Source organism: Balaenoptera acutorostrata, chromosome 5 (genome assembly GCF_949987535.1).
Source record: "Balaenoptera acutorostrata chromosome 5, mBalAcu1.1, whole genome shotgun sequence".
NCBI lineage: Eukaryota > Metazoa > Chordata > Mammalia > Artiodactyla > Balaenopteridae > Balaenoptera > Balaenoptera acutorostrata.
This window is the reverse complement of record NC_080068.1, coordinates 54,708,562-55,285,277: the sequence shown is the minus strand read 5'-3', so window position 1 is coordinate 55,285,277 and position 576,716 is coordinate 54,708,562. Positions and strand designations below refer to the sequence as shown.

The following is a 576,716-nucleotide window of genomic DNA, read 5'->3' as shown; positions in this document are numbered from 1 at the left end:
ATAAAGCTTTTATTTTGGGCCCCTGAGACAATTAATCCATCAATTACACAATCAATCAACTTTTCCCCCTGATGTACCTTAATGATTTTTGAGCTTCATAATGACCAGAATACTACCAGATGTACTCTGAGAGAATAATTCTACAGTATATTTTTATTATTTGTTTGGCTTTGTTTTTCAGAGCTTTTAAGAATGTGTCATAGGAAAAATGATGCTTAAAAATATAACTATATGCACATATAATCGAATATTCAGTGAAAATTTTTTCCCTAGGATCATTTCAAGATTCAGATTGTTCAGCCAACACACTCAGTTGATGGGCAGAGATGAGTGTCCACAAACTAGACTGCACAAGGGTGCATGGAGTTGCTTTCCCACAACTCAAGCTATCATGTACTTCAAATATATTGTCAGTTTTGAGCCAACTGAGAGCAAAATACCTGGACACCTCTCTTCTCTGCTCAGGTCTTTGATATACCATGTGTGGATTTTTTGAAGTTGTTTGTGACCACTCATCATGGACTGAAACAACTTAGTAGAATGTTGTTAAAACTAGGATTTATATTATGTGATAATTTTTCTTTAAACTGTATCTAGCAGGGTGATACTTTTGCTTTCCTTATGTTTGAGATATACCAAGAAATTAAATTTAAAACATATGATCTAGTTTTAAAAATTAATATCTCAAATACAAGTCTGCAGAAATCTACAAAATCCTGTAACCACTATTTAAAAATACCAAGTTACTCAAATCCAAATAAGTGTCCATTTCAAAGTAGTAACTTATGAAAGCCAAAAACTTACTCATTAAAACTTCTATAGCATAAATTCTTTCTGAATAATTTTTTGCCATTTACAAATCAAAAGTGAAAACTAATTTCATCATTCTACATTTGAATGTTATAAGCCTACCGATAATAATACTGAGTCCAAAATAATATTAGGCAAAATTCCTAAAACGCTACAGTAGTATTACGGTACTAATCATATACAAGCCTTGGGACACTTTCCAAATAGTAGCATTAAAAAGGAATGCTGATCAGCCATTGTGCTTACTTTCAGGAATAACCATAAGGATGAAACCACTGTACTTGATCTTGGGCCTTTTGGCTCTTGTAACATGTTTCTCGGTAAGTCTCATTACTCACATATTCACATTTTTCTCACAACTATTACATCAGATTTCCTTTTGCATTAACGATATCACCTTTCCTTATATATTAGTAGCTAGCAATCATTGTTGAAGCACATTTCTAGTGTTTTAATTTACTTTTAAATTTAAAAGTTAATTTAATTTCAATATTTGGAAAGCTTAGATCTGTAATGTCAGACTGCTTTATGCAGACATGTACAAATGTGGGTCCCCATACTTTAGCAATTTCACAACTAAGCAAAACAAACTGATTGCAAGTTTTTGATCCAATATAATATACTTAAAGACATTATTTGAATATCTTTGATATTTAATTTTGTTGTTTAATTTTACTGGGACTCTGTTTCCTCATCTATAAAATGAGATAGTTAAAATAGAACAGTTATGGTCAACATAGTGTTCAGGGATCATCTATGTCAGAGTAAACTGACTCACTTATTAAAAATATACTATATTTTCCATGCTTCATCCCAGAATGAATAAGAGTGCCTGAGAGGAGGACCTGGGGATATGCATTTTGCCAAGGACTCAGGAGAAGCTATGCATGTGACTTTTGAGAAACTATAAACATTTATATTAACATATCTTGTAGAAAGGACCATAGAGGCTACTAAATATTTTAAATTGCAAAGGATAAAAAACCCACAAGTTTTGGGTTTTTTAAGTAATGAAATGATAATCAATCTCAAAGTAGGGATAGATGAATTCCAATGTTGGGAAGAGGAGATTAATTCCAGAGTAATTTCTACCAAAGATCTATAAAATCTTTTATACCAATTGGAAAGAGAAAACTTTTTTTCAGAAGGTTAGGACTTTCACAAAACAGGCAACATAAAATTATATCATTCTGAAACATCAAATAATGCTTCTTCCACCTACTCTCAGACACTTGAATAAAACCAGGCCATTCAATAGGTCATTCAGGGAGTCCGACCTTGGCCTACGTGCATATTAGTGCATTATATTATTAAGTGTTTTATAGATATGACATAATTTTTGATAAGCCAATTAAACATATAGACATATTTAAAAGTACATATCATATCTTACTATCCTAATCTTAAAGCTGATTTTCAATACATTTATGTCCTCAGAATATGAGAAATACATTTTCTTGATTTAATGGATCAGACTTTATCTACATAATGATTTTTTTTTTGCAAAATAAATTTGAGAATTCCAATAATATAAGCAGTTTAGCATAAGCAGTTTAAACAGAAATAAGCCTTTCCTCAGCTTAATTATATGAGACTCATGATCATTAATAACTACTGAATGTTAGAAATGTAACGGGTAGAATATCCTTCACATATGGGCAAGGTGAGTAGTAATATTCAGCATGAAATCTTTTGAATGTTCATTCTGTTACACATAATTTTACATAATGCAAAATAATTTACAGACATTATCTCATTTAATCCTCAAAGAAAGACAAATGTTTACTATTAATCCTATTAAAATATAAATAAATTTAGGTCCAAAGTATCCATTAGGTGGATTTGTCCTAAACCAAATAATGCAGGAGATCAGTTCCAATTATAGCCCAGTGAGAGGGTAGTTTTTCCTACTGACATAGTAGTTTCATCATTTTTACCAAGCTCACTACCTTTGCCCAGTTGTGGAAAAACAGCTAATCACTGTGATTGGGTTAAGAGATTAGGAAAAGAACATACATTTACTATGAAGATTTTTCTTTAGGCATAACTTTTAGATCAATATCAGGATATCCTTAGCAGGCAAGGGTACTTTTACCTAATTGTGTCAACAATGAAAATGATGTGAAATATTTTCCCCTCACTAAGGATTTATTTCCTTGCCAATTAAAAATCAAATTCTAAACTTTTCAAACACCCTGACTAGCTTTTGGCTTGTCAGCCCGTGGGTCAAATGTCCTGCAAAATCCAGTAAACTATCGCTAGCTATAGAGGGCCAACAACAAGAGTACTGGTTTAGAGGAGAGCCTTGGCATTTTACTGCTTCATTGGTACTACCAATAATACTGGCATGTTGGAGCAAGAAGCCAGGTTGAAGAGTGAATAGAAATTAAGAAGTGCGGTTAGCAAACCTACACTACCCTTTCAGAGAGATTTGCTATAAGGAAAAGAAGTGAAGAGACTGATAACAACAAGGGAAAGCATGGTTGAAAGTGGACCTTTTTTAAAGAGGTAAATTGAACATAAGGGTTAGTTGTTTACTGAGGAAAACAAGTCAGTTGAAAGGCACATATGAAGGACAGGAAGGAAAAAGGAAAACTGACAGAGCCCTGAGATGTTACTTGTAAAGGAAAAGGAAATATCTCAATATCAGTGACTTTATGGTTGTCTGGCCACTAAATTATATAGTTCATTTCTAATTGCTTGCATCATTTTGGAGAAGTAGGAGGAAAATCATCTTGGAATGGGGGATGGAGGCTCAGGAAGAGGCAGAGAGTTTTAATAAAATTGGCATTCACTTTGAAAATCACAGACCACTAGGGAATGTGAAAAACAAACCTCAAATACTTGAAAGGATTGCAGGGCAGCACTGAAGAACCATAATTTGTGATGGCACAGTGTTTTTGCCATCTGCCAGCACTATTCAAGAACTTGTGATAAGGAATCAAGGAGACAGACAATTTAAGGTAATTCTAAAGTTAGGAAAGGCAAATGTCAGACAAACCAATAGGTGAAGGGCCTGAGGAGAGCAAGAGGAAATGCACTTGTGTGTCCTATAGGAACCCTCAGTAGAGGAGGACTTGTGCTTTCTCACCCTAGAGCATTCCCATATTTTCCCTCCACTTGCATGCCGTTTCCCCATTTCATATTATTTAAGCCTCTTTACAAAGGCTGCCTTCTCCGTGAGACAATTATTAATCTTTCCTCTAATGAAATCTAATCAATCTAAATCTCTAATATATTTGTTTCCTGCACTATTTTTCAGCTATTTATTTTTTAAGTTGTGTTTCCAAAAATTACAACCTCCATACCGGGTGTTAAAATAACAAATGAGTAGCAGGTAACATTTCTTGATCACTATACCTGAGCCAAGCACGGCCCAAGCACATGACAGACAATATTTCACAAGCCACACAATGGCCCTAGGAGGTGAGTACTTTTAGGAACGTCATTTTCCAGATGAGGAAAGAGAGTCTCCAAAATGATTCCACACCCACACAATCTCTAAGTAACAGACGCAGAATTCAAACCTGGGCAGGAAACTCCAAGAGACTAGCTTTCCGCCTCCCTTCAGGCCATTTTTGTACCACCTTGTATTGTAGCTACTTGGTCTATAGACTCAACAAAAGGCAGGAGTGTGTCCCTACAGCTCCTACGTTAACGTAGAGCACAAAGTAGCCACTCAATAATGTGCTTCACACATTATTAGTGTTCAAAGCCTGGAACAATCCTAAACTCTTGAGCGAGATATAGAGACATTTTCCCCATTTGGAATTACTGCAAGGACACGTTTTACTCTAAGCAAACACTATGATTTGACCCGCAATCTTTCTTCTTTTCCGTTCAATATTACCTCAGCTTTCATTGAGAAATTAGGCATTCAGAAGGCAAAAGAGAAACTCCACCTTTTCTCTGACAGAGACTTTGAGAAATGTAATAGTTTTCTATTGCTGCATAACAAATTACAACAAACTAGTAGCTTAAAAACGCATTTATGATCTTGCCGTTTCTTTGGTCAGACTCTGGCCTTGGCTCAGTTGGATTCTTGCTCAGGGTTTCAGAAGTTTCCAAAGGTGTTGACAGGACTGTGTTCCACTCTGGAGCCCAGGGTCATCTTTCAAGCTTGCATGGTTGTTGGAAGAATTCAGTCCCTTGTTTAGTAGGACTGAGGCCCTCACTTTCTTGCTGGTTATGAACGGGGACCACTCCCAGCTCTTACCGCCCATCTACCATTTACTCCCCAAGTCATCCTCTCCTTGCATGGCACTTTGCTTCAAAGTCAACAGAAGACATTCAAGTCTGTCTGATTTCTTCTGTCTCTGACCTGTTTAACCTATTTTAAAAGGGTTCACCCAATAAGTCAGGCCAGCCTGGGCCAGCAGGGAGCAGGAATCTTGGAAGCCACCTAAGAATTCTGCCTACCACAGAAAATATAATTCTTATGCTTGACACTGAAATATCTAATTTAAAACTGTTTACTTCTTTTTTTTTCCACAGTCTGGTGAGAGTAACAGAGGCCCCAGGCGACCATATCAACTAGGACCACTGCTGCTTCCTCCTCCTCCACCATTCTTTCTTTCTGTCCCAGGACTTGTTCGACCCCCTCCTCCACCCTATGGCCCAGGGAGAATTCCACCACACCCTCATTTTCCTGCTTTCTGCTCAGGTTATCCAAATCCAACTTTCCGACCAAGACCTTACCCACCTGGACCTCCACAGCTCCCTAGATACCCTCCATTTTACCCTCGCTTCCTTCCACCTCTACCCCCAATACAAACAACTACAACAAAGGACTCCCCTACAAACACAATAGAACCCACAACCACCGAAACAGACTCCATTACAAACACAACAGACCCCATCATCAACAACACGGACTCCATTACAAACACAACAGAACCCATTACCAACAACACGGACTCCATTACAAACAAAACAGAACCCATTACCAACAACACAGACTCCATTACAAACACAACAGACTCCATTACCACCAAAACAGACTCCGTTACAAACACAACAGACCCCATTACCACCAACACGGGCACCATTACAAACACAACAGACCCCCTTACCACCAAAACGAACTCCACCAACCCCACAACTACATCTTCTAGTACCCAAAATTCAATTATTTGGCGACTTTTGGATAAATTTATTTCCTTTTTTGGATGATGAAGAGCTATTCCAAAAGCTCTGAGCTTTGGGAAGAAATAACCTTAGAAAGAAAGTGTAAAGGAAAAAACACAAACATTATGCCAACAAAGTGAAAATAAAGAATTGAGCAATGATATGAAACCTCCAGTGTCCTCATGAGAGCCACCAGTTTGTCCCCACTTATGCCACCCATTTGAAGATTAGTGCTGCCAGAAACCTGGCCTTAAACCATGAAGCCAAGGAGGGAATTAGGAAAAAATACAATGAGATACCTGGACTTGCATCTTAGGGTGATAAAGCTGGAAGAGTAGGCAACAGGATGCCTTCTTGGGTATCAAAACCCATCATACAGTTGCAAAACACAAAATAGCACGTTAATAGATACTAAAATTAAATAATCTTAGCTCTTAGAGCCTTTTACATGATCTGTTCATTCCAGAACAGAGACACCTTCCTAGCAAATCTAAATATCTAAATGAGGTACATGCAAAGCACAAATCTTGGAATTTCATATGAAAAATCATTTTCCAACCAAAGTAGGACATGATAAATGATGATGGTTTCAGACATCAATCATAAACGGAGGTTGGCTGAGACTTCCAAGTATCCATTGCTTCCTATCATTAGGTAAGATTTTAATCAAAAGTATTATGAGCATTTTGGAAATGGCCTCATTATATTGTGAGAGCTCTATCTTTCACAGATTTTTTTCACTGTTGAAGTATAGAACTGCATTTTCTTTCAGGACATTTAACTACCCACATTGCAACCAAACACTTATGAATCAAAACTTATCAAAGATACCTGAAGTAAACCTAAATTTGTTTCTTTGGGTTTAATGCTATCTTTATTCCATAAATATTTTTTGAGAATCTGCCTTGAATAGGGACTGTTCTAGCAATTGAGCAATCAGTAATAATGAAGGCAAAGTCACTGCCTTAATGGAGCTTACATTCTAATATGACAAGAAAAAAGTAGGCACATGTAAATGTAATTTAAGAAGAAGCACTCTGAAAAAGAAAAAGAAGGGCAAGGAGATTAAAAATGGTGGTGGTTGGCTTTTTATTTGGGAGAGTCTCTGATGAAGTAATATTTAAGCAAAGACTTGAAGAATGTTCAGAAATAAAGTATTGATATTAAAAGATCTGGTAAAAGAACATTCAAGGCAGAAGGAATCAAACATGGAAAGGCCAGAAGCAGCAATGAATTCTGTAGGCAGCACAACCAGAGGATGTTAACGTGGCTCAGCCTCAGTAAGAAAGGAGAGAATACCAAGAAGGCAGACGGACCACATCATAAAGGACCTAGGATTTGAATTTCACACTAAATGTATGGGAGGTCCCTGGAGCTTTAAATAGGGAAATAAAGTTATCTGATTGGCCTTTTCAAAACTTCATGTCTGTGGCTGCTCTATGAAATCAATACTGCTTGGGCAATACAAAGTAGAGGCCATTTCAAAACTTCTGATGAGAGAGGTGGTAGCTTAGACTAGGGTGGGATCAATGGAGATGGGGAGAAGGGGTCAGATATAGAAATGCCTGAAAAATATCCAAAAGTATTTGATGAATGTTAGATGTGGGTTTTAAAGAAAAAACAATCTAGAAATAAGTCTGATATTTTGGACCCAAGTAAGTGTGTGAAAAATGATGTCATTTAGTGACAGGGAAGACTGGAGAGGAATCAGGGTTTAAAGAGTTGGAATATACTAAGTTCTGAATTGGAAATATTAAGTTTCAGGTCTCTGTTTAACTTCTGTATTATTTTTTTATTAGTGCCATAACATATCACCACAAGCTAAGCATCTTGAAACAGGGCAAATGCATTATCTCACAGTTCTACATATCAGAAGTCCACACAATGGCCTGGTTCAGATAGTTCGTCTGCTTAGAGTCACACAAGACTGAGATCAAGGCATCAGTAAGGCTACATTCCTTTTTGGAGGCTCTGTGGAGAATGTGTTTCAAGGCTCAGTCATCTCTCCTACCCATCTCTTTTGCCTGACTCTTCTTCTGCTACATCCTCTGACTCCACCCAGAGAAATTTATCTACTTTGAGGAGCTCAAGTGAGTAGAGTGGGCCTACCAAAATGATCCAGGATAATTCCCCTTTTGAAAGACCTATAGCATAATAATATATTTGGAATGTTCCTTTACAATACTACCGAGATTCAAGTTTGATTAAATAACCAGGGGATGAAAATCATGAAGGGTGGATGCTTAGAAACTTGCCTAATACAACTTCTAGGTAAAGAATCTGAGCAGGCAGGATATATGCAAGAACAGCACAAGTGGGAGGATTGAGTTTAACCAGGATCCCAGTTTTGCCAGGAGGAAAAGACAGAAAGCTCAATGGGAAGAGGAGCTACTCAAGGAATGGGAGTTGTATGTGAGCTAATCCATATCACAAAGGCTCGTGCAAGTTTACAAATTGACATAGAAATAACTCAGACTGGGCTAAGTACACTTTAACTTCATATAATTATCAAACATCTAAACAAGCAAGGAAACTGATGTGCTTGAAATGAGATCAAGAAAATGTGGTGCGAGTGAGTGAGTGGAGTGGCTCCTTGGTACTTCCCTTTTTCCTCCTGCGGGCACAGCCAAATTTGGAGGGTCTCAGCAGCCAGTGTAGACTGAAGAATCCACCCCATTACAGAACCCAGAACTGACCTTTGAACCTTTTAAACAGGGGAGGGGTGCATCACACTGAAAGATCCACTATATTGCCTTTTAAGGAATTTCGTGCTGAGCCAGTAGTGTGTTTTGCATATTTTTTTTAGTGTGCCATCAAGTTTAACCGAGGTTACTGAGCATAGACAGGGTCTATGACAGTATACAAGGAAAGACTACAGGAATGAACTATATAATCTAACAGAGATAACAAAAAAAGATATAAGGACTTGAGCATAATATGCCTTATTGCCTTTCATCTTCAATTCCCAATAATTTATATGCAACTTCTTACATATCAGAGGAGAAAAAAACTAAAAACTATATTTCCAAGACATGGCTAGTATTCTGAATGTGACTGCATTCAATCCAGCAGGATACATTAACATGGGAATTAGAAGGCAGAAATAGGGCAGAAGCCATCTTCTTGCTGCTTTGGCTACCAGCAAGCAAGATCAGACAGATATGTTTGAAGCATCACTACTGCCACATGTATGTGAGGCAATTCTGGCTGCAGTGGAGCGGCAGAAGCAGATTTGTACTTTCTGAATCACAACTCTGACCATCCAACCCTAGACCAAGAGACAGTGGAAGTCCCCTAACTTCCATTTCTTCAACACTTCTTTCTAATGCTTTATAAGCACATAGTCATCTCTGTGGACCCCCTTTCTACTTGAAAGAAGTCCTTCTTTCCTTGAATAGAATCTTGGCCAGGATCAAAGAAGAATGGGAAACAAGGAATAGGTGATAGGGTCAATAGGTAGCAGACCACTGTCTAGATTATATAGAATCAGCCCCTTCTACAATTTTAATAGAGTATTTGATCTATTATAAGCAAATCTCCCTTTGTCTTGGGTTCTCTCTTGAATCATAAACTAACCAAAGCTGGCGATTTCCTCATGACAGCATACACACATCCTTTCCAGTAAAAAATACTCTTTATCCCACTCTCTGTAAACCTCCAGGAAATTTTGCCTGATGCCGTCAGTCACAGCAGACTACTGCCTTCATTAAATAATTCCTCCTCTAAAAGTCATAGATCACCTCCATTTCCTCATAAAAGTCATAAGCCAACCACTAGAACATGCATCCATCTTTGTAAGTGAGTTTTAGACCTTGCTCCATTTTTTCTCCCTAATCTGCCCTGTCCCATTCTGCACCATGTTAGTCTCCCCGTTTTCTTGCCAGTTGATTCCTAGTTTCCTAGGTTCTGACCACATCACTTTCCATGGCCCACCAACATTACTTAAGCCATTCCCTAGAAAACCATTCCTTTAGATATTAATTTCCTCCATCTCAAATCTGGTACTCTAGAACGCTCTTCTTTGGTCGAGTTTTCTGTCTTCTAAATTGCACTTTCTCTCCCTTTATTAAATATCCTCTCAATCTCACTAGGCTCCTTAGGTCCTCCTAATTTCTCAGTATATGATGACCATTTAGAATTCGCTTGTTTCCATTTTCTACGTAGTTTCTAATATTGAAAATTAACATATAGTTATACATGATACTCAGTAAATATTTTCAAGCTAACAATTGACTACAACATTTAATAACAATAACCACAATGAGTATTGTAAACCTATTATATGCTTGAAAATTAGTATGCAAAATACAGATACTGAAAAGTAAACCAGTATACCTAGATAGTAGAAAGATAGATAGATGAGAGAGAGAGAGAGAGAGAGAGAGATGATAGGCAGATAGATAGATAGATAGATAGATAGATAGAGATAAATAGAAAGATAGACACAGATTATATATATATCAACTGTTCTACAAAAATGTATTCGTATTTTCCGTCTTCAGATGAGGCTCAGAAAAGTAAAATAATCTGGCTAAGAACAAGCATCTCACTGGCAGAGCCAGGATTCAACTCAAGCAGATCCAACTCCACATCTATATTCTGTACATAATGCTAACCATTTCTAACATTCCCATTTTCATTTTTATGTTGTGAGCAACTCCCACTGTCTACTTTCTCTGTTCCCACTCTTAGGTCAGTTAACACTGCTGAGAGAGATCACCAATCTATGTTGTCTGGACAGACACATTCCTGCTGTTTACTGCAACAAGTCCATTTTATCTACTTCCTCTCCTCTGGATGGTGAGCAACCCAAGAGCAAGTAGAGATCACTCATCTTTATCAATATGCAAACTCAAATCTCAAGTGTCTTGTCAATGAAAATAAAATTGCACCAGATAAAATTACAATATAAAGAAGACACCATGTATACACCTATTCCTTTTATCCCAGCTGAGTACACAGGACCTTGCTAAATCTGTTCACAAAGATGAAAAATGAACTCACCTTGGTTGCTGACAGGTAATCCTGATTTCATTTACTGACGGTACTGTGGTGTAATGTTCACTTCATAATGGCAGCCTTCTAAGGGTGCCCTTCCACATGGGTTATGCTCTACTGTGATGTCATCCATCACTGTCAATTACAAACAATATGGATGTAGCAATACCAAGATTCATGAACCTTCAGAATAGCTCCCATGTGCCCAATGATCCCAAGGTGCCATTGAAGAATCATATGAATAGTGGGCTTAAGAAACCCATGAATATCCAGAAATTCCTGCATGAATAGAAATCAAAGGGTTAATTAGGAGAATGTTTATCCTAAAGTGTCATTTCAAGGGAATGTAAAATTTCATGGGCAACTACTAAAGTGAGAAGAGAAGTTTGTCAAAGTAATACAGATTATAGCAGGAACCCTAGGGCATCAGAGGAAAATCCATTTCCCTATTCTTTCCCTCCTCTGAATGCACACCTAGACTACATTTCCCAACCTTCCTTGCATTTAGTTTTGGCCATGTGTCTGAATTTCAGCCAATGAATGAGAACAGAAATGGATAAAGTCACTTCTAAAACACAGCCATAAATCCTTCCTGTGTGTTCCTTCACGATTTCCCCTTCCTGCTGTTGAAACGATGATCCCGAGGGAAACCTTTAAAATCACATGTTGAAGATAACAGAGCTGCCATCATCCTTGTTCTCTAAATGGCTGCCTGGAAACAAGCCTCCCCAGTTTTAACCCTGAAAACCTATGATGTCAATAAGACATTGTATAAGCAAGAAATTAAGTTCTGTTGTTCTGAGCCATTATGGTTTCAGTATATTCCTGCAGCCTTGCCTCCTCTAACAAAGAAATTGTTATCCTATTTTGAAGTCGGGTACTATACTGACAGAGGAAAGTGAGGGGGCAGTAGCCATGGTTTAGCAATCAAATGGTGCGTAGTGAGGACATAGAATAGGATGAAAAGAATGAGAGCATATTATGCAGTGAAAAGTTAAATAAAACTGAAACTTGCAATAACTTGAAAGACAAGCCATCCATGTGCCCACTGAGCCTGTAACTCTAGGGCAGTGGTTGGAAAAAGCTAGTATTTCCTTTGCCATCTCCTTTGCAATATTTATATGAGTGTCAGGTCATTTATACTTTAAATATGTTTTTCTTATATTTTGTAGTTTTTTATAATCTTTTCTAAGTAGGTTGTAAGTTCCTAGATAGGTAGGTATGCAAATAGATTCTGAAATACATGTATATAAATATTATTTTCTGAATCCTCTTAGGTGTTTTGTAGATAATCATAACTTAACATATAATAATGATTTTATTACTTTCTGCATACTACAGCAGATTATGATGGGGTCTCACCTTTTAGCTTATACCAGGGAGTATATTCTCCATCCAGTATAGGTAGGATTTTTGATGAAACATAATTGCATGAGATAGTCTAGGATAAGATGTAATGAGATGAAATGGAATGGAATGGAACAGAGTGCATTGCACTTCATAACTCCTTGTTCTGTTACATATGTGCAAATGTATGCAAACTGGGCCACTATTGTTCAATGTATTTCTTACTGCTGTGCACAATTTAATTTTTTAAATAGTGATTTAGCATATCAGAAAGAATGTTACTTTAATATTCTGCCTTTAACTCTGTGCTGAATAAAGAGGGGAAGGATAAACAAAGAGAGTTGATAGATAGCGAGAAAGCAAAAAGATCAGTGGACTGGTGTTCTAAGTGAGATGCAAGTGGGAACAGCTTGAAAGCTTGGAAGAGCGTGGTTGTGGCCCTCCCCCACCAAGTGAGATATCTGAATGAATTATTTAGATGTGGAATGTATTAGGGTAATAGCAACCCAAAGTCTGACCATGGCAATGAATAGCTGAAGTGGAGAAGAAAAAGGTCATTGGAGATGAGGTCAGAGGTGAGAGGACACTGGATGTATGGGACACCCAGTTGAATATTTAAGTCACCCAGGATAACTTTAGCCATGTTACCATGTCACTGACAAAAGAAATGAGAAAGAGTGACTGCAAAGAGCAAAAAGTCAGTGTACACAACTGAATGGAATTAACTTCAAAGGAACATGTGTAACATAAGAAGCTAAAGGAAAAATATTTTCCAAATATGATTTTTAGCTTTGATTGTCAGCCTTCTGGCTATGAGGGAGTAACAAGAGAGATCATATTTATAGGTTAGATGTTGCCATAGTTTAGGCCAGCCCTAATATACGCACAAAAATATCTCACTCGCCTGAGCCACCAGAACACCCAGCCACAGCACTTTAACTACATCAAATTCCCCTGAAATCAGTACAGTCTTAAGACTTTTCTGAACTTTTCTGTGCACATTCAGACTTCTATCTCATGACCATGCACATCCCAGGTTCAGAATGACTGGGACATAGGAAGCTGTGCCGAAAATTCACCAAATCCCCACCAGGTTATTGCCAAGTATGCTATTTTTTATACCTTCTAAGTGAATGCTAAGTAAGCTTGATACTTGATATTTTGTCTTGTGAGTTTGAACTTCATCCTCAACCCAAGACCACTGCTGCTAGTAGAGCAGAGTGGTTGTTACAGCCGTTTAGTCACTCATCAGTCATAGTCCTGTCAGGAGACACAAACAACACCAGTTATTTTTCATAGAGAGAATTTAACACCAATATCATTAACTGAACATTATGAATTGTTAACTGGGTAACTGTACAGGCAAAATGAGAAGACCAAGGTACCAAGCAGATAGTGACTTCAGAAAGAAGCCAACACTCCTAGGGCCAAGGGAAGAAAGGTTAAGTTTGGAATTATTAAAACTTAGAATCTTGCAGGAAGGGTCCCGCAGTATGAAATGCAAACCTATGAAAAAGCAGAACTTCTCGGCTGGTGCTGGTCTCTCTGAGTTTAGAGGAAGAGTGCTTTTAATCAAAGACCTGCTTCAGTATGGCAGGGTGCTGGAAGGTTGTTCCTGGCCTCTTTGAGATGATTTTCCTGAGGCAGTTTCTGCAAGTGTTGGGGAAACTGTTAACTGTATTTAATAGCTGACCAAGGTTCTTTACAGCATCTAAATCCTCATCAGTCCTACATATTCTTGGTGATATAGTTTCTCCTTAAATTTACTATTGGACATGGATATATTAAGCAGTGCCCAAGAGAATCCTTTGGATTCCATAGGGCTCTCTGTTCCTATTTTTAGCAGCAACCCAATATTCCCCTTAGTAATCACAATCAATCACCCTGGTCAGTAGGGGAATCCCCTTATTTGCCTTTGTTCAGTGGCATGAAGAGACCAAAATTCCCTGGTAGACGCATTGCTCCTTTGAGAACCAAGACCTCCAAACCAGCATGGCTCAAAGTAGCTGAGACAGGAAGCAAAAACTCAGTGTGTAGGCTATTCAGTATAATGATTAGAGGAGCCACTACTCATTCTACCTTGATCCTTGTTCTCTTGAATTCAGCACACGAGAAAGAAAGACAAATATGTTGGTCACTGATTTAAGCATATATACATTCTCTAAAATAGGACCCCATCTTTGGAGGGTATGTAATCTCAATAGGCATCATAAAGTCTTGAGTAGACCATTCCACTGTCCTGTTAGGCTACCTGCTCCTATGCAAAGGAATCTGCAGTCCAAAGAGTGAATTTCATGTGCATGAGCTCATTCCACACTCTTTCACTGTGGAATGAGTTTCTTTCTTTTATTTTTTTTACACTTTTTTGTTTTTTCTAATTGAAGTATAGCTAATTTACAAAGTGTGTTAGTTTCTGGTGTACAGCAAAGTGATTCAGTTATACATATTTTTTCATATTCTTTTTCACTATAGTTTATTACAAGATATTAAAGATAGTTCCCTGTGCTATACAGTAGGACCTTGTTGTTTACCAATTTTATATATTGTAGTTTGAATCTGCTAAACCCAAACTCCTAATTTATCCCTCCTCTTCCCCCTTTGGTAACCATAAGTTTGTTTTCTGTGTCTGTGAGTCTATTTCTGTTTGTAAATAAGTTCATTTGTATCATATTCTATATTCCACATATAAGTGATATCACATGATATTTGTCTTTCTCTGTCTTACTTCACTTAGTATGATAATCTCTAGGTCCACCTATGTTGCTGCAAATGGTATTATTTCATTCTTTTTTATGGCTGAGTAGTATTCCATTTTATATATATATCTTCTTTATCCATTCATCTGTTGATAGACATTTAGGCTGCTTCCATGTCTTGGCTATTGTAAATAGTGCTGCAATGAACATTGGGTTGCATGTACCATTTCAAATTAGAGTTTTCTCTGGATATATGCTCATGAGTGGGATTGCTGGATCATATGGCAACTCTATTTTTAGTTTTTTAAGGAACGACTATACTATTTTCCATAGTGGCTGCACTAATTTACATTCCCACCAACAGTGTAGGAGGGTTCCCTTTTCTCCACACCCTCTCCAGCATTTATTATTTGTAGACTTTTTAATGATGGCCATTCTGATTGGCATGAGGTAGCACCTCATTGTAGTTCTGATTTGCATTTCTCCAATAATTAGCAATGTTGAGCATCTTTTCATGTGCCTATTGGCTATCTGTATGTCTTCTTTGGAAAAATGTTTATTAAGGTCTTCTTCCCTCTTTTTGATTGGGTTGTTTGTTTTTTTTATTTTTGAGTTGTATGAGCTGTTTGTATATTTTGGAAATTAAGCCCTTGTTGGTCGCATAATTTGCAAATATTTTCTCCCAGTCCATAGCTTGCCTTTTCATTTTGTTTAAGGTTTCCCTTGCTGTACAAAAGCTTGTAAGTTTGATCAGGGTCCCATTTGTTTAATTTTGCTTTTATTTCTACTGCCTTGGGAGACTGACCTACGAAAACATTGCTACAATTTATGTCCGAGAATGTTTTGCCTATGTTCTAGGAGTTTTATGGTGTCATGTCTTATATTTAAGTCTTTAAGCCATTTTGAGTTTATTTTTTTTGTATGGTGTGAGGGAGTGTTCTAACTTCATTGATTTACATGAAGCAGTCAGCTTTCCCAACACCACTTACTGAAGAGACGGTCTTTGCTCCATTGTATATTCTTGCCTCCTTTGTCAAAGTTAATTGACCATAGGTCTGTGAATTTATTTCTGGGCTCTCTATTCTGTTCCATTTATCCATAGGTCTGTTTTTGTACCAGTAACACACTGCTTTGATTACTGTGGCTTTGAAGTATTATCTGAAGTCTGGGAGGGTTATGCCTCCAGCTTTGTTCTTTTGCCTCAGGATTGCTGTGGCAATCCTGGGTCTTTTATGGGTCCATATAAATTTTAGGATTGTTTGTTCTAGTTCTGTGAAAATGTCATGGGTAATTTGATAGCATTAAATCTGTATACTGCTTTGGGTAGTATGGCCATTTTAGCAATATTAATTCTTACAATCCAAGAGCATTGGATATCTTTCCATTTCTTTAAATCATCTTCAATTTTTTATCAATGTTTTATAATTTTCAGTCCATAAGTCTTTCGCCTTCTTGATCAGGTTTATTCTTAAGTATTTTTTTGATTCGATTTTAAAAGGAATTGTTTCTTTACTTTCCCTTTCTGATATTTCATTGTTAGTGTAAAGAAATGCAACAGATTTCTGTATGTTAATCATGTATCTTGCTACCTTGCTGAATTCATTTATCAGTTATAGTAGTTTTTGTGTGGAGTCTTTAGGGTTTTCTATATATGGTATCATGTCATCTGCATATAATGACAATTTTGCCTCTTCCCTTCCAATTTGGATACATTTTCTTTCTTCTTCTTGCCTGATTGCTGTGACTAGGATTTCCAACACTATGTTGAATAGAAGTGGTGAGGATGGGCATCCTTGTCTTATTCCAGATTTTAGTTGGAAAGCTTTCAGCTTTTCACCATTGAGTATTATGTTGGTTGTGGGTTTGTCCTAAATAGCTTTTATTATGTTGAGATATATTCCCTCTATACCCACTTTGGTAAGAGTTTTTATCATGAATGGATATTGAATTTTGTCAAATGCTTTTTCTGCAACTATTGAGATGATCATGTGGTTTTTGGCTTTTCTTTTGTTGGTGTGGTGTATCACATTGATCTGCATATGTTGAACCATCCTTGTGACCCTGGGATGAATCCAACTTGATTGTAGTGTATGATCTTTTAAATGTGTTGTTGAATTTGATTGGCTAATATTTTGTTGAGAATTTTTGCATCTATATTCATCAAAGATATTGGTCTGTAATTTTCATTTTTGGTAGTATCTTTGGTTTCGTTATCAGGGTGATGGTGGCTTCATAGAATGACTTTGGGAGTATTCTCTCCTCTTCAGTCTCTTGGAAGAATTTGAGAAGGATCAGTATAAGTTCTTCTTTGTATGTTTGACAGCATTCCCCAGTGAAGCCATCCATTCCTGGAATTTTGTTTGCAGGGAGTTATTTTTATTACAAATTCTATTTCACTTCTAGTGACTGGTCTATTTAGATTACCTATTTCTTCTTGATTCAGTTTTGGTGGGCTGTATCTTTCTAGAAACTTGTCCATTTCATCTAGGCTGTCCAATTTCTTGGCATATAATTGTTCATAATATTCTTTTTGTTGTTGTTGTTGTATTTCTGTGGTATTGGTTGTTATTTCTCCTCTTTCACTTCTTATTTTGTTTACTTGGGTCCTCTCTCTTTTCTTCTTGGTGAGCCTGGCCAGAAGTTTGTTGATTTTATTTACCATTTCAAAAAACAAGCTCTTGGTTTTATTGATTTTTTTCTATTGTTTTTCAATCTCTATTTTATTTATTTCCTCTCTGATTTTTATTATTTCCTTCCTTCTGCTGACTTTAGGTTTTGTTTGTTCTCCTTTTTCTAATTCTTTTAGATGGTAGGTTAGGTTGTTTATTTGAGATTTTTCTTGCTTTTTGAGGAAGGCCTGTATTGCTATGAACTTCCCTCTTAGGACTGCTTTTGTTGCATTCCATCGATCTTGTATGGTTGTGTTTTCATTGCCATTTATCTCAAGATATTTTTAACTTTCCTCTTTGATTTCATCATTGACCCATTGGTTTTGTAGTAGTATGTTATTTAGTCTCCATGTAATCATTTTTTATTGTTTCTCTTTCTGTGGTTGATCTCTAGTATCATGCTGTTGTGGTCAGAAAAGATGCTTGAAATAATTTCTAACCTCTTAAATTTGTTGAGGCTTGTTTTACATCCTAGTATGTGGTCTAGCCTAAAGAATGTTTCATGTCCACTTGAAAAGAATGTGTATTCTGGATTTTTTTGGATATAATGTCTTGAAAATATGAACTAAGTCTAAGTGTTCTATTGCATCATTTAGGATCTCTGTTGCTTTATTGATTTTCTGTCTGGAAGATCTGTCCATTGATGTCAGTGGGATGTTAAAATCTCCTAATACTATTGTATTCCTCTCAATTTCTCTTTATGTCTGTTAGTATTTGTTTTACGTATTTAGGTGCTCCTATTTTGGGTGCATATATGTTAATGAGTATAATATTCTCTTTTTGTATTGATCATTTTATCATTATATAGTGTCCTTCTTTATCTTTCTTTACCTTTGTTTTAAAGTCTATTTTGTCTGATATGAGTATTGCTATCCCCACTTTCTTGTCATTTCCGTCTGCATGAAATATCTTTTTCCATCCCCTCACTTTCAATCTATGTGTATCCTTCACCCTAAAGTGGGTCTCTTGTAGGCAGCATATTGTAGCTTTTTGTTTTATTATCCAATCTGCCACTCTATGTCTTTTGATTGGAGCATTTTGTCCACTGACAGTGAAATGAGTTTCTTCATCAGAAGGATGTTACGGTAGATTACCATTAGAGAATACAGCATTTTGTAAGTCCATAGATTGTGTTATAGGAGAAGTATTATGGATAGAAAGACAAATCCATATCCAGAGTATGTGTCTATTCCAGTGCAGACAAATCTCTTTCCCCTCTATGATGGGTGGGGCACAGTTTAATCAGCCGACTTCAGGTTTCCAGGAGATGTTTCTCAAAAAGGCACTGATTATTGTAAAAGGAATGGATTTTCTTCAAAACTGAAGGTCTCACTGCAGTTCTTCTACCATTACTTGCCATAGGATACATACCATTATCCCCATTTACCACAAACACTTTATCATCAGCTCTGCCAAGTCTTAAGAGGCCCACGCTGAAAAGCAGCTAGTACTGTGCCCTGGATGTGCTGCAGAGCCTCCTGCTCCTTTGATCCCTACTCAAAACTGGCAACTCGAGGGGTTACTCAGTAAATTGAGAGAAGGGTAGCTCACTCAAATGTGGTATATGTTGTCTCCAAAATCCAAAAAGCCCCACTAAGCATTATGGCAGAAAACACAGGATGAATTTTTAAAGTGCTAAAAGTAACTAGAAACTTAGGATTCTACATCCAGTAAAAATATCTTTCAAAAATGAAACAAAATAAAGAGATTTTCAGACAATAAAAACCTGAATGTATCACCAGTTGACTCACAATAAAAGAAATTCTAAAGAGAGATATTCAGGCAGAAGGAATATGATCTCAGATGGAAATATGAAGTACAGGAAGAAATAAGAAATTGAAAGATAATCATGTGGGTCAGCTAAATAAATAATGACTATTTTTAAAATATCATTGATGTCTTCTGCAGTTAATATATATGTAGAACTAGAATTCATTATAATAATAGCATAAAAGTTGAAAGTTAGTAAATTGAATTAAATTGCTGTAAGGGTCTCACACTGCTTGGGAAGTAATAACAGTACTAACTTAAGATAGATTTTAATAAACCAAGGAGGCATGTTTTAATCTCTAGGATAATCACTAAAATAATAATAAAAGAATGTATTGCTAACAAACGAATAGAAGGGAAATGAAGAACAACTTAGCTAATAAATCTTAAAGAAGACAAAAAAAGAAAGACATAACACACAGGAGACATAAAAAACAAGTAGTAAAATGATAAATTTAAACACAAAGACATCAGTACTTAACATTTAATGTAAGCAAATAGATTATCTAATTAAAAGACAAAGATTGTCAGACCTAATTTTTAAAAATTATATATTGTCTATAAGAGATTCTCTTTAAACATGATGACACTGAATGAATGGGGGGGAGAATGGAAAAAAGTATATCATGCAAAAAGCACTATTCAAAAGGAAGCTGGTGTAGCTATACTAATAGCAGACAAATAGATTTAAAGACAAGTATTACTAGAGTTAAGAAAGCAGATTTCCTAATACAAAAGGATGAATTCAACCCTAAGTTAACCATTTTAAAGTTGTTTTAAAACATAGCCTCTAAATATATAATGCAAGAACTGACAGAACTAAAGGGAAAAAAGGGCTATTATAACAGGGGAGCAAGCATAAATCACTGACTTTTACTGTGCTAGATACAGATTTCTTTAGAAAAAATTTTAATCTGTCAAATAATTTTATTCACTAACAACAGTCTCCCCCTGCAATTTGAATTTCCTGTGACAAAAGACAATTGCTGGGCTTCCCTGGTGGCGCAGTGGTTGAGAATCTGCCTGCCGATGCAGGGGACACGGGTTCGAGCCCTGGTCTGGGAAGATCCCACATGCCGCGGAGCGACTGGGCCCGTGAGCCACAACTGCTGAGCCTGCGCGTCCGGAGCCTGTGCTCCGCAACAAGAGAGGCCACGATAGTGAGAGGCCCGCGCACCGCGATGAAGAGTGGCCCCCGCTCGCCACAACTAGAGAAAGCCCTAGCACAGAAAAACGAAGACCCAACGCAGCCATAAATAAATAAATAAATAAAATTTTAAAAAAAGACAATTGCTACTTTAGGTACTGTTCTAGAAAGCAGCAAGTCAAGATCTTTTAAGATCAGGTTTTAATTAAAATTTCACTTGAGTAAGAGTTTTTGTTTTGAAAAGAAATGTGCTTCCGCTTGCTTCGGACACTAATCCTTTGTTCGCTACAACCCATGCAGAAATTGTTTCAGTTTCGACAATGTTCATCCTAAATCCTTCATAGCCAATGTTCCATTACAACTAGAAATAAACATTGTATTTAAAACACTTGACTGAAAATATATCTCGGCATCAAAACAATTTATAGAACCAAGGAGAAACAAAAGTTATCTTTTTCACAAAGTGAGTATGTGACAAGAGAAGGTAACAATTCATGAAGTATTCAGCATTAAGTTAGAAGATTTGCTGGCTCCTATAAATGTATAGCAACAGAATTGTGTCAAAAATAATTAGCAAACTAATACATTGTGCATGAGTTCTAGTTGTCAGGTACATGAAATCATTAGCAAAGATGTGATAAGGCAAAGAAACCTTGGTAGTTTTAAGATCAATTTTGACTCAATTCCCCCATCACCACCAAAAGCTTTTAAATCACCTTTAAAAATTAAATATGCATTACCCCTCAATTACTGGAGACTCATCATACCAGGGTGTTTTAAACCTTGAATGAAGTAAGGAATAAAATACTATTGAAAGACTAACGTTTACTAATCACATGGGCCAGATTTTTATATGTCCAATTTTACTTAATCATAAGAACAAATTCTATAAAGCAGATTAGTACTATCTTATTTTGTAGATGACAGTGGTGAGACACAAGTGATTAGGTAGCTGGCCATACAATACACAACTAAATACAGGAGGGGACTTGGGATTTCAATCAGGCTACCTGACTTTATCCACACACACCACTAAACTATTGTATAACAAAAGGTTTTCACATTTTTCTGATTGCAACTTAATGACAATTTACACAGTAACCCAAAATATGTCCACCTATATAATCATAAAATGTTTCTTGAAAAAATACTTACAAGTAATGCAATCTGATATTTTCTTCTCTATTCTGCCCTATCCATTCTTTAAATTCTGTTTCCCACTCTCTAAATTGATATCACAGATTATAATGGGTTGCATCCACACTTCAATAAGTGCTGCTATTTTTTAAAAGTATGTTAATTAGTTAGGTAGCTGAAAATCGATTGGATTTGGGAAACAAAATAGCACAGTGGAAAAAATTTAACCTCTGAAATGTGTCAAAAGGTCAATTCCTATCTTAAAATATTCATACAAACTTGAACAAGTTACTTGACTTCCCCATGATTTGTTTTCTAATCAGTAATCTGGCAGTAATAACATAAATTGCAAGGGATTATTGTGAGGATTAAATGCTCTAATCCACATGAAATGATTAGCACACAGTCCAGGATGTGGCAAAGACCCAACAAATCATAGCTATTAGAGAGTAAAGTATAATGCCTTCTAGCATAGGACAATTTTTTCTCAACTGAATAAATGTTATCTCATATGGATAAATCAATCTCTCAGTACCTGGATTCATCTTAAACATAAAATTGTCTGATTTACTATATCCATTTGCCATAAATTAAAAACAGATTATGTAATTTTCCCATACCTACCATCTTTGCTAGGCTAGTGTATATAGTATCCATTCACATTGTTCAGATAATGGTGATAATACCATTATCTGAACAATGTGAACCCAATATATCTTGGAGTATTTTCTTACTCTTTAAGTAATCCAGCTATTCATTAGCTACAGGCAAATGTATTAAGCAATTTCCATATGTTTAATATTTTAAGTAGCTCAAATGCCTGTTTGCAGTACCTATAAATAGAATTACACATCTAGGAAAGAAATATAAAATTAAGATTACTGAAAAAGAATATATATATATATATATCTGAATCACTTTGCTGTACACCTGAAACTAACACAACATTGTAAATCAACTATACTTCAATAAATAAACTTTTTAAAAAGAGAAATTACACTGTTTCCTAATTCTCCATCTCTCACCACAAGATCTGTCCTCTTACTTCCAAAATTGAGACAACATATTTATTTCAGCTGCCTTCTTCTCCCATTCTTCAAAATCCTGCTTCCCAAATAAGTCAACTCTTACTGTATATATGTCAGTTCTGATACATATATCTAGACATGTGCAAACTCCAGAATCCACACCATTTTAAAGCAGTGATTCTCAAACAAGTTTTCACTTTGTAATAATTTCAAGGGAGTTTTAAAAATACTTTTGCGTGTCTTCCTGCTCCGTAGATTCAGATAAATTGGTCTAGGATAAGGTCTGAGAATTGAGAATTTTTTTAAAGCTCCCTGGGTAATTTTAATGTGCAGTCAAGTTTGAAAACCACTGTAGTAGAGCATTCAGCATGCTTCCCCAAGGCCTGCTAAGCAGTGATTGGATCACAGTTCTATGGATGAAGCTGCTAAACTGGCAACTGCAACTGTCATTTCTTTGTTTAGGTAAAGAAAATCAACACAGAAGATTACCTATCCTCAAGCTTTCTCTTAATGCCAATAGAAATTCACAGAGAGGTATATAAGAAGAGAGATTTTTCTGTGGAAGTTCTTTATCTTCTTGAGTTTTCAAATTGTGGCTATCTACACTGAGTATCTGACAAAAGTAAGATTAAACAACAGTTTGGTTGTTCCAAAGAAGAATCTCCTGCCAAGGTAAGTACTTACAAACATAGATATAAAGATTTTGACTTTGGAATTCTAACTTTTGCTCATATTCTCAATCATATCATTTTCATGGTGTGATATATACACACAGGAATATTATATATACAGGAATATTATTCAACCTTAAAAAGGAAGGAAATACTGTCATTTGCAACAACATGGATGAACCTAGGGGGCATTATGCTACATGAAATAAACAAAAAAGAAAAAGACACTGCATGCTATCACTTATATGTGAAATTAAAAAAGAAAGAAACAAACTAACAAAAACAAAGCCAAACCCATAGAAACAGAGAGTAGAAACAGGGGTAGGGGGTGGGGAGTGAAATGGGGAGAGGTTAGTAAATGGAACAAACTTTTAGTTATAAGATAAAGTCTGAGGATCTAATGTATAACACAATGACTATAGTTGATAACACTGATAGAAATTTGCTGAGAGTAGTAGTGAATGCTCTCACTAAAAAAATGTAAATAGGTGAGGTGATGGGTGCATTAGTTAACTCAATGAGGAGAATCCTTTCACAATATATACATACATCAAATAATAATGCTATATGCCTTATGATTTTGTCAATCACACCTCAATAAAGCTTTAAAAAATTTAAATAGTCATGCTACCTAAAAAACTCACATGTATTTTAAGAAAAAAATATTGTCAGTGGTAAAGCTCACCAAGTCTTTAAAATTTCTGAAAGAGTGTATAAAGAAGAACATTCATGTTGACTGGTTGCACAATTTACATCCAATTTCACAATCTACTGACTCTTTTCTGCTGATATATTTTAATGGTCTCTAAAGTTAATCATGAATAGGAGAGTCTTAAACACAAAGATAGATTTACATTTCTGGTGTTTTTGTTTGAGCTGAATTTTTAATGTATTTTTAAACTGCCTTTTAAGAGAACATATTAGAAAAGTTCATTTTAAGGTGGTGACCTCACGAACATACAACTGCAGAATCCGTGGATCTCTCTTCCTATGTCATTTTCAAGGCCAGTACAGATGACGGACACCACATTGACCCCAAGGCAATCTGTCATCACAGTGGTGATTTAACTTTGCCTTCCCAGAACACAGGTTGCTATGTAGTAGTGATAAATTGCTGAAAACTGTAATCAAATTAAGGACAAAACCTCTTTTTCCTAATTCAGATACTGATGGACAATAATTGGCTTTTGGGAATCACTTGGGAAAAAATATCAAGGCAATAATACCTTATAGTGTTTTTAAAGGAAAGATACACATTACACAAATCTTTTCTCTTTGGATAAATCTAACAGAGGGACTACTTTTTTGTTTTTAAAAAATAATTACACTAAGAATTTATTTTTTACAATAGCCCAGTCACATTGACACTATCCAGGTCATGAATCTACAGAAATCTATAAGTTTTTACTAACATCAAATGTACACCCAAATAAGTTATGTCTCTCCAAAGTAGTCACCACTGGAGGCAATAAGGGTTTTCCAAAAATAGTTTTATTTTCAAAATGTATTTGAACAATTATCTGGGAATTACCTTTCATTAAATATAACAAGTCCCATCATTTTGTTATAAAATATCACAAACAATGATATTGCTGTGCATATATGCTGCTTCCTTTCCCCAAAATGTTAAGCACATCTTTGAAAGGCTGTAGTGTTATTTCTTTGTGTACTGCTATTTTTTTCTTTGAAAGGCTGTAGGGCTAGGACATAACATGTACTAGAATCCTTTCTAAATTTTTATTTTGAATTTTAAAAATAATAACATTGATCAGTTTGACTAACCATGGACAATCATTGGCTTGCTTTCAGGGGCAGCATTAAAGAATGAAAAGCTTAACTTTCATCTTCAGCCTGTTGCCTCTTGCACATTTTGCGGTAAGTTCCCCCAGTCTTAAATATTATTGATATATTACTTACTAATTATAACTTCAAATAAAATTCTGATACCTATGATGTCATTCTTCTTTATATAACAATGTAGTGTCAAAATGTCCATCATTATAGATGTGTTCTTATTTTCCTTTTTCTTTCTCTTTTACATATGATTACCCATCTAGGCACTGGTCATGGGCTTGAAGGAACAGCGGGCAGGTAGAATCTGGGAAAGCTATGTCTTATCTGGAAATATCTCTTCCCTTTTTTTCTTTTTCAAAAGAACTACAATCAAGTTGTTAAAAACATATATTACTGTAAGCTTACTAAGTGTTTTAAGGCTATAGGACATAGGAAAACAGAAAGTGGAGGCTTCAAGACAAATTTTCTAAAATTTATAAATGCATTGTAAAGACTTTAAAGTTAGAAAGTCTTTCTAATGTCTAAAAACACATTGGTTAGGGCTAAAATGTTTCTATTAATTGACTGGGTAGTAAAGTTCTACTTACTCTTTACTTTTCACTTAAAAAATAACACAAGAAGAAAGGTCATTCACTCAAGAAACACTTATGTTAATTCAAACTTCTGAAAAATATTTGGTTAGGCTGTATAGAAGAGATAAAATATATATAATGCAAAGAAACAAGTGATAAATTCCATAGCCATAAGCATCAATAGAGTAATATGAACCCCAGAGAAAGAATAGTTGTGCTGAGCCCAGTGCTGGATGGTACAAAGAGTACCAATGTTGAATTCAAAATTGGGGTCCTAATAGGTCAGGTTCTCATTTCTTATACTTACCTGAGATAATGTATACTATTTAGGAACCAGTCTACACTACACAATGAACAAATATATGTCAATAGGATCTAACAATAATACAAGGAGACAAAGTAGAACTATTATTCTGGTACATTTAATGATATTTATATAAATATTCTTGGACAAGTGGTTTATTTTCACGGAGCTCAGATTCTCATCTACAATATGAATTCGAACAATGTTTTAGTTATCTGTATCAGAAACACCTGATCCAACTATTAAAAATGTATATTTATAGACCCCGTCCCAGGCCTGAGAATTAAAAAAGAACATCTGGCCTTGAGGCCTGGGAATCTGCAATCCAGGGGATTCTTATGCATGCTGAAGTTTGAGACTACTCAAATAGATTTTCCAGAAATTAACTTCTCATGCTATTCTGTTATAGTTACTTGAGGTATATAAAGAGAGCTTTTAAGGTAAATTTAGCTGAAATCAATACATAAAATTAAAAAGTCTTAAGTCAATGATTATAATTAATTATCAAATTTATCATGTTAGAATAAACTCCTTTTTTTGAAGCATTCCCCCGAACATTGTAACAAATGTGACTTCTCTGGCCACATTAATAAACTTTAGTTCATACTTTCCAAAAATGTTAAAAACCCAAACCCTAAGCTTGGGAAAGTTGGATACGATTAAATATAACTTAGTTTACTAGAGCACTTTTCAGAGATAATGCTAAAAAGAGAAAATGCTGTCTTTGTTCCCCTTCCTACAACTTTCTGTTTCATACTGAGAATAAGCAACTTCTGAGGAACCTTATACAAAGCATCAACATTGAAGAGTCTTACGAATTAATGGTGCATTTTTACTCAAGAAGTCTGAATTGTGAAACTAATGCAACTTAAAACAAATCCTTTGTAGTTTAAAAGATTATAGAATCCCAGCTCTGAGATTTCAATCTGCATTTACAAAGTCCCATAGCTTTTCAAACTCAAAATGATAAAAACTTAATTGATTCATTTCCCTCTTGGCAACTTTATCTTCATTAATGACAGTGACCATGACTTAAGAACATGAGAGTCTACATCCATTCATTCAAAAACATTTACTGAGAGCCTAGAAGGTGCCGGAACTGGAGATAGAAGGATGAACAAAATAGAGACATTGTTTTTTGTTTGGGGTTTTTTTGGGGGGAGAGGGGGGAGCTAAACAATTACTGTACAATATGGTAAGTGATAAGTATTATAATAAAAGTGCTAAAGCAACAAAAAGAGTAAGGACACCTAACTTACCTCCTCCTCAGCCCCACAAAGGTGTTGGACACTGATTGAGATGCTGGAGATAGAAAGCTGAGGAAGATACCATCTCTTTCTTCAACAACAATAAAACAGCTAGTGATATTTTTAAAAAGAGAGAAAAATATCAAAACAAATAGTTACTATCACTATTGAGAAAAAAGTGATGAAGTTTGTTTGGGCTCCAGTGAAAGTTTCACAAAAGTAAAAATTTGGTTGATTATATATTGTATAAAGACACTTGTTATATAATTTTTTTAATTTTCAAATTAAATTGAGGGGGTGTGAAGCTACTTAAACATTTTGAAGGAAGGCAATGAGCTTCCCAGGTGGATGGACATTAGGGAGGGAGTGAAGCATTCTCAGCTAGAATTGCCTGTACAAAGGCACAGGGGCAAGAAACAGCTCCTTATGTTGATAGTTCTATGTGGTCTGTTCAGTCAAAGCAAGCAATAGTTCTATATGGTCAAGGCAAGGATGAAGAAGGGAATGGCAAGAGGTGAGGTTACATGGTGTTACAGGCTTTCTTGTTGGTTACAAAGAACACAAGAAAAGGGAAGTCAACACAAGAATAAATGTAAATTAGAACTGCAACAACAAACTCAGGCAGCCCTCAGAACCAGTCCCACTTCTCATGGCATACCTGCTTATCTCTGCACTGTTCTCTCTCTCAGGAGACTTACTCTCTTCACTCATAGTTTCTGTGTTCTCACAGCTTAGTTTACATGTGGCTCTTATTAATACCCCAGCCTCTATCTGACTCATTTTATCTTCATAATATTCATATTTTAGTTCCCACTTCACTAGGAAATCTTAGTATTTTCTATTTCAAGTTATAAAGAAAGAAAGAATTTTGTAAACCTGGTTTATTTTTCCTCATCTGCCCACAAGTCAAAGGATCCTGAATAGAAAGTTCTTTGGAAGCTCTTTGGTCAATAATCCAGAAATAATTCAAATAAATGTAGCCAGAGAGAAATCAGTCATGTGCAAAGAAAAATAACATGGCTTTGGATCCTTCTGAAATGACTTAGATTTTTTTTTAATTGAAGTATACAATACTGTTAGTTTCAGGTGTACAGCAAAGTGATTCAGTTATACACATATTCTTTTCAGACTCTTTTCTAGTATAAGTTATTACAAGATATTAAATATAACTTCCTGTGCTATACAGTAAATCCTTGTTGTTTATGTATTTTATATATAGTGGTGTGTATCTATTAATCTCATACTCCCAATTTATCCCTCCCCCGCCCTTCCCTTTTGGTAACCATAAGTTTGTTTTCTATGTCTGTGAGTCTGTTTCTGTTTTGTAAATAAGTTCTTTTGTATTATTTTTTAGATTCCACATATAAGTCATATCATACAGTATTTGTCTTTCTCTGTCTGACTTACTTCACTCAGTAAGATAATCTCTAGATCCATCCATGTTGCTGCAAATGGCAATATTTTATTCTTTTTATGGCTGAATAATATTCCATTGTATGTATATATATATATATATATATATATATATATATACACTATGTCTTCTTTATCCATTCATCTGTTGATGTACACTTAGGTTGCTCCCATGTCCTGGCTAATGTAAATAGTGCTGCAATGAATGTTGGGGTACACGTATCTTTTCAAATTAGAGTTTTCCTCTTTTCTGGATATATGCCCAGGAGTGGGATTTCTGGATCATTTCTGGTAACTCTATTTTTAGTTTTTTAAGGAACCTCCATTCTGTTCTTCATAGTGGCTGCACCAATTTACATTCCCACCAATGATGTAGGAAGGTTCCCTTTTCTCCACACCCTCTCCACATTTATTATTTGTAGAGTTTTTGACGATGGCCATCCTGATCAGTGTGAGGTGATACCTCATAGTTTTGATCTGCATTTCTCTAATAATTAGCTATGTTGAGCATCTTTTCATGTGCCTATTGGTCATCTGTATGTCTTCTTTAGAGAAATGTCTATTTAGGCCCTCTGCCCATTTTTTGATTGGGTTGTTTGTTTGAAATGACTTAGAATTTTTGTCATCACTAATCTGTGTAAAAGAGATTCAGTTGTGTTTTGGGAATAGAAACCAGGATAAATAGGAAATAGATATTAAGAAGTAGGAACAGAAAATCTAGTCTAGCCTTCCCCAACATCTGGCTAGGAATGGAACAGGATAGGCTTGTAATGCTAGCTACAGAGGTATACCAGGTTGAGAATGGGATTCTTTAATATATGAGATGTAAACTGATATTATAGACTGAGAGAATACAGCCAGGGATTAAAAAGAGGTTGAAGTGAAAAGTGAAAGGTGATAATTGAAAGAAAAAAGGCCCTGGAGAGGGAGAGAAGATAGGTACAGAATGCAGGTAAAGAGGTTGGTTATAAACAGGAAGAGAAAACAGCTGGATATAGGTGAGTTTTATAGGTATGTGGGCAGGAAAGCAAACTTCTCCATGTGAAAGCCTCAGTTTTGTGAAACAGAAAGCAAGATCATCTTCTCTTGGGGGTGGGAGTGAAGAGGGGTAGAAAAGAGGTGTAGATGCTGAGAAGACAGCCTTTTTGGGAAAATGGGGGAGAATGGATTAGCACTGCTCGAGTGCCAGATGAGGGTGGATGTTATAAATCTATAATATTTGGGAATTTGTGGCATTCTCTAGCAATGTTCACCACCCTGGCAGTAGAAATAGAGAAGATAGTTTGTATAGAGTTGATCCAGAAGTTTGATGTTTCCTAGGGCAATATGGCAAAAAGACACAGAAGCAAGTAATTGAAAGTTACAAGAGAGTGACCAGTGTCTTGCATCTTCCTGAAACTTCTGTTTCAGACAAACTGGTCTTCTGACTGTCCCTAAACTAGGACTTCTATTTCCTGACCCTATTCATTTGCTTACAAAATTCTTTTAATTTGTATTTCTCTTCCTCATTTCAACCCTATTATTTAAGCTTCACTTCAAACGTTATCTTTTCTACAAGGCAATCCTTAATTCTCTCTTTCACCAAAATTAAACTTTGCCTCAAAATTGCTATTGCATCAGAATTTTTTGCACTATTTATCAATTATTTCTTGACCTGCTATCAGATCCACAAGCCAGTATGCTTGGTATTCATAGAGTACAAAATAGCTCACATTAATATTGAGTCCGCACCATACGTCATCACGTCTAAGCACTTTCCACAGATTATATATAATCATATCACTATATAAGACAGTAACTATTTCTAGAACCATTTTAGAAATGAAGAAGCAGAAGCAGAGACACTATAGGCACCTCAGCTAGCATGCAACAGAAGGAATATCTCTAGCAATCACACTCCAGTGTCTTTGTCTTAACCAACACACTATACAACTTCCCACATACTTTTTACTGTATTGTCTTGCATTGTAGTTTGGAAGGTTATAGTTCCTACTAGATTTCAGACTCCTGTAAGGAAGGGTTCAGGTCTTAAATTTGTTTCCTTTAGCCCCTAAAAATGTGTGTTGCCTATAAAAAGATCTCAATAAATAGTTACACAATTAATTAATGGCTCAGAGCCTGGAATCTCACTGATTCCTTGGAATGTGGAGTAATAAAGATTTTTCCAGGTAGTTCCACTGGAGTATTTCCCTACATCTGAAGCTACTTCCAAAGATAGTCTCTTTTATTAGGCAATCAAAGTGATCTGGCCTCCTCTGAAACTTGTAGGTCAGAGGGTAAAGTTTTTGTTCGTTTCCGTTTTGTTTTTTGCATTTATCGCTATTCTAGGTTTCATCAAGTGCCCAGACTTCGAGAAGAGAAGAGAAATTCTCTATTCCTTCTTTTACCTGACTTATTTTCTCAGTGAAATATATGATTGTATGATTTTTTTAAGTACATATATTAATGTTTGAACTTTAAATGCTAAAATTTAGAAATCTTTTTGCTTTTTGTTTGGTTTTTATCTCCACAGTCCAGTGAGAGTCAAAGCGTTCCCAGGGGACCATATCTACCCCAACAGCTACAACCATCTGCTGTACCCTACAAGCCAAGAAGAGTTTTACCACCACTTCCTCCTGCCAATGGCCCAGGACTTATTCCACCACCTCCTCATCTTGATTCACGAGGGTGCATGCTACATCCTCCTCCTCTTGGTAGAAAATGGCAAGTTGCACCACCTCCTCCTCACAGGAATGGTCGCCTGCCTCCACATCCTCCTCCTGTCAGGAAAGGGCGCCTTCCACCTCCTCCTGCTCCTGGTACAAAAAGGCGACTTCACTCTCCTCCTCCTCCTGGCACAAAAAGGCGACTTCACTCTCCTCCTCCTCCTGGCACAAAAGGGCGCCTTCCGCCCCCTCCACCTCCTGGAACAAAAGGGCGCCATCCATCCCCTCCTGCTCCTGGTACAAAAGGGCGCCATCCCCCTCGTCCTCCTGGCACAAAAGGGAACCTTCGACACCCTTTTCTTCCTGGAACAAAAGGGCGCCTTCCGCCCCTCTCTCCTCCTAGCACAAAAGGGCGCATTCCACCCCCTCCACCTCCTGGAACAAAAGGGCGCCATCTGTCCCCTCTTGCTCCTGGCATAAAAGGGCACCTTCTGCTTCCTCTTCCTCTTCCTGGCACAAAAGGGTACATTCTACCCCCTCCTTCTCCTGGCACAAAAGGGCGCCATCCATCCCCTCTTGCTCCTAGCACAAAAGGGTGCCTTCCACCTTCTACTAAAACAACCACAACTACACCTACTATTACTAACAGTACAAAACCCTCCACCATCACAGGAGAATCCACCACTTCCACAGAACCCACCACCACAATAGCAACCATCACTTCTACAGATCCCACCACTGTGGCAATCACCATCACTTCCACTGAACCCATAAAAACAGCAACTACCACCACTTCCACAGAACCTACCAAAATAGCAACAATGATCACTTATACAGAATCTGCCACCACAGCAACTATCACCACTTTTACTGAACCTACTACCACAACACCAACCATAACCACTACCACAGAACCCTACAGCACCTCTACAGAATCCATGACAGAAGCTATCATTACATCCACAGAACCCATCACAATAGAAACCACCACTATTTCCACCAAGTCCAACACCACAGCAAGCACCACTACTTCCACAGAATCCTCCACCACAACAACCATCACTCCTACAGAACCTGCCACAACAGCAACCAACACTGCTTCCACTGAACCCACCACCACAGCAACCACTACCACTTCAAATGAACCTACCACCACAACAGGAAACAACACAACTTCCACAGAATCCACCACAGCCGCCATCATTATTTCCACAGAACCCAACAAAATAGCAACCACCACTACTCCCACTGACCCCACTACCACAGCAACCACAACCACTTCTACAGAACACACTATTACAGCTACCACCACAACATCCACAGAATTCCTCACCACAGCAACCATAACCACTACTACAGAACACACAACCACTACCACTACTACAGAACACACAACCACTACCACTTCTACAGAACATACCACCACAGCAACCACCAACACATCTACAGAATCTACCACCATAGCAGCCACCACAAGTTCAACTGAACCTACCACCACAATAGCAACCACAATTACTTCCACAGAACCATATACCACTCTCACAGAATCCTCTACAGCAAGTGTCATTACTTCCATGGAGCCCACTACAACAGAAACCACCACAACAGTAAGCATCACTTCCACAGAGCCTACCACCACAGCAACTACCACCACTTCAACTGAAACTACTGCCACAACAGGAAACACCACAACTTCCAAGGAACTTGCCACCACAGCAATAATCATCACTTCTTCAGAAGCCACCACCACAGCAACCACTGCTACTTCTGCAGAACTGACCATCACAGCAACCACCACAGCTTCAACTAAACCTACACCAACACCAGCAACCATCACTTCCACAAAGCCCACCACCAAAGCAACCACTGCTGCTTCCACTGAACCTACCACCACAACAGCAACCATCACCACTTCCACTGAAGCCTATACAACTTCCACAGAATCCACCACAGCCACCATTATTATTTCCACAGAACCCACCACAATAACAACCACCACCACTTTCACAGAGCCCACCACCATCGTAACCACCACTACTTCCACAAAATCACCCACCACAGCAACCATAATCACTACTACAGAACCTAGCACATTATCAACAACAAGAACTTCCACAGGACCCACAACCAAAGCAACAATCAACACCTCTGCAGAATCTACCACCACAACTTCTGTAGAACCCACAACCAAAGCAACAATCAACACCTCTGCAGAACCCACCACCACACCCACCACCACAACTTCTGTAGAACCCACAACCAAAACAACAATCAACACCTCTGCAGAACCCACCACCATAACAGCAATCATCACTTCCATAGAGCCCACAAGCAACCACCACTACAGCAGCAACCACTACTTCCTCAGAACCCCCAACACAGCGACCATCATCACAATTACAAAACCCACCACAAGAGCAACCATCACAGCTTCTACTGAAACCCTCACCACAGCAACCCACACCACTTCCACAGAATCAACCACCAGAACAGCAACCATTATCACTTCCACAGAACCCTATACCACTTCCACAGAACCCTATACCACTTCCACAGAATCTACCACAGCAACCACCATTACTTGCACAGAGCCCACCACTACAGGAACCACCACTACTTCTGCAGAATCCCACACCACAGGAACAATCATCACTACTACAAAACCCACCACCAAAGCAATCACCACCACTTCAACTGAACCTACCACCACAACAGCAGCCACTACAACTTTGACAGAACCCACCATCACATCAGCACCCATCAGTTCCACAGCACCCACTGCTACAGCAACCATCACTACTTTACCAGAATTACCAACCATAGCAACCAGCATCACTACTAAAGAACCAACCACAACAGCAATCACCACTCCTTCCACTGAACCCACCACCACAGCAACCACCACCACCAGAATAGCAGCCATTACTATTTCTGCAGAACCCTATACCACTTCCATAGAATCTATCACAGCAACCACCATTACTTCCACAGATTTCACCACTACAGCAACCACCACAACTTCTAATGAAGTCTCCACCACCACAGCAACCACCACCAATTCCACTGAACCTACCACCACAACAGCAGCCATCACCACTTCCACAGAACCCACCACAACAGCAACCACCACTACTTCCACAGAGATCCCCATCACAGCAAAAATCATCACTTCTACTGAACCAGCCACAATCACAACTACAAGTATTTCCACAGAACCCATCACCACAACAGCAACCATCACTTCCACAGAGCCCACCCCTACTGTAACCATCACCTCTTCCACAGTATTCCCCAACACAGCAACCATTATCACTACTACAGAACCCACCACCACAGCAATGACCACTGTTTCCACTGAACACATCACCACAGCAACCATCACCACTTCAACTGAACCTCCCACAACAGGAACCACAACTTCCACAGAAACCACCACCAGAGCAACAATCATCAATTCTACAGAATCCACCACCACAGCAACCACAACCACTCTAACTGAACCCACCACCACAGCAACCACCACAACTTCTAATAAAGCCACCAACACCACAACAACCACCACCAATTCCAGTGATCCTACCACCACAACAGCAACTATCACCACTTCCAATGAACCCTATACTACTTCCACAGAATCCACCACAATAGCACCCACCACCACTTCTACAGAAACCCTCACCACACCAACAATCATCACTCCTACAATTTCTACCATCACAGCAACCACCACTACTTCCACAGAGATCCCCATCACAGCAAAAATCATCACTTCTACTGAACCAGCTACAATCACAACTACCAGTATTTCCACAGAACCCATCACCACAACAGCAACCATCACTTCCACAGAGGCCACCCCTACTGTAACCATCACCTCTTCCACAGTATTCCCCAACACAGCAACCATTATCACTACTACAGAACCCACCACCACAGCGACGACCACTGTTTCCACTGAACACATCACCACAGCAACCATCACCACTTCACCTGAACCTCCCACCACAACAGGAACCACCACAACTTCCACAGACCCAATCACAAGAGAAAGAATCACCACTTCTAAAAAATCTACCACCACAGCAACCACCGTTACTTCAACTGAACTTACCACCACAATAGCAACCACTACTACTTTCACGGAACCCACCATTGCATCAGCATTCATCAGTTCCACAGCATCCACTGCTACAGCAACCATCACTACTACAGAACCCACCAGAACAGCAATCACCACCCCTTCCACTAAATCCACCAACACAGCAACCACAACCACTTCTATAAAATCCACCACCAGAACAGCAACCACCACCACTTCCACAGAGCCTTATACCACCTCCACAGAACCCTATACCACTTCCACAGAGTCTATCACAGCAATCACCACTACTTCCACAGAGCCCACCACTACAGCAACCACCACTGTTTCTGAAGAATCCCACACCACAGCAACAATCATCACTACTACTGAACTCACCACCAAAGTAATTGTCACCACTTCAACTGAACATACCACCACAACTGGAGCTACTGCAACTTCCACAGAACCCACCACTAGAGCAAAAATCATCAGTTCTACAGAACCCACCACTACACCAACCATGACCACTCTAACTGAACCCACCACCACAGCAACCACCACAGCTTCTAGTGAAGCCACCACCACCATAGCCACCACCACCAATTCCACTGAACTAACAACCACAACTTCCACAGAAATCACCACAGCAACAATCATCACTTCTATGGAATCTACCACCACAGAACCCACCACCACTTCCTCAGAATCCTATACCACTTCCACAGAACCCACCAAAACAGCAACAATCACTTCCACAGAGCCCACCAACCCAACAACCACAACTACTTCAACAGACCCTACAATCACAACAGCAACCATCATTTTCCACAGAGCCCACCAACACAGCAACCATTATCATTACTACAGAACCCTCCACCAAAGAAACCACCATCCCTTTGACTGTACCTACCAACTCAAAAGAAACCACTACAAGTTCTACTGAAACTACTGCCACAGCTACAATCACCACTTCTAAAGAACCCACCACAACACCAACCACCACCACTTCAACTGGACCTACCACCACAACAGCCACCATCACCACTTCCACTGAACCCTATACCACTTCCACAGAATCCACCACAATAGCAAACAAAATCACTTCTACAGAGCCCACCACTACAGCAACTACCACTACTTCCACAGAATCCCCCACCACATCAACCATCATCAGTACTACAGAATCCACCACATTAGCAACCACCACCACTTCCACTGATCTCACCACCACAGGAATCACTACCTCTTTAACTGAATCTACCACCACAACAGGAACCACCACAACTTCCATAGAACCCAACGCCACAGCAACAATCAACACTTCTGCAGAATCCATCACCACAGGAACCACCACTTCCATTGAACCCACCCCCAGAGCAACTATGACCACTTCCATAGAACCCACCACCAGGACAGCCACAATTACCACTTCCACAGAACCTTATACAACTTCTACATAATCTACTACAGCAACCATCATTACTTCGACAGAGCCAACTACCACAGCAACCACCACAACTTTTACCAAAGCCACCACCACCACAGCAACCACCACCAATTCAACTGAACCTACCACACAACAGCAACCATCACCGCAGAAACCTATCCCACTTCCACAAAACCCACCACCACAACAGCAGTCATCACTTCCACAGAGCCGACCACTACAATATCCATCACTACTTCCACAGCATTCCCCACCACAGCAACCCTCATCACTACTACAGAAACTGCCACAACAGCAACCACCACTGCTTCCACTGAACATATCACCACAGCAGCCATCATCGCTTCAACCGAAACTACCACAACAGGAACCACCACAACTTCCAGAGATACCACCACCACAGCAACAATCATTACTTCTACAGAATCTACCACCACAACAACCACCACCACTTTTCTAGGCTCCACCACCACAGAAATCACCACCACTGCAACTGAACATACCACCACAAAAGGAACAACCACTACTTTCACAAATATCACCACCACAGGTAAACTTATCACTTCTATAGAATCCACAACCACAGCACCCACCACCACTTCCACTGAACTCTATATCACTTCCATAGCATCCACCACAGCAACCATATTTACTTCCACAGAACCCACCACAATAGCAACCACCACAACTTCCACATCACCCACCACTACAATGGCAACCATCACTGCCACAGAGCCCAACAATATGGCAACCAGCACCACTTCAACTGAACCTACACCCACAACAGCAACCATCATTTCCACAGATTCCACCACAACAGCAACCACCACTACTTTTACAGAGACCCCTCAACAGAAAAAATCATCACTTCTACAGAATCCACCACCACACCAACCACCACCATTTTAACTGAACCTACTGCCAAAACAGCAACCATCATCACTTCCATAGAAGCCTGTACCACTTCCACAGAATTCACCCAATAGCAACCACCACCAATTCCACCACCACAACAGCATCCATCACTACCATAGATTCCACCACCACAGCAACCACTACACTTCCACAGAGACCCACCACAGTAACAATATTAACTTCTACAGAACCTGCCACAATAGCAACCACCATTATTTCCACAGAATCAATCACCACAACAGCAACGATCACTTCTACAGAACCTGCCACTACAGTAACCATCACTACTTCCACAGAATTCCCCAAATCAGCAACCATCATCACTACTACAGAACCCACCACAACAGCAATCACCCCTGCTCCCACTGAACACATCACCACAGCAACCATCACCACTTCAAATGAACTTCCTACCACAACAGCAACCAACAGCAATCACCACTTCCACAGAACCTTATACCACTTCCAGAGAATTCATCACAAAAAACATCATTACTTCCACAGAACCCACCACACTAGTAACCAACATTTCCACAGAACCCACCACCACAACATCAACCATCACTTCCACAGAGTCCACCATTATAGCAACCACTACTACTTCCACAGAATTCCACACTACAGCAAACATCATCACTTCCACGGAGCCCACCAACACAGCAGCATCATCACTTCTACAGAATCCACCTCCACAGCAACCACCACTACTTCCACAGAATTCCCAACCACAGCAATTACCAACACTAGTACAGAACCCACCACAACAGCAGTCACCACTGCTTCCACTGTATCCACCACCAGAGCAACCACCACTACTTCCACAGAACCCATCACCACAATGGTAACCATTAACACTTCCAGAGAACCCTATACGACATCCACAGAATCCACCACAGTAACCATATTTACTTCCACAGAGCCCACCACTACAGCAATTACCACCACTTCATCTGAACCTACCACCACAACAGGAACCATCAGTACTTCCACTGAACCCTATATCACTTCCACAGGATCCACCACAATAGCAACCACCACCTCTGATCCCACCACCACAACAGTAACCATCACTTCCACAGAGTCCACCACCATATAACCAACACTACATCCACAAAATCCTCCACCACATCAACCATCATCACTACTATAGAACCCACCACAGCAGCAACCATCACAGATTTCACCAATCTCACCTCCACAGCAATCATCACTACTTCAACTGAACTTCCCACCACAACAGGAACCACCACAACTTCCACAGAACAAACCGCAAGAGCAACAATCATCACTTCCACCACCATAGCAACCACCTTTACTTCAGATGAACTTACCACCACAACAGGAACCATTACTACTTTCACAGAACCCATGATCACATCTGCACCCATCAGTTCCACAGCACCCAGTGCTACAGCAACCATCGCTACTACAGAACCCACCAAAACAGCAATCACCACCCCATCCACTGAACCCACCAACACAGCAACCACAACCACTTCTATAAAATCCACCACCAGAACAGCAACCACCACCACTTCCACAGAGCCCTACACCACCTCCACAGAATCTATCACAGCAACCACCATTACTTCCACAGAGACCACCACTACAGCAACTACCACCACTTCATCTGAACCTACCACCACAACAGGAACCATCAGCACTTCCACAGAACCCTATACCACTTCCACAGAATCCACCACAACAGCAACCACCACTACTTCCACAGAGATTCCCACCACAGCTACAATCATCACTTCTACTGAACCAGCCTCATTCACAACCATCACTATTTCCACAGAACCCATCACCACAACAGAAACCATCACAGAAACCACCACTACAGCAACCACCACTACTTCCACAGAATTCCCCACCACAGCAATTATCATCACTTCCACAGAGCCCACCACCACAGCAGCAATCATCACTTCTACAGAATCCATCTCCACAGCAACTGCCACTGTTTCCACAGAATTCCCCACCACAGCACTTCCACAGAGCCCACCACCACAGCAGCAATCATCACTTCTACAGAATCCATCTCCACAGCAACTGCCACTGTTTCCACAGAATTCCCCACCACAGCAATTATCAACACTAGTACAGAACCCATCACAACAGCAATCGCCACCAGAATTTTCACAGACTCCACTACCACAACAACCACTCCCAGCATTTTCACAGAACCCACTATCACAACAACCACTCCCAGCATTTTCACAGAACCCACTATCACAACAGAAGCCACCACCTCTTCAAGAGTACCTACCTTTTCAGCAAAAGAGCCCACCACCACAACATCAGCAGCAGCTACCTCCACAATTCCTACCACAGCTACTAGTCAAATTATAACCAGCCCTCCCTCCACCATATTGCCCAGTACAACTATCCATGTTACAACTCCCAAACTACATCCACCTGTATAAATTTTAAGAGTTTTGGGGATAAATTCCTTTCCTTTTTTGTTTGAAGATGTGAGAAATGATTTTCCAAACTGCTCTGAGCTCTTAGGTGAAAGGAACCTCAATTATTTCAATGGAACCAACTCTTCTAACCAGATCACCAAACAAATAAAGTATTTGAGCAATGATATGCACCTAATGCTGTCATGATGACTATCGCCTTTCCTATTTTTATCACCTACCAACAGATGATAAAATCAGTTTCCCAGAAGGAAACAGACACCCTTTATGAGAAAAAAGGCATTTAATAAAAGATCTACTTAAAGAGAACAGACAAGATTAAATGAACCAGCTAGGGGTGGTTGAGGCATACAAAGTTTAGCCACAGTGGAGCTTGTAGTGTGCCTCAGCTTGATGGGGCAAAGGAGCAAATGACAATACCAGAGTCTGAATGAGAGTTGGGACTGTGCATGAAAGGCCACCCAATGGAATCTGTTGCTGTGAAGGGATGTAACTACAGCCCACAGAAGGAAGAGAGCAGTATAGTACCCCTACCTCTTTCCTTCTCCTATTTCTTTCATCAGTAGACTCCAACCAAAATCTGACAGACAAGGGATTCCAGGTGACAGAGTTTGTGTGGTTGTCCTCCCAGCATAGAGAGCTAAGCAGAAAAGGGTGAACTGCTCATTAGGAATTATCAGCACATAGTAGCCTGGTTCAGCACCTTGAAGCCAAATAAGTAGGTACGGTAAAATATGAGTTCCTGACTTCCTGCATAGAAAGGGGAAGAGATAGCAGTAAGATAAATTATAAAATTATATCAACTTTTTATTGCCTTTCTCCTGGAAATGCACCTATCTATAGGGACAACTAGGTAGTAAAACTATAAGCAAGTTACAACATAAAATTTTAAAAAGAAATATAAAATAATAAAATTTAAATAGAAATAATACATATATAAATATATCAATATAAATATATTTTTAAAATTTTAATATGTTCTCTTGAGCACAGAAGCACAAGCACTGAATATAAAACATGAAACAATATTCTAATAAACTGATCATTTTACTTCCCCTCAAAATATCTCTCAAATTATGTAATCATTTTTTATAATGATAGTATCATTGATTTTTGGTGTGAAAGTCCATTCTATCTATTCTAGCAAATCTAAATGTCTAAATGGAGATGTGTGGCAGAATTTTATTTATTTTAATAAAATAGAATTAAAATGAAATTTGATTATAGCAGGAAATTACTTTTCAGAGGTATATCAGGTATATTGCTGTCATTTCAAAATTGTACGTGTTTCTGAAAAATAAATTAAAAATTGTTTTAAACAAAAGATTACACCAACTCTTTATGGAATGTATAAAAATTCTGGGAGCATATGTATTTGTATCTATGTGTATTTGGCCTTTTAAGAATAGCTCTGAACTCCTACTTTATGGCACTACTACTACCAGATTTCCCCAAGCTCCTCATCAGTTGTCCTTACCATAATCTGGCTTCTAAACTTATATGCTGCTTAAGCATTACACGAATTTTCCAGCATGAGGGGTCATCAGCATCTCTGCAATGTCAGCTCTCTGCTGCCTCACCTGCTCCTGCTAGTAACAACTGGACAGATTCATGCCAACTCCAGTTTAATCCTCAATTTGACCTTCGTTTGGTAAATAAATACTATTAGGCACTTTATTGTGCAAGCATAGTCAAAAACGTTTCCTTGGAGGTTCCTTAAAAAACTAAAAATAGAATTACCATAAGACCCAGCAATCCCAATACTGGGCATATACCCAGAGAAAACCATAATTCAAAAACACACATGCATCCCAATGTTCATTGCAGCACTATTTACAATAGTCAGGTCATGGAAGCAACCTAAATGTCCATCGACAGACAAATGGATAAAGAAGATGTGGTAAATATATACAATGGAATATTACTCAGCCATAAAAAGGAACGAAATTGGGTCATTTGTAGAGACATGGATGGACCTAGAGGCTTTCATACAGAGTGAAGTAAGTCAGAAAGAGAGAAATATATCATGTATTAATGCATATATGTGGAATCTAGAAAAATGGCACAGATGAACTGGTTTGCAAGGCAGAAATACAGACACAGATGTAGAGAACAAACGTATGGACACCAAGGGGGGAAAGCAGTGGGGGGTGGGGGTGGTGGTGTGATCAGTTGGGAGATTGGGATTGACATGTATACACTAATATGTTTAAAATAGATAACTAATAAGAACCTGCTGTATTAAAAAATAAATAAATAAAATAAAATTCAAAAAACATAAAACGTTTCCTACCATCAAGGAGCTTTTTATCCCTTTGTGTTTCGGCATCCATTATCTCATGTCTCCACAAAGTTTTTAATGGGGGCAATCTGCAATCTCTGCCATGAGCCCTATTTCAGTTGCCAGGCTAGGCTGGCCACCTGGAGGGCAAGTTTTAATAGGGAAGAATACTCTCCTCTCTCCCATGAGCCCTTGGTAAAATAAATTTGCTGGTCACATAACACTGACACTCCAATGGAATATAAGGGCTCATTAGTTTTGAAAGTCTGCCATTAACTTCATTTCACATTCAGCATACGCTTTCTCCCAATCTTCTGTTTCCCATATCCCTGTTAGGAACAACTTCCAGCCAAGACTTAGAGGCCTCCCCACACCTGTTTCCTGTCACTCATGCTTCCTGAGCTACCCCTCATGTTCTGCAAGTTGCACACTATACAGTTTTAGGAGGAGGGCTGTTGCCCACCAGCTGCACCATAGCCAGTAGGTCTGCCCACTTCCCCACAGACAGTTGATCTTCTATTTAATATACCAGACACTTTCACCATGCCATCTGAAGTTCTTGTTCTATTAGAAGAAAATTTCCCTAGATCCTGGGATTTCCTTTCTAATACTGAAATGAATGAACCAGGTTTCTCCCTAAAGATAGAACTCCCTTCTCAAATCATGACTATTTATGCCTTCTAAAACTGACTAAATTATAAGCCTCCCAGAAGTCTTGAAATGTTGCATACATCTTTATCTCTATTTAAAAGAAAAGAAAAAGTCATTCTTACTTTCCAAATTTCTCTTTAAGCACAAGGGAGAATACATACCCATCAGACACCACTGCCATTATAACTGAGCCCACAGCTTCTGGGAAAAAGGCCATATCATAATCATAAAAGGTGACTGAGAAAGGCTTATTGATTTTTTCAGAATTTCCAACCACTTCAGGGCATCATCAGATGTCATATGTGTGCATGTGTCATGCATCGTATGCACTTGGCTGGGCAAGGAGAGGGTGAGATAGGGATAGCCTTGGTTCCTGGGACAGAACGTTCTGTCAAATGAAATAGCTGAGCTGCATTGGCTGTGCTACAGTGGCCTGACACAGTGGGTTTGACACACAACTCAACAGTCACCATGATACAAAGTTGTGGTTGGAAAGCAAAAAATACTTCACATAAGATGCTTCATGCAATTCAATGTCCTTCACCTCAGCAAATGTCTACCATGTGCCAGGCACTGTGTTTGGTGTTTGAGTTTCAGCAAAGTACAGGGTTGCTGTTTTCACAGAGCTTGCTATTTGGCTGAGAAGACAAACATTAAACAAATTATTGCAAATGTTTTATGAAAGCAGAGAGTTGTGTGATCAAATACGAAGGAAACAACCCCTTTTAGGTGAAATTCCCTAAGCTACCGATGGCCCAGAACAGGAAATAAATTACTTAAGCAATTTTTAATATCAAGTTCCAAAGTACAAAACATTACAGATCACCCAGAAAACTCTGTTCAAAAATCTAAAATAGGGCTCCCTGGGCTAAAATCAAGGTGTCAGAGGGCTGTGTTCTTCTTGGAAGTTCTAGGCGAGCATCCATTCCTTGCCTTTTCCAGCTTCAAGGGGCAACCTCAGTTCTAAGGCTTGTGGTCTCTTCCTCCATCTTCAAAGTGCATTAGTCCAACCTCTGTTTCCATTGTCACATCTCCTTCTCTGTCTCTGCCTCCCTCTTTCACACTTAATGCTTGTGATTACATTGGGTCCATCTGAATAATTCAGGCTAATCTGCTTATAATAAGGTCAGATGATTAGCAACCTTAATTTCATCTTCCATCTTAATTCCCCCTCACCACATAACACAGATATTCACAGGTTTAAGGCATTAGGATGTGGACATCTGGGGGTGTATTATTCTGCCTGAACAAATGGTTAGATGACAGGGATGCTGCTAAACATGTACAGTGCACAAGATAGTTCCCACAAACGTCAGTAGTGCTGGAGTTGAAAAACCCTGAGCTGAGCAGAAGCAAGAACTACAATCCTGCAGCCTGTGGAACAAAAACCACATTCACAGGAACACAGACAAGATGAAAAGGCAGAGGGCTACGTACCAGATGAAGGAGCAAGATAAAACCCCAGAAAAACAACTAAATGAAATGGAGATAGGCAATCTTCCAGAAAAAGAATTCAGAATAATGATACTGAAGATGATCCAGGACCTTGGAAAAAGAATGGAGGCAAAGATCGAGAATATGCAAGAAATGTTTAACAAAGATCTAGAAGAATTAAAGAACAAACAAACAGAGATGAACAATACAATAACTGAAATGAAAAATACAGTAGAAGGAATCAATAGCAGAATAAGTGAGGAGAAGAACGGATAAGTGACCCGGAAGACAGAATGCTGGAATTCACTGCCACAGAAGAGAATAAAGAAAACAAAATGTTGTGCTCTGGGAAAACATTAAAAGCAACAACATTCGAATTATAGGGGTCCCAGAAGGAGAAGAGAGAGAGAAAGGACCAGAAAAAATATTTGAAGAGATTACAGTCGAAAACTTCCCTAACATGGGAAAGGAAATAGCCATCCAAGTCCAGGAAGCGCAGAGAGTCCCATACAGGATAAACCCAAGGAGAAACACGCCGAGACACATAGTAATCAAATTGGCAAAAATTAAAGACAAAGAAAAATTATTGAAAGCAGCAAGGGAAAAATGACAAATAACATACAAGGGAACTCCCATAAGGTTAACAGCTGATTTCTCAGCAGAAACTCTGCAAGCCAGAAGGGAGTGGCATGATATACTTAAAGTGATGAAAGGGAAGAACCTACAACCAAGATTATTCTACCCAGCAAGGATCTCATTCAGATGAGATGGAGAAATCAAAACTTTACAGACAAGCAAAAGCTAAGAGAATTCATCACCACCAAACCAGCTCTACAACAAATGCTAAAGGAACTTCTCTAAGTGGGAAACACAAGAGAGGGAAAGGACCTACAAAAACAAACCCAAAACAATTAAGAAAATGGTAATAGGAACATACATATCGATAATTACCTTAAACGTGAATGGATTAAATGCTCCAACCAAAAGACACAGGCTCTCTGAATGGATACAAAAACAAGACCCATACATATGCTGTCTACAAGAGACCCACTTCAGACCTAGGGACACATACAGACTGAAAGTGAGGGGATGGAAAAAGATATTCCATGCAAATGGAAAGCAAAAGAAAGCTGGAGTAGCAATACTCATATCAGATAAAATAGAATTTAAAATAAAGAATGTTACAAGAGACAAGGAAGGACACTACATAATGATCAAGGGATCAATCCAAGAGGAAGATATAACAATTATAAATATATATGCACCCAACATAGGAGCACCTCAATACATAAGGCAACTGCTAACAACTATAAAAGAGGAAATCGACAGTAACACAATAATAGTGGGGGCTTTAACACCTCACTTACACCAATGGACAGATCATCCAAACAGAAAATTAATAAGGAAACAGAAGCTTTAAATGACACAATAGACCAGATAGATTTAATTGATATTTATAGGACATTCCAACCAAAAACAGCAGAATACACTTGCTTCTCAAGTGCTCACGGAACATTCTCCAGGATAGATCACATCTTGGGTCACAAATCAAGCCTCAGTAAATTTAAGAAAATTGAAATCATATCAAGCATCTTTTCTGACCACAATGCTATGAGATTAGAAATCAATTACAGAGAAAAAAACGTAAAAAACACAAACACATGGAGGTTAAACAGCACGTTACTAAACAGCCAAGAGATCACTGAAGAAATCAAAGAGGAAATCAAAAAATACCTAGAGACAAATGACAATGAAAACACGATGATCCAAAACCTATGGGATGCAGCAAAAGCAGTTCTAAGAGGGAAGTTTATAGCTATACAAGCCTACCTCAAGAAACAAGAAAAATCTCAAATAAACAATCTAAACTTACACCTAAAGGAACTAGAGAAAGAAGAACAAACAAAACCCAAAGTTAGCAGAAGGAAAGAAATCAAAAAGATCAGAGCAGAAATAAATGAAATAGAAACAAAGAAAACAATAGCAAAGATCAATAAAACTAAAAGCTGGTTCTTTGAGAAGATAAACAAAATTGATAAACCATTAGCCAGACTGATCAAGAAAAAGAGGGAGAGGACTCAAATCAATAAAATTAGAAATGAAAAAGGAGAAGTTACAACAGACACCGCAGAAATACAAAGCATCCTAAGAGACTACTACAAGCAACTTTATGCCAATAAAATGGACAACCTGGAAGAAATGGACAAATTCTTAGAAAGGTATAACCTTCCAAAACTGAACCAGGAAGAAACAGACCAATCACAAGCAATGAAATTGAAACTGTGATTAAAAATCTTCCAACAAACAAAAGTCCAGGACCAGATGGCTTCACAGGTGAATTCTATCAAACATTTAGAGAAGAGCTAACACCCATCCTTCTCAAACTCTTCCAAAAAATTGCAGAGGAAGAAAAACTCCCAAACTCATTCTACAAGGCCACCATCTCCCTGATACCAAAACCAGACAAAGATACCACAGAAAAAGAAGACAAAAAATAGAGACAAGAAAACTAGAGACCAATATCACTGATGAATATAGATACAAAAATCCTCAACAAAATACTAGCAAACAGAATCCAACAACACATTAGAAGGATCATACACCATGATCAAGTGGGGTTTATCCCAGGAATGAAAGGATTCTTCAATATACGCAAATAAATCAATGTGATACACCATATTAACAAACTGAAGGACAAAAACCATATGATCATCTCAATAGATGCAGAAAAAGCTTTTGACAAAATTCAACACCCATTTATGATAAAATCTCTCCAGAAAGTGGGCATAGGGGGAAGCTACCTCACCATAATAAAGGCCATATATGACAAACCCACAGCAAACATCATTCTCAATGGTGTAAAACTGAAAGCATTTCCTCTAAGATCAGGAATGAGACAAGGATGTCCACTCTCACCACTATTATTCAACATAGTTTTGGAAGTCCTAGCCACGGCAATCAGAGAAGAAAAAGAAATAAAAGGAATACAAATTGGAAAAGAAGAAGTAAAACTGTCACTGTTTGCAGAGGACATGATACTATTCATAGAGAATCCTAAAGATGCCACCAGAAAACTACTAGAGCTAATCAATGAATTTGGCAAAGTAGCAGGATACAAAATTAATGCACAGAAATCTTGCATTCCTATATACTAATGATGAAAAATCTGAAAGAGAAATTAAGGAAACACTCCCATTTACCACTGCAACAAAAAGAAAAACATACCTAGGAATAAACCTACCTAGGGAGAAAAAAGACCTGTATTCAGAAAACTACAAGACACTGATGAAAGAAATTAAAGATGATACCAACAGATGGAGAGATATACCATGTTCTTGGATTGGAAGAATCAATATTGTGAAAATGACTATATTACCCAAAGCAATCTACAGATTCAGTGCAATCCCTATCAAATTACCAATGGCATTTTTTACAGAACTAGAACAAAAAATCTTAAAATTTGTATGGAGACACAAAAGGCCCCGAATAGCCAAAGCAGTCTTGAGGGAAAAAAACGGAGCTGGAGGAATGAGGCTCCCTGACTTCAGACTATACTACAAAGCTACAGTAATCAAGACAATATGGTACTGGCACAAAAACAGAAACATAGATCAATGGAACAGGATAGAAAGCCCAGAGATAAACCCATGCACCTATGGTCAACTAATTTATGACAAAGGAGGCAAGGATATTCAATGGAGAAATGACAGTCTCTTCAATAAGTGGTGCTGGGAAAACTGGACAGCTACATGTAAAAGAATGAAATTAGAACACTCTCTAACACCATACACAAAAATAAACTCAAAATGGATTAGAGACCCAAATATAAGACCGGGCACTATAAAACTCTTAGAGGAAAACGTAGGAAGAACACTCTTTGACATAAATCACAGCAAGATCTTTTTTGATCCACCTCCTAGAGTAATGGAAATAAAAACAAAAATTAAAAAATGGGACCTAATGAAACTTCAAAGCTTTTGCACAGCAAAGGAAACCATAAACAAGACAAAAAGACAACCCTCATAATGGTAGAAAATATTTGCAAATGAACCATGGGACAAAGGATTAGTCTCCAAAATATATAAACAGCTCATGCAATTCAATATTAAAAAAACAAACAACCCAATCCAAAAATGGGCAGAAGATCTAAATAGACATTTCTCCCAAGAAGACATACAGATGGCCAAGAAGCACATGAAAAGCTGCTCAACATCACTAATTATTAGAGAAATGCAAATCAAAACTACAATGAGGTATCACCTCACACCTGTTAAAATGGACATCATCAGAAAATGTACAAATAACAAATGCTGGAGAGGGTGTGGAGAAAAGGGAATCCTCTTGCACTGTTGGTGGGAATGTAAATTGATACAGCCACTATGGAGGACAGTATGGAGGTTCCTTAAAGAATTAAAAATAGAACTACCATATGACCCAGCAATCCCACTACTGGGCATATACCCAGAGAAAACCATAATTCAAAACGACACATGCACCCCAATGTTCACTGCAGCACTATTTACAATAGCTAGGACATGGAAGCAACCTAAATGCCCATCGACAGACGAATGGATAAAGAAGTTGTGGCACATATATACAATGGAATATTACTCAGCCATAAAAAGGAACAAAACTGGGTCATTTGTAGAGATGTGGATGCACCTAGAGTCTGTCATACAGAGTGAAGTAAGTCAGAAAGAGAAAAACAAATATCGTATATTAATGCATATATGTGGAACCTAGAAAAATGGTATAGATGAACCAGTTTGCAGGGCAGAAATTGAGACACAGACGTATAGAACAAACGTATGGACACCAAGGGGGGAAGCAGAGGGGGGTGGGGGTGGTGGTGTGATGAATTGGGAGATTGGGATTGACATGTATACACTGATGTGTATAAAATGGACGACTAATAAGAATAAATAAATAAACATTAAAAAAAAAAAGATAGAGAAACCCTGATCTAAGTTGACAGATGAGTTATGCTGGGAAGGTTACAGCTACAAGGGAGCAAAGGGAACCCCACTGCTGGGGAGCTAGCAATCTTTTCTATGTTGATCTGGGCTCTGGTCACCAAGTGTCTGCATAGGTAACATGTGTAAACATTTAAGATGTAACATGTGTAAAGGTTAAGATGTGCATAGTTTACTGAAAGTATGTTATACCTCCTTAAAAAGGCCAACAATTTTTAAAGTAGCTGTTAATCTTACAGTTTTAAGATACTAGAAGAAACAACAAAAGCAGTTGGAAGCACTTGCCTCTGGAGAGCAGGACTGGGATGTGAAAGGGTGGAACAGGGAGTTTTCTTCCCTTACAGTCTCAGTTGGCCTATAAAAATTAATAACTAAAAAATGACAAAATGGGAGAAAAAAGCTCTGTCTGCATCATTTAGCCTTGGAAATCTGAGAGCCTCACTTAACAGAGACAACTCGGTGCCACTGAACTGAACTAGGATGAACATATGAGACAGAGAAGATCTATATAAGCTACCACCGGCACAATCTGTTTTATTTAACATGTGCATGGTACTGCCAAACAGTAAGAACTTTATAAATATTAACTTATTTAATCCTTAAAACTATTATTATCCCCTATTATACAGCCTAAAAGTATCAGAGCCAGGATTTGAACCCAGGCAGTCACATGTTTTATCTAAACTTTTGGTAGACCATAAACTTATGGATATTAAAACTATGAAATGCCCACTTTCTATATTATTGATCCTGGACAAAATAATAAAGTCAAATGTCTCACATTTACTCATACTTAAACACTCTCTCTCTCTCTGAATCTCTCAAAGCTCCCAGAAATAGCCATGAGACAAATAAGACCAGTTTATCGTAATTTGTTTTTTTCATTGTTAAAGATAATGACAGTAGTAGTCACACTTATAAATCTTTAGTGCTTGGTTACATACAATGTAGTCTACCCCTAATGATAGATAAATGGTGAATGACCTCAGATTCCAATACTGTTACTAAGGGCATATCCAGTTTTTTTGTGGGACTGGAATCTTATACTATTTGGGTGGTCCTCTTAAGGAAAATAATACAAAATTCTAAATTCTAAATCATGCACAAGATTAAATATTTATTTAGAAAAATATAAGAAATATCAACAAATTAAAAATTTTTTAAAACTGACAAAGTCCCCCAAAAACATTTTAATAATCAACCACCTAAGAGATATCTATAGTCTTGTTAAGCTGCATTTTTTGTATATTCTTTGATTACCACTTCCAATGAAGTGATTTAATGAGATGCTTCTTACAGAAATTATCATTTTCTGTAAGAAGCAAAATATAATAATTTAGCTTTCCTTTAGCATGGATGATTAAAATATCTTTTTATTATTGATAGTTTAGAAATGTCATTTATGCTTTACCACTCATTATTGGCAATAGCATGTAAATTTTTTAAATCATTGACAAATATTGGGATATTTTGCCAAGTTTCTTTCATACGTGAGCTGTAAGAGTTCAGAGTATTGCAAGTTTTCTTATAAAAGTGACTTATCGGGGCTTCCCTGGTGGCGCAGTGGTTGAGAATCTGCCTGCCAATGCAGGGGACACGGGTTTGAGCCCTGGTCTGGGAAGATCCCACATGCCGCAGAGCAACTAGGCCCGTGAGCCACAACTACTGAGCCTGCGCGTCTGGAGCCTGTGCTCTGCAATAAGAGAGGCCACGATAGTGAGAGGCCTGCACACCGCGATGAAGAGTGGACCCCGCTTGCCACAACTAGAGAAAGCCCTTGCACAGAAACAAAGACCCAACACAGCCAAAAATAAATAAATTAATTTTTTTTTTAAAAAGTGACTTATCTTAAACACCTTTTGAAATCATGGCAGTTTATTGATGATATCCTCAATTATAGTGATATATTATGAGTTTTATAATATTTTTGACAATGTTAGCATTTCCTGGATATGCACAAAACATGTTGCTCAAAATATAGATGTACTCACTGTTTGAATAGCTTGATTCATGTACTACAAAAACAGAAAATCTGAATATTATATTTCATAATATTCCTGAGATAGATATAAAATAGATAGATGATAGATAAATGAGAGAGTTTATCATTATACATGCTGCATAATCAAGGCAAGCATTTCCATTTTGACTAGGCACCAACGAGAACTAAATCTTCTGTTCACGATTTTGCATACCTAATGAGTGAAGAATTTTGCACAGACAGCCTCTGTGCATTTCAAACTGTGTTTCTCTTTCTCTGTCCATTTTTCTTTTGGTGCAAGGTACTTCAAGATATGTTCTTACTCTGATATGACCTTTGGCCCTGCACATTCATATCACAATGCCAGGTAAGCTAGCTCAGTGAGTAACAGAATTATTTCTAGAAGCCACTCTTACACCAGGAAGGCTAGTAATAACTTAACTATACCTAAAAGTGACTGTGACCCACATAAATACATCCTATTATTTCCAAACTAAATATATTCCCATCTCAACTTCCCCATAACCTGTTCTCCAAAATGCCTGTAACATCCTCTCCAATGCCATCAGACACAAAAGGAAGTGAGACAGAAGAGAAATTAAAGAGAAAAAGACATTAGTCTTAACCAATCATGGTTAAATATTTTATGTCTATAAATATTGCAAAAGTATAAGACCATATGACCACATTGATAGGTATTCTCCTGTAAGAAAGAGGCTGGCTCCATTTTTGATGTTTGACCATTTAAATCCCCAACCTCTTCCTTATCTACTCCATAACCAGACAACTAAGACAAGAAATCCAGTGTGTATGCCATGTTTTTTTGGTGCCTGAGGGCAATTTGAGCTTCACAAACTGCAAACCCACTGTGAACTCTTGCCCAGACCCACCTCTAACTGCCATAAAGGCCCAACTCACTCTCTCTGTTTCCCTCAAGCCATCTGGACCAGCTTTCACATGCACTGATCTCCCCAGAAAGTCCATGTTAAATGTCAGTGAAATTTGCATAAAATCAGAGATATCACTAATCCTGAGGTCATTTTTCAGCATGTTAAACTTTAAGCATCCAGTTTGATGGACTTGTAGTGACGATACCTAATGCTTTTTAAACATGCGTACCCACTGCATTGACCAGGACAGCAGGATACTTGGGTTCCCAGGCAAACATGGACATCAAGGTCATAGGGAGAGGCTACCTGCAGACATATTCTTCCCTGTCTGTGATACATCTCTCCAGCACTACCCTGCTTTGGCCTATGATGCTGAACTTCTACTTCTCTCTTTCATGAAATGGATGTTTGGTACTCTTGACATTAATTTGCAAATCTGACTCTGCTCCTTTGCATTTCTGGATTTTTCTGATCAACTTTGTTCTTGTCATCTGGTTACTATTATTGCAAATTTGATCTCTATGTGCTGAATCCTAGTCTCCATCTTTCTAACCCCAGTTTGTCACCTGATCCAAACCAATTTTGATCTTTACCTCATGATTCAGTTTGTTGGGGTTTTTTTAATTTTAATTTTGTGTTGCATCTATTGATTGATTGATTTCTATGATTCACCATGCCAGCACATGAAGGGCAGCATAACAGGGAAGACTAAGAGACAAGGTAAAGGGAATCCAAAATATGGCACAAACCTATGCAATAAGTTGAGGCCAAGAGATCAGGGAGTCTAGCTGGATCACAATTGCTTCCTATTCATTCAAGAAAAAATGTTTGATTCTTTTTTTAAGAAATAATTAGAGGTCAAGACATCATCCATCAGATTCATTTCACTGGGGAAGCTCTATGGTATTGAAGGGTTCCATATACAGAAAAGCCATACATTGAATTCCTAGCTGAGCTACACATCTTAAAACTATCTTACAACTGTGGGTGCTGCTTACAGGAGTGACTAGAAGAAAAATATGGGCATGTAGGAAAGTCACCCTCACTATGGGGAGACCACATTAAATGCTAGACCACAATCACTCCCATCTTCCAAATACTGTTTTGAAGTAAAGAGCACACAGACATCTGATAGACAGCTAAGCTTGATTGTCTGAGATTTAAACCTCATCAATATTTTTCAAGGTTGCAAATAAACCACAAAACATCTTCGTGAAAATAAGAAACTACTGCCCCTTCTACCAATCTAACACAACCCTACACAAGAGTTCACACAAGAGTAGGGAGAAAGCTGGATTTCAACTCTCACTTATCCCTATATCTAGGCACCTTTGATCAGTGAACAACTTATACAACCATATTTGGCAGACTTGATATTGTCAATAATGACCAGATAATGACTACGGTCATCTCAACTCTTATGTTATTAGTTTTGGACATCACAGACTAAAATTGATGGAGAGAGCAGACATACTTAGGCTCTCCCTTTGTCTCTGAGTCTTCTGGTGAAGAGGAAATGTATCTCTTGTACACATACTAATGTAATTGCCTGATCCATAGTTGAGACCACTGATGTCAGGTACTCTTCTCTGCTTCTCCCAAGCCCCAGTCTTGGACTCTCAGAGGTCTGGAGACTAATCTCCATTATTCAGCCACCATAAACAACACCTGAAAGGATATGCAGTGAAAGATGAAACACTTAGGTCCTTCTCCAAAATACTTAGAGATTAATCCAAAGTCTAGAAAAAACACATTGAATACTCCAACAGAGTAAATATGTTGAAAAGGTGCAAGAAGTAGAGAGCAACCTGAAGGGCTTTCTATCCGTCGGCTGTAAAAAAAGCAAGTTGCTGCCTCAGAGCACAACAAAGGCTTCAGCTCTCATCCTAACAAGATGTTTTCTGCTAAAACAGGAAACTGCTTCAACTGAGCGACAATATTTTATGAGCCTTGAAGATCAGTGTACAAAAGTCCTGCCAAAAGAAACCACTAAACCATTTCAAATGTCATGTCCCAACGAATAAAGCTTTCGAGAATGCAAAGAAAAAAAGTCAAATTCATCCTTAAAAACATGGCAATTCAGAGATTCTCACTTCTCATGGACACAGGTGATGTCAACTGTCTGCTAGGTTAATTGAAAGAGAAGGAATTAAAATATCAAATGAGCCTTTTAAGTTTCCCTAACCTTCTGATGCACTCTCTTCAGGATATTAATCTGGAGACAGAATCAACTTCATGGATTTTTTTTAATCCCAGAAAATTCTATTGTTATCCCAACATAAAACTTCTCATCTCCCTATATCACCAAGCAATTAGATTATTATAATCTTCTTTTTATTTTAACTAATAGAATTTTAACTAATAGATAATGTCTTAAGATGTATAAAAGATAATTCCAAATCAATTTGCTAACTTTACAAAGTTTCTATACCCAGGTTTTGGTAAACCGTACCGTTCTCTTGGAAGAAAAAGAAAACCTTTCATGCAGACACTCTTCCCTAGATTGGGAAACAAATCTAAGACACATGGTACCAGTGCCAAAAACAAAATACAATAAAGGAAAACAGAGGTAACTAGTGTTTAGTCCTAATTAAACAGAGTATAAGTTCATACAAAAGAGAGGAAGAGGAACTAGAAGAACTACCCTGGAGATGGATGGCTTCACAGGGCATGAATCTGGGAAGCTTAACCTATAAGGACAGGTAGCCAGACACACCTACATATTAGTGTGAAAGAGACAAGCATTTAGGAGAAAAGCATTCAAAACCTCATGGGGACATTACTTATTAAGAAACCCTGCATTTATTTGTATTAGTTTCCTAGAGCTGTCCTAAAAAAATGCTTCACACACTACGTGGCTTAAAACAACAAAAAATGTATAGCCTCACAGTTCTGGAGGCTAGAAGTTCAAAAATCAAGGTGTGGGCAGGGCCATGCTCCCTCTGAAACCTGTAGGGGAAGGATCTTTGCTTGCCTCTCCCAGTTCCTGGTAACTCCAGCCATCCCTTGGCTTGTGGCAGCATAATTCCAGTCTCTGCCTGCCTTCACATAACTTTCTCCCTGTGTCTGTATATGGCCATCTTCTTATAACGACACCAGTCATAATAGGTCCTACTACAGTATGACCTCAGTCTTAACTGATTACGTTTGCAAATAAAACCACACTCTGAGTTACTGAGGGTTAGGACTTCAACATATCTTTTAGGGGGCATAATTTAAGCCACAACATCCTTTAACATGCATCTCTTGTCATCTTTTCCTAAAATTATAATGTCAAATAATGCTTGCTGCTGATCACATGTATCAACTACCTGTCCTAATGTAAAAGTTTGCATTTAGCTAATTGACTAATAATCTGGAATTAATAAATATTAACATTATTAAAACGAGGCAAATCTGTATTCTACACTAACAAATTTCATAAGTATAACACCAGAGTTTATAGGCTCCAGAACACAGAAACTGCCCAAATTAAAGTTACGGGCGCCTTTTTTTTTTGGTAACTATAAAGTTCTCATAAAAATAGCAAAGGAAATATCACACTGGATCTTTCACATCCCTAGAAGGTAATATTAAGAAGCTTGGATTACAAACCATGAATGGCTACATGCAAGTGAAAAGAAAAGAGAGGAACACAACAAAACAACAAAGTATAACAGAGGACTAAATTGTGGGATACTAAACAATAATCAAAGCTCAGAAAAATGAGAAAGAGAAAAAAATCTACAATGCCGATAGTCCCATCAAGGATGGCTTCATAAAGGAATAGAATTTGAGGAGCCTTGTTTTGATGGATAAGTAGCCAAATGTTACATGAGAAGCAGGATTAAAGAGAAAAGTGACAGAGCCCCAAGAGTAAAGTGAATGATATGCATAAAAATTATGAATAATTCCTATTTAATTTGTACATCTTATATTCTAAGCATTCCTTTACATATTTTTGAAATACAGGAAGGTAGAATGTGACCAAGTCAATAGTGCCTGAAGTTATAGTTTCCATTTCTAAAATAAATTATATTTTCTATAAAATATAATAAAATCAGGTTCAGAAAGCAGATATTAAGTGCCTGATTTACACAATATTCTATGCTGTAAGCTATGGCCAATACAAAGAAGATCAAGACATCAAACATGTCTCTAACTAAGTAGGCAAGTCAGACAGACATACACATTACCATAATAAAAGGCATACTAAGGTAGGTGCAAAATAAGACAGTGCAATGGAATCTATAGAACAAACAAATAAAATAGGCTCCTACCACTAATATTGTATAATATCACTGTCACAGCTTCAATCTTTTCATTATTCTTTTCCGATTTGCACATTAAATCTTGGATAAAATGGGCATGATTATAAAGGGCATTTTTTTTTATTAATATCATTAGACATTTTTAAGAAGTATGGAAACCTCAGTGCTTTGGGACCCCAGTGGCACATATGTTACCAAAACCTCCAGAAAACTTAACTCAGGCACTTAGAAAAACCTGGCATGGTGAATCACAACACAACCATTCCTCTGGAAAGACAAAGGACAACTGTCAAATGCAGTAAATGACAACCATCTATTCTCTTGTTTAAGCAGAAGCTTTCAATCCAGTCATGACCTCTTCCAGCATAATATTTGCTCTCTCTAAAAAGAACGGAATAGGGAAAATCGCAGGTTATAAAAACAATTGTGGCCCTGGTTCTTCTTACGTGTGTCCTTCGTCTTCACTTTTTCTTGCTTTGTGAAGATGCTCAGACACAGTAACGGACAAGATTCCATTTAACTAGTAATTTAACTACATCAGGAAAGAAGATGCCGCAAGGGTAGGTGCAGGTAATTTTCTAAATTTTTGAAAAGAGACAGACTCGGTTCTTTAAACTTTGAATTTTTCAGTTAATGGAAATTTTTTCAGGCACTCTGATATAATGAACTTCTGATATGCTTTCAATGAAAGTGCAGTCAGTGATGCTATTCTTATATATTTGTAAAATACGTGATAGGAAATATGATAAAGAAAAGTATTCATTAAGCGCCATTTAAAAGAGCCAGGTCCATCTAATAGGCATTTCTAGACTTCCCTTCTGAACTTTCAGGTCAAATAACATTTACTCACTTGACCACAGGTTTAAATTAATTGAATGTCTTAACATAATGGCTGAATATTGTAGTTATTTCTATTCAGAAATGTAACTGCAGCATCTATTTCTTACAGTATAGTTAAGAGTAAAAATTTTTAAAAGCAACTGTATGATTCCCTCTTATTCCATTATTCTAGTTCTGCAGTTTAATTAATTTCCCAGATAAGGGCATAAAATTAACAAAAATAAGACCGTATTAGAGAAGAGCTGTTCCAAAAAGAAAAGCTTTCTTCTCTTTCTTGTGGAATTTTTGGAGAAAAACACATTATTTTTAGATTTTCCACAATAGCATAACAGATAAAAACAGGAGCTTTTGAGTCAGAGAGTCAGGTTTTCAAATCCCAGATTTGTCACTCACTGGCTTTGAGACCATGAACAAGTTGCTAAAAATTTTTCTTCATTTTTCTATTGGTAAAATAAGGATAATTTAATCTACTCCTTAGAGTTGCTGTTGGAATTGAGTGAGAAATGTAAATAACACATAGCCCATTCCTTGGAGCAGCTCAGTAAATGGTAGCTACTTAGTAAATGGTAGACCTGTTTTCTATACTGAAGACTGAGCTTATGACATACTGAACTTTACTGGTCAGAAATCATCATCATTTCTCAATCCTTTCTAACTCTCACATTTTATGACTTCATAAAATGGATTTTCAATACACTGAATTATCTAACTAACTCTTGGTACTATACATTGTAGAGAGCAGTTGTAACATGAACAATACAAAATTCACTAAATCCATATAATATTTATATTCAATGTTGAAATATAGTTTGTAGCACTATTTGAATAATGATGAATATTCTGAAAATTCAAAATGGTTCAATATTACTATTTTCTCTTCTACATACATAATCATTTTTAAAATTTTAAATTATAAAACAGGTTATTTTCCAAGAATGCAAATGTGCTATTGTATTATATGTAAGATGTATTCAAATGAAAATATACTGTCTTGGCGTTTATATTTTGCCTCCTTACAAGATTTCAAATGATTTCTTTATTACTTTTAATAATTTCTTCTATAAGAAATAGTTGTGTTGATAATAAAATAATTGTGTATGTAGTTGCTGTGTAAACAACAAAGAATGAGATTTTTGTTCTTTCAGGATAGGGATAAGATGGGAAGGATGAAAGGGCTCTACTTGACCATGGGCCTCTTGGTGTTCATGAGCTGCTTCTTGGTAAGCACCACCGAGTCCGTCTGCTTTCATTTATGGTTTTAAGACATTAGTATGCAACTTAAAGTCATTAATATGTAATTTGAATTTTTTTTATATGTACCAAGCAGTTATTTTTTTCTATTTGAAGGGTGGAACAAACCACTGTAAAAACCATTCATTCAACAACAAACAATTATTGAGTGACTACCAAGTACCATATACTATTCTAGACACTAGGATAGAGTAATAAGCAAAATAAACAATAAATAAATATATGTTTGATATGTTAGTGGTGATAAGTGCTAATGAGAAAAAATTTAAGCAAGGAAGGATGACATACACGGGGATCAACTTAAATTTTTTGATAGGATAGACATGGAATACCTCCAAAACATTGACTTTTAAGGAAATAACTGGAGGAGATGAGGGTGCTAAATGTGAGGCTCCTGGGAGGTAGAATGTTCCAGGGAGAGGGAACAACATGAGCAAAAGCACCAAGGTGAGAGTGTGCCTGGCACTTTTCAGGGACAGCAGGAGGCCAGTATGCTGGAGTTGAGTGAATGAGAGGAAATTAGTATGAGATGATGTCAGAAAGGTAATTGAAGCTAGATTATATAATGCCTTAGAAGTGATAGTAAAAACTTTAACTTCTTCTCAGTGAAGTGAGCAATGATTGGAAGGTTTTGAGTGAAGGAATGACATGATTTAATTCATGTTTTAAACACACTAGATGCTGTGTTGAGAATAACCAGTGTTTTGTATTGTTCTGACTTGTGTTTTAAACATGCTAGTTATTGGGTTGAGAATTAACTGTAGAAGGATATGATTACAACTGGAAGACTAGCTAAGCCGTTACTGTAGAAATTAAGTGAAAGGTGGTGGTGGCTTAAAACAGTGATAGCAGTGGATGTTTAGAAGTCATCAAATCCTGGATATATTTTGAAGTGGAGCCAACAGAATGGATTGGATGGGGGGATATGAGAGAGAGAGGTCAAATTTAACTCCAAAGTTTTATTCTGAAAAACTAGAGGGTAGAAGTTGCCATCAACTGAGATGGGAAAGGCTGCATGTGGAGAAGTTTTGGAGGAGATCAGAAGTCTAGCTTGGGATGTGATAAGTATGAAATTGTTATTAGACAATTGACGTATAGATTTCAAGGAGACAGTTGAATGGAAGATTCTGAGTTCAGAGGAGAAATCTGAGAGGAAATTATAAATTTGAGTGGCATGAGAATGAATGAGGTCACCAAGGAAGTGAGTGTAGATAGAGAAGGGAGCACCCCAGAATGAACCACAGGGTCCTCCAAAATGGTGACATCAGGGAGAAATAAAGACCCAGCAAAGGAGACAGACTGAGAAGGAATAGATAGGGAAGTATGAAGAAATCTAGGAGATGATTTGTATCCATGAAGCCAACTTAAAAAGGACTGGGGGAGGGTTTCCAAACAGGAGAGGGTGATCAGCTGTGTCAAATATTGCTAACAGGTCAAGGAAAATGAGGACTAACAATTGGATACCTTGACAATAATGAAATAGTGGTGATAAAAGATTGACTGGAGTGAGTAAGTGATTTTAAGAGAGAATGGAAGGAGTGGATTTGGAGTGAGAATAAATAACTTTCCAAGGCAGCAAAGAACGGATAATAGCTGGTGGGAAAAGTGAGTCAAGAGGTATATTTTATGCTGATAGAAACATTCTTGAAGGAGCAAAATACTGATGCAGAAGGATTGCTGGAGCAATGTTCTTGAGTAGGAGATAAAGGGTAGGATCTAGAGCACAAGTGGGTGGATTAGCTTTATATAAGAGCAGATATATATCTATGATAAGTGGGGAGATGGAGTAGGTGGTGCAGATGCTGCCAGGTGGGTAGATGTTGTGGTGGGAATTTGAAGAAGCTCTCTTCTGATTCCTCCAATTTTCTCAGGAAAGGAGAAAGCAAGGTTATCTAACAGCTGAGAGTCAGGATTGGAAGGAGTTTGGGGGATTCTAAGAGAGAAGACAGGGTAAGAATTAATTATGCAGAAAATTGGAGGAGTGAGGGCAATAGGCATTTGTGATTGTCTGGCAGAATTGAGTGCCCACCTAGGGAGTGCTTGGATGAAAAGAAGACGTCCAGAGTCTGAGCCCTGGGGCACTCCACCATGCACAGACACTGAGACTTTTGGTTTCAGTTTTCATATTGGGAGGTTTCTTATCTGGGGAGTAAATTTTTTGTATTTTATCTCTGGTTAAATACTTTAATACTGATGTTCAGTTTGTAAGCCCTATTAGTTTTTGCTCTGTGTGTTTTTCTCTGGTGTTCTGAAAAAGTATTGAAGACCTTAATATGCAACTTTTTATGTACATTTATCTCAACTGCATATCATAGAAGCTGCTATTGAGTGATATCAAGGCCTTAGGTCAAAAAATAGAGATACTATTTATGCTAAAGAATACAAATAAATATTATCTACCATTGCAAAGCATCATGAAAGGGTGCTGAGGATTTGGGCAGGAGTTGAGGTTGAGAAAAATTTTGAAGCAGAAGGCAAGAGAGGGTAGGGATGTGTTGAGGGGGTATGTAGAATGTATCACACCAAAAAAGCAATCCTTTTAACAATCAACAAGGACGGAGGCAAGAGACTACTGCTTTAGGGAAATGACGACAGCCATAGAGTATTAAGCACAACTTTTCCAGCGAAAAATACACAAAATATATGTAAATGGTATCACAAAGGGAAGCATTCATGTAAGCACTCTTTTAGTCAGACAGTGTGCTGCAGGGGTTCAGATAAAAATATGACTTGTTAACAAGGATAGGGTTTTGAATTTAACTTTGAGAAAGGAAACCATTATAGCAAAGAAGGAATATCATGTGAGTTCCATTTTAAAAAGACTACTCAGAGCAACTATATGGAGAATATTTTTAGATTTGGATTCCATTTCTTTGATGGTATAAAACTATTGATATGTATATTCCTTATTTCAATTAAGTTTTATTTTCCTAGAAATTCATTCGTTTATCTAAATTTTCAAAGTAATTGACATTAAATTTTTTATAACATACTTTTATTATCTTTTCAATGCTTAATATATTTGTAGTGATGTTTCTTTTTTTTTCCTTTTAATATTAGCTATTTGTGTCTTCTTTTTCTTCCTTATTCTTACCACAGATCTGTTGAATCTATGTCTCTTCAAGTAACTATCTTTTAGCTATCTGGATCTTTTCTATTGTATTTTTGGTTTCCATGTCATTAATTTTGCTCTTGAAACTTTATCTTCTTTTTTTTGTATTTATTTTGGTATTTTTTCTAACAAGAAGAAATGATAGTTGTTAATTTTAGACTTTTTCCCTTTTATCAAAAAGTATTAAGACTATAAAATTCCTGGAATCCTTATACACTGTTGGCGGGAACGTAAATTAGAACAGCCACTATGGAAAATAGTATGGAGGTTCCTCAAAAAATGAAAAATAGAACTGCCATATGATCCAGCAATTCTACTCCTGGCTAGATATTCAGAAAAAATTAAAACACTAATTAAAAAAGATACATGTTACAGATGAACTTATTTGCAAAGCAGAAATAGAGACACAGATGTACAGGACAAACTTATGGATACCAAGGGGGGAAAGGGGGGTGGGGTGAATTGGGAGATTGGGATTGACATGTATACACTACTATGTGCAAAATAGATAACTAATGAGAACCTACTGTATAGCACAGGGAACTCTACTCAGTGCTCTGTGGTGACCTAAATGGGAAGAAAATCTAAAAAAGAAGGGATATATGTATATGTATAACTGATTCACTTGCTGTACAGCAGAAACTAATACAACATTGTAAAGCAACTATACTCCAATAAAAATTTTTGAAAAAAAAAAGATACATGCACCCCAATGCTCATAGCAGCACTATTTACAATAGCCAAGACATGGAAGCCACCCAAGTACCCATCAACAGATGACTAGATTAAGAAGATGTGGTGTGTGTGTGTCTGTCTGTGTGTGTGTGTGTGTGTGTATACACAACGGAGTATTACTCAGCCATTAGAAAGAATGAAATACTGCCATTTGCAGCAATGTGGATGGACCTAGAAAATATTATGCTTAGTGAAATAAGTCAAACAGAGAAAGACAAATATGATATCACTTACATGTGGAATCTAAAAAATAATACAAATGAATGTTATACAAAACAGAAACGGACTCACAGATATAGAAAACAAACTTGTATTTACCAAAGGGGAGACAAAAAGGAGGAGGGACAAATTAGGAGTATGGGACTAAAAGATTCAAACTACTGTATATAAAATAGATAAGCAACAAAGATATACTGTATAGCAAAAGGAATTATATCCATTATCTTATAATAATGTATAATAGAATATAATCTGCTAAAATACTGAATCACTATGCTATATATCTGAAACTAACATAATATTGTAAACTAACTATACCTCAATTTTTTAAAAGACTATAAAATTCTCTCTAAGCACTTCTTCAGCTGTATCCCATAAATTTATTTCTAAAAGCTTTCTAATTTTCAATAAAATTTATTCTGGGCACATTGGTTATTTTTAAATGTACTTCCTAATTTTCAAACATATGAGCTATTTCCAGGTTTTACTTATTTATTTATTTATAATAACATTGCATTGTGGTCAGGGACCATAGACTAAACAATTCATATCCTTTGAACTTTGTTAAAGATTTGTTTTGGGGCTCAGATTATGGTCAATCTTTATAAATGTCTGTGTATGTTTGAAAAAATATGTCTTCTGCAGATGCAGTTTTAATTGTGCTTTAAAGTACATTCTGATATTTATGTAGCTACATGAGCTTTCTTTTGGATAGAATTTACCTGGCATAACTTTTTCCACTCTTTCAACTTTCATTATTTGTATATCTTTATGCTTTAGATGAGACTTTCATAAAGAACATATGATTAATTTTATTTTATCCAGACTGACAATCATTGCTTTTAAAGTAGAGCCTTTGATCCATTTTCATTTACTGTAATAGATACATTTGGAATAATATCTACCATCTTGTTTCTTTTTCTTCCCCTCCCTACCATATTTTGCACTGAGTATTTTTTCTTATTCTATTTCTTCTCCTCCCCTAGTTTGGCAGAAATATATGATGGGTTTTTTTTATGATTACCTAGTAATTACTACACACTTAACTTATTAAAGCCTAAAGGCATTCAGTATCTTTTCCCAGTTTCCTTAAAATGTAATTGACATAGAGCACTGTGTAAGTTTATGATGTACAGCATAATAACTTGACTTACACGTATTGTAAAGTGATGACCACAAAAAGTTTAGTTAACATCCATCATCTCATATAGATACAAAGGAAAGAAGAAAAAAAGTGTTTTCCTTGTAATGAGAACTCTTAGGATTACTCTCTTAACAACTTTCAAATATACCACGTAGAAGTGTTTCCTATAGCCATCATGTTGTACATTACATCCTCAGTACTTATTTATCCTATAACTGGAAGTTTGTACCTTCCAATTTCCTCACTCCCTACCCCTCACTCCCTACCCCTCACCTCTGATCTCTTTTTCTATGCGTTTGAGGGTTTTTGGTTGTTTTAGTTTTGGTTTTGGTTTGATTCCACATATAAGCAAGATCATACAGTATTTGTCTTTCTCTGTCTGACTTACTCAGCATAATGCCCTCAAGGTCCATCCATGTTGTCACAAATGGCAGGATTTTCTCATTTTTATGGCTAAATAATATTCTATAGATATACCACACTTCTTTATTCATTCGGCTGTTGATGGACACAGGTTGTTTATATGTCTTGGTAATTGCAAACAATGCTGCAGTGAACATCACGGTGCATCTTCACTCTGTGACATAGTGTTTTCATTTCCTTCAGATATATTCTCATAAGCGGATCTGCTAGATCATATGGTAGTTTTTTTTAATGTTTTGAGGAACTACCATACTGTTTTTGTTAGTGGCTGCATCAATTTACAATCCACCAAGTGATTTAGTATCTCTACCCTCCTCTGGACAAAAAAAAAAGTCGTAGGACAATTTAACTCCCTTCAATGGCCTCCCAACTCATGTCATTGTTTTCATTTTGATTCTCTCCTTAACTTTCCTTTTTAAACACCACAAGAAATTATTATTTTTGCTGCACACAGTCAATGTTTGATTAGGCTTACCATGTGTTCACCACTTTCTTTGCCCAATATCATCATTAGGCATAGAATTCCATGATGAAACCTTTCTCTTAGCACATTGATGATGATATAATCTCACCATCTTTCAATTTCTAGTGTTGTTAATGGAAATAACAAATAAAAATTCATCTTCATTTTTAAGGGAATATCTTTTGTGATTTTCAGGCTACTGTTGGTTTCCATTTTGGTTTTTGGCATTCTACAGTTGCACTGCAATGTGATAATGAAAGATTTCATTTTATTTGTTTATTTGGTAAATAAAAACCTTTTTTAAAATTTTTTTTTAATTAATTACTTTATTTATTTATTTTTGGCTGTGTTGGGTCTTTGTCTCCGCGCGAGGGCTTCCCCCAGTTACAGCAAGCTGGGACCACTCTTCATCACGGTGCGCGGGCCTCTCACTATCACGGCCTCTCTTGTTGCAGAGCACAAGCTCCAGGTGCGCAGGCTCAGTAGTTGTGGCCCATGGGGCCAGCCGCTCCGCGGCATATGGGATCCTCCCAGACCAGGGCTCGAACCCACGTCCCCGGCATCAGCAGGCAGACCCCCAACCACTGTGCCACCAGAGAAGCCCAATAAAAACCTTTTAAAAGGTTTTTTAAAATCTAAGGGTCTTTTAGCAGTTCTATAAAATTGCTAGCCATTATCTTTCAAATAATAACTCTATCACATTCACTTTCGTTTTCTTTTGGGATTCTAAAAAAGACATGTTAGCCTAGTCCTTGTGGCTCCATCTTCTGCATATTTTAAGAGTTTTTATATCTTCCATTTATTTTCTCCTACGTTGCATTCTGGATAACTTCTTCATATTTATCTTTCATTCTCTCTCGAGTTGCCTCTAAATCTGAAGTTAAATACATCTACTGAGTTTTTTAGTTCAATTAGTGTCTTTTTCATTTCTAGAAGATAATATGCTCCTTTTAAAATTGACTTTGTTGTTCTCATGGTGCTTTGTGCCTACACATATTTTCAGGATTTTATATCTTTAAATTTTTTGTCTGGTAATTCCATTATCTGAAGTCCTTTGAAGGTCTAATTAAGGTATTCATTGTTTCTGCTGATTCTCCTTGATGTGGCCTGTTTATATGCGAGGTCAGTTTGGGGGGTTTTTGTCTGTGTGTTTTTAATTTGCATTTTGCCAGTTACAAGCAAGTGAAATTAATCTTTTCATGTGTCTTTTGTCTTATTCTTCTCAACTGATTTTTGACTGTTTATATGCTTTATTTTTTTCCTTAGATATCTGTTGAACTTTTTTATATGTTGCATGTTGTAATGTTTTCTACCAGCTTGCCACTTATTCTCTGACTTTGTGGTGTCTTTTGTCTTTGGAAATGTTATTTTGATATAACCAAATTTATCAATTTTTACTTGTATTTTCTTGTGGTATTTTTTTAAAGAATATCTACCTTGCTCTAAGGTCACAGAGACATTTTTCTGTTTTTCTTGTAATATAGTCATACACTTTTCAGTTTTGTTGTTTTTGCTTTTATATATTGGCCTTTGGTCCATCTGGAACACATTTCTGTGAACCTTTTTTTTTTAATTGAATGAAAGATTCTTTAAGCTCTATAGCATTTTACAATTTTCAGAAGTTTCACACACATGATTTCATATAATCCCATAATAACCCTTTTTCTCCCCTAAACCTGTATTGCTCCTCCCCTCTTCCCTCTTCCCAGTGGTAACCACTAGTTAGTTCTCAGTTATTTTTGACGACGAGCTTGTTCTTTGAAGCCTGGAATGAAGATGAGTTCCTCCAGAAAGGGAATTTACATTTGCCTGTTAGGTATCTGGACAAATTGCTACTCTAAAATCACTCTAAATTCTTACCTCAAAGTTTCTTGGACCATACATGATGTGAATTAAGGCTACAAAACCACAAGAGTGGCAGCTTGTTTTCCAAATTCTCAGCAATAATATCCCCTTCTTCACTCAGCACCAAGTTTCCAGTTAGCTGATGCTTTTTCTGTCCTTTTTTTAGACTAGGTCCATTCTGATACAATAAAGACTTTTGATTTACTTGCTCTGTATGTTGTTTTAGTAATTCTCTTGTTTTGAAAGCCATTGGTTCACATCTCTGCCTGTTAGAAATCCTACACGTATTTTTGATACAATAGACACTTCTTGATCCTTCTTGCCAAGAGTGACTTCTAATTGTCATATCATAATATGTTTTATGTCAGGTCAGGATAATCTTCCCTTTTATGTTCATCATTAAAAATAATGTTGTTGTTCCTACTTTTTTTTTTCCAAAATATCAAGTGTTTTATTTTCTGTGAAATATTTGCTTATTTTCTCAGTCAAAAATAGTTATTTTTCTACTCATCTTACTTCTCAGCCTTTTGTTCACTATATTTGTCCTTTATTTCCATAATCTCCCTTTCTCACTACACTAATAAGTATCTCCCACAATATACAAATATGAATAAGGGAGACACCAGAACCTGAAGGTATCCATGCCCTAGTGATGAAAAAGTTACGGTAATACTGATTTTGCTCCAATGTGTCCACTAAAAGATAGTTATATTCAAAGGAAATTCTAGGGACACAAAGAATAGGCACCAAAACAAGTGATCTCTCTAGCATTTCACATATTTACCCTTATTCACTATTTTGTCATCTCGCCTTGGACCAAGCATTGCCACATCTGCAAAGGCTTGAAAAATGGTTTAGAATTGACAGAATGTAATATAGAAAAAAATTAATAATGGTAGCCAGCTTTTGTGGAGCTCTTACTATGTGCCTACTATATACTAACTAACTACATTTTTATTTCACTTAACCTTCACAGGAACCTTAAAAACATATACCATTACTGTAATTCCACAATTTATATATTATGCTCTGAACTATGGATTAGTTAAAAAGAAAAGTGTCCCAAGGTTACACAACTTGTCAGTGGCAAAACCACAATGCTAAGCCAGATGCATTTGGTGCCAAAGTCTGTGCTTTTAAATATTAACATCTATAGTACTATCTCCCAGTAATAAATAGTTCTCTATTTAAGTTGTTCAAAGTCAACTTAAGAAGCATATAAGAAACATCATAAACTGAAATCAGTTTGTTTAAAAAGGAACTTAACGTTGACTACAAATCACTTTAGTCACTAGTCAATAGTGAGTCAATAGTGTGGGCAGCTGTTCAAACAAATGAGGTTAACTGAGCCTGTGCTAACAGGGCAGCTGAGGGCTACACTGACCTGAACATACCCACCTCGCAAGGTTGTCATGATAGAGGGTGAATTAGTAATACAACATGCTCAGAAATGATCCTGGAACACAATAAGCACTCATGAAACATTAGCATCAATATAAAAATAGAATAATAATAAAATCCAGGAACATATTAACAGAGAACACTGAAAAAACTGAAAATGTTCAGTAGAAAAAATTCAAACAGGTGAATGATTTTAAAACATTTTCATCTGGCAAAGGAATGGTAAGGAAACAAGTGACATTTAGAGTGAAGCACAGAAGTTTTAAGGTGGCTCTGATGTGAACTATCAAATATCAGTTCAATCAATGAATATTTTCATGGTCCTTTTTTATGAAAGATATTATAAATGACAAGTAGACAAAGTAATGCATAATTTCTGGCAAGGAATTAAATTTTAGTGGAGTAAAATAATATTGTATGCAAATAAATAACTATGTATCCATACAAAATAGAATAGATGTCACTCCCAAATTAGAAATCACTTTTGGCAAGAAGGATCAGGAAATGTCTATAGTATCAAAGGATGTGTAGGATTTCTGACAGTCAGAGATGCAAACCCATGGCTTTCAAACCCAGAGAATTACTAAAGCAACATACAGAGCTAGTAAAGCATATCCAAAATGAAGCATACAAAATGCAGAATTTAAAGTTCAAATTATAGACTTGGATCAAATCATAAAGAGATAGAAATGATCAATTCTGGACTCTAAGAAAATTCAAAATAATTAATTCAACAAAAGCAAATTGTTGAATTGGAGAATGGGAGTATTTTACAGCAAAACCGCAAAGATTAGAGGAAGTTTTTGTGAAGATCAATTACTAAGTTGTCTGGAGGATATGCCTAGGAGGATTAAAGAAGAAGTAGTGGGAAAATGTTATATGGAAAGGTATTGTACAATAGAGTCTGTTTCTCTTTATATTTCCTCTTTATATAAATATAAATATACTATTTTATAAACATGTAAAATATATCATATGATTTATTAAAATGTTATATATTTTAAATTTTCTATTTATATTTTATGTATTAGAAACATATAAAGATAAAATAATATGTTTATATTTATATATTCTCCAGTAAGCATATATTGCACACCTAAAATGTACAAGTCTCTTAGTTAAAGGCTCTGAATATAATTTTGTCTTAGTCCTCTATGAGTCGGAAGTATTGCTGACTAATACAGAACTTGGAGCTTCACATTCTCCTCCACTGCATCAGTCATGGGTAGAAGACATGGCAGGCTCTGTGACTCTGTGCTAGTAGCCACAATGTGACATTTGGAGGGTCCTCTTGAAACAAAGCTCTACTCCCAATACAGTAGTTGTCTCAGAGAAAAGAGTTTTTCCTATCATCTAATAATAATAGAGTTTTACCAATGTATAGGAAAGCTTACTCACTCAAGATTTTGAATTCATGAAATCTTAAATGAGAGGTTATTTAAGCTAAGTACTTTTCCTTTCTCTTCCTGTAGACAAGTATGACACAAGAGAGACAAAACCGGCTGAAAAACAGACTACATGTGAATCCATCTGCACAAGCATCAGATTCACTTCAGCGTGTACCTTCCTTGGGGAAAAGCGGTTGGATTCCCACATAGCTAAATCCATCTGCTCAGCAAAGATCTGGAGGCTCTCAAGCCTGTTTAAATCACACTGGTCCCAAGAGATCTCCAAAGATAAAATCTAGTTAAAGCTCTGCTGTAGAACAAAGTGGTCAACATCCCTCAAATTATCTGAATTTACCAGTTAAACCAAGATCTAGAACTACCAACTCTGATGCAGGTAAACCTGCTCAAAAGTTAATTAAAAGTAATAAACCTCTCACAGGTATCTACATTCATCCAAAATTAGATCAACCCAAATTTCCCTCATCTCAAAAAATACGTTAAGCCCAAAACTAAGCTAAACCTAATTCAGAAATACCTAGCCAACCAATAACTCAGTCAAAAACATCTGAGCAAAATCAAAGTAAGCGTACAGAATTACAGCATGTTATAAAGAGAAATTACCTAAGTGGGACTAAAAACTATCAAATTAGCCAATCAAAAACTGGTCAAAAATCTGCACCTCAAAAAAGCCACCAACTCCAAAATAATATGAATATAACAGCTCATGAAAGATCTAGCAATACCAAATCTTATCTAGTCAAAACTCCTAGAACTTTACCAAGGATATCTAAATCTCTTTCCTTCCAGTGTAAATATTCAGCAGAACCCACATCTGGGAAAGATATCAGCAGTCTCAACTGGTAAAAAAATATATAGTCAAAGTCAAACTAGGCAACAAATATTAGGTTCACAGAAAACATCTAGTAAACCAAAACTTCCAAAAAATTATAAAGCAACATCCCAGTAGTCAAATAAAAATCTCTTTACAAAAGCAAACTAGCCAGAGACAATACAATTTCAATAATTCTCAAACAAAACAAACTCCATTTTCAAAGCCTAAGACAAAATCTAGTGGACAAAACAAACCTAAAGAGACAAAACAACAAACAAGTAAGCTGAGACCTAAAAAAATCTAGGCCTAGAAATCAACTTGGTGAATCAAAACCTAATCAGATATCTCTTCCACAGAAAAAGAGCCACCAACCCAAAAATAATACAAAATTAACAGCTTACAAAAAAAATCTAGCACATTCAAATCGCATACAGGCAAAATATCTAAAAAATATCAAAGAAATCTAAATCTCCCACAAGAACTATTTTTCAACAAAACTGAAGCCAAATCAAAGTATTTTCATCTTCAAATGGTCTCCAACAAGCAAATCCACAGATATTAGATTAGCAAAAAATATCCAGCCAACCAAAACTTCATAAGAATACAGTTATTAAACAACAACCACATCAAGTAAAAAATCCTATAAGAGGAGGATTAACCAAGATGGCGGAGTAGAAGGACGTGCTCTCACTCCCTCTTGCGAGAGCACCAGAATCACAACTGGCTGCTGGACAATCATTGACAGGAAGACCCTGGACTTCACCAAGGAGGATACCCCACGTCCAAGGACAGAGGAGAAGCCACAGTGAGACGGTAGGAGGGGCGCAATCAGAGTAAAATCAAATCCCATAACTGCTGGGTGGGTGACTCACAGACTGGAGAACACTTATACCACAGAAGTCCACCCACGGGAGTGAAGGTTTTGAGCCCCACGTCAGGCTTCCCAACCTGGGGGTCCGGCAACGGGAGGAGGAATTCCTAGAGAATCAGACTTTGAAGTCTAGTGGGAATTGATTGCAGGACTGTGACAGGACTGGGGGAAACAGAGACCCCACTCTTGGAGGGCACACACAAAGTAATGTGGGCATCGGGACCCAGGGGAAGGAGCAGTGACCCTGGGGGAGACTGAACCAGACGTACCTGCTGGTGTTGGGGGGTGTCCTGCAGAGGCAAGTGGTGGCTCTGTTTCACCGTGGGGATAAGGATACTGGCAGCAGAGGTCCTGGGAAGTTCTCCTTGGCGTGAGCCCTCCCAGAGTCTGCCATTAACCCCACCAAAGAGCACGGGTAGGCTCCAGTGTCAGGTTGCCTCAGGCAAAACAACGCAACAGGGAGGGAACCCAGCCCCACCCATCAACAGTCCAGTGGATTAAGGTTTTACTGAGCTCTGACCGCCACAGCAACAGTCAGCTCTACCCACCACCAGAGCCTCCCATCAAGCCTCTTAGATAGCCTCAACCACCAGAGGGCAGACAACAGAAGCAAGAAAAACTAAAATCCTGCAGCCTGTGGACCAAAAACCACAGTTACAGAAAGACAGAGAAGAGGAAAAGGCAGAGGGCTGTGTACCAGATGAAGGAACAAGAAAAAACCCCAGAAAAACAACTAAATGAAGTGGAGATAGGCAACCTTCCAGAAAAAGAATTCAGAATAATGATAATGAAGATGATCCAGGACCTCGGAATAAGAATGGAGGCAAAGATTGAGAAGATGCAAGAAATGATTAACAAAGACCTAGAAGAATTAAAGAACAAACAAACAGAGATGACCAATACAATAACTGAAATGAAAACTACACAAGAAGGAATCAATAGCAGAATAACTGAGGCAGAAGAACGGATAAGTGACCTGGAAGACAGAATGGTGGAATTCACTGCTGCGGAAGAGACTAAAGAAAAAAGAATGAAAAGAAATGAAGACAGCCTAAGAGACCTCTGGGACAACATTAAACGCAACAACATTCGCATTATAGGGGTCCCAGAAGGAGAAGAGAGAGAGAAAGGACCAGAGAAAATATCTGAAGAGATTACAGTCGAAAACTTCCCTAACATGGGAAAGGAAATAGCCACCCAAGTCCAGGAAGCGCAGAGAGTCCCATACAGAATAAACCCAAGGAGAAACACGCCGAGACACATAGTAATCAAAGTGGCAAAAATTAAAGACAAAGAAATATTACTGAAAGCAGCAAGGGAAAAATGACAAATAACATACAAGGGAACTCCCATAAGGTTAACAGCTGATTTCTCAGCAGAAACTCTGCAAGCCAGAAGGGAGTGGCATGATATACTTAAAGTGATGAAAGGGAAGAACTTACAACCAAGATTACTATACCCAGCAAGGATCTCATTTAGATTTGATGGAGAAATCAAAACCTTTACAGACAAGCAAAAGCTAAGAGAATTCAGCACCACCAAACCAGCGCTACAACAAATGCTAAAGGAACTTCTCTAAGTGGGAAACACAAGAGAAGAAAAGGACCTACAAAAACAAACCCAAAACAATTAAGAAAATGGTCATAGGAACATACATATCGATAATTACCTTAAACGTGAATGGATTAAATGCCCCAACCAAAAGACATAGACTGGCTGAATGGATACAAAAACAAGACCCATATATATGCTGTCTACAAGAGACCCACTTCAGACCTAGGGACACATACAGACTGAAAGTGAGGGGATGGAAAAAGATATTCCACGCAAATGGAAATCAAAAGAAAGCTGGAGTAGCTATAGTCATATCAGATAAAATAGACTTTAAAATAAAGAATGTTACAAGAGACAAGGAAGGACACTACATAATGTTCAAGGGATCAATCCAAGAAGAAGATATAACAATTATAAATATATATGCACCCAACATAGGAGCACCTCAATACATAAGGCAACTGCTAACAGCTATAAAAGAGGAAATCGACAGTAACACAATAATAGTGGGGGACTTTAACACCTCACTTACACCAATGGACAGATCATCCAAAATGAAAATAAATAAGGAAACAGAAGCTTTAAATGACACAATAGACCAGATAGATTTAATTGATATATATAGGACATTCCATCCAAAAACGGCAGATTACACGTTCTTCTCAAGTGCGCACGGAACATTCTCCAGGATAGATCACATCTTGGGTCACAAATCAAGCCTCAGTAAATTTAAGAAAATTGAAATCATATCAAGCATCTTTTCTGACCACAACGCTATGAGATTAGAAATGAATTACAGGGAAAAAAACGTAAAAAAGACAAACACATGGAGGCTAAACAATACATTACTAAATAACCAAGAGATCACTGAAGAAATCAAACAGGAAATAAAAAAATACCTAGAGACAAATGACAATGAAAACACGACGACCCAAAACCTATGGGATGCAGCAAAAGCAGTTCTAAGAGGGAAGTTTATAGCTATACAAGCCTACCTAAAGAAACAAGAAAAATCTCAAGTAAACAATCTAACCTTACACCTAAAGAAACTAGAGAAAGAAGAACAAACAAAACCCAAAGTTAGCAGAAGGAAAGAAATCATAAAGATCAGAGCAGAAATAAATGAAATAGAAACAAAGAAAACAATAGCAAAGATCAATAAAACTAAAAGTTGGTTCTTTGAGAAGATAAACAAAATTGATAAGCCATTAGCCAGACTCATCAAGAAAAAGAGGGACAGGACTCAAATCAATAAAATCAGAAATGAAAAAGGAGAAATTACAACAGACACCGCAGAAATACAAAACATCCTAAGAGACTACTACAAGCAACTTTATGCCAATAAAATGGACAACCTGGAAGAAATGGACAAATTCTTAGAAAGGTATAACCTTCCAAGACTGAATCAGGAAGAAACAGAAAATATGAACAGACCAATCACAAGTAATGAACTTGAAACTGTGATTAAAAATCTTCCAACAAACAAAAGTCTAGGACCAGATGGCTTCACAGGTGAATTCTATCAAACATTTAGAGAAGAGCTAACACCCATACTTCTCAAACTCTTCCAAAAAATTGCAGAGGAAGGAACTCTCCCAAACTCATTCTATGAGGCCACCATCACCCTGATACCAAAACCAGACAAAGACACTACAAAAAAAGAAAATTACAGACCAATATCACTGATGAATATAGATGCAAAAATCCTCAACAAAATACTAGCAAACAGAATCCAACAACACATTAAAAGGATCATACACCACAATCAAGTGGGATTTATCCCAGGGATGCAAGGATTCTTCAATATACGCAAATCAATCAATGTGATACACCATATTAACAAATTGAAGAAGAAAAACCATATGATCATCTCAATAGATGCAGAAAAAGCTTTTGACAAAATTCAACACCCATTTATGATAAAAACTCTCCAGAAAGTGGGCATAGAGGGAACCTACCTCAACATAATAAAGGCCATATATGACAAACCCACAGCAAACATCATTCTCAATGGTGAAAAACTGAAAGCATTTCCTCTAAGATCAGGAACGAGACAAGGATGTCCACTCTCACCACTATTATTCAACATAGTTCTGGAAGTCCTAGCCACGGCAATCAGAGAAGAAAAAGAAATAAAAGGAATCCAAATCGGAAAAGAAGAAGTAAAACTGTCACTGTTTGCGGATGACATGATACTATACATAGAGAATCCTAAAACTGCCACCAGAAAACTGCTAGAGCTAATTAATGAATATGGTAAAGTTGCAGGTTACAAAATTAATGCACAGAAATCTCTTGCATTCCTATACACTAATGATGAAAAATCTGAAAGAGAAATTATGGAAACACTCCCATTTACCATTGCAACAAAAAGAATAAAATACCTAGGAATAAACCTACCTAGGGAGACAAAAGACCTGTATGCAGAAAACTATAAGACACTGATGAAAGAAATTAAAGATGATACCAACAGATGGAGAGATATACCATGTTCTTGGATTGGAAGAATCAACATTGTGAAAATGAGTATACTACCCAAAGCAATCTACAGATTCAATGCAATCCCTATCAAATTACCAATGGCATTTTTTACGGAGCTAGAATAAATCATCTTAAAATTTGTATGGAGACACAAAAGACCCCGAATAGCCAAAGCAGTCTTGAGGCAAAAAAATGGAGCTGGAGGAATCAGACTCCCTGACTTCAGACTATACTACAAAGCTACAGTAATCAAGACAATATGGTACTGGCACAAAAACAGAAACGTAGATCAATGGAATAAGATAGAAAGCCCAGAGATTAACCCACGCACCTATGGTCAACTAATCTATGACAAAGGAGGCAAAGATATACAATGGAGAAAAGACAGTCTCTTCAATAAGTGGTGCTGGGAAAACTGGACAGCTACATGTAAAAGAATGAAATTAGAATACTCCCTAACACCATACACAAAAATAAACTCAAAATGGATTAGAGACCTAAATATAAGACTGGACACTATAAAACTCTTAGAGGAAAACATAGGAAGAACACTCTTTGACATAAATCACAGCAAGATCTTTTTTGATCCACCTCCTAGAGTAATGGAAATAAAAACAAAAATAAACAAATGGGACCTAATGAAACTTCAAAGCTTTTGCACAGCAAAGGAAACCATAAACAAGACCAAAAGACAACCCTCAGAATGGGAGAAAATATTTGCAAATGAATCAACGGACAAAGGATTAATCTCCAAAATATATAAACAGCTCATTCAGCTCAATATCAAAGAAACAAACACCCCAATCCAAAAATGGGCAGAAGACCTAAATAGACATTTCTCCAAAGAAGACATACAGACGGCCACGAAGCACATGAAAAGATGCTCAACATCACTAATTATTAGAGAAATGCAAATCAAAACTACAATGAGGTATCACCTCACTCCTGTTAGAATGGGCATCATCAGAAAATCTACAAACAACAAATGCTGGAGAGGGTGTGGAGAAAAGGGAACCCTCTTGCACTGTTGGTGGGAATGTAAATTGATACAGCCACTATGGAGAACAATAGGGAGGTTCCTTAAAAAACTAAAAATAGAATTACCATATGACCCAGCAATCCCACTACTGGGCATATACCCAGAGAAAACCGTAATTCAAAAAGACACATGCACCCGAATGTTCATTGCAGCACTATTTACAATAGCCAGGTCATGGAAGCAACCTAAATGCCCATCAACAGACGAATGGATAAAGAAGTTGTGGTACATATATACAATGGAATATTACTCAGCCATAAAAAGGAACGAAATTGAGTCATTTGTTGAGACGTGGATGGATCTAGAGACTGTCATACAGAGTGAAGTAAGTCAGAAAGAGAATAACAAATATCGTATATTAATGCATGTATGTGGGACCTAGAAAAATGGTACAGATGAGCCAGTTTGCAGGGCAGAAGTTGAGACACAGATGTAGAGAATGGACATATGGACACCAAGGGGGGAAAACGGCGGTGAGGTGGGGATGGTGGTGTGCTGAATTGGGCGATTGGGATTGACATGTATACACTGATGTGTATAAAACTGATGCCTAATAAGAACCTGCAGTATAAAAAAACAAACAAAACAACTAATACTAAACTTTCATTGGGTTATTTGTATGGAAATATGTTAATATAAATGTTTCAGACATTACATGAAATTTCTAAAAATCTTATATTTGTATTTGTATGGAAATATGTATGGAAATATGTTAATATAAATGTTTCAGACATTACATGAAATTTCTAAAAATCTTATATTTGTATTTGTATGGAAATATGTATGGAAATATGTTAATATAAATGTTTCAGACATTACAGGAAACTTCTAAAAATCTTATATGTTCTGGTATAATGTTATAAGTAATAATCCTAGTTATTACTTTAAAATGTATATCTCAGAAATAACTAATTTTCTTGTCAACTGCATTATTATGAACTTTCATCAAATCTTTAACCGTGGTCATTTTTAAGTCTTTTGTCATTTATAGACAGTTCTGGGTGTACTCTGATGATTTTGCAAATATGTTCCTATAAAAGGGTTTCATCTTCAAGAAATTCATGGAAAAGACTCTGACAAGTACAGGTTTCTGGTAACTGACTGTACTGCTGAACTGAATGAATAAGCATTTTCAGAACTCTAATGAAAAACTGATGAACTCATAAAAGTGCTAACAAAAGATCAAGATGAAAAAAAAAAATTAATTACATGGGACTGAGTGAACTGATGAGGATGAGTATAATTTTTGTGACTTTCTGTCTGAATTAAAATAAAAAAAATAAAAAAATAAAAAAAATAAAAATCCCACAAGGACTCAGAGGCAAAGAATATACAAATCAATTTTCACTGCAAAGTAAAGGAGCTGTTACAGTGGAGGATTACTGGACTGAATGTCAATATTATGACATAGTATGAGTGTGTTTCATGTTTGGTAATTGCAATCATTGTTGCTTTTGTTGTGGTCATCCATGTACAATGCTTGGTGTCAGTCTATTTATCTCTTGTAAAAATAAAATACAGTGTGTGTGTGTGTGTGTGTGGAAAAAAGAAAAAAAAAAAAGAATAATGCCAACCAAAAAAAAAAAAAAAAAAGAATTCGCATGTGAGGGGCTAAACGAGATTATGTGAACACGTGTGTGCACACTCACGTATGTGTTCGCGTGTGTATGGGAGAGGGCACACCGTGGCTTCAGTGCCATTAAAAAAGCACATGAAGTGGTAAAAAAAAAAAAAAAAAAAAAAAAATCCTATAAGAAAGCAAAATGACCAGAGAAAGAATTATTTCAACACTACTGAAATAAAAAAGACTAGACACTCTAAACCACAAACAAAAGCAAATGGACAAAAGAGGTTAGTGATAGCCAAGTATGGGCCTCATTCATATGGTCAACGAAATACTCATCAAAGATCTCCTGCACCAGAGAGTAGCCATCAAATTCAAAGGCCCAGGAATTCAGCAGCTTACCAAAAACCTAAAATGACCAAATCTCACCAAAGTAAAACTGTTAAAAATTTAACAAGGAAATTGCAGTCTCATTCCACTACCAATGTTCAGCAGAATCCAAAACAGTCCAAGACACCTACATCTTCAACTGGTAAAATAAACAGTAAATGCCAACCTAAACCACAAAAAATAGCTGATCAAGCAAAACTTCATAAAAATACAACCATCAGGCACCAATCCAGTCAAACAAAAACTCCAGGACAAAAGCAAACTGACCGGAGAAAACATTATTTCAATTTTACTGAAATAAAACAAACTACAATCTCAAAACCTAAGCCTCTGACAAATAAAAACAACAGAAGTAAACAGGTAAAGCAGAAAACTGGTCAATATAAACCTGACCCAACTGGGCCTATATATCACCAACCTGGGCAAACCAAGCCTGGTCAAAAAAAATCACACACAAAACGTCAACCATCTCCCAAATCACATGAATTCAACAACTCCTCCCAAAATTACTGAAACCAAATCTCAACAAGAAAAAACTGATAAAAAAATTTCCAAGAAAACCTAAACTTCCCTTTATAACCAAAGTTCAACAAAACCCAAAAAGACCCAATCCACCTGCAATTTCAGTTGGTAAAAGAAATGAGTCAGCGTCAAACTAAGTGAGAAGCATTAGATTCACATAAAACATATATTTCACCAAAACCTCAAATAACAAATCAGTCAAACAAAAAATCCTTACACACACACACACAAATTAACCAAAGAAAAAATCATCTATGTGCTACTCAACAATCTGGAAAGTCAAAACCTGTTGCAAACAGACCAAACAGCAAAAAAAAAGTGAAAAACAAATCTGGTCAACAGGGACTTGTGAGTAGACATCATCCATCTGGCCAACTAAGGCCTCTTAAAAGATCTCCCGTGCGACAAAATCTCCACCAACTCCCTAATCATTGGAATTCATCAGCTCTTAAAAAACCTAGAATTATCAAATATCAGCCAGGCAAAGCCACTAAAAAGTTAGCAAGGAAACTTAACCTTACTCTGGCACCAAATTTCAACAGAACCCAAAAGTACCCAAACCACCTTTGATTCCAAACGGTCCAAGAAAAGGTCATAGTCAAACCAAGCCACAACCAGAAGGTCCAAAGGAAATATCTGGCCAAGCAAAACCTCATAAAAATCCAGCCATAAAGCAACAAACAAGTCAAGCAAAGGTGGGTTCAAATACTCCCAAATATCATCAGACTAGGCCCTCAGGGCATCATTTGAATAAACCAATAAGAAAACACTCTGGTCAAAGAAGACCTAAGACAAAAGCAATCATGCCACAAAAAAGCAAAAAAACAAGGAATCCACCCTGTTATTGGAGACCTCCCCGACCAGGCCCTCAGTATCATCTCCCTGGCCAACCAATACCTGGACCAAAGGTGCTTTCACTCTGGCATCCTGCTGTACAAAAACAATTTCCTAAACCAATTTATCTCCATCCATATAAACCCATTCAGCACGCTGGCTCACACAAACATTGTGGAAGTCAACCAGGTAAAAAGCACCCACTTCACCCACACAGACCTTGTCGAAAGCCAGCACTGAAACCTAAACCTGGCTTTCAGCATCACTGTTCAGGCTTACTTCTTCCCACACAACCTGGGAAGGTGCCAACAAATCTTAACCCAACAACCTCTAAAACTAACCTCAGGACCAATTTTAGTGACCACCAAAGCTTCTACAACCATTCAATCTGTAGCAACTAGCAGAAAGCCCACCACAAACTCGGTGGCCTCTATCACCAAATCTTTCCCAACTTCTAATCTTATAGCTACAGTCAAAAAATCCACTGCTTCTACCAAACCTGTAGTTAATACTCCCAAATCCTCCACAACTGCCAAAGCAGTGGCTCCTCCCACCAAATCCTCTACCGCTAATATATCTGCCATCATTATCACTCCATCTGCCACCACAACCAAGGCTACGACCTCCACCACCAAATCCACCACCAACTCTAAGCCTGCTACCATCACAACCAAACCCACCATAATTTTAAAACCTGTGATTCCTACTACAAAACTGACCACCTCCCAAGCCTGAAGCACTAACCACCAAGCTTACTACTACTGTTATTACTGTAGGTGACACCAATTTATCTGCCACTACACTGCTCAAACCAATCGAAATTCCTAATTTCTCTTCCACCAGCCCTAAGCCTACAAAATTTGTCCAAATGACCAAATCTGTGGCAGAAACCACTAAATCCCTTCCTACTACCATCAAAGTCACTGAATCTACCAGCTCAGTATTCATCTCCACGAAAACAACTCCTGCTTCTAATTTTTCAACAATTGTGACAAAAACTACATCTCCTATCACCACAGAATCAGCTTCTCAGTCTACATTAACCAACACTACACTGGCTGCTACCACTGCACCAACTGCCAATACAGTCACACAGTCTTCAGTCACCGCTACAACTCTGGCTGGAAGTACCTTAAGAGCTGTGGATACTACAAAGATGCCAGCCACAACCACAGTTTCTCTCTCTACAGCACCACCAAGGAACACATCTGCTGCCACGACAGCTGCCCCTACCACATCTCCCAGCATTACTCCGACCCCCCTCATCACAAAGCCAGTAGGTCTCACCACCACATCTGTTGCTTCAACCGCTCTTGCTCCCTCTTCCTCTTCTCCTTCAGCTTCTTCTACCTCCATCACCAAATCTTCTCTCTCTACCATGTCTGCTGCCACCAGTACCACAGCCACTGCTGTGGACACTACAGCTCCCTTGACCACAGCATGGACTTTCACCAGCACCCTTGCTGCTACCACATCTATCTCTACAACATATGCACCGTTGACCAGCTCTACATCTATGACTTTAGAGGTTGGTAACACTACCCCCGCCACTGCAGCCACAGCTGCCATGAGAACTACTCCTTCTGCATCTACAACCACAGAAGCAGCCACCACAGATGCTCAGTCCACCACACCTGCTGCCCTAAGTGACAACCACAGTGATCATTCCTGAAACCACCGCAAATCTTATTTCCACCACTACCTCTGTCCCTGTTGTACTGCATTTGACTACCAGACGGATGGTATAGCTTCTCCCAATGACACAACGGGCACAACCCTGGTCACTACAGATGGCACAACAACATCTTACTCCGGCACATTTGATGACACGACACTTGATTAGCATCCTGACACTACTGACGTCACCTCTATTGCTTCCTATACATCACCTGCCACCACTCAACCCTCCACCTCCGAAGATGCTCCCTCTGCCACATCTGCTGCCACACAGCTGTTCCTGCCACTCTGTCCACAATCACCCCTGCTTCTACTCTCACCACCATGACACCATGCCTGCCCCAACCACATCCACTCCTTCCAGCACCATTCAAACTGCCACCTCCACAGCAGTGGTTCCGAATTCAGCCCCTGCCACTGCTACCTCTGATGGCACTAGTTAGTCAGCTTTGTCTGCCTCACTTGAAGCAGCAGAATTGTAGTTTTTCTTGCTTCTGCTCTCTGCCCTCTGGTGGATGAGGCTATCTAAGAGGCTTGTGCAAGCCTCCTGATGCGAGGGACTGGTGGTGGGTAGAGCTGGGTGTTGCTGTGGTGGACAGAGCTCAGTAAAACTTATATCCACTTGTCTGCTGATGGGTGGGGTTGAGTTCCCTCCCTGTTGGTTTTTTGGCCTGAGGCAACCCAGCACTAGAGCCTATATGGCTCTTTGATGGGGCTAATGGGGACTCTGGGAGGGCTCACGCCAAGGAGTCCTTCCCCGAACTTCTGCTGCCAGTGTCTTGTCCCCATGGTGAGCCACAGCCACCCCCCGCCTCTGCAGGATACCCTCCAACACTAGCAGGTAGGTCTGGTTCAGTCTCCTATGCAGTCACTGCTCCTTCCCCTGGGTCCTGATGCACACACTACTTTGTGTGTGCCCTCCAAGAGTGGAGTCTGTTCCCCCCAGTCCTGTTGAAGTCCTGCAATCAAATCCTGCTAGCCTTCAAAGTCTGATTCTCTAGGAATTCCTCCTCCCATTGCTGAAACCCCAGGTTGGGAAGCCTGACGTGGGGCTCAGAACCTTCATTCCAGTGGGTGGGCTTCTGTGGTATAAGTGTTCTCCGGTTTGTGAGTCACCCACCCAGTGGTTATGGGATTTGATTTTGTTGTGATTGCGCCCCTCCTACCATCTCATTGTGGCTTCTCCTTTGTCTTTGGATATGGGGTATCTTTTTTGGGGAGTTCCAGTGTCTTCCTGTCAATGATTGTTCAGCAGTTAGTTGTGATTCCGGTGCTCTCACAAGAGGGAGTGAGTGCCCTTCTTTCTACTCCACCATCTTGAACCAATCTGGATATTGTTGTTTTGATTAAAGTTTTTTTGGATATTGTTCTGTTTCTACTAGATATTGTTATTTTATTTTATTTTATTTTATCTTATTTCATTTTATTTTATGTGGATATTGTTATTTTAAAACCTAGTTAGTTACCAAATGAGTTTTAGCTATACTTTATAACCATGAATTGGTTCAAAGAAATGTAATATTTTTTATTCTGCTGCCTATCTCATGGAAAGTTAGTAGTTTGTTGCCAGATCCAAAGAAAGCAAACTCTGCCTCACCCGTGAGTTTTACTGAGCTTTATTTTAGTCCATGATTTATAGTTGGTGTAAAATTTGGGTCTGGACTTGGTTAGTTAAAATACAATTGCAATATTACCATGTGTTGAGTTGATTTTTGCCATATCCTGTATTGTTATGTAAAATGCTAAGTCTAATCAAGTCAAAATGGATTAAAAACCTAAATGTAAGGCTGGAAACTATAAAACTCTTAGAGGAAAACATAGGAAGAACACTCTTTGACATAAACCACAGCACGATCTTTTTCAATCCACCTACTAGAGTAATGAAAATAAAAACAAAAATAAACAAATGGGACCTAATGAAACTTAAAAGCTTTTGCACAGCAAAGGAAACCATGAACAAAATGAACAGACAACCCTCAGAATGGGAGAAAATATTTGCAGACAAAGCAACCAAAAAGGAATTAATCTCCAAAATATACAAACAGCTCATAAGCTCAATATCAAAAAACAAATAACCTAATCAAAAAATGGGCAGAAGATCTAAATAGACATTTCTCCAAAGAAGATATACAAAAGGCCAAGAGGTACATGAAAGATATTCAACACCACTAGTCATTAGGAAAATGTAAATCAAAACCACAATGAGATATCAACTCACACCTGTTAGAATTACCATCATCAGAAAGACAAGGGATAAAAAATGCTCGTGTGGATGTAGAGAAAAGGGAACCTTTGTGCACTGTTGCTGGGATTGTAAATTGGTACAGCCACTATGGAAAACAGTATGGAGGATTCTCAAAAAGATGAAAATAAAACCTCCACGTGATCCACAATTTCACTTCTGGGAATATATCCAAAGGAAATGAAAACACTAATTGGAAAAGATATCTGTACTGCCACGTTCATAGCGGCACTATTTACAACAGCCAAGACATGGAAACAACCGAAGTGCCCATCAATGGATAAAGAAGTTGTGGTATATATACACAATGAAATGATATTTAGCCATAACAAATCAGGAAATCCTACCATTTGCATTTGCAGCAATATGGCTGGACTTGAAGACATTATATTAAGTGAAATAAGGCAGAGAGAGAAAGACAAATACCGTATAATCTCACTTACATGTGGAATCTTAAACAACAACACCAAAAAAAACTCAGTAAAAGAGATCAGACTTGTGGTTACCAGAGGCAAAGGGTAGGGGGAAGAGGAATTGGAGGAAGGTGATCAAAAGGTACAAACTTACAGTTATAAGATATATAAGTACTATGGTGTAATGTACAACCTGATAACTATAGCTAACACTGCTGTGTGATATATAGGAAAGTTGTTAAGAGAGTTAAATCCTAAGTGTTCTCTTTACTAGGAAACAGTTTTCCCTTTTTTTCTTTTTTGCTTTTTTTTTCTTTTTATTCTATCTATATGAGACTATGGATGTTAGCTGAACCTATTGTGGTAATCATTTCACAATGTATGCAAATCAAACCATCATGTTATATGCCTTAAACTTATACAGTGATGTATGTCAATTATATCTCAATAAAACTGGAAAGAAAAAAAGGAAGTTGTTTAGGATATTATTACATGAAAAAATATAAGTTTAAAAATAATATGTGTACTCTAATCTTACACTTTGATAGAATATTGATAATAATAAATGTTATCAAAGAATTTAGAAATATGTAAGAAGACATATCAAATTGTTAAAAATTATCCTGAGAATAAGTGAAAACATTTATGGAGGATTTTAACTTTCTACAACATTATATACTTCTCTAAAACTAGATTACTTTAAAAATATTTACTATAAGCATATGCTATCTCTGTGATCAGAAAAATTAATAATAAAAATGGATTTCAAAATAAAATTATCTAAAGGCTATTCTATTTTTCTAATCCACCTATGGTCAAAAGAAGTCATACATAGACTCATAAAAGCCAGGTTCCAAGTTAAGCTTCAGTTTTCCCAGAAAACCTGTTTAGCCTTCTACTTTCAATTTTATCTCTCCCATGTAATTTTCTAAAGGATAATAAGTTCATAGTTGAAGTTCAATAGAATGCATTTCCCTACCTTTGACAAATGCCACTTCTTTGAGAAGAAATTAAGAAATCTGTTAGCTGACAGAGCCATCCTCAGATAAGGGAAAGAATAAAAGCTTCTATCCTTGAACCATAATCTTAGAAGCCCTAGATTCTCTTACACTTTTTGTCTATCCTGAGCACTAAGCAAGGTTCTATGTACTGTGAATTATCAGTAGGTATATTGGATGGTGATAAGGAAAATTATTATGATTAAAATCAGAAAGAAAACCTGTTTTGCTATTTCACCCTTTTACTGGATAAGCTCCTCAGCTACTCAATGGACTTCTCATCTACAACTTCTGGATACACCTGGAAATTAATCCTTGTTTTGGTTCAATAGCAAGTAACTTTAAAAATATACTTGGACTAGGCTGTGGTGGTCTGAGAAGGATAATGAATGGATAAATGAGAAGTTACCTTATTACTGAGGGACTATGTATTATATTTTAGCAGTCATATTGAGTACTGTATAATTCAGAGTATGATGGGCTGTACTTGGTCTAGGTAAAGTGGTCTCCAACAGTTATCTATGTTAGCTACATGGAGGACAATTTAACATTATGTATATGTGTGATCAGAAAAATTAATCTAGAGAGATAGGATCTAGAGAGATAGGATTAAGCTTCCAGAAGGTTTATATGATTCTCACTCACCAGTATACAATCATCTGCACATTTTGCCCCTGTAATGAAGCTCTAGATGGTGACCAAAAAAGCCTTAACATTCCAGTCAGCTTAACCAACATTTAGACAGGTTTCTTCCTAACTACAGGCCCTTCATTTTACTTGGAGCATTTACTTTAGAAAACTTAAAATTACCAATTTTTTTTCTGCCACTTGGAAAAAGTAGATAAATCATCTTGCGGCCTCTTGCCAGTTTTACAACCCAGGGAATATCTTTCTCTAGGACCAGAGAATCATCCCTTTGAAAAGTAACCATCAAGAAAGAGAGTGTCCCTATCTCCCAGTCTCTGTGGGAAGGTAGGAGCCACCTACCTAACTACCTAAAGAGTCTAACTACCTGATGCCAACTGACAAATACAGATGGCCTAACCATATGGACCACCCTCCACCCTCCCATGCACTCCAGTACTTTTCCAGTAGCTCACCCTTATAAACCCTCCACCCTTGGTTTCAGTGGAGTTGAGTTCAATCTTTCTCCCCATTGTAATAGTCTTGAATAAAGTCTTCCCTGCCTATTTAACTCTGTCCAGCACAACCTTTCTTTGACAGTGGCCAGGAAGTTATATCTTTCTTAGAGAAAGTTGCTGCTCTCTCTGCTGACTGTCCTGATTGTGCTGACTTCCTCCTATAAGAAAGTAATGCTCATTTATACAATGCCTGTGTTTGGTCTTTCTGTCAATCCATACCACATGACACTTGTCAGTATTATCTTTAGGAAAATGGAATGCAGAAAAGTCAACATTCAGGAAAGGTCTAGATGTTTAAATCAATCTATATATCCTATGTGATACACAAAAAACAGCTATGATATGAGCTTAAAAACTTAAAATGTGATTTATTGAAAATATGAAACTTTCAAGCTTTCAAAGCAAAGAGCAATCTATAGTTGAAAATCTCTAAACAAGTCAAGAATCCTAAGATAATGTTTGAATAACCTATCCTTGTATTTTTTCAGTAAGTTGTCTGGTTTGGCCTTTCAAGGCTGTCCACTACTGGGATTGAAAATGATAGAGTAATAGGTTTAAAAATAATAAAGTAAATTGCTAATCAAAGGATTTCAGAAATTTTAATTTGGAGTCAGAAACCATCAAAATATCGGTAAAAAGATGACCAAATTGTATCTTTAAAAGCTATTGCTCTTCAGCATCCTTTGTATTTATAAATAGGCTGACCGATATCATTTTTGTTTCAGTTTTTTTAAAGAATTTTGTTTCTGACCATTGACAAGAAGGGAACAGTTGTTCGTGGCTTTAGAAAAACTGTTCAACGTCAATCTTACAGCCTGGCCTTAACAGCTGCACCCTCTGGTGGCAGCCTTCCTGAAGTGCAGATTCTGGTGGTGTGTGCTTGGTTTTGCTTGTTTGCTTGTTTGCACACTTGCTTTGTTACTTTATTTTTTTGTCGGGAGGGGAGGGGAACTGGGTCTCTTTAAAAGGTACAATCTAAAAATCCAAAACTCCGGAATTTAGAAGTGACAGCAAATGGCACACTGCAACATGTTTTAAGTAGCAGTGATGCAGGATGTAATTTAATCTCACTTTTCAACTTGTTAACTGTATTACTTATATATAATAGCCCATACAAAGAATATAGAAGAGTATGGATATGGCAAAAGAGTGTGGATATCATCAGCAACAGGCTTCAACAAAATGAAGAGACATTATCCAGACTTAGTTTCTGAAGATCAACTACATTAGAAGCAAGGTTCTCTTCTCCAAAGTGAAAGCATCGGGTCGCAGATCCCTATCTTCCAAGACAAACAGATCAGCCCAGGAGCTACCTAGAGGTAAACAGTCCTTTACCTTACTAGGCTGACCAAGGGACTACGCTGAACAAGAACAGTAAGAAGCATCCTCATGTAGCTTCCCTGAACAAACGCCACAACTTTGTCAGATAATTTCTAAAACAACCTTCAAAGAACACTTGGATATTTTACTGTTTTCCTTCTTGTTTTCCCCTTTATGTCAGTGTTGGGCATATATTAGGAACAGAACTCATTAATGATCTATTAACTTTATTTCTCCACTGAGTTACAAATGTAGAAGGGGAAAGATATGCTACTTTTAAGCCTGGCTGCAGTTTGAGTTTTAGAGGGAGTAGCATTCCTTTTAAAGATAAAACTGCTCCATCTTTTAACAATTTTTTTGAATATGCAAAGATAGAATTGAGGGCTACAATGGCAGGATGTAAGCAAAGAGAGGACAAAATAGCTCTGCATATTAATATGTCAAAAACATCTGAATATTCTGCTATTAGATTGAAAGAGACAGAGGGTAGGATCCCAGAGTTGGGTTATCTAAACTGTTCCCTGTAACCCTTCTAATCTGTGGATATTCTCTAGTGAATATTTGAGCCCCAGGCAATAGGAGAGTCCCCAGGAAAACTGACCCTCAGTGACGCTGAGATCCATATCCCACACATGGTTAGAAAACACACACCTCTGATCAAGAAGTAGAGAACCAGCAGTGATGGCGGATGGAGAGAGAGAAGCCCCTCACCTTTTATGAAGAAGCGACCTATTATTGCTTAAAGCCAGAAGCAAAGGGACTCAATGAACATGTCTTTCCCACAGACACCATCTGCTGTCAGTTTAAGCCCTGGCTCTCAGACTCCAAAGTGAAAATAAATATTAAGTATCTACTACCCAGCATATTGCTAGATGTTCACAGCCATACAAACCTTCAATTCTATAAGATGAAGACAAAAATGCCTATTTTATAAATGAAAATTTAAGACTAGCAATATTCTTTAATTTACCTAGGGATACCCAGCCAGTAAATAACAAAGACAGGATTCAAATGCAAATATCTGATTCTAGCATAAGTGCACTTTCCACTATAACAAATTGTGTCATTCATTTGTTTAATAAATATTTATCAAATGCTTATTGTGTGCTGGGCAGCAAGATGGCCATGGAAAAGACAATGTCCTCACTTCCATGAAACTTGCATTCTAGTCACTAAATAGCACATAAACAAGGTCATTGGAAGTGGTGGTTAGTACTGTAAAGGAAGTAAGCAGGGAGATGTGATGAAAAGTGATGGGGAGCAAGCACTTCCTTGGGTGCTAGAGTGTTCCGGAAAAGGCCTCTCTGAAAATAAGATATTTAAGCCAAGTCTTAAAGATGGAAAAGGAACCAGCCAGGCAAACATCTAGGGGCCCAAAATTTCAGACAGATAGAAAAGCAAAGGCAAAGGCTCTGACATGTTTGTGGAGAACAGAAAGGAGTCCAAAATGGCAAGAACACAGTGAACTACAGGAAGACTGGTACCAGATGAGGTTAACAGAAACTAAATTATTTTAAGTTTTTTTTTAATTTAAGAAACAACAAAATTTTTAAAGCCTTTGTAGACCATAATAATGAGTTTATATTTTACTCAAAATTCAATGAAAAGCCACTAAGGATGCAAATAAGGCAGGACATTATCTGAATGACATTTTAAATAGTGACTGGATGGAAAGTGAACAGTAGGCGAATAAGAGTGGAAGCAGGGGATTAGTGAAAAAGTCATCACAGCCATCCGTGCACAGGTAATGATACCCAGGACCAGGAGGCAAGGGTAAGAGCCAAGAGATTAGTTTGGAGGTTACTGCAGCGATTCATGCTAGAGGTCATGGTGTCTTAGACTACTAGATCAGTGGTTCTTAACTGGGTACAATATTGCCCCCCCAGGAGACATTTAGCAACATCTCGAGACTTTTTTTGTCAAAACTGGAGGGACAGTAATGACATCTAGTGAGTAGAGGCCTAGGATGCTGCTAGACATCCTACAATGCACAAGCTTGTCTCCCTGAAAACAAAAGAAATACCTGGTCCATAATGTCAATGGTACCAAGGTTGAAAAACCCAGTACTAGATGAGATTTGGGGGAAAAAACAGATTTGGAGAAAATTTGAGAGGTTTGGGATATATCAATATTTTAGAAGTAGTACCGACAGGACACGCCAAAGAGGATTAAAGTATAAACCTTCAGTGTTTGACCTGGATAACTGGGTCGCAGTGGTGCCAATTACCAAGATAGTGAAGACTTGAGGAAAAATGAGACTGAGAGGAGAATGGAGTTGAATTAAGTATTCAGTTTGAAGCACATTACGTTCAAGATGACTACTGTCCAGATAGAGATCTCAAGTAGTTCATTTGATATAGAGGTATGAACTCATAGGAAAAATCTAGGCAAAAATATAAATATGAGAGTTATAAGCATTTGAATTTTATTTCAAGACATGGAATTGAGTGAGATCATACAGGGAGAGAGGTGGGAGAAGAGATGAAAAGGGAAGGGAAGAGAATGAATGAGAAGGCAAGGGAAGAAAGCTCAGGTCTACACCTTGAAGCACTCTCACTTTTCTTTTTTTTTCTTTTTTTACTTTTTAATTAATTTTTATTGGAGTATAGTTGATTTACAATGTTGTGTTAATTTCTGCTGTACAGCAAAGTAAATCAGTTATACATATACATACATCCACTCTTTTTTAGATTCTTTTCCCATATAGGTCATTACAGAGTATTGAGTAGAGTTCCCTGTGCTATACAGTAGGTCCTTATTAGTTATCTATTTTATATATAGTAGTGTGTATATGTCAATCACAATCTCCCAATTTATCCCTCCTCCCGCCTTTCCCCCTTGGTAACCATAAGTCTGTTTTCTGCATCTGTGACTCCATTTCTGTTTTGTAAATAGGTTCATTTGTACCATTTTTTTAGATTCCACATATAAGTGATCTCGTATGGTATTTGCCTTTCTCTATCTGACTTACTTCACTCAGTATGACACTCTCTAGGTCCATCCATGTTGCTGCAAATGGCATTATTTCATTCTTTTTTATGGCTGAGCAACAGTCCATTGTATATATGTACCACATCTTCTTTACCCATTCCTCCGTCGATGGACATTTAGGCTGCTTCCATGTCCTGCTATTGTAAATAGTGAGGTACTCTCACTTTTCTAAAGATAATTCAGAAAACTAGAAAGAACAATCAGGGAGGTAACAGCAAAACCAGGAGAGTGGTATCATGGAAGCCCAGAGGAAAAAGGAAAGTATTTCAAGAAAGAGGCAGTGGTTAATAGTAGAAACGCCACCAAAAGGCAGAACAGAATGAAGACCAAATAGTGTCCCTTATCTCTGGCAACTTGAAGGTAATTAGCAGTTTTAATGGAGTCATGGGAATGGAAGCAGCTGTGAAATGAGTAAATAGGAGGTGAAGAAACAGAGAGAGAAAATGCAAACAATTCCTATTTATGGAATTGGAGTCAAAAAAATAAGCCAGCTGCTGGATGAAGCTGTAGAGTCAAGAGAGTTCTGTTCTATGTTTCTTAATGTGGGTCATGTTGGTATGCTGATAGAAACGATCCAAGAAAAAAAGATAGGAAGATAACTGAAAAAGTGAAGTACTTAAGAAAGTAACAAAGAATGGGATCCAGAACAAATGTAGAGGAGTTGTCCGTTTGTAGGAGTAAGGATACTTCTTCCATCGTAACAAGAAAGAGATGAGTCCACGTACAAGTAGGCTGAGAAGAAAAGAGAGTTCCCCTATAATGTCTTTTATTTCCTCCATGTTGTTTCAGTTAACGAAGGAGAAGTAATCAGCTGGAAGGATTAGGGGGAGGAAGAGACCTGAGGAAGGATAATCCCAGGTGAGGATCCCTAGCTAGGTCCATACTTGCCCTGAAGTTTTGACTATCCTCAACACCATGGCTAAGTGTCCATAATAATGAAGGCATCCCACTGAAAACACAACCATCTGAACCACACCGCTGTAACCAAGAGGCTGAGAGCTACCGGAAATGATCACACAGCAGAACAACTGGAATTACTAGAAATGCTTGCCCCAGACCACTAGTCTCTAGTCAGCATGCTCACTCACACTCCCAAGTGTTGTCGAACCCAAGTCCGTGCGCTTGACGCACAGTGAGTCCAAACAAACAGAAAAGTCCAAGTGTGGAGCAGAGAAAGGTTTATTAGTCGGAGGCACCAACCCAGAAGATGGGAAACGGAGGCTTGTCTCAAATCCACCTTGCTGGCTGGCCAAGGGCTCAAGGGTTTTAAAGGCACAAAGGGTAAAGAGGAGGGTGTTCTTTGTTATTTTAGCTTCCTGATAAGACCTCAGTTGCAGACTTCCTGACACCGCTTTTTGACTCGATGTATCATTAGTGATCATGATTGATCTATGTGTTCCTGTAAAGTAAACTAGTAAATCATGGTCTTATGATCCCTTAACTTCTTTCTAGGAGAGAGCAAAGGCAATGATTGAGGCACTTTATAATTTATTTAGAGCCTTCATGATGGTTCAGGAGGTTCAGTTCTTAATTGACTCTCCCTGTGTCATCAATTTTAAGTCTGCTTGGGGCCAGTTGATTGAAGCCACAGGACATTATCTCAACAGTGTGGGGTCATAAATCAAGGCATTAGTTTAACATAACAATCATGGAAAAAAATATGTTGAGCTTGCTTTTCCTTTGTTTCTGTGTTCCCTCACTTTCCTAGTTAGTAACTTTGAATCTGCTCTTTGGAACTCAGGGAAGGTCTAGGAGACTAAAGCCTTTTTCTATAAACAAGAAACAGGGGACACAGAAAGGCTTTTGTATCTCGGAGGGTACAAAAGGATTATGTTTCAAAAGGATTATGTTACATATTCTCTAGCCTATAATTTCCATCTCTCTCCCTTCTCCCTCAGCTCTTAGTAAATGAACTTGCCTAATATTTTACAGAGCAAACAGCAGTCATCAGATTGATTCCTTCAATTTATTGCTAACACATCTACAAATGATGCATCTGTTCCCATCTTCTTTGTCTTTATTCCTGTTACAATGGCCCAGTAAAAGATCAATCCCTCCATTTGTGCTCTAGATACAAAAACACCCTGCCTTCCCAGGGCCTCTATTCCTTTATTTCTTCACCAATTCACAGCTGAAGTCTTCAAAAGGCTGAGTTGTCTACAGACATCCCATCATCCTGTGTCCACGTCTTTACCTCTCACCCTGCTCTGATTCACCTTTCACCCCTGGACACGATTTCCTCAGTTCACCAATGACTTACTTGCTGGTAATTTAAATGGACTTATTTCAGTCATTATTGTACTTGACCTCTTAGCAATTAGTGATCACTTTGATCACTTTGCCGTTCTTGAAAAACTCTCTTACTTTGCCTTGTGTAAAACCACCCTCTCCAAGTTTTTCTCCTGTGCTGCTGCTCCTTCTCAATCTCTTGTACTGACTTCTCCACCTCCATCCACACTTCAAGATGTTGGCCTTGGGCATGATTGAATCTTGGGCCTTGTCTAGTCTCATATTAAATCAGAGATAGCAAATTGGCAAACTTCCAGCTCAATCCTCACTGTCTGAAAAATAGTAAATACCCAATAGACATTTGTTTGAATAATTAATTAGTTATAAGACTAGAACTCAATTGGGCTTAGGGTAAGGGGATGAGGACACAGTGTGGAACTAGCCATTAAAGCAAGCCCCAAGACAAGAAATTCCTCCCCACCCCACATCAACAGGTTCTCATAACAGTTAACACAAACTACCTAGACCAGACAATTGACAATTGTCCAACAAGAGACACTTAAGGACATTCTTTACATCTGTTGATTTTAAAACACAGCTAGGAAGTTGTTTGGAGTACTTGGCCTGGGGTGTACAATCAAGAAAATCATACAGGTAAATTATGGAGCCAAATGAGAGCTAGCTTAGAACTCCCAGTAAAATGAGGGTCAAATAAATACACTATTACCAGTTTACCCACTTGTTTCTTTTCTAAGATTCAGTGATAGTTTATTATGCTTACCCTTGTCTCTGATCAATTTCATGACAGTCAGCAAAGGAAAGGTAGAACCAAGCAAAGAGCATAGTCCAATTCACATGCTTTCAGGCCAAATTCATCTCTATAAAACTCTGATCAAATTCAACTTCTTCCAAAACCAGCTGATGAGCAAAAAATTGTCCCAACCGAAACTTATCCAGAAATAGCTGTTCAGACAAGACTTGGCTCTATACAAATTCACTGGAGACTAGCTAATCAACAAAGAAGTTTACCATCCAAAATTCATCCCCAAACAAATGTTTATTTAAGATCTAGTTCTATACAAACTCATTTCAAATCAACTTGTCAGAAAAAAGCTTCCTATTCCAAGGCTCATCCAAAGGCAGCTGTTTAGCCAGGACCTAGCTCTATACAAATTCATCCAAGACAAGTTGATCTGCAAAGAATTCTCTCATCCAAAGAAGCTATTCAGCAAGGAGCTACTTCAAACAAACTCACCTAAAACAAGCCAGTACTCATCCAAAAGCAGCTGCCTCTAAACAAACTCTCCAAAAACTAACATCAGAAAAGCATTTCCCTGTCCATAGCTGGTCCAAAAAAAGCTGTTCAGCTGAGACCTGGATGTACACAAAACTATTCAAGAATAACTAATAAGAAAAGAACCAACCCATCTAAAATGCATCCAAAAACAGCTATTTAATTAGGTGTTGTCTTTCCATACAGTCATCCAAGAGCAGCTATTAGGCAAAGAATTGTCCCGGCCAGAGCTCTTCTTAAAACAGCTATTCAGTCAGGAGCTTGCTCTCCAGAACTCAAATAAAACCCCATAGTCAATCAAACCCTGAGCTATCAAAGTATTTTCCAAAATCTGCTATTTATAAAAAACTTTAAACGCCACCTCAAAAAATACCTAACCACACCAAACTTCATCCAAATCCACAAAAGACCTGGACAAACTCAATCTCATCAAAAAGAAATTTTTCCTCCCCTGCTCCTCTATCAAAACCCACATCCAGATCTAATATTTTCATCTGCAAGCTCTCACCCTCAAACACAAACTGGTACTATAACTTTCACTGCCCCTGCTACCACTGCTTCTAAAGCAACTTCTACCACCACCACCACATCTACAACTAAGCTCTAACCATAATCCCCACACTAACATCAGCTATAACTATAAAACAAACCACCCCATCCAAAACAGCCCCAAAGCTGGTACCTATAACAATTACTTTGAAACAAAAAGATTTCCCTATGGTAGCACCTAATCTTAAACTGGTTCTTTGTCTAACTTTGAAACACAGAATCTCCTGTGGCACCACAGAATCAAATACTGACCTTCCATTTCCCTTTGAAACTACATATTTTCCTGATACTCCTACAAACCTGAAAGTAACTACCCAATGGGCAGTATTGTTTTGACTCTGAAACTATGTAAATTCCCAACACCATTCCACAACCTTATTATCTAAACCATCATACCACCATCCAAACACTGAAATCATGAATTAATCCTTATACTAGTACCGCATCTCTCATTTCTCCCCTCAGCAGCCTCATTTGTGACCATTTGCAGGACATTCTTTCTCATTCTGAAAAATCATCTACAACAAAGCCTGTTTTTTTTTAATCCATAAGAGTGTACTTTTAATGGTGAGTTGAAATTTTCCCACATAAACAGAGTACAATGTTACCACAACGTGTTGAGCTCAACCCTGATGAATGTGGAAATTTGATATAATGTATCCAGTATTTCTAATGACATTACATACTGAACTTTATCACCTATGACCAATGGCCAACCCACTCTCCCAAGAAGTCTGGACATATTTTCCCGATACCCAATCTGAAAAAAACTTCAAGAGATTAGTAATAAACCTATATAGTTTTTTCTATTTAGTAGAATTTTAGATATACTTAATTCAGTGGCTGTCCTTCTGACATTCATCAAACCACTCCATAGAAAAGTGGCTCTACAGAAGGTTTTCAAGCATATACCCTAATTTCCTCTGGGTAGTATGAACTGGTCAACAATTTTAAAGAATTTTGTAAATTTACAAAGTGATAACTCAATTCAACTCATATTTATTGCTCTACCACATGCAAGATACTTTGCTGGGTTGTACAAAGAATACAAAATGAACAAGACACAAGATCTTCCTTTAAATCTAATATATCAAAATAAGAACACAAATAACAATAGCATCAGCCAAAGTAGAATAAAATAAATAAGAAATTCATTAGTTAAAATAGAGTTTCAGGGAAGGAAAAGAAAGCCTCACTCCAAATTAGGGGAAGAAAGACAATGACAATTGTAGCATAAAGAAGGATCTTTAAGAATGAGTAGAACACTGACAGCCAGAGATGAAATGGGAGACTCCAGGCAGAGGGAATATCATGAACAAATTTAGAGAAACAAGATAAAAATCCACTAAGGCTCTTTTCTGACCTCCAGTGCATACTTCCATTTCACCTGCACATTATACAGTGATTGATACTTGCTATATTTCCCATAAGAATGTAAGCAGGTATTCTGTCTTATTCACTTTTGTACCCTAGCATCTAGTACAATGCCTGGGCTAGCACAATTTAGGTTTATGTTTAATAGGTGTTGTTGGAATTATTATGCACCAGGGAATGTTGACTGCAGTTTCCAACTATTAATTTACTTAATTATTCAATCACGCTATCACAATACCACAATAATAAATAGCAATCGTGTGTCTCAAATCCTTTTAATACTGTGATTGAATGATCAAGTGGTAGAAGGAGAAAAAGAGGTTTCCAGTCTACTTTATCTTTTCATTGCCAAACAGGTCCTCTTAGACTGGGATTCACAAAGAGTGCCTTGGGTCTGGGTAATTCCTATCTTCCCACATCCATTGGGTGTAATGGAGTTGGGAAGAGGGTACATTACTTGGCTTGAGAAATCCTAGAAAGTTCAGGGATCGCACAAAAGAGGTTTCACCAGGATTCTTCTAAACCAGAGACTCTTAACCTAGGTCTTCACAGTTAGGCTCTCAGGAGATCCATGAAACACATGTGTTGTCTGATACACATTGTGTTCATGGGCATATGTGCATTTTTTCTGAGGAGATGGTGGATAGATTCAATCAGATTCTCAAAAGATTCCATAAACCAAAGAAACTTAAAACTAAAACCAATAAGAAACACCAAGAAATGTCTAGACCTACAGGGCTAGATGTCACCTGTAGTTCACAAAACACTTTAATGAATCCTGATATCATAAGTTATTTAAGAAATATAAATTACCTCACTGTTTTTGCTGATGTCTCTCAGTTTTGGAATGATTGAGGAATTTTTCCCTTTTATAGTACATATTTCTTGACACACACCTCCATAATTAAATTATTGCAAGTTATCAGCTTTCAAACTTAAAATTCCTTGTCTAAGAAATTACTCACCCTTCTTAATTTCCCTTGTTTATTTTGGCCAAAGTCTACTGACTGCTCATTTTCCAAGCTAGGGTGTGTCCCATTCTAGCTTGGGGCTGGAAACACGTCTGCAACAGGCATTTGATGCACTGTCAGTTCCCTGAATCACCTGATGTCCAGACAGTCACACAGTGATTCAATTCAAATGAGCTATTCATTAGCACCATACTCTAGATTGGGAATAGAACCTGTCTCCTCACCTAAACCAAGGAAAAACAGTGGCATAAAATTCAACTCTGCCTCTTCCAAAAAAGAAAAAATATATATATTTAAGGAAGCCCCTCCCCCTACACATTCACTGAAAATAATGCCCAGGGGAGAGGGGATTCCCCAGTGTGGTGGGCTCCCCCCCACGCAATGAGGCTTGACTATTTAATGTTCCCCCACAAGATGTAAGCTCTTTAAGGGCAAGGATTTTTGCCCCTTCCATTCACTGTTTTATTCCCAGGAACTGAAACAATGCTAGCAGAACATAGAGTGAATATATGCTAAATGATGGGTTGGAAGAATGAATTGACTGAGTAAAAGAATGAATGAATATGTCTATGAAAGCCTGTGAGAACATAAAGTTGCTTCCCTTCCACATACTTCAGCTCTTATGTTTCATTGTTCCTCTTAATCTCACCCTCTTTACCACGCTATTCTCTGTCCCATCAATCATATATATCCTTCAAATCCACTTAAAGTCCCATCTCTTCTCTGAACTCCACCTTGCTCCAACTCCCTATAGTATATACCTCTACCATTTATCCATCAACATGCAGTGACTATCTGCTGCTCTACAAAGATATTAACATAGAAGACACTAAAGAAATATAAGACGAGGCCCCAGGAACTTTCCATCTAGTTCAAGAGAAACATACAATTAGGAAATAATGAAGGAGCTGTGTGAGACAATGTCTGATCAAGAGCCAAAATAAATAATAGAAGCAAACAGTCAAAAATACTACAGGTGATTAAAATTAGGTATCTCTCCAACCCTATCTTTCACTGCTAGCCTCACCTCATTTTGTTGCAGGGATAAGCAACAATAACATCTCTCCTTCATATGTAAACACTTGTTCTGCTCTCCTTGCATTCTTAATGAATGGATTCTTTTTATTCTTCAAAACCTAGTTCAAAGGTCACCTCCTCTACTGGGCTTCTCTGCTCTCTGTCCCCAACAAAATTAACCAAGCTCCCCTTCGTACCTGTGAATACTCCTAGGATTACATTTACCAAGCACATACGGGTTAACCTTTGTGTTTCCCCCATTCTTACCAGACAGTAACAAAAGTTGATTGTGTAATGAATAGTTACAGAAAAGGTTTTGGGAACAACTCATCGTCTCAGACAGACATTCTGTATCCTAAAACTAGCCAAATCTAAGATGGCCTTCCATGGGACTTCCCCTAGTGGTGCAATGGTTAAGACTCCACCCTTCCACTGCAGGGGGCACAGGTTCGATCCCTGTTCAGCACAGCATGGTCAACAAAAAATAGGAACTAAGATGGCCTTCCTTGTGAAATCCTGGCATGACACAGATTTATCTTTGATTGGACTCAAAATTTGTTGAACAGACCCCACCTCCCTCCATATATAAATCGTTAAAGAAGAGGCATATCTCAAAAACTCCAGGGGAAGCCTGGGGCCCTGAAAACCTATGGTGAGCACCTCATTGTTCTTTCTGTGAAAGAAACCCCAGTGGATCCCTGCATTTTGCTTAGCTTACAGTAGATTTTTCCCTGTTTAAAATAAGGTACACCATTCAACTTTTCTGGAAGGAAATTTGGCCATACTTATTGAAATTTAAAACATACATATCCTTTACTACAGTACTTCTAGGAATAATACCTACAGAAATACTCCCACATGTGTGAAAAAATTTTATAAGGATGTTCATTGTACCACTTTTATAATTACAAACTAAAATGGGAATGGATTAAATTTCCATCAAAAGGAAATGTAATAAAATGTAGTCATTAAATACATGAAATAAATCTGTACTGACATATATGGTCATCCATTATTTCTTAAGTAAAAAAGTAAATTGCAGAGCAATAAACATAATAGGTCTTATTTTTTAACATACACAGTTATATTTTGATGTTTGATTTATCATGTATACATGATAAAATAGGGACGTCTGGGAAGTCATTTGGGAAGGAGATGGAGGTGAAGAAGGATTGTAATTTTTCCTTGTCTGCACTTTTTTTTAATTACACAAGGTATATCTTCCTGAAATACCCTCTAGTCAAATGGTAGGCATTGGGTAATATGATGTCTGCAGCTAATAACTCACCTAATGAAGTGCTGGGAAATGAAAGAAACCAAATGATTTCACAGACAGCTAAGTCCTGATTGGTCCCTCAGTTGCCAGCCTCCTGAAGTCAAGTTTAAATTCCTCCTACAAACTCACAGCTCATCAAAGGGTAAAATTTTTCATCATAGAAACTAGAGAAATCAACTGGACTTTGCATATTGTCTCACCTGTACATTTTGCCTAGTGAAGAGAAAGGTAGCAGAAATGACCATGTTTCAAATAGAGCATTCTTTTTTTTCAAGTACCATCTTGTCTCAAAAAGAAAAAAATAGAGTGAAAGAATAACACTATTTTGTTGTTTCAGGTAGTCATTTGAACATGAAGACTACGATTCTACTGTTTTGTCTTCTAGGATCAACTCTGTCATTACCAGTAAATGCAAAATGTATATTTTATGAACCAACCAGCCTTAGCTGCACCTCTCTCTTTCCTTGCCCTCTGCTAAAACTGCTCCGTGACCCATTCCTTTAGTTTCCTGTTTTTATTTTCCAAGTTGAAAGATGATAAACTAATGAAGTATTAGTGCATATTTCAATGTACTTATATTGTTAAAATGCATCCAATTTATCGTGGATTGAGTGGATTAATTTTATAATAAATTAATTTTTATTATTATTTTGATTTATTTTTGAATAAATTATTGATTATTTGATTTATTTTGAATTATAAATTAATTTTTATTATTTTTGGCAGAGAAATAGGGTAGAAATTAGGAGAAAAAGGAATGCTTTAGATTATGTCTGCTCAAAGTGGATTGGGCTTCCCTGGTGGCGCAGTGGTTGAGAATCTGCCTGCCAAACAATGCAGGGCACACGGGTTCGAGTCCTGGTCTGGGAAGATCCCACATGCCACGGAGCAACTGGGCCCGTGAGCCACAATTACTGAGCCTGCGCGTCTGGAGCCTGTGCTCCTCAACAAGAGAGGCCGCGATAGTGAGAGGCCCGCGCATCGCGATGAAGAGTGGCCCCCACTTGCCACAACTAGAGAAAGCCCTCGCACAGAAACGAAGACCCAACACAGCCATAAATAAAATAAATAAATAAAATTTGAAAAAAGAAAATGCTCCCTATTAAAAAAAAAAAAAAAAAAAAAAAGAGGGAAAGCAATATTTAAAAAAAAAAAAAAAAAGTGGATAATTATTCTACTTCCAAAAAGAAGTTAAGATTTTCTTGCCAACTAATTATTTTCTCATGACCAAAGATATAAATTAAAACATTCTGATTTTTCTAATTGGAAGCACAAAACATCTAGATTGTATAAACTCTAAAAGGTCTACCAAACCGTGCAATAGTAAGGGAATATTAGAAAGCAGTCAATATTTTTTACTTAGAACATTTCATCACAAAACATGTTCATATATAACAGTTTTTTGAACAAAAAAGAGCACTAGTATTCAAACATGTATTCCAACTGTCCTTCAATATTTTATAGACATAATATGGGTGGTTTGGGTCTCTAAGTGAATTTCCCTTTTTTTGAGATGCCTCAGTGTGGCCAACAAGAAAAAAATTTTAAATATTTACTATGAATTAGCAGAACAAAAAGAAACCATTCTCAGTTAGGCCTCAAGCTCACTTAACACTTCCTTACTCATCTATACAATCAGCAAATATTTATTGAAAACTCTCTGTATACCATATATTGTGCTAGTTGCTGAAGATACAATGGCAAGAAAAAAAGGCATGATCCTTCATGGTGTTTACAAGGGCTATAGATACTAAAAAATATTTTTAATGTTAAATTATAAATTATAACCATGATTAGTTCTATGAAGGACCTGAACAGGGTGATCTTGGGGGGGAGGGGATGGAACAAAACATGAATAACGAACCTCCTTCTTATTTCACTGCAAATATACATTTGTCCTTTAAAGAAGTTGTCTACAAAAATGTGATGTTTAAACAAGGTAAATTAGGAAGTTAAATTCTTTGTAAAACATGGATTTTGCGCTTCGCCGAACAAGTTTGCCAAAAGGTTCTTCTAAATAAGGTGTCTCTAGTGAATTTAAATTACTATAAAATTTGTAAAGACTCAAGACAAATAAAACTCTCCTGGAGCACAGTTATCATTCAAAGTGGACTGAGGAGTACTGTGCAGGTTAATGCAGATTGGGAGCGCAGTTAGAAACAGTGGTGCAGGGAATGTGGGAAGTAACATTAAAGTGTCTGTTAGGTATAGTATTGGTATTTATCAAATAAAACTCAGGACACATAGACAAGGTTTTTAAAAATTATTTGTACATGAATTTATTGAATTATCATAAAGGTATATAAAATGAATCGATTTGCAAATGCGAACACTTAAAGCAGCCTAGCAATTGTTTTCAGTAAATCAGAAGTTTGGGAATAGGGTACGCACTGGAGATGGGACAGGTTGCATACTCAGAAGAGTAGTCAGGCTAGGCCTCAAAAAGAAGGTGAGCTCGAGCAGCAGCATGAAGCCGGTGAGGAAGTGAGCCAATGACGGGGGGAAAAGTATTCCAGACAGAGGGAACAGGTGGAGGTGAGGCTCTGAGGCAAGAATCAGCCTTGAGTGTCCCAGAGACAGCAAGGAGCCTAAATAGCAGTAGGAGAGTGAACAAGAGAAAATGAGGTAGGATGGAAGGTCAGAGAGGCACTGGGGGCCCAGGGCCTGAGGGCATTTTAGGCCATTGTATTGTCCCTGGCTGAAAACAGAAGTCAAGGCAAAGATTGAACAAAGACGTGAACACACCAGACTGTTGTTTTCAAAGGATCCCTCTGACTGCCATGCTGACAGTGGATCGTAGTGGATGAAAACACATTTGCAGAATTTATACTTACATAATCTTAAGGCTTAAAGGGACCCCTACGGACAGATAGTGCCAATCTTACCTCTTACAACTGAGAGAAAAGACCAAAGTGAAATCAAGAGTCGGTAGCTCCAGGATATATCCAAGCGACCCAAGGGTTAATGCAGTGCTGGGAGCCCCCAGCACACTGCCCTTGGGGATGCAGCCAGGAGCAAATGCCAACCAGAGTCAACCTGGCCAGAGAGCTTCCACCTGAATGCAGATGGAGTACAAAGAAAAACAAATAGAAGGATTCATTTCTTCAAGGACTAAAAGCACTTGCAGGGATCCTAGTACAGGCTCTGCAACTCAAAATATCACCTTGGCAGGTGACACTGCTTCTCACTTCCCTCATCTATAAAACAATACGACTAGATCATATGGATTCAAGGAGATTTTTACCCCTAAAATTCAGTTATTCTTAATACACTAGGAAAATACCTTGGCCAGGAAGGGGACAGAATTTCCATTACAGGAAGTGCCTTGTCAGGCACGAGGTAAAATTAGGAAGCTTGGTGAAAATGCAGTAGAAATCATGGCAGCTTACCTTCAAGCTTTGGGAAAAAGCAAATGTGTATAGTGCTAAGGTGTGGACTATATATTTCATGTCCTGGAAAAGGAGGAAAGCACTTTCAGAAAAGAAATGGGAACCTAGGAACTACCACCAGAAATCCATGTGCCCTACCTCACTCTCTGTCCCTCCCCACAGCACACCTCCTGGTCTGGCGCTTTTCCACTCCACAATTCCATCTCCTGTCATGCACAAAATGTTCCACGGAGTTAAAACTGCTCCAAAACACACAGAGGCTAAAGACAGATGTTTTTGCATTTGGGTCAACTTGTTACCTCCTGGAAATAAATGGATACAAAACCTCAAACACATCCCTGCTTCTGCAAAAAATTTGGTATCACAGATGCAGCTCAACCCTGCTTTGGTACTTCCTCCAACAAAGCTGGTTCCAGATCAGGCAACACTGCTAAACCAACAACAGCCAAATCAGGTAAGAGTCCTACAATGGGGAACATTTAGAGACCAGCAAAGGAAACATGTTAAGACTAGTGGATTTAAAATCAAGATTCATCCAAAGTCTCATGACTGAGCAACAGAGAGAAAAGCTTTATTTGGGGGAAAATAAAAACAAGAAACATACTTTTTTTCAAAACTTTGAGCAGGAAAAGCAACACATCTTCATTCTTTTTCCTTTTGTCTGAATAATAATTTGGTTTAGCAACCAAATCTAGTAAACTCTGAAAAGCAATAGCTACACCTATTGAAAAAGCTTGGTCATCTATGCCCTTAAAGTACTGTGACTTAATCATGTATGGTATTTGCCAGAACTAGCAGGGATTAAGAAGTAATCTATAAAAATAATTGCAGATTTCCTCGTGGTTTTCTTAAATTTCATTGTTGCTGATGAGCTGTGTTACTGTAAAATCTGTCTTTGAAACATATTTAAGTACATTTGAAAACTGCATGGTCTCCTGGCTACCCACCCCCTCTTCCCACCCTTCCTCTGTTCAAAAGGACCTCTCTTTACCTACGTCTAGACTTTGTGAAATAGTACAATAATACCAGTCTAAAGTTCTCTTTTTGGTCTATGGACATTATAGAATACTCATGTCAGTAGCCAACCTCCCTCCTTAAGGAACTAGAAGCTTTGGGGACCTTCTTTGAAAAATAATACAAAGTTAGATATGTAAAATTAGTTATTAAAGTGAATAATTTATAATGAGATAAGAAATAAGAGTAAATTACACATTTTAAAGCTGATAAATACCTTAAACTTGACACATTGCTAGGGTGCCTCCAAGGGCCACAGAAGGGGGCAATGCTAGTGAGAGGCCCTGAAGCTTTACCTTCGTGGTAAATCCACCTGTGACTGGAGTATAGGTTACTTGAGGATATCCTCCACTGACAGCATTGTAAAACCAGACAACCTCTTGTCTCACACATCAATTTCAATGCCCTGCAGGTTTTCCCTTCTTTAAGTCTAATTCCATTGACACAGATGCTCACACTGGGGTCAGACCTGGTAAGTACTGGTAAGTACTCTTTTTTATCATTTTAATATCCATTGTTAAATAAAAATAATACCTAATGTGGAGGATATGTGTGTGTGTGTATCCACAGATGTACCCACGCACACATATTCATTGTAGTGACAGAGAAAAGTCAAAGAGAGTTGAATGCTATTCAATACATCATTAGAAAATTTTCTTAGCAAGAGAATCTCTAAAGGAATTAATCTAATTCTTAAGTCTTTACTTCTTTAGTTCTTCTCACCTCCTCTCCGAGCTCCCCTCCCCATTACTCTGACACATCTTCCTCACGGCCCGTACAACATCCACATACCCACACAAACACTATGACTGGTATCATCGCCCAAAAAACAAGAGCAAACAAGAAGGAGTAGAAAGATCTACATTCTTTTCATAGAATATCTGTATAGTTTAATCTGTTGGGGGGATAAAATAATGTTTCTTTCCTGCTTAAAATGGATTTTTTCCACTGGTCAGATTTAAATATAGTACTAGACCATATTCAGACTAGATACTTTATTCTGACACTCACAATTTTCATGGGGATACCTATGAAGGAACTCAGTTCTTCATAAGAAAGTCATCAGAAAAATTCCAGGAACCCTTGCTGTTACAGCCAAAAAGGGAAGGCAAATATAGAATCACTTAAGTAATCCTCAGGAGAATGGGTTAAATGCCAAAGAAAAACTTAATATGAGAAAATTAGTCCTGGACTTGATGGTTGTACTAGTAGACTAAACAAGTCTTTGAACTTCATTCTATATCTAATTCCAAATGCAATGTAGTGTACTATATATTTGCATAGCAAATCCTCCCTTTTACATTTAGTAAATACGAATTCGGGTCCTGGATGTTCGAACTGAAACAACACAATGAAAATCTTCCTCGTTGCCCTACAGCTAAATCCTGTTGCAGGGATGGCGCCTGGTACCCAGACCCTCCCACTGACCCTGGGGGGATTGAAGGTACAGCAGCAGCTGCAACCACAAGTGAGTTCAAAGACCTACTAAGGTTAACAATAGGGAGCATTTTCCCTCAGGTGAAAGCCTAAAGGGGAGGAAAGAATATTTTCAAGGTTCTTTAAAGTTCTACCCTGGTAATTTGCAGAGGGATGTCCTACTAAACTTAAAGCAGTCTTTGGCAATTTGGTTCTTGCTGAAATCCCATGAGAACACACCCAGAAAACAACATGCTGCCCCATAACCTGTCTAGAATACATTTGTAATAGGTAACAGGAAATGTGAAGAGCTGGGGAAGCTCGAGAAGTAAAGAATAAACGGGGGGATTGAGAGGTATCAGGATTCTTCTCCAGCTTGCTCTGTTTCTATTGAAGACCTTCTGGGTGACCAAAATCATTCCAAAGAAAAAATAAGAGATAGATAAAGTTTATTTCCAGCAAATCTAATCTCATCCTTTTTGTGTGCTTTTTTCATGCCTCCTCTCGAGTCCCCAAGGATTCTCTAGTTCCTTCTTTCCTGCCATCATTATTTGCTTTCAGGAAAACCCCCAAAAAACCCCCTCACATGAAGATATAAATGACATACTTAGGACATCACCTCTTTCAGAAGTGTTTGCATTTTAACTGCAAAGCCCAAATTTTGTCTTCTTGGAAATTCTCTAAATAGTTTAATGACTCTGGAGAAAAATACAATGATCCCTTTATGACTAAATTGGTTATTGTTAACTAATTCTCCCTAACACATGACCTCAGCCCCTATCATTCCCACATAATGGTCTAATTTTTTGTAGAAGCTTTCTTGATTATTACATACATAGTATATGTATACATACTATAGAGAATTTAGAAAACACAGATAAGCAAAAAGAAAAAATAAAATTCACCCATAAGCCTATCAGCCAGAATTAAACACTGTCAGCATTCTAGATTATGTCCTTCCACTCTTTTTTCTATGCATATAAGTATACTTTTTAAAGACAATATGTTCTTACTATATTTGATGTTCTATAATCTATTTTTTTCACTTAATACATTTTGAATAGTCTTTCCTATATTTTGAATATTCACTTATAACATTGTGAATCGAGATAGCCTCAACCACCAGAGGGCAGACAACAGAAGCAAGAAAAACTACAATCCTGCAGCCTGTGGACCAAAAACCACAGTTACAGAAAGACAGAGAAGATGAAAAGGCAGAGGGCTATGTACCAGATGAAGGAACAAGAAAAAACCCCAGAAAAACAACTAAATGAAGTGGAGATAGGCAACCTTCCAGAAAAAGAATTCAGAATAATGATAGTGAAGATGATCCAGGACCTCGGAATAAGAATGGAGGCAAAGATTGAGAAGATGCAAGAAATGATTAACAAAGACCTAGAAGAATTAAAGAACAAACAAACAGAGATGACCAATACAATAACTGAAATGAAAACTACACTAGAAGGAATCAATAGCAGAATAACTGAGGCAGAAGAACGGATAAGTGACCTGGAAGACAGAATGGTGGAATTCACTGCTGCGGAACAGACTAAAGAAAAAAGAATGAAAAGAAATGAAGACAGCCTAAGAGACCTCTGGGACAACATTAAACGCAACAACATTCGCATTATAGGGGTCCCAGAAGGAGAAGAGAGAGAGAAAGGACCAGAGAAAATATTTGAAGAGATTATAGTCGAAAACTTACCTAACATGGGAAAGGAAATAGCCACCCAAGTCCAGGAAGCGCAGAGAGTCCCATACAGAATAAACCCAAGGAGAAACACGCCGAGACACATAGTAATCAAAGTGGCAAAAATTAAAGACAAAGAAAAATTACTGAAAGCAGCAAGGGAAAAACGACAAATAACATACAAGGGAACTCCCATAAGGTTAACAGCTGATTTCTCAGCAGAAACTCTGCAAGCCAGAAGGGAGTGGCATGATATACTTAAAGTGATGAAAGGGAAGAACCTACAACCAAGATTACTCTACCCAGCAAGGATCTCATTTAGATTTGATGGAGAAATCAAAAGCTTTACAGACAAGCAAAAGCTAAGAGAATTCAGCACCACCAAACCAGCTCTACAACAAATGCTAAAGGAACTTCTCTAAGTGGGAAACACAAGAGAAGAAAAGGACCTACAAAAACAAACCCAAAACAATTAAGAAAATGGTCATAGGAACATACATATCGATAATTACCTTAAACGTGAATGGATTAAATGCCCCAACCAAAAGACATAGACTGGCTGAATGGATACAAAAACAAGACCCATATATATGCTGTCTACAAGAGACCCACTTCAGACCTAGGGACACATACAGACTGAAAGTGAGGGGATGGAAAAAGATATTCCATGCAAATGGAAATCAAAAGAAAGCTGGAGTAGCTATAGTCATATCAGATAAAATAGACTTTAAAATAAAGAATGTTACAAGAGACAAGGAAGGACACTACATAATGATCCAGGGATCAATCCAAGAAGAAGATATAACAATTATAAATATATATGCACCCAACATAGGAGCACCTCAATACATAAGGCAACTGCTAACAGCTATAAAAGAGGAAATCGACAGTAACACAATCATAGTGGGGGACTTTAACACCTCACTTACACCAATGGACAGATCATCCAAAATGAAAATAAATAAGGAAACAGAAGCTTTAAATGACACAATAGACCAGATAGATTTAATTGATATATATAGGACATTCCATCCAAAAACGGCAGATTACACGTTCTTCTCAAGTGCGCATGGAACATTCTCCAGGATAGATCACATCTTGGGTCACAAATCAAGCCTCAGTAAATTTAAGAAAATTGAAATCATATCAAGCATCTTTTCTGACCACAACGCTATGAGATTAGAAATGAATTACAGGGAAAAAAACGTAAAAAAGACAAACACATGGAGGCTAAACAATACGTTACTAAATAACCAAGAGATCACTGAAGAAATCAAACAGGAAATTAAAAAATACCTAGAGACAAATGACAATGAAAACACGACGACCCAAAACCTATGGGACGCAGCAAAAGCGGTTCTAAGAGGGAAGTTTATAGCTATACAAGCCTACCTAAAGAAACAAGAAAAATCTCAAGTAAACAATCTAACCTTACACCTAAAGAAACTAGAGAAAGAAGAACAAACAAAACCCAAAGTTAGCAGAAGGAAAGAAATCATAAAGATCAGAGCAGAAATAAATGAAATAGAAACAAAGAAAACAATAGCAAAGATCAATAAAACTAAAAGTTGGTTCTTTGAGAAGATAAACAAAATTGATAAGCCATTAGCCAGACTCATCAAGAAAAAGAGGGAGAGGACTCAAATCAATAAAATCAGAAATGAAAAAGGAGAAGTTACAACAGACACCGCAGAAATACAAAACATCCTAAGAGACTACTACAAGCAACTTTATGCCAATAAAATGGACAACCTGGAAGAAATGGACAAATTCTTAGAAAGGTATAACCTTCCAAGACTGAATCAGGAAGAAACAGAAAATATGAACAGACCAATCACAAGTAATGAAATTGAAACTGTGATTAAAAATCTTCCAACAAACAAAAGTCCAGGACCAGATGGCTTCACAGGTGAATTCTATCAAACATTTAGAGAAGAGCTAACACCCATTCTTCTCAAACTCTTCCAAAAAATTGCAGAGGAAGGAACACTCCCAAACTCATTCTATGAGGCCACCATCACCCTGATCCCAAAACCAGACAAAGACACTACAAAAAAAGAAAATTACAGACTAATATCACTGATGAATATAGATGCAAAAATCCTCAGCAAAATACTAGCAAACAGAATCCAACAACACATTAAAAGGATCATACACCACGATCAAGTGGGATTTATCCCAGGGATGCAAGGATTCTTCAATATACGCAAATCAATCAATGTGATACACCATATTAACAAATTGAAGAAAAACCATATGATCATCTCAATAGATGCAGAAAAAGCTTTTGACAAAATTCAACACCCATTTATGATAAAAACTCTCCAGAAAGTGGGCATAGAGGGAACCTACCTCAACATAATAAAGGCCATATATGACAAACCCACAGCAAACATCATTCTCAATGGTGAAAAACTGAAAGCATTTCCTCTAAGATCAGGAACGAGACAAGGATGTCCACTCTCACCACTATTATTCAACATAGTTCTGGAAGTCCTAGCCACGGCAATCAGAGAAGAAAAAGAAATAAAAGGAATCCAAATCGGAAAAGAAGAAGTAAAACTGTCACTGTTTGCGGATGACATGATACTATACATAGAGAATCCTAAAACTGCCACCAGAAAACTGCTAGAGCTAATTAATGAATATGGTAAAGTTGCAGGTTACAAAATTAATGCACAGAAATCTCTTGCATTCCTATACACTAATGATGAAAAATCTGAAAGAGAAATTATGGAAACACTCCCATTTACCATTGCAACAAAAAGAATAAAATACCTAGGAATAAACCTACCTAGGGAGACAAAAGACCTGTATGCAGAAAACTATAAGACACTGATGAAAGAAATTAAAGATGATACCAACAGATGGAGAGATATACCATGTTCTTGGATTGGAAGAATCAACATTGTGAAAATGAGTATACTACCCAAAGTAATCTACAGATTCAATGCAATCCCTATCAAATTACCAATGGCATTTTTTACGGAACTAGAACAAATCATCTTAAAATTTGTATGGAGACACAAAAGACCCCGAATAGCCAAAGCAGTCTTGAGGCAAAAAAATGGAGCTGGAGGAATCAGACTCCCTGACTTCAGACTATACTACAAAGCTACAGTAATCAAGACAATATGGTACTGGCACAAAAACAGAAACATAGATCAATGGAACAAGATAGAAAGCCCAGAGATTAACCCACGCACCTATGGTCAACTAATCTATGACAAAGGAGGCAAAGATATACAATGGAGAAAAGACAGTCTCTTCAATAAGTGGTGCTGGGAAAACTGGACAGCTACATGTAAAAGAATGAAATTAGAATACTCCCTAACACCATACACAAAAATAAACTCAAAATGGATTAGAGACCTAAATGTAAGACTGGACACTATAAAACTCTTAGAGGAAAACATAGGAAGAACACTCTTTGACATAAATCACAGCAAGATCTTTTTTGATCCACCTCCTAGAGTAATGGAAATAAACACAAAAATAAACAAGTGGGACCTAATGAAACTTCAAAGCTTTTGCACAGCAAAGGAAACCATAAACAAGACCAAAAGACAACCCTCAGAATGGGAGAAAATATTTGCAAATGAATCAACGGACAAAGGATTAATCTCCAAAATATATAAACAGCTCATTCAGCTCAATATCAAAGAAACAAACACCTCAATCCAAAAATGGGCAGAAGACCTAAATCGACATTTCTCCAAAGAAGACATACAGACGGCCACGAAGCACATGAAAAGATGCTCAACATCACTAATTATTAGAGAAATGCAAATCAAAACTACAATGAGGTATCACCTCACTCCTGTTAGAATGGGCATCATCAGAAAATCTACAAACAACAAATGCTGGAGAGGGTGTGGAGAAAAGGGAACCCTCTTGCACTGTTGGTGGGAATGTAAATTGATACAGCCACTATGGAGAACAATAGGGAGGTTCCTTAAAAAACTAAAAATAGAATTACCATATGACCCAGCAATCCCACTACTGGGCATATACCCAGAGAAAACCATAATTCAAAAAGACACATGCACCCGAATGTTCATTGCAGCACTATTTACAATAGCCAGGTCATGGAAGCAACCTAAATGCCCATCAACAGACGAATGGATAAAGAAGTTGTGGTACATATATACAATGGAATATTACTCAGCCATAAAAAGGAACGAAATTGAGTCATTTGTTGAGACGTGGATGGATCTAGAGACTGTCATACAGAGTGAAGTAAGTCAGAAAGAGAAAAACAAATATCGTATATTAATGCATGTATGTGGAACCTAGAAAAATGGTACAGATGAGCCAGTTTGCAGGGCAGAAGTTGAGACGCAGATGTAGAGAATGGACATATGGACACCAAGGGGGGAAAACGGCGGTGAGGTGGGGATGGTGGTGTGCTGAATTGGGCGATTGGGATTGACATGTATACACTGATGTGTATAAAACTGATGCCTAATAAGAACCTGCAGTATAAAAAAACAAACAAAACAACTAATACTAAACTTTCATTGGGTTATTTGTATGGAAATATGTTAATATAAATGTTTCAGACATTACATGAAATTTCTAAAAATCTTATATTTGTATTTGTATGGAAATATGTATGGAAATATGTTAATATAAATGTTTCAGACATTACATGAAATTTCTAAAAATCTTATATTTGTATTTGTATGGAAATATGTATGGAAATATGTTAATATAAATGTTTCAGACATTACAGGAAACTTCTAAAAATCTTATATGTTCTGGTATAATGTTATAAGTAATAATCCTAGTTATTACTTTAAAATGTATATCTCAGAAATAACTAATTTTCTTGTCAACTGCATTATTATGAACTTTCATCAAATCTTTAACCGTGGTCATTTTTAAGTCTTTTGTCATTTACAGACAGTTCTGGGTGTACTCTGATGATTTTGCAAATATGTTCCTATAAAAGGGTTTCATCTTCAAGAAATTCATGGAAAAGACTCTGACAAGTACAGGTTTCTGGTAACTGACTGTACTGCTGAACTGAATGAATAAGCATTTTCAGAACTCTAATGAAAAACTGATGAACTCATAAAAGTGCTAACAAAAGATCAAGATAAAAAAAAATTAATTACATGGGACTGAGTGAACTGATGAGGATGAGTATAATTTTTGTGACTTTCTGTCTGAATTAAAAAAAAAAAAATCCCACAAGGACTCAGAGGCAAAGAATATACAAATCAATTTTCACTGCAAAGTAAAGGAGCTGTTACAGTGGAGGATTACTGGACTGAATGTCAATATTATGACATAGTATGAGTGTGTTTCATGTTTGGTAATTGCAATCACTGTTGCTTTTGTTGTGGTCATCCATGTACAATGCTTGGTGTCAGTCTATTTATCTCTTGTAAAAATAAAATACAGTGTGTGTGTGTGGAAAAAAAAATTAAAAAAATAAAAAATTAAAAAAAAAAAAAAACATTGCGAATCACTTATAACATTGTTTTTAATGATTGCTAGTATTCCATCATATTGCAAAAATTTGGGTTTTTTCCAAAATTTTTGCTTGTATAAACAATTCTACAGTGACCATCCTTTGACTAAGTCTTTGACCATTTCAGTGATTATTTATTTAAGACCAGTTCTTAGGAATAGAATTTGTGGGTCCAAAGATATTCAAAACTGTAAGACTTTTAATACACATTCCCAAATAATGAAGCATGACTATACCCTAACCATCTTCCTACCACTATGGACACATCCAACTTATAGTAGCAAGCTTATATTAATTAGTAATTATAATCAAAGCTGAGTTTAATTGACAAAATTATTTTAAGCTGCTCAATTTAATTTCTGTATCATATGCAACTAATACTTTTTTCTTTGCCTTTTGTCCAAAATAACAACACAAGAAACTCTATACTGCTTCATTTATTCATATTTGTAAAAATCTGTAACATAACTAATTTTTACATTTCTTTTTTTAATATTGATGTGTATACTTGTCTATCAGTCATTACTTATTTCTTACAGATATATCAGAGCCTTCACTCAAAGTATTTGCTGCTTATTTATATCTTAATAATAAAAGTGATCCTCAGAAAAAGACTAGAGAGAGTAGCAAATAAAATGAGAATCTCTTTACTACATGACCCTGGTGTAATCTATCTGCCAATTGCCCAGTTTCGGTTTCAATTGCTGGCCTGCTCTAACCTGGAAGTCAGGCTTAGTACATCTTCATATCCACCAAACAATATATCCACTGGAGTCAAAGGCATAAGTGGGCACTGTAGATGTTACTAAAGATTCAGTAGAGACGGTTCGACATTGCACGCTCCCCAACATGCAATAATATAAATCAATCCTCGTTCTCTGTGGGGATTCTTCGATGTCTCTAGGCTATGCCACCACCAAGAGTCCCCATACATGCCTTCTCCTGCTCAGCCCCAGTCCCTCCGACCCTGTCTCTCCCTATGCAGAGGACCTTACGTCCCTGCCAGAAACCTGGGCAGCTGCCCACAGCGTTCATTTATCTAAGCCAGGCCAGAGTGGCTAAGAGTGAACTCTAGAACCCCAAAACTTCTGGTCAAATCCCAGCTCTCCACTTACTACCTACATGGGCAAGTTACCTAACCCTCTGTGACTCACTTTCTTTGTCATATAGAATAGAGATTAATGAGAATCTACCACTAGACCTGTTAGGATTAAATGAGTAAATCTACGTAAAACATTTAGAACAGTGCCTATACATGGTACTCATTCAATATGTGTTAGCTATTATTATTTCAAACAATTTCTCTACCAAAAACTAACACTTTTTCTCCTTGTTACATTGGTGCTACATTACTTAATTCTTACGATACATTTTTTACTTAGACATCTGTGGTTTCCTTTTGTATCTTTCTGTTCCTTCCAATTTGCCTTTAAAGAAGAAGTTTCAATTTTGTTTTCTCCCAAATCCTGTGTCGCTTCCCTTCAATCCACTTTTCCACTTGCCACCCTGAAGATGAGTTGCTTTTGGTCAGTAGCCAGGGATCTGACAGAGAGTAAGGCTTTTTCTTAAATGTGTGTACTTTTTACCTTTTGGCATTATGGGTGTTACTGTACAAACTTCTTGAGAAATAATAAAGTTAAGAGTCTTTTTATAAAACTTTCAAATCTTTTAGGTCTGGCATATTAAAAGTCCCATTTTGATAACTTTTGTGACACTCTATGAGTTTCTACAGAAATAAAAATAAACCTTAAAACCCTAGTTCTTTCTGACAAACCCTATGGTTAGTTCTTAGAATGCTAGAGCACACCAACTCCTCACCCAGATCTTTCCAACTACAAATTCATAACATTTACGTAGTTATCAGTGACCAGTGTGGTATTTCTCACTTAGCTTTAAGAACTCTGTTAGGATGAGCGTTGTTGAACAATATCAACCAAAATTTCCTTCCAGTGTTCTGCTTTAATAGCAAAATATCCAGGCAACCATTATGAGACTAAGTACACATGCGTCAAGAAATCTTGATATTTTAAAATATCCGTTACATGTTTTCATGTATCTTCTGAGATGCCATATAAAAGAAACACATGGATTTTATCAACATGATTGCTTGGAATAATTTTAAGTTTGGGGATAGCCTGAGATCAAAGTTATTTTTTGTTCATCCAATTTACTAACTTCTACCTTTTAAATGTGCTGCTTTGGACTGGTTTCTAAATCTCTGGGTCTAATCTTCTTTTTACAAACTGGATGAGTTCCAATTCCCATCCTGCTCTATGAGTCCATATATATGATCATAGATGATACATTAAACAAATATCTATTCAGTAAATATTGTATACTTTTTAAAAGTCTCAATATTTATATCATCTACCAGAACTTACCTTTTAATATATATTTTCCTATGTCTTTCACTCTTTTTTCAGGTGTTACCAGTTATTGTAGCACACCTTGGAGCCCAGGTAAGATTATTTTGTAATATGATTTTTATTTTAAATCATCTTAGTGTGAAATATTTCATCCTATCTCAATTCACCATATAGTTGCCAAGTTTCCTATTTACTTTGCACTGTATGGACACTGATAATAACAAGAATAATTATTGAGCACTTACTATGTGCCAGGCACTGTTCTAGTACTTTTTATTTATTATGTACTATCTCATCTAATCTTCAAAACAAACTTTTATAGACAATATTTTTATTTCTAATGTGAAGATGAGTAACTGGCAATACTTACAGTTATTTATTTACAATCACACAGTTAGTAAATGTCACAGATGAAGCAACCAGTCAATTCTTTAAACCACACCGTTAAGAAAATATTAAATTAATGGGCTGATCTAATAATTAATGATTTGGGGTATTTTTATCTCAAATTTATTTATTAACTATATACCTTTTCCCTAAAAATGACACACTTTCCTCTCTCTCTATTTTCCTTTGTGAAAGGTAATTCTTGAGATCACTGATAAAATTACCAACACCCAAGATCAAATATGAACATCAGATGGCAGCTTTTACTTCTAAAAGCAGAATCAAGTATAAAATTCATATTAACTCTTAATTCCACATATGGGAACACATTCCAAGAAAATAATCTGAAATACAGCAAAGGTTTATTTACAAATAAATTCATCAAAATAACTTTATAGTAGAGAAGAATATTAGGTGCAACCTACATTTAAACAAAAGGAAAATTATTATGTAAACTGTACAACATAAAAGCAAATACTTTGTGACCATTCAAAATTATATTTATTAAAATTTGTTGGTAATGTGGTTAAATGATTGCTGCGTAGTATTAAAAGAAAAGGTAAGACACAAATTGTAAAAATTACATGACTTCTAGTATGTAAGAAAGAAATGTTTGAAAAACATCTGCAAGAAAAAATATCAGATTCTGCATGATGGGATTATAATTTTTTTTATTGCTTTCTGCATCTTCCAAGTCTCCCCTCACGTGTATCTATTACCTAATTATAGAAAATATGTAACTTGTGAAATGCAGAAGACCTCCCATCGCTCAAATAATAAACGTTAGTAGTTCAATGTCATGTGCTGACTTGAGTTTTGTGATACAAATCACAAAGGCAGTTTAAATTATTGTTGAAAATAAACACATATCTCTTTATAATATTTATAACTTTTACGTTAAGTTATTATATATATATATATATATATATATATATATATACACCTTGCCTCAAATATATTAAAAATCTGTCTAATAACTTGTGTTATTTTCCTTTTAGGGTGCTATCCTAAGCTCAGATGAATTGGTAAAAAAAAGAACATTAATTACTAGTGTTTCAAATTCCTTTCACTGCTACCACAATGCTGCTTTCTATCCTCATATAGTCACTTTTGACCACAACCCCTAAATCTGGTGCATCCTATCATAAACTGAACACTTTTATAGGTCCTCGCATTAGGCTATCTTTCGTCTAGCTGGGGGTTTCATCATCCTTCTCCAGCTACTTGTCCCCGTTAATTTGACTTAGCTTTTGTTTTCCACATATTGATGTCAGATTCAGTTCTATCCAGAAAGCCAATGCATATTTTAAAACTTTGTATTGATTAAAATGTAGGACTGTAAGTTACTGAAATGCATGCAGATTTAGAATAATATACATATTGATATTTAGTGCAGGAAGGATTAATTTTTTGACATAGGTGTTTAATGTTTATAGAAAAAGTTATTATTTTTCTAGCATCTTATGGCGATGAATGAACTCTTCTCTATACATATGAATAACTAGAGGGCTGAACCTAAATAAAACTCATAGTACCATTACTAGGCATTTCTATGCATTTCCCCATAAGTCATTTTCAGAGAAACATTATTTGAATTAATATGGTATCTAAACATGACACTGAAGTAAAGAGTTGAGGCAATATCTGGGAAGACAGTTTTTTAAACCTTTCTATTATGAAAGAGGTAGAGATTTGCTAGACTGTCCATAAATAAAATCAAGTAATGGGGCTGTTTTGCCAACACTGATACATGAACACCCATATCTACCAGTTACTGACCCGATTCTATAAAACAGGCACCTTAGTAGATTTTTTTACATGTGTTGCCTTTAATCCTCACCAGATTACAAAGTAGAGTTTTTTAACCCAACTTTATATAAAAAGAAACTGAGGCTCGGAAAGCTTAAGCAAATTAGGTCCAAAGGTCAAAAAAAAAAAAAGTAAATCCAGATTGAAAACCATTTTTCTATCCACTATACCAGTGGATAGAAAAATGGTTTTGTTTTTATTTTTTTGGCGAAACAGTAACAGCTATATTTTTTATGTAACTAACACACACACACACACACGTTTTATGAACCAATATTTACCCTTACTATATAGAGTGCACTGGTAATTTATAGTCTATTATATTTGTCTTATTTTTTAATGATGGGTACCACTCACCTTCTTTATTTTATTTATTTATTTGTTTGTTTGTTTATTTATTTATTTATTTATTTAGCTGCATTGGGTCTTCGTCGCCGCACGGGCTTTCTCTAGTTACGGCGAGTGGGGGCTACTCTTCATTGCGGTGCACAGGCTTCTCATTGCGGTGGCTTCTCTTGTTGCAGAGCATGGGCTCTAGGCACACGGGCTTCAGTAGTTGTGGCACGTGGGCTCAGTAGTTGTGGCTTGCAGACTCTAGAGCGCAAGCTCTGTATTTGTGGTGCACGGGCTTAGTTTCTCCGCGGCATATGGGATCTTCCTGGACCAGAGCTTGAACCTGTGTCCCCTGCATTGGCAGGCAGGTTCTTAACCACTTTGCCACCAGGGAAGCCACCTTCTTTATTTCAAATGTATGAAAGTCCCAACTCCCAATTTGAAAATTTCTGTACTCTATTCCTATCTCTCATTCAGCATAAGTCTAATTCTGGTTTCAATACCTCATAAATCTAAGACACTGTTTTCCAAATATCAGTCCTGGACCATCAAACCAGGACAACTTGGAGCTCTGGTTAAAAATGCATATTTCTGCCTTCCAGATGGTGCTTATGCAAACTAACAATTGAGATCCACACTCAAAGAAACGGACCTGTATCTTAATTTTGAGTTCTCAACGCTTTTTATTCTATGAGAATGCTGTCAGAACTGGGAGGTCCCAGAGAACTGGTTCTTTCCTGAACTCTCTCCAAAACCAGCTGATTTCAAATTATTACTTCTTAGGAAGAACTTTTCACAGTAATTTATTCCCAGGGAAAAAACAACAACAATTGTAAGTAGCAACAACATTCATTACCAGTGTGCAAATTATTGACTGTCCAAAAGAGAGAAGATCCACTGAGTAACCTCAAGGAATACACCAGTGGCTGAACTGCCAAAAGAAATGTTTCTGACTGAATATTCCAATGCCTTTGAAAAATACATCAAAAGAAACTTGAAGGGGTGAAAACCATGAGATAAGAATTGATTAATCTACTTGAACTAATTTTTCCATTAATTTTTAGTCTCTTAAATTACTCTAAAAAAAAATATGGGCAAAGGAGAGACTATGATTTAGGTCAATAACAGAAATGCAGCCCCCTGTAATTGTATGGCTTTTCTGCCTTAGTTCTACCTCCAGATACACCTGATATGAACAAATGATGCATTATTCCTCTTCCTGTGACTGGCTTGATTCTGGCTTTCCCTTTCTGAGCACAGTAAGGAATCCCAGTAATGAAACCAGCATCAGGCTTGGCTTGGGAAAGGGAGGCATTTCCTCTGAGGAACGTTCAATCTTTACTGTTTTTTCTGACTCTACCCTCTCCATCTGTAAATCCTACCCAAACTTGCTGCCCCCAAAGAAGAAAAAGCTGGTTGACCAGCTTTTAAATGTGTTCCTTTGACTTTGTTTTCTATTTCCTTCTCTCATTCCAGCCAGCGACCCCCCAAATCTTAACAGAATTTATCTTCCTTCCCTTGTTTCCCGGAGCCATCCTGCCCACCAGTCAGGCTACTCCAGATGTCCAGAATGGAATCCTTCCTGCAGGACAAGCAGGAGCAAATCCTGCCATCCAGGGAACCCCAGAGGGCCCCTTCCCAACTACCAGTGGCACAGATGACGACTTTGCAGAGACCACCCCTGCAGGCATCCAAAGGGGCACACACACCACTGAGGAAACCACCACAGGGTCACCAAAAGGTAAGTTCTCCAAGCCAGGAAAGTGCCCCAGGGCCGTGAAAGTCATCTGAAGAGTGAGAGAGGAGTTCTTTGTCTTGCCTTGACAAATACAGGTCCCAATAATATCAGGGAGCCCCCTTACTCACTCACATTTGATTCCAGCAATGTGAGGGAGTATTTTTACTGGGCTACCAACCCTACTGAATCTATCCAGAAAGAAGACATTTAATTGCTGGCATAATTTACTTTCCATGTTAGGTCGGAGCTGGAAATATTTGGAAACAGACAGTGTTCTCCATTTCCTATCCACCCCCCACACCCTTCAAACACACACAGGACACAGTTAATCAATCAAGATACTCTTTTCCACTCACTAAGCATGGATGAGCTTCAGAACCTTCTTCCTAACATAAGGAAGGTTCTGAGGCTTCAGAAGGTTTCAAGCTGCCACTAGCAATAGACTAGAGTTAGCGCAGTACATGAACCCATGTGCCACTCCCCTCAGATGGGACTTAAGAAATGGTGCAAAAATCAGCTCTTCTAGCATTAACAGACAGAGATAATCGTTTAACCTGTGAGGATGTCCAGACCCACATGTTCCAAATATCCAAATGGACAAAAGAATGATTTGCTATTGATACTCTTGCTCCAAAAAAAGAAATTTTGATCTCAAGTAAAAAATGTTTAAATTCAATATGCCTTTACCTACATTTAAAAAGTGTCTTTTTTTCTTCCAGGAATTTAGTAAGCTGTCTCAAATTTTTTCAACTAAGCCACCTCAAGTGTGGTGATACATAAGAATCTTTTTCATTGATCATATTATGGAATAGACAGAGACATACCGGAGAGCAACAGAAGAAATTAATTCTTAGTTTACTTAAAACATTTTTCTTCAAATTTCAGAAGATATACACTTCCTGGGGAATACTGACTTCTGAAAAAGAATACTAATTAAATGGATAAATTTATCTTTAAAATATAACATTATGCCACCTTGGACCCAGAAGATATGTATATTAAAATGTATTTTGAAACTGACTCTTTTTCTTCTTTGGGGGTGAAAGAAAGTTGGACAATTTCAGAAACTCCATTACCTCAGGATACTTAGATGATACTCTTGGTCTAGACTTTCTTTGGAAGCAGACAATGTTGCAGTCATGGGAGTGGACATCCAGCTGTGTAAGAAGAGTTCTAATTTCCTCACAACCACCTTATGACCCACTCTATCCCATAAGAGCCACAAATTTAATTTTCCATATGCAAATTAAAAGCAAATTACATGTGCATCTAAAATATGCAGTGGAAGTCAAGAATTATAATTCATATTGTCTGTCCTCAAGTTGCTTATACACAGAGCTAGTGATTATGGCATGTAATCTTTAATTTGGTATGTCTGAGTAGAAATGAAATTGATAAAATACCTGCTAAAGAGCTCGAGGAATCACATTCCCTGACTTCGGACTATACTACAAAGCTACAGTAATCAAAACAGCATGGTACTGGCACAAAAACATACATACAGATCAATGGAACAGGATAGAAAGCCCAGAAATCAACCCATGAACCTATGGTCAATTAATCTATGACAAAAGAGGCAAGAATATACAATGGAGAAAGACAAGCCCTTCAATAAGTGGTGCTGGGAAAACTGGACAGCTACATGTAAAATAATGAAACTAGAACATTATCTAACACCATATACAACAATAAACACAAAATGGATGGATTAAAGACCTAAATGTAAGACCGGATACTATAAAACTCTTAGAGGAAAACATAGGCAGAACACTCTTTGAAATAAATTGCAGCAATATCTTTTTGGATCCACCTCCTAGAATAATGAAAATAAAAACAAAAATAAACAAATGAGACCTAATTAAACTTAAAAGCTTTTGTACAAAGGAAACCATAAACAAAACGAAAAGAAAACCCACAGAATGAGAGAAAATATTTGCAAATGAAGCAACCCACAAGGGGTTAATCTCCAAAATATTCAAACATCTCATGCAACTCTATATCAAAAAAACAAACAACCCAATCAAAAAAATGGGCAAAAGATCTAAATAGACATTTGTCCAAAGAAGACATGCAGATGGCCAAAAAGCACATGAAAAGATGCTCAACATTGTTAATTATTAGAGAAATGCAAATCAAAACTATAATGAGGTGTCACCTCACACTGGTCAGAATGGCCATCATCAAAAAGTCTACAAACAATAAACGCTGGAGAGGGTGTGGAGAAAAGGGAACCCTCCTACACTGTTGGTGGGAGGTGAATTGGTACAACCACTATAGAGGACAGTATGGAGGTTCCTTAAAAATCTAAAAATAGAACTACCATATGATACAGCAATCCCACTCCTGGGCATATATCCAGAGAAAACCATAATCTGAAAAGATACATGTACCCCAACATTCATTGCAGCACTATTTACAATAGCCAAGACATGGAAACAACCCAAATGTACATCGACAGATGAATGGATAAAGAAGATGTGGTATATATATACAATGGAATACTACTCAGCCATAAAAAAATGAAATAATGCTATTTGCAGAAACATGGATGGACCTAGAGATTATCATATGAAGTGAAGTAAGTCAGAGAAAGACAAATATCATAAGATATCACCTATATGTGCAATCTTAAAAAATGATACAAATGAACTTATTTACAAAACAGAAATAGACTCATAGACAGAATACAAACTTATGGTTAACAAAGGGGATAATGGGGCGGTAGATAAATTAGGAGTGTGGAATTAATATATATACACTACTGTATGTAAAATAAACAACAAGGACCTGCAATATAGCACAGGGAACTATACTCAATATCTTGTAATAACCTATAATGGAAAAGAATCTGAAAAAGAATATATATATACACACATATATATATAACTGAATCACTTTTATACACATGAAACTAACACAACATTGCAAATTAATTATACTTCAATTTAAATAAATAAATAAATAAAAATTTTAAAAGTATCCACTAAAGGTGAGACTCTTGCTCTGCACACCTAAAAGGTAGAATTTAGTCTCATTTAAATTTATAACCCAGACCACTGCAGCTCATTCAGAGTGGGAGGGAGTGGGAGGGATTACTATAAACTACAGTAGAGGTCCCACATAGGAAAGATATGAATAGGTTTAATAACATTCCTCATTATATTTGAGTCAGCCCCATCAGTATGGAAAAAACCTAAATATACACCCACAAAATATATTCCATGTTATGTTTTTCAGGTGGTTAAAATTTTACTAGTGGTTAAAGATTTATTAGCCACAGTGTTTCAGATTTGCAGAGCTGAATAACATATTATGAATTGTTAAGGTTTTTATAGCCAAACAAGAGTAAATTAGGATTTAATTTTCCAAAAGTACTTTGCCATTAATGTCATGTGATACTAATTGAAAGTGCTAATCAAAAGACTTCCTAGGTAACCCTCTATCAAAAAACATTCTCTCTGAGCCTCATTTTTCTTATCTGCAAAATGGGGGCAAAAACCTGTTATAGATACCCCACAAGGTTAACAAGATGATCAAAATAGGTAATACATGAAAGTGCTCTGTAAACTCCAAACCACTGTAGAAATTCATTTTGTTTACTTTCAATATCCTTCAAACCAATTAAAATTACCTGTCCTTCCAGCCCCACATCTTCTACCTGGTCTTCCTCAATATACTTTAATTATTAGTGTAGGTATATAATTGCCAGCTAAACCTTCAAGGTCAGGTGTCTTCCTGGGTATGCTACACTTGGGGGAACCTGAAAACTTCCCAAGGCTAAAGGCAAACAGATGGATTTAAGGGCTCAGTTTCCACACTTACATCCCACATATGGACTTTCCTAAGATAGATCTGCCTGAGAGCATGTACTACTTTTCTTCCTCTCCTTTCATAGTCACTCTTTTCTCACATTACAGAAGAAAGACCTATGTCTCATCTATCACTGATCTCACTGTGGAAAAGTGCTATGTCATAGAAAACCTCCAGGACACAAAACAAAGAATTTCAAATACTGGAGCTGGTGTTGAGAATGACAATGGCCTTTTACAACTCAGGTAGTTTCTTGTTCTTAGCTTTCGATGAAATTAAATGAGGACCTACTGGAACAGGAATTTGATCATTGAAAACATTTTTGATGGTAGAAATTAAAACTACAAAATATTAAATGTTTAGTTATTAATTCATTTTAAAATATCAATAACACATAAATTACATGTCAATACAAATAGCATCCTTTTTAAATTAAAAATAACTTTTTTAATTTGATGAGAACGCTCAATTTAATTAACAAAATTTAGTGAGAAGAATGGTTTTATCTTTGAACTCTCATGTCTGACTTAATAAAAGATGTTAGGATTCTCTTATCTGCTTCTGCATTCAATCTTCATCTGTCACAATATCATATATGTAGCTGCTGGAAAATTCTACTGTATATTCTTCATAGAATGAGAATGACAAAGGAAAATGAAATTTTTATATTATTATAAAAATAGTTTTATCTCACTGACCTATCAAAAGAATCTCAGGGACTCCTAAGAATCCTCACCAAATTTTGAGAATAACTTTGAATGATGTTGCATTCATTTTTTTTTTTTCATATTTTTTAATCCTCTCCCTGGTTATATATTGAAAATAGCATAGTGATCTACCACATGTGTGTGACTTTACACACAGACATTCTCATTGCTTATTGTACTGCTAGTCTGTGCCCTACACACACAGTAACTCTGATAAAATCAAATTTATTCAATTCCCACCAAAAAAGAAAAAAGCTATAGTAAATGTATAATTGTATGTGCTGCAATATCAAATATATTCCTGGCAGAAGACATCTTCCCTTTAAAGGAGGCATCAGTGAAAACTGAAACCTCTGCTTCCAATTTTACGGTCTGATTGGTAGAATTTTACACAGACTAGTTTCTGGCTTCAAACATTACAGACCTTTTTTCTCTTTCATTACTCATACTTCTGCTGCCAAGCACCACAAGACAAGTTCATGTGGCAATGCCAACTTTTGCCTTTCACTTTGGTGTCACAATACTTGTTACATTGAGACAGTAGGGGGTAGGAGTATTCCTGAAGCCATTTCTAAAGTGGCAACTTATTCACAAGCCACATACATATAGCCCACTAAACCCAAATACAATATCTCCCCAATTCAACCCTCCTGAGGCAGATCTCGAAAATGCCTGTGATAACCCCAATGCCATTGACACAACGTATGATGAAAGAAAAGTCAACGTGGAGAGAAACAGATGTCTTCACTGGTTGTGATTAAAATATCTTACATTTTCAAGAGCTACAAACATAAGACCCCACAAACACATACTCTCAGGGCCCCGGAAGGAGCCTGTGTGAGTGAAAGTCGCTGCAGCTTAAACTTTATTGGCTTTATAATTAATCTGTCTCCACCTCAACACTTTTACCCAGTTGTATTTGCCCTTTCTTCCTCTGTATTTTGTGTTATTTTTGCAATAATCCTATTTATGTCCTTATTAGAAAGCAAAAAGTTCATAATAACACCTCCTATGTTCTAGGTGACAAGTTCTGCTTGGAGTACAAAGCAAAGGGAAAAAATATATACTGAGAGCATTCTATGTAAGAAGTGCAAAATATTTTTGGAAAATTGAACTCTAACTTACTCTTGGTAAGGTAATGGATACCAAAGTCTAGAGAGAAATGCCGTCCAATAGAAATACAATATGAATCACATATGTAATTTAAAATTTTCTAGTAGCCACAGGAAAAGGTAAAAAGAAGTAGGTGAAGTTAATTTTAATAATATATTTTATTTAACCCAATATATATATAATAGTATACCCTGACATACATATAATACAAAAAATTAATGATCTTGGGGCTTCCCTGGTGGTGCAGAGGTTAAGAATCCACCTGCTAATGCAAGGGACATGGGTTCAAGCCCTGGTCCGGGAAGATCTCACATGCTGCGGAGCAACTAAGCCCGTGAGCCACAACTACTGAGCCCGCATGCTACAACGACTGAAGCCTGCATGCCTAGAGCCTGTGCTCTGCAACAAGAGAAGCCACAGCAATGAGAAGCCCACGCACCACAACAATGAGTAGCCCCCGCTCGCCACAACTAGAGAAAGCCCGCACACAGCGACGAAGACCCAATGCAGCCAAAAATAAATAAATTAATTAATTAATTATCTTTCTTTTTTCTTTTTTGGTTACTAAATCTTTGGAACTAGATGTGTGTTTCAATTTGCATCTCAATTTAAACTGCTAGCCACATTTCAAGTGCTTAATAGCCACATTTGGCTAGTGGCTACCATACTAGACAGTGCATGTCTAAATATAATGGAAGAGCCACAGAGTTAAAAGTAACACCCTTATTTTAGCAACAGGAAAATCTAAAGCTTGGTATAAGTAACATTTCCAAGGTCACTCAGGAGCTAGCATTTGGTGGAGATGGGGTTTGAACGTGGGTTTGCATAACAAGTTATAAAGTTGAAAGAAACTTTTCTAAATTACCAAAAATAAAAATCAAATTTAATCAATAGTGTTAGAGAAAAGACCAGATCATAAAATGATAATATAAAATCATTGTCAGATGAAGAGAAAGAAAAGAATCTAGGTATTGACCTTTCACCTTTCACAAAAATTAACTCAAAATAGCTCATAGACCTAAATGTAAAATGTAAAAATAAAGATCCCTAGAATATACAAAAAGAATATCTACATGACCTTAGATTTGGAGATGACTCTTTAGATACAATATCAAAAGTACTCTCCATGAAAGAAAAAATGGCAAGTTAGACTTTCATTAAAGTTAAATTTTTCTGCTCTGCCAAAGATAGGGGTACGAGAATAAAAGGAAAGCCATAGACTGGGAGAAAATCTTAGCAAAACATGTATCTGATAAAGGACTGGTATCCAAAACATACAAAGAATTCATAAAATTCAACAATAAGATAAAAAGCAACCCAATTTTTTTGAATGGGCAAGAAATCTGAACAGACACTAAAAAAAACACCATACAGATGGCACTTATTTGGAATATGGGAAAAAATCCTCAACATCATATGTCAGCATGAAATTGCAAATTCAAAAACAATGAGATACAACTGAATACCTATTAGAAAGGTTAAAATTCACACACCAGTAAAACCAAATGCTGGTAAGGATGTGGAGCAACGGGAGCTCTCATCCATTGCTGGTAGAAATGCAAAATGGTACAGCTACTTTGGAAGACAGTTTGGCAGTTTCTTACGAAACTTAAAATACTCTTAGCCACGTAATCCAGCATTGCACTCCTTAGTATTTACCCAAATGAGCTGAAAACTTACGTTCACACAAGAATCTGCATAAAAATGTTTATAGCAACTTTACTTATAATCGCCAAACTTGGAAGCAAACAAGATGTCTTTCAATAGCTGAATGGATAAACAAACTGTGGTACAACATACAGTGGAATATTATTCTGCTATCAAGCCACAGAAAGTCATAAAGTAATCTTAAATGCATATTACTAAGCAAAAGAAGCCAATCTGCTAGATACACACTGTATGATTCCAGCTGGATGACATTTTGGAAAAGGCAAAACTGTGGAGACAGTAAAATGACCAGTGGCTGCCAGAGTTTTGGGAGAAGGGAGGGATGGAAGGTGAAGCACAGAGGATTTTTAGGGCAATGAAACTATTGTGTATGATACTGAGATGGTAGGTACACATCATTACACATTTGTAAAACCCACATAATATACAACATAAAGAGTGAACCCTAATGTAAACTATGGGATTTAGTTAATAAAAATGTGTCATTATTGGATCATCAATTGTGACAAATGTACCACACTAATGCAAGCTGTTAACAATAAGATTAACTGTGTGGGAGACGAAAAGGGGATAAAAGGGAACTCTCTGTACTTTCTGCTCAATTTTTCTGTAAACCTAAAACTGATTTTCTTAAGTCTATTAATTTTTTAAAATATACCCCAAAAATTACTGGTTACTATTTTAAAATATTAGCCCACAATGTTTGCAAATTGATATGGTTTGCTAGAAATGCTGATTAAGAGATAGAAAATATCACCCCCTAGTGGCTCTGAGAAAGAAAAACTACAAGTGTAATGAACAAGCTAGAGTCAAAGAAAAAGCAGCAATAGCCCCTTTTGGGGGACAAGGTACTTCTAAAAACAAATTAAGTCTCAAATATGAGAGCCATACATAAATCCAAGTAAGAACTCAAGTATTCAGGAGGAAGGGTGATGAAGGACAACATTTAAGGAAAATCAGAGAGTGTATGAGCAAAGTATCAATATATAAGTGACTGATGCCTTACAATACCATGGGAGTGACTTGGAAAGAAGGAAACCAAATTCTATAACTCCTTCAACTGTCTAAGTATCCCTTGGGTAAGAAGGCCTCTGCAGGCTAGGAAACAAAGTCACACTAAAGTGCCGTAAAAATGCAGGTCCATCCTCGCAGTAAAATATTGGCAGACCTGACTGGCAGACGTAAGATATAAGATCTAAGATGTAAGAAGCCACATTCAAGGAACTCAAGGGGACTAAGCAAACACAAGTTGAACTTTTAATTATTAATATAATTAAAACTTTAAATTTGTTAAACTAAAACAGGTAACCATATACCCAATACGAAATGCGTTATGAAAGATTTTAGACCAACAAATAGGACAGATAATTGCAACAATTATTCACTTCAGAATAAAATTTAAAAGAACAGCTAATTTGAATTAAACTTCCTTTAAACTGCAAGAAGACATTACATATAAGAACATCTCAACAAGTATTGTACTTATGTCCCTTATAGAATCTATCAAATATTTTTAGTACCCAAAGATCCTGTCACTTTATTTCAGTGTCCCTATGTAACTGAGAATATAATTGAGAAGTCATGGACTAGAAATCACAGAAGGAAGCTAGCACATATGAGATCACTTTCTGTGCAGATAAACACACTGCCCTCCCACTACCATTCCAGGTGGATTCCACTGGTGTTGTGGACAGATTCATGTTGCAGGTTGCATCCTCAATATTTTGAATTCAACCTCCTGGATGTCAATATATATTGCTAAGGATGTTTACTTTCACCCTACATTCTAACCTTTGGACCTATGAATTCATGAGTTCTTTTTCCAACTGTATCTAACATGCTGTTAAACCTATTCATTGGTTCTCTTAATTTTGTTTATTGACATTTTCAGTTCCAGAATTTATATTTGGCTCTTTTTGAAATCGGCTACACCGTATTATATAGTTTCCTGTTGCCTGTCAAAGTTTTCAAGGCTTGCTTTTATCTCTTTGAATATAGTCTTAGTTTTTTCAAAGCAAGGTATACTTCTAATTATCTTGATTCCCCATCCGTTGCTTCCTATTTTCTATTTTTCTTCTCATTCTTCCCATAGGATCTTGCCTCCTATTGAATCAGGTTATCTTTGATAATATGTAGAACTTTGTTGCTAAAAATTTTTGTAGAAACAATTAGTGCCAGAGAGTATTTTTTTTGTTTCTGCCAGGAGCCCAGGGAAATAACAACCTGGATCATCCTAATCCAGTTTTAGAGTTTGAGATTTTTCTGGGCCCTCCAAATAACAGAAAGGCAGGCAGCAGTCCCTCGAGGGCTGACTTACTTCTGTTTCACCCCTACTGGTTCCTAATCAACCGCAGGTGTAACTTTCCAGGGCTCCCACCTTTGGTGGGCCCTGGACTCTGACTGCTGTCCCTTCAGGCTGGCCAGACTATTAAACAAACTTTTCTAGATCAGCAACTAGAATCAGTGCAAAAATGGCCCTAAATGCTGGACTCTCCTCTCTAGATTTCCATCCCCTCCTGGATCTCAGCCTAGTAATTCCACACTATCTGATTAACTCTTTGATGGTTTTAAAATTTTTGTGTATCATTCAGTTTTTACTTGTCTTGAGCAGGCAGAATCAGTCCAAATGACTTTATCGTTACTGAAACCAGGATTCCATTTCTGATCTTTTCTCCTAACCCATTCTACAGTATCTCTAGCAGGGGGAAGATCTATGAACAATCAAAAGGTGTATGATGCTCAAGGAAGTGGCCGGTCCCAATACCTGATGTGGATACTCACCCCCGAAACTAAGCGTGTGGATACTCACCCCCGAAACTAAGCGTGTGGATACTCACCCCCGAAACTAAGAGTGTGGATACACACCCCCGAAACTAGGAGTGTGGATACTCACCCCCGAAACTAAGAGTGTGGATACTCACCCCCGAAACTAAGAGTGTGGATACTCACCCCCGAAACTAGGAGTGTGGATACTCACCCCCGAAACTAAGAATGTGGATACTCACCCCCGAAACTAAGAGTGTGGATACTCACCCCCGAAACTAAGAGTGTGGATACTCACCCCCGAAACTAGGAGTGTGGATACTCACCCCCGAAACTAAGAATGTGGATACTCACCCCCGAAACTAAGAGTGTGGATACTCACCCCCGAAACTAAGAGTGTGGATACTCACCCCCGAAACTAAGAGTGTGGATACTCACCCCCGAAACTAAGAGTGTGGATACTCACCCCCGAAACTAGGAGTGTGGATACTCACTCCCGAAACTAAGAATGTGGATACTCACCCCTGTTCTCAACTGGGGCTTGGTTGCTGATTCTGTTAATTTAGGAACAACACCACATGGTGCCTCATGTCACCATATATCAAATAAGAAGTGATAATTCATTAAAAATACAATACATCTGGAATTCTCAAAAATTAAATGTTAATGGTCCCCTTTTGTCACGAATAAAGAAAAACTGAACAAGACTCTGATATGGAGGGTGCGTGAGTATATTTCTATATGTGTATGCTAGACTCCAAAATATTACACAAGTTATTCTGCTTGCTTTGAATATGTATACGTTTCCATTTAAAAAGTAAAACACATTTTTATACCACGACTATAAAAATATCCACTATTTTTGGAGCTGGTACAATTTATCAAATAATGAGACTTTCAGCCAGTCACCAGCTGATTATTATGACTTTGCTTTTTAAAGTAGAAGCAGATAGAAAAAATTTTTAATGCAGAAAATTATAAGAAAGAAAATTAGTCACTCAAATCCCACCATTCATATGTTACTAACCTTCACCCTTTGATAAATACTTTCTAGTCACGTTTTTCTGTGCATATTTTATGTATTTTTTTCAGAGTTGAGTTTATTCTGCAGTAATATATACTGTTATGTAACATGCTTTTTCCACTTAACTCTATACCATAAGTATTTTCTCCTGTCATTATTTTGCTTAAACAATTTTAATGTCTAAATTGTGTTCTACTTTATCGATTAACCATAATTTATACAACCTAATTCCCTAAATTTTTAAAGGGATTTTTGTACAGTAAGAAATCTTTAATGATCTCTGTCAATCTGTCTGCGTGAGAAGTGACGTTGGAACTTCCTATCACTGGAAGCCTCTTTTCTCCTACCTGAAAATTTGTATCAATGAGATGATTTAGTATATTACCCTTCATCCCTCCCCATCACTGTGACATGCCTACCAAGGGTAACAGGGGAGGGGGAGGCATTTGGTAGAGAAGAAAGGTAAGTAAAGGAAGGGAAGAGAGTGATTTTAGGGATAATACCAAATGCAAGACCGGCTAAGAGGTGGTCCATCTTGGCAGTGTGGAAGGTCTGACCGGCTGGTAGATGCTCCACCCATGGGACGAGACCCCCTCATGAGCCCCATCCAGTGGGGAATCAACTTGCTCTGGAAACCTGGGACAAGAAAGAGTGGGGCCCTAGAATAAACGAATCTAAAGGCCATGGAAAAGATATAAGTTCAAGGGAAGATTTGTTTTTTCTCCTACAAAGTATAAAGCAACATAGAAGCATAAACTCTGCTTCTATATTTCTATGAGAGATGAAGGGTCTCTTGTCTGTGAATAAGTGGTGAGGATGACTGAACCCTTGGGCCCCGTGGAGTTGTGTGGGTTGAAGGACTTGTCTCTGACCTGAAAGACTGTTTTGTACATTCCTGTGGGTGTTGTGTGTGTTTGATCAGCTGAGGTAAGACTGCTTAATAACGCAGTGTCTCTCCTCATTGTCCTCCACTCCAAGGGATGTAGTTGCGGGGTTACAGAGAGGGAAAACCCATGTACGATAATACCTGTAGACGTATTTTTTTTTTTTTTACCTATCAATAACTACTTTATTTTTTTTTAATCCGTCATCGATTTTATACACATCAGTGTATACATGTCAATCCCAATCGCCCAATTCAGCACACCACCATCCCCACCCCACCACGGTTTTCCCCCCTTGGTGTCCATACGTTTGTTCTCTACATCTGTGTCTCAACTTCTGCCCTGCAAACCAGTTCATCTGTACCATTTTTCTAGGTTCCACATACATGTGTTAATATACGATATTTGTTTTTCTCTTTCTGACTTACTTCACTCTGTATGACAGTCTCTAGATCCATCCAAGACGTATTTTTTTTTAATCTCTGTTCAAATCAGACTTTGTGTCAGCAAGCTTCTCATAGTTAATTGTCAAACATTTAACCCCTCCACGCCCCGTCTGCCCTACACACTGTAATTGTAGTCTGATGGGCTTTTCAAAGGAATGTCTCCCCAGCAATTGCATTGCTGTACCAGTGCAATTTCCAGAAACTTGCTTAGGGAAGCTTGCGCACCATGCCAAGCAAGTGGCTACTGGAAGAGTCTGCTGAAAGTTATGAGCTTACATTCTCATATCTGATCAAATCTCAGTCTCTGAAGCACTATAATAAAATGCACATTTAAATTTTTTTTAGCCTTCACAAATTATTCTAAGTGCTTTAAAGAAGCCAAATAGGAGGCATACTGTAGGGTCGATAGTACACACAACCTACTCAAAAATGAAATCATCTTCCTTATGTTCCTCTTTTTGCACCCTCTATTTTTGTTAGTAGTCCCACCACATGCCACATCACCAAAGTTTAGAATCATCATAACCCTTCATGCTTCCCTCTTCTCCTGCCCATCACATCCAATCAGATGCCAATCCTCTCCATGTCTGCTTCAACCCCCTTATAAAATTGTAAAAAAGATTAAATGAGATTATATGTTTAGAAAATACTTGGCAAATTCTTTGGCACATTTTAAGAATGCAATAAAGGCTGGGTGTTATTATTATTATTATTATTATTAATTACATTATAAGTATTACTCTGTTTTCTGACCTGTAAGGACAAGAGAATTTGACTTTCCACTTTCACTTTCAGAGAGTGTAGGAAAGTTTCAGGGAGGTAGAAAAGAGTACCAACCAATAACTGTGTCCTTCGAACATAATGAATATCTCAGAGCCTATATTTTGAAATCACCAAACAAGGCTGCTGATAATAACTACCCTGCCTCATAGGGTTGGTGAAGATAAAGTGAAATATAAATTTAAAACTCCTTTGTAAAATATAAAGTAACATATAAACATATACTGTTATTTCCATCTTCTTTTTTAATTACAAAGTGAAAATAAGCAGGCTGGGATACATGATGACCAAGATGAAACTTTATTGATTGTGAAGAGAAGTTTCAGAAGTGCCTATGATTCTGTATAATATGTAATGTTCATCTCACAGGAGCAATGCTTTGCAGACCCTCTGACAGTGAAGAAGTGGCTCTATACAGCCAATACTTCTGTATTCTGGAATGAAATGGTCACTCTTTACAAAAGGAAAACCTGGGCTTCCCTGGTGGCGCAGTGGTTGAGAATCTGCCTGCCAATGCAGGGGACACGGGTTCGAGCCCTGGTCTGGGAGGAACCCACATGCCGCGGAGCAGCTGGGCCCGTGAGTCACAATTACTGAGCCTGCGCGTCTGGAGCCTGTGCTCCGCAACAGGAGAGGCCGCGATGGTGAGAGGCCCATGCACCGCGATGAGGAGTGGCCCCTGCTTGCCGCAACTAGAGAAAGCCCTCGCAAAGAGGCGAAGACCCAACACAGCACAAAATTAATTAATTAATTAATTAATTAAAAAAAAAAAAGAATCTTGTGGGTGATCTTAGAATTCTGTCTATTTTGCCCGTTTGTCCAACTAAAAAAAATAAATAAATTAAAAAAATAAAAGGAAAACCTAATTACATTTATATTTTTTTATTTCTTCTTTTTCTTGAAAATGGTTAAGATTGCAGTCCTATGTTGAGGGCTGAATCAAGATGAAGAGGCACAGACTTTTTCCTTGATAGTATAAAAAGTTTTTTATGTTTTAACTTCTTATTTGGAAATAATCTTAAACTTATAAAAGCATTGCAAAGATAGTACAGTGAACTTCCATATACTCTTCAACCAACTTCCCACAATGTTAACATCTCACATAATTATGGTTTAATTATCAAAACTAAGAAATTTACATTAGCACAATATTATTAACTAACCTACAGACTTTAAGTGGGTTTCACCAGTTTTTCCTCTACTATTCTTTTTGTGTTCCAGGATGTAATTCATGGTCCCACACTTCATTTAGTTGCCATGTTTCCTTAGCCACTTCCAATTGGTGACAACCCCTCAGTCTCTCCTTGTCTTTAATGACCCTGACATTTTTGAAGAGTACTGGTTAGGTGTTTTGTAGACTATCCCAATCGGAATTTTTCCAATGTTTTCTCATAATTAGATTGAGGTTATAAATTTTGAGGAAGCATTCCACAGAGGTGATGTGCCCTTCCTCAGGGGATAAATGGTATCATTTATGTCTTATGTGATGTTGAAGTGATATCTGCTACGTTTTTCCACTATAAATTTACTATGTTTCTCTTTGGACTAAATAAATATTTGGGAGAGATAATTTTTGGCTATGCAAATATTCTGTTTCTCCTTAAAATTTTGACCACTAATTTTAGCATTCATCTGTGGATCTTGCCTGCAGCAATGATTACTGTGGCATTCTGATGGTAATTTACTATTTCCCTCATTCTTTCTACACTTACTAGTTGGATTTCTTATGTAAGGAAAAGTTGTCCCCCTCCTCCCCCAAATAAATTTTATTTGATTTGTCACCAATAACAATCACTGTTCAACTCTTCACATGATTTATGATCCAAATGTCCTGACTACCTTACAGAGTCATCATGGGAATTGAATGAGATGGAACACATACAGGGTAAGCATTCAATGGATGTGAGTTCCATTCCTTCCACTACCCATTTTCTAATGTCTAGATGAGCCCAATATCTGAGCCATACAGTTAGTACTCAGTCAACCATAATCAACAAAATTTTTATCATTAGATAACTTTGCACACATGTGACCACACCAAATAGATTGTAAGGGCCAAATATGAGCAAACAGATTTCCTTATGGCCACAGAGACTCATAGCACTAGTACACTGCATTATATAGGGACAGTCAGAAAATGTACTGAATGAATGAATGAATGAATGAATGGGTATTTCATAAATGCCAAGAAAAAAGATATAAATGCTAAGAGCCCTAAATAAGGATCACTTTAAATATTATTCCTTTGTTCAAAACATTCTCCCCTATCTCTCTTTTGTGTCATTTGCTTCTAGACAGATTTAAACTTCAGTGTCAATAGATCTCTATTTCATAGTTCATTCATGTTCCTTTTTAAACCCATTAGGTTTTTCAAATATTCAAAACGTCTCAGAAAATAGCCCTAATTTTAAAACAGGCAAAGGATGGAAACAGACAATACTAAAAGAGCCAAAAATGGAAGTTTAATTTCAAAAGTTGAACCACTGCAAGTTCAAATAAAAATATATTGTTTTTGTCTTATCAAATTAAGGTATTTTACATCAGCTGTTCTCAAACTTTAATGTGTGTTCAAACCACCAGAGGATCTTGTTAAAACTTAGATCCTGATTCAATAGGGCAAAGAAAGGCCCAGAGGGATACTGCATTTCTCATAATCTCTGAGCAATGCCAATGTTGCTGAGCCTGAGGACCACACTTTGACCACTCAAACTGTAAACATAATGATCGGTGCTGGTGAAAACAGCTGTGCGCTGTATATAACCTTCTGATATAAATCAGTACAACATTTTGGAAAGTACTTTGGCTATGTAACTTAGAGCAGTGTTTGCAAGTCCTGGCTGTACATTAAAATTTCCTGGCAAACTTTACAAAATATCTATGCCCAGATTCCATTCCAGAACAATTAAATCAAAATCTCTGGGAGTGGGGACTAATAGTGAGTATTTTCAATCAAAGGAAAATGAAAATTTTATTGAATAGATAAAATCGTGATTATATAGATAATTAATGAAATATTATGTGTTAAAAATATAATGTCGGAAAATGCTTACAATATAATGCCAATTTTTTTCAGCTTTATTAAGGTGTAGTTGACAAATAAAATTATAAGATATTTAAAGTGTATGTTGTAATGATTTTGTAGACATAAACATTGTGAAATAATTCCCCCATCCAGGCAAGCCTGCCATAGGAGCTTCTTTCTGCGTGCATTCACAGGTGGCAGGGCACTGCCTACATGAGCTCCAGGGGCGGAAGTGAGCTGCAGCTGCCATCTTGGACCCCAGAGGTGGACACAGACCACTACTGCTGTCGCTGCTGCCACCAAGGATACTGTGAGCAAGTGCAGATCATTGCCCCCACCTTCCTGGGAGCCTGCACAGCCTGCCACTGCAGAAGGTCCCGTGATCCAGGGCCAACTGCCGGTCTCTGCCGCCACAGACACTTCGCACATGTCCCAGTTGTGGCCGCTTTATCCCTCCCTGGCCTGAGCAAGTAAGTGTGCCCCAATCAGCCACTGCCTTTGCCCCCTCTCACCCGGGTGGGGAACAGACGCCTGAGGGTGGCCCACATTCAGAGATGGGGCCAAAACAAAAGCTGAGCTACAGGGGCTGTGGAACTAAGGAAGAGGAACGGAAGTCTCTCCATGCAGCTGCACAAGCTGCAGATTAAATCCCAGCAATCAGCTTGGTAAACCTGTGTCTGTGGAATGCATGAATCCCACAACTGAGACTGGTCTAGCTTCAGCAGCTATAGACTTTGGGGGCAAGACAACAAGGGAGTTGGGCCAGGTCAGCGTCGGAGCTGCCCCACAGCGCCCAGAGCGGGTCCAGAGGCCTACCTAGAGGCATTGGAGGGCCTCCTGGGGAGGCGGGGGCTGGCTGTGGCTCACAACGGGGGCAAAGACACTGACAGCTAAGGCCCTGGGAAAATATTATTATTACTATTTTTTGTTTCATTTTGTTCCATTGTTTTTTATTTTCTTCTCTTTTTTAAATTTTTTAATATATTTTTTTTCTAGTTTTACTTTACTTTTTTGTTTTCTTTTTCTTGTTTTTGTTTTTTTTTTGTTTTGTTTTTATCTTTTTTATCATTATTGTGTGTTTGTTTCATGTTTTCTTTTTGCTTGTTTTAGTTTGCTTTCTGCTTTTGTTTTTCTTTGTTTTGTTTTTATTGTTTGTTTTCATTTGGGGTTCTTTTGTTTGTTTGGTTGTTCTCTTGGTTTTTTTCCTCTGTTTTTTTTCTTTGTGTCTCTTTCTTTGTCTTTGTTTGGCTTTGCTTTTACCACTTGTCTTGGGTTTGTCTGTTTTCTTTTCTTTTTGTTGTTGTTGCTGTTTGTTTGCTTTTGTTTTTGCTATTTGTCTTGGGTTTTGTTTGTTTGTTTTCTTTTCCTTTTTGTTTTTTTTTTTTCACTATGCCATGAGGCTTGCAGGGTCTTGGTTCCCAGGCCAGGGGTCAGGCCTGAGCCTCCAGGATAAGAGTGCTGAGTCCAAGATGCTGGACCACCAGAGAATTCCTGGCCCCTGGAGACTATTAATCAGTGTGAGCTCGCCCAGATGTCTCCATCTCAATAGCAAGACCAGGCTCCACCCAACTGCCTGCAGGTTCCAGAACTGAACGCCTCATGCTAAACAACTAGCAAGACAGGAACACAGCCCCACCCATCAGCAGACAGCCTGCCTAAGGTCACACTAAGCTAACAGACACCCCAAAACACACCACCTGATGTTGCCCTACCCATCAGAGGGACAAGACTCAGCTCCACCCACCAGAGTGCAGGCACCAGTCCCTCCCACCAGGAAGTCTACACAAGCCCCTGGACCAACCTCACCCACCAGGGCACCAGGAGCAGATACCAGAAGCAAGAGGAACTACAACCCTGCAGCCTGCAGAAAGGAGACCTCAAACACAGTAAGTTAGACAAAATGAGATGACAGAGAAATATGTGCAGACAAAGAAGCAAGCTAAAAACCCACAAGACCAAATAAATGAAGTGGAAATAGGCAATCTATCTGAAAAAGAATTCAGAGTAATGATAGTAAAGATGATCCAAAATCTCAGAAATAGAATGGAGGCACAGATCGAGAAAATACAAGAAATGTTTAACAAGGACCTAGAAGAACTAAAGAACAAACAAACAGTGATGAACAACACAATAACTGAAATGAAAATTACACTAGAAGGAATCAATAGCAGAATAACTGAGGCAAAAGAGCGAATAAGGGAGCTGGAAGATAGAAGGTGAAAATAAGTGCCACGGGGCAGAATAAAGAAAAAGAATGAAAAGAATTGAGGACACTCTCAGAGACCTCTGGAACAACATTAAATGCACCAACATTCGAATTATAGGGGTCCCAGAAGAAAAAGAGAAAAGGAAAGGGTCTGAAAAAATACTTGAAAAGATTACAGTCAAAAACTTCCCTAATATGGGAAAGGAAATAGTCAATCAAATCCAGGAAGCACAGAGAGCTACACCCAAGGAGAAACACGCTGAGACACATATTAATCAAACCAACAAAAATTAAACACAAAGAAAAAATATTAAAAGCAGCAAGGGAAAAACAACAAATAAAATACCAGGGAATCCCCATAAGGTTATCAGCTGATCTTTCAGCAGAAACTCTGCAGGCCAGAAGGGAGTGCCAGAATATATTTAAAGTGATGAAAGGGAAAAACTTACAACCAAGATTACTCTGCCCACCGAAGATCTCTTTCAGATTTGACGGAGAAATCAAAAGCTTCACAGACAAGCGAAAGCTAAGAGAATTCAGCACCCCCAGACCAGTTTTGCAGCAAATGCTAAAAGAACTTCTCTAGGCAGGAAGCACAAGAGAAGAAAAAGACCTACCAGAACAAACCCAAAACAGTTAAGAAAATGGTAATAGGAACATACATATCGATAATTACTTTAAATGTAAATGGATTAAATGCTCCAACCAAAAGACGTAGACTGGCTGAATGGATACAAAAACAAGACCCATACATATGCTGTCTAAAAGAGACCCACTTCAGACCTAGGGACACATACAGACTGAAAGTCAGGGGATGGAAAAAGATATTCCATGCAAATGGAAATCAAAAGAAAGCTGGAGTAGTAATTCTATATCAGACAAAATAGACTTTAAAATAAAGACTATTACAAGAGACAAAGAAGGACACTACATAATGATCAAGGGATCAACCCAAGAAGAAGATATAACAATTGTAAATATTTATGCACCCAACATAGGAGCACCTCAATACATAAGGCAAATGCTGACAGCCATAAAAGGGGAAATCAACAGTAACACAATCAGAGTAGCAGACTTTAACACCCCATTTTCACTAATGGATAGATCATCCAAAATGAAAATAAATAAGGAAACACAAGCTTTAAATGATACATTAAACAAGATGGACTTCACTGACATTTATAGGACATTCCACCCAAAAACAGCAGAATACACTTACTTCTTAAGTGCACATGGAACATTCTCCAGGATAGATCACATCTTGGGTCACAAATCAAGCTTTGGTAAATTTAAGAAAATTGAAATTGTATCAAGCATCTTTTCCAACCACAATGCTATGAGATTAGAAATAAATTACAGGGAAAAAAACCTGTAAAAACTCAAACACATGGAGGAAAAACAGTATGCTACTAAATAACAAAGAGATCATGGAAGAAATCAAAGAGGAAATCAAAAAATACCTAGAAACAAATGACAACAAAAATACAACAACCCAAAACCTATGGGATGCAGCAAAAGCAGTTTTAAGCGGGAAGTTTATAGCAATACAATCCTACCTCAAGAAACAAGAAAAATCTCAAATAAACAACCTAACCTTACACCTAAAGCAATTAGAGAAAGAAGAACAAAACAACCCCAAAGTTAGCAGAAGGAAAGAAATCATAAAGATCAGTGCAGAAATAAATGAAATAGAAATGAAGAAAACAATAGCAAAGATCAATGAAACTAAAAGCTAGTTCTTTGAGAAGATATACAATATTGATAAACTTTTAGCCAGACCCATCAAGAAAAAAAGGGAGAGGACTCAAATCAATAAAATTAGAAATGAAAAAGGAGAGGTTACAACTGACACCATAGAAATACAAAGGATCATTAGAGACTACTGCAAGCAAACTATATGCCAATAAAATGGACAACCTGGAAGAAATGGACAAATTCTTAGAAAGGTTCAACCTTCCAAGACTGAACTAGGGAGAAATAGAAAATATGAACAGACCAATCACATGTAATGAAATTGAAACTGTGATTTAAAATCTTCCATCAAACAAAAGTCCAGGACCAGAAGGCTTCATAGGCAAATTCTATCAAATATTTAGAGAAGAGCTAACACCTATCTTTCTCAAACTCTTCCCAAAAATTGCAGAGAGAGGAATACTCCCAAGCTCATTCTACAAGGCCAGCATCACCCTGATACCAAAACCATACAAAGATATCACAAATAAAGAAAATTACAGGCCAATATCACTGATGATCATAGATGAAAAATACTCAGCAAAATACTAGCAAATGGAATCCAACAACATTTATCCCAGGGATGCAAGGATTCTTCAATATACACAAGTCAATCAATGTGATACACCATATTAACAAATTGAAGAATAAAAACCATATGATCATCTCAATAGATGCAGAAAAAGCTTTTGACAAAATTCAACACTGATTTATGATAAAAACTCTCCAGAAAGTGGGCATAGAGGGAAACAACCTCAACATAATAAGGTCATAATGATAAACCCACAGCAAACATCATTCTCAATGGTGAAAAACTGAAAGCATTTCCTCTAAGATCAGGAACAAGACAAGGATGTCCACTCACACCACTATTATTCAACATAGTTTTGGAAGTAGCCATGGCAATCAGAGAAGAAAAAGAAATTAAAGGAATACAAATTGGAAAAGAAGAAGTAAAACTGTCACTGTTTGCAGATGACATGATACTATACAGAGAAAATGTTAAAGATGCCACCAGAAAACTACTAGAGCTAATCAATGAATTTGGTAAAGTTGAAGGATACAAAATTAATGCAGAGAAATCTCTTGCATTCCTATACATTAACAATGAAAGATCAGAAAGAGAAATTAAAGAAACAATCCCATTTACCACTGCAACAAAAAGAATAAAATACCTAGGAATAAACCTATGTAAAGAAGCAAAACACCTGTACTTAGAAAACTATAAGATACTGATGAAAGAAATCAAAGATGACACAAACAGATGGAGAGATATACCATGTTCTTGGATTGGAAGAATCAATATTGTGAAAATGACTATGCTACCCAAAGCAACCAACAGATTCAATGCAATCCCTATCAAATTACCAATGGCATTTTTCACAGAATTCGAACAAAAAGTTTACAATTTGTATGGAAACACAAAAGACCCCAAATAGCCAAAGCAATCTTGAAAAAGAAAAATGGAGCCAGAGGAATCAGGCTCCCTGACTTCAGACTATACTACAAAGCTACAGTAATCAAGACAGTATGGCACTGGCACAGAAACAGAAATATAGATCAATGGTACAGGATAGAAAGCCCAGAGATAAACCCACATACCTATGGTCACCTAATCTATGACAAAGGAGGCAAGAGTATACAGTGGAGAAAAGACAGTCTCTTCAATAAGTGGTGCTGGGAAAACTGGACAGCTACATGTAAAAGAATGAAATTAGAACACCCCCTAACACCATACACAAAAATAAACTCAAAATGGATTAAAGACCTAAATGTAAGACTGGACACTACAAAACTCTTAGAGGAAAACATAGGAAGAACACTCTGACATAAACCACAGCAAGATCTTTTTTGACCCACCTCCTACAGTAATGAAAATAAAAACAAAAATAAACAAATGGAAACTAATGAAACTTAAAAGCTTTTGCACAGCAAAGGAAACCATAAACAAGATGGAAAAAATCCTCAGGATAAGAGAAAATATTTGCAAATGAAGCAACTGACAAAGGATTAATCTCCAAAATACACAAACAGCTCATGCAGCTCAATATCAAAAAAACAAACAACCCAATCCAAAAATGGGCAGAAGACCTAAACAGACATTTCTCCAAAGAAGACATACAGATGGCCCACAAACACATGAAAAGATGCTCAACATCACTAATCATTAGAGAAATGCAAATCAAAAGTACAATGAGATATCACCTCACACCAGTCAGAATGGCCACCATCAAAAAATCTATAAACTGTAAATGCTGGAGAGGGTGTGGAGGAAAGGGAACCCTCCTGCACTGTTGGTGGGAATGTAAATTGATACAGCCACTATGGAGAACAGTATGGAGATTCCTTAAAAAACTAAAAATAAAACTACCATATGACCCAGCAATCCCACTACTGGGAATGTACCCAGAGAAAACCATAATTCAAAAAGACACATGCACCCCAATGTTCATTGCAGCACTATTTATAAGAGTCAGGACATGGAAGCAACCTAAATGTCCATCAACAGAGGAATGGATAAAGAAGATGTGGTACATATATACAACGGAATATTACTCAGTCATAAAAGGAACAAAATTGGGTCATTTGTAAAGATGTGGATGGACCTAGAGACTATCATACAGAGTGAAGTAAGTCAGAAAGAAAAAACAAATATCGTATATTAATGCATATATGTGGACTCTAGAAAAATGGTACAGATGAACCTGTTTGCAAGGCAGAAGTAGAGACACAGATGTAGAGAAGAAACGTATGGACACCAAAGGGGGAAGCAGGGAGTGGGATGAATTGGGAGATTGGGATTGACATACATACACTACTATGTATAAAGTAGATAACTAATGAGAACCTACTGTATAGCACAGGGAACTCTACCCAATGCTCTGTGGTGACCTAAATGGGAAGGAAATCCAAAAATTAAGAGATATATGTATACGTATAGCTGATTCACTTTGCTGTACGGCAGAAACTAACACAACGTTGTAAAGCAACTATACTCCAATAAAAAAATTTTAAAAAAAGATTCCCTCATCCAGTTAATTAACACATCCTATCTTTTTCTTTTTCTTTTGTGAGAATATTTAAGTTCTACTCTCTTAGCAAATTTCAGTTATACAATACAGTCTTATCAACTATAGTCATCACTGATGACTATACATTAGATCCTGAGACCTTATTCATCTTATAGCTGAAAGTTTGTACCCTTTTACCAGCCTCTCCCTATTTCCCCCACCAGCACCCAGTCCCTGGCAACCACTTTTCTGCTCAATGAATTTGACATTTTTTTTAGATTCCACATATAAGTGATACCATGCAGTATTTGTCTTTCTCTGTCTAACTTAGCATAATGCCCTCAAGGGCCATCCATGTTGTCACAAATGACAGGATTTCCTTCTTTCTCATGGTTTAATAAGATTTCATCACACAATAATGCATGTGTGTGTATATATATAAATAAATTTATACATATATATACATGTATGTATATATACATCTTCTTTATCCATCCTTCCATTGATGGATAATATAATGTTAAATTTAAAAATAATGCAAACTGTATGTACAGTATAATTTTAATTATTAATTGATTCAACAGTTTATTTAGTGCCTGTATGTACCAGGCAGTATTCTAATAGTTGCTTGGAATAATTTAGTAAGTAATACAAAGATCCCTTTCCTTGAGGGGCTTACATTCTATATATTAGGTATCTGAAACAAAAGTAGATACAGCCAAACATGAGTCAAAGTTAGTTCTGGGCAATCTCTATTTTCATCTTTAAGCATTTTGGTAGTTCCATGTTTCAAAATCATATAAAAATAGATATTTTCCTCAAATATATTATCCACATGGTATCAAGATGAGTTAACACTCCAAAAGTAATCTTTTCTTGAAAGATTTAAATTAAGCCCTCTTGGCAATTTCAACTTTATCTGTTTCCTTTTTTGACAGTTGCTTTTCTATGGCTAGAAATTTCCTCCTTTCCCCACTTTGTTCTCTAATCCTGAGGTGGATCTTGGACTCCCTCTGCTGGCCAGACAGCATAAACAGACGAAGACCAAATTGAGGAAAAACCTGGAAAATCACAAAGCACAGCAACTATCCTACACACTTGTCCCTCATTCGTTCAATCAAAAGACACTTACTGAACACCTATTATGTGCTAGACATCATCCTAGGTGCTGGAAATACAAAAGAAATAAGATATAATCCCTGTCCTTGAAATTGTCCTATACTTTTCTCCAGGAAATTACCAAGTCCCAGAAGATTCCTTGGGCCTAGGACTCAAGACAAAACGTCCACTCTGCCTAGAAAGGATGATTGGTATGTATTCATGCTGGGCTATGAAAATAACATGTTTCTGTGAAAATCAGGGGCACCTTTCTACAATACTCTCTGGAAGATACTAAAATATTTAAGCTTCAAATTTCCCTAGACTAAGACAGCATAAAGTAAGAGACCTAGAAACACGGGAGAGGGCTTCCCTGGTGGCGCAGTGGTTGGGAGTCTGCCTGCTAATGCAGGGGACACGGGTTCGAGCCCTGGTCTGGGAAGATCCCACATGCCGCGGAGCGGCTGGGCCCGTGAGCCACAATTACTGAGCCTGCGCATCTGGAGCCTGTGCTCCGCAACAAGAGAGGCCGCGATAGTGAGAGGCCCGCGCGCCGTGATGAAGAGTGGCCCCCGCTTGCCACAACTAGAGAAAGCCCTCGCACAGAAACGAAGACCCAACACAGCCAAAAATAAATAAAATAAATAAATTAAAAAAAAAAAAAAAAAAAAGAAACACGGGAGAAAAGTGACCCAAAACCATGAGCAGTCTGGGGTAAAAATGTGGTCAGCTGCCCCAAGAAAAGTCAGGTATGTTCTTGATCCTTTCCTAACTTAAGACATGATTTCAAGATTGGAATCATTGCAAGACTATAAAATTCCATGAAACGAAAATTCTAGAGATGCTCTATTCTTACCCCCTTCTTTTTTTTTTTTTTTTGTTTTTATTTTGGCTGCACTGCACAGCATGTGGGATCATAGTTCCCTAACCAGGGATTGAACCCGTGCCCCTAGCATTGGAAGCACAGAGTCTTAACCTCTGGACCAGCAGGGAAGTTCCTTACCCCCTTCATTACATAACAAGTAATTACCTATTTGATGTGGTAAACAGACATGATATTCCAGGAATGACATCCCTTAAATAAACATTCCCTATAATTGATGTTTTAACCACAAATGGCCATGACAGACAATTGGGATTTGGACTCTGCTTAAACATCTACTAGTGAGTCAATACAACTTGCAAGCTCACTGTTTTTTTACCCAAGGGGTTTGATCCTTTTGAGCTATGACAGTATAAAAATTACATGAAACATGAAAAACTAAAGAAGTGTGAATTTCAGAGTAAGTTAAGCCATTAGAACATTCCAGTAACTTCTCAAGACTTTGAATAAACTCTGCAGGCTTTGATTTAAAAGTCTCTACCAGTTGGCTCTACTGAACAGAAGGCGTCCTCACTCTCCTTCAAATCCACTATATTGCATTAGTTTTGCAGCAACTGAACTTAGCCTAAGCCTTTTTCACTGCTGTATAGCAACAGAACCTTGTAATGGAGATAGGACAAACCTTTGGGGGTATTCTGACAATTTTTGCAGGCATTTTTTGCTGTCACAATGATGAAAGCTGCTATTGATGTGCAGTGGCAAAGGCCAGTGCTGCTAAATGCTCTGCAATACATGGGGAAGTGCCAAATGAGAAAGATTTGGTTCACATCTTGCATGCCTTTCAAATGCCCCATCAGACTTTCATGGAGTTAAATAAAACAATTTGCTTATCCAAACCTAGGATCCAACTCTTTTTGAATGTTAATATACACAGAATATTTTAGGCCTGCACCTTCCTTTTAATCATGGAAACAGTATGCTTTGTTTTTGCTCAAACTTTTCGGAGAGTTGTTAACCATTGTGGAAAATCAAGTCCCTAAAGGCAAGCACCATTCATGGCATTTGAGCCAATGATCCACAGTGGTACCATCTATATTTATAGCTGCTGCTTGCCAATATTTTACAGTGGAGATTTTAGACACCATTAATGTTAATTGAGATACATGAAGTGCAAAGAGCTTACCACGTTTTATTAATAATTCTATCATTTTACTTTGGGGCATAATGGTTTCTTATTATGTATGTTATAAAAATTACAACTTGAAATTTCTTGAAATTGCCCATTGTTCTTCAATCTAACTTTCTTTTCAACCTTATAGACCCCAGAGATCTGCCACAAAATTTCTCTATTGTCCCTTGATTTACTATTTATTTTCTCAGTAGGTCTCTAATTCCCCGTTGACTATCAAAGTATATGGTCTCCGTGGTCCCTTTGTATATTCAAGACAGAATGTGTACCTCAACATGTGGTTTTAAAATAGAATTTGTTTACTGAACTATTCTGTCTCATCTCTGTCCCATGAAACACAAGAAATTATTTTGACACACACTTGTAAATAAGGTACAGCTCATTTGCAAGAAGATCACACTTCCTCATTTTCTCACTTCAACAGTCTGTAAGTAGTCTTGACATGTTATCCCTACTGCAGTTACGGTTATTTCCCACTTTCTCTTATCATATATAGACAGGTCTAGTCTGTCATTACTTATCCTAACACTAGTTTTTATTCTAGTGTCTACTGTACCTCTGCTCTTTCATTTTCCTCTACTTCTTATTCAGCATGGCTTTTAATTTTACTTCTAAATTCTTAGTCATTACAAGTAGGTACAAACATCTGACTACCTCATTTTGGCTTCTTGTGTAGTCGTGCTCACGTGTTATATATTGGAATGCACACTGCTTATTATACTTTTCCTTCTCCTTTAAATTGCAGTAAGGATATTATATGTATATTTAATGTAATTTAGTTTTTAAATTACGTTTGCATGTAGGTTACAGAGTGAATTTAATTTCAGGAAAGGAAATATTTATGTAAAAAGAGGACTTCAGGTCTGAGGAGAAGAAAAAATGTACACTATTTGCCACCTCTACCCTCAGACACCTTGTCCCTCCTCTCCGCCCTGTGGTTCTATCTGCTCTTCAAGGCTCATTCAGAGAGCTTTGCAATTAGATTTTCGAAACTGCTCCTGCCTTTGAAGGTCTCTTCTTTGAAATCCTATGACTCTCTTTACTATCAGTAGTTGAAATTTAGTCTCCTACTGACTTGAACTACCACTGCTGATCTTAAGTGTGTGTGCATTATTGCCTCCCCAACTGAAATGCAAGCTTCTGGAAAGCAGAATTATTTGCCAGGCTATATCCTCTATCACTATACTTTGCACAAAGATAGAACTCAGTAAATTCTGGCTGAGTAAATGAACCAACTTCTAAATTTTATATGATAGCATAGTTCTTGGCACATCCCTCTTGTCAGACCAAACTTTAATTAGTTCTATGTACGTCTGATTCTCTCACAAACTGTTAGAGAGGAAAGGGACCATGATTATTCAGCCTTGTAATCTCAGCGTCAGAGCCCACTGCCTAGTTCATAGAAATCACCCAGTGGGTGTTAACAAATGACCAGATGGATGCATTTAATTAAATCCATGAGGAGGAGTCTGATTAACTACAGATTATGTGGAAGCAATTTAATAGGAATTAATGTAATTAAAAGTCACTGCAGGGGCTTCCCTGGTGGCGCAGTGGTTGAGAATCTGCCTGCTAATGCAGGGGACACGGGTTCGAGCCCTGGTCTGGGAAGATCCCACATGCCGCGGAGCAACTAGACCCGTGGGCCACAACTACTGAGCCTGCGCGTCTGGAGCCTGTGCTCCGCAACAGGAGAGGCCGCGAGAGTGAGAGGCCCGCGCACCGCGATGAAGAGTGGCCCTCGCTTGCCGCAACTAGAGAAAGCCCTCGCACAGAAACGAAGACCCAAAATAGCAATCAATCAATCAATAAATAAATCTTAAAAAAAAAAAAGTCACTGCAGCAGAGAAAATCCTGAAAAGGAGGTTCCCAGAGTTTTACCTTCACATTCACATTACCATTTTGTTGTGACTTTCTGTCTCATTTTCAATCCTCTCCCCTGCAGAAACTTTCTCACAAGGTAATTCTTTGAAAGAGATCTGAAAGAAAATAGAGGTTAAAAAAAAGATGAGGTCCAGTGGAGCCCTTGCATGGCAGGCGGCATGGGTTTGATCACTGGTCAGAGAACTAAGATTCCATAAGCTGCGTGGCACGGCCCAAAAAGAAAAAAAATGAAACCCGTCTCGAGGTTAGAAAGCCTTTATCCTCCTTGAAAACTGGGAGGAATTCTATTTTGTAGACTTCTTGTAAGACTAAATTTTGTAGACTTAGAAATAATTCTAAATGTCTAACCAAGTATAGTCTAGTTCACTTTACCATCTGTGCATCACCACAGAATCAGCATGTCCTATATTTTAAATGTATCAAATGTATCATTTTATCTTAATAATAAAAGAATTCACATTATTGTCGATCTTTTGAAAAGACAGATATTTTCAAATTTTAAATCATCCAGTTTGCTAACAAAAATGATCACTGTTTCTGTGTATTTCTTTCCAGCCTTTTCCCTATGCATCTATGTGTCTACAATTTTACAGAATTAGGATCATATAATGGAAACACATGTCTTTTCCAATTTTTAAATTACAGCAATGTTAAAAAAAAATGAAGCCTATAGCAGGGGTCTTTTCAATGTCAGGACTCCTTTACCCTCTAAAAAATTATTGAAGACCCCAAAGGGCTTTGTGGTTTAAATTAGAATTTTTTAACATTTGTTTATTAACTATTTTGAAATAACAATAACAAACCAATTAAATGTTAACATAAATAAAAATTTTATATGAAAAATCACTACATTTCTCAAAACAAAAATTTTAGAAAGAAATAATGACATTGTTTTTACATAGTTGTAAATCCCTTTAATGTCTGACTTCAGAGAAGATAGGGAGATTCTCCTATCTATTTCTGCATTCCCTCTGTTATATCATCCATCATGTAGCCTATGGAAAACTCCACGGTGCACTTGTGAGAGAAGAGAATGAGAGTGAAAAGGGAGGATAAGAGAAGCAAGAAAAACTACAATCCTGCAGCCTGTGGACCAAAAACCACAGTTACAGAAAGACAGAGAAGATGAAAAGGCAGAGGGCTATGTACCAGATGAAGGAACAAGAAAAAAACCCAGAAAAACAACTAAATGAAGTGGAGATAGGCAACCTTCCAGAAAAAGAATTCAGAATAATGATAGTGAAGATGATCCAGGACCTCAGAATAAGAATGGAGGCAAAGATTGAGAAGATGCAAGAAATGATTAACAAAGACCTAGAAGAATTAAAGAACAAACAAACAGAGATGACCAATACAATAACTCAAATGAAAACTACACTAGAAGGATTCAATAGCAGAATAACTGAGGCAGAAGAACGGATAAGTGACCTGGAAGACAGAATGGTGGAATTCACTGCTGCGGAACAGACTAAAGAAAAAAGAATGAAAAGAAATGAAGACAGCCTAAGAGACCTCTGGGACAACATTAAACGCAACAACATTCGCATTATAGGGGTCCCAGAAGGAGAAGAGAGAGAGAAAGGACCAGAGAAAATATTTGAAGAGATTATAGTCGAAAACTTCCCTAACATGGGAAAGGAAATAGCCACCCAAGTCCAGGAAGTGCAGAGAGTCCCATACAGAATAAACCCAAGGAGAAACACACCGAGACACATAGTAATCAAAGTGGCAAAAATTAAAGACAAAGAAAAATTATTGAAAGCAGCAAGGGAAAATCGACAAATAACATACAAGGGAACTCCCATAAGGTTAACAGCTGATTTCTCAGCAGAAACTCTGCAAGCCAGAAGGGAGTGGCATGATATAATTAAAGTAATGAAAGGGAAGAACCTACAACCAAGATTACTCTACCCAGCAAGGATCTCATTTAGATTTGATGGAGAAATCAAAAGCTTTACAGACAAGCAAAAGCTAAGAGAATTCAGCACCACCAAACCAGCTCTACAACAAATGCTAAAGGAACTTCTCTAAGTGAGAAACACAAGAGAAGAAAAGGACCTACAAAAACAAACCCAAAACAATTAAGAAAATGGTCATAGGAACATACATATCGATAATTACCTTAAACGTGAATGGATTAAATGCCCCAACCAAAAGACATAGACTGGCAGAATGGGTACAAAAACAAGACCCATATATATGCTGTCTACAAGAGACCCACTTTAGACCTAGGGACACATACAGACTGAAAGTGAGGGGATGGAAAAAGATATTCCATGCAAATGGAAATCAAAAGAAAGCTGGAGTAGCTATACTCATATCAGATAAAATAGACTTTAAAATAAAGAATGTTACAAGAGACAAGGAAGGACACTACATAATGATCCAGGGATCAATCCAAGAAGAAGATATAACGACTATAAATATATATGCACCCAACATAGGAGCACCTCAATACATAAGGCAACTGCTAACAGCTATAAAAGAGGAAATCGACAGTAACACAATCATAGTGGGGGACTTTAACACCTCACTTACACCAATGGACAGATCATCCAAAATGAAAATAAATAAGGAAACAGAAGCTTTAAATGACACAATAGACCAGATAGATTTAATTGATATATATAGGACATTCCATCCAAAAACAGCAGATTACACGTTCTTCTCAAGTGCGCACGGAACATTCTCCAGGATAGATCACATCTTGGGTCACAAATCAAGCCTCAGTAAATTTAAGAAAATTGAAATCATATCAAGCATCTTTTCTGACCACAACGCTATGAGATTAGAAATGAATTACAGGGAAAAAAACGTAAAAAAGACAAACACATGGAGGCTAAACAATACGTTACTAAATAACCAAGAGATCACTGAAGAAATCAAAGAGGAAATAAAAAAAATACCTAGAGACAAATGACAATGAAAACACAACGACCCAAAACCTATGGGATGCAGCAAAAGCAGTTCTAAGAGGGAAGTTTATAGCTATACAAGCCTACCTAAAGAAACAAGAAAAATCTCAAGTAAACAATCTAACCTTACACCTAAAGAAACTAGAGAAAGAAGAACAAACAAAACCCAAAGTTAGCAGAAGGAAAGAAATCATAAAGATCAGAGCAGAAATAAATGAAATAGAAACAAAGAAAACAATAGCAAAGATCAATAAAACTAAAAGTTGGTTCTTTGAGAAGATAAACAAAATTGATAAGCCATTAGCCAGACTCATCAAGAAAAAGAGGGAGAGGACTCAAATCAATAAAATCAGAAAAAAAAAAAAAAAAAGGGGGGCGGATAACATCTTAGAACTATTATCTTAAAAAGTTTTGAATTCAGGACGCCCAAAAGGATCTTGGGACCCCTGGGTATCCCCAGACCATACTCTGAGAATGTGTAGTCCTGTGGACTGGATGTGGATGAGAACATGTTAATGGGCCTCTCCCTTCAGCACAGATTCTGCTCCACGTACTCCAGAAACTCCACATTGGCCATACTATTCCTGGAAGACCCTAGAATGCCAGCCTTGGCTCAGTCACATCACAGTCTTGGGGGATGATAATTTGCACATGGACCACTGCACCTCTGGCCTCTCCACCACGATGGCACAGTGAATGACCAGAGTAGAGTCTCAGCTAGGCAAGGGCTTGTGACTGGAAGTATCAAAGAAAGTCATATATTATTTTTTACAATAAAAATTAAAATAAAGTATTATCATTTTGAAAAATATTAACAATTCTTCAGCTAGATATTTTAAAAAATTAAATAAATTAGAAAAAGGCAAGTCACAGGGACTTCCCTGGTGGCACAGTGGTTAAGAATCCACCTGCCAATGCAGGGGACACAGGCTCGAGCCCTGGTCCAGGAAGATCCCACAATCTGTGGAGCAACTAAGCCTGTGTGCCACAACTACTGAGCCCACATGTCACAACTACTGAAGTCCACATGCCTAGAGCCCATGCTCCGCAACAAGAGAAGCCACTGCAATGAGAAGCACATGCACCACAACGAAGAGTAGCCCCCGCTCGCCACAACTAGAGAAAGCCTGTGCACAGCGACAAAGACCCAATGCAGCCAAAAATGAATAAGTAAATTTATTAAAAAAAGAAAAAGGCAAGCCACAAACACCGGTAGTGTCTGGCCAACGTCACCTACTGAAGGAGCGCTTCCCAGTGAATCTTCAAAATTACAATTTGTAAGGCCATCTCTAATGGGAAAGATGCAGGAGGTTGTGGCTAAGCAACTCCATGTATTCCAGGTCTAGTGACAAATCCACCCTTTCATTAGCTATATGTGCCAGACTAACTTAGTCTTCTGCCAGCTAACCTTATGTTCACAAAAAATTATGTGATTATGATTTAGCTTTTGATATAGGTCTTTCTATGGGGCAACAGTAAAGTGATCATGAATAGTCTGACCAGAGAGAGCTCTGCTGCTTGTTATAAATTAATAAAATAGTCTGGTTTTAACTTTTTTTAATATTACCATTGTGTCAAGAAGCTTATACTGAACAGGCCAAGAAAGGTATCTGACAGTCATAAGCCCTTCTGGGAGCTTCAAAATGCCTGCCAGACCCACTTCCCCTTCTAAAATTTCCTTAGTCATGCTTCATAACTTTCACCATACCTCCCTGGACACAACTTACTGGACTAGGGATGGGTACTTTTTCTGGCCAACTGTCTATGAGTTGCCCTGACTCAAAAGTCCTGCCCAGTTCAGAGCTCCCATATGGAATAGTGACTAGTTAAATCAGTCATGTCCTCTCTCTTAGGACATTTAAACTAGAGACTTAGGAAGAGGCAGTTAGTAAACCTAGTTAGCTGGATCAGGAAAAGCAGCACAGAGAACAGCTATGTTTCTGTAAGATGCCACAGCTACCAGAAGAGAAAGCTGCAGTGCCTACTGAGTTGGGAAGCTGCTGGATACCAGAGCAATTACAAGGTATTGGATGACATCCCATCTCCATGAGGCCTGAAAATACATCTGTTCCTATTTTGCTTTCATTAAGTAAGAAGCACATTTTGTTCTTACAACTTATAACAGTGTAAGTCCCATTACGTCATAAGCTGAATGAGAAAGTGGAAAGTCAATTTAGCCAAAGTCATCCTGCATGCTGCAGTGAGGCTTAGAGCAGGCTTCAAAAGCCAAAATGCCTACCCAGGCAAGGCAGGTAACATACAGGAGTGAAGACAGATAGATGTAAGGGAAGTAAGGAGGGATGCTTGCCCTGTTAAACGGAACAATTGCACCTTAACATTGGTCATAGTTACCATTCAGAATGACAGTATGATAGAACTTAAGCCTTAAATGGCATAATGCATGTTCAATGCTTACTGTATGTCCAGCACATTGCAAGACCTCATTAATATTCATTATTATTGTCTTATATCATTTACAATCATCATTAACAGTTACATATCTATAAGAATCATCTGGAGAAATGAAACTGCTTGGCAAATTTACATTTTCTAATTCCTTAATATATATTTATCTCACAAAAATTTTTTGATCATACTCTTCAAAATGCTTCTCCAGTTTTACCGGTCTCTTAAATGGAAACTGTAAAATTTAAGGTACGCTGACTCTACTGGTTTACTTTCTGTTGATTCATTTCTTTGGTTTTTGGAGGAAAGATAGTCCACTGTTTCTTGCTTTTTTCTAGCCTATATTTTCCCTGGTAATTACCTCCATAGACACCTTTCAGACATTGCCTATCAGGCAGAAATGTGAATTGAAAATAATGTGATTTTTTTCCAAGTTGGTTTAGGCCTTCAATCAGAGACTGCCAGTTCTGCCCAGCTCTTCCAAAACAAATCAGTAAGTTTTCTTGCCTTTGAAGGATTGGTACAAATGACGAAATTTAGCTAAGAAATGAATAAGGAGATACTATCTAGAAAAGCAGCATGGTGACACAACATACACACTTGCAGAGCACTTACACCATAACTTACAATTCCAGGGTTTAGGTAGAAGATTGTCTTTTTGTTTTGTTTTGTTTTAATGTACGAGATCCCATAACCAAAATGAGAGTAATTGAGTCAAATGTGTCTTGACTTCCTTCTGTTTTAACAACTACTATGAATTAATATTGTGAAATAATATTATGAATTAATATATAACATATTCAAAGCACTTCAAAGTCTCAAAGTAAATAATGCTGATTAATATAATCCATTCAGATTCAGTTTCCTACTTAAGGACAGTGTGATATAGGGTAAACAGCATGTATGTAAACAGCTCATACAACTCAGTATCAAAAAAACAAACAACTCAATTAAAAAATAGGCAGAAGATCTGAATAGATATTTTCCCAAAGACATACAAATGGCTAACAGGCACATGAAAAGATGCTCAACATCTCTAATTATCAGAGAAATGCAAATCAAAACTACAATGAGATATCACCTCATACCTGTCAGAATGGCTATCATCAAAAAGCCTACAAATAACAAATGTTGGAGAGGATCTGGAAAAACGGTGACCCTTGTACAATTTTGGTGGGAATATAAATTAGTACAACCACTATGTAAAACAGTATGCAGGTTCCTCAAAAAACTAAAATAGAGCTATCATATGATTCAGCAATTCCACTGCTGTGTATATATCTGGAAAAAAATGAAAACACTAATTCGAAAAGATATATGCACCCTGATATTCACAGAGGTACTATTTACAATAGCCAAGATATGGAAGCAACCAAAGTGCCCAACAACAAATGAATGGATAAAGAAGATATAATATATATATATACAGTAGAATATTACTGAGCCATAAAAAAGAATAAAATTCTGCCATTTGCAGCAATGTGGCTGGACCTAGAGAATATTATGCTTAGCAAAATAAGTCAGACAGAGAAAGACAAATACTGTAGGATATCACTTATATGTGGAATCTCAAAAATAATACAAATGAATGTATATGCAAAACAGAAACAGATTCACAGACAGAGAACACAAGCTAGTGGTTACCAAAGGGGAAAGGGAAGGGCAAGAGCAAATTAGGAGTATGGTATTAAGAGATACGAACTACTATGTATAAAATAGATAAGCAGCAAGGATATATTGTACAGAACAAAGAACTATAACCATTATCTTGTAATAACTTTTAATGGAGTATAATCTATAAAAATACTGAATAACAATACTGAACACCTGAAACTAACATAATATTGTAAATCAAATATACAAGCAAACAAAAACAAAAAAAACCCCAGCAATGTACAGATCTTGGAGTGACACTGACCTGAATTCAAATTCTGATATGCTTATCAGATATATATTTTTGACAAGTTCCTTAACCTCTCAAAGCCTGTATTATCATCTCTAAAGATGGGGACAATAAGGCTTCTTTATAAAGCTTATAAGAGGATTTCATGAAATAACACAGAAAAAGTGTCCATTGTCTATTATTTAGCAGACATTTAATAAATGTTACTTTCTTATTTCTATCCCATCTTCCCCCCGCACAACATGAAGATCAATCCAATTTCACGTATATCTCAGAAAATATGAGATGACTTGAATGTCCTTAGACACGATACAGAAGGTTAAGGATCTTGCCTCTTACACCTTGAGTAAGGACAGATCTGTGCTGCCCCTTCATTTCAGGTAGATCTGTCTGGAGTGGCCAGAGTGAAAGATATTAGTTTATTTATTCACTCAGTCATTTATTCAACAAATACTGAACCCTGTAAGGTTGAGCTACACGTCTACAGTGGAAGAGCTGTGGACTTTGGACCCAGACTAAACTGGAAATTTGATTCTACTATTTACCTGCATGGCCTTGAGCAAATAGTGAAAGCTCCTTGATGCTCATTTCCATATCTAAACAGTAGGGCTCATAATAATACCTGCCTCCGGGGGTTCTTATGAGGAATAAATGTAATAATATAGGGAAAATACCAGGAATAGAGTAAACGTAGACCCTAACAGATAGCATTCACTTTCCCCCCTATTCTATGCTAGATTTTATTATATCCTGGAAAGCACAGAGCTACCACTCAAGAGATAAACACATCTTGCTCCTTTAAAGAGCAAATACATGTGCTTCATCATGTGTACTTCCTCTATTATTTTTGCTTACAGTTTTGTACCTCTCTGCACTTCTGTGTTTCAGCCAGAAATGCTGAGACAACAGTAGGAAAGTGACAGGATCTTCCTCTTGCCTGAATGAGAAATCCTGGCTGCTTTCTGGGAGAAGTTGTTCTTACATTTGCAGTCCAGTTGGTTTAGAGTCCTATATTTTTACATCAACCCAACATTACCTTCCTCTATCTAAAATTCAGTAAAATCCTCCAAACTCTTCATCCCTGGGACTCTCATGGTCAGGATTTTTTTTTTTTAATGATGTGTCATTAAATGTGACACTGTGAAATGCAGTGTCTCAGAGTCACAATAAGATTCCTCAGTCATTACTGTAATCCATGTCTCTCTAGAAATGATTGAAATTTACTTCTCAATGATAAAATTAAATTTGAAAGAAATAATCATGTGAAACATGTCTTCATACACACTGTATAACTGATAATGCTCCATTTGTGAGGGTTATCAGAGAATGAGCTATTCCACGTATGTGAATTTCAGATAAATGAAGTTTACAGTTGACCCACTCCTATTTCACTCGCCCCAGCTTACTTAAAATGAGTTCTAGAAAGCAGAGAAGGAAATGGAGAAATATGCAGAAGCAGCAAAAGTCCATATGAATTCAGAGCAGTGTAGATAGCCTGACTAAAGAAGAATAGGAAGAAGAAGCCACATCTCAGCCCAAGGCAGAAAATGCTGCCAGAGCCCCTCTCCTCCTCTCTATCCTGAGACAATGCAACACTATGGCCTATGGTCATTGGCAGGAGAGGTAGAACTACAGATGGCAAGCTGCAGAGGCCTGGAAAGACAAGCTTTGAAATTAGAAGTATCTTGAGTTGAAATTTTGTGTGGCTTTTTACTCTAGTTATTGACCTAAAACTGAAAGATTTGAAAGAATTTGGTTTTAGGGGTCTTTGGGGCTTATTGAGAGCTTTGGGAGCACCTATAGGCCTTTGGAATGTGTCAAGAAGGGTCTCAGGAAAAAAAAGGGGGGGGGAATTCATTAATGGGGCTTTCTCTAGGTTCCAGTTTTAAAAGAAAGGGAAGAAAAAAGGGTCTTTACACTGTCTTCTGGTTTGTTAAGCCCGCTGTCCAGGGAAGGAAAGGAGATCATAATTCGAGACTACCAGAGCTGTGTATATCTATCAGAATTCACTGTGCTCACCCTAGAAACTGATAAGGGTAAGGAATTCCAACACATTTCATCATTTTGCAGGCAAACTCTATAATTTACCTCTCTGCTTCCTAGACTAAAAGATAAAAACATAATGTAACCTGATTTTAATGACACGATGATCATTTAAAACTCCCATTTCTATTTTAAGAGGGGCTTCTAAGGCAATGAGAAACATGAGATTCTGTATCAAGCATCCTCAGCGTGTCTGACTTTTATGTTTTTGTTTTGTTTGTTTTTCTTTGTTCTTAGTCTCAGCTATTATTTCTGGTGACTATGTGTTTCTAAATTTAGAAGTATTTCTCCTTCCTTTCTTATTTTCTTACGATCTGAAAATAATAAAATGATATTTATTTGAACTATAACTCAAATAAGAACAAAAAAGGAACTAAGAAAAATCTCTTATAAGCACATGGGCTTTAGGGTTATGTGCTCTCTGTTTTGGTGGCTTTGAAGAGAATTTTTTGTTTACTTCTGAGTTCTTGAACATGTTCCAAATAGCTACATTTAAAGATAAATAACCCTTGAATTAAATGCACTAGATAAATATTATGCCACCCTTGCTGATTCCTTTCATTCTCTCACCCCTACATATACTCTAGCAGTAAATCCTACCAGATTTACCTTGAAAAATATCCAGAGTCCAGCCACTTCAACTGTTACTATTGTAGCCCAAGCTGCCATCATCTCTCACCTGGATTATTGCAATCTCTCCTAACCTATACTATGCTTCTGCCTTTGGCTCCCTTCAGGCTACGGAACCCAGCCAGAATGGTCCTATAAAGATGTTATCAGAACATGTTCTTCCTCTGTTCTAACCCCAATGATTTCCTTCTTCACTCAGAGTAAAAGCCAAAGTCTTTACCATGAACTATGAGATCCTCCATGATTTCACCTTCTACGATTTTTTCTCATTCAATCCTTTCCAACCAAACCTAGCCTCCATTACTGGTTTTTAAACACCAATAGAACCATCTCTCTGTGCACTGGCTATTTCTTCTGCCTGGAATACGCTTTTCCCAAATAACCATATGGCCTTCTCCCTCACTTCTTTCCCAGATGACATCTTTACACTGAAACCTTCCATGGCCACCGTACCTAAAATTTCAACACATACCCTCAACAATTCCTATGCTTCTTTCCTACTTAATGTTTTCCCCTTGGCACTTATCATACTACATATTTAACCTACTTACCGTGTTTACTGACAGTTTCCCCCACTAATAGGTGAGCCCTCTGAGGGTTTTTTGTCTGTTTTGTTCTCTTTCAAATCTCAATGCCTAGAACAATGCCTGGTACACATTAGATGCTCAGCTGTTAAATGGGTAAGGGAGCAATTTTAACCTCTCATTTAAGTTGCAATAAAATTCAATCATCCAATTAATAATTATTCCTTTTTAATATTCAGCTCCTTTCCATTGAGGAATTTTTAATCTTTTGCTGCAATTTGACTCCAGTGTCAGAAAGATCTGGGTTGAATTCAGAGTGCTACTTACTAGTTGTGTGACTTGGGGCAAATTACTTAAACTGACTCAACTCAGTTTCTAATCTATAAAACATTAACAGTAATAATAGTACTTGCCTGATGAAGTTATTGTACAGAGGAAATTAAATATATGGCCAGGATCTAGAACATAGAAAAGACTTAGCAAATATAATCTATTATTTTCATACACTTCGAATTTTTTTTAATGTATGTATCCAAATATCAGATTTTTACATTATGGGGACCAAAAAAATTCAAAAGCTGAGATAAAATTTTCTTTTTCATGATACCATACTTTGGTTATAAGTAACTTACAAAAGAAGAGAAACTAATTTCTTCACTGTCTTAGGCATTTGTTACCATATTCATCTTCCAAAAAGAAAAACTAAGGTTCAGTATGTGGCATCATGATCACATCACATCCTACTAATTGGATACATTTTTCACTAGATTCCCTAGTATCATTTAACCTCAACCTTTTCTTTCACCATCATGCAACCAGTTCTTTTCTTTTCATAAGTCATTCCTTCAATATGGAAGCGTCTTTCACCTTATCTTCTATATTCTTTATCTGCAATCCTGGTTTTAAAACTCACTTTCTGCAAAAATGTTTCTATGATTAAGCCTCTCCCATTCTAATAACCTCTTTATTTGACATCCCTTTAGCACTTGTGCTAAATCTATAATAATTTGCATTAACTTCATGTTTTCAGTGTACCAGACACTGTTCTAAGTACCTTAGACACTATTTTGTTTACTCTATGTAGATTTCTTTATTTATACTCTTTTACAGATGAAGTAACTGAGGCATAGAATGCTGAAGTAACTTGCCCAAGACACACAGCTAGAAAGTCATGAATCTCTATCCCAACCCAACCACACTAACCCCAAAGCCCACATTCTTATCAGCTAAGCACTTTGTGTCCTATCTTCTTCAACATGATAAGATTTTTCATAATAAGGCTCACGTCAGCTCATGTATCAATGTCATGTAGGGTTTCTTCACCTAGACTGTAACACTTTTGAAGAAAAGGAGCTTGAGTGTCTTTCTTTACCATCATTAAATTTAATATGTAGTCTGTTCATAGTGAGCCTTTAATAAATGCTCTTTAACAAACTCAGCAGTTAAGTAACTAGCACAAGACATGCTTCCTGCCTTGCTTTCCAATTATCTACGCAAGAGGCTTCTCCTGGGCAGGGTAAAAACAAACACCATTTCTACTGTAAAACTAACTTTATGTCATCATGTAGGGTCAATGTGTGTAGACATGAAGTCATTCTGTATTGGTTTGTGGTCAACTCTCTCATTCTTCCAAAAGTCCTTCTGAAGTGGGCTTATAATGGGTATCAACTGGCAGATAATAATCCAGAAGAGATACAAATGAATCACCATTTTTAACATACAAAGCAAGTGGGTGTGTTACTTGGCAATCTACCAAGAACTACTGTACCCATTACACATATCTCTGTCACAAATTCCTTTGTTTGTAAAGAACTAATGACAAATTTGTTCATCATCAGTTTCCAAGTATGTGACTTTGGAATCCACCATGCAAAGAAAGGAAAGTGGGGCAGAAAATGAGCTCAACCTGACTCCAATAAGTATATATGAAGCATACTATGTGAGAAATTACTATGAAAATAAAGTCTTTACATGGAAGGCATTTTAACATATATTTTTTAAATGTCTATCAAAAAGTTTACATCAAACATGGCAAGAGATTAATTTGTATGTTATATAAAAGTTTCATAATATATGCTCAGCGATATATATATAAAACACACACAAATCGATAAGAATATCAATTTCCTTGTGGCTAATAAGCAAATACATGAACAATTTACAGAAAGTAGAAGTATAGTTAGAAAATAAATACAGGAGGAAAATATTTCACCTTGATAATGATCAAAGAAATATAAATCAAAACCCCAAGTTATCATCACAAGAAAAAAAATACATTGTAACCATGTATGGTGACAGATGTTAACTAGACTTATTGCAGGGATTATTTCACAATATAAACATATATTGAATCACTATATTGTACACCTGAAACTAGTATAAAGTTATGTGTCAATTATACCTCAAAAAAAATGATGAAATATTGCTTTATGCCTATTAAGTTATGGGAAAAAATTAATTAGATGAACAAATTCTTGCAAGTGAACTGGTATACATAAATTATTGATAACATATAAACTTGGATAATTCAACAATACTTAACAAGAGACATAAAAGAATGCATACTTTTAACTAGGAATCCTATTCTGGTAAATTATACTAAGAAAATAATTAAAATATAAATTTTTAAAATATTTACTAATTAAAATATTTATGGTGAAAAATTAGAAACAATCAAAAGTCAAAAAGTAGGAGTCTTGGGGCTTCCCTGGTGGCAGAGTGGTTAAGAATCCGCCTGCCAATGCAGAGGACACGGGTTCGAGCCCTGGTCCGGGAAGATCCCACATGCCGCAGAGCAACTAAGCCCGATGCCTCAACTACTGAAGTCCATGCACCTAGAGCCCGTGCTCCGCAACAAGAGAAGCCACCACAATGAGAAGCCCGCGCACCGCAAAGAAGAGTAGCCCCGGCTCACCGCAACTAGAGAAAGCCCGCGTGTAGCAACGAAGACCCAACGCAGCCAAAAATTAAAAAATAAATAAATACATTAAAAAAAAAAAAGTAGGAGTCTTAAGCACCAATTTGAGAAGCTATTACCCAAGCAACTTAAAATACAGTATTTATCCCTATACCTACATATTAATATAGAGCATAAAGCCCAATACAAAATTATACTTATACTACAATCATAACTATGATAAATATGAATTTAACATGAATAAGTATTGTAAGAGAAAAAAATAAAAACAGTTGGTAAGGTAGTAAAATCCTGCCTAATTTGTTTCTCTTTTTTATTTATACAATCATTATCATAATCACCTTATTTTTCTGGTTATTGTTCTTAATTATGAAACAAACAGAATCCAACAAAAATACTCTTTTCTCATATTTTCTGCAGTTTCCAAAGCAACTTTGACTATTAGCAAGCAAAAATAAGTCAAATTTGACTCCTATGCTGTAGAACTATATGGTAATAATGTATCAATAGATTTCACAAAAATTTATTATCCAAATTTTGTAAGAATTAAAAATCGGTTATAAACATTAGCCTAAACCAGCATGACAATGAGCCTTATAAAACACTAAGCACCAGCAATCAATATGGGTGGCCTAGCAGTCAGGAGCATGGTCTTTGGAGATTGACTCCAGTTATGCTACTTATTAACTCTGAAGGACGTAGTACCTTTTCTAAAGCCCAGTTTTCACAGTACTTATCTCATGAGGTGATTCATGAAGATGATTTAAGATAAGGAATATAAAGCACAGTGTCTAGTGCATGGTAAGTGGTGGTTGATAAAAATAAGCTATTAATATAATAATTTTTTATTTTTTTAACTTTTTATTTTACATTGGAGCATAGTTGATTAACAATGTTGTGTTAGTTTGGGGTGTACAGCAAAGTGATTCAGTTATACATATACATGTACCTATTCTTTTTCAAATTCTTTTCCCATTTATGTTGCTATATAATATTGAGCAGAATTCCCTGTGCTATACAGTAGGTCCTTGTCGGCCATCCAGTCTACATATAGCAGTGTGTACATGTAAAATAAGTTATGAATATTATATACTGTAGACTTTAGTATAAGATCCATGAACGCTTTATTATTGCTTTTATTATTCAACATACAAAATCAGCTTTAAAAATTGGCCTTCCCTGACGTGATAATACCCTCTGCCCTTGTTTCCTTCCACTAAAGCCTAATGCCTGACACTCCATCAGATTCTTTCCCTGGAACACTTAATACTTGTCAGTTCACTCAGTCACCAGCTATTGACTGAGCATCTTGTCAAAGCTTATCCTTCTTTCAAGGCTCAGCATGAATCTATTCTCCTCATACCTGACCCCAAAGTCCCAAAGTATTTCTCCAACCTCAAAAATTTTATAGCAATCTTCTACAGCAGAGTTTCCCAACCTCACCACTGTTGACATTTGGGGCTTGATAATTTTTTTTGGTCAGGCGGAGGGGCCTATGCTGTGCATTGTAGGATATTTAGCAGCATCTCTGGCCTCTACTCACTAGATGCCAATAGCAAATCCCTCCTTCCCCATTCCCTGCTACAAATTGTGACAACCAAAAATATCCCCTGACCCCCTAGACATTTCCCTGAGGGGTAAAATCATCCCTGATTGAGAATCACTGTTCTGTAGCATTCTTATTTTAGCAGTTAATCCATGTGGGGCTATGCTTTTTGATATTATGTGTGCTTTTTAACTAAATTATTATTGGTTTGTTATATGTTTTATTAACTATTTTTGTGTATCTCTCTTCTTTGATTAAATAGCTGATAAATTCCTTACAGACAGGTGTATTGTGTTGTACTTCTCTGTATTTGAAATGACTGGTCCATGTCATCTGCCATGGATGATTGATTCATTTTGGCATAGTGCATAAGAAGCAAGTGTCCACATTCTGGTTCCACCACTTATTTGATTGTCACTTCGGGCAATTCATCTCTCTATAGATCAGTTTCATCATGTATAGAAAGGGGAGAATAGAACCTTCTTCATAAAGTTCTTATGAGAATTAAATAAATTAATACGTGTAAAACTCTAAAATAATGCCTTCTCATGGTAAATACTATCCAAATATTACCTATTATAATGTGCATAGAACCAAAAGATGCAACATAGTAGAATGGATGATTTCTGTTCTCACAGGAATGTTTTATATGGTTGAAAAGACATGAAAACCATACCCAAAATTTAGAGGATCACATGCAAAGTAAAATGTGAAGTGTCTACAACAAACAAAGTGTCACCATGTAGTGTACGAACAACTGACAAGTGACTGACAATTATCTGGAATTCAGGGAAGAGAAAATCACAGAGAAATGGAATGGTGGGGGAAGGAGTCACAGAAGAGGTAAAATTTGAGTAGAACTTTAATAACAAGTTGTGAAGAGATGAGAAAAGAGTCTCGGCAGAGAGGAAGTTTCATCCAAAACCCAGGAAGAGAAAAACCAGGGCATAACTGGAGAGAATGACTAAATAATTCTGGCTAGAGCAGAAGGTTGAAAGGACAATGTGTAAAAACAAAGCAAAAATCAAAGTTCATATTTTGTCACATGGAATCAACATAGAAAATCATTTCTATACATTTTAGTTAGTTGTTACAGTTCCCACTGGTGGCTGGAACAGCCACACCAAGGCCCACAGTTCAATATGAAGCATATTTTCAGCATATATGTTTCTTTACTTCGAGAAGAATAACTCATGGTCATTGAACATTTTCTTCATATCAGAGAGCATGCTGAGCACTATATTCTATTTTAGTATTCTGTTCAGTATTCTATTTAAATTAAATGAAATTAATGCTGTCCTATGGTAGACCACACTTCACAGATGAAATTACTATATGAAAATATTATATATATTCAAGTTGAGTAGCTCACCCAATGTCGCATGATCAATGTGACAGAGGGGATTTAAACAGCTGTGCTCTCAGCTACTATAATTACTAACATCGTCCACAGGGTCTTCTTTCTCTAGATTTTTCTTTATAACTTTTTCTGTGGCATGTGTCCCCTCAGGTGTTCAGATTTTCTGTTATTCTGAGGTTTTTTATTTTTGCTGGACACGGAGTTTTTTAAATTGGGACTCTGGTTGTTCTTTGTATAGGTACAGTCTTGACCAACATTACATACTTTCCATCAGCTGCAGTTACTTCCTTAACACCTATAATCACTATCAGAAATGCATTCATATACTCATAATAATTTCCAGATTTTTTGTAATTAAAACATTTTCCATAGCATATATTAGGAATATTTACTAACTTTCCCAGTAACATAAGCCAAAAATAAAAAACTGTACTGGATACAAAATGAGACTAACTTCAACTGATTACAACAACATTATTATTATACCCATGTGTCTCACATAAAGTGGGAGATATGATTGGAAGGTGAATTAAAATGTTAATTTGTCTAGTTACAGAGGGTGGATTTTACATTATAGCCTTAGGGATCCTTAAAAAGTTTTTGAGTGGGGCAGTGAAATGCTGAAACCAATATTTTAGGAAGATAAATTTGGTGTTGGTATGCAGGAAACTGAAGGAAAAAGAAACTAATGGGCAAACATCTAGAAGACAATAACCCCAGGACTGAGTATGAACGACGTTTAAAAAAGGTAAAAGCAACATTACTTATCATGTATTGGATATTTGGCTTAAGAGTAAGGCAGAACATGTGAGTGCTACCAAAATTATGATCATGCTCATAAACCATAAAAGACATGTACACACACACACCCATTTCCCTGTTTAGCTGTCAACTAGGAAGCTTAATCCCATAGATTCAGCATCAACTTCCATGCAGATTAAATGCCTTCCATCAAGTCCCTCCTCTACATCCTTGGAGCTCATGGACCTAACCACCAAAACTCCTCCTATAACACACGGACACACACAATGTCTTCGTGGTCACATGTTTCCTGTAGTTTCTCCTACACAAGGACAATCAACCTATTTATTGAGCACCCACTGTATGGCAGCTGTTGTATCTTGATCGTTTCACCAAATCTTCAAAACAAGCCTATGGTAGGTAGTAAATGATTATTCTTATATTACAGAGGAAGAAAGTGGAGCTCAGAGAGATTAAGGGACTTGATCAAGCACCACAGCTGGAGTAAAGAGAGTGAGAGAGAGAAGAGAGACCAAAAATAATACTTTTCATTTCAATAACATTTTGTTATTTACAAAACATATTCACAATCTTTATTTCTTTGCCCCCTAAAATAATTCTCTTATCAATGGGAAATGGAGTTTTTCAGGGACAGCTTCTTAGATAACGTTACTTGAAGTTGTTAGGCCTAACTTAGGTATGAAGAAATCTTTCTCCTAAAATACCAGCTTCCTCAATGTTCCCTGTAATTTGCAAGATCTCTACTTCCCTAAGGAGGATACTTACTCATCCCTTCTCAAGAAACTAATCTTAAATGCTTATCCCTACCACGCCTGAAATCATACCTTTGGAAAGACAAAGAGGGGCAGAGAAATAACAAAAGCAGCTAAAGTTCAATCCATATCTAAGACATTCTTATTTGTTCACAGAGAAAACTCCATTCATGCTGATGTTGGCCTTTTAAGTGACATGAATATGACTTAGTAACCTGGCTCGATACTAAATGCCTGAAAATGGTTCTATCTAAAGAGTGAACTGAGAGTAGTGCCCGTGGACTCGATTGGTTCATGGAGAATGTCCTGATTTATGTCCCCCTCCCCCCAAAGAATATGCACTAAAAGTTTACCTGAGGTGATTATTTCAGAGGGTCCAACTGAAATTTCTTGCAAAAGTTTGGCTATCTCTAGTCTATAATCTTCAGATACGAAAATATCTAGGAAATTCTGAGGAAAAAATCATAACATATTCATTATCCATCTAATATTTTCATCCTCTCTTCTAAGCCCAGAAAGTTATTTTAGTGTTTCCTTCTAGATTGTGTGTATGTTGGGAGAAGGGAGGAGAGTTACTTTTACCACAACAAACATGAAAGTGAAAATCCTGAGAATACTAGCACTGGGTCACTAACTTTACCTGAAGATAAAAACCTGCACAAAACAGATAAGGGTTTATTTTGCCCCTATTTTACATATATTCCCCCCCCACCCCGGCTCACCAAAACCATTGTCTTTAGAGTTTATGTTCATTATTCCTTCAGTGTCTTCTCTGCAATCGAGTTCTCTGAATAAATACAGGGGTTGAGTTACAATTAAAAATAATGAGACTCTACTGGGCCAATGTCCTTGCATGAAATAAAAGGGTGTGGGCTAATTGCAGGAGCAGAGTTGTTGTGTTTTTTTCCCCCCATTTAGCTTCACTTTGATTGGTGGATTGGCACTTTAAATAAAGGTTTCAGGTCTTCCCTGAATGAGGGATACAGAGTGAGTCCCAGGCACAGTCCAGAAAAAAATTTTAATCTTCTTTTCTTAGAACTATCTTGGTTGGCATCACCAGGCCCTGAGAGCACAGTGCATGCCAGCATTGAAGGTAAAATGTGATTTTATGATTTCCATGTGATTCCTGTAAGTTCTTTTTTCCTATCTCCAGGCAGCTTTTATAAAGAGGATTTATCTTCATTTGTCACCAGAAGCTGAATAATAGCTTATTGTGAACCATTATTAGCGTGTTCCAGAGGAGACCTGCCTAATACCCTTTCAGCTAAGGAAAAAAAGACTTACCTATAGACTTTTTTTACTATTTGTGATTTTTAGTGACAGTACCTAATTTGGAAAAGTATTAGAAGTTGAGCAAATCTCTTGACTAGTCAGATTTCTGTTCATGTGAGAGTAAAGTGCCTTCTGGACTTATAGAATAAACTAAAGAGATAATTCATTTTAGAAAGAGGAAAACTCAATTTTGAGACATATTTTCCACTAATATCAAAGGAAATTAAAATATTTAGTTAATTTTTATTTTTAAAAGATAATTATTGGCATGGTTTCCTGGCTAACCTAAACATAGAATGGTATACCCTTTATATCTGCACATAAAGGTTTGTTATGAAATGACTGTTGGTTGTATTACATTTAAAATGCATTTCAAAATTTATTCTGGAGGGAAACAAAGTAAAAAATCCTGTGAATCATACTTAATAGACCAACATTTCACATAGTGGAAGGGATTTTTTTAATTCATAATTTATTTTATGAAATGAAATTAAATATTCATGGAAGTGTTCCCACATGTTCATTTAGGTGGTAGCTCCATAAAAAAAAAAAAAGTACTTAGAAATTTTTTAATTGCTTGTCAATTCATTCCAAAAACTAATAAATAAAAATCAGTTGTTTGGCAACATTTATCTGTTTTGGTTTTGTTTTGTTTTGTTTTGAACCTAGTCGTTTTGGAAGAGCAAAGAGCTCATGGATACAGTGTGTGTGTGTGAAAAAAAAAAAAACATAAAAAAATAAAATAAAATAAATAAATAAATAAATAGTAGGTTCTCATTAGTTAAAAAAAAAAAAAAAGAGCTCATGGAAATATTGTCTTTTAGCCATCCTGAAATAAAAATTCATCCGATTTGATTCGCCAATCCAACTCTGTTTCAGATCCCACTTTTCAAAATGAAGGACATGATACTGATCCTGTGCCTCCTGAAAATGAGTTCTGCAGTGCCGGTAAGTCAGTCTTCTAGAGGGTACCCTAGTAGAGACATTGCCAGGCACCAAACAACACTGAAGGAAATGGCTGAGTGTCCGTAATTGGACTCATTGGGATTAATCCAGTGGTATCCTCCTACTGAGTCAAAAGTCAGGTGCCCAGATGTCAGCCCTTATAATCCAAAAGCAGTAAGCCAAATATAAAATTTTCTTATTCAAAAAGATATTTTAAATATTCCAAAGACAACTTCTACATCTTATTCCATTCACTCAAAGTTAAAAGATGTATGTGGTCTCCAACAATGTCACAGCACAAATTTATTATCAATTACCTGCTACCATTATGAAATCGAAATGGAAAGAGGAAATTTCTCCAAAAAAGTAAAGTACGTTTTCTTCTTCATTTTTAAAAGAACAGCATTAGCCAAATTACTATGGTTACAAAACTGAGCTAAGTAATTCCATTTGAAGCTAGTAATTAACCAACAAATTTGCCTTATAGGGAGATACTATGTGACTAAGCACTGAAGTTTCTTAAATTTAAACACGCTATGCAATGGGCTACTTGTATGTTACAGTCCTGCACCTGGTACATTCTATGATATATTGAGATGATTTCATATGAATACAATCCTTTGAGCACTGAACTACCCCAGCCAATATCATGTGATTCTGTTTACATGAAGACATTATTCAGCTGCTTCATGCATTTGACCGAGCACCTGCAGTGTATCCAGCAATGTGCTGGCATCGGAGATGTGAAATTAAATGTGACGTGGTCTCTTGTCTTGAGGAGCTCACAGGTGGCCTTAAATGAGCTTTAAATGTTTAAGTTCCTTGAGACAAAGGAGTAGCCATTTGAGCTTCTTAAAGTTAAAACATTTTGAAAAAGGGGGATGAAAACTGACTACTAGGATGAAAACCTCCATTCTACAGATAAAAAGAGTTTCTTTTACATTACTCAACATGAATTTTAAATGAAAGAAAAATTAAAGCTGCCACCTTAGCTTACCTTTGTATGATACTGACATTGGGGTCACCTCAGCCATCCACCATCAGTCTAACACCTTAACACTCTTGGAACTTACAATGGTCCACACCTGTGTCAGTCATGTCCACCCTGAGCAAGAGGACAATGGCTTAAGATTGCCAACTGCCAAATCAGATGTTCTCCTCCTTTTACTTCCTCCTGGGAAAGATATCCTCTGTCTATCTACATTCATGTAAATATTGCTCATTAATTCAGGACTTGGATCAAATAGAAGCAAAGTATACTTTGTCCTGTAGTTGAATCTATCCCAGTTACCTTATTTTTGTACTGGCTAATAGGAGGAAAGAAGGCTCTACTCTCACATCCCCTCAAATTCCAAACAATTTTCTCACCACACACATACACATATCACTCTTTTAGTCTACAAAGGTAACCTCCTTCTCTACTTGGAGTATTTGCTACACATTTATAACTCCTTCCCTTCTATCCACTTGCAAAACTGAATTATTTGAAGAAATTTGCACCATGACCCAGAAGGTGGGATTTTACCTGTATAAAAATGTAGGACGTGGAGGCAAATAACATATGCTCAGAAAAATATTCCTGAACTTCCTCACAAAGGAAAAATAATCCCAATACATTTCATGGAGACTCCAAAAATACCTGTGGTTTAAATGAAGGAAGTAAGGCATTAAAACCCCTTGACTCTAGATGTAAGAATATCCAAAGAACCAAAACCCCTCAAAATCCAATTTACTCTAATTGTTACTCTTCTCTTCCATTCTCTGGTTTTTTTCCCCACTTGTATTCATGCATATTAATAAGGATTGGCTTAGAAAGGAAAATATCTTACAGTTTAAAAACCTAGCTGTAAATATAGCTATATTTTTTAACAACTTTTAAATGAACACAATAAGTATAATAGTACTTGGTACTAGAATACCTTTTATTTCAGAAAAAATGCCTTTGATATGATCCCAAAAATATAAACACAGATCAACAGGTTTATACATAAAATAATCTTTCACAATAAAAATAAAAACAAAAAAAGAAGAAAAAAAAATTTTAAATAATAATCTTTCACTAAAGATGATGGAGGATTTGTTGAAGCCCTTTGAATCGGAGGCAAGTTAGGTTTTACACATGGTTTTGCCGAATGCCGTGATCCCACACCACATTCCACAAACCAGGTATGTAGATTTGTCAAACACACAAGAAAACTGAGTTTGAGTTTGTTCCCTTTGCTTTTCTATGTGATAATATCTAAGTTGAGTTATTAGTTTTCTATTTTGTTTCTTTTACTTCTCATCTGTTTTCAACGTAACTTTCAAACTAAGTCAAATTTTGCTTTTAAAGCAATATAGCATTAAGATGTAGATAAAGGGTAGATGATTCATGTGGGAGCAAAATTATTAAATATTAGGAATTCCCTGGCGGTCCAGTGGTTAGGATTCCATGCTTTCACTGCCAAGGGCCTGGCTTCAGTCCCTGGTCAGGGAACTAGGATCCCACAAGCCGTGCGGTGCAGCCAAAAAAAAAAATTTTTAATATTATGTTAATACTCCAAACAATTTAAGTTCTTCTTCATTCTACCCAAAAGCTCAAGTCATTTGGGTAATAAACCAATATTAGCTGGCCCTTATGTATACGTGTGGCTTTCTATTTTCAGTGTGTAAGGAAGTTTCTCATCAAAGAAAATTCAAAATTATTCTTATTTCCATTTAGGTGTTTCCTCAGCAACCTGGGACACCAGGCATGGCTAGTTTGAGCCTTGAGGTATGTATTGTCAGAGTATTTACATATAATCTTTACATTGGTATGTTCTTGATAAGAGAGAAATACATGGGATGTTTCTCAGTTTTCCTGGCCAGAAGTCAGTGGCTGTCCTCCTGCTCAGTTCTAGAGAAGTTTGTGACATTTATTAGAGCCCCATCTTATAATTTTACTGCAATTTTAAATTTTCAGTTGTTTTGGTCTTTAGAACATCATCTGTGTGTGATCAAAGCAATACTAATATTTAACACCTAATACATATTATATATACATTAATTGAAACACATTATTCTGAAGTCACAAATGGCTTATACTTAGTTCCTTCTCTGTATAGCATATGATAAAGTTCCCATGAGGAAAGTTTATCTTACAAAATGTAATTGTTTATGAGGACTGTAAATAGCATTAACACTGTACTATAGTGCCTCCTGCAGAGCCTCTGTCTGTCTTATTGCAGTTCTTATACCTAACATATACTCTGTCTAGAAAACCCCAGCGAAATAGAAATGTTTCAGATATCAGTAAAAAATATAAACAGTTATGAATAGAAAAATATTTATGAGATTACAAATTTTTTACAAGGTCTTGCAAAATTTATTTATATCATGACAGTCTGAGGGCAATCGATACTTTGTGCTAGAAGCTTATTTCACAATGAAGCTAATTTCACTGAGTTTTTTTTTTTTTTTCTTACTTTCTAGCTTAAACTCAACTCAAAGCACTCTAAACCTCTTCCCAGGAAAAATGAAATTGACTTTCACTTGAATTGGCAGCATTCGTGACCATCTATCTAGATACTTACCATTTTCCCCAGTGTTTTTTATATTTATTATTTTGAGAACTTTTATTTGGGAAGAAGGTAGGGTTGTTTTGTTTTAATTTGTTTGGTTTGTTTGCCTGTTTTTTCAAATTCCTCTTCGGGCTGGATTTGTAAAAGGCAAAGTAAGTTAAAAGGGGGAAAAAAGAGTCAATGAGACAATGTCCTCGTGATTATATTTATATTTCAATTCAGTGAGCTATTTTCCCATGTTTCAATATGACCTCCACTTAAATGATATTTTTTCTTTTAATTAATGATGAAAAGCAAGCTCACTATTTTAATAGCAGCGATAACAACAATGGCAGAACCACATTTAACATTTCCACTTTTTAGTGATGATTTGTGTCTCTTATTTTATTCAAATTGACCCACCCCAAACTTTGTACTAATACTACCATATGTTGAAAATCAATTGTGTCATAAACAAAAAGAACATATGTGACAAACACTAACCCACTTTTTTTTTTCTTGATAGACAATGAGACAGTTGGGAAGTTTGCAGGGATTAAACATGCTTTCTCAGGTAACCTTATTTTCAAATAATTCTTATTGCAAATATTCATGGTGTTGGTGGTAGTGATATTAGCAACAGCACTGTAATTCATAAAATTTGTTTGTGAATAAACAATATCCTAAATACTGAAAAAGCAAATGAGTAATTGAGATAACCTAAAACAAAATAAATACCTAGGACGGGATGGTAGGAGAAAATAAAAATAATGTTGAATTTTCTTCAGTAAGAAAACAATTCTTTTTTGTATTATTAATTTTATTATACAGCCCAAAATACGAATGCTTAAAAAAGCAAAATCTCAAAGCAGTTTATGGGAATATGTCAGACTGGCTCAGAATAAAAAGCAAGTCTATTGGAAGACTTAACCTAGCCACATTAAATTAACCAATAACACTCTTACTTTTGCTATTTCTACACTTACTGTGGATTTTTTAGAAAATGTAAACCAAGTTTAAGAAAACACTGAAATATAAGCATACTTTTTTTCTCCATGTCTTTAGTATTCAAGATTTGGCTTTGGGAAGTAATTTAATTCTTTGTGGATGCATGGTCTCCTCCCACCACATTCCTCTTTCCCATGGAGGAGACCAAGGGAACATGAAACTCAACAGGTAAGTTAATTGCATCAATGTGTCTGAAACTTCAAGCTTTAAAATATTCCCCTGCTTGCCTTCTCTAAGTTGTCATATAGTAACCACAGACAGGTAACAGTAATGAATAAAAAATTTTCCAAATAACAATAAATCAAAACCTATAACTGTTTTTAGTACTTAGGAAAATTTAAAATAAAATGGTCCAAATTTTCAACCCATTTGTATATTTACTTCAAATAAGAAGATATGGCTTCTAAAATATAGAGACCTATGTTAAAGATATGAACAATAACAATAAATAAACTAGCTTGAAAATGAAAGCAGGCTATATCCTGGAAAATTCTGACTTTAGTCAAGATTCCTTAAATAATTACTAAAAGACACATTTTAAATGATGCCAAACATTCCTAGTTAAAACATCATAAACCCTAAGCAATTAATAAATACATCAATCAGTCAATCATTATTTACTAGATGCCTAACAAATACATAAACCAAACAGTAGATTGGAAATGAAAGTAAAGGCGTTTAAGAATGACTCCAAAGCTTACAAAATTTCACATCTGATTAGGGGATAAGACAAGACAACATATTACAAGGTGCTATGTCGTGAGGTATAAGTAATGAATGAGGTACAAGTAATGAAAGCCCAGGAGTTTAGAGATGAGCAATGGTTGAAGAGATGAAGCACAGCCAGATTGTTGTGAGACTTCTTTTTTGTTTGTTTTTTGTTTTGTTTTGTTTTAACATCTTTATTGGAGTATAATTGCTTTACAATGGTGTGTTAGTTTCTGCTTTATAACAAAGTGAATCAGCTATACATATACATATATCCCCATATCTCCTCCCTCTTGCGTCTCTCTCCCATCCTCCCTATCCCACCCCTCTAGGTGTGAGACTTCTAAGCCACTTTGAGGAGCTTGCAAACAATTTAAAAATAATAGGGAGCTGTTCACAACAGGTAATTTCAAAGAGGAGCAACAAAACATGGTTGTTTTAACAGGAACTTTTGATTCCAGATGGTTTTCCATAACAAGCAGCATTACTCACCAAGCCACATTTAGTGGGACAGTAAATTATGTTAATGGTGATTCTCTCTCCACTTGATTGTTTCCACAATGAACTCATGATGTAAGAATTTGATTGGTATTTTATTTAATTACCCTTTCTCCTTTCATTAACTCAAAAAATATATTATCTAACCTGTGCCAGTCACTTATTAGGACCTATGTTAAGTCCTGGGGCTATAAAGATAAATAAGACATATTATTCTCTGTCAGCTGACCAAGGGACAAAGCTTTATCACGAGTAATTGTAATCCAGTGAGAAAGTGTTAAAATAGAGATACAGAGAGGCAGCTGTGGGAACCCAGAGGACGAAACGGCTCAGTCTACCCAGAAGTTCATATAGCTTTCCATCTTCACGCGCAGTGGTAGCCCCAAAGGAAGTAGGGGAGGTAAACACCTACCAGACTGCCCCCAAAAACATTGACTTTAAGTGAATCAATGCTTCCTATGGAACACATCTTCAAGACAAGTCTCCTAGACTCTATTCCAAGTAGAAAGTTCCCCAAGCCCTTTTGCTTTGTCAGACACCACAGTTCAGTGAGCCATCGCTTCCTGACGCTCCTTTCAAATTTCTCTGCAGTATGAATATTCTTTGCCTGTGCATCCCCCACCTCTCCCATCGCAGCCATCCCTGCAGCCTCCACAGCCAGGACAGAAACCTTTCCTCCAGCCCAGCGTTGTAACCTCCGTCCCGAACACAGTCCAGAAGGGAATACCTCAGCCTCCGATTTACCCGGGGCATCCGCCCTTGCAGCAATCAGGGGGGCCAATGATTCAACAACAGGTGGTACCATCAGAAAAGCCACCGAAGACCGAGGTAATTCCCTTCTCTGAAGTCAGATCTGGATCGTCCATTAACTTAGTGAAAGAAAACCGATTTGCAGAGCACATTTAAATAATCAGAGCTTTGGGCATAATGCACAAAAATACAAATATGTTTTCAAGCAATTGACATATCTGGGAGTAGAATATAAATATCCATTCCTGCCCTTTGCCATCTGAGATGGGGCATGGATTCTAAAAGATCCTGTTCCTGTAAAATTGGTTTCTTAGTTACAAAAGATGAAAGCTTTCAGGGGAAATAGGACAGCCCAGAGAAGTCCAGCCTTCTTATCATCAGGCTCTTTTTTCAGTGTTGGAAGGACTGAGAAGAGTGATTGATCCCTCAGCATTGCAAATAGTATTTTTGCATTATTATTTCTCTATCTGGTAATCGAGAAGACAATCAAGCAAAAGTATCATGTAATAATATCGAGAAAAGAGCAATGGACAGAAAAGGAAGGTATCATGTAACTAGTATGCTGCAGGCATTTAACATCCCCACATATCATCCTGACTCCAATCCTATAAAGATAGATATTATCATCCTTTTTTAAAAAGACAGATTTTAAGAGGTTATAAAATTTTCCCAGTATTACACAAAAATTAAGTGGCACAGCCAGCATTCAAACCAATCTGGCATGCTCTGATTCCAAAATTCATTACTTTCTATTCTGCAAAACAAAGCAAACTCATGACAGACATGCCCCATCTCCCCTCTGTGCACTTGAGTCATGTCAGTAAAGGGCAACTGTAATCTCTTTGGTTGTACCCTCGGAGACAAAATGAAAGTAAAAACAAGGAAATTCATTCTAGATTGTTTTATCATAATCGTAAATAAGATAAGAACGTTTTAAGTTCACTTCGTCTATTCTAATTGTTCAGTAATTTTAATATTTATCTGTAATGCAGTTGCCAGGAATGGATTTTGCTGATCCACAAGATCCATCGGTAAGTACAAATCTCAGTAAGACACTTTCTTGGGAAATACATCTCTATACTTCAAGAAAGGAGAGTAAAAAATTTTAATTGCCCCATTTATCCATAAATATGAAATATAACTGGTTCCTTTGTTTGCTTAAGTATTAAATACTTGTTTATCATAGTAATCCATCTGAACATATGTTTCATATAACTCCTAGAAATGGCCATAATGGGAGGTTTGCCTGTGTTATAGCAAATATGAATTGTTTATTCTCTTTCTACCACTTAAAGATGTTTCCAATAGCCCGTTTGATATCTCAGGGACCAATGCCACAAAATAAACCACCTCCAGTAAGTTTTTTTAATACCACTTCTCTGTGATTTACTTAAAAGTTTTTCTCTTGGGAAATGCATTTTGTGATGATTATTGTATTTATATTTAGCTTTATCCAGGAATATTTTACATGTCCTACGGAGCGAATCAATTGGTAAGTCTTTATCCTATAAAAAGTATCATTTTAATTAAATGTTATCTTAAGAGATAATATTATAAAATCCAGGCCTCAAACAATAGATTCCATATTCTCTGAATGCCTAAGTCAGCAACTGAAATGGCAAGGAGGCACACTTCCTATTTGGATAATTCTGGCCAGGCATACAAACACACACACACACACACACACACACACACACACACACAGTGGCATTAAAGAAAAGGTAAATTTTCTATCTTAATTATCCAAATTGGCTACATTTATTTAATAATAACTCATCTCTCCACTTTACCCTGCCTCTGGACACAGCATTAATATTAAGGTTTAAGGAAAGACTAAATGACTTTTAACTTTGTCTTGAGTAGTTACAAAGATAATAGGAGTCAGCTGGCTCATAATATGATGCTGTGTTTCTTTTTGAACAGAACGCTTCTGCCAGACTTGGCATCATGAGCTCAGAAGAAATGGCTGTGAGTAATGTCTTCAAAGTCTTCTTAAAATAGTGGCCAAGGGAGAACAGTCACAGATGACTGGCTGCAAGAGGTGTTGGCCCTGAATGTAGCTGAATATACAGCATGGGACTCAAGTTGTTCCACTCCAAAACCAAAAGCTTGATTCTGAAGCAGCATGCAAAGATTTCATCACATTTCCCATATAGTCATTTCTGAGTGATGACCATTCTTGCACATAGGATTTTGCCCCATTTCTTGAATATGAGAACAGGAGAAACCTCTCTTGAAAAGCCACCATTATTGAACAGCAAACGCTTTAAACCAAAAAAGATACACTTGGTTCATGAAGTTCCCGTTACTTCTCAGACCACTTAACCCCTCAAAACAACAAATTCAACAAAATAGCAAATCATTTAGACCTCAAAATTGAGAGATCAAAAAGAAAAAAAAATTGGAGATTAACCAAGATGGCGGAGTAGAAGGACGTGCTCTCACTCCCTCTTGCGAGAGCACCAGAATCACAACTGGCTGCTGGACAATCATTGACAGGAAGACCCTGGACTTCACCAAGGAGGACACCCCACGTCCAAGGACAGAGGAGAAGCCACAGTGAGACGGTAGGAGGGGCGCAATCAGAGTAAAATCAAATCCCATAACTGCTGGGTGGGTGACTCACAGACTGGAGAACACTTATACCACAGAGTCCACGCACTGGTAAAGGTTCTGAGCCCCACGTCAGGCTTCCCAACCTGGGGGTCCAGCAACAGGAGGAGGAATTCCTAGAGAATCAGACTTTGAAGTCTAGTGGGAATTGATTGCAGGACTGTGACAGGACTGGGGGAAACAGAGACCCCACTCTTGGAGGGCACACACAAAGTAATGTGTGCATCGGGACCCAGGGGAAGGAGCAGTGACCCTGGGGGAGACTGAACCAGACGTACCTGCTGGTGTTGGGGGGTCTCCTGCAGAGGCGAGTGGTGGCTCTGTTTCACCGTGGGGATAAGGACACTGGCAGCAGAGGTCCTGGGAAGTTCTCCTTGGCGTGAGCCCTCCCAGAGTCTGCCATTAACCCCACCAAAGAGCACGGGTAGGCTCCAGTGTTGGGTTGCCTCAGGCAAAACAACCAACAGGGAGGGAACCCAGCCCCACCCATCAACAGTGAAGTTGATTAAGGTTTTACTGGGCTCTGATCGCCACAGCAACAGGGAGGGAACCCAGCCCCACCCATCAACAGTCAAGTGGATTAAGGTTTTACTGAGCTCTGACCACCACAGCAACAGTCAGCTCTACCCACCACCAGAGCCTCCCATCAAGCCTCTTAGATAGCCTCAACCACCAGAGGGCAGACAACAGAAGCAAGAAAAACTACAATCCTGCAGCCTGTGGACCAAAAACCACAGTTACAGAAAGACAGAGAAGATGAAAAGGCAGAGGGCTGTGTACCAGATGAAGGAACAAGAAAAAACCCCAGAAAAACAACTAAATGAAGTGGAGATAGGCAACCTTCCAGAAAAAGAATTCAGAATAATGATAATGAAGATGATCCAGGACCTCGGAATAAGAATGGAGGCAAAGATTGAGAAGATGCAAGAAATGATTAACAAAGACCTAGAAGAATTAAAGAACAAACAAACAGAGATGACCAATACAATAACTGAAATGAAAACTACACTAGAAGGAATCAATAGCAGAATAACTGAGGCAGAAGAACGGATAAGTGACCTGGAAGACAGAATGGTGGAATTCACTGCTGCGGAACAGACTAAAGAAAAAAGAATGAAAAGAAATGAAGACAGCCTAAGAGACCTCTGGGACAACATTAAACGCAACAACATTCGCATTATAGGGGTCCCAGAAGGAGAAGAGAGAGAGAAAGGACCAGAGAAAATATTTGAAGAGATTATAATCGAAAACTTCCCTAACATGGGAAAGGAAATAGCCACCCAAGTCCAGGAAGCGCAGAGAGTCCCATACAGAATAAACCCAAGGAGAAACACGCCGAGACACATAGTAATCAAAGTGGCAAAAATTAAAGACAAAGAAAAATTATTGAAAGCAGCAAGGGAAAAACGACAAATAACATACAAGGGAACCCCCATAAGGTTAACAGCTGATTTCTCAGCAGAAACTCTGCAAGCCAGAAGGGAGTGGCATGAAATACTTAAAGTGATGAAAGGGAAGAACCTACAACCAAGATTACTCTACCCAGCAAGGATCTCATTTAGATTTGATGGAGAAATCAAAAGCTTTACAGACAAGCAAAAGCTAAGAGAATTCAGCACCACCAAACCAGCTCTACAACAAATGCTAAAGGAACTTCTCTAAGTGAGAAACACAAGAGAAGAAAAGGACCTACAAAAACAAACCCAAAACAATTAAGAAAATGGTCATAGGAACATACATATCAATAATTACCTTAAACGTGAATGGATTAAATGCCCCAACCAAAAGACATAGACTGGCTGAATGGATACAAAAACAAGACCCATATATATGCTGTCTACAAGAGACCCACTTCAGACCTAGGGACACATACAGACTGAAAGTGAGGGGATGGAAAAAGATATTCCATGCAAATGGAAATCAAAAGAAAGCTGGAGTAGCTATACTCATATCAGATAAAATAGACTTTAAAATAAAGAATGTTACAAGAGACAAGGAAGGACACTACATAATGATCCAGGGATCAATCCAAGAAGAAGATATAACAATTATAAATATATATGCACCCAACATAGGAGCACCTCAATACATAAGGCAACTGCTAACAGCTATAAAAGAGGAAATCGACAGTAACACAATCATAGTGGGGGACTTTAACACCTCACTTACACCAATGGACAGATCATCCAAAATGAAAATAAATAAGGAAACACAAGCTTTAAGTGACACAATAGACCAGATAGATTTAATTGATATATATAGGACATTCCATCCAAGAACGGCAGATTACACGTTCTTCTCAAGTGCACACGGAACATTCTCCAGGATAGATCACATCTTGGGTCACAAATCAAGCCTCAGTAAATTTAAGAAAATTGAAATCATATCAAGCATCTTTTCTGACCACAACGCTATGAGATTAGAAATGAATTACAGGGAAAAAAACGTAAAAAAGACAAACACATGGAGGCTAAACAATACGTTACTAAATAACCAAGAGATCACTGAAGGAATCAAACAGGAAATAAAAAAATACCTAGAGACAAATGACAATGAAAACACGACGACCCAAAACCTATGGGATGCAGCAAAAGCAGTTCTAAGAGGGAAGTTTATAGCTATACAAGCCTACCTAAAGAAACAAGAAAAATCTCAAGTAAACAATCTAACTTTACACCTAAAGAAACTAGAGAAAGAAGAACAAACAAAACCCAAAGTTAGCAGAAGGAAATAAATCATAAAGATCAGAGCAGAAATAAATGAAATAGAAACAAAGAAAACAATAGCAAAGATCAATAAAACTAAAAGTTGGTTCTTTGAGAAGATAAACAAAATTGATAAGCCATTAGCCAGACTCATCAAGAAAAAGAGGGAGAGGACTCAAATCAATAAAATCAGAAATGAAAAAGGAGAAGTTACAACAGACACCGCAGAAATACAAAACATCCTAAGAGACTACTACAAGCAACTTTATGCCAATAAAATGGACAACCTGGAAGAAATGGACAAATTCTTAGAAAGGTATAACCTTCCAAGACTGAATCAGGAAGAAACAGAAAATATCAACAGACCAATCACAAGTAATGAAATTGAAACTGTGATTAAAAATCTTCCCACAAACAAAAGTCCAGGACCAGATGGCTTCACAGGTGAATTCTATCAAACATTTAGAGAAGAGCTAACACCCATCCTTCTCAAACTCTTCCAAAAAATTGCAGAGGAAGGAACTCTCCCAAACTCATTCTATGAGGCCACAATCACCCTGATACCAAAACCAGACAAAGACACTACAAAAAAAGAAAATTACAGACCAATATCACTGATGAATATAGATGCAAAAATCCTCAACAAAATACTAGCAAACAGAATCCAACAACACATTAAAAGGATCATACACCACGATCAAGTGGGATTTATCCCAGGGATGCAAGGATTCTTCAATATACGCAAATCAATCAATGTGATACACCATATTAACAAATTGAAGAAGAAAAACCATATGATCATCTCAATAGATGCAGAAAAAGCTTTTGACAAAATTCAACACCCATTTATGATAAAAACTCTCCAGAAAGTGGGCATAGAGGGAACCTACCTCAACATAATAAAGGCCATATATGACAAACCCACAGCAAACATCATTCTCAATGGTGAAAAACTGAAAGCATTTCCTCTAAGATCAGGAACGAGACAAGGATGTCCACTCTCACCACTATTATTCAACATAGTTTTGGAAGTCCTAGCCACGGCAATCAGAGAAGAAAAAGAAGTAAAAGGAATACAAATTGGAAAAGAAGAAGTAAAACTGTCACTGTTTGCGGATGACATGATACTATACATAGAGAATCCTAAAACTGCCACCAGAAAACTGCTAGAGCTAATTAATGAATATGGTAAAGTTGCAGGTTACAAAATTAATGCACAGAAATCTCTTGCATTCCTATACACTAATGATGAAAAATCTGAAAGAGAAATTATGGAAACACTCCCATTTACCATTGCAACAAAAAGAATAAAATACCTAGGAATAAACCTACCTAGGGAGACAAAAGACCTGTATGCAGAAAACTATAAGACACTGATGAAAGAAATTAAAGATGATACCAACAGATGGAGAGATATACCATGTTCTTGGATTGGAAGAATCAACATGGTGAAAATGAGTATACTACCCAAAGCAATCTACAGATTCAATGCAATCCCTATCAAATTACCAATGGCATTTTTTACGGAGCTAGAACAAATCATCTTAAAATTTGTATGGAGACACAAAAGACCCCGAATAGCCAAAACAGTCTTGAGGCAAAAAAATGGAGCTGGAGGAATCAGACTCCCTGACTTCAGACTATACTACAAAGCTACAGTAATCAAGACAATATGGTACTGGCACAAAAACAGAAACATAGATCAATGGAACAAGATAGAAAGCCCAGAGATTAACCCACGCACCTATGGTCAACTAATCTATGACAAAGGAGGCAAAGATATACAATGGAGAAAAGACAGTCTCTTCAATAAGTGGTGCTGGGAAAACTGGACAGCCACATGTAAAAGAATGAAATTAGAATACTCCCTAACACCATACACAAAAATAAACTCAAAATGGATTAGAGACCTAAATATAAGACTGGACACTATAAAACTCTTAGAGGAAAACATAGGAAGAACACTCTTTGACATAAATCACAGCAACATCTTTTTCGATCCACCTCCTAGAGTAATGGAAATAAAAACAAAAATAAACAAGTGGGACCTAATGAAACTTCAAAGCTTTTGCACAGCAAAGGAAACCATAAACAAGACGAAAAGACAACCCTCAGAATGGGAGAAAATATTTGCAAATGAATCAACGGACAAAGGATTAATCTCCAAAATATATAAACAGCTCATTCAGCTCAATATCAAAGAAACAAACACCCCAATCCAAAAATGGGCAGAAGACCTAAATAGACATTTCTCCAAAGAAGACATACAGACGGCCACGAAGCACATGAAAAGATGCTCAACATCACTAATTATTAGAGAAATGCAAATCAAAACTACAATGAGGTATCACCTCACTCCTGTTAGAATGGGCATCATCAGAAAATCTACAAACAACAAATGCTGGAGAGGGTGTGGAGAAAAGGGAACCCTCTTGCACTGTTGGTGGGAATGTAAATTGATACAGCCACTATGGAGAACAATATGGAGGTTCCTTAAAAAACTAAAAATAGAATTACCATATGACCCAGCAATCCCACTACTGGGCATATACCCAGAGAAAACCGTAATTCAAAAAGACACGTGCACCCGAATGTTCATTGCAGCACTATTTACAATAGCCAGGTCATGGAAGCAACCTAAATGCCCATCAACAGACGAATGGATAAAGAAGTTGTGGTACATATATACGATGGAATATTATTCAGCCATAAAAAGGAACGAAATTGAGTCATTTGTTGAGAAGTGGATGGATCTAGAGACTGTCATACAGAGTGAAGTAAGTCAGAAAGAGAAAAACAAATATCGTATGTTAATGCATGTATGTGGAACGTAGAAAAATGGTACAGATGAGCCAGTTTGCAGGGCAGAAGTTGAGACACAGATGTAGAGAATGGACATATGGACACCAAGGGGGGAAAACTGCGATGAGGTGGGGATGGTGATGTGCTGAATTGGGCGATTGGGATTGACATGTATACACTGATGTGTATAAAACTGATGCCTAATAAGAACCTGCAGTATAAAAAAACAAACAAAACAACTAATACTAAACTTTCATTGGGTTATTTGTATGGAAATATGTTAATATAAATGTTTCAGACATTACATGAAATTTCTAAAAATCTTATATTTGTATTTGTATGGAAATATGTATGGAAATATGTTAATATAAATGTTTCAGACAGTACATGAAATTTCTAAAAATCTTGTATTTGTATGGAAATATGTATGGAAATATGTTAATATAAATGTTTCAGACATTACATGAAATTTCTAAAAATCTTATATTTGTATTTGTATGGAAATATGTATGGAAATATGTTAATATAAATGTTTCAGACATTACATGAAATTTCTAAAAATCTTATATTTGTATTTGTATGGAAATATGTATGGAAATATGTTAATATAAATGTTTCAGACATTACATGAAATTTCTAAAAATCTTATATTTGTATTTGTATGGAAATATATATGGAAATATGTTAATATAAATGTTTCAGACATTACAGGAAACGTCTAAAAATCTTATATGTTCTGGTATAATGTTATAAGTAATAATCCTAGTTATTACTTTAAAATGTATATCTCAGAAATAACTAATTTTCTTGTCAACTGCATTATTATGAACTTTCATCAAATCTTTAACCATGGTCATTTTTAAGTCTTTTGTCATTTACAGACAGTTCTGGGTGTACTCTGATGATTTTGCAAATATGTTCCTATAAAAGAGTTTCATCTTCAAGAAATTCATGGAAAAGACTCTGACAAGTACAGGTTTCTGGTAACTGACTGTACTGCTGAACTGAATGAATAAGCATTTTCAGAACTCTAATGAAAAACTGATGAACTCATAAAACTGCTAACAAAAGATCAAGATGAAAAAAAAGAAATTAATTACATGGGACTGAGTGAACTGATGAGGATGAGTATAATTTTTGTGACTTTCTGTCTGAATTAAAAAAAAAAAATCCCACAAGGACTCAGAGGAAAAGAATATACAAATCAATTTTCACTGCAAAGTAAAGGAGCTGTTACAGTGGAGGATTACTGGACTGAATGTCAATATTATGACATAGTATAAGTGTGTTTCATGTTTGGTAATTGCAATCATTGTTGCTTTTGTTGTGGTCATCCATGTACAATGCTTGGTGTCAGTCTATCTATCTCTTGTAAAAATAAAATACAGTGTGTGTGTGTGGAAAAAAAAACAAAAACAAAAAAAAAAAAAAAGAAAAAAAATTAACCAAGTTTAAAATTTGATTATTGTAAAATTCAAAGTACATTAACAATGTAAGTCAAGTGTATTCTTATTCTCTTATCATTATCTATGCATATTACAACTTTAAAATTTGAGATCAATAGACTCACACAATTGGACTTTTTTCCCTCAGAAATTTCTACGTTACATCTGTTAGAGCACAAAGCAAAACAAAGTAAAACCGTACTGAATTAACAAATCATTATCAACTACGGATCCTATCGAGTTAATAAATGCATGTAAACATGCCATCACTGAAAGAAAACTTGAATCTCAACATTATTGAGTGCCTTCTGTGAGTGAGACACATAAAAAGATCCTATGGAGGCAAGATAAATAAGATAAGATTCCTGACTATAGCTTATGAAAAACACAATAAATATAACCAAAAAATTGAAGATAGAATTTAAAATGAGGAAATGAGAATACAGATATGAAAGTTACAAAGCCCTGCACACTTGCTGTAAGAAGCCCAAGATTTGGTCCTGAAATTTTTCGCAACAAAGGAAAAAAGGACACATGGTCAGTTCTAGAATTTTAACTGTCCACAGGAAGAAAATATTTCTGTTTCTCCAGAGGGAGGGAGGGAGGGAAGAAGGAAGGAAGGAGAGAAGGAAGGAAGGAAAAAATTTTAAAGCAAAAGAAAAAAATATTACATGGGGCTTCATTCATTTTGAGGGATACTGAGAAATGATACTGACAATGTCCTCCAAAACTCTGCTCAACAAACTCAGGAATGCATCAGATTTTGTTTGTCTTATGATGGTATTGCCCTTTCCAACTGCTTATTGTTTTCTTAAAATGAAATTCAAACTACCTTTTGCCTGTAGACTTGGTTCTGCCCTACTTCGCTACTTCTTTCCCTCTTACCCTTCCGCAGGCATTCAAAGGGTCTTCATCTCCCTTTCAAAGAAGTGAGCGTCCCCACCCAGAAAAGTACAGAAGACAATTTAGTGAGAAATGTGCTTACACAAAGCTGTCAGCCAATTCTCTGTTCCTTATCAGTTTTTTATGGTTTCTCAGTGAATCTGACTGGTATAATGGCATCGTATAGTTAATAATACGTGATAAATGGTTTTTTCCAGGGAGGAAGAGGAGGCCCCATGGCCTATGGAGCCATGTTCCCGGGATTTGGAGGCACGAGGCCCAGCCTTGGAGGGATGCCCCCCAATCCAGCCATGGGCGGGGACTTTACTCTGGAATTTGACTCCCCAGTCGCTGGAACCAAAGGCCCGGAGAAGGGAGAAGGAGGTGCACAAGACCCCCCTGTGCCAGAGGCCAACCCAGCCGATCCAGAAAACCCAGCTCTCCTTTCAGAGCTAGCACCTGGTGCCCTCGGAGGGCTTCTTGCTAATTCTAAAGGCAATATCCCCAACCTAGCAAGAGGCCCTGCAGGGCAGAACAGGGGACCCCTCAGGGTCCCCCCAGCAGCCGCAGACCCACTGATGACCCCTGGATTAGCTGATGTTTATGAGACCTACGGTGCTGATGAGACCACAACTCTGGGTCTCCGGGAAGAAACCACCGTGGATTCCACAGTGACCCCTGACAGTCAGCACACATCGATGGCAGGAAACAAGGCCCAGCAGCCCCAGATTAAGCATGATTCACGGCATTTCCAAGAGCCCTGAGAGTCTTGAGATATCGGCTACTTTCTGTATGCACAAGCTCCCCAGCTTTGTCCCAATAGTCTATCTTTTTGCGAAAACACTTATTACCCTCTGCAGCAAAGGCATTAAAAGTGTTAAGCACATATTAATAAATATAAGTGGCTAGAAATAGTGTAGGTCCCCTTCTTGCTTTCATTCTCTTATTGAAATAAAATGTGTCGCCTGTCTCTGTGATTTAGAAATACTATTAATAACATCAGAGCAAGCCTAAGGGTCTCTGCATTTGAAAATCACCATTTCTTAGCTGTCTTGACATTACAGAATTTCTCTTACTAGCATGACACTGTTATATCCAGGAAATGTGACACTGCTTTGGAAATTTTTCTCTAAGTAAAGGCACATATTCTTAGAATTATAAGTTACTTCATTTAAATGTTATTAAATGGGGATTGGTGGACAATCCCTGACTGGTATTACTGGGTTTGGTATACTGGATTTAAAATTCTCATTTGTAGAGTATTTTATTTAATCTAGTAAAAGCATCTAGCTTATTTTAAATAAAAAAATTTTTCTCACTGAAACTATCAGAAATTATACGCTTATTATTTACATATATTTAAACGATTAAGAAAAGCATACTCATCCCCTGTATTTGCTACTCTTTAACCCATTTTATTCAACTCATTTTTCTTTCCTGGGAAGTTTATTGAGTATCTACCAATGTCCTAGGCACTGTGCTAGGGAGCAGTGACACAGCCCCTTCCCTCAGAGCTTTCAATAGGGATGATTGACAAGCAGACGAGCAACCACAGTAATAACAAAAACAGCCACTCTAGGCCAAGCCCAAGTACTTTACATGTATTATCTCACAACAACACTGCAAAATAGATACTCCCAAACCTGCAAACATGTGAAAGTGCTATAACAAGGCCAAGTACAGGGTATTCTGGAACCACAGAGGAGATTAGGGGCATCTCCAGCCTAAGGTTAGGAGCATAGGAGGGGATGGGAGGGATCACACAAGTTTTCTCAGAACAGTATCAAAAGCATCTGTAGAATGAGGCCTCCAAGAGGAAGAAGCACAAGAAGAGTTATGTGGGCACCATGTAAGAATTAGCTCATTTCTGTGAAATATACTATAAAAGGATAACCAGAAAATGATCATTACTTGTCACCAAAGCTAGGTATGTATCAGTCAGGGCTATTTGCCTAAATTAAGAGGTTCCAAGGCCAGATCTGAAAATTAGCCTCATCCCCAAAAAGTAGCCTCCTCCCCCATTCTCTCCACTTCCTCCCAAGTTGCCCAGCCCAGGTCTTAGGCTCCGTAGAGCTCAGATTCCCCTCCATGCCCTGTGGAGATTTTGGAGATGCAGCCAAGGAAAAGAGCCCTGAGATGCCTCCTGACCTGGGATACTTCAGGAGCCTTAACAGGACCTTGCAGCCACCTCCTATTTTCTCTCTCTCTCCAGGCAGAGCTCTGCTCACCCCCACTCCATGGGCTGGAGCAGAAGGAGGATGCAGGAGATTCAAATTCAGTTTTTGTCCCATAGTGGCTCTGGCAAAGGTGCAAGGGTAACAGAATGACTGCCATGGTAGCCAGCAGATGCCCACTGAGACCCACCTTAGCACTCCAGACAGTCTCCTAAAAAAGCAATACGGGGACTTCCCTGGCAGTCCAGTAGTTAGGACTTCGCCTTCCAATGCAAGGAGTGCGGGTTTGATCCCTGGTCGAGGAGCTAAGATCCCACATGCCTCGGGGCCAAAAACAAAACCTAAAACAGAAGCAGTATTGTAACAAATTCAATAAAGACTTTAAAAATGGTCCACATCAAAAAAAAAAAAAAAAGCAGTATGGTAAAAGACATAGAGATATGGGTTCGAACCTTGACATCACATCTAATCATCTATGAGTCTTTGGAAGTAAGACTTAATCTCTCTGCTCCTGTGTTTTCATTTCCATAATGGAGCTACAACCCAACTCACCTCACAAGGTTGTTGTGAGAACTAAATGAGATAAAGTATACAGATAAAATTGCTAAATCATAGTAGTTTCCTTCTTTTCCTACTGATCATTTTCATAAGGAGAACCAAGCAAAACAGCAGCAGTAACAGTGGAGAAATGGAATTTTCCCATTATCTGATGAAATTGTGCTTTTCCATTCACACTTCCACACACTACCCTTTTCATCCTTCTTTGTAATTCAGAGCGTACATTTATGAGCTCACATACGCTGGTTTCTCTGAAGAATGTTGTCCTATAAAGGGCTCAAAGTTGGTCTCTGCTATTGGCAGGCTGGGCACTTAATTGTGTTAATAGTTAGATCAACTTTGACAAGGTGGGATACCAAGTTGTTGATACCCTGCCACCATAGCCACTTCAAACACCAGTCCATGAGCAAACACCAAGGTGGCCAGGGAAAGAGGCTAAATGTCGCCCACAGGAGAAGCCATCTTAATTATTGAGAATTTCTTCTACTATGGCTTCCCTCTACCAGAAATTTACATGAGAAATGAATATTTTCCTACTGTATCCCATCCTGAAGCCTCTATTTAAATAGCCTGCCTTCTAGACTGCCTTATTAGTAATCTTCCAATCTTGTTCTTTCCAAGTCCTTGACCAGCTGACCAATCTGGTGTTGCCCCTGAGTTTGTATAGATCTATATCTCAGGCCATTTGTCCTTCCACACAAAATAGACAAACTAAAATTCTGCCCACTCAGTGGGGTTGTGGTGCATTAACTGTGCACTTCCAGCTGATACCTGAGTACAGAAATCCATGAACCACACACACACTCTTTCCTCTCCATTAATTGATCAGAAATAAGGTAGTCATATAATTGATTCTCCAAACTAGGATACTTTGATAATGAAAAGTGGTGTCATGAATGATGAATGAACGTCAGACAACAGGTGTAAACCAGTACGACCTAGGGCAAACCTGGACATCTGGTTATTCTAGTCATATGGAACTCCCCGTGAAGCCAAATGTGTGGATTGAGGGAAAGCCATCAAAGTTATAAAGAGGAACCTGAGCCTGTTGCTTAGGCAAGTTACTTGATGCCTCCAGACCTGCTAAAGCCTGATCATTTTCACTTACAATGGAATGCTGCTGTTTATACTATTTTATGGTTCAGTGGATCATAAATCACCTAGTTCAAGATGGGTAACTCAAATAGCATAATCACTTGGCATCCCAAAATCAGCATATTGTGTCTATTAGGGTCCAGTAGCAAGATAAGAACTTCTTTTCACAAGGAGAACCCTAAGGTTCCGTGCTCTTATTCTCCTGTCAGGACTTGTCAGAGGTCCACAGATACTTCCATAATGCCAAAGTGACAGGGAAGCTTATGCTACAACATGTACCCCTCTCTTGACCTAAGTCCCACTCAAAACTGGCAGCCTTTCAAGTTATACACTAGGTGGTATATGTTGTCTTCAGAACACAAAGAAATCCAAAAGCATTGTGCTTCTCTCTTCTTGTAGGGTGGTGCAAGCTGCTGCAACTTGCCTTTCACTTTAGTTATCTTGACATGCCCCAGACTACTAGACCTCTAGAAATGTCAGGAGCCCCATAAACTTTTGCAGTATTTATCTTCCACCCTCTGGCTTGCTACTTCATGCTAATCAAAACCTGTTGCATTGTGCCTTCAATGTAATGGATTGGCATGATTTCCTGTGGGATTTGAAGATGATCAAGGACCCTCAGGACTATCTTATGACAAATTGCAAGAGAGGTGACACAGTCCTGGGGCAAAACAGTTTAAGTTTGTATTGTCCCTGCCCTTTAAAAGCAAACTGCTGGGCTTCCCTGGTGGCGCAGTGGTTGAGAATCTGCCTGCCAATGCAGGGGACACGGGTTCGAGCCCTGGTCTGGGAAGATCCCACATGCTGCGGACCAACTAGGCCCGTGAGCCACAATTACTGAGCCTGCGCGTCTGGAGCCTGTGCTCTGCAACAAGAGAGGCCGCGATAGTGAGAGGCCCGCGCACCGTGATGAAGAGTGGCCCCCACTTGCCACAACCAGAGAAAGCCCTCGCATAGAAATGAAGACCCAACACAGCCAAAAATAAATAAATAAATAAAATAAAATAAAAAAAAAAGCAAACTTCTTCTGATTTTTCTTACTGAATGGAATAGGAAGAAAGCATCTGTCAGATCAATAACTACATACGAAGTGCCATGGACTATACTGATTTGTTCCAATAAAGCTACCACATCTAGAACTATAGCTACCACTGGCATCACCACCTGATTGATTTTGCAATAATCCACTGTGTCCCCATGACCCATATAGCATTTGCATCAGCCAAACAAGTGAGTTAAGTGGGGATGGTAGGTCATCTCCCAAGCCTTCAGTGGTGACACTAATCTCTGTAGTTCCCCCTATAGGTTTTACCATCTTGTTGAGGGATTAAAGAAAGGAATACAGTTCTAGGAGCTTCCTTCCACTTGGCCCTTCCTACCATTATAGCTTTCATTCCACTGGGGTAGGAATCAATGTGGAATGCTGCCAATTGTTAGGCATATCTATTCTGACTATATATTCTGGGACTGAGGATATAACCACGAGATAGAGTCATTGGGCCACAGTTAGATGGATGTGGACCAAGATTCCATCACTCATCTGACTTCTATAAGCTTTAATTGGTAAACTATGAGGATTTTCAGGTTCATAACCACTATCTAATAACCTCCAGAAAGTTTGGGTATTTCTCTTCCCTCACTCCACCCTACACAGTCACCACAGTAAACTGCTTCAAGTCTTTCCAGAGAAGACCTAAGGAAACTTCCATAATATACATATGTGGTCTTTCTCACAGGGACGTCATCTCCCCTCAGCTAAGGGGCTCTAGGTCTGAGAACTAGATAAGAGACTGTGAATTCCACTGTGGTGACTTGAGTTAGGTTCGGTGAACCTAGAACCTTTTTTTTTTTTAACATCTTTATTGGAGTATAATTGTTTTACAGTGGTGTGTTATTTCTGCTGTATAACAAAGTGAATCAGCTATACGTATACATATACCCCTATATCCCTTCCCTCTTGCATCTCCCTCCCACCCTCCCTATCCCACCCCTCTAGGTGGTCACAAAGCACCGAGCTGATCTCCCTGTGCCATGTGGCTGCTTCCCACTAGCTATCTATTTTACATTTGGTAGTGTATATATGTCCATGCCACTCTCTCACTTCAACCCAGCTTACCCTTCCCCCTCCCCGTGTCCTCAAGTCCATTCTCTACGTCTGCGTCTTTATTTCTGTCCTGCCCCTAGTGAACCTAGAATCTTTTTATCTTTTTATGTCAAGCAGCACCTTAACAGGATGTCCATCTACTGTTTTCTAGAGACCATGATCTACTAGTCATCACCACAGATCCCTGTAGGTCAAAGCACCCTGACTACCATTCCATCTGGTGGCTTATTGTATCCTCCTTGTCTCTGAGAGATAAGCATCACCACCTGGCCTCTATTATTTCAGAATTCTATGTTTCCCGTTGATATTCCAAAGCAGCAGCCCCCATCATCTTATCTGACCTACAGAGGATAAAACCACAGAGCTCTTCATAATGCCTTAGTCAAGGAACTAGGCCGTTCTGGGAGGAGAAGGGTTGGGAGTGAATCTGGAATGGTAAACATAATAGATCCATTATGCCAATGTGTCTCAACTGTCACGCCTGCCATCAGTGTAAAGGCAATAATTTTGAAGTAGTACATAAATAACCATACTTTACTTACATCAAGTGATGATGGTTTTCCATTTACAGATGTAAAAATGAGGTTCCTTTTAAACTAAATTTTATTTTTTTTTAAGTGTTAAAATTTTTCAAATTAAGTAAACAGTACAGATTAGGGTAGGATATGGCAACAATCACAAAGGCAGTAGTACATAAATGACTACGTATATGAATAAAGTTTGGGAAAACACTAACATAATTCAATCTTCTCATTTATGGGTGAGGAGTCTAATGCCCAGAAAAATAATGTCTTTTTTCAAATTCTACTTGCCGTTAATAGCTGAAAAATGCAGGCCTTCAGATTTCCCATTCAGCGCTCTCACACAGACCCTCCACAGCAGTCAAGCATCCACTTGAGAATCAAATGAAAGCTATGAATCATCTTTCCTAGTATTCATAAAATTCTGCCTACAATTTCAGTGATTACTCAGACAACCTAAAGTCTAATCATTCAAATACCTACCAGTATATGGTATTGTACGACTTGAGGCAAATATTCAAACTGACCCTGACTCACAGTCCGAATTTTTCAGAACTTGAAAATACTCTCTTCAGGAAAACAAGTCTCCAACTCATGACAGCTTTGAATTCCTAGGCGCGTTCCGCTTCCATCCAAATCTGCAGCTCGCACTGAAAGGTCGGCTCGTATGGGCTGCATGTGACTATCAGTCAAAGGACATCAACACAAAGGCTGGGCTGCATTTTGCAAAGAGGGGCACCAAACCCAAAGTTTAGACAGTTCCTTTCTTCCATAAACACTAGAGACTAGGGGGAAAGTAGGAGTACCGGCAACCACACTCTGCAGAAGCCAGACGCTAGAAACAGAACTCCCAGCTTTGAGAAATGATCATTATGAAGCTGTTTGTCAGCATACCTTTTGCTGATGCCTTCAGCTCTCTGCCTGCACTTTCATCTTTCACAGGGCTCAGCACCTTTCTGCCCAGAAACCCTCACATAACCACCTGTTTGATAATGACTTAAAGATAAGCTATGTGAGCACAGCGAAGGAAATGACTGTGGGTTTTCCCGAGTGGATGGGGATTACATTCTAATTTATTCACAACCTAGAAATGTGGAGGTGTTATTTAAAGACGTGTTTAGAAAAACTGACATAAAATGGTCAATCCTGGAGTCATGTGTCTAGCACAGGTTGGACATCATTTCAATACGACTGTCTAGGGCTATGCTACTCCATGAAGCAAGGAAGGCTAAGTCCCAGATGATGGAAGCTACAGCATTACTACAGGGCACAACCTTGGGAAAAAAATGGAAGATAGAAAGTCAGAAATCCTGAGACTGTCCCTCTGTCTTGGATCTCTGAGACTTCCTTTTATACCCATCCCATGCCCAAATATGCCAAGTCAGCTACATTCAAGCCAAGTTTATGAAAGGTGTGGGTGTTGAAAACATAGATTTTGTCTCCTTTTTTGCAGTTTTAGAAATGTTAGTGCCAAGCACATACTTTTGTGAAAGATCCCATGCTGGTGCTGAGGGTGGTTACCTATCCCAGTCTCCTGGAAAGCACATTTGTCCAACAGAGACCCAAGTGAACACCATGCACTAAGCACTATTTCAGGCATTGAAAAAAACAGCAGTAAACAGAAAACCAAATCTGTGATACAATGTTAAATAATGATAAGCCCTGTGTAGAAACTAAAACAGAATGAGGGAAGAAAGAGGAAGAAGATACTACAGGGTGGTTAGGGAGAGGTCACTGAGGAGGTGACATTTGAATGTGATGATTTCCAAATTGAAAGGTCCTTAGAGAATCTTTAAGGTACCTTAAAATTTTTTAAAATAAAACACTGAATGCCAAAAAAGTTAAATAACTTGCTCAAAATTACACAGAGAAGAACGTGGGACCCACAACTGGAAGCCAGTCTGACCAAGGTATTTCCAGTCTGTTTTCTGTGCTACCTTCTACCACTTCTAAAGCACCTTCTGAGTCTTGGTGTTACACAGGCGGAAGGAAACCTGTGAATTAACCCTGACTCCATGCCTGGATTTCATTAGACAGCAGTACAGCACAGTAGTTTAAATACCAATTCTGCCCTTCCTGGTTTGTGACCCCATTCCTTCATCATTCTGTGCCATGGCTTCCTTATGTGAAAGCAAAACATGCAAGGTTAAGAAAGGTAATAAAACTCAACATGTTTGTTAAGGACTTACAATAGTGACTTGCATATTAAGAGCTCCATAAATGCTAGCAATTACTGTGCTTTTTAGAACTACTGATGTATATAATATCGCCTATCATTACAATTGCAATGAATTAATTATTTGTGTAATGTTTGTTTAAAATCTGGCTCCCCTGCTATAGCCCATAAGCTCTGTGACAGCAGGGATATTTGTCTTGTTTACCTCAGTGTCTCTAGATGCTAGAATGGTACCTGACTCAGAATATGTGCCTGATAAATATTTACTGAATGACTTAATGAATTAAAAATGCATAATTGCCATAGATTTTGGAAAAGAAAGCAAAGCTGGTGAGAATTTTGCCAGTAAAAACTGCCGTTGCACATTTAGACTTAATGAGTCTCTAATTTAGACTCACTATTTGTTGCCACGAGAGAGGGCTTTAAGTAGGCAATAGCCTAACTCATTTTGTATAAGCAGCTACATGTACATGGTCCCCTACTTTATACTGTCCATAATTACTTATCATAAGAGCCAAGTTCAGTTAAGCTTCTGCGATTGTACTTAATTCATTCAGCCAACACATTTTGAGCACCTACTAGACCCTGGTACTGTGCTGGCCACTAGAGACACAATGATACCAAGATGAGTAGGTAACTCAGATGCTGTGGTAAATGCTGCTGCTTAGATAAGGACTCAACAAACAGAAAACTTGACTCTGCTGGGAGAGAAGGGTGGAGTTTCGCAGAAGAGGGTATTTTGGGGTTGGCTCTGAAAAGATAGAGTTTTTTAAGTGGAAGAAGTAAAGAGGGAATTCTAGGCTCAGAAAACCACAAGTGCAGATGGACAAATATTTAGAAAGCTCTGGAGAGTCTAGGGAGGGGAAATAATATGGCAAGAGTGTCATGATGTCAGGAAATATTCTTTAGTGTTAGGTTACGAAAAACAAGAGGAGGCAGATGGTGACTTGCATGCCCAGCTAAGGAGTGTACATTTTGTTCTGTAGCTCTCAGAGAAGAGTGACACAGGACCAAACTGGTCTGGGTGAAATTCACCTTGATAGTAGTGAAGTGGGTTGGAGGGTGTCTTTGAATGGGGGATGGTTGGAGGCATGAATCCAGTTAGGACTGTCTCTGTCCTCTGAGTCTTTTTTCCTGTCTGTCTTTTTTGTCTCCCCGACCTGTGTGTGTGTGTGTGTGTGTGTGTGTGTGTGTGTGTGTGTGTGTGTCTCCCTCTCTCGCACCCTCTGGCTCTCTGCTCTCTCTCACTCTCTCTCTCTCTCTCTGGCTGACTGCCTCTCCCATTATCGTTATTTGATGTACTTAGTCTCAAACCTGGAGTGTGGTATCAACTGCTAAGAACTGCTCAAAATAAAATATCGTGTGGTGAAATGGACATTAAATTGAAAGTCAGTGCCACCAACATTGACCCTAACCAGGAGTGGAACCCTAAAAAAATCAATTAATCTCTCTAGACCATCATCTCCCCCCAACCTTATATGCACAATGAAGTGGTCGAATTACCAGATTTTATTTAATTCCACAAATATTTACTGAGTGCTTACTATTGTTCAAGGTGCTAGGGATTCAGTAATGGACGAAACAGATAAAATTCCCTGCCTTTATTGCAGAAGACGAAGACAGACAAAAGCTTTGTTAGGAAAATATACGTTAATTGATGATGAGTGAAATCGAGAAAAATAAAGCAGGAGAGGGGATTAGTGAGGATGATAGGGCTACAGTTTTACCTCACTGAGAAGGTAAAATTTGAGTGAAGACCTAAAGGAGGCAGGGGAGTAAGCCGCATAGACTCTGGGTAAAAGCATTCTAAGCAAAAGGCATAGCAAAGATCCTGAGGTACAAGCATACCCGGTATGATCAAGACAAAGTAACAAGGCCAGTGTGGCCTGAGCAGAGGAAGGACACAAAGTAGGAGGAGAAGGACATCAGAGAGTTGGGATCAGACACATAGGGCCTTGTGGCTATTTAAAGCCTGTCTTTAACACAGGCTGAGATGAGGACTCATTGGAGGAAGGTCATGATCTGACATATATTTAATGTATCACTCTGGCTGCTAATTTGAGAATAAACTGAGAAGGAGCAAGAAGCAGAGGGATCACTAAGGTGGTAAGATTGGACCACAGTGGGTGGAAGAGGTGTAAAATGGTCTGATTCTGGATCTATTCTGTAGGTAGGGCTGACGGGATTTTCCGAGGAATGGGAGAAGAGTCAAAGATTATCCCAAGGTTTTAGGTCTGTGAAACTAGGACAAGGACACCATCCCTTTAGATAATCCTAAAGTCTCTTCTACCTCTGAGATTTGATGATTTGGAGAAACTTTTCCTCTTCCTTCATAGTGGAATCTTCCACTATTTCAGAAACCAGTTCTTAAAAAACTGAACATATATGATATCTCTTTTATATTATTTTCTCTCTTCAGGAAGCTTTTCCAATGCAGGAAAATCTATGAAAATCTATTTCATTGTTTAAAAAAAAAAATGAAAGAAAAATATCCTTTTGTTTAAAAACCCAATCTTTTCCAGTTGCTTATCTCTTTTTTTTTTAACATCTTTATTGGAGTATAATTGCTTTACAATGTTCTTTTAGTTTCTGCTGTATAACAAAGTGAATCAGCTATATGTGTACATATATCCCCATATCCCCTCCTTCATGCGTCTCACTCCCACCCTCCTTATCCCACCCCTCTAGGTGGTCACAAAGCACCGAGCTGATCTCTCTATGCTATGCAGCTGCTTCCCACTAGCTATCTATTTTACATTTGGTAGTGTATATATGTCCATGCCACTCTCTCACTTCGTCCCAGCTTACCCTTCTCCCTCCCCGTGTCCTCAAGTCCATTCTCTATGTCTGCGTCTTTATTCCTGTCCTGGCCCTAGGTTCTTCAGAACCTTTTTTTTTTTTTTTAGATTCCATGTATATGTGTTAGCATACGGTATTTGTTTTCTCTTTCTGACTTACTTCACTCTGTATGACAGACTCTAGGTCCATCCACCTCACTACAAATAACTCAATTTTGTTTCTTTTTATGGCTGAGTAATATTCCAACGTACATATGTGCCGCATCTTCTTTATCCATTCATCTGTCGATGGACACTTAGGTTGCTTCCATGTCCTGGCTACTGTAAATAGAGCTGCAGTGAACATTGTGGTACATGACTCTTTTTGAATTATGGTTTTCTCAGGGTATATGCCCAGGAGTGGGATTGCTGGGTCGTATGGTAGCTCTATTTTTAGTTTTTTAAGGAACCTCCATACTGTTCTCCATAGTGGCTGTATCAATTTACATTCCCACCAACAGTGCAAGAGGTTTCCCTTTTCTCCACAACCTCTCCAGCATTTATTCTTTGTAGATTTTTTTTAGGGTGGCCATTCTGACTGGTGCGAGGTGATACCTCATTGTAGTTTTGATTTGCATTTCTCTAATGATTAGTGATGTTCACCATTCTTTCATGTGTTTGTTGGCAAACTGTATATCTTCTTTGGAGAAATGTCTATTTAGCTCTTCTGCCCATTTTTGGATTGGCTTGTTTGTTTTTTTGATATTGAGCTCTATGAGCTGCTTGTAAATTTTGGAGATTAATCCTTTGTCAGTTGCTTCATTTGCAAATATTTTTGCCCGTTCTGAGGGTCACCTTTTCATCTTATTTATGGTTTGCTTTGCTGTGCAAAAGCTTTTAAGTTTCATAAGGTCCCATTTGTTTATTTTTGTTTTTATTTCCATTTCTCTAGGAGGTGGGTCAAACAGGATCTTGCTGTGATTTATGTCATAGAGTGTTCTGCCTATGTTTTCCTCTAAGAGTTTTACAGTGTCTGGTCTTACATTTAGGTCTTAAATCCATTTTGAGTTTATTTTTGTGTATGGTGTTAGAGAGTGTTCTAATTTCATTCTTTTACATGTAGCTGTCCAGTTTTCCCAGCACCACTTATTGAACAGGCTGTCTTTTCTCCATTGTATATTCTTGCCTCCTTTATCAAAAATAAGGTGACCATATGTGCGTGGTTTATCTCTGGGCTTTCTATCCTGTTCCATTGATCTATATTTCTGTTTTTGTGCCAGTAACATACTGTCTTGATTACTGTAGCTTTGTAGTATAGTCTGAGGTCAGGGAGCCTGATTCCTCCAGCTCCATTTTTCTTTCTCAAGATTGCTCTGGCTATTCAGGGTATTTTATGTTTCCATACAAATTGTGAAATTTTTTGTTCTAGTTCTGTGAAAAATGCCAGTGGTAGTTTGATGGAGACTGCATTGAATCTGTAGATTGCTTTGAGTAGTATAGTCATTTTCACAATGTTGATTCTTCCAATCCAAGAACATGGTATATCTCTCCAACTGTTTGTATTATCTTTAATTTCTTTCATCATTGTCTTATACTTTTCTGCATACAGGTCTTTTGTCTCCTTCGGTAGGCTTATTCCTAGGTATTTTATTCTTTTTGTTGCAGTGGTAAATGGGAGTGTTTCCTTAATTTCTCTATCAGATTTTTCATCATTAGTGTATAGGAATGCAAGAGATTTCTGTGCATTAATTTTGTATCCTGCTACTTCAGCAAATTCATTGATTAGCTCTAGTAGTTTTCTGGTAGCATCTTTAGGATTCTCTATGTATAGATTCATGTCATCTGCAAACAGTGACAGCTTTACTTCTTCTTTTCCAATTTAGATTCCTTTTATTTCTTTTTGTTCTCTGATTGTTGTGGCTAAAACTTCCAAAACTATGTTGAATAATAGTGGTGAGAGTGGACAACCTCGTCTTGTTCCTGATCTTAGAGGAAATGGTTTCAGATTTTCACCATTGAGAATGATGTTGGCTGTGGGTTTGTCACATACGGCCTTTATTATGTTGAGGTAAGTTCCCTCTATGTCTTCTTTCTGGAGGGGTTTTATCATAAATGGGTGTTGAATTTTGTCGAAAGCTTTTTCTGCATCTATTGAGATTATCATATGGTTTTCCTCCTTCAGTTTGTTAATATGGTTTAACACATTTATTGATTTGCATATATTGAAGAATCTTTGCATTCCTGGGATATACCCCCACTTGATCATGGTGTATGATCCTTTTAATGTGCTCTTGGATTCTGTTTGCTAGTATTTTGTTGAGGATTTTTGCATCTATGTTCACCAGTGATATTGGCCTGTAGTTTTCTTTCTTTGGGACATCTTTGTCTGGTTTTGGTATCAGGGTGATGGTGGCCTTGTAGAATGAGTTTGGAAGTGTTCCTCCCTCTGCTGTATTTTGGAAGAGTTTGAGAAGGATAGGTGTTAACTCTTCTCTAAATGTTTGATAGAATTCGCCTGTGAAGGCATCTGGTCCTGGGCTTTTGTTTGTTGGAAGATTTTTAATCACAGTCTCAATTTCAGTGCTTGTGATTGGTCTGTTTATATTTTCTATTTCTTCCTGGTTCAGTCTCGGAAGGTTGTGCATTTCTAAGAATCTGTCCATTTCTTCCAGGTTGTCCATTTCATTGGCATATAGTTGCTTGTAGTAATCTCTCATGATCCTTTGTATTTCTGCAGTGTCAGTTGTTACTTCTCCTTTTTCATTTCTAATTCTGTTGATTTGAGTCTTCTCCCTTTTTTTCTTGATGAACCTGGCTAATGGTTTATCAATTTTGTTTATCTTCTCAAAGAACCAGCTTTTAGTTTTATTGACCTTTCCAATCGTTTCCTTCATTTCTTTTTCATTTATTTCTGCACTGATCTTTATGATTGCTTTCCTTCTGTTAACTTTGGGGTTTTTTTGTTCTTCTTTCTCTAATTTCTCTAGGTGTAAGGTTAGGTTGTTTATTTAAGATGTTTCTTGTTTCTTGAGGTAGGATTGTATTGCTATAAACTTCCCTCTTAGAACTGCTTTTCCTGCATCCCATAGGTTTGGGGTCGTCATGTTTTCATTGTCATTTGTTTCTAGGTATTTTTTGATTTCCTCTTTGATTTCTTCAGTGATCGCTTGGTCATTTTGTAGTGTATTTTTTAGCCTCCATGTGTTTGTATTTTTTACAGATTTTTTCCTGTAATTGATATCTAGTCTCATGGCGTTGTAGTGGGAAAAGATACTTGATACGATTTCAATTTTCTTAAATTTACCAAGGCTTGATTTGTGACCCAAGATATGATCTATCCTGGAGAATGTTCCATGAGCACTTCAGAAGAAAGTGTATTCTGTTGTTTTGGGATGGAATGTCCTATAAATATTAATGAAGTCCATCTTGTTTAATGTATCATTTAAAGCTTGTGTTTCCTTATTTTTTTCCACTTTGGATGATATGTCCATTGGTGAAAGTGGGGTGTTACAGTCCCCTACTACGATTGTGCTACTGTCGATTTCTCCTTTTATGGCTGTTAGCATTTGCCTTATGTATTGAGGTGCTCCTATGTTGGGTGTATAAATATTTCCAATTGTTGTATCTTCTTCTTGGATTGATCCCTTGATCATTATGTAGTATCCTTCTTTGTCTCTTGCAATAGTCTTTATTTTAAAGTCTATTTTGTCTGATATGAGAATTGCTACTCCAGCTTTCTTTTGATTTCCATTTGCATGGAATATCTTTTTCCATCCCCTGACTTTCAGTCTGTATGTGTCCCTAGGTCTGAAGTGGGTCTCTTGTAGACAGCACATATATGGGTCTTGTTTTTGTATCCATTCAGCCAGTGTATGTCTTTTAGTTGGAGCATTTAATCCATTTACATTTAAGGTAGTTATTGATGTGTATGTTCCTATTACCATTTTCTTAATTGTTTTGGGTTTGTTATTGTAGGCCTTTTCCTTCTCTTGTGTTTCCTGCCTAGAGAAGTTCCTTTAGCATTTGTTGTAAAACTGGTTTGGTGGTGCTGAATTCTCTTAGCTTTTGCTTGTCTGTAAAAGTTTTTTGTTTTTTTTTTTTAACATCTTTATTGGAGTATAATTGCTTTGCAATGGTGTGTCAGTTTCTGCGTTATAACAAAGTGAATCAGTTATACATATACATATGTTCCCATATCTCTTCCCTCTTGCATCTCCCTCCCTCCCACCCTCCATATCCCACCCCTCTCGGTGGTCACAAAGCACCAAGCTGATCTCCCTGTGCTACGCGGTTGCTTCCCACTAGCTATCTATTTTACGTTTGGTAATGTATATATGTCCATGCCACTCTCTTACTTTGTCACAGCTAACCCTTTCCCCTCCCCATATCCTCAAGTCCATTCTCTAGTAGGTCTGTGTCTTTATTCCCATCTTGCCACTAATTTCTCCGTTGAATCTGAATGAGATCCCTGCTGGGTAGAGTAATCTTGGTTGTAGGTTTTACCCTTTTATCCCTTTAAATATGTCCTGCCACTCCCTTTTGACTTGCAAAGTTTCTGCTGAAAGATCAGCTGTTAACCTTATGGGGATTCCCTTGTATGTTATTTGTTGTTTTTCCCTTGCTGCTTTTAATATTTTTTCTTTGTATTTAATTTTTGATAGTTTTATTAATATGTGTCTTGGCATGTTTCTCCTTGGATTTATCCTGTATGGGACTCTCTGTGCTTCCTGGACTTGATTGACTATTTCCTTTCCCATATTAGGGAAGTTTTCAACTATAATCTCTTCAAATATTTTCTCAGTCCCTTTCTTTTTCTCTTCTTCTTCAAGGACCCCTATAATTCAAATGTTGGTGCGTTTAATGCTGTCCCAGAAGTCTCTGAGACTGTTCTCAATTCTTTTCATTATGTTTTATCTGCTCTGTGGTAGTTATTTCCACTGTTTTATCTTCCAGGTCACTTATCTATTCTTCTGCCTCAGTTATTCTGCTATTGATTCCTTCTAGAGAATTTTTAATTTCATTTATTGTGTTGTTCATCAGTTTGTTTGCCCTTTAGTTCTTCTAGGTCCCTGTTAAACGTTTCTTGTATTTTCTCCATTCTATTTCCAAGATTTTGGATCATCTTTACTATCATTACTCTGAATTCTTTTTCAGGTAGACTGCCTATTTCCTCTTCATTTGTTAGGTCTGGTGGGGTTTTACCTTGCTCCTTCACCTGCTGTGTGTTTCTCTGTCTTCTCATTTTGCTTCACTTACTGTGTTTGGGGTCTCCTTTTCACAGGCTGCAGGTTCATAATTCCCATTGTTTTTGGTGTCTGCCCTCAGTGGGTAAGGTTGGTTCAGTGGGTTGTGTAGGCTTCCTGGTGGAGGGGACTGGTGCCTGTGTTCTGGTGGGTGTGGCTGGATCTTGTCTTTCTGGTGGGCAGGACTGTGTCTGGTGGTGTGTTTTGGAGTGTCTGTGAACTTATTATGATTTTAGGTAGCCTCTGTGCTAATGGATGGGGTTGTGTTTCTGTCTTGCTGGTTGTTTGGCATGGGGTGTCCAGCACTGGAACTTGCTGGTTGTTGAGTGGAGCTGGGTCTTAGTGTTGAGATGGAGATCTCTGGGAGACCTTTTGCCGTTTGATATTACGTGGAGTCAGGAGGTCTCTGGTGGACCAATGTCCTGAACTCGGCTCTTCCACCTCAGAGGCACAGGCCTGACACCCGGTCGGAGCACCAAGACCCTGTCAGCCACACGGCTATTCCTTCCTCCTGTTTTCTGATGACCATTATCTTCAAAGGCTCTCCAGAACTCTGCAAATGTAGAAACTTCAGGAAAGGTAGGAAGGAAACATAGCCAATTTGTTTATTACCTCTGGATGCAGGGTTACTGGTATTGTGATTGTGAAAAGCACACAGTGCTAACGACAGATTCTCTTTCTCCTCTGAAACTCCAGAAGAATAGAGATGCCGTCCTGAGGTCAAAAGACTGCTGGTCGGACAGCAATATTTCCCACCGCGTGCGCAAACCAAGCCAGAGGACAGCAACAGCAGCAACACACTGGGCTTATTCTAGGGCTTTCGGCTCAGCTTCCGGCTAGAGGAAAAGCTGCTACTGCCGCTGCCACAGCTGCGCTGGGTCCGCCACTCCAGTTGCTTATCTTTTGAACACTAAAGTATGCTGGGTTCCTACATTTCTTATATAGATGGCAAATACTAAATTGCTGGTGAGCCCTGAATGATCTTGTCATCAAAGGAAAGCAGAAGAACCAAGACGGACCCCCGGCCAGAAATAGAGGGAAACTGCCTGGGGGCAATGTTGACTTACTAATGCTGATGGCTCCAGTCAGCTGGTCCCCCTTGTGCTGACGTTTGCCTAGCCCTGTGATGATGGTACTGTGGCAACTGGAAAGTGGAGGCAACAGACATTGGTGCAAACTAATGCTCTGTGTAGCCTCAGCTTACGTTTGTTACTTAATCACCCCAAGTTTCTGTTTCTACCAGTATTAAATATCTACCATTCAGAGTTACAAGGAAAAGCCCACATACCTGAAGTACACAACTCTAACCCTACATCTCAGGCTGAACAAATGGGTGGTAGCACCTCGGAATCCATGTTCACATTGGTCTAGCATCCCGCAGGTGGGTTTGTGAGACCCCCTCCCTGTGAACAGATGGGTGAATGTTGGTGGTGGCAGGTGGGAAAGGAACCCATACAACACAAAAGCCATAAACAGAAGACTGCATCCCATGTATTTGGGCCTGTTGAGGAAGAAGAGCTTGAAATATGTGCATCATTTCAGTGTGGATGTGTCAGCGTAGATGCTAGCATTTCTGAAAAAAGTGATTAGATGATGTCTGGTAAGAAATGACGTGATAGACTCAACAAGCTTCAACTTACACAATTATCTAGTCTGCTCTAACTGTTTATTTAAAAATTGATTCATCTTGCCCAGTATGCACTACACTCCAAATACTGAGACACAGCCTCTTGTTTTCAAGAGAAGCAAGACTTTTTTTTTTACTTTTCATGCAATTGGACTTTAAAAAAATCATAATTCATGTTATTATTTGGAATTGAAATTTCACAAACCCATTTCATATAAGTTCACATCCCACTTCATTTTTACAAAGAAGTCCTTGTAGAAACTTGGTTCTAGTATCCTGACACCTCTGATAAAAACATACATACCATGTATGTCTACCCTATTTACACGGAAATAGTTAACTGCAGGCAGACGTGGGTTCAAATCTCCATTCTACCACTTAGGCTTCAGCAAGTTATTTAACTTCATTAAGACTCCATTTTTTCAACAGTAAAATAAATCATCTAAAGCACTTAGCCCAGTGCCCAGCATGCAGTAAATGAAGTTATTGTTATATATTTCAAGGTGCTATTACTGTAAAAGAATGATAATTAGGCAGGGTTTATTACTGTCACTATTTTATTTTATTAATTAAATTTTTTATATCTGTCTCTTCTCAAAAACTATTTTAGACAGTTCACAGCAAGAAACAGTAAAATGGGGGGGAGATAAATTAGGAGTTTTGGATTAATATATACACACTACTATATACAAAACAGGTAAACAACAAGGACCTACTATATAGCACAGGGAACTGAGCATGCTCAATGTCTTGTAATAACCTATAATGGAAAAGAATCTGAAAAAGAATATACATGTGTGTGTGTATGTGTGTGTGTATATATATATATATATATATATATATATATATATATATGTATGTATAACTGAATCACTTTGCTGTACACTTGAAACTAACATGACATTGTAAATTATACTTCAATTAAAAAGTGCAAGAAAAAGAAAAAAACTCAAAGAAAAAAGAAATAGTAATAAGGTTAGTAATATTAGAAGGTAGACACAAGCAAAAAGGAAGTTCACAGGCTCAACATAGGGTCAGAGGTTGAGTCCATTGCCTACAGTTGGTTAAGCCTGCTGCCTCTTTCCACTCCCATGGCCCTTCCATCACGCTTCTCCTAAATTCAAATGGCATTGGAATAACCATGGGCATTTTCAGAAGCTGAGATGTGGAGACATTTAGCCTGGGTTTAGTGTGATATATTTATGTGATCCACAGTAAACTTCTATGTATAGTTAAAATATAGCTAGCCATCCTCATGTGGGAATGGCTTCCAAGAATATTCCTACTTCCCATGCCTAATTCTCAATACCTACTCATTCTACACCTGACCTGAAGGTGCAGGACCAGAGATCATACTGTGAAACAAATATGTCTTGAAAGCTGGCACTGGAAACATGTGAGTAGAGGAGGAGAAATAGGGCTTCAAACATATAGATGCTATGATAGAGGTCAGGTAGTTAGTAAAAATATTAAGTTGTTTTTCGAGATTTTATATTGTTTGTACTATTTGTCACCTCTTAAATATCTGAAATTTGTTGCAATTTCTTTTATCTAAACAAATTTTTTTCTTACCTAAATTTTGTGTTGGTTTTCTTAAAGGAAAAGCCCCCAAAATTATACTAGCTAAGGCCTCATATAACCTGGATCCACTGTTAATTAAGCATCATATTTAGCTTAGCTAGTAACGAGAGTGGTAGGAAAACACAGAATGTTACATACTTCTTATTATGTCAAAGCAGGAAATAAATCACATGATAGTTGTAAGAAAAGTGATTAGAATTCCTACAATAAGATGTAGAAGGGAAAGGCACTGGTCTGGATACCCCACTAGCAATGTGACTCCAGAAAAATAAGTTATTAGATGTCAAGGACAGCAAGGTTTTTCCTGAAATAAAATTCTAGAAGAAATTTCCTCTGTAGAGTTTTATATAATGCATTTTAAGTGACATAGTACAGCTTTCAACAATATTTTATGGAAAAGTCCTTCTCTAAGCTTGAGATTCTGTTTGACTAGCCCTGCTGACCTCTTCTAGCCTCATCTTTCACCACTCTCAGCCATGGAGTTCTTTTGCAGCCATTCTAGACTTTTCTAAGTTGTTAGAATTCACCTTGTTCATTCTTCCTCCAGACTTCACCAATGCTAGTCTCTGCCTTGAACACTTTTCTATGTTCTTCTGGTTACCTTCCACTCAGACATCAGGTTATAGCTTATATCTCACTTCCTCTGAGACACCTTCCATAAAATCCCTCCTACGTATCCCTCCAATGTCAGTATTACACCTGACATTGCAAGGTCTAGATCCACTATTGGATAAATAGCTCCATGATGGCACAGACTCTGTCCGTGGTGTTTACCCTAGTAACACCACTCACTTGCACTGTTTCCAGCACCTGCTGGGTGCTTAATAAGAGCAGATTTCCTATATCTATCTCTCATTTGTGAGCTTTAGTAAATACGCCTTAGTGGAAGTGATTCTTTAAAGGAGCTAAGCTAATCTAAAGGTATGGGCTACAGATGGTGTGACTCAAGTCACACCAGAGACAGAAAGTGGTTGCATAGCTCTATTCCCAAAACCATTTCTCTCAACCAGGCATTTCAGCAGAACTGAACTGCAAATATTTTAAGGTTCTCTTAGATTGAAAGTCCAGACTACTAGTATTCTACTCTGCTGATAAAAGACAATATCATAAGCTTTAGAAAACAAATAGGGAGATTCTTGTTAAGGAAACTGAAAGGCAGTGAAGTCTAAGGAAATTCCCAATGTCCCAGGGTTGGTGAGTGATCAATTAATCTAGAAACTAGGTATTCTGACTCCCTGTGATTTTTCCCCACATTTTACACCAAGATACCCAAATAGGGACAATGGTAGTCATTGTTAAGAAAAAAAAGCTAAATAAGCTGTGTCTTAATGTCACTGCTTCAATTCAGGCCAAGACAACATGGAGTAGAGGACAGAACAGGGACCCTGGGGTCAGACTGTCTGGCTTTAGCCACTTACTGGCTATGTAACTAAACAAGCTACTTAATCTTTCTATGTGTTTCCTTATAGTAAAATGTATATAATAATAGAACCTATCTCATAGGCTTGTGGTGAGGAATGGTGAGAATTAAACCATGAAAATTGCTTAGAGCAGCACCCAATGCATATAATAAATGGTCAAGATATATAAGATATTATTTCCATGATGAGATGACATCACAACCAGCTCCCATGAAGTATAAGTAGAAAAATGCTTAAGTCACATGAAACACTTACTATGTATGAGTCAGGCACTATTCTAAGTATACATTACTCAGTATTTTGAAACTCAAGGCCTGTGTTCTTAACTATTGGGTTACATTTTCTTCTCAGACTGAAGAGAGAAGATGGAGAACAAAGTAATCTTCTTAGATTCTGAGTCATTTTTAAGCTGATCTTCAGTACATATAAACACTACCTCTGAGGGTGGCCCAAATAAATAACCACCTGCCAGCAGTAACTCACTGGCATCACAGAGGAACTTTTGTATTTGTAGATCAAAAGCTAGACTTAAACTGAATAAATCTGATAAACTTTATGATCCAGTTTTTTTTTCTATATTCTATTTATGAAGATGTTTGTTTACTCCTTGGAGATTTTTTTGTTTGCTTTCTGTGTTTTTGTTCTTTTTTTCATCAATAAGCACAAAGAGGTGAAACAGCCTTAAAAATTTTTAAGAAATGTGTCAGTGGTCAGTAACAAAGCAGCTATTGAGCAAGCTCTAATCATAATCACAGGTAACATTTATATATCTATTTATGGCATTTATTTAAGCTATGTACTAAGAACTTTAAATAAATTATTAAATTCTCAACACACTAATGAAGGAAATACTATTATTATCCCCCACTTTACAAACAAGGAAACTGAGACTTAAATACTTTAAGTCACTTGACTAAGGTTTTAAAACAATTAAGTCATAGATACCAGAATTCAAACCCACTACTGAGTTCTGCCTCAGAAAATTTCCTATCCCAACAGCTTATGCAGGATGGGTGGGCACCTCAGTTGGGGATTTGCATGAAGAGGCTGCTCAGGAAATGTCTGTGGAATAAACATTATTAACCACTTAACCTGTGAAAGATTAAACTACACGTTCTCTTCCTTATGAAAGAAGGTTGTTCATTTTAGGGCCTGAAGATATGCTATAGGAATAGTTCCAGAGAGAAATCAAGATTGTGGATGCTTGGATACTATTTGGCCACCAATAGTGGATTCCTAAGACACTACTTTATTTCAAGTATCCCAAGTTCAGCAATCCTGCAGTGTGGAAGCGTTCTACTAATAATAATCCACAGAACTTCAGCGTGACAGTCATGTGCTTAGAAGATCTATTTGCTCTGAGAATCATGACTGCCTTTATTGCTCGTAGGTCCTTAATTATGAAGTATAATGTGGAACCACAAAAGTACCTTAATGTATTGATCAGTCATACACTGATCATCATTCAGTGCCTGCTAGGTGCCAGGCACTTTACACACGTTATTTAAATTACTTCCTAGAAGAAACTTATTACCCCCATTTTACTGAACAGGAAATTAAACAGTTGGCTAATTTGTGGAAGGTTTAAACTCAGGTCTGGCAACTCCAAAGCTCAGCCTCTTTCCACCATAGAAATCAAGATTTTTCTGCTCCCAGTGGCTTAAAATCTAGGGCAACAAGAGGATCTTAGGAGAGTGGGGAGGTCACAGACCCTTCGAGGATATAGGTTCTCCTTCAGGGGAAAAAATGGCATCCACACACAAATTCTTACATACAATGGCATAGGTTTACAGAGACCGAATAAGAAGTCTTGTTTTATGGACAAAAAGGGAAAAGGGAAACAGAGAAAAAGAGAGAGAGAGAGAAATTCTAAAAATTTAAAAAGCCAAATAATAAACATATTCAAAAACAGTTGTAATCGTTTGGAAGGAAAAAGTATTTATAGAATAAGTAAAGATAATTGGAGTAAAGGAGGAAAAGTCACAAAGGACTAATTTCAAAATATTCTATGGAGTTAAGCACTTCTTTAGTGTTTTTAAAGAAAAAAAGGTGCTTGGTTGTTTTCTCAATCTGATCCACCACTACTAAGAGTTCACCCATTCAATAGCTTAGCTGGTTTTTTTTTTTTTTTAATATTTATTTATTCATTTTGGCTGCTCAGGGTCTTAGTTGCAACACACGGGATCTTCGTCGTGGCAGGCGGGATCTTTAGTTGCAGCATGCGAACTCTTAGGTGCGGCATGCATGCAGGATCTAGTTCCCCGACCAGGAATCGAACCCAGGCGCCCTGCATTGAGAGTGTGGAGTCTTACCTACTGGACCACCAGGGAAGTCCCTTAGCTGGGTTTTTAAAACATGGATTATTTCATGACCACTAACCAGCCTTATGGCAGGCGGAACAAGGGTAAACAGAGAAGCGATCAAGTGAGGTTTAGTAGCAACTCCCAATAACCTATATGGCTAAGGCTGATAAAACTCTAGCCTCTATATGAAGGGTACAGGCAGAAACCAGGGTCATCCAGCATCACGATTCCCATTTCATCTTCGTGAATACACTGTTCCCTCGGTGTCCCATCACTTACAAACAAATATCAGCATACACACAGTATTGTAATTCCTACTCAGTTTCTACAAAATCAGATAAAGACAGTCAGACACTTGGAGCAGATATAACTTTGCACACTTTCTTGGACACATACAGACTTAAAAGATATTTAGAGATTAATTTAAAGTCATCTGGAGGAAAGGGAACACTCTTGCACTGTTGGTGGGAATGTAAATTGATACAGCCACTATGGAAAACCGTATGGAGGTTCCTTAAAAAACTACAAATAGAACTACCATATGACCCAGCAATCCCACTACTGGGCATATACCCTGAGAAAACCATAGTTCAAAAAGAGTCATGTACCAAAATGTTCATTGCAGCTCTATTTACAATAGCCAGGACATGGAAGCAACCTAAGTGTCCATCATCGGATGAATGGATAAAGAAGATGTGGCACATATATACAATGGAATATTACTCAGCCATAAAAAGAAATGAAATGGAGGTATTTGTAATGAGGTGGATGGAGTTAGAGTCTGTCATACAGAGTGAAGTAAGTCAGAAAGAGAAAAACAAATACAGTATGCTAACACATATATATGGAATCTAAGGAAAAAAAAAAAAAAAAGGCCATGAAGAACCTAGTGGCAAGATGGGAATAAAGACACAGACCTACTAGAGAATGGACTTGAGGATATGGGGAGGGGGAGGGGTGAGATGTGACAGGGTGAGAGAGTGTCATGGACATATATACACTACCAAATGTAAAATAGATAGCTAGTGGGAAGCAGCCGCATAGCACAGGGAGATCAACTCGGTGCTTTGTGACCACCTAGAGGGGTGGGATAGGGAGGGTGGGAGGGAGGGAGATGCAAGAGGGAAGAGATATGGGAACATATGTATATGTATAACTGATTCACTTTGTTATAAAGCAGAAACTAACACACCATTGTAAAGCAATTATACTTCAATAAAGATGTTTAAAAAATAATAATAATAAATAAAGTCATCTATTCCGGTGCAATTTTATTCTTTGTGGTACTAAATTCAGGGAGTTTGAGGGCTAAAAAATGCAGTGTTATTTGGCCCAAGAGGAAGGACACGGCACCTCTCATGCCTTGGAAGAACAGCACCTTGTACAACCCCTGGGTGAACTGATGTGCACAGTCACACAAAGTAGGAACCATCTTTTGGCATCAAATTCAAAAATTCTTACTATTTAAATGCCAACATTAAAATAAGCAAATATCACCACTACAAATGGAGCCAAAGGGAACAGGAGAATCTAAGTTCAGCAAAGATAACAAAGCTTGCTCTTGTCAATGAAAAGTATAATTGTCCTATTTATTTATTTAGCAGTGAAGTCTTTATTACGGAGTCAGATTTCTAAAAACATCCACAACTTAATTCCTTCAGCGAATTTCTCAACTCCGATTTTCATGAGGTTGTATTATCATGAATAGCTAGAGTTCATTTGTCATTTTGCCTTTCTCTTCTACAACTCTGAATCCCCAGTAACTAACCTATATTGACTTCAAGAAGAGTACTATGTCCTGGTAACCTTATGTAATATGAATCAAATCAAGTCACTGAGTTGAATGTTGACATAACATTCCAGTTAATTTTAATTATATATTAAATATATACTAACTAAACATATTAAACTAAATACATATTTTGGCCTGCCTTTTGATCATGGTCAATGCTTCATGACAATAGCATATGGTTAATATTCATTCACCTTTGTTCCCTAAATATCTTTGCATAAACAATGTTTCTATACTTAAAAAACCCCAAATTCATCAAGGAAAGCATCTTCTAAATCTTACTGCTGTAAGCTCATTTTCCTGGACTGTTATTATACATAACAAAAGACTTGATTTGACAGCTCCTATAATAACATATTATAAAGTTTACACTGGATGTGTTTTTTTACCTTAAACTCTTGTGATGGCAAAACCATTTTTCTCAAAGCTGATTGGTTGTGCAGGTCTACAACAGTGCTTAAATGTGACCCAAGCTTTCTGACAAGGAGGAGTCTTTTTATTTTAAGCCTTTTTGGTACAGAACATGACATCTTCATGAAGAATTTTTGTTTTATCATTAAGAAATAAATGTGTCTAGCTTCTTGAGATCTCCCTGGCTATAGCAACTTGTAGTCATTTCCACTGTAGACCATTAAGAATATATTTCAAAGACAAGCTAGCAAAGTTCAAGTAAAAGTTATTTTTTATATGTTGGAGCTTCTAAGTGGCATTGGGTGAGTATTAGAGATTTTCAACATAATTAATATAGTTCCAAATAATGAACTTAATTCATAGATGTTGGTTGACTTCCTGATTGCATTCTTTGATGTTTGTTGATAATCAATTTTTGCACAGTAATCTTCTGATAAAACTTTAAACTTCTTGGTTTAGTTGGTGTATTTATTTTTCTTATAAGCTTTCTTCCAAACGAATTAGATCTCATTTAACACTGGGCTTTTGTACACATCCCCATTGAGCATTCAAGTTTTGTCAACATTGCACTAAAAGTATCTCAAAATACAGTGCCTGGGTCATTTTCTCTCTGATTTAGCTTTCACCCTACTCTTAAAGCAATAGAAGATTAAGCTTGAAGAGAGTTTGAAGACTCTCTAATAAAGGTAGAGCTGAAGCTTTGCTCTTAGTTTCTTCATTTATTTGTTTCACTTCTATATTTGAGTTTCTTCTCATGCAAAATCTATACTTTTCTTAAAGGCTTATGAAAATTTTGGTGAAAAAATGTTGCTGCTGCAGTACAGGCATGAAGCCTCTTCTCCTAAGCTAGATAACTTGGTGAGTATTTTCATTTATTTTTCCTAATACAAACAGATCACGTATCGAACTAAATATTGTCAGAAGTACACCTGAGAGGATAAAACACTATTTAAATATGTCAGAAGAAAAAAGAGCATCTGAGTCCACAGATGGAATGTTAGAACTAAGAACTTACATAGTCATTGTATTCCATAACAATCATTATAATTAAAAAAAAAAAACAGCTAAGCATAGACTTTTATCCAGTCATGAATTTTTAGAGATGGAAGGAATCTTAAAGTCATCCAACATAATATATTAATTTTATAAAAGAGAAAAAGAGTGACATTTTATATTCGCAAAACAAAAGACCACATCTTCCTATATGAGTGTGTAGCATTATCAAGAATCTCAGTGACTGCTACTATAGAAATTAAATGGATGATTAAGCAAGATAGAAATTAAACATACAAAGGTTCCCCCAAAATCTCAGGCCATAATCTTAGAAAGTAGATTTAGGAAAGCATTCACCAGTATTCTCCTTATTAACTTCCTTGTGTTGTGGTAGCCTATACTAAGCACACTAGTTTCAGTTATTTTTAATTCTCTACAATGCTATGATTCTGAAAATCTTTAATTGGTAGGAAAGGCATTTACATATTACTGCTTCCTTTGTTTAATTACACTCTCTCAATTTCTCTGATATATAAAAGGTAACTCATTAAACCTACAGTTTAAGAAAATGATGAAGTGTCCTCTAGTTATATTGCTTCTGTGGAAAGCAAGTAGAAGGGTGAGCATTGGCTCAAATCACTACTAGGTGCATTTCATGCCCAGAAAATGAAAGAAGAAACAAAAGGAATGAGCAAATACTGGTGTCTATATCCTGGTTACTGGCTAGGAATTGTCTTGCATCTGATAAACCATGAAAATATATCATTCTGATTAAAACCTTTATTTTTGTCTATTATATATGCAAGTGGAAGAGTTTTCTTAAGGGGTTACCCAAGTAAATGCTTTAGAAGAAACCTTGTTCAAAGATGTAAATACAAGTATTAATTATACAAGCCTTGCATAATTAACTAGAGTGGGATAAATAAAATCCATGAAAACAATCTCCAAACTTCATATATGTCTATAGTTTCTATCTTTTCCTCTATGTTTAATCAAAGTGTCTAACAAAGAGATAAATTTATAGTTTTTCTTATTTTTTCCCATTTCTTTTACCAGACCTTGAGCAGAAGTGATTTGTAAAAAGATTAAATAATAACAATAACAATAATAATAACAGAACAACAATAGCGGAAAGAAGAAAAGCATAGATTCTAAAATATTCCAGTGTATATAACAAGCCTTTTTATAATGGAATGTAGTCTATAGCACCTTAGAAAGTAGCTCAAAGTACTGATTTTGGATTGTCCCATCACTGGGACTGAGATTATCCTGAACAGTGAATATAGTTAGACACTACTATGACTTTCTAAACCAGCCTAGCAACTAGAAATTCAAAATCACCAACATTCATATTTTTCAAGATAAACTCCTAATTTCTAATTTTCACATTCCAGTGCTATGAGCCATCTTTTCAAGCATCAATGTTTTCTGTCTCTCTCTCTCTTTCTCTCTCTCTCTCCCTCTCTTACTTTTATCTTTCCTTTTTAACTGACCCTTTTGGCAGCTTAGAACAGTACCAGGTAATAACTATCTAATAGTTTCTTAATGTAAAATAAACATGGCAGCAGAGGTCCCTTTCACTGTGTGTATCAGTGTTCTCCTTGACAGGCAGGTGGGCTAGTGCCTGGATAAGCACCAAGTGCCCCCAGCAGAATTATTTCACAGTTCAAAAATAAAATCCAGTTTTGTATTCCAGGTACCAAGTGGAAAAATGAAGATTCTCCTCATCTTTCTAGGTCTGCTTGGTTATTCCATTGCTATGCCAGTGAGTATTAAAAAAATTTAGGACTTTTCTTTATGTTCTATTGTTGCATAGCTTGGGGACAATTCCTGGGCTTATTTCAATTGATGTTCTGAATTTGTCACAAATATTCTCTCACTTCCAGTTGCAAATGCCCCGAATGTCTGGATTTAGCAGTAAAAGTGAGGAGGTATGTATGTTCAGTCTCAGGAGAGACATTTTCCAGAGCCCTGTCCTGAGAGTTCATTTAAAAAGAATATTAGGGAGTTCCCTGGTTGCCTAGTGGTTAGGATTCTGGGCTTTTAATGCCAGGCCCAGATTCAGTCCCTAGTCAGGGAACTGAGATTCCGCAAGCTGCAAGGTGCCGCCAAAAAATAAAAAATAAAAAGGAGAATACTGGAAAACTTTCTGATATATAAAATTTCTTATGAAAGAGGCAGAGAGACTCTACCTCTTAAACTCTCAAATCATAGTGCCATAGAAGGTTTTTAAATTTCATTACTTATTTTAAATTCATGCATAACTAGTAAAAGATATTATGACTGTTATATCTAAAAATCAGAAACTTATTTCTTGTGATTTTATTGAATAAAAAATTTTCACTTTGTGCCACATAAATGGATTCCTTTTGTCACAGATGATGCGCTATGGTCACTTCAACTTTATGAACTCCCCACCTGTAAGTTCCGCTTTATATTATTTCTAATGATTTCTTGTTTATATACAGATAGTTATAAGGTTTGTCTTAGCTAATAAAGACACCAATCATTATTCACATGTTTTAATTAACCATTATAAGAGTTTCAAGGAAAAAAAATTATTTCACCTATCCCCTTACACCAAGTTTTCTTCTTATTCATTAATATTGTACTTTCATGTAGATAAAAAGCATTTATTAATTATACTGCTTCTTTATATCTGAGAGAAATTTGTTCTGGGAAAAGACTACACAAGATATATTTACAAATAATGAGAACAAAAAAATAGCATAAGTAAATACTGGGAGGAGGATAAAGTTTTATTTGGATTATCTTGAAAGATAACACTAAAATTATGAAATAAGTTTTTGTCTAATTTTTAAAATTTAGCTTATACTTCCCACTATGTGCTAACTCTTAGAACTAACTAATAATGAACATATTATCAGTTGAATCTTCTGGCATAATTTTTCTGAAAAAATTGTATGACAGTACAATAATACTATATGTTATTTTTGACTTTTGTAACGTGATCATGAGACCCACTGGGGGGAAATATCAAGGACTTCATCAATTTTCCCTTAATCTTTTTCATTCAAGTCATTCTCTTTTAAAGCCCCTCACCTAAAATCATCATCGTCAATTTTCTCATCTTTATCTTTTGATAGGCCCAACTTTTCAAACTCTCATTCTCAGTTTTAGCAACCTTGCCAGTGATTTGAAATTTTTACCAACTTAATTGTCATGAAATCCTACATCTTAATGCAAGATTTGCAATTTCACCTTCCATCAATCCACATGGCATTTGCACGGTATTGTGTGTGTATATCCATAGACAGTGAGAGACTGATGAATGAAGCCTGGAGACAGAGACTGGTGTTAAGTCAGAGAGGGAATGTTTGAATGGGAACTACTGTTGTAAGAGGTCAATTCATACATTAGCATTTTCAGATTATAACTACTTTTGCTTCCCTGCCAACCTTGTAATTGTGGAGATTTTCATAATGAAAACGGAATTAATGAGGATTCACCTGCAATCGAGAAGCATAGGCCCCATATAAGGATATTTACACACATAAAACTTTTACTTTTTTTTTTTTTAACACTCTCACTTCCTTTGTCTTCTTTTTGCTCTTTCTCCTCTTCATCCAGCCTGTAACAAGTCACAGGAATTTTGAACCTGATATCAACTCCTCTGTAACTTGACTTGTACACTTCTTACCTGAGTCAGGGCTCCAGAGTTAGAAAATTATAAGCTGAATTCTTTAACTGAAATTTCTCACCTAATTCTGCCTTTTGCTTTGTTTCATTGGTTTTCTGAAAGACTGAAATTCATTTCTGTAAGAAAACATGTACAGAAATGCTAGCTAGGGGGGTGAGAGGGAGGTCCAAGAGGGAGGGGATATACGTACACATATAGCTGATTCACTTCGTTGTACAGTGGAAACTAACAAAACATTGTAAAGCAACTATACTCCAATTAAAAAAAAATAACAAAAATAAAAAGTATAAGAGAGCATTAAAAAAAAAAAAGCTAGCTAAAGAGCTTGAAGCTTCCATTGTTGACTTAAGCTTCATAGGCTTTTTAAGATCCTGGACTGAGTTTTAGAGACTGACAGAAGAGGGCGGGGAGAGCTGGCATACCAGCCCTCATGTGATTTTACTGTTACTTACTGCCCTTGCAGATGGCACACCTGGGTCCCTTGTATGGAAATGGTATGCAGCTCCCTCAGCTCTTCCTGCCGTACCAGATGCCCATGTGGCCTCAGCCACCACCCAACAAGAAGCGCCCACAGAAACCCTCATCTCCCTCAGCACCCAAACACCAGAGCAAGACTGATCAAGCCCCAGAGACCCAGAAACCCAACCACCCTCAACTAAAGCAGCCCCTACCGGAGCATCCTTTAAAGCGGTCATCACCCACCCCAACTCAGCCCCAAGAGGAAACCCAGACACCTCAGGTGAGGCTTGCCCAGCAAAATTCCAAACCAGAGTCATAAATGGCCTCAGAGGGCTTGGGAGGGCCATGCCATCCTCACAAACACACTTCCTCCAATGCTCCTCAACACGGATACCGCTATGTACAAAACAGCATCATTAGTTTGGACACTTTCTTCCAAGGTGATGCTGTCACCACCTATCCAAAACTGCCTGGCGAGTCTATTCTAGCCTTCATTTAATGAAAAATTACCCAAATACTCTTGAGAAGCTCCTTTTAAAATACAGAGGCAACAGGGTATAAACATGAGCACCAATAGAAAAGTCAGGGCATAGAGATTCAAATTCTACCCCGGCCCTTATTAGTTGTATGATCTTGAGCAAGTCACTTTGCCTTTCTAGGCTCCAGGTTCATCATGAGTAAATGGAATGTTCTCTAAGTCCCTTCCAGATCTACACTTCGATGATCTAAAATATTGCTCTGAAAGTTAACACTGCTTCCAGGACTTCAGCATAGCATAAATGTAGTCCTGACTTAAAGCAAGAAGATAGGCAGATGGTTTCTCAAGATCTCATCCATCATGGAGCTTCTAAAATGTTGTCTTAAGTCGATTAGCCTTCATTATCAGACCTATTATAGCTGTAGAGAATACAAATTTGAATGAAAAGACACTCCTGGCTTTGAATCCTGGCTTCAATCATTTACCAGCTCTGAGATTTGGGGCAAGTGACTTAATTTCTCTGAACCTCAGAATCTTAAGTGAAAGGAGAATAATAATAGCACATATCTTCTACGGTTATGTGAGGATTAAATGAGCTTACTAGTATAAAATTCTCAGCACATTACCTAGAACATAAGTGCTCAATAATACTAATTGTTATTATTATTATTATCATCTCTACCCTTAAAAAATTCACAGTTTAATGCAAAGGAAGATGTAGACTTCCAAGTTCCAAATAATTGTCTTTAGTAAGTTTGTTTCATTTTTCATTTACTCTTCTCATTTCCACATCACTCTGATTCCTTTGTTCTTTCTAGGCATTCCCACCATTCGGCAATGGGCTATATCCCTATCAACAGCCACCGTGGCATGTTCCACATGTGAGTTCCTTTCCTTTAAACTAGAATTGAAAAATAATATTAGCATGTTGTATCTCAAACTAATTTGAGTTCATACATTCTAAATGGAATGCCATATGCCAATCAGTAGAGAATATGAAACAAAATAATCACATCAGTAATCATGTAGGAAAAAAAGAATTTTTTAAATGGATTTTTTACTCAAATTGGTGAAATGAACACAGCCTAAATCATCCAACACTACTACTAACTTAGATAATGAATTAATTTCAAAAGGTTGTGCTCCTTCACTACTATTCCTCACCCAAGAGATGAGAAAACACAAAGATTATCCTCATTTAATGTAATGGGGAAATTGGGACAAAATGGAGTTTGAAAACCATGATTAGACTAAGATCTTTCCATAATATCTTATTATTTCTAGACAAAGATATTTCATTGTAAAGAATCTTGCAAATAATAATTATAGGAATCCTTTAAAGGTTAAAATCATTAAAATAAAACATAATGTTGAAATTGCATGACAAGCATTTAAAATATGAATCACAAAATAAACTAATTGAGCTAAAGAAATATTAATGGTCAGTTGCAGTTAAACTAACAAAAACAACAACAATAAATATCTGATGACTCTTCATTTAGCTATGGCATTGGTTTTTCTTGTCTACAATTCTATAACCAAGAAGGCTTCTTATAACCAAGGAACAATTCATTTCAAGCAGTAAAAGTTTCTTATTTCTTTTTCCTTATAAGAGTGACATCCTTTTTACTGGCAATACTGAACTAAGAAAATGAAGGCAGTACCAGGTGAAGATTTAAGAAGGAGATGAACATGATTCTCTTGCTGAAATATCTATTAATCTCATCTATGTAGAACTTCTGTGGGAGCTGAATTGCTTTTTGAAACCCTCCCACTATGCTTTTCTCAACCCTCCCATGAGCAGAAACCCAACCTCCTAGTTTGATTAAGAAAATAAACCTTGGTTTTGACTATAAAAATATTATAGTAATAATCCAGGAAGGATTGTCAGTTTGTCACCTTAAATGTAAACATTCAAAAAATAACATCATTATTTAATCTCAATTATTAGATATTCTAATATAGATGTTTGGATTCTAATAGCACTCAAATCTCTCTCTCTCTCTCTCTCTCTCTCTCTCTCTGTGTGTGTGTGTGTGTGTGTGTGTGTGTGTGCGCGTGCGCGCACGCATGTGTGTATTGGTGATGGGGCAGGACGACTGCCAGGAGATGCAGCCACACATGGTATTTTGCATAAGATAACCTGGGATCCAGCTGAAGGCTCTGTATTTACCAGAATTCACTGATGGTTATGTCATAATTATTAATAGCTAGATTTTAAGAGCTAATGACTCAGAAGCTAAAAGCCACCAACACTGCTAACGCTGACTTGAACTATTTTTTAAAATCTTGAGTTTTACAATCAAATGGCAGCATAGAAAGTGGTTTTCTCTGTGTTCATTGTGTCTTTCACCTTTCAGAGGGTACCATCAGGTTATGGACGTCCACCAGTCAGCAATGAAGAAGGTGGGGTAAGCACAAGCAAAGCTACGTTCCTCATTAGGAATTACAATCTGAAAGTCTCTGCTTTTTTTTATCCCTATCTAATAAGAAAGTTAAATTCCAACACATGAACCTGTAGCTCAAGCACCCGTGATTTTTAAAAAGTGAAACAAACCAAGCAAGTAATCTAAAATAAAATAAATGTGATATATCATTTCTCCTCTATATGTATAGAAATCAACCTCTCTCTCTCTCTCTCTCTCAGAAGACTAACTTACTAACCTTTGCTCAAGGTTGATGCTGGACTCTAAACAGTGATGGAACAACTAGTCAACAGGAATGAAGTAAATCTATCTCAGAATGTTATCCCCAGAAGGGAATTAAGTAATCATCTAATGACCTCATTGTACAAATAAATTGAAGCCAAGAGAAGCTAAATTACTATTCAGTTTTACCTACTGAGTTAGAGGATAAACTGGACCCAGAATCCAAGTGTTCTGATATCCTATCCAATGGCTTTTTTAGTACACCACACTCGGAGAGGGGCCAAATGCAGTGATACACTATTTAAATATTCCAGCAATGTGTCATCAAAAAAAGCCATTGTAGTGATTGTGGCACAGTACCCCACCCCTGGAGTGTACTTCCTCTTTTTCCCTAAATATGTGATATGTCCTCAGTGAAATGTGGAAACCTGATAGTTCTAGGGGGAGGGGCTGAGGGGCGGGTAGTTAAAATAATGACATCGAAAATTCCTATTCAGTAATGGCATAAGGTGCTTTCAGATATATCATTGTGAAATAATCCCAAATGATTATTCAGATAAATGTATGCAACCTGGAAATGGGCACTTCATTTTTTTTTTAAATTTTCATTGTGGGGGCTTCCCTGGTGGCGCAGTGGTTAAGAATCCGCCTGCCAATGCAGGGGACACGGGTTCGAGCCCTGGTCCGGGAAGATCCCACATGCCGCAGAGCAACTAAGCTCGTGCGCCACAGCTACTGAGCCTGCGCTCTAGAGCCTGTGAGCCACAACTACTGAGCCCAAGTGCCACAACTACTGAAGCCCATGCGCCTAGAGCCTGTGCTCCACAATAAGAGAAGCCACCGCAATGAGAAGCCTGCGCACCGCAATGAAGAGTAGCCCCCGCTCGCCGCAACTAGAGAAAGCCCGCACACAGCAACGAAGACCCAACACAGCCAAAAATAAATAAATAAAATAAATAAATTTATTTAAAAAAAAAAAATTTTCATTGTGGTATATATAGTTAGTTTACAATGTTGTGTTAGTTTCAGGTGTAGAGCAAAGTGAATCTGTTATATATATGCATATATCCACTCTTTTTTAGGTTCTTTTCCCATGTAGGCCATTACAGAGTATTGAGTAGAGTTCCCTGTGCTATACAGTATGTCTTTATTAGTTATCTGTTTTATATATAGTAGTATGTATATGTCAATCCCAGTCTTCCAATTTATCCCTCCTTCCCCTTACCCCCTGGTAACCATAAGTTTATTTTCTACATCTGTGACTCTATTTCTGTTTTGTAGATAAGTTCATTTGTACCCTTTTTTTTAGATTCCACATATAAGCGGTATCACATGATATTTGTCTTTCTCTGTCTGACTGACTTCACTCGGTATGACAATCTCTAGGTCCATCCATGTTGCTGCAAATGGCATTATTTCATTCTTTTGGACATTTAGGTTGCTTCCATGTCCTGGCTATTGTAAATATGGGCACTTCAAATTTTTACAAACATTTCATGAGAGAGTGAAAGAGGATGACCCAGGCAATTAGCATAGGTATTAACAAATCTGCATTCCACCTCTCGGGGACACTGCCTGATTTCCTGCATGCTGTCCGAGACATATCCTCACCCATCCGTCTCTTCATCTCTATCCACAAGTAGAGATAAAAATACTTTTTCTTTAGATTGTATTTTTTTAAAAGAAAAACTAAATGACCTAAATGCCACATGTGTGTCTAACAAACATACTAACTGACACTGCTCATGATGATTGCATCATTCATTAAACAAACATTTATTAAGCACTTCCCACTGTGCTAGGTACTGGGGAAAACAAAGATGAGAAGAATGTGTTCACTCAAAAACTTCACATGGGAAAGTCAAGTGGGAGAATCCCAGAAAAATAAGCAACTGAAATTCAGTGGGATAACTGTTAAAGCAGAAGCCTATACTGCTGTGGACACCTGAGGGTAGAGCCTAATTCTGCCCAAGAAAACCAGGACAGAGAAGGGAGCATTCAAGCTGAGTCCTGAAGATGAATCAAGTTCTCCAGGAGGGATAAATGTATAGGCAAAGAGAAAGTTCAATCTGAAGAAGCCATGTGCAAAGGCACCGAAACATAGAGTACTCAGAGAACTAAAAGTAGTTGTTTTTTAATTATTATTTATTATAGTTAAGAACAATTAGCATGAGATCTACCCTCCCAACAAATTCTGAAGTATACAATACAATATTGTTGCCTATAGGTACAATGTTCTACAGCAGATCTTATTCATCTTGCTTAACTGAACCGTTAAGCCCGTTGATTAGCAACTCCCCATTTCCCCCTCCCCCTAGCCCCTGGCAATCACCGTTCTATTCTTTGATCCTATGAATTTGACTGTTTTAGATACCTCATAAAATGGAATCATGCAGCATTCATCTTTCTGTGACTGGCTTACTTCACTTACCAAAATGTCCTCAAGGTTCATCTATGTTGGTGCATATTGCAGAGTTTCCTTCTTTTTTAAGGTCATTGTGAATAATGCTGCAAGTAGTGTGATTTACAACCGCATAAAGTACAAGGGGGAGGAAGTGAGGCTGGATATAATTGTTATGGGCCAGATGATTATTTAAAAAAATAATAATTATTATTATTATCTTTATTAATATTATATATTATTATTATCAGGCACTTAGTAAGTACCAGGCACTGAGCTTTATATATGTTACCTCACTTGATCCTCATGATAACCTATGAGGTAGATATTATTTTATTATCTCCATTTTACAAATGAATAAACTGAGGTTAGCCCAGAGTCATACTACTAGTACGGGTGGAATAGGGATTTTCACCCATATTTGTCTAGAGCTCCACTCTTTGGCACCATGCTTTGTATGTTACGCTCTGGGTTTAGAGTTTGTCCTGTAAGGTAAGGGCAACCTTACTTAATATTTAAGGAGGAAAGTGACAGAACTTTCCCACACACCCACCCCCAACCTCCACTACTCTGATGGCAATGGAGAGGCAGGATTATAGGAAAGTAAAATTATATCCAGAGTAACCAGTAAGAAAACTGTTGCAACAGTTCAGGGGTATTGGGGATAAAGGAGGAGGGGACAAAGATGAAAGTTTAGATTTTATAAGATTTGGTCATTAATTATCTGGGGGAAATAAAGGAGAGAGTGGAAACTTGGGAAACTGGGTAGATAGTGGTGAATTCTGCTTAGATACAGAATATTAGAGAATGAGGTTTTGGGTAAAGTGAGTCCAGTCTGGGTACATTCAATTGGAGATACTCATAAACTCTTTAGTGTAGCAGTCTTGCTGTCTCAACCTCAGGAGAGAATCATGTGCCAGAGTTATGGCTTTAGGAGTCACTGGCATGTATCTGTATTGAAAGAACTGGACTGCAATAGATTGATCAAAGCAGGTGTGCAAAATGAGAACAAAAGAATAAGGTGGATAGAGGATGGAATCCTAAAAAAAAAAAAAACAAAAAGAACTTAGATTTAGAATCCAGACCTAGGAAGAGAAAACTGAAAAGTAATGGTCAGATAGTAAGAGTACCAGAGGAAGAAGGGTCATGGAAACCAAGGAGGAATCAAATTTCAAGAAAGAAAGCATAGCCAACAGTGATTTAAAAATTATGTGGCCAATAAGATTTTTACTATCACTTTTAAAAATTCCAAGCAGCACCATGGTGGGAAACAAAGAGTAATTATCAATTTTCATCTTCTTCCCTACAGAATCCTTACTTTGGATATTTTGGATATCATGGATTTGGGGGCTGTCCTCCTTATTATTCAGAAGAGATGTTTGAACAAGATTTTGAAAAACCAAAAGAAAAAGATCCTCCTAAAACAGAGAGTCCAGCCACCGATCCTTCGGCTAATTCAACAGTTCCTGAAACTAATTCTACCCACTCAAATGCACCCAATCCCAGAGGGAGTCAGGGTGGAAATGACACCAGCCCAACAGGAAACAGTGTCCAGGGGTCTAACACTGTGAGCAATCCTACAGCTCAAAACAGCCCTGCAGTAAATGTTTCAGGCCAGGGAGGTCCAAGAAGTCAAACCCCACGGGGACCAAGTCAGACAAATATTCATGAAAATTATCCAAATCCTAACATCCAAAGTTTTCCTGCAGGAAGACAATGGCGACCTACTGGCACCGTTACGGGGCACAGACGTAATGGGCCTTTTTACTGAAATCAACAAATTCAAAGGGGTCCCTGGTGGAACTCCTTTGCTTTGGAAGGCAAACAAGCAGTTCGTCTAGGATATCCAATATATCGCAGAGCTTATGCTTCCACTGCAAGAGGCAATTCTCCCAATTATGCAGGAAATCCAACAAACTTCAGAAGAAAGCCTGAAGGGCCAAATAAACACCCTGTGGGAACTAGTGTTGCCCCTCTGGGTCCCAAACATGGTACTGTTGGCCACAATGAAAACATCCAAAATCCAAGAGAGAAGCCAGTAAGTCAAAAAGAAAGAATAGTCATTCCTACAAGGGATCCAAATGGCCCCTGGAGAAACTCTCAAGACTATGGACTTAATAAATGAAACTGTAAACTGCCTCACCCTGAGCATAACATGCTAGTCCCAAATTTTAATTCTATTGGTCAACGTGAAAACTCTTATTACCTGAGAGGAGATTCCAGAAGAGCTCCAAATTCTAATGGACAAACCCAAAGCCAGAATTTGCCCAAAGGGATTATTTTAGAGCCAAGAAGAATTCCATATGAATCAGAAATAAATCAGCCAGAATTAAAGCACAGTATATATCAGCCTGTGTACCCTGAGGGATTCCCTTCCCCTGGAAGGGAACATTTTCCTGCTGGAAGAAATACTTGGAACCAACAAGAAATCTCTCCACCTTTTAAGGAAGATCCTGGAAGGCATGAAGAACACTTACCTCATCCTTCCCATGGCTCTGGAGGACGTGTTACTACTATAACCCCTATGATCCCAGGGAAAACTCACCATACCTTAGAAGTAATACATGGGCTGAAAGAGATGACTCTCCCAATACAATGAGGCAACCTGAAAATCCACACTATCCCATGAATACTCCAGACCCAAAAAAGACAATCCCTTATAATGAAGAAGACCCAATAGATCCAACTGGAGATGAATCTTTCCCAGGACAAAGTAGATGGGGTGTGGCGGAGTCAAGCTTTAAAGGAGACCCAACAGTTAGGCACTATGAAAGCGAGCAATATACCTCAAATCAACCAAAGGAATACCTTCCCTATTCCTTAGATAATCCATCAAAACCCAGGGAGGATTTCCCTTATGGTGAATTTTACCCCTGGAGCCCAGATGAGAATTTCCCATCATATAATACAGCTCCCACTGAACCACGACCAGTGGAGAGCAGGGGCTATTATGCTAATAATGCCGTTGGACAAGAAGAAAGCACTATGTTTCCTTCTTGGAACTCCTGGGACCACAGGATTCAAGCCCAAGAGCAGAAAGAAAGAAGGCCATATTTTAACAGAAATTTCTGGGATCAGCCAACAAATTTACACAGAGCCCCTGCTAGTTCACCATACCAGAAGGAGAACAAGCCTTATTCCAGTAACTCCCCAGCTGGGCTTCAGAAAAATCCAATATGGCATGAAGGTGAGAATTTGAATTATGGCATGCAGATCACTAGGTTAAATTCACCAGAGAGAGAACACCTAGCTTTCCCAGACTTAATTCCTCCAAGTTACCCAGCAGGTCAAAACGGAGCACATTTATTTCACCTAAGCCAGAGAGGCCCTTGCTGTGCTGGTGGCTCCACAGGGCCCAGGGACAATCCACTTGCTCTACAAGACTACACTCCATCTTTTGGTCTTGCACCAGGGGAGAACCAAGACACCAGCCCTGTGTATACAGAAGACAGTCATACTAAGCATGCAAGACATACTATCTCCCCGACAAGCATCCTACCTGGCCAAAGAAACAGCTCAGAAAAAAGACTGCCTGGAGAAAGTCAAAACCCAAGTCCTTTCAGAGATGACGTGTCCCTCTGAAGAGGAACACACTATGTTCTATAAATCACTTGGGCCAAAGGGGAATTATGCCCTTTCCCGAAACCAGTTCCCTTCAATCAAAGAATACACCTTGCCTCAAAAGTGATCTTGGAGGAGAAGGAAACATTTTGGAACAAATATTTGAAGGCAACCCTCTCAATGAAAGAACTGTTGATCTTACTCCTGAGCAGCTTGTTACTGGTATACCTGATGAAGGTCCCAAGCCAGAAGGAATTCCAAGTGAAGTGCAAGGAAATGAGGGTGAAAGGCAGCAGAGAGCAACTAGCATCCTACAGTTACCATGTTTTGGCTCCAAATTAACAAAGCATCACACCTCCAGCACTGGAACTCCATCTAGCTTTGGAAGGCAAGGCTCATTTGATGGGGATCCAATTATGCCTACTGAAATTCCTAACTCATTGGCTGAGTTAGCTACCAGGGCACAGTTTCAGAATATAAATGTAGACCCACTTAATGCAGATGAACACACTCTATTTGATTCTCTTCAAGTAGGGACCAATCCACAGGACCAGGTGCAAGACTGCTTACTACTTCAGGCCTAGGAATTACCTCAATCAAGCATTCTTTGGGGAAGGAAAATACCTGCTAGTCTACAGTGGTTTCCAGACATTCTTCCCCCAAGACTTGATAAGTATCTCACCCTCTTGGCGATCCTTAAGTTTTTCCCCATTCCAGCAATAGGAGGTTGGGGCTCTGGGAGTTGCTAGATCCAGTATTGTCACCAATTAGCACAGACTTAAAAAAAAAAAACAAAGCAGGAAGGCTATGACCACCATTGCCTTGAAACTTGGAAGCCACTTGCCTGGATTAGTTTCCCCGTTGCTTGCCGATTCTTCCTTTTTCTCTCAAGGTTCCATACCTGCAAAATTGTCTGGTTTTGCAGGACAGAAAAGCAGATGACCTTTCCATTTTATGTATGGAGATCTATATACATCAATATGACCCTAATGCACTGTACTTTTTTTTTTTCTCGTGTTGGTCTTTGTCAGGTTTTTTTTTTTTCCTGGTTAATATTCTCTTTTGGAATTTTTTCTTCTACTACCTCTTTCTTTACATTTATCATTTCCTTTTTTATCTTCCTTCCTTCTTTTCTTTCTTTCAATCATTCTATGTTTAGTTTTCTATTTTTTCCTTCCTCATCTTTCTCTCTCTCTCTATCACTTCTTATATAATAAGCTATCTTTAACCATCACTAGTCTTTACATCTACTTTCTCCATATGTCTTCCTCTCTTTTCACCTTTCTGTTCTGTCTCCCAATGTATCACTTGTCAATCAATCTCTTTCTCTGACTCCTTTCTTCCCTTCCATTTATCTTTTTTCCCTGCTATACCATTTGGATATCTTAAGACTGCCCATCTCACTCCCTCTTTGTATTTACTCTAAATTCTATCCCAATTTTTCTCTTGGCCCAGCCTAACCATCATTGTAGAATGTATTTTGGAAATAGTAGACACTATTACCTACTTTTATTTTTAATTTTCTTATGGCCTTTACCAGGTAGACACAGCTCAGCCAGAGGAACACATTCAAGAAGAAGAATGGGGGAAGAGAGAATATTTACCCAGAACTAGTAGCCTGGAGACAAGACTTGGGAAGGTGGAGAGGGAAGGACTCCCCCTCTTCGACTGAGCATCAGATAAAAAGAGTAGGACTTGCCATACCCCATCACCAACTCATAATCTGCAGGATCTAGAGAATATATTGGGGGTAACACTATCCTAATCAAATAAGAGAAACACTCAGTGGTTAATTTCTTTAGTAGCCCAGTATAAGTGATTCTACTGGTGTATGCTACTACTAACATATAGACTTATTCTTCATGCCCTGGTAGAATTATTCACAGACACACTTCCTTTGTATCTTGATTAAATAGTGTAAATTATTTTGTAAAGTAGATATTTCTATGTTGCCTTGCTTAGAATACATCTAGGTATTTTGTTTTGTTTTTACTAATGGTACTTCGGCCTACTCTCTGTATATTCCTTCCTAGAGAGGAAGAATTCTCTGAATTACCTAGAAAGTTACCTTTTAGCTCTTAGGAATTTATTAGGAGAAAATTTCCTAGGACAGATTTCACAAGAAGATCTCAGACATCTGAGAAAATATGTTGAAAACTTCCTGAGGAAAGGATTCTTGTCCTTTGAGTCTTCTCAAGTTTCTGGCACAGTGTCTTGCACATAGTAGATAGCTTATAAATATTTATTGACTGACTGGTTTTAAAACAGCTTTTGAAGCTCCCACAAAAATAGCGCAGTGTGCTTGTCCTGTGGGTAAACCATCTGGGATGCTGAACGAGCCACCACACTCTGTAGCTTTACATATTCAACAACATTTGCATTGTAGAATCTCAGGGTAAGAAGGGATCTTAGAGGTAGATTACCTAGGCCAATCCACTAGTTGATTAAATCCACCACCGCCACCACCAGATTTTAATCACACACTGAAAAATTATTAACTTATTCTATATAAAACTGTCTCTTAAGAATTATCCTCATCAAAATAAAACTACATTGTTATGTTTCATTACTATTTTCCAAATGATTTTTTAAATCTAGATATGAATACTTTCACTGTAAAATACTCATTCACTTCAATATTTCATCAAAATGCATGGATCATATATTTCTTTTGGCAGATATGTCAATGGATCTTCATCTACGAGGCACCACAGTTTTAATTTATCATCTGAGACCTCTGTAATGTAAAATGTAAAAGCACAGGGGGACAAAAATATCTACTGAATTTGAGAATATAGAGTGAAAAAAAGGGGGGAGGAGACATCCCTGTAGAAAACGACTCTTCGTCTTACCACCATAGGTATCCTTCCATAAACCTGGATTCCAGGGCTAAGTTCCTTACAATAAAAAACTTATTCTGCGTGCCCTTGCTAAGTTATTCATTAAGCTTTTAAAGTCAGCTCTAAGATGAAGGTGCATACAGTGGGGATGGCAGGCCCTGAAAGTGATCCCCTCTTGTCTCTAGTGCCCATCCCACCACCATGGCCCTATTTCTATGATGAGTTCCTATGTTTAGTGGTCATCACCTGCTGATTCTAAAATGGCTGGATATATCCTGGTGATGACTCCAGTTGATAAGTTAAAGAAGAAGAAAATAATATCTGAGGATGACAAACAAAGGAAATAATCCAGCAAAGCTAACACACACTTGCCTTATAAGCTTTTCTGTCTCACAGCCTATAACAGATTTCTCTTAAGGGTGGTTGGGCATTGATCCAGTTAGCTGGAGGAAGTCCTGTATTTTTTCACTTTGAGCAAGAAGCAAAATAGGATGATGAAATATAGGGTCCAACCACCTCTGAAAACTCAGCCTAGTAGCCGTTATCACAGAGATTCTTCCCTGGCTTTTTGGATCCCCTGAACATGATTTATTTTAGTCACTCATATCAGAGTCTTACATTTATATATCTTTAAAGAAAATTCACAAGATATGCCATGTGAGTTACTTTTATCATTTGTTTTGACATGACTCTGCCCTCACTTAACCTAGTCTCCTTTGGTCGTGACCTGAAGGACCCTAAAGAAGATTCATCTTGCCTTCAGGAAACCAAACTTTATTTCTAAAAGCCAAAAAGGGAACCAGAAATGTAGGACTTGAAGTCAACAGCTCTGTCCTTCCTTCACAAAACCTCAAAGGTTTCACTGTGACTCAGACCAAGTACGCAACTAAAACTCAGAAGAAAACTGCACTTGATAGGAAAGAGGTAATCACCGTTTCATAATGGGTTATAGCTACTGGTTTTGTCCACCTGTTCTTCCATGCCTCTGCACCTCATCCCTAGCCAATAACATCAGCCACTGGATCTTTTTCTCTCCCTTTGAATTCATAGCCAATAAACAGGATTCAGCTGGTAACAAACAGAACACCATGCTGAAAGAGCAGAATTTTTCAAATAAAGGAGCAAAGAGGAAACTAAGCTGTAATTCAACACAGATGTAACTGTGAAATAGATGAAGCTGCCCTCAATGCCCCATCACCTTCCCAGTCAAGGTCCTCTGCTATCACAGTGCCCCATTTCATCTCCCTGAGGACACAGCACCCGCACCCTCCATTTCTGTGCTTCATCAAAATGGGACAGTAATTTCCTCTGTACTTATCCAAATAACCATGCCTCATTCTTCTCTGCACTGTATACAGCAGGTATTTGCTATGGTTAAACTGGCAAAAATACTCCTTCTCAAGTGTTGGTTAATATGTAGTCCTCCCAGATCATCCACCATGCCCTTAAAGAGTGAGTCTAATCACGGCATGCTACATCAGAGTCTCTCGAGCATTAACGTGCACATGAATCTTATTAAAATGCAGGTTTTGATTCTGTGATCTGGAGTGGGGCCTGTAATTCTGTATAATGAACATGCTCCCAGATGATGCTGAATCAGCCAGTTGGTAGATCAAAGTTGGAATGGTGAAATGCTAGGCTATTTCCTGTAAGTAAGGGGTAACTGCACACTCACCAGAGAAGGAACAGAAAGGTCTCGACCACTGAAAAAACTGAATATCACCAATTTGAGGGGATTTATATAAATGAAGCATGTAAGTGACAGGTTCGATACAGAACACAAAGAAAGAGGGGCAGGCCAATCCTGTCTCTATTCCTACATGTATGTTATGCTTCCTCCTGTCTCTTTGCCTGGCTCATGTAGTTCTAGAAAGTTCTACTTCCACCCATAAAGGCCCTATTCCGTTAATATCTCCTCCAAGATTACCCTAGCCCTAAGCTCCCCAGCTTCCTTGAAGGCTCACAGCACATCATTCTTTATATTTAATCACTCACTGTCTTATATCATGTGCTGATTTTTTCCTGTGTTAGTTCTACCTGTAGAAGAGGGAAGAAAACTCCTAAAAAGGGAGGCTCAGTTCTTATTCATCTCATGTAACTATCACTCACAGTAACTGGCATTGTGCTGAGGACAGAGTAGATGCTAAATAAATGTCACTTTTTCTTTAAATACATTTTGTAAATGGATAGAAATTTAGAATTTCCCAAATTTTAATATAATTGATTAAAAATAAAAATTAATAACAATTAATATTTTTCTAGTTACCAAAATACATACTCATTGTAGAATATTTGGCAAGTAATAAAAAGTACAAGGTAAACAAATATAAATAACACATAATCCCACTAGCCAATGTTAATACTTTGGTCTATTGTCTCTTTTATGTGCATAAGGGAGGGAGGGTCTTGAAGTAATTATTTTATGAAATAGCCTACATTTCCCTCTTCATGTTATATAAGCAATTTCCATATAATTAAAAATACTTAAAGCTTCATGTTTATTGTCTGTAAAATATTCTCAAGTATACACTATATTATCATTCCCTTCAATGACGGACTTAAAGTCTCTTATGAATTTTCACTATAATAAATAATGTTGTGATAAATATCTTTATTTCTCTTTGTCCATACTTCTGATTACTTCCTCAGAAGTGGAATTACTGGGGGAAATGGTCTGAAAAATGTATTTTAGACAGGATAACACTGAATGAGATCACTGGCTTTGGAGCCTCACAGTCTGGATCCAATTATCAGTTCTCCATATACTATTTGTCAAGCCTTAATAAGATTACTTTATCTCTTTGCATCTTAGTTTCATGATTTGTAAAATGAAGACAATGATTATTTCACAGGACACTTATCAGGACTAAATGAAACGTGTTAAAATGCATATGCATTGTATTTCATAAATCAACCACTAGGTGGAGATGGAGGTTTATAATTCTAAAGTCGTGGTTCTAAAGCAATTCCCAGGCAGCAGCAGCACCGGGGAATTTTTTGAGACCTGCAATTTCTCCTGTGGCATCCCAGAACTACTTAATCAGCATCTCTGAGGGTGGGGCTCAGCAATCTGTTTCAATAAGTCCTCCAGGTGAGTCTCACACACATTAAAGTCTGAGAATCACTGATCTAGTACGTTTTCACATTTTTCTCTGATTTGTTGCCTGAGCAAAGAGAAGAGCCAAAAGACAACACACAACATCAACTGTAATTTACAGAAGGTTACTGAAAGCTATAAAAGCTGTGTTAAGTGATATACATACATTATGGCATGTATGCTTATTTTTATAAGATAGTTATTTCATGAGATATTTTATGAGATAGTTATTTTTACTCATTTTTCAACCTTACATTGAATAAACTTGCCCTTGGTGACTTGTCATTTAGTCTCTAAGTAGAGTATTCCAAGCTAGGCCATGGATTTAACCACTATATTACACTGCCACCCCAAAGCCTGTCTTAGTATCTTTGCCCCACTCAATCATCATTGGTTGGGAACAGCCCATGGACCTCACACAAACACAAAGACAAAGGAGAGGTTCCCTTCACAGCTGCTTCATCTGCACTGACTCCTCATGTATCCCTGCTAAACTGTCCACTTAGATGTATGAATGAAACTAACAGGAAGGCTTTAATCACTCTTCAGTAACTCATTTAAGAGTCACCAGCTACTCTGGATGTATACTGAATGAGTTAATGCTTAATAAAGCACTTAGACTAACACCTAGCACTTAGTATAAGGGCTAAATTGTTATCAATATGATAATTCTAGAGTTTAACTGAACTTCTGAAAGAAGGAAGACCTGCAGGACTTTAAGTTTGCAGTCCTCTTCCAGCTGGCATTTAATGAGGCAATAATACTGGCATAGGGCTCTCTCCTACAAGAATCTGCAACATGGTACCAAAAACTTTTTTATTGGGTATGCAGAGAAACTAAGGCAAAGATGGGAATACAGTAGAGGAGCCTCTTCAGAAACAGTCTCCCCCTAAAAGTTCTCATCACAAGGGAAAAAAAATTTGTACCTATATGAGGTGATGGATGTTAACTAAACTTATTGTGGTAACAATTTCACGATAGATAAGTATGTGAAGTCATTCTGCTGTACACCTTAAAACTTATACAAAGTTGTATGTCAGTTATATCTCAATAAAACTGGGGGAGAAGTCTCCCATAAATTCTCAGAACACTTCGAAACCTATTTATTTGCTTTACGTGATTCTGCCAAGTGACTGTGATTGTGCATATGTCTTGTTTCCTCAACTAAGCTGTACTCATATTCATTCATTCAACAACTATTTATTGAGCTCCTCTATGTGCCAGACACCCTTCCCAGTGCTGGGGATACATCAATGGGCAAAATAAAAACGGCTGTGCTTGTGGTGCTTATGCATTGTTGGAGGAGACACCATAAACATAATATATAAGTAAAATGATATAGTCTGCTAGAGAGTGATAAGCACATGGGGGTGGAATAAACCAAGATAGGGAACAGGATTTGCAATTTTTTTTTAAGTAGTCAGGGTGAGCTTCATGGTGAAAATTGTTACCGAACTGAACTGGGGTCCAACTGAGCAGAGGTCTAGGAAGTGAGTGGCACTATCTTGAGGGCACTTATCACAGATCAATCACCAAAAATCTAGCAGAGTTCCTCGCATGTGGTAAATATTCAATAACTGTTTACTGATTAAATAAAGTTCAAATTCTTGGCTAAAACCACATACCAGATTGAAGATTGGTCAAGAATGATTTGTCTTTAGCATGTCAAAACTATGATTTCTACTGAAGCACCAGAGTGTCGGAGCCTTATCCCTAAAAAAAAAAAAAAAAACACTGAATAATCAGTATGAACACAGTGGAAGTTATTAAAAATGACTATTACCATTTGAAAAAAAAAGAAAACAGAACAATGTTTCTTCAAGAAACTGATTTTACTAATCAGCCTCTCATTATTTTAAATGCAGGGTCAGCATTTACTTTCCACAGTAGTCTTAGGTATGTATGCCAATTGGCCTTGACTTTCTGCCATAAAGAAGTTTTATGTGCCATGAGAAACACTATATTTGTCAGGATGGACTTGGCCTTTTTATTTAATTTTAGGTATAAAAAGACAAAGCTACCTCAAATATTACAGGTTTGAATTCAGTGATTGATGCATAATTATACTTACAAACTGTTCCTCAGTAATAAATGATATTTTTATTTATTTGTTTGTTTATTTCTTTATTTATTTTTGGCTGCACTGGGTCTTCGTTGCTGTGACGGGCTTTCTCTGGTTGCGGCACGTGGGCTTGTCACTGCAGTGGCTTCTCTTGTCGCGGGGCAGGGCTCTAGGTGCACGGGCTTCAGGAGTTGTGGCATGTGGGCTCAGTAGTTATGGCTCACGGGCTCTAGAGCGCAGGCTCAGGAGTTGTGGCGCACAGGCTTAGTTGCTACGCGGAATGTGGGATCTTCCCAGACCAGGGCATGAACCTGTGTCCCCTGCATTGGCAGGCAGATTCTTAACCACTGCACCACCAGGGAAGTCCCATAAATGATATTTTAACTTACATACAGCAAAGTTAACACAAGCAAACTTTTTTCCAGTAAATTATTTCACACAGGTATATGCTTATGAATCTATTTAATTGTTCAAACTGTGCTGGAGAATACATATTTTGGAATACATAATTTGTTAGATTCAGTTATAACAGAGGTGATTTCTAATGGGAATTTCTCACACTATCCTGATTATCAAAAAAATTTTATTAAAAAAATCCATATCATTTGCTCCAGATCTGTTATATCAAAATATATTTTTCAATTATACACTTAATTATGTCACTTTCAGCTAATTGGTTTCATAAATATTAGAGATCCCATTTTAAATTATTTTATGAATATTTCCAAAACATGTTTTCCAATTATTATTTTTCTAATGAAGACAAACAATTGACCTATATTTACATATAAATTTTCTCTGCACAGTGATACTTTTTTTAAAGAGAATAGTATAGAATGTGCAAAAGCTCAGGCTCTCCAGGGCAAAGCCAAAAAAAAAAAAAAAGGCAAAATTTAATTATGTCTCCTGATTTTTACTCTTTTGAGTTTTATTTTCTCCCCTTGTCTATTTTTTTAAATGCTAGAAATTTACCTTAAAAAATAACAATGCTACTATTTCAGTTATTTGCCCGGGGGCAGGGGGGTGGGGAGGAGTGGGGTAGTTAGTTTTATATTATCCAAAAAAAAAAATCATGGTTTCAAATTCATTGGTAGTAAATATATTAACTACCTGGAATCAAAATGGAGAGCCTTTCAAGATAAGGAGTTGTGCAGTCAGCAATGACTTAAATTAGTCAGGATAGCAGGAATCCGGGGTCAAAGCTGTTTCCACTATTTTGGTCTTACCACCATAGGTAAGTGGGACCCTGTTTGTATAGCACTTGTTTCTGTCATAAGTGTAACAAGTCTCAATGTCTTCATCACAGATATTGCTCTGGGTGGCAGTAACTACTTGATTATCCAGCTCCACTTCTGTAAGATCACATTTTTTACAGCTGAAAAACAAATATATGCATTAGACAACCCCTATCAAATGTTGTCTCAGAATCTGAGTAACTATACACTTCTATCCAAAATCAATTAGTTCTGACAAAGGGTGACTCCTTTCAGACTTCAACGTCTCTATAATACAGAATTATTTACGTAATTTTTCAACCTTCAGTTGAAAGTAAGCAATATAATTAATAATATGATAATATGATTGTGAGGTACTAGGAGTAAATGAGTTATTTATAGTAACAAAGAAGGGTTTGTTCTTTAATTTTTTATGTTGGATTCTATAGCTTCCAAAGAAACACCTCCATGTTAATGTGTCTGAATTACTGAACTATAAAGACAAATTGGTCCTTTGTACTAATGGCAATAATTTCATCTTTAGAATAAATTTACAGCTAACTTTTATCTGTGATAAAGTTTTATGAATTTATGATACCTAATGATTAACATAGGAATGAATGTATTCAAAAGTTCAAATTATATTGGTAAATGTTTATACCCCAATTTGTTTTCAAAAACATTCTTACTAACAATTTAATTAAAAGTTATTGACTTCAATATCTGTATAAGTATGAAGGAAAATCTCTTACAGGTCGGACAAATGGTACACAAATTTGGTTCTCAGGGGTGAGGTAGGATCAGAGATATTCTCCCTGCTGTTCAGAGGAACACTAAAAAAAAAGAAAGAAAGAAAACAAAGAAGAATAATGAAATTAGCAGATATTGCTATTTTTGGTAATAGGTATAATGCTAGGACAGTACTTACTATTTCATTCGGACATTTAGCACCCTATAAACACTCTTTAGTAATACTATTACTCAGATTTCACAGTAATTGTTACATTTTAAACACTGTCATTCAAAATAAACCTCACAACAACTCCTCTGTCAACTATCTTTGATTACTTGGCAAATCCCTGCTTTTCCTTTAAAAATAAGCTCAAGTTTTACCTTCTCTCTGATTTTTACCTTGATCCCATCCCCACCCCTCAATAAACTCCTTCCTCTGTAGTCTCATTAAAGTTTCTTATATCTTATTATAACAAATGCCATATTACAGTTGTTTACCTACACAGTAGTTGCTTCTAGATTCTATAAATTCCTTGAAGCAAAAACGTTTACACATTCCCAGTGCCTTGCTACATGTGTGGCATGTAGAATATGTTCAATATTTATGGAATGAATGGACAGATATTAATATCTACATTTTAGAAATGCAGTAATTATAAATCAAAGAGGTTGGTGACCTACCCAAGGTCACACAGCTACTAAGTAGTAAAGCTGGAACTGGAATCCAGACCTCTTGATTTGGAGATGTTCCATGAAAAATTACACATCAACTAGTTCAGGTGATTTCATTAAATTTTACATTTTTTCATCTATGTCACCACTCCTCATCATATGCATATCTCCCTACCAAAAAATACAAAAAAAACCAACAAAACAAAAAAACTCATGTTTCCTAACTCAGTATTTAGCAATATTATCCACATAGATATCCAAGCCAAAAACTTGGATATCACCCTCAGTCTTCCCTCTCTGTCATGACCTATATCTAATCCATCTCACAGTTCAATTGATTCTGATTCTTTGCATCTGTGAACTCCAGCTACTTGATCAGGACACCACCATTTCTCTCCTAGTTTGCAGCAATACCCTCCTTCAGTCTTGACCTCTCCAATATACTAGCCACATTATTGTCAAAACAGTCTTTTTAAAATACAAGCCTAATTTCCTTCTCTGCTTAAAACCTACACTGTCTCCCCCTAGAAAAGAGGGTATCATTAAGATGGCATAGAAGACACTACGTGAAATACCTCTAACTCTCCAGCCTTATCTCTCACCACACCACCCTGTTTATAACATGTGCCAGCTGTAAACAGCTGCTTGCAATTGCACAAACTTACCACGATTTTCTCATCTCCAAGTCTTAACAATGACAAAAACAATAACAGTTCTAACATTTACTAAGCACTTACAGTGTGCCTGGTACCTATGATAAACATGCTAACATGATGATCTCATATAATCCTCACAGCAACCCTGTTTCCTTTTCCTGGCATGAGCTGCTTCACCTATCAACCCTGCCGTTCCCCCCCACACACTTACCTAGCTAACTCCAGTTCAGTCAGCTAACAGCCATCATCCACTTCTACCACTTACTCCAAATACCCTCTCCCGCCTCCCCCTGCCACTCTCCCACCTCCCCCAAGGACTGGACTGGGTGCCCCCGCTTCGTGCTCCTATAACATCCTATGCCTACTCTTGTCATAGCATTTACAATACTGTATTGAAACTGCCTTTTCAATTATTTAAAGTTCCCTACTAGACTGTAAATTCTCTGATGGCATGGACTGTGTTTTATATACATTATTTTATCCCCAGCTCCAATCCTCAGTGGCTTTCAGAAGCACTCAATAAGTGTTTGCCAAATTAATGAATGAATGATCAACTCTTTATTACATTGTAAAATCTCTAGTAGTATTAAAAAATGCTTTAAATAATGAGAAAAATAAGGGAATAAACATGTATGAGTGTTTCACCATGGGCCAAACACTGTTCTAGGTGCTTTTATACATTACTATATTTAATCCTCACAACCTTATGAAGTACATGTGTATATAAACATACCTATATAATTATTCCTTTTTTTCAGTTTAGGAAACAGGCTCAAATTAGTTAAGTAACTTGCCCAAAGTCACATCATTAGTAAGTGATGGAGTTGGGAGTAATGCCATAATGACACAGCAATGATAATAAAACTTCCAGAAATAAGATTAGGGAAGCATCAATACACATCAGGGAAGTGGCATAAGTAACTGAATTGCCTGATTTTAATAAATAACATGTCATAAAAAGAATCATGGAATAGAAGAAGAAGATAAATTAGAGAATCCTGGTGTGCCATTTTAAATCTGTCCCCTGGAGATTTAAACATAAGCTAGACACTCCTCTTCAACAAGGTTCAGGGGCCAGAGTCATGGGTGCCATCCCCTCAAGTTACACGCTTCTCCAATTGTTCCACCCTTAACAGGGAGCTATGTGGTACAGACTCTGTGGTCAGAGAAAATCTGCTAGAGGAAGAGATGTCCAAGCTAAGACATGCAGGGTGAGGAGTTAACCAGGCTAAGAGGGGTGGGAGAAAGAGTTCTTCAAGCAGAGGAACTAGGTTATGCAAAAACGGAAGACGAAGAGAGCACTGTGAGTGTGAGGAAATAAAGGTACTGCAACGTACTGGCTTTTCAAACATGAGGTGAAAAAAATAGTGGCAATGGAAGAGCTTGAGAGTTTTGCCGAGCGTTATAGGTTAGGCTGAGACGTTCGTAATTTATCCTAGTAACAACGTTACGGGAACCAGCAAAGGGATTTTAAGAAGGATAGTGACATAATGATAACTGGCACATAGGTTAGGTGAATAAGTAACAGCAAATATGTTTTGAAAATGTGCCAGGAACTACACAGTCTTTAAAAGGAATAGATCTTCTCAATTTATCTTTATAATAACCCTATGAGATACATATTATTTTCCTATTAGTAAAGATGAGAAAGTTGAAGTTTAGATTGGTTAAGTAACTAGCATACCAGAGCACATAGCTATTTAGTGACAGCCAGAACTCGAAACAAATTCTTAAGCATATTATACTTCTCCCATTGATTAAATGGGATCGAGTGCTATGTTCTGTTTCAATAAGAGGTGTTTGATTTGGGGGGAGGCTATTCAAGGTAGAAGTAGTTCACAAGGAAGACATTAATGACTAGATCCAATAGGAATCTCAGCTCTTGAGTATTATTAGCATTTTTGCTGTCGAATAAGACTTTATGACAGACTATGTGTGAAATGAAATAAATATCTGAAGTCCAATATACAAGTGTAGACGAAATTAATTTAGTCAATTTGATTAGTCTACCTTACTTTTATGGAGACCGGCAGTTGAGTACAAAGTGAAATACTCTGTGGTCCATATATGGTACAAAACAAGCCTTTTAATGTTATCTCAAGTTTCACTTTGAACTGATCAAGGGCAACTAAAAGTTCTGATTCAAATTGAAATAACTCCGTATAAACAGGGCATGTTGATGACTAGATGCGACCTTCAGTTATTATTTGATCTAGCTGACTGGTTTTAGGTTGCCTGGAAACCTTTGTTCCTGCTCCCAACTTCTACATTAATTGGCTCAAGCCCATTAAGCAGATTCAACTAATGTAAGGTGCTACACACCAAAAAGAGGAGCAAAGATATAGGTATCACTTGCAAACAATTGCTAGTATCAGAAAGTATCTCTGCTCACAATATGAAAAAATGAAACATGAAATACCACATACATAATTCTGATGTTTCTCTCCACAATGTCTTGACTAGGATCTTCAGCAGAAGGGATGATCCTGGAAGTAATCCGGGCACACTTACACTTGTTGTCAACAAGAACAGTCCTTTCATCTTCATCTTGGGCTTGAAAGATAACACATATTAAGAAGAAAGGTAAACGAAAGTCTATTTTTATACTTTCTATAGAGTTACTTTATGCCCCTCCCCCCAGCAGAAAACTTAAGTTTTATGGTTGATCAGTTTCGGCTTTCTCCATTTGTTCTTTTTCCTAATCTAAAATAGCTAAGTGGAATCTCACAGCGTAGTGAAGGAAATCCAAATGAACTCCAAAAGGAATTTTCTCTCCTTCCCTTAGATCAGTCCATGGTCTTTCTAACCTGACTGAAAGAATTCTGGTTTTAATCTAAAGCCATTAATAGAGGCACAACCCTCTGAATGATGTGGCTTTGTAAAAATCAGTGCCAAATGCCAAAATGAGAAAGAAAACAAAAATCTAAACTGGATTTCTCTCAGACCAGAGCAATTTATTCAAAAGTGAACAAAAAGTAACATTAGCCTTTATAATAAACCCAGTTTGAAGTGTCACGTCCTTCCTGAACTCCCAGTTATACTTTCTTTTTTCCTTAGATTGCATTAGAACTAAGAACATGCATATTTTCCCAAAGATAACCTTACTTTGTAAGACTTTAAATATTCTCCACTAAAAGTTTCCTAAACTTAATTATATTCTTCTTTTTCATAATAACATTCAGGTTATCATAGTATAATGATTTAATACAATAAAATAATAAGTGCTGTATTTATTAATATTTCTTATAAGAATTATTTTTAAAGATACAATATATATAGACATAAAGTGCTATAAATTTGCTAAGACAATTTAGAATATATTGTGAGGAACAAGTTCTATTTAATATAATATGCATGTGTACAGAAAAAAATAATAAGTGAATACACAGATGACTATTAAAGCCTTAACTCTGAATGTCAACATTTATTGTCTAATCTGAATATTATACACAGATGACTATTAAAGCCTTAACTCTGAATGTCAACATTTATTGTCTAATCTGAATATTAGACAATGAGGTCTAGTAAGTGCTGCAAAGAATTAACAAAGAAAATTTCTTATTATCTGGACTTAGATCAGTTAACAGATACCTGAAGAGTTAATAATAAATAGCTTTACTGGTGACTAGGAGACTAATAATCCCATTAATAAATATAGGGAACACAGAAAAAAAAAGCAAGCTTGGAAAGGAAAATAGTGAATTAAGTTCCAGAATATATAAAAAAAGTTTTACATTTTTTTATTCTGAAATGATTTTAGTCTTACAGAAAATTTACAAAAATAGTACAGAAAGTTCTCATATATCCTTCACCTAATTTCCCCTAATATTTATAACTTATATAACCATAGTACAGTTATCAAAATGAGGAAAGTAACACTGATACAATACTATAAACTAAACTACAGACCTAATTCAGATTTGACCAGTTTTTCCACTATTCTTTTCCTGTCCAAGGATCCAATCTGGGATCCCACATTTGATTTAGTTGTTGTGTCTCCTTAGTATATACGTATGTACTCTAATCTGTGACAGTTCCTCAGTCTTTCCTTGTCTTGTAAAAATTTTTAATAAAAAAAGAGAAGATGCTTCTAATATATGTAGTGGGGGGAAAACAGTGTCATTTCATCTCTCTTAAAATGCATAAGAACCTGAGTAAAAAAAACATTGTTTTTTCTTTAAAAAGTTGAAAAATTATTGTAAAAAATTAAAACAATGCAAAAGACATAAATAAAAAGTGACAATCCACTCCCCCCAAAAAATAAATAGCTTTATTTAATAGTGTTAATTAAACAATAATAATGATGTTAAATATCTTTTTTATTCCTATAATTTTAGCTAAGTGACCTTTAAAATTTCCTTCCATCAAGCCTCAATTAAAAAAACAAAGACTTAGCACACAAATTCAAGTTATAAAGGTTAAATGATAAGGATAGATATAATTGTAACTGGAAATCTAATTATTCTGGTGACGATCCCAGAGCAGAAAGGAGCTAACTGCAGTATTTCAGTCTTAATTATAACAGTCATTACAAAAACATTTTAAGACCATTGTTATTGTACTTATAATTGTTTTGAAATACTTTATAATGCATTATTATGCCATTATTCATAAGTTCTTAATAAATCTTCTGATAAAAGTCTATATGGTATTGGAGAAAAATCATTACGAAGCAATTTAAGACAATGATATAATTCTTCTTAATTTTTTGAAGAGTAAGATGACTTAAATGGTGTCCTTTCCCTCCTCCTGTATTCACGACTCTTAAATGTTTTCTCTCAATAAAATAGAAATGAGCATGTAATGCCTGACCAAAAAATACAGATTGAGTCAAGTAGTGACTTGACCATTAAGTCCTAAATAGAAAATATCTGTATTTTAGTTATGACATATATTATATTTTCTTGCCAGAAACCTAGGAAAAAACCATCATTACTGTTACTATATAAAAATACTAGGTAGCCTAATATACCTACCAGAAAAATGTACAAATACTTTCAATTCACCAAGACTTATAAGACTCTAACATTCTGTTTCATCGACAAGCAGTATTTTTCCTAATAAACCTGTTATTGTAGACTATGCCTTACTTTATTCCAAGAGCACCTGAAAGATAGTAGGTGCTCAATAAATATTTGTTAAATTTAATTCAATTCAAACGAATTAGAAAATAGACTTAATATATATTAGATATGAACATAATGAGTTTACTAAAAGGTGATTCTCTTATACAGGAAGAATAGGATAGTAGTTAGGAGTGTGGACTATAGTGTCTGATGGCCTGGGTTCTACCTACCACATGCTTGTTGTATGACCTTAGGTAAGTTACTTCATCTCTCTAAATTTCAATGGGCTCAACTATATGTCAGAAACAATAATAGTACCTACCCTCAAATGGTTATTGTGAGAATTAAATGGAATAGTATATGTAAAGCAGTTAGCATAATGCCTAGAATATAGTATGTACTCAATAAATTATAGCTCTTTTATACATATGTAGCTATATATATGTTTCACATATGTTTATAGGTATATAAATATGTTATAAACATATGTATTTATATATACGTATAGGTACATATACATGGTTTACTACTAATATCTTTATGTTTTAAATATTATTAGAAATTCATTATTCTTAATGCTAAATTAGTATAAACTATATGTAAAATCACTGTTCTTAATTACATCATACTCTGTCTTGAAATAAGAATGAGATCAAAAAAAAAAAAGAATAAACTCAGTAAGTCTTAGAACAAACCAGCCAAATTATATCACTTCTAATTCATATGCCCTTCTAGATGAAAATTATTAAACACTGTACTTCTATATTCAGAAAATAATCCATTTTCTATAATAGTTTGAAAAGTTAATAAACAAAATAACTGAAGTTCAGCCATCAAGTTATAGGAAACGTGTACAACATTAAACATTGTTAAAGGGTCATAATAAATCTGTAGGCTCAGATCCAGGAACGTTGTTAGAACGTATTAATACCAAGCTCTCTGGGGAAATAAAATCCCAATGTACTCTATATTGTATTTATAATAATTATTACTTCATTTCTCCAGAATATAAATTTGAGACACTCAAGGAGAAGATTACTGATTTTCAAGATTCAATATGGGTATTCGTGTAAGTATAGCTATCTGTACTTATCCAGAAATATCTACTTTCTTATTCTCTAGGTTGTAGTAGGCAAACAAATAAGAGAAGAGAAAAAAGAATAAAAAGAATTACAATGAGTCTTGTCCATGTAAATATCACTGCTCATACAAAGATTAAGACATGCTAGAAAAAAGTAGCCAGCTAGCTGTCCAACCAAAACACAAATATAAATGTTTAAATCTGAAGAACAGATCTGTGTTCTCTTTTTCCTTTTATCTGGGTTCATTCTCAAAATACCACATACCTGTCACAAGAACAGCCATAACAAAAATGGCCAGGACTCCCCAGAAAAGCAAATAGTTCTTCATCTTGACTTTCTTTTGAAAAACTGGAGCTAAAAAGTCAGGGTTAAGGTGTGTGATCTATAAGGAGTGTGCAAATGATGGTGCTTCTGCTTTCTTAAAATAACACTCCAGGCAGCTAACAAACTAAAAACAATCACAACTGCGGTTGAAGTCTGAAATTTAAATACTGCACTGGAAAGAAATTATGGCTCAGATTTACGTATTTTCTTCCAAAATATCCCCCAAAGCCATGTTTTGGTACAATCACTTTTTATTTTACATTTATTCTATATAATTAAATCAGAAGACTAATAATAATTTCAAGGCAGTAGTCCATTAAGAATGTTTAAATGGGGATTCTCAACGTTATTACCTAGATAATAAAGTTTTCAAGTCAAACATGATATGATATTTGTTGTGCCTGGAACAATAAATGAAGGAGAGAGAAGAAGGAGGAAAGAATTAAAGCCCTTTAAGGTTCCAATTGCATTTTATGTCAACTTTTTCTTCTAGTCCTTCATTAACCAAGTTACCAGGTTTAACATACAGATTATAGATTATATATATAATATATACATATTCTCATTATTTTCAGTTATTTTTTAAGTTCAAATGTGGAACTGTAATTAGAAACAGGTGGATGCTAGATGTTATCAGTTGCCATGTTTCAATTTGATAGTATTAAAGCAGACCCTGTATTTGCTCACCCAGTTACACCTTTCAGAATTGTAAATCCATGAAATGATGCGTGTTTGAGATGCCTCAACAGAAAACTGAATCACCACAGTATTGCTTTTAAATTTTTTTCATTAATTAGTGTAAAAAACAAACAAACAAAAAAAACCCCTGAGCTTTTGGATAGGGCATCCCCCTACCTCCTACCCCAACACGCTAGAATGTCTCTTAGGCAGGGTTGGCTACAATTATACAACATCAAATCTATGTTACTTTTGGTTCTCAGTTCTCTAATTTTTTAAGGATCTCCTAGAATTTTGAGAGTTACTAAAGAAATACTTCAGGACTATAAGTAGGCAAGTGGATTTCACAGCTGGCAGTAAAAAATGGCAGAATGAAAGCTGTTAAAGACTAGCACATAATTGTACTCCTTCAGTCAACACGTACTGAACGTCTAGCAAGGACAAAGTGCCAGGCACTAGAACACACAATATTATTGCACTGTCAAACTTTGCTCTCATTGTAATTTCTACTTTCATAGGACTTAGAAACTATTTGAGGTTAAGAAAAATATACTGGATTCACATGAATAATTATATCTTATAGAAAAAGAAACATCTGAAAGCTCATTATTTTAGTGTGTGGTCAGGATGTCAAAACAAATATCAACCACTTAAGATCTAAATAACTGATTTATTATATCACTCCAAAAAAAAGAGTAATTAGAAGTTAGTTGGATACATTTTTTAAGCCATTATTTCCTTGAAAATAAACTCAGGGGTTGACTGCCTCCCCAACAAGCAAGTTGGATAAATCCTGGAGACAAATTAAAGCCTCCCCTGAAACTTATTTTTTATAAAAGCCAAGACTGACATATAATTACTAACCTAAAGAAAAGCTCTATATTTGATTTCTATTCTTTCAACCTTATAGTTTTGTAATTCTATTATGTAAACCATGCATCTAAAATAAATTATTTTAATAAAAATAGTGTGGACAGTGCCAAGTGGCACTTTTGCTACCAGAAGAGAGTTACCTATACATGCAATATAGGATCAGGACAAGTGTTTTGTCAAGTGTGGTCCTGGGATCATCCTCCCTAGAGTATTAGTCAAAATATAGATTTCCTGGCTACACCCTATCAGAATTTCTAGAGATGTGACCTTGAAATACGTATTTTTAAAAAGTCTTCCAGTTGATTGATGTACACTAAAATTTGAAAATTGGTACACTATAAGCCTGTGGGGAGGGGGCATAACTAGCAGCATTAACTATGGAAGAGCCAGAAGCTAATAAAGGTAATTTTTTTAAACAAATGGGCTAACATTGGAAATCACTTAGCTGAGGCTTATATTCACTTCTATTTATGTTTTATAGGTGAATTGTTTCATAATCTTTTTAGTAGGTCTGGTTTAATTTTTAAACCACTTCATCTCTGATTTTGTTCTTCCTACTAAAAAATGTATCCATTCAAGTGAGTTAAATAATTGGGAGCTTAGCCCCATGTTCTAAATTCTTCACCAAAAATGGTTTATTTTTCCACATTTAAACATATGATTCTTACAGTAAGAGTTTCAGTGGTAGACTCATTTGGATGAAAGAGATCTTAAGGTAATTCAGTCTCACCTTCTTTATTCCCACTCAAGTTTTGTTTCAATTTCCTACACAGCAGACAGCCTGAGTTCAGAAAACCATCTGAAATAGGTCGATGCTTCACTTCCTCTGTACATAGCTTATTATATTTAGGATACTCAAATCATGACAAAGACTTGATTCTCTTGAGACACAGACAATACACTCTCCTTGTTTTCTTCCTATCTGACTGATGACTCCTGTTCAGTATCTTGCTGAGTTTTCCTCTGAATATTAAGGTTGATCCTCAGCCTTCTCTCTTCTCTCATCCTCTCCCTAACTGATTTTATCTGATCCCATGGCTTTGAATATAGGACATGCTGTGACTTTCAGATCTATAACTGTAGACTTTACCTTGCCCATTGAGCTGCAAACTCCTGTATCCAACTCTCTATCTGATACCTTCACATGGCTATCTAACAGGTATATAAAACTTAACCAGGCAAAACAGTACTCTCGATGACCAAGCCACCCTCACACTTCCATTCCAATCTCTTTTCATCTTTAGTCTTCCTCATCTCGGTAAATGGTACCTCCATCTATCTGGTTGCTCAAGGCAAAATCCTCTTCTTTGATCCCTTTCTGTTCTTCTCCCTCATATTCAATTTACTACCATGTCTTGTTGGTTTTATTTCCAAAATATATCCCAAATTTATGATTCTCTCCATTTTCACTGCCACCCTAGTCCAAGCCTCTGTCTTCTTTCCTAGACTACTATAATAGCCTCAGTAATAAAAAGTGATTTTTTCCTTTGCCCCAGCATTGGCAACTAGGACTCACAGATGACAAACAAGAATGGCTAAGTACCCTAAATTCTAAAGAGAGTTGGATACTTCCTCCAAGACTTAACAAGAAGCAACAGAACTCAGCTTATTACCATCACCACCCTACCACTTCCAGATTCAATCCTCTAGTCTTTAGAGAACTTTGGAGGGAAAAGGGGAATGCTATCACAGAAGCTGTTGGCCTTTTGGAAATAGCACTGTTTGTGGTAAGAGACTTTCCCCCTTTTACTTTTGAGAGGGGGCAGGACAAGGTGTTCTTTTCTCCCCAAAGTTACATGAGGGAGAGAATCAAGAAAATAAAGAGATCAAGAACCCTGCAAGAAGGGGATATTGAGAAACAATATACATAATAGTTAATATTGGGCTGGCCAAAAAGTTCGTCCGGGTTTTTCTGTACGATGAAAAACCCGAACGAACTTTTTGGCCAACCGGATAGAAAGGATTCTGAGTCTGACTGCTTGGGTTTATCACCCAATCCACCACTTACTAATTGTGAGACACTAGGCAAACCTTGGTCAAATCATTTAACTTCTATGTTTCAATTCCCCTCTCTATAAAATGGGGATAATAACAATACATAATACATATTTCATAGGACTGTTGTGAGGCTTAACATGTATTACTACATATAAAGAAGTTAAAACAGATCTTGGCATGTGGTAAGTGCTAAATAGGTACCAGTGATTATTATCATCATCATAACAATTATCACCAACATTATGCTGGTCACTCCTTGTTGAGCTGCAGAAAATGCAAACCCAACTTGGGGCTATCAGTTGCAATGAGGCTTAAGGAAAACATTCCTGGGAGAGCTTCACATATCCCCTTGGGTTGCAGGCATGTAGAAACATAGAAACTGATATGGGCTCCTGCTATATGACCCTTATAAGGTATGAATGAAAATATCCAACAAATCTGTATTAGTAATCAGAACAGTAGGATACTGGCATGAAAACAGACACATAGACCAATGGAACAGAATCGAGAACCCCAAAATAAATCCACACATATATGGTCAACTAATATTTCACAAGAGAGACAATAATACTCAGTGGAGAAAGGACAGTCTCTTCTGGATATTCACATGCAAAATAATGAAACTGGACCTCTACCTTACACCACTCACAAAAATTAATTTGAAATGGATTAAGGACTTAAACATAAGACCTAAAACCATAAAACTCTTAGAAGAAAACATATGGGAAAAAACTCCTTGTAATTGGTCTTGACAATAATTTTTGGATATGACACCAAAAGCACTAGCAAAAAAAGAAAAAAAATCAACAACTGAGACTACATCAAACTAAAAAGGTTCTGCACAGCAAAAGAAACAGTTAGCAAAATGAAAATGCAACTTATGGAATGGGAGGAAATATTCGTAAACCACATATCTGATAAAAGATTAATATATAAAATAAATAAGGAACTCATACAACTAAATAGCAAAAAAAAAATCTGATTTTATAATGGGCAGAGGATTTGAATAGACATTTCTCCGAAGAAGGCATATAAATCACCAACAAGTACATGAAAAGGTACTCAACATCACTAATCATCTGGGAAACGCAAATCAAAACCACAATGAGATATAACATCATACTTGTTGAAATGGCTTATCAAAAAGACAAAAGACAACAAATACTGGTGAGGATGTGGAGAAAAGGGAACCCTGTTGTACTGTACATGGGAATGTAAATTGATACAGTGGCTATGGAAAACAATATGAAGATTTTCAAATAATTAAAAATAGAACTACCCTACAATCCAGTAAGCCCACTTCTGGGTATATATCCGAAGGAAACTGAATCACTATCTCAAAGAGATATCTACACACCCATGTTCATTGCAGCATTATTCACAATAGCCAAGACGTGGAAATAACCTAAGTGTCCACATACAGACAAATAGATAAAGAAAATGTGATATATATATTAAACTTACACACCATTATATGCCAATTATTTCTAAATAAAGCCAAAAGGAAGAAAAAGAATATAACCAAAGTTTTTCTGACTTGGAGGGGGAGGCAGAGGACACTTGGGAAAAGTGTTAGCTTTATTTGTAATAGCACAAAACTGGAAGCAACCTAAATGTCTATTAAAAAAACTGGATAAACAAATTGTGGCATATCCATTACTCAGCAATAAAAGTGAATGAACCGTTGCTATACACAACAACGTGGATGAATCTCAAAATAATTGTTCTGTGTGAAAGTAGCCAGAAAAAATATCAAAAAGAGTACATGCTGTATGATTCCATATATTTTGTATATTTAAAATATTTAAATATATTATAAAATATATAATCATACATTTTAAAATATTTTAAAATATATTTTAATGTATGATTATATTTGTATTAAATTTTATATTAAATGTTACATATAAAATATGTAATGTTTTAATATAAATAATTCTAGAAAATGCAAACAAATCTATAGTGATAGAAAGTAGATCAGTGATTGCCTGGGAAGGTAGGGACAGGGAATAAAGGGAGGGAGAGTAGGATTACAAGGGTGCATGAGGAAACTCTTAGGGAGGATGGATATGTTCACTATCTTGATGTAGTTATGAATTCAGGAGTACACATATAAGTCAAAATTTATCATATTGTATGGTTAAATGTGTACAGTTCATTGTATACCAATTATATCTCAATAAAGCTGTTAAAAAATTCACATCTTCAGAATTCATTTTTTAAGTATGATGTTAGGTTTTCCTTGAATGTCCTTTATCAAGTTTAGGAGGTTCCCTTCTGTTCCTAGTTTGCTGAGAGTTTTTTTTTTAATCAGTAATGGATATTGTATTTTTTCAAATGCTTTTTCTCTGTCTACTGGATGACCATATGATTTTCCTTTTTTAGTTTGTTAATATGGTAAATTACATTGATTTTAAATGTTAAACTAACCTTGCATTCCTGGGATAAACCTCACTTAATCATGATGTACTATCTTTCTTATAAATTGATAGATTCAACTTACTAAAATTTTGCTTAGAATTTCTCCTTATATGCTCATAACGGATATTGGTTTGAAATGTTCTTTTCTTGTAATGTCTTTGCCTGGTTTTATTAGGATAATGCTGGCCCAATAGAGTAAGTTTAGAAGTATTTCCTCCTCCCCAATTTTCTGGAAGAGTGTAGAATTAGTACTATTTTTTTCTTTAAATGTTTGGCAGATTTCACCAGTGAAGCCATGGCCTAGAAATTCTTTCAAGGAAGCAAGCTGGGGCAATTGCAGAGATCTCCTCATCTGTTTTCTGTTTCTCAGAGATCACTGTTGCCTAACGTCCAATGTCTTAAAAATCATTATTTCATAGATTTTGTCAGTTGTTCCAGGCGGGAGGGTAAATCTGGTCTCTATCATTCCATCTTGTTTGAATTAGATGCCAGAGGCTTGAAATTAACAAAAAGCAACACTACAACATTTTTCAATAAATACTACTTAAGATTACAGTATCTCTTTTTTGGCAGCTATGTTACACTGTTGGCTTCTATTTGGCTTCTATCAGTTATACAGTCAACTAAAATTCTCTTTTAAAAAATAAGATGAGATATAAGTTTTTAGACTGAACTAGAGTTTTTTTTAATAAACTACTTTTTACAACAGGTTCACAACAAATAAACTAGACATTTAATAATGGAAAATTACCAAAATTATTGAATCTTCTTAAAACCTTGTCAAGGTAAGGCAAAGAAAAATTTAATTATGGTAATTGGAAGCAATGATTGGGAGGAAAAAATGGTTTCATGTTTATAACTCATTAAACTATTTTCTGCTCTAAACTCTTCTCTACATCCAGTCTTACCCCTATAACTCATTGTCCACTCAGCAGTGATCTTTTCAAAAGGTAAATGAGATCATATCTGACTTAAAACCCTCTACTGGCTTCTCATTACACTTAGAATAAATTCAAACTCATTATCTTGCTTGATTTCCCACAACTCTCCCTTTCATTCATCATTCTCCAGCTACTTCTGTGCAGGGCCTTTGTACTTTGTAGTCCCTCTGCATGAAACACTTTCCATATCCTTGCATGGTTGGCCCCTCATCATCATTCAAGTCTCAAGTCAAATGTCATTGCCTCAGAGAGAATTTCTCTGATTGCTAATCATCCTAACTACCAGTCACTGTCACATTACTCTATTTTATTTTCCTCATAGTATTTATCATTGTTCAAATATCTTATTTAGTTTACTTAGTATCTGTCTCCTCCTCATTAGAATAAAAGCTCCTTGAGAATTGCATTGTCTTGTTGCTCACTTCTGTTTCCAAGAAAAAAGCACAGGACTGCCTAAAATATATTAATTGAATAAAGGATGAATGGAGAACATCTTCACAACGTGTTGAAAACTGTGTCTAATTTTAAGTCCTCTAATACTATCAATCTCTTTTTTGGACAGGTTCCATAGTGTCAATGTCACTTTTTAAACTGTAATGTCCAGATGTGTATACAACTGTCCAAGTGTTATTTGACCAAGTACAAAACACAGCAGGAATATAACATTTTTCAATAAATGATACTTAAGATTATAGTATCTCTTTTTTGACAACTGTGTTACTCTATTGGCTTCTATTACTTGTCAGTCAACTAAAATCTTCTTTCAAAAAATAAGTGTTTCTAGTCTTTTCTCTTGTCCGCCATCCTATGTGCGTTTGGATTTGCTCCTCGCCATGTCTTCTCACAAGACTTTCAGTATCAAGAGATTCCTGGCCAAGAAACAAAAGCAGAATTGTCCCATTCCCCAGTGGATTTGAATGAAAACTAGTAATAAAATCAGGTACAACTCCAAGAGAAGACATTGGAGAAGAACCAAGCTGGGTCTATGAGGAGCCTCACATATGAAGTGGTACACATTTATGCTATCAAGGTCAACTGTATCTTACCGCATCAGAACATCGTTAGTGTCTGGAACAGCTGCCTGTGTTTGATGCTCTCTCCTCTTTTCTTGATCTTTCCTCACCACTGCTCACGGTGTAGCTCAGTAATAACTATGTGAACCTTTTGTTGGAAAAAAAAAAATAAGTGTTTCTATAAAGTAATAACTTCCTCACATTTAATACTTGAACAGTTGGGATTTGGGTATGAGATTTAGCATTGGTCCCTAAGTTTTCTCTTACTAAACTCAGACCAACATTACAACCTATTAGAGTCTTTTTGAGTCCAGATTTTGAAACCTAGCACATTAGTTATTTCTCTTAGCTCCACAGCATCTACAAACTTAATATACCTGCCATCAGAATCCTCATTTAAGTCACTAATAAAAATGTACAGTGGCATAGTGCTGAAGATAGACTTCTATGGCATATGTCTAAAGTCCCACCTCCAAGCTAACAACAATTCATTAATAAGCACATTTTGGGTATAGCAGTTCATTTCAAGTTAACCCATACTATCAAGTTAATACCATACTATCACACAGACCGTAATTCTCCATTTCATCCATAAGGAGAGCATGAATACTTATCATAAGTAATCAATCTCTCCTTAGCCTCTATCTTTAATATCATGTGATTTCTCTCCTTGAAAGTCTTCCATAATATAAAAGGATCCTTGATATCCTGGCATTTTGCCAGTTAAACACTTAAAAGGATGATATTTTTTAATAACCTTCTTGGCTTTAAATCCAAGAAATAGCTGAACACTCTTGATTTTCCTTCTAATGGATTAAATTCTGCATTTAGTGTAACAATTCATTGCTCCAATTTGCCCTTGAACTTTATACGAAAAACAGGTTTTGGTAATAAATAGTATTGCCCAAATCAGCTCCAAAAAATAACTTCTAAAATATGTTACAGAGTCATCAGAAACAAAGCCTTTACACCTTCTCTCTATATACTATATATCTACTTTCTATACCTTTGAGACACTAGACAATACAAAAGTAATTATTGAATTAACATAGGAAAATAAACTGAGGGAAGATCATATTAGCACTGGAGGAAAGATCCAAGAATCATTAACTGCAAAAATGATCTCCAAGAGAAGTGAAGCAAGATAAAGCATTCAAAAGTGGAAAATTCTGGGGACTTCCCTGGTGGTCCAGTGGTAAAGCATCCACCTTCCAACGCAGGGGATGCGGGTTCCATCCCTGGTCAGGGAACTAAGATCCCACGTGCCGTGGGGCATCTAAGCCCGCACCTCACAGCTACTGAGCTCCCACTCCTCAACGAGAGAGCCCGCATGCCTCAACAAAGATCCCGCGTGCTGCAACCAGACGCAGCCAAAAAAAAAAGTGGAAAATTCTTTGTGTATTTATAAATAGTATAATAAATATATAATTGCTACCAATTTAATTTTAAACATCCTAGAAGCCCCAAAACATCCTATAGTCATTCAAAGTTCCACAAATCCATTGTACGTAAAGTTACTCACAAAGATTAAAGAGGGAGTTTTTCTGTGACAAATGCAAGCTAAAGCCCTTGATCTACTGGTAATCTATTTCTCCCCTGGAAGGGGAGATCCTTCCTGGCTGGGTTGCTCTGGACTTCCCAAAACACCTGTAGAACACTCTCCTTCCAATTCCACAAAAGCAAATGTAACTTATTGAGAATCATTATCAAAAAAATTTTAAAGATATGTTTAATAATGGTAAGAAGTAAACAAGCAATTACAATTGGATTTGTAATGCTTTATTTCTTGAATCAAGTAGTAGTATATGGGTGTTTGTTATATTATCCTTTACAACTTATATATTCATAATAAATTAAAGATAATTGAGTCAGTATCAAAGAAAGACCAATTAGCACTCCAAACAGTGCATGCCTATCCCTTCCCTTTCAGAATCTTAACCCTGGATCTATTTTGTAGATTAAGAATTAAATGATGGCCTCACATTTTGCATATTATTACAGGTTAAGCAAATGCTTAGACTTAAGGGCAGAATTAAGTTGATATAGAACACATGTTAACCTTTGAAGTAGTTATGTAATATTCCATAATGTCGATATACTATGGTTTGTCACAAAGTCTCTACTACCCCATTTGGAGTTATTTCATTTACTATTATAGGCATACGTCGGAGATATTGCAGGTTTGGTCCCAGACCACTGCAATAAAGTGAATATTGCAATAAAGTGAGTCATATGAATGTTTTGGTTTCCCAGTGCATATAAAAGTTATGTTTATACTATACTTTAGTCTATTTAGTGTGCAATAACATTATGTCTTAAAAAAAAAGTACTAACCTTAATTTAAAAGTACTTTAGGGACTTCCTGGTGGTCCAGCGGTTAAGATGAGCATGGGTTCGATCCCTGGTCAGGGAACTAAGATCCCACATGCCATGTGGTGCAGCCAAAAAAAATTTTCTTTAAAAAGGACTTTATGCTAAAAAAAAAAATACTAACCATCATTTGAGCCTTCAGCAAGTTGTAATTTTGCTGGTGGAGAGTTTGAAATAGTCAAAGAATTATCAAAATGTGACACAAAGACATAAAATGAGCAAACGTTGTTGGCACCAATAGACTTGCTCAAATGCAGGTTACCACAAACCTTTAATTTGTAGAAAACACAATAAAGCAAAGTGTAATAAAACAAGGTATGCCTATATATCAAAAATTACTTTTCAAAAAACGTATGTTGCCAACCTAATATGTATTTAATATGTTGTATCCTTGGTGCTAAGATACAGCTGACCATGACTAACCTGTCCCTGCCTTCCCAGAGATTATACTCTAGTGGAGAAGACAGATGAGAAAAATAAATAAAACAATCACAGTTTGCAATAAATGTAATGAAGCAGATAAACAAAGTACAGTCGGCCCTCCACATCTACAGGTTCCACATCCGCAATCCGCAGACCCATTTTATATAAATTTTATATAAATCCCATTTTTTATAAGGGACTTGAGCATCCACAGATTTTGGTATCCCCAGGGGGTCCTGGGGTCCTGGGGTAGGGTTGATGTAGCCTACTTTAGAAGACACATACTCTGGAAAGGGCTCTCTGAAGAGGTAACATCTAAGCTGAAACAGGAGCAAGTGTGAAGAAGCCTGAACTAGCTTTCTATGCTGCTATAACAAATTATCATAAATTGAGTGGCTTAAAACAACACAAATGAATTATCTCACAGTTCTGTAAGTCAGAAGTCTGGGTAAGCTAATTCCTCTACTCTGATTTCACAATGTGGAAACCTAGGTGTCAGCCAGTCTGAGTCTTAACTTAGCTTGAGGCTCTGGTAGAGAATCTACTGCCAAGTTCATTCAAGTTGTTGGTTGAATTCAGTCCCTTGCACTTTTAAAGCTGAGGTCCCCATTCCCTTGCCTGCTCTCAGCTGAAGTTTGTTCTCAGCTTCTAGATGCTGACAACCCTCCCTGACTAGTGGCCCCCTTGATCTTCAAAGTTAGCAACAGTGGTTCAAGTCCTTCTCATGCTTCAAATGTCTCTAACCTGGGCTTTTGCCATAGCTCTCCTGCTTCCAGCTAGGGAAAGTTCTCTGCTTTTAGGGGCTCATGTGATTCCATTGGGCCCAGCCAGATAATTGAGGATAATCTCCCCATTGTAAGGCCCATACCTTTAATCACATTTGAAAGTCTCTTTTGCTATGTAATGGGGTAACAGATTCCAGGTGCTAGGGACTAGGGCATGAACATTTTTGAGGGGACATTATTCTGCCTTCCACAGACTCAGGCAAACACTATCCCAAGAAGAAAGGAAACAGCAAGTACAAGGCCTAAGATAGGAAAGAGCTTGGCCTGCCCAGGACAATAGCAAAAAACAAACAAATAAAAGGACCCTGGAGCTACAGCAAAATGATGAAGGGGAAAACCATAGTAATGACACCATGCACTCCTTTATATTGATAAGAGTAACTTCTTTTCCCGTTTAAATTGTACAAGTTTAGAATCTATTTTGAATTTTTGAATCAATCTTAGTCATTCTAAAGCTAACAGCAGAGCATTAAGCTTCCTAACTTCTAGTCTCTTTCACTTCCCACAAAACCAAAAGTCATCAATAGTATTTTTTTCACATCTGTATGGAGAAATTTCTTCTAACTGACATTTTTTAACCCTAAACATTTTGGTTCTTGCATACAGAATTTCTTCAAGTATTGATCTGCCTCCAATCACGGCATATGTAAAATGTATATTTAGATATCAGGAGGCAAAAACTAAATTTAAAAAGAATTCAAACTATGAGAAAGAAACTTCATCCTCAAGTCTTTTAAAAATTAAAACAAACAAAAAACTGAATTATCTTTCTTTCCCAATGGCTTTCCACATAGACTTTCAGGGTAGTGTTCTGTGGTTAAATGTTTATAAGGAGAATTGCACCTGTGTTGTAGTCTGTTTTTAAATAAACTTGCACCTGCAGTGGCTTTTCACAGAATTGCTATTTGGGATACTACATATTAGTCATTTGACCATTATACAGAGCTCTTCCCTCTCACCACACTACTTTCTGGGCTGGTCCTAATTTACAAACAGCCTATCTCCAAAAATTCATTTGAAAAACAACGGTTTAGATTTCATGATAATTTTTGAGACAAAATAATAAACAAAGTTTCCAGGAAACCCCTCAAACAACAATATACTCCTTCCAATCCATTAACTCCAGTGGTCTGGTCCCTTGCTGCTTTAAGGAAATTCTAATTTATTTTCAAGGGAGGCCTCTGCTCTAGTCAAATATGTCTGCTTTCCTTTTCCTATATATGATTTGCTAACTCCTGTTTCAGAATCTTTTTTACTCTGTTATTTCCTCACCATAAATTTCGTTTTTCTTCCTGCCAATCTTTATCAAAACTCCTAAAATTTTTTAAACTAATTTTAGTAAGTCTTCCCTGCTTCATGTCATCCCATTCTGTTCACTCCATTACTCTGTTTCTTCATTGCTAATAAATTCATCTTATATCTCTTTATATCATTTTACACAAGTTGGCATATTACTTTCAATTTTTATCACTCTTCTTCATATGTGTACAATTTATCTCAGAGTAAATTAACACTTTCTAGGGACTTCCCTTGTGGCGCAGTGGTTAAGACTCTGTGCTCCCAAGGCAGGGAATCCGGGTTCAATCCCTAGTCAGGGAACTAGATCCCATATGCATGCTGCAACTAAGGAGCCCACGTGCCGTAAGTAAGGAGCCAGCAAGCCGCAACTAAGACCCAGTGCAACCAAATAAATAAATAAATATATTTTAAAAATAAAATAAAATAAAATAAAAAATAAATTAACACTTTCTAATAAAAACAAAAATAAACAAATGGGACCTGATGAAACTTAAAAGCTTTTGCACAGCAAAGGAAACCATAAAGGAGATGAAAAGACAACCCTCAGAATGGGAGAAAATATTTGCAAATGAAGCAACTGGCAACAGATTAATCTCCAAAATTTACAAGCAGCTCATGCAGCTCAATATCAAAAAAAGCAAACAACCCAATCCAAAAATGGGCAGAAGACCTAAATAGACATTTCTCCAAAGAAGATATACAGATTGCCAACAAACACATGAAAGGATGCTCAACATCACTAATCACTAGAGAAATGGAAATCAAAACTACAATGAGGTATCACCTCACACCGGTCAGAATGGCCATCATCAAAATATCTACAAACAACAAATGCTGGAGAGGGTGGGGAGAAAAGGGAACCCTCTTGCACTGCTGGTGGGAATGTAAATTGATAACAGCCACTATGGAGAACAGTATGGAGGTTCCTTTAAAAACTAAAAAATAGAACTACCATATGACCCAGCAATCCCACTCCTGGCATATACCCTGAGAAAACCATAATTCAAAAAGAGTCATGTACCAAAGAAGACATACAGATGGTCAAGAAGCACATGGAAAGCTGCTCAACATCACTAATTATTAGAGAAATGGAAATCAAAACTACAATGAGGTATCACCTCACACCAGTTAGAATGGGCATCATCAGAAAATCTACAAACAACAAATGCTGGAGAGGGTGTGGAGAAAAGGGAACCCTCTTGCACTGTTGGTGGGAATGTCAATTGACACAGCCACTATGGAGAACAGTATGGAGGTTCCTTAAAAAACTAAAAATAGAATTACCATATGACCCAGCAATCCCACTACTGGGCATATACCCAGTGAAAACAATAATTCAAAAAGACACATGCACCCCAATGTTCACTGCAGCACTATTTACAATAGCCAGGACGTGGAAGCAACCTAAATGTCCATCGACAGACAAACGGATAAAGAAGTTGTGGTACATATATACAATGGAATATTACTCAGCCATAAAAAGGAACGAAATTGGGTCATTTGTAGAGATGTGGATGGATCTAGAGACTGTCATACAGAGTGAAGTCAGTCAGAAAGAGAAAAACAAATATCGTATATTAACGCATATATGTGGAACCTAGAAAAATGGTACAGATGAACCGGTTTGCAGGGCAGAAATTGAGACACAGATGAAGAGAACATATAGACACCAAGGGGGGAAAGTGGCAGGAGGGGGGTCAGGGGGGGATTGTGTGATGAATTGGGAGATTGGGATTGACATATATACATTAATATGTATAAAATGGATAACTAATAAGAACCTGCTGTATAAAAAAATAAATAAAATAAAATTCAAAAAAATATTTAAAAAAAAAAGTGTCATGTACCACAATGTTCATTGCAGCACTATTTACAATAGCCAGGGCATGCAAGCAACCTAAGTGTCCACTGACAGATGAATGGATAAAGAAGATGTGGCACATATATATACAATGGAATATTACTCAGCCATAAAAAGAAAGAAACGAAATTGAGTTATTTGTAGTGAGGTGGATGGACCTAGAGTCTGTCATACAGAGTGAAGTAAGTCAGAAAGAGAAAAACAAATACCATATGCTGACACATATACATGGAATCTAAAAATAAAATAGTTCTGATGAACCTAGGGGCAGGACAGGAATAAAGACGCAGACGTAGAGAATGGACTTGGGAATAGGAGAGGGGGAAGGGTAAGCAGGGAAGAAGTGAGAGAGTGGCATGGACATATATACACTACCAAATGTAAAATAGATAGCTAGTGGGAAGCAGCCACATAGCGCAGGGAGATCAGCTCTGTGCTTTGTGACCACCTAGAGGGGTGGGATAGGGAGGGTGGGAGGGAGACACAAGAGGGAGGGGATATGGGGATATATGTATACGTATAGCTGATTCACTTTGTTATACAGCAGAAACTAACACACACTGTAAAGCAATTATACTCCAATAAAGATGCTTAAAAAAAAGTAAAATTAAATAAACACTTTCTAGATGCAGAGAGGGGTTCATAAAGAGCAGTAGCAATTGGCACCCCATTAAAAGGATATAAGGAAGTACCAAAAGGGAGTTATAAAGATTCAGTCAGGAAAATGGTTAAGAAAATAAAATTTTTCTTGTTCCTCTTTTACTCAGTTTTTACATCATATGTAAGTGCCATACTAAGTCTGTTTTCCCCAATAACAAGGAGAAAGCATAAATCCATGGTGAGGAATATCCAGTCAAAGAAATTTTTTTAAATATCTGATGCATTCTTTCAAGACTATTATATAATTCTTTTGAATTTCTCTCCGAGTTTCAAATAAGTTGCTTTGGCCCCAAATATGTGCAATAATTGATTATTCCCGGCTAACTTTTTTATAGCACCAATGTTTATTACAGCACCAATAGGAAATTAATATAGCTATCTTTTTGGCTCATAATTTCCTCATATAATTGGAGGCAACCACATATTTTTATTTAAAAAATTTTTAAATAAATTTTAAATTTATTTCCTCTTTATGATACTGAAATAATGTTGCCATTATAGCAAATGTGTATATGTGGTCTGCAAGACCAATCCTGCTTACCTGGCCCTTAATTCAAATGATCATTCATTCATTTTTTCTTTCTCTCAACAAGTATTTATTGGCATCAACTCTATGTGGCAGGGATTCAAGTGAACAAAATAGGTAAGACCCTTGATCAAATGGGTTTACATGATGACAAGTACAAAGTGCGATAGGAGCACAGATGTTGGGAGAGAGGTAGGCAGGGTCAAGGAAAGGTTCCCAGAGGAAGTAATATCTACGCTGAGATTGAAAGATGAGTAGAAGTCGGGCAAAAATGGGAGGACTATGATCTAGGAATAAGTAAAATATTGACAATTTGGAGTTGAGAGAAAACATGACTATTGAAGGAAATGAAAGTTCAGTACGGCAGTGTGAGTCCAGAGACCATATATTTCATATGTTTCAACACAATTACCCTTAAGCACCTAGTACAGTGCTGTGTGCTGTGCAAAATTAAAATAGTACATGGATGTAAACTTAGCATTATTATATGATATGATTGTAGAGTAATGATTTTATATAGATAACTATATTATACTTGATTATTAAATATCTTCATTCAATTCAGCTCTTTAGCAACAAGAAACAAATTTTCAAATATAACATCACAATATTATCAGTGATTTATACTTATATGAAAGGAAACAAGTAATGTGTTCACTGTTACTTTAAATATTGCATAATAGAACATTAATTGTATAGTTAGTAATCACAATGTGAAGTAATGCTCTGATACGGCAATCAGTGTAAACAAAAATAAGTTGAAACAAATAAAGTAATTTACAGTGAGTAAACAATTTTACCAAAATCATAGAAGAAGAAAAAAAAAAACAGAATAAACCTGCCCAAAAATAATCAATGAAGGAACAATAGATCAATCTCTGAATGATATCCTCTAATTATACTTTATGACTATATTTGCCTGTACTCTGAACAAATCTACTCAATTCATGCTTTCCCAGGCCCTAAAATAAAACTGGAGAGATGCAATATGGCTGATGCCTCCTGATTATCCTATTTTTCTGCCATTATATTGGTTGAAATTGATACCATATCTCTGAGTAATCTTAGTCTATAAATCTGAGGGTTCAAGTTTTTTCAATACGTATTGAAACAGAAATGCATATGTCTCTGGACATAAAGTTTTTCATTGTGATAAAATGTAGACTAAGAGACAGTATAATAAAATAGTTTTTAAAAAATAACTTCAGATTGAGACAGACTTGGGTTTAACAAGCAGTTATATAACCTCAGGCAAATTACTTCACATCCCTGAGCCTCATCTGTGAAGAGGATAATAATGGCACCCTTATCATAGATATATTGTGAGAATTAAATAAGATAATATACTTAAGACACCTACCAGAGTGCCTGATACGTAATTAGTATCTTCCCAAATATTCAATGTTATTGACAACAGCAAGTGGAGAAAGCCCAGACAGGGACTAAAACTTTTGAACATGATAAAAATGTGAGTTGAGCACACATGAAAGCTTTATTCAGATGTTTATTTTGTAATTGTTGTTTTTAGTAATTTTTCATGGCTTAGTTTTACAGGGTAAGTTTAGAGGTCTTAAACTTGAATAGGTTTAAAATTACATACTTAATTGCATATAGCTCATTTATTAATCCAAATCTTTTAAATTTCACACTTGATGATAGTCTTATAACTGTAGTGGCAGGCAGGTAGTATATCCCTTCTGTTCGACTAACTCATGCACACTAGCTACTTACGTAAAAACAACTCCAAACCATATTTTGTTTTCTAGTTAAATAGCAAATATAGTCTCATGCTCCAACTAAATGTGGAAGACACCCAAATCTCTTGCTCTAGTTCATATTCTCCCCCCAAGCTTCAGGACCATATATCCTACTGTCTAGAAGAGATTAGACACTTAAACCCCTTCACAGACACCTCAAGTGCACCATGTCCAAAACTTATTTTCCTGTTTCCTGACCCCTGCTAACCTCTTTCCTCCTGAGTTTTCTTAGTGGAGGGTACCATCATCCACTCAGTTGTCCAAGAAAACCTGTGAGTCACTTTAACTCCTCACCTCCTCATCCTTAATCAGACACTGAGTCCTATAATACCATCTCTTAAATAGCTGTTAATCTGTGTACTTTTTTATATTTTTATTCCCAGTGCCCTAGTTTAGACACTAAAATTCTTCACCTAGATGACTGTAACAGCCTCACACTAACTTCCTCTCTATAATCTTACCTCTTCCCATCAATCCTCTAATCTTGTCCTGTTTAAAACCCTCCAATGGTTCCCCTTTGCTCCTAGCATAAAGTCTAAGTTATCTCTTAATATCAAAAATAGATATAGATCAATGTCACATTTTCAGACTCATTAAATTCTTAAATTATTTTTACTAACTTCTAATACCTTATTGAAATTTAAGAGAACTCAATTTAACTCTCATTATTTGATTAGCTATTTATCGGTACTTACTATGTAACTGTATCAGATATTATAAAGGTTACAGAGATGAATGGTGATATATCTGGCAGAAAATATAAAACAAGTATATAAAGTCTCAACACAACGGAGAAAATGTTTTAAAATCCCAAAATAGGACCTACATACACATTTTTCCAAAGAATACATACAGATGGCCAACAGGCATATGAAAGGATTCTCAACATCGCTAATTATTAGAAAATAAAAATCAAAACCACAATTAGGTGTCACCTCACACCAGTCAGAATGGCTACCATCAAAAAGTTTACAAATAATAAATGCTGGAGAGGGTGTGGAGAAAAGGGAACACTGTAGGTAGGAATGTAAATTGGTGTAGCCACCATGGAAAACAGTATGGAGGTTCCTAAAAAAAACTAAAAATAGAGCTACCATATGATCCAGCAATCCTACTCCTGGGTATATATCCAGAAAAGATGAACACTCTAATTTGAAAAGATACATGCACCCCAATGTTCATACCAGCACTACTTACAATAGCCAAGACACGGAAACAACCCAAGTGCCCATCAGCAGGCAACTGGCTTAAGAAGATGCGTGGTGTGTGTGTGTGTGTGTGTGTGTGTGTGTGTGTGTGTGTGTGTGTGTATACACATACCCACAATGGAATATTACTCAGCCATAAAAAAAGAATGAAATATTGCCATTTGCAGCAACATGGATGGACCTAGAGAAAGTGAGTCAGACAGAGACATACAAATACTATATGACATCACTTGTACGTAGAATCTAAAAAATAATACAAATGAATCTATATACAAAACAGAAACAGACTCACAGACATAGAAAGCAAGCTTATGGTTATCAAAGGGGAGAGGGAGAGAGGGACAAATTAGTAGTATGGGATTAACAGATACAAACGACTATAAATAAAATAGATAAGCAATAAGGATTGACTGCATGGTACAGGGAATTATATTCAGTATCTTGTACTAACATATAATGGAATATAATCTGAAAAAACTAACTGAATCACTTTGCTGTATACATGAAACTAACACAATAATGTAAATCAACTATACTCCCATTTAAAAAAAAAATCCTAACATAGGAAGAGTTAAAGGGCTATTAGATGCCAAAGGAAGGAAGCATATCAGAGAATACAGCCTTGAGAAGATATGATTTTAGCTGGGCCTTGAAGGCCATTTAAGAATTGAGATGTGGGGCAGCATAAGCAAAGGCCAAGGGAAGGAAATCTTAAAGAGAGAAAAAGAACAATGTGCATTTTAGTTTAACTACAATGTAGAGTTCCTCAATGAAAAGTAGTAGGACAGCAGCTAGAAAAAAAAGTTGGGGCCAGATAAAGGCAGGCCATGAATATTAGGATAAGAACTAAGGGCTTTATACTGTAGAGAATGAGAGCTGACTAAAGAGAAAAAAATTACATCATCTGTGTTTTAAAAGACCTTCACCATCAAAGTATAATTATCATTGAATCAACAGTTATACGTATAATTGTGTCTACAAGGTTCCTCATGACAAGAAAAAACAAAAAGGGGTTAAAATAATGTTTAGAAAATAATTGTGCAGTATTTAGTTGGATTAGAGTTTGGAAGAGAAAGTAGTGTCACAATTTCATTAAATTCTTCATTTTGTAATTAAAACTACCAAACCTAGTCATTTTTAATTAAAAGCTTACAAGGGTTCATATGCTTATCTCATATTTCAGTATAAGTTGTATATTTTACTTCTAAATCACGTTTAGGATTTTTGTGTCTTTAAATAGATACAGACCTTAGTTTCAAAAAGAATCTATAACTTACTGGTTTCAGAGTAAGTGGTTTCTGACAGAAATGAAAGCAGATGGCAACTATGCTTCATCTTTTCTATTTTCTTTCTTACACCTAAAAATAATCCTTCTTTTTTTGTACCTAAAAGTAGTTCAAGGAGTTTCTGTGAGGTATATTAAATTATCTAAATAGGTTGATCACTTTTAACACCAAGAATACATCTTCCCATTATTACTCTCATATCAAATTATTTTAACTATTATTACTTCTTCTGAGCATTAAAAAAAAAAAAAACTACTTCTTTGACAAATTCAGTCATCATAACCTAGTCTGTGACACTGGGATGAAAGGCAAATACGCATTTAATTATTAGCTTAAGTTCACAAAAGCCATATATCAAATATTTCAGTTTTTAAATGTTACTTTAAAAAAAAACAAAAAACAAACCTGTGCTTATGACCAGAGCAGTACAAAAGACATTGCAATTCATCGTTAAAGGCTACTATTTTGTATGCTGACACTGCGTTTAGAAACGTATTTTCTCAAATACTGACCTAGATTCTAGGGATTTAAAAAATAACAGCTTGGATCCAGCCTTAATGGGGCTTATACACTTAATGGAGGGAAAGCAGTAAGTATAAATAGAGATCTGAAGCATGGAAATGCAAAAGAGGAAGTTCTTCATCCTGTCTGAGTAGACAAGGAAAGGCTTTTAAGGTGACATTTAAAATTAGTCTTGGAATTCCCTGGTGGTCCAATGGTTAAGACTCCGCAGTTCCAATTCAGGGGACACGGGATGGATCCCTGTTCAGGAAATTAAGCTCCTACAAAGCATAGAAGAAAACAACATGTGTAAAGGAAAGACAGCAAGAAAAAGCATAGCCTGTACCAGGTTAAGGAGGAACCTGGTAGATACAATTATTTTTATATTAATTATTGATACAATGATAATTGTAGCTTTGATGGTGAAGCTTTTTGAAACACAACCCACGTAAATTTATTTTTCTAGTCAGCCCCCAGTTGCTATACAATAAAGGCTTTAGCTCTTAGCCTAATATTTACATCTATTGTACATATGTTGTGTACACATACAAGACTATGCCGTACATAGTAGCAGTGAGAGTGTGGTAGGAGGTAAGCTTAAGCTGTATGCAGGAGTCAGGTCATAAGGAATATAAACTTGAGCCTATAGATGTTGGGAAGCTTTTAAAGGACTTTAAGTTAGAGACGTATATGGTCATTTTTTGTCTGCTTATTTGTTTTGTTTTTTGTTTTGTTTTCCTTATTTTTAATTGAACCTCAGATGCAAACAGTTAAGCATTCTCCTCAGTTCCTGGAACATTATCATTACTGGTCCATGGAAAGTATTGATACCTCTCCTATTTCTTCTCATCTCCAAGCCTCATCCCATTCTTTGCTCCTCCATAAGCAATTGTTCTTTTGTATTTAATGCACATTATTTTGCTTGTATATGTTCTTACAAAATGTGTGCTGTTGTATTGTTGCACGTATTGTATTACATATCTCATTTTTTTTACTTTTGTTCCTAAGCACATTGCTTTTCAGATCCATTCATGTTGATATGTGGATATATAATCCAGTTTCCAATTATTGTGTAGTTAAGATGACCATATACTTTATCATCTAAATCATAAAGGTAAAAGGGTTGCTATTAATAATTACACTAGAATAACAAGTTCAACAAGACTGTACTAAGCAAACTAAGCTGTATGGTCACTTTATGCTCCTAAATTCCATGCTGTTCACCCATGACATTTATTGATCTGCTCTTCCAGGGATGGACATCCAGGTTGTCTCCAACACCCCGCTATCAATAATAGCTTTTCAAACAGCCTCATACAGGTCCCATTATGGACCTGTGTGAGAATTTGTTAGCCAAAAAGACGTCTGTAGTGATTTGCAACATTTTTACATAAGGAATTATGAGAACCCTGAAAAGATGAGCAAAGAAACAGAGGAGGAAATCACAAAGCAACGTTTGGAGAATAAAGAGTGGTAGAGCATTTAAGTTATAATGGAAGATTTTAGTAGGGAGGTAATGAAAGGTATGGCGAGAAAGGTTGCTTTGAGGCAAAACTGTGGGAGGGCCATGTATGTTGTGAACTTTACCTTGACAGTAATGGAGAGTCACTGAAGCATTTTGAGCAAGGGTGTGGGATGAGGGAAATGGTATTCTAGGAAGATTTATCTGATGATGCTGAATCAAATGTACAGCAGAGACTGGAAATGAAAAGACCTATTAAGGGAACATTTGAAAGCCAATATAGTACAGTAGTTAGCTATAGTATAGTGTGAATTCCAAAGCCAGACTGTCTGGGTTCAAATCTAGTTCTACCATTTACTAGTCTTAAGACCTCGTTTAAACTCCATGTGCCTCAGTTTCCTAAGTTAGAGATTATCATAGTACTTCCTCATAGGGTTAAATGTCAAGAGCTTATAACAGTACTGGAACATAATAACTACTCTCAATGTTAGCTATTATTATTGCTGCAAGTCCAGAAGAAATTGAGATCAGTTTAAGCTAATCTGGTGGTAGAATATCTTAAACAACCTGAACTCATGCCCTGAAGAAAGTATCCTAATATCACCTAGTGTGTCATTCATAAACCCCTACCTCTACAGTAAGAAAATCCTATAAGAGGCTTAGAATAAGGCAAAAAGGGTATTCTTAAAAAAAAGAAAGAAAAAGAAAACACCCTGTTGGCTCTCATTATGTGTAGTGTGCTAACTCCTGAGCAGGCATCACAATAATGTAATACAGATTCAAGTTGATAATACATTATAGTTGCCACAAAAATAATGGTTAAATGTTATTTAATATTTGTGCATTTTCTCTGGGGACTCTGTTTTTCTTTTAAATTGGCATAGGCTTATGATATAATAAAGCATTAATCTGTCTTTCCAGCAATAAAAATTTTTTTTTCTTTTTTTTGGCCGCGCGGCATGCAGGATCTTAGTTCCCCAAACAGGGATCAGACCCGCGCCCCCTGCAGTGGAAGTGATGAGTCCCAACCACTGGACCACCAGGGAAGTCACAGCAATACAAATTTTTAAGGAAACAATTTCCTCAACAAATGGCAAATAATTCCAAGATTAGGCTATGGAAGATTAGACTATGGGAGCTGCTGGAATGGAAGAACTAACTTCTGAACTGTTCATCAAAAAGATCTGAGAATGTTAGAATACAACACTCTCTGAATATGCACTGTTTATTGCAACTTTTAAATAGTTAGGAAATGTAATGTATAGTATAAACCAAATAACATTAGAGCAATGTGATCATTCCATTAAAAATATCCAAAATATTTTTCTACCTTCTCCATAACAGTATACGCATTTTGTTAAGTATGACTACAAATTCTCAAATAATTAGCAATAAAAATGAACAGAAAAATTGAGATTTACGTGCCTAAGTAAAACTTAATGCTTACATATAATGTAAATTTAATACATTTAAAGCATGGATCTAATCACAGTCTCAGCTTAGATGCAACATTCTTTAAGCAATATTTCCAGAACAAAATCCAGAGACGATCTCTCACCCCTCTGATCTCTCACAGCGCTGGGTTTACCTCACACACTGCCTTGTATTTTAGTATAATCTGTATGCATGTCTTCTTTTCTACCTGATTAGAAGAGACTGTGGCTAATTCACCTTTGGATCTACTACAGCATGTAGCATTCTGCTACAATTAATAAGCAGTTAATATCTGAATGACAAAACCTATTAAAATTTACATTCAAAAATGAATTCTGGGCTTACCATCAGAACATAAGACTTTTACCCACACCTTTTTTATTCTTTAAATTGTATTTCCTAAAATCTTGTAAAGGTTTTTAAATGCTTAAGATAACTTTTAACACTTTAAAAATATTTAGTTCAAAATACCATCTTTCTAAAAAATTGTACTATTTTTCATAACCTAATGACACTGCACTTTCTGCAAAGAACTTGTATGTCGCCATTAATTTTAGCAACTTATCAAAAGCTCAGCTTTCAACTACCCACATTTGAAGGTGTCATAATACCTAACATATATAATGAATATGAACCTATCATATGTAATGTCTGAAAACTTAAACCCTGAATTACTCTAAGATTGCAGGGCAGTCCTTTCACACTTGTAGTCCTAGAAATACTTCTAAAGACAAATTTGACTGATTTTTCCCTCATTACCACCCTCTTCTTCAAACACTTTCATCTGAGCTCTTGGTTTCTTTCATCCACCCAGCTTAGCCTATGCTCTGGAAAAGGTCTGAAACTCATTCACATTGAATTAGCAAAGAACTGATAACAGCTGAATGTGAGGGCCTGGTGTGGGAGCCCTATCCCAGGTTTCTGTGCTCGATTTGCTAATGTAACCTTCCCAAGTCTTTGTTTCCACATGCATACAATGAAGATACTGGAATTGGAATTCATGATTCCTAATAATCCATTCCAGCTCAGGTTATCTCCCTTAAGGATGTTCGCAGCCTTATGCATTATTCATTCACTCCGTTTATGGAGCACCTGAAGTAGATAATCAAATACTGCAATTTCAATACTTATTCATTAAACAAACCTTCATTGAACACTTACTCTGTGCCAGACACTGTATTGCGTGCTTGCAATATCATAGTTCGTTGAGGTGATACAGAAGAACTGAGGAAAAGACTAAGGGAGTTAAAGACGAGATCAAAGAGGTGATGCTTACACTGTCTCTTCAATACAGCAGAAATTTCCCATATTTGGGCGGGAGTACTAAACACTTTAGTGTTTAGTAAAGGGCGATGGATGGCGTGTACAAAAAGCGATGTAAAAGGCAGGTTGAGTATTTTCAGCAGCTGAAGGCTGGGTAACACAGGACAAGTGTTCCCTGTACTCACCCCAATTATAAGCTGGCACGTTTTGCGTGATGACTTGATTAACGCGTGCCCCCAGCTAGACCACAAGTTCCACCACTGCAGGAACAGCGTCTGCTTTCGCCCACCATTGTTCTCCCAAAGCCTAGCACGCTGCCCTGTGCTTATTAAGTGTTGAAGAATTCATGAAGCGTCCGCCCTTGAGAGTTAAAATGTGCCATTTCCAAAATATCTTGAAGAATGAACCTCTTCCACTAAAAGGCAGAGAAATCGCGGTGCCTTCTGCAGCCTACTTGAGCTCCTCGGAAAGAGGCAAACTCTAGAGCGCGGCTCTGCCTTCCCACCGTGACCCCTCAGAAACTCCTCAGGGACACAAATCCCATGAAGTCACCGAGCCCTGCGGAAAGGGAGCTGGAGGCGGGCTACCACCCGCCCGGAGGCCCGGCCTGCGCTCTCCCCGACGCCCGCGCCAGGATTCCCGAGCGCAGTGGCGCCGCTGCCGCCTCAGGCTACGGGGCCCAGAAATGTCGTATTTGGACGTTGCGGAGACAAAAACAACCTGATTAACTTCCAGACGGATAGGCAGAGAAAATAAAACAATTCCAGTAAACAAGGAATTCTTCTACACTTGGACTCAGCTCCAAGCCGGGAACAACCGGTACAGGCGCAGGACAACTCACTGCAACGCCCCGAGACCTCTCCTAGGCGTGGAGGTAAAGCGCCCTCCACTGGTCACCGCGACTTCACCTCGCGGTTCACCAGGCCGTCCCCCTAGCCACGCCCAGTGCTCGCGAGAGTAAGAACTGGGCTAAAGGGCTCTACGGAACTGAACTTCCTATACCTATTGTTCCTACACGGAAAGGCCTGAAGGACCAACCGGAAGTCCTGGTTCAAACGCCACACAGAGAGCATCCTGGGGGCCGGAAGGAGGTGGAAACTCCTGCATCCTACGGGAGTGCCAGCAGACGCGCGTGGTAAGAGAGCGCGTGGCTGTTATAGAGGCTTGTTGCTGGAGCGCGTGGCTCGTGCGCGGAAGTCAGAGGTGACCGAAAGCCTGACGTCGCTGTAGAAGCTGAGACCGCGAGCTATGGTGGGGAGATCTCGGCGGCGCGGAGCGGCCAAGTGGGCAGCTGTGCGAGCTAAGGCAGGTCGCGACCCAGCGGACGAAAATGATGACAATTTGGAATCTCCACCCTCACCAGGGGACTCCAGCTACTACCAAGATAAGGTAGATGATTTCCATGAGGCCCGATCTCGGGCCGCCTTGGCTAAGGGATGGAGCGAAGTGGAGAGTGGGGACGAGGAGGAGGATGGCGATGAGGAGGAGGTGCTTGCCCTAGATATCGCCGATGAGGACGATGAAGAGAGTGCGGGGAATGAGGAGGAGGACGATGATGATGGTGGGAGCTCCATGCAGAGTGAGGCTGAGGCCTCGGTGGATCCCAGTTTGTCGTGGGGTCAGAGGAAAAAACTTTACTACGACACGGACTATGGTTCCAAGTCCCGAGGCCGGCAGAGTCAACAAGAAGTAGAGGAAGAGGAAAGAGAGGAGGAGGAGGAGGCACAGCTCATTCAGCGGCGTTTAGCCCAAGCTCTGCAAGAGGACGATTTTGGAGTTACCTGGGTGGAGGCCTTTGCAAAACCAGTACCTCAGGTAAATGAGGTTGAGACACGGGTCGTGAAGGATCTGGCGAAAGTTTCAGTGAAAGAGAAGCTGAAGATGCTGCGAAAGGAATCACCAGAGCTCTTGGAGCTGATAGATGACCTGAAAGTTAAGTTGACAGAGGTGAAGGATGAGCTGGAGCCATTGCTACAGTTGGTGGAGCGAAAGATCATTCCACCTGGAAAAGGAAGCCAATACCTGAGGACCAAATACAACCTCTATTTGAACTACTGCTCCAACATCAGTTTTTATCTGATCCTGAAAGCTAGGAGAGTCCCTGCACATGGACATCCTGTCATAGAAAGGCTTGTTACCTACCGAAATTTGATCAACAAGCTGTCAGTTGTGGATCAGAAGCTGTCCTCTGAGATTCGTCATCTGCTCACACTTAAAGATGGTGCTGGAAAGGAAGAACTGAATCTAAAAGCAAAATCCACAAAGGCCAAGCCAAAATCTGTTTCTGCTGTTGCTGCCTCCGCTGTTACAGACCTTTCTGATGATTCTGATTTTGATGAAGCTGCACTGAAATACTATAAAGAAATAGAAGACAGACAAAAATTGAAGAGAAAGAAAGAAGATAGTACTGAAGAACAGGCTCCTGAAGTTCAAAATACAAAGAGAGCCATTACTTATCAGATTGCTAAAAATAGGGGACTTACACCTAGGAGAAAGAAGATTGATCGGAATCCCAGAGTGAAACACCGGGAGAAGTTCAGAAGAGCCAAAATTCGCAGAAGAGGCCAGGTTCGTGAAGTTCGTAGAGAAGAGCAACGTTATAGTGGTGAACTATCTGGCATTCGTGCAGGAGTTAAAAAGAGCATTAAGCTTAAATAAAGTTTTTGCTTAGTTTAAGTTTTTTGGCGATAATTTTGGATCAATACATTTTTATTTTTAACTGGTGACGTGATTGTATTAATACTTAATATCTAACCGTAAATTTTAAAAAGTCTGTCAATAGGGAAAATTGTTTGGGTTACTGCTTAATTTATTTGTGTTTTAATTTGTAATCAGATCATACTAAGAACTGCGGGAACAATATGAGGGTGCGTGGGAAGAGAGATGGTGATGAAAAAAGTTCTCTAACATTCTGTCAAATAGTAGCCTAGGGAAATTCCACAGCTAGTTGTGGAGCAACAGTCAAACTTATAGTACTTTTATAATTTTTCACATAAAGTGAAGAGAATGCACCTTTGGCAGTCATCTTATTTGTAAGATAGGCTATAAAGTAGTTCTGACATTATTTCATTTACCTAAAGTATAGTTCTCGAGCAGCATACTTGTTAATAATGAGTCTACTATTGACTTAAGGATTTTGTACATTTTATTGTGGTACAAGCTTAGCACTGAAGAGGAACTTGGTTAAAAACAGAAAGAGGTATGCCTTAATTACATTAACTGTGAGTATTTTTTAATAGTCCTTAATGTGGTAAGATAAAAATTCCATTTCCCCTTCTGTACTGGTGGGTGCTCTTTGTACACTCCACTTGCTGAAAATCTGGTATGATTACTACTGGGTAAGTGGTAACTTCAGGTGGTAACACAATTACACTTTTCGTTATAGTTATTCTGGTCTTTACAGTAGGGAAAAGATGAGATGGTGAACTTAAAAATTTTTAGGATGATGCCAGGGAGAAAATGACAGGACTAGTGAAGGAAAGCACAAAGGACATCTTACCTATGTCACTGTTTATTCATTAAACATTGTGCTAGCTGCTAGAAATGCAGAGATGGTCAGTGGTTAATATTTATTATTAAAACATTTGCCACAAGTTTGTGCGGTGGTACTGTTCTCTTCTGTCAGAGATGAGGATGCTGAAATTCCCGGAGGTTAACTTCCTAAAGGACATATGCTTGGGATTTGGACCCAAGCCGGCTTAATTTGAGCCTTCATTCTTTTAACTTCTGGCTTACAGCTGCTGCCAGAGTAGTGCACATGCCAGATTATTTTCTTATAAATAAAAAAAGAAAGTTAGAAATAAAAGTTTATATTGAGTGCAAAGGTACTTTTGTAAGCATTTTATTTATATCCTTATTCCTCACAACTCTTATGTAGTAAATTCTATTATCCATGTTTTAAGGATGAAGAAACTGGCAAAGAGAAGTAACTTTCTCAAGGTCATATAGTTATTAAGTGGTAGAGCCAGGATTTCATCCTAGCCTTTCTGGCTTAAGAGCCATATCCTATACTTCCTTTTCTGATATAGTAAAAAAGTACAGGTTTTGGAGTTAACTTACTAGGTTGATTTTGAGTTAATTACTTGATCGCTGACTCATTTTCTTCATCTATATGGTACTATTATTTTACCTACCTTGGGTATAGGTATATACATAAAACAGTGGTTAAGAGCTATGAGACAATAGAAAATATATATACTGGTTTCTGGCATAGAACTCCTAAAACCCTTGTAAATTCCTAAGTAGTAAGAGCACTGGGAACAGCATTTGTTCTAATAAGGTGACTCTAAGTGAGCTCCTGGATGGGGGCTGGTCACCAGAAAGACCAAGCCGTGATTAGAAGCTTGGCATTTTCAGCCCCAGACCCCCATGCTCCAGAGAGGGGAGAGAGGCTAGAGATGGAGTTAATAACTGGTCATGTCTATGTGAGGAGGCCTCCACAAAATCCCGATGTTATGGGGTTTGGGGACCTTCCAGAATGGTGAACACATCCTCATACTGGGAGGGTGATGCACCCCACTCCATGGGGACAGCAGCTCCTGTGCTGGGGATCCTCCCCGTCTTCACCCTATGTACTTCTTTATCTAGCTGTTCATCTATAGTTTTTATCATGTTCTTTAGTAAAGTGTAAACTAAGTGTTTCCCTGAGTTCTGTGAGCCACTCTAGCAAATTAATCAAACCCAAGGTGGGAGTTATGGGAACCTCAGACTTAAAGTCCATCAGTCAGAAGCACAGATAACAACCTGGACTTGTGATTGGCATCTAAAGTGGAGTAGGGGCAGTCTTTTGGGACCAAGCCCTTAACCTGTGGGATCTGACGCTACCTCCAGGTAGACTGTCAGAGTTGGTTAAATTGTAGGACACCCAGCTGGTGTTGCAGAGAATTGCTTGGTGGGGGAAACATGGTGTCAGAAGTGTTGTGAGTGGTAATAGTGTGACAGTAAAGGAGAAACACACAGGTGGAAAACTCAAGTTTTTCCGATTCAAAAGCAGGCTTCACCCAGATTCCTACCCCAGTTTCATCAATTAGTACCTGTGACTAGGGGCAAGTTACTTGATCTCTCTTCCTGAGTTTTTTCATCTAAACCGGGGATAGTAGTAGTAGTACCTACTTCATAGAATTATTATGAGGATAAAGTGAATTAATATATGTAATGCACTTAGAACAACGCCTGTTACACAGCAAACACCTAATAAGTGTTGGCTTTGGCTTTTTTTTTTTCTTTTTTTTTTTTTGGACACGCTGTGTGACTTGTGGGATCTTAGCTCCCCAACCAGGGATCGAACCCAGGCCCTCAGCAGTGAAAGCTTGGAGTCCCACCAACCACTGGACCACCAGGGAACGCCCAGTGTTGGCTCTTATCACAGGTCGTGAGCATCCACATCTGACATACAGATGCTCAACACATAGCTAATAGTGTAGTGATTCCTATTCATTGCAGGAACATAGAGAATAAAATATAGTCGTATATGTAAAAATGCTTAAGAAGTTAATATTCTAAGTTTGGAACAAGAGGGGAGCACTGGGTAAGTGAGCACATGAAGGGATATAGAAAATCTGGGAAAGGACAAAAACAAGGAAATGAAGTTAGAGGTTGAAGGTATTTAATGTTCTACGTCGAATTTCTGCCACATGTAACGTTGTGCTAAGGGGAAAAAAAAACGTTTTAAAGGAAGAAAAATCTTCCATCAAGGAAAGTGGAAAAAATTAAGGCATATTTCTCCAAATGTATCACATATTCTTTTAGAGACCTCACAACACTATAAATATTAATTCATTCTGTAATAGCTAGGATCTAGATGGTACTATTCTATTTTATAAACATAAAACGTGGCTTTGCCTGAGGTGAATTAACAGTAAATGAAGTAACAGAGAAACTACTGGATTTAATGTTTACATCTTCCAAATTTTGTATTTACTTAACAAACATTTAAAGAGCACTGAGATGTGCTGGATACTGTCCTAACATGAATAATAAATTGTTAACTATTCAGTATGATCATTTTTCATAGAGACTCACTTTGTGAACTCAGGAGAGTTCACATGGATAAGAGTTCCAATTAAGTAGATTACTGGTGTCAGGCATCAATACAAAGCAACAACCTGTTAGTTTTATGTCAGCATGTTAAGCTCTGGGCAGCTATTGAAAATACAAAATATTAAAAATTAAAGTAGAAGAAAATATCAAATTAGTGATGCAGTAACTTACTCTGCCACTAATCAGCTGACTGGCTTTGGGCTACTCAATTGTGTAAGCCATAGTTTCTCACCTATATTCTTACTTATGAAGGAGTTAAATAAAATAAACATATCCCTTTAATTTTTGTGTGGAAATAAATTTGTCAAACTTTAATAGTCAAAACTTTTGGCAAACTGGGAAATTACTTTTTGTGATTTTTAAAGATAAACAGTAGCTTAGGTAATGTGAATAATTGTATTCACATATCTGATACAGAAAATATTTGATATATCTGAGGAGTAGAGTCACTTATTTTTCCTTGCTGGTTGTATGAAGTAAAAGAATTTTAATATGTTATGGTAATATAAGTTAACATTACCAAAATAATTCAGGAAAGGTGAAAATCAGTGTAATTTACATCTAAGGGATCACAATGATGAACACGTACCACTTTCTGAATAGTAGATGATCCAAAAACATCATGTAGGATTCAACTACAGTTCCAAATCATTTAAACTGAATATTGCTTCAGGTAATAAGTCAGAGTTTTAAAAATCATTTCAAATATTGATTCTTTTTAAAACATTTGTGCTTTGCCATCACAAGTTTAAACGCAGAAACAGTATAGAAAATTTAACACCACCCGCATCAACAAATGTTAAAGTGTTTTAAATTTTGCTTAGTGTCATATCAAAGTTTTTAATTTGATGTAGTTGCTTTAGCTATGTGTTCCAGAAAATGTTTTCTTTCATACATATTCTTTCAGCTATTCACTTGGGAAGAAAAACTGATTTTTTTATATTTGCTTCAAAGTGAATCTTTGACTAATAGTAAATATTAAGAATCAACATTTTTTATAACTATAAAACAAAACAAAAAACCTGCAGGAAACTAATAAAAACGTTCTCTCAAGTGAAACTATATAGGGTAGCAATTAGGAGCTTGACCTCTGGAGCCAAGACAGAGTTTAAATCCCACTTTTACCACTTACTATGTGTCTTTGGTCTATTTACCTCTCTGTGTCTCAATTTCCTCACACTGAATAATATATGATTGTTATAGCCATTTAAATAGTTAAACCATATAACATACATTTAGGACAGCACTTGGCAGGGAGTAAGTGTTTCATGTTAGTTACTATTAATCCATTAAAAAAATAAATAAAAACAAAACTAATTTACTCCCCTTGAAAGAGTTCATATTCTCCTTGGTTTTATCATACTGGTTCTTAAACCAGAATGCTTAAGGATCCATTGGTAAGTTTAAAATGCAAATTCTTGTGCCCTACCTCCACAACTTCTTATTTAGCTGGCCTGGTGTGGACCCAGGGATCTGTATTTTTAAGAGACACCTCAGAGAATGCTTATCCAGAAGCTCTATAAAACACATTGGGAAACACTGCTCTGAGCACACAGCTTTTTCGGTTCTCTTCGCTTATAACATAGGCATGTGAATGAAATTAATTACAAGAATGAAATATGATGTGGTATTATTCACCATGAGACTACAAAAACTCTAGAGTAGCCCCAGGAGAACCTGTTGAAAGCAATGGACCTTCCCCTCAGAACAATAACATAGGCCTAATTGTTACGAAGTCCAAGCTTGTACTGCTCATCACACGATAGGCCAATAAATCAAGAGAGGAGTTATTGGGGCAAGGAATAGTAACTATTTGGAAAGCCAGCAGACTAAGGGTGTCCAAAGAACTATCTTACCCAAGTTAGAATTCGGGCTTTTACACTAAAAAGGGAGGGGGTGTAGTTGGTTGTTACAAACTTCTTCGTGTCAGATTCCTTTGTTTTTGCAACTATCCACATAGATCAGGTCACTAAGTTCCTGTAAACCTGCAACAAGACAAATGTTATTCTCTGTTCTTCAACTTTTTATCTCTATATGAATGGAAAAGTGTCATACTTTTTTTTTTTAATTTTTGGCTGCACCCCACAGCATGTGGGATCTTAGTTCCCCAACCAGGGATTGAACCTGCACCCCCTGCACTGGAAAGCAGAGTCTTAACCACTGGACCACAAGGGAAGTCCCAAAAGTGTTATACCTTTAAAGGTCGGAGACTTGAGAATGAGCTATCCTGTATATTTCAGGCTATAGGCAACATTCTAATAGCAAAAGCAATAGAATAAAAGGGTAAAGTAAAAGAAACAGACCCAATATGGAGTCAGATTTGTTCTTCCCTATGACATAATCACAACATTTTACATACCATGTCATTGGGTTCCTGGACTCTCTGAAGCCAGGAATCCTTGGACTTCATAGGAAACTTTAGGACACTGTTCCTTTTACCCTTAAGCATTGCTTTATATGGCATACATATATATATATATATATATGGAGATCATCTTAATCATTGGTAGGTAAGGGGATTATTCAAAGTAGAAGACTGAAAAAAATTTTATTAGCACCTAGAATTTTTTATATTTATTCAGCGAGCTCTTTTAAACATACTTAAGTTTCTAAGCATATCATGCTTGAACATACACAAAAAGAGAGACTGCGGCCAAATAAATGTTTATTCCTTAAACTTCATATTCAGTCCAAATTTTCTGAATCACTTCTATTCAAGGTCTCTGATGGCCACAGGATCAAAGAATTTTGATAAGATTTTAGGAAGAGGAAAGGAATTGTTAATAAAAAGGTATGTGGGTGGGGGGAGGAGGTAGGGGCATGAGAACTATTAAAGGAGTAAATGTGTTGTGCATTGAAAAAGGAGAAACTCAAAGATGTCAACTTTGGGTGTAGACACTCTGGTAGAAGAGACAGACACAGTTGGAGCAATTAACTGCCCTAGTTAGCATGCTATGGGACTCCAAAGAGGCATGTACCTCTCTACTTAAGGAGGCCAGAGAAGATCTGTTTGAGTGAAATCTTGAGGGAAGAGTGGGTGTGGCAATATAAGGAATGTCAAACATGTTAAAGTTTATCCAGAGCCAACAAGGGTGAAGCAAGCGTAGGAAAATAATATCAGCAAAGTGGGGAGGGGCTAGATCAGGAATGATCTTAAGGAGCTTAGATTGTATACTAGGTATAGGGAAGGCAACCAGGGTTTTCAAGAATCAGTGTGACATAATTAGATCAACCTTCAGAAGAGTAAATTACTCATTCTAGCTGCTGTAGAGCAATGGAGTTAGAATAGATTAAAAATAGAGGCATGAAAACCAGGTAGGAGTCCTTTGCAATAACACAGGCAAGAAAAGATGAAAATTTCAATTAAAGCAAAGAGGACAAATTCAGGGACAGATTTGAGAGAAATTTAGAAGAAAATCTGAAAAAAAGCATGAAAATTGGAACAAAGTGTGGACAAAGTCATAGACGGTCAGCAAAAGCAAAGAACGAAGTAGTTTCAGCAATTCTATTAAGATATTAAAACTCTAAATAGACACAAAATATGATAACCTCCTCTAGGGTAGGCCTCTTGAGTTCTACTCCACAGTATACACAAGGAACACAACTTTGCTGTTACTAGATCTTCATTAAAAAGATATAACATAATAAAAAAAAGATATAATTATCAAACTATTCATCAAAATAGTCCTTCAACGTTTTTCTATTATAAAGGTAACACATTCATTATAGACTACTTGCAAATGCAGAAAAATAGAGAATTGGAAAAATACATCCATATTTCTACCACCCAAAGAAAAGTGCCATTGTTTGATCTTGATTAAATATATTGCTTAAGGGGACTTCCCTGGTGGCGCAGTGGTTAAGAATCCGCCTGCCAGTGCAGGGGACACAGGTTCGATCCCTGGTCCAGAAGATCCCACATGCCACAGAGCAACTAAGCCTGGGTGCCACAACTACTGAGCCTGCACTCTAGAGCTCATGAGCCACAACTACTGAGCCCACATGCCACAACTACTGCAGCCCATGCGCCTAGAGCCTGTGCTCCGCAACAAGAGAAGCCACCGCCATGAGAAGCCTACGCACCTCAACGAAGAGTAGCCCCCACTCGTTGCAACCAGAGAAAGCCCACGTGCAGCAATGAAGACCCAACACAGCTAAAAATAAATAAATAAATAAATAAAATTTAAAAATATATATATATATCGCTTAAGCTAAATATATTTCTTTAGAGTGCATTGTACTCTTAATAAGAGTATTGCATTAAGAGTAGTGCTCATGGGCTTCCCTGGTGGTGCAGCAGTTGAGAGTCTGCCTGCCAGTGCAGGGGACATGGGTTCGAGCCCTGGTCTGGGAGGATCCCACATGCCACGGAGCAACTAGGCCTGTGAGCCACAATTACTGAGCCTGCGCATCTGGAGCTTGTGCTCTGCAACAAGAGAGGCCGCGACAGTGAGAGGCCCGCGCACTGCGATGAAGAGTGGCCCCCGCTTGCCGCAACTAGAGAAAGCCCTCACACAGAAACAAAGACCCAACACAACCAAAAATATAAATATTAAAAAAAAAAAAGAGTAGTGCTCATAAGAGAGGTGTTAAAAGTAGGAAGACCCTGAACTCACCTTCTCCGACAGACATACCAAAATTTCAACTAATTACAGAGCAGCGACCTATGAGAACAACCTGAAGACTAGCAAAAAAGATTTTCCACAACTACAGACATAAAGAAGGAATCACGAGACAGGTAAAAAGGGTGGAGATGCAGTATAGTCAGGACCCACACCCCCCGAATCTGGTAACCCACAAACAAGAGGAATATTTTAATCATAGAGGTCCTTCCCCAAAGGGTGAGGAGTCTGAGCATCACATCAAACTCCCCAGCCTGGTTGTCATGCACCAGGAAGACAAGCCCTCAGCACTTCTGGCTTTGAAAACCAGCAGGGCATATGTTCAGGAGAGCCAGAGGGCTACAGGAAACAGACTTGACTCTTAAAGGGCACTTGCAAAATCTCACATGTTCCAAGTCCCAGCAGAGAGGCAGTACTCTGAAATAAGCCTGGATCAAACTGGTGATCTTGGAGAGCCTCTTGGTGAGGCAGGAGGCAACTGGGACTCCCCTTGGAGATAAAGACATTGGCAGCAGCCATTTTGGGGGAGCTCATTCTACTGTGATAACAGCATTGCTGATAAGTTCCACTCTGGAATCCTCCCTCCAGTTTATTAGCACCGGGGACCCAGTCCTGCCTCACAGCAGGCAATAGCAGCTACAGCACAAGGCACAGCCTTGCAGCCAACTGGGCCAGGGGTCAGCTCCTCCAACCAGCACACACACAGTAGTCAGCCCCACCACAAAAGAAGGGCACACACAGCCCATATGGGGGGCACCCCTAGAGCATATAGCTCTGGTGACCAGAGGGTAGCACGCTGCTGGGCCCCATAGGATTTCTTTTACACAGGCTACTTCTCTAAGATCAGGAAATGTAGGGAGTTCCTTGGTGATCTAGTGGTTAGGATTCGGCACTTTCACTGCTGTGGCCCAGGTTCAATCCCTGGTCAGGGAACTAAGATCTCACAAGCTGCGCTGCATGGCCAAAAATAAAATAAAAATAAGATTAGGAAGTGTAACCAACCTACCTGACACATAGAAATAAACATAGAGAATTGAGCAAAATGAGGAGACAGAGGCATATGTTCTGAACAAAGAGGCATAACCTCAGATAAAGAACTAAATGAAGTAGAGATAAGCAATCAACCTGATAAAGAGTTCGAGGTAAGACCATAAAGATGCTCACTGAACTAGGGAGGAGAATGGATGAACACAGTGAGAATTTCAACAAAGAGTTAGAAAACATAAAAAGGAACCAAACAGAGCTGAAGAATAGAGTAACTGAAATTTATAACACACTAGAAGGAATCAACAACAGTAGATTAGATGATACAGAGAAATGGATCAGTGATCTGGAAGACAGAGTAGTGGAAACTGCCGAAGCTGAACAGAAAAAAGAATTTTAAAAAATGAGGATATTTTAAGAGACTTCTGGGACAACATCAAGCATACTAACATTTCCATTATAGGGATCCCAGAAGGAGAAGAGAAAGACAAAGGGGGCAGAGAACTTATTTGAAGAAATAATACTTGAAAACTACCCTAACCTGGGTAAGCAAACAGATATTCAGGTCCAGGAAGCACAGAGTCCCAAACAAGATGAACCCAAAGAGGTCCACACAAAGGCACATTAAAATTAAAATGCCAAAAATTAAAGATAAAGAGAGAATCTTAAAAGCAGCAAGAGAAAAGCAACTAGTTACATACAAGGGAACTTCCATAAGGCTATAGCTATAAACTGACTTTTCAACAAAAACTTTGCAAGCCAGAAGGAAAAAAAAAAAAAAAAAACTACAAACAAGAATACTCTACCCAGCAAAGTTATCATTCAGACTTGAAAGAGAGGTACAATTTAACAGACAATCAATAGGTAAAAGAGTTCAGCACCACTAAACCAGCTTTAAAAGAAACGTTAAAGGGACTTCTCTAAGCCAAAAAGAAAAGGCTACTACTAGAAATATAAAAAATATGGAGAGAGGAAGCAAGATGGCGGAGTAGAAGGACATACTCTCACTCCCTCTTGTGAGAACACCAGAATCACAACTAGCTGCTGGACAATAATCGACAGGAAGACACTGGAACTCACCAAAAAAGATACTCCACATCCAAAGACAAAGGAGAAGCCAGAATGAGACAGTAGGAGGGGCGCAATCACAGTAAAATCAAATCCCATAACTGCTGGGTGGGTGACTCACAGACTGGCGAACACTTATACCACAGAGTCCACCCACTGGTAAAGGTTCTGAGCCCCACGTCAGGCTTCCCAACCTGGGGGTCCAGCAACAGGAGGAGGAATTCCTAGAGAATCAGACTTTGAAGGCTAGCGGGATTTGATTGCAGGACTTCAACAGGACTGGGGGAAACAGAGACTCCACTCTTGGAGGGCACACACAAAGTGGTGTGCGCATCGGGACCCACGGGAAGGAGCAGTGACCCCAGGGCAGACTGAACCAGACCTACCTGCTAGTGTTGGAGGGTCTCCTGCAGAGGCGGGGGGTGGCTGTGTCTCACCGTGAGGACACGGACACTGGCAGCAGAAGTTCTGGGAAGTACTCCTTGGCATGAGCCCTCCCAGAGTCTGTCATTAGCCCCACCAAAGAGCTCAGGTAGGCTCCAGTGTTGGGTTGCCTCAGGCCAAACAACAAACCAGGAGGGAACCCAGCCCCACCCATCAGCAGTCAAGCGGATTAAAGTTTTACTGAGCTCTGCCCACCAGAGCAACAGTCAGCTCTACCCACCACCAGTCCCTCTCATCAGGAAATGTACACAAACCTCTTAGATAGCCTCATCCACCAGAGGGCAGACAGCAGAAGCAAGAAAAACTACAATCCTGTGGCCTGTGGAACAAAAACCACATTCACAGAAAGATAGACAAGATAAAAACGCAGAGGGCTATGTACCAGATGAAGGAACAAGATAAAACCCCAGAAAAACAACTAAATGAAGTGGAGATAGGCAACCTTCCAGAAAAAGAATTCAGAATAATGATAGTGAAGATGATCCAGGATCTTCAAAAAGAATGGAGGCAAAGACTGAAAAGATACAAGAAATGTTTAACAAAGACCTAGAAGAATTAAAGAACAAACAAACAGAGATGAACAATACAATAACTGAAATGAAAACTACACTAGAAGGAATCAATAGCAGAATAACTGAGGCAGAAGAACGGATAAGTGACCTGGAAGACAGAATGGTGGAATTCACTGCTGCGGAACAGACTAAAGAAAAAAGAATGAAAAAAATGAAGACAGCCTAAGAGACCTCTGGGACAAAATTAAGCACAACAACATTCTCATTATAGGGGTCCCAGAAGGACCAGAGAAAATATTTGAAGAGATTACAGTCAAAAACTTCCCTAACATGGGAAAGGAAATAGCCACCCAAGTCCAGGAAGCGCAGAGAGTCCCATACAGGATAAACCCAAGGAGAAACACGCCGAGACACATAGTAATCAAATTGGCAAAAATTAAAGACAAAGAAAAATTACTGAAAGCAGCAAGGGAAAAACGACAAATAACATACAAGGGAACTCCCATAAGGTTAACAGCTGATTTCTCAGCAGAAACTCTACAAGCCAGAAGGGAGTGGCATGATATACTTAAAGTGATGAAAGGGAAGAACCTACAACCAAGATTCCCCTACCTGGCAAGGATCTCATTCAGATTTGATGGAGAAATCAAAAGCTTTACAGACAAGCAAAAGTTAAGAGAATTCAGCACCACCAAACCAGCTCTACAACAAATGCTAAAGGAACTTCTCTAAGTGGGAAACACAAGAGAAGAAAAGGACCTACAAAAACAAACCCAAAACAATTAAGAAAATGGTCATAGGAACATACATATCGATAATTACCTTAAACGTGAATGGATTAAATGCTCCAACCAAAAGACACGGGCTTGCTGAATGGATACAAAAACAAGACCCATATATATGTTGTCTACGAGAGACCCACTTCAGACCTAGGCACACATACAGACTGAAAGTGAGGGGATGGAAAAAGATATTCCACGCAAATGGAAATCAAAAGAAAGCTGGAGTAGCAATACTCATATCAGATAAAATAGACTTTAAAATAAAGAATGTTACAAGAGACAAGGAAGGACACTACATAATGATCAAGGGATCAATCTAAGAAGAAGATATAACAGTTATAAACATATATGCACCCAACATAGGAGCACCTCAATACATAAGGCAACTGCTAACAGCTATAAAAGAGGAAATCGACAGTAACACAATAATAGTGGGGGACTTTAACACCTCACTTACACCAATGGACAGATCATCCAAACAGAAAATTAATAAGGAAACACAAGCTTTAAATGACACAGTGGACCAGATAGATTTAATTGATATTTATAGGACATTGCATCCAAAAACAGCAGACTACACTTTCTTCTCAAGTGCACACGGAACATTCTCCAGGATAGATCACATCTTGGGTCACAAATCAAGCCTCAGTATATTTAAGAAAATTGAAATCATATCAAGCATCTTTTCTGACCACAACGCTATGAGATTAGAAATGAATTACAGGGAGAAAAACGTAAAAAACATAAACACATGGAGGCTAAACAATACATTACTAAATAACCAAGAGATCACTGAAGATATCAAAGAGGAAATCAAAAAATACCTAGAGACAGATAACAATGAAAACACGATGATCCAAAACCTATGGGATGCAGCAAAAGCAGTTCTAAGAGGAAAGTTTATAGCTATACAAGCCTACCTCAAGAAAAAAGAAAAATCTCAAATAAACAATCTAAACTTACTTCTAAAGGAACTAGAGAAAGAAGAATAAACAAAACCCAAAGTTAGCAGAAGGAAAGAAATCATAAAGATCAGAGCAGAAATAAATGAAATAGAAACAAAGAAAACAATAGCAAAGATCAATAAAACTAAAAGCTGGTTCTTTGAGAAGATAAACAAAATTGATAAACCATTAGCCAGACTGATCAAGAAAAAGAGGGAGAGGACTCAAATCAATAAAATTAGAAATGAAAAAGGAGAAGTTACAACAGACACCACAGAAATACAAAGCATCCTAAGAGACTACTACAAGCAACTCTATGCCAATAAAATGGACAACCTGGAAGAAATGGACAAATTCTTAGAAAGCTATAACCTTCCAAGACTGAGCCAGGAAGAAATAGAATATATGAACAGACCAATCACAAGTAATGTAATTTAAACTGTGATTAAAAATCTTCCAACAAACAACAGAAGTCCAGGACCAGATGGCTTCACAGGTGAATTCTATCAAACATTTAGAGAAGAGCTAACACCCATCCTTCTCAAACTTCCAAAAAATTGCGGAGGAAGGAACACTCCCAAACTCATTCTATGAGGCCACCATCACCCTGATACCGAAACCAGACAAAGATACTACAAAAAAAGAAAATTACAGATGAATATCACTGATGAACATAGATGCAAATCCTCAACAAAATACTAGCAAACAGAATGCAACAACACATTAAAAGGATCATACACCATGATCAAGTGGGGTTTATCCCAGGAACGCAAGGATTCGTCAATATATGCAAATCAATCAATGTGATACACCATATTAACAAATTGAAGAATAAAAACCATATGATCATCTCAATAGATGCAGAAAAAGCTTTTGACAAAATTCAACACCCATTTATGATAAAAACTTTACAGAAAGTGGGCATACAGGGAAGCTACCTCAACATAATAAAGGCCATATATGACAAACCCACAGCCAACATCATCCTCAATGGTGAAAAACTGAAAGCATTTCCTCTAAGATCAGGAACAAGACAAGGACGTCCACTCTCACCATTCTTATTCAACATAGTTTTGGAAGTCCTAGCCATGGCAATCAGAGCAGAAAAAGAAATAAAAGGAATACAAATTGGAAAAGAAGAAGTAAAACTGTCACTGTTCACAGATGACATGATACTATACATCGAAAATCCTAAAAATGCCACCAGAAAACTACTAGAGCTAATCAATGAATTTGGCAAAGTAGCAGGATACAAAATTAATGCACAGAAATCTCTTGCATTCCTATACACTAATGATGAAAAATCTGAAAGAGAAATTAAGGAAACACTCCCATTTACCACTGCAACAAAAAGAATAAAATACCTAGGAATAAACCTACCTAGGGAGACAAAAGACCTGTATGCAGAAAACTATAAGACACTGATGAAAGAAATTAAAGATGATACCAACATATGGAGAGATATACCACGTTCTTGGATTGGAAGAATCAATATTGTGAAAATGACTATGCCACCCAAAGCAATCTACAAATTCAATGCAATCCTTATCAAATTACCAATGGCATTTTTTACGGAACTAGAACAAAAAATCATAAAATTTGTATGGAGACACAAAAGACCCCGAATAGCCAAAGCAGTCTTGAGGGAAAAAAACGGAGCGGGAGGAATCAGACTCCCTGACTTCAGACTATACTACAAAGCTACAGTAATCAAGACAATATGGTACTGGCACAAAAACAGAAACATAGATCAATGGAACAAGATAGAAAGCCCAGAGATAAACCCACACACCTATGGTCAACTAATCTATGACAAAGGAGGCAAAGATATACAATGGAGAAAAGACAGTCTCTTCAATAAGTGGTGCTGGGAAAACTGGACAGCTACATGTAAAAGAATGAACTTAGAACACTCCCTAACACCAGACACAAAAATAAACTCAAAATGGATTTGAGACCTAAATTTAAGACCGGACACTATAAAACTCTTAGAGGAAAACATAGGAAGAACACTCTTTGACATAAATCACAGCAAGATCTTTTTTGATCCACCTCCTAGAGTAATGGAAATAAAAACAAAAATAAACAAATGGGACCTAATGAAACTTCAAAGCTTTTGCACAGCAAAGGAAACCATAAATAAGACGAAAAGACAACCCTCAGAATGGGAGAAAATATTTGCAAACGAATCAACGGACAAAGGATTAATCTCCAAAATATATAAACAGCTCATGCAGCTCAATATTAAAAAAACAAACAACCCAATCCAAAAATGGACAGAAGACCTAAATAGACATTTCTCCAAAAAAGACATACAGATGGCCAAGAAGCACATGGAAAGCTGCTCAACATCACTAATTATTAGAGAAATGGAAATCAAAACTACAATGAGGTATCACCTCACACCAGTTAGAATGGGCATCATCAGAAAATCTACAAACAACAAATGCTGGAGAGGGTGTGGAGAAAAGGGAACCCTCTTGCACTATTGGTGGGAATTTATATTGGTACAGCCACTATGGAGAACAGTATAGAAGTTCCTTAAAAAACTAAAATTAGAATTACCATATGGTCCAGCAATCCCACTACTCGGCATATACCCAGAGAAAACCATAATTCAAAAAGACACATGCACCCTAATATTCATTGCAGCACTATTTACAATAGTCAGGACATGGAAACAACCTAAATGCCCATCGACAAACTAATGGATAAAGAAGGTGTGGTACATATATACAATGGAATATTACTCAGCCATAAAAAGGAATGAAATTGGGTCATTTGTTGAGATGTGGATGGATCTAGAGACTGTCACATAGAGTGAAGTAAGTCAGAAAGAGAAAAACAAATATCGTATATAACGCATGTATGTGGAACCTAGAAAAATGGTACAGATGAACCGGTTTGCAGGGCAGAAGTTGAGACACAGATGTAGAAAACAAACATATGGACACCAAGGGGGGAAAGCCGCGGGGGGGTGGGGATGGTGGTCTGATGAATTGGGCGATTGGGATTGACATGTATACACTGATGTGTATAAAATGGATGACTAATAAGAACCTGCTGTATAAAAAAATAAATAAAATTCAAAAAAATAAAATAAAAATAAAAATAAATAAATAATATGAAAGAAAATATCTCACATACATAGACTGAAAGTATGTGAATGGAAAAGGTATTCCATTCAAATGGAAACAGAAAGTTGGGGTAGCAATACTTATATCAGACAAAATAGACTTTAAAACGAAGACTGTAACAAGAGACAAAGAAGGACATTTAGTATGATAAAGGAATCACTCCAACAAGAAGATGTAACAATTGTAAATATGTACGCACCCAACATAGGTGCACCTAGATACACATAACACAAATATCAACAAACGTTAAGTGAAAAATTGACAGTAATACAATAATAGTAGGGGACTTTAACACCCCACTTACATCAATGGACAGATCCTCCACAAAGAAAATCAATAAGGAAACACTGGCCTTAAATGACACGTTAGACCAGATGAACTTAATAGCTATTTATAGAACATTCCATACAAAAACAGCAGAATACACATTCTTTTCAAGTGCACATGTAACATTCTCCAGGATAGATCACATGCAAAGCCACAAAATAAGTCTCAATAAATTTAAGACAACTGAAATCTGAAAAAGAATATCATCCCTTCCCAAGTGGTATCTTTTCTCTGATCACAGTTCTAAGAAGCTTAGGCTAAAAGTACATCCATGACATTGATATTTTAAAAGTTTGTAATATATTCTAAATGTCCATCCTTAAGATCCCCAAAGGGTTTCAAAAAACCAAACATGAACAACTAAAAACAAAATGCAAATAAAGTTGAAAAACACCTCTTGCTTTATTTTACAGGAAAATTAATAGTACTTGATTCTTACAGTGGCTTGGATTTCGTCCCTTTAAAACAGTATAGGCAGATGCTCTGTGCATTTTTCATAAAGGAGCAACATGGTTAGGCTTGTTTTTTGAATCTTAGCGTCCCTAAATGTATGTAGCAGTTGAATCAGCCCTTTATGTCACTAAAGCTTATGTAGAGCTGTGATTATAATATTGATCCAAAAGCTAAAAGCATAAGAAACTAGGAACTTGGAGTATCATCCACCTTTAAAGAAAATGCCCATAAAGAGCCTTGCCTGTAAATGTTAAAGGGCTCATATTTCAGTTGATTTTCTATATTCATTGCACTGCAACTTAATGACATAAAGCATAAATAGAAATGTTTTAAAAGTAAAGAGGCACAAAAAACCCAGTATACTGCAAGATTCCACAGCATGTCAATGTTTCTAATACCTGTAGGTAACCTGGATAACTAGAAAGGAGAAATCTGGTGATTTAAACTAGACAACATTTTATACCTTGTTAACTTGGTGACTCCCTTGGCTATTACTGGCCTTTCTCAAGAGTGATTTGTGTGGAGTCTGCTTTCTTTTCTTCTACCTACAATGGAATAAGTGTATATTCTTGTTAAATTCTTTACTGAAAAATTGCAAAACACCTGTGTGAAGGAACCTGACAAGAATACAATGATGCTTAGGAATTTCTGCATGCAAAAACAAGGTAAAAGGACCAGTTAAGGAATCACTTTGCTATCCCGCAGAAATGAACACATTGTAAATCAACTATACTTCAATTAAAAAAAAAAAAGATCCAGTTAAGGATGGGTATTAAAATCATATATCTGTAATGTTTTAGTTTTTCTCTTCAAGGTATTATACAGCTTGTAATTCCTAAAAGGCAAGTATGTTTTTTTATCAAGACTTTCACCCTTACAGAGACTGAAAAGACCCAACAAAATTCCAAAATGCTAAAGATATGATGAAAGAGCTCCCCCCAGCAATTCTGTTTTTATTATTGTAAGTTATATGCTGTTTTACTAAAATGATAATACATAGCTAATAATAATTATTTTCCCCTATTCCAGAACAGGAATCCAGGCTCAGAGAACAAATAACTTACTCAAGTAGGCAGCAGCACTGGAATCAACAGGTCAGGGAAATGCCAGAAACTGAAAAACTACTAAGAAATTTTCTGACTGCTTGAAGTTAGCTTCTTGTGAACACCTCCTTTTAAAATATGTTTTGTTTAAAAGACTTGGTGAAAGATAGTATTAGACGTGTTACGGTAATTTCTTGTAATTTCAAGAGTTATTTTCAGAGAATAACAACAATAAAAAGGTTTAGTTTTCCTTTCAGAGAAGCATAACTTCCTCTACAGAGGGAAAGACAGACCAGAGAAAGAAGGAAAAGCAGGTGTTCAAAATGTTACACAACAGTGATTTTTAATTATGAGTCAACATGGATTCCATGCCAGCATTTTGCAAACCGAACACAAAGCTAATCACCTAGGAAATACGAGGGCACGTTCATGGGATCTAGCGTTAAGGAATAACGATAGTAACTGGACATTGTCTTTATTAAAGAAGGAAATGTTTATTTATTGGAATTACTGGATCTGTAATCGTCGATTCAAATATTCAAAATAAAGCAACAGTGACCAATTACTAGCGAGACACAGGCACGATGAAAGTGAAAACTGTCGCCGTGTAACAGACGCCTGTCATATAAATTCTAAGCTGTTTGGTTTAAAACGCATTCATGCGCACGCGGAACCCCGGAAAACCAGGGAGTTAAAGTCAGAGCAAATACAAGATTTCTATACAGGGCACATGACAGAGAACAAAAGAGGTGGGGAAAGGAAGACACCCACCTCTGGTGTCTCACATAAAAAGCTCATAAATCAAAACCGTGAATGAACGGTTATAGTGTATGCAAGGCATAGGGTACAGTTTAATACGGGGGTGGGGAGCAGTTTCCTTTTTAAAATTAGCTTTCGCCTCTTCAACCCAGATCTTTGTGCCTTCGTGCTGCCGATGAAGTTGGGCGCTTGCACACAAAAGCGCCGCTAGATATTTCGCCAGGTCTCCCACCGTTCAAGCACCGGGGGGCAAACACACCTGATCGCTTAGGAGGGCCGTGCCAGGGGCCGGTAAGAACCAGGCACTGGGCGCCGTATCCTCCCCCAGGGTCAGGAGGGAGCTCAGCGCAGCCGGAGCCGAGCGGAAGGTGGGAAGTGGGAAGAGGAGGAGGCCGCCCCCTAGGGGAGCCGCGCCGCAGGCTGGGGGCCGGGGCGGGAGGGGCAGGCGGGAGGAGGCGGCCGGTAGGGAGACCGCGCCGTCGGGCGGGGCCGTCCCTCCAGCTGGCTCGGACCCCGGTGGGGCGGGCCGTAGACTGAGCGGCAGAGCCCAGACGCCGGCCCGTAGCCAAGGAGAAAGGTGGGGGCGGCGCGGACGGGACGGGGCAGCGGCTCCCTGCCGTGACCCTCTGCTCCCCTGCCCAGGCCCGGGTGCGAGTCGGAGGCGGCGGCGAAGGAAGGAACGAGCATGGCTGAGACCTCGCCGCCGCCCACTGCCGGCGCGGAAAGTTGCAGCGAGGAGCCGGCGAGGGGCGGGAAGCAGCGGCTGGAGGAGCCGCGCAGCGCTCCAGCCGGGGGCGCGGACAGAGAGGACGAGGCGGGGCCGCCGCTGGCCTCCCCCGCGGGGCAGTCGGAGCCCGGCTCGCCGGTGGCTGCCCCCTTCTTCCTGCTCTACCCGGGCGATGGAGGCGCCGGCTTCGTAGCGCGCCCGCCGCCGCAGCAACAGCGCTCCTGGAGGACCCCGCCGTCGCCGGGCTCCCCGCTGCCCTTCCTGCTGCTGAACTACCCGAGCGGCGGCGGCGGCGGCGGCGGCGGCAAACACCGTGAGTGGCGGCCGGGAAGAGGGATGCCGGCGGGGAAGGGGGGCCTCGGCCGGGAAGGGCCAGTCCGGCTCCGCGGAGCTCCGCCTCCTGCTGGCTCCCCGGAGCTGAGCAGGGCCCCGAGCCAACGGGGAGACAGGGCGCTGGGGGCGGCTCTCGGGAAGCTCCCATCCGGGGGCGCAGGGGGGCGGCCGCGGTCCGGGCGCCGGACTGTTTACCTCCTAGTCTCCCCAGGCCGCAGGCTCCCGCCCGGCCTCCTCTCCCCTCCCGGGCCGGGCGCTCGTCCTCGCCAGCCTCCCACGTGCTCGCCGGGTCCCAGTCCCGGGTCTCCGGTGGGAGCCCTCCCTGAAGGAGTCGAGGAGGGGGCGGCGTCCGGAGACCCGGCAGCCCAGCTGTCCCGCCGTCTGCGGGCTCCCAGCGCCGCTGCGGCCGAGTAGGTGTGGCTGCTGCGCCGCCGCCGCCCGCGTGGCCTCGGTTGGACCACTAAATTTTTTACTAGCGTTCACTCCACACCCGTAAATATCACATATCCGTCCCCCACAATGGGAAGAGAAATCAGGAACTGTGCGCGAGATGACGAGAAGGGAAAGTGTGGCTTTAGGAGGGCACTTCCCAGGATAATATCGTTTGACAGGAAGAGGCCTCCACCTTTTAAAAGCACTATCACCGGAGCCCTCTGAATGCAGCGCACCGCACTTTGTGCTGTATCAGTCAACAAATGTCTATTGCTACCTGCTGTGAGCGGGGCCCTAGAGTAGGCAATGTGTATAAAAGACTTGAAGAATATTAAGTCTGGTTTAAAAAGACAAGATCTTAGAGTATGAAAATGTGACTGAAGATACAAGGCATGATATAAATGCCGACTACTTTGCTGTATGAGTTCTGAAAAGGGAAATTTGCCTAAGGTGAAGAGGGAATCAATCAATCTGTCTCTGTCTGTCTCTCTCTCTCTGAGACACAGCTAGAGGTTTCTTTTTTAGCACTAAAGCAAACCTTTTAACTGTTCTGCACTGCCAAGAAACCCTGACTTTGCCTTTTCTGCCCCTGATCCGTCCCCTAGAAAAAGGTTAACATTAGTTGCATATTTTCTATGTGCATGTACTGTGATTATCATAGTTAATCGTCACATCTCTGTAAGCCAAATATGCCACTTTATCAGGCGAGGAAGCTGAGGATCAATGTGATTAAGTGATTTGTCCTAAGTAACAGTGTGAGAGAAGGAATGAAGTTGATCCAGATTCTTTGCCTACCGAGCCCATGCTCTTTAAGTGAATAGCAGACGTCCAAAACTGTGATTGGATGGTTCCTCCCTAGATTAGGGTCCATTGGATTCAGCTGGAGGTAGTCCTTTGTTAGCTTCTCTTTATTAGTTACTTAGAATGGGGGCCAACACTGACCATCGACCTAGAGTCTTAGTAAAGTCATAGTTTGTTGCAGTAATCCGCTAATCTCCAAAAGAGAGTGTCTAATAATGCCAGAAATGAGTCTTTTGATAAGCAGAGGAGGTAAAGATAAGAATATTCACAACATTGCTTTTCATTTTCTAAGGCATCTGCTTTCTACTTTGTTCTTTAAGCACAGCCTCTCTTTTTCTTCCTAAGAATTTCTATTTTTGTGTAATCTGCTTATTAACCAGTCATTATAGGATGAAGAAGACCCTCCTCTCAGTTCTTCATAACTCTGTGTAACAGTTCTGGTAGAAGGTGTGATACAGAAAATTTTTTCAACTGTTGGCCAGTATCAGTTATGGTAATTATCTGAATTTCAGGTGATTTATTTGATTCCTTCCTCATATTAAGGGTTGACTTTATTTATTTATTTATTTATTTATTTATTTAAAGTATTGTCCGAAAATTGGGGCCTTAGCATGATCAAGATCAGCAATGGAGAACTTAAAGCTAAAGTTTCGTAACTGTGATCCCTTGGTCCTTACCTTACAACAGTAGCAGATGTATGGCATGATTTGTTAGCACATAAAGTTCTAATAGTTCATCCTGGTCTTTAATTTCTGAAATAGTTTATTGGTGTGTAAGTGCTCAGAAAATTTACTGGGAAAATACATGTGTCCCACTTACACTGTTTTTAAAGACCAGTCACTGAGGACAGTTCATATTGTCAAAGATCCCTGATACTTATTTTATTCAACTATAAAACTGACTTAAAGTAGTTCTTGTTTTGTACTGTTTTTATTTTTACCTGTTATTTTATATGTACTTTAGAACACACTTGCAAAAAGGAATTCTTTGGATATTAATAACAATACTTCCTTGTTGCTACTCTGTAGAGTCAGTGCAATATTGCTTTATATGATGTACCTGGATATCAGAACTTGGGGTGTCCTGATGACTCATTTGAGCAACCTGAGACCAACAGTTTTTCAAAGACTTCTCATTTCAGTTAGCAGGGCAGTACTTAGACTCAGCCTCAACAGCCAATGAATATTTGCCTCCTCAACACTGAATTTTTAACTCTCGCTGATGTATTTGCCAAAAGTGTATAATATATAATCATTTTGATAGGCTGTTTATTAAGGCATTATTATCTCTTCATTTTAGAAGTCTTGACTGTACTCAGAGATTTTAAAATTAACCTTTACATTTGCGTTTAGAAGCTTTGTTATAAATGACACCGATGAAGAATAGCAAAAATGTGTGCAGAGGAGGTAGCCTAAACCTTTCAGGGTTCATGACATGTAAGGTTTCAGTGTAAAATCTTGCAGGATATAATGTCCATGAAACATTCAGCGAGCTTAAACGCAATATGAAAGGTTTCTGATGTGCCTTGTTGGATTATGTCACTCTGACTCTGAGTGCTGGTAATCTGCTAAATTCTTATGCTCCTAGCTTTTAAATCTCAAATTTCTACCATGCCTTTTTTTTTTTTTAAAGTAAAAATTACAAGTAGCACATGGATCTGTTCTCACTATTTAAATGTTTTATAATGCAAAAGTACATTGAGCACAAAGTGACTTTCCTCTTTGTGGGCCCCCAAACCCTCCTCTCCCCCACCCCCCATCACCACCACAATTTATTATCAGAGAATACCACTTTTGAGTTTGGTGAGTTTTCTTCCAGAACTTTTGCATGCATTCACAGAGATGTATGTGTTCATATTGCGTGGGGCCTTTTCCCCCTTGGTGTATGACCGTCCATTCCAATTTCTCATCAACTCTATAAGAAGGAGCTACTTGCATGCTATGGGCCAATACGTTTGAAACCAAGTCCCCCTAAAACCGAGTTCTTCTGCCAAGTTTATGATTAACCTCTCTATTCAAAACTCTATTTCCGGGCTTCCCTGGTGGCACAGTGGTTAAGAATTTGCCTGCCAATGCAAGGGGCAGGGGTTCGAGCCCTGGCCTGGGAAGATCCCACATGCTGTGGAGCAACTAAGCCCGTGCACCACAGGTACTGAGCCTGAGCTCTAGAGCCCACAAGCCACAACTGCTGAGCCCACGTGCCACAACTACTGAAGCCTGTGAGCCACAACTACTGAAGCCTGCGCGCCTAGAGCCCGTGCTCCACAGCAAGAGAAGCCACGACAATGAGAAGCCCGCACACCGCAACGAAGAGTAGCCCCTGCTTACCGCAACTAGAGAAAGCCCGTGCACAGCAATGAAGACCCAACGCAGCCAAAAATAAATAAATTTATTTAAAAAAAAAAACAACTCTATTTTCTTTCTTGTCCCATACCTGTTCCCCTCAGGATTGAGGAGTATCAAAGTAAAGCGGGGATTGAAACCAAGCAGGACCCTGTGGGATCTTCCCAAGCACAAAAGTCCCGTTTCTTGTTTGTAGAAAAAAAGGCTTTAGACTCCTAGGCCTTCCCTGAGTTCCAAAGAGCAGATGCAAGCAGTCAATGAAGAGGACAGTAGCGTCACAGGACTCCTGGTTTCTCCTGAAGGGATATAGATAACAATCTGATGCATATCTTTGAGTTGCTCTGTAGAGACTAAGACCCCCATCCAGGTGGACGATGGCCACTACATGCTGACCACAAGCAAGGTAGACCCCAGACTGGTTGGAACCAGAAGTTTGAGATTCCTGAAACATCAGCCTGTTACCTCACCACCAACCAATCAGAAGAAGGTGCACGAGCTGATCACGCATCCTACGACCCTCTCCTCTAAAACTGTCTTTAAAAACCCTTGCCTGAAAGCCATCCGGGAGTTCGGGTCTTTTGAGCATAAGCTGCCCATTCTACTTGCTTGGCGCCCTGCAAATAAACCCTTACTTTGCCGCAAACACCTGCTATCAGAGTTTGGCTTTCTGTGCCAAGGGCACACCAGCCCTTGCTCAGTAACACTTAATGCCTTCCTTTTCCATCCTAACTTTAGAAGTCGTCTTGTGAGTGGACAGAATGGATAAGAGATGGCTTCTCCTTGGTGTTGGAGGGAAGAGGCACCCCTGCCATTTGCACGGTGATCAGCTTCTATTGACAGTTCTTTTCCTCTTTCAACTCCCAGAGCTACCACAAGCATTTATGTTTAAAGCAATGCCATACAAATAGCCCACATCTCTGCCCTTGTCTTTTCTCTCCCGAATACATCAGTGTACAAAAAGAAGTCCACTCACAAAGCAGCAGCTTTCTTTCTGTATTTGTATGTGCTGTTTTGAGATAGGAGGAGAGCTAGGAAAGGAATAGAAAGAAGGGGGAAAAAGGCCTTGGGAAGAACTGGAAACGTTACAGTGACTACCCACGTCAAAGTTGAGTATACTTAACAGTGAATGCCCTGGTTGAGCCCTGGAAAGTGCAGAGAATGAGGCTTCTAGAAGCATTCACTGTTTCTCATGGATGCTCTTTAAGAGTCCATGATGTGGGGAAAGAGTGCTCTCATTTACATATAAACCCAGGAATGTGTATTTAAGAGGAGAAAATCAATTTTATGTTCACAGTTTCATACACACACCTACAGTAGAAAGATATGTATATATTATATAGGTATATGTGCGTATATACATTATTTGTATGTGTATGTATGTATTTATTCATTGACTTTATTCTCCATGGGTATTTCGATTATTATGTCTCTCTCTTTCTTCTTTTTTCATTGTTTAATAGTACTCTGGAAAACATTATACCTGACTAGGAGTTGAATACACATTAATCAGTTCATCTGCTGTATGCTTTTCAAACTTTGAAAAGACAAAAGTCACTTTTTTGGGATTTGTAAACGTAGAGGCATCTGCTCAAAACTGGGAGGTGTGCAGGGGAAGGGTTGAACCATCAGAACCAAAAAGTTTTTTTTTGTTGTTTTTAATTAATTAATTTATTTATTTATGGCTGTGTTGGGTCTTCGTTTCTGTGCGAGGGCTTTCTCTAGTTGTGGCAAGCGGGGGCCACTCTTCATCGCGGTGCGCGGGCCTCTCACTATGGCGGCCTCTCTTGTCGCAGAGCACAGGCTCCAGACGCGCAGGCTCAGTAATTGTGGCTCACGGGCCCAGTTGCTCCGCTGCATGTGGGATCTTCCCAGACCAGGGCTCGAACCCGTGGCCCCTGCATTGGCAGGCAGACTCTCAACCACTGCGCCACCAGGGAAGCCCAGAACCAAAAAGTTTTGAGCATTCACCTCACATTAGTAGGTTTTAGCTTGATGTGTGACTTTTTAGAAGACAGCCTTTTGTTATAATTAATGTAGAGCAGTGCCTTCTTTCACAGTACTGTGATTCACAAATCTGTCAGCCATCAGCTCTTTTCCAGCTGTGTTCAGAATGCAAAGAGCCACTTTCTGATCCATTAAATGCTGTTTTGTCAAATGGCAGATGTAAAGGCCCATAAGAAAAGGGGGGAAAACCCTCAGAAACGTAGCATCTTCGGTGTGTAATTGTAGATTAGTGACTACCAGAGACCTGCAGTTTAGCCTTTAAGAGTATCTAAATGCAGATGGGTCCTTTTCCACACGCAGCTGAAGTGACCTGGGATCCTGAACATCTAAGGTCCTGGGGGCTGGGTCATGCCCCCATTTCCTACCTCATGACTAAGCTTGCTGTCTGCTGCTTGCCTTCCTGATTTTGCTTTTATCACCACTGCTGCCTAAACTGTCAACAGTTTGTCTTCCCAGCCAATTTTTCCCCTTCTCTTCTGCCTGCTTTCTTTTGTTTTACCTACTCTTCTGGCCTGGCATTATCAAAAAGTCCTGTCATGCCTCTTATTGACAAAGCAATAGTTTCAGAATATTAGATGTAATTTTTGAGTCTTTGTTTTGGCTGCTCTGCTATTGATAATCATGGGTTCATTCTTTTTTTTTTTTTTTTTTTTTGGATTTTTAAAAATATTTATTTACTTATTTATTTGGTTGTGCCAGGTCTTAGTTGTGGCAGGCAGGCTCCTTAGTTGCGGCTTGCATGCTCCTTAGTTGTGGCATGCGAACTCCCAGCTGCGGCATGCATGTGGGATCTAGCTCCCTGACCAGGGATCCAACCCGGGCCCCTGCATTGGGAGCATGGAGTCTTAACCATTGCGCCACCAGGGAAGTCCCTCATTGCTGATTTTTTTTTTTAATCAGTCATCAGTTTTATACACATCACTTTATACATGTCAATCCCAATCGCCCAATTCAGCACACCACCATCCCCACCCCACCGCAGTTTTCCCCCCTTGGTGTCTATACATTTGTTCTCTACATCTGTGTGTCAACTTCTGCCCTGCAACCCAGTTCATCTGTACCATTTTTCTAGGTTCCACATACATGCGTTAATATACGATATTTGTTTTTCTCTTTTTGACTTATTTCACTCTGTATGACAGTCTCTAGATCCATCCACGTCTCAACAAATGACTCAATTTCATTCCCTTTTATGGCTGAGTAATATTCCATTGTATATATGTACCACAACTTCTTTATCCATTCGTCTGTTGATGGGCATTTAGGTTGCTTCCATGACCTGGCTATTGTAAATAGTGCTGCAGTGAACATTGGGGTGCATGTGTCTTTTTGAATTACGGTTTTCTCTGGGTATATGCCCAGTAGTGGGATTGCGGGGTCATATGGTAATTCTATTTTTAGTTTTTTAAGGAACCTCCATATTGTTCTCCATAGTGGCTGTATCAATTTACATGCCCACCAACAGTGCAAGAGGGTTCCCTTTTCTCCACACCCTCTCCAGCATTTGTTGTTTGTACATTTTCTGATGATGCCCATTCTAACTGGTGTGAGGTGATACCTCATTGTAGTTTTGATTTGCATTTCTCTAATAATTAGTGATGTTGAGCATCTTTTCATCTGCTTTGTGGTCGTCTATATGTCTTCTTTGGAGAAATGTCTATTTAGGTCTTCTGTCCATTTTTGGATTGGGTTGTTTGTTTTTTTAATATTGAGCTGAATGAGCTGTTTATATATTTTGGAGATTAGTCCTTTGTCCGTTGATTCGTTTGCAAATATTTTCTCCCATTCTGAGGGTTGTCTTTTCGTCTTGTTTATGGTTTCCTTTGCTGTGCAAAAGCTTTTAAGTTTCATTAAGTCCCATTTGTTTATTTTTGTTTTTATTTCCATTACTCTAGGAGGTGGATCAAAAAAGATCTTGCTGTGATTGATGTCAAAGAGTGTTCTTCCTATGTTTTCCTCTAAGAGTTTTATAGTGTCCAGTCTTACATTTAGGTCTCTAATCCATTTTGAGTTTATTTTTGTGTATGGTGTTAGGGAGTATTCTAATTTCATTCTTTTACATGTAACTGTCCAGTTTTCCCAGCACCACTTGTTGAAGAGACTGTCTTTTCTCCATTGTATATCTTTGCCTCCTTTGTCATAGATTAGTTGACCATAGGTGCGTGGGTTTATCTCTGGGCTTTCTATCTTGTTCCATTGATCTATGTTTCTGTTTTTGTGCCAGTACCATATTGTCTTGATTACTGTAGCTTTGTAGTATAGTCTGAAGTCAGGGAGTCTGATTCCTCCCGCTCCATTTTTTTCCCTCAAGACTGCTTTGGCTATTCGGGGTCTTTTGTGTCTCCATACAAATTTTAAGATGATTTGTTCTAGCTCCATAAAAAATGCCATTGGTAATTTGATAGGGATTGCATTGAATCTGTAGATTGCTTTGGGTAGTATAGTGATTTTCACAATATTGATTCTTCCAATCCAAGAACATGGTATATCTCTCCATCTGTTTGTATCATCTTTAATTTCTTTCATCAGTGTCTTATAGTTTTCTGCATACAGGTCTTTTGTCTCCCTAGGTAGGTTTATTCCTAGGTATTTTATTCTTTTTGTTGCAATGGTAAATGGGAGTGTTTCCATAATTTCTCTTTCAGATTTTTCATCATTAGTGTATAGGAATGCAAGAGATTTCTGTGCATTAATTTTGTATCCTGCAACTTTACCAAATTCATTAATTAGCTCTAGCAGTTTTCTGGTGGCAGTTTTAGGATTCTCTATGTATAGTATCATGTCATCTGTGAACAGTGACAGTTTTACTTCTTCTTTTCCAATTTGTATTCCTTTTATTTCTTTTTCTGCTCTGATTGCCGTGGCTAGGACTTCCAGAACTATGTTGAATAATAGTGGTGAAAGTGGACATCCTTGTCTCGTTCCTGATCTTAGAGGAAATGCTTCCAGTTTTTCACCATTGACAATGATGTTTGCCATGGGTTTTTCGTATATGGCCTTTATTATGTTGAGGTAGGATCCCTCTATGCCCACTTTCTGGAGAGTTTTTATCATAAATGGGTGTTGAATTTTGTCAAAAGCTTTCTCTGCATCTATTGAGATGATCATATGGTTTTTCTCCTTCAATTTGTTAATATGGTGTATCACGTTGATTGATTTGCGTATATTGACGAATCCTTGCATTCCTGGGATAAACCCCACTTGATCATGGTGTATGATCCTTTTAATGTGCTGTTGGATTCTGTTTGCTAGTATTTTGTTGACGATTTTTGCATCTATGTTCATCAGTGATATTGGCCTGTAGTTTTCTTTCTTTGTGACATCTTTGTCTGGTTTTGGTATCAGGGTGATGGTGGCCTCGTAGAATGAGTTTGGGAGTGTTCCTCCCTCTGCTATATTTTGGAAGAGTTTGAGAAGGATAGGTGTTAGCTCTTCTCTAAATGTTTGATAGAATTCGCCTGTGAAGCCATCTGGTCCTGGGCTCTTGTTTGTTGGAAGATTTTTTTTTTTTTTAATTTTTACTTATTTATTTATTTTATTTATGGCTGTGTTGGGTCTTCGTTTCTGTGCGAGGGCTTTCTCTAGTTGCGGCAAGCGGGGGCCACTCTTCATCGCGGTGCACGGGCCTCTCATTATCGCGGCCTCTCTTGTTGCAGAACACAGGCTCCAGACGCGCAGGCTCAGTAATTGTGGCTCACGGGCCTAGCAGCTCTGCGGCATGTGGGATCTTCCCAGACCAGGGCTCGAACCCGTGTCCCCTGCATTGGCAGGCAGATTCTCAACCACTGCGCCACCAGGGAAGCCCTGTTGGAAGATTTTTAATCACAGTTTCAATTTCAGTGCTTGTGATTGGTCTGTTCATATTTTCTATTTCTTCCTGGTTCAGTCTCGGCAGGTTGTGCTTTTCGAAGAATCTGTCCATTTCTTCCAGGTTGTCCATTTTATTGGCATAGAGTTGCTTGTAGTAGTCTCTTAGGATGCTTTGTATTTCTTTTTTTTTTTTTTTAATTATTTATTTATTTATTTATTTATGGCTGTGTTGGGTCTTCGTTTCTGTGCGAAGGCTTTCTCTAGCTGTGGCAAACGTGGGCCACTCTTCATCACGGTGCGCGGGCCTCTCACTATCGCGGCCTCTCTTGTTGCGGAGCACAGGCTCCAGACGCGCAAGCTCAGTAACTGTGGATCGCGGGCCCAGCTGCTCCGCGGCATGTGGGATCTTCCCAGACCAGGGCTCGAACCCGTGTCCCCTGCATCAGCAGGCAGACTCTCAACCACTGCGCCACCAGGGAAGCCCGATGCTTTGTATTTCTGCGGTGTCATAACTTCTCCTTTTTCTTTTCTGATTTTATTGATTTGAGTCTTCTCCCTCTTTTTCTTGATGAGTCTGGCTAATGGCTTATCAATTTTGTTTATCTTCTCAAAGAACCAGCTTTTAGTTTTATTGATCTTTGCTATTGTTTTCTTTGTTTCTATTTCATTTATTTCTGCTCTGATCTTTATGATTTCTTTCCTTCTGCTAACTTTGGGTTTTGTTTGTTCTTCTTTCTCTAGTTTCTTTAGGTGTAAGGTTAGATTTTTTACTTGAGATTTTTCTTGTTTCTTGAGGTAGGCTTGTATAGCTATAAACTTCCCTCTTAGAACTGCTTTTGCTGCATCCCATAGGTTTTGGGTCGTCGTGTTTTCATTGTCATTTGTCTTTAGGTATTTTTTGATTTCCTCTTTGATTTCTTCAGTGATCTCTTGGTTATTTAGTAATGTATTGTTTAGCCTCCATGTGTTTGTGTTTTTTATGTTTTTTTTTCCCTGTAATTGATTTCTAATCTCATAGCGTTGTGGTCAGAAAAGATGCTTGATATGATTTCAGTTTTCTTAAATTTACTGAGGCTTGATTTGGAACCCAAGATGTGATCTATCCTGGAGAATGTTCCGTGCGCACTTGAGAAGAGCATGTAATCTGCTGTTTTTGGATGGAATATCCTATAAATATCAATTAAATCCATCTGGTCTATTGTGTCATTTAAAGCTTCTGTTTCCCTATTTATTTTCATTTTGGATGATCTGTCCATTGGTGTAAGTGAGGTGTTAAAGTCCCCCACTATTATTGTGTTACTGTCAATTTCCTCTTTTATAGCTGTTAGCAGTTGCCTTATGTATTGAGGTGCTCCTATGTTGGGTGCATATATATTTATAATTGTTATATCTTCTTCTTGGATTGATCCCTTGATCATTATGTAGTGTCTTTCCTTGTCTCTTGTAACATTCTTTATTTTGAAGTCTATTTTATCTGATATGAGTATAGCTACTCCAGCTTTCTTTTGATTTCCATTTGCATGGAATATCTTTTTCCATCCCCTCACTTTCATTCTGTATGTGTCCCTAGGTCTGAAGTGGGTCTCTTGTAGACAGCATATATATGGGTCTTGTCTTTGTATCCATTCAGCAGGCCTGTGTCTTTTGGTTGGAGCATTTAATCCAGTCACGTTTAAGGTAATTATCGATATGTATGTTCCTATGACCATTTTCTTAATTGTTTTGGGTTTGTTTTTGTCGGTCCTTTTCTTCTCTTGTGTTTCCCACTTAGAGAAGTTCCTTTAGCATTTGTTGTAGAGCTGGTTTGGTGGTGCTGAATTCTCTTAGCTTTTGCTTGTTTGTAAAGGTTTTGATTTCTCCATCAAATCTAAATGAGATCCTTGCCGGGTAGAGTAATCTTGGTTGTAGGTTCTTCCCTTTCATCACTTTAAGTATATCATGCCACTCCCTTCTGGCTTGTAGAGTTTCTGCTGAGAAATCAGCTGTTAACCTTATGGGAGTTCCCTTGTATGTTATTTGTCGTTTTTCCCTTGCTGCTTTCAATAATTTTTCTTTGTCTTTAATTTTTGCCACTTTGATTACTACGTGTCTCGGCGTGTTTCTCCTTGGGTTTATCCTGTATGGGACTCGCTGCACTTCCTGGACTTGGGTGGCTATTTCCTTTCCCATGTTAGGGAAGTTTTTGACTATAATCTCTTCAAATATTTTCTCTGGTCCTTTCTCTCTCTCTTCTCCTTCTGGGACCCCTATAATGCGAATGTTGTTGTGTTTAATGTTGTCCCAGAGGTCTCTTAGACTGTCTTCATTTCTTTTCATTCTTTTTCTTTAGTCTGTTCCGCAGCAGTGAATTTCACCATTCTGTCTTCCAAGTCACTTATCCGTTCTTCTGCCTCAGTTATTCTGCTATTGATTCCTTCTAGTGTAGTTTTCATTTCAGCTGTTGTATTGGTCATCTCTGTTTGTTTGTTCTTTCATTCTTCTAGGTCTTTGTTAAACATTTCTTGCATCTTCTCGATCTTTGCCTCCATTCTTATTCCGAGGTCCTGGATCATCTTCACTATCATTATTCTGAATTCTTTTTCTGGAAGGTTGCCTATCTCCACTTCATTTAGTTGTTTTTCTGGGTTTTTTTCTTGTTCCTTCATCTGGTTTATAGCCCTCTGCTTTTTCATCTTGTCTATCTTTCTGTAAATGTGGTTTTTGTTCCACATGCTGCAGGATTGTAGTTTTTCTTGCTTCTGCTGTCTGCCCTCTGGTGGTTGAGGCTATCTAAGAGGCTTGATGGGAGGCTCTGGTGGTGGGTAGAGCTGACTGTTGCTGTGGCGGTCAGAGCTCCGTCCATGGGTTCATTCTTTCAGTTTTCTTTTTTCTTAGGTATCATCTTAGCTTCATTCTGGATACTTGAGGATCCTAAAAGGTTCTTCATTAGATAACAGAAATTTTACTATAGTTCTGTAACCCAAACAATTATGAATAAAGAATGTGACTAGTAAGATAGTAATGGTACTTAGTGGCTACATTTATAGAATATTTTTATGTTCTAGGCAAGGAGGCACAAACTTCACATGTGTCAGTACTTATCAATTTGGGGGGTTATATTTATAAGAGGTTTTTCTTAGAATTTCCATTAGATGGAAGAGCCAGTGCATAAAACTACTCATTTAACAATGAAAGGTGAAAAGAAAAAAGTGGGGAAGAGGAGTAGTTCATATAGAATTCATATAGGTAGGTGCAACATATGTTTTTCATCAGAGTATTTGATACAGTCTTTTAGTGATATCTAAACTATTATAAAATAAATTCTGATAGAGTAATGTTGGATTTAGAAGATTATATTCTGGAGATATAGATTCTTTGGTTTTAGGAAAAGTCTTATCTCAAACTTCAGTACACATCAGAATCACCTGGAGGTCTTGTTAACACAGATTTCTGGCCCTGTCCCCAGAAGTGTTTTTTGTTTATTTGTTTTTTGTTTTTATTGATATATAATTGACATTTTTTTTAATTATTATTTTATATTGGAGTATAGTTGATTAACAATGTTGTATTAGTTTCAGGTGAACAGCAAAGTGATTCAGTTATACATATACATGTATCTATTCTTTTTCGAATTCTTTTCCTATTTAGGTTATTACAGAATATCGAGCAGAGTTCCCTGTGGTATACAGTAGATCCCTGTTGGCTATCCATTTTAAATATAGCAGTGTGTACCTGTCAAACCCAAACTCCCTAACTATCCTTTCCCCTCAACGTTCCCCCCTGGTTACCATAATTGACATATTGTGTTAGTTTCAGGTATACAACATAATAATTCAATATTTGTATATATTGCTTTTTTTTTTTAACTGAAGGACAGAGAATGAATTCATATTCCTGAATAGTCTGAGTATCCAAAGCTCATGTTGTTAATCACTGTATACTCCCTCACCAAGGCCTTAAAGAAACCAGTTTGGGTAGAGGGCAGTAAAAAAGTTCCTGGGTGGGAGAGACAGCAGAGGAAAGGTGGCAAACAAAGCAGCTTTTCAGACTGGAAGAATAGGATTGGCTTCAAAACATGTTCACCTGACTGTATTTTGTCTCTCATCTTTTCCCTTTTTTGTTTGACTTTTAACAGAAACCTATGTATTAAACAGGTAAAATTTTGTCAAGAAGCTGAGAACATATTTTTCTAGTGTATGTTATAGGTAGTAAAAAGTCTAGGTGGATGATGATGAGAGTTTAGCCAAATTAACTGGATGAAATAATGATAATTCCTTATTGGCTAATATTTTTGAAAATTCCTTAAATAATTAAACAAGTTGCATAAAAGATATGCTGCTTATCTATCATTACACAATAAGTAACCTGTAGCCATCATAAATAAAAGTAGAATCCCATTTTAATGAACTTTGCAGAACATCACAACTGTTACATTTCTACACAAACCTTATTAACATAATAATGTCTTCCTACAGTGCAAAGTGGCTCAAGTATGAGCTTTAAAATTTATTTTGGAAAGTTAGTAGTATACCGTAAGCATAAAGAATTGGTTTGAAATTACGTGAAAAGAAATGCTTTTAGAGTTACAAAAGCAGTGGTACTTGAGAGGGTACCTATCAATACTGTCATGCCCTCTACTGTAGCTATGTTTGAATAATTATGAGAAGTTCATAGTCTTTCTAAAACATAACAGATCAGGAATCGAGGGCTGCTGGGCCAAGATGATATTCCTCTTTGCACAACCCATCTTAGTGAGTGTCTGGTTCTAGACTTGCTCCATACGGAATGGACATGACACTCAGCATGGGTCAGAGGGAGTGGCCTGGATGGTGGGGCAGAGGCGGGAAAGTCTGAAACCTCATGATCCGTAAGGAAAGGAGAGATTAGCAGACTGTGACAGCAAAAGGCATGTAGAAAGCGGGAGAAATTGTTTCAGCATATTGCCTTTAAGAATATGGTTTTTCTCTCTAATTTTAGAATCTGTTTACGGACTGTCCACAGACATTTATCTGCTTCCCCTGCCTTTTTTATGAACTTAGGAAATCTGGTCACCTGTTATGAAGGCTTGGTAAAATTCCGACCCCTCTCTCCTCTTCCTTTCTCAAGTCCCAAGTGATGCCCCAGCATACCCTTTACTCAGATCGCCTTTTTTACTTTCCTCTACCTTAGTCCCTTGAACATTCATCCTAACTGACTTTCATTTCTTGTGATTGATAGGGTTTTTGGGTTTTTTCCCAGTACTCTCGAAGACAGAATCACATATTAAAATGATGATAATGGCTGCCATTTACTGACTACTTACTTTGTGTAAAGTGCCATGTTGAGCATTTTACTTTCATTACTTCATCTAACTCTGAAGTAGTTAATATGAGTATCGCCATTTTGTCAGTGAAGAGACAGGCGCAGAAACAAGCACTCAGCTTGTAAGTGATGGACCTAGGATTGACTGTGGGCATTCTGGCTTGAGTCCACATGCTCTCAGCCTCCTTCACCACCTCCCATAACTGGAATCACATCCTAAACTGGAGGTTCCTCTTTAGGCAGCAGTAGCCCTCTAGTTCCTTGTTCTACCCAATAAAGCCCTATTTGCTAAAAATGAATGAATGTGAAATTCACAAGCCACCAGTGTGATAGAGAAAATAGTTAGGTATGTAAGCAACACTGAATAGCCATGTGTGTGACAGGGATTTAGGAATTTCTTAAACACCTATAATTTCCTGTTTCTTGTCTATTGCCTTGTTCTTTCTTCATATCCATAGAGGCTAGACATAATAGGTGCTTTATACATGTTAAATCATTGAATCTTGTGTATAAATGAATAAAGCCTGTGTTAGAATGACGTGTTTGTTGGGGCATAAATATAGCTTGATTTTCTAGAACTTGGGGGGTTTCATGGTTGAAGTGAAACAGGAGGGTGGAAATATATCATTGCAAGAATATAGAGTGCTTTAGAGTTACATATCTATACCAACAAGTATCTATGGAGTATCTGGTATTTGGTAGGTATTATTTTAAGCAGGTGTGTAATGGTGTGTAAAACAGGCAGAGTTCTTCTCATGGAGCCTGTGATCTTTGTGAAGCTATTTAGTTCCATTTTTATAGCTGAATAAATTGAGACAAGCGGAGGATAAGTTTCCCAAGATTGTCTACTAAGTAGTTGGTAGCTTTACATCTGTAAATTATTACCCACTGCCACGTAGCCATGAGATCCATTTTAGTTATTAAGGTAGGAGTTATTTTCAGTCTTATGCTGGTTAATTTTACAAGAAAAATATTATGCAATGTAATAGTCCTGGTGGTGTTTTTAGCAATCATAACTCAGCTTCTCAGGTATACTCATAGTATATATTATCTTCCTTGGAATATCTACAAAGTAATACTGAGCCTGCCAAGTGTATAAACCTAAACTTGTAGCAATCTCAACATTAGAGGTAGATATAATAGATCTTTGTGTGGGAGAGGGAAGGAAGTTAGAGGGAGGACTGGAGCGTGTGATAAAGTCATGGTCTTTCAATTGAATCATCTTATAATTTAGCAGAAACATCTGGACTTTCCCAGATGGCATCATGATGATAATTCATCAAGGGAACCCTTTTGTGCTAACAGCAACTAGTGAAATTGGGGGGAGGGGATGAGACTTCTTCTTAAATTGTAAATCCGTGACCCAGGAAGCCTTGGGAAACAGAACTTGTGAGCTTTACAAACTGATGTAGTTGCACAAGTTGACAAATTTTAAGAACCACTATTGTGTGCAGAATAGGAACTAAGTAATAGGAGGAGTCAGCTAACTGTAAAAGAAGTAAGTGAAGTGGTCTCTTACCCTCAAACCTGTTGAAGAAGAATTGGCATACCTACCAGAAATCTGTTTCTGAAAAGTATCTAAATAATATCATTTAAAACGAAAAAATTAGAAATAACCCAAATGCTCACCAGCATGAAAATAGATCAAAAATTGCTTATACATACGATGGACTATTACCTTGTAACACAGCAGCCCAAAGGATAAAGTACAAGCTACACACTACAATGTGGATAAATCTTAGAAAATGCAGTTTTGAGTGAAAGGCTTAGGTTATATACAGTATGAAACCCTTTTCGCTACAGTTAAAAAAAAAAACAAGCTAAAATATTATTTAGGCATCTGTGTATTTGTAATAATATTTTTAAAATCAGACAGTGATTTACGCAAAATTTGGAAGTAGCTGCCTCAAAAGGGGAGGCAGAAATTGAGAACAGAGAAGGAGCATGTAAATGTAAGACACTGGTCTGTTTCTCCAGTTGGGCAATGGTTTCATGGGTATTGGTGATTTTTTTTTAAGAATTAAAATTAGGCATAGAAGTTTGTTATTTAAAGAAGTTCTGAAATGAGTCATTTTAGAAAATAGTTCCCCCCCCCACTTCATTTATCTTTTAACACTTGTAAATGTATCAGGTGTTCTTAATATGTCCACCCGGATAAGTAAATGTGGCGGGAACTCGGTAAGATGGTTTTTTCAATGGTACAGTTAAGCAAGTGACATCCTTCACGATAGTCAGGAAGAATTTGGTTTACCCTTCGCCAGCACAAGCAGAAAGATACATGCTGAATTCTCAGCTTCTCAGAAAATGCCCACTTGGGAATTCTCTGGCGTTCAATGGTTAGGATGCGGCACTTTCACTGCTGGGACCTGGGTTTGATCCCTGGTCAGCGAGCTAAGATCCTGCAAGCCTTGCTGCTCGGCCAAAATAAAAAAGAAAGAAAGAAAAGAAAATGCCCACTTATTAAAAACGTAAACTAGATGTATAAAGGTGACTAAGTGGAATATATGGTTTGTGAAACATTAAGGTGTAAAGTATGAAAGCGGTTAAAATTTTTCTCTGCTTCAAATCTTAACTTTGTTGAAATAACTGTTTAGGAAATTTCAAGAGGACCTTGCCTGTGTTACTATGTTTTTGCTTTTGTTTTGTTTTCTTTTATTTTCCCTGAGTAAAATTTAATCCTTGGGATGGAGTGCTGAAGCTGCAAAGTATAGAAGAAAATAATGGACTTCAGGGGCATTCTAGAAGCAGCTGGGGATCCTGGATCTGCCACTTGCTAATCGTGTGATCTTGGGCCAGTTATGTGGCTCAACTTTGGTTTCCTTGAATGTAAAGAGGGAATATCAATACCTACTTTGCAGGATTCTTTCTTTTTTTTTGGCTGCATTGGGTCTTCGTTGCTGTGCACAGGCCTTCTCTAGTTGCGGCGAGCAGGGTCTACTCTTCATTGCGGTGCACGGGTTTCTCATTGCGGTGGCTTCTCTTGTTGCGGAGCATGGGCTCTAGGCGCGCGGGCTTCAGTAGTTGTGGCTCGTGGGCTTCAGTAGTTGTGGCTCGCGGGATCCAGACCGCAGGCTTAGTAGTTGTGGTACACGGGCTTTGTTGCTCCTCAGCATGTGGGATCTTCCCGGACCAGGGCTCGAACCCGTGTCCCCTGCATTGGCAGACGGATTCTTAACCACTGCACCACCAGGAAAGTCCCAACTTTGCAGGATTCTTGTGAGGATTTGATAATGATATTTACAAAGCACCTAACAGAAAATAAAAATTCAATAAATGATACTACCTTAAGTAGTAATAATTTTTCCACATCGTGTAACAAGGACATTGGGTGTGACAAATCAGTCTTTGTCTTATAATAGTAGCTGAGTAAATATACTTTAAAGGAATGTAACTACTAACTTTGAAAAGTGAATCTCATTTGCTTTGGATCAACCGTAATGTGGAAAATTCATGCTGGGTAAGCAGTTAGAACATAGTATTGTTCAGATCATTATCTTGGATTTGAACTTCACATAGCCTTGTTAATTCTGTTTTAGGGCCACAAACTGTACCCCAGACCTCCTGACAACTCTTTTACAAATATATGCAGTTATTCTCAAGTGGAATCAAATGAGAAAAGAGTTCAATACAGCTTATAAGTAGTGTGTTTATGAGAAAAGATTATGAGAAAAAAGTTCAAGGTTTGTATGTCTTACTGATGACTTAATATTGCCTTTATATTCTAAGCTAATATGTTTACATAGTAAAGACCCAAATGTAAAAACATTACCAAGCAATATTTAAAATTATTTTTATTAGTCCTCTATTTAGTGCGTGTTTTCATAGTAAATTCATTGCTTATGAACAGAACAATGAGTAACTGTCATGTTGAAGACTCAAGAGTGTTTACCTGCAAACAGGTATAACTGGGTAAAAGTACAGGTTTTCCTGCCCACCCGCAGTTCTTATTTCTGAAATAACTGCTAATACCTCCTCAAACTGATAGGTATGGGAAACTCAAGGGTAACCAGTGCAGACAGGTTTTTCTCTCCTTGGCAAAAGTTTTAGTTGCTTTGGGCTTCCTTCCTTGTGTCATCTACCTGGAGAGAAGGACCTTTGGAAGGAATGTTAATCAAGTTTCTGTGCTTATTGACCTAGATGTTCTTGTTGTGCTAGTACGTTGTAATCAATCCAGATCTCCTGTTCAGGGTTAAGTAAATGCTTATTGTTTGGTTGGTGGGAAGATTGTCCATCATGGTTTGTGACAGGCTGAATTCAGATGTTGGTGGACACAGGCAATCCCAGAGCATTCAGATTAATTCACGTATTCACAGTTCTATATTTTAAGAATGTATCAGTGACCTAGAGTCTTGATGTCATATGTGCAGATAGCCAGGGCTCTTTGGTATTGTGGTTCCAGGAACTATTCAGTGTAATTTTAAAGATTTTAATGACTGCTTAACTGTGTTTTGAAATATTACATGGCTTAAAGTGAAACTATAAACTATCCCCCTTTAAGTTTTAATCTATAAAGATGTCTGGCTAGAAAGGAATTGCATTGTAATTAAATGTGAATGTGTTAAATAAAGACTTATATTCAGTATTTGGATATGTAAACTCTGCTTCCTTGAAGAAGTGATCTTGTCTTACTGCTGCATGCCCAGTGCCTGGCACATGGAGTACTCTCAGTGAATATTTACTGAATGAATGAATGAATGAATAGCTCTGGTCCAGATGTAGAATAATGTTGGAAGAGATTTAAATAGAAATGAGTAAACCTAGTTGGAATATTTTATTTTCCTTAGTAACTTGCTGATTTTCTTCCTAATTATAAATAAGCATATACGTATATGTATTCTTAGATTGTACCAGATTGCCTTCCCTCTAACAATATGAAAATACCTGTTTACCTACAGAATCTGGTTCTTAGCATTTTTTCTTTGAGTTCAATCTCAAATTAGGATGGAAGCATTTATGAATTTTTTTGTATTTGCTGTAAACACTTTATTCCAGTATGGCTTTCATTTTCATTTACTTTAAAAAAATTTGTTTTATTGAATTATAGTTATTTACAATGTTGTGTTAGTTTCAGGCAGGTGTACAGCAAAATGATTCAGTTATTTATATATATATATATATATATATATATATATATATATATATATATATATATATATATATAAAACACTTGTGCTTCCCTGGTGGCGCAGTGGTTAAGAATCCACCTGCCAATGCAGGGGACACAGGTTCGAGCCCTGGTCCGTGAAGATCCCACATGCCACAGAGCAACTAAGCCCATGCACCACAACTACTGAGCCCGCGCACCACAACTACTGAAGCCCGCGCACCTAGAGCCTGTGCTCTGCAACAAGAGAAGCCACCGCAATGAGAAGCCCGTGCACTGCAATGAAGAGTAGCCCCTGCTCGCCGCAACTAGAGAAAGCCCGTGCACAGCAACAAAGACCCAACGCAGCCAAAAATAAATAAATAAAAAAATTTTTAAATTTATGAAATTTTAGTAATACTCAAGGAGAAATTTTTCTTTCAGTTTTTAGATATCCCTCTGATAAGAAATCCTAGAACACAATCATCTTGGGACATATTTCTTGAAGTTTTGTGCTCCTCCTAAAAACCAGACCGTTAAGTAAAAACAAACAAAAAACAAACAAAAACTTGTTTTTAATCGTCCAAAACGTTTTCAAATAAAATCTTTGTCATCCCTTATCTCCTTGTTATTTATGTAGCTCAGAAAGCAAGTACCTAACTTCTTGCTACCAAGAGGTAGCAAGGTAGAGGTCTCATTGGATAATATAGATATGTGGTGAGTGGGTAAACTGGTTGATTGGTTTAAGAGAACTGGATAATGTGCCCTTAGCATGTTCCGGGATGGGAGAATTTTTAAGATACTAGAAACTAATGCAGAAACTTGGTAAATACAGCAATATCAAAAGAGGGAGGGGGAAATTGCCATTAATCAGGAAGGATTTTACTTTTTCCACTTCAAGTTTATTTTCCTTGCACTTCTGTCCTATCTAAAAAGTTAGGTCTTTGTACTTTGGAGAAGGAAATTATGAATGCCTGAGAGTATGATATTTAAATGGAAAATCTGCTTTAGTTTTTCTTAAAACACCACCTTTAGCAGAGCAAAGAATTTTGATAGCTAAGTATATAAGGAAAAAAGAGGTGAATTATGTGCTTGTTAAAGTAATCTAACTACCTCTTTTACCATCTTTGCTGTGCAGTATTACCCAGTATCAATTGTCTTCCTGTTATCCAGCCCTTTTATCCCACAGAGAGGGGAATTGATGAGGATATGTGCATTGTGTTATGTCTGATCACAGTTTGACTAGCATAGTCTGGAAGTGGGTTGTGCAGGATGAGAGCTAGCAGCCTAATTGCTCTCCCTGCATCAGCAGCATCTATAAAGCATCCTGGGAATTGCTCGCCCTACGTTCAGAGCAGCTGGTCACATGAGCCTGAATTTTCAGTTCAGTTCATTAGTCAGCCATTTTGGTCAACACCCTGCTTACTGCGCACGACCAATCCTATCAGAACTCAGCATCCCAGCTCCTCTGAGCAGATCCTGGAAGTGATTTCTGCAGTTCAGGATTTTTTTTAAGCTAAATCGAAAATATTGGTTTATTTTTTGTTCGTTTTTTTTTTTTTTTCTTTTGTACTTTTTTTTTTTCCTGCACACAGAAGGAGGATTTTTCACTTACTCATGCAGAGGCCAGTTTTTCAAAGCCAGCTAAGGTAGCATCGGCTGTGCAGGATTTCAAGCCTCTGGCTCAGCTGAAAAAGAAGGAGGTAGGGAAGGGAAGATAACAAGAGAGAAGCTGGAAGAAGACAAGCATCATCTTATTTTGCCAGGTGGTAGGAGCTGTCTATGAGAAGAGATAGTGTAGAATTGTTTATCTTGAACAGTTGGTTCTTAAACCATAAGGTGTGTTTTTTTTTTTAACCTCCCCCACCCCGTTTCTTGAGAGCTTTGTTGCAGAGCTTTGGATTTGGGGTTTTTGTTGAGGAGGCTTTATTTATTTTTGTGGGGTTTGTGTGTGTGTGTGTGTGTGTGTGTGTGTGTGTGTGTGTGTGTGTGTTGTGGTCCCAGCTGAGTCATCATGTCGGCTCTGACGCCTCCCACCGATATGCCGACCCCCACCACTGACAAGATCACACAGGCTGCTATGGAGACCATCTACCTTTGCAAATTCCGAGTGTCTATGGATGGAGAATGGCTCTGCCTGCGAGAGCTGGATGACATCTCACTTACACCTGACCCAGAGCCTACCCACGAAGGTATGGTCAGAACCCATCCACTAGTATCTCACCAGCGTCCCCATTGTTACTCGGGCGGGGAGGGTCAGGGAGAGGCAGGAAGAACCCATGCTGTAAACTATTAACAAGCCTGAAAACCTTTCATTCTTACCTACCACCAGCTCCCCTTCTCTACTTTACTGGGAAAAATAATTTTTCCCTGCCCCCTGAGGTATCCTTTCAAAAGATGCTGGTGCTTGTTTAGAGTTCTTTGTCTTGAAGCCTCTAAAAAGAACGTTTGAGGTCACTTATCACATCTGACCCTAATCAACAATGAAAAAGCTATTAATTCTGATTAGATGCTAAAATACTATAGAAATTGTAGTGATTCTTAATAAAGATAAAAAAGGATGACCATAATTATAGGGTTGTACATGATATAGTTGAAACGCTCATGAAGGGTATCCTATCGTCAGGATATAATGTTAAACAGGCTATGATATCTAGAAAATATTTGGTCAAACATTTTTTTTCTTTAATAATATAGATTATAAGGTTAGATGAGAAAGCAATTTTACATTCAGTGCTTATTTAATGAATATGGTATCTTAAAAAAGCACAATGCCTTAAAAAAGCATGATTGATAAGGTAATTCCTTCCCATGGAACCTATTGGTCATTGCTTTTTATAACTTATTTGTGGTATCTATGATGACCCATTTGAAATTTCCACTGTCAGTACCTTTGAAACCTTTGTGGTTCTTGACTTGTGACTTTCTCCCAGAACCTTTTCTAAATTGTGAGAGCGTTTCATCTTCTACCCCTAAATTCTCTTAATATAGTAAGGAAGAGTATTAGCATGAGTCATAATTTGAGTCAAATTGTTTTGTATTTTTATGTAGTGACCTCTTAGCTAGTGTTTATTCTCTACCCTTAAAATAATGAAGACAGAAATGCTCACGTATGAGAATAAAAATTCTTCATAAAATCTGCCTAATGTTTAGACATACTGCAGGATAGAGGGCACAAGGTGAATTGCACTTAGCAATTGGGTTAGGAAAAGTGATTCCTTTCCCTTGACCTAGCGTCATCGCAATCTTATCATGACTCAGATTTCACCCTTTGTGTCTGAAAAGGATTTTATTTTCCCAGTTAGACACTTTTAGAGAGGGTTAACATCACAACACAAAGCAGTCATTTGGGTGTGTCTTTAAGGGCAATGTTTAAGTAGTTTTTAAGGCCCTTTGCATCTTTTAACAACTGGTTTGTCAGCTGGACAGCTTCCTTCGGCTCTAAGTTTCAGAATGTGCACAGGGGTTAGAAGACATCAGCTAGAACTGCATACAATGCCAGTACTGTTCAGAACAGCCTCCAAAGCTTTAAAAATCTTTAGGGAAGAAAAGTACATTTTCAGAAGGCTACCAAGAAGTCTTTTAGCAAATGCCTCAGTTTGCATGTTTTGTTTTAAAAAATATTCATTTTGAAAGTCATGCAATATCAAATATTCCCTTAATTATAAAACTTAGTAGTGTGTCAGTGTCTCAAAATAACTTTTAACAAATTTAATAACTTGAATACATATTTGTTTTTTGAGCAAGATTCCTGTGAGTGAGCAAAAGTGAGCTGTCTGGTTCACATAAGCATTTGTAGTGGTGCTGTTTGAATTCAATGTGGAGAAATCTGGGATGGAAAATGGATGAGGGCTGCAACCTAAGCTTAAGTGGTACATCCTTAGATTAAGGGAAACAGACAGATAGGAAGTTCCCAACACCTTAGAATCAGCTATGGAGGCTGTGGAGGAAAATAGAGAAATGCTAACAAATGAATTTTGGAATTCTGCCTTAAATTGGGTAAAAGAAGCAACAATTTCAAATGATTAGCACTAGAAGTAATAAAAGAAAAGTCCAGACCCAGGAAAACATCTATAGGTTTCGTGATCTAGGAAACCAGGTGAATAAAATACAGGGATTTTGTTTCCTTGCTCCACTGGCTAACTCTGGATGTCTAAACAGTCATTTGAACCAAAGAAATGTCTGCTTTAATATTGATGCTAGTGACAATTGTTAAGCTTAATTTAGCTACTAACCTTTAAGTGGTGATCACCAGGCCAGTGATAATGGGAATCTTTCTGTGTGGACAAAATGGAGCACCTGGTGCCCAGGCACAGGAGTATTCAAAGAAAACTTCAGACATCTGACCACGCAAATCCTGCATTGGGGCCCTCTGACTCCCACAAGAGAAAACGGGCAAAAGCATAATGTATCCTCTTAAGAGGATAATATAGACTAACTTTGTGGCCTCAGCACTACAAGCATGGCGGTTTCCAACTTCTGTTTTCTGAAAACAGAGTTCCTTCCTTCACTGTGCTGTCCAAAGTGTAGGCCTGGACCTAGAATTTCTGCCTAGCTTAACTCATAAATACGTGGGAATAAAAACTCACTTAATTATTTCAGTGCTTATTGGTGGTCAAGGAGGTGATCTTTCTCTCATTTCTTTTAATACACTTTTTTTTGAAAAACCTGGAGCAAATCTCCAAATCTTTAATTGTAAGGAGAAGGTTCAGCAAAGGCTTCATCCAGTAAGTGACACTTGGGCTGGGCTCAACCTTGTGTGATCACTAGACGATCACCAGGCTGACACCGTGGCGGGTAGGGGTTGGAGGGGACATTTCAGACAGTACATAGTGAGCTGGCCAAGCTCGGGTATAGCAAGTAGTTAGGAGTGGTACCTACCAGATAATAGGTTAGGAGGATTAAATGAGATAATTAATGTAAGGTGCCCTATAAATTTAGTTATTTGTGTAATAGTTATTCATGGAGCAGTGGTTTGAGCTGCAACAGTTTAAGCCCCATTCTTAAATCTATTGCCATTTTAGTGTGTATTTCTGTTTTTATATCTAACCTTCTGGAGTAGTCTAAACTAGTTGTTTACCAGACAGACTAAAGGTTAGTAGCTTAAATTCATATAAACGAGAAAATAATCGGTTAAAGATAAAACGCAGTTATCAAGAAATGCTTGTTTTCCTATTAACCTTCTTTTAAAGAAGAGGAATCTGGCATTGAGAGGTGAAACACAGATGATCGGTTTAGTACAGTAAAATATACCATTTGGTTATAAAGACAACTATAAGCTTTGAATTATTATTTTTTTTTTTAAAGGGGAAGAGGAGGAAATGAGGAGTCTTTTTTTTTATTGATTGATTGATTGCTATGTTGGGTCTTCGTTTCTGTGCTAGGGCTTTCTCTAGTTGCGGCAAGCGGGGGCCACTCTTCATCGCGGTGCGCGGGCCTCTCACTATCGCGGCCTCTCTTGTTGCAGAGCACAGGCTCCAGACGCGCAGGCTCAGTAGTTGTGGCTCACAGGCCTAGTTGCTCCGCGGCATGTGGGATCTTCCCAGACCAGGGCTCGAACCCGTGTCCCCTGCATTAGCAGGCAGATTCTCACCCACTGTGCCACCAGGGAAGCCCCTGAATTATTTTTTTTAACTTAGAAAATATCCTTCTCAAATACAGATAATAAGAGGCAGACTATGAAGAAATGATACATTGAGCAGACACATTGAGGAGAGAATCTCTGCTCAAGTCTTTGATTTTAGTGTTACTATAGAGAACTGTATGTGATAGCCGACTTCAGACATGCTGTTACTGCATACCTGTGCAGTTTTCCCCTGATAGTTTCATTTTGCTTTAGTGTTCATTTAGAGTATCTGGCACTTACACTGTAATGTATAAAGAGATAGCTTATATGTAACATCTGTGAGTGTAGTAATGATACTGCACCACAAGCAAGGAGTGTGTTTTGGTCTGTCAGTTGGTCAGAAATATTTATTGGGCATCCCTTGGTGCAAAGTCCAGTTCTAGAGACTAAGAAATAGGTGTCCCTTGCCCTCAATGAATTCACAGTCAAGGAAAAGAGATGAAACAAAGATGTCAGAGGCTGCTGTAAAGCAAGTGTGAACTACTTAGTTGCTAAAGGACAATCCTGTTCCTTAGGAACTGCACATGGAATTCAAAGCCAGATAACACTTAGAGTGACCACACTTCCCAAAGGACAGTATGGCTGTAGATTTAGGATCAGGTTTTTCCATTCAATAGGGAATACGCTACTGATATAATAAGCAAGGAAAAGTCCCCTGAAGATGAAATGGAAAATGTTTGTTATCCGGTGACTGTGGATAGTGTCTGGTGCTGAGATAACTCCATAGACATTTACTAACGTACTTTTACTCATTAATATCACTGCACACTAGTAAAACCCCATCCTGCCTGGGACCTGCATATGTTTTAATGAAAAAAGTGCATGTCCCAGTGGGCATTTTGTCAGGGGAAGCCAAATGGCTGTTTACCACGAAACTTCATAGCATGAATTCACTACAGTCTAGTGCAGGGCTTCTAAATCTGGGAACCATGATTCAAAAAATAATATATAAAATTTTACATCTGTGCTTTTTTTCTTTCTAGGGGAAAAATCCTTAGGGTCTGTTAGAACCCCCAAAGAAAAAAAGCAGTGTGTAAAAAACACACAGTTTTTATCATAAGATCAGAACCTCGGCCCTTCATTCAATGTACATTTAAGTACCCCACCTATAATTTATGCTCCACACTATGCTAGGTCCTGAGGTACAGCACAGTGAATAAGCCCGCTCCTCCGTATTTTCTGAGCTTATTGACAAGTGGGAGGTAGGGTAGTTCAACAAGTAAAATGGCAATCACTGCAGTGGCATGGTACAGAGCCAATGTATGAAATATATATGTATGAAATTATATAAACCAGATTTAAGGCATCTGGCTATTGTAGTTTTCTGCTATGATTAAACAAATAGTGCTGTATGTGTTAGGCCATAAAAGAGGGATATATGTGCTCCGTTCCACAACAGAAGGTTAATTTTGTCTTTCATTTTAGTTTCTGCAACTACCAGGGTCTAATTATGTCACATCCAGATTCCTACACCTACTTTTAGCTTTTCTCCAAACCATTTCTCTTCCTATACTGATTCATTCTTTATAAAATTGCCAAATGAGTCTTCAAGAAAGTAAACTTTTCATTCTTGTACAAGAGCCTGTTTCAGGAAACCTTTATATTGAATGTAGAATATTCCTGAAAAGGTGGTAGTGGTGGTGGTGGTGTAGCAAGAAGAGATGCTATGTTTTATTGAGCAGCTACTTTGTGCCAGGAACTGTTTTCCTCTAAGTAATATATATGCATTATCTCATTTAATCCTTACAAAAACCCTTTGAGCCTAGGTACTGTTATCCCCATTTTACAAATGGACAGATTCAGAGATGTAGTAAGTGTTGGAGCCTCCATCCAACCCACATGCAGCTCACCTACACCACAATTCAGTGAGTGTACGTCCAACAATAGACCTGCGTGTCATAAAGAACATCTTCCTCCCAGTCTCTGGTGACATATTTCCAGTAGTTTTGTACACAATTGAACGTGGCATTGACCAGCTTATGTCCAGTGAGCATCCAAATGAGGCCAAAAGCATGCCAATTGGGGCAGGCTTGGTGATTGCCATCAATTAAATTGGATACCTTAGCATTTTATCCACTTGGGTTTTTTTTTTCCTCTTTCCACCCGTTTTTATAAAGCCCATAAAAATATTTACATAGTTGTGCAGATGCCGCGAAACAGTAAGAATGACACACTGCTGAAACTGACCTGGTGGGCAGGCAGCACCTCTATGTGCTAAATTTAAAATGCTTCTCAAGTAGATGTGCAAAATGACGTGGAAAGCTGTTTGTGGTAGCAGTAATGTTCATGATTATGGATTGTCTGAAACAGTAACCACGTTGAATCCTTATTCTTTAGCTAACTATTCCCGTGCCCTTCTTTTGGGTAATTTTACTTATCAAATGTTTTTTCAAACTCCTTTTCAATGCTTACCTACTTCAACCAGGCTGTGATTCTGCACTTTGCCGAAACCCTGATTATTCTTGTTGTTATACTATTCCCGCTTTAGATTCTCCGTGCTGACATTAAATTAGGAAAGGGTTCATCAGTGAACCTTCTCTAACAAGTCCAATATCCTTCATCTCCTGAATCGTTGGATACTGTCTGTGTCACTTGACTGAATGCACTTGAAATCATTCTCCAGTGATTTATTTTAACCTATGTGATTCATACTTTATGGGATTATACAGAAAGTTCTTTAGGGTAAAACTTTTCTTTTGCATCCTTCAGAAGGCCTTATATTACTGTGTACTGTTTATTGTAGCTATCTAACACACTTTAGGTGAACTCATTAATGCCTCATAACCCCAGAAAATAATCACTTTTAAAAGAAAAGATTATGAAAAGATTATTGGAATACCTTCCCTCCATTACACATAACTTATGGTTTCTGGGTATTTTAAATTTTTAAAAATCATTTATCTCATATTATAGACTCACTGTATCTTATTTCAAAAGTGGAAGTTTAGTACAACAAATAATTTGTTGTTGTTGTTTAAAATATCTATGAATAATATTCAGTGCTGATGAAAGTGTGGGAAGGCTCAGATAGGGCTCTGCTAGTAGGATATATATTGGTACAGCCTTTTTGGAAATCACTTTATCGGTGTGAATCAGGAGCCTTGAAAAATTAAGTTCCAATGGTTTTACCAGATATCTATCCTAAGGAAATAATCAGAGATAAAGGCAAAATATATAGGTATATATATTTATCACTGCATTATGATTTATAGTAGCAAAACTTTAAATGCAACTTAAATAACCTAACAGGAAAATTGTTCAATAAATTGTAGAACATCAATATAACAAACACTAATGGTGTTGTGGAAGAATACTTAATGGCAGAGGGTATTTTTTAAAATATAGTAAGTTTTAAAAGCTGTCTCCCAAGCTACATATACACTGTGGTCACAGTTTTTTGTTTTTTGTTTTTTTGGCTGCATTGGGTCTTAGTTGCCACAATTTGATTTAAATATAGGTACACGTACACACAAGTGAAAGGAAATGTACCAAAAATGTAAAAAAGTGGTTTTCTCTGGATAGTGGAACTACAGATGATTTTTATAGTCTTCATACTTCATTATGTCTTCCAAATATTCTACAAGAGGATATATTACTATAATCAGGAAACAGTGTTATTTTTCTTCTTTAAAGAAAAAAGCTTAATGAAAACTGTAGATGTGCAATCATCCATCTTTCTAACTCAGAGTTAAGTACCTTCCATGACAGAGTTTCCCACATCCATGAATAGGCGAAATAGCCTAAAAGTGGAGCTACTGCTTTAGATTCAATTTCCACTATAATTTTTTTAATATTTCTAGTAAACATTTTGAGTTTTTCCAGGTCACAGGTCAGGATTTATTTTTTGGCATGCTTTGTTTTCAGAGCTGTCTAAATGCTGCATGCAGTGCACAAGGGTGACCCACAGCATTTAGACTTAGGTGCATTTAGTACAGCATTTGATTTATTCCTTTCCTGTGTTCAGAAAATAAAACCTGAGTTGTTAGGATTCCCTGTTTTACAGATCGTGTTGTTCTTTGATTTCGCTCTGGCACTCCTCCTTTTGTAATCTGCCCTCAGTGAGATTATTGGAATATCTGTTGCCACCAACCCGGTTAGCCTCATAGTCAGGTTCTCTGAGTTGTGATTACGTGTGCACAAGGCGGTCTCTGTGAACTTCTCAAAGTGAAGAGGTTATAGCTTTTACTACCGTCTCAGAAGCCTACCAGACAAAGTTCTTCGGACAAGGTTCATCCCTTCTTGTTGTTCTGCTCTGGGAATGGTCTGCCTAGTCACCCTTACAAGGTAAGTTTTACCCACTTGCCTCTGAGATTTTATAAAATCCGAAATCTGGGAGAGAAGTATCAGCAGAGTTCCATTTGCACCTCAATCTGTAATGAAACCATAGAAGAGCTACATGTTTCCTCTGAGCTGACTGTAATGTGCTCTCCCTAAAATCAGCTTTCTCCTTCTGATTTCAGGTCTGCTTTCAGTTTCTTCCCAACTCCCTAGTACTCCTGTCACTGGAGTCCGCTTTAGTGCCCTGTCATTAATTACAGTGCCTTACTACTGTCTTTCCTCTCTGTTGGTGAGCTTTTTCTGGACCGTTTTTGAACGGAGCTTTTACTTTAACGTGTGACTTTCTTAGTATAGCTCACATTAGCTCTTCTTTGGGTTATCAGCGCCTAGTGCCAGAAGGTTATTTGTCCTAAGCTAATCACGGACATCTTTATCATTTTCCAGAGGTAAATGCTGTACCAGATTAGATAACTAATACTCAGTGATGGATCTCAGATTGGAATTCAAGCTGTTGGATTCCCAAGCCTGGGTACCTGTGAGACCTGGCTAGGAAGAGAGCAAGGCTGTCATTTGAGAGCACCCACAGTATTCTCTGCGCTTCAGTGTGGTTCTGTATTATTTCGGGTTTGTTGGTTGTGCCCCTTTTTTGGGAAGGTGGAGAGGATAATGGGGCATGATTTTCCTTTGCGGTTGTTCCAGCCCCACTGGGACTGCTACGAAGTACTTTTGAGTACAAGGAAGTAAATACTAAAATTCATTCCCTTGCAATTTTTTGTATTTGAACTTTGCCAGAGAACAAATAGATGAATTTGATGAGCTTAGAAACACATGTGTAGAGGGACAGTGAAACATACTTATTGTCAAATGACCCCTAAGTATTTATTTTTCATCATAATTAAATTTTCCCCAATAAAAAAAATATTATATCAGCGTATTGAAAATAATGGGGTTCTCTTAGAAAAATATATTTAGAATTATTATATATATATGAATTTTAGTGAACACAACTTTATTTTTCTAGTTATAAAAATAATATATTCACATTTAAGAGTCACAGAATACAGACAAGTAAAAAAATATAAAACCAGTAGAATTCACCTAAGATTCTAGCACCTATCAGTAACCACTGGTAAGGTTTAGCAACCTGATTCTCTTTTTCAATGTATACACACGTGGTTCATTTACAAACTCGCAGCATTTTATGCGTGTAAGGTCATCCCATAACTGTCTTGTGCGACCTGCCGTTTTTCTCTCCACTTCAGGAAATAGAAATCTCTGCTGCCTCATTTAATGTCTCCACTTGTTTGGATGTGCTATAATTTCTTTACTCCCTTATTACAGATATTTAGGTTATTTCTAACTTAGGCTACCCCAGACAGTTTTGGTACATCATTATGTTTATAATTTGAACACTTTTCACTTGAACAATTCCATTTTTAGAAGTGGAATTTCTGGGTCAAATAGTAATGTATTTTACTTTTTTAATACACACTTCCAAGCTGCAATAAACACTAAAAAAATTTTTTTAATGCCATGGTGTCATGAATTTTCATATTGGCTGCCTCTTTGCAACTCATTTTTATCTTTCGCCACTGCAGTTGGTTGTGGTTTCCCACACTGTATTAAAATCTGAACTTTCAAAGGAAACAGTTGTGGGTTTTTAGGACAGTTGATTCAGCAGCTGCAAACTGCATGATAATGTTTTATCTTTTTTTTTGGACGGGGGGGGGTGGGGGGGAGGTTTCTTTGAGCTAGTGACAATGTCCTAGCAGAAGAGAATGAGTTTTACTGTTGATTGTACAGTGAGAAATTTCACACTTCTCTAAGATTGCTATAGTTTACTTTCTGCAGTGAAAAGGCTGCTGGAATTTCTTTTTTCTTGCTCCAAGAGCTGTAAAACTTAGGGTATGTATGAGATGTACTCTGTCTTATCTGAGAATTTCACAGTGTCCTCTTCTATGGGCAGCAGCTACCCAGTTGAGGTCCAGTTAGTCAGAGACGTTATTTTCTGCCATTGCAGCCATTCAGGTAAGAGGGCAAAGGGTCTCCTGATGCAGTGGAGGTCCCTTTTTTTCATCCCCTCACTCCCCGTCAGGCCCTGTGTCACCTAGCTGCTCACCTGACTTAGGAATCTGTTTTATCTTCTTTTATCTAATACCAATCCCTTTTTACCTTGCGTCATAGTTACGTAGTTCTCCTCAAGGGCAGTGTCTGTGGATATTTCATCTTTGTCTCTTCTGTACAGATTAACTGTCCTAACTGCCTTAGTAAAGCCCTTTGCTCCCCGTTCGTGCTCAGTAAATATTAAACGGCTCAAATGTTGATAACTATATTGGAAAAAGCTACATTCCTCCTCTTGTGTCTCTCTTTTACTTTCACACAGAACACTTCACTTCTGACACTTCTTGTCACCAAATGTGTGTGATTTTTCCCCATACCAAGCAATTCTGCGACACCAGCTGCGTGTCCCACAATTTAACTCCTTTCTGACTCTGCCTACCTGGAGATAACATCAGATCCCACAGATCAAAGGCTCAGACCCTCAAGACTGTTCCCTCCCACCCCACAACCGTACACTTCAGCTGCCAAATGCAAGTTGTAGGTCCCCAGGTCACCCACCACTTCTCTCTGGCTGGGCTACAAATCGCAGGTTCCCATGACCTCCTCTCTCTTGAATTCAGTTATTTGCTAAACAGCTCACAGAACTCAGGGAAACACTTAACTTACGTTTGCCAGTTTATTAGAGGATATGATAAAGGAAACAGATGTACAGCCAGATGAAGGGATACGTAGGGTGAGGTCTGGGAGGGCCCAGAGCGCAGGAGCTTCTGTCCCCGTGTAGTTGGAATACATCACCTTCCCGGTGTGTGAATGTGTTCACCAACCTGAAAGCTTTCGAACCCCGTACCACTGGGATTTTAAGGAGGCTTCCTCACATGGATAAGACCAATTATTAACTCCATTTCCAGCCCCTCTCGTCTCTTCAGAGAGGTGGGGGAGTGGTGCTGATAATTCCAAGCTTCTAATTATGGGAACCAGATCCCATTCAGGAGACCACCCAGAGTCACCTCATTAGAACAAAAGATGCTCCTAGTGTATTTTTCACTTAGGAATTTATAAGGTTTCAGGAGGCCTCTGTCAGGGACTGGGCATGAAAACCAAATATATATTTCTTATTATAAATCACAGTATCACAGTAACTTAATACTACTTTTTCCAGGACCATTTGTATTTCTTTGCTGATATTTTTGTTTTTTTTACTATACATTGGGGAGAAGATAGACCTTGGCCTAAATTACTGGTTTATTATAACAGGACCTCTTAGCATTTTTTTAAGTTAGCTTGACAGTTCCTCTGCTAATATTTATTATTAGGTTACCAACCTAATTATATTATTGTTTAACAGTGTCTCAGCTGCTAAATTTGTCCTTGGTCTACTTACATTGACTTATGTTCTTTCCCTGTGTTTAATAGTTAGTTTAGTTTAGTTTTGTTTTGTTTTTTTCCCAATCCCATTCCCTCTATTTCCTTTGAATAATTATGGCAAATATACTTAGAGGACTCCAGTTTGTAGCCAAATCAAAATACAGGGCACATATTGGTTTCTTATAAATGTGAAGTTGACATTGAGTACCTGTGATTTGCTAAGTACTTTAAATTAATTAACATTTATTTTCACAACAGTCCTTCAGAGTTATTTGTGATCAGTGGTTGGGGCTTCAGGAAGGCTCTCCCCTCAAGAAACTCTCAAGAAACTCTAGTAAACTTTTAAAAAGTAACACTCTAAATCAGAGACACCTAGCCTCAAGGAGACAGTGTAACTTGGTTACTTTTGTCTCTAAACTTGACTGCCACTCCCTCGTCTATAGTAATAATACTCCTGAAGAGAGAACATATCAAGAAGAAGAGAGATCTCACAAGCCTGGGTACATAAACAATGGAGAGGCACTTTGAGTCTATTCCAGTGCTTCTCAGGAGGGATGGAGTTCAGCTCTCCCTCATGGAGAGAAAAAAGTAGTAGCTATGCAGGGTCCAATGTCAAAGCTAGGCCCTCTTTTACCAGACCACACTGCATCATCATTGAGTCACCACATACCGTAAGAACAACTATTTTACAGTACCACCTAATTAAATATTTCCAGAGCTAAGTAAATTAGTCTCCACGTTTAGCCAGGAAATGGTTCAGTGAACCTCAAATAACCTATGTGTCCTAATTCAGGGCCTTTGTATAGTTCCAGCCTGTCTCTTATCTCTTGACTTTAAAAGATGTCTTTGTTCATATGCATCTTAAAAATAAGATGATAGAGTCTGTTGGGAGCAGCATTTTTAACCATCTAACCCAAGCATTTAGAGTGGAGTGGTGGTCCTGACGTTGCATTGGTCTCATGCCACCACACCCTGTGACAGTCCACTTGGCATTTATAAGGTATGCACTCCTTTCCTTGTGAGTCAGTGTTTTGAGTGAACTGAGGCTGTCTGTTTAGCCAGAGTAACTTTGGAAGCTCCCCTTTACCATTCACTTTAATATTTATAGTGCACATCTGGCACAATTCTGATTGCTACAGCTCTGACTTATGCATTATCTAGAGCAAAATTTTAATCCAGACCTATCTTTTGTTATCAACCAGCAAGGCTTTAGATTATGCTTCTTTGCAATTTGTGAATATGTATTACGATAAAAATTAAAGGTAATATAGTTTTTTAGACCAGGCGAAACATGCTCAAGGCAACAAAGTATTATCCCTAGAAAAAGGAAATGTTCTGGGAAAGAGACAAGAGTTGGTCATGCTGCCACCCACCTCTTTGATTCATGTATTAGATACTTTTGCTTTTATTGTTGTTGTTTTAATAATTTGAACATATTCCAGAGGGCACAATTTTTTAAAAATCTTTTATAAATCCTTCTTTGGGGGTTATAAAAGAGCATTATGGTATCCATTCTTTATTACAATAAAATTGTGAGTATGCCAAGGTAAAGTGGGTAACAACTTTAAAAGGAGAAAACATACCTTTTACCTTTCTGGGGAGGAGGGCTCTTTTAAATTGATTCCATCGCTCTGACACTCATAATTTTAAATTTTGTTTTAGAAACAAAACAAAATATGTCTGGTTGGAACAGAAAAGTGCTCTAGATGGCCCATGCCAAGGGGAAAATCAGAGAGATCCCTTGTACCCACACCCATTTCCACCTAGAAATTCACTTTCCTGAGCTCTTCTTTGTACAAATCTTGGAGTTTCTTCATATTTTGCTTTAATAGAGTAGACTTTTATTAGGTGACAAATGTAGTTTTTAGTTAAAGAAATGAAGAATAAAATAGGAAGTCACCTTACGGATTTTCACAAGGTCACATGGCAAGTCTGTATGGCAAACTAACATGATCGTTAAAAGAATATTCTTATGAATCTATAATCCTAGATAATATAAATCTGTAGCATATTATATTTTCAGGGGATTATACTTGAAAATCATATACGCAAATATATATATATGATGTATTTTAACACAAATTCACTGTAAAATAATAATATTGTGCTTTTTCTGTATGAGATACTTTCTAAGTGTTCTAGACATAAATGCAAAAAAAAGCTCTTAAAACCAAAAGCATTTTTCATAAATTTGCCTGAATTCATTTGATGCTAGAATATGACCTGAATTTACTTAAGGTTATTTATAGTCTTTATCCTATTTAATTTGAATATCCATATGTTTCCTGCAAAAATACTAATGTGCTTGCTTGTGAAGTGCTGTCTCAGGCCCTGCTGGTTCTGCATGTTGGCCTCAGTATATGCCATTTTACCTTTCTAAAAAAAATAAAATTCTGCATTTCAGAATACATTTGGCCAGAAAATATTCAGATAAAAGATTTTGGACCTGTGTTTACTCTTTTACTCCTTGCAGCAGGGCTGTAAGATAGGTACTACTCTTGTCCATGGTTTATAGATGAGGAAACTGACTGAGGAAAAACAGATGAAGTACCTGGACCAAGGTCATACAGCCAGTAAGGGGTGGAGCTGGGACGTGAGCCCGCGCGTTCCAGCTCTTGAGTCTGTTCTCTGAACTGTCATGTTCTCCTACCTCTGTTTATATAAAGTGACTTGCTTGAGATGTTGACAGAAGTTAGGAATTTAATGCTGGTTCTCTGAGCTGTACTCCTGTGCTTGGTTTTCTAAGTCATTAATTGCTAAACTTTTGAATTGGGGAACGGTACAAGTGTAATAGGGTATAGGTACTTGCATTCTTTTTATATTACCCTTTATATTACTTTTTATATTGCCTGTCTTTGTGTCTGACCTAACCAATAATCTTTATTTATGTCGTTTTCAAAAAAGTTCCATTTTAATCACATATCACCTTACTAGATCCCCATCTGCTTCCCTGTTTTCTGAATTTAAATTTAAATTTTAACTTTTTATATATTTGTGGGGTTTTTAGCACGTCTTTACAGGATAACTGAACCTATATTTGACACTAGAATGAACGTTTACAGTCCACTTGAAAATCACTAGGCCACGTGAGAACCAAAGTTGACCAGTTTAATTACAGTGATAATTTAATGAACTAGTGAGTAGGACAAATGATAAATTCTTTTTTCTGGATCATTACTCCAAGTTATTGCTTCAGATCCTATGCTGGCTTCCATGATAAATTTTTCAAGAAAGAGGGCTTATCATGGGCAAAGTATTCTTTGCCCATTTTGTCATTTCTGTTATGCTTCATCCTCTGAGAACTTACCTTTATTTGTTGCGTATTTACACATATAAAATTCACGTGATTTTGTGAGTTTAATTATGAATATTGCAGTTGTGTATAATACCATGGTTTCAGAGTTACTGAAGGATGAACCCAATCCATTTTTTTAAAAATTTCTATAGGTTCTCAAAATTCATTTCAGAACAGATAATGATCTTACAGCTTTAAGACACTATTAGAAGACACTATAATAAAGTATCTATTATATTTGTAATCTTGACATCTGTGTCCTTTTGTCTCACATGGAATATTCTGTATACAAGAACACTGAGTTTATAGTAAGAGGGGAGAGAGAGTACTATACTTTTAACTGAATAAACATCTGTCTTTATTGAATTATAAGTGATTTATCTTCAAAACAGCAACTTGTCCTTTATTTTTGTTTGGGGGAAGGAGAGCTGTTGGGGTGGAAGGCTTGGGAAAGGTTTTTAAGTTGTTCTTTGGTTGTTTTAGGAAAAGTCACTAGTTTTGCATCATGATATTTGGCCTGAGTCTAAAAAACATTCCACATGTTTTTTTAGCTTCACTGAAGGGATCAAAAGAAATACTGAATGAGGTCCCTGTTGTGTACACTAGAATACAGAGTCTCATCTTGATTTTCAATGGGAAAAAAAATCTATTATTTATGGGGTATACCGATCCCATAGAAGATCTGTGACATTAGAAGCTTTGAAATTATTAATCTTAGCTTTGAGACCTATTTAATAGTCATAGTTGATATTTCTGCTCGGTTAGTGTCACATTCCTTTTTGGGTACGTTCCCAGCGCTTTTCACCGCTAATCTCTGAGTTAAGCCCAAAGAGTTCTAGGCATCTCCCTTTCAATTATCCCTTTTGAAACCTTGTTTTTAATAACACTTTTCTTTCTTGGCTTGCATGACATTTTATCTTTCTTTTCCTTTCTTTTTGCTGTTTGCAAAGACTCTTGGGAGGATTTGACAGATTTGGTGGAGCAAATGCGCGATGATACAGAAGGTGCGTGCCACACCAACATCTTTCAGTTTTCTTTTTCTTTTTCTTTTTCTTTTTTTTTTTAATCTTCTAACCACCTTTTGATTGTTTTCCATAAGAGGAAGTGTCCGCTTTAGGTTTTATTTCCCATGACTGTAACTGGAGCGGTAAGCATATTCGCCAGATTTTCCATGCAGGTACTTCGTACAGGATTAGGTTTTCAGAGTCTTGCGTTTAAAATCTTTATCTTTCTGATTCCAAGTAAAGTGGGATTAATATATGTTCATGCTGTTCCTTTAAGATAATAATATGTTCAAAGGGGACTTTATTTCAAGATTACATCATTTTTCTATGGCTGTTTTTTCATTTGTTAGGAAGATGTAAATTTTTTTATCATTCATGAAAAGAAATATATATATATATATATATATATATATATATATGTATGTATTACCATGAACAAGCAGTTTAAAAACAAACAGATCCCAGGAACTTCAAGTATTTGGTCTGGAATGTTGCTCTGATTTGTAGATTTCCCATAACATTAAGTCATTTTGAGCTTGGTCATGTAATAGCATTCCTTTCTGGTGGAATTACCTTGAAAAGTAGCACATATGTTCAAATGTACGAAGGTTCCCCAAACCAATAATTATTTCTTCTGTAATTGGCACTTAACTTTAGGGATCTCAAGATGATTTACACATTTTATAATAAAGATAGAAAAGTTGAAGTTTGGCTCCACTTTATCATTTTACGTTCTCCCACTTTGGCTGGGCACCTACAAGTCCCCCAGCTTCAGTGTACACTCTCCTAGCACATGCACACCCACCACTCTGTCCACACTGACCTTTTCACTGACTGTATGAGCTGACCTCAGCCTCCTCTCCTGCCTCATTCCTGTGACATCCCACCCAGAGCATTTACTTCCCTTCTCCCTCCCCCTGTGCCGCCTACATCCCCATTTAGTCTAGATGAGAGCTCTGTGAAGCGCTCCCTGACAGCTTTGGCCCAGTTCATTTCTCCATTCACTCAAGTCCTGCAGAACTTGGAGCTTAAGCCTTTTTACTTGCTCTCGTAATTCTTGTGTGCTTACATTCCTAGTTAAAGTGTAAAATCCTTGAGAGCAGGGATTGTCTTAAACTTCTTGGTATTAGGATCAGACTTAGGACAGTATTGTCCTCCGTAGATTTGGTCACACCAGAAAAAAAAAAAACTAAGGCAGTTTTCTCTCTCCAGTGATGCCCAGTAGTTTCTTCTTCAGCACTTTACTTTGAATGAGTAAATTATCCTGAGTTTCATCTCATTTCCTATAGTCAAGCTATCTTTTTATTCCATCTTTGATTCTACTTTTAATATAATTAGTTACATGTATTTTGATGAAAAGGCAGATCAGTATTGTCTAGTTGATTGACAGTTCATAGACAAGAAAAAAAGAGGACAGTGTTGATTCATTCAGTGAGTACTGACGTTAGCTGCCATTATCATTATTATATTATTATTATTATTATTATTATTTACCAGGCACTAGATAGGTTTAAGGTTTTGATTCCTTTAATAGACTACGTACTAAAGAAAAATGCTGCATATAGGCCAACAAATCTGTGCCCTTCTTAGAAACTTCTTCCCTATGACTTAGCCCTGGCACAATTCTATTTCTTTAATACAAGGTACTACTGCAAGAATCAAGCCTACTATAAGAGTCAGCCTCCTCCTTTTCATTTCTTTTTGCTGGAATTTTTGTGAATGATTGTCATAGGTGAAATCAAAAAGGGAAAAACCCAGAAGATGTGTGAATTTTTTTTATTATAGTATAGTTGAATTACAGTGTTGTATTAATTACTGCTGTACAGCATAGTGACTCACTTATACACTTATATACATTCTTTTTCATATTCTTTTCCATTATGGTTAATCACAGGATATTGAACATAGTTCCCTGTGCTGTACGGTAGGACCTTGTTGTTTATCCATTCTATACGTACCCGTTTGCATCTGCTAATCCCAAACTCCCACTCCATTCCTCCCCACCCCCCCTCCCTGTTGGCAACCACCAGACTGTTCTCTATGTCCCTGATTCTGTTTCTGTTTCATAGACAGGTTCATTTGTGTCATATTTTAGATTCCACGTATAAGTGATATCATGTGGTATTTGTCTTTCTCTCTCTGACTTACTTCACTTAGTATGATAATCTCTAGTTACATCCATGTTGCTGCAAATGGCATTATTTTGTTCTTTTTTATGGCTTAATAGTATTCCATTGTATATATGTACCACATCTTCTTTATCCATTCATCTGTTGATGGACATTTAGGTTGTTTCCATGTCTTGGCTATTGTAAATAGTGCTGCTATGAACATAGGGGTGCATGTAAGAATGTAAATTGTGTTACTTTGATGATCTTAGTAGATTACCAGTAAAATGGTGTATGGTAATGTTGGCCAAGAACTTATTTACAGAAAAGTCTTTCTGGAATATAGCTTAAAAAAAGAAAATCAGAAGGGGAAGGAAGGGGGAAGGAAAATGGCTTTTACTTGTTAACTTTTTTGAGTCATTTCATCCTTGTCTTTTTTATACAGTTTTCTACATCTCTTCTCACTTCAGTTATATGAAATGCTAGAATTTTACTGTTTACATAACTTAGAGTTTTTGTAAGTGAGTACTTGTAACAAGAATGAACATGAGTTATGGAGTATTAGCCACATGTAATACCCAGAGCGGCTCACGGTCTGGGGAGGAGCCTGCAGTCAGAACCAGAGAAAGCTGCTGATGTATGTAGGCTCAGATCTCATCAGGAGACCTTCACTGCTGAGCTGCTTTAATTCTGTTCCTTATCTGTTGTTATGGATGTGTCATAAGAGGTGGCTTTTTAATAGGAAAAGTGCTAACACTGGCTTCCAGCCTTCTGAAAATCTGCTTTTTAAAATAACAAACTCTAGGAGGTCACAGATTTGAACTGTTAGCTTTGGGGTTTGGTTTTTCTTTTATTTTGTTTTGATTTTGGCAAGATTGAAGGTTTTTCTGGTGAACTGATTTCTTACAGTGGTGGTTGGTTTTATAGTCAATGTGTCTGTAACTCCCGTCTGGTAGAATATGAAATGTCTTCTTAAGGTGGAATCGTGTCATGCTTACAACATTGATCAATTATCTCACATCTCATCTCATTATATGCTATTAATTTGGGTCTAAAAGCTTTGAAACTCACTGGAAAATTATGAAGATTAAATGAAATAATAAAAGCACATGGTTTACTACCTTTAGTTTCTCAATAAATATTGAATTCCTATCTGTACTTACTACAAACCTTTTTTAAACAGATTATGTGAACTTGCAGTTGCCCAGATTACTCATCTCTCTGAGCATTGGAGTGGCTGGGACATTACTTGAATTAGGGGAATAATATACTTGTATGAAATAATACCTCATCAAGATGGCTTGCTGGTTCCTTGATATATTTTGTGAGTTAAGACTTGATGTCCACCATTTTGAAAAATGGAAGGAACATATCTAAGAAATTTTCTTAGCATCTAGCACTGTATCACATAGACATTCAATGAAGGTTTATTTAAAATTAAATAAAAATTTTAAACTTACTTATGGAGGACCATAATAATTTTGATAGCTAACAATTTTTTATTCCTTTTTTTTTTTTTAATTTTATTTATTTATTTATTTTTGGCTGTGTTGGGTCTTTGTTGCTGTGCATGGGCTTTCTCTAGCTGTGGAGAGCAGGGGCTACTCTTCATAGCTGTTCATTGCTGTGGCTTCTCTTATTGCAGAGCATGGGCTCTAGGCTCACGGGCATCAGTAGTTGTAGCACGCAGGCTCAGTAGTTGTGGCACACGGGCTTAGTTGCTCCGCGGCATGTGGGATCTTCCCAGACCAGGGCTCGAAACTGTGTCCCCTGCATTGGCAGACAGATTCTCAACCACTGCGCCACCAGGGAAGTCCCACAATTTTTTATTCTTAGTACATCCCAAGCATTTCTAAATGCTTAACATACATGAACTTGTTTAATCTTCAAAACCCTATCATTATCTTATGGATGAAGGAAGTAAGGCCTACAGAGTTAAGAAACTTTCCCAGTGGAATACTACTCAGCAATAAAAAGGAACGAACTATTGATAACCTGGATGGATCCCTCAAGAACTATGCTGAGTGAAAAAAAGCCAATTTTAAAAGTTACATACTGTATGATTCCATTTATATAACATTCTTGAAACGACAGCACTGCAGAAATGGAAAACAGATTAGTAGTTGCTATGGGTTATAAGGGGGTAGGAGACAGGAGGGAAGTGCTTGTGGCTGTAAAAGGTCAAAGTGAGGGATCCTTGTGATACAGTTCAATGTCATATTCTGGTTGTGATAAGTTACTCTAGTTTGGCAAGATGTTACCTTTGGGGGAACTAGGTTAAGGGTACACAGTATCTCTCTATTATTTCTTACAACTGTATGTGAATCTATAATTGTCTCAAAATAATAAGTGCAAAAAAAAAAAAAGAAAAGAAAAGAGAAAAGGAACTTGCCTAGGGTTACACAGCTAGGGGAAGAGTTCAAGTAGAGTTCAAACTCCAACAGGCTAGCTCCAGAGCTTGTGCTGTTAACCACTATACCAAAGTTCAAACCTAGTTGGCTCTCAAAAATACTTTTTCATCGAAATTCCATACACACATCATTTATTTCTAAATATCTAGAACAAAAGTTTCATGAAACAACATATAACCTTACACTGTAGGACATACTAAATCGATTTTTATACCCCACTAAGGGGTTGTGACCTTTAATTTGAAAGATAATCCAGTATCCTGTAGTGCCTCTCTGGTGTATATCCATTTCGGCTCTAGCTACCAAGATGTAAGCAAAAGAGCTCTTCCAGCAATGCCAGTCTGTTGTGTTCTGTTCCCAGCCTTTAATTGTTGGCACCCTTTAAAGGCCAGTTACCTTGCATCCTTCTATTTCTCTTTAAACCATCTCCTCTGATGGAAACATCTTATTTCTGATCATTGGTACTATTATCCCTTGGCTAGTGATTATCCCAACCCAAACTTTAGTTTGTATTTACAACTATGTGATGAAAATTATGTTTAGAATGCTTCCACATCATTGTATCTTTTATTGTATCCAAAGCCAAGCTGATTTTACCCCTTACTTCCAAAACAGTTATTCAATTTTTTTCATTTCCATTTTCAGCACAGTATTCGAGGCTCACAGGGCAAAAACTTTAGGTTATTCTCGACTCCTCTGTTTCCTTAACAGGTCCAGTTCTTCAAGTGAAGCCATTTTGATCCTCTCCCCCAAATTCTTCAGATTCACTTTGCATAATCCTTTCAGACTAATCATCCTGAAACAAAATTCTAATCATATGACTTCCCTGCTCAAAACCTACAGTGGTTCCCATTGCCTGCTTCCTGGATATGCAGGTCTAGTTTTAGAGACCTGTCATTTGACTTTACCCTTCCTGTTTTCCAGTTCTCCCCAGGAAGAACTCCCCACTCCATTCTTATTTCCTTCACCTCACTTCACATACCCATTCTCCCCACTTGGAATACTTTCTTCCACGTTTTCTGTGAATTTCATATTTAGGGTCTGCCTCAAATCCTATACTGGAATTTATCATGCTTTTAACTATATTACTTTTGGTGTTGTCTCATTTGGAGCACAAGTGTACACTATTCCAGGGAGTTAAGTTAAGGGTAGAGATTATTCCTATATTTTGTCAAGGTTGGGGTTTACTCTACTTACAAACTAAAAAATTAGCCTATTTCTTGGATACTGGCGAAGGACACGACAAAAGACTTTATTACTCATGACGCTGCAAGCAGTCTGAGCATCAACACATTTGTGTCAGTTCCTCTTGCACCAGAGTTGCACCTGGGAGACACTGTATCGCTTAGAAAAATGCTACACATGTGGTGGTTCTGTGTTGCAGCTGAGGAACACAGTTTGGGGAACCGTTGTTTTTATAGGAAGCAGTAGGAAAGCCTCCTCTCTTAAGATGATCAGTTGCATAAACAACCCTGAGAAATGGCCTGGGTAAAAGAGCATTGAGAGCCTTGCAGTCTTGATACAACCCATAAAGACATGTAAGTAGCACAAGAAGTCCATGGAGGATTGTCTGTCTCAATATCTTACAGGTTAGATATAAAGAAATTTGTAACTTCCCCAATATCACTCAGGGAATATGAGAGAGACAGCTCTAACTCTTCTAGATCAGAGATCTAACTGTGCTAGATCACTGTGTTGCCCCCTAATATTTAACTTATTTCTATGGAGTAAATTGAGCAGAGTAAGGAACTCCTGAATTTGTACTTATCACCTAAATGTCTTATGTTGCATCAAAACAGAGAAGACTGACTATTGTCCCAACTTCTAGACATTCCCAGAAATCTTCTGGGTATTCTTCTGTGGTACGGAATTCTTCAGGTAAAGGTACTTGAAGATGTTTGGGAAACTTTCCCAAACTAAAATTGATTGTATTATGATATGGGAGGCCAGTGAAGAAGAAGAGAGTGTGGTTTCTTAAGAACTCTTGGGCAAGCTGGAATTAGAAACGGACATTTTTTAAAGATTAGAGAAATGGATACCTAAAAGAAAAGTGTTTTCCTCTATTGCTCACAACATTTCTGACACTAAATGTGTGGGGAGGTTTTCCCACACCCACCAGTTCTCCAGCACCAGTTCAATTCTGACACTGTCTACTTGGGGTTAACACAGACTCCACAAGAGGCCCCCCTCACTTTAGATGCCAGTCACAAGTCTAGGTTGTCACCTGTCCTTCTGACCAACCAGCTATAAATCAGAGGTTTCTGATTTATACACCTCAAGTTTTATAATTTGCTAGACTGGCTCACACAACTCAAGGAGTTTACTTGCTAAATTACAGGTGTATTATAAAAGAACACAACTCAAGAACAGCCAGATGGAAGAGATGCATAGGGCAAAGTATGTGGGAAGGAGCATGAAACTTCCATACCCTCTCTGGGCACGTCACCCTCCCAGCAACTCGATGTGTTCACTAACCACAAGCTCTCTGAACACTTTCCTTTAGGATTTTTATGCAGGCCTCATTATGTAGGCACCATTGATTAAATCATGGTCTTTGATGTTTGAGCTCTTTCTCCAGCCCCTCTCCCCTCCCTGGATTTGGAGGTGGGAGGGAATGGCTGAAAGTTCCAACCCTCTTATCACACCACTGGTTCCCCCTGGCAACCAGCCCTCCCATCCTTAAGGGCTTTCTAAAATTCACCTCATTAGCATAAACTCTGTGTTTGAAAGGGACTTGTTATAAATAACAAAGATGCTCCTTTTATAATACCTTTAACTCTGGAGCTATTTCAGAACTAGAAACAAGAACCAAATATAACAAAAGATACCCCTATGGCTCTTATCACTTGGGAAATTGCTAGGGTTTTAGGAGCTCTGTGTTAGGAACTGAGGGCTTAGATAAATAGAGAAATTGATTGATTTCTTATTATTCCACAATACCTGACCAAGAATAAGTAAGAGTACATAGACAATGGTTTTGGAATGTTAAATAACCAAATAAGCTTGTTCATTTCAATGCTAATGCCAATCAAAAGGGGTTTTTTGGTTATGTTCAGGGGTAGAAAAAAGCAGCACTAGACTCTTATTGGAGGCTAGCAGTTAAACCTTGTCCTGAAGCAAGAGAAAGCAGAACCTCTTTTTTATTTTTAATTATGGAATTTTTCAAGTACATAAAGTAGAGTAGCATAAGAAACCCTAACGTTTCCATCACCCAACTTCAATAATTATCAATATATATATTTTTAATTTATATTTTTGGCTGCGTTGGGTCTTCGTTGCTGCTCTCAGGCTTTCTCTAGTTGCAGAGAGCAGGGGCTGCTCTTCGTTGTGGTGCAGGGGCTCTAGGCGTGCGGGCTGCAGTAGTTGTGGTGCGCAGGCTCAGTAGTTGTGGCCTGCAGGCTCTAGAGCATAGGCTCAGTAGTTGTGGCACACGGGCTTAGCTGCTCCGTGGCATGTGGGATCTTCCCAGACCAGGGCTTGAACCTGTGTACCCTGCATAGGCAGGCAGATTCTTAACCACTGTGCCACCAGGGAAGTCCCACCATTTGTATTTCTTTGGAGAAATGTCTATTGAAATCCTTTGCTCATTCTTCTTTACTGGGTTATAGTAAGTCCCCTACCTACAAATGAGTTCTGTTCTGAGAGCTCGCTTGTAAGTCCAGTTTGTTCATTAAGTCCAACAAAGTTAGCCTAGGTATCCAACTAACACAATCAGATATATAGTACTGTACTGTAATAGGTTTATAATACTTTTCACACATTAATACATAAAAAAAACAAACACAAAAAATAAGGAAAACATTTTTAATCTTACAGTACAGTAATCTTACAGACGTCTGAGCTAACTTACATGATTGGACATGGGAACGCACGTTTGCATCTTTGAAAGTTCTCAACTTGAAGGTTCGTATGTAGGGGACTTACTGTATTTGTGTTTCATTGTTGAATTATAAGAGTTCTCTACATATTCTGGATACAGGATCTGATTTACATTTTTTCCTCCCATTCTATGGGCTGTCTTTTCTTTTCCTTAATGGTGTCCTTTGAAGTGCAAATATTTTTAATTTTAGTGAAGTCCAGTTTATTTGTTCTGTTGTTTTTGCTTTTGGTGTCATCTAAGAAACCATTTGGTCATATTGTATAATCCTTTTTGTATGTTGCTGGAGTTGGTTTACAAGTATTTTGTTGAGGGCTTTGCATCTGTATTAATAAGAGACACTGATCTGTCGTTTTCTTATGATGTCTTTGTCTGATTTTGGTCTCAAGTAATGTTGGTCTCATAGAATGTGTTGGGAAGTGTTTCCTCTTCCTCTGTTTTTTGGAATTGTGAAGAACTGGTAGTAATTCTTTAAATGTTTGGTAAACTTCAGTAGTGAAGCCATCTGGTTCAGCCTCTTTATGGGGTGTGTTTTTTATTATGAATTTAATATCTTTACTTATTATAGTTCTATTCAGATTTTCTATTTCTTCTTGAGTCAGTTTTGGTAGTTTATCTTTCTTAGAAATTGTCCTTTGAAATTGTTTCATCTAGGTTGCCTAATACGTTGGCATACAGTTGCCCATAGTATTCCCTTATAATCCTTTTTGTTTCTGTAAGGTCAATAGTAATGTCTCCTCTTCATTTCTGATTTTAGTAATTTGAGTCTTCTCTCTTTTTGTATTCGTCAGTATAGCTAAATATTTGTCAATGTTGTTGATCTTTTCAGAGAGCCAACTTTGGGTTTCACTGGTTTCTCTCAATAGTGTTATTTGCTGTTGATTTCTGCTGTGATCTTTATTATTGCTTTCTCCTGGGGGCTTTCTACTGATAAATGTATTTATTGGTTGGCCTTGAGGAAGCCATCTGTGAAATCATGGAATTATGACATGCTAGAGCTAGAAGAGCTAGGTCAGTGCTTCACAAACTTTAATGCCCATACAAATTGCTTTAGGTTCTGTCCAGAATCTGATTCAGTAGTACCATTGGAGCCCAAGTTTTCCCATTTCTAAAAGCTTCCAGGTGATGCCAATGTTGATGTTCCAGGACCACACTTGGAGTGGCAAGGATCTAGTTCATTTGGTATCAGAGTCGTTGGTGGGGTTTTCCAAACCATGTTGTTTCACCCCATTCCAGGCATATTAATGTGCCCCCTGCTTGAGAATTAGTGCTGCAATTAGTCATTATGATTGGTGCGGGTGTGTGATGTCTTTATAAAAAAAAATTACTGAACGAGTACGTTTACAGATGAGGAAATTGAGGCCCCAAAGAAGTAAGATTCCTTGCCTGGCATCATATAATAAGCTAATTAGCACAGATGATTCATATCAAACAGATTGAGTAGTGGGTGGATATAATCTTTCTGATGATAAGGCTTAATTTTAGCAAAGTATATCTTTGATTATGCTATTACTAAGGAAAGGTAGCAATCAGGATAAATAAATTAGTGGTTAAATTTTCTTGATGAACTCCTTTAACCGATTTCAACCCAGAGAAAATATTATTTAAGTGAATTTCCTCTTTATTATTCTTGAGTAGAAGCTTATATGATATCTGAAATGACATTAAGGAGAATAGATAAATACAGATATAGATACATATATAGATAATCTAAGGGTCCTAAGACTTTATTGATTATTTTTAAATGAGGATTGAGTAAAAGTTCATAATTATTTTGTACAAATAAGTGTACAGACTAGTTAAATGGTGTTTTATTAAAGATCTTTTTAGTACTTTCAGTGATTTCTTTCACTATCACGGACAACTCATTTTATGCTTAATTTTATACTCTAAGAAATATTACAGCAAAAGTTCAAAATAGATTTATTTAGGAATCATTGGTCTTCAGTCATTCTGAACATCAAGTAAGCTTTCCTTTCAATATCTTTCTGTTAGTTGGTCATTTTAAATCTCATATTAATGCTTTTAGGTATCATTGGGAAATTTCTGTAGGACAACTGTTTTGTTTCACATTTAAGATAAAAGTAACTGTTGTGCTACCTATGAATTATTCCCACTTTACCAAGAATTGGGTATGATGTAACATACTTAATATTAACATAATATTAAAGATAACTTACTTTTCCTTCAATTATTCATAAAACATTTCAATATTTCTTGGTATGAACCTTAGTCACTGCACTATAAGGAGATAAAATAGGGTCTTGGTTAGATGATTGGTTTGCAGAACAGTGGGACTCACTGTCACTCTTAGCTATGTGACTTTGGGTCCATTTTTGTCATCACTATTGACTAGATGAACCACATGACTCCTTAAAGTTTGTTAGAATTTCCTCATATGGAAATTAGCAGCCTTGAAGAGGTGTAATGAAGGCGCATACGCTCTTAAAAGGACTTTGAAAACCAATATAGTTTATTATATCTAGTCATTTCTACATGGTTTCTTTAGTCCACTGCTCCTGCTATGTTTCCCACCAAGGTGATTTGTACCACTGTCCAAATGTAGAAACAATCAAATAATCACCAAAACTAGAAACACAGAAGTTGCTCTCCGTTCTCTCTCCTGCTTCCCAGAATCCAGCTGGTGATCAAGTCCTGAAATCCTAACATTCTACCCCTAGAACATCTCTCAGAGCTAACTCCGTCTTCTCCACAAGCACGCACTGCTCCAATTCCATCCCATATTATAATTTTCCTCCTCAGCTTTTGCGGTAAACCCTTACTTGCTCCCCAGCTTTGAGTTTTTATTCCTTTTCGATCCATCTTCCACAAGGTTGCCAGAATGGCTTCTCTAAAATTCAAATCAGTGACATTATGCCTCAGATCAAAATCTTTACTGACTTTAAGGTAAAATCCATATTCCTTAAACAAGGTCCTTAGCAATCTCTCCCTTACCTATTTCCCTTATCTCATCTCACAACCCTTACTCACATGTATCATAAACTTATGGCATTTTTTTGGTTTTCCTTAGTATGCCATGTTCTTTCATATTTCTGTTCCTTTACCCAAGCTGTCCTTCCATCCTACTCCCTTCACAGCTCTACTCCTAACCCTTCCTGGCCTGACTAATTTCTCTTTGTCCTTTAAGATTGAACTCAAAAGCCTCATTCTCTGTATTTGGCATCTAGTGATTTCTATGTATTAATTTTGTATTCTGCTACCTCTGTGAATTATTATGTTTTTGTAAAAATTTTAGTTTACTTTGATTTTTTCTGGGTGTAAAATCAGATTGTATGAGAGCAGTAATATATGATCCACACTTTTACAGTTTATATGTCTCCAATTTCTTTATCTTCTCTAATTGCATTGGTCTGCCACCCTCAGTACAATGTTAAGTAATAGCCATGGGTAATGGATACTTCTTAAACTTTCCCTCAGAATACATCCAATGGCAGAGGAAATTGTATCGGACTCACAGCTTGCCTGAAATCCTACATTACTTTCATATCTACTATCTTAGCCTTAAAAATATATATAAAATTTACGTTTGATTCCATAGAATGCATATATATGGCTTAACATAAAAACATTTTAATTTATTTGTCCTGAAATAAAATTAATCTTTGTTGAAGCTGATAATGTTTATCCTGAAGTTTCAAGTATTCTCTGTAAGCTGCCCTTTTTTGTTCTCCAGACATCTGTATAACCCAAGTTTGATAAATAGTAAGCACTTCGATGTCGAGGACTAGGTCTTTTATCTCTGGATTCCCAGCATTAAATACAGTATCTAACACCAAGTAGATGTTCAATATTTATTGAAAAAAATGAATGAATGAATGAATGAATGAACAAAAGTTCACTTTTGGAAAGATAGTGTTAAATGTTAGCATTGTGAATAATTGCAATTTTAATTATTTTTCTCATAGAAAAAGTATGACTGACAACATTGTAAAAGTCATGCACTTTAAAATAATTTTCTGGTCTATATAATAAAACAGAACTTTTTTAAGCTTTTTATAGTTAGAAGTATAAAATATATAAAAAAGATCACATAAGTACTCAGCTCAATGAATTTTCACATACTCACCAATTTCACAAAACTAACACCCCATCAAAAGGAGAACTTTACCTGCCCCTCAGAAGTCCCCCCATGCTCTCTTTTGGTCACTGCAGCCCTTTTTAACAGCATACAGGGAATTCCCTGGCGGTCCAGTGGTTAGAACTCCACACTTCCACTGCAGGGGGCATGGGTCAATCCCTGGGCAGGCAACTAACATCCCGCAAGCCGCATGGTGCGCCCAAAAAAACCCAGCCAAACAAACAGCATACATTAGTTCCACAAAATCTTTTTTTTTTTTTTTTTTTGGCCATGCCGCACTACTTTGATAATAGTAAGCATTAAATAATCATTGAACTTTTACATTAATTAAACAATTAATAATGAGCAATAAATTCTTTTGAGCTCTTATGTCTAGTTGTCAAATTACCCTGATTTTTGTTTGACTTTCTTTCATTTGTTTAGAGTAGTAGTTCTCCACAGGTAGGAGATGTCTTTCAGGGGACTTACGGCAATATCTGGAGATATTTGGGGTTGTCATGACTAGAGGGTGCTACTGACATCTAGTGGGTAAAGGCATGGGTTGCTGCTAAATTTAATTCACAGAACAGCCCCCCACAAAATGAATTATCTGACCCAAAATATTAGTAATGCCAAGGCTGAGAGTAATATTTTCTAAAGAATGGGTGGGTGGTTTATATTTGATGCAGGTTAGTTCAAATAGGTTATAGCACCTTACTAATGGAGTCTAAGGTATCAGGAATTTGATTTCCCTAGGCACTAGTTCATCTTTCTGTAGTTTAATGCATCCTAGCCACTGACCAGATGTCCTAAACATTTCTGCTACTGATTACAAGAAGAACGAGATGAGGCAGTGTAGCAGAGCTGGTACCACCACTTCTGGAAAAATGCCTCAAAGCATCATGTTTTGTACATATTCCAAATCCAGCTCTCCCACGTGACTAGTTCTCACTAGGTTGGAATTAGATTATGTACTTTGACTAGGAGCATTGCTTAATTTTGTTATTAGCTCCCTGAATTATTGGCCAACAGACTTAAGGCAGAGGGAGTGGTGCCTTATGGACCGCCAGTTAATCCAACTTCAGCCACATTTTCTTATGTTAAATGGAGAATCCAGTAGCTCTCCACAAACATTCATGCATACCCACACACCCCTGCCCTATTCCTTTCTCCCAGGGATTATGGAAGGTCGGAAACAGTACAGTGCACATAAATGCTGATAATAATGTTGGAAATTCATATCTGATAAAGTTGTTCTTCATGGCGGTTTGTCAGGGGGTAGTTTTTTGTGTATTTCAGTGTCCCTTTGTGAGTTTATTCCATTCTTGACAAGTTTACCTACAGTGAACAGAGAGAGCCAGATTTGGGCATGTTTTAGGGCATGGCCCTAAACAACTTTAGGGCATGGCCCTAAAACATTTGTTGGTGTGCAAGAGAGAATTAGTGGCAACATACACCAATTCTGACTTTCCTAATAAAGTATCCTCTAAAATTATTACCTCAGAGAACACTACAACAAACCAAGATTTGTATAGTGGGCACTGTAAAACCTACAAGTCCATAAACTTAATGGAGAAGATGAGCTTAGAATTTGACTATTTGATTCTGCTTCATTTAACTGTGAATGCATATCTCAATGAAAACACTGTGTGAAGAAAATTACTTGGGACAATTTGAATGAAATAATCTCTGCTTTGTGCTGTAGCTTGTTTCTATTTTGGGAGCATGGCTTTTATTAGTACTACTTTTAGTCCTCCTAAAAAAGGTAAAATATTTCATAGATCTCTAGGCCTTTTTCAGTTTGTATAGAAATTTAACATATTTAACTTTTGGGAGGATGTCAGGTAAAATGTGGTACTTAGTCCCTTTCCTCAGGGAGTTTATTTGGTTGATGAGAGCCACATGCTCTATGTTAAGTCTTAAAAAATCGGGGAGTTGATTAAGTTCTAATACTTCATTATACTAATAATGTTAATTATTTTTAGTTCATTGAGTAATGCTTAGTTTAAATAATAATGCTAACTAGTATAAATACTAATAATGCACATAGCGTATTTGGAACAAAGTTTAAGCGCTTTATCCTTTTGTTCTACATTGGCTTTATTTTTTAGAGCGCTTCACAAGCTGTAGAGAATGGGTGAGGCAGGGCAAGGGTGGAAGCAGCCCAGTGTGAAGGCTGTGCAGTACTGAGTTGTGACGGACCCAGGTTAGGCTGGTGGCAGAGGTGGTGGTGAGAATATTAAAAGACTGTACTCAAGGCTCAAAATTTTATAAAATAAATACATTTTTTACTGTTTCACCAAGAATATTCCTAAGGGAGACTGGCATCTTTTTTTTTTTTTTTTAAAGCAAAGCACATGGTGGAGAAGAATACAGCAACTAATAGTATAATTTGGTGCCAAGGCCTTGATTCTTGCCAAGACACCAACAGTCTTACCCGCTCTTGCTTTTGCGCCATCGATGCAAATGTCAACCCAGTGAACTTATACTGAATTTTTTAATGCGCTATTTCCAGTAACCAGGCTTCATCCTTTTCTCCTTTGGCTGCAGATCCTAATTATCTCATGGCTAACGAACGCATGAACCTGATGAACATGGCCAAGCTGAGTATCAAGGGCTTGATTGAATCTGCTCTGAACCTAGGGAGAACTCTGGACTCTGACTACGCACCTCTCCAGCAGTTCTTTGTGGTGATGGAGCACTGCCTGAAACACGGCTTGAAAGGTAGACCACGGCCTCAGAATACACATGTGCACGCACCTGTTTCCTAGCAATACATGCTCCAGAAGAGAAGCATTCCTGGTGGAGCCAAAGAATAAGAGACTTGAATTAATATTAATCCATTAGAATGCAGCCTATGTGGGTGCAGAGATATGGTTGACTTAAAGGAGGTATAGCGCTTAAAAAATAGATTCTTGAAAGCTAGAGTTGGAAGCGCTGTTACAAGTATCTAATTCAAGATGGCAGTTGTGTTTCACAGGTGGATATAGATCTAGAATGGGATGTGACTTGCCCAAGATCACACAGTGAGTGAGGGCAGAGCAAGTGCTAGAACTCAGATCTCCAGACTCTTGCGTCCATGCTCTTCCCACTTAACCGTGAGCTTTTGAGGACAGGACCTGGTCTTGTTCACCTTGGCTTCTTTTCCTCCTCCCGCTCCAATCTTTGATAACCTGTTCTTGGATTACATATTCTTTTCCACTGGACTGTTTTCTTCACTAATACCACACGGCTTTAAGCATGATATTGTTAAGATATTTTATTGTTATTATACAGCTAGTCCATAAATTCTTCCTGAAAGAGGAAGGACTGAGTCTTGGAAAGTAGGGGATTTTTGATTTTTATGAAATGTTATCTATTATGAAAGCATGAATAATTTTAGAACTGTCTGATAATCTGGGATCAATTCCCGGAAAAGTGCACTGAATAGATGGGAGAGGGTATGTGTGTGTTGAGAGTGTGTTTATGTTGTGAAAAATATTAAAATATTGCTTTGTTTTTATCGCCTTAGCTAAGAAAACTTTTCTTGGACAAAATAAATCCTTCTGGGGGCCTCTAGAACTGGTAGAAAAGCTTGTTCCAGAAGCTGCAGAGATAACAGCAAGTGTTAAAGATCTTCCAGGACTTAAGTAAGTTTAAGGTTCAGTTCTGTGTGTCAGGGAGAACATTCTTCTTAACTACCTCCTTTAGGAGTGAGACTAAAGACAACGGTGATCATAATAATTTATTTCATAACAGTCCAAAATGCAAAATGCTATTATGAATAGGTGATGTTACAAGAGAACTGGTACTGTAGAATAATGAGAAGTGTGAGGGATAATTATTATTAATCTAAGAAAGGTTGTCTTCATGTTAAAATACCAAATGTTCTCTTTTTTTTTAAAGCACTTGTGGGTATCAGCTAGTGAGTCTCAAGAAGTTAGATCTAGGGAAATGGCGTGTTGGACTTAAGACAAACAATGTGTTTCATGAGAACTAAGATTAAAACGGTTGTCAAGTGAGCCTCAGGAACTGACACCCGGAACCTGCCTTGGGACTTGAAAAAAGAGTGGTAATCACCTTCCCAAATTAGACTGGTCCAATTGTAATCAAGTAGAGGTCTAAGTGGCCTGTGTCCTGATTATTGTTATTCGGGTCCTTACATGATCCACACTAAATTGATGAGGATTTACCAAAACTAGTCTGATGGAGCATTTTCAGTTTGGCCTTCCAGAGGTCTTGTCTTCAAATCATGGTCTCATTCGGTAATTAATTCCTCACGAGAGCATTTGTCCCAAACACACCCCTGGCTCCCACTGGCCCACACGGAAGTGCTCCCACAGGAGTGTGGTGGGAGAGGCTGTGAGGAGCACATCCTGTGCACCATATACTGGGGGGGCCCGTTAGCGGGAGTAAGTGGACCTGTCCCACTGTGGCCTCTAGCTCTGCTACTTTTAGTTGGTTTCTGTATTTTTGTAGGACACCAGTAGGCAGAGGAAGAGCCTGGCTTCGTTTGGCATTGATGCAAAAGAAACTTTCAGAGTATATGAAAGCTCTGATCAATAAGAAGGAACTTCTCAGGTATGAAGATCTTCTCATTGAGCTTCCTTCTTTTTCTCCCCATGTTCTATATCATATGAGGCTGAAGCATATAAATTTATCATTTTGGGGGGTCAGAAACATTTGATTCATGACAATTTCACGTAGCTCAGCCAATACCTTCTCCCACATCACACACACACATACGCAAGAATAGATGTTTTTATATTAAGTGTGTTCACTCTTTCTCTGTGGCATATGTATGGTCCTTTGCAGGACAGGTCAAAACTTAACACCTTTAGAAAACGGGAAAGGCTTTTGACACCTTAGCGTATACCCAGGCTCACTAAGACAGGAAGTTGACGTGTAACATTAAATTCAAATACAGCACACAAAAAAATTTCCAGTTGGGTCATAGGTACAAATGGGAATGAGAAAACAATAAACCTTTTAGAAGAAACATAAAGTAGACAAAAATTTCTTAAACACAAAAAGTTCTACCTGTAAAGGAAAAAATAGATGAATTGGTTACATTAAAATGAAGAACTTCTGTCCATCAAAAGTCACTCTTGAGATTAAGAGTGAGAGGTAACCCATAACTCTAAAGGAGATATTTGCAGTACATAATACATATATTCAACAAATTATGCATACTCATGGTGTATAAAGAACTCCGTCAGTCCAAAAAGAAAAAAGGCAGATGAGCAAAGACAGAATTGGGTAAAGGACTTGAACAAGCCTCTCACAGAAGAAGAAATTGAAATGGCCAGTAAACATATTAAAAGATACCTAACTTCATTAGCCATGTTGTAAATTCAAGTTAAAACAAGAGTGTGATAACCTCACACAACCACCAGAATGGGTAAAATGAAAAAGACAGATAATCCCAAGTGTTGGTGAGGATGTGAAGTAACTTTAATGTCCTGCTGATGAGTTAACTGGTATAGAAATTTAAGAAAACTGTTTGTCATCCTCTGTTAAAGCTGATCATGAGCATTCCTTGTGATCAAGGATTCCGCTTCTAGTTATTGTATCCAATAAAAAATGCATAGTTATATCCAACAAAAGACATGAACAAGAATGTTCATAGTTATTACAATGATTGTACCAGCCCCAAATGTTTGTAATAGACCCCAAGTATCAATTCACAGTAGAATGGGTAGGTAAATTATGGTATACTCATACAATGAAATACCATATAGCAACTACACACAGCCATATGGATTAATCTCACAAGTGTAATGTTGGGCAAATGAAACCAGACATGAAAAATACATTCCGCATTATCCATTTATATAAAGTTCAGAAACGTACACAATTTATCCTTCATGATAGAAGTCAGGAAAGAGCTACCATTGGCAGGGTAGGGGTAGTAAATGGGGAGTAGCAGGGAGCACAAGGTGCCTTTGGAGGTTCTGATGATGTGCTGATTTTTAATATAGTGCTGGTTACATAGGTGTGTTCTCTGTGTGAAAACTCATTCCACTGTATTGTATGATTTGTGTACTTTTCTATGTATACTTTATAGGTCATTAATATTTACTAAAAGAATTCAAGTATAGCAGACTGCCTCTGAGAAATATTATAAGAAGAATAAGTAATCGAGAATTTAAAGACATGGCTGAATTTTTCAAGAGCCTAGTTTTTACCAAAAATTGCACTGCAGATCCTAACATGGAGCATTGTTTTAATGTTGCTGCAGCTGCGTGTGCCATTGATTGCTGTTTTCTTGCCTAGGAAAATTAAACAAATCAGGAGAAAGAGAAACAGTAACCATTCAGGAGAGCTTATTTACTTCCACAAGGGGAAGGCTCAGCTTTCCAAGCCTTAAAGTGGTGTAGGGTCTAGTGTTCAAGCTGTAGGCGGCTACAAAATTATATGATTCAATTGGGGTCTGAAGAATTAGCTCTTCATCCAGCAGAGCACCAGAGTAAATGGATTCAGTCTTACGAACTAGATGGAACACTTTTTAATACATATTTTCACTCACTTTGACTCAGCGCTTTCACACCCTAGGTATGTCTAACAGAAATGCATGTGTATATGTACCCAAACCCATGTGCAGTAGTGTTCAGCAAAGCACTGTAGGCTGCACAACTGAAACAGCAAATAGAATGAATCCATTGTGGTATATCCCTACCATGGAATACTGTGCAGCAGTGAAAGTGAATGAACTACCACTGCATACAACAATACAGTATATGTATTACTAAATCACTTTGCTGTACACCTGAAACTAACATAACATTGTAAGTCAACTATACTCCAATATAAAATAAAAAATTTTTTAATATATATAAAATTAAATTTAAAAAATAAAAATAAAGCAGATCAGAAAAAAGGCAATTTTAAAAAAACAAACTAATCGGTTTTTATAAGATCCATGAAAGATTGAAAAATTATCCCCTGGTGCGTTGCAAATACAGATATGTGGCAGAAGCATGAATGCTCACTTCGGTGAAAATACCATTCCAATCACTTTTCTTTCAGCTGGACTGTCTGTTATCTAGAGTCTGTTCATGTCCCTATTATCTAAAATAAAGTATCCAAGTAATCCTTGTTTTTACTTTTTTGCTGTTATTATAGATGACCATATTTAACCACGAGGCAAGTGCTCTTCTCCTTGTCTCATGGTTACATCATTGGATTCTTGAGGTTTTATTACAGTAGAGTGTTTCATGGATTTCTCTTACAGTGAATTCTATGAACCCAATGCCCTCATGATGGAAGAAGAGGGAGCTATAATTGCTGGTCTGTTGGTGGGTCTGAATGTCATTGATGCCAATTTCTGTATGAAAGGAGAAGATTTGGACTCTCAGGTATGAGAAAGATACTTGGTTACCTAGTGTGTCACTCTGAGTTCTGTTATCTCAGAATTTGGATTGATCAGATTACACCAACCAAATTAGGGGAACTTATATGAGTTATAAATAGGATTTTCTTTATTTTTGATGTGAATATAAAAAATCTGTTTGTTTTTCCTTCCAGCTTGGCTTATTTGTGCATAATGAATGTTTTTCAAATCCTTGTCTTAACTGTGATCCCTGTTAAAAATATTTTGCACAGGGTAAAATATATATATATATATATATGTGCTGTGTGCTATGTGGTTCAGCAGCAAACATATGTATATATGTTTGCTGTAGCATCTTATGGAAAAACCCAAACAAATTTTTGGCTGACCCAATATATGTACACACACATATAAGCCAAAATATATACACAGGGGTTTAGTAGCAGAATATTTTAAATAAGCAAGAGAGAAAGAAATGTTAAACCTTAATTTATATTAAGTATTCAGTTGACTTTCTTAGTTATGTCCTACTGACTTAATCTTGGTTCTTTACTTACAACTCTTGTCAATTCTTTTTTTTTTTTTTTTAAGAAGCAGCATTTTTTTTTTTAAGTTACCTTTTCCAACTTTTTTTTTCTTCTCTTTTTTTGGCTACGTTGGGTCTTCGTTGCTGCGCACGGGCTTTCTCTAGCTGTGGCGAGCAGGGGCTACTCTTCGTTGCAGTACACGGGCTTCTCATTGCGGTCGCTTCTCTTATTGTGGAGCGTGGGCTCTAGGCATGTGGGCTTCAGTAGTTGCAGCACACAGGCTCAGTAGTTGTGGCTCACAGGCTCTAGAGCACAGGCTCAGAAGTTGTGACACACAGGCTTAGTTGCTCCGCGGCATGTGGGATCTTCCCGGACCAGGGATCGAACCCGTGTCCCCTGAATTGGCAGGCGGATTCTTAACCACTGTGCCACCAGGGAAGTCCCGTCAATTCTTGATTATAATAAAACATTAAATTTTTATTAAAAATTTCTAGTAATTGTCATGACCATAATACTATTTTGAGTGCCTAAAAAGAGACATTGTGTTATGCCTTGGGAAAAGTATCTAATTTTATATTGAATTCTGAACATTCTCTCTGTAGGTTGGAGTTATAGATTTTTCAATGTATCTCAAGGATGGGAACAGCAGTAAAGGTAGTGAAGGGTATGTACAAAGAAAATTAGTTTTCTTTTTTCTTTAATGTTCTTTGATAGTATTTAAAGTTTACAACAGTACTGCTTTAACAGATGTGCTGAAAGAATTTCTGATGAGATAGCTTTAATAGAATCTTGTCAAAAATATCTGACAATTATGCCTGCTAAACCCTGAAAGGGATTTTAGTTAAGTAGATTTTCCTACTCTGTGGCTCAGGGGCAAACAAAATAAAAATTTTTATAAAAGGAATCCAATGCTTCATCTCTTAAAAGTAATGTTTGGAAACATGGTTTTCTTGACCAGAAGGATTGCATTGTCAGTTTGCTTAAAATTTGCACTATTACATGTGCATCATGGGATTATGTAAAATGCTAATATTAGGGGGAGCTGAGTATATGGGAACTGGGCACTACTTTTACAACTTTTGTAAATCTAAAATAATTTCAAAATTAAAAGTTTTAAAAATATTCATATGGTACTTGGAAATTAGCGATCAGAAACTCACCTTTTACCCTTTATAAATTTAGCAGTTGAAAGCATAATTAGTCTGAAGTTTTTAACCTTAGGCATTGAGCTAAGATTATATTGCTTGTCCTTTAAGTAGTCGTAGTAGAGGTATGTGGCCTTGAATTTTGTCTTTCAGTTGAAAAGTCTGTCTGTATAACTTTTGCCTATTCTAGATTAGCTGGTCCCAGAAGTGAACCTTCTTTTTCCACACTTAATTTACTCATGTAATAATAAACACCTGATCTTTGTGAAAGCCTTTTATACCATTCACTTTGAAGCCAAACAGCATTTAAAGGCAAATAAATATATAGCCTTTGAGAACAATAATTATTTCACCCAAATAAGCTTAATTCAATTCCTATGACAAATGGAAAATTGTTATGATAAATAATACTAACAAAGCTAAAAAAAATCTATCCATTGTGAGAAGAAACTTTTTATTCTTTAAATGCCTCTAATAGATTGTACATTATACCTATAACCTAAGTATAACCTAAGTTATTAAGATATATAAGCTATAGCAAGAGCTTTATTAATATGCAGGGGTGGTTTCAATTTTAAACCTCCAAGTCTCTTGTTGATATGCCAAGGGGATTATACATCAGGTCTGTCTTCTGATTCAGTGGGTCTGTGCCATAATTTCCTTTCTATGTTTTATGAAAAGATTGGGGGTGGGGCATCTTGGTATTTCTAATGTTATTTACTTTTTTTCTATTTTTTATTTTTTTCCCTCAGAGATGGCCAGATTACTGCAATTCTGGATCAAAAGAACTATGTAGAAGAACTCAACAGACATCTGAAGTAAAGAATGAATAAATGCTATTACTTTACTGGGGGTTTTGGTGTGGGGGGAAGGGAAGGGTAAACTGATGAGCAGTTAGGATAAATTCAGACCATACTCAACAAATATATATAGAATTACTGCTTGCCAGGAACTGAGCTAGACACTGGATATGTGGCATTTAACTGTTCAGTGAGCTTTAATGAAAAGCAATATAAAATTAGTATGTAATTAGAACTTTAGTGATTATGTAAATATATTCAGTTAAGAACTCTTAAATTTGTGACATAGACAGTTGAAATTGGAGGTCTTCTTGGTTCGGTAGATCCAGCCACATATTTCAGGACTAAGTCTTGGGTAAAGCACTCATCACTTTAGTACCTTTAATTGTATCTCGTTGGTCCCTTGCATTTCTCATACATTGGATTGATAGTATTAATTTACCCTTTTTCACCATCACTACCATTAATTTACCAAGTACTCACCAAGGATTTTTCATGACCAGATCACAAAATAATCTCTTCTTTCCTGAGGAGAGCTATCCAAAATTTATTGGTATTCTCAAGTGCACTGATGGTCTAAAAACTGTTGAATAATTCAGAATAATTAATATACCCATTAATTACCTTATTTATAGTTCTCTTATGAAAGATAATCATTTTAATTTAAGTAAGACCTAAAATGTGACTATACCAGTATCAATATAAATTATAGTCTTGGTTCCATCTAGAAAACTCAAGAACAATTTAAGTACCTTTTCTCTGGGGACTGAGCACTAATAATGAACTGACAGTAAACTGTGGAGATGTTAGCCTAGCAAAGATGTGGTTACAGTTGACAATGAAATACAAATATGACTCTATTATTTACTCTTTCAATGCCTCCATTTCTTTATCTATAGTAACAACCCCATATCTAGCACATGGGGTTGTTGAAAGGAGTAATGAAATAATGCAAGTAAAATCAGTTAGAAGAGTGCTTGGTATATGGCAAGCACATCATAATTCATGTAGCCCATTATTACTATTACTATTACTATTATTATTATTATATAAGTAAACAAAGTTTACTGTGTAGTGCATCAACTCTTTTATTTCATCAACAAATGCTTATTAAATACAAACTTCAGTGCCAAGAATGTAGCAGGTAAGACACACATCACCTTGTAAGCTGTCTTAGAGCCTACAAGTCTGTCAAGAATTATGGACAGTAAACAATGAAAGTATAATGAGTATTTTAAAAGAAAGTACAGGATATTGCTCTGTTTCTCAAAAGAGACTATTATGTTTTTTCTTCTGTCGATAGTGCTACTGTAAACAACCTTCAGGCAAAAGTAGATGCATTAGAAAAATCCAACACTAAACTGACAGAGGAGGTAAGTGTTTTGGAAGTTCTTTGATTGACTTAGAGAATTTAGTAGAGTGCATTAGTGGAAAATAATTTCTCTGGAGCCTGGAAATAAAGGACTTGACTTTTCAGATAATATCTACTATAGGACTCCTTGTTCTGACCAAGAATGGCCAGCTGGCTTATCTGAGGGGTCTCAGTTATCCAGTTGGACTATGAAGGTATAGAACCTAGGCTGATCAAATATTTTGCTTTCTTTTGTGAATGTTTTGTCTGGGCTAGCCTGGAGTTAATGTTTAGCAGGTAGCGTGATATTCATCATTTATTCATTCATCAAACAATTTGGGTACTGTGTATGTGCCAGAGCTAGACAAAGATTTATATCTGCCAGGCATTGATTTATGTGTGCCAGATCGGCAAGTTCCTGCCTTCAAGGGTTTTATTTTCTCCTTGGGGTGATGGGGTAGATGACATAAAGAACACGGGTCAGAAGACCAGTACTAATAATGAACTAACAGTAAACTGTGGGGATGTTAGCCTAGCAAAGATGTGGTTGCAGTCGACAATGAAATACACATATGACCCTATTATTTACTCTTTCAATGCCTCCATTTCTTTATCCATAATAATAACCCCATACCTAGCACATGGGGTTGTTGAAAGGATTAATGAAATAATGCAAGTAAAATCAGTTAGAAGAGTGCTTGGTGTAGCAGTAATTCCTGTTTACATGTCATGTGCTCCTGAGTAAGGAGGTCACTTGACCTCCAAGAGGCCCAGTTCCCTAACTGGCAAATTAGAGTGTTTCCCCTTTTAGCTCACAATTACCCTGAAGATCAAGTAAGAATATACATGTGAAAACTCTTAGAAAAGTCCCTAAAATTAGAATAGAAAAATAACCTCATATTTTACTTCTGATTAATTTTTTTTCCCCTAACTTACCAAAGGCTAAGCGACATATTTTTTTCTTCAGTAGCATTAGATGTTTCTATGAGAAACCTTAAATAAAATTTTTTAGGTGGCAAAGACTTTATCTTCTCTTTTTCAAATTATAACTATCCTATTACATACAGTGAGATAAATTTGGTTAAATACAACAACATAGATGGACCTGGAGGGTATTGTGCTTAGTGAAATAAATCTGAGAGAGAAAGACAAATACTGTATCTTATTTAAATGTGGAATCTAAAAAATGAAACAAACAAATGAATATAAAACAAAACAGAAACAGACTCACAGATATAGAGAACAAACTAGTGGTTAACAGTGGGGAGGGGCAAGATAGGGGTAGGGGATTAAGAGGTACAAATTATTATGTATAAAATAAATAAACTACAAGAATATATTGGATAGTATAGGGAATATAGCCAATATTTTATAATAACTTTAAGGTTATAATGTATAAAAGTATATCATCTATATATTTTATATATAGATTTTATATATATAAAGTATAATCTATAAAAATATTGAATCACTATGTTGTACACCTGAAACTAATATAATATTGTAAATCAGCTATACTTCAAAAAAGAATTTTGGTCTAAAATAAGCAAGTTAAAGCACTAGTCAGGAAACACTATCTAATCAGATTTTTTTCAGAAGGAAAAAATCATTGTTCATTGTTATAACTTTAAAACACCTTCCATATTACTCAGTTCTGGGGGCTTTAGTTTTGGATGTAGATTCTTAAATTATATTAAAACTTTAATTTATTGATATGACCCTTAGAATTTTATCCCACAAGGCTTTGGAAACATTCTGCACAGCAATTTTCTACTGTGAGTCTACTGCTGTTATATTGAGGTAGTGTGGCATAGTAATTAAGCATGATCTCCAGAGCTAGACTTCTTGAATTTGTGTCCCACATCTGGTGCTTGCTAGCTTTCTGATCCTGGCCCAGTTACTTGAGCTCCTGTTCTTTGGTTTACTTATCTGTAAAATGGGGATAAGAAGAAGAAGAAGAAGAAGATTTTTGTGCAAATTAAATGATTTAATGCATAAGGGCCTAGACCAGTGCCTGACACATCATAAGCACTCAGTAAATACAATCATAAATTTTATTCTCTCAGTCACAGGACTTGTGTTCTTGGCCTAGCTTTATCTTACCAACAATATTAATTTATTCATTTACTTATTTATCTTACCAGTAAGATTTATTTTCTTAAAGCTTTGAACTTTTAGAGATAGGAAAGCACTGTGTATAGACTTTATAAAGAGCAGACAAGGCTAATACGTTCTGCCCTCTCTCATTTCCATCTATTTTGGATTTAAAGGGACCAGTAAAAAACAAAACAAAACAAAAAAGACCTCTTTTCCCCTCCTGAGTTCTGAACCAATATGACAAAATGAGAAGAACTGAGCAGATGAAGGTAAATAAACATCCACTTTATGTTGGTAAAGCTGACTTAGAAAGTCCACTTGGATCTGTAGTCGTCACTTGTAATACTTTCTCTGATGATGAGACCTTGGAAGGAGCAGTCCGAGGTGCGCTTGGATCTAGAGAGCAGACCCACTTGCCCAAAGTTACTTCTTTACGCATTTTAGGCCCACGGAGCAGAGAGAGAAATGGGCTGCCAGACCTGCCTCTAAAAAGCCTGCCTGAGCCTGGCTCCTCTGTACTTACATAGTAGAACAGGAACCAAGCAGAGATGATGAAAAGGGAGACTAGCCTGGCTGAGAGGAGTCTGCTCAGTTCCTTTCCTAGCCTCATTCAGGCACCTTCCCACTCTCTGTGGGAACTGAGCTCAGTAGGTGCAGAGGGGAGCGTTTCCACCGTACTCTTCCCTCCAGTGGAATAGGGTTATAAACATTTCCCCTAGAGATACACTGCCAATAACATTACCTTGTCTTTGTAGGTGCTGAAAAGAAAAATCTCTTTAACGCTTAATGGCATCTTTTAGAGTGAGAACTTTGGAGTTCATTTCTTACTCTCTTAAAAATTATCTGTAGGGACTTCCCTGGTGGTCCAGTGCTAAAGAATCTGCCTTACAACGCAGGGAATGCGGGTTCGATCCCTGACCAGGGATCTAAGATCCCACATGCCGCGGGACAGTTAAGCCCGCGTGCCACAACTTCTGAGGTTGCGTGCCTCAACTAGAGCCCACGTGCCGCAAAAACTACAGAGCCCACACGCTCTGGAGCCTGGGTGCCACAACTAAAGAAGAGAAACCCACACGCCACAACTGGAGAGAAGCCCACACACTACAATGAAGAGCCCGCACGCCGCAAGGAAAGATCCTGCATGCCACAACTAAGACCCAACGCAGCCAACAATAACTTGAATACATAAATAAATAATAAATAAATCTTTTAAAAAAAATTGAACATTTCAAAAGAAAATTATCTGTTGAAGGTCTTTTGGAGGGTTTGTAAGATGGGTCCCAAGGCATGAGGTGACCACTTATACATTTTAGAAATAGGATTTTTTCAGGAGACCTTCAAGGTGGCAGAGGAGTAAGATGTGGAGATCACCTCCCTACCCACAAATACATCAGAAATACATCTACATGTGGAACAACTCCTACAGAACACCTACTGAACGCTGGCAGAAGACCTCAGACTTCCCAAAAGCCGTGTGGCTGACAGGGTCTTGGTGCTTCGGCCAGGTGTCAGGCTTGTGCCTCTGAGGCGGGAGAGCCAAGTTCAGGACATTATCCACCAGAGACCTCCCAGCTCCATGTGATATCAAACAGCAAAAGCTCTCCCAGAGATCTCCATCTCAACGCTAAGACCCAGCTGCACTCAACAACCAGCAAGCTACAGTGCTGGACACCCTATGCCAAACAACTAGCAAGAGAGGAACACAACCTCAGCATTAGCAGAGAGGCTGCCAAAAATCTTAGTAAGGTCACAGACACCCCAAAACACACCACCAGACACGGTCCTGCCCACCAGAAAGACAAGATCCAGCCTCATCCACCAGAACACAGGCACCACTCCCCTCCACCAGGAAGCCTACACAACCCACTGAACCAACCTTAGCCACTGGGTGCAGACACCAAAAACAACGGGAAGTATGAACCTGCAGCCTGTGAAAAGCAGACCCCAAACACAGTAAGTTAAGCAAAATAAGAAGACAGAGAAACACACAGCAGATGAAGGAACAAGGTAAAAACCCACCAGACCAAACAAATGAAGAGGAAATAGGCAGTCTACCTGAAAAAGAATTCAGAGTAATGATAGTAAAGATGATCCAAAATCCTGGAAATAGAATGGAGAAAATACAAGAAACATTTAACAAGGACCTAGAAGAACTAAAGAGCAAACAAACAATGATGAACAGCACAGTAAGTGAAATTAAAAATTCTCTAGAAAGAATCAAAAGCAGAATAACTGAGGCAGAAGAACCGATAAGTGACCTGGAAGATCAAATAGTGGAAATAACTACTGCAGAGCAGAAGAAAGAAAAAAGAATGAAAAGAACTGAGGACAGTCTTAGAGACCTCCGGGACAACATTAAACGCACCAACATTTGAATTACAGGGGTCCCAGAAGAAGAAGAGAAAAAGAAAATATTTGAAGAGATTATAGTTGAAAACTTCCCTAATATGGGAAACGAAATAGTCAATCAAGTCTAGGAAGCGCAGAGAGTCCCATACAGGATAAATCCAAGGAGAAACACGCCGAGACACATATTAATCAAACTATCAAAAATTAAATACAAAGAAAAAATATTAAAAGCAGCAAGGAAAAAACAACAGATAACATACAAGGGAATCCCCATAAGGTTAACAGCTGATCTTTCAGCAGAAACTCTGCAAGCCAGAAGGGAGTGGCAAGACATATTTAAAGTGATGAAAGGGAAGAACCTACAAAAAAGGTTACTCTACCCAGCAAGGATCTCATTCAGATTTGACTGAGAAATTAAAACAAGCAAAAGCTAAGAGAATTCAGCACCACCAAATCAGCTTTACAACAAATGCTAAAGGAACTTCTCTAGGCCGGAAACACAAGAGAAGGAAAAGACCTATAATAGTAAACCCAAAATAATTAAGAAAATGGTAATAGGAACATACATATTGATAATTACCTTAAATGTAAATGGACTAAATGCTCCCACCAAAAGACATAGACTGGCTGAATGGATACAAAAATAAGACCTGTAGGTATGCTGTCTACAAGAGACCCACTTCAGACCTAGGGACACATACAGACTCAAAGTGAGGGGATGGAAAAAGATATTCCATGCAAATGGAAATCAAAAGAAAGCTGGGGTAGCAATTCTCATGTCAGACAAAATAGACTTTAAAATAAAGACTATTACAAGAGACAAGCACACTACATAATGATCAAGGGATCAATCTACGAAGAAGATATAACAATTGTAAATATTTATGCACCCAATATAGGAGGACCTCAATACATAAGACAAATGCTATCAGCCATAAAAGGGGAAATCGACAGTAACACAGTCATAGTAGGGGACTTTAACACCCCACTTTCACCAATGGACAGATCATCCAAAATGAAAATAAATAAGGAAACGCAAGATTTAAATGATACATTAAACAAGATGGCCTTAATTGATATTTATAGGACATTCCATCCAAAAACAACAGAATACACATTCTTCTCCAGTGCTCATGGAACATTCTCCAGGATAGATCATATCTTGGGTCACAAATCAAGCCTTGGTAAATTTAAGAAAATTGAAATCGTATCAAGTATCTTTTCTGACCACAATGCTATGAAGCTAGATATCAATTACAGGAAAAAATCTGTAAAAAATACAAACACATGGAGGCTAAACAATACACTACTTAATAACCCAGAGATCACTGAAGAAATCAAAGAGGAAATAAAAAATACCTAGAAACAAATGACAGTGAAAACACGACGACCAAAAACCTATGGGATGCAGCAATAGCAGTTCTAAGATGGAAGTTTATAGCAATACAGTTCTACCTCAAGAAACAAGACACATCTCAAATAAACAACCTAACCTTACACCTAAAGCAATTAGAGAAAGAAGAACAAAAAAAACCAAAAGTTAGCAGAAGGAAAGAAATCGTAAAGATCAGATCAGAAATAAATGAAAAAGAAATGAAGGAAACGATAGCAAAGATCAATAAAACTAAAAACTGATTCTTTGAGAATATAAACAAAATTGATAAACCATTAGCCAGACTCATCAAGAAAAGAAGGGAGAAGACTCAAATCAATAGAATTAGAAATGAAAAAGGAGAGGTAGCAACTGACACTGCAGAAATACAAAGGATCATGAGAGATTACTACAAGCAACTATATGCCAATGAAATGGACAACCTGGAAGAAATGGACAAATTCTTAGAAATGCACAACCTTCTGAGACTGAACCAGGAAGAAATAGAAAATATAAACAGACCAGTCACAAGCATTGAAATTGAGACTGTGATTAAAAATCTTCCAACAAACAAAAGCCCAGGACCAGATGGCTTCACAGGCGAATTCTATCAAACATTTAGAGAAGAGCTGACACCTATCCTTCTGAAAATCTTCCAAAATATAGCAGAGGGAGGAACATTCCCAAACTCATTCTACGAGGCCACCATCACCCTGATACCAAAACCAGGCAAAGATGTCACAGAGAAAGAAAAATACAGGCCAATATCACTGATGAACATAGATGCAAAAATCGTCAACAAAATACTAGCAAACAGAATCCAACAGCACATTAAAAGGATCATACACCATGATCAAGTGGGGTTTATCCCAGGAAGGCAAGGATTCTGCAATATATGCAAATCAATCAATGTGATAAACCATATTAACAAATTGAAGGATAAAACCCATATGATCATCTTAATAGATGAAGAAAAAGCTTTCAACAAAATTCAACACCCATTTATGATAAAAACTCTCCAGAAAGTGGGCATACAAGGAACTTACTTACCTCAACATAATAAAGGCCATATATGACAAACCCACAGCAACCATCATTCTCAATGGTGAAAAACTGAAAGCGTTTCCTCTAAGATCAGGAATGAGACACGATTGTCCACTGTCACCACTATTATTCAACATAGTTTTGGAAGTCCTAGCTACGGCAATCAGAGAAGAAAACGAAATAAAAGGAATCCAAATTGGAAAAGAAGAAGTAAAGCTGTCACTGTTCGCAGATGACATGATACTATACATAGAGAATCCTAAAGATTATGCTACCAGAAAACTACTAGAGCTAATCAATGAATTTGGTAAAGTAGCAGGATACAAAATTAATGCACAGAAATCTCTTGCATTCCTATACACTAATGATGAAAAATCTGAAAGAGAAATTAAGGAAACACTCCCATTTACCACTGCAACAAAAAGAATAAAATACCTAGGAATAAACCTACCTAAGGAGACAAAACACCTGTATGCAGAAAACTATAAGACACTGATGAAAGAAATTAAAGATGATACCAACAGATGGAGAGATATACCATTGTTCTTGGATTGGAAGAATCAACATTGTGAAAATGACTATACAACCCAAAGCAATCTACAGATTCAGTGCAATCCCTATCAAACTACCAATGGCATTTTTCACAGAACTAGAACAAAAAAATTCACATTTTGTATGGAAACACAAAAGACCCCAAATAGCCAAAGCAACCTTGAGAAAGAAAAACAGAGCTGGAGGAATCAGGCTCCTGGACTTCAGACTATACTACAAGGCTACAGTAATCAACACAGTATGGTACTGGCACAAAAACAGAAATATAGATCAATGGAACTGGATAGAAAGCCCAGAGATAAACCCACGCACATATGGTCACCTTATTTTTGATAAAGGAGGCAAGAATATACAATGGAGAAAAGACAGCCTCTTCAATAAGTGGTACTGGGAAAACTGGACAGCTATATGTAAAAGAATGAAATTAGAACACTCCCTAACACCACACACAAAACTAAACGCAAAATGGATTAAAGACCTAAATGTAAGGCCAGACAGACTATAAAACTATAAAACTTTTAGAGGAAAACATAGACAGAACACTCTGTGACATACATCACAGTAAGATCCTTTTTGACCCACCTCCTAGAGAAATGGAAATTAAAAAAATAAACAAATGGGACCTAATGAAACTTAAAAGCTTTTGCACAGCAAAGGAAACCATAAACGAGATGAAAAGACAACCCTCAGAATGGGAGAAAATATTTGCAAATGAAGCAACTGGCAACAGATTAATCTCCAAAATTTACAAGCAGCTCATGCAGCTCAATATCAAAAAAAGCAAACAACCCAATCCAAAAATGGGCAGAAGACCTACATAGGCGTTTCTCCATAGAAGATATGCAGATTGCCAACAAACACATGAAAGGATGCTCAACATCACTAATCATTAGAGAAATGCAAATCAAAACTACAATGAGGTATCACCTCACACCAGTCGGAATGGCCATCCTCAAAAAATCTACAAAGAATAAATGCTGGAGAGGGTGTGGAGAAAAGGGAACCTTCTGGAGCTGTTGGTGGGAATGTAAATTGATACAGCCACTATGGAGAACAGTATGGAGGTTCCTTAAAAAACTAAAAATAGAACTACCATATGACCCAGCAATCCCACTCCTGGGCATATACCCTGAGAAAACCATAATTCAAAAAGAGTCATGTACCACAATGTTCATTGCAGCTCTATTTACAATAGCCAGGATATGGAAGCAACCTAAGTGTCCATCGACAGATGAATGGATTAAGAAAGATGTGGCCCATGTATACAATGGAATATTACTCAGCCATAAAAAGAAACAAAATTGAGTTATTTGTAGTGAGGTGGATGGACCTAGAGACTGTCATACAGAGTGAAGTAAGTCAGAAAGAGAAAAATAAATACTGCATGCTAATACATATATATGGAATAAAAAAAAAAAAAGAAAGGTTCTGAAGAACCTAGGGGCAGGACAGGAATAAAGACACAGTCATAGAGAATGGACTTGAGGACACGGGGAGGGGGAAGGGTAAGCTGGGACGAAGTGAGAGAGTGTCATGGACATATATACACTACCAAATGTAAAATAGATAGCTAGTGGGAAGCAGCCACATGGCACAGGGAGATCAGCTCGGTGCTTTGTGACCACCTAGAGGGGTGGGATAGGGAGGGTGGGAGGGAGATGCAAGAGGGAGGAGATATGGGGATATATTTATATGTATAGCTGATTCACTTTGTTTTAAAGCAGAAACTAACACACCATTGTAAAGCAATTATACTTCAATAAAGATGTTTAAAAAAATAGGTTTTTTAAATTAATTTATTTTTTAATTTATTTTTGGCTGCGTTGGGTCTTCATTGCTGTGCGCGGGCTTTCTCTAGTTGTGGCTACTCTTCGTTGTGGTGCGTGGGCTTCTCACTGCGGTGGCTTCTCTTGTTGTGGAGCGCAGGCTCTAGGCGAGTGGGCTTCAGTAGTTGTGGCTCGTGGGCTCTAGAGCGCAGGCTCAGTAGTTGTGGCACGTGGGCTTAGTTGCTCCGCGGCATGTGGTCTCTTCCCGGACCAGGGCTCGAACCCATGTCCCCTGCATTGGCAGGCGGATTCTCAACCACTGCTCCAACAGGGAAGTCCAGAAATAGGTTTTATAACTAAATATAATTACAAGTTATCCATGAGGACACCCTTGAGGTAAATGATTGTAAGATAACATTATGGTACTGAAAAAATGTTCACACAAAAAGCAGTAATAAATATTTTTTATTTTTATCTTTAAAGACGTTTCTCCTAAGTTCCCTATAAGAACATTTTTATGGGGCTATAGATAGCTTTCTTTCCTTGTAAGAATAGCTCAGCCTGAAAATCATGTCCTAGCAGATCATGAATTATCTTATCCTGTGTTTAGTGAAAGAAAGATAACAGATTATTTTTAAAATTTTATCAACAGCTTGCAGTTGCAAACAACAGGATTATTACCTTGCAAGAAGATATGGAACGAGTTAAAGAGGAAAGCTCCTACATATTGGAATCTAATCGGAAGGTTAATCTTACTAGATTTATGAAATATCCCCAGAGAGCATGTCATGTGTCATGGGGGGGCTGCCTCCAGAGGACCGCTTGGTAGCTGCGAGCATTTGCATATGTTAAGTGCACCATTTTCACTGAGGCTCCAGGCACAATTGAGTGAATGGCAAAGGTTATGGGAGGGTTATGCCCCTTCTCCTACAGACACTCCTTGGCTTCACCGCCACCTACATCAGTTTAGAGACTTCAATAAACAGTCTAATTTGATGTCTTGTTTTTATGTACTAATGATTTGTACTATATTTAAGTGTTCTGTTATATTAAATATACCATTATTTTTAGACCATGTTATTGTTTTGTAAAAAGTGTTTATCTGATATCACTGGGAAAGAGTTACCATATAAATGAATTTTCTAGATAACTCAGTCCCTTAAAGTATAGGGTTGGATCCATAACATCTTATGGAAAAGCCCAAACAACCTTTTTGGCCAACCCAATACCAAACTTTTTATATATGTCTAAACAGATATTTTGCAAACCTTTTGTATATTGCACAGTTCTAAGCCTTCTTAAGTGGAGGATGTAATTGAACACATTTAGCCCTTTGTGATGACTGAATATCATAATTATCAACATTGGCAATTCTGTACTGAGTGATAACGGTGCTACTTCGGTGGGCGTCGGCTATTGAAATTGATAGAGCTTCTAGCTCCTGAGCTTAAATATTCCCAGATTACTGTGGGTGGTTTTTTCTGCCTTTTATTTCACTGGCATCTATTGCTTCTTACTGCTGTTAGCATTACTCTCTCTAGAAAGGTCTCCCTCCTCATGCTTCTAACCTGCTGTGACCTAGGAATCCAGAAATCCAGTTATTAACGTTCTTAAAGAGTAAGCACCTAGGCTCTGCGTGGGGACCGACATGAGTAACATGTTTGCCTTTAATGCACGGACTTTGTAAAAACAACTGTGACTACTCAGCATTTTCTCATGAGCTACTGATGTTTAGCTCTGACCTCTCTGTATGGGTGGAGACACCAGATGTGAGATCTCTGGAGTAGGACTGCATTCCTGTTTGAACCTTTGGCCCAATTTATAGTTTACAGTAAATGCTATTTTGTTTTCAGAGGCTGATTTTTTAAGACTTCTACCACTTGGTTTGGTAAACTATATTAGGACTTTAAACAAAATGGCAAGAAATTCCCAGTTCGGCTTAAGAATACTTACTAAACTTCTTCAGTTTCTTTGTTGTCTTCGTTCATTATCATGCATGTTTAGGTATGATCATTTCCCTTACTAAATAGCAGTGCTAGTGTCCACTAACTGTATAAATTCTTTAAATCCTTAAATATGTACTATTTTATTTATCTTTTCAAGGGCCCTAAGCCAGACAGAACTTCAGAAGGGCAAGCACTGAGTGAAGCAAGGAAGCACTTAAAGGAGGAGACACAACTACGACTGGTAAACTTTGCTTAGGTCCTAATAGTTCATGAACACATTAAAACCCCTACCTAGGGGTTTTATCTCACAGATCAAGGAATATCAGTAGTGTTCTAGCAAATTTTATGGATCCTATAAAATAGTTTCTCATTCTTTTAACTCATATTTCCTACAGTGCTTCCTCAGTCCTTTTTCTGAGCATTCTCAACAGCCAGTGGAATTTTACCGATCTTAATTTTTAATTTATTTTTGCTTTTATAGTTTGTGTTGCAAAAACATTAGGCATATAGAACCTACTTTTTTCTTTTCTTAATTTGTTTATTTATTTATTTATTTATTTTTGGCTGTGTTGGGTCTTCGTTGCTGTGCGTGGGCTTTCTCTAGTTGCAGCGAGCAGGGGCTACTCTTCGTGGCGGTGCTCAGGCTCTAGGCGCGCGGGCTTCAGTAATTGTGGCTCGTGGGCTCTAGAGCGCAGGTTCAGTAGTTGTGGCGCATGGGCTTAGTTGCAGAACCTACATTTTTAAACTATGCTATCTCCCCTCCTGCTTCAGTCCTCACCCCGGCAAAGATATGTCTCCTTGGATTGGGCAGCTCCTCTTCTCCTTAAGAATCATTAATTTAGAATTGTATGCTTTTATTTTTAGTTGTTATTTCTGAATTTATTCTTGTTCTTATACATAAACAGAAAAATGTACATCAGTATTAGTCTTAAGATTTTTTAGAAATTAAAATAGATATATATACATATATAAAAGAATGTATAATAAGGACTAATACTCCTATAATAGATTTTATCCAAATATTAGTATATTAAATACACCCGTGGTATTAGTACATTAACTCTTCCTGTAATTTAGATAGTATGACAACCAAATAATCCCCCTCCAATAATGTCTCTAACAGTAGGGAGAAGCCTAAAAATAAGGGGTGATCTGATTTGTAGTTTGTTATCACAAACAGTGTATAGAACAGAATTTCCGGTTATTTTATAATGTTACTTTAACAGTGTTATTTAACATCCTTGAAATATTTATCATTTTCCTTCTGTGTGTTTGTGGATTTGATCTCAAAATACTTTCCATAAGGAAGGTCCTAGAAATAATATATGTCAGCATTTTAAGAAGCAGTCTGATTTGTCTTCTGTCATGCTAACCATGTACAGAAGAGTGCCTCAGTTAAGTGGCAAGTGAGAAAATTTTACACAAAATTTTCCACATTCTCATACCACATTAAGATAAATGTTCATTAAAAGAGAAAGAAAAAAAATAAAATAAAATAAAAAAATAAAAAAAGAGAAAGAAACCAAGCAAGTAGGCAAGGTTCTGAACGTGCCCTGGGCACAGCATGGATGCAGAAGAACCTCAGGTCTTTGTACCTCTGATCATCCAAATAATGTTGCAGTAATAATGGTTGAAACAAAAATAGGTCTCATGATAAGTGAATAGAAAAATTCAGTTAGCCGCTCTATTTAAAATAGATAACCAACATGGACCTACTGTATAGCACAGGGAACACTGCTCAATATTCTGTAATAACCTAAATGGGAAAAGAATTTGAAAAAGAATAGATAACGTGTATACGTATAACTGAATCACTTTGCTATACACCTGAAACCAACACAACACTGTTAATCAACTATACTCCAATATGAAATAAAAATTTTTAAAAAAAGAAAAAACTCAGTTAGCCATATTGACCATTCCCTGTAACTGAGATGTTACCTTGGGGACCCAAATTATCTTTTGGGTTCCCTGGGCTCTTGAAAATGTCAACAGCCTCCAAATGAAGAGAATTCCAACTGTTTCATTTTGTGCTGGCTGCTGTAACACTTAATATATATTTCTATAATAAGATATGACATCAATTGTTTTAATATCTAATGAAGTGACTCAAGTATGTCTGTATTTTAGACATATTAGATAGCACTATGTTTGGCCTACCGAGTTTTTCAGATTTGTAAATTATTGAGTAAATGGTACTCTAATTATCCTAATTATTATTATTCTTTTTGTTAATGTCTCTGTATTGAATGATAGCTTATAGCCGTTTTGCCAGACTTCAGACCTGAGAGTTTTGGTCTGCCTTGTCCTGTGGAATTTTGTGGTTTGCACTTAGTTGAGGAAAGAGAGAGTAAGTAATTTGTTTTCCTTTCGGGGCAGGATGTTGAAAAAGAACTGGAGATCCAGATCAGCATGAGACAGGAGATGGAACTGGCTATGAAGATGCTGGAGAAGGATGTCTGTGAGAAGCAGGATGCCCTGGTGTCTCTGCGGCAGCAGCTGGATGATCTCAGGGCTCTTAAGCATGAACTTGCCTTTAAGTTGCAGGTAGGCTCACCGGCCCTCTAAAATCCCAGGGCTTCCCTCTGCCCCTCTTCTTCTCTAGAATCACACTTTAAATATAAGAGGAAAGAGTCACATCTCATTTTGAGGCTAGCTACCAATAAACCACTTCAGGAATCGGTCTATCCTAGGATCCTGTATTGCTGTTCTGGAAAGTCATGGCCACTTTTCACGCTGTAACTGGGCAAGAGGGTCTTTTTTATCCTATAAGATAATTTCTACTCTCCAGCCTAACCTGCCAACTGAGTTATATAGATAAATTGATGTACTTTCCGATGTTGATTTTTGAGACAAAACTGCATATAACGATACCAATCTTAAATGTTGCTTCTTGCTTTTTTCTACATTTGGTAATTAACTGATACGCAAATATATGAGCATTTCTATTTCTCTAGTTCCCGCTTACCATTAGGTTCAAAAGGTATGTGTGATTTGTTGCAGGATTTTATGTTATATGCAAACATAAACATCACTCATAATTCTTTTCCATAACAGAGTTCAGACTTAGGAGTAAAACAGAAAAGTGAACTAAACAGTCGCTTGGAAGAGAAGACTAATCAGATGGCTGCTACCATTAAACAACTTGAACAAAGGTAAAAGTGCTGTTTCTTTAGTGAAACACTTAGGGCGTTCAGTCCTGGACGTGAAGACAATGCGCTATGCATTTGGCAGAGAGTATGTGGGAATCTCCCAGCTTAACACCAGGCATGCAAGTAGAAAGAAAGCCAGTTAAATTTTGTGTTTTTTAAAGATGTCACTAAAAACCATTTTAGTGTCATGTGTTAGAGGAGGGATACTTACAAGGATGAAAGGACTTTTAAATCTGTTTGTGATTCTGTTACTGTTCATCACTCAGGTCTTTGAAGACTTTGGTGCTAGGTGATGGATGGGTACTGAGGGCCCTTCTAATAACTGTAACCCCTTTCCCTCCTCTCTCATCTCCTTTTTCTCTCTGCTTTCTCCTGAATAGTTCTATAGCTTCTACTGTCACAACCCGCCCACAACTCTTAGATCTGTCAGTCTCCCGCTCTGTCCTCAATCTGGAGACCAGTCTTGCATTTTCATCCCCTGACCAGCTATTTCCCAGCAGTACATACAATTCAATCTGCCCAGAGTACATCTCCCTATGCTACTCTTTTCTCTTTCTGTCTGAAGCCACCATGTTCTTCCTGATGACTCAGCTGCCAAGAGAAATGGCTAAGGTTTCAAGATTGAATGAGCCGCGGCACCCATGGTCATTAAGCGTTGCCAGCCTGTGTTGCTACCTCTTAACACCCACTGATCACCCTTCTTGCACCTGAGCAAAACTAAACTACTTACTAGACATGCTCCCCGTTTTCCCCATCCATGTCTTGCCTAATAGTTTCACCAATTAGAAATGCCCTTTCTCTTCCCACTTCCTTGTTCTTCAGATACATTTTTTATGTTCAGGCTTCAATGCCACCTACCCAAAGCTTCCTCTAACACTTCTTCCCAGCTAAAAGTAAACTGCCAATTTCAACTAATTGGAATTCCCATAGCCTTATATCCATACCTATCCGTACTGCTTATAGCACTTCTGACTTTGTCTTACCTTATAAACCTTTATATACATATCTTCTGATGAGAGTGTGAGTTCCTTGACGTTAGTTAACTAATCCTTTAAGTTCCCTTGTTGGATCTGTCACAGTGCCTTGAATGTCCAAGGAATTCATTTAGTAAATGCATGGATGAAAGGGTGAATGGATGGCTTCTTTTATTCAGATGGTTCTTGACCAGGGTGGGTCCTGAACAGCACTGCATATTATTGTTGAATCAAAAGTTAATTGCAAATTAATAAATAAGCTTGAAAACTCTGGTTTGGCTGATCTGAAATGAAAAAGTATCAGTCTATCTCGGAAGTTATCTAAGTGCTTGCTCATAGCAGTTATATGTTTATGATTTAACAAATCAATTTTAGTGTTCATAAATTGTGTTTTTGAAATGTGTCAGATTATTTTTCAGTGGATTTTTGGCTTGGCATTTAAAGCAGACAGAACTAAAATAATGACTTACGTCTTCAAGTATTATTAAGCTGACTTATTCTCTTGCTATTTTTGTCTTTCCTATTTATTCATTTTCTCATTCCCCTTTCACTCCCATTTTTATTTTTATTTTTACTGTATTAATATAGTGAGAAGGATTTGGTGAAACAGGCAAAGACCTTAAATAGTGCAGCAAATAAACTGATCCCAAAACATCATTAGGCATTTTACAGCTGGTCACCTCGCAAGTTGGATATCACAGCTTAATTGTAAAAGGAAGAAATCTGAAAGTTATTGCATTTATGCTCTGATTCTATATAAAATGTCACCAAACATTGACTTTGAATTTGCTGGACTTTTAAAAAAAAACGTTTGATATATATAGGCTGTGTTTTCTTCTTCTTTATTTTCTCCCCAGAGTTAGAAAATTTAGTATAAGTTCCCAATTAAATACCAAATAAACTTTGAGAAATTACTTCTGAGTTGACCAATAAATAAACACACCACTAAAAAACATCCTAGGGAATTGAAGCTCTGTACATATATGACTGATGACTGATGCCTTTACAGCCCAGTCCCCAACGATACCAGTTTCTAGGTGCGATGTCTGTGTCATTGAGCCTGTTCTGCCGTTGCCATGTAATGAACTAGAGGTGACTGCCACCTGGTCTTGGACTCTTCTAAAGTAGTTCTCTGTCTCTTAGGCCATGACCCCTTTTCACTTTTGTTATCTAGGTCTAATCCCCAAGCCAAGGATAAGTACTTAGTATTCCACTACAGTTCTACTCTCAGTAACCAAGATTGCTTGCAGCTATTTTGCCTCAGTGACTTTGGTGGGGGGCAGTGGGGTGAGGGCGGGGAACAGCATCCTTACATTTCTTTAAAGTCATAGAGATAAAGCTAGTGATTAGGTAACTTATGATAACATAATAATGTGGAAGCTTGGGAAAACCCTCCTAATATTTGTCATCTTCTACCTCTGCCATTTTCCTGCAATTCCACTTCCTATTTTAGGTAGCTCAGAGAGAACAATTTTAATAAAAACACGTCTCTCCTATTAAAAAAAAAAAAATACGCTACACGTTTTTCACATCTATCCTGCTTTTCCCTTTGGAGTAAAGACAACAAGGCATAGACATGAGTGATGGTTTCCTGCCTCTTGTTCCTTGCTGGCAATGTTTACTTAAGAGTTTCTGTTACTTTTTGTTCAGATGGGAATTTGCTTAAGTTTCTAGGAGAATAACAATCTATTAGAAAACCATTTCAGAGTAGGAAATAGACAAATGATAAACTTATATTCATTATTATTATTTAGTCTAAAAATAAAGATTCCCAGTAGGTATTCATAAACAATAATCAGCAGGGCTTCTTTTTCTGAGTGACCACAGATCTGACCCTTCCTAGGCGTTACCTTGTAATAATCCTATAAATACTTTGATTTTTTTTAAAAAATGACTTTTGATTTGGGGGAACAGGTGTTAGTTACATAAGCCTTTATTCCTTCAAAAAGTCTTGGCAAATTTTTTGTTTTTCTGTTTTTTCTTATTCTGGTAGATTTGCAGCATTTCAGCTGCTTAAGTGGGGACAAAGATAACCCCTTTGCTCCCAGCTCTTGAAATTCTTTACCATCTTCTTGGAAAAAAACAGAATTAAGAGAGTAAGATAGATGTCATGTGTGTTTTTATAGGTCCTTGCAGACTTGAACCAAGGTCAAGTCAGAGAGCCTATGACCAACCTCATGGAAGAGCCTATGCTTCTGAACTTAGTTTATTTCTTATAATTTTGCACCTCTTCTTACCTTCATCAACCTTTTGTGGTGATGAGTTGCCTTTTCTATGAGCATTTGGAAGGAGTGCTCAAACACCAAAATAAAACATTTTAAAGACTATACATAGTAGCATAGTAGCATGCCCCCAAATTCTATTACAGAGAGCCCCAGATATTTCACCTTAGAACATGCTTCTTTATAGGTGCAAAGTTATAGGATATTTGGGAGAAAACATTCATAATCTTCCAGAGAATATGGTCAGGAATCTTATGCAGGCCCAGTGCTGAATTGTTTGTCCACTTACTCACACACCAGTTGGTAGAAATGGAAAAGGAAAGAGATAGCCAAACTCTAACGAAGGCTTTTCATTATGTTAAAAACCCGAAGCCTGGGTAAAGGTTGATGTATAGTGTCCAGTGATTTAATATAATTTGTGGTTTAGGGAAGGGACCAGGAAAATGTTCTAATTCCACATATAAGAAGGTAGTTGCCCATTTGCAAGTTCCAGTTATGAGTGTAAAACAGAAATATAAAGTACCAAACCTATTAGGAAATAAAAACAACCAAAAAAGTGGATTTAACTTTAATTACTATGTACTTGAGGTTGGCTTTGGATATGGATTTTCTAAAAAGTGATGTTTTATTGTTTATCATCTAATGGCTGTAAACTGTAGTACTAGAATAAAAAAAAAAATGGAAAATCAACTATTCCTCTGCCTGGTTCACCTTCATCTTGCTTTTTTTAAAGAATTTGTTTCTTCTCCATCTTTTCTCCCCCATAATTTCTTCCCATGTCCTACAAAGTTTATTTTCCTCTCTCTGTCTCTTCATGCCTTCTTCCTTGGGTTGTTTTATTTTGTGTTTTGAACTTGGTCTTCCTCCCCACCATGGCTTGTGTTTTTTATCACAAGTTCATATGGCTCACATCCAGATTGCGCCAGGCTGAGCGAGGCCGCCAGTCTGCTGAATTGGACAACCGACTCTTCAAGCAGGACTTCGGAGACAAGATCAACAGTCTGCAGCTGGAAGTGGAGGAGCTCACCAGGCAGCGGTGAAGAAAGGGCGGCTTTAGCGGCCAGGGTGGTCATGGGAAGTACTAAGGCCAGACAGCAAGAGAGGGGCGGTCTCCTGATCAAACCATGTCTGTTTTGTCCTGCCATGTCCTTTCTCCAGAATTAGAATTCAGAACGCTTCACATACATAAGCATTCCCAAAATTTCGTCAACATCTTTTGCCATCAAAGAATTAGGAAATTAGAACCCAAGATCCCAGGTAAATAGGATGGAGTAAGAGAATAGCCAACACAACACTAATAATAACAGCATTTCCTGAATTCTTACTATGTGCCAAATACTTTACTAAGCACTTCATATGCATTCTCTCCTAACATCTTCCCATCAACCCTATTTGTAGGTGATCTGATTACCCCCACCTTCAGAGGAAATTGAGGCTCAGTGGGGTTAAATTGTCCAAATTCGCACAGTTAAGCTAATATGTAGCAACACTAATTTAAAAGCCAATTTCTCTGACTCCAAGCCCTTAACCATTCTTCCATACTGTCTCTCAAATGAGACTCAACTCTGTGCCTAAGGCACTGACTTCAAACAAACAGAACTTTGCTGTTGGATATAAAAGCACACAGTTACTAAGGATACTAGTGGTTGAGGGTGTAACTGGGGATTAACTACATAACTGTGAAGAGAGAGCAGCTAATTCATATGTAATGGAACTACAGTGTTAGTGCTTTCATACTGTATCTTGCTGAAAATTTAGAAATACTGTCTTTCAGTTATAGTAAATCCTACTAGTTGTCATTCAGTTGACCACAACTTTTCATTAAGAGTTAGTATTAAATGTTGCTATTCAGAGCCGTGACCCTCAGGCACTGGGAGATCCGAAAGTGCATTCTTGATCATCCAAGGAAGATTAAACATGTCGAATGTATTTCAGTGTTACTGGTTTGATTGTATTGTATTTTAGTACTTTAAATCCTGGTTGTCCATATATATCTGGTATACTTTTTATTAATCAAGTATTAAAATTTAATTACTGAACTCTAAGAAAAGGGTTTGGCGTTCTTAGATAGGAGTACAGAAATCCAAATTTTCATCATTTTTCTCTCTCACCTATCCCAGGAACCAGCTTGAGTTAGAACTAAAACAGGAAAGAGAAAGAAGGTTACAAAACAACAAGAGCATCCCAGGAAAGGGTTCCCAGAAGCCAGAACCCAAAACGGTAATATTTGTTATTCCCATGTTTATTTACTTAATTTTTAGAGGCTACCTTGATGGGCCGGACAGTTTTCTCTTATGGAACACATACTTAATTGCTATGGCCTTGAGTACATAGGTGGCAGGCGAGAGCTGGAGTAAACACATGGAGGCTTGATTCTGAGTCTGCCCCTGGGACACTCTAACTTGAATTCATTTGGAAAAGGGGATTAATGACCATAGTTCCCAGTGACCATCTTATTCCTTTCAGTTTGTTAAGTAAGATTATTTTAGTATCTAATATTTTTAATAATATGGTATAGTCATCCCTCCCCAACCCTGAATTCCCCTTTAACAGAATTGTCTTAAATGTGGATTCGCTTCTGTATACCTTTTTCAAGTCATGAAGATTTCAATTTTAGTATACTCAAGGTACTTCTCTTGGGAAAATTAGAAAAAAAGGGAATTAGGCACAGGGAAAGGAAGGTAATATAGAGTGGTTTAAAGACCAGGAGTAGAAGCTTCTACAGAACAGTGTTAGGAAGGAGACCTCCAGCAACCTGTAGTGGTGAGAGATCTAACACTGGATTAAGATCATCTCTGGGACCCAGGAAACCGAGCCACTCTCTTCAAATAATAAAACCAGGAAAGCATGAAATACTTTTTCTGTCAAAGACAAATACAGGGAAAAAATCACCTTCTTTGTAAATATTATATATAACAAAGCAGGACAAATTTATAAGCTTTTTAAAATTTCTAGAGAGTGAGCTGCTAATTTGCTGGAGAGTAGAAAAGTGGTAAACGGAAATTTATTACACCTCTAATGTAACATGTGCAAAGGACCATTCTCTCTGTAGCAGGCTGTCTTTATTATCTTAGTTTAGTGAACATAAAATCTACGTATAAGGGCTTACAGAGACTTACTTAAAATCTTGGCCTATCTTATCCTGTCTTTCCCGTGAGGCCTTAGATGTCTCAATCTTGAATCACCGTGCAGTGCAAGCCTTTCCAGGAGTGGTCTGAGAACGTACATTCTCCTTTTAGAGGCTGATGGGCAAGGAGTTCAAGGCAGACAGCCGTGTTTGTGCCACAGGAAGAATTTGTCCCCCCAAAACTGCCCAGGCAGGGCTTAGCGGCATTGGTAGAAATGCAGTTTGGAATTTTCCATTGGTCCTTCAGAGTAGAAAACTCCTCGAGTTGTATAGGCTATAGACGTTGTCATGATACTGAGGCAACTACTTGACTGAGCGTCTAGAGGATCACACAGTCTGCTGGATATGGCCATGCTCGGTTTCACTAGCTGTCCAGAGCTCAGCTGGGGGTTTGTGTGTGTGTATGTTTTTGTTTCTTTTTTTTTTTTTTTCTAAGAAGTAACTGATACCTTGAAGCCACTTTGCAAGTAAATAGGATACATTCTGAATTTCATTTGAGTCTCGAGCATTAAAGAAAATATCTACTCTGAAAATCATTTGTGGCAAACCCTATCAGAATCATTTGTTAAGAAACTATTTGGAACAAAGAATGATGGAAAATATCTCGAAAGTTAAACTCCTTCCCTAATTAAAAAAAAAAAAAGCTGCTTAGCTTTATACCCAAGCTAAGACAATATAGAAGAAAATGTCTGCAGCATCATCATTGTTTAGCAGTCTGAATAATTAATAAATTGGGCTGTTTTCTTTTGGCAGGATGGGAAGCACAAAATTCAAGAGGAAAATGTTAAACTAAAAAAGCCCCTGGAAGAAAGCCACAGGTGTTTATTAATAAAGTATTAACTAAGATATAAAGCTATTTTGGGGTGGTGGGAAAAAGGGAGCTTTTGATATACATTGGCAATGACACAGACCAGACACTGACTTGTAATATTAATATTCCAGAAAGACATTTTGAAGGGGGAGTGAATAAATAACAAGCCAGATAACGCATATTAAACCAAACCCATTTAGTCCATTCCAGAAGAAAGAAAGAAAGGTGATCAAGCTGTCCTCTGATTCTTCCCTGGTTAATCCCCAAACTGTCACTTAAAAGATTATGTCTAATCTAATCTTTACTAGATCAGTGGGACAAGTAAATGAAGCACAAACCATAGCATTTCCTAGGTTCTTAAATGTACGTGGGCATGACTTGTTTCCGCCTAAGTGCTAAGTGAAAGGCAGCTATGTTTCAAATACTCTAATTTCCCTTACTTTTTTTCTCTTAAGGAGAAAACCAGTTTTGCTTTATTCCTTTTTCTTAACTCTTCATCTCATTTCCCTGCAACGAAGAACATGGGATCATTCCAAGGAAGTTGACTTTTAACAATTATTTTAACAACAAAACATTACATACTGCCACTGTATTAAAAAATGAAGAAGGTCCAACTATGTGACATTCTGGGAAAGGCAAAACCATGGAGATAGTGATTGCCAGGGCTTAGAGGATGTGGATGGATGAATCTGATTTTGTAGGGCAGTGAGAATACTCTGTATGACACTATAATGATAGATACATGTCATTATACATGTGCCCAAACCCACAGAATGTACACCACCAAGAGCGAACCCTAAGGTAAACTATGACTTATGATGTGTCAGTTTAGGTTCAATGACTGTAACATCAGGTACCACTCGGGTGTGGAATGTTGATAATGGCGGGAGGGTGGGAGGTCCAACAGAATATATGAGAAATCTGTGTCCTTTCTGCTCAGCTTTGCCGTGAACCTAACAGTGCTCTAAAAATTAAAGTCTATTATAATGACAACAACAAAAATAGATTATTATCAAGGAAAGATACCACAGAGGGATTTTGAGAGACCTATACAGTATACATTTTTGGCAGCTGTACCTGTCCAGCCTTTAATGCCTTAAGAATGAGATAGGGTGTCATCTGGAGCAAAACTAGCTGCTGGGGAAGATAAATCACACAGTCCAACAGTAGGCTGATTTTGCAGGTACTTCGCCTAAACAGCTATTCCTCACCTCCAAGGCCAGAATGATTCCAGTACCTTTAAGTTCACTCCCAAAGAGAACATGGTCTGATCCAGGACCAGCCTTATTAAACTACAGCCCATCTAACATTATAGATCAGCATGGGCCATGGGAAGGAATTAGACCATAAAATTAACCAGGGCTCAAACGGGCCTTTCAGTGTCAGCCTCGTTCCAGACTAAAATCAAGTCATTTACATTCAAGAGGGTCTTACATGCCAGGTTCTGATTTTAGGCCTTGGGAGTATAAGACAATACAGTCGTCCCTTGGTATCCAGGGTGCCAGGAGCCCCTTCAGATACCAAAATCCATGGATGCTCAAGTCCCTTACATAAAATGGCCTAGTACAATGAATATAATGGGCTCTCTGTATCTGTGGGTTGCTCATCTGGGGATTTAACCCACCACAGATGCGGAACCTGATGATAGGGAGGGACAAGTGTACTACCTTATATTTGTATTGTGCTCTGCAGCTTAAAAAGTGTGTCACATTCATTATCTCCTTACAAATTTAATTCTCCTTACAAAAGTTTAATCATCCATTCCTACTTTACAGATGAGAAAATTGAGGCCCACAGAGAGGCCCAAGTTGCCTCTCCTTATCATGTCTTCTGTTTTCAAGCCCTCTGTCTCTGCACTATATAATAGCTGCTTCCAGGGCCTATCCTGGCCAGAACTGCAATCCTAAAACATACCGAGGTTTCCTGGGATTGTGGTCCAAGGAACAGCTGAAAACCTGGTAACACCGATGGTCACACTGCCACTCAACCAAAGAGAATTGGAACCATTGTAGATCTGTGGTCCATTTTCCCCAGAGCTGAGGCTTTGCTGAGGAGGAGGCTTTGCTTCTCCTCTTGTATAAGTTCTGTTCCAAGTTGGGAAAATTGGGGTTAGCTCAGCTGGTATCATGAAGCAATATTTCAATCTGAATGGGTACGTGGGAGAAGGGACTAATACATGACATATGATAATGGGTAGGTTTCCATAATATTGGACAGGAAAAAAGCTATTAAAATGTATGGCCTTGGCCATTGACGTTTTGCAGGTTGGGAAACATAACCACTATTTTCTTGGTAGTAAAAAGGAAACAAAATGTAACTCCAATCTATTTTTAAACAGGAATCTACTAGCATAATGTAGGATCATATTCTAGTAATAGATTTAACAACCAAAATTTCCTCTCCTTGGAGGTCAACATTAATAATTACTTTGGTCTCAGCAACATAAAAGAACCATGGTATTGCTTTTTCTGTGCTTTTGAAATGATGAAAAAGGAAATATGTTGCTATTAGTTACTGTTTTTACTTTCCCATTGTAGGCTGCAGTCTCACCCTGTGAATGAACAGGTAACTGAGTCTCCCGTCCTAAAACATCTTGTATAAATTAAGTAGTTGGCTGGACCATGCCTAGCTGTAAACAAGGCAGCAAGAGAGGTAGACGAATGCATACAGGCCTCTGCGTCCCATCCTTTTAATAATATCCTAAACAAACATGCATTTGGCTGAAACACTCACAGGAAGTAGCACAGTTTTGAGCGATTTACTAAGTAAACAGCAGCTCTTAGCTTCCTATCTGAGGTTCTCTTTGACATACCGCGGGACCTGAGAGCTCACTGTACCTCCCTTTCCCTTAGTCTTCCCTTATATAAAATAAAGAGAAAAAATACTTCTTGATCACTTAGAAATAACCAAACATTTACAAATATAGTGGTAGATGACAACTCCATGAGAAAACTGATAAATGCTACTATGTCTGAGTCACTACTGTCATCTATCTATTAGGATAGAATGAAGCCTACTCCCTCCATTCTTGGTGATAGAATAAGACAAGAGGGATGGGGCTTTCTTTTTTTTTAGCTTTTTACATTTATATACATGAATTTTCTTTATATAGATAAAATCACGTTACTTTATTATAAAAATTAAAAGACCACCAAGGATAATGATAGGATTATCAGAGTTGTATATAAGGTGGTGAGACTATATGTAATTTGTTTTTCTAGTTTCCAGATAGCCTGTAGTGTGATTATATTAATTTTGTAACTAAAAAATGCATATTCTGAAAATGCTGGTATTTCCGGGGCTAAGGGAAACTAACTGGCTCACTGTGTGGTTTAGGATCCGCCGCTGCCCTCTGAAAAGCCACAGACGTGTCAGCTGTGCCAGGAAGACTGCAGCCTAACAAAGGTAACAGTGGCGAGAAATGAACAGGTGCTTCACAGGGACGCCCACTGCACCACTAGCCGCTTCTCACGATAGGGACTTCGCTGTATAGAGTGCAGAGAGTGGGGAGAAAAGCAAAAGGAGCAAGCATTTAGTGTGTACCTATTTTTTTTCAGTCCCGTTAAGTCATGTTAGTAAGTCCCCATTAAAATATTAAATACAAATTAACTATATAAGTAATTTAAAACAAACATAAATTTATAAGTAAATATTTATTGAGTGCCTACTATGCAGAATGTACTATTCCACGTGCCGGAGAAAGAGTAATGAACAAAATGTAGACCGAGTCCCAAGTCTTTGTTCTTGTTAAGCTTGTGTCCTCTGTGCCATCATTTTATAAAGAACCTGGGGCTCAGAGGTGTCAAGTGCATTATCCCAGTTACTGAAAGCCCAGATGCAACCTGACTTTGGCTCCAACGTCTATACTCCTTCCAGTACTCCATCCTGCTTAGATCAGAGAAGATAGGTTGGGGCGGGGTCGGGGGGGGGGGTTCTTTGGTTCTTTGAATTATTTGGGGAAACAGCCTCTGAGAGGGAAATGAGCTCTTTCTCCACCAAATCACTTGTTCTCCCCTTGGATCCTCAAGGGTCTCTGCCTAAACCCCTACCCAGCTTGTTATCCTAGAGTCAGCAGGGTGAAGGAAGCATGCAGGAAAAGTAAGTGTCTTTGACAGCCATAGCTGTGCCTTGCTCACAGTAGGATCCCCCAGCATCTGATATGGTACCCAGTTCATAGTAGATGCTCAAGAAATGTTATGGACAAATGAATGTCAGAAACAAGTGCTTAGAAGAGAAGGAAACGTGCCCAAATTCTGGGTTACAACCTGCGTGCCACCGTTTGTGATCCTGCTAAATTTTAACAAGCAAAATTGTAGTATGACCTAGTCTTAAATTAGCAGAAGCAGATAAAGATGAACTGCCTTTATGGAATTGGAGGTTGTATTTAGAGAAATGTGTTCCCAAACAGAAGAAGCTGCTAATCTAATTCTGGCTTTTCTTTTCTAAGCCATGCAAACTAACTGCAATATGTCAGAGGAAGATTCCTCCCAGGCTTTCAAATAAAAATGACCCCCCCACCTCTGCTGCACCCTCAGGAAGATGAATTGTTTGGGGAAAAGAAGCATTATTTATGGGGGAAGCCATTCTTCACAGCCTTTAAATAGGGACCCTTGGAGCTATGTGTGCACCAACCTATCACAGCTTTACCAGTGGCACTGCCATAATGACCCACATGCTGTCCCACAGTTTGGCCACTAAAGACTCAAAATGCTTAATAAAGAGACTAACTTCCCAATAAAAAGGATGCAGGAAGCTGTGCTCCTGCTGCACTGATAACCCCAAAGGATGTGCTTGTAGAGCATCACAGGAAAGCATTGAGCACATCAGTGTATTAGAAATTATACTTTCAGTTCATGCTCAGCAAAGTTTTTTTTTAAACTTTATTTATTTATTTATTTATTTATGGCTGTGTTGGGTCTTCGTTTCTGTGCGAGGGCTTTCTCTAGTTGTGGCAAGTGGGGGCCACTCTTCATCGCGGTGCGCGGGCCTCTCGCTATCGCGGCCTCTCTTGTTGCGGAGCGCAGGCTCAGTAATTGTGGCTCACGGGCCCAGTTGCTCCGCGGCATGTGGGATCTTCCCAGACCAGGGCTCGAACCCGTGTCGCCTGCATTGGCAGGCAGATTCTCAACCACTGCGCCACCAGGGAAGCCCAAAGTTTTTAATCTTACATCAGTTACCCAACCCTACCCATGGCTAGGTCACTGCCTGCCTTATTTGAAGTATGCTTGGGTAATTGCAAACTAATTTTAGAATTAGCCCACCTAAAGGTGAATATAAATGAAAGTATATATTCTAAAGATAAATAATTATTGTATTATCTGTTCATTTGCATTCTGTGGAAATGCTTCTCTTCATTTAGATCTAAGAACTAGACCGTATGCTTCTTTGTAGACAGATTGTTTAGTTAGATACTGTGTGGCACACAGCACACATTCAGCCAGTATTTTATTAGACATTGAGCATCTATCATATTTGGCCTCTTATATCCCATGCATCCTTATGCCCTGCTCTTCTGTTACCCACCTGACCTCCCCTTCTCCTTGTAGAATGTGTGTAAGAACTGCAGAGGAACCTTCTGTAATGCCTGCTCAACAAACGAACTGCCTCTTCCTTCAAGTATCAAGCCTGAGCGAGTTTGCAATCCCTGTCATGAGCATCTGATGAAACAGTATTCCAGCAGCCCATTGTAAGACTGGAGGCTGAGATCTGGACCAAAATGTCTCTACCTGTGTTAGATGTCAGGATCCCCTAGAGCCCAGACTTTAGAATCAACTCAAGAATTGACAGGAATGATTTAAATAAACCAGGTCCAGGGAGAAAAGGCAGTGGTTGGCAGTGCTGGAATTTTGCTCATTTTCTCTAATGACTGTATGAATAAAAGTTACTCAGTTGAGCCTCTCTCTGCTAAATCTAAACAACCCCACTTTGGAGCGTTTGGAAGGGCTGTTCATTTTTATGAATAGTGATAATACTACTGGGGTGGATGTTATAGGAGAGAGGGTCCTTGGCGGATAAGAAAAAAAAGGAAAATGATCATCCCTCTGTTACATTTTCAGATTCAAGAGGAAAAGATAATTGTTAACTGAGATTGAAATGACAGATGTTACATATTTTCCCAGATGCTGCTAGACACAAACGTTATTTCTTCTTTACCCCCACTAACTACCTCTTCTTTAAAGTATCTCTACCAAACTGTGAACCCAAACTCAGGGAAAAGAAATTAAAGAGTAATATAAATTTTGAATGTACTTAAAACTATTATAATATATTATAGTTTTAGGACCAGAATTTTCTAGTTCTGGCCTAAATGTGTTATTATCAGAATAAGGAGGAAGAACATTTGCTGTTTTTCCACTTAGTGACTTCAAAACTAAATATCTGCCCTTTTCAGAATCCCCTACTACACAACAAGCCAGCTCTTCCCCACTCCCTCTTTCCTCTCAGTCATGGAAATTATAAGGGGTTTTAAAGATAGGGTTTGACTTTTGCAAGTAGGAAGTACTGAAGCAAAGCTATGTCAGGTGTTGAGTAAAACAAATTTAATTTGTCTTGGCTGAGAATAATTAGCTTAGAATATTTATTAAATTCTTCTGTGAATAAGAGATCCCTTATTCCAGGCTCAGATTCAGAACTGGTAGACAGGTTTCTTGGAAAGTAAGATACTTCAACATCTCTTAGTAACAAACCCTTTGGGGAAAAAGAGGGAAGTGCATTCAGCAGGGGAAGGAAAAGAAATGGTTTATGCTCTTTTGATTATGTTACCTGTGTCTAGATTGTTTGATTCCAGTTAAGACCTAAGAAGATATGATTCTGTAAGTGGCTTAGAATTATGGGGTGGAAACATCCTGGAACCATATTTGATAAATTCTGTCTCCTGAAAAGGGTTACAGCCCTGAAAAGAGTTGTTACTGCAGAAGTCTGACCTGTTACTTGGTGAAGCTGAGTTTTAAAAGTAGTAGGGAAAAATAAAATCTAATAATTCTAGCCTTGTTTGTTGATTGTCATTTTTTTCCCTTTAAATATTTATTTCTTGTGATTCTTCATTCTCCTTATTTTTTACCACATATATGTGCTAGCACTGTTCTAAGTGCTACAGATAATGTGGGGAATTATCCTGAATTAGCAAAAGTTATTTTATAATTAATTTTGAATTAAATTGAAAAGAGGCCACATGGAATTTAAGGAGGAATAAGTAATTAGCCACTTGAGATTTGATTTTGAAATGCACATAAGCTATATAGCATTTCGGTTTTTGTTTTTTTAAATAAAACAAAGCTCCAAAGATCTGTTATTAGTGCAGCTGCCCACAAAAGCAAGGGGACCAAGTCATGAATACCTCGACATGTTAGGCCTTTCTTCCTTAAAAATTGTGCTTTCCACCATTTAGCATCACCAAGAATAACATACTTAGGAATAAACTTAACCACAGAGGCAAAAGACTTGTACACCAAAAACTACAAAACATTGCCAATACTACCCAAAACCATCTACAGATTCAATGTAATCTCTATCAAAAATCCCAATATTTTTGGCAGAAATAGAAGCATTCCTGTAGAACCTCAAGGGATGCCTAAATAGCCAAAACAATCTTGAAAAAGAACAAAGTTCAATGTCTCTCACACTTCCTGATTTCAAAACTTACTACAAAGCTACAGTGATTAAAACAGTATGGTCCTGGCATAAAGACAGACGTAGTGACCAATCGAATAGAGAGCATAGACATAAACCCTCACATATATGGTCAAATTATTTTTGACAAGGGTGCCAGGACTATTCAATGAGGAAAGGAAAGTATTTTCAAAACTGATGTTGGAGAAACTGGATATCCACATGCCAAAAATATTAAGAGGGACCTTTACAACATATACAAAATTAACTCGAAATGGATCAAAGATCTGAACATAAGGGCTAGAACTATAAAACTCTTAGAAGAAAACATAGAAGAGAGAAAGATTCATGACACTGGATTTGGTAGCAGTTTCTTGGATAAGACACCAAAAGCACAGGCAACATAAGAAAAAATAGGTTGGGCTTCATCAAAATTAAAAACTTGTGGAGAAATTGGAACCCCTGTGCACTGTTGGTGGCAATGTAAAGTGTTACAGCCACTGTGGAAAACAGTATCGTGGTTGGTTCATAAAGAAAAGTTCCATATAATACAGCAATTCCACTTCTGGGTATATACCCAGAAATGAAAACAGGGACTCGAACCAATTATTCATACACCCACATTCATAGCAGCATTATTCACAATAGCCAAAAGGTGAAGCAACCCAAGTGTCCATTGACTGATGAATGGATAAACAAAATGTGACAGATACATATAAGGGAGTATTATTCAGCCTTAAAAAGGAAGGAAATTCTGACACTACAACATGGATGAACCTTGAGGACATAAGTGAGATAAGCCAGTCACAAAAGGACAAATAGGTTTCCACTTGTTTGAAGTGCCTAGAGCAGTCAAATTCATAGATAGTAGAATGGCAGAGATGAAGTAAAATGGTGGTTTCCGAGGACTTGGGGAAGGGGGAAATGGATACAGAGTTTCAGTTGGGGGAAGATGAAAACGTTCTGGTGATGGATGGTAGTGGTGGTGTTTACACAATATGAATGTACTTAATGCCACAAAAATGTACACTTAAAAATGATTAAAATGGTAAAGTTTGTTATGTATATTTTACCACGATTTTTAAAATACCATGCTTTCCAGTTGGATACAGAAAATAATTAGATATGTATGTATATATGGGTTGGTACACAGACATAAAGCCCCATCTGCTGAGAGGGTCTGGAAGTCGACACCCCAGTAGCACTGGGCACACCCAATGCCCAATCTTTCATTAGAAACCAAACCTTGGTTTCTAATATCATTCTCCAATAAAAGGAACCAGGACCCCTTGGAGAAATGGCTGATTCTCAAAGGGATACAGGAACAAGCTAAAAGCTCCCAATGGGTAAAGCTGAAAAAATGTGAGAATAACGTAGAATAGGATTATTACCCAGAGTATAAAATACCTACAAGTCCATTTTAATATAAAGGATTAAATAAATGGTGAAAAAATGTCATCTCTCCTATACAGAAAAATTCCAAATAATTTACGTAGCTATTCTTTCAGGTAAGTGGAGCTTACCTCCCCACCTCTTGAATGTGGGCTGTGCTTAGTAACTTCGAGAAAGGAGACTATAGAAAGAGAAAAAAGGAACTTTATAGTAACCTAGGAGACACTATTTTGGTCAGGTGATCAAAATTCACATGGTCAGTGATAAGTCATGTTGATAACATGAATCCTTGATAAGATGAATGCAGTGAGAATGACACCTTTGTATTCTTTCTCTGCAAAACCAATAACCCCAGTCTAAACATGAGAAAAACCTCAGAAAACTCCAACTGAGGGACATACAACAAAATATCTAACCAGTACTCCTTAAAATTATCAGGTCATCAAAAACAAGAAAGACTGAGGTTAAGGAGACACGAAGACTAATGTAATGTGGGATCCTGGAATGAAAGATATTAGGGAAAAGCTAATAAAATCTGAATGAAGTCTGGAATTTAGTTCATGGTTATGTACTAAAGTTAGTTGTGACATATATTGTAGCAATGTAAGATGTAAACAGTAGGGAAACTGGGTGAGGTAGTCGTAGGAATTCTACTACTTTTGCAACATTTTTGTATATCTCAAGCTATTTTGAAATAGTTTATTTAAATTTAAAAAATTGTGCTTTCATACTCAAAACAACTACAGGTCTGACCTAATAGAATTTGACTAAACTCCCTAAATGCAGTTTATTTCCAAATAGAATCTGAGAATTTTCCTCAGCGTGAGGATTTTAAATCAGATTTATAGCTCAGCACAACGTCCTTGGTTCATTCATTATTTACAGTCAAGTTATAAAAATGTATGATGATAATTTGAAAAGATACATGCACCCCAATGTTCACTGCAGCACTATTTACAATAGCCAAGACATGGAAGCAACCTAAATGTCCATCAATGAATGGATAAAGAATGGAATATTACTCAGCTATAGAAAAGAATGAAATAATGCCATCTGCAGCAACATGTATGGTCCTAGAGTTTATCAAACTGAGTGAAGTAAGCCAGACAGAGAAAGACAAATATATATCACTTATTAGTAGAATCTAAAAAAAAAAAAAAAAAGATACAAATTAACATATACAAAATAGAAATAGACCCACAGACATAGAAAACAAACTTATGGTTACCAAAGGGGAAAGCAGTGGAGAGGGATAAATTAGGAGTTTGGGATTAACATATATACACTGCTATGTATAAAACAGATAACCAACAAGGACCTACTTTACAGCACATGGAACTATACTCAGTACTTTCTAATAACCTATATGGGAAAGGAATCTGAAAAAGAATAGATATAGATATGTATAACTGAATCACTTTGCTGTACACCTGAAACTAACACAACATTGTAAATCAACTATACTTCAATTTTTTAAAAAAATTTAATGGAAAAAAAAACCACCTAGTAATAAAAAATAGTGAAAGTCGGAAAAAAAAATGTATGATGATACTCTTAAAGGGAATTTAACCATTCTGTAAAAGGACTCCAGGTATGGCCTAATGATTTTGAAGTAACTCTCAGGGCCCCCGCCTATATTACAGCCTCACTTCAGCTTTGCCCAAGAGAAAATGTAGCCCTTTTTAAAGAATTATATTTCAGAAGTAAGTGGCATGTTTTGATATATAGTAAAGCATCTTTCTAATAACTTAGCCTAATAACCCCACAGATGTTCTCCCAGGTCAAATCTTAATGATTCTTAGACATTTCTTAGCTTGGGGATTGTCAATTATTGAGGTCTTCTATTTTATTCTCAACATTCCTGAGGACAGTTGATTTTGTTGTTAACACATTAATTACTTTTGTATAAGAGATTTTTGCAAGCATGCCAATCTACCAAATCAGAAATCAAGTATCTGACAAGCACAGTTTTTATACCTAGAATAAAAGACAAACTTTATTCAAAGACAGCATATCATCTTGAAATGTAAACATAGTTAAAAATAGAACCAGAGACCAACTGTAAGCAGTGCTGTCAGATTCCTGAGTTAATAACTAAGCTTGGTAAAGAGAGATAACTCAGGACTCCAATGCATAGTGGGGTAGAAAGACTGAACAAGTTTCCAGGCAGCAGTACTACCATGCCATTTTGGGTTGCTGCTTTTCAGCAGATTAGAATCATTCATATTCAATTATAAGGTCTATCACAAATAGTTTACTCCTGTAAATTAGAAGTTAAAAATTAGCTCAATATTATCACTTGTATTCCCCCATTTGCTCTCTTGAGGGGACAAAAAATGGATGGAATTACAGCCAGCCTATCAGAAATTCTGAGTAACTTGGTTTCTCAGTTCTGGTCTTTATTCCCAAATGTCATCATCAAGTGGCAGAAAGGTGGAGAGCCTCTTTATTTCAGTTAGAACCAAGCATGTTTTGGGATCACAAGTCTTTGAATATACTTGTGAAGTTTCACAGGCTTCAAATTTAATCTGGATCATTTGAAAAGCTTATTCTTAATGTACCTTGGTGATCCTTGTGGGTTTCACTGAGCTGTCCATATTCTAGAGTCTACCTTGGCTACACACGTTCATGCTTTATCACCAGGTGCTTTCAAAATCATTTCACTGGGATGTCCTAATTCTGACACAACCTAGAAGCCATAAAAGGGGAGATTTAAGAAATCTACCACATAAAAAAAAAAAAAAAAAAAGAAATCTACCACATAAAAACAATTTCTGCCATGATAAGCAAATAAAGTGACAAATTGTCGGGGGGTGGGGGAGGTGGGGGGGCGGTATTTAAAGCCAGCTCATTGCAAGGTCTCCCGCCAATTAAGCCAATTAATTAAGAAAAAGACCAAACACAATAGAAAAGTGCTCATTTAACATCACTGAAAGGTCATCAGCGAAACTCAGATTGTGGAAAACCTCTAAAGGTTTATTGCATTTCTTCAACAAATAAGAAGGGAAAAAAGAAATGGAAGGGGAAACATAAGATTAAAAGAAATAAGAAACAGGCACTTCAATTTCACTAAAGATATTTAAATGGTCAATAAGCTTATGAAAATATGCTCAACATCATTTACTGGGACAGCAAATGAAAACCACAATGAAATACCACTACATACAGAATGGCTAAAATTACAGGCTGAAAACATCAGATGGTGAGGATGTGGACCAACTGGAACTCTCATATTGTTTGTGGGTGTTTAAAACAGGATGACCACTCTGGAAAAGGGTATGTCAATTTCTAGTAAAATTAAAAATATATCAACCTTGCAATTTAGGATATTCTACTAAGTACTTACCCCAAAGAAATTAAAACGTGGGTCCACAAGAAGCCTTGCACAGGATATTCACAGCAACTTTATTCATAATAGCCAAAAACTGGAAACAGCCCAGCACCCACAAGCTCTTCACCCGACAAGTGAAAGGTTAAACTGTAGCATAGTCATACAATGGAATACTACTCAACAGTGAAAAGGAACAAAGCCGAAATACATAGATGAATCTCAACACATGCTGAGAGGAAGAAATTTACACAATAATACATACTGATTCCATTTCTATGAAGTTCTAGAATAGGCCAAACTAATCTATGGTGAAGACAAAATCCTAATAAGAAGGGATGGGAGAGGTGCAGGAATTGACTAAAGAAATTTTCTGATGTGATGGAAATGTTCCATAGCTTGTAAGGGGTTTGGGTTACACAGCTGTATGTCAAAACTCATCAAATTAGTATTTGTTCAATTCACTGTAAATTTTACCTCAAGAACAAGAAGTCCACTTAATGATATGGATGCCACAAAGCTTAAGATTCAAGTATAGATGTCTACGACTTTGACACACATAAAGAAAAAAGACTGATGGGTGCACAGATGCATGATGAAGAAAATATGGCAAAATGTTACTTGTAGAATCTAGGTGGTAGGTATAGGCATGTTTTTAATCCAACTTTTCCAGATACTTGAATTTTTTTATTAAAACATGTTGCAAGGGAAAAAAGAGACATAATAACCATTGCAATGTGTGGACTGTTGTTCAGATCATGATTCAAATATACTTTTTTAAAATGACATTTCATATAGATATTTGATAAGAAATTAGTATTTTTAGGAATGATGGTACTTTTTTAAGTCCTTTTCTAAGAGAGATGTGCACTGAAATATATCCAGATAAAATGATGCTGTCTTGAATTTGCTTTAAAATTAATGAGGATAAGTAGAGGGGGATTATAAGAGAAAAAGAAAAATGGGGAAAGGATATGAAGACAAATTTATAGGAAAAAAATCCCAAAACCCCTTAAACATGAAGAAATGCTCCATCATAAGAGAATACCATTCTGTGTGTTTTTTTTAACCTTGGCAGATTGGCAAAGAACAGATTGCTAATACACTGTGTTGGGGGGCTATGGGGAAATGGACACTTTTGCATTGCTGGTGCAAACTAAGGAAAAACAAATTATAGATATCAACTGAATTTTAGATATAAATTACAAGTGCACATACTCTGATCATTTATCCTACAGAGAAATTTATGTATGTACAAAATGATACAAATTTATACAAGGTAATTCATTTCAGCAGTATAACAGCAAAAGACTGGAAACAATTTACACCTTCATCAGTAAGGACAGGTTAAATTAAATACACCCACACTGTACAATCATTTTAAAAAATGAGAAAGGATTTTATATACTGATATAAAATATTTAGGATGTAATTAAATGGGAAGAAATGTACAGAATAGTATGCATAGTATGCTATAATTTATATTTTTAAAATAAATGAAAATGCCTATTAATATTTGCTTATCTATACAGTAAAATCACTGGAAGTTTACATTAGAAACTGATGACAGGGTTGCCTGAGAAGGGGAACTAAGTGGCTGAAGTGTAGGATGGGAAGGAAACTGCTCACTGTATAGCCCTTCATATCTCTTGAATTTTATTTCCTTCAAAGAAACCACAAAATTTTAAAATTATTCTATTTATTTTCGTATCATCAAGGTTTAAGAACCAAATTAAACCTTCCTATATCCTCTTCCTGAAATTCAGTAAGAAAACCACCCAACTAAAAAAACTGGGCAAAAGATCTGCACACCTCACCAAAGACAATATGCTGATGCGAATATATACAGATGTCAACATCTTGCACATTATGGAACTGCGAATTAAAACTAAGTATCACTACACACCTATTAGAATAGGTAAAATTCAAAACACTGACACCACCAAATGCTGGCAAGGATGAGTTGCTACAGGAACTCTCATTCTTTGCTGGTAGAAATGCTAAATGGTTCAGCCATCTTGGAAGACAGTTTGGCAGGTTCTTACAAAACTAAACATAGTCTTACCATATGATCCAGCAATCACACTCCTTGGTATTTACCCAAATGAGTTGAAATCTTATGTATACACAAAAACCTACACACAAATGTTTATAGCAGCTTTATTCCCTTCGTACAAACTTCAGAGATTTATTTTCTGATCTGCTGAATTCAGGCAGGAAAAATGTATTCCTACTACATTAGGGCAATTTTTTTTTTTCAAAGCCCTGGAACTTAGGCACTTTACTGCTGAGATATACCATTCTACTCTATAATACAGGTCCTATCAATTGAATGTGAACCCTTTCACATAATTTAGGGAAAACGCTCAAAATAATGGAAGGTTTTAAATTATAAAATGATCAAGATGTAATCCAGAGAAAAATCTCTAAGTGAGAATCTGCTAAGCGACTGTTCCGGGCAGAGGATGCCAATAGGGCATGTTAACTAATAATAAGCAGGGTCACTGCCCCAAAGTGTCACCTAGATGGAAGTGGCTTTCTCCTGCTTCTTTCTCTCCACACCACAGAAGTGAGAAGGATTTACAGCCTACTGCTCCACAGCATTCAGTCTCCCTCGCCACCTGGCAGAAGCGTCTCACCCAGACGTAGAAAGACAAGCACAAAATGGTTCTGCTGAATTCTCTGGCAAAAGTGAGTGTATCAGATCAGATCACAATCTTCAATAATCTTCTCCTTGGTATCTACATGCTCCGTATGTGTCTTCCCTTGCAATTCTTTTGAGCTAGCCAAAGCAGGATACGGGTAACCTGGACATATCCAATCCCACTATTTCTGAGAGCTTTACCACAAAGGAAATTATAAAGACAAAGAGGACCCAAAGAGAAGAGCAGAATTCACTGTCATTATTTCTTGCAATAGCAAATGATGATGCATAATCCAGTCTTGTCAAATTTCAAGAGGGAGAAGTATGTCTTTAGATTGGATAAAAATAAAAGATTACTGTTATTCTATTATCTGTTTTTCTTCCCTTTCTAGTAACTACATTTGCCTTGTCAGCAATTATTCATTTACTAACGTAAATCATGAGCAATAACCTACTAAAGGAAGTACAGGAAAGTATATGAATTCGTAGGATGACTTCCCAAGAATGCCCACCTTTTTTCTGAGAACTTGGCCACTAGTGTGACAAGAAGATACACCCTTCAAGCTTACCCACCACATAATATCTTAATGCTTTGCTCCCATTCTTTTCAGATAGATGTGCAAGGGAAACTTCTAGCTTTTTTTTTTTTTTTTAACGTATTTATTTATTTGTCTGCACCGGGCCTGTAGTTGCGGCATGCGGGACCTAGTTCCCTGACCAGGGATCAAACTCTGGCCCCCTGCATTGGGAGCACGAAGTCTTAACCACCGGACCACCACGGAAGTCCCTCATTAGGTTTAAAATAAAGTAATTGCAAATGAATTAATTCCTCACCAACCCCAATCCTAATCAACACTACAGGTTTTTTTCCACAGACCTACTGCTAGAGGGAGAAAGAAAAGATTGCATTCTAGTAGCTCATACGGCTATAGACACCAGTTCTTATAGCTCAATACATTCAACCACATATGAAAATACATTTCTATTTAGGTCGTAATAAGGAAGATGTTAAGCTGGTTGACTGAATCATGCTCTTATAGGATGATAAAAGCAAACAACTACAAATTAACCATTTCTTCTTATAATAATATACCAGGACTTGATGTAATAAAAATGTACTAGGTTGATTCACACACTCCAAAATAAATACTCTTAGGTAATCTTCAGCCTGAAACAAACCTTCATTTATTGACTACTTACAGTACAGTGATTCCGTATCTTAGCTGGTAATCAAAGATGGTTATGTATTAAGTGAGAGAAGACATAATCTCTCTTCCAGATACCACCTCTCAGAAATCTGGGCTAATTAAACTTTAAGAACTAGAATTGCTTCTCCTGGTAACCACGTGACAGTCGTCACCCTGAGAACAGGAACAAGGCAAAGAAAACATACAGGACTTTGATTCTCCTACACAGGTACACATAAAGTTAGTTTATTAATGACTACATTTTGAAGCCAGCCATTTTGATCCAATATTTAAATAACAAGCTGTTTAATATTAAAGCAGAAAGTACTGCCACAATGTGACAGAAATACAGCTTTATCCATAATCCTTTCACACGATTATACATTAAATGCTATTTTTAGTTAAGCAAGGCACCCCTACTTGTTCTAAAATATGGGATGTGCTACCCCACTGAAAAAGCAAATGAGGAGACTCAGATTTTTTCCTATCTAGAGCTGGTTTAAATTCAAGTGAAGCCATTAATGTCCTTACCAGTCAGGACTGTTATGACATGTCACTTCACAGTATTGAGACTAACACACACCTTAAGGTCTACCCCAAAATCAAAAACAGGTTGGGGGCAGGGGTCAGACAACTTTTACATTAAGACTGTAATTGCCTCCTTAATTATACAGGCACCAATGTTAAATGCCTTTAGTACAAGGCTTAGAAAGGCAAAACATTTCTAAAGACATAAAACTGCCAAATTGTTGTCATTTACACTCACTAACCTGTGGTATTTATTTTTTGTTTTGATTGTTTTTTTAAAATTCCTAACCCTATCTAAGTAACCAAATACGCCTAAAATTAAAATAACTCTGCCAAACCATAATGGTTCAAAGGTCTGAAACCTTTCCTTGCTTTGGTGAGTATTTGGTTAAAATAATCAGGATTTCATTCCATGAAAAGTTTCTCATCAGAGCTCTTAATTCACAGGCAAAAAACAAAACCTCAAACAGATCATTTTTAAAATGGGAGAAAGATTTTAAAGGACAGTGCTGAATAAAAATATGTAGTCTTTACACTGGGTCACAAATCATCTATGAAAACTGTTTAATCATATAAAATAAAGACCAGATTTTTAAATCAGATCCTGGACAGTTTAAACAAAAAAGTAAATCTGTGGTTTATTTCATAATCCCAAACTGAATCTTTCCTTTTTCTTTCTAAACAGTCTATTATGGAATTTTTCTTATAAGCAATTAACCCGAAACCCCCAAATGGTTTCTCTAGCAGTTGCTGCTAAAAAACTGGAACTTTAGATCCCATGTCCAAGAAAGATGTGCAAATGAAATGCTTCTTGCTTCATCCTGAAAATAAAACAAAAAATGTTGCATGCTTACTCAAAATGAAAAAGTGTTGTGCACATTCCCATACCATTTAAAACTACAAATTCAATAGTTTTTTTCTTTCTGATTTACTGCAAGTTATCTGACAAACCAATTAAGCTAAGGTGAAGAATTATTAGGTAGGCATTAAGTGTTTGCAGCCTGGTATGAAGATAGCAGATTTTCAGAGTTGGGCACAGAATATATTTTGCATAGATTTTAGCTATGTAAATATTTAAGTCCCACGAGATTGTGGGACTTTATATCCAAAAATAGCCTATGACAACTACAGTAAAGAAATGCCCCATGTGTTTTCAAGAAATCACTACAGGTTAAGTGTCTTAAAGGAATGCCCCACTACATGTAGAAAAATGATCACAATACAATATATTAAAAGATTTTACAGGGAAAAAGACAACACATAGCACTGAGTCAGGGAAGGGACATCAAAACATATTTAGTTGATTTGTCACAGATAAAACTCTGAAATCTATGTACTTCCTAGGACAACAATTTTCATAACACCATTTCAGGAAAAGAAGCAGTGTTACATTAAGTGTATAAATCCATGACACACCCTGGTTTCAAATATCTAAAAAATATCTTAGAACTGAGGAAATGTGTGTAAATTTTATAGGACGACAAGCTAACACAAGGCATATTTTCAGTGTATTATAATATACAGCTACTAAGATGAAAAGTTCTTTTTAAGCACATAGCATGATGAATGTTGGGAATGACACAAAAAGATTCTAATGGGGAAAATACTCAAAGCCACTATACGATCATAATGAATTCTATTTCCCAGGAGAATTTCATTCCTTATAGTCAGGCTTCAATTATCATTAGTTTGATGTTTATTAAAAAGAGAATGGTTTTCAACCGTATTATAAATTTGTGAGTTAATGATTAACTTATCAACTGAAAATAATTTACACAATTGCACCTCTTAAATTTACCTTATTTTCTGGAATCCCTGGAAGTCTTATTTTCCTTTCGGACATGAATTCAGGAACAATTCAATATATCTATGGTCTGAGAATGACAAAAAAGGATCTGTTCTTAACCCTCTGCCTTTTGAAAGCAGATCGTTTTCACTGAGATGTTGGACACTACAGGTGTCTGTCCCCAGGCCAGCAGGGACCTCTGAAGCCTTCTTCATGACCTGGCTTTTTTTCCCAGCCCATGGTTTTTCTAATGGATATTTAGGACTTTTGTAATCTCATAGCTATCCAAGCTCCACTTCCTAAATTTTAAGAACTTTAATCGAAAGTTAAATTGAAGGTGCTGTTTGTAGACACTTAACACCCACGAAAGCCCAGCCATCATGACAAATCCCTGAGTGTTGTCTTCAGAAAATGATGCTGGTCATGACAGCTTCAGCATCTCCTGTTTTTTGATGCTCAGCTCCCCCTGCTGATCTGAGTTTCCTGGCTTCTCCTTCCCCCACCTCATCCCTTTGCTGTCCTATGTAGTGATCTGGTGAGAGAAACTGCTGCTTACTCCCCCACCCCTACCTCTACCCCCCTGTACTACATATGAGTTTCAAGATTTATTATTGCAATAAAAGTGCTTTATGCTGGCTTTTCTCAAAACAAAAAAACAAAAAACCCCACAAAAAACAGAGAAAGGCATTTGTAAACAAAGATAGACATCGAAAATAACAACAAAAACCATGGGCAGCACTTACGAACATGGGACCGATCCTTGAGCATAGCTGCAACAGCGTCCTCATGGGTATCGAAGTGCACATCAGCTTCTCCAGTGGCCTTCCCACTGGAACTGTATTCCATGGTGATTCTAACAGGCTTCAGTGGAGCAAAAAACTAAACAACAAACAAAGGAAGCCAAAAGGAACATAATGTTACTAGGTCAATTTCTAGAAGTCTGGTGGCTCTGCATTGTTCTTTCAGACTTTGATTCATACACCTGATAAATTTATTTTTAGGAAATCTCTTTAAGCAACAACGTAATTACACATCTACCACCTCTTCTGGCTCTTCTGATCTTCTGAGAACTCACGGTTACATTTCAAATATCTGTTCACAGAGAACTTAAACTATATATACAACACAATAATATACAATAGTTATCAAACTTTTCTTTATACCAACAAGGACCACTTTTATTATTCCTCCCACACACCTCCTTTCCCGTTTCTAAAAACTGTCCGTCAAATATACTTCTTTTTTTTTTTAATATTTATTTATTTATTTATTTGGCTGCACTGGATCTTACTTGTGGCATGCGGGACCTTTAGTTGTGGCACGTGGGATCTAGTTCCCTAACCAGGGATCGAACCTGGGCCCCCTGCATTGGGAGTGTGGAGTCTTAGCCACTGGACCACCAGTGAAGTCCCTACACTTCATTTCTTAATAATTCATTTTTACCATGTTTTAATCAAATATGGAGCTGATAATAAGTTTCTTATCAGCACTACCTAAACAGAGCTACCACACTGCGTGGTTAATATTCCAAACCAAACCAATTCTTTAATGAGACTGTTCAACCTTCATTTGGGTAAAAATATGATTCCTAATAGGTTTTTTGAAATAATAAAGACAATTCTGAGGCCCCACTACTAACTAATTCTGAGGCCCCACTACTAACTGGATCCTAGATTTGGATCTACCTTAAGCACACATCCTGGAGTTCAAGAAGTCAATAAGGACTTTGTTATTTCATCTTTTCATTTCATAGAGTATCTATCATAAAATGAAAATATTTTAAAAATTCCTTTTCTCAAAAATCAGGGAAGCTGGATGCAAGAAGGCTATATGGTGTAATGATAACTCCAGGCATTTAGGAGTACTAGATTTGTGTCTAGTACATAACTGCCCTGTGACAAATGCTCTCGGAGTCTCTTTCTTAAACTCAAAGATGAATGGGTTGAGGGACTTCCCTGGTGGCGCAGTGGATAAAACTCTGCTCCCAATGCAGGGGGCCCTGGCTCGATGCCGCAACTAAAAGTTCGCGCATGCCACAACTAAGGAGCCCACGTGCCGCAACTAAGAAGCCCACATGCCACAACTAAGACCCGGTGCAACCAAATTAATTAATTAAATAATCAATTTTTAAAAATGAATGGGTTGAACTAATTTAGAGAAAGACCAAGCTTTTTTACGTTGAATACTTAACCTACGCCATATTATTTTGCATCTATGAAATGCTATTATCCATTATACACATGATCTTAAAATGTAATAAAACCCACACCTCTCAGCCAAAGAAAATAAAACAAGCCCCCACAACTGTGGAGACGCCACCTTGCTGTCCAAAGACACTACAGAAATACTATATTGTTCTTCTCTACCTTCCCTAAATAGAAGTTCAAAACTTTACAACTTCTGTTCAAAGCTATTGAGATTGGACATCTTACAGCCACACACATTTATAATGTCTTGGGCATTGGCTTGGAAAGGCAATCCTCTCATGTGGACAAAATGTAGTGAAGACGTAGTTCCAAAATCAGCAGCCTCTGGAAGCTTTTCTGACATCTCCTTAGGCAATTCTAAGAAGTGGGACAAAAAGCACTGTCAAGAACATAAACACTTCAAAAGTTATTAGCAGATTATAATTAGGAATGATCTTTATGACAAAATCCTCAATTACTCTTGAAATACCCTAGTAACGAAGAGGGTTTCAATTTTAAAAGCCAAGATGATCTGAAATTTCTGCTGCCTAACAAGTATCACCTGAACACTCATAAGGATTTAGTGTCTCAAACCATTACCAGATTACAAAAGAACGTACCTTTCTCTAACAACTGAGAGACGGGAAAATGATTATGAATGAAAAAATAAAGACAAGAGAAATTCCCTGAGTTACAGTCACTTTAAAAAAAAAAAAAAAAAAAAGGAATAAATATGGTAACAGGATAATCCTAGAGCACAAACTTAAAAAGTATTTATCAAACTTTAAAGATTCCAAATGTTGCTTTGGGATTAAGAATCAAAGGAATAATTAAACACAGAGGCAAACAAAACACCTTACTTTAGTCAACAATCCTGCTCTCTACACACATCTTTTCCCATCTTAAGTTTAAATGCTGACATCTTACTTCTTTTTGTTATACACGTGCAACCCAGGTTTTGACAAAGAATCTGCAAAAATGATTAAATTAAAAAAAAAAAAAACCTATGAAATAATTAAGACCTTCTGCATGTATAGTCAACCCTCCATATCTGTGAATGTGGAACCCGTGGATATGGAGGGCTGCCTACGGGACTTGAGCATTCATGGATTTTGGTATCCGCGGTGGGTCCTGGAACCAATCCCCTGGGGATACTGAGGGACGACTGTATTCATAGCACATACTACACTCAAAGACATACTAAACATTTAACTCAATTCCCTTTGTCCTATAATCTACAATTTGATACAACATGGTCATAAAAAAAAATTTTTCTTTAACAAATATCAAAACGTACAAGGCAGACCCAATGAGTTTCAGTAAGAGGCAAATCCTTACCTATTTCCTTCTCACTTTCAAAAGCCGTCATGGGTCGGATATCCTCACTTACTTCATGTTCTTCAAAGACCATTTCTGGCTCTGTTATATACTTAGCAGTGGGAGAAGATGCCATTTTCTTTCCCTTATGAGAACCAACATGTGTTCGAACTTCATTCCTTCTGCTTGGAAATATCTCTATATACCTATGTCAAAGCAAAAGTGAACAGGCATAAATGGTACAAAGTAACTTTACATTGAACTCTTTTAAAATAAAACACGCAGGGCTTCCCTGGTGGCGCATTGGTTAAGAATCCGCCTGCCAATGCAGACGGATCTTGCCGTGTCCTGAAAGATCCCACATGCGGAGGAGCAACTAAGCCTGTGCGCCACAACTACTGAGCCTGCGCTCTAGAGCCCTCAAGCCACAACTACTGAAGACTGTGCGCCTAGAGCCTGTGCTCCGCAACAAGAAGCCACCGCAATGAGAAGCCCACGCACTGCAACTAAGAGCGGCCCCCGCTTGCCGCAGCTGGAGAAGGCCCATGCACAACAACGAAGACCCAACGCAGCCAAAAATTTTTTTAAAAATAAATTAAAATAAAACATGCATACATATTATTTCCGACAGCTAACAAACACAGGTGTCCAAAGACAACAGGTGGGGCATAAAGTAAGAATGGACATAGATATTCACCCATGAAAAAGTACTCTCAACAGAGCAGGTCACTGATTTAATCCTCCCCAAGATAAGTTTTCTTCATATACATTTTAACAATGTTTTCTACCCTGTTTTGCTTCATGCGGACAAATATGCAAAGGTTAACTGTGTGTATGAAAAGAATCTAGTAAGAAAGGTTTCATTTTGTTTTTTACAGTTGATTAACAATCAACCTCTTGAGGTCTTACAATTCAATTCTGTGAAAATTAATCGTATGTGTTTAAGATATTAAAAGTCACAGTATATGAGGAGCTAACTTCTCCCAGGACTTCACTAAGAGGCTAATGAGAATTAATGAACTAAATGTCAATTCTAACTTGCTATCTGTTTGGCTGTGGAACTGTTAAATCCAAGCTTCTGGAACCAGTTTTATTTTTCTCAACAATACTTTTCCAAATTAGGTTATTAAGCTTGAATTGTACAAATCCTTTGCATTTGCAGACCTAGATGTGAAACATTCCTTAATTTACTGAAGAGATCTATACACTGCCTTGATGTTCCCACATAAAAACATATTATTGATGTGTTCCCAGTTATAAGAAAATATGAAGAGTACTGAAAGAAAATTAAGGGGGGGTGTGTGTGTCTTGCATGTACTTTCTTCATTAAAAATTTTTTAATAAAGACCTTTGAACCAATTCTATACGTAGATCCTGAAATAGAATGACTTTGGAATGACTTTTTTAAACTTCAAAGAAGTCAAGAAAAAAGGTCAGAAAACGAGCAAGACAATGAATTAAAATTTGACAATTTTGAGTACTCCCCCAAAGTTAAAACACAAATGAGCACACAAAAAAAGAATAAAATAAAAGAGAAAAAGAAGAAAACTAAACAAAACAACACAAATGAACTCAACCCATCACTACGTGTATCCTAGTGTGATGTGATATGCAGTATACAGTATCGTCTATAGAGTATCTATATCAAAACTGTTAACCTGAATCAATCTAAGACTTTAGGTCTAACTTCCAGTTTTCAGGAAATAATAGAGAATACAAAGGAACAAGTTAAGTGACACCGTGAGGAAGCAAAAGGATAAACACAGAACGTGAGACACTGTACAGGACAACTGACTCAATTTCTTCAAAAGCCAATTGCATCTTGGAAAGGGGGAGGGGGGCTTCCCTGGTGGCGCAGTGGTTGAGAATCTGCCTGCCAATGCAGGGGACACAGGTTCGAGCCCTGGTCTGGGAAGAGCCCACATGCCACGGAGCAACTGGGCCCGTGAGCCACAACTACTGAGCCTGCGCGTCTGGAGCCTGTGCTCCACAACAAGAGAGGCCGCGATAGTGAGAGGCCCGCGCACAGCGATGAAGAGTAGCCCCCACTCGCCACAACTAGAGAAAGCCCTCGCACAGAAACAAAGACCCAACACAGCCAAAACTATAATTAATTAATTAATTAAAAAAAAAAAAAAAAAAAGGTCCACATCGAAAAGGGGGAAGGGAATTCCGGTGGCCCAGTGGCTAGGACTCCATGCTTTCACTGCCGTGGGCCTGGGTTCAATCTCTGGTCAGGGAACTAAGATCTCGCAAGCTGCTCCGTGCAGCCAAAAGAAAAAATAATAATAAAAAGGGGGAGGGAACATAAAAATAAAGGAAATGGGGATTTGCTCTAATTGAAGAGAAATGGAAGCCTAACAATCAAATACAACGTATGGACCATGTCTAGATTCTGGTGAGGAATAAAAAGCAACTGGAGAAAGACGTTTTGGGTATAAATGGGAAAATGTGATTACAGACTGGCACTAGATAATAAATTATCGCTAATTTTGTTAAACGTGATAATATTGGGATCATATAAAAATGTTTTCTTAAAGATGCATACTAAAAAAACAGATGCAGCAAATACAACAAATGTTAAGAATTTGTTATCTAAGTGATGGGCATTTGACAGCTCATCATACTACTCTCTCTACTTTTTCTGTGTTTAGGTAATTTTACAGTCATATTACACTGCATTCATCAAAACGACCCAAGGTATTGGCCAATATGATCCTTCTGCATCATTAGTATCTGCTTCACTCACCGGTTGCCAATTTCTTCCCTGTGTTTCAAAAGGGCTTGGTTGGCCATTTCTGGTTCTTCAAACTGCACATAGGCTTCTCCTGTTTTTCTTCTCCCTCTATAATCCATGACAAAAGTAATGTCTACTATGTTCAGTCCTAGGATGTTGAAAAGTTATTACAAATTAGTGCTGCTAACAGGAGCTTTTTTATTCTTAGACTTAACACATTCATTCACATACTAAGAATTTTTTTTTAATTTTATTAGTAAAATTGTGGGGCTATTTTGCCAGTCCCAAAGCTGAATTCATGCCTAATGGGAAGAAAATTATTATGCAGCCAAAAGCTAGTAACACCCACACATTCCCAGAACATTTAGGGTCAAGCAGTCCATCTAAAACACACAATTCGGTTTTTTGCCATTAGTTGTATACAGAGATTTAGACTAACATCACTACTGGTGCATATTTTACCCCTAAGAATTAGATGATAATGCTTTTTTTTTTTTTTAGACGGCCATGCTGTGCAGCTTGCAGGATCCTAGTTCCCTGACCAGGGACTGAACCCGCACCCTCAACAGTGAAAGCACAGAGTCCTAACCACTGGACTGCCAGGGAATTCCCTAGATGTTAATGCTTTTAAATCATATAAATCACTATTGTCTAAGACAAATATAGCTACTCTCATGACAGGATATTTTCCTCAATAGTAAAAAAACAAAAAACAAAAAAACTCCACATTAAATTATTTTGAAATATGACACCCCCCAAAGATCAGCGTTTTAGGTCAAAACACTTATATAATCTATAAATATTGGCAATCCAAGTGAAGAGTTCTCCCCTAAACAACCTAATATAACTGCATGCAGTTACCAGGAAAAGGTTCACCTAAGATAAAGAAGGAAACAATGGGGGGAAAAGATATGAGGCCCCAAACACGATATAACTGAAAAGCACCTGCGAAGAAGTCTATAATGTCCTTCTCATTGCAACTGTAAGGAAGTCCTCTCAAACGAACCACGCCATCATTTACCACAGGTGTAGATTTGACATGCAGGCTCTTCATTAAGGCATCCACATCTTCATTGTTTATCTCATATACTAAGAAAAAGAGCACAAAAGGTATGCAATATTTACATAACAAAGGAAGAAGCCATTAAAAAAATAATCACACTGGGTCGGTTATCCAGGAATCTAAAAACTAGTATTTTTAACCTTACGTACTTCTCTGGAGAAAATAATAAATGACATTTATCAAGTATTTACTATGGGCCAGCTGTAACATCACAACTTCTGAAGTAAACTGGGTCAACATCCTCATTTTATAGATAAGAAACTGAGATTATTTGTGTGCTTCATTTTCACACCCTGGAAAAGAGTTTTTCATAGTATCTAACTACTTCACTATTCATAATATCTAACACAGGATCAAATGAAGCTGCCTTGAAAAGTACAGTCAATGTAATGAACCCGAAAAGCCATAACACGACTTCACATACCTTCCACATACCGCTGCCCCATGTACATGCGGTGTTTTTCTAAGGCTTTTTGCACATCCTGCTCTGACTCCATTTCAATTAAGGCATCACCCCTTCGTTTTCCATCTCTATTTAAGAGGAAGTGGATTCCATTCTCACCATTGCGAATTCTGCAGTCTGAAAGTATGTGAGTAAAATCAATTAAAACCAGAAATCAAAGTTTTAGATCAATCATACAAGTCACTAGAATTGCAATCTTCCAAAACCAAAACAAAGCAAGATCCAAAATGCCTGTCATTTTCCTTACACAAACCCCCAACACTGAAGCCGTCCAAATGCTGATGAGCTGGTAGTCTCTAAAACGTTCCATGTGGAGAAATAAGCGAACCTTAGCACAAAAACTTATGACCTCCTGATCATCAAATGGCAAATCAGGCTAGGCTCAATACAAAATGTAATATGGACTTCCAAATGCTTCTACAATCAGTTTCAAATCACTTAAGGAATTAAAATATGGTTTATGCATAAGTGTCTTCTTTCGTTATGATCATATCAGTAAGAACTCTAATATATCTCCTGTAAGAATAATTTAACTTTTCCCCCTTTTCATTAAAGAAAGACATCCCCATACTGCACACTACTTATATTGGGAGCAAGCTGAAGATGTAAGTGGCTTTATAAACTGCTTGATCCACACAAATGCACATCAGGTACTTAATACAGTGTTAACATTGTTTTATAACATTTAAGGCAACATCTTCTAAAGGCAACATCTTCTAAAGGCTTCTTAAGAGGGAGGAAAATTAAAAATCAGTCAGATGCAGAAACTTTAACTACAGATGCATAAACCTTCAAACATGTTATTAAGGGAATTATATCACTTGCTAAGTGATCTTGTATTCTAAATGTATGTTATTACATAAAAAGCTACTCAACCTATATTCTCACTAACATATTCCCGCTAACAGGTTTCACCTTTTGATATGTACATATTAAAACTTCAGAGAAAACTGGTTTTGCATCATGTAGTTTTAACATTAAAATTTTTTCGGTATTCAACCTGGTATATATGACAAATGATACACATGATGTCACTATGCATATGTAACCAGCCAGAATGAGACAATTCCCATCCATCAAATAAGATGTCTCGAGCATAGCCTAACTTGAATTTTATGGGACTACCTTTCAGTCAGATGAAATTACATATTCAAAACATACATAAAATATACCTGAGAAAAAGCTAAGCACATCTTCTACAGTGCACGACCATGGTAATCCTTGAGCTCGAATGAGATAAACGTCATCCACTTCCTCTCCTAACTTGGACGGAGGCAATTCATATTCAGGGAGAGGTGGAAGGTCTTCCAGGTAGGTAGTTTTGGACTCCTTCCAAGAGAAATGAAGAAATGTAGAAATATTTCTTGAACAACCTACTTAGAAAATTTATTTTCAAAGTTTATTTCTACAAATTAACACCCTGGATATTATTCTTTGGGGACCATTAGTATTTCAGAGGCAAGAAGTAAAATTCACAAATCTAACTCATCCTATTTTGGCTTAAATTGTACATACTAAAGCAACAAGCATGTATAGCCTAATGGTTTGGCAGGACATCAATTTTATTCCAGGCTTGTTTTTAAGTCCATCAGTCCTGAAGTACACCTCATAATAGTGTTTTAGTTAAGGCAGGACAACAGGGGTCCCTTCAATTTAACAAATATTTATCTCCTAATCACAGCACACCATAATTAGGCCCTCATCTCAAAAAGCTTACCATCCAGACTAAGACAAGCACACAAGACAGATGCTTTAAGGGCTATAATTAAGATACAAGATATTATAGAAATTCAAAACAGAGCACCAACAGAAGAATCAAGACATGATACGAGATGAGCCTTGAAGGAAGGCTAGAATTCTGAGAGCAATATATAAAGGATAGGCATTCCAGTTTGAGAAGTGAGGGGAAGAAACAGTATGAACAGAAGCCCATTTGCAAAACAGCAATAATTCCATTTGGCTAAACTGTAGGGTACAATTAGGAGCCAAAGAAGATGAGCTGGCAAAAAAAACTGGGTACCACACAGCAGAGGGATTGAGTGTTGAGCTCAGTGTGTGTCATTAACCTGGTAGGCAAAGGGGAGCTAATAAAAGACATTTAGAAGTGTGTAAATCAACAAGACAGCAGGAGGCTTGGAAAGATTAATTTGTCAACTGGTATTTCAGATCAAATGAATAAGGGAAAGATCATAAAAGGCAACAGCAGTAGTGTGAGGTAACAGGAGCCTAAGACATACCCAAAGAACTCTATTTCACGACACTAAACAAAAACCGGAATGTTGTAAGATTCCAACAAGCACCACAACCATAACCAGGGAAGACAACTCAGGTTTTAAGACTTGCACTCTACTAGGCTAAGGAAATAGATTCCTCTGTACCATCCTACCATTTACACGAAGACTTATGTCTAATTTTAAGGAGTCAATGATAAATGTAAACCTCTAGCAGAGGCCTCATACATTATTTAATAAGAATGCAACAAGCACTTCAATTATCAACATGGGAAGACAACTCAGGCTTTTAAGTCAAGTGACTTGCACTCTATTGGGCTAAGGAGAGAGATACTTCACTCCTTTGTATATCCCCATCATTTTCATGGAGATTTACACATAATTTTATGGAATCAATAATAAAAGCAAGCACAGAGGCTTACTTACTAGCAGAGGCTGAACAGATATCATTATGCTAGTCAAATTCACAGAAAAAAATAATCAAGTAAAGAGAGTAACCAGGTCACAAAGGCTTATTAAAGATAGTTTTTTTGTTGTTGTTGTTGTTTTTAATAAGGGCAACATTCCCCATTTTCCCAGAATTCCATAAGCATCACAAGCTTTCACTGAAAAGGGCAGCAGAAAGTATTGGGCCAGGATTCAAATCAATTAGCTCGGCCACTGGCAGACAGCGGCCATGCTGATTAGCTTCCCAGTTTCCCTAAGTTAAAGGAAAAGCACAAATTGAATTAACATAAATATGACCCAAGGCATCAGGAACATGGTAGTCAAAAAGTGTGCGGACATTTCCCAGATGCCACGTAACAAGCAGAAAAGAAAGCCTCTTACGAGGCACAAAATATTTGCAATGTGAGTACTTAAAGCACACACTGACTCAAAAAAAAAAAATACTGTAGACTCACTCCTGGGTCCCCAAACCATCGCCTCAGCCCCAGACGCCTCCTCTCCTCGGTCCCCCTCCCCCAATGTCATAGTCTCCAAACTGTCCTTCCCATCGGCGGTGACCCATGGTCCTAAAGGACCTTCTGTCAGAGGAAGTGAAGGTGCAGAGGTGACCTTCAGTAACTGGGGCAGCCCGCCTTTCCCAAGGGACACGAGAGCGAGGAGAGCGCTGGGGACCAGCCTCCTTCCTCACGAACCCAGTCCACGTAAGTGTGTGCGTGAACCTTCGTAGCAGCGGGCCGCGAGGCGCACCAAGGGCCGCCCAGGCCTAGTGCTCGGGCGGCACGGAGAGTCCCAGCCCTCCGGGGGTCCGGCCTCCCAACTTCACCACCAGCGGGCGGAGAGCGACAGAGATGCGCGGTGGGGGCGTCAACAGCCTCACAAAACCTACCATGGGCGGGCGGGAAACAAGGCCTCAACATTCACCCCCAGCCACACTTACACTGCCCAACCGACCAGAGACTCAAGAGGAGAACAAAACAAGGAGAAAACCCGAGGGCTGGGAGAGTGTCCGTTGTTCTGGGGCCCAATAGGAGGACTGGGAGGGCGGGGGTGGGAGCGGGCGGGGGGCTGTGGCGCGTGCCGTGGCTCCCCGGGCGCGCACGCGAGGCGCACGCGGAGGGGCGCGGGGGCGCGTGCGCGCAGCCGGGGAAGGGTCCCGCGCGCGGCCCCTCTCGGCGCCCACGTACCTGGCTGTAACCGCGCGCCGGGCCCGCCGCCGCCGCCGCCAGCGACTGCGGCAGCAGAGGGGCGCGCAGGGCCGGGTAGGAGGCGGCGGCCGCGGCGGCGGCGGAGGCGGCCGCTGGGGGAGGCCCCGCCAGCCTCCCGGCCGGCACAGGCCCAGTATGGAGGCCCCGCGTGTGAGAGGCGGCGGCCGCGGCGGCCCCGAGCAGCAGCAGCAGGCGGCGACGGCCCGAGACTCCCGAGGGGAATGAGCCGGCGGCCGAGTAGAAGGGCAGGCAGGCGGCGCCGGTGCGCCGGCAGCTGCTGCAGTTGCAGCCGCAGCCCCGGAGCAGCGCCCCGAGGACCCAGCGCGTCCCGGCCATGGACTCCGGAGGCGGCGCGGGGCCTGAAGGCGGCTGCGGCTGCAGCGTGAGCGGAGGGGAAGTGGAATCCAGGGCCGGGGAGGGGTTGCCGGGCACATGCGCCGCCGGCACCAGGGGCAGCGGCGAGTCGGGAGGAGGCGGAGGAGAGCGCGCTGCTCCGCCCGGTCTCCGCCCTCGGGGCGGGGCGGGGCTGCCCGCGGGCCGGGAGGGGCCGGGGGCCGGTATGATCGCCCGGTTATTCTTTCACTCGTTGGAAACTGAGGCCTGAAGAGGACGAGGCTTCCTTCTCTGGAGGGCTGAGCCCTGGAACGGAGATCTACCGACGCTCTGCACTTTCTCCCCAGTCTTGTGACGTGAGGGGCAAAAGGGCCGTTTCTGGAAGGAATTGTGATACTCTGGTTATAAAAAGAGGTTGGGATAATACTGGCGGAGATTTAATAACGGCCCCTCCCCGCCCCCCCAACTTGGATTATGTGCGGAAAGCCAGCTTTCTTTGTTTTAAAATGAAAGCTATAGATACTTGTTATATGTTAATAACGAATACAGGTATTCCTCCGCTGTTAGAAAGTTCACAACAGGCCGCTTCGCTTTTACGGAAGACCCATATTAGTACCTATTTTTGCTAGTGGAAAGAAATGTGATTTTCACTTTTATGGGAAAAGTCGAAAATTGAAAATAGCAGTCAGCGTTTGTTTTGCAGCAGCCGTAGTAGAGGCTGCAGTGACATCGCCAAGCTCCGTCTTGGGAAACTGTACTCAGCAGCTCCCTGCCATAGCTTTGAACTGTGTATTTGAACATCTGTGCTTTATTTCCTTAGCAAGATGTCTTCTAGGGTAATTACTTCCTCACTTTATGCCATTTTGGCTTCCAAAAGGTTTCATAGGAACGCTCTGCTTTCGGACAGCAGGTGAAACCTGTATAACAAAGATTAAAGCCTCTCCTGAGGATTCAGGAATAGACAGGCAGAGGTTTGCGAAGAAATGGTTGTGCAGTTTTCCTCCTCCTGTGGCCAGGACCCCTCTCAAGGAAGTTCAGAGAGTGAAAAATAGAAAAAGCTAAAATTTTTAAACTTTATTGTGGAAAATCTCAAAGGAAAGTATAATAAACTTCTAGAATTGCAGAAATTCTATCAACATTTTTTCATTCTTGTTTCATCTCTCTCCTGTTTAAAATAAATGGAATATCTTAAAGCAAACCCCAAAGATCATGTCAGTCATCCTTTCAGCATTCATCTTAAGCTGATAATGACTTAAAGGGGAAAAATGTCATTCAGATTAGTTGCGTTAAAAAAAATTCAACTGAGTAAAATTTAAAGATATTGGCTTTATCCAACAATTCAGGAATTGGGCAGCATCTCATCTAGCAGGTAAAAAGGAGCTGTATAAAATGAAAGACTTTTATAGGCAGAAGAGGGCGGGACAAGGAAATCATACTAGCAAAAAGTGAATTGGTTGTGTGAAGGTCGCTTTCCTTTAGGGTGTAGTTGGGGTCTATCAGGAAGACTACCTCACTAGTGCTGATCAGGTAATTCCTGACTGACTAGTTTAAGATTCCATTTCTGCAAAAGCCCAAAAGTGTAATTAGGTTTGGTGATGTGGGGCTTAGCATAAGTGACTCCATTTTGGACCTGTTTTGTTTTTAACAGCTGGTTTAAAGTATTAAAGATTATTGCATTTAAAGTTTGATTGTTTACTCTGGCCTACTTTTAGGGAAAGGAACGTTCAGTATTTCCTAGAAAACCCTTTCCTCACCAAAAAAAGTGAAGAACAGGAAAAAATCTGATTGGCTTGGCTCTATGGACCTGGAGTATCAAAGAGAAGGGAACTTCTGCAAGATTTAGGAATTCTAGAGATTGTTTTTTCCTTAGATTTCCCATTCAAGAAGGAAAATGGGTTAGCACTTCATAACAAATGATCACTACTACAAATCACAATTTGTGGACATGTTAGGGATTCTGTCCATATTTACAGAATCTTGCCTTCATCTTCTTACTGGCCAAAACCATCATCCATATTATGTAATTCTGAGTGGATTAGAAACCTAAATACTTAGAGTGAAATCTTACAGATTATAATCAGGAGTAACACCTAACTACCAAAATGGAAAGCTTTAGTTTTTATTTAGAGGATGTTGGGAGAAAATAAAAGAGAAAAACTAACTTTGAACACTTATTCATTCATCTAACAAACACTTATTAAGTGCTTTTTGTGTTCCAGGCACTGTGCTATGCTCTATGCATTCAGGGATACAATAATAAGTTTACAGACTAAATATCAAAATGATGTTTAGACTTACATATGTCTAGATTATATAAAGAGAGAATAGCAAATTTTGAAAATTGAAACTAATGTCTTATGGAACACCAGATTTTAAAAGTTGTGTTAATAAATATTATTTTAAACCCAAATAACTATAACTAGTCCTCTTTAGTGCTAAATTTTATTATGGATATAAAAAGACTCTTGAACAACAACAACAAAAAACTACATTGAGAGACTTCTTGAGTAGGGTTATGACAATGGAGATGAAGCGAAGAGGGAAGATTTGAGAGATTTTTTTAGGAGGTAGAATCAACAGAATTTGAGGCTAGATTAGAAAGGAGGGGATAGGGCTTCCCTGGTGGTGCAGTGGTTGAGAGTCTGCCTGCCAATGCAGGGGACACGGGTTCGAGCCCTGGTCTGGGAGGATCCCACTTGCCGCGGAGCAGCTGGGCCCGTGAGCCACAACTACTGAGCCTGCGCGTCTGGAGCCTGTGCCCTGCAACGGGAGGGGCCGCGACAGTGAAAAGCCCGCGCACCGCGATGAACAGTGGCCCCCCCTTGCAGCAACTAGACAAAGCCCTCGCACGAAACGAAGACCCAACACAGCCAAAAATAAATAAATAAAAAATCCTTCCCCCCCCCCAAAAATCAATTACATTATAAAAAAAAGAAAGGGGGGATAGTGTTTTCTGTTATTTTGTTATTATTTAGAATTTGGAGGGATGGATGGCGATGACTTTCATCCCTGGGAAAGTTTAGAATTCAATATAGATATATTGGAAGCAAATCAACCCCATTTTGGGTTAAGCCAGAGAAGTCTGTCCTAGAAATATTCATTCAGGAGTTGTCGGTATAAATGAAGCTGCTGGTTGAATGAGATTGCTAGGACTAAGTTTAGAATGAGAAGAGAAGAAGGCCTAGAAACAAGGCTTGAGGTACTACAACACTGAATGCCCTGTAGAGGAAAATAAACTAACAAAAGGAGAGAAAGGAGCAGCAAGAGAGTTAAGAGTAAATTAAGGAAAGCCAACAGTGTTTCTGGAAGGAAATAGATAGTATTCAACAGTGTCAAGTCCTTATTAAGATCAGGATGTACTCATCAAAGTGAGGTGAGAACAGGAAAAAGTCTTGGATTTAGTGATATGGGAAGGCTTCAATAACCTTATCCACAATTGTTTGGGGGAGTGAGAGCAGAGGCCAGAAAAAAGCACAGGTGAGGAAATGGAGATAGAAGTGCAAAATAAGTTATTCTGTAGGTGAAAAAACGATAAGGCAGTAAAGGAAGTATAGGTCAAAAGTGGCTTTTGTTTTGGTTTGTTTGGATTAAACTGAATGAGAGTAAAGCATGCTGAAATGACGGTGGGAAAGGATTCAGGTGATAAAAATTTGAGTAACCAGAAGAAAATAGGCGTAATTGGTGTGTGGATTCCTAGAAAGGTGAAAGAGGAGAGGCATCAAAGCTCAGAGGCAGAGATTAGCTTTAAACAGGAGAAAGCTCTTCCACCTTTTCTATGATAAATTAATCATCAAGCATACTGTTCTTCTAGTATGGTCATTTAGCACTTATTACAGTACTAAATACAGAGTAGCACTGAGAGGGTGTCAGCCTGCTTCTCTGAGGAGAATTCCTGAGGTAGAACTACTTAGTCTAAATTGGTGTAAAGAAACACTCTGGGTTTGGGGGAGAGTAAGAAGGAAGGAGAAAAACAACTGCCTCCCATCACTAGGAAAGAATGTTCAAAAGAAGCCCTCTTGGCTTGAAAAGCACATTATTAGAGCTCGGAAAGGAGTTGGAAGGGGGAAACTGTTCTAATTACTAATAAATAAATGAAGGAACTCATTTTATTGTCCATGCCCCTCAGTCCTTAAAGGTGAACACACTTTTTCTTCTGATATGCAATGAGGTTGAGTTAATCTCAAAGGATCCCACCCCACAGCCACCTTTGCATTTGAAAGAAACAAAAAATCATGAACCATGGATGTCAATAAGCCTAGGGTGGCAAAAGGAAAAGGAATTGAAGTCAAGTACCATAAAGAAATGGTGCCCATTTGTGTAACCTGTGATTAAGGTGCTATTCATCATCCAAGATTAAAGGAAGAAGTTTATTACGTTGAGTAGATACAGAGAACTTCAGGAACTGAAGCTACCAGTTACTTCCAAGGAAAGACAAAGAGGTGCATTTTATCACCACTATCACTGCTTCATTCTTTTATCTGACAAGAAAAATTGATCCACTGGATCCACAAGCTCAAAGATTTGTTTCTGCTGCAGTGATGTGTTTCTTAGGTTAACTTTGTCATTTGGTCTATATTCACTATTAACAAGTCCATGCTAACCAATTTTTATCTCTCCCATAGATTGCATTTGGATAACCCTTCTGTGATGTAATAAAAATAATAATCATAATATTTATGATTGACACATAACAGACCAATAAACCTCTAAATACTGCAGCTTCTTCACTTATAAATATTAGCTTGTTAATTAAAAGCTTTTGCACAACAAAGGAAACCATAAACAAAACAAAAAGACAACCCTCAGAATGGGAGAAAATATTTGCAAACAAAGCAACTGACAAGGGATTAATCTTCAAAATATACAAACAGCTCATGCAGCTCAATATCAAAAAAACAACCCAATCAAAAAATGGGTGGAAAACCTAAATAGACATTTCTTCAAAGAAGACATACAGATGGCCAACAAACACATGAAAAGATGCTCAACATCACTAGTTATTAGAGAAATGCAAATCAAAACTATACTGAGGTATCACCTCACACTGGTCAGAATGGCCGTCATCAAAAAAATCTACAAACAGTAAATGCTGGAGAGGGTGTGGAGAAAAGGGAACCCTCTTGCACTGTTGGTGGGAATGTAAATTGGTACAGCCACTATGGAGAACAGTTTTTTAAGGTTCCTTAAAAAACTAAAAATAGAGCTACCATATGACCCAGCAATCCCACTACTGGGCATATACCCTGAGAAAACCATAATTCAAAAAGAGTCATGTACCACAGTGTTCACTGCAGCTCTATTTACAATAGCCAGGACATGGAAGCAACCTAAATGTCCATCAACAGAGGAATGGCTAAAGAAGATGTGGTACATACATACAGTGGAATATTACTCAGCCATAAAAAGGAACGAAATGGGGTGATTTGTAGAGATGTGGATGGACACAGAGACTGTCATACAGGGTGAAGTAAGTCAGAAAGAGAAAAACAAATATCGTATATTAACACATATATGTGGAATCTAGAAAAATGGTACAGATGAACCTGTTTGCAAGGCAGAAATAGAGACACAGACGTAGAGAACAAATATATGAACACCAAGGGGGGAGACGGGGGTGTGGGATGAATTGGGAGATTGGGACTGACATATATACACTACTATGTGTAAAATAGATAACTCATGAGAACCTACTGTATAGCACAGGGAACTCTACTTAGTGCTCTGTGGTGACCTAAATGGGAAGGAAATCTAAAAAAGAGTGGATATATTTATACATATGACTGATTCCTTTTGCTGTACAGCAAGAAACTAACACAACATTGTAAAGCAACTATACTCCAATAAAAAATAATTTAAAAAATAAAATACAATATGCAAATCAATTTTCACTGCAAAGTAAAGGAGCTGTTACAGCAGAGGATTACTGGACTGAATGTCAATATTATGACATAGTATGAGTGTGTTTCGTGTTTGGTAATTGCAATCATTGTTGCCTTTGTTGTGGTCATCCATTTACAATGCTTGTTGTCAGTTTATTTATCTCTTGTAAAAGTAAAATACAGTGTGTGTGTGTGAGTTGTGAAAAAAAAAGGAAACTTAAAAAAATAAATAAATAAGGCTTCCCTGGTGGCGCAGTGGTTGAGAATCTGCCTGCCAATGCAGAGAACGCGGGTTCGAGCCCTGGTCTGGGAAGATCCCACATGCCGCGGAGCAACTCGGCCCGTGAGCCACAATTACTGAGCCTGCGCGTCTGGAGCCTGTGCGCGGCAACGAGAGGCCGCGATAGTGAGAGGCCCACGCACCGCGATGAAGAGTGGCCCCCGCTTGCCACAACTAGAGAAAGCCCTCGCACAGAAACGAAGACCCAACACAGCCATACATACATACATACATACATACATACATAAAAAGAATGTAAGCAGACAAGAATATCATTAAAAAATAAATAAATAAATAAATAAATAAATAAATAAAAATAAAATAAAATGAAATACAGAAGAAAAATAAATAAATAAAACGAGCTTGTTAAAATTAAAGTAGGTGTCTGGGAAAGAGAGTAGCTGATTCATTGTTTAAATGAAAAAATACCATCAAGAAATAGTAATTAAAAAAATAAAAGGATTATCTTATATTAGTAGTCCATTTTTTCCCATGGCAATTTTTAAATGAACAAGACTGGAAACCTGAACTGGATTCCTGAGGGAATTCTCAGAATACAATGTCAACACGATTATCACAAGGAACTGATTTACTCCAAGATATATGAAGCAGTCACAAAACTGAATCCTCTATGGATGCTGAGTCGGTACTACTGTGTAAAGCTCACATTGAGGATGTACGGAAAGTGGATGATGGGCTATGGCATCCTCTGGCCATATTTACAAAGATCAGGTGGTAGTGCTTTTGACTAGTCAGCAACTGAGCTGACTAGCTTTTCCTAGGAGGGCAAAAGCTAGGGTGCAACAAGAGCCAAGGCTCTGTGCATCAACCCACACACACGAGACACAAGATAACCGAGAAGCCTCTGTTAATAGGTCTCATTCTGAATAATCACCTCTTTAAAATAGGTAATGCAGAAACTTAGTGTTTAAAAAAAAGTCAAGCCATGTGAGATAATATATACACACGTGTACAAGCATGTGCATACACCCCCCCCGCTCCCCGCCCCACACACACAGAGTAAGGTTTGCCTCTAACCACTGGCCTCCAGTCATCCAGTTCTTCTCAAATATGTTACCAGTTTTTTGTGTACCCTTCCCATGATGGTCTGTGCAGTGTTTCATCACTTTTAAATTTGGTAATTCTGCTGCACTTGGGATTTTGACAAGTTTTCCACCTGCTGTGAAAGGACATTCTGAAGACAGTTTGTTTCTAAATTGAGAGCAAAAGGAAAAGGAAACACAATAGACAAATGGGCTTCTGTGTCACAAGGAACAAAGGACACTGGAGAAAAGAGGCATGAAATAAAGGTGATATTTGCAAGAATAATTTTTTCCCTATTTAACAATAGCTTAATTAGGAAAAACAAGACTTTAGAGTCAGTATCTGATAAAATCCTGGCTATGTCACTGTCGAGCTACATGACTTTGGTCATTACTTAATCTCTCTGAGCTTTGTTTTCCTAAATTAAAAAATAGAGATAATATTAACTACCCCATAAAGTTGTGAGTTACCTGGCACATAGGAAAAAATTAAAAGTGGTGACTATTATTATTTTCTTAGGCATTGTTTAAAGGAAATGGTTATTGTTGTATTTTCATTCTGTTTCTTCCCTCTGATCCCACCTCAGTATTTATTTATTTTTTTAATTGAAATGTAATTGGCATATAGTCACCTCAATATTTATTTGTTAACAATGTATCCAACGATTTAAGACAGCTTCCTCCCTAGGAAAATAAAATTTTCTTCGAAATAAATTCTATTGAATTAGAAAACACCAAGCTTAACGCTAAACTCTGAAGAGACCTGTTTAAGCATGTCCTAGGGTCTAGGGCAGATATATATACACCCTAATGGTCTAATGGTCTGAAGGACATCAGAGGATTGAGACTCATCACTGTAAAAAGATCTTGGAAGTACCTATTTCTTTTTCTTTCTTTCTTTCTTTTTTTTTTAATTGGAGTATAGTTGCTTTACACTGCTGGGTCAGTTTCTGCCGTACAGCAAAGGGAATCAGCCATATGTATACATTTATCCACTCTTTTTTGGATTTCCTTCCCATTTAGGTCACCACAAAGCACTGAGTAGAGTTCCCTGTGCTAAACAGTAGGTTCTCATTAGTTATCTATTTTAAACATAGTAGTGTAGGTATGTCAATCCCAATCTCCCAGTTCAGCCCACTCCCGGAAGTACCTATTTCTTATATATTATATTTAGTCTGTTTTCCCAACTACATTTATTTATAAAACAAGGGTCTGTATCATAAAATCCTTATATCTAGCTCTCTACCTACATACCTACCTATCTGTACCATACATATATATGAGTGTGTGTATATGTGTGTGGGTTAAGGCAGGGGTCCCCAACCCCTGGGCTGAGGACCAGTACCGGTCTGTGGCCTGCTAGGAACTGGGCTGCACAGCAGGAGGTGAGCAGTGGGCGAGCAAACTAAGCTTCATCTGCTGCTCTCCATCGCTAGCATTACCGCCTGAACCCTCCCCTCCCCCGCCCCCAGTCCGTGGAAAAATTGTCTTCCGCAAAACCAGTCCCCGGTGCCAGAAAGGTTGGGGACCGCTGGGTTAAGGGATATAATGCTGGCTTTATAGGTAACATTTCTATTTGATCAAGAGGTAACAAAAATGAAAAAGCTAATGGTAAATTGGACATTGGAGAGGACATTTTTCTAGTAAAAATATAAACCTGTATTTTAAAATAATCTTAATATGTATTTTTAATTTGACTGTATTTGTAGGCTCCATTTATAACAAACACTTACTAGAGGCTGCTATAAGTACACATATAGTACCTAATTTATACTGAAGTCACTTGAGCAAATACAATACTGTTATCATTTGTAGGATTGCATGTGAAGTGATTCATCTAATATATAATTTTACTATGATCACTTGTTATACTTCATTTACACAAAATTACTTATTCCATCTACTATTATAATCACAAATTAATCCTCAAAGATTTCAAGGAGAAAAAAGAGTTAACTAATGCGTGGGGCCTGCTTTCTAGGTATTTTTCTTCAAATAAGAACACAGGATAGTTGAAATCTAAGCTAGCACAAGGACTATCCCTGGAAAAACTCAAGAAAGGAATTGCACTTCTACCAATTCCATTCCTATTCCATTCTTACAACTTCGTGGACACCTTTTTGAGCTTCTAGGTCTACTCTCCATTCAGAATTTGTATGCTGGACTGTATTTCAATAGCCAACCCCACAGTTTTTTCCACTCATTACAATTTCTATAGGTGACAGTTATCTTGAGGGCTTACCATGAATCTGACCTCATAGATCATAGACTTAGGAGTGATCTATTCTGAGAGTCATTAATTTCAGAAATATTTATTATTGTATTTTTTGTACTAGACACTGAGAAATATATAATGAAACTAGTCCCTACTTTCAAGGCTCTCACAGTCTAATAAGGAAGATGGATAAGAAAATCAATTCCAACACACTGTATTTACTGTGATAATGAGATGTATCAGGATACCATTGGACTTCAATAGAGGGACACTTTCACACTCTTATGGGTCAAAGACCATGTCAACAAAGTTGATAACAAAGTTGGATATTGAGGGAACCGATAAAGATTAGCAAAATAAAGGGAATGCTGTCCTAGGCAGAGGGAGCAGTTTTTACACAATCTCAGAAACATAAGAAGATCTAGAGAATTTAAGGAATTGCAAATGGTTTGTGGCAAGAATACTAACAAAATGGGAATGATGAAAAGGCAGATCATTAAAAAGCCTTATACTTGCATCGTAAGGAATGTGAACTTTATCTGGAAGGAAATGGGGTGCCCATTGAAAGTGATATAAGCAGATTTACATTTAGAAATTGGGCTCTGGCAATAGTTCAGAAGATGAATTCAGAAGATGAATATGAGGACAAGAGACCAGAAGTAATTAGGGGGCTAATGCAATAATTCACAGGAGAAATAAGGAGTGCCTAGACCATGAGAGCAACTTCAAGAGCTGTTTGGACTGTCTTTCTATCCTGAAATTGTCCTCTATAAGCCTTATGGCAGCCCTGGGCAGAGGCTTCCAGGGAGAGGTCAAACTGAAGGAGCTAACAGACATATATCAAAAGTAAAGGCTTTCAGGACGTGGAAGCAACCTAAATGTCCACCGACAGATGAATGGATAAAGAAGATGTGGCACATGTATACAATGGAATGTTAGCCATAAAAAGGAATGAAATTGAGTTATTTGTAGTGAGGTGGATGCACCTAGATTCTCTCACACAGAGCAAAGTAAGTCAGAAACAGAAAAACAAATACCGTATGCTAATGCATATATATGGAATCAAAAAAACAGTACTGATGAACCTAGTGGCAGGGCATGAATAAGATGCAGATGTAGAGAATGGACTTGAGGACACAGAGGGGGAAGGGTAAGCTGGGACGAAGTGAGAGAGTGGCACTGACATACATACACTACCAAATGTAAAATAGATGACTAATGGGAAGCAGCCACATAGCACAGGGAGATTGGCTTGATGCTTTGTGATGACCTAGAGGGGTGGGATAGGGAGGGTAGCAGGGAGGGGATATGGGGATATATGCATACATATAGCTGATTCACTCTGTTGTACAGCAGAAACTAACACAACATTGTAAAGCAATTATACTCTAATAAACATGTAAAAAAAAAAAAAAAAAGTAGGGGCTTCCCTGGTGGCGCAGTGGTTGAGAGTCTGCCTGCTAATGCAGGGGACACGGGTTCGAGCCCTGGTCTGGGAAGATCCCACATGCCACGGAGCAGCTGGGCCCGTGAGCCACAATTGCTGAGCCTGCGCGCCTGGAGCCTGTGCCCCGCGACGGGAGGGGCCGCGATAGAGAAAGGCCCGCGCACCGCGATGAAGAGCGGACCCCGCACCGCGATGAAGAGTGGCCCCCGCTTGCCGCAACTGGAGAAAGCCCTCGCACGAACCGAAGACCCAACACAGCCAAAAATAAATAAATAAATAAATAAATAAGAAAATCCTTTAAAAAAAAAAAAAAAAAAAAAGTAAAGGCTTTAATCCTACTTGTCACAAACTGGGGAAATATTAAACCAAAAGAGTAATTTTTGCTATGTCAAAGGATTGTAAAGTCTTTGGGATGGAAAATTTAAAAAAACAACGTTAAAGTTATTGAGAGATTCTAACCCAATGTTTGAATCCCCTAACAACATCCCTACTAAGTGGGGACCCAGCCCATGTTAAGTAACTCCAGTGAGAACAATCCACTATTCCATAAGAAAGGTTGCATACATTTGCTCTCATTTTTAAAAGAAAAAAGAAAAAGCAGGGAGCTTTGTAGGGACTTGCTAGTCAAGATTCCAGGTGCTATCCAGATTTTCCATTGACTTTGCTTGCATTTTCTCCTCCTGAAATTCATCTCTTTTTAGTGGTGCATAATTTATATGTAGGGCTGACTTTATGGGAAGGTAATAAAAGGAAGCTTTCCCTAAGTAATGCCATTTTGGGGGCCAGGAAGCAAAGCTTCTCCTCCCTCATCCACCCCCACTCCGTGCTATCAGAGTCCCAAATTCCACCATTAGCATTTCTGAAGAAATGGCACATTAAATTAAGTCACACTAGGATGTTAATGACATATCAGATAGATTTCATTCTGACATTGGGAATCCTGAGAAGTACAGAACCACTAGCAAAGGAAAGAGCACTAAAAATGGAGAAAAGAAAAACAGTACCACAAGATGAGCCAGAGGTTCCCAATAAGTAAGACATGGAATTTGTTCAAAATACTCTTTCTAGGACTCCTCTTATTATTTTGTCACAATAGATCTGGGGCAAATTTCTGGGCGATTCTGATATGCAGCTAAATTTAGGAACTATTAGCTGTGAAGCCACATAAAAAAACCCCAAACAACATGACCCTCACCTCATAAACACACAAAGTCAATGTTCCTATAATGCTGAGGGCCATCTTGGTTTGTTCATACAAAGCTCTTGTCCTAAAGTTTCTAAAGTAAAGGTTAAGAGGAGAGTCAATAGCACATTTGGTGCCTGATGAAATGTGCCACTGACTTTTCAAGTTTCTAAGTCTACTTCAACGACCGTAGGCTTTCAATGAGCAGAACTATGATGAGGAGTACAGAATGATACATAACACTTTGCTTTTAAAATTTCTTTTGGCTATTTCAATATCTATGTCTCTTGGGCTGAGAATTTTATGAATTTGTAACAAACATTAGGTCATTGGGCTCATGATAGCTTTTGAAGAGAGTGGCAAATTTTAGCTCTGATTTTTCTTAAGAAAATGGACAAGGAGGTAAAAATGCATTGTTATAATAGTGCAGTGACAAAAAAAGTCACAATGATAGCTGAAGCACTGAGATGGAAGATATAAAAACAATAATTAGCATTTGTTTAGCATTTAGAGTTTACAAAATTCATTTGTAGATTTGATTCTTCCAAGAATTCTGTAACATAGATAGGATAGGTGTTGAAGATGAAGATTTTATAGATGAAGGTTTTATTTTATTTTATTTATGTATTTATTTTTAAAATAAATTTATTTATTTTATTTATTTATTTTTGGCTGTGTTGGGTCTTGGTTGCTGTGAGTGGGCTTTCTTTAGTTGTGGCGAGCGGGGCTACTCTTTGTTGTGGTGCGGGGGCTTCTCATTGTGGTGGCTTCTTTTACTGTGGAGCACTGGCTCTAGGGAAGCCCAGATGAAGATTTTATAGGTGACATTTCTCAAGACTCAAAGTTTGGACTTCCCTGCTGGCGCAGTGGTTAAGAATCTGCCTGCAAATGCGGGGAACACGGGTTTGAGTCCTGGTCCGGGAAGAGCCCACATGCCTCAGAGCAACAAAGCCTGTGCGCCACAACTACTGAGCCTGAGCCCTAGGGCCCACGTGCCACAACTACTGAGCCAGCGTGCTGCAAGTACTGAAGCCCACTCGCCTAGAGCCCCTGCTCCACAACAAGTGAATCTACCGCAATGAGAAGCCCGCACACGAGGAAGAGTAGCCTCCGCTCAACACAACTAGAGAAAGTCCACGCATAGCAACGACAACACAATGCAGCCAAAAATAAAAATTAAAAAAAATTTTTTTAATTTAAAAAAATAAATAAAATAAATACATTTTAAAAAAAGGACTCAAAGTTTGAAGGATTTTCTCAAGGTTTAGAAGAGTATTCTAAGTTTCTTTTTTTAATCCTGCTATGAGGTAGAATATCATACATTGTTTTCCGTTTTCTAAATAATTCTAGTAAACTCAATATGTTAATTCAGAAATTTTAATGATTGACACAAAGACTTGTTTAATTACTCCTGGACATACGCAGTAAATAATAATAGAACGACCTTTTATTGAAAACCTACTCTGAGCTAAGCACTGTGTCAGGTGTGTAAATTATCTCTAATTATAAAAATGCTGCGGGGGCTTCCCTGGTGGCGCAGTGGTTGGGAATCCGCCTGCCAGTGCAGGGGACACGGGTTCGAGCCCTGGTCCCGGAAGATCCCACATGCCGCGGAGCAGCTGGGCCCGTGAGCCACAATTACTGAGCCTGCGCGTCTGGAGCCTGTGCTCCGCAACAAGAGAGGCCGCGACAGTGAGAGGCCTGCGCACTGGGATGAAGAGTGGCCCTCACTTGCCACAACTGGAGAAAGCCCTCGCACAGAAACGAAGACCCAACACAGCCATAAATAAATAAATAAATAAAATTTAAAAAATGCTGCAAGATGTTAAGATGTTATCTCATTTTGCAAAAGAGGAAACTGAGACTCAGAGAGGTAAAGTGAGGTGCCCAATGCTTAATAACTAACAAGTTGCAAAGCTGGCAAACTCCCATCTTTCTGATTCCGAACTTCTTTTCATTACACCTTTCTTAAATGATTTTAAGGATGTTTACTTACAGTCATCAATTTTTAGTCACTTTAGAATTACTCATTTATACACATGCAGTGTTCATTCATTCATTTGTATCCCACATATACTGTAAACATTTTTGTCGCAGAGAGAGTATTTCTAGGACCTGGACATTAGCTGGGTACTGGATATAAAAAGGAGAAAAAATATGCCTATATAGAGTTTGTAGGCTAGCCTGGGAACTGTAACAGTGAATGAATAACTAGAATATAAAGTATGAGTACTGCTTAGGAAGATCCACAAAGCACTTTAGCAACTAATAGGGAGCCATCACTGCCTCAGCTATGCTTTCGTGCGCTAATTTTGAATATGTAAACTATTCAATCAAACCTTTAGTGGAAAACATTTAGTTGGCTTATTTGACATTATGTAATGTGCTAAAAGTTAATTTTGAAAAGTAGACTTCTAAAAAATTCTTTTCCTTCTGAAATGGAAATTCCAGAATCGACACAAATAGAAGGTAAATAAAAAATTTCAGAGGTTTCTGTAATCACTGATGTTGGTAAAGCAATTTTCTCAGTTTAATACTTATAACTATTACAGACCTCACTTTTATTCCTGCTCACATGGTTGTAGCTGATTTTTTTTAATTTTTTTTTTATACTTGAAAATCTTTTATTAGTCACCTCTTAAGCCTCTCTGCAACAAAAATGTACATAAATTAGAATTTTAACTGTTTTATGTCCTTGATTCTTTTTTTTTTTCACACACACACACTGTATTTTATTTTTACAAGAGATAAATAGACTGACACCAAGCATTGTACATGGATGACCACAACAAAAGCAACAATGATTGCAGTTACCAAACATGAAACACACTCATACTATTGTAGCTGATTTTTATAACTACTATTAATTCCATAGTCCCGTTGCCCTGGTTCCTTGACTGGTAGGGTGACCCAAACCTTCATTTCTGCTACCCACATTGGGTTGCTGTAGTGTTTTCCTTGACTTAAATCTCAGGACATGGGAGTAGCAAGAGCCCTTTGGGAGATCTCCCACAATTCAGACTTACTCTTCCTTATCACCATTATGCAGTAGTAACACAATTTCCCCTTGGTAGTTAGGATCAATCACCACAGTAAGTACAGTAATCACCTGTTTTGCCTGTTGATTCATTGGTATGAGGAGCCCAAAGTGGCCAGGTGGCAGTCTCAATTTCCAGTTTAATGGAACCATTATTGTGACCTCTAGTGGAAGCATTCCTCCCTTTGGAACTAAGACCTCTATCTACACTTAGTTTTGGAACTAAGACCTCTAGTGGAAGCATTCCTCCCTTTGGAACTAAGACCTCTATCTACACTAACAGAACCTAAAGTCACAGGGATAGAAAGCAAAAGTTTGCTAGTGGATCACTAGGGATAATAATGAAAAAAGCCACTCCCATTTTCACCTCCTTAATTCCCAGAACCTATGAATCCTGGCTATAGGAGAAAGAACACCATCTATATTATTATCTAATTTAGAGCAAATACTGCACCCTGGAGGACATTGCCTCAGCTGCACAAGCTATGCCATAGGCCACTTAGCTGGTACCATAAATAATTTTTCAAAAAGCCAGTCCACCATTCTGTCAAGCCAGTGGATTTAGGAAGGGAGGAGGGCAGGGCAAGACTGGTGAATTCTATGAGCATAGTCCCATTGCCACTTTTTATTTCTATACAAAGACTTCCTTCATCAGAAGTGATGGTGTACGGAATACCGTGACAGAGGATAAGCCACTCCATGAGTCCATGGATGGTGGTTTTGGCATAAACTTTATGTGCAGAGAAGGAAAATCTATATATAGAGTGTCTATCTCATTGAGAACAAAATGCTCCTCCTCCCATGATGGAAGTGGTCCAACAAAATAAACCTGCCCCCAAATAGCCGATAGATCTCCTTCAGAGAATGGTTCTGTATAAATGGCTCAGTTTTTATTTGCTCCAGCAACAAAATCACATCTGAACAGCAGCTACAGTAGGAATAATTATCTAAGTTCATAATAATCCACTGTCATGCTCCAAAATTCATCTGTCTTCTATGCTCTCCCTAACCCTTACTTTACTGCCCAACAGATAATGCTTCACAGATGGATTTTTTTCTTCTTAATATTGGTATAAGGCAACATTTTTAGATGTGAACACTTTCAGAATATAATCAAGAGTAGAAGGAAAAATAAAAAAATGGCGAGCATTTTTCTTTAAAGCACTACATTGGGAACCTCAGCGATAAAGGAAAAAGCAAGCACTTCCATCTATATATTTATAATGAGAGTTACCATTACTACTGTGTATTCATCCTCACAATAACCTACAAGCTAAATATTAATCCCATTTGTTAAACTGGAAAACTGAGATACAGTGAAATTAAGTGACACGACCCAGTCCCATAGCTAATAGCGTAGAGCAAAATCTTAAGCCAGATTTCTCACCTCAAAGCTAGTTCTCTTGACACTATACTACATTCTAACAAATGAGATTATGTTCTTTATTCTTTTCGCAGAGTATAAATTGCTCTGGTATTGCATGATATAATTTTATTCTTAAAAGGGATGGGACTTCCCTGGTGGCGCAGTGCTTAAGAATCCGCCTGCCAATGCAGGGGACACGGATTCGAGCCCTGGTCCGGGAAGATCCCACATGCCTCAGAGCAACTAAGCCCGTGCGCCACAACTACTGAGTCCCGCGAGCCACAACTACTGAGCCCACATGCCACAACTACTGAAGCCCACTCGCCTAGAGCCCATGCTCCGCAACAAGAGAAGCCACTGCAATGAGAAGCCTGCACACCACAAGGAAGAGTAGCCCTGGCCTGCCGCAACTAGAGAAAGCCCGTGTGCAGCAACAAAGACCCAACACAGCCAATAAATAAATAAATAAATATTTTAAAAAAGGATATAAGTAGGAGGGTAATGAAAATATAGGCTGGCCAAAAGATTTGTTCGGTTTTTTCTGTAAGATGGCTCTAGTAGTACTTAGTTCAAGGGGATGGAGGCAGAGTTCTCACCCAATTAGTTCCTCCCCCAGCAGCTTCTGCTGACCCCTACAAGCATGTTTCTGAAAATCTGCGTCCTAAATCCCACCTATCAGAACCAAACCTACTAATCAACACTACTGCTTTACCCCCTGGCCAAAGGTCAAGAAGATACTTGGGGCTAATGAATAATAAAAATTTGCTGAAATTTTTCCCACTCCACTTCCATGGACAATGGAGAAATTCTGATTCACTTGAAACAGTAGTGTTTGAATATGAACCAGATATCCATAGAAAAAAGATGAAGAATCCAGCCATTTATCCATAAGAGCATAAAGTAAACGCTTCATTTTCATAGCAAAGTGAATTAAAAATTGGTATCAGCCTGATGGTATGAAGGAATGGCCTAGGTTAACAACAGAGACAACTAAATTATAGTTTGTGAATCTAAAAGGGGGGTTTATAAAATAGTAGTAAAGTTTATCTTATATTAGTAAAATCTATAATTACAGCTTGTTTTTAAATTACAAATATGACTGGTAATTATCTGCTTAAAAATCTCCCACAGTTCTCCACTGCTCATCAGGTCAAGCTAAGATCATTACCCAGGCTACAATATTGGTCTTGGTCTGGTTCCAACCAGATCTGAACAGCCTCAATTCCTACTGATCTGTTCTATGCACTCATGCTCTAGTTGCACAGGAATTTAAAGTGTTTTCTGAACAGAATCTTGTCATAATGTTCTTTTTTTTTTGTATTATAAAAAGACAACATGATCTATCAGAAAATGCTGAAAAGAAAAAAATTAAAATAATTTCCATAATCTCACCACAGTTAACAAAGTGGTGTTTCACTTTGAAAATGGAGGAATAAAGCCACAAGTCAAGGAATGCAGGAAGCCTCTAGAAGCTAGAAAACACAGGGAAGTGGATTTTCCCCTAGAGGCTCCAGAAGGAACAGAGCCCTGATGACAAGTTGATTTTAGCCCAGTAAGACACCATTTTGGATTTCTGACCTCCAGATTGTAAAATAATAAATTTGTGTTCTTTCAAGCTGCTAAGCTTGTGGCAATTTGTTACAGCAGCAATAGGAAATTAATATAGTACCTAATGAAATTTAAGACACAGCAGAAAAGCATAATATATGCCTATTTAAAAATGTATCTCAGCACTAAAATTCAATGATTATATTTGGCCCCATATTTTCTGAGGGGGTATATTTGGGAAGTTTCATATTGTTATAAAAATTTTACAGGTAGTATTTTATGATGACCTTGGGTTATAAATTAAAAATAAAAGTTGATTATACAATGAGGCCATATACCAAGAGACATAATCTCAATGAAGCTAGGAACCATATTGATTTTGTTCACTACTATATGTCTTGTACCTATAGAGTGCTGGGCACATGGTAAATGTGCATGAAATGAACTGAATGAGTGAAATCAGACTCAAACATTTTTCTGAAAGAAACTACATGAATACCCATTCATGCGTAACTACCCATTATTGTGCTGTTTAAGTAGTACACATACAAAAGTGGGCTTTTTTCTACTGCCAGTGATGGAGGCAAATTCGAGTTCTCTGGTCTTTTTTTCTGATACATACATATGCAAATGATATATAAATGCGTATATACAAATGATATATAAATGCATATATATAAATGATAAAAAGAAAAGAAGCTGTAGTAAAGAAAAATATACACTAATGAAAGAATAAACTAACAAAAGGGCAATTTCTAACAAGTGTTCTAGAGCTCAGTAGCTCTTCTGAATCTGTGAACTCTGCTCCTTTGGCAAAGTATTATCCACTTAACATTTCAGCCATTTAACACTGTTGAGCAGTTCACAGTATAGACACTCTGCTGTGGTGGGTTCACTGAGCCAGCCACTGTCTCTCTCCTTCAGGTGGATGAGCTCAAGGGCTGAAAAAAGATTATGGCTTCTAGATTATTGTCACTCCAATGCCTCATTATTGACTACTTAGAGAAACTTGTGTTCAGGTCAATTGCATGAGTTAACTCAAATAAAGCTATTTGAGAAGGGGCACTTTTCTGGGACTTTTACTAAATAGAATATGATGGAGAATCAAAAAGTGAACAACAACAAAATAAAGTTTTTCCCATAAAAGATGTTACAGAAACCATAGATATTCATTCATTTCCTCCTCTTAATTTTAGACACAATAAGTTTACTTATCTGTTTTCCAGCACAGATAAGAAATAGTTAATTAGCAGCAGCAAGATGGCATTGCAAGAAAATAGCAGAAAAAGAAGCTATACGAAGCCATAAGTATGGCCATTAATAGCAGCAGGAGGTTACAGTAAAATTACCAGAGTAGCATAATGATTTGGGACACTGATTCCATTTCAACAGTTCAAGTTCAGCTTTACCATTTACTAACTGATGACCTCAGCTTCCCCCGCCACACAACTGGATAATAATAATACTTACCATGCGGCAGAAAGGATCACATTAGATACAGAAAGTAAAAAAAAAAAAAAAGTGTTTGGACATAGTAAGTGTTAAGTAAATGTTACATGTTTCTCCTTTATTAATTTTATATTATTATTACTATATAATCTTAGGAAAGTTAATCTCTCTAAAACTCATTACCCTAGTTTGCCACACATGATTGTAACAAAAATCAACTAAGAAAATATATGTGGAAGCTATTTTTAAGCTGCCAAATATTAAATAGATTTTTAAAGGAACAAATCATACTCTACCCTTTCATAACGCCAAAGAGCTATAGTGAAATGGACAAAAAAAAAGGGTGATGGTGGTCAAAATAATCTTGAATCATCAAAAATGCATTTAACTAATTTTATTCATGTAGTCAATTAACATTTATTAAGGTGCCTCAACATGCCATGTGCTGGACCAGGCCCTGGTGGTCTGATCAAACCTCAGAATTCTCCGTCTGATACAGAATAGTTCAAATACTTTAGACATAATATGATAAATACTGTAATAGACCATAGAAGGAGGAGAGAAAGTACTGAGGGGATGATTCAGAGAAAGTATAGTTGAATTAAGTGGGTATTAAATGCTCAGAAGGCATTTACCTCTCTGTTGGGAAAAGAAAATATTCTATATGGGTATAGAGGGGTAAAAAGGCATGGCATGTTTGGGAAATTATAGAAAATCCAGGTATGTACTGGGAATGAGGTAGACTAGAGATAAGCCTAAAAATAAAGGAGGGTCCTTGTATGACTTGCTAAGGGGTTTGACTGATATCTGGAATTAGGGTTTTTGATCGCAAGAAATAGGAAAAAAATCACATATTATTACTTAGTTTTCGGGATTCACAACATCAGCAGGAGGCTGAAGATAAGATCTGGAAAACAGAAAAAAACCAAGATGCTCCTTCGAGTCAAAAAACACAAAGTACAGGGACTTCCCTGGTGGTCCAGTGGTTAAGAATCCACCTTCCAACGCAGGGGACGCAAGTTCGATCCCTGGTCAGGGAACTAAGATCCCACGTGCCGCGGGGCAACTAAGCCCACACCTCACAACTACTGAGCTCATGGTCCTCAACCAGAGAGCCAGCATGCCTCAGTGAAGATCCCACATGCTGCAACTATGACCCCACGCAGCCAAATAAATAAAAACAAAAACAAACAAGCAAAACCCCACAAAGTACAATGGCTGTTTTTAATTAGAATGGAACACCTACACCCGTGTGGGATGCTTCTGCAGATTCCCATGATAGATCTAAGTGTCCCTGGCTTCAGTGTAACCACCTCCAGAGTCAATGCCCTGGGCAGGAAGATCTAATTTGTTCCCCCTTCAGTTTCCATAGAAAATGATGGGGCACTGAGTCCTACTGAAACCATACACAATAGCAGATTCTCCCAAAATAGGAAAAGGGAGTTGGATAATAGACAGCAAAAACAAAAACAAACCCACAAAAACAATTCTGGCAAGCAGCAATAACAACCAAAAAACCAATACCAAATTTTAAATAGGCAGTGACAAGATCAGACTCATATGTTTAACAGCATATGGCTATGAAATGGCTTAAATGATGCAAAAGAGGATACATTGAAAAATAATTCTCCTTCCTACTTCTGATCCCCAGGTTGATATTTTCCCTTCTCAACAACACTTTTACTGTTTTCTTGCGTAATCAAGGACATAGATATTTCTATGTATTTTATAATTTTAGTTGCTAGATGGATGGGATGTTGTCTTTTTTATATTAATTTGTACATTAATTTTATACTCAGCCACTCTAATGAATTATTTTATTGCTTATAATAGTTTTTCAGTTGATTCTCTTTGGCTGATCAATTTGCCTGGTGGTAGGCAGAATAATAACCCCCTTTTCCTAATCCCTGGAACCTGTGACTATCAACAAAGACTCTCCTTGATCAAACTTTAGTCAGGCTCTTCTGAGCCATCTTTTCAATTAGGTCTTGACCTTTGGGCTGACATGTTTGTCTGCATTGCCCAGTTTTAGGAAGAATCCTGCTAAATCAGTTTAGCCAGAATCCCCACTCTTGAGAACTAATCACCCTCTATGTCTGATTCCTTATCCTCTACCATATCCTTTTTTCTCTTAGTAATATATCTGAAAGGTAATTTAAGATCGGTTTATACAGATCTGCCTCATTTACTTACCAGCTGTAAAATATTATGTATTTTTCCCTCTATTTTAAAAAATTGTGTTGTGATCTTTTTCTTATTGAATTATAAGAGCTATTTATAAAGCAAAGAAATAAGCACTACCTCTGTAATATGCTGTAAATATTTCTCCCAAATTATCCAATTTAAAATTTTGTTATTAATATTTTTCATTATTGGCAATTTTTTTCATTTATCAGATTTATGAATATCTGCTGTGAATATCTGTGTGGATTTGGATTCTGGAGTTATATCAAGCTTGGAAAGGCTTTCTCCCTGATGAGATTATAAAAAAATTCTTCAGGGGCTTCCCTGGTGGCGCAGTGGTTGAGAATCTGCCTGCCAATGCAGGGGACGCGGGTTCGAGCCCTGGTCTGGGAAGATCCCACATGCCGCGGAGCAACTGGGCCCGTGAGCCACAATTACTGAGCCTGCGCGTCTGGAGCCTGTGCTCCGCAACAAGAGAGGCCGCGATAGTGAGAGGCCCGCGCACCGCGATGAAGACTGGCCCCCGCTTGCCACAACTAGAGAAAGCCCTCGCACAGAAACGAAGACCCAACACAGCCATAAATAAATTAATTAATTAACTAAAATTAAAAAAAAAAAACAAAAAAACATTAAAAAAAAATTCTTCAATGTTTTTTTCTAGTATTTTTATGGATTCAATTTTTATGTTTAAATCTTTGATCCATTCACAATTTAATTTGGTAAGAGATTAAAGTAGGGATCCAAGATTTTTCAGATGGTTCTCCAGTTGTCTCATCATCATTTACTGAATAATCTATTTTTCTTGTTTTCTTCCTATTCCCTTTCATTGATCTAGATTTCTTTTCAAGCTTTTAAACATTGTAACTTTAAAATTTAATATCTGGTAGCCTGATCACCCCCTCACTGCCCTTATTTTTAAAAATTTTCCTGGCTAAACTTGCCCATTTCAGTTTTTCTGAAAATTCTTTTTTTTGGAGTCCCCATCCTATGGGTATATCTGTTGGGTAGAGAATTGCATTACATTTATAGTCTAATTACAGAGTACTGATGTTTTCACACATTCTATTTACTTAAATCAATTTCTTGATTTGCGCAAGAACATATTGTGTAGTGTGAAATGACATTCATTTAGGTTTTGAAAGACATTATTAAGCATGGAGACCAAGCCCATCCTCCCCACAAGCTGGCCAGTGGCCTTTGATGTGACCTGGGGAAAGGGTTTAGTCCAAAAATAGATGAGGTATTGGCTAAGTCAATCGTCATCCCCATCCTGGCAATTTGAATTACAAATGCAGAAATAATTTGCCAGTTGGGAGCAGGACAGAAGAAAGTAGAAACATTTATTATAGCTGAGCCATATCAATGCAGAGCATAATAAGGTCCACAACTTCTGCTGCTGAGTAGTCCAGAGCTGTCTTGAGTCTAGAATCAACCACCAGGTCTCCCTGAGATCTGTTTGGCTTTATTAAGGCACCAGTTTTGAGGTTTCTTTGGCATTCATGCACCATTGTTTTTCTCTGAGTGTTTGTACAATCAACTCCACGATGAATCATCTAGTTCAGTAGATCGATTATTCTTTAAAAAAAAGACCCTTCCAAGAAAAAATATCTTACAATTACATATCAGTTTACAAATCAGTTTACAGTGCTTTCACTTATATTATCTCATTTAATCTATCAACAACCCAGGAGATTAATGAACTTCAGAGACAGAGTTTTTCAGGCATCTAATCATTAAAGGCAAATAACTTATAAGGCTGAATAACTTAAGGCTGAACTTTCATTAAAGGCACTGGATAACTTCCAGACACAAATTTCTTTTAACGTCCTCTGAACATGGTTGCCTGTGAATGTGAGGTCCCAAACTGCTGTAGTCAATTCATCACCAAGCAGAGGATGAAGCTAGCACACAGAGAAGGGCAGACTCTAGGGAACCATAGAAATTCGGAGCTGGAGTTACTGAATTAACATTACTCTGAAACCTCCCCATCTCTGAACTTCATTTCTGTGAACCAATAAATTTCCTCATTGTTTCAACCATTTAAGAGTATAGTTTTCTGCTGTCTGTAACTGAAAACACACTGATATGGCATCAATTACATTTTTACATGAATTCAAAAAGCAGGGAATAGAGCGCTGGGGGAAGAGAAGAGTACTCGATTGGGGAGGGGGTGTATAAGACGTCTGGATGAAGGATGTTGCCTGGTCAGTTCAGGAGAATGTGTGCAGAGGGAGGTGTTGGGTGGCACACTAGAAGGCAGGAGAAGAGAAGGAGGTCAAAGAAGAATAAAGATGAATTTCATGTACTTACTAGTCTAGCCCCTTCTAAGTTGTTTGAAGACTTTTAGCTTTGATAGGAAACTTAGAACATTGTCATAAACCTGCAAATGAAAATAGTAATTTTTGATTTTTAGAATTAAACTTCAAATCGTACTCTCTTAGAGCAGTGTTTCCCAAACTTCAATTTTTCCCATTACGTGTTTAGATGTTTGTCATATCTAAATATGGTTTTTACCTAATATTTTCCCCTAAATCAGTCGTTCTCAACCAGGGGTGATTTTGCACCCAGGAGAACATTTGGCAATGTCTGGAGACATTTTTGTTTGTGATAACTGGGTGCTAGTGGCACCTAGTGGATAGGGGGCAGGGGTACTGCCAAACATCCTACAATACATAGGGCAGCCTCCCACAGCAAAGAATTACCTGGCCCACCACGCCAGCAGTACCAAAGATGAGAAATCCTGATGTAAATCAGCTCATTTTCTTTTAAACTTCATCATAACTAACATTTATTGAGCAATAGTATACATTTTTTTACTGAAGTATAGTTGATTTACAATGTTGCGTTAGTTTCAGGTGTATAGCAAAGTGATTCAGTTATTCATAAATGTATCTATTTTTTTCAGATTCTTTTCCCTTATAGGTTATTACAAAATATTGAGTATAGTTCCCTGGGCTATACAGTAGGATATTTTAAATACTGTTCTAAGTGTCTGACGTACAATATTTCATTGAATCTACACATCAACCTTATATAGTAGATAACACCATAAAACTTATTTTACAAGTGAGGAAACTGAGGGTTAACTAACTTGTCCAAGGTCAGACAGCTAGAAAGTAGCTGAATCTGGATGGTTGGATGCTAGAGGTCCTGAGCTTAACTAATAGGCCCAATTTTATATCACTAGTATAAATGAAAGCCAGTATTTTTTTAAATTTTTATTTATATATTTTTGGCTGCATTGGGTCTTCATTGCTGCATGCGGGCTTTCTCTAGTTGTGGTGAAGGGGGGCTACTCTTCGTTGCGGTGCGCGGGCTTCTCATTGTGGTGGCTTCTCTTGTCGCAGAGCATGGGCTCTAGGAGCACGGGCTTCAGTAGTTATGGCACACGGGGTCAGTAGTTGTGGCTCACGGGCTCTAGAGTGTAGGCCCAGTAGTTGTGGCACACGGGCTTAGTTGCTCTGCGGCATGTGGGATCTTCCCCGACCAGGGCTTGAACCCGTGTCCCCTGCATTGGCAGGTGGATTCTTAACCACTGAGCCACCAGGGAAGCCCGAAAACCGGTATTACGTGTCTCATGTAGCAGAAGAACATGTAAATAAATTCAATTAGAGCAAAATACTACTAGGCTCTAGCTAGATATTGTTGCCTGCTGAAGTCTCTGGGTCTAAAGCCTGGGGCTCTTTTATAAAAAGGGAGACTAAGTGTTAAGAGAGGTGTTAAAGACATACTCGCATCAAACCAAGACTTTCTTTTTGATATAATCAGAAGAAATGAAAACGAATTTAAAGGTGACAACTTCCCTATTATGTAATTCAATATTATATAATGCTGTGTTTGTGTACTACCTAAAATCCCAACTCTTTAAATATACAAAGCTCTAGGATGTTTTGATTCCCCATGAAATAGATGGACCTAGATTCAAATTCTGGATCTACTACTTATTACTGGTATTACGTATATTAGGTATGATTTAATATCCTCATCCAGAGAACTGGGACAATAACATCTGCCTCATAAGGTTGTAGTGAGAATTAAGTGAGATATAAAGAGCTTTGAAAGATACTGGCAGAAAATTATACAACAGAAAATAAATATTAGTTCCTCTCATTTCCTGAAGATTCTGTGGTCCCTTTCCAGCACTGGCTTAGCTTCTCATATGCTTCCATGATTACACAAGCTCTCTAAGAGTCGTGGCAGGACATGCAGCCATGGCTGGCTCCAGAGTACCACACGGAACAAAGAGCTGCTTTACCCAGAGTAACCACTGAGGCCTCCTGGGAGGAACTGGCCTTTTGAGCCACGCTGTGTAGCCAACACCTTCCCCCCTGCCCCCAGCTCCTGTGAAGGTTGTTGATGATCTGGGGAAGATTTATGGAATTTGCAAGCATGACAGCCCTGAGACAGTGACTCTGATAGATGACACAGGTCCCTGGAGGTTACCAGAGGGAGGAAAGAACAAGGAGAGAAAAAGGAGGCTTTGTTCCCGGGAACACAGTAGTGGATCCATCCTAATTTCTAAACACACACATACCTGCTCCAATTTTAGGCCTGCCATTTGGCCACACAGCCATTGAGTTTATGGCTAAAGGCTGTATTTTAAATATTCACAGCACCTCCTATAGGACTGGATTTGTGATTCTGTGATATCAGCTGAAGCGGAGTTCAAATGAGCATTGGAACTATTGTCTGCTTTTGTCTTCAGAATTTTGACTCTAAAATTTCTTCCCTACTTGATTCCTGATACCTTTATTCTTCTAAAATTTTCCTTTAATAAGGCTTGAGATTTCATGCCATAATCAGGGATAATTAAAATGCAGGGGGTTTCCCTGGTGGCGCAGTGGTTGAGAATCTGCCTGTCAATGCAGGGGACACGGGTTCGAGCCCTGATCTGGGAAGATCCCACATGCCGCGGAGCAACTGGGCCCGTGAGCCACAATTACGGAGGCTGCGTGTCTGGAGCCTGTGCTCTGCAACAACAGAGGCCGCGATAGTGAGAGGCCTGCGCACCGCGATGAAGAGTGGCCCCCGCTTGCCACAACTAGAGAAAGCCCTTGCACAGAAACTAAGACCCAACGCAGCCATAAAAATAAATAAAAATAAATTTAGAAACCTGAAAAAAAAGTATTAAAAAAATGCAAATACAACTAGAGAGGTAATACACTGACAAATTCAGAATATCTCCTCCTCACTAGAATGTAAACATCTTGGGGGTAGGGACTTAGTTTTGTACCCTACTATATCCCCAATGCTTACATAAGTAACTAGCATATAGTTAGTGCTTAATAAATATTTGTCGAATGAATAAGAGTTCATACTAAGGTGTAAATGGTTGTAGCAGTCAACATTTCCTTTGCCTACACATGTATTTTTTTCATGACTCTGGGATTTACACGTGCTGCATCATCTTTCTGCAATGCCATTGTCTGCCTCTTACTCCTCCATCACCCCTTCCTTACCTGGAGAAAGTCTACTAACCCTTTAAGACTTGCTTTCTGGGTAAAACTCTCTTGGACCCTATCTTCCTCCTCAAATAAACACTCTTTCACTAGCTGGGCTCCTGTAGTCCTTTGCATATAATCCTGTTATAAGAGGGATGGTTTCGTGCTGTAATTATTTGTTTATAAGTCAGTCTCTGCCACTAGAAATGAGCTCCCTGAGCGTTGTAACGTTGCACCTTTCTTTTGTATCCTCACCCTTAGCGTGGGTAACTGGTTTATGGTAGATCTTCAAAAAATGTTACTGACTCATTGAATCTTATAAGTGGTCCTTTATCCTGCAGGGCTCCAGGAAGATCTCACTCCTTATCCCTTAAAGAGTACATTACAAGATTACTTCCTTTAAAAGCTCTGTTTTGGATAGGAAATCTTCCTGCCCACTATGGTTTTATTTTACTAAATCTCTTTGTCCTATACTCAAATGGAATGATTGATTGGTGTGGAAACACAGAGTACAGCCTATATAAATAAGGGATCTGGATATACTTGGTCAAATTTCAAGGTGGGACTGATTATCTTGGTCGTCTGATTACCTTGGTCGTCTTCTCTGTAGATGCTTCCTGGCTGCCCTGATGCCATATAGACCTTAAGGACAGTGATATTCTGGGAGGGCTGGAATATTTCTACTGAGGAAAAACAAATGGTTTGACTATCTGGGACCAGATTCCTATTGGTGCAGGACAGGGGAATTATATCGTGTAAAGCAGTAGCTCATGTCTCCAGCTATAAGAGGATTGTGGCCTGCTCAGGTTGCTGTGGTTGTGACTATGACAACTATGGAAAACATGAGACAGATGCCAAGAAGAGGGGTGTGGGAGTGGCCACGGGCAAGAGAGAACAGATGGCCAAGGCTAGGGGCCACTTAGGGTCCCTGGAGTCCAGTGGTTGTCTAGGCAGGGATTCAAGATCTGACTTCCACATTTCATTATTTATATTGATGCAAACCTTGAACCGCTCACAAGGTGATCCCTTTCATTCATCCATTCTGCTTTAAGTTACTCTGTGGAAGGGAATGGAGATGGGGGAGGCAGCATAAGCACCTAGGGCACAACCCAAAGGGTTGCAGCGCTTGAGAACAGGCGCAATTTAATTAAGCCAACTGTGAATTTGTGTGGGTGAAAGTAACAGCTGCTGATCCTTAGGATATTTTTAAGTTGCAGCCAGTTGGGATACTCTCTATGTCTATATATGGTCCTTTATGCTAAAGGACCTCATGGAGATGGGTGGGCTAAAAACTTAGACTCCTTGAAACTGCATCATCATCTCTTGGTCTTTGACAGCACGTCAGCAGCCTGCTCTCTGGGAAACTTCAGCAAGGTTAAAAGTTAAGCCTCTCAACTGACGTACTCAGTAGGGACTCCTCCATCCCCCACCCCCCTCCCCCCAACATTGTTGCTAGGTTTTTTTGAGATTAAAGGAGAGACTTATTTGTTTAGTCCCCATATACTTTCAAGCTGCTTAGTTACCACATCTTGCGCACAACATGCACTCCAGGCAAACAAACTTTTAAGAGCACGGTAGATTGAAGCAGCAAGCAAGCCCAGCAGACTGAGCCCCCTGAGTCCATGTGCTATATGAAGCAAACCAAAACACAGCTGGTGGAGTTAATTTTAGGCTTTCTGATCTTGGCAATGTACTACCAACTGGGGAAAAGCAGCTCTGAATAGGTTCAGAAGGAGCCTTCCTCCTTCTTCTCCCCATGCAGCTGACTGGAAAAGTGGCTACATGGTTTAAGTTTAATGGGAAAAACAATTAATTAATTATAAACCAGGGTAAATTTGACAGATCAAGAAATCCAACATTTCTTGAGCAAGTCGAAGTCCCATGTAAGAAATCTTTTAGGATGTTTGTCCTATGACTAAGATCCTCAACATTATACTCAAAGTAGCACTTTCAGAAAAGTTCTAAAAGACTGGCTTCTCACAAACAAAAATAAATTTCTATATCACAGTGCTTTTATTTTTTTTTATTTTTGGCTGCTTTGGGTCTTTGTTGCTGCACGCGGGCTTTCTCCAGTCTTTGTTGCAGTGCACGGGCTTCTCATTGCGGTGGCTTCTCCTGTTGCGGAGCACGGGCTCTAGGCACGCGGGCTTCAGTAGCTGTGGCATGTGGGTTCAGTAGTTGTGACTCGTGGGCTCTAGAGCTCAGACTCAGTAGTTGTGGCACACAGGCTTAGTTGCTCCGAGACACGTGGGATCTTCCCAGACCAGGACTCAAACCCGTTGTCCCCTGCATTGGCAGGCGGATTCTTAACCACTGCGCCACCAGGGAAGTCCATATCACGGTGCTTTAAGACACCAAAATGGTTTGGCAATGATGAGTGGGGAGATAGAAGTTTTATTAAATTATGCTGTTCATATATATATATATATATATATATATATATATCTCAAGAATTTAAGTGCAAGGAGTAAATACATACTATTTACTTCTGAATGCATAGGATCCAATTCTCTGACCACCAAAATAGGTAGGTGAGGTTCCTGTAATACACTCACATACAACATGGACCTTTCCTTCCTGACACACAATTTCTAATTTTGCTTTTCTTTGTTTGACTGCCTGTATTTCTCAATGATCCATAGGATTCGTAATGGCAGTGACTATATCCTTGTTATTTTGCTCACAGAGGCCCATAATAGACAATAAATACTCGTTGAGTTGATAAATCAATGATTTGCACCTCATCATTCCCTTAAATCTAGCATCCTATTGCACAAAATTCACCTTTGGAGGAATGACCATCTTGAAAAGGAGGGTACTGTTTTCGGTTTGGGATCAATGGAAGATCCTTCTTCCATTGTAACACATTATAATGTGTTTTGATGCTTTATGGTTTTTGGTGATAAATGAATGCATTGAGAGACACCAAGCTTTACAAACAACCTTTAATACTTCCATTCTTCTCTATTACATTAAAATAATATGTCCTTGAAATAAAGATGCAGACATAGAGAATGGACTTGAGGACACGGGGAGGGGGAAGGGTAAGTTGGGACAAAGTGAGAGAGTGGCATTGACATATACACACTACCAAATGTAACATAGCTAGTGGGAAGCAGCTGCATCGCACGGGGAGATCAGCTCGGTGCTTTGTGACCACCTAGAGGGGTGGGATAGGGAGGGTGGGAGGGAGACGCAAGAGGGAGGGGATATGGGGATATGTGTATATATATATACATATAGCTGATGCACTTTGTTATACAGCAGAAACTAACACAACATTGTAAAGCAATTATACTCCAATACAGATGTTAAAAAAAAAAATATGTCCTTGAGAAGCATTTATAACAATTAACTGGTTTGTCTTTAATGAAGATATAGAATTAAAATCTAAAGACCACTGATAAGGATCAGGCTGAATTGTTAGCTATGTTAAATGGGATCGTGTAGCATGCCAAAATTCCTTTAGAATATATTCATTCTAATTTAGGTCATCCTGGGAAGCGGGGGAAAGAAATGGACTTTACTGAATTCAGATTGTATTTATGAGCTATATGATCTTGAGCAAGTTACATACATAACCTCTCAGCATTAGTTTCCTTATCTATAAAAGAGGGAAAATAACACCTAATATCAACCTCATGGGGAAGTGTAAGAAATAAATAAAACAGAGATAAAATATACGAAAAGCTTAGCAGAGTGATTGGCCCATCAGGAATAATCAAAAAATGGTAGTTATAAAAGCAAAAATAATATGTAATAAACTAATTAGATGGAATAATTACCACATCAATCTAGATATTATGTAACCAAAACACTCCTGCACAACAGAATGCATTTTATCAGGTTACTAAAGATTTGTTGCCTGGGTATACTTTATCTCATGTTTGTTTTTCAGGTATCTATTCTTTCAGAGTTAGATCACATTACCAAATCAGAAGAGAACAGCTACTCAAGAAATACTGAGGCTCAGATTTAGCTACAGGGTTTGAATTCTGCATTTCTTCTCTCTGGCATAAGGAACATTTGCTTTTAGTTTTACAGGTAAAAGAACATTTATATATATATTGGTAGAAAAAGCTGGCTAATGTGAAGGCAAGGAAAGAACTCCCTAGTCCGAAAACTCATCTTCTATATTAAAAATTTTAAACCCCATTAATAGTAACACTTTTTCCAGGCCTTTTCAAACTGAGACCTGCCGGGCTTCCCTGGCGGCGCAGCGGTTAGGAATCCGCCTGCCAATGCAGGGGACATGGGCTCGAACCCCGGTCCGGGAAGATCTCACATGCCGCGGAGCAACTAAGCCTGTGTGCCACAACTACTGAGCCTGCGCTCTAGAGCCCGCGAGTCACAGCTACTGAGCCCATGTGCCACAACTACTGAAGCCTGCACACCTAGAGCCCGTGCTCCGCAACAAGAGAAGCCACTGCAATGAGAAGCCCGCGCACCGCAACAAAGAGTAGCCTCTGCTCACCGCAACTAGAGAAAGCCTGTGCGCAGCAACGAAGACCCAACGCAGCCAAAAATAAATAAATTAAAAAAAAAAAATGAGACCTGCTATTTGTTCATTTTCTTTTTATTATGGAAAATTTCAAAACTAAACAGAAGTAGACAGCACAGTATAATGATCCTCATGTACTCATCACCTGGTTTTGACAATTACTAACTCACTTCATCTACACGCCTACTTCTTTTCCCCCTCCCACACTATTCTGAAGCAAATCCCAGGCATGTTATTTCATCTGCAATTATTTCAGTACATATTTCTAAAAAATAAGGACTCAAAAAACACAGCCACAACATGATCACTACAAATAATAATTAGTCCTTAGTAACATCAAATATCCAATGTTTAAATTTTTTGGTTGTCTATAAATGACATACACATTTGCTATTGTTCTTTTTCAGACTGCTGATTTGAATCGAGATGCAAATGACTGTACACATTACAGCTGGATGATATGTCTCTTATGTTTCTTTCAACCTCTATGTCTCTCCTTCAGCTCTATTTTTTTCTTGCAATTCATTTGTTGAAGATATTAGGTCCTGCATATTTTCCCCACTGTTTGGATTTGTTGCTTGCATTCCTGTTGTGTCATTTAACATGTTCTTTACCATATTCTTCTGTTCCCTATATTTCCTGTAATTTGATAAATCTGTTATAGAGGCTTGATCAGATTCAGGTTGTATTTTGTTGGCAAGACTTCTTCACAGGTGATGATATAGTCTTCCATCAGGACACACATAAAGTGTGCTTGTCTCTCTTGTGATACTAGCAGCCGTTGGTGATCAATGTCTAGATCCATTAATCCATTAGGGGTTGCAAAAATGGTGATATTCTAATAATAATTCAATCATTCCTATTTCTTTCTTTTTTATTTTTTTTGGCTGTGTTGGGTCTTTGTTGCTGTGTGCAGGCTTTCTCTAGTTGCGCTGAGCGGGGGTTCCGTGAGCGAGGGTACTCTTTGTTGCGGCGTGTGGGCTTCTCATTGCGGCGGCTTCTCTTGCTGTGGAGCACAGGCTCTAGGCACGCGGGCTTCAGTAGTTGCAGCACGCAAGCTCAGTAGTTGCGGCTCGCGGGCTCTAGAGTGCAGGCTCAGTAGCTGTGGTGCAGGGGCTTAGTTGCTCCGCGGCATGTGGGATCTTCCCAGACCAGGGATCGAACCCTTGTCCCCTGCATTGGCAGGTGGATTGTTAACCACTGCACCACTGGGGAAGTCCCCCTATTTCATTTTTTTAAACTGAAATACTTCTATAAGGAGAAATTTCCCCTGATCTATTACTTGGAAATTTGGCTTTACCTGGTGTTATTTTCTTGGAGAAGGGTAACATATTAATTAACACATTGGCAGTAACTAACTTATCCTATAAAAAGATGCGATGAATCATTTTCTTTATGATTGTAGAAACCCTCACCTTGAAGGAAAAGGAGAATATAACTACAAATGAAGGAGAGGAAGTAAATGGTGATCAAAAACCTGAGATATCTGGGAAGAGAAGAAAGAAACACAGACACTTAAAGGTAACACTTTGCTAATAAGTCTGTTCTTATCTGGCATATAAATTCCTATTTGGAAGCCCACCTTAAGGCTTTGAATACTATCAATATTTACTAACTGAGGTGTCCTGCATTCTTATCTCCTGTTCAGATCTCTCCCCAGACCTTGCACAGCTGTCAAAACTCTACCTGACATGGCAACTTTGATGTCTAAAAGACATTTCAGAGTTAACATATCTACCATGGAACTTTTAGTTTCACCTCAAAATTGTGACTCAGATCTTCCCTATTTCACTAAATGGCAGCACCATCCACCAGTTACTAAAGCCAAAATAACAGGAGTAGACTTTGACTCCTTCTTTTCTCCAATCCCTATAATCAATCAATGAATCACCAAGTGCTATTCATTTTGAGATTATTAACTTCTTCTTTCTATTATTAATGACACCACCCTAAACCAAGTCACAGCTGTTGAGAAACAATTGTGCTATTAGAATAAGTCTTCTGGCATCCCTGCTGACATGTTGGCCTCCTCTGGAACGTTCTCCACAAGAAGGGAGAGTGATCTTTCTAAAATGTTAATCAAGGATCATGAGCTGATAATTGTAGCTGTGTGATGGATTCATTATACTAGTTTCTTCCCCTCTTTATGTGTTTGAAATTTTCCAAATAAAATGTTATTCAGATTATTTATATTAACTTCTTACTATTTTACTTCTCGGCTGACTCCTCTATGTTCTTAGAATAAAACCAAATGGCTGTGAGTCCCAGCCAGCCCTCAGTCTACATGTCCAGCTTTATCTGATGCCACTCTTCTTGCTCAGGCTGCCCAGGCCATAACCTGTCAGTTCTGAGAACCCTTTAAGCTCTTTCTTATCTTAGAGCATTTGTACTTTTTATCCCCTGTACCAGAAAATGATCATTCCCTAGCTCTTTGCAAGGCTGGCTCCTTCTTCTTCCTTCAGGTCTCAGCAAAACTTCACCTCCTTAGAGAGGCCTTTCTTAACCACTCAATCTAAATTAGATCTTCCTTCACCACTACTCTCTGTCACAATATTCAGTTTATACGTTACCACAATTTATAATTATCTTGTTTATATTTATATAAATATCTTACTTGTTTATTATGATAAGAAATTAACTTGAGTGAATATTTAAAGATATTTGAAGGCATATACCCACTCACATTCTATTCTATTCTATTCATGTTATAATTCCACTTCTTTGAGAAACTGGTGGATAGAATACAAATTTTAATAATCTTGCTTCATAAACAAAATAAGATTTTGATTAGGAGAGTAATTTCTTGAAATTGAAATTTTAGGAAGAGAGTGGTATGAAACTTGGATTGGTGAAGGAGAACATGGAATTAGAAATCTCTATGTGAATATAGTCTCTCTTGGATTCTAAACTGCCCAATATCTTTAAGTGCTGAATAATTTTAAGTGACGGTCATTGTTTGATTTAAATGTCTAACCTCTGAAATTATATTTTGTATTATTAACATGACACCACTCTCATTTTTATGACCAATACATTTATGTTTTATCAGCTGTTAATTTCAGGCAATTCTCCTAGTGGTATGATAAAGAACTCAGTATTTTTGCAGATTCTGTCCTCTCCCAATCATTGCCCTGACTCAAGAGTCATAGGATTCATTTAAATTTAGTTAGACCAAAAGCAAGGCTACATAAGCCAGCCTACCAAACCAGGGAGCAGGTGGAAATTGTCTGCCAGTATTCTAAAGGATGTCCCTGGCATGACAGAATTTTAGAACTGGAAGATATCTTAGAGATCATGTAATAATCCAAAGCGCTCATTTTAAAGGGGGTGAAACTGTTGTTCTAACAGGTTTACAGACTTACTCTTCCCAAAATAAAAGATAATATCCTAATCTGGTCATTCAAGTCATTGTCAGAAGACCCTTACGGAATTGTATATTAAATCTGTATCATATCAAAATCTGGAACACAGGGCTTTTATGTCATAAATCCATGATTTTCAGTATAGTAAGATAACGCCTCCTTCTCCCTCCTTTCCAGCACCTTTGGAGCCTTAAGTCTTTTCAAATTATTCCAGTGACCTCTGCTGTTCCTGAGATAGTATCAACACTTCAATATTTTCTTGTTTTAAAAAATGGTTTGGGGCTTCCCTGGTGGCGCAGTGGTTGAGAATCTGCCTGCCAATAATGCGGGGGACGCGGGTTCGAGCCCTGGTCTGGGAGGATCCCGCGTGCCGCGGAGCGGCTGGGCCCGTGGGCCGCAGTTACTGGGCCTGCGCTTCTGGAGCCTGTGCTCCGCAACAAGGGAGGCCGCGATAGTGAGGGGCCCGCGCACCGCGATGAGGAGTGGCCCCCGCTTGCCGCAACTGGAGGGGGCCCTCGCGCAGAGGCGAAGACCCAACACAGCCATAAATAAATAAACAAATACTTTAAAAAAAAATGGTTTGATTTACTAACATGCCAAACTAATAGTACATAAACTCAACAGAACACATTTCATATTGGCACCTCCTTCAAGTCTATTAGCCCAAGGTGGGTTACTAGCCGCACATAATTTTTGTTCAGATTCTTTGAAAAGTTACTTGTAGATTTGACGGGTGTTGTGAGTAAAGAAGATGGCCATCTCTTCGTAAAATAAATCGGTACCCAAATTGATAATGCTGTGGTGGGCTGGTGGCAACGCTGATTAAGCATTTATGGGGCTCAAGTCCTTTATAGCCATTGAGCACTCTGATGCACAAAATATTCTAGAAGCTAGAAAGAATTTAGTCCCCCCTTATAGAAGGACTTGCATTTCACATAGTTAAGGGGCCCAGGGCAAGGCTTTAGAATCTATTTGCTCCATATAACTTGAATATGTCACCACAGCAGTTTTCCCAGCTGCTGATGACAGCCTCACTTGCCTGTTCAGACAGTGATGGACCCTAACCATCTCCTTGTTTAGGGTTTTAAAACATGCCCATAAAACGACAGGGACCTTGAAAGCCCATTTAGATCCTTTCCTCTCTTCTGGCGGAACCACACCCAAACCATTCCAACCAGATGAAACTCACTCCTGTTTTTACATACGTAGCAGAGAGACTCCATAACATTTCATCTGGGCACTCACAGTGGGCAGAACTCTGGTGGCAATTCCATCCCTCACTGCAGGACTCTGACATCCCAGAGTTGCAGCCAATTTCCTTCCTGACCGCTGAAGCCCAGCTAAGCAGCTCGGAGCGCTCTGCCACGACCCCCAACCGGGTGGACTGGCCTCGACCAACCGGGTGGCCCCAGCACACTTGCGGGGCGTGGCCCGGGGCTGCAAAAGTGTCCAGAAAGTAGGGGACCCGGGGCCGCAACGGGAGGGGCAGGGTGGGCGCGCGCCGCTCTCGCGAGAGCTCACGGAGTCGGGGCAGCGAGGGGCTGGAGACGAAGTGCCGGGGGAGCAGCGCTGCGGTCGCGGTGGTTGTTCTCTGTGCAGGAGGCGAGTGGCCCTTTCCCCGCCCCTTTTTCCTTCTCCTCCCACTGAGTGACTCAAGCCTGGTGCTTCCCACTTCCGCCCCCTCTGCCAGCCATTGGAACTAGCAAAACCGAACAAGTTGCGGCCGCCGAGCAGCCGGCGCTCCCCGCCTCCTCATCCTCTCCTTCTTCTTCTCCTTGCCTGGCCGCCGACGTCGCCGCCACGCCGAGGCCTCGCGACCGCCGAGCCCGCAGCCCACGCCACGGCCGACATGAGCTTCTTGTTGTGAGTAGCCAGGCCCAGCGCGCACCGGCTTTGTTCAGAAGACCTGGGCCGCGGGTCCCCCACCCCTCTCCCAGCTTTGCTCCTAGCTGCTTGACCCGGGCGTCCCCACCCACCAGGTCTCGGGGAACCTGCCCCGAATGCTCGCGCTGCCTGACCGCCGCCGCTTCCCCGGCCCGCTTCGAGCAGGCGGGGAATCCTCCGGCCCCCAAGGAGGCTCTTTCTCCCCGGACCCCAAGTCCCGACATACCCCGATGCCTGCGTCCGCATTTCTCCATCACCCCAACCTTTCCTCTCGCTCTTCTCTTGCGTTTGTTTGCACGCTCTATATAGATAGCTCCCACTCTTCCGCAAGACCCGTATCCGACGCGTGCCCGGTCGCCTGTCTCCGTCTCCCCTGTTCATTGCTTTTTTTTCTGGGTCCCAAGCACAGAAGATAGAGCTTCTACTTTCTTCCGTCACCCCAGGACCCTTTTCATTCCCCACTTAGGTTTTAGGAGTGGGAAGTTGGGGTGACAAGTCTTGTGTATTTAACACACGCGGCTGCTTGCGCGTCAGGATCCTTTGGTGACAACCTGGGGTCTTGGGGACTGGAGCGCCTTGCTTTCCCGAGGTGCCCCTCCTCCCAGCGTGCTCCCCTGAAGAGTATGGGCTCTATCTTTTTAGACAACCACCATATAGGGTCTGGGTAGTGTGCTCTGGGTTGATTAGGGAGTTGTTTTGCAAATCATTTGTAAACGCCAACTCAACGTCGCATTTAGTGCTCGTCATTATTTCCCTTATCGTTTATTGCAGACGAGTTGAGGGGGATGGGCAGAAAGATGGGGTGGCCGGATGGGAGTATGGTGGCAGCAGACAAGCCTCAGGTCCTCCGAAAACAAGACCTTACACCCTGGGGAATTACTCTTTTGAAGGCTTCGCTGTGATTCACCTCTGTTTAATCTGTGGTTAGAAAGCTAATAAAAACTCGGAGATTGAAACCCACCCCATATGCTCCTTTACCGTTGTGGAGAAAATTAGCATTTAAAGATTTTCTTCTTTCCCCACCTCCCATAATTTTTCGTCATCACATTGGCACCTGAATCCTGAGAATTTAATTAACCCTTGTTTTCACAAGCTTATGTCTAGAATGTTAATCCTTTTTAGGGTGTTTAAGCAAAACTGAGCCATCACAGAGGCTAACCGGCAGGTGGACTTGCTAATATTTCTAATATGCACAGGGGGTGCTTGGCTTGTGTCAACCTGCCTAACACATTTGAGCTTATGAAACCTCTTTCTTAGGCTCATCCTAGAAGTTGATTGTGAGTTTGTCAGATAGGTAGTACTAGATGAGAGGACTGAGTGACTTCATAAACATCTTTGCTTCCTATTTTAGTTTGAATCAAGATAGCCAAGCATCTCCACTTGAAACTTCTCATCTTGAGTATTTTTTGCATTGCTGTTTTCTGATTTCTTCAAGAATTTAAAAGCTGTCTTTGAAATAGCAATGTAGATATGTCCTTGACTGCTTCTGATGGGCCTGTGTCTCTTGGAACTCATAGCTAAAATTGTTTGAAGCAGGGAAGAACCATATTTGGCTGAAACTAGGGGATAGAGAAGGTTTGGGTGGTATTTTCTGAACATAAATACAATAGTATCCTGCTTTTCCCTGGCTCAGTAATAATTACAGAAATGTAATGGATAAGTTCATTATCCTGAAGCATATTAGCTGCATAAGAAGAATCTTGCCATAACTAACGTAGATAGCACATTAGAGGGTTTGTACTATTTGGAACACAATTTTTCAGTCAGGTCACACGTAGCAGTTAATAAATTCTCAAGATATTTTGCCCGTGTGCTGCTTGACAGTCCAAAAAATTTAATCTAATATTTTTGGTTTTGATTTTTGTCCACCGATAGTTTAAAATCTGAAGTGAACACCTCGTAAGTAGAAATAATTATTATCAGAAGTGAAAGAACAAAGTTTTGGTTATTATCTATTTGTTATTTGGTATACTTTCCTGAATATTATTTCTGTACCAACAGATAAGCAGAGAAAATAAGAGTTGCAGTTTAGGAGTTAAATACAAATATTTCTCTCCAGTTCTTGGAAGCTTATTTGTAAAGTGGCTATAAGTGGATGAAGCTGCAAAAATAAGGGCAATGTGCGATAGGGTTATGAAGGTGATGACTCACAACTCTTGAGGGCTTTAAGATAGAAGAAAATTATTGATTTAAAAAACATCATTCATTGTGCAGGCACTGGTGTAGGCACTGGTTCAGAATAAATTTGCACTGCTTTGATTCTAACTGGGACAAACCTTTGGTTGTGCTGCATATTGGCCTGTGTGTGTCTTCAAATTAAGCTAAACTCCCAGATAGTGCATACAAAAACTTCACAGGAACCTAATTTAACTTTGTAGACTCAAATCTTTAAACACATCCATAGTACCTGCTGTGTGCTAGGCACTGTGCAAGATGTGAGACTCTAGAAATGGTGGACAGTGTATAAACAGTCATCTGTAATAGATGCAATACAAGCATAGGGGTCCAAAGAATACAGAGCATTGTGTTCTATTTGAGCAGGGGGAAGATTTCATGGAAGAAGTGATGGATAGTTAATGGAAGGTATAACAAGAGATCTCTAAAAGGGTAAGGGGAAATGGGAGATTTCAGTTAGAGGAAACATCATGGAGGCATGAAATTGCCTGTGAATTCTCCATTTTCCGGTTTGTTCAAGAGGCTGTAGAATTTGGGAGCTAGATGGGGTCTATCAGTAACACAGTGTAATCCTCTCTTTTTTGCTAAAGTGGCAAAATCACCAACCTCACGTTACTGGCCTAATTATTGGCCTGGGTAGAATTGGAACACAGGTCTCTTGACTTAGGGTTTTTCCTCTCCTGACATTTTATGCATATAAAGTTGAGGGAGATTTAGGATCAGAGTGAGTTCTTAACAGTCATTCAAAAAATATATAGAGTGTTCTCTATGTTTCTAGCATTTTTAGATTGCAAGTCTCTTCTGACATGGAATTCCACAGAAACATTTGACTAGGAAAAAACCAAGGTGTAATTTCCTAATGTAAGACTGCTTGGTTGGAACAGAGTTAGAACAAATATAGTTAACTTTAAAACAGAAGTTTGTAGGAAGGTGGTTTAGGAATGAGAATGAATATAAACCAGGTCTGTTTCTGTATAGGAAGAAACAAAGAGGTTGGGAACGGAAGGAAATATTTATTGAACATTATGCTAGACAGCTGCCATTTGTGTTTTCAAAAGAATAGCAATTTGGGAAAGGGGACCCAGGATTTTAGCTGTGTTTATATGTGTCTCTCTCTGTCTCCCTCTTCTACTTCTCTCTTCTCTCTTACCTCCTTCTTTCCTCCAAACACCTCCCCCCGCCCCGCCCCCCATACCAGCATCTTTGTTTTCAGGCAGATGATTCAACTGATTTTAGTACTTCAGTATCCTCACCTGTAAAAGAAATCAATAATAAAAATAGCCTGCTAAGTGCTTACCATGTGCCAGACACCAAATGCTTTAGATAAGTAACTCAATTTAATAACTAGTAGGAACCCCATTTTTACAGATGAAGATACTGGCAAAGAGAGGTTAAATAATTTGTTCAAATTATGTAGCTAGTCAGTGGGGTTGCTGGGATTTGAATCCTGGCAGTCTAGATCCAGAGAACCTACCTCATATTACCTTATCTCTAATTGATAAAATTATATAAAAAGGTGGTATTCAGATAGGCCTTGTTTTTTTTTTTTTTTTTTAATATATTGAGGTAAGGCAACGAAGAGGGTTTGAGAGCAAGGCAGAACTGCAGGAAACAGATTTATTTATTTATTTATTATTTATGGCTCTGTTGGGTCTTTGTTTCTGTGCGAGGGCTTTCTCTAGTTGCGGCAAGTGGGGGCCACTCTTCATCGCGGTGCATGGGCCTCTCACTATCGCGGCCTCTCTTGTTACGGAGCACAGGCTCCAGACGCGCAGGCTCAGCAATTGTGGCTCACGGGCGTAGTTGCTCCGAGGCATGTGGGATCTTCCCAGACCAGGGCTCAAACCCGTGTCCCCTGCATTGGCAGGCAGATTCTCAACCACTGCTAGGCCTTGTTTTTTTTGTTTGTTTTTTTTTAGGCCTTGTTTTTAAGAGAAGTCTTTCATGACCAGGTATTAATATCTCACACTGTGAGGACTGCTTTCTAAGGATCATCAAGAATATAATGGTGGAAGAGAAAATAGAAACCTTTAAATTTAAATAATACTTTAAAATTATTTTTGACTTTTATTTTTAGTGTAAGAATAATACTAGTTGATTCACTTTGTTATACAATGGCAACTAACAACAGTGCAAAGCAATTATACTCCAATAAAGATGTTTTTTAAAAAAAGAAAGAATAATACACATGTTGGAGTAATTACAAAATACTTCTAAGAAAAGGAAGAAAATAAAAATCTCTCATAATCACACCTTCAGAGATAACTATTGTATTTTGTGATATCACTTCCTAATCTTTTTTGTCACGTTTTTGTTTGTACATGTGTAAAAATACACAAATGGATCCCTACTGTCCATAGACCAGGTTTTTCACTTGTGAAGTTTTTATGTCAGTATACTTCTACAGCATCACTTTGAGTGGCTGTTGACCAAGTATTATCTTTACAGTTTTGTTATCTGACCAACCAATTTAATATGTTACGCTTTTTCGGGGGTGGGGGGGAGGGAGTTGAAGTAAGTATGGTCATCTTTTCAGAACTATAGTTTTGGGAATTGCAGATATCAGTACTTGGCTGGCCTTAGTTTACTCTTACCATCTGATACAGGATTGCTTTTCTTTTACACTACTGAGTGCAAAATAATTACTATGTGATTACTTTTACCATTAACGACTTTTTTTCCTTGATGTAGTTGAAGAGTTTTTGTACCTTTGGAGTTTCTGATATATGAAAGCACATGTAGTACTTCTCTTCAACTGTATATTTGATTAGGAGGTATTAAAGCAGAATACTTGTGTTACTTCTTGAAAAATATAAGAAAAATGGTACCTATAAGGAATGTTAAGTCCTATAGAGAAGTTTTAAACTCTCCTGTCTTGCAACATTCCATTTTTAAAAAGATTGAGATATAATTGATGTATAACATTAGTTTCAGGGGCATATCTTCCATTTTTGTTTTGTATCAATTAACTAACTTAAGGCCATCTTTTATAGCATGCTTAATTAAAGTGTAGCTGTGAAACCTGTTCATTTGCAGAAGTGATTTTTAAGTTTTATTTTGAAACATTTTCAAATTTTTAGAAAAGCTGCAAAAAATAGCACAAAGAACTCCTATATATTCCTTATCCAGAGAACCCATTTAGTTTCATTAGTTGCTCCAATAATGTCATCCTCAGCAAAAGGATCCAGTCAGCAATCATGTATCACACCCAGTTTTGTGTGTGCTGCCTTCTTCAAACTGAAACATTACCTTAGTTTTTCCTTGACTTTCAGGATTTTTATATCTTTGAGGACTACAGGCCAGTCATTTTGTAGAATATCTCTCAGTTTGAGTTTTTCTGGTGTTTCTTTGTGGTGAGACCTGGTTGTGCATTTGAGGCAGAAGTATCACAGGCGTGATACATGTTTTTCTTACAGCATCTTATCAGGTGCACATAATGTATGTTTATTCATTGTTGGAGATGGTTCCTTTGATTTAAGTGTCTATAAAGATTCTCTAGTATAAAGTTATTATATATTTTTTCTCTGTGATTAATATTTTGTCGGGAGCTATTTTTAGATTATGTAACCATCTCCTTCCATTTTCACCTACTAGTTTTAGTGTTCATTGATATTTCTTCTCTATATTACTACTATGATGCTTGCCAATATTCTAATTCTGTCATTGCGTTTACATTTATTATTTGACACTTTTACTGTAAGGGATCACTTATTCTTCCCATTTATTTATTTTTTTAGTATCAGTGTGGACTCATGGGTTCCTATTTTATTTAATGAGTTATAATCTATAATCATTACTTATTTTGGTGCTCAAATTGTCTCAGTTTTAGCTAGTTGGAGTCCTGTTCAGGCTGGCTTCTGTGTCCCTTTGATTTGTTCCTGTCTTTCTCTGAGTACTCCGTTACTTTCCGGCACAACCAGATATTCCAGGTTTATCTTTTTTTTTTTTTTTTTAAATTAATTTATTTTTGGCTGCATTGGGTCTTCGTTGCTGTGTGTGGGCTTTTTCTAGTTGCAGTGAGCGGGGGCTATTCTTCGTTGTGGTGCACAGGCTTCTCATGTGGTAGCTTCTCTTGTTGCGGAGCACGGGCTCTAGGCACGCGGGCTTCAGTAGTTGTGGCACACGGGCTCAATGGTTGTGGATCACGGGCTCAGTAGTTGTGGCTCGCGGGCTGTAGAGCGCAGGCTCAGTAGTTGTGGCGCAGGGGCTTAGTTGTTCCACAGCATGTGAGATCCTTCCAGACCAGGGCTCGAACCCGTGTTCCCTGCATTGGCAGGCAGATTCTTAACCACTGTGCCACCAGGGAAGTCCCCCAGGTTTATCTTATACTTTCTCTGCCTCAGTCCTGGAACTGGCCATTTCTGTAAGGGCCTTGGTTCTGGCCAGTGATGAATAGTATTTGGAAACCAGAATTTAGGTGCTAGGTGTGCTTATTACTACATATGTTTTGCTGCTCCCAGGCCCTCTCATTGGACAATGCTAGAAAATACATACCCATACAAATTTACATCCAAATATTTCATTCTATATCTATCCATATATACCCAATGAGCTCACACTAATTCCTGCAATTCTGAGCACAGGGTTCATCCTAGTCTTATCCCTTTATGTATTTTTCACTTTCTCCTTTGTCACTGAGAAACCTGGCTCCCATTATCCTCAATATACTTATTTGTTCAGACCTCTGTATATATAGCTATTCTTCTAACTCTGCATGGCCACCTTCCTTGTGGCTTGGCGTCCAGCTGTCATCTAGCCACCATTACTCCTCTCCTGAGCATGTCTGGACCCCTCCTTTGGCCATATTAAGGATGAAAGTAGTCTGAGACTCCACTATGTGTGGTATGAGTGTGATAGTAATCTAATTCTTTTCCCCATGAATCCTGTGTTTAGGACCAATACCTCATAGAGATGTTGGGAGGATTAGATATCCTGAATGTAAAAGGCCTAGCTCAATGTGCAGCAGTGATATCTAGTTCATTGTCAATATCTCAACAGTGTGATGGTTGCTTGTAGCTGTTATTATTTTTTATAAACATAGTCATCATTTCTGATTACTAAATCATAGCCAATTTCTGTAGGTTTATTATCATATGTATTAGTGTTACTTTGCTCTTCTGAAGTTAGAACTTAAAAGCAGGAGTTTGAAGGTAAACAAACATTATTTGGGTAATAGTCTAAGTACCTCATAGTCAAGCAGCCTTATTAATATTTGTAATGGAAAGACTGAATCTTATTTTATTGCTACTATTGTTTTATTTTTTTGCCTAAGTTCTGTTGTTGTTCTCAAATTGGAATTTGATGAGAATAGTTCAGTAGTTATAGTATTGGGTGTTAATTTTTGTGTGTTTCTTTGTAGAAATAGTTAATGGTTTAACTTAAATAATTTCTTAGTATTCAGTATAAACATAGAATAAAGTGGAAGCAGTAGCGGTAAAAGTCTTTTATGGCAACTTTTCTGGTATCTCGATGCCCAGATCATGTTCCACACAGATGGGCAGCAGCATGACCTTCTCTTTAGAGAATCTGTTTGTTTGCTGGTGCCTTGTAGCATTAGATTTAACTACTGAAATAGCTCTTTGTTTTAAAACTCCCTGTTGGTTATAGGTTGTACTCACGTATGCCTGGTTCCATTCTCCCTAACCCTTCCCCACACCCTGCCAGATGTTCAACTGGTTCTCTTATTTTCAACTCTTAGAAATTGTACTTTTGAGTCAGTGAATAACACCGATTTGTCAAAACTGAAGTCTCAACCGGAACACAGCATTGTTTTGAGGACTGATGCTTGTGTTTCCACTCTATTGTTAAGGACTCCCAAAGGGGTCTTATTTGTCAGAATGTTCAACCTTTTAATCAGTCCTTTGTTAACCTTGTCAATTTTTAATTTGAGAAATGGCAAGTTATCAAGAACTGAAATAAATTTTTTTTTCAGATTGTAGTTAGAGCCAAACTATACCAAAAAGTACAGTTCTAAGTGGCTAGACATTTGGGAACCAAAATGTTCCTCAGTTGAGCTGTATTAATTTTAGCTTTTGCCAATCTTGAGAAAGAAAAACAGAGCTGGAGGAATCAGGCTCCCTGACTTCAGACTATACTACAAAGCTACAGTAATCAATACAGTATGGTACTGGCACAAAAACAGACATATAGATCAATGGAACAGGGTAGAAAGCCCAGAGATAAACCCATGGACATATGGTCACCTTATCTTTGATAAAGGAGGCAAGAATATACAGTGGAGAAAAGACAGCCTCTTCAATAAGTGGTTCTGGGAACACTGGACAGCTGCATGTAAAAGAATGAAATTAGAACCCTTCTTAACAACATACACAAAAATAAACTATAAATGGATTAGAGACCTAAATGGAAGGCCAGACACTATAAAACTCTTAGAGGAAAACATAGGCAGCACATTCTGTGACACAAATCACAGCAAGATCCTTTTTGACCCACCTCCTGGAGAAATGGAAATAAAACCAAAAATAAACAAATGGGACCTGATGAAACTTAAAAGATTTTGCACAGCAAAGGAAACCATAAACAAGATGAAAAGACAACCCTCAGAATGGGAGAAAATATTTGCAAGTGAAGCAACTGACAAAGGATTAATCTCCAAAATTTACAAGCAGCTCATGCAGCTCCCTATCAAAAAACAAACAACCCAATCCAAAAATGAGTAGAAGACCTAAATAGACATTCTCCAAAGACGATGTTCAGATTGCCAACAAACATATGAAAGGATGCTCAACATCACTAATCATTAGAGAAATGCAAATCAAAACTACAATGAGGTATCACCTCACACCAGTCAGAGTGGCCATCCTCAAATCTACAAACAGTAAATGCTGGAGAGGGTGTGGAGAAAAGGGAACCCTCTTGCACTGTTGGTGGGAATGTAAATTGATACAGCCACTATGGAGAATAGTATGGAGGTTCCTTTAAAATCTAAAAATAGAACTACCATATGACCCAGCAATCCCACTCCTGGGCATATACCCTGAGAAAACCATAATTCAAAAAGAGTCATGTACCACAATGTTCATTGCAGCACTATTTACAATAGCCAGGGCATGGAAGCATCCCAAGTATCCATCAACAGATGAATGGATAAAGAAGATCTGGCACACATATACAATGGAATATTACTCAGCCATAAAAAGAAACAAAATTGAGTTATTTGTAGTGAGGTGGATGGACGTAGAGTCTGTCATACAGAGTGAAGTAAGTCAGAAAGAGAAAAACAAATACCTCATGCTGACATATATATATGGAATCTAAAAAAAAAATAGTACTGATGAACCTAGGGGCAGGACAGGAATAAAGACGCAGATGTAGAGAATGGACTTGAGGACACAGGGAGGGGGAAGGGTAAGCTGGGACGAAGTGAGAGAGTGGCATGGACATATATACACTACCAAATGTAAAATAGGTAGCTATTGGGGAGCAGCCGCATAGCACAGGGAGATCAGCTCGGTGCTTTGTGACCACCTCGAGGGGCGGGATAGGGAGGGTGGAGGGAGGGAGACCCAAGAGGGAGGGGATAGGGGGATATATGTATATGTATAGCTGATTCACTTTGTTATACAGCAGAAACTAACACAACATTGTAAAGCAATTATACTCCAATAAAGATGTTATAAATAAATAAATAAATAAATAAATAAAAATGGGGAAAAAATTTTAGCTTTTGCTCAAATGGTAGCATATTTATAAGGTGTTGGGACTGTATTGTCACGTGATAACTGTAGGTTCTAGAGATATCTTTACCTTTTTTTTTTTTGTCATTCAGTATTAAGGTATCACTGTCATTTTATTTAGCACCGTTGGGATGAACGGCTACTCTTGACCCTCTGGTGACAGAAGGCCACCCCCAGGACTGAGGAGGTCATATCTATGCATAACTATAACTCTTTTTTTTTTTTAATTTAAAATATGTTTATTTCTGGATTCTTTTTGGCCACACTGCATGAGTTGTGGGATCTCAGTTCCCTGACCAGGCATTGAACCCTGGCCATGGCAGTGAAAGCATGGAATCCTAACTACTAGGTCATGAGGGGACTCAAATAACTATAACCCTTGAGAAGTCTACTTTAGACACTTAAAGTGAGGAGCTTTAGCATCACTTAGGAGCATGTTAGAAATGCAAGATTTCAGACTCCAATCCTCGAATCAGAATGCATTTTAATAAGATCCCTTACTTTAAAAAGCACCTTCAAGTTTTAGAAGCTTTAGACAATAGTAAGTCGATGGATGCCTATGTATTGAGTTAAATAATTCAAAGTAAGGTAAAGAAGAAAAAAAAATCCTTGGGATTCAGTATAACACTGAAGAAAAATAAAATACTTGAGACTCAGTATAATACTACCTCTGTCTTTAAGAGACTCTGTGAGGCCCTGACACAGATTCTTTGCCTGACCATACTTTGGTCAGGTCTTGAACTTTCTAATAGGTGCATCTGTGCACTTCCTTGTAAAGTCTGGTTTTATCAAGAACCCTGCTAGTTAGGTTAACCACAATCCCCTACCACCCTCAACATCTGATCAGCTTCCTCCTCTGCCACCATCCCTCAGGTGATGTATGGATCACCCCTGCCTGTCTTCAGCAAGAATCCTGTTAGGTCAGGGGCTTCCCTGGTGGCGCAGTGGTTAAGAATCCGCCTGCCAATGCAGGGGACATGGGTTTGAGCCCTGGTCCTGGAAGATTCCACGTGCCGCGGAGCAACTAAGCCTGTGCACCACAACTACTGAGCCTGCGCTCTAGAGCCTGCGAGCCACAACTACTGAGCCCACGTGCCACAACTACTGAAGCCCGCACGCCTAGAGCCCGCGCTCGGCAACAAGAGAAGCCACCGCAATGAGAAGCCCGCGCACTGCGACGAAGAGTAGGCCCCGCTCGCCGCAACTGGAGAAAGCCTGCGCACAGCAATGACGACCGAACACAGCCAAAAATAAATAAATAAAATAAATAAATTTATTAAAAAAAAAAGAATCCTGTTAGGTCAGTTTAACCAGAAACACAACACCCCCCTCCCCATCCCCTTTCCCCCCCAATATTTCCTCTTAGTAATTTTTCTATCCACTCTCCCCCGCACCATGCTTCTTCGTTATACATTCCCTCTTGCCCATGCTGTATTTGGAGTTGAACTCCGTCTCTCTCCCATACTGTAAAATCCCATTGCAGTAGTCCCTATACCTACCTCATTGTTCCTGAGTAAAATCTGCTTTACCATCTTTAACAAATGTCAGTTAGTTTTTTTTTTTATTTTCTTTAACAGCCCTCAAGGTTAGGTTCTCTGGTTGTCTTTGCACACTTGTAATTATTTGTAATTATTATTTAAGGTCTTTTCCCCCTTCCTGGACTGTAAGTTTCATAAGGTTTGTTCACTGTTTTATTTCCCAGCATGTTAGTACCTTGCTTGGCAAATATGTCCTCAATATGTAAATATGTTTGATAGACTAAAGGTTGTCATGGAAAGAACAGTGGCCTGTAAGTGAGGACACCTGGGTTTCAGAGTCTTTGGTCTGTCACTAGCCATGTGACCTTGGGCACGTCACTTAATTTCTTCTGTTTCCTCTGTTTACTGGGAGGAAAGGAATGCCTATTCCATTGGGTAACTGCGAGAATTAAATGAGAGAATGTATATGGAGGTTTTCAACAACCAGAGGGTCCTGTGCAAACCCTGTTAGTATCCTTGCTCATGAAATTCCCAAGCCCAGTATGTAAACTCTTTCTGAATTCAAATGTTGTTTAGCCGTCTTAACAAATGCATGGTATTGCTGCATAATATAATAAATATTTATTGGATTCTCCTGTGTATAAACAAAGTGTTATTAGGTGCTGGTGGTAGGAGGAGAAAGGTAGGGATTCAGAAATAAATAAGATGTGTTCTCTGTCCTCAAGAATCTTAAAATTGGAGACCAGCATATTACATGGATGTACTCTTCAATAAAATTGTTGTAAACTCATTAGTTTTAAGTCCACTGGCTAATGAAGGTTAAAGATTATTGATATTCCAGTGAGAATACAAACTTCTTTGGGTGTAGGTGTGAAATAGTTGCATTCGGTATTTATAAAAGTTTTGTGTCTGGTATATTCATGTATTCAAAACAGCAGAAATTTTGCAAATATGTGCTTCTGTATTTTTAGGCAGAGGCCTAAAATATGAATTTGGATGAATTTGGGGGCCTGCCCTGCTTAATTTTGCACTGTTGCCACTATTGCTCCACTCCAGCATCGCGTTTTTTAATAGGGAAAGGAGGCGGCTGGAATCCTTGGGCCCACTTTCTTCCTGCAGTTTACTTGGGCTTCTCAGGTAGGGATTAGAATGGGCTGGAAGTGACTGGCAGAGTCCCAAGGCATAGAGAGCCGCCATGATAACGGTGTTTGCTAACACTCCAGCCTCATCTGCTCCTTGCTTCCATGCATTCCCTGCACTGAGCTTAGCCATTTTATTTGCATTTCTTTCAACATGCATTTTTCCCACGTCTGCCTGCTTTTGTAAGTGCTGATCCTGTTGTTCTGGCTGGAGCCCTTCTCCATCCCACCTGCATTTCTTTAGTTCAGGAGCCGACTCTTTTTCCCTGACCTCTGGCCCCTTCCCAATTCGTTCGGTACCATTTCAGTGTCCTCCATAGTCCTTATTATAGCTCGTATCAAAAAGATATTGTACTTGTCAGTTTTCAGGCCTTTCTTCCTCATCAGAGTATGTGACCTCTTTGAAGATGCAGCAGTTTCAAAAATTATTTTTAAATCTCTACCATCTAGCATAGTGCCTGTTATATATTACATACTTGGTAACAAAAATTTTTTATATGGTATCACATGTGGAATCTAAAAAAATGAGACAAATAAACTTATTTACAAAACAGAAATAGACTCACAGACTTAGAAAACAAACTTACGCTTACCAAAGGGGATGGGGCGGGGAGGTGTGGGGAGAGATAAATTAGAAGTAAAAAAAATTTTTTTTAACAAATCAATGACATTTTCAAGTATTTACATGGTGGTAGGTGGAGGAGATATGAGTGATTCCCTTCATTCTGCTCTAATTTTTCCCTTCCAAAGACTTTTGGGGAGCTAGAAATAGGTGGCTGTTGTGCACAGAAAGATTTGGAACACCTGTTTATTGGATCTTTATTTTACAGTTTTGTAGAGACCTTGTTGTTTTACCCTTTTTCCAAGAATCAATATATGCCAGGCACATTCCCTACCTGCCACTATAAATGGCATTCCAGTAGCAGTGAATGTGAGTGCTCATATCCCTGCATCCCCACCACCATCGCACAGCTAGGAATAATAATTGTGAGAACTTCTTGGGCTTCAAATATATATATAAATATATACGTATATATGTAAATATGTATAAATATATACATATATATGTAAATATGTCTGTACATATAACCAAGTAAACAAGTTAATAGTAAAGATTCTTCCAAAGAATTTCTGTCCTCTTTCTCTCTTTTCCTCCCTTTTCTTTCTTTTTTTTTTTTTTTGCAAATTTTTTGGCCACGCCACGAAGCATGTGGGATCTTAGTTCCCCAACCAGGGATCAAACCCACACACCGTGCATTGGAAGCACGGAGTCTTAACCACTGGACCGCCAGGGAAGTCCCTCTTCCTTTCTTTTTTTATTGAAGTATAGTTGATTTTACAGTTTTGTGTTAGTTTCTGATATACAGCAAAGTGATTCAGTTATACATATATATATTCTTTTTCATATTCTTTTCCATTATGGTTTATTACAGGATATTGAATATAGTTCCCTGTGCTATACAGTAGGACCCTGTTGTTTATCTATTTTATATATAGTAGTTTGTGTCTGCTAATACCAAACCCCTAATTTATCACTCCTCCACCTTTTTCCCCCTTTGGTAAGCATAAGTTTGTTTTCTATGTCTGTGAGTCTGTTTATGTTTTGTAAGTAAGTTCATTTGTGTCATATTTTAGATTCCACATACAAGTGATATCATATGGTATTTGTCTTTCTCTTTCTGACTTACTTCACTTAGTATGATAATCTCTGGGTCCATGCATGTTGCTACAGATGGCATTATCTCATTCTTTTTTATGGCTGAGTAGTATTCCAGTGTGTGTGTGTGTGTGTGTGTGTGTGTGTGTACACACACACACACACCCACACACCCATATTTTCTTTGTCCATTCATCTGTTGATGGACATTTAGGTTGTTTCCATGTCTTGGCTATTGTAAATAGTGCTGCAGTGAACATTAGGGTGCATGTATCTTTTCGAATTATAGGTTTCTCCAAATATATGCCCAGGAGTGGGATTGCTGGATCATATGGCAAGTCTATTTTTAGTTTTTTGAGGAACCTCTGTACTCTTTTCCATAGAAGCTGCACCAATTTACATTCCTACCAACTGTGTAGGAGGGTTCTCTTTTCTCCACACCCTCTCCAGCATTTGCTATTTGTAGACTTTTTAATGTGGGCCATTCTGACCTGTGTGAGGTGGTTCCTCATTGTAGTTTTAATTTGTTATTTCTCTAATAATTAGTGATGTTGGGCATCTTTTCATGTGTGTATTGGCCATCTGTATATCTTCTTTGGAGAAATGTCTGTTTGGGTCTTCTGCCCATTTTTGACTGGGTTGTTTGATTTTTTGTTGTTGAGTTGTATGTCCCCTTTATTTCTAATGGCATAGTTAGGGTGTTTGCTTTTATTGCCATCAACCTTTTTTCTCTTTTATTTTAAAAGGGGAAAATAATATCTTTTATGTTAAAATTGAGAGTGTAGTTTTTTAATAAGTGAAATTTAAAAATTAATAGTCATGTGAAAAGTAATGGTAGAATATAATTTTAAAATTATTTAATAACTTGGTAGGAAAATATTACTTTTCTCCAGGATAGGCACAGATTATCTGTAGAGGTGGATTTTACAAAATGAGGTATTTAACTCCAATCAGATTTCTTGTTTCTAAGTTATCTTTCTGATATTTTAATGCGGATAGGAAACTGATAATTTAATGCAAATGATAAACATGTTTGGGAGGCAGATGACATACTTGGAGCTGTAAAAATGACCTGTAGATTCTGGAGGTAGATGTAAAACTGCTTTTCACTTGTTACTGTCAACACATTTATTGTCTTTCTCATGGAGTTTGATAGAGAGCTTCACCAGGCGTTTTCTTTCTGGATTATTTCAAAGTGGAGAATCTTTTCCCCAAACTTTGAGTGAATAGTAGTGTCTAATTGCTCGTGAATCTGAAGAATATGCCTTTATGATATGCTTGTTGTTTTTGAGCACTTACAGGTCAAACTGTTATAAGCATGAGTAAGTTATGTGTTATAAAAACTCAGAACACTCTTACTTTATCAGTAAATACTTTGCATAATTGTGTGTGTGAGGAACCCTGCTAGCCTTAATGAATTTGTTCTTTTTATGGCAGTTCTGATATTTACATTTCACTTAGTTCAAAAACAAACTGGAGAGAAGAGGGGAAGATTTTTTCATTTAGTTTTATGTATTTTTTACTTTTTTCTCCTCTTTTATGGTTTTCACTCATTTGTGTTATTCTCTCTTACTTTTAAATAGTCACAGTTGAAGCCCTTTCCAGGTACTGGGGAGCATTACTGAATCTCAGATAATGTGAGATGTCACTTTTTACAGTTGACTGTATTAGGATTAAAGGGGCTTTTTTTTTTTTTTTACTTGTGTCTTTCCTGGAGTTTTATACAGCCCTTTCTTTGCCTTGTATTCTCAGGTTTGGCTGCATCTGTGTATTATTTTCACAGGGACTTTCCTGACATCACACTGATATCCACCAGCCGTTCTTGTTTTTAGCCTTCCTTTAGAAGCATCATGATTTGTCCTGTGCTTGGGCTCATGCTTAAACCATTGGTGGTCTGAAAGATGGAAATCCTTGCTTCTGAACAGAAAGGGAGAATGAAACAATCTTGATTAAAAGAAATATTTTCCCTCAGTTCCTTTATAGAAGAATTCAGTTATTCTTGTGATCTGGAGTGTGTAAGTTGGGCAAAATCGTACTTTTGTGCCTCGTTTTCTTATTTCTAAAAAAAACCAGTTTTATATTTGACAGCATTCAGTGTTTCTTCCTAATGGTGTTTGAAAAGATTTATGGTGGCTTGTGGGATTGGTAGGAATGAGATTAAATCTCTGGAGAAATAATTTACATTTAGTGATTTTTAGGAATAGAGAAGATTTTGTTCCAACCTCTTATTTTTAGATGAACCAGTTGAGACTCTGGGATCTTGTGATTTTCCAAGGCTACACTTAGTTATATAAACAAATTCTAATGAAACTAATCTTGATTATACCAAGAATTCCAAGTGTCTTACTATTTTAGTTGTATTTTTTGACATTACATGACTTCACACTTTTTACAATTGCTTATTAAAAAAGGACAGTATGTAGCTATAACAAAGCTTATGTCTATGATGGACCTTCACTATGAAGGATAAAGAGATGGTACAGATATATTTAACTGGTATCAATTATTGAGCACTGATTGTGTACCAGCTTAGGCTCTGTATTTCTATGCATATCATTTGGTTTTCAGAACCATCCCACATGGTAGGTGATATGATTTCTCTTTTTTGCAATCAGAGCGATTAAGTAACTTACCCAAAGTCACCCAGCTAATACAAAGCAAATTAGGGATTCCAGCCTAGAGTACCCAACTGTAAAATCAAGGTTTCTCCTATTCCTGATGAAGTAGATAATGCTCAAGTTAAATAATAACGGTAGATGGCTTTTATTGAGCCTTGTGCCAGACATTGCAGTAGTATTTTACTTACTGGTTTCTAATCTTTGAAACAACTCTGCAGCATAATGCTTTCTTCATTTTCAGATGAGGCAGATAAGTCTCCAGAGAGGCTAAGTAATAAGTAACTAAGTCAAGGTCTTGCAAGTAGTAGAGGTGCTCTGTGATTCCAGGGCCCTAGGTCCAATCAGCATCAGTGTTTTCCCACTACCCTGTGCTGCATGCTACTTTTACAAATTTCAACTTGATGTGTATTTAACTGATGGCTTTTGGTTTCCTCAGGGACTATTGGTATATCAAACTGATTGAATCTGGCAAGTTTCTAAGGTGAATTTATGTTTTTGAAACAATTTTGATAATAGAGCTAAGGATGATAGCAATAGCAGCCGCCAGCTAATAAGCCATTAGGAGAAGTCTGCATATATATAGGTGATTTTGGCTTACTTATCCATAGTGTACTGTAAATAATACTGGGGTCAGAAATATATTGCACAGTATGTTTAGATTTTAAAGATAGAGCAGTTCATTAACATTTCTGTAAATAACCCAATTTTATTGCCATGTTTTGGTAAACATTCAAACATTTTTATTAAGCTTTCAAACTTTTTAAGTTTTAGTTTTAATTTTTGTCAGTATTATACATGTACATGATTTAACTTAGAGTCAAATAGTTTTATAAAGCTTGTCATAAAAACAATCCCTCTTTTCTTGCTTCTAGTTACAGCCATTTGAGCTCTTTTTCCTGATTGTTTTGATTTTTAATTTCTTATCTCTAACTAGTTTATATTGTTACATATTGATTTTTTCATTTCTAGGCACTAACTATTGAATTCTTATTATGGAAGAAGAGACTGTCACCCCCTCCTATACCATATATATATATACACACACACACATCCCATCCTGCCTGCTTCTCAATATAACAGTTAATACTATATAAACACTATTGACAGTTGAGCCAAGTATGTACTGTAATTTTATTTTTCCTTTCCTGAACAACTTTATACTGTTTCTGGAAATTTTTTGTTTTATTTTCTGTGTAGTCAATACTTCTTTTAACCCCCAAACATTCCCTCAGTTAACCTTCAAATACATTCAGATTCTCTCACTTTATCTTCTTGAATAGTGTCTGTTGGGGCTTTCTGACCTGCTCCAGTTTGTTGGTTGATGTTATCTAAGTCTTGTTGTGTAGCTGTTATTTTTGGAATCTACCTTCACCTTCATTCTGGGGATTCCCCTTGCATGGTTTTTGGTTGGATTTCTTCTTTCTTGGGTCTCACGTCCTGTCGCTTGGTTTACTCCCTTATTTGGGGCAGACTGTCTAAAAGCTAACTAAAAACAGTAAGTGGAATGTTAATATTTTGAGACCTCATGTGTCTAGAAATATATTCTACCTTCATACTTGATTGATGTTATGTCAACGTATCAAGTTCTAGGCTGTAAATTTTCCCACAGAATTTTAATTTTAATTTATATGGATGAGGTGCTCCACTTGTTATTGAGAAGTCCAGATGCCTTTCTGATTTCTGATACTTTGTATGAAACTTGTTTTTTCCCTCTGGACTATTGTAAGTTCTTCTCTTTGTTCTGAGATTTCATAATTGCATCTTTGGTTGTGGGTCTATTTTCATCCACTGAGTTAGTGGTCTCTCTTTCAGTCTAAAAAAGGCATTTTGGGGACTTCCCTGGTGGTGCAGTGGTTAAGACTCTGCTCTCCCAATGCAGGGGGCCTGGGTTCCATCCCAGGTCAGGGAAGTAGATCCCACATGCATGCTGCAGCTAAGAGTTCTCATGCCACAACTAAGGAGACCACCTGCTGCAACTAAGACCCGGCACAACCAAATAAATAAAAGGAAGAAAGAAAGAAAGAAAGAACGAACTTGAGAAGAAATTTAAAAATAAATAAATAAAAAGGCATTTTCAATTCTGGGAAAATTTCTTGGTTTATTTCCTTGATAAAGTATTTTCTTGATAAAATATTTCCTTGTTTTTCTGTTATATATTTCTGGAATTCTTATTACTTGGATATTGGGCCTCCTGGACAGATCCTTGATATTCTTCTCTTACATCTCTTTCTTTGTTTTTTATTCTTTGTGTTCCAAGAGATTGCTTTATATTCTATTCTTTCTATTATGGTTTTCATTTCTGCTACCATTTTAAAAAATTTCAAGGGTCCTCTTTTCTTTTTTATATATAGTATTCCTTTCTCATTTCATGAAGCAATATTTTTTTCCTATCACTGAGGATATTAATTTTAGGGGGGCATTTTTATTCTTTGCCATTGTCTATCCTTTAAGTTGCTTTTTTCTGTCTATTTTGATGTCTTGTTTCACATTAGAGGCTTCCCTCAAGACCTGGTAACCCTTTTGCTTTCTGCTTTTATTTACAAGTAGGGCAACCGAAAAGTGAATTGGAACTCTGTGCATGTGTGTGGTGGGCATGTCAACTGTGGGATTTGCTGAAGGGTGATATGGCTAGGCTGTTACCTTGAAGAACCCCTAGGATAAATTACTTTCTAGGTCTTTGTGTGGTGTGGTCAGATTTGCCAAAAAAAAAAAAAGCACAATTGGTCTTCACTTGGAGATTATTATCCCGACTGCAAGGTTCTGGGGATCCTGCTGGGGTAAAAGGCTAGAGGTCTCAACATTGATTTTTTAAACTCATCTAATCACCCAGTGTTAAATATGGTACATCTGCCTGCAACTGGGCTTGTGACTGTATCTCCCAAGGCAGACACCCTCTCTGTTTTGCCCTCTTCATAGAATAAACCTTTAGCTTCTAGTCTTTTCTTAGGATGGGGGGTAGTACAGAAGCCTACTGTGTAGATTGCAGAGGGGGTCTGGGTGTGTAACTCCTTCTTAAACAGACTGTGAAAGTCTTGTTCCATCTTCACTCCTACTTCCAGAGTATCCTACTTGTACTGATTCCTGAATCTTTTATGGGATCTGTTGTATAAATTGGGTTGCTTCCAAGTTTAGGGTTAGGTTTCCTTAGATATGTGTGGGTTTTTTAAAATTAATTAATTAATTAATTAATTTTTGGCTGCATTGGGTCTTTGTTGCTGTGCATGGGCTTTCTCTAGTTGCAGCGATTGGGAGATACTCTTCATTGCACTGCACAGGCTTCTCATTATGGTGGCTTCTCTTGTTGAGGAACATGGGCTCTAGGCGTGCGGGCTTCAGTAGTTGTGGCTCGCAGGCTGTAGGGCACAGGCTCAGTAGTTGTGGCGCACGGGCTTAGTTGCTCCGCGGCATGTGGGATCTTCCCGGACCAGGGCTCGAACCCGTGTCCCCTGCATTGGCAGGCGGATTCTTAACCACTGCGCCACCAGGGAAGTCCTTCCTTAGGTATGTTAATCCAGTTATTTATTCATCTACTTTCTAATTCCTAAAATTGTTGTTTTCTCCTCTTTTATTCTTTTTATCCTTGTGGGATTGATTTTTTTTTTAACTTCACTTTATTATCACTTTGAGTAGGGAGTGGAAACTAATGTGTGTTTTCGGCCCACCATCTTTAACCATCACTCTTCAAGATAATCTTCTTATAGGTTCTGATCCATTTTATTGCCATGTTCTGTTAAGCATCCACAGGTTTGTGGTGTCTCTAAGAGAAAGGAAATTATATCACTGTGTTAAACTACTCAATGTTTTTTGAGTTCTTTGTTACTGCAATGTATTAGTAGGTAGCAAGTCTAAGAGTCCTTTTCCACCAAACAGAGTTCAATAACTCTAATTTGTACAAAAGTGCAGATTAATGTAAATTTGAGCTGCAAGGAACTTTTATTTATTGTTTATTATCAGTCCTCACTGATATTCCAGATTATTCAGGTTATGCTTCTAGAGTATGCTTTCGCAGATCTCATTTAAACTTTAATTCCTTTGACCTGAATTATTCATTGGTTAAAATTTATCTCCAAATCAGGAATTATCTGTTTTATTTTAAAAAAAAAACAAACAAACACAACAAACAAAAACCAATTAGCTGCATTTGAAATTAGATTTATAGGAGAAAAATGATTTATTGTAACTTCTGTATTCATGTTTCTAATATATTCCTCCAGTTCCAGTAATAAAAGAAATGGCTTTTCCTGTTTCCCAGGACACTTTATCAGTTTTTATAGGCATTAACATGGGCTTCTTTATTTTCTTAAAACTATTAATTTAATGCATTGACGTTCTTATAAATGCCGTGGTTTTGAACTCTAATATAAATTACTGTACAAGTATGAACAAAGCTCTTTCTATTAGAGTTACTATTTAATAGAAAAAGAATAAACCATAGAATACAAACTGTAGATGTTTTTAATTGAATAAAAGACCTATACTTATCATCTTAACATCTGTGTGTTTTTATCCTTAAGAATACATCTAAAGGATTAGAAAATAAATGTGGAGCTCTTAGAAGATTTCAGGAGAAAACGAATGTTCTCATGATAGCCTGAGAGAAGGGAGACAGACGAGGGCAGGAGTTCTTTTTCTGGGTTTATGAGCAGGTTTTAGCACGTCCCTGAATTCCTGTATGCAAAATATTATGTCTCTAGAGAGAAGGTTCATAAGTCTTTCGGATTATCAGAGGCTCAAAATAGATTAAGAACTAGAGGTAAAAAGGTCAGTAAAGAAAAAATTGTATACATTTTTAAGAACATTACACGAGGTATTTCCATCTTATGTACTTAGCTACAACTATGCATGTATAGTATGTACTATGCTTCTGTATCTATTATGACTGGGCCTATTTGTATAAGCTCAGAATATAAATTTAGCAAATGTTGTCAAAATGTTTGCTTTTACTTTACCGTTTTTGACCTGGAGTCCTTTATCAGTTTAGCTCAACAAACTTTTGCTGAGGATCTGTTCTGACCTAGGCCTTCTGCTAGGTTCTGGAGATGCAGTGATGGCTTGAAACAGTCCTGGCCTTTGAGAATCTCAAGGCGCATTGTAAAATAGAGACACATTTTAGTGTTCTGTGTGAACATGGAGAAGGCATCCTTAACATAGCTTAGGATATCAGTGAAGCTTCCTGAGGAAAAATCACCCTTGAATTACTTCTCTAGGGATGACTGGTAAAGAAAAGAAAGTTCAGTTAAAAGTGTATGAGATTAAAAAAAAAAAAAAGTGTATGAGATAAGGATGAGTAGGTTCCATCTGATTTTAACTTTGTCTTTTTTTCCTAGTCAGGCTGGCTTTATTGTAAGAGTTTAACTTCAAAGCATTTAGACCAGTAAAACTGCTGTGTCACTGATTGAGTTGATACCTACTGTGTTACTGCTTCATATTTGCAGGCAAATGATGGACTATAGGAGTTGTAGGTGAATCTTTGCTCTAGTGTTAACTTGAGATCTGTATCTGATGTAAAGATTGTTCCATTACTTCCAAGACTGCAGACTTGATCTTTTGTTGCGCTCTTTATAATGAGCTGTGGTTTTGAAATAGATGCCAGGGAAATTCTCCACTTTTACTTGGGTAGAAAAAAAAAATCCTGTTACTACAAGGAAGTGGTTATTAGTTTTTAAAGTATAGTTAAATTGCTCTAAACTATGGGAGGAAACCGCAACCTATTTAGTTATTACAAATAACTAAATAAAACGAAAAATAAGAGGTACCTCCTCCCTCGCCCTCCCCTCCCCCAATGGGAGGAGTAGGCTTGCTTTGACTGAGATGTCTTGCTTTGATTGACCTATTTACTTATTTATTTAACTTTTTATTTTATGTTGGAGTATAGCCAATTAACAATGTTGTGATAGTTTCAGGTGCACAGCAAAGGGACTCAGCCATGCATATGCATGTATCCATTCTCCCCCAAACTCCCCTCCCATCCAGGCTGCCATATAACAGTGAGCAGAGTTCCCTGTGCTATACAGTAGGTCCTTGATGGTTATCCATTTTAAATATAGTAGTGTGTACATGTTGATCCCAAACTTCCTGACTATCCCTTCCCCCTATCCTTCTCCCCTGGTAACCGTAAGTTCATTCTCTAAGTCTGTGAGTCTGTTTCTGTTTTGTAAATAGGTTCATTTGTATCATTTCTTTTTAGATTCCGCATCATACAGTATTTGTCTTTCTCTGTCTGACTTACTTCACTCAGTATGACAATCTCTCGGTCCATCCAAGTTGCTGCAAATGGCATTATTTCATTCTTTTTAATGGCTGAGTAATATTCCATTGTATATATACACCACATCTTTATCCATTCCTCTGTTGATGGACATTTAGGTTGCTTCCATATCTTGGCTATTGTAAACAGTGCTGCAATGAACATTGGGGTGCATGTATCTTTTCGGGCCATGCTTTTCTCTGGATATATGCCCAGGAGTGGGATTGCAGGGTCATATGGTAGCTCTATTTTTAGCTTTTTAAGGAACTTCCATACTGTTCTCCATAGTGGCTGTAACAATTTACATTCCCACCAACAGTGTATAAGGGTTCCCTTCTCTCCATACCCTCTCCAGCATTTATTGTGTGTGGATTTTTTGATGGTGGCCATTTTGACTGGTATGAGGTGTTATCTCACCTCATACCAGGTGTAGTTTTTATTTGCATTTCTCTAATAATTAGCAATGTTTAACATCTTTTCATGTGCCTCTTGGCCATCTGTATGTCTTCTTTGGAGAAATGTCTATTTAGGTCTTCTGCCCATTATTTGATTGGGTTGTTTATTTTGATGGTATTAAGCCTCATGAGCTGTTTGTAAATTTTGGAGACTAATCCCTTGTTGGTCACATCATTTGCAAATATTTTCTCCCAATCTGGGTTGTCTTTTCATTTTGTTTATGATTTCCTTTGCTGTGCAAAAGCTTTTGAGTTTAATTAGGTCCCATTTGTATATTTTTGTTTTTATTTCCATTATTCTGGGAGATGGATCGAAAAAGATAATTGCTGCGATTTATGTCAGAGAGTGTATTGCCCATGTTTTCCTCTAGGCGTTAAAGGACCTAAGGTTGAAAATGAAATTTTGGTGTCAGGGTTAGGAAATCTCCCCAATCCATCTGTTACTTCTCTTGCTGTAGTTTAAAATCTTTTAGGTTTGTTGCACCAAATAAAGATGATGGGTCAATCCCTTTCTTTAATACTGGGAACAATTGCTCCTTGCAATAAGAACAAGATTTTTTTCTCCTTTCAATATCATTATTTAAGATCATAAACACTTATTAGTAAACCTGTTATGTCCCAGGTTCTTTGTTAGATTCTCGGGATTCAAGGATGACCAAGACATGATCCATATTCTTGAGTAACTCACAGTCTAGTGAGAGAGAGAAAGAAAAATGAAAACAAGTAAGCATGAGGAGGTATTGTTTTAATCTGACCCTTTATGGATTAGTAGAAGTATGGCAGGGAGATTGCTGTGGTCTGAATGTGTCTGCCCAAATTCATAAGTTGAAATCTTAATGCACAATATGATGGTCTTAGGAAGTGAGGCCTCTGAGAGGTGATTAGGTCTTCAGGGTTCCACCCTCATTACTGGGGTTAGTGCCCTTCAGGGTTCCACCCTCATTACTGGGGTTAGTGCCCTTAGGAAAAAGATCCCGTAGAGTTCCCTAATCCCTTCCACCGTATGAGGATGTAGTGAGAAGTGGCCAGTCAGAAACCCGGAAGAGGGCCTGACAGTGCTGGCACCCTGATCTTGGACTTCTGGCCACCAAAACTGTGAGAAATAAATTTTTGTTGTTTATAAGCCACCCAGTCTGTGGTATTTTGTTATAGCAGACTGAATGGACTAAGACAGGGATAAAGTGATGATTATCTATATGTGTGTGTATATGTATATGTATAAGTGCATATACATATAGTCCTTCATTCATTGAGCATTTTTAAGCTGTCATTTCCTATGCTGCGCATTTGCTGTGTGACAGCTACTATAAAACTAAGCTGCTTTAGGGACTTCCCTGGTGGTCCAGTGGTAGAGGATCCGCCTTCCAATGCAGGGGACATGGGTTCGATCCCTGGTCGGGGAACTAAGATCCCACATGCCGTGGGGCAACTAAGCCCACGCGCCATAACTACTGAGCTCCCGCACCACAACTAGAGAGCCTGCATGCCGCGAAGTACAGAGCCCATGTGCTCTGGAGCCTGCGTTCCACAACTGCAGAGCCCATGCACCCTGGAGCCCGCGCGTCGCAACTAGAGAGAGAAAACCCACACGCCACAACTAGACAGAAGCCCGGCACTGCAACAAAGAGCCCGCGTGCTACAACGAAAGATCCCGCGTGCCTCAACGAAGACCTCGCATGCCTCAACTAAGACCTGACACAGCCAAAAAAATAATAAAATAAATAAATGTTAAAAAAAAGAATGTAAAAACTTATTTAAAAAAATTAAGCTGCTTTAAATGTATTCATTCATTTAATTGTCATAATGGTCCTGGAAAATTGGTGATGTCATGTCCAGTTTTTAGTTTTAGCTTGGAGAAGTTATATGATTTATCTAAGATTTCACAGCCACTAAGTTACGAAGACAGGATCTGAAACTGGGTCTTTACTCCAAATCTTTTGCCCTTTCCTCTTCTGTATCCCAGATACCGTATTGAGCATTGTAGTTACAAAAATGAAGAGGCCACAGCCTCCTATTTGAAAGAGCTATCTCAAAGAGAACAAACACATATATATGTTACAGGTGTTTTAAGCTACAAGGAGACAGAAGAGAGGATGGAGAGTTTTTCATGGAAGGTTAGGAAAAGTTTTTATAAAAGAAGTGATGTTCAAGCTCCCTGGGTGTTTCTTTGTTGAAATATCAGTATATTTGGAATTACTATCAACTCAGTTGCAGGTTGATGCTCATTCTGAGCTCTGCATATGCAAGTTTTGGTTTCTTCCTTCTAACAGTCCAGCGCATTGTAGAGGATTCAGAAAATGCAGTTACTGCTGTTGCATGGAAATCACCTAGCTATTCAACTATGGGCACTTCCTAAAATCTCCTGTGGTTTTAGTACCTATTTACTGAATAATGAATTCAGTTCTGGGCAAAGGAAACTGCAGTCTGTATACAACTCAGAAGCTCAGAGGGTGATTGGAGATGAGTGTTTAAACTTCAGTGTCTTCATCTATAGCTGAAATTATGCCTCACATAACTTCACAGATGTAGAGACTAATTGGCCTTTGCTTGAGAAGTGCTTTTTATTTTCTAAGGATTAGATTATAAAATTTAATGGGGTATTAAATAAATAGTGAATTGACCAACCCTCTACCTGTTCTTGCATGAAGTCATGGAGTTACACTTTATACAATTGAAGTGTTATGAATATACTGAAAATTGAGAGGTAACCCAGTTAGCAGTTTAATATACTTGTGCAGTGATCCCTAATATGTGTTAAGGAGCAAGATGTTAAAATGCGGAAGAAAAGTTTCCATGACTAAAGATGTTTGGGAAGCCCTGAGCTAAACCATAAGCAATTTTCTTTACTATAGGACTTCTCATAGCTTGTAAAATACTTGTTTTAATAATATACTAGTGCATCTTTTGGCACTGTGCTAACCAGTGAGGATGCCAAGAGTATTAGCTACCTTCAGTCTTATTTTTCCTCTGAGCCTGAGATCTGTAGGTACAATTGCCTGCCTAACTTAACCATTTGGATGTCTAATAGGTATCTCAATTTGTGCAAAATCCATCTCCCCAGACCTATCTCAATAAATGGCTCATTTTCTACCTGCTTGATACTAAAAACCTAGGAGTCTTTCTTGATTGTGTTTTCTTCACCGCTCTCCACAAATTCTGAAATCCAAAGTGAGTCCTCTTGGTTCTACCTACAAATATTGGAATCTGGCTTCATCTTTCTGTCCCTGTTTGTCCAAGCGATCATTCTTTCTTCTTTGTAGTTTCTTAACTGGCTTCTCTGTTTCTACTTTTGCCCTCCTCCCAGTCCATTCTCTACATGGCAACTAGAATGATCTTTAGGCCATTAAATTAAGTCATGTTATACTTCCATTTTTTTTTAAATCTGCAAAGTCTTCACATTTATACTTAAAATGATAATCTAAATTCCATACTTTGGTCTCTAAAGACTTAGCTAATATGGTTCTACAAGGCTCTGATTTCTTATACCACTGTTGCCATCATTCATGCTGCCTTCATCACCATTACCTTTTTACCACTCTTCCTTGAAAAAGTCACTTTTGTGCTAGTTTATCCTATAAGCCTGGAATGCTCTTCCTTCTTCTCCAGATCGTCCCATGGCTGATTCCTTCTTGTCTTTCTGGCCTTAGGGAGGCCTTCTCTAACTACCTAATCTAATATAGTGCCTTGTCATATCACATTATTTGTCACATCATTCTGTTATTTTCATCAGAGCACTTACCACTACCCAGTAGTGTTTTGCTGGTTTTACTTTTTCTTCTACCTTCTCTCCCCACCGTGAAAGTAGAGATTCTCTTGTTCAGTGCTATGTCCCAGGGCTTAGAACAGTGCTACTTAGAATATAGTAGGTGGTCAGAATATGCTAGTTGGATGAAGGAATGCAAGAGTGAATAAATGTATGAAAGAAACTGTCTTATTGAACTGGTGAGGAATGTTATTGGGAGGCTACTTTTTTTTAATAGTAAAGGTTTTTCCTTAAACATTAAAAAAAATTGAGCTGTAATTCACATACTATAAAATTCTTCCTTAAAAGTATACAGTTCAGGACTTCCCTGGTGGTCCAGTGGTTAAGACTCTGCACTTCCACTGCAGGGGGCACAGGTTCAGTCCCTGGTTGGGGAGCTAAGATCCCACATGCTGCGTGTTGCGGCCAAAAAAAAAAAAAGTATACAATTCAGTGGATTTAGTATATTCACAAAGTTGTGCAACCATCACAACTAATTCCAGAATATTTTCATCACACCCAACAGAAACCTTGTATCATTAGTAGTCATTCTCCATTTCCTCTTCTCCAGCCCCTGGCAACCACTAGTCTCCTTTCTGTCTCAATGGATTTGTCTATTCTGGACATTTCATATGAATGGAATCATAAAATAAGTGATACTTCATATTTTGTGTTTGAATTTTTTTCTCAGCATAATAATATTGTCAAGATTCACCCATGTTATAACATGTTATCAGTACTTCATTCTTTTTTTATGGATGAGTAATATTCCATTGTATGAATATACCATATTTTATTTATCTATGCATCAGTTGATGGACTTCTGGGCTGCTCACCCTTTTTGGCTCTTATGAATAATGGTGCTGTGTACATTAATATACAAGTTTTTGTGGACATAAATTTCAGTCTTCTTGGGAATATACCTAATCATCTCTCCTCCCCTCCCCTGAACCCCTGGCAAGCACTGATTATTTTACTGTCTCTAAAGCTTTTCCAGAGTGCCTTGTATTTGGAATCATACACTATGTAGCCTTTTCAGTCTGACTTTCTTCACTTAACAATATTCAATTAAGGCTTCTTCATGGTTTTGTTTTTTATTTTTTTGCGGCTCCATAACTTGTCTCTTTTTAATCTCCGATCATAATATTCCATTTTATGGATGTACCACAGTTTATTGATTCACCTATTGAAAGGCATCTTGGTTGCTTCCCACTTCTGTGACTACGATCGAAGTTGCTATAAACATTCACAGGCAGGTTTTTGGGTGGACATAGGTTTTCAGCTCAGCTGGGTAAATACCTGAGTGGGTATGCTAGATTGTATGGAAAGATTCTGTTTAGCTTTGTAGCAAATTGCCAAACTGTCTCCCAAAGTGGCTGTGCCATTTTGCATTTTGCATTCCTACCAGCAATGAATGTTGCTCCGCATCCTCATCAGCTTTTGGTATTGTCAGTTTTTTGGCTTGTAGCCACTTTAATAGGTGTGTAATGGTTTCTCATTGTTTAAGTTTGCAATTCCCTGATGACAAATGATGTTGACTGTCTTTTCATATGTTTATTTGCCATCTGTTTATCTTTTTTGGTGGGCTTTGTTCATATCTTTTGCCCATTTCTTCCTTGGGTTGTTTTCTTATTGTTGAATTTTAAGAACTTTTTGTATGTTTTGGATACAAGTGCTTTATCAGATGTATGGTTTGCAAAGATTTTCTGCTAGTCTGTGTGCCTTACAGTGTCTTTCACAGAACAGAATTTTTAATTTTAGTAAATTGCCTACAGAGGAACCTGCTCCTCCTGAAAGCACTGAGCTTTAGCCTAATGTTAAATACCCGCCGCCACTTGCCTACTGCTCAGAAAAAGGTCAGCAGAGGAGGGTATTGGGACTCACTTGCTCAAAGACTCTGAATCACAGTCCTATATAATTCCTGAAGAGTCTCTTACGGTCCTTTCACTCTCCTGTAGTCCAGATTCTGAGCTTGAAGCACAGTGGGAACCACTCTTACCTTCACTGAGAAGGTAAGTCTTCTACTGGGCATGTTCACTGAGTCTTCTACTGGGCACGTTCTAGGCTAGGTTTTTTTCAGACTTTCTCTGTCACTGTATCTCATCAACTTTTTTTTTTTTTTTTTTTTTTTTAACCATTGCAGGCTTCAGATAACCTCTATATTTCTCAGATTTCGTGCTAAATCATAAAATGCCATATTGTGTCTGAAGCTATTTTTTCAATAGTCCATCTTCTTTTTTTTTTTTTTTTTTCACTGTAACAGCTCCTTTATTTTGCAGTGAAAATTGATTTGTATATTCTTTGCCTCTGAGTCCTTGTGGGATTTTTTTTTTTAAATTCAAACAGAAAGTCACAAAAATTATAATCATCCTCATCAGTTCACTCAGTCCCATGTAATTAATTTTTTTTTCATCTTGATCTTTTGTTAGCACTTTTATGTGTTCATCAGTTTTTCATTAGAGTTATGAAAATGCTTATTCATTCAGTTCAGCAGTACAGTCAGTTACCAGAAACTTGTACTTGTCAGAGTCTTTTCCATGAATTCCTTGAAGATGAAACCCTTTTATAGGAACATATTTGCAAAAGCATCACAGTACACCCAGAACTGTCTGTAAATGACAAAAGACTTAAAAATGACCACAGTTAAAGATTTGATGAAAGTTCATAATAATGCAATTGACAAGGAAATTTAGTTATTTCTGAGATATACATTTTAAAGTAATAACGAGAATTATGACTTATAACATTATACCAGAACATATAAGATTTTTAGAAATTTCATGTAATGTCTGAAACATTTATATTAGCCTATTTCCATACAAATAACCCAATGAAAGTTTAGTATTAGTTGTTTTGTTTGTTTGTTTTTTTATACTGCAAGTTCTTATTAGTCATCAATTTTATACACATCAGTGTACACATGTCAATCCCAATTGCCCAATTCAGCACACCAACATCCCCACCCCACCGCAGTTTTCCCCCCTTGGTGTCCATATGTCCGTTATCCACATCTGTGTCTCAACTTCTGCCCCGCAAACCGGCTCATCTGTACCGTTTTTCTCGGTTCCACATACATGCGTTAATATACGATACTTGTTTTTCTCTTTCTGACTTACTTCACTCTGTATGACAGTCTCTAGATCTATCCACGTCTCAACAAATGACTCAATTTCGTTCCTTTTTATGGCTGAGTAATATTCCATTGTATATATGTACCACAACTTCTTTAACCATTTGTCTGTCGATGGGCATTTAGGTTGCTTCCATGACCTGGCTATTGTAAATAGTGCTGCAATGAACATTCGGGTGCATGTGTCTTTTTGAATTATGGTTTTCTCTGGGTATATGCCCAGTAGTGGGATTGCTGGATCATATGGTATTTCTATTTTTAGTTTTTTAAGGAACCTCCATACTGTTCTCCATAGTGGCTGTATCAATTTACATTCCCACCAACAGTGCAAGAGGGTTCCCTTTTCTCCACACCCTCTCCAGCATTTGTTGTTTGTAGATTTTCTGATGATGCCCATTCTAACTGGTGTGAGGTGATACCTCATTGTAGTGTTGATTTGCATTTCTGTAATAATTAGTGATGTTGAGCATCTTTTCATGTGCTTCTTGGCCATCTGTATGTCTTCTTTGGAGAAATGTCTGTTTAGGTCTTCTGCCCATTTTTGGATTGGGTTGTTTGTTTCTTTAATATTGAGCTGAATGAGCTGTTCATATATTTTGGAGATTAATCCTTTGTCCGTTGATTCATTTGCAAATATTTTCTCCCATTCTGAGGGTTCTCTTTTCGTCTTGTTTATGGTTTCCTTTGCTGTGCAAAAGCTTTGAAGTTTCATTAGGTCCCATTTGTTTATTTTTGTTTTTATTTCCATTACTCTAGGAGGTGGATCAAAAAAGATCTTGCTGTGATTGATGTCAAAGAGTGTTCTTCCTATGTTTTCCTCTGAGAGTTTTATAGTGTCCGATCTTACATTTAGGTCTCGAATCCATTTTGAGTTTATTTTTGTGTATGGTGTTAGGGAGTGTTCTAATTTCATTCTTTTACATGTAGCTGTCCAGTTTTCCCAGCACCACTTATTGAAGAGACTGTCTCTTTTCTCCATTGTATATCTTTGCCTCCTTTGTCATAGATTAGTTGACCATAGGTGCGTGGGTTTATCTCTGGGCTTTCTATCTTGTTCCATCGATCTATGTTTCTGTTTTTGTGCCAGTACCATATTGTCTTGATTACTGTAGCTTTGTAGTATAGTCTGAAGTCAGGGAGTCTGATTCCTCCCGCTCCGTTTTTTTCCCTCAAGACTGCTTTGGCTATTCGGGGTCTTTTGTGTCTCCATACAAATTTTAAGATGATTTGTTCTAGTTCCGTAAAAAATGCCATTGGTAATTTGATAGGGATTGCATTGAATCTGTAGATTGCTTTGGGTAGTATAGTCATTTTCACAATATTGATTCTTCCAATCCAAGAACATGGTATATCTCTCCACCTGTTGGTATCATCTTTAATTTCTTTCATTAGTGTCTTATAGTTTTCTGCATACAGGTCTTTTGTCTCCCTAGGTAGGTTTATTCCTAGGTATTTTATTCTTTTTGTTGCAATGGTAAGTGGGAGTGTTTCCATAATTTCTCTTTCAGATTTTTCATCATGAGTGTATAGGAATGCAAGAGATTTCTGTGCATTAATTTTGTATCCTGCAACTTTACCAAATTCATTGGTTAGCTCTAGTAATTTTCTGGTGGCATTTTTAGGATTCTCTATGTATAGTATCATGTCATCTGCAAACAGTGACAGTTTTACTTCTTCTTTTCCAATTTGTATTCTTTTTATTTCCTTTTCTTCTCTGATTGCCGTGGCTAAAACTTCCAAAACTATGTTGAATAATAGTGGTGAGAGTGGACATCCTTGTCTCGTTCCTGATCTTAGAGGAAATGCTTCCAGTTTTTCACCATTGAGAATGATGTTTGCTGTGGGTTTGTCGTATATGGCCTTTATTATGTTGAGGTAGGTTCCCTCTATGCCCACTTTCTGGAGAGTTTTTATCAGAAATGGGTGTTGAATTTTGTCAAAAGCTTTTTCTGCATCTATTGAGATGATCATATGGTTTTTATTCTTCAGTTTGTTAATATGGTGTATCACATTGATTGATTTGCATATATTGAAGAATCCTTGCATCCCTGGGATAAATCCCACTTGATCGTGTTGTATGATCCTTTTAATGTGTTGTTGGATTCTGTTTGCCAGTATTTTGTTGAGGATTTTTGCATCTATATTCATCAGTGATATTGGTCTGTAATTTTCTTTTTTTGTAGTATCTTTGTCTGGTTTTGGTATCAGGTTGATGGTGGCCTCATAGAATGAGTTTGGGAGTGTTCCTTCCTCTGCAATTTTTTGGAAGAGTTTGAGAAGGCTGGGTGTTAGCTCTTTCTAAATGTTTGATAGAATTCACCTGTGAAGCCATCTGGTCCTGGACTTTTGTTTGTTGGAAGATTTTTAATTACAGTTTCAATTTCAGTACTTGTGATTGGTCTGTTGATATTTTCTATTTCTTCCTGGTTCAGTCTTGGAAGGTTATACCTTTCTAAGAATTTGTCCATTTCTTCCAGGTTGTCCATTTTATTGGCATAGAGTTGCTTGTAGTAGTCTCTTAAGATATTTTGTATTTCTGCAGTGTCTGTTGTAACTTCTCCTTTTTCATTTCTAATTTTATTGATTTGAGTCCTCTCTCTCTTTTTCTTGATGAGTCTGGCTAATGGCTTATCAATTTTGTTTATCTTCTCAAAGAACCAGCTTTTAGTTTTCTTGACCTTTGCTATTGTTTTCTTTGTTTCTATTTCATTTATTTCTGCTCTGATCTTTATGATTTCTTTCCTTCTGCCAACTTTGGGTTTTGTTTGTTCTTCTTTCTCTAGTTCCTTTAGGTGTAAGGTTAGATTGTTTACTTGAGATTTTTCTTGTTTCTTGAGGTAGGCTTGTATAGCTATAAACTTCCCTCTTAGAACTGCTTTTGCTGCATCCCATAGGTTTTGGATCGTCGTGTTTTCATTGTCATTTGTCTCTAGGTATTTTTTGATTTCCTCTTTGATTTCTTCAGTGATCTCTTGGTTATTTAGTAACGTATTGTTTAGCCTCCATGTGTTTGTGTTTTTTGTTTTTTTCCCTGTAATTGATTTCTAATCTCATAGCGTTGTGGTCAGACAAGACGCTTGATATGATTTCAATTTTCTTAAATTTAGTGAGGCTTGATTTGTGACCCAAGATGTGATCTATCCTGGAGAATGTTCTGTGCGCACTTGAGAAGAAAGTGTAATCTGCTGCTTTTGGATGGAATGTCCTATAAATATCAATTAAATCTATCTGGTCTGTTGTATCATTTAAAGCTTCTGTTTCCTTATTTATTTTCATTTTTGGATGATCTGTCCATTGGTGTAAGTGAGGTGTTAAAGTCCCCCACTATTATTGTGTTACTGTCGATTTCCTCTTTTAGAGATGTTAGCATTTGCCTTATATATTGAGGTGCTCCTATGTTGGGTGTATATATATTTATAATTGTTATATCTTCTTCTTGGATTGATCCATGGATCATTATGTAGTGTCTTTCCTTGGCTCTTGTAACATTCTTTATTTTAAAGTCTATTTTATCTGATATGAGTATAGCTACTCCAGCTTTCTTTTGATTTCCATTTGCATGGAATATCTTTTTCCATCCCCTCACTTTCATTCTGTATGTGTCCGTAGGTCTAAAGTGGGTCTCTTGTAGACAGCATATATATGGGTCTTGTCTTTGTATCCATTCAGCAAGCCTGTGTGTTTTGGTTGGAGCATTTAATCCATTCACGTTTAAGGTCATTATCGATATGTATGTTCCTATGACCATTTTCTTAATTGTTTTGGGTTTGTTTTTGTAGGTCCTTTTCTTCTCTTGTGTTTCCCAGTTAGAGATGTTCCTTTAGCATTTGTTGTAGAGCTGGTTTGTTGGTGCTGAATTCTCTTAGCCTCTGCTTGTCTGTAAAGCTTTTGATTTCTCCATCGAATCTGAATGAGATCCTTGCCGGGTAGGGTAATCTTGGTTGTAGGTTCTTCCCTTTCATCACTTTAAGTATATCATGCTACTCCCTTCTGGCTTGTAGAGTTTCTGCTGAGAAATCAGCTGTTCACTTTATGGGAGTTCCCTTGTATGTTATTTGTCGTTTTTCCCTTGCTGCTTTCAATAATTTTTCTTTGTCTTTAATTTTTGCCAATTTGATTACTATGTGTCTCGGCTTGTTTCTCCTTGGGTTTATCCTGAATGGGACTCTCTGCGCTTCCTGGACTTGGGTGGCTATTTCCTTTCCTATGTTAGGGAAGTTTTCGACTATAATCTCTTCACATATTTTCTCTGGTCCTTTCTCTCTCTCTTCTCTTTCTGGGACCCCTATAATGCGAAAGTTGTTGCATTTAATGTTGTCCCAGAGGTCTCTTAGGCTATCTTCATTTCTAAATTTATTTATTTATTTATTTATTTTTGGTTGTGTTGGGTCTTCGTTTCTGTGCAAGGGCTTTCTCTAGTTGTGGCGAGCGGGGGCCACTCTTCATCGCGGTGCGCGGGCCTCTCACTATCGCGGCCTCTCCCGTTGTGGAGCACAGGCTCCAGACGCGCAGGCTCAGGAGTTGTGCTCACGGGCCCAGTCGCTCCGTGGCATGTGGGATCTTCCCAGACCAGGGCTCGAACCCGTGTCCCCTGCATTGGCAGGCGGATTCTCAACCACTGCACTACCAGGGAAGCCCTATCTTCATTTCTTTTCATTCTTTTCTCTGTAGTCTGTTCTGCAGCAGTGAATTCCACCATTCTGTGTTCCAGGTCACTTATCTGTTCTTCTGCCTCAGTTATTCTGCTATTGATTCCTTCTAGTGTAGTTTTCATTTCAGCTGTTGTATTGGTCATCTCTGTTTGTTTGTTCTTTAATTCTTCTAGGTCTTTGTTAATCATTTCTTGCATCTTCTCAATCTTTGCCTCCATTCTTATTCCGAGGTCCTGGATCATCTTCACTATCATTATTCTGAATTCTTTTTCTGGAAGGTTGCCTATCTCCATGTCATTTAGTTGTTTTTCTGGGGTTTTATCTTGTTCCTTCATCTGATATGTAGCCCTCTGCCTTTTCATCTTGTCTATCTTTCTGTGAATGTGGTTTTTGTTCCACAGCCTGCAGGATTATAGTTTTTCTTGCTTCTGCTGTCTGCCCTCTGGTAGTTGAGGCTATCTAAGAGGCTTGATGGGAGGCTCTGGTGGTGGGTAAAGCTGACTGTTGCTCTGGTGGTCAGAGCTCAGTAAAACTTTAATCCTCTTGACTGTTGATTGGTGGGGCTGGGTTCCCTCCCTGTTGGTTGTTTTGCGTGAGGCAACCCAACACTGGAGCCTACCTGGGCTCTTTGGTGGGGCTAATGACAGACTCTGGGAGGGCTCACGCCCAGGAGTACTTCCCAGAACTTTGCCAATGTCCTTGTCTCCACGGTGAAACAGAGCCACCCCCCCACCCCCCCCACCCCCCTCCCCGCCTCCAACACTAGCACCTAGGTAGGTCTGGTTCAGTCTCCCCCAGGGTCACTGCTCCTTCCCCTGGGTCCCGATGCACACACTATTTTGTGTGCGCCCTCCAAGAGTGAGGTCTCCGTTTCCCCCAGTCCTGTCGAAGTCCTGCAATCAATTCCCACTAGGCTTCAAAGTCTGATTCTCTATGAATTCCTCCTCCCGTTGCTGGACCCCCAGGTTGGGAACCCTGACGTGGGGCTCAGAACCTTCACTCCAGTGGGTGGACTTCTGTGGTGTAAGTGTTCGCCAGTCTGTGAGTCACCCACCCACCTGTTACGGGATTTGATTTTACTCTGATTGCGCCCCTCCTACCATCTCATTGTGGCTTCTCCTTTGTCTTTCAATGTGGGGTATCTTTTTTGGTGAGTTCCAGTGTCTTCCTGTCAATGATTGTCCAGCAGCTAGTTGTGATTCTGGTGTTCTCGCAAGAGGGAGTGAGAGCACGTCCTTCTACTCCGCCATCTTGGTTCCTCTCCCCATTTTCTTCTCATCAACTTTTTAATCTTACCAGATTTCCTCAATTTCTGATCTTCTCTTAGCCTTCTTTCTTGCTTTCCAGAAATATTGAGGGTTTCTTTTTTTTTTTTTTTTTTTACTCTCATAAGATTAACAATAACAGCAACAGCACCACCAGTGATTATAAAAGGATGTAAGGCAGAAATGTAAATAGATATGTCTGTTCAGATTGCTAACTTTCTGAATCAAGATTGTATTTTTGGTACTCATAGCTTTTAGCCTTTAGCCTTTGGCTTTATTATGTCTAGAACACATTCTACTTGATTTTGACAGTTTCTAACATCTTTTGCTGGTGTATATGTGTGTTTCTGAAAGTACAAATGTGTGTGGCAACCTTTTAGGGGAAATTGTTCTCTCGTGAAACTGTATTTTTCCTTAACGGCAGTACTGAATATTCATATAAATTAGAAGAGGTGTGAGGAGAGGAAATGGAATTAGGTAGTTTGAAGATTGTTTTTAAAAATGTACCTACTAATGACACTCTCAGTATAAATTAGCCTTGTGTTGTTTCATAAGTGACTTGATTAAACTTTGGTGATAGAGGAAGAAAATAGTTAGAAATAATTGGATGGAAAATAAAGGTAAGCATCATGTAGTGTTGGGTAGTGGATAAAAGAATGGGCTTTAAATATTTAAATCCTAGATTTAAATTCTGGCTCCTACTTTACCAATATTATAAGCTTGAGCAAATTATTTAAGTACTTCAAGCCTCAGTTTTGTTACCCATAAAATAAAGGAAGTATAGTATGTACGTCATAGAGTTATGAAGATTAAATGGGATATTGCATGTAAAATACTTAAGAGTACAAGGCCTGCAGTAAATATTAGTTAATATTAATCATCATCATTACTATCTTAGTGTAGGAGTTCTCAGCCTGAAGTTGACTGGAACTATCAATTAACAAGTATTTATCAAGTATCTGATCTCTAGTATTGGATTTAAACCTATAGAAGGAGCTACTGTTGTGAATATCAGGTTGGTACCTAGAGATGGAACAAAGTGAGCTATTATTAGTGGAGTTCTTACCACAGGGTTCGATAGTAAGGTAGATGTTATTATTCCAAGCTGAGGCTTGGTAATGTTAAGTAACTTGAAGATAATGGACTGTTTTTGAGTCCCACTTCTGCCATTGAATTTAGCTAGGTGGTCAGAGTAAGTCACTTAACTTTGAAGGTATGGAGTTATTGACACAAATAAGTTGATGTTAATTTACTTCTAATTTTGAATATATTGACATGTTCTTCAGGGTCAAAATATACAGATCTGTATTCTTCTAACCCTTACTAGTGCCCCTGTTTTGAGTTCTCTGTAAATCCGCCCCCTCAATTCCTTCAGCCTTACGATTCTCCAGTCCAACTTAGAAAATATCAATTTTGTTGATAGTTGGATTGAACAATAAAGGGTTAAAATTGAGGGTAATGATGGGTGTGACTGTGTTGAGATAGTAAGAAGTGGTTTATGAGAATAAATGTAGGTGTCACAGTGGGGACTAATCTATTGTTTAGGGTCTCAGAGAGGGAATAAATGATGCTTTTGAAATTTACAAAAGGTGATCAAATTGGATGACTAATTATAAGGGATATGTGTTCAGAGTTTTCCCTTTAGACTCAGTTATTTACCTGTCAAGCCACCCTGTCTTGCTCTAGAAATTGATTGTCCTTCAAATATGAGTAAGACGACTGGAATAAACAAACCTGACTCCTGGATGTTTATTTGGAAAGAAAAGACCTCAGCGTAATGCTGTGAATTGTCAGTCACATTTACATTCTAATCAGAAAGCTCTAAACTCTCATATAGTTATGATGCCCTGTTGGGAGCTGTACAAGAGAAACTAGCAATTGAATCCCTGTCCTCTAAGACCAAAAAAGTATATAGCTACTCTCATACATTGTTAATGGGTTTTAAAAGGGTACAACTTATTTTTTGGGAAAAAATAGACCTTATATAAAAATTTAAAATGTATGTGCTCTTTAGCACAGCAATTTTATTTCTACGAATTTATCTTTCATAATATGAGGATACTTACTGCAGCATTGTTTTTTTGTTTTGTTTTTTATAGTTTAAAACGCTCTTGGAATCTTAGTTTTTGGGTTTTTTTAAACTTATTTATTTCTTTATTTTTGGCTGCGCCGGATCTTAGTTACGGCACGCATGTGGGATCTAGTTCCCCCACCAGGGATTGAACCTGGGCCCCCTGCGTTGGGAGTGTGGAGTTTTACCCACTGGACCATGAGGGAAGTCCCTGTGGCATTGTTTGAAGTAACAAATGACTGGAAACAACCTAAACGTGTATCAATAGGTGACTGACTGAAAATATTATATACCTATATAAGGAAATATTATTCGGTCTTTAAAAAGAATAAAGTAGATCTACTTCTACCTTAATGCACAACAATATTCTGGATATATTAAGTGAAAAACATTACTTAGTATACTATAGTATGCAACAACTGTATAAAACAGGCACAATCATTCTTATGCTTGTGTAGGCATAGACTCTCTGGAAGGATACACAAGCTATTTCTTCTGAGATTCTTCTGATACAGAAATTTCTTCTGAGGGGTGGTGTGGGAGGGCTACATACTTTCTGTTACTGAAAATGTTTTTGAATATTTGCATCAAATGTCTTAACATGTCATGTGAGATATATTTGCATTTGGCCACATACACTGTTACCTTAAGAATTTGCACTCATTGATGAGGAATTTTGTGTACATGATTCGATACTTGTACTCTTGAACTTGAGGACTCTCTTAATCTTTAGACATGGGAATAAGGAGCAGTATTGAACCACCACCCCTTCCAGGGTAGGGTGCATCCTGGTTGAAGTTTCAGGTAGTTGAAGAAAAACTGAATATAGTTTTAAAAAAGAACATTTAAAAAATCAGAATACTGAAATGCTTAATTATTCTGCCTGAAGAAAGCAGAAGGGTCAGAAAGAAGGGGAATTTGATGGAGGACTTGAAAGCATTTTGGAAGTATGAAAGTACATGGAAATGAGGAACCGAGGAGGGAGTCCTCAGGGAACTAAAAACATTTTATAAACATTATCTCATCTCTAAATTATACCCTTTTGTGTAAAAAGTTATTTTCCAGACTTTCAAAAAACAAAGTAAAGAAATTGAAGCCCAGATGATAATTTGTGGTTTCCTAAGTAACGTAAGAAGAAAATAGCAAAATGAGGACTAGCACCTTTTTTCTTGATTTCCCGCCCAGCCCCACGAGTATTCTATCACCTGAACCGTGACATGGGAATAGCACCAAAAACCAAACCAAAACATTTAAAAAATTCTGTTTGGAACTTGATGTGTAAGAGCATTTGTTTCCAAAGTAAGGTTATATTTTCCCCAGTCTTAGGGGACAAGAATGGGAATAAGGGTTGAATACCGCTTTGTACATTGCACTACCATTTCTTTTTTTTACTATGAGTCATTCTGGTTCAGAAAAAGGAAGGATACTAACATTTGCACAGCATGTTACAGCTTTAGAAACTTCTTTCACCTTTATTATTTTCTCATTTTGCAGCTCTTTATGATACAGGTAGTGGTAATGTTTTGTTATTGTTATTAGGCTTTCACTGTTAAAGAAAAAGTAGGCTCGAGAAAGTTGGGTAATTTGCTTGACATAACACAGCTGATAAGTGTCAAAACTGGCCTTTACAAAATCAAACTCAGATTTTTTTTTTTCTTTCTACCCAAGTATAAGGTCTTTGAGGTATATTTGTTTAGCTTTGTGGAAGACCAATTCTGGGTGGGTCAACAATCAAGAAAACATTTGGAAACCTAAAACTTGAAGGGACAGTGGTTCAATAAATAGGTGGTTTAGGGGAGCAGGGGAGGCTCTGACCCTCCTGGGTGCAAGCACAGCTGATGTGCTTGTTGTTCTCATGTACTCTGCCAGCCCTTTTTAGAGCAGCTTGTCACCTCAGTTGCTGCACCGGTCTGAGCAGTGGGCTATTTAAAGGGAATGTACTTAACACTTGGCCTGAAGACGTGTACCAGATTGGTGTTAGGAGAGCTATTTTTGTAGTTAATCATACATAAGTTAGTAAAATGTCTTTTTGTAAAAAATATTGGTGAAGTTTATTTCTCACACTAAATTTTGATAAAGGATGAGACGGAGCAGGAAAATGAAATAAGCGTCAAGCTTGGTAGGCATAGTGACCTTTTCTACGTTTTCACATTTTAGAGATGCTGGGAGAGAATTTGACATTTAATACATTACCTGATTAAACTGAAGAAGCGTTTCCACACTCTAGTGTCTAATATTGACTTTGGGGTTTACTCTGAGTGCAATGGAAAGCCACTGAGTGGCTTTAAGCAGAGGAGTAACATCATCTGATTAGTGTTTGTAAAGAGATCCTTGGCTGTTGAGTCGAGGTATCTGGCAGGGAGAGGGACCAAGGTTAGAGTTGAGGAGCGTCACTTTACTCTAAATAAACACCTGAGAGACTTACATGTAAATGAGAATACCATTATCTTAGAGTGAAAAATACCTGTCATTTGAATTGGATATTTGGGTTGACTAGTAAGTAGATTCTTAGTTTCTCTCAGGATTCTCAATATTTTTTGAAAACTCCTCAGGTGATTATAAAATACAGCCAGGGTTATCTTGGGGTTATCTGCTTTATCTTGGGGAAAAAAGGAGAGATCTTGGGGATAAGCTTGGGAGAAGGGGGTTAAAAGTGAAAAGCTTTGGAGAGCTTGGAAAGTATAACTATTGTTTATCTGTTTTCTTTGGAATTTTATTTTCAAATTCGTATGTTCAAATGTCTGAATGTTACAGTAGTATGAATTTAGTAACATTAAACTTTAGGTAATTCCTACTTATCCAGCCTCTTCTAATTGATTCTTTCCCTATCTGTTCCTTTTCATAAGAAGAGCCAGGGCAGTATTGAGAATGGATGACTAGAATATAATACAATTTGATAAGAATTTGCCAGCATTGGGGCTTCGCTGGTGGCGCAGTGGTTAAGAATCTGCCTGCCAATGCAGGGGACACGGGTTCAAGCCCTGGTCCAGGAAGATCCCACATGCCGTGGGACAACTAAGCCCGCGAGCCACAACTAGTGAGCCCGAGTGCCACAACTACTGAAACCTGTGTGCCTAGAGCCCACGCTCCACGGCAAGAGAAGCCACTTCAATGAGAAGCCCACGCACCACAACAAAGAGTAGACCCCGCTCTCTGCATCTAGAGAAAGCCCGCACACAGCAACGAAGACCCAACGAAGCCATAAATAAATAAATAAATAAAGGGGCTCTCCATTTGAACATCTCTTAAAAAAAAAAAGAATTTGTCAGCATTAACAGAAGAATCCATCTCTTAAAAATTCGTCAAACCATTTCTAAGATGAGTTTCCATTGATTCATTTAAAAAATATATTTCTTTGTGTATACATACACACATTTAGAAATTTGAGCAACCATATTAATGTCTAGCTACTTATCTGCATACCTGGGATTCTGGATTAAGATTGCTGTTGCTTCCTATAATTGGATAGAAGCACATGTAGCTTTTCTTTCTTGCTCTAGGATTTTTGTGCTTTACTGATATAAAATTATATCTTTATGTGTTTTATACAAAGGAAACAAATTATTTGTATTAGGATGAGAGACTTAGAATAGGGGTAAAAAGGAATACAATGACTAAAGATTATCACAGAAGTACTTTTTTGATTTTTGTTTTAAATATTTATTTATTTATTTATTTGGCTTCACCGGGTCTTAATTGTGGCACACAGGATCTTCGCTGTGGCGTGTGGGATCTTCGTTGCGGCACTTGGGATCTTTAGTTGTGGCACGCGGGCTCTTAGTTGCAGCACGCGGGATCTAGTTCTCTGACCAGGGATCGAACCTGGGCCCCCGCACAGAGTCTTAACCACTGGACCACCAGGGAAGTCCCCAGTACTTTTTTGTTTTTATAGATTACAATTTATAATCCTGAATCAGTAATTTATTGTTAGATTAGTTAGCTGGATTAGTTATAGCTAAAAATTATTTTTCTCCTTTGGAGTTACAGTAGGGAATGTAGAGGAGGTTTGTAGGAGTTTTGGGTAATCAAACACAGTAGTTACAACAATGATATTGCCAGGATTTAACATAGCCGGTACAATTCAGGGCTGTTTATTTGTGGACTTTTAGGATCACCGCTGTTATTTTATGCAGTAATATAGTGTAGTAGACTGTCTTGAAAGTCATGCCTTAAACCCTAATGTGCCTTTTTCTTCTTTCCTATTCATAGTGGTAGTCGCTCCTCTAAAACGTTTAAACCAAAGAAGAACATACCAGAGGGTTCTCACCAGTATGAGCTCTTAAAGCATGCAGAGGCCACACTGGGCAGTGGAAACCTCCGGATGGCTGTCATGCTTCCTGAGGGGGAAGATCTGAATGAGTGGGTTGCGGTGAACAGTAAGTAGCCTTTCCGTTTCTCAGTGGACCGTAGATTAGGTTAGGAGCCTCGCTGTAGGTGAGTGTTGGGGCGCTCTCTAGTCTAGGATTTAGTTAGCAACCTAATACCACAAGACAGTGGTACCTCAATTTACTTTAACCTTTGTGGTATTTTATTGCTGAATACGGAGTTACGTGAAATTCTTATCTCCTGTTATCATGTAATACAAAGCATAGATTTACCATCTTCATTGGAAAAAATGATAATAATAGCAGCAATTAATGTTTGTGGAACACTGTGGCACTCTGCTATTCCTTCTACATGAATGATTTTTATTTATTTATTTTATTGAAGTTTATTTGATTTACGGTATTAGTTTCAGATGTATAACATAGTGATTCAATATTTTTAGATTATACTCCCATTTAAAGTTATTACAATATAATGGCTATATTTCCCTGCGCTGTACAATATACCTTTGTGGCTTATTTATTTGATACTTGCTGGTTTGTACCTCTTAATCCCCTACCCCTGTCTTGCTCCTCCTCCATTCTCTCTCCCCGCTGGTAACCACTTGTTTGTTCTCTATATCTGTGAGTCTATCTCTGTCTTGTTATATTCATTCATTTTATTTTTTAGATCCCACATATAAATGATATCATGCAGTATTTGTCTTTCTGTGTTTGACTTAACTTCACTAAGCATAATACCTTCCAGGTCCATCCATGTAGTTGCAAATGGTAAAATTTCATTCTTTTTTATGGCTGAGTAATATTCCATTTGTGTGTGTGTGTGTGTGTGTGTGTGTGTGTGTGTGTGTGTGTGTGAGATAAAGAAGATGTGGTGTTTATATATATGTATATGTTACACACACACACACACCATTATCCATTTATCTGTTTATGGACGCTTAGGTTGCTTCCATATCTTGGCTATTAGCCTCCATATGATGCTATGAACATTGGGGTACATGTATCTTTTCAAATTATTGCTTTTATTTTCTTCTACATGGATTATTTTATTTCATCTTTACAACCTCATGATGTAGGTACTATTATTATCCCAGTATATAGATAAGAAAGCTGAGACAGAAAGATTGTAGTAATGTGCTTACATTATACAGCTACTGAATGCTAGAGCCTGGGCTCAAATACAGAGGTCTAAAATTTCAGAGACTGCGCTTTAACCCCTATGCTAAATTGCCTCTTTCAGTAGCATACTTAGTTATTTGTCTAAACTGTGCTGTAAAAAGAAAAAAAAAAGACGGGCTTCCCTGGTGGCGCAGTGGTTGAGAGTCTGCCTGCCAATGCAGGGGGCACGGGTTCGAGCCCTGGGCTGGGAAGATCCCACATGCCGCGGAGCAACTGAGCCCGTGAGCCACAATTGCTGAGCCTGCGCATCTGGAGCCTGTGCTCCGCAACAAGAGAGGCCGTGATAGTGAGAGGCCCGTGCACCGCGATGAAGAGTGGCCCCCGCTCGCCGCAACTAGAGAAAGCCCTTGCACAGAAACGAAGACCCAACACAGCCAAAAATAAATATGAATAAATAAATTAAAAAAAAAAAAAGAAAGAGCCTCAGCTTAAAAAAAAAAAAAAAAAAAAAAAGAAAAAAAGACAATTCAATAGTGATCTTATGAAATTAGTAAAATATGATTATGATATATTCTTAACCTCTAGAAAGAAAAAAATATAAGTAAAAAGTAAATATATTCTTGGGAATTAAGCAGTGTAAGTTGGGGAATAAAAGTGGTACTTAAAAAATTTTTTTTTTTAATTTTATTTTGATTCTTTTCTCTCTCTCTTTTTTTAAATTAATTAATTAATTTATTTTTGGCTGCATTGGGTCTTCATTGTTGTGCGCGGGCTTTCTCTAGTTGCAGAGAGAGGGGGCTACTCTTCGTTGCGGTGCGTGGGCTTCTCATTGCGGTGTCTTCTCTTGCTGCGGAGCACAGGCTGTAGGTGCGCGGGCTTCAGTAGTTGTAGCTCACGGGCTCTAGAGCAGGCTCAGTAGTTGTGGTGCATGGGCTTAGTTGCTCCATGGCATGTTGGATCTTCCTGGACCAGGGCTTGAACCCGTGTTCCCTGCATTGGCAGGCGGATTCTTAACCACTGTGCCGTGCCACCAGGGAAGCCCAAAAGTGGTACTTTTAATATTCAAGGTTTATCAGCACTGGTGAAGAAATTAATAGAATTTTATAACTGGAGGAAATTTATATGACTCCAGTTATAATAAATGAAATTTAATTGAAAATATACACTAAATGCCTAGGCTTTGATTAAGGAAAAACAGAGTAGTATCTTTATTGTAATATTTGATGGCATCTTATTGTAATTTGAAACATATCATGGGATTTATAAATTGAGCTGCCACCCACTAACTTTTAGGAACCTAAGGTATTTTACTGAGATGTCTTAAAACCTTACTGTGGCAGCAGTTCTGTAAGAGCAGTATTTATTAGAGTATGGTTATCCTCCTGGACCCAGAGAGTTTAGTTACTAAAGAGATAAAGTGATTTGTTTGCTTTATTGATGAGAGTTATTTAACCTATAAGATAGTTCTATGACACTTTAAGGACAATATTCAGAATAAATTTCCAGTATATGTGTACATCCTTTTTTTGGGTACTTGTTTGTGCCTTTTCGTACCATTTATTTGAGAGCTCATTTTCTAATTTTAGAAATCTAAGGAAGGCAGTGTAGAGCTTCTGTACTACATGAGATTGTGACTTTTAAGTATAAAAGCAGATCATTGTTTTCTGTCTGTATTCTCTCTGTTTGAATTATCAGAACTGAGTGTCTGTACTATTGAAATGTCTAGAACTTCAGGAACTTATAAAATTTCACAGACATTTTGCAGTTATAGCCAGAAAAAACTTGCTTTGAACTGAAGTGTTTGAACATCCCCGTAGAACATAGAATTCTGCCTTTAAAATACAGCATTTGACTGAAGTATTGGATTACAATTTTTTTCTTATTTATAGTAATCTTTCCAAGTGACACTTGATGAAGTGAATAGGATTTGAGGCTAGATAGACAGTTTCCATTCACTGACAGTGATTAAGTAAACATTTTGGGTACATAAAAGAGTGAAGGGGATTTGTTGATAAGATTGGCATCTTAATGGCCTTTTTCCTTCAGTTTACTTGCCAGATGAAGATAAATGGTAGAAGATGGGAAATTTTACAAATTCAACAACTAGTCTCATAGCCAGAAACCAGAGGCTGGTTTTGAACATTCTGCTGCTAGAAAGAGTGATAGCTTAAAGAAGATACAAGGTTCAGAATTTTGGAAAAAGTAGATGGATGGCTTATAATTAATTTTTGTGGCACAGAATCTTGAGGCCATATCTTCATTTGTGGAAGAAAACTAAGAATTACTAAATGTCTACTTTATGGTAGACACGTATTTTGTTTTTTAGCACTCTGCAGTAAACTGAATTTTAAAGGTAGGAAACTGAGATTCAGGGAGGTTAAGTAACTGAACTATTAAGTATAGAGTTGGGATTCAAAGCCATAGGTTACCCACTGTTCATGTGGAGGACAACCCGATTAAAAATGGGCAGAAGACCTAAACAGACATTTTCCCAAAGAAGACATACAGATGGCCAACAGGCACATGGAAAGATGCTCAGCATCACTATTCATCAGAGGAATACAAATCAGAACCACAATGAGATATCACCTCATACCTGTCAGAATGGCTCTCATCAAAAAGATCACAAATAACAAATGTTGGTAAGGATGTGGAGAAAAGGAAACCCTACAGTGTACTCTTGGTGGAGATGTAAGCTGGTGCAGCCACTATGGAAAACAATATGGAGGTTTCTCTTAAAATTAAAACTAGAACTACCATATGATCCAGCAATTCTACTGCTGGATGTATATTTTAAGAAAATGAAAACATTAATTTGAAAAGATACATGTACCTCAGTGTTCATAGCAGCATATGGAAGCTAATAGCCAAGATATGGAAGCAACCTAAGTGTACATCAACAGATGAATGGATAAAGAAGATGTGGTTTATACAAACACACACACACACACGCACACACACACAATGGAATATTACTGAGCCATAAAAAAGAATGAAATTTGCCATTTGCAACAACATGGATGGACCTGGAGGGTATTATGATTAGGGAAATAAATCAAAGACAAATATTGTATGTTATCACTTATATGTGGAATCTAAAAAATAAAAAAAGAAGAATGAATATAACAAAACAGAAACAGACTTACAGATATAGAATAAACTAGCAGTTACCAGTAGGGAGAGGGTAGGTGGGAGGGGTAAGATAGGGGTAAGGGATTAAGAGGTACAAACCTCTATGTATAAAAGAAATCAGTTACAAACGTATATTGTACAGGACAGGGACTATAGCCAATATTTTATAATAACTTTAAATGGAGTGTAATCTATAAAAATATTGAATCACTATGTTGCACACCCAAAACTGATAAAATATTGTAAATCAATTATACTTCAATTTTAAAAAGAAAAGAAAGAACACCAGTCTTTCTAAAGCTTTTATGTGGAAAGGAGAAAATACTAGTGTTATGAGTTCTATGTGGACATATAAGAAAGGAAACCAGGTCATCTAACTTATAAACTTAGATGTAAAAATCCTAATAAAAATATTAGCAGATTGAATCTAGCAATACTTAAAAATTATAACACATCATGACCAAATTGTTCTTATTCCTAGAATACAAGGTTGGCGTAACACTTGCAAATCAGTTGTAATTCACTGCATTAGCCAAAATAAAGGAAGAGGAAGAAATCATATGATCATCTCAGTATAAGCAGAAAAAACATTTGGTAAAATTTAAAATCAATTTGTAATAAACTTACGAAGTAAAAGTTGAGAACTTTTTTCTGATAAAGCATATCTACAAAAAAGATACAGCAAACATCATATTTGATAATGAAATGTTGAAGTTTTTTCTCAGATTAGGAATGAGTTAAGGTTAGCCACCATCACCACTTTCCTGGAGTGTTAGCCAATGCAGTAAGGCAGGAAAAAGAATAAAAGATAATAATAACTGGAAAGGAAGAAACAACATTTATGTTCATAGCCAACATGAATGAATGTTGAAAAACCAAAAGACCGTGATTTTATTACTACACCACCACTATTATTATGAATAGGTAAATTTAATAAACTTGTTGGCTTTGAGGTCAATATAAAAAAAATATGAGTAGCATAAAAATTATAAAAAAACAAGGAATAACAGTTTTCCAGTGAAACATAAGGAAAACTATTCCTTTATGATTGGTGCTTTCTGTGCTCTTCTTAAGAAATATTTCCATGCCAAAGTTCATGGACATATTTTTCTATGCTCTTTTAAACTTTATTGTCTTGCCTTTCACATTTAGATGTATGATCCACTTGGAATTGCTTTTCAGGTATTGTGTGAGTGAAGAGTCAAGTTTTATTCTTTTCCGGAGAGATAACCAACAGACTCAGAAACCGTCTCACATTTTTTTACGGTGTTGTCTTTTTCTTAGTGATCTATAGAAGTTCTTTATATATTCTGAATATAAGATTTTTATTGATCATATGTGTTGCAAATAATTTCTCCCACTCTTGCTTGGCTTTTTATTCTCTTAAGGGAGTCACTTAATGAACAGAAGCTCCTAAATTCAGTGAGGCAAATATTGTTTGTTTGTATTCTTTTCCTCTGTTCTTTGTTGAGGAAAGAACACTGATAGATCTGAGATTCTGCTGGAATAAAAGATTGTTTGAGTAAAATTAAAATTTAACTTTTTACTTATAACTGATATTTGCTTTGCAGCTGTAGATTTCTTCAATCAGATCAACATGCTTTATGGAACAATCACAGATTTTTGTACAGAAGAAAGTTGTCCAGTGATGTCAGCTGGCCCAAAGTAAGACATGATTCATGATCAGTTCTCATTTTTACTTTGTCATACAGTTCTTAGATAAGAAGAAAATTTCTGACCTTATAATTTCTGTATTTAGCATCTCCTTCAGTGATTTACCAATGACTAATATTTTGAGTCCAGATTCCTTAGCCTGAGCTTTATAGTCCTCCCTATTGTATTGTCCTCCATCCTGCCTTTCTTCTGTTTGCTTAATCTTCTCTATCCAAATATTTTTTAAAATCGAAATATAGTTGATATACAATATTATGTTAGTTTCAGGTGTATTGCATAGTGATTTGACATTTCCATACATTATGAAATGATCATCATGATAAGTCTACTAACCATCTGTTCCCATACAAAGTTATTACAGTGTTATTGACCATACTCCTTATGTTGAATATTATATTCCCATGACTTATTTATTTTACAACTGGAGGTTTGTATCTTTAAATCCCTTTCACCTATTTTGCTCTATTCCCACCCCGCTCCCCTCTGGCAACCACCCTTTTGTGTGCTGTATCTGTGAGTTTGTTTTCTAGATTTCACATGTAAATGAGATCATATGGTGTTTGTTTTATTCTGCCTGACTTACTTTACTTAGTGTAATACCCTCTAGATCCATCCACGTTGTCACAGAGGGCAAGATTTCTTTCCCTTTTTTTTTAATGGCTAAGTAATCCGTTGTGTGTGTGTGTGTGTGTGTGTGTGTGTGTGTGTGTGTGTGTGTGTGTGTGTGTATACACCCCCCCCATCTCCTTCATTCATCTGTTGATGGACACTTAAATTACTTTCATATTTTAGGTACTGAAAATAATGCTGCAATGAAAAACATTTATCTTTTTGCATCTATGCAAATATCTTTTCAAATTAGTGTTTTTGTTTTCTTTGGGTAAATACCCAGAAAAGAAATAGCTGGATCTTATGGCAGTTCTATTTTAAATATTTTGAAGAACCTCTATACTTTTCTCCATACTGGGTACACCAATTTGCAATTCCACCAACAGTGCATAAGGGTTCCCTTTTTTTTTTTTTTTTTTTAAGGGTTCCCTTTTTGTCACATCCTTGCCAATACTTGTTATTTGTTGTCTTTTTGATAATAGCCATTCTAACAGGTGTGAGAAGTGTCTCATTGTGGTTTTAATTTGCATTTCCCTCATGATTGGTGAGGTTGAGCATCTTTTCATGTGTCTCTTGGCCATGTGTATGTCTTTGGGAAAAATGTCTATTCAGGTCCTCTGCCCGTTTTTTAATTGGGTTGTTTATTTAGTTATTTATTTTTGATGTTGAGTTGTATGAGTTCTTTGTATATTTTGTATATTAACCCCTTATTGGATATATCACTTGCAAATATCTTCTCCCATTTAGTAGGCTACCTTTTCATTTTGTTGCTGGTTTCCTTACTGTGCAAAACTTTTTTAGTTTAATGTGGTACCATTAATTTATTTTTGCTTTTATTTCCCTTGCCTGAGAAGACAGATCCAAAGAATATTGCTAAGACTGATTTCAAAGAGTTTTCTCCTAGAAATTTTATGGTTTCAGGTCTTACATTGAAATCTTTAATTCATTTTTATTTTATTTTATTTATTTATTTTTAAAAATATTTATTTGTTTATTTGGCTGCTCCAGGTCTTAGTTGTGGCATGCGGGATCTTTGTTGCAGCATGCAGGATCTTTAGTTGCGACATGTGGAATCTTTTAGTTGTGGCATGTGGGCTCTTTGTTGTGGCATGCGGGATCTAGTTCCCTGACCAGGGCTTGAACCCGGGCCCCCTGCATTGGGAGTGTGGAGTCTTAACCACTGGACCACCAGGGAAGTCCCTCATTTTTATTTTAGTTTATGTTTGTACATGGTGTGAGAAAGTAGTCCAGTTCGATTCTTTTGCATGTAGCTCTCCAGTTTTCACAAATCATTTATTGAAGGGGCTGTCTCTTTTCCCCTGTTGTATATTTTTGCCTCCTTTGCAGATTAATTGACCATTTAAGTGTAAGTTTGTTTCTGGGCTCTCTATATTCTATTCCATTAATCTGTGTTTCTCCTTTTGTGCTTGTACCATATTGTTTTGATTACTATAGCTTTGTAGTATAGCTATAGTATACTATATGTATGTATGTTTGAAATAGGCAGTGTGATACCTTCAGCTTTGTTCTTCTTTCTCAAGATTGCTTTGGCTATTTGGAGTCTTGTGTTTCTGTACAAATTTCAGAATTACTTGTTCTAGTTCTATGAGAAATGCCACTGTTATTTTGATAAAGATTGCATTGAATCTGTAGATGGCCATGGGTAGTATGGTCATTTTAAAAATAATAATTCTTCCCAGTCTGTGAGCATGTTATATCTTTCCATATGTTTGTGTGTTTTTCCATTTCTCTCATAAATATCTTAAAGTTTTCAGAGTACAAGTCTTGTACTTTTTTGCTTAGATTTATTCCTAGGTATTTTATTCTTTTTGATGCAGTTGTAAATGGGATTGTTTTAAATTTATCTTTGATAGTTCACTATTAGTGTGTTGAAATGCAACAGGTTTCTGTGTATTAATTTTGTATCCTGCAACTTTACTGAATTCATTCATGATCTCTAGTAGTTTTCTGGTAGCATCCTTAGGATTTTCTATGTATAGTATCATGTTATCTGCAATGACAGTGACAGTTTTACTTCTTCCTTTCCAATCTGGATTCATTTTATTTCCTTTTTTTGTCTGTTTTGGCTAGGACTTCCAATACTATGTTGAATAAAAATGGTGAGAGTGGGCATCTTTGTCTTGTTACTGATCTTAGAGGAAATGGTTTCAGCTTTTCACCATTGAGTATAATGTTGGCTGTGGGTTTGTCATATATGGCCTTATTATGTTGAGTATGTTCCCTCTAAGCCCACTGTTTTGAGAGTTTTTGTTAATCATAAATGGATGTTGAATTTTGTCAAAGGCTTTTTTCTGTATCTGTTGAGATGATAATATGATTTTTATTTTTCAGTTTGTTAATGTGGTGTATCACGTTGATTGACTTGTAGATATTGACCATCCTTGCATCCCTGGGATAAGTCTTGCTTGATCATGGTTTATGATCCTTTTAAAGTATTGTTGGATTCAGTTTGCTAATATTCTGTTGAGGATTTTTGCACCTATGTTCATTGGTGATATTGGCCTGAAATTTTCTTTTTATGTGGTGATTTGTCTGGTTTTGGTCAAAGTGATGCTGGCCTCATAGAATGAGTTCAGAAGTTTTCCTTCCTCTTCAATTTTTTTGGAATAGTTTGAGAAACATAGGTAATATAACTCTTTAAATGTTTGGTAGAATTCACCTGTGAAGCTGTTTGGTCCTTGACTTTTGTTTGTTATGAGTTTTGGGTTTTTTTAAAATTACTGATGCAGTTTCATTATTGGTAATCCATCTGTTCATATTTTCAATTTTTTCCTGATTCGGTTTTGGGAGATTGCATGTTTCTAGGAATTTATCCATTTCCTCTAGGTTGTCCATTTGACTGGCTATAATTGTTCGTAGTAATCTCTTATGATCATTTGTACTTCTGTGGTATTGTTTCTAACTTCTCTTCTTTCATTTCTGATTTTATTTGTTTGGGTTTATCAATTTTGTTTATTTTTTCCTAGAGCCAGCTCTTAGTTTCACTGGTCTTTTCTATTTATTTTATTATTATTATTATTATTAGTTTCTATTTCATTTAATTATGCTCTATTCCTCATGATTTATTCCCTTCTACTAACTTTGGGTTTTGTTTGTTCCATTTTTCTAGTTACTTTAGGTATAAGCTTAGATTGTTTATTTGAGATTTTTCTTATTTCCTGAGGTAGGCTTGTATTACTATAAAATTCCCTCTTAGAACTGCTTTTGCTGCATCCCATATATTTTGGATTGTTATGTTTTTGTCTTCATTTGTCTCCAGGTATTTTTTGATTTCGTCTTTGATTTCTTCAGGGACCCACTGGTTATTGGGTAGCATGTTGTTTAGACTCTACCTGTTAGTATTCTTTGCACTTTTTTTCTTGACGTGGTTTCTCAGTTACTATTTATTATCATTATTAACCAACAAATGAACATTTTGGAATTTGTAGTTTATAAGTTCATACCATGATGACAGAAATAAATTTCAAAGACAATGGTCTGTCAAAGGTGGAATAAAAAAATCAGTGGGTGCAAAATAGAGTTAGAAGATGAAGTCATCATAAGTATAAACATGACAAAAGAAAAGGAAAGAATCAGGGAATCATAGTTAATAAACTCTAGAAGTATAAGCAATATACAGTTGTTTTATTTTTCAAAAAACCTTAGGACATTGAATATTAGTATTTTTTATAAAGCTTCAGGATATTGAAAATGATTTTTGGTTTACTGTGCCTGCTTTTGACTTCTGCATTTAAAAATGAATAGGGAACACCTGAGATCATTAACAAAATGAAAAACATGATTGTGAGAGAAATGCAAAAACGTTGAGGCTTCATAACATAAGGGAAAAAACATGGATGAGTTCCTGTCTTTAAATGAAGACTACTAAGTAATGATGGCCAGAGGTCCTACCATTCATGTTCTCTATCTCCTAAGAGGCTCGAACAAGAAGAGGCTTAAGTCACACTTGAGACTTTTGTTTTATGTTAGGAAGAATCTCTTGACTGTGAAAGTCATTAAATAGTGGAACAGGGTGCCAAGAAATGCTGGGGAATCTCCTCTTGGAGACTTTCGAAGTAGACTTGACATTCATCCCTGTTTCCCAGGGTTGGTATGCTGTCAGAATATTTATTCAGGTGTATCCTGTTTAAGATTTACTGTTCAAGTGTAAGTAACTATGATTAAGTAGAAAGCATCATTGTTATCCTATCTCAAGATAGTTTTCATTGTTTAAAATAGCCTGTAGTATTTTTCCATTATATTTTCTTCCAGCTCCTTTGCTAGGCTTAATCACCTATCATTATGTCAGTCCAAACTCTGGGACAAGATTATAAAAACACAGTTGATTCAAAGAGAGAAGCTAAGTGGCAGAAGTAACCTTCAGAAACTAAAAAACGAAATGCTAGTTCAGTTTAGATAATTTAGTACATGGAGTTTCAGCTGCATGCTTACTCCTTGTCTTAAAAATCAGGTTGTGGTTGTATGTGTGTGTGTTTGTTTAATTAACTCCATTAGCATTCTGTTGTACTGTTTTTACATACTCATTTACAAGTCTGTCTTCTCCACTAGTCTTTTTCCTTGAGAACAGAGAAAGTGTCTTTCATTTTAGTGTCCCTTGTTCAAGAACAGTATTCCTTGACACAGTATTTCTCACATGGTAGGTGTACATTAAATGTTTATTATACCAAAGGATAGTGTCTGGTTAATACCCAGATACCATAGGCATCTTTATTTGGGTTGCCAATTTTCCTCAAAGGCACGTTTAGCTCCTCAACCAAATGTACTCAAATACTGAATCATTCTCTTTTTCATAATCTTACTTAGGCGCTTCCATGTCATTCTCTAGTCTTAACCCAAAATTTAAAGCCCCAAGTTAAAAAGAATTGTACTGCGTAAGGAGAAATGGTTTTTGAGGAAGAAAACAATAATCATAAAGATTAAAGATGGTCATCATAGAAGTGGGAAGTAAACTTAGGGTTTCTACTATGGCAGTTTATACTATGTGTGATTCTAAAATATAACTGCTATGTATGAAGGAAAGCTCACAAAAAATGGGTTTGGTGGGATCTGCTTAATTTGTATCCTGATAAATGCAAAATAGTCCAATAGCAATTTAAAAATGCTAAATTTAAGTGCCAAATGCAAAAAATCTTTATTTGGAGGAAGAGAGTAAAATATGTCCTGAATACATTCCTAATAAACATATATATGTAATATAAAAATATACACATTATATATAGGTATACACTGATATTCTGTGTACTTTTTATCTTTCTAATACAGATATGAGTATCATTGGGCAGATGGAACAAACATAAAGAAGCCTATTAAGTGCTCTGCACCAAAGTACATTGATTACCTGATGACTTGGGTTCAGGACCAGTTGGATGATGAGACATTATTTCCATCAAAAATTGGTATAATTGTTTAACTGGGATCCATCATGATTTATCTCTAATTTCATGCGTTTCTAGGGCTTATTGCCTCTCTATTCCAGTTTAGATAAAATCTAACCATGTTAGATTACCATACCCATCAAAATATTGCTAATCTTATGTACTTGAAAGTATCTATCTTTTTCATACCAAGTTTATCATGAACATTAGATAAACCTCCCTATAATTTTAAACAGTAAGAAGATCGGTATATGTTGGATAGTAACAAATCTGGCCTGTGTTGGGGAAAAAAGAGACTGGACATTGGGTAAGCAACCAGTATCATCTGCTGCAGTCATATCCATTTCTTGTTTAGGAAGGGAGTTTATATGACTTCAAAACAGTTTTACCTTATATTGGTGGCAAAGAGGGCTTTTGTATTCATGACCCACGGTGTGAACCTTGCAGGCTGTGAAATCAGACTAGGTGAGAAGAAAACAAGATTTGACAGGTTGGCCTGTTATCAACTGAGTGACTTTTATATATACTGACCTTTTAAAGGGCTGACCTTTCAAGTGGAAATTACATTTAGACAGTTCATATGACTTTAGTGTGTCAAACTCCTTACAACTGTGTTTTCTGAAAAAATTAAGAATTTGCTCTTTTTCAACTTTTTGACTGTATTTTATGCTTTTTTAGTTTTGGGGAGAAGGATATAGTAGAGGAGTCAGCAATGTAAATAGTTGCTGTTGTTATGGCTTGTTTTAAACACATTCATTGAATGCTTTAACTACTTTGGAGCCTTTGTAATAAAAGGTCTATTTTTCAAGACTGCATTACTTATATACATAGTAATGGTTTGGGATAAGTGCCCTCATCTTATCTTTTATCTTCATAATATATTTTTTAACTTTTAATTTTAACCCAATTTCAAGCTTCTAGAAAATTTGTAAGAATTGTGCAAACAATCCCTATGTATCCTTCTTCCAGATTTTTTAGTTGCCAACATTTTAACACATTTGCGTTCTCTCTCTCTCTCTCTCTCCCTCCCTCCCCACTCCACATTCTTTTCTTTTTCCTGAACTGTTTGAGAGTAAGTTGCAATTATGATGCACCTTTATCTGTATGTGCGTCAATGTGTATTTCCTTAGAAAATCACAGTATAACTGTCAGAATCAGGAAATTAACACCAGTACAATACTACTGTCTAATTTACAAATCTTATTCAGATTTTTCAAAATTTCCCAGTAATATCCTTAAGAGCAAAAGAAAATCTTTTTTTTTTTAAAAGAAAATCTTTGACATTTGTTTTCATTCAGTGTCATGTCTCTTTAGCCTCCTTTAATGTGGAATATGTGTATTTCTCAGGCTTTTTTGGTCTTTTCATGACACTGACATTTTTGAAGAGTGTAAGCATACTATTTTATATAGTGTCCCTTCATTTTGGGAGACACTTGTGTACCCCAAAATGTCTTATGTTTTCTTGTGATCTATAATATTTTTAAACGGGCAGTAGGCAATGTGATGACATTGAACCCAGTAGTACCAGTATTTGCCTTGTGTTTTGCCAATCTGGATCATTTAGCCACTTTAACAAAGGATGCAGACTTCTGTATTTTTCTAGTTTTGTATTTGTTTAATGCTGTAAAAGTGCTCTAATTCATAAAACAAGTCTCTCTAATTGAACTGAGACTGCAGCTAGTTTCAGGGTAAATGTAGACCTGGTGTAGTAATGAAATAATTTCCATAGAAAAAAATATGAAAATGTATTGCAGGTATTTTAAACAAAACTAAACATAGTAATACATTATTTGTGTTCAGCGTAAGAAATCTGAGGATCTGAGTATACGTTTTAGCTCCATTACCATCTTAGACATCTATTTGTTTCATTTTGGTAAAGTGGTGGTATATTAGAGGCCTAAAGGGCTAAACTGAAGACAAATTCTTATTCCATAGAAGCATTGAAGTTTATTTTCATTCATGATATGTTGAGAACTTTTGAAAAGTACAATGGGTATTTTAAGTAGTAATTCATAAATACTTCTTATTTTCAGCCTTGTCTTGGTAATTTATATTGCCATTTGCTGATAATGCCTTGTTCTCTTCTTGTTAATAGAGAGGGTTGTTTATCTATTTACTAGGTGTCCCGTTTCCGAAGAATTTCATGTCTGTGGCAAAAACTATACTCAAACGCCTCTTTAGGGTTTATGCTCACATTTATCATCAGCATTTTGACCCTGTGATCCAGCTTCAGGAGGAAGCACATCTCAATACATCTTTCAAGCACTTTATTTTTTTTGTCCAGGTAAGTTGGATTAGGAGATCTTTTTTGCTCAGAAAAAGCAGTTATCTACAGAGTTTTGAGGTAAATACTACATCCATACTGTCAGGATACAATTCGCTATATCTCTCTAGTCTTCATCCCCTTTAATACTTGCCATGATGATAAAGATTGGCCTTTGGTTTCTGAATTCCATTGCAAATCTACAGTGAATCTGAGAGGTCTTACCTTGGATTTGCTTCAGTTAACAGTCCATAATGGAGCCGCTGAATAAAGAACCTGGCTAGTTTGGTAAACATGTAGATGAACTTGGTCTTGAGCACTCCTCCTACTCTTGTTAACCCTCAATTCCTGTCTGCTCTGGATCTTTATTTAGCATACTTTGCCATGGAAATGGACTCTAAATATCATACCTTTTTCCCTCCTATTTAAAACCATATATTCTGAGTAATTTTTTTTTTTTAAAGGAAGGGTCAAGGTTTAATTATCTTCCTTTTTTTAAAAAAAAAATTATTTATTTATTTATTGCTGTGTTGGGTCTTCATTTCTGTGCGAGGGCTTTCTCTAGTTGCGGCAAGCGGGGGCCACTCTTCATCGCGGTGCGCGGGCCTCTCACTATCGCGGCCTTTCTTGTTGCGGAGCACAGGCTCCAGACGCGCAGGCTCAGTAATTGTGGCTCACGGGCCCAGTTGCTCCGCGGCATGTGGGATCTTCCCAGACCAGGGCTCGAACCCGTGTCCCCTGCATTGGCAGGCAGATTCTCAACCACTGCGCCACCAGGGAAGCCCTGAGTAATTTTTGAATTAGGTACTGTCCATTATTCCAAAGGGGAAAAAAATGTCCCAAAGAGTGTTGAAGTTCCAGAGGTCCATTAATTTTTGATCTGAATCCTTAGTTGACCTCCTCTTCCTTCTCTCTTTATTTCTCAGAGAATGGGCCTTAGAGATGTAGACTAAAAAGAGTGAGGCTATTCTTGTCCTGCTTTAATAATTAGAGAAGTAAAAGGTAGGAGTGAAAAAGAGGTAGAAATGCATAAGCTGAGCAGCTGTTTTTTGGTGGAGTTTGGAGAAGGGAGATGGTAGGCAGGAGAAGTCCAAAGCTTGAATCTGTGTTGTTTTTGTATATCTGTGGGCATAAACTTATAAATACCTTTCCCATGCCCCATCTCCACAAAGAAAAAGGTGTTTATTTTCCCTCTATATACACTCCTCATAATGAGGACACACATTTTGTATCTTAATTTCACCTATATAAACAAATTTTAGGAGATAGTAACTTGCCAAAACTGTTGCCCTGAGCAATTATTTTACTATGGTATCCCATCTATAGACACCAATAGAAACAAAATGTTATCCTAAAATTTGCATCTATGCTTTGGTTTAGGCAGAACATGATTGCTTGAGGCTTTAGTGGTTTGGGGGAGGATATTCTCCCACCAGAAGGTTTAGGTTTACCTTACTGTATGATCTTAAAGTACACTGTATCTCCCAACTCCTAGCAAATAGTAAGGGATTGATATGTTGCATTTACCACATCTGAGCCTAGTTACAGCTCGGGACACTGTGACCTTCTTAAAGGTGGGTCCATTAGTTATACAGTATCACCGCTTCTTTGAGTGAAGAGTGGCCTCTGCCCTGGGCCTCACAATTTAGAAGTTCTGCTCTGGCCCTTCCCCATACTCCTCCCCACAGAGTGAGAATTCCATAGGGCCAAGAACATACCTACATAGATCCCTTCTGGTATGTGCTTGGATACCTGAGATTCAGAATTCCCTGCCCACATGGTCTAAAGTGTATTGCCAGGGTTTGCATGGATCTTTTCCTTTGGTCCGTTCTTTTAAGGGAAGGTCATATCTCTGATAGCCAGACCTAAGGGATAGCCAGATGGCAGCTGTTGGTGAGTGTGTGTGGACATTGCTTTTATAAGCCTGTCAGGGTGTCCACACTACTGCATGTGAGACCCATTGAAGTACAGGATGGAGCTGCGGTTTGGTGGATCAGGGAGGTTTGCTGAGGGCCAGGGACTGGCTCTCCTCATGTCACTACTTTCCAGTGTAGACTGAGGAGTCTTAAGAATTCTAAATTTGAATCTGCTTTCCTGGCTACTGTGGTGTGTTTGTTAAGGTAGGAGAATCGAACATATATAACAATATATTAGCTTAATGTAAAATACAGTAACTTAGTCATGTGATGTATATCCATTTGTGCTCTTGGTCCAGACCCCACAAGTCTTAGTGGTAGACTTGCTATTGAATGCCCCTTAATGCCTCTTCCTAGTACTTATTGCAGTGCTTGGCACGTGATGGATGCTAATAAATGAGTGAAATTGTGAGCTCAGAATGCCCCACTGTGGCAGAATATCAAAAGATCAGAAGTATCAACAGCCACTTTTTATTAGCCTTATAATTTATAGTTCAGGGGAAATCTGTTCATAATTGAATTTCAGAATGACAGTGGTAGAACTTCTAAAGAAGCACAATTTAAATCCAGGCTTTCTTATTTGTTCTTTACAGGATTTATTTATCATTTGTGGACTCCACATTATTCATGTTATTCTCATACCACATTATATGGTAGCTCGCAGATACGTTAGTTAATAACATAAACTAACTTTTTTACTCTTCATATAATGCTGAAATTTGCCTGAGATTGTTTTTGATCCCTGCTTGGTTGACTATATCTAAATGGTGCCCTGGTTATTCCTTTTAACAGGAAGCAGCAACTCCCATTTATTGAGCGTTTACTTTGTGCCAGGGATTACATGAAGTGGTTAACATACAGTATCACATTTAGTCCCCGTAATAATCTTATGAGGTAATTTACCCTAATATTATTACAGATGTAAAATATAATATCAGAAGTGGTTAAGTGATTTGCCTAAGACACAGAGGTAGGGAATAGAAAAAATTTTCTTGAAAAAAAGATTTGACTTTTATTTACTTTAAAAGCTAATTTCCAACAAATGTTAATGGAAATCTGATTTGGAGTGAGATGTAAATAATGTGTTTCTGCTATTTCTTCTGCCTTTGTCATACATAGGAATTCAACCTTATTGACAGAAGAGAACTTGCACCACTCCAGGAACTGATTGAAAAACTCACCTCAAAGGACAGATAAAAGGATGCAGATGTGTGCAAATTATTCCTCAAATGAAGCTGTGTGGAGTGTATTTGGATTTTGTTTTATTTTATTTTTATCTTGGTTGTTTTTATGTTAGGTTTGGGGGGCTTGTTTGGGTTCCTTTTTCTTTATTCTGAATAAATGAAACCATATACTATTGCTAGAGGGAGGCAAGAACCATTCTCTATTAATTTGTTAGGGGTAAATTTTGTCTTAGTGGCATACAGTATTTTTTTTAACTTGGGGAATTTTTGATAATACTATATGTTGAAAGAAATGCTTATTGATTGGACTGCTGATGGATGGGGGTTCTCCATTGTGTAAATTGTGGTTGATTTTTGAAGTCCGCAGAAGTCTTATGTTTTTAAGTGCCTTGGCAGGCTCATTTCTGAGGTGCAAAGCACAGACATAGAACTGAACAGGGCTTGAAACAATATTAGGATTACTACCCACGGCACTTACTGATGCATGTTTCAAAATACCTGTTGATAAAAGCCATAGTTTACCTAAATTGGTGATCTCCAGCTTTTACTACATTAAAGAAACACAGTTTGTAAAGGTGTGCATGTAGAGCAAAAAAATTAGTATTTCTTAATTATTTTTGATATTGATAGTAATTCTGTTCAACAGATGCTTAAAGTTCTACAAGCAGGTCTTTTCCATCTCTTGATATCTGTGATATTGAAACTTGAAGATGTTGAAATGTAATACCGATTACATTTTGGCTTCTTTCTACATGTTAGCTGCACTGTAGGTGTAAAAATTCAGGTTATATATAGGTTTGCCATCTTCAGAGATGATGCTGAACTGTGAGGTTTCTTAGCAATTGCCAAATGAGCCATAAATCTGCAGAATCCCCTTCTACTTTGAAGAAGAGGTGATAGGAGTGTGTGTTTGTTTGCAGGGGGTTAGTTTGAATGGTGCGTTATAGATGGGATTAAGTACGGGGAGTCAAGTTCAAGAAAGTCCTTTCTCAAAACTCTTGAATAGAATGGCATGAATATTTTAATCAATATCTTGTAAGCAAAGTCTTAGAGACTTCCTTGTAGGAATCAACTTCCATGAGAAGTTAAAAATAAATTACTAATTTTAGATATAGACATAAACATGGAATTTAAGGACTGTTTGGGGAAATTGATCACTTTACAGCATTTCCATTCAGTGAATGGAGCTGGTGTTTGTCATTTTAAAATGATACAGTACCTTCTTTACTTGTTATAGGCCCAACTTGAAGCATTCTGACTTCTAATTTTTCCACTGTGAAAGGAAATCTTTCTTTGCAGTGATATCAGATAATGAAAGTGCTAAAGTAGTAGTTATTAACTTTTATTTTATTTTTTTGCCATGACTTTCTAGTGAACTATTCCCATAAGTAAAAAGTTCAGAAACTTAGTTTTTAAAATAAATGTTAACATTTTTCACTTCAGTTTTACTCTTGTGAAATATCCATTTTAGACTTCCAGTTTTAATTTTGTCACTTCTGGTAAATCTGTTTCCTTCAGTTAGAAATATATACTCTTCCTTTGTTAGGAACATACCTTTTTCCTTGTAGAATAGAAATCTTACTCTGAAATTGTATAGACTAAAAACAGTAGAAAAGAATCTAAAATGAAATCAGTTTGTTTTTGCCATTAACAAGTAGAATAGTGATACAACTTAATGCCATTACAATTATGATCAGTAGGAACTGCCTTTTTCTCATTTCTAGCAATCATTCTCCAAGTACCAACAGTGGAAAGTAACAGGAGAGCCTGGCAGAGGCAAATATATTGGACATTCATTGGTCATACTTATTTATAAACTGCAATGAGAACTAGCTGATTTCCTTAAAACAAATCTTTTAGTATCCAAATGTATAATATCAGCCACAGTGGGTTGATGCAGAAACAAAATCTGGCATCTAGTGATTTGGGGTCCTATCTATTTAGGAAAATGAAACATATGATTATTCAAATAGTCTTCCAATACTGCATTTGACTTCATATCAACCTAGTAATAAAGGGGTTGCAGAGACAAGTGAAACATTGTTTTTGCTCATTTAAGCCTTGTACAGTAGTACACTGTACAAATGTTATTATAAATTAATGTTTAGTAGTCGGACTTACTTTTCCACTCTATGTAGATAGGAGTTTCTTATCACTGTGCCAGAATCTCAGGTGCCTGCTTCTGAGTATTCCTTTAAACAGAGGTATTGGGAAGTAAGGAAATATGTATGTGTATATATGGTAACAAAGTAGAGACATTCTCCCAGGGAGAGGCCTGGCATTGTGCATGGTGTTACGTGGCTGCAAAGAGGGAAACACCAGAGCATGTGAGAAATAACTGACTTAATACAAAGTTGCTTTGATTCATTTGGTTCCCAGGAGCATTAGTAAGATGCCTTTTATAAACTAAGGATCAAATCTTGGTTTTACAACATAGTTTGCTTATAAATGTCTATTTGATTCTTTCCAGATTTCTTAATTTGTAAATAACCAGGATAATGATTTCCCCCCTGCTCTTCATATAGAGATATAAAGCAGAAGTTGGTTTTCTCATCTGCTGATGAAAGCATAAAATATAAAGTAGTAAGTTAACATAGTATTGTCACAAAGCTTTGGTTAAATGTTGATAGGAAGCAAGTTTTAATAATTCTTTTAAATGGCGGTGTAATGGTGGTGGAGAGAAATTAATAGCAGAGTGATAATCTTTTCATTAGCTGTAGGTGGTGCTCCTGGCTTTCGTTTACTGGCTTGATTATTCTGTTTCCCATAAAAACCATGGCACTAGGCTGCACTAAAACTTTAAGTATGTGTTAGCTGGTAGAGGCTTTGGAGGTCAGTTTACCTTAAATTGAAAGATTTTAGATTGCTATCTCTTCCTACCTTTGTCATTTTTAAATGCTAAATGGTCAGCATAAAATTAAGTAGGAAAAGATATGTTTAGTGTATAATATGTCGCAGACTGAGTTACTGCCTGGCTTATCAGGAAAGATAAAGCACTACAATCTCTTATATTCAGGAATTACAGATAATGTGGATATTTATATTTTACATGTAATCACCACACTGCATTTTATGTATTAGCATTTTCCTTGCTTAGGGGAAAATAGCAAAATGACAGACTTCTTTTATACCTTTGTGTACAACCTCTCTGAGAGAGTTTTTGATAACCACTGAAATGGTAAAATATGTGAGATATGATTATTAAGTTGTAGGACTTCCTTTTAAGATAAATATGTCATACCTTGAACATCTCAAATGAGAGTTGATCTTCAGAGTAGTTTCTTTGGGAGCACTACTTATTCCAGCTATGCTGCAAAGGTGTAATGTTTCTGGAACACTTTCAGAGATGCCTTGAGAATTGGTTTGTGACTATGCAAGAAAATCTGTTTTATCATTTCAGTTGCACCGAAAACTTTTCTGGAAGCTTAATATGACCTTTCTCATTCACGAAAACAACTCTACTTTGGCTGTTTTCTTAGAACTAAACTATTAAGGAAGTTCAAAAGAATATGCCATAGGCTCTGAATTTGCAGAAGAGAATGTTTTGAGCATTGATTTGTAACATCATTTAATAAAAAAATAGTTTCCTGATGTCACTGCTTTGAAGTAGGCAGTATCGTTTGGATGTACAAGTTTTATTTTATTTTTTTAATTTAGTTTAAATACCTTACAGTTAAATATAATAGTTTAAAAAACCAAAGTCTTTTTCTTATTTTCTATTTTTGGTCCATTTCCCTGATCACTTTTGGATTATGTCTTGAGTACTGTAGGGTAGTTTTGATTGAAGATATATTAAAAAAAAAAACGGATCCAATATTTAAGATAGAAGTAGCTTAAGGAAGCAGCAGCCTTTACCTCCATGCCTTTTTTTTTTAAACTTATTTTCACGCAGATGAACAATTTGAATTTCAAGACTGGAGATCATTGTAAAAAATTGGAATACAGTTTATATATTAATTATGCTGAATTTAAATCTGTGTATCACAGTAAAATATTTCAAGTTGTATAATCATTTCATATGTGATTTATAACTTTAACAGTTTGAATGTCTTTTTAAAAGATATGAGACAAGAAGTATATTTGAAAATGTCACTGCATACCAAGAGGAAAACTTAACTTATTTTGAAACTTATCTGGGATATTAAAGAATATACCAATTCCTAGAAACACTATTCTAGATCTATACTTTAAGGACCGCTCCTAAAATGATTTAAATATCAGCGTTTTGTCATAATATTAAGTTGCACCATAGGAATTACAGTTGTTGAGCTATCAGTTTAATGGTATATGAGATAACTGTTTAGAGATAAAGCTATTTCATGATTTATGGAAAAGTTTAATTTTAAGATATAATAACAATTCTGACTGCAGACAATTTGAATTTTTGAGGCTCTCCTAATGGGCTAATTATAGAGAAAAATTCATTTTGAAGGTGTAAAACTGTGCTCCATGTCTGCCATTTGTAGCTGAACTGATACTTAAATTTTGACAAAAGAGAGAAAATACAGATTAAAATACTGAGTACTCTCAGTTTTGCAAGTGTGATACAAATTTCCTTTTCTGCATGTAATACTATACAATAGAAAAATTTGGATTAGAATCCTCAAAGATAGTGAAATCACTGGCCTTTCCAAGCTTATGTTTACTTGTCATCTCCTTCTCCTTGGAGGTAAATTACTTCCTTACTAGTGTTGACTTTCCATATACTCCTCTCTCCCCCATCTCACAACACACACAAACACACACACACACGAAAAACAAAACAGATTGATTATATAGGTCCTCACTGTTAGTGATTCTGAAGTGATTGCTGTCAATACAAAGGTTGCAGCTGAAGTTTTGGATGATACAATTTACATAAGCATTTTTGGTTTGTTTTGGTTGACAGCTATCTTTAAACTACGTCACTGAAGCTGAGATTACTAGAGATATAAATTTAAATCTTTTATTAATATTTAATTTCTGTTATATATTATTAAATTCTTATATGAGCGGGTGTTTCTTACAGGTTTGCACGTTTTCATTTTTATTTTGTTTACTTAATTGTGCAAGTTGTAAAATAGATTCTCGCATTTTCATTTTAAGAACACTTTTCTCCTTAAATTGTTCTGCAGAGATAACTATTTTTAGGAGAAATAGTTTTTTACAGCCACTAAATTGTATTTGTTACTTTTGTACATGCATTACTAGGGTGGTAAGGACACTAATCTTGTGGGGAAAACTTAAATTTGTTTTATTTGAACTTTCCCTTTACATTATTGCTAAAAATTATCTAGGAACAGCATCATGAAATCTAGGTTGAGAGAGAATACAATAAACATGAGAATACTTAAAGTTTTAATAGAATCATTTCTGAGGACAAAACCAGAAGAATACTGCCAGTGCCATAAATGGAAGCGTGAGGCAGCATTCACACTGTGCAACTGTTGCAGAGAATAAGTAAGACAGGATCCTGCTCTAATGGAGATGGACAATTTCTCTCTATTAAAGTAGCTGAATCTAAAACATGAGATGCAACATGGGCGCTATATTGTAAACTGTGCCAAGATTACTCAAATTGTAGTTACTTTTGATCAGACTTCAACTGTTTTATCGTTTTTGTTTTAAAAGGGGATACTGAGGGAATTCCCTGGCAGTTCAGTGGTTAAGACTTGGCGCTTTCACTGCTGGAGGCCCAAGTTCTATCCCTGGTCAGGGAACTAAGATCCCACAAGCCATGTGGTGCGGCAAAAACTAAAAAATAAAAGGGGATACTGAATGTCAGAAAATCTGTAATATGTTTTAATTGAGAGATGTAAATAATGTATACAGACTTGTATGTGACGGGATTGGAAATATTTAAATTCTAGGATTTTTTTTCTTTAAAGGAAGAAAACTGAATGTTTATTTAAAAAAATAATAAATAGTTATGTTTGGCCATGAATCCTGACTTTGCATTACTGTTTATTTTTGCTGTAGGTGTTCCCACACTGCACAGATTCCTAGAGAAAGATTGAAGGTATATGAAATATGTTGAACATTTAAAACTTGTTAGGCATTATTTTTTTATAATGCTCACAACAACCCTGGAAGTTAGTGGCTCAGTGTCTTCTATACTAGAAAACTAAAGTTCAGAAATTATAGAAGTCACTGATTAGGACCAGGGTTTGAAAACCCAAATATGCTTGACCTTGAGGCCAGTGGTTTTGTTTATTTTCTTTAAATATACTATTACCATGAGAATAGTTAGCAAAATAATTATTTATTCACCTTTCCATTAAGCTTTTATCTAATATTTTGTCTTCCTTACAGACCATTAAAGAAAAAACAGTATGGGAGAATCCTCATTTTACCCTGATACCTAAGTTCCAAAAGGAAATGTGTATTTTAGAGTATTCTTAGAGTATGATTATTTAGAGGTATTTATGTTTAGAGGAAATTGTGTTTAGACCATTAGGTTGAGAATATTTTGATGGTAGTAGCCGTAGTTGCCCAGTGTCACTAATTGGTATTTGAGATGAAGACTAGGAGTAGAAAATGCTAGTCCATGCCGATGTGGACTGTGTCTGCATGCTTCAATAAAAAATACCTTGTTATTACGCATACATAGTGCGTACAAAGCACCTACTGTATGTAAAGAAATATACACGTATAAAAATTAACTGTTTTGATAATTAGGTTCATTTGCCTCTAATGTACTGAATTTATATGGTTCTTTACTATATAATATTGTATGGAATGATGCATTTTGGTAACAAAGGTTCTAAATTATTTCTTTAATGCTTAAACAGCCATGCTTCATAGATACTGTTACGAACAGCATAATGATTACAGTGTCATGTTTTCTTTTTTTTTTTTATAAATTTATTTATTTATTTATTTATTTTTGGCTGTGTTGGGTCTTCGTTTCTGTGCGAGGGCTTTCTCTAGTTGTGGCAAGCGGGGGCCACTCTGATCACGGTGCGCGGGTCTCTCACTATTGCGGCCTCTCTTGCTGCGGAGCACAGGCTCCAGATGTGCAGGCTTAGTAGTTGTGGCTCACGGGCCCGATTGCTCCGCGGCATGTGGGATCCTCCCAGACCAGGGCTCGAGCCCGTGTCCCCTGCATTGGCAGGCAGACTCTCAACCACTGCGCCACCAGGGAAGCCCGATGTTTTCTTGATGACTGAAGTTCACCTTTGCAAGCATGCAGCAAAATATAGGTTCCTTTGCTAAGGAGCTATATAGGGCTGCTGGCTTGCTCCTATGCCCTGCTGTCGCACTTCAGATTTGCTGGAAGCACTCTGACTCCCAATCTTGCTGTTATGATGGCTTCTGCATCCTTCCGTTTTCTAGGCAGTAATGAAGGTTGCAAGGAGAAATTTATAAGCAAGTTTATTAAGTTGATAAACATCCTTTTACAGAAGTTGTTGGGTTGGTGTACACAAATGCAGGGGCCGTGTAACCACTACTTATCAATGTTCAAGACCTCTTATTTTTTCTGCCTTTGTTCTCATTTTCTCAGTTGGTTTAGAGTTTATTTATTTATTTGGCTGTGCTGGGTCTTAGTTGCGGTAAGTGGAAATTTTTTTTTTTTTTAGTTGCGTATGCGGGCTCTTATTTGGGGCATGCGGGATCTAGTTCCCTGACCAGGGATCGAACCCGCGCCCCCTGCATTGGGAGCTCGGAGTCTTAACGAGTGGACCACCAGGGAAATCCCTAGAGTTTTCTTAATAAACTTGTATGTTATCAGGAGACCCTGTCTCATTCTTTAGTTGTACCATCGTTCCCGCTGGAGAAAAGGAATTCCTAAATTGAAGGAGTAGTAAAATTTCTGGCAAGGAAGGGTTAAGATGGTAGCATGCTCACACCTGATTGAGTGCTCTAATACAGAGGTCCCCAGCCTTTTTGGCACCAGGGACCGGTTTTGTGGAAGACAATATTTCCACGGACAGGGGGCGGGGGGGAGCGGGGGTGGGGTTCAGGCGGTAATGCGAGCAATGGGGAGTGATGGGGAGTGGCAGATGAAGCTTCACTCGCGCACCTGCCATTCACCTCCTGCTGTGCAGCTGGGTTCCTAACGGGGGGTTGGGGACCCCTGCTCTAATACCCTGTATTTTATCTGTAATTCCAAAATCTGAAACGCTCAGAAAACAAAGTATTTTCTTGAATTCACTGCAAACTTAACCTGATCTAAGGTTAATAGTCTTTATTCTACTTAATGTGAAAACATGTTTCACTGCAAAATGTTAGTGTACTTAACACTTCTGCAGGAGGGTGAGGAATGGTTACATAATATATGTGGTATATAACTATATTTCTTTTCTAAATTCCAAAATTTAAAAAAAAAATTTATTTACTTGGTTGTGCCGGGTCTTAGTTGCGGCACGTAGGCTCCTTAGTTGTGGCAGGTGGGCTCCCTAGTTGTGGCAGGCGGGCTCAGTTGTGGCATGCGAACTCTTAGTTGTGGCATGCATGTGGGATCTAGTTCCCCGAACAAGGATCGAACCCAAGGCCCCTGCATTGGGAGCGCGGAGTCTTATCCACTGCGCCACCAGGGAAGTCCCATAAATTCCAAAATTTTAAAAATTCTGAAACAGAGTTGACTACAAGAGTTTCAGATAAGGGACTGTGGACAAAAATCAGGGAGGTACTTTTGAGAGTGCTTTTCTCTAGTCTCTTGTGTTATCCACTGGTTATGCAGCATAATGGGAAATTATGCTGAAATTGATGTCAAAAGAGCTAGGTTTCCTGTTTCCCCATTTGTATTTTTGAGGTACACTCTTCAGCTTGGAGGAACTCACGTTCTCACAGCCAGACACTGGCAGAACTGGGATTTGAAACCAGTCTTTAATTTTCCAGTGCTTAAACTCTCAATCACTGCACTATACAAGTACTTCTTTTGTGGTTTTTGTTTTTGTTTAGTTGTTTTTTGTTTGGTTTGGTTTGGTGGAGGGGGAACCACACTTGGAGATTTCTAATCCTCAACCCCAAACATCTTTGTCAGATCCATATGGGACTTACTGAGTTCCACTTTCCTCCTGTTGAAGGTCTCAGAGACTTACCTTGCCTTATTCCTCTCTCAGTAGCTGCCAAAACCCTTACCATTGCATGTTTTTTTCCCCCAAGTTTGGGTGTGGAATATAATACCTAGTAGCAGGAATTCCCTGGCGGTCCAGTGGTTAGGACTTCGAGCTTCCACTGCTGGGGGCCTGGGCTTGATCCCTGGTTGGGGAACTAAGATCCCGCAATCTGCTCAGTGGGACCAAAAAACAAAACAAAACAAAACAAAAACCTAGTAGCTTCCCCAGCTTCCTTGCCATCCCCATGACAAGTATTCAGGCCTTTTTCATTTCAAGCATCCTGCTACTAATTACTATGGGGATAAACAAAAGTAATATACATAAAATACTACCATAATGAAATAGGGAATTTACAAAAAATGATTTTTTCTGTTTTCATCTTAGAGTTCCCCATGGAATCACATTTTGATTTCTGCCTTTTATTTATGAGAACAGATTCACCATTTACCCCCTCCTTCTTACTCCACCTTTTGATGCATTTCAGGTCTGATGTTGGTTGTAAGGTAGAAAAGAATAATAGGGCCTTTGGTTTATGTAGACAATTTGAACTTGGGAACTTGTAGATTGGGGAGTGGCCTGTTTACTAGGTCTTTATCATGATTAAAAATGAATTCCTCTGGGCGTTTCTACACTACATTTGTCCCCAGCTAGATGAGTCATCTAGCAGAGGACGTGGCACATAAGTAGGCATTCAGAAATTCAACATACATTTGTTAACTATGTGCTAGGTGTAGGGTATGCAAATTTAATTAGGCTTATAGTTATGCTGAACAGAAACCTACCCAGTGTGGTAAATTCACAGCATTGTAGGGCAGAGAAATTTTCCCTCTTTAGGTGCTGGTCTAATAATTAAATTGACATAAGACTAACAGGAGAAAAACATTTAATTACATACGGGAGCCCCATAAAAATGTAAGACTCAATGAAATGACTAAAGCAGGAAGCTTTTATATTTTTTAGACAAAGAAACAAATTTGTGATGAACTGACAAGACGAAGGGGTTTGGGCCTGGTGTAGTAAATTGTTGAAGCAGTAACAAGTTTTATTTATCCAGCCTTCTCTGCCCTAAATTCTCAGTCTCTGGCGATAGGATGCCTTCTACCCTCCTGATACAGGGAAGGTAACTTTTATATGGGAGAGTTAGCCCCTGCCTTCAGGAGGAACAAAGGACGGTCAGAGTGTCCTTATTTAATTCAAAATAATATCCAAAGTGGCAAATTTGGGGGTGGCACTTTCTGCTCCCCTTCAGCATAGACGGGGCATCCAAATCAGGATATGAGAGATCAGAAAAGGCTTCCTGTGGTGTGGCATCTGAATACTTCAATTCCCATCCCGGTTCCACTCACACTGACTTAGAGACTTTCAACATCCCTCCTCAGTGCCTGTTTCCTCACTGATAAATGGGGCTAATGGTAGGATCTCTGGCACTTGATTGCTAGTTAACCAATGAAAAACGTTCAAAATAATGTCTGGCACACAGTAAGACTGCAATACATTCCCAGCGCCACCCGGCCTGATGATAGCCTCCAGGCTGAGAACACAGGGTAATCCGTTTGGTTTTTCTACTACTCACTGCCTCACCCCTGACAAGTTCAAAGTTTCAAGTCCAACCAATTCGGTCCAGACGCTCAGAACCCACAAACCTCACGGGACAAGCGAGTTCCCCAAAGCCCGGCCCACTCCTGGTGACGAGGGCAGGTGGCGCCCTCTACCCTCGAGCCCCACCCTCGAGCCCCTTTCGACCTTGGGCACCCGCCCGGGTTCCCGGAAGATCCCCCTGCCACCGCCTCCTGGGCTGAGGTGCGCCTGCGCGCGCGCGGCCCCGCCCCTCCTCCCCCGCTCCCCGTGACCCTTCGTGCTGGGCGCGCACGCAGGGGCCCCGCGCGGGGCGGGCGCCGGCGGAGGGGCCCAGGAGGGATTGCAGGTTTAGGGGAAGGCGGGGGCGTGGCTTCCCCGCTGGGCGGGCGGCCACTTCACAGTCCCGCCTCCGTCGGCAGCTGCATCCGCGCGCCAAAATCAAACCCGGGTACCCGCCGGCCAGAGAGCCTGCAGTTCAAGGCGAGCTCCGCGGCGGTGTCGGCCTCCGCAGCGCACACCTTTGGCCACCTCCCAGCCCTCCCTGCCCGACGCGCTTGGGGCCGCCACAAGACGAGGCATGGCCACCCCACCCAAGAGGAGCTGCCCATCTCCCGCAGCCAGCCCTGAGGGGACCCGCATCAAGAAAATTTCCATCGAAGGGAACATCGGTAAGGAGCCTCGGGAAGTGTTGGTCCCAAAGCAGGGGTAGTCGCGGCAGCGGCGGCTGAAGCGCCCCTTCGCTTCATCCCTGGTGCTCCTCATTGAGGGCTTTCCTCCCAGCCTGCTCCTGTGCTTGCAGACGCGCCCTCAAACTCCCCAGCCCCCGAAAGCACCCTTCTCTTGCCTCTCCAGCTTCCCTCCCGTGCCACGAGGGTGTTCGTGACCCCTGGGCGTCAGGCGGCGGGCCTAGGCCTGCGGGCTTTGTGAGGCGCGCTTGGGGTCCCTTTCATCCTCTTTGTTTGGATCGCGCAAAGGGAAGGGTTTTGTTTTTGCGGTGTGTGGTGTTTTTTTTTGGATGTGTCTGTATGTCAGTTCTTGAGGTACAATATACATAAGTTAAAGGATCCCTTTTTAGGTATACCCCTCTATGAGGTTTGACAAACATACAATGTTTTGCTACCACCAAGATCAAGACTCAGAACATTTCCATCCCTGCAGAAAGTTCCCTCTTGCTTCTTTGTAGTCAAGTCTCCTCTCCATTCCTATCCCCTGGCAAGCAGTGATCTGATTTCTATTCCTCTAAGTTTTGCCTTTTTCAGAATGTCATATAAATGGATTCATAGAGTATGTAGCCTTTTGTGTCTTGCTTCTCTAGTTTAGCATAATGCTTTTACATTTATTCATGTTGCTTGTTATCTGTGGTTTGTTCTTTTTTGTTTCTGAGTAGTATTCCACTGCACGGATATACCACAGTTTCTCTCTCCCAATTGTGGACATTTGGATTGTTTCCAGTATTTAGATTATGAATAAAACTGCTGTAAACATTCAAGTACAAGGAAAGAATTTTTAAATGATCTTAGCAGAAGGAGTTCCTCACTCCCTACCCAACATCCAAGTAAACATTGTGTTATGATTCAAAGACCACTGCTGTTTCTGTTCTTAACCCAGATGTCATTTTGAAAGATACATGAGAACTTCCGATTTTTCTCTATTTCCTACCACAGGAAACCTATGCCTGGTATTTCCTGTTTTGATAGGATTTTGGTTTTTTTTGGTTCCAAGTTAGGTACTGGCCATTCATGCATACAGCAGATTTTAATTCTTACCATGCTCAAAGCACTTGTACTTCTTTAAAAAAGCAAGGCAAACAGGTGCTTTAGCAGCATTCCAAGGAATAGAAAAAGCTGAACACACCCTCAAAGAGGACATCTTGTTTCATTGCTCCAATATTAAGGCACCAGTGGGAAAGATCCATGTAATAGACTCTCATTTCTTCTTAGCTGGATAAGTTCTTTGAAGGTGAATGTTTACTAGTATGATTCCTCACAGCTACTTATTGGATATAGAAGACCATGTATAAAGACAGGAGAAAGTAGATGAACAAAATCTTTTCAAAAGTAAATTTGAATGAACAACCTCTCAGATCTATACCACAATCCCTTCCCTTTTCCTAAATCCACTGAAGCAATGTATCATATCTGGAAATTTACTTCCTTCCAAGCATCTTTAATGTTCTCAGCACCTAAAATAATTTCCTAATATGTCACCCCCTCTCCAGTTTCTCAGAATTCTTCCAGAGCAGTCTTTATGTATACAAATGTGATTGTGTTATCCCTTGCTTAAAATTCTCTGACCTCCCCATTACCTACACTGGAAGGAGTTGCAAACTGATGGCCTGCATTTACACAAATTTGGCCTGCCCAAATTTGAAAAAAAATTTTTAATTAGTTGCTAGCATTTACAAATGTTGAGATTTCCCATAAACATCTAGATTCTTGGCTTCTCTTGAAAAATCTGAAGATCTGGTAGCACTGTGTTTCTGTAAGAGCACCATTTGCTCTTTAGATGAGATATGTCACTTACCACTTAACTGTTTTCCCTGACACTGCAGCTTTGTCATTTGCTGTTTATTAATGCTCTTATACTGTTGTTCATGTGCCCTCCGCCTTATTTGCCAGACCCAAATAAGCTATATATGTACAAATTGCTAATCTGTGTATAGAAGACTATTTCATGATTCCTCTATTTTCTAGAACTTGAATTTTTAACTGGTCATTTTCATTTCATACTCATGTAACTTGTTTTCTCATGTTCTCTAACTAAAATACTCTCTTATGTTAGATTTTGGAGTCCTTACCTACTTCTCATCTTAATGGTCTGTATAGAATGATTATTGGCATCATTATGCCTACTTGGCATTAATAATTTTGTTAGGTCCCATGACTTTTTAAAGTATTAACATCAGTGTCCTTGGTTCTTGTTCTCCTTTGCCTTCCTAGAATTTTAATTTATTAATTAGCTTATTTTCAAGACCCCCATTTCCTCCCCAAAAGTTAAGGAACTGGATATTAGTCTGATTGGGAACTGCAGGTAACTATTTTTACACTGCTTGAACTAAAGAGTAATTTTAGAGAGTAACTGTTATTACTCAAAATTTCAGAGTATGACCACATGAACTTTTTCTGTTGGTAAGCAGTATCAGAGGAAAGCTGAATGCTCTAGCCTTAAGTGCTTTCAGACTCTAGCTGATGGCTGGTGTTTTAATGTGTTCCTTGGGTGCTCTTTCCGAACATCATGTTTTCTTTCCTTCCTCCATCTCGCTCAGTAAATGTCTAGTGAACGTTTTATATGCTTCCATTCATTTCTTCTAAATGCCTTACAGTTTCTGTGCTTACCCTCTTCACATGAAATCTGTGGTCCACCAGTGTTTCTCCTATGATTAAACCTCATGGTCATCTAGTTTATCCTTAAAAGTCTTTTGCCTGTCCTCTGGTGATAATATGACTTTCGTGTTTTGCTTCTCAACTGTTCTCTCTGTGTTACCTTCTGATTGACCCTCCCTCTTTTTTTTTTTTCTTTCTTTTCTATCGACCTATGTAACGTTTTAGGTTTAATTATAGTTCTTCAAGTCAAAGGTAAGTTCTTTTTGCCCTCTTTGGACCCAGTTTATAAGGAAGAGGAAGCTTTGCTTCAGTTGCTTTTTTTAAATATGTTTATCTATGTGCGTGTGCATTTGTATTCATATATTTGGAGAGGGAGAGAAAACATCATGCTGACCAGAGATGACTAATATAATCACATTTGGTGACTTCAGATAGGAAGGGTGTGGTGGTCATTAAGAGTATTGTTACACCCTGTCAAATTCTAGGTCAAGACCTTCCCTACTATTAAATTGAATGAATTCCCAGATAATTTTAAAATAGTGAATATAATGTCTTGGTTACACCCAAACTGTTTTCTTTTTTTCCTTCTAGATATCTCAGAAACTAGTGAATGATCAGGGAGAAGTAAAGTCTATACAACTTTTTTTTTTTTTTAAAGAATTTGATAGAGTGCACAGAACCATAAAAGTGAAGCAGAAAAAACATGGCTATTGCTTGTAGGAAGTGTTTTGCAAAAATATTTTTATAACTTCTGTTAGCCATAGTGTCGTATGATAATTAGTGTCATATAATAATAATCATATTATTTCCCATCCTAAAACTCTGGGAATTGGATGCTTTTTTTTTTTCTGGCCACGCTGCTTGGCTTGTTGAATCTTAGTTCCCCGACCAGGGATTGAACCCTGGCCCTCAGCAGTGAGAGCTCAGAGTCCTAACTACTGGACCACCAGGGAGTTCCCTGGATGCATCTTTATATTAATTTTGTGGTTTATTTGGTTGTTTCTAGATTGGTTTTAGATAGGAAAAACCTGAGTTTGTTTGTAAACTGAACGAATAGAGCCAGTAGAGAGGAAAATTTTGAAAATGCAAGAGCCTGGAATGACTGTCACTGTTGTGGTAGTTTACTTATTTATCACAGCAGTTTCCATGAGGAGGGTATTATTATTATAGTCTCCATTGTATTATGAGGAAACAGACTCTGAGAGGTTCAGTGACTTGCCCAAAATTACATACCTAATTAAGTGGGAGAATAGCCTTAACCACTTGCCACAGTTATCTCTGTTTTGTTAAGGAAAGTAAGTCTAGGACTAGAATTTTTACTTTTTTTTTTTTTTTTTTTTTTGGCCGCGCCGAGCAGCTTGTGGGATCTTAGTTCCCCGACCAGGGATGGGACCCATCACCCCTGTGGAAGTGCGGAGTTCTAATCACTGGACCTCCAGGGAATTCCCTAGAATTTTAAAAATTCTGTTCCATGGCTTTGGTAAACTAAAAACAGTAACAAACAAATGAGCTTAATACAGGTGGGCAGGGATCCTTTTACTTTTCATTTAAAAGAAGTCTAAAAGAGAAAGTTTAGAAAATCGAATGCTTTTATTTTTTGTATTGTTTGCTAATACAAATTTTGTAAACGCCGATGGCTGTCTTGGCTTTCTTTTCCTGATAAATTTCCTTCCTCAGTTTCACTTTTCCTCTCACAACAGCTGCTGGGAAGTCAACATTTGTGAATATCCTTAAACAAGTCTGTGAGGATTGGGAAGTGGTTCCTGAACCTGTTGCCAGGTGGTGCAATGTTCAAAGTGCTCAGGATGAATTTGAGGTATGAAAATAAACTTTATTTAATAAAATAAAAATTTTTGATTTAGAGAACAGTTGTATTCTTGCATTTTTGTTTGTTTGTTTTCCTTTTGCAATAAAACCTTCAAATATAGGGCTTCCCTGGTGGCGCAGTGGTTAAGAATCCGCCTGCCAGTGCAGGGGACACGGGTTCGAGCCCTGGTCCGGGAAGATCCCACGTGCCGCGGAGCAACGAAGCCCGTGCGCCACAACTACTGCGCCTGCGCTCTGGAGCCCTCAAGCCACAACTACTGAGCCTGCGTGCCACAACTACTGAAGCCCATGTGCCTAGAGCCTGTGCTCCGCAGCAAGAGAAGCCACCGCGATGAGAAGCCCGCACACTGCAATGAAGAGTAGCCCGCGCTCACCACAACTAGAGAAAGCCTGTACACAGCAACGAAGACCTAACGCAGCCAAAAATAAATAAATTAATTAATTAATTTTAAAAAAACAACAGCAAACTTTCAAATATAGCTCTAAGTCCGTATCTTCATTTGGGCAGTAGTTACGTGGAAGTGTATATATATGTATATATAACACGCATTGAACTATGCACTTAAGATTATGCACTCCATTGCATCTAAGTAGAATTTTAAAAGTTTTTAAAAATTAATTAAAACGTTTTTAAAAAATCTAATTGTAAGTTAAATTTCTTGTGTGGCTTTTTACATTTTGTTTAAAAATAAGTAAATAAGAAAAGCAAAAACAGCTACCCAATAGCTGAATTTTACTAGTTTATTTTTCAGGACTTTTGCTTTAGAGACAGCCATTATTTTTGTACTTTCATCCTTGTCAGACTTTCACCCTGGACACAAGTTTCAATTTCCCAGAACTTTCCATCCTACGTTGCAAATGAGAAAGAGGGCATAATCGTTAAATTCCATTCTTTACAACAAACTTTATTGTATGTGTATGAAGAAGAGAGATCTCATTGCTAAGATTTTTGTTTCTGGAGAAATGAGAATTGAAATTGAAAGCAGCATAGCAGAAATGGAAAAATGGAAATGTGTGCTAGAAACTTACTTTGTTAGGTCTGAGGAGGACAGAGAGGTTTTGAAAAAGTGTAATTTTAAAAGTTTAGCTGTTGGTCTAGGGAATCTAGGAATAATAATTGAATATTTAAAATGTAAATCGTATACACAAGGAGGAGTCACCAGCCAAGATACTCTGCAGACTTTGAGGACATTGGTTTTGAATAACCAAAAGTATTTTCTCATATACCTGTTTGCCAAACATAGTTAACTTTAGGTCTGGGACCCAGCTCACTACACCCCAATCCTTTGAATAATCTAGGACTAAACCCTGAAGGGACTTCCTTCCCATATGGACTCCATCTTCTTAAGAAATTGATATTTCAGTCTGGTCTTTGAGGAAGGGCAGAGTTAGCCTTGAGTAGAGTTTTAAAGTGGGTAAATTTATTTGCTTCTTTCAACATTTTTTATTGACATATGATATAACTATAGAAAAGTATATAAACCTATGTACAGTTTAAAGAACAGTTTGAAGGCTAACATCTTTGTAACCATCACCCAGGTCAAGAAATAGACCATTACTTTCTCATTCAAGAAGTCCCTGTTTGTTCTTCTCAGGTCACAGTATCTCCTTCCCAAGGGTAATAACTCCGCTAGGAGTAATCACTCATATAAAATAATTCTTGTGATAATAATTTTTCTGCTTTCTAAAAAGAATTTGATGTACATGAACATATCTCTAAGAAATATAATGTTTTGTCTGTTTTTTAATGTTATATAAATGAAATCATCTGTCTGCATTCCTTTTCCTCTTGCTTATTTTGCTTAATAAGTTTGTGAAATTTGTCTGTATTGTTGCATGCAGCTATAGCTTGTGCATTTTCATTGCCATATGGTATTCAATTGTATTCATATATCACGGTTTGTTCATTCTATACCTTTGATCAGTTTTTGAGCGGTTCCTAGTTTAGTTGCTGTAAAAACAGCCCCGTTAGGAATATGAATCCTGGTGTACACATGCAAGAGTTTCTCTTGGAATAAGAAGTAAAATTACTGGGTGGTGGGTACGTGTATGATGCCTATTTTTCTGAAGCGGTTTTACCAGTTTACATTCCCCACAGTGTACTGAAGCTGTCACTGGTCCACCCCTTTTCCAATATTTAGTATTGTCCAGCTTCCTAAATTTTATCATTCTGTTGAACATTTAATATCTTTTATGTTTTTAATTTATATTTCCCTGATTGCTAATGAGATGGTGCTCCTTTAACTAATTAATTTATTTGCCATTTGGATTTCTTTTGTAAAGTCCCTTTTCAGGTCCTTTTGCCCATTTTCCTTCGGATCTTCTGTCTTCCCTCACCCTGCATTTTTACCTCTTAAAGTATGTCTTGTGGCCTCTTTCAAAGTGCCCTATTCAAGTTTGCTTACATTTAGAAATGAGAGACCTGTGTTCTAAAAATAATCTTTCTCCCCCTCATTTCTGGGGTCAACTGTCAGTGCAGTCATTCTCAGGGGTTAGGTACAAAGAAGCCAAATTAAACCAATGTGAGAAATACAGAAGGAACTTTTTCATTGGGGGGAATGTTAGACTAGATTGGATTAGGTGACCTTCATTTAAGGTCCATTCTAGTTTTAACATCATAGCTTCTAACTCATATTAAACATGTATAACTGGTTTGTTGGCACATTAAATGTTTCTGCCTCTCAGTGTACCTTACTTTTTTTTTTTTTTTTTTTGGCGCACTGCACAGCTTAGTTCCCCGACCGCCAAGGATTGAACCCGTGCCTCCTGCAATGGAAGCGCAGAGTCCTCACCACTGGACCGCCAGGGAATTCCCAGTGTACCTTATATTAAGCAAGCACACAGGAACATATATAAAAACCATAATGTCAAAAATTTTAATTTGCAGAGAGAAATGTAATTATCAGATTCATTGATATAGGTCAGCCCATTCTCTATATAGGCCCAGTAGAAGGAACTTATAAGATCTCAAGGATTTGGGGTGCTTTTTCAAACAACAAACAATCCCTTGGGAATTTAAATATATGGATGCCTCCTGGTTAAAAATGACTGCCCTAGTGAATCACTGTTAGTGTTAGGAGTGTATTGAACCCTTTAGTTGTGTTGGAGAGGAGAGGTTGAAAACATTGCATTAATATACATGGGAAGACAATTTATAATAAGAAGGTTGTCCATTAAGCTTAGAATCAGAGCTCAGGGGAATTAGTTATATTATCTTAATGACTGATGTCATCAGACTAAGATGCATTGATGTATCTGTCTCTGTTTTAAGAATTGGCTTCTTGGATCTGATATTCATGTTTATGGGCTGGAGCATTTTCTTCCTGTGTACTAGAGTCAAAATTCCAAACTTTCTTTATAACTACCAGGCAAGTGAACCTACTATTATTGTTAACATATACTTTAATTAACATATACTTCATCAGTTTCCTGTAATCCAGTCATGTCTCCACCATGTTACAATTTGGTAACCTTCACTGGATTTTGTATATTTGTGTACATTCTTGGAGGATAGTTTTATTTTTGTGTGTGTATTGAAGGCTACTATGTTGTTAATCCTCTCTACTTAGGTGGAGTTTCAGATTGTGGGGATAGTATTTTGGGGATAAGGTAGTGGAGTGTGAGGGTAGTAATGAGTGGGTGGGTTCTCAGTATCTTTGGATATTTTCTTTTTTTTTCCTGGACCTCAAGAAATGGAATTTCTTCCCTCATCCTGGGGCCCTTCTTTCCCAGACCCATCCCTGACCTATTCCTTGGGATTATAGTGTGAACCACTATCCAAATCTAAGCTTTCTTAGCATGCTGTCAATAGTGAGAAGTAGACTGTCTTCAGACCCACCTCTGGTAAGGCCAGTCCTACTTCGAATGTTCTCCATTTAATCACACTTCTTGGCAGTAGCACTGGGATCGGAAGATTTGGTCTGCTGGTACCTTTGATCTCTTCCCCAGTCAGTAATTTAATTTGCACCTGCATGTTTAGCTGGTTTTGTTTTTTACCTGCCACCTAGTGGCTGAAATGTTGCTATACTATCGATGAGCTTCCACCAATTTTAGCAAAATAAAGAAGGAGAAAGTACCTAGAAAGATTATGTAGTCTCCTCTCCCTTCTCCTCCCATGGTAAGATTATCTTTAAATCATATGACCCAGATGATTATCAGTCTTTGTATTAAGGATTTATTTCAAATAACAAAGTGCTTTATTTGGTGATTTATGTTATTATTTAGGCCCAAAGCTTTGATTTAATTGCTTTCTTTTAGCTTATTTTTTGAGGTCTACAGACTGTTAGGAAGATATTTTTAGTCTGTTTCTCTCAGTGAGCTGAATTCTTTTGGGAGATCTTTGTTATTTATTGTGAAATGCTATTTTACTTTTATCTAACACTTCTTACCACTAAGAAGACACTGAAAAATTAGTAACTCTGTGAAAGAAGGGATAAGATTTACTTATCTGTGAAACAACAGCATATTTTTTGGTAAGTCATTCTTTTCTTTTTATTTAATTTTTATCTTTGTCTGCATTGGGTCTTCGTTACTGCTCGCGGGCTTTCTCTAGTTATGGTGAGCAGGGGCTACTCTTCATTATGGTGCGTGGGCTTCTCATTGTGGTGGCTTCTCGTTGCGGGAGCACAGGCTTCAGTAGTTGTGGTCCGCGGGCTCTAGAGCACAGGCTCAGTAGTTGTGGTGCATTCGTAGCCACTGCGCCACCAAGGAAGTCCGTATCAGGTAAATTTAAGGTAATACTTGCTGCTATAGTAAAGTCTCTGGTTTAAGATGATAAAATTTCATTTCTCAGGCAGTGTACAGTACAATATGGTATTGAGTGGATGGCATACCATGCTGTCACTCAGAGACCCAGGCCCTTTCTATGTGTGGCTCATCTAACCTCTAGGACAGTGCTTCAAACTTCAGTGTTCATTAGAGTCACCTGGAGGACTTGTTAAAACAAAGACGTGGCCCTCATCCCCAGTTTCTGATTTAATAGGTCTGGCAGTGGGGTGTTGAAAATGTGCATTTCTCTCAAGTTCCCAAGTGATGTTGATGCTGCTGTTATGGGGATCATACTTTGGTACCCCTGCCCTGGAGTTGAAGTTGAAAACCGCTGCTCTAGGGCCTTGGTGTCTTTTGCTTCCAGTTGATGAATAAAGAAAGAATCATCACTTTTGAGAGGTTTTTATGGGTCCAGCCTGGACATGGTAAACATTGCTTGTGCCCTACTTCCACTGGCTAGAACTGAGTCTTGTGGCTATAGTTAATTACAAGGGAGACTGGGAAATAAAGCCTAGCTGTGTGTCCAGGAAGAAAAACAACCTGGTTTTAGGGAACACATAGTAGTATCTGTCACACGCAATTTCTAAATAGAGTACTTTAAATATATTTGTTAATGTAACTTAAACTCAAAAGTGCCATGTTTAATTAATTAATGTGGAAGTTGTTGAAGTTTATTTTAAAGTTAATGGGTGGGCTTCCCTGGTGGCGCAGTGGTTGAGAATCTGCCTGCCAATGCAGGGGACACGGGTTCGAGCCCTGGTCTGGGAAGATCCCACATGCCGCGGAGCAACTAGGCCCGTGAGCCACAACTACTGAGCCTGCGCTCTGGAGCCTGTGCTCCGCAACAAGAGAGGCCACGATGGTGAGAGGCCTGCGCACCGCGATGAAGAGTGGCCTCCACTTGCCGCAACTAGGGAAAGCCCTCGCACAGAAACGAAGACCCAACACAGCCAAAAATAAATAAATAAATAAATTAATTAATTAAAGTTAATGGATTATTTTAGGGAATTCTCTGGTGGTCCAAGTGGTTAGGACTCCGCTCTTCCATTGCAGGGGGCACGGATCCCTAGTCAGGGAACTAAGATCCCACAAGCCGTGGGGTGCAGCCAAAAACAAAACAAAACAAAATAAAGTTGATGGTTATTTTGGTAATAGGTATTTGTGCACCAAAGACAACCTGAAATAGTAAGCCCAGATAATGATAAAGACAAAAAATTGTTTTTCATGGTTAGTTTTATTTATAAAAATAACTCAGATGTATTTTCACTAGTGAATTTGTATTTATGTTATTAGTGAATTCTCTATTGTATAATTATGTAAAGTTATCCATGTCTAAGATAAAATTATTAAGATACAGAACACCAGCACCAGTTAATTATCCACATAGTATTTGAATATCTCCCTTCAAGAAATCAAATTAAGTATTACTTTATAGATATAACTTCAGTATTTAATAGCAGATCAACATTTTGGAAAGAATATGGCTTTATTGTCAGTCTTAGGCTTGAATCCTAGTTTTGCTGCTTACCAGATATATTGATATTAATGAGTTATTCAACCTTTTTGAGCCCCACTTTTAATATTTATAAAATAGTGTCAGTAATGACTATTTCATAGGGTTGAGATAATGTATGTAAAACTTTTCATGTAGTCCCTGGCATAAAATAGATAATAAACAGTAGGTATTATTATAATTATCATTAAAATTGAAGTATATTTTCTTAATGAAGGGATATTTTGTGTAATGAACTTACTAGTTCTTCAACGAAAATTCTTTATTTTCTAAATCTAAGACATAAAAAAATAAACTTTTAAGAAAACTTAAATATGGCCTTTGTGTTCACATTCCTAAGCACATTCTTTTTTGAAAATATGCTAAGTAAGCTACAGATAATGCAACCAGGGATAGAGCAGACTAATCCAAGACTTAAATTTTGTGTTTTGAATTAACATTTATACTGCAGAGAATTCCATGTATACGTAAATACCACTACACCTCTGCCCCTCTTTTTTAGTGTCAAGTAAAAAAACTTTTTAATGTATATTTTTTGATTATTTGATAATTAATAATTTAATATTATGTATTTAATATTTAAATATATTTTATTGAGCTATAATTGACATATAATATTGTATTAGTTTCAGGTGTCCAATATAGTGATTCAACATTTGTGTACATTGTAAAAATGATCACACAGGAAGTCTAGGTACTGTCTGTCACCATACTAAGTTGATACAATATCATTGACTCTATCCCGCATGCTGTGCTTATTTATTTTATAACTGGAAATGTGTACTTCTTGATCCCCTTTACCCATTTCACCCCACATCCCCTACCTCCCTCCATCTAGACCTGTGAGGCTGGGGGTTTTGTTTTGTTTGATTCCACATGTAAATGAAATCATGCGGTATTTGTCTTTCTCTGTCTGACCTGTTTCACTTAGCATAATACCCTCAAGTTCCATTAATGCTGTTTCAAATGGCAAGATTTTGTTCTCTTTTATGGCCAAGTAGTATTCCATTGTATACATACACCACATCTTTATCCATTCATCTGTCTACAGACACTTAGGTTGTTTCCATATTTTGGCTATTGTAAATAATGCTGCAATGAACCTAAGGGTACATGTATCTTTTCATACTAGTGTTTCTGTGCCTGATATATTTTTTTAAATTTTTAAAAATTAATTAATTTTTTTTTAATGTGTGGAATAGCAGCTTGTGCTCTTTAGCTAACTTCTCTTATAAACCCAGCAGTCAGTGTTCATAAAGTTGTCTCTGTTACTAAGTAATTTCCAAAATGCTATGCTTACTAGGGTAGGAAAATAAAATAGACACTACTGTCCTCTTTATAAAAATAACTACACGAAAGTTTTGGTTGAGTTGATAAACTTCATTTAGCTGGAAAAATTCACTTGTATGAAACATTTTCTCCCTGGATGATGATGAATAAGTGGAAAGTCAGTTTATAATTAAATTAACAAAGGCCCTTGAAACTCTAATAAAATTAAATTTATTCTTTAAGCAGTTTGGGAAGGCAATTACTTCACCCTTATTTCAGTTCATCATCTGCTCAGTATTTCTGAACAGCCCTATTGTTGACTGTTAGCCTCTTGCCGTTTTATGCTTTTTTTTCTTCCAGTTTTGAGAAGAAGTTTCACTTAATTATGTGGTTTGTGGTATGAAATTTAAATTCTGCCTCAAAGTGCCATGTGTTTGTGTGGTTTTCAGTTCTTAACTGAAACTGAGGTCGGTTGTAATGTTTACACTTCTGGATATTTTTTTTTTTCGTCAGAGGAAAACCACCTACCTTGAGCATGAACTTTCAGGAAGTGTTCAGGGGTATTTGAACTAGGATTGAGAATAGGAATTAGGCAGTCATATTTTATTCCTTGAAAGTTAGAAAACAAGATTAAAGACGGTATAACTTTTGGGGGAATCTTTATATAGCTTGACATAGAAAAGATGATGAAGCATCCCTGGATCCTGGGTTTTGTTTTTTCTTTCTTTCTTTTTTTTAATTTTTATTTTATTTGGCCACGCGGCATGTGGGATGGATCTTAGTTTTCTGACCAGGGGTCGAACCCATGTCCCCTGCATTGGGAGTGCGGAGTCTTAACCACTGGATCGTCAGGGAAGTCCCTTGTTTTTTCTTTCTTAATCTAACAACTCTAATATCAAAAGTATTCTAATATATTCTATTACTGTGCAATCAATTTTAATTTGAAAAGAAAGAAAATACTGTCACTCAAAGGAAGAAATTTCAGGGACTTCCCTGGTGGTGCAGTGGTTAAGAATCCGCCTGCCAGTGCAGGAGACACGGGTTCGACCCCTGGTCCGGGAAGATCCCAAGTGCTGTGGAGCGACTAAGCCCATGCGCCACAACTACTGAGCCTGTGCTCTAGAGCCCACGAGCCACAACTACTGAGCCTGCGTGCTGCAACTACTGAAGCCCGTGCGCCTAGAGCCTGTGCTCCACAGCAAGAGAAGCCACTGCAACGAGAAGCCCGTGCACCGCAATGAAGAGTAGCCCCCGCTCGCCACAACTAGAGAAAGCCCGCACGCAGCAACGAAGACCCAGTGAAGCCAAAAATAAATTTAAAAATTTATAAAATAAAAAAAAAGGAAGAAATTTCAGTGGCTTCTTTCTCTTTACACCCCCCCCCCCACCTTGTTTTTTGATTTGGAAGCTTCGAATGTTAGAATTTGCTGACTTTGGCCTGTAGTAGTGAAGTGGCAATGGATAGATGCTCAAAATTATTTTCTATATTTTTTGCAAATGATTCATTGAGAATACCAAGCCTCTTTAAAAAAAATTCATGGTTTAAATCAGATATTCCCTAACGTAAACGACTTTAATCAGATTATATAAAAATCTAATAACAAGAAATTGGCTCTACAGAATATAGAAAAGTGAATGCTGTGGTTGGAGAGATTAGCAAATAGATACCACCAAGGTATCTCAGGAGTTTTTCAGTGTGAAAGGAATACTGGAAGAGACCTAAGATGGCTTTGCCTGTTTAATTACTTAAACACATCATACTCTGTCCAGGGAAGGTGCTAGGCTAGAAATCTGAACAAAGCAATGTTACTAGCAAACTTTTGTGATATTTTGTAAGAGCAGTAAGTAATTTCACTGTGTTCGGAGGCAGGTGTGAATATCTCGTTGTCTTGATTTGTGTTTCTCTAAATGAGCAATGTTGAGCATATTTTCATATGCCTATTAGTCATCTGTATATCTTTGGAAAAATGTATATTCAGGTCTTCTACCCATTTTTTAAATTGGGTTGTTCGTTTTCTTTTTATTTATCCAATTTTTTTAACTTAAAAAACATTAAAATAGCTCTATTGATCATTGCTTTTTGTTTCTTTTTTCAAATTCAAAATAGGAACTGACAACGTCTCAGAAAAGTGGTGGGAATGTTCTTCAGATGATGTATGAGAAACCTGAACGGTGGTCTTTCACCTTCCAGTCATATGCCTGCCTCAGTCGAATACGAGCTCAGCTTGCTGCTCTCGATGGCAAGCTCAAAGATGCGGAGAAACCTGTATTATTTTTTGAACGATCTGTGTATAGTGACAGGTATATATAAATGACTGTACTTGTCAGTTTGGAATCTTGGCTTAGAAGTGGACTTTTTTTTCCTGTTTCCTGGGAATCAAAGTAATAAGAGAGGCTGAGTTGGAGATTTGAGATGGAAAATGACATTTAATACCTTCAGCAGTTTGGTACTAATGCCATTAGGGAAGTTCTAGCATAATTGCTAGCTGCCATGGAAACTGGTATACTGGCCATCTGATCTCATTCAAATTTGCAGAGAAGTTTTTTTTCTTCCAGCCCTCTTAAAATTCTTATCTGACCTGGTTAAATCTGGATCTGTATTCTAGACTTGCACCTGGAGCTAGGAGATCATATATCTCTAAGGGAGGCTTAGAATTACCCTGCTTATTATGTAAGGATTGTTTTACTAGAGTTAGATCTGAGGTTCTCAAACTTTAGGACCCCTTTCATTCTTAATAATTATTAAGGAGCCCAAAGAGCTTCATGTCTTATTGATATTTATGTTATTAGATATTAAGGTTGAGAAATATAAAAAACATTTATTAACTTATTTAAAGTTAGTAATAATAAATCCATTACATATAAACAAAAAAGATGTGAAAATTATATCTTTCAAAACAAAAAATTAGTGAGAAGAGTAGCATTGTTTGAAACTTTGCAAATCTCTTTAGTGTCTGACTTAATAGAAGTCAGCTGTATTCTCATTTGTGCTTCTGTTTTTAAGCAGTTGTAAGCTTTTGGTTGAAGTACAGTATATAAAGTAATCTGGTCTTTCACAGAAACCCTAGAAGGGTCTTGGGGACCACCAGGGGTTCTCACACCACATTTTTGGGAACCGCTGGCCAAGTACATATTTTCTGTAGTTGCAGATAATGTGTTGTTTTTTTCTGTTGTTGTTTTTTTCTGCTAACCAAGGCATTATCTGCCATGGGTTTAGGAGAATGTTTCATGTCCATTTAGTAGATCCGTTTTTTCTTTGTGCTTTTTGGAAAGAATTTATGTGTTGATGTAGACTCTCTTTCAGGTATATTTTTGCATCTAATTTGTATGAATCTGACTGCATGAATGAAACAGAGTGGACCATTTATCAAGACTGGCATGACTGGATGAATAACCAGTTTGGCCAAAGCCTTGAACTGGATGGAATCATTTATCTTCGAGCCACTCCAGAGGTGAGAAACAATAAAAATTTGTTTTGTCCATTGACATTTCAGAGTAATATTTAGAAATCCTTTCAGTGGTATGCAATGAAGGCAATTTAGTTTAACTCCACTCCCCACCTCCAAATTAGAAACTCGTAACTGTGTAGATAGAAACATTCTTTTTTCCTAAGCAAACTGTAAGCCCACATTTGGAAGTTGCTCTTTTAGGCCCCTTCTGTGTTCTTCCTCAGTTCTGTTCTTCATTATTTCTTCCTGACTTTCTCAGGGTCTGTTACCTATCACAGCTGCATTAAGAAACTTTCTAAAGCAACCCCTAGAGTGTAGGCTTCATGAGGTGGAACTTTAGGTATTTTAATTACTGTTGAATTTCCAGTGCCTAGAATAGGGCCTGGGTACATAGTGGGAGCTCAGTAAATGTTTGCTGAAGGACTGGCCAAGTTGGTGGAGGTCCATTTCAAGAAATCCTTTATGGTTGTTTGTGGCTTGGAATGGGTGGGCAGTAGCAGCTGTAGTTGAGAAGAGCCTTAGAGGACCCTTGCCATTTTCAGTTAAGGGAGCTTACTTGAAAATGTGCCTTTTGTCATAGGTTGTAAATAGCTATTCTTGTTTACATATGAAATTATGTTATGAATCCAGGAAGACCAAGTAGATAGATGCCTTTCATAAAAGTAACCTAAATAAGAGCTTACATTTGTTAAGGAATTTCTGGTTTTGGTGCTTGCATCCCCATTTTTCTCTGTTTTTTATTCCTGTTTCTTCCCTAAGTCACAAAGTAGGCTCTGGTGAATGTAAATGCCATGACTTCTAGCCTGAAAGAATATCGTATTGCTATTGAAGCTGAATTTTCAAAGAAACTAGGTTTCTAATTCCAAGGGATGATTTTGTTCCTCTTCTAATGTCAAGTAAGCCAGAATTTAACAATAATAATTTTGAAATTCACTTTTATTTTTGAAAAGAATTTTTGTTTTTAATTATGAAAATAGTAAATACAAATATAGAAGAAAACCTGAAGAATACTAATAATTTCATTCTGCTAGAAACATTCATAGTCAATATCTTAAAGTCTAACACAAAACTTTATTTTAGTTTTAAAATTTTTTTAAATAAATAAATATATTTATTAAAAAAAACAAAACCAAAAACATTCTATTCTGGTTACCACCCTTTGTTACAGTCTATTCCATTTTAACTCATTTCTATTTTTCCCATGGTCTTTAGAGATAAGAGCCTCAAGGGTATGGAACAGTTCGATAGTAATTCCTCATCTTGAAGATTCACATGCAATGTCAGTTGTGTGAATTAGCACCCCAATGCTACATGTGTCTGAGGCCTGTGATTTCAGGTTCTCACTGGTGAATTATTTATTTTCAAGTCATTGTCTTGAAATGTTTTCAAGCTCCCTCTCTCTCACTCTGGCTTGTGGATGGAGTTTTACTAGCTCTCTTTTAATGAAGGCACAACCTCTCAAGACTCTTTGTTTTCTTCAGGAAGATCAGCTCCAGCTCCTTATACTACATAGCCTACTGCCTCAAATCTCCTGGAATGACTCAAAACCTCAAAGCTCCATGCTCCAACCTGGGCTGGTTGTTCTGCCATTCTGTTTCAAATTTGCTATTTTTGGATTTTTTATTCTTATACTCTTGAGACACCTATTCACTTATCTCTTGTGGATCCTGTATTGCCTGGTTCTTCTTTTTTTTTTTTTTAACATTTTTATTGGAGTATAATTGCTTAACAATGGTGTGTTAGTTTCTGATTTATAACAAAGTGAATCAGTTATACATATACATATGTTCCCATATCTCTTCCCTCTTGCATCTCCCTCCCTCCCACCCTCCCTATCCCACTCTTCTAGCTGGTCACAAAGCACCGAGCTGATCTCCCTGTGCTATGCGACTGCTTCCCACTAGCTATCTATTTTACATTTGGTAGTGTTTATATGTCCATATATACACTACCACTCTCTCACTTTGTCCCAGCTTACCCTTCCCCCTCCCTGTGTCCTCAAGTCCATTTTCTAGTAGGTCTGGGTCTTTATTCCCGTCTTGCCCCTAGGTTCTTCATGACCATTTTTTTTTAGATTCCATACATATGTGTTAGCATACGGTATTTGTTTTTCTCTTTCTGATTTACTTCACTCTGTATGACAGACTCTAGGTCCATCCACCTCACTACAAATAACTCAATTTCGTTTCTTTTTATGGCTGAGTAATATTCCATTGTATATAGGTGCCACATCTTCTTTATCCATTCATCTGTCGATGGACGCTTAGGTTGCTTCCATGTCCTGGCTATTGTAAATAGAGCTGCAATGAACACTGTGGTACATGACTCTTTTTGAATTATGGTTTTCTCAGGTTATATGCCCAGTAGTGGGATTGCTGGGTCATATGGTAGTTCTATTTTTAGATTTTAAGGGACCTCCATACTGTTCTCCATAGTGGCTGTATCAATTTACATTCCCACCAACAGTGTATGAGGGTTCCCTTTTCTCCACACCCTCTCCAGTATTTATTGTTTGTAGATTTTTTGATGATGGCCATTGTGACCGGTGTGAGATGTTATCTCGTAGTTTTGATTTGCATTTCTCTAATAATTAATGATTTTGAGCATTCTTTCATGTGTTTGTTAGCAATCTGTATATCTTCTTTGCAGAAATGTCTATTTAGGTCTTCTGCCCATTTTTGGATTGGGTTGTTTGTTTTTTTGATATTGAGCTGCATGAGCTGCTTGTAAATTTTGGAGATTAATCCTTTGTCAGTTGCTTCATTTGCAAATATTTTCTCCCATTCTGAAGGTTGTCTTTTCATCTTGTTTATGGTTTCCTTTGCTGTGCAAAAGCTTAAGTTTCATTAGGTCCCATTTGTTTATTATTTATTTATTTATTTTTAACATCTTTATTGGAGTATAATTGCTTTACAATGGTGTGTTAGTTTCTGCTTTATAACAAAGTGAATCAGTTACACATATGTTCCCATATCTCTTCCCTCTTGCATCTCCCTCCCTCCCACCCTCCCTATCCTACCCCTCTAGGTGGTCACAAACCACCGAGCTGATCTCCCTGTGCTATGCAGCTGCTTCCCACTAGCTATCTATTTTACGTTTGGTAGTGTATATACGTCCATGCCACTCTCTCACTTTGTCACAGTTTACCCTTCCCCCTCCCCATATCCTCCCATTTGTTTATTTTTGTTTTTATTTCCATTTCTCTAGGAGGTGGGTCAAAAAGGATCTTGCTGTGATTTATGTCATAGAGTGTTCTGCCTATGTTTTCCTCTAAGAGTTTTATAGTGTCTGGCCTTACATTTAGGTCTTTAATCCATTTTGAGTTTATTTTTGTGTATGGTGTTAGGGAGTGTTCTAATTTCATTCTTTTACATGTAGCTGTCCAGTTTTCCCAGCACCACTATTGAAGAGGCTGTCTTTTCTCCATTGTATATTCTTGCCTCCTTTATCAAAGATAAGGTGACCATATGTGCGTGGGTTTATCTCTGGGCTTTCTATCCTGTTCCATTGACCTATATTTCTGTTTTTGTGCCAGTACCATACTGTCTTGATTACTGTAGCTTTGTAGTATAGTCTGAAGTCAGGGAGCCTGATTCCTCCAGCTCCGTTTTTCTTTCTCAAGATTGCTTTGGCTATTTGGGGTCTTTTGTGTTTCCATACAAATTGTGAAATTTTTTGTTCTAGTTCTGTGAAAAATGCCACTGGTAGTTTGATAGGGATTGCACTGAATCTGTAGATTGCTTTGGGTAGTAGAGTCATTTTCACAATGTTGATTCTTCCAATCCAAGAACATGGTATATCTCTCCATCTGTTGGTATCATCTTTAATTTCTTTCATCAGTGTCTTATAGTTTTCTGCATACAGGTCTTTTGTTTCCCTAGGTAGGTTTATTCCTAGGTATTTTATTCTCTTTGTTGCAATGGTATTTGGGAGTGTTTCCATAATTTCTCTTTCAGATTTTTCATCATTTGTGTATAAGAATGCAAGAGATTTCTGTGCATTAATTTTGTATCCTGCAAGTTTACCAAATTCATTGATTAGCTCTAGTAGTTTTCTGGTGGCATTTTTAGGATTCTCTATATATAGTATCATGTCGTCTGCAAACAGTGACAGTTTTACTTCTTCTTTTCCAATTTGTATTCCTTTTATTTCTTTTTCTTCTCTGATTGCCATGGCTAGGACTTCCAAAACTATGTTGAATAATAGTGGTGAGAGTGGACATCCTTGTGTCGTTCCTGATCTTAGAGGAAATGCTTTCAGTTTTTCACCATTGAGAATGATGTTTGCTGTGGGTTTGTCTTATATGGCCTTTATTATGTTGAGGTAGGTTCCCTCTATGCCCACTTTCTGGAGAGTTTTTATCATAAATGGGTGTTGAATTTTGTCAAAAGCTTTTTCTGCATCTATTGAGATGATCATATGGTTTTTATGCTTCAATTTGTTAATATGGTGTATCATGTTGATTGATTTGTGTATATTGAAGAATCCTTGCATCCCTGGGATAAATCCCACTTGATCATGGTATATGATCCTTTTAATGTGTTGTTGGATTCTGTTTGTTAGTATTTTGTTGAAGATTTTTGCATGTATATTTATCAGTGATATTGGTCTGTAATTTTCTTTTTTTGTAGTATCTTTGTCTGGTTTTTGTATCCGGGTGATGGTGGCCTCATAGAATGAGTTTGGGAGTGTTCCTTCCTCTGGCAGGCAGATTCTTAACCACTGCACCACCAGGGAAGTCCCTGAACTTTTAAATTTTTAACAAAATTTTATTGAAGAATAGTTGATTTACAATGTTGTGTTTAATTTCTGCTGTACCGCAGAGTGACTCAGTTATACATATTTATATTCTTTTTCATATTTTTTTCCATCATGGTTTATCACAGGTAAATTATTTGTTTTTTAACTAAACTTATTTTATATAGTGTATTTCAAGTATGGATGCCAAAAGTTTATACACATATTTTGACTTATTTTTGAGAGTAACACTTGGTTTAGAGCTACCAAATGGTTGAAAAGCACAAGGAGGGGAAAATGAACTACTTCAACTTCCTAGGGAAAATAAATAGAGATTTTGGCTAGCATAACTAAAGAGACACTAAGGAAAAATTTAATGGCAGCTGGCAATAATAATTGTTCCTTGCCTCCTCCACTCCTCCTACCTGTTTCTTATTGCTTGCTTTTAGAAATGCTTGAATAGAATATATTTACGGGGAAGAAATGAAGAACAAGGCATTCCTCTTGAATACTTAGAGAAGCTGCACTATAAGCATGAAAGCTGGCTCCTGCATAGAACACTAAAGTAAGACTTCCTTATTCTTATTTACTATTCATTTTAAATTCCTTTATCAAATTTTAATCCAAATCATGTATAATTTTTCATTTTTAGCCATTTTTATTTATTAGTATTGTAGGATCTCCCAGAATTAAGTATGGATTTTGATTCTTTTTATTGCAATGAGATCCTATTTTCTTAAAGTTTTTACAGCTAATCTCCCCCAGCAGTATTTACAGCATAATATATGGAATTTCACATTAAGGGATAAAGTAGGAAATATATCTGTATACATTATTTAGGTACAAGCATACCTTGTTGTATAGCACTTCACTTTATTGTGCTTCGCACATGCTGCATTTCTTACAAATGGAAGGTCTGTGGCAACCCTGTGTCAAACAAGTCTGTTGGCATCATTTTTCCAACAGCATTTCCTAATGTTGTGTCTCTACATCACATTTTATAAATTCTTGCAATATTTTAAACCCTTCACCAGCAAAAAGATTATGACTCACTAAAGGCTCAGATGATGGTTAGCATTTTTTAGCAATAAAGTATTTTTAAATTAAGGTATGTACTTTTTTTTAGACATAATGCTATTGCACACTTAATAGACTGCAGTATAGAATAAATGTAACTTTTGTATGCACGGGGAAACCAAAAAATTTGTGTGACTTGCTTTGTTGCAATATTTGCTTTGTTGTGATATTCACTTTATTGCAGTGGTCTGGAACCAAACCTGCAGTATCTCTGAGATATACCTATACTCTTTCAGAGAGAATTTTAAGATATTTCAAGTTTGTTTCTTAGATCACTGTACTTTGTCATTAGTCAGATCTTGGTTCAGACGCATCTCACTTATTAGTGTGCAACCTTAGACAATCTCTGAGCCTCAGAGTGACCTCCCTGAGCTTTAGTTTTCTCATCTATAAAATGAAAACATTCCTGGACTTCCTTGGTGGCGCAGTGGTTAAGAATCCACCTGCCAATGCAGGGGACACAGGTTCGAGCCCTGATCCAGGAAGATCCCACATGCCGTGGAGCAACTAAGCCCATGCGCCACAATTACTGAAGCCCTTGCACCTAGAGCCTGTGCTCCGCAACAAGAGAAGCCACCACAATGAGAAGCCCACGCTCCGCAAGAAGAGTAGCCCCTGCTCTCCACAAGTAGAGAAAGCCCATGTGCAGTACCGAAGACCCAACGCAGCCAAAAATAAATAAATAAATGTATTTTAAAAAAAAAAGACAGCAAAATTCTAAGAAAAAGCAAGCATTCCTACTTTATGGTATGATTTTGGTTTTTGAGGAGAATTACATTTCACAATGCCTAACTTTATATATTTTATACCTGAGGTTTTTAGACATGTATAGTAAATCTAGGTGAGAAAGAAGGGGCTGCCAGATGAAGTACTTGGCAGGATAATTTTAATATACATTTTGTTTTCCAGTGAAGACGTAAGAATAAATTTTTAGTATTTCTCTTTTATTTGTTGCTTTTTCTAATTATTTTGTTCATCTCTCTTTTCAAACAGAACCAACTTTGATTATCTACAAGAAGTGCCTATCTTAACACTGGATGTTAATGAAGACTTTAAAGACAATCACGACAGTCTGGTTGAAAAGGTAGATTTATACAAAGACTATAAATGTTTGTTTTGTCTTGTCTAAAGAAGTGTTCTAACTTTGTGAGAAAACAATTTTCTAAGGAAAGATTACATAAAGTTATATTAAGAGACAGTTAAGAGCTTTAGAGGGATTTAGACTGTGTAGATTCTCATCTTAACTTCAACTTCTAGCTTTGTAGCCTTAGCTAAAATGAGGACCTTCTTTATCCTTTAGTTTCTTTATCTGTATTATAGGGGTAACCATGTTAACAAAAGTTCTTTCTCACTCTCCTCTGCTTTGTTCCCTTTTCTTCCCCTCTTCCCTATACCACCAATCTTTAGATAATAATAAACTATTTGTGAAATTAATCTTTTTCAACTAAATTCAGTATGGAAGATGTTTGAATCTGTAGGATATGGATCTCATCCATTTTTATACTAACTAGAGTCTTGAGATTAAAGATTTTTAGTTTTGAGTTCTATTTGAGACCTTGTCAGTGATAACTTGGCACTGCCTAATCATTGGGTCATTGTCCTAATCAGAGTTGATCTATCCTCCATATATTTGGAAGTTGACTATATTCTATAAAGTGAGTGGTGCTCATATTCATAAAGGGACTGGCAGAGAACCTATTGATGAACACTTGAGAGAGAATAGTAATGGGATTTGTATAAATATCCTTATATCCATGTTAATTAACTTCGTGATCTAAGAGCTAAAGAAGAAGCCACATTTTTTTGTTGTTTGTTTAGTTTTGAGAGAAATTTTATTTTTCTTTTTTCCTGTCACAGAATGTCTGCTGTTTACTATAATAGGTATTTAACATTTATAAGGGATGTATCTCAAGAATTTTGAAAATCTCACCATTTATAGATAACTACTATAGCATATAGTTGTTTTTCCCATGATGTAAAGACAAGCATATCTGGAAAATTCAAGTGACCTCTTCATACTAATTTAATGATGTTAAAAAACATAGTACAGAATTCACTTGTGATACTGTTAAAGTAAAATAAATAAAATTAAGCCAGCCATTGCAGTACTAACAGCCAACCATCATTTTAACTAGATAAAACTGTAAAACCACTTTTTAATTTTATCTAACACTTCTGTATTTTGATTAATAATCACCATTTCATATTATTATTTATTTTTGGTTTAATTAGTTTTGCTAGAAATTTGCTTTCTTTTTCAGGTATTTTTGCAAGGCAATAATCTTTGTCTATTCAGGAGAATTACTGTGCAGTCTAGAATATGTAGAGAGCAGTATCTTGAATTGTGACGTTGGCCAGTTGGCGAAGTTCATTCACTACTTATATGACCTTTCCTCACATACCAATAATACAGTGTGTATATATGATTCAGATTTGTGCTTCAGAAAAATTATAAGTCTATTACATAGATTACATACATAATCAGGACCTTTAGACTTATTAAACCGTTGCAATTATTAATGTTATCAATACTAAAGCTGCACATGTCAGTGGTCTGTGGTATTATAAAGAGATAATAAAATTAGTGTTATGGCTATTATAGAACTGTATCAATCTTAGATGTAAATTTAATAACTCCTGAGATGACATTTTAGGTCATTCATCTTCTAATACTGAAGTATTTGTTAATATTTCTTTTGAAACTAAATGATATGGCTTTGTGATAGAGTTACTTATACAGTTGAGGTCTTCAACTGTGTAGATACTTTTAATTGAAAATGAATATTAGATATCTCAAATTAGCCAAGGAATTATATTAATATTTTTTTCCTCCCCTCAGGTAAAAGAATTTTTGAGCACTTTGTGATCTTGCTGAAGACTACAGGCAGCCAAATGATTACACATACTTCAGCTTTGTGTATCTTCATAGGTCCATATTCATACAAGTCTCTCTTCTAAACCCAAGTTTTTAACTATTTTTGTTCCAAGAAAAAAATTTTCTTTAATGAATCCTATACAAAAGTTTATAGCTAGTTTTTCTTTTTTCTTTTTTGTTTTTATCTTCTCTTCTTTTTGGGGGCTTTAAAAAAAGAAAGACATTTAAGTATTCCTTACAACAAGATGTCTGGGGGTAGATGGTTCCAGAATCATTATAGTGGCTAAGCTGCATCATAAAGGACCTAGCCTCCTTCTGTCTTTCTCCTCTATTATCCTCCTCAGCCGGTTGACTTTTTTTTTTTTTTTCTGGTGCTTCTCATCTCACTGACCAATTTCTTAACTACAAACTTTAATGTTACATAGTAAATGGTAATGTGTCCTGTGTAAATTAGTTTACCTGTTAAAAATTGAAAAGTGGAATTTTAAGGAATCCCTAGGAAAAGTATGATGAGGTTTTATTTTAAATGCTTTTGATCAGGTGCCTTCCCTTCTACCTTAATTTATGTGGACGATAAGACCAGGTTTAGTATTTAGTTACTTCACTGATTTATTAATGTGTCTATAATACATTTGTAGAGAAGCAGGTTAGACTTTGTTCCCGGTTTGTAATGGCATAATTTATAAATCATTTAATCTTTTTCCTGCCTTTGTGTCTACATCTATGGTATGAGTGAGGCTTCATCTTTTGCATGGGATTTTGTAGGATTAAAGAGAAAATGTTTCTATACTTAAAAGATAACTGAAGATTATTACATGAATAGAAAGATTGAATTTATTTGGAACTTAAATAGCTACCTGCTTTTTCCCTTCTCAGACCATTCTTTTAGAATGGAGTATTACTATTATAGTTAAAAGATTGGCTTAAACTATGATTGTCTTTAAGTCATTTGAGGTGGAATTATAGTTTTCCTTAATTTCTTCCCATTTTTATAGGGAAAATGTTAGTGGGACATAGTGAGGGATACATTTTTCCATTTTATTTTTTATTGATGCTATAATGGGAATGAGTAGTCTTTCTTTATACTTGGTGAGCTGTCAAAAGGGAAACTGAAGACAAGGTAGATTTTCTTCTTAGCAGTTAAGTCTGTTTAGTTAGTCCCAGCTCTTATTTCCTGCCTCCTACTTTCCCTACTGTCTGGATTAATTAGGCAGCCTACTATTTAAAGTTTTATTTAAAAGTAAATAAAAGTCACACATTTCTACTTTGAGAACGTCATCATCACCTCTCACTTCATAGTTTGCTTTGCTTCTCTGTTGGATTATACCTGAAGTTTTTTTCCCCCTCCTTTAAGAGAAATTACTGCTAAAAATGATCTTGCTTTATGTTATATATCTTGAAAGCATTATCATTTTTTGTTGCTTATATTTAGTAAATACATATATTAATAAAGCAAGCAAGGGGTAAAATAGTTGTAATTTAAAACAATCTGCATGGGTTCATTTTAGGTCTGTATATATAGATTTAGGTCTGTATGTATAGATTTCTTTCAACTTTGTTTATTTAAGGTGTGCAGTGTGCAGTGTGTTTTCTTTGTATTTAACCTTTCTACTTGCCATTTTAGAAAAATTCTCTGTTTTTAAATGAGAGGAAGAGTTACTTTTACTTTGAAACTATCATTTTCCTTTTTAAAATATCATTTCTTGTTTTTGGTTTCTTGATATTCAAAGATGATAATTTAGTGAGCTAAACAGTTTAGATGCACTGATCTTTGAAAAAGAGACTTGTTTCAAATCTGTAATTGCCATAAATATTTAAATTGTCTCATGATATTGTATAGATTTGTGTTTGATATAAATGAATTTGTTACTAAATTAAATATTTGCTTAATAAATAAGTAAAAATATCATGAACTCTCATGGAGCTACACTCATTGAAATGATTGTATTTCTTTTAGAATGAAAATTTATTCTACTTTTGAAGAAAATTATGAATATATAAAGATTGACAGTGGTTTATATAAATTAACATTGACTCTATTTTAAGTGGACATATTTCAGAGATTTTCCACAACCTTTAAAAATGTTTAGCTTAATGACTTTTTAAATATGTAAAATTGAAAAGAAGCTTAAAAAATTATTATTTGTCATTACTTAAAAGCTGTACCACTGGGTGAGCACAAGGGTATTGAGCCTAGTGGTCTGCATTATCTCTTGAATCCTGTCTTCCCTATCAGATCATCTTTCTTCAAAGTATATGTACTACTTTTTTTTTTTTTTTTAATTAATTAATTAATTTATTTATTTATGGCTGTGTTGGGTCTTCGCTTCTGCGCGAGGGCCCTCTCCAGTTGCGGCAAGTGGGGGCCACTCTTCATCGCGGTGCGCGGGCCTCTCACCATCGCGGCCTCTCCCGTTGCGGAGCACAGGCTCCAGACGCGCAGGCTCAGTAGTTGTGGCTCACGGGCCCAGCTGCTCCGCGGCAAGTGGGATCCTCCCAGACCAGGGCTCGAACCCGTGTCCCCTGCATTGGCAGGCAGACTCTCAACCACTGCGCCACCAGGGAAGCCCCTGTACTACTTTTTATAGTTTACTCTTCTAAGAAGGTGATTAATTGTACAAGACTTATCCCTTCATTCAGAGTTTTCTCATCTTTTATGCCTGAAACTTAGAGCAGTGTTTACCAAGCCCCTAGAAATCAGGTCTGTTATATTTTAAAAGACAAGGAGTCCCAGAGTGTTTTTTACATAGAGGTATAAATCTCATTACCTACAGAAATATGCTAGATAAGTTGCTTAAAGTATTACAAATCCTGGTAGATAATAGCCTTCCTCATTTGAAAAATCTTAACCTCTTTCCTTTATTTTTTTATTTTATTTTATTTACTTTTTGGCTGCGTTGGGTCTTCCTTGCTGCTTGCAGGCTTTCTCTAGTTGCGGCGAGTGGGGGCTACTCTTCGTTGCGGTGTGCGGGCTTCTCATTGTGGTGGCTTCTCTTGTTTCGGAGCACAAGCTCTAGGCCCACGGGCTTCAGTAGTTGTGGCTCGCGGGCTCTAGAGTGCAGGCTGAGTAGTTGCAGTGCACGGGCTTAGTTGCTCCGCGTCGTGTAGGATCTTCCCAGACCAGGACTCGAACCCGTGTCCCCTGCACTGGCAGGCGGATTCTCAACCACTGCGCCACCAGGGAAGCCCTTACCTCTTTCCTTTGAAAAAAATTTTTTGGGGGGGAAATAATTTTAGATTTACAAAAGTTGCAAAATTATTAGAGTTCCTGTGTATACCCATGGTAACATTTTACTTAACAATAGTGTATTATCATGACTAGGCAATTGACTTTGGTATACTACTGCTAACTAAACTACAGAACTTATTTTTAATAGTTTTTATTTTCATTTTTTAGAACAGTTTTAGGTTCACAGGAGAATTGAGTGGAAAGTACAGAGTTCCCATGTACTCTCTGCCCCCATACTTGCACAGCCTCCTCCAAAAGCAACATCCCCCAACAAAGTGGTATGTCTTTTATAATCAATGAACCTACACTGACACATCATTACCACTCAAAGTCCATAGTTTGCGTTAGGGTTTACTCAGTATTGTATCTTCTGTGGGTTTTGACAAATGAATAATGACATGTAACCGCCATTGTAGTATCATACAAAATAGTTTCCCTGCCCTGAAAATCCTCTGTGTCTGTTCATCCCTCTCCCCTAAACTCTGGCAATCACTCATTTTTTTATTGTCTCCATAGTTTTGACTTTTTTCAGAATGTCATGGAGTTGGAATCATTCAGTAGGGAGCTTTTTCAGTGGCTTCTTTCACTTAGTAATTTGCAGTTAATTTCCTCCATGTCTTCTCATGGCTTGATAGTTCATTACTTTTTAGCACTGAAAACTATTCTGTTGTCTGGATGTACCATAGTTTATCCTCTCACCTACTGAGGGACATCTTGGTTGCTTCCAAGTTTTGGCAATTATGAATAAAACTACTTTAAACATCAGTGTACAAGTTTTTATGAGGACATAAGTTTTCAGTTCATTTGAGTAAATTCCAAGGAGTGCAATTGCTGGATCATATGGTAAGAGTTTGTTTAGGTTTCTGAGAAATTGCCAAACTGTCTACCAAAATGGTTGTATCATTTTGCCTTTCCGCCAGCAATGACTGAGAGTTCCTGTTGCTCTACATCCTTGACAGCATTTGTTGTCAGTGGTTTGGATTTTGGCCATTCTAATAGGTATGTTGTTGTATCTTATTTTAATTTGCAATTCCCTAATGACATGATGTTAACCGTCTTTCCATCTATATATCTTCTTTGGTGAGGTGTCCATTAAAGTCTTTTGTCTTTTTTTAATTGGGTTCATTTTCTTAATACTAAGGCTTAAGAGTTCTTTGTATGTTTTAGGTAATAGTCCTTTATCAAATATGTCTTTTGCAAATATTTCTCCTATCTATGGTTTATCTTATTCTCTTGACATTGTCTTTTGCAGAGCAGAAGTTTTTAATTTTAATGAAGTCCAGCTTATCAATTATTTCTTTCATGGATCATACCTTTTTTTTTTTTTTAAAGATATTCACCATGTATTTCTTCTTTAGGTTGTTTTTTTTAAATTTATTTTTATTTTTATTTTTGGCTGTGTTGGGTCTTCGTTTCTGAAAGCGAGGGCTTTCCCTAGTTGCGGCAAGCGGGGGCCACTCTTCATCGCGGTGTGCAGGCCTCTCACCATCGTGGCCTCTCGTTGCAGAGCACAGGCTCCAGACGCGCAGGCTCAGTAGTTGTGGCTCACGGGCCTAGTTGCTCCGCGGCATGTGGGATCTTCCCAGACCAGGGCTCGAACCCGTGTGCCCTGCATTGGCAGGCAGATTCTCAACCACTGCACCACCAGGGAAGCCCGATCATACCTTTTGTTTTGTTTTGTTTTTTAATTTAATTTTATTTATTTATTTATTTTTGGCTGTGTTAGGTCTTCGTTGCTGCTTGCAGGCTTTCTCTAGTTGCAGCGAGCAGGGGCTGCTCTTCATTGCCGTGTGCGGGCTTCTCATTGCGGTGGCTTCTCTTGTTGCGAAGCACGGGTTCTAGGTGCACGGGCTTCAGTAGTTGTGGCATGTGGGCTCAGTAGTTGTGGCTTGCGGGCTCTAGAGCGCAGGCTCAGTAGTTGTGGCACATGGGCTTAGTTACTCCACAGCATGTGGGATCTTCCTGGACCAGGGCTCGAACCCATGTCCCCTGCATTGGCAGACAGATTCTTAACCACTGCACCACTGGGGAAGCCCCATACCTTGTGTTGTATCTGAAACTTCATCACCGTATCCAAGGTCATCTAGGTTTTCTCCTATGTTATCCTCTAGGAGTTTTATAATTAATGCATTTTATTTTTAGATCTATGATCCATTTTGAGTTAATTTTTATGAAGGGTGTACGATCTGCATCTAGATTCATTTTTTTGCATGTGGAGGTCCAGTTGTCAGCACCATTTGCTGAAAGACTAGCTTTGTTTAATTGAATTGCCTTTGCTCCTTTGCTGAAGATCAGTTGACTATAAATATGTGGCTTTATTTCTAGGCTCTCTATTCTGTTTTATTTTTAATTTAATTTTATTTTTGGCGGCGACACGCGTCATGCGGGATCTTAGTTCCCCCACCAGGGATCAAACCCGTGCCCCCCTGTGGTGGAAGCATGGAGTCTTAACCACTGGACTGACAGTGAAGTCCTTACTGTAGCTTCATATTAAGTCTTGAAGTTGGGTAATTTTGCATTTCCTAGAGGTATGAGCTACTTAGGTTTAGTAACACTTTGGGTGCTTTTTGAGGTTATCCTAATAAGGTTTTTCTCCTTTTAAGAATTTATTTGTATAATGAAATCATTTTTTCTCATCTTCAGTTAGAGAGTAGAATATTGAAAAATGAAGGCAGGTTTGATATAATTCATTTTTTTCCTTATTCTGTGTAGTGCCTTGGAATGTTGTTATTAATTATAAAATTTATTAGTACTGAGATTAGTAATGCCAAAAATGTTTGAATACAGTCTTCCCCCATAAGAGCTGTTCAGTAATAACTTTCTACCATAACATCTTTTTTTTTTTTTTTTTTAAATCTTTTTTTTTTTTTTTAATTAATTAATTTATTTATTTATTTTTGGCTGTGTTGGGTCTTCGTTTCTGTGTGCAGGCTTTCTCTAGCTGCGGCGAGCGGGGGCCACTTCTCATCGTGGTGCGCGGGCTTCTCATTGTCGTGGCTTCTCCTGTTGTGGAGCACAGGCTCTACACGCACAGGCTCAGTAGCTGTGGCTCACGGGCCTAGTTGCTCCGTGGCATGTGGGATCTTCCCAGACCAGGGCTCGAACCCATGTCCTCTGCATTGGCAGGCAGACTCTCAACCACTGCGCCACCAGGGAAGCCCTACCATAACATCTTTTAAATGATTATGTCATTGTTCAGATAATCACCTTTTTTTTTTCTCCTTGGGTATAAAGACTCTTCCTACTCTAAAATATTCTAAACAAGTATGCAATAAAGAACAATATTTAAACATTTCCAGCTCAGACAAAAACATAATAATTTACTTGACACTACACAGAGATTATCATTTTGAACACACTTGAACTGTACATCAGGTAATTTTGCTTTGCATAAGTATGTGAAATGAGAGGAATGAAAAAGTTATATCTTTTAGGACTCTCGTCTGTTATATGTAGATGTCATTTCCATGTGTTTTGAAGTTTCCTAAAGGTGTTTTTTTGTTATAACTTAATTTTAAGTGGCGTTTGAATGCCAGATAACCATTAGTCCCCAAAAGGGTGGAAGATTGGTGGGGGGAAATGGTACAGAAAGCAGAACTCACCTTCCAAAGAATGATTTCTTTATTCCTCTCCTCCACCAACCATCACTGACTATCAAATTTTCTTCCTTGGCAAGTACAGTAAACCTTGTTTACAATATATTTTATGCACAATCTATATTGTGTATTTCTTGTAAACTTGTTATTATTCAATCGATACATTTTTGGTATCTTAGGATATAATATAATGTGCCCCATTAAAATTAATGGAAGATATTTCACTTAAAGCTTTTTACTTAGTGACAGCTTTTTTTTCAGTAATAAAAGACATTAAGTGAGGGATAGGTATGTAATTTGAATTCGATTCAGTTTTACATACTCCCTTTCCCCCACCTTTTAAAAAATTACTGTGACTGCAGCTCTGTAATTGTATGTTTAATGAGGTATAAATTCTTAATATGATATTGATGTTCTCAGAATATTTTGTATGAATGAAGATTTGGGTTTGGTTCAAAGATTTCACAAAAAATTAACACCAAGTTCTGTTTTGGCAGATTTTGAATTGATAAATATCAAAGTGTTTCTTTTAAGAATTAAGACCATCCTCAAAGAAGATTATTATTAATATGGCTACTCTTTGAATTCATTTAATTTTAGTTCTGTGCCTAGAATAAAATACGTACTACACAGATCAATGTCCATTGTACTAGAATATAAAAGGTGACAATTAGAAGTCAAACTAGGTATCAGTACTTTAGTTTTTGGTTTATGTTTTTATGATTACCTTAAAAATATTTTAGGTATAGAATAACAAGTACCACAAATAGAATAAAAGACTCATTAAATATCAGATATTAAAATCCTTTCTTAACCATTGAAACTTAGACTCTGTGGTAGACAAAATTTATCACCGTTTTACAGATGTGAGAGGCTGAGGGATTTCTCAAGATCCCACAAAGACTAAAGCTGAAACAAAACCCAGATATTTTGACTCTCTAGAGTGGGGTTTCATTTTATTTTAGTGAGTAGCGACTCTAGTTTTACTTCTGCTCTTTATATCTAGGGTCATTTTTCTTTCCGTCCCTAACTCTGTCTAGTATTTCATGCCCATTTAAAATAGCAATTTGAAAATAAAAATCCGATAACAAAAGTAGTTTAAGCCCATGATTATCTTATAGTGAAATCAGTAATTGTAGCCCTTTACCACATGAGGTCATTGTATACTTGGTTCTTTCCTCTGCTCTGCCTCTAATCCAAGCATCATAATCTTGATGATGAGTGTTTGGGAAAAGATAGGAGCTGATGAGAGGTCTTTTGCATTACCAGAGCAAAAGCATTAATTGATTAATAAAAACTTTATTGAGTGAGATTTTATCTGTACAGATGTTGGGGAGGGAAGAAAATGAGCTGTCAGAATAAATACAGGCAATCAAAAAGGCAATGCTTTTAGAATTATTTTACTATAAGAAAGTCTGGTACCCAACTCCCAGGGGGCTTCTCTAGGTATTAATTGAATAATACCAATTGTTTTTTTATGGGATAGTGATTGGTTAGATAATTATGCCTAACAGGTTACCAGGAAACTTAATTTTCTAATGTTCACTCATTAGACTGTTAAGGGTTATCTTGCAAGACTGTTTACCATTTACTTAGCAATTATGTATACAAAGAAACTTAACAGTTATTTTTACTGTTCTGTGGAACTGTGTGGAGCTCAGACTGATGCTTATTTTTCCAAGAAGGAAGTTTTACTTAACAAAACCATGATCTAGAAAGTGATTCAGTAACAGAGTTAGGTGAAACCTGATTTTCGATTGACCCATCTTCTGAAACATATCACCTTTTAATGTTACTTGGCATCACTTCAAAATGTTGGTAGTATTTGGTGATATTGAATATATTTATATGTGTGTGTATGCACTGTTTTTACCATTATCCCTTGTTTAAACTAATAAGATTCATTCAAAGATAAGGCATCTTCTAAAGCTGCCATTTTGAGTGGAATCACTTTATATTAGAAGAGTAAATTAGGAAACTGGCTAATGTTATGAAACAATTAATGCTTCACTTGGCTCAGCAACACTTTTTTTTTTTTTTAAATTTATTTATTTCTGGCTGTGTTGGGTCTTCGTCCCTGCGCGAGGGCCCTCTCTAGTTGCGGCAAGCGGGGGCCACTCTTCATCACGGTGCGCGGGCCTCTCACTATTGCGGCCCCTCCCGTTGCGGGGCACAGGCTCCAGACGCGCAGGCTCAGCAGCTGTGGCTCACGGGCCCAGTTGCTCCGCGGCATGTGGGATCTTCCCAGACCAGGGCTCAAACCCGTGTCCCCTGCATTAGCAGGCAGACTCTCAACCACTGCGCCACCAGGGAAGCCCCAGCAACACTATTTTGATATGTTGTACAGAGCTTAGAATACTAGTTATCAAATTCCTGCCTTGGGGACAGAATAGACAGTATGGTCATCAGTTATTATTTTGCTGATGGTTGACATGAACTGGTTGCTAGATTAGTAAGTGAAATAAACTTATTAAGTATGATAACTAATTTTTAACAGACTGACCTTAAATAGGCAATTGAATATTGTCCTTTTCAGAATAGTTACCTTGAGAGACTATATGTTTATTCCAAAGATTCTGCCATTATTCAAAACACTCTTGGATCTGAGTTTAGAATCTGAGTTATATAACTGTTTAAATGTGATTCAGGTTCTTTTTGTGTGTGTGACTGGATATAGTTTTTTGTTTGTTTGTTTGTTTGTTTTGTTTTTTTAATGACCCTAAATCATTTAGTGGCGAGTCTAATGAACAAAATGGATAGTAAAACTTGAAAAAAGCTGCTTTTAGCCATAAAAGAAGGTAACAGTAAGGCACTTAGATTTCTTTTCTTGTTCAGTTTATGAAATATATGTGAAGGAAATTCATACGTTTTTTGCTAATTCAAATGTTTTTGACTAACGGCAGACTCTAAACAACACATAACCTATTGGTATGGTTGCTTTGAAGGCAATCCTTAGTACAATGTTCTGGTATAGTTAAAAAAAACCAAACAGACCCAAACATTGTGTCCTATTATGTTTACATTCGGTATATACCAACAGTCAGCTGTTGTTAAGTAAGAATTTATCTTTAGTATTTTTAACATCACAGAGGCAGTAATGATTAAGAACACAGGCTCCCAAGACAGACTGCTGGCTTCAAATCCTGGCCCTGCCACTAATTGTCTAACGTTAGGCAAGTCATTATAATCTTGGGAAAGTAATATTTTAAAATTTCTTTATAAGAGGGCCATAAGTAATAGTACCTACTTAGAAAGTTGTGCAATTTTAATGTGTAGTATATATAAAGCATTTAGAACAATGCTCAATGCATGTTAGCCATTACTATTAGTACTTTAATTTCCTTTCATTCAATATCTTGGTTGCTGAAAGCATCTGGAAAATTGGTAAGTTTGTGCAGTTATAAAAAAAAAAAGAGTGAATAAAGTGGAACTATAGTAGGATAATCACTGTATTTTTTGAGTGGAAATAGTTATGGTGTGTGGAGAGAGAGATTCACCAAACTTCATTGTTGTTACCTCTGGTGAGTGGGATTGGAGTGGTGGTTGAGATTCTTGGGAGAAGGTTTTCATTTAATATTAAATTTATTTATTCAGCAAATATTTATTGATCTCCTACTGCATGCCAGGGACTGATGAAAGAACATCTAAGTTGTTAGGAATCACTCTTCCCCTTGAGGAAGTTTGAAGTGATAAAGGAGATTAAGTTGTGTAAGTTCTTAGCATTTTCCTTTATTTTTATTTTCTGTGCTTTTACTTTTTTTTTTTTTTTGTGCCTTTACTTTTTGCATGGTGCTGAATATAAACATTTTTGCTATCTCCATTAATGTTTCAGAAAATTATGATTTTTCATTTCTGAATGTAAACGTTCTTTGAAATAAAGTAGCTTTATTTTCAGATTATAAAATTAATAAATATTTGTTACGGAGAACTCTCAGGAGAATTTGATGCTTGATATTTCTGACACCAAGAGAACTTCCTTCTCTTGGTAAGCAGATGAGATTAATAGGCTATGGTTTTTCAACCAATTCGAAGAATGGGCAGAAGACCTAAATAGACATTTCTCCAAAGACCTACAGATGGCCAACAGGCGCATGAAAAGATGATCAACATTGCTAATTATTAGAGAAATGCAAATCAAAACTACAATGAGGTACTACCTCCTACCGTTCAGAATGGCCATCATTAAAAAGTCTACAAATAACAAATGCTGGAGAGGGTGTGGAGAAAAAGGAAGCCTCCTACACTGTTGTTGGGAATGTAAATTGGTGCAGCCACTTGGAAAACAGTATGGAGATTCCTCAAAAAACTAAAAATAGAGTTGCCACATGATCCAGCAATCCCACTGCTGGGCATATATCCAGAGAAAACCATAATTTGAAAAGATACGTATACCCCAGTGTTCATTGCAGCACTATTTCCAATAGCCAGGACATGGAAGCAACCTAAGTGTCCATCAATGGAGGAATGGATAAAGAAGATGTGGCACATATATACAATGGAATATTACTCAGCCGTAAAAAGAAACGAAATTGAGTTATTTGTAGTGAGGTGGATGGATCTAGAATCTGTCATACAGAGTGCAGTAAGTCAGAAAGAGAAAAACAAATACTGTATGCTGACACATATATAGGAATCTAAAAACAAAAAAAAAGTCATGAAGAACCTAGCGGCAAGATGGGAATAAAGACTCAGACCTACTAGAAAATGGACTTGAGGACACGGGGAGGGGGAAGGGTAAGATGTGACAAAGTGAGAGTGGCATGGACATATATACACTACCAAAGGTAAAATAGCTAGTGGGAAGCAGCAGCATAGCACAGGGAGATCAGCTCGGTGCTTTGTGACCACCTAGAGGGGTGGGATAGGGAGTGTGGGAGGGAGGGAGATGCAAGAGGGAAGAGATATGGGGATATATGTATATGTATAACTGATTCACTTTGTTATAAAGCAGAAACTAACACACCATTGTAAAGCAATTATACTCCAATAAAGATGTTCTTAAAAAAAAAGATGTGGTACATATATACAATGGAATATTACTCAGTGAAAAAGAACGAAGCAATGCCATTTGTAGCTACATGGATGGGCCTAGAGATTGTCATACTGAGTGAAGTAAGTCAGAGAAAGACAAACATCATATGATATTGCTTATATGTGGAATCTAAAAACATGGTACAAATGAACTTATTGACAGAAAAGAAATAGAGCCACAGATATAGAAAATGAATTTATGGTTACCAAGGGGGAAAGGGGGCAGGGGAGGATCAATTGGGAGGTTGGGATTGACATATACACACTACTATATATAAAATAGGTAACTAATTAGAACCTATTCTATAGTGCAGGGAACTATATTCAATACTCTGTAATGACCTATAGAGGAATAGAATCTAAAAAAGTGGATTTGTGTATAACTGATTCACTTTGCTGTACAGCAGAAACTATCACAACATTGTAAATCAACTATACTCCAATAAAAATTAATTTAAAAGGTGTGGTACATATATACAATGGAATACTACTCAGCCATAAAAAAGAATAAAATAATGCCATTTGTAGCAGCATGGATGGGTCTAGAGATAATTATACTTAGTGAAGTAAGTCAGAAAGAGGAAGGCAAATATCATATGATATCACTTATATGTGGAATCTAAAATATGACATAAATGAACTTATCTACAAAACAAACAGGCTCAGACATAGAGAACAGACCTGTGGTTGCCAAGGGGGAAAGGGAGTTATATATATAACTGAATCATTTTGCTGTACAATAGAAATTAACACAGCATTGTAAATCAGCTACAATAAAATAAATTTTAAAAAATAGGCTATGGTTTTTATCTATTGTTTTTAAGCAAGATGTATAAGGATGTTTCTACCCCTTCCTAGAAGATATGTTGCAACAAAGAACTCTCAATGTCTATAAATTATCCTTAGTCTGTTTAGAAATTGCCCTTGCTCTTTCTATTTTCTTATTTAAGTAAAAGAACGTTGTGATTAGTGTTATGAGTCCAATATTTCTGCCCCGGGGAAGTGATAAAAACCAAAATTCTGAATTCCGTATTGAAAATGTAATAATACAGAGTTTTTAAAACTAAGATTGGATTATTAGCAAAATTTATTGACTTTTATGTTTAGTGATAGATACTTAATGGGCATAAGTTGAAAGTTTTATAAATTAGAATTTTGGTATATTAATTTTTTCCATTGATTTATAATTTGAGTTTTTTTTTTTTACCTTTACTTGATTTCTGTTGGCGTTGAGAATAAACCTAAACATTTTTCTTTTCTTTATAAAAGTACAACACGCCCATTAAAACAATTTGGACATTGCAGAAATATTGAAATAAGGTAATCTCTAGATCCTATCATTCAAAGGTACCAACCTAGCAGACTATTGCCTTCCAGCTTTATGTACTTACATCTACAAAGAAACATTTTTCTTTTTTACTAAATTGAGGTCATGCTATAGATTCAATATTATGTCCTGGTTTTTTTTTTTACCTTAAATTATATTGTAAAAAAATTTCTTACATCTAAGTTATTTTTGAAAATTTAAACCCATAATTTCTTGGCTCTAAAATTTGAAATGTTAGAAAATATGAGAAGAAAAAAAATCTGTAATCCTGCCCCTGAGAGTTAGCTACTTACACATTAGTATTTCCTGCTAAACTGTTTCTTTGCTCCCACCTTCAAATAAAACTTAAATATCCATGGTAACTCTTTATTTAATTTCTTTTGTTAAATGAATAATCATTTTGAAAAATGAACTTCTTTAAAGAAATTTATCTTTATATAATTAATATGATTAGTAAATTCATATTTTCACATTTTGTAGAACTTTTGCATTTGTAAAGGACCTCTAATTCAAATTTATTGTAACATTTTCTCTATAAAATATATTTGTACATGCTTACATGTGTGTTAAAGTTAAATCCTTAAGTGCTGTTTTATGTTAGAATCTTTAGGGAGAGGGTACATGTGTGTGCGTGTGTGTTTGTGTGTGCACGTGTGTGACAAATGTAGAATCTGAAGACACACTTTTTTATCTGGCTGGGCTTGGGTAAGCTTCAACTTCTGTGAGCCTCAGTTTTCTCATTTTTCAAATTGTAATGGTAGGACCTTTCCAAGGTACAGGCTTGTTGTAAGGAGCCAGTAAAAGCTGTGAAAGGACCTCTTAAATTATAAAACATACAAATGTTAATAGTTATTATTTAAGGGGCTCTAGGAAAAAAAAAAAAGGCAAAGGCAGTCCTTGATTCCATCAAGTTATGGTCAGATTTCCTATCAGAGTAGGTGGAAATTGGGTATGGGAACCTTGCTGTAAGAAATGCAGAATATAGTTGTGCATTGAATTCCGCATCTTTCTTATTAGCAAAAGGTACAGATTATCCTAACAGACCACATGTCTAGATCTTAGGGCAAGTGAGAATGTAATTCTTTTTGTACCATTTTAATTTTGAACAAGCCATGTTTATGGTACCTAGCTCTTAGAAAAAATAAAAAGAACAAGAGAGAAATGGTATATCTGCCCACCACCATCTGCTATTTTTAGATTGGCTAGGAAGCCCTATTTGGCCGCCTTTGCCCATGTCATTTGGCAACTCTTGAGCCTGCATCATTCAGAGATAAAAGAAGCTTAGAGGTGGAAAACTGAATTTCTTTGATTTTCCAGTCATCATTGATGAAAAAATATATCACCACAAGCAATTTGAAGGACATTGGCTGTAAGTAAAACAATAAGTGTTTTCAGTTAGTGAGATGGGCTTATGCGACACAAAAGACATGATGTATTTCCACCTTTCTGCCTTAATAGGGGGTGAGGAAGGTATGAACCTTCTGGTTTGATTTTTATTTATTATCAAGAGAAATAATAGTTTAGAAAAAGATGCAAATACTGTGCATATATATACATATACATACAAATATATATATGCTTATATATTTTTATGGCCTTTTAGAATAAAATTCTTAGAAAAGAAAGGGAAACTGAATGTCAAGGAAAGAAGCACAGAAACAATCTGGGAAATGACAGATTTTAAGATTAATGTACTAAGATGAATTTGAAAACTAAAGAAACAAAGTAAATAGAGAAATCTAATTTTCCATTTACTTGGATAAAGGGACATAATATTCTACCCATGGATCAGTTTTAAATGAGCATACATTTGGGCATTTTATAGGTAATAAAATTTAACCTGTTTTATCTGTGGTATCTATAAGGTGTTCTGAAACATTTCTATTGTTGGATATAGTAATTTACCAAAAGCTCTAGTAAAAGTCAGGTTATATATTGTAGGTAGTTTTTCTTTTGCCTATATTATTATTTTACTAGCTTCCTACACTAACTTTCCTTTAACTGTTAAACTTTAACTGTTAAATTATCATTTTCCTATAATTGAAGAATTTTATTAAATGAGTTACCAAATGTTAAGTGCTCAATAAATGTTTATTATTATAATTGTGTTGATATTTTTAACATGTGCACAAATTCTAATGAAATTATATTAGAAAGTTTATTTAAAGCCTGTCCTATTGCAAGCCATATTAATTATTTTACGTAGCTGTGCATTAAAAAGATGAAATTCACTTTCTCATAGCTGTTCCAAAGTTGATATTTTCCTCCATCTCCAAAAGAGTTTGAGAAAAACTTATACTGTAGTCTTAGTCTTATGTCTAGGAGTAATGGAAAATAATTTTGCCTACTAGGAAAAGTTGTGGATATATTGCTCTTTTTAAATTTGTGATTATGAAGTCAGAAGTATTGCTATATTAAAGAGAATCCATTTACAATAAATTAAATTCAAATATAAAATTTTGTCTAACATACTTGTAAAGAAAGTTCAGGGAACATTTATAAAGTGCTTTATTGTTTGCAAAGGACATTTACATACTTTATCATTTAATCCACACAATAACCTTGTGAGATAAATAGAAGTATTCCCTTTTATAGATGAGAAAACTGGGGCTCACAGAGGTCACAATTTGAATGTGATAAGCCAATATTTCTACAAGAGACTGGATCACTGGAAAGGATTCTGTAGAAATGGTGCTTGCACAAAAGGGAACTTGTAAGGGATCCTAGGGGGTCCTTTCAAAACTACATTTCTGTGATTTCTATAGTTTTAGGTGGGAGGCAACATGATATAGTAGGAAGCACCTGGGAAGACCTACATTTACTATATCCTGGCCTTGAGCAAGTAATTCAGCCTCTCTGAACCTCAATCCTCATATGTAAAACAGGAACATTTTTTATTAACTTGCAGTGTTTTTTTTTTTAATATATCTTTATTGGAGTATAATTGCTCTACAATGTTGTGTTAGTTTCTGCTGTACAACAAAGTGACTCAGCTATATGTATACATATATCCCCATATCCCCTCCCTCTTGAGCCTCCCTCCAACCCTCCCTATCCCACCCCTCTAGGTCTGCAGTGTTATTGAAAAGATAAAATGAGATAATGTAGAAAAGAACTAGGCACTAAACTGCTTAATGATAGAACTATTGTTAATACATATAAATCCAAATATAGCAACCCTTCCAACATAGCACCGTAGCCACATAGCCCATTAAAGCCATACTTTTGAAGGGGAGTATAGTGTTACTAATCAGCAACTGTTTTTGGTAAATGAGGAAAATGAATGGAGAATTTATTGAAGATGTTAAAGCAGAGAAGGGAATTGCATAGAATGGAACCCATGGATATATATTTGAGGTGGAAACTAAAATCTCGATGAAAGCAATACAGATGGAAGAAAGAACACCGCAGGACAAGAAAGAGTCTGCGACCTAGCTCAGTGGAAGCAAAAAGCATGAGAATCACTTGGCTAATCTTGGGCAAACTGTTTCTGGACCGACCATGTATCAGAGAAGCCTCCAGGAACCTCTGTCATTCAGGGAAATGGAAAGTTTCAGCAGTGGAGTGGAATTGCTGACGTTGGACTTGGGCTTTATAATCTGATAGACCTAGGTTAAAATTTTGGCTATGCTACTTGCTAGCTGTTTGATCTTGGACAAGTTATTTGATATCCCATGTCTCTTGATAAATCCTACCTCGTGGAGTTGTTTCAAAGATTAAATAAGATATATGTGTAAAGTGCTTTCTTGTTTTTTGTTTATTGCTTCCTTTGCCAACAAAAATATAAAATCTGTATGGACAGGACCTTTGTTTTGTCCCTGTATCTGTTGTATACATGTAATAGTAGACCCTTAAACATTTGTTGAATGACCAAACCAACTTGTTGAAGTGTGTGTGTGTGTGTGTGTGTGTGTGCGTGTGCATGTGTATAATACAGTAAGCCCATTTGAATGATGTGAGGAAAATACTCCCAAGCTACAGTGGCATTTATAAGATTTTTATCATGATCTATCCTTGTCTAAATTTCTATTACACTTATTGTGCAATCACTCAGGTAATATTTAATCACATACTATTTTGTGTCCTAATCAATTTTATGTTTAATTTTTTCAGTTGGACTGTTAAGCTCATGGAGAGTAGAGAGTGGTATTTATCCATCATCATCCAGTCTGATGCTATGCTTCTAGATCTCCAGGTTGGAACAATATGTGTTGTGAATTATTGGGCCACATAACCAGGAATTTATACTTGATGATGGTAATTGGTCATGGTAGGATTTTGGCCGAAGATGAAAATGTGTTTTCTTCTGTTGTCTTCGATGAATATTTGTCAGATGAAAGGCTGCAAGATATGATGTCACTGGACAAGAAAAGGACAGAAAGATCTGTATGAGAGTATTTATGTTCTAATCCCAGAACAGAGTGTATGTGTTGGTGGGTATTTTGAGGTTTCTTTGACACGCATTTCTCTTGCTTCTGGGCCTTTGCACATATCTTTGCCTGGAAAATTTCCCTTACTCCTTCTCCTTCATCTGCTAATTCCTACTTATCTTTCAGTTTTCAGCTCAAAGTCACTTTCTCCAAGAAGCTTCTATAGTACTGACCTAAGTCTGAACAGAGTGTCTCTCATCTGGGTTCCTATAGCACTCTATACTTTCCCTACTATAATACATATAAAATTATATTGTAATTTTCTGTTTGAGTTCCCAACTAGACAATAACTCCATGAAGATAGGAATTGTATATGTCTTACCATTATACCCTAGTGCAGTGCCTATTACTCAATAAACGTTTGTTGAATAAATGAATGAAAAGTGACTAAAGGAAAGGAAAATAATCTTCAAAATAAGAGCTGTCATTTATTGGATATCTGTTAAGTGTCTGGGCCTTTATAAAAGTTAATATTTAATCCTTGCAACAATCCAGATGGAGCAATTGAGTTCAGGGAACTTAACTTGGTCAAAGTAATACTGCTGAGTTTTGAACCAGCGTCTCCCTAGACCAAAGCCTCTGTCCTTTCCACTTTAATACTGCCTCTCTCATGCCTTACATTTGTGTAAGTTGTTACAGGCTACAAAAGTTTTTACCTCTTATGACACCTTTGTGAAACTAGATGTTATCTTCCTTTTTGTATCCAGTAAGTGGCAAGGCCATGATTTTCCAATTAGATAGTCTAGATCCAGGTTCTTTCCTTTTCCATAATAATACAGCTGTCCATTCTGGGGGATTCAGTGGTGTATGGTCTTTACAAAAATGGTGCGATAATAAAAGTTTAAAAGATAAGATGTTTTTGATTCAAAAATAATAGAAACAATTCCAGGCAGATGTATTTCAGCAGGGCTGGAGTAAATGCTGTGTTTTCTTTGTCATTTTTTTCCAAGAGGGAGAAACAGTGAATACAGTTGGGAATGATTGCTATTAATACTATCAAATGCTTTCTTCTCTTTGATATGTGATTGTTTCCTGGCCTCATATTGCTATGAGCTCAAAATTCATAGGATTTCTACAGAAGAAAGTATAGTTGGTGGGACAAAATGGTGCTGTTGGCTGAATTCAGTGCAGCTCCTTCCTACCATTAGCCCTCCTTCTTGTGGCGGTTTGTTTTTCAGTTACTTTGCTTATCCCACACCCCTCAAATTGTGGCTTCTGGTAGGAGCGAGCTTAGTTGGGTTTGCCACAGAGGTCATTGACTTTGGCCACCCTTGGCCTATGACTTTATTTTGCTCTTTACCCTCACACCAAAAATTACTTCTGTTGAGAAGTAAGGGGAGTGGGAATAGGATAGTAGGGAGTGTTGTATTTTTGACTGAAACAAGAAGAGGCTCAGAACTAAGGAAAGTAAATCTCCACAACACCTTCCTGAAAGTAGATAAGTCTCCCACACGTGCAGACAAAAGAAAATGTAGTGTGAAAAGGAATTCAAATTTTTCTTAGTCTTACTAGAGTTCTTGCAGCTGCTTTGACACATATAGGTCACTGGACTGTAGGGCAATGCAAATACAAAATTTCAAAAAAGTATTTTTTTAAATTTTAAGAAGTATTTTTAAAAGCACTAAAAGATTATAGTTTTATAAAACCACAATTAACCAAAATTTTATTATAATCTTTTAATAAAATGTTAGAGTTAAATGAAAGACTTAAAAGCCAATCGCAAATTTGAAAATAAATTGTTCTAAAGCAAATATAATCCCAGCGTATATCTTGATTATTGGCTGCTTTGTTCTGCCCTGTACTTGTCTGTAAATGTTTGATGAAGCCACAGTTCATTATTTACTTTTCTTTGATCTCTACACCAGCTAAATATGGTTGTGTTTCTGTTTTCCTTGTGACTTTGCATTTGTACTATCTGGCATTGGAATTTTGCTGAACAGGTGAGTTTGACCCTTCATGGGGGAGAAAGAGAGGCATGTGGGTAACTCAAGCCCAAGTAGGTTGTTGCTGAATAGAAGGAAATCCCAGGTTAGTTTTTTAAAACTGAGGTGTAAATATATACAGTGATCTGTAAATTTTAAGCAAACATTTAAAAGTATGTTTACATGCATCTAACTGCCTCCCATCAATATACAGAACATATTCAGTACCACAGAAGGCTCTTAGATTTGCCCCCCACTGACATTACCAACATTTGAATTCCTTTTCACACTACATTTTCTTTTTTTAATAAATTTATTTATTTATTTTTGGCTTCGTTGGGTCTTCGTTGCTGCACGAGGACTTTCTCTAGTGTGGCGAGCGGGGGCTACTCTTCCTTGCGGTGCGCAGGCTTCTCATTGCGGTGACTTCTCTTGCTGCGGAGCACAGGCTCTAGGGCGCGCGGGCTTCAGTAGTTGTGGCACGTGGGCTTCAGTAGTTGTGTCTCGCGGGCTCTAGAGTGCAGGCTCAGTAGTAGTGGCGCTTGGGCTTAGTTGCTCCGTGGCATGTGGGATCTTCCCAGACCAGGGCTTGAACCCATGTCCCCTGTATTGGCAGGCGGATTCTTAACCACTGAGCAACCAGGGAAGTCCCACACTACATTTTCTTTACATTATCAGGATAACCACTCTTCTCATTTCCATCACCATAAATTAGTTGTGTCAGGAGAGCCATCTTTCACAGTGTTTTTCACAGAAGACATCATGAATGGGAATGATTGATACAAAGTTTGGGAATTGAGAGTAAGTTCAAATTCCTTGGGATGACATATATGACAGTTGTGGTGCAGCCATCATTTCCTAAAGACAGAAATTCCCAACTGGTTCTATTCAGTTCCACACTGGTCAGGGGGCAGAGTTTTCCCTTAGGTATCCATTTCCACATAGGATGTCCAGATTCCCCACATTAAGTCCCACTCACTCTTCAAGGGACATCTTAAGAGTGTCCAGGTTGGTTAGATGGTTAATGTTCAGAGACAAAGTGTCAGTGTGGGGTACACATTAAGAATAACTCATCATGGAGTCCTTTTCTCTATGTTCCTGGGCCTAAAAATTTCCTACTCCCACTTTGAAAGGACCTCCAGTCCTGGACCCCATCCAGGTCTGTTCTCCATCTCTCTTGTGTCTATCTTAGCTTCAGGCATATTAACTCTTTGGGGACAAAAAAGCTAAGCTAGAAGCATACATCCATACTTTTCCTGTCTCACACTTAATCCATTGGGTTTTTGGGTCTGTGTTTCTGCTCCTGGGCTAAGGGAAGATAATAGTGATCTTGGAGATCATTTCATATCATTACATACAGATTTGCCTTACTCTTAGAAGGTTGCATATGATTCCATTACATAGATGTATCCCATTTGGTTCAATATTTTGATATTTTAAATAATGCATAAATATCTTTGTATATGTCTTTTCTCTCATGTATCAATAAATACTTGGGACCAATTCCTAGAAGAAATTTCTGAGTCAAAGATGTATACACTTAAGATTTAATTTTAATAATGCCAAATTGCTCTCAATAGAGCTGGTACCAATTTATATACTTCTACCAGCAATGTGTGGATATTCCTTTTTATACTTGTTGAAAATTTTTTTTTAATTTTTGCGTACAGTGTTTGTGCTATGTGGAAATTTAAAATTTTTATGTACTTGAATTGATCAGTTTTTAATGATTTCCAGGTTTTGTGTTATAATTAGTAAGGCCCTCCCTACTCTGAGTCTATACTTTATGTTTTTTTTAATATTTAAAACTTTTATGTACCAAACGTTTATTTTGGTATAAATGATACGACAAAAAATTTTTATAGCTAACCTACTTGTTCCAGAACTATTTACTTAATAATCCATCTCCCATTAATGATGTGCAATGCCACCTTTATACTAAATTCCCTAATATATTTATGTCTATTTCTAGACCTTCTATTCTGTTTAATTCATCTGTCTGTCAGTTATTCAGTGGCACTGCACTATTATAATTGGTGAGGTTTCAAAATAAAAATAATTTTAGTAGGTTTGTTCCCCTCTTATTATTAATTTTATATTTTTAGAGTTTCACAGCCTTTTGGCTTTTTTTCTTTTCCATATGCACTTTAAATATACCTCACTGTTTTTCTGACAAAAATTCTGATGGTATTTTTATTGGGATCATATTAAATTATAGATTTAAATTAGGGAGAATTGCTATCTTCATGATGTTGAGTCTTCCTAATCATGAACTTGATATTCATTTTCATGTATTAAAGGTTATTTTTTGCATTCCTTAGTAGTGTTTCAAAATTTTCTTCAAAGTTCTTGCACATTTCTTGTCAAGTTTATTCCTAAATATCTTGCCATGTTCTGTTGTTACTGTAAATGAGATTTTATCTTCCTTTGTATTTTTAAACTGATTGTTGTTGCTATTAATACATATGCAGGCAATTAATACTTACATATTAATTTAGTAATCATTCACATTGCTGATTTCTCTTTCAATTTTAATTGATTTTTGTTCCTTCTTTAAGCTGAAAGCAATTGTTACATGGTCTACAAATTATACTGTTTACCTATTCCTCTTCTATTTTTATACCTAATTTCTTCTGTTGACCAATTGCATTGGCCACTGTTTTCCTCCAGAACAATATTAGATAATAATGATGAGAATGGTCATCTTTGAGCTAACATATTTAAATTTGTGCAAAGTGATCAAAAAGGCTATAAAATATGTTTCCTTAAAACCACCATAGAGGACACGTTTTCAGAAAGGAAATGACTTTTAGAAAGTCAAAATGCTTCCTGAAACGGTATCTTGTATGTTCAAATTTTCCATGTATTTGTTCAAATGAATCTTCTCAGTGATACCTTCCCTGACCACCTATTTTGTTTTTTATTTTTTAAATATTTTATTTTATATTTGAGTATAGTTGATTAACAAAATTGTGATAGTTTCAGGTATAAATCAAAGTGATTCAGTTATACATATACATGTATCTATTCTTTTTCAAATTCTTTTCCCATTTATGTTGTTACATAATATTGAGCAGAGTTCCCTGTGCTATACAGTAGGTCCTTGTTGGTTATCTATTGTATTTTAAATATAGCGGTGTGTCCATGTCAATCCCAAACTCCCTAACTATCCCTTCCCCCCACCCTTTCCCCTGCCCAACCATAAATTCCTTCTCTAAGTCTGAGTCTGTTTCTGTTTTGTAAATAAGTTCATTTGTATCATTTCTTTTTAGATTCCGCATGTAAACGATGCTTCTCTTTCTCTGTCTGACTTACTTCAGTCAGTATGACCGACCACCTGTTTTAAATTGCACCTGCCCCCTGCCCCAATCCTTCCTATCCTCTTTCCCTGCCTCATTTTCTTCTGTGGTATTATCAGTCCCCCAAGCTAGTGCATGTTTCCTTCCACTGGAAACAATAGCAGGGATTTATTAATCTTTGTTTGTTTGTTTGCTTTGTTTTATATCTCTAGGACCTAGAACAATACCTGGCACATAATAATACCTAATAAACACTTGATGGATGACACTTCCTAAGAAAATTCAGGAAAGGTGCTAAAGAGATTTGCTTGCCTCCAGTTAGATGTCAGTATAGAATAGGAATTAATTACCTGAAGAACTAGGTGAGATTTAAAATTTTGTTGTGACATCATCGCAATTTGAATTTCTGTTGCATTTCTTTTTCTCCATAGTGATGAACAATAAATGAGAGTCTTCAAATCCCAGTGGGTGTGGGAAGATAAGGACCAGGTGATGGTAGCTGTAAAGAGGAGAATAGGCTGAAACTTGAGGCAGCAGGAATTCCCATAGAGCTCCCTGACTGGCATCCGTTTTGAAGAACAAAATAGTTTTCATTTCTTTTGTAGCAATAACCACAAAAATATTTCACTAGAAAGAGAATTCACCAGGAGGACTTGAACTTCACAGTACAATCTTAATATTGCTGAAAACAGATGTTGTTTTTTTGAACCTAATTTACCATTAAAATTAAACACAGAAAAGTTCTTTCCCTAAAGCAGAGAGAGACTTCACCTCTAAAGGAGACAATTTAGGCCCAGAATGTAACTATGATTACTAAGAAAAAGAAAGGAAGGGAGGGAGGAGTGAAGGGTGGAAGGAAGAAAGAAGGAAGGGAGAGAAAGAAAGCTTATGAAGGTTAAACAAATTAGCTGGTGATATTTTGTGCAAGTTCTGTTGGAAAATTACTCTAGTAGCCTCAGTGTGGGAAAATGAGTTGCTCAGCAGTGACTGCTAAAAATACAGCAGCTAGAAAGACGAGATTACTGCAGGCTGGCACATTTGCCTGGCTAGCGCTTGGTAATTTGTTCTGAGGTCTAGCTTTGTGTCGATGCCTCTCCTTTGAGTTTGCTCACTGCAGGATGGTGATTAACCTGAACCTGGAGGACATGTAACAAGGCTTAATTCAGAAGCAGAAATTGGGGATCTTCAGCTCAGAAGTGCTCTTCACATTTGTGCTATTATTGGCACCATGATTAGGCTGAATTTAGACTAGCATTCCTGTCTCACCTGATGGGAAAATAGGAGGTTACTGCATTTAGGATGGAAGGAAATCACGAATGTCAGCCTGCTATTAACAATGTTTTCAGATAAAAATTGCGAGAGCCACATGTTATGATCTTAAGTGGATTTCCAATCAGTCCCTTGTTCACCAGGACTAGTCTCTTCCCTCCTTGGTATTGTGATTCCTGTTAACGTATTCCTTTCCTTCCTTCTACTCCATCCCAGGTAGAAATAAAGGACTGACTTCTTCAGTAGGGTAAAGGAAATCAAATCCCTTCTTTTGTCTCTTATTTCAATCAGAGGCAAGACAAAAGACCTTACTATTCTCTATAAGGTACTTCATGATCTCCACTTCTTACTGCTTTCCTCCTTGCTGGCTTCACAGCAGACTGGCCTCTGCCGTTCCTTGAATATACCAAGCACACTTGTCCCAGGGACTTTGTCCTGATGGTTGCCCTGCCTGGGATGCTATCCTCCGAGATCTTTTCATGGCTCACTCCAGCACTTCCTTCAGGTCTCTACTCAAATGTCATCTTATTAATCAGGCCTTAGCTGACTACCCTGACTACCTGCCTCTGTCTCCCACTGTTCCCTTTACCATGCTTTGTGTTTGTTTACTATTTTTATCACCACCTGACAAATTATGTATTTGTCTATAGTCTGTCTTCCTACACTAGAATGCAAACTCCACCAGAGCAGGGACTTGTTTTGTTTACTACTGTGTTCTCAGTGCCTAGAATGGTATCTGGAAAATGAAGCAGATGCTTGATAAACATTGGTTGAATGAAAGAATTTTCTTTAATCCTTGGCACTTTAATGTACAGGTTTGTTTTTGTTTTCTGTAATGTACTTGATTCTTCTGTAGCATATGGGAATGTATTTGTCACAGCATCAGCAGTCATTTATTTTTCGAAATGTTTTATAAATATGAACTTTAAAAAATCAAATATAATAGGATATGTGTGAAGGCTCTGTAGGAAATTGGTTAGTAAAAAATGATCCTGGAGTTCTTAGAGTATATACTTTTAATTTTGGTTTCTATCTTTTTCTACCCAACACACTCTACATTAGGTAGACAAAGATAGACCAAAATAAGATGTTTACTCAACTCTTCATTATCCATGCTAACGAACAAGCTACTTGCTATTCTTGCTATTTTGCTTGTGTTTGTTTTTATACTTTTCCCCAGTTAAAGAGGATCAATATTTTGGTTGACAAAGTTTGGTTATACACTATATAGGGGGAAAAGTACATAAGAAATAATGAGCATTGTAGCAGATGATTTTGTTATGTATTCTGCTTAATGATGCCTAAGAATTTGAAAGCAAGATTTGGTATGGACCATACTTCTCTTGTTTTTTCTCCTATTGCACTCAGTTTCTTCCAATAAAAATAGATAATTAAGACTTTTTTCTGTACATTAACAGACAAAAGAATTAGTGTCTTGCAAATATACTGAATGATTATACATTATTTAGAAAAATCAGTGCAAATATATTTATGTTAATCAAGTGTGAGTTGCAGGAAAATGCATATTTAGGTAGAATGGGCCTCTTTTCAGCTCATTACTTGGAAAAACCTTGATAAGAAAAGATGAGATTCTAGAAACTATAAGAAAAAAAGGATGTATTCTATGGAGAAAAGATAGCATGAGAAAAGATTTGGGTATAGGAGTACTGTGGTCCCATGAAGGGGTTCTAGAAGTTAACACGTTTTGGGCCCTCAAAGTGCATCAAATCGTTGTTGAATGTACAATTGGCATTCATGAATTAATTAATTAATTCATTCACTTATTCTTCATTTACTTATCACATGCTAGTTGAATGTCCACTATGTTCCAGATATTTTTTAATTGAAGTATAGTGAATTTACGTTATGTTAGTTTCAGGTGTACAACATAGTGATTCCCTGGTTGAGGAAGAGCATCTTGGAATCTAACTGTTTCTAATAAAGACTTTCAACTTATCTTTGTTTCAGCCACACTGAAGGACAAATTCAAGATTATTGGGGCATAAAGCTATACAATTTAGGGGCTCCTCTTTAAGAAAAAGCATACAAAATTAGTTACTGGGCTTTGGTAGAGCCTGTACAAGAGAGTAAACCTTGATTGACTTCCCTTCTCACTTTTACTTTCATAGGTACTAGTGCCTTCAGTTTCAGAGCCATTCCAGTGTTCTGGGTGGTGAATTGAATGGTTTCTGTGCAGCTGCTTAAATCTCTGCTCAGCTAAGTCAGTTTGACTTGTCCATCTACTTTCTACTTTCTGTTATTTTGTTAACGTCTCGTCACCTTTTATTATTTTTCTGGTTGTTTTCATTTTTCTGGTAAGTTTTCAGGAGGGAGTAGAGAAAAATGAGATTGTTTAATCTGTCAAGTTTAACCAGAACTTCCATAAACTCATCTTAGAGTTGGAAGAAATCTCAGAAGTCATCTAGTTCGGGGTTCCTTAACCTGAATTTTAAGATCTGTGAAACTTATCCTCCCAAAATTATGTGCAAAATTTGTATAGAAGTGTTTGTGTTTGTTTTTCTGGGGGGAAGATCTGTAGCTCTCAGATTCTCAAAAGTTAACGTCCCTTGATATTCACAATTGAGGAAATTGTGATTAAGAGAGATAGATGTCAGACATCTCCTTGATTCTATGTGTCTGACGATAGAAGAGCCTTGATCCTTGGTTAGAGAGGTCACCCAAAGGAAGAAGTTTTCAGGCTATGAGCTTTCTGACTCTGATTTTCCTCAGCACACTCCAGTTCTCTCTCGGGTGTGTAAATATGGACATGTGCAGAATCTTTGCTCTTGCTTAGTTGAAGCCCTTCTCTCTTGTTTAATGATAGTTTTGTCTTCCATTGTGAGGAAGTCATTTTCCTTGAGAGAATGATGTACATGGTCATAAATAAAGTCACCTTAACTGTGTTTATCCCAGGTTTGATCATTCTGGGAGGTCTGTGTCTCAGGCTTCCTTAAATTTGCAAGGTCTCTAGGAGTCTATCTACAAAGTGGCCTGAGCAGCCTGCTCGGCAATAAATCACCCTAAAGGAATAAGGGCTGGCGGCAACCTAGGGTTGGTGGGGGTGGGATAATCTGGGGGCACATTGAGGATGCTTCATTAAGCTCATACTCTGTCCAGTTCCCACGGGTCCCTGTCTGAGTGCTAGGGAGGGCCTGCGAGTAAAATGTCAAAGAGGTTTTTTCATGAAAATCTTGGGAACGTTGGAGGAACAAAGCATTGCTGTTTTGGGATCTGTATAATAATTTAAGAAGGAAGTCATGAAGAGCTATTCTCTACTTTGGTGGAATTGTGACATAATGTTTGTTCTTTGTCAGCTTTAGGGTGCTTCTATGGCAGAGGTAAAACTCTCAGAGGCCTTGGCAGTCATCTCAGGGAGCCAGGATTGCAGGAAAGTGGTGTCAGTTGTTCGTTGCTGAGAGAACTCTGATATTATTGCTCTCGAGACACCTCCTGGGGAGAGGAGGGGGCTTTGGGGTCTTACAATTGCTATGCATTCCTATTCCAAACCTATTATTTGGTCAAGGCAGGGGAAACATGTGCACATATGCAGTGTGTTAAAACACCTATGGCTGTAGAAGTGGTATGTCCTTTTGTGCTTTGGAATTTCAGGCATGCTATTTCTTTAAAGATTCTGTAGCCAGAATGATCTCCAGGTATCATCAAATCCTCAAGTCCCATTACGATAAGATTTGAATTTCACCAAAAGGAATTGCTGTGATTTGATGATGGACCATTTTCCACAGAGACCAGGATGCCAGCAAGCCATCGTATGTCACTCTCTGGAGATAGACTCCTCTGTGGGTACTAAGTCTGTATTGGAAGCAGTAAGAAGGTGTGAAGTGTAAGGGCTATGGGCTGTGTCCCCCACAGCTGAGCAGTGCTGACAGTCTTCTCTGGGGGGATTAATATATTGATCTGCCCTCTGGAGGGCAGTGACCTCCCTAGAGGGAGAAGTCTGGCTAATCCCTTAGTTTCTCTGACAGCAGGTCCGGAAGGACCCTGTTGCCAGGAATCGAAGGTAGTTGTTACCTTGACAGCAGGAGTTCAGCATGCGTGCGCCTCTCCTGGTCCCCACGTGATCCTTCGCTGTGACGCTTGTGTTATTTATACCTGTGCAAGACTCAGGAAGGTAGAGACAGCTCACATGTGTCCCGTCTGCCCTCTTAAGGAGGCTGGGCTGGGCCCGCTGGGGTCAGTGTGCACTCTCCCTTTGCCGCCTTCTCAGACAACAACTGGTGGAACCACTTAAGCCAGAGGGGGATCTCTCAGGGAAGCCAGCATGATTCCTGATATGGGCAAAGTGCTGGGTGAGTAAGGGTACCTGCACTTTCAACAAACTAATTGGCTAAAATGCTTCTCCACGTAGGACACATTTAAGAGGATGACTAGCTTCCCTTTCCACCCATGTTTCTGGACAGTGCTCAACACTGCATCAGAATTATCTCTGGTGTTTCTACTTCTCCTGCCTTTCTCACTTCCATAATTTTTCCTTTCTTCGTATATTTAAATGCTTTGTAAATTGAGGATGGCTTGTGTTATGGGCTTTTAAATGTTTGGGGGTGAGTTGGGGGGCTTTTTATCTTTGGAGCCAGCTCTGTGGTCACTGTTATGGCTCAGCCCCTCCTTATTTCACCTGGATTTCTGTCTTCTGTCATCCCTGCTGCAGGGGTGCTGTCACCTCTCCCCTTATACCATCAGGCTTCAGGCTAAAATTCTAGCTATTACACCAAGTTTCATTTAAAACAGGCTCAAGTATTACATGTTTCTCATTGTTTACAATTGAAGAGATTGTCATCATAACATACTGTAAGTGGATATATTTGATCATTTGCAGTTTCTTCTTTCTTTTCCTCCCCCCTTCCCATTCCTTGTTTGCTTAACCAAAAAAATCCTCTTAGAAGATTTCATCTCTTAGAGGGATGCAAAAACATTGCAAAGAATGATCTAATTCAGACTTGTGTTTTGTATTATTGTATTATGGTTTTTTCCCTCTGAAGCGCAAAGACTTTCTTTGATAAACCTTCCGTCTTTCAAGCAGCAAGTTAAAGTAACTTGAACATCGCAGCCTTTCCCACCTTAGGAGCACAAAAACATTCACATCTCCGTTCCTCTACACCTCACCTACCCATTATGCTTTGTGTGGAGTCCCCCTCCTCCATTTATTTGTGGAAACTCCCCCACAAGATGCTTTTCCTTTATCCATGCTGAGTCCGGGCTAGAGCTCACTTCTGGGGCTTCCTAAACTGAATTGCCACAGCTGCGAAACTGGAACTCTGCCGTTGCTACTGCAGTCTAGTTGCAGATCCCAGCGAAGGACCGCCTCATTGGGAAGGGCCGCCTCGTTGGTGCCAACCTGCCATGACTGCCTTGGTGTGGCTCTTGTCTCAGGCACCTCAGCCAATGGAGCTTTTGCAAAGTCAGAGAAAAAATGCTTCCTTGCTCTGTGTTCACGGTGAAGACAAAGAGTTCTAGAACAGGCTTGGTGAGGCTTAAAATACGATGAGTTAGATAAATAGTGCTGTCTTCTGAGTTGAACTGCATTGCTCCTGCTGCAGCCAGAACTTCCACCTGGAAGTAATCTGGTTGGAACTCTGATGTTGCAGCTGCCTTTGAGCCTGGTAAGCTGGGACTTTGCTGCCACCAACACCTTCTCATTTGGGATCTTTGCTAATAGCTTCACCAGTTTTGTTTTTGAGAATGAAAAATAGAGTGTTTCTTTCTTCAGTTTTGGGAATGGTACAAAGGCTTGGGCCCCAAAGTTTCTAAGTTGTGAGACAGCTGTTAATTTATAGGTACAGGGCTCGAACATGCTGCTGGAATGCCTGTTTCCTCTTGGGTTCTGCTCCAAGCTGCTAAATTCTCTGCCCTCCACTGGGTTCTTTTGCTGAATTTACTGCACCAGACACTTAGCTCCCTTTGGTAAGTTTTCTGTTGTCTCTTGTTATTTCTGATTTTACTTGAGTTTCCCTCAATTAAACAGACATAGTTGTGTATGTGTGAAACCTAACTGGGGTCAGGATGTAATTATTTTCCCAAGCGGATCCACACTCTCAAGTAATCCAGTTTATTTCAATAAATTCTGTGTCTGCAGGAGGGAAAAAGGGTGCTGGGTGTCCTCTTATTCTCCCTAACTTGGGTGTGTCTGAGTCTCAGCTCCAGCCCAGCCAGGACTCTGCATTTGCAGTCAGTTATAGTTCAGGTTTCAAACATTTCATTTACATACGACTCCCCCCACCCCGCCCGCAACAGAACACTATATTCTGTCATCCCCCTTTCTCCTCCCGTGTTCTGTCTAACCACTACTTTGACATCTACCCCCTCCCCAAACTGCGTGCTCAGATGGCCACCAAATTGCTCCATGCTACTCTCATTCAACAATGGCTGGTCAATCTCTTTCCCATGGCCTCCTTTCTCTTTCCTCAGAAGAGAGCGTGAATTATATATCAATTCATTCCCCATCTCACAATACATAATTATCTATTTCTCATAACTTTTCCCACCTCAGTTGTACAGTTGAAATGATAAACTATTTCAAACATTCAGAAAATTACGTTGAAATAACAAACTCTCACATATTCAGGAATTTATAGAAACAAATATAGCAGATACCATGTAATCACCTCTTACATTTAACAAGTATTTACATTTTGCCATCTTTGTCTCAGACATTTTGAAATAAATACAACATTACAGATATAGTCAAAGTCCTCTATTTACTCCCTAGCCGGTAACTCCCTAAGTTCCCCAGAAGTAACCATTCCCAAGGTAGATCTTTTTCCCCTTCCCATCAGTGTTTTATGTATTTTGTTTACATGTGTGTGTCCATATCAATATATAATGTTATTTTATGGGTTTAAGAATTAAAGGTATAATATTATTCAGTACATAACATATTCCAACTTGGTTTCTTCATTCAAGCTTAAGTTTTTCCAGATTTTTTCCATGTTGCTACATTACATATAATTCCTTTGTTTTAACTACTATTTGAGAATATACCACAACTGGATATATCCATTTCTCAGTTGATAAGACAATTAGCTACTTTGAAAAAGAAGCTCTCTTCTTTCCCACGCTTCCAACTGTTGCCTTAATACAGCCTAAAAATTTCATTATTACTTCCTGATTCTAATCATTGGCTCAATTCTAGAAGCCTTCTTGGCTTACTTGGCTCCAGTGTTGAAGGAAGTAAATTGACACTTGAACTAAAAAACATGGCAACTTAAGGACAAGAAAGGAGTACAAAGTTTTAAGCTCTGAAATGGTGACTTAAGGGTGCTCCATGGGTTTATATGAGGTTGCTAAAAATTTTGTGACTGGGACAGCAAAAGCATGGGGCTCTGGGGTAAGACAGCCCAAGTTTGAATTCTAGCTCCACTCTTCCTTGGCCATGTGAACTTGCCAATTCTCTCTAAACCTAAAAAAACTCTCTAAACCTCAAATCATGAATAGCTTATAGAGTTGTTTTGAGCATTAAATGAAAGAATTCATATAAGGCTGTAGTGCAGTGTCTGGCTCAGAGTAAGTATTTTGTTCATCTTTGTTATGAGTAATGGTTATTAGCTTACTTGAATGCAGAGACCTCTATTTTGTCAGTGGAGTCTATATGGGGATCTAACTCTGCCTCTTCCCTGGAGCTCTGTGTGTGTGTGTGTGTGTGTGTGTGTGTGTGTGTGTATTTATGTGTGTTCAAGGAGGACTGAGGAGGGAGTTGGTATAAAGCTCTTATAACCTTAAGCTTATATGGAAGATTCTCTAACATGCTTTAAAGGCAAGATGGGCTTTTTGATGTGCTGAGAATTCTATATGAATTCTATTAATATAGAATTCAATTCTATATGAATTCTATTAATATAGAATTCAATTCTATATTAATTAAAACAGTTCAATATCCTTTTTAGGAAAGATTGTGTTGAAATATATTCTATAAAAGTAACTTCAATAACTCTACTACATTAAATATAATTTAAAGTGGTTTTCTCGTATGTATGTTTTAACTTATCTGAGGCTTCCATGAACCTATTCAACTCTATTTAAACCTACCTCTAAATGAAAATTTTTATTGGAAAATAAACATGTATATATGCAGATAAAGATAGTGACAGGCCATCAAGTTCAGGGAGAATACTTTGTGGCATGAGGGATTTCAGTGACTCTGGCTTCATTCTCATTACTCCTATGCTGTATCACTTCTCCTTGAGGCATTATTCGGCCAAACACACACAGATGCTATTGAAAGAGACACGGTTTATTCTTTTCTGGGAAAAATGTGAAGGCTAAAGGTAGAATGGGAACCTCTTCGGAATGGCTCCTTCTTCCCAAGTCTCAAATAATTAGTAGGGGTTACTCAGAGATTGGTTATTTCAAGTGTCTCTAGTTAAGACAAAACAGTGACTGTGATGATTGTAGTCAGAGACACAGAAGAAAGTAATGCCAAATACTTGAACACAAGGAAAATTCACACAGAAGACTGTTCATCGTGGAAGTATTTTAAACGGTGATGTGCTAATCCTGAGGATGAGCTGAGGGTGGGTGCGTTGGTTAAGTCCCAGACTCTCAAGTAATCAGCAATGGGTCATGGTCCTTTCACAGTCTGAATTCGTATTCTCTTTATTCTATGGGCATTCTGAAAATTTCATTTCTTTCACAGGGACAGAAAATAAAGAGTTATGGGCTTTGGGAAATACTGCATGTCTCTGTCAGGATCTGGCTTCTAACACTAGTTTTGCACCCGTTTTCCAAAACTGCATACATTATGCAGACTTTCCTCTCCCAAATATGATAATGTTTGTAATAACAACTAAAATAACATGAAAAAAATTTATTGCATTTATACAATAACTATTAAATCTTTGAGAACCATATGTGGACTATATGTAGAACTACTCAGTAAGGCAATATAAAGATGATTTTTCATTAAGGGACAAGATACAAGATCACATAAACATATAAACAAGAACCAGCAGTCTGCTGGTTAAGTAAGGTAAATCTGGCCACAAATTCTATACTAAAACTTATTTTAAGTATGAGTTGTTGTTGTTTTTTTTTTTTAAAGAGAATCCAAATCCTTATGGTTGATGAATTCCAATAGATTTCTATTTTTCTATATTTCAATAGGATTCTATTTTCCCACGTTTTCTTATAGGGACTTTTTCATTTTGACAAACATTTAGAAAGAAATATTTGTATTTATGTGTTTCAAATCTCAGTAAGAGATTAGGAGTAGATAGCCTTATAGAAGTTCTTGCAGAGATTTGCTGAGGCAAATTTCCTATATATTTTCTAGGAAGAAATCTTTTGATTTTTCAGTATTTTGCCAGTTAATGGAAATTTGCACATCATATTACCTCAGCAATGAGTGCAGAAATCTAAAAATAGAATGCTAAAAATAGAACCTGAAAGGGGGGCAAGAGGAGAAGAAATGAAGAGATTCTTATATGGATTTAGGTATCATGAGGTATCATACTCTCAATGAAAAATTTATATCATTTAAGATTCATCAAATAATTGTTATTTTTCTTTTTACAGATACCCGTACCTGTTTCATAACCTCTCCTGGCTGTAAACCTGAGCACCGATGCTTGACCTATTGTAAGTCAGAAAGTTATGTATGGAAAAAAACCAGCTTTGCATTTTAACCTCTTTCCTTTCTTTACTTAAAAAAAAAAAAAAAAAGATTTAAATCATAAATGGCTAGGAAGAGGAAAACCTTTTTGTTTCTGTAAGCAAATATCTGACCTTGTTCTGAATTGATAAACTGCATAGGTCTAGCTTTACTAATTTAAACTCCGAGAGTTCCTCTTGTGATACTGGGGGGTACTCAATAAATCATTGCTCTTGTTGTTGATGATGAATATAGGTAATAAAGGAGTATGGAGTTGCATTTTTCCCTTTCGTGACTTGATGTAAAAAAATTCCTTTTCAAACCATTGTAGGAGGATATCTATCTGTAGGATTTATGGTGGGTCATTTATGCATCCTGTTATAATTTAGTCTGGATACAATAGTTTTTATCTTCACATGGAAACAAATTGGAAAGAAATAATGAGACACCATTTGGAATTGTTGGCAACTTAATTTTTTATTTTTATTTTTTGGCTGTGTTGGGTCTTCTGCTGTGCGTGGGCTTTCTCTAGTTGTGGCGAGCGGGGGCTACTCTTCGTTGCAGTGCACGGGCTTCTCATTGCAGTGGCTTCTCTTGTTGCGGAGCACGGGCTCTAGGCATGCGGGCTTCAGTAGTTGCAGCACGCGGGCTCAATAGTTGCAGCATTCAGGCCCTAGGGCACACAGGCTTCAGTAGTTGGGGCATGTGGGCTCGGCAGTTGTGGCGCATGGGCTTAGTTGCTCCACGGCACATGGGATCTTCCCAGACTAGGGATCGAACCTGTGTGCCCTGCATTGGTAGGCAGATTCTTAACCACTGCGCCACTAAGGAAGTCCTGTTGGCAACTTTAAATGTTCAAAAATAAAAATAAAAATAAAACAAAGAAGTCACAAAAGCAGGAGAACAAAAGGCCTCATCTTGGCTGATTAGCTGATTTAACCAGCAGTTGTTGGCACCAAAATGTCAGCTAGACATGAAAAAAAAAAAACAAAACTCAAAGGGCTGGTAACTCTGTCCCCTGCAGGGGAAAAGATCTAACATGTATCCCAGATGATACCTTTTGGTACACAGATTTCCCTTATGAATTTCTAATTGGAAGGAAAATATGAGGATATGGCATTGCAAGGAAAGCCAGGAGTGGGGCACATAGTAATAAAATGCAGGACTCTGCTGCAAGGGAGTTTTATCCTTTGCAGTTTGGGAAGCAGTCAGAGTATCAAGTCTTGTGTTATCAGGATGTCTCCTCCTGCCTGCTTCAAAGTTCCTGTGGCTTACATATTGATGTTCAGAGGGAAAGACCCCAGGAAAAATGGATCGGAAATGTACTCATATTTACTATGCAGAGCCTCTGCAGTGGAGTGGCACATATAAGATCTTTTTCCAAACATTAAGCGGTGTCTGTCTGTTTTTGGCATCACATTATAAATAGGGCTCGTGCTTATGGTGATATAGAAGAAATGCTTTCAATGAGATTCACATTCAGCTCTACCATTTTATAATATTTAAGGCTGCAGTATTTTTATAGATGACGCTGACTAGTTAGAGAGGTTTATTAGCTGTGTGAATCTTAGCCCTTACGTGTCGTCGGGGAAGCTCTGAGTGTCTTCTGACAAATCCTCACATGCTAATAGGGAGTGTTAACCACACACAGTGAAGTTAATGAAGTTCTCTCTTCTGTGTTTTTTGTTATTTATTTATTTATTTATTTATTTATTTATTTATTTATTTTGCACTTTTTTGGGGATTACAGGAAGCTGGCTGTTTTGTGCTTATGTCCAGCTCATGTGACAGTCTTCATTCTCCTGGGATGAGAAAAGTCTCTTTCTTCTGCAGTCTTCAGTGAAGTCCCCCAGAGCCAAATTCTACATTTCTTAGCTTGACTCTATTGACTTTTGTTTTATATATTACCCATCAGTTTTCAATGAACAGGCTAAAAGTTAAGCAATTGAGGGTTTGTTTTTTTTTTTAGTCTATGGAGTTGAACTTGTTTCAAATTGTTGACCAGTAAAACCATATGTGTTAGTCACACACTGTATAATATGAGCTTCCTGTTTGAGCCGCATAATCTTTTTGGAAGAACGTTATAAACCTAACTTGGTTAAGAAGGGATTCTAAGCTTCACAGTGAGCTTTTGCGACCTGGCCAGCTTGAATCTCTTCCTTACTGCTGTGTGAAGCCATTCTATACTACTCTTTGGTGAGATGCAATAGCCAGCAAACAGCAAGTAAAACCCTACATCCTGGAAAAGATCAATGGGCAGAGCATTTGATCACAGAAGAGCAGAAATGAGTTTCAGGAGGGATGCTAAAGGCCAGATGGCCCTGCAGATGTCTGCCAAGATTTCAGAGGCCCCAGGTCAGCCAAGCCAACGAATGGGTTGTGCTGTGCCTATTATACAGATAGTACTATGGCAAGGAGTCCAGGTTATTTAGCAGAAAAGATCTGTACAGGATTAGAAAAAACTGGGAGCTTCTACTTAGCTGCTTCCTAATAGTGGCTGGATTTTGTGATCTTTGCATCTGCTGCCTTTTGCTCATTTGCTCTACTGCTCATTGATTGCACTGGTTCTGCTTAGATGGTGTTTGATTCTCTCTGACTACCCTCTTTTCCTTACATAATTACTTACTGAGTGGCTGATAAATCCTGAGCAGTGTGTTAAAGCTGGATGTATAATAATGAACAAGATGGACATGGCTTCCGCCTTCATGGAGTTTATGGTCTAGTGGGGAAGACAGGAAATGGGACAGGTAGTTACAATAAAGCATAAGAAATATGAAAGAGAAGGTACAGAGCCCTATAGGCACACATAGCAGGGGAACCTAATCTAATCTAGAGGGCAGAGAAGATCTCTGGGAAGGGATATGTGGGCTGAGACCTGAAGGATAAGTAAGAGTTTGCTAGCAAGTAAGGAAATATGCCAGATAGAGAAGACAGTGTGTATGAAGTTGTGAAGTTGAGGTATATTTTGGCAGAGCTGAGCAATTGGAGGTTGAAGTGGAGGAAAGGATAAAATGGAGGGCTGGAGGGTTTCTGTTTCTTTCTCTTCCTTCCTGTACCTTAAGGTATGAGGCGGGCATGAGGGAGGTGGGGAGAGGGTTTTTGGTGAGCACAAAGATTTAATGGCAAGAGGAAGTACATCATTGGGAGTGGGAAGTATGTCTCTAGAAATGCATCACAGGAACAGAAATTGACCCAAAACTCAGAGGATTGGGCTTAGATTAGGGTTAAATTATCCATATAGGGATTCCCTGGTGGCGCAGTGGTTGAGAATCTGCCTGCTAATGCAGGGGACACGGGTTCGAGCCCTGGTCTGGGAAGATCCCACATGCCACGGAGCAACTAGGCCCGTGAGCCACAACTACTGAGCCTGCGCGTCTGGAGCCTGTGCTCCGCAACAAGAGAGGCCACGATAGTGAGAGGCCCGTGCACTGCGATGAAGAGTGGCCCCCGCTTGCCGCAACTAGAGAAAGCCCTAGCACAGAAACGAAGACCCAACATAGTAATCAATCAATCAATAAATAAATCTTTAAAAAAAAAATTATCCATATAGTGTGGCTGCTAGTATGGCTGAGGGTAAAGCAAAGGGGAAAGAGTTTGAGAATCAGTAGAACGTGGAAGTAACTGAGATAATCCAGACTATATGTATAGAGAAAGGAGAGAAGACTTAATGAGAATCCTGAAGAACATTGGCATTTAGATGATGGACAGAGGAAGAACTGCAAAAAAGATTGAGAAGGAGAGGCCAGAAAGAGAGGGGAAGACTAGCAAACTATGATATCACAGAAGTGACAGAAAGAGTCCTTTCAGGGCTGGGACTCACCTCAGGACACAAAATTTAAGGGGGGGGGGGTGCAAAAACCCCAGTAATTATGATAAATAATATTTTAATGCAGTGTTTGAAAAAAACCCAAGTTAATGCAAAAAGTCCATGATGATTAAAACATCAAACTTTTAAATAAAGACGAGGTCAGAATTACTGAATTCTCCTTTTGCCTCAGGCTCCAATAGGGCTTGTCAGGACACTATTACACAGTTAGATTTAGAAACTTTTATATTTAGAAGTTTGATATTTTGTTCATATAAAAAGAGGAAGTGATAAGCTGTGTTAAATGTAGCTGAGAAGTCAGTCAAAAAATGGGTTGAAAAAAGCTCATTGTATATATGGACAAGCTATTACTATTAGATCTTTTCTTTACCATGTTTTAATAAATCATAATGGAGGTTATCTTATTGTCTCTGCAAACATGATTACCACCTCCTAAAAAGCTGAGTCCTTTTCTGAATTAGGAGATTGTATAAATACAAACATTTTTTTTTCCTTAAAATTGTTGTTTTATTGTGGTAAAATACACATAGCATAAAATTTACCATCTTAAGCATTTTTAAGTGTACAGGTCAGTGATATTAAGTACCTTCATATTGTTGTGCAACTATAACGACCATCCATTTCCAGAACTCTCTTCATCTTGCAAAACTGAAACTCTATACCCATTAGAAACGTATTTTGATTTAAACTCTATTTTGTCTGACATTAATATAGCAATATCCTGCTCTCTTTTGGTTGCTATTTACATGGAATATCTTTTTCCATCCTTTCACTTTCCATCTATTAGTGTCTTTGAATATAAAGTGAGTCTTTTGTAGACAGCATATAGTTGGATCATGGTATTTTTTTCCTTACTGCCAATCTGTGTCTTTTGATGGGAGAATTTAATTCATTTACATTTAAAGTAATTACTGATAAAGAAGAACTTCTGTCAATCTGTTATTTGTTTTCTGTAACCTTATAGTTCTTTTGTCTTTCATTTCCTGTGGTAAGAGCTGAAACTGACTGAAATCAACTTCAGTAAGTCCAAGTCTTCCCCTGAAAGTTGCAAGCCTTCAATAGACTCCAGAGTTCCCAAAATAGTTACATCAGACAGATTCTGCTAGTGTGATTGTTGTGTGGGAAGACAGATTCCTGGCACTTCCTATTCTACCATCTTCCCAGGCTCCTTCCTCCCCAAACATACATTTTAAACCTCATGGTGTCTATTGTATCAACTCTAACACAAAATGAAATAATTCCTTAATGTTATGAATCCATCTCTTTATAAGTTCTCTGGATGGATCCTTGTTCTTGCCTAAATCCATGGAGCAGACATATCTGAGGGTCAGAAATACACACTGGGGAGTCAGGTAAATAGGTTCAATTGCTAAGCATATCCATGTTTACCCCTGTGAGAAGTCAGTTGCTGTTTTATTTGTAGGTTTTTGTAACTGTTTGGGAGGCACTAGATTCTTTTTAAATAATTCACTTCCTGATGGCCTCTTCAGTTTGAAGGGCCATGTATAAATCAGTGCTATGTACAATACAATCCCCAGATCCCTCTCTGATAAAGGTATTGTTTACATTCCTTCTCAAGTGCTCTGTTGCTTTTTTTTTTTGAAAGATTATTATTTTTTTAACTTATTTATTTATTTATGGCTGTGCTGGGTCTTCGTTTCTGTGTGAGGGCTTTCTCTAGTTGCGGCAAGCGGGGCCACTCTTCATCATGGTGCGTGGGCCTCTCGCTATTGCGGCCTCTCCTGCTGCGGAGCACAGGCTCCAGACGCGTAGGCTCAGCGATTGTGGCTCACGGGTCCAGTCGCTCCGCGGCATGTGGGATCTTCCCAGACCAGGACTCGAACCCGTGTTCCCTGCACTGGCAGGCAGATTCTCAACCACTGTGCCACCAGGGAAGCCCGCTCTGTTGCTTTTTATTCAGATCATACCTTAGGTCCTTTTATGCTCAAATGCTATTTTTATTTTAATCATGGTTGGGATACCTCAGAAGATTAGAAATAACTTATCATATCACAGCCACCTGTCTAAAATCTGGGGAGCTCCATCTTCACCTCTCAGTGTGTCAAAAGCTTAATTACATTTACAAGGTAAAATTTTTCATTTATAGCTCATGAACTCAACCTTTGGCTTTAGGATGACCAACCATCATGGTTGGCTACAAATGTCCAGGTTTTAGCACTAAAATCCTATGTCCTGGTTAATCCCTCAGTACTGAGCAAACCTGGACAATAGGCCACCCTATTTGGCCTAGAAATATTTCTTGGATTCCTTTATTATTCATTTATTTATTTATTCATTCATTTATGGCTGTGTTGGGTCTTCGTTTCTGTGCGAGGGCTTTCTTTAGTTGCGGCAAGTGGGGGCCACTCTTCATCGTCGTGCACGGGCCTCTCACTGTAGCGGCCTCTCTTGTTGCGGAGCACAGGCTCCAGACGCGCAGGCTCAGCAATTGTGGCTCACGGGCCTAGTCGCTCCGCGGCACTTGGGATCTTCCCAGACCAGGGCTCAAACTCGCGTCCCCTGCATTGGCAGGCAGATTCTCAACCACTGCGCCACCAGGGAAGCCCTTGGATTCCTTTATTAAAGCCACCTCTTTCTTCCAGGTCTAAGAGTAACAGGTGACTTTGATAATTTTACATGTTCATGTTCTTGCTAAGTTGCTGAGGATTTTGTTCAATGACTATGAACATTCATGGACTGCTGGCAGTTTAGAGTGAGAAGGGAGTTAAGAGATCCTGCACTACAAACCATCTCATTTTACAGATGAATAAAATCTCGATTGCGTTAGAAAGTTTTTGCCGTCTTTGTTCCACTCTGGCTGCCATGGTACCAGTTTTCTGCAATGTCTTCAAACATCTCTTTTCCCACTAATTAAAAACAACCAATTATGTTGGAACATCAGCTACAGTAACAGGAAAAAGTAGCATTCAGTTAGTTTTAAATTGTCCAATAATCTTTTTCTAATGCCTCTATTTGCGTCATAGGCATTTTAACTTCCCTCGTGTCTAAAGTTCAGCGTCTCTCATGGATTACTCATATTATCTGAGTGTGAAAATAAATATGGTTGGGTTAATTAGCATCAACTTTAATAAGATCCCAAAGTAATTTTATACAGTGCTTCCTGGGAAGAAAGAAATTAAGCTTGATAACTGAGATGATGGGATCTAAAATAGAAGCAATGCAAGGGGCACGAAAGAAAGAAAATAAGCACAGAAAAGGGAGAAAAATATTGTGTGTACTGTGTGTGATGGATGAAGAAGGTTTTCTTTTCAAAATCACACAATGGGCCTTTGTTATTTTCCCTCCAAAGGAAGTCAGACCCCAGTGGTTTTCAAACAAGCAGATTGATCTCACCAGCTTGTTGAAAACTCAAATACTTGGCTTCCATCCTTGGTCATTCTGATTCAGTAGCTCTGGAGTGGGACCTGGGAATCTCTATTTTTAGCAAAGTTCAAAAGTGATTCAGATGCCGTTGGTCAATGGAATGATGTCTGGAACCACTGAGCTAGGGTATTTGAAGAGGTTTTCCTATTTTTCACTTTGGGAAAAATACTCTTCAGACTTCACTTTTTTGAGATGGCAGGTAACATTATGCTTCCTTCAAAGACAGGAAAATTGAGGAAGATAGAGTTACATTTTAATGTAAGAATATGAGAAAATGAGGATTTTTACCCTCCTTAAGAGTATATTAAGGTCTTGAAATGAGGCCTGCTGCAAAGAGTGAGGGTGAATTCCTCCAGAGGGCATGTAGGACTATGCAAGGCAATTTGTACATTCTACCCTTGACCATGAAAAAGAGATGGAGTAGGGGTTGGCTCTTGGGAACTGCCCAAGAGTCCAGCATTTTCTAGTCTGACTTGTGCTGTAGAGATTACCCAATCCTAATAGGGTGGAGAAGAAATGTCTGAAGTCTCTCCTGTTCACGATCTATGATAGAAGTATCTCTTATTAAGTGTACCTTTATGTGGCCATGTACGCATACCCACGGACCCTGAAAAGTCCTCTGGGAAACTAACACAAGGCCCGAAGTTCTTAATTAGCAGAGTGGATTCCCCAGTCCTGTCACCTAATGGTATAGCAGAAGATGTGCTTGGCAATTAATTGAATGAGCTGTAAAACTAGAATCCTGACCACGTGTGGTCATTAAAGATCCCAGGGTACTTTCCGTATGGCAGATGGAGTCCTGGAATAATTCCAACCTTGATAACTAAATTAGATTGTGCCCAGCTTCCCTTTACTCTTTCTTTCTTTTTTAATAAATTTATTTATTTATTTATTTATGGCTGCGTTGGGTCTTTGTTGCTGCGAGCCGCCTTTCTCTAGTTGCAGTGAGGGGGAGCTGCTCTTCGATGCAGTGTGCGCTCTTTTCATTGCGGTGGCTTCTCTTGTTGCGGAGCACGGGCTCTAGGCTCTCGGACTTCAGGAGTTGTGGCACGCAGGCTCTAGAGCTCAGGCTCATTAGTTGTGGTGCACGCGCTTAGTTGCTCTGCAGCATGTAGGAGCTTCCCAGTCCAGGGCTCTAACCCGTGTCCCCTGCATTGGCAGACAGATTCTTAACCCCTGCGCCACCAGGGAAGTCCTCCCTTTACACTTTCAACTGGACTCCATTCCCTTTCTGTCTTTAATTTCAGGGACCTAGTACATTAATGGAGAACCACTAGATTCTACAGATGACTGCAATAAAGTAACAATGTCTCCTAATTTATGGAGTGAGATTCACTGGGTTAGTGGTGGATAGGCAGGCACCCTTTGTACAAAGAGAAATTGTTGGATTGACATCTAAAGAGACATGGTACCACTCCTGAAAAATTAAACCTGTTAAACATTTTAGTGTATAATTAAAAGTATATGTCCTATTAGCATTTAGAGGTCTTTTAAAAGGTTTTTCCTTTTCTTTTTATGGAGAATATCTTTCTAAAAACAAAGTAGTTAATAGGCATACTTTATTAGTAGACTGAATCCATGTGTTTAATTTTAAAAAAACAACCAAAATATAAAAAGACTGAAATTAGTGTCTAGGATAGAGGTAGCGATAAGAACAGCAAGACATACTGCTAGCTTGAAATATGTTGATGCAGAATTTGACCTCATGTTTCTTCACTATAAACAATTAGTCTGATTCTAATCTTCTACTACATTTTTTCAAAGTGGGGAGGTTTGGAGTATGGCCTGCTTTCTCTTAACAGTTGTATTTTATTACCACAAATTGTTTTATTAATACAGATTTTTTTCAAACGAATGAAAATTCAGTGAACTGTGTATTTGCTGAAAATAGAGTGCTGTTATGTAAGGTGAGCAAACTCCTATAAATTATTATTTAGCAGGTTGTCTGCTTCTGGAAATTAAATTTTTCTCTGAAATACTTTTAAAGATATGAATGAAATATTATTTTCTCATGTGGATAATAATTTTCCATTTGAAAAGTATTTAACCCACACTCTGTGAATAGACCAAAATAGGCCTTTATTTGGTATGCAGATTAACTGATACATATCCAGGTAAGCAAAATGTAGTCTTTAGTTTCTATGGTTTGTCAACATGTTTGAGACTACATCCAGTTGGAGATTGTTTTTGTCTGCTTTTGTTATTATTGTTAAGCTGATTTTCTGTTTCTGATAATATACCTGGCTCAAAATTTCCTACCTTTAACACAGAA

General features: G+C 37.7%; 9 protein-coding genes and 1 pseudogene across 18 annotated transcripts; 8 read left to right on the top strand and 2 right to left on the bottom strand.

The window, feature by feature from the left end:
• Positions 1–99,456: 99,456 nt before the first annotated feature.
• On the top strand, positions 99,457–128,845 carry AMTN (amelotin). Its single transcript, XM_028161719.1, has 8 exons — positions 99,457–99,510; positions 102,862–102,948; positions 103,921–103,980; positions 104,887–104,976; positions 114,517–114,552; positions 115,845–115,871; positions 118,465–118,729; positions 128,715–128,845. Exons 1-8 carry the CDS (start codon positions 99,457–99,459, stop codon positions 128,843–128,845), a joined length of 750 nt encoding a protein of 249 aa, XP_028017520.1.
• Positions 128,846–165,721: 36,876 nt separating this feature from the next.
• On the top strand, positions 165,722–184,553 carry AMBN (ameloblastin). Its single transcript, XM_007193563.2, is given in 11 exon segments — positions 165,722–165,736; positions 166,795–166,863; positions 169,562–169,612; positions 170,905–170,952; positions 171,444–171,554; positions 173,184–173,420; positions 174,335–174,373; positions 174,638–174,697; positions 174,790–174,834; positions 175,266–175,310; positions 184,008–184,553. Coding segments are annotated over 11 exon segments (1,266 nt in total).
• A 25,823-nt stretch (positions 184,554–210,376) lies between these two features.
• Positions 210,377–224,357, top strand: ENAM (enamelin). The gene is given in 10 exon segments (XM_007193564.2): positions 210,377–210,430; positions 212,262–212,330; positions 212,452–212,496; positions 212,944–212,985; positions 214,690–214,965; positions 215,982–216,044; positions 217,524–217,574; positions 221,522–222,719; positions 222,722–223,786; positions 223,789–224,357. Coding segments are annotated over 10 exon segments (3,432 nt in total).
• A 7,860-nt stretch (positions 224,358–232,217) lies between these two features.
• Positions 232,218–241,624, bottom strand: JCHAIN (joining chain of multimeric IgA and IgM). Its single transcript, XM_007193565.3, has 4 exons — positions 241,459–241,624; positions 237,473–237,599; positions 233,739–233,819; positions 232,218–233,147 (listed from the first exon to the last, which is right to left on the bottom strand). The coding sequence occupies exons 1-4, from the start codon at positions 241,520–241,522 to the stop codon at positions 232,943–232,945; spliced, it is 477 nt and encodes a 158-aa protein (XP_007193627.1). The 5' UTR covers positions 241,523–241,624; the 3' UTR covers positions 232,218–232,942.
• A 7,583-nt stretch (positions 241,625–249,207) lies between these two features.
• LOC103012474 (60S ribosomal protein L39-like) lies at positions 249,208–249,418 on the top strand (annotated as a pseudogene).
• Positions 249,419–267,339: 17,921 nt separating this feature from the next.
• UTP3 (UTP3 small subunit processome component) lies at positions 267,340–272,598 on the top strand. Its single transcript, XM_007193566.2, has one exon. It carries the CDS (start codon positions 267,526–267,528, stop codon positions 268,933–268,935), a length of 1,410 nt encoding a protein of 469 aa, XP_007193628.2. The 5' UTR covers positions 267,340–267,525; the 3' UTR covers positions 268,936–272,598.
• Positions 272,599–287,832: 15,234 nt separating this feature from the next.
• RUFY3 (RUN and FYVE domain containing 3) lies at positions 287,833–377,837 on the top strand. 8 transcript variants are annotated; one of them, XM_057546333.1, is made up of 19 exons: positions 287,834–288,431; positions 325,779–325,832; positions 340,857–341,030; positions 341,818–341,935; positions 342,765–342,866; positions 345,520–345,643; positions 346,748–346,809; positions 348,043–348,108; positions 349,394–349,463; positions 359,274–359,366; positions 360,725–360,808; positions 362,947–363,114; positions 363,625–363,722; positions 367,832–367,951; positions 369,036–369,135; positions 370,796–370,860; positions 373,391–373,418; positions 374,190–374,258; positions 376,400–377,837. In XM_057546333.1, the coding sequence occupies exons 1-19, from the start codon at positions 288,077–288,079 to the stop codon at positions 376,541–376,543; spliced, it is 2,094 nt and encodes a 697-aa protein (XP_057402316.1). In that variant the 5' UTR covers positions 287,834–288,076; the 3' UTR covers positions 376,544–377,837. The 8 variants fall into 8 exon arrangements, with proteins under 8 accessions (XP_057402318.1, XP_057402316.1, XP_057402320.1 ...); XM_057546336.1 differs by lacking the exons at positions 287,834–288,431; positions 325,779–325,832 and adding exons at positions 309,592–310,042; positions 310,208–310,395; XM_057546335.1 differs by lacking the exon at positions 367,832–367,951 and having other exon boundaries at positions 287,833–288,431.
• A 9,145-nt stretch (positions 377,838–386,982) lies between these two features.
• Positions 386,983–437,599, bottom strand: GRSF1 (G-rich RNA sequence binding factor 1). 2 transcript variants are annotated; one of them, XM_057546353.1, is made up of 12 exons: positions 437,489–437,599; positions 425,250–425,319; positions 400,955–401,686; positions 398,265–398,421; positions 397,054–397,209; positions 396,512–396,655; positions 395,579–395,714; positions 392,851–393,035; positions 391,769–391,890; positions 390,070–390,205; positions 389,339–389,414; positions 386,983–388,361 (listed from the first exon to the last, which is right to left on the bottom strand). In XM_057546353.1, exons 3-11 carry the CDS (start codon positions 401,309–401,311, stop codon positions 389,365–389,367), a joined length of 1,443 nt encoding a protein of 480 aa, XP_057402336.1. In that variant the 5' UTR covers positions 401,312–401,686; positions 425,250–425,319; positions 437,489–437,599; the 3' UTR covers positions 386,983–388,361; positions 389,339–389,364. The 2 variants fall into 2 exon arrangements, with proteins under 2 accessions (XP_057402336.1, XP_007193636.1); XM_007193574.3 differs by lacking the exons at positions 400,955–401,686; positions 425,250–425,319; positions 437,489–437,599 and adding an exon at positions 400,657–400,674.
• A 184-nt stretch (positions 437,600–437,783) lies between these two features.
• Positions 437,784–503,997, top strand: MOB1B (MOB kinase activator 1B). Its single transcript, XM_007193575.3, has 6 exons — positions 437,784–438,106; positions 480,663–480,829; positions 486,604–486,697; positions 492,599–492,732; positions 494,832–494,995; positions 498,010–503,997. Exons 1-6 carry the CDS (start codon positions 438,093–438,095, stop codon positions 498,085–498,087), a joined length of 651 nt encoding a protein of 216 aa, XP_007193637.1. The 5' UTR covers positions 437,784–438,092; the 3' UTR covers positions 498,088–503,997.
• Positions 503,998–508,969: 4,972 nt separating this feature from the next.
• Positions 508,970–567,357, top strand: DCK (deoxycytidine kinase). Of its 2 annotated transcripts, none has more exons than XM_007193577.2 (7): positions 508,970–509,361; positions 513,717–513,832; positions 523,500–523,693; positions 524,697–524,844; positions 530,028–530,143; positions 531,649–531,739; positions 567,159–567,357. In XM_007193577.2, the coding sequence occupies exons 1-7, from the start codon at positions 509,271–509,273 to the stop codon at positions 567,177–567,179; spliced, it is 777 nt and encodes a 258-aa protein (XP_007193639.1). In that variant the 5' UTR covers positions 508,970–509,270; the 3' UTR covers positions 567,180–567,357. The 2 variants fall into 2 exon arrangements, with proteins under 2 accessions (XP_007193639.1, XP_007193638.1); XM_007193576.2 differs by lacking the exon at positions 567,159–567,357 and adding an exon at positions 533,495–535,436 and having other exon boundaries at positions 508,972–509,361.
• The last annotated feature ends 9,359 nt before the right edge of the window (positions 567,358–576,716 follow it).

Coding starts and splice junctions, on each gene's coding strand:
- MOB1B (XM_007193575.3), top strand. Junction 480,830..486,603: donor TGAGTGGGTTGCGGTGAACA/GTAAGTAGCCTT, acceptor TTTGCTTTGCAG/CTGTAGATTTCTTCAATCAG. Junction 492,733..494,831: donor ATTATTTCCATCAAAAATTG/GTATAATTGTTT, acceptor TCTATTTACTAG/GTGTCCCGTTTCCGAAGAAT.
- UTP3 (XM_007193566.2), top strand. CDS start 267,526: ATGGTGGGGAGATCTCGGCGGCGCGGAGCGGCCAAGTGGGCAGCTGTG.
- DCK (XM_007193576.2), top strand. CDS start 509,271: ATGGCCACCCCACCCAAGAGGAGCTGCCCATCTCCCGCAGCCAGCCCT. Junction 523,694..524,696: donor CGATCTGTGTATAGTGACAG/GTATATATAAAT, acceptor ACTCTCTTTCAG/GTATATTTTTGCATCTAATT. Junction 531,740..533,494: donor ACGACAGTCTGGTTGAAAAG/GTAGATTTATAC, acceptor TCCTCCCCTCAG/GTAAAAGAATTTTTGAGCAC.
- RUFY3 (XM_057546333.1), top strand. CDS start 288,077: ATGGCTGAGACCTCGCCGCCGCCCACTGCCGGCGCGGAAAGTTGCAGC. Junction 341,031..341,817: donor CCTGAAACACGGCTTGAAAG/GTAGACCACGGC, acceptor TTATCGCCTTAG/CTAAGAAAACTTTTCTTGGA. Junction 342,867..345,519: donor AATAAGAAGGAACTTCTCAG/GTATGAAGATCT, acceptor TTTCTCTTACAG/TGAATTCTATGAACCCAATG.
- AMTN (XM_028161719.1), top strand. CDS start 99,457: ATGAAGACTACGATTCTACTGTTTTGTCTTCTAGGATCAACTCTGTCA. Junction 99,511..102,861: donor GATCAACTCTGTCATTACCA/GTAAATGCAAAA, acceptor TTGGTATCACAG/ATGCAGCTCAACCCTGCTTT. Junction 103,981..104,886: donor TCACACTGGGGTCAGACCTG/GTAAGTACTGGT, acceptor GTTGCCCTACAG/CTAAATCCTGTTGCAGGGAT.
- GRSF1 (XM_057546353.1), bottom strand. CDS start 401,311: ATGGCCGGGACGCGCTGGGTCCTCGGGGCGCTGCTCCGGGGCTGCGGC. Junction 397,210..398,264: donor TGTGCTTAGCTTTTTCTCAG/GTATATTTTATG, acceptor ACATACTTTCAG/ACTGCAGAATTCGCAATGGT. Junction 393,036..395,578: donor AGGGAAGAAATTGGCAACCG/GTGAGTGAAGCA, acceptor GCTTTGACATAG/GTATATAGAGATATTTCCAA.
- JCHAIN (XM_007193565.3), bottom strand. CDS start 241,522: ATGAAGAACTATTTGCTTTTCTGGGGAGTCCTGGCCATTTTTGTTATG. Junction 237,600..241,458: donor TATGGCTGTTCTTGTGACAG/GTATGTGGTATT, acceptor TTATCTTTCAAG/CCCAAGATGAAGATGAAAGG. Junction 233,820..237,472: donor GAGAGAAACATCAGAATTAT/GTATGTGGTATT, acceptor CTTTTTTTTTAG/TGTTCCTCTGAACAGCAGGG.